Here is a 576,716-nt window from a genome sequence, read left to right on the forward strand (position 1 = left end):
ACCATCTCATCCTCTGTCATCCCCTTCACCTGCCCTCAATCTTTCCCAGCATCAGGGTCTTTTCAAATAAGTTAGCTCTTTGCATCAGGTAGCCAAAGGATTGGAGTTTCAGCTTCAACATCAGTCCCTCCAATGAACACCCAGGACTGATCTCCTTCAGGATGGACTGGTTGGGTCTCCTTGCAGTCCAAGGGATTCTCAAGAGTCTTTTCCAACACCACAGTTTAAAAGCATCAATTCTTCAGTGCTCAGCTTTCTCTATAGTCCAACTCTCACATGCATACATGACCACTGGAAAAACCATAGCCTTGACTAGATGGACCTTTGTTGACAAAGTAATGTCTCTGTTTTTTAATATGCTGTCTAGGTTGGTCATAACTTTCCTTCCAAGGAGTAAGCGTCTTTTAATTTCATTGTTGCAATCACCATCTGCAGTGATTTTGGAGCCCCCCAAAAAAGTCAGCCACTGTTTCCACTGTTTCCCCATCTATTTGCCATGAAGTGATGGGACTGGATGCTATGACCTTAGTTTTCTGAATGTTGAATTTTAAGCCAACTGTTTCACTCTCCTCTATCACTTTCATCAAGAGGCTCCTTAGTTCTTCTTCACCTTCTACCATAAGGTTGGTGTCATCTCCATCTCTGAGGTTATTGATATTTCTCCCAGCAATCTTGATTCCAGTTTGTGATTCCTCCAGTCCAGTGTTTCTCATGATGTACTCTGCATAGAAGTTAAATAAGCAGGGTGACAATATACAGCCTTGATGTACTTCTTTTCCTATTTGGAACCAGTCTGTTGTTCCATGTCCAATTCTAACTGTTGCTTGTTGACCTGCAAATATGTTTCTCAAGAGGCAGGTCAGGTGGTCTGGTATTCCCATCTCTTTCAGAATTTTCCACAGTTATTGTGATCCACACAGTCAAAGGCTTTGGCATAGTCAATAAAGCAGAAATAGAAAATCACACTGTTCAAGTATAAATAATAATAGTGGCTACATTAGAGATATCAAAGTACACATGAATGATTTCTATTTTTACCTGTTTTCTGATTTTTAAAATTTTTTTCTTTAATGAAAACTATATAATTCTTATTCTTCAACTAAATTATTTCATTTCATTCTTTAATAAAATTTGAAAAGGTATATTTTAAACAATGAAACAAAGAAATAAAAGGAATTCAAATTGACAAGTAAGTTTTTGCAGATTGCATAATAATATACACAGAAAACACTAATGATTCCATAAAGAAAACTATCAGAACTAATCAATGAATTCAACAAACAAGATAAAAAATTAGCATAATGAAATCTGTTGCCTTTCTATATACTAATAACAAATTATCATAAACAAAAATTATAGCACAATGACATTTCCAGTTATATTAAAAAGAATAAGATAATTAGGATTAAATCGAACCAAAGAGGTGAAAGACCTATACTTTGAAAACTATACAATGTTGATGAAATAAATTTAAAATGGTACAAATAATTGGAAAGCTATATCATGCTCAGCTCACAAGTAGAAGAATTAATATTATTAAAATATCCATATTACCTAAGTCAATTTATGGATTTAATGCAATCCTTATCAAAATCTCACTGATAATTTTAAAGAACTAATAGGAAACAATTCTAAAATTTATATGAAAATGGAAATGACCTCAATTAGTCAAAGGAAACTTGAGAAAGAAGAACAAAGCTGGATGTATCACACTTCCTGATTTCAAATAGCAGCCCCCCAAAAAAGACAAATAGATCAGCAGAACAGAGAGCCCAGAAATGAACCCATATGATTTATAAGATGAAATAACCTAGGATAAAAGAGATAAGAACATACAATGGGGGAAAGAACCTTTTCAATAAATTATATGGGGAAACTGGACAGCTACATGGAAAAGAATGAATCTGGATCACTCACTCCTTTCATATACAAAAATAAACTCAAGATAGATTGAAGACTTAAATGTAAGACTTGAAACCATAAAACTGCTAGAAGAAAATATAAGCAATATGCTCTTTCACATTAGTCTTAGCAGTATTTTTTGGATATATCTCCTCAAGTAAAGGAAACAAAAGCAAAAATAAATTGTAGTGCAACAAATTAAAATGATTTTGCATGGCAAAACACAAAAGGCAGCAAACTGAGTAGGAGAATATATTTGTAAACAATATATTTAATAAGGCAAATATTCAAAGGTTAACATCCAAAATATCAAATATTTCATACAACTCAGTATCAAAAAAATCTGATTTTAAAATGGGCAGAAGACCTGAAAAGATATTTTTCCAAGGAAGACACACTGATGGCCAACCCATATGGGAAAAAATACTCAACATCATTAATTGTCAGGAAAATGCAAATGAAAACTACCATGAAATTTAACCTTATATCTTTCAGAATGGCTATCATCAAATACAGGACAAATAACAAGTGTTGGTGGGGATGCGGAGAAAAGGGAATCTTGATACACTATTGGTCAGAATGTAAATTGGTACAGTCACTACAGAAAACAGTATGGATAATTCCTCAAAACATTAAAAATAGAACTACCATATGGTCCAACAATTCAACCACTGGATATGTTTCTGAAGAAAACAAAAGCACTAATTCAAAAAGATATCTACACTCCTCTATTCACTGTAGCAGTTTTTATAAAAGGCAAGATACGGAAGCAACCTAGGTGTCTGCTGGTAGATGAATGGGAATAGAAGTGGTATGTATAGATATAGATAAAAACACACACAATGGAATATTATTCATCCTAAAAATTGAAATCTTGTCATTTGTGACAATACTGATGGATCTAGACGGTATTGTGCTGAATGAAATAAGTCAAAGACAAATACCTATTATTTCACTTATACGTGCAATCTAAAAAGCAAAACAAAATGAAAACACATTCACAGAGAGGAATTCCACACAGGGCTAGGGAATCAGGCAAAATAGGTAAAGGGGATTAAGAGACAAATTTCCAACTATAAAATAAATAAGTCACAGAGATGTAATATACACCATAAGAAATACGGTCACTGTAATAATTTTGTATGAGGACAAATGGGTACTAGGCTCATTGTGGTGATCATTTTTAATGTAATTAAAGGTCACATCATTATGTTGTACACTTGAATCTAACATAGCATGTATACACATATATTCAATAAAAAATAAAATGATTGATTTTAGTCAGTTAATTTTTGCATACATAGAGCAATGAAGATAAATGAGAAAACGACCTATAGTGCATTGCCTGATAGGTAGAATAAAGTTAATTATCATCTCCCACTAAAAATAAGTAGCATCTGGAAACTCTGTATGATCCTTCATTAAATAATATGAGTGATAATCATAATACAAGAGTCTATTTTTTCAAACCCCTCTCAGTATTATGCAGGCTTAATTTAACAAAACTCAGTGGATTTCTTGAATGTCTAATTTATGTTGTCAAAAATTTATTAGAAAATAAATGGAGTATGATAATAGTTTTTAAAGTGATTTGACAGGTATCAAAGGGGAAAAGTAATATTATTTAATTAATGAATTAAACATTTAAAATTATGGAATCACTAACTTTAGAACTCCAGGGACTTTAGATATCATTTGAAGCTAACCTTCATATTTTCCTATTAAGCTATCTAAAGACCAGAGAGGTAAATTTACTTTCACAATAAATGTCACACAGTGACATTCTGCACTTCCTATATCCTAAGAGGTAATGATAATCTAAAAGAAACCTAGGGAAAAGAACCCCTTCAGATATATGACATTTGTTAAGATTTAATGTATCAAGTACTTTTAATATTAGGGCTCATTTAATCTTCAGAGAATCTCTACAAGCTATGAATTATTATCTCCACTTAATAGATGAGAAAATTGGTTCACACTGTGAATAACTTACTCTGCCATACAGTGAGGGGTGCAGTCAAATTTGATCCCACCTGTATGACTGCAAATTTCAAACTGTTTCCACTAAGCCATACAAATAAAATGGACTGCTAGCAGAGTAGCCTCAGAAGCTAGATGGGAATAGTTTATCAGTGGTTAATAATAATGGTACTACTACTAATAATAATTTCTTATATCTCAGTTCAGTTCAGTTCAGTCACTCAGTCATGTCCAAATCTTTGTGGAGTTGGACTGCAGCACGCCAGGCCTCCATGTCCATCACCAACTCCCAGAGTTCACCCAAACCCATGTCCATTGACTTGGTGATGTCATCCATCTCATTCTCTGTTGTCCCTTCTCCTCCTGCCCTCAATCTTTACCAGCACCAGGGTCTTTTCCAATGAGTCAGGTCTTCGCATCAGGTGGCCGAAGGATTGGAGTTTCAGCTTCAGCATCAGTCCTTCCAATGAACACTCAGGACTGATCTCCTTTAGGATGGATTGGTTGGGTCTCCTTGCAGTCCAAGGGACTCGCAAGAGTCTTCTCCAGCATCACAGTTCAAAAGTGTCAATTCTTCAGCACTCAGCTTTCTTTATAGTCCAGCTCTCACATCCATACATGACTACTGGAAAAACCATAGCCTTGACTAGACAGACCTTTGTTGGCAAAGTAATGTCTCTGCTTTTTAATATGCTGTCTAGGTTGGTCATAACTTTACTTCCAAGGAGCAAACATCTTTTAATTTCATGGATGCAGCCACCATCGGCAGTGATTTTGGAGCCCCCCAAAATAAAGTCAGCCACTGTTTCCACTGTTTTCCCATCTATTTGCCATAAAGTGATGGAACCAGGTGCCATGGTCTTCGTTTCCTGAATGTTGAGTTTTAAGCCAACTGTTTCACTCTCCTCTATCACTTTCATCAAGAAACTCTTTAGTTCTTCTTCACTTTCTTCCATAAGGGTGGTATTATCTGCATATCTGAGGTTAATATTTCTCACAGCAAATTTGATTCCACCTTGGGCTTCATCCAGCCCAGTGTTTCTCATGATGTACTCTGCATATAAGTTAAATAAGCAGGGTGACAATATACAGACTTGACGTACTCCTTTTCCTGTTTGGAACCAGTCTGTTGTTCCATGTCCAGTTCTAACTGTTGCTTGCTGACCTGCATATATGTTTCTCAAGAGGCAGGTCAGGTGGTCTGGTATTCCTATCTCTTTCAGAATTTTCCACAGTTTACTGTGATCCACACAATCAAAGGCTTTGGCATAGTCAATAAAGCAGAAATAGACGTTTTTCTGGAACTCTCTTGCTTTTTCAATGATCCAGTGGATGTTGGCAATTTGATCACTGGTTCCTCTGCCTTTTCTAAAACCAGCTTGAACATCTGGAAGTTCACGGTTCATGTACTGTTGAAGCCTGGCTTGGAGAATTTTGAGCATTACTTTACTAGTGTGTGAGATGAGTGCAATTGTGCAGTAGTTTGAGCATTCTTTGGCATTGCCTTTCTTTGGGATTGGAATGCAAACTGACCTTTTCCAGTCCTGTGGCCACTGCTGAGTTTTCCAAATTTGCTGGCATAGTGAGTGCAGCACTTTGACAGCATCATCTTTTAGGATTTGAAATAGCTCAACTGGAATTCCATCACCTCCACTACCATTGTTCATAGTGATGCTTCCTAAGGACCACTTGACTTCTCATTTCAGGATGTCTGGCTCTAGGTGAGTGATCACACCGTCATGATTAACTTGGTCATGAAGATCTTTTTTGTACAGCTTTTCTGTGTATTCTTGCCACCTCTTCTTAATATCTTATGCTTATATCTAAGTGGAACTCTAAAATTTAAAGTAAACTCCCACATATGCTATTTTATTTGATTGTCAATACAACTCTGAACTGTGAAATAAATATAAATGGTAGGAAAAGTGTACCCACTCTTCCCAGCTTATCTAAAGGAGCTCATAATATATACAAGACAATATTAGTCCATATTATACTTGATATTAGTAACTCATTAATTGCTTTCTAAATCAATGCCTATATTAGTATTACCTCCCTTTTCTAAGTTGAAGTCACATTTATGTATATCTGCTTGATAGTGGCAATCCATATCACTCAGATAATGATAGAAAATTTAGAGTGTCCTAAGAGTAAATCTTAGATGAAAGACTTTCTAATAGGAAAATCAATGTGATCCAGGAACAAGATACTTCTAATCTGAAGCTATGTGTTCTTGTGCTAATCGCCTGTCCCTTTATTAAGAAGATTGCAGGGGGGCTGGGATGGGGAATACATGTAACTCCATGGCTGATTCATGTCAATCTATGACAAAACCCACTGAAATGTTGTGAAGTAATTAGCCTCCAACTAATAAAAATAAATGAAAAAAAAATAAAGGAAAAAATAAATAAAGAAAAAAAAAGAAGATTGCAGCTAATTATTACAGGAGGTGTTATGCACCATTCTAAAATATTAATTCCCACCAACAAATATTTGTGAATGTTCAGTAAAACAGAAGCCTTGATTTGGCAGAAATTGGCAGAAATTGAGATGGCTCCACAACTTCTCAGGAATCAAGGCACCGATAATTTGCTTAGGAGGAAAAGGAATCTGTGAGAAGTAGATTTCTGCGTGGGTTTCTATAACTAAGAAAGACAAATACTTCCCATTCTTTTCCTCAGTCCAGTCCCGTGACTGGGATTGAAGCCTTAAGAATAAAGGCATTTCTAAACTGGTTCTGGGGCAGAGAGATTGTAGGAAATAGATCATAGTGCTTGGATCTCAAAGGTCTACATCTTGGGAGTTCCAGGAGACATTGTCTGGATAAGGTGGCGACTGACCAGCAAAGCAACAGCAACACTTTGGTAGCCGTGGTGGAGCTGAGTGTCCCTGACAGAGGCTCAGTGAACAGCCCTGGCCACCGGCAAGGCTGAGATTTATACACAAGCACATGCAAACAGGAGTCTCCAGAAACACACGGGTGAATTTTTCAAAAAGCTGAGGTCTGTGGGGAAAAAAAGAGTTTCAGTGAAAAAATACATCCAGTGAAATCTGGGTAGAAATGCTAAAACAAGCTTATTTGGTAGGCTGTGAGGGAGTCAAATCCAAACATGTAATGCTATAAAATATAGGTTTTACAACCATGGGTTATTAAAACTGAAATGATGCTTACATATTATACAGTCTAACCCCATTTGGTCTCCCATGAGGAAACTGAGGTCTCGTGTTACTTCTTCTCAAGGTCACAAGCCTCAAGAGTGATGGAGCCAGAACTTATGACCATTGCTTTCCACTGGATCATGGTGCAGATTTTTCTCACAGCTGGTCCATTTCATTTATTTAAAAGAGCTTTGCATTTAGCACTCTAGGGGTTCTTTAAATTTTTGAGAAGTGAGAATTCTTTTTAATAGAATGTGGGCTTTGCAGTTTTAGAAATACTAGTTTTTGTAAATACCAAATTCTTCCCTGAACCAGCTCTTTGAAAAGGCTTTGATGTAAAAAAAAAAAAATTTAATTCTAAAATAACTTCTTTGTAACACCAGCAAGGGCACCTCAGGACAATTTATCTCTTCTATGCTATTCATCTAATATCCTTACATTTAAAATGCTAGTACAGGCTTGTGACTACAAAACAAAAATGTTGAAATCAAATGCATCATTGACTTAAAAATGTGTTCAGTTAAGTCTTGCTGCTGCTTCTGGTCTTTTTTATACTTTCAGAATGAAATGATTTAAATTTAGAAAAGAAGGATGCCACATGTTGACTGGGAAGTCAACGATAGTTTTAAATTTAATGTCATATGTAATGTGTAGTTAAATATTGAATGGGAAGGATGTGGCTAGTGTCTACCATATATACATACATATATATAGTCTAAGCCTATGTATACAGGCTCAGACTGCCTCTACATTAAATAATTAGCAGAGACCATCTTCCTTATCAGCATTAGAATAAGAGTAACAATTTTGAGTTCTAATTTCAGCTCACTTTCTAATTGCTTTGTGGTCTTGTGTGATTTAATTTCTATCTTCAGTTGGTGGTTTCTAGAAGAGTATGCATGTATGTGTCCTTCTGAACCTAATAAAACAGTGTCATTTATATTGGTATTGATTTAGAAAGGCAATGAATGAGTGATTGATGTCCAATATAATATGGACTTATGTTGTCTCATACAGATCATGAGCTGTTTCAGTAAATCGGGAAATAGTGAGTGCACTTTTTCTACCATTTGCATTTATTTTATAGTTTAGGGATTGTACTGACAATCAAATAAATAGCATATGTTGATGCTTACTTTAAATTTTAGAGCCCTATTGAGATATGTGTGTGTGTGCACCAAGTCGCTTCGGTCATGTTCAACTCTTTGCAACCCTATGGACTGAAACTGGCCAGGCTCCTCTGACCATGGGATTCTCCAGGCAAGAATACTGGAGTGGGTTGCCATGCCTTCCTCCAGGGGATCTTCCCAACCCAGTGACTGAACCCGTGTCTGTTACATCTCCTGCATCAACAGGAGGGTTCTTTACCACTAGCACCACCTGGGAATCGCCCAATGAGATATAAGGAATTATCATTGTTTACTTAGAAAATTTTCCCATCTAGCTGTTGAGACTACTCCACTAGCAATCTCTCCCATCAGTAGGCTGAGGTCTTGCAGTTGGTTAGCAGTGCTCTGAGGGTGAATCAGAAGGAGATAGTCCTATTTCATACTCAAATATCCTAAGGGTTGCTGATAACTTAGCCATAGTTTATCTTGATTGACAGACAATATCCTATTCTCCTCATCAGATCAACTCTATCACTTCTTTCTCCTTGAACATAAATCCTAAAATACTGTGTTGGGTTTGAATTCTCAAAGTCCTATCTAGAGTAAATAACTAACACTTTCATTTCCATGCCTACTTAAGAACCAAGAACAAAGGCAAAGTCAGGCTCCTCTAGAAGGATGGCATCACAATCTATTAGCTGGGAGAATAGCAACCCCTCATCACAAATTGAGGGCTATGAGGAGGGAAAGTAAGATGGCATATGATCTTTTTATTCTAATTACTGACTCAAAAGAGAAATGTCTCATCCTAACCCACAACACACAAACACATAATGGCAAGTCCAAACAACCATCACCCATGGCACCTAGAAAGTGACCAGAAAAGTTAAGAATTATCTCCAAGAATTCTGAACTGGCTGTGTTGTGGTCTGTCTCTTTCACACTGGAATTGCTTTTCCCTTCATTGGTCATTGTGAGTGTGTGTCTTAGTCGCTCAGTAGTGTCTGACTCTTTCGCAGCCCCCGGTGCTGCAGCCTGCCAGGCTCCTCTGTCCATGGAATTCTCCAGGCAAGAATACTGGAGTGGGTAGCCATTTCCTTCTCTAGGGGATCTTCCCAACTCAGGCATTGAACCCAGGTATCCTGAATTACAGGCGGATTCTTCACTGTCTGAGCCACAGGGAAGATAAATTTGTCATTGATTGATACATAAAGTGCCAATCCAATCAGGAATCAAGTCATCACTGTCATTCTGCAGACAGATGGTGTGCCTTACCCCTTTATCTATAGGTATATCTCACCCATTTTCTCAGTTATCACAGTCTTCCCTGTATTGACTGATGATTTTATTATGTATTACAAGCAATTTTCTGTCTGGCAATATATCACTATCCTTCCCATGCTTAACATTTTTAGCCATCACCCTATTCTATCATCATTTGGGAAGTTTAGAGTGCAGCATATATGTATCACTTCCCATTCTATACGGTATGTTAAACTCTAGTTTTCTACAAGCATCAGCTTGTTATGTTTGGCACATTCTGATGAGCCAGACTGATTATTCTGAATTAATGATATTTCTTCACTATTCTTAATGAAATCTGGTTGATCACAATCTTCAAAAAGGCAAATGAGAGGTATGAGAAATCACCACCATGTAGGAAGTGGGAAAACTTAAATTCTCTATTTAAGGTGTACTATAACATGAATACAGCAAAGGGATAGTTTGCTCTGAACTCTTCGCGACTGACACTTCTCTTGTCCTCTGTATTCTTTAAGGCTCAGTTTCTAAAGTGACTGCTTTGTCTCCTTGAACAGGAGCATAGAACAATGGGCATAGAGCACACTCATATCATCTGAGGAAGCCTGCAGAGCACCTAGCAGACCAGGATGCATAGCCATTGCTGATAATTTCAAATTTAATCTTTTGTACTTACAATGAGTTTATAGAAAAACAATTCACATTGGATTAATAACAACCTTGTATATAAAATTATCTAATACATTCTTCATTAAATAGAATAAAATGACTCAGTTTATCCAGCATATTTCCATTAGAAATGAACATTTTATAAATTATCTGTAAAGTTTGGTGAGCAATTCCTCAGCGTCGACAATTAGTTAATCTGCATTCAACAAGTGAGCAATTTAACCTCCTTCCCATCCATACAATCAGCAGTAACATCATATCCAAGGGGGGGAGAAGCATAAAACATGTTTGGATATCATAATGAATTCGATTACAATAACACCAAGTTAAGCCTATTTTCATTTTGATATTATAAAAAAGCAGCAGGAGGTTTGACTAGATAACTTGCTTTTACTTTATTAAATTCCTTATGTTACAGTCAGCTGGATTGAGTGCTCCCTGGGAGTAAATTAAGAACATTTGGGCCTTGTCTTTACGTTCCAAACAGTGTGGCTTTTACAATTCATTTTACTTGGGTTGCCAGAGGGAAATTAAGAAGAGCTCCCTAGTTCCTTGGCTTGTTTATTGCCTTCTTTATGCAGAAGGGTTTACTCCCACCTTCAGGTCCTGAAATATCACACTGTGGCATTAGGCAAACAGAAGACTGACTTGTCCCAAGAGCACCATCTCTGTTGCCCAGGACAAATATCACATAAACATGGGAATTGTCCACATCCTGGTCACTTAAGAGTGAACTGAAACCCTAAGCCCTCCCTCCTTTTCAGTCAACACATATTTATGGCTCCATCTCTACAATACTAATTAATTAAATGTTTGCTTAGTGGACTAAAAGAGTTAGCGCACCTCCCAAAGCTTCAGGCAGACACTAAGAGGATTTTAAGTTTGGCTATAAAGGGAAAATGGCACTTCTGAAATGTTAGAATCCTAATTTACAATGGCATACTGGTACAAGGAAAAAAAGGCCCCTAAATAAAAGTGAGTCAACTTCAGCAGTCCTCAAACAGTTCATACCGCTAACTTGGAGCACATATTCAACTGCAGCCAAATCTAATGAAAGCTTGAATACTCAGTTCTCTAATGGCCCTGCCACTTTCCCTTTGCAGCTTCCTGTTTCTCCTTACATTATGGTGTTCGAAACCTATTTTTATAGCAAGCTTATTACATTTCATTTCCTAACAGTTGGCACATTTTGTCTCACTGCAGCCATGTTATGAAGTCAGCCACACGTTATCCCAACATCAATTGCTGGGGTTGTGAATCTTCTTGTCTATTGTCAGGGATTTGATTTTCTCTAGTAAAGTGTGCTTTCCTCTGGAGGCTTCACCAGAGCATTCACGACAACTGAAAAGGAAAGGCTGAGAGGCAGGGCTAGCCACCGGCCCAAACCCGAAGGGAATGCTGTTGGGTCCTATGGTGGGGCAAGACGGGGAGCGAGGCTTCCTTCCCCAGACAGGAACAGCATGTGTTCGCCATGTGTTTCCTTTCAGTGCATGCCTTGTGGATTTTTTTTTTTTTTTTTTTGCAGGGCCATTTCTGGACTGAAGATGAGAAAGTGGTACCTTCTGACTCAAAAACAAAGCAATTTTAGAAACCATTGGTCAAACTGATTGTAGACAAAAGGTTTCTGGTACCCAGGAAGAGAGTTCATTAACTTTTATTGAAATAAGCACAGAAAAAAGCAACGTCCACTTTTTCATGCCATATTTTACATGTGAGCAGGTGCAGAGGGTTCTGCTATGAAAACATCATCAACATTGACAAACATTAAAAAAAATGGTTATGCATTTGGATATGTTATAAATTGATTTGGATATATTCTTATAAGAATATTGATAGACATGAGAAATTTTCACATTATACAATAGAGTGTTTGCTGTAATTGTAAAGCACTCCTTTTTATATCCCCTCCACTCTCCTCTTCTCACTCTGTCATACTCATTTTACACATGTAAGCCTTGGTTAAATCCACTGTCTGCCTAATCCACGCCTGAACCTGAGCATCAGAAAACTGTTAAGGAAAAGCACTCAGTCTTGCTGAGTGATGTCACCTAATATTGTCAATATGTGTCTGTGTGAATCTATTTATTTGTCTATCTGCAGAATCACCCAATCCCCTGGTTTAAATCTATAAATGTTGGTTTAAATGTAAATATATTCATTGATCATACAACACACAAATTGTATCTTCAGTGCTGATTTCCCTCCTGAGCTATATAGATTTATAGAAATAAGTAAGATTAGTATTAACTGAGCATCTTTTACACATAATGAGAAGTTCACATGAATTATGACCAAAAGAGAATTATGTCCTCTTCACTTTCCCCCAATTATTTTTTCCCCATCACTACTCTTCTCAGGAAATGGTACATCATTGTTCCTGCACCTCACTCCAAAAAACCTGCAGTCATTTTTTTACCACTCTTTGTTCCCCATAGCCTATGTCCAATCTGCTAACAATAATTGCATTGTTATGCAAAATTACAGTTAATAGCAACCATTCCTTACTAACCGTGTCAATTCAACTTATCATTTTTTTTTTTGCCTAGAATAGCATTCTAATGGTCAAGCATTTCTGTTTTTTCCCCCAAAGGTCACTTTGCATGGTATCCAAAGCAATATTTTTGTAAAGCATAATTCAGGTTATATCACTCATAAGACTAAAACCATCCAATGACTTCACACATGCTGTAATGTTATACATTGTCATATTTTTCTTTTAATATGTTCATCGTCCTATGAGGCACTCTTGTTGTTGTTGTTAATGTTCAGTCGCTAAGTCATGTCTGACTCTTTTGCAACACCATGGACCGTGCTTCTCTGTCCACAGGATTCCCCAGGCAAGAATGCTGGAGTGGGTTGCCATTTCCTTCTCCAGAGGATCTTCCAGACCCGGGGGTTGAACCCATGTCTCCTGCATTGGCAGTAGTAAAGACCACTGCGCCACCAGGGAAGCGCCATATGAGGCATACTTGTCTGCAATTTTTTTTTAAGATGAATTAATTCTTCCACTCAACAAACATTTATTGAGTGCTGACAAGAATCCAGGCACTATACTGGCCTCTGGAAATATAAGAATGGAGAAGGGAGAATCTTGTAAGAAGTTATAGTATTTCCTCTGATGTCTCACTGCACATTTGTCCTGTTGAGAAAATACATGTTCACTACATGAAATTTGGAAGATACAGAAAAGCATACAGAAGAAACATAATATGCTACATAGTTAAATTAATGCTACTTCCAGTGTCCTCTCATGCTTTTCTGGATTTCCTCACTGTATTATTCCTGTGGCCATAGCCTATGTTTCTGCATTCCTTAGTACCCAGGTCAGGATAGTCCATCCCAGTTGGGTTTTGGAAATTACTTCAATCCTGAGCTATCTTCCCAGTGATTGAGATCACTCCTTATCAAAGTCTTATATGGTAGGGGGGCAAGCTTGTCCTTCTGTCTACCTTTCTAGAGAACCCTCCCTTGATGTATGCATCACATTTAGTATCTAATGTTTACATAGGATCTATCTCTAACCCTCAACCAAAAAAGCAAGAGAAGCTCCAAACTTTAGGCATGTATCTTATGATTTTGTTGATTTAACCTCCAGAGTAAGCAAAGGAAAGGGGCTGCTGGTGGTTTTTCTTTTATAAAAACAGCCAGATCAGACATCCTGGGGGACTTCTTGGCTGATTCTAAAACTGCCATCAAGCTCGTATGCCATTCATAAATATTAAGAAATAGAAAACTCAAGCATAAGCACGAGAACTTCAAATAAAATCAAAAGCCCTGTGAGAATGTAGTTTTACTGCAGAACTACTGCACAGCCTGAAGTCATAAAGAGAAGCACCAGGGAACTGATTAACTAGGACTGTAGTGACAGTAAGCCAGAAAATACGCTTTCCCTTCAAAGGCAGAGAATCTGATAGCCCTGCATGATACAGTGCAATGCCACATGCCTCATGGACACCAATTTAAATCCAAGCAGGGTCAGTTGTCAGAGCAGAAGTCATTTGTGTCCAATAGCATTTTATTAGCACATGCACAATGTTTCAAAGTTCTGAACCCCATTCTTAGCGGGTATGAGTACATCAACAAGAACATGGAAGGGGGATTAACATGTACACACTACTATATATAAAACAGATAACCAACAAGTACCTAATTTACAGCACAAGGAACTCTACTCAAAATTCTGTAATAACGTATATGGGAAAAGGATCTGGAAAAGAATGGATATATGTGTGTATACATATATATATAAAGTGAATCACTTTGCTCTACACCAGAAACTAACCAACACTGTAAATCAACTCTACTCAAATATAAAAATTAATTAAAAATAAATTAATTAAAATAATATTACTCAATTTGTTCTCACTTGGACTCCAAAACAAACCATGTCCACATAACACAAGAATCTAGCAAATAAGGAGTAGCGGAGAATCTCAATTTTATAATTATAATAGCCACAGCAAGGTTTTTCCACCTTGTATTTATGTACTACTTTACAACTTTTACATTTATGATTTTATTTCTTTTAACAATGCAATGAAATTAATTCACAAGTTATTATTGGTTTTATTTTTACAAACGTGAAAAACTGAAGTTCAGATTGCTAAGCAACTTGCACCTTGATTTGTAACCTAAACTCAAATCCTAACCATGAAGAGAAGGAAACTAGGACTCTGATGTGGGCCTTCTGATTTCAAGTCTACAATTCTTTCTTAAACAGCATGTTGTCTCTTTTTAATGGTTTTGTAACAACTCAGTCTTTAGGAAAAAAGTAATTTCGTCAATTGGACAATTTAGAGAATAAACCATTGTCCAGATATTTTTCCCCTAGTGCAGAAATACTATGCTCTTTCAGAGTAGAGCAATTATGCAGTATTTTCAGAATAATCAGTTGAGCATACTATGGTTATTCACAGTAGAAAATGTATATTTGTTCTTTCCTCAAGTTGATAATAATAAAACCAAAAATTAAATAACAGCATATGTTTATTGATTACTTTACATGTGACAGTTTTTATTTTTAAACCTTGTAACAAGTTAAGAAAATGAGCATTATACCCTGTTTTTCGGACAGAAACTCAAGCATATAAAGGTTAAGTACGTTGAACAAGCACAGAGAAAATGTAGCAGAGCTGGGATAAAACTTCTATTGATCTGATTTCAAAGCTTGCAGTCAATCATGACAGTTTCACCAAGAGGATAAGAAGCACACTGCAGAATCACTAAGGAAACTTCTCTGAGGATGGTACAAGGAATACCAGACTGAAAACCTGTGTCAGTCTTTTTGTTTTGTTTTGTTTGTATTTTTAAGGACTCACTGGATCAAGAGAAAATATGTAAAATTATTTTCTCAAGTACTATGTTATTTTTCTAGGAAAAATATCCAATAGTATATATTTTAAAACTAATGCTATGTACTGACATACCAAAGTCAAGCATAATATCAAATTAACAGCAAATATTCATTGAGTTAAAACTGAATGCAAAATACTGTAAACTCCATGGTCTTAGCAATATGAGGACTTAAAGATGAAAACAAACAAACAAAAAATGACTAAACAGACATACCTGCAGCCTTGGAGAGCCAGTGGAGGAATCGTTGCGAGCTACAATAAAACAGAAATGAAATACTGTACGTGTTGCGAAAGCCATAGTTCTCAAGTTTTAGTGGGGATTGGAAACACCTGGAGGGCTTGCTAACAGGCTGTTGGATCCCACCCCCTGAGCTTCTGCCTCAGACAGTCTGGGAAGAATCTGAGAATTTGCATTTCTAACAAGTTTCCAGGTGATACTCATGTTGCTCGGTCCTTGGTCTGGGTGCCATACTCAGCACCCCTGTGACAGAGGTTCAACACAATTCTAACAGAGTATACTCTCTTAGAGGGGGATGTGATAAGCCTTCCAAAGCGGAAGTAATACTTCACGGAGGACTCAACTTTTGAACTGTACTTTGACAAAGAAGCAGAATTTCAGATATCGAGAGATAATTCTTCCGTCTCAAGAAGAGGCATAATCCTTCAGGCTTTTCTTTCTCATTTTAGTGATTCAGTTATTCTACTCTTGCAGAATGAATATGAAACCATGACTCCTTGTTCAACAATTCAGTATACTTTTTTTTCTAGGCTTAAACCAATGTACTGATACCCAGAAAAGAATGAAAGAACAGTTTCAGCACATTTTAAGCCTTTAATTAAATTATTTCTTTTTTCCATTTTGAATAATTTCAGTTTCCTCTGAAACTGTATGTTTTGTTTTATTTGGCCTTCACCTGACTCTCACATTCTAGGGATGACAAAGAATATGAATGATGTGTTGATCAAGTTTTATTTTGTAGATTTGTTTGATTGTAATGGCCAAAATAGTCACAACTTCTCAAATAAGTATTTGTCCTACTTTTAAACCAAGAGGCAAAAAAGAAAAAAAAAGAAAAAAGAATTGGAAACATTTCTAAAAGCATTTAAACTATATGCTGAAGCTGGAGAATAATCAAGGGATAAAATAATACTAACTTATGAGAATAGTTTGCTCACAATTCCTCTATCATTTTACCACCTGGTTCTAATGAAGTAATTTAAGTTCTCATTGCTCTGAATTTTATATTTGTAAAACAAGGATAATATTTGCCAGGAGGCTTAGTTAATGATTGAAAATCATTTTGAGATCATTGGGAAAGGACAATAAAACACCATTTCTCTTCATTGAGTTTTGGAAATCAAATGATCAAAAAAGAAGAATTTAAAAAAAGAGGAATTAATACTCTTTCAACAAACAAATCCTTTTAATGTCATTTTCCTACTACTAAGTTGCTTATTGTCATGATAAATGTATGTTAGATTCCAGTATTGTCAAGTACGTACAATCATTTCTACTAATGGTTTTTATTCCATTTCTCTTGCAGATATAACAACTAAGTCAAAGATAATTCAAATGTTTTCAGTCTAGACATGAAAAAACTTTTCCCATAAAGGGTCAGGTAGTAAATATTTTAGATTTTGCAGGCCACATGGGAGCATGTGATCACAATGATCATGCTCATGAGTCATTGAAAAGTGGGACAAAGTAGCACCACTAATCATTATCATTTTTCATTTCCAGCCCCCACAGCATCAGTTATCTCTTCCCTCTACTTATACTTACTCAGATTTAGTCAGTAATAAAAAGTGGGGTAGAATTCACTCATCTTGGCTTTGTTATAAAATGGATTTCTTTCAAAAATAATACTGCTGTTTTCAAGTTCTGTTTGGCTTCCCCAAAATAATTTATTAAGTCAAGCTGGTTGATTTCAATATCCCAAATGCAAACCATTCTGTTTCATTCACATTTTCTGTTTTGTTTTGCCTGCTGCTTTACTACTTGTGTTTCCTCATGAGCCTTTACAGAAAATAATACTATTCCTTCAGTTGTGCAAATTGAAAATCTATTTTTAAGGAGCTGTGTTCCAGCCATCTTGATTATCCTACTTTCTGTTCCCCTCTTCATTTATTTAAAAAGAAAAGACTATATATAAGCCCCCATCTCTCTCCTGAGTGTAGCTGTAGAAGCCTGTTGTGTTCTTATTAATGCTTTTACACACATTTCATTTCCTTATTGCAGCGATAGTTTACCTTTCTGTTTGCTTTTCTGTTTACACCTCATTTAAGAAGTTTTGTCTAAAGTGCTTTATATAAAGATTCCTAATTAGGTCTCCTTTTAAAATGATTTAAAGTGGAAATTGAGAGTTTCACAACTTAAGTTGCAAAAGTTTACAAAAGTTATTTAAAGATTTTTTGCTACTTTGTGGTTATAATTAAGATTTTTAAGATTAAGGGCTTCTTTTAACTGAGATGGACTTTTATACGAAGATCCTCAAAACCATAAAAATCAATAAAACATTTTTTATTTTAGTCTGATATAGAAGTAATACATTTTATGCTATAGAAAATGGAAAAGATACTCATTTTTAATATTTAACCATAATTTCACAGCTTAATATAAAGTTCCTTTTTTCCCCCTATTTCTAGGGTGTGTACTTCAGAAATAAGCCTATCCGTCCTAGACACGTGGAAGTCACACTGTCATGTTTTCCTTCAGTTCATGTCATAATTGGAAATCAATCATAGAAATGTCTTCATAGTACTATGATTTAGCCTTATGTCCTCAGCTTTTATTGAGGGCTGATGTAATAAAGGGCTCTGTGAAGAAACTCTGGATAAAACTGTGCTGAAGACACCTCCCATTACATTGTTCATTGTTCCTATAAAAATTATCCATTTTATGTTTTTCTTTAGTTTCCAAAGAAGCAACAGATTTCCCCTTTTGATGATTTTGTTTGGTCTCTTTCATTTTACATAATTTAAAAAGAGTGATAAACTAATCAACAAATTCAATAAAGTTGCAGGGTACAAAAACAATGTACAAAAATCAGTTGAGTGTCTATACACTAACAGTGAACCACTCAAGATGGAAATTAAGAAAACATTTTTGGGTAAATTGCCTATCTCCAAGTGACTTAGTTCTTCTTCTGGGTTTTTAGCTCATTCTTTCCTTTGAAATATATTCCTTTGTCACCTCATTTTGTCTAAACTGCTCTTTGTATTTCAATGTATGTGGTAGGTTGATTAAGTTTCTCAACCTTAACAAAGAAAGACAAATATCATATGACATCATTTATATGTGGAGCCTAAACAAACACACAAATGAACTTACAAAACAGAAGCATACCCACAGACTTAGAAAATAAACTTAGAAAACAAACCAAAGGGGAAAGGTGAGGGGGAGGAAAAATTAGGAGGTTGGCATTAACATATACATACTACTATATATAAAATAGGTAAAAAACAAGGACCTACCATATAGTACAGGGAACTATAATCAGTGTCTCATAATAACATTTCATGGAAAAGAATCTGTTGTAAATTGAAACTAACATAACATTGTAAATTAATTATGCTTCAATTTTGAAATAGAAGAAGGGGAAAAAAAATTCCCATTTCCAATAGCATGAAAAAAAAAAAAAAAGAAAGAAAGAAATGCTCAGAGAGTTAACCAAAAAGGTAGAGGACTTGTGCATTGAAAACTATAAAACATCACTAAATTCATCAAACTCAGAGGAGCAGAAAGCAGAATGGTGGTTGTGTAACCCAGCAGGACCCAAGGGGACCTTCCTGGAACAGTCTGCCTTCCCCTATATCCTCTGCCTTCCCCTACATCCATCTTTGATGTCCTGGATAATAGGATTTCATGCAGATTTCCTGAGTTTTTCAGATGCTAAAATCCACCACCCAAATGAATAAATGAACTACTTGATGATCATGAGCATGTAGCCCCAGATCTTCTGGCACTTAACGATTGATAATGTTAACACCTGTGACACTACCTTGTTACCTCAACATCAACCAATCAGAATTGTGCACAAGGTGATCACATACCCTGGGATACCCTTCCCTCACGTTGCCTTGAAAAAAATGCTTTGCTGAAACTCTTTGAGGGAGTTAGGGGAGTTCCATGCTTTTTGAGCATGAGCCACTCATTTTCTTTGCATGGCCTCACAACAAAACTTATTCTGTTCCAAACGCCAATGTTTTAGTTTGTTGGTCTCACTGTGCATCGGGTATATAAACTGGCATTTGGTAACACTTGATGGGGTCTGCAGGAGGAGAAACAGAATACTGTTAAATAGTATAGAGTTTCAGTCATGTGAGAAGGAAGAGTTCCAGAGGTCTACTGTACAGCACTGTGCTTAGTTACCAACACAGTAGTTGAACACCAGAAAATGTGTTAGAGTAGATCTCATGCTAGCCATATTTTTTACCACCAATAAATAAATTAAAAACATTCAAAATTTCTGGAGAAGACCATAAGAGAAAATCTTTGTGAATGTCATCAAAATTCTGTACTTCTAGTATTTGAAAGGTATCATTAAATTGTCTAAAAGATAAGCTGTCAAAAGGAAGAAAATATTTGCAAATTATATATCTTTATATATATATATATATATTTGCAAATATATATATTATATATTTAAGAGTTATTTGTACATTCAGGGTAATGAAGAAAATCTTTACCCTGAATGTACAAATAACTCTTAAAAGATAAGAAAAATGGACAAAATATTTGAATAGTCTACCATACAAGATATAAGGTCTGAATGGACAGTACAGCACAGAAATATATGACTTAAGAACATAAATATATATTTAATATCATTAGTCATTAAGACAATGAGATGCCACAACATACTGATTAGAATTTCTTTTTTTTAAACATTTAAGACAGTGCTTTATTCTTTTTCTTTTAGCTTTAAATTTATTTATCTTTTAATTGAAGTATAATCGCTTTATAGAATTATGTTGACTTCTGCTAAACATCAACTTTTTTTTAATATTACTGCATTTTTATTACTCTAATTCTCTGATGTTTCTTCATTATTGTGGTGGTGAAAACAAAAAAGTAAAATCTCTCCATGCACAGTGTTCACTGACAGAAAATGATGCAGGAAGGATGTCTTTCTTTAGGCAACATTTCTAAATATGCTCTCCAGCTGATGTCAGCTGGCAGTGAAACTTCAAAGCAAATTACTATGTCTGAGATGGTCCATCATATATCAAGAAGCATATTGGCAAGGAATCCTTCCCCTCCCTGGTTGTTAGCCCTGGCTCAGAAACCTGAGGGAAAAAGTTGCCCAGGTTCTAAGATCCCTTCACTCCTGGCCCCAGGCCAAGAAATGCACGCCAGGTGGATGGGGAGGAAGCTATGGGCCTGGGATTCCCGCTGTCACCCTGGGATCCAGATGAATCCTAGAATGCCAGTTGTCCAAGAATTTCTTAAATTTAAAAAAAAAAATGTTATCATACAAAGTGGTGATGTGACTGTGAAGTAACTAAAACTCTCAAGTGCCATCAATCGGAACATAAAATGTCACATGCACTTTTGAAAACAACTGAGTAGTTTCTAAAATAGTTAAATACACACATACCACATGACCTAGTTATCCCAGTCCTTGTATTTACCTAAGAGAAAGGAAAAAAATGTGCCCATACAAAGTCTGGTATCTCATTCAGAACAACTTTATTAATAATTTATTTACCACAGACATATTAATATGTCTTCTGTTAACTCAGTGCCATGGACTGGTGTGTTTCAATAGTCACTTACATAACAAATTGCTGGCTACAGGAATTAATTTCTGCAAAAACCTCTCAGTCAACAATGTGTTTATATAAGCCAAAACTCAAAATATCCCAAATGTCCATCAATTAGTATGCCAATAAACAGACTGAGGTTTACTCATAGACTAGAATGAAGTGAAAGTTATGTTGGTCTCTTTGTGACCCCATGGACTATACAGTCCATGAAATTCTTCAGGCCAGAATACTAAAGTGGGTAGCCATTCCCCTCTCCAGGGAATCTTCCCAACCCAGGGATCAAACCCAGGTCTCCCGCATTGCAGGCAGATTCTTTACCAGCTGAGCCACCAGAGAAGCCCAAGAGTATTGGAGTGGGTAGTCTATCCCTTCTCCAGTGGATTTTCCCAGCCCAGGAACTGAACTGCCTGCACTGCAGGCAGATTCTTTACCAACTGAGCTACCAGGGAAGCCAGAATAGTAATTAGCAATACAAAGAAACAGGCTTCTGGATGAACCTTTGTTAGAGAGTCCAAGCTCATACTGCTCACTTCAGGACAGGCCAATAAATGGAGATATGAGTTGTTGGAGAAAGGTATAGGGACTTTATTTGGAAAGCCAGCAGACTGAGAAGATGGTGGACTAGTGTTACAAAGAACCATCCTACTCAAGTCGGAATGCAGGCTTCTTCTATACTAAAAGGTGAGGGGTTGTGGCTGTTTGTTGCAAACCTCTTGGTGCAGGAATCCTTGGCACTTGCAGCTGTCAGTGTAGCTCTGGTTACAATGTTCCTATAAGCTTCCAACAAGACAGTCGTTATTTTCTGTTCTACAAATAAGTGTTATACCTTGAGAGGTCAGAGCCCTGAGAATGTGCCATCAAGTATGTTTCAGGGTGTAGGCAACATTCCTTTACACAGGTGCAGAGCCAGTATGACAAAGCACATGCAACAATTCATAAGGGTTAGCCCTGAAGAGATAGATCTAATATGAAGTCAGGTTTGTTCTTTTCTGTGACACCTTGATATAATTATGGTGAGTGAAAGTAATCAGAAAAAAAGTACATACTGTATGATTCCATTTATATACAGCTCTATGGACTGCAAACTATTCTACAAGGATGGAAAGATCAGTGGTTGCCTGAAAATAGAGGTGATGTGGAAGGGGTAGGTGGGAAGGGTTGAAGGAAGAGATTATAAGGGGAACAAGGAAGTTGATGGAGATAATGGTTATGCTCATTATCCACACTGTGGTGAAGGATTTGCAGATGTGTACAGATCAAAACTCATCAAATTGTACACATTAAATATGTATATTATGCTTTGTATCAGTTACACCTCAATAAAACTGTTAACATTTTCCTCATGCATCTCTGAAATGATCTGAGTTTAAAAAAGAGTTACTGAGGCAGCATTCTCTAAGGTAAAGGAAAGATATGAGGATTGGAATTCAGTGAAGATGCAATTTATAGGGGTCCTGTGAAAATTCATGAAAGACTGGGTTGGTATATTCTCTGTGGGAATTATCTTGCTCGGTACTGTTGGTTTACCTAAGAGACTATTCCCCTTTCCCCCAGACAAAAACCGGAAACTCATTTGGCCCCTAAAAGTCTGCTCTAGTTTTATGAAGCATAACCACTTTCCCCCCCCTCAAAGTCAGTCTCAAGTTTAAGATAATTCTTGAAGTCGAGGAAGGCATTGGAATGCTCCATAAACTTCATTGTATTAATTAAATTCATCATGTATTCAATCAACAAGTATCTTTTGATCACCTACTTACTTTGTGCAAGTCTCTAGACTAATCGCCAAAGTTTCATGAGTTCTGTGAAAAGGTGCTAGCAGATAGCAACTGTCATATACATTTAGCAAAATGAACAAAAGAATTTAACAGTTGCCTTTCAAACAGAGCCATTGGTCTTATGTTGATGGCCAAGGTTTCCAGATTTGGCTTTAAATTTTTACCCTATGTAATTACATAATTTTCAGGGAATTATACATGTACCAATTACTATGTTGATAGGTATTATACAAAAGTCCAACATCTACCTTGAGCGAAAACTTTGTGCCGACATCAGCCTTTGCTTCTCTGTAGTCAGGCTGGCCTCAGGACAAATAAAATTACATATAAATGCAACCTTGAGTTTTATTTCCCCCCACAGGTTCTAAATAATTTGGCTGTAACTCTTTGGGGATGACGTTCATGAAAAACCCTATAATCTTCATTATTGTATTTCTCAGCTGCAGGTATTTCCAAAGCTGTGATTTGTCTAAATTATATTTTTGTCAAAGGGTTATAAAGGGGATAATGTGAAAAGTCTATTGGGATATTGTTAGTAAATTTATAAAGTTACTTTCTGTATCCAGTTAGACCAAGTAATTTTTTCACTCGTTGCTTTTAGAGCAGGCTTATGCATCATTGAAGACTTCAAGGGAATAAAAGTTAAGTGTCCAAACAAAAATTCTTTGTTTAAAAGCATATCTGTTAGGTCAAAGTTATCATTGATGGGGATCAAGGAGAGCTTTTAGATGAGTGAAAAATCTAAGCTTAAAGGTACAGAACTGCATGCAAATATTTCCAGAATTCTTCATCTTACCCACTTAATGTTGTTCCAAGTAGTGAATTATTGGTCCCAGTGCCATATACAGAACCCTGGGGGCACATTCTCACTGCTGCTGGATCCAGTCAAGGTCAGAGTCCATACACCAGGGGGATTTCCTCCAAAAAGAGGTTTGCCTTATGTAATGGATGCTCTTTAGCACACCATCCCCTTCTGTAGTCAGTGAGGAGCCAATGGTGCCAAATACTGAGGAGGGTCTGATATCCTCTGATATTGTGAACATGGAGGAACTACTGAATTTACAATGCTGCTCTAGCAGCACAATTCTAAAGAATTGTGGCAATCTCACCTTATCCCTTGATGTTATTTTCAGCAGTCAGTGGATATGAAACATTGGAGCTTCTCAGTTCTGTAAACTAGAACCATATGTATGGAAACTTTTCATATTAGCCAGCCAGGAAATTTCTGCAGCCCCAAATTAGGAAAGGCCTGTGAGCCAGAAATAGCTAGCAGAAAGCCCAAAGGTAAAGCTAGCTGGAACTAGAGACAGAAATTTGTGTATTGCATAAAGCAGCAAATTTTTAGAAGCAGTTAGAAACATCAAAACTGAGCAAACAGCAAAATGAAAGAGCAGAACTATCAAAGCCTGAATAATTCATTGTCTATTTTCTAAGATATCAGTTTAGATCACTTAGTTTCTGGGTTACAAAACTGAATAAGAAAAACAAGGAAAGACTGATAAATTGTCATAGATTCCCCCAAAGCTAAGGAGGTATGACAACTAAATGCAATCTATCATCCTGGACTGAATTCTGGAACAGAAGTAAATTAATGGAAAAACTGGTGAAATCCAAATAAAATTTGCAGTTTAGTTAATAAAATGTGTCAATGTTGGTTTCTTAGATTTGACAAATATGCCATAAATGATAGCACTAGAGGAAGTAAAATCAGATGGGGATTTTACAGGGATTCTCTGCACTATCTTTGCAACTTTTCTATAAGTCTGACATTATTTAAAAATAGAACATCTGTTTTAAAATGAATAAGACAAGACTCTTATCCTGAAGTAATTGGAGCATACTTGGGAGGATACAGTAATGAAGAAACCAACTCATTTTCTAGCACTAAATGCTTTAATGGAAAGATTCTCCAGGTGCAATGGTACACAGGAGAGGGGGAGCTCTTAGTCCAAACTAGGGTTTAATGAGAATATCTGAGATTGATTCTGAAGGGTTTGTCAGGAAAGGAAAAGTGGCCGGAATTACAGGTAGAAGGAGGGGTATGAGGCATGTGGAGAACTAAGACGAAGGGCAAAGGATGACACTAGAGATGGGAAGAGATTTGGGTTTATGACCTGGATAAGGAGCTGGAACTCCACCTAGGGATGATGGTGAATAAGATCATCAGATCTGCAATAGTACAGGAATATATATTTTGGAAACAGAACTAATTAAAAAAACCTGAAAGATATTGCATACATAAATACAATAGAAGGAAAATGACCAAATATAAAAGATATTATTAATGATAGAAAAGCAAAGAAAAGAGAATATCAACAAAACCAAAGAAGGTCTCTTGGAGAAAATTTTAAAGAGTAACAAATCTCTAAAAGTAATGTTCAAGAAAAGAAGGCATTAAATAAATAATATTAGAAAGGAAAATGGGTACATAGAAATTAGAAATAATGTAATTTTTCAAGAGTTAAAAACATAGGAAATTTTAAAAATTGGAAAAATATAAATTCTGAAAGATTCAGGAATAATTAAATTAAACAATAAAAAGACTAAAAAACACACTGAAAAAAAACATTTCTCCCTCTAAAACTATTAACCTAAGATAATATTAGACCAATTACACTAAACTTTTTGACTCTCTTGGTATCATCATGATTATAAAATTTGATAATATGTGATCTTTTAAGTTTTAATCAATGCAATAAAGTAATAAAAAATAGAAATAAACAAAAATTGTCATTTTTTACTGGAGATATAACTATTGCACAGAAAACCCAAGAGTATCTGTGGGAAAACTATAACATAAACTGTACTACATCCAGAAAATGAAATATCATTCAGCACTAAAAATAAATGAGCTATCCTGCCATGAAAAGTCATGGTGGAATTGTAAGTGCATATTACTAAGTATAATCTGAAAAGTCTATATAATGTATTATTTCAACAAAATGACAATCTGAAAATACAAAAATATGGAGACAGTAAAAAGACTGCCAGGACTTGAGTAGGAGGGTAGGATGAATAAATGAAATGTGGAGAATTCTTAAAGTAGTGAAAATAAGCTATATGATACTATAATGATGGATACATGTCATTATACATTTATTTAAACTCAAACCATATTACAACACCAGGAGTAAGCTGTAAAGTAAGCTATGGATTTGGGGTATCAATTGTAACAAATACACATGGTGCCTGCTCATACACATTACACTGCCTATGTATGTGTGTGCTCATGATCAGCTGTGTTCAACTCTTTGCAACCTTTTGGACTGTAGCCCACCAGGGTCCTCAGTCCATGGAATTCTCCAGGCAAGAATACTGGAGGGGGTTGCCATTTCCTCCTCCAGGGGATCCTCCCAACTCAGGGATTAAATCCAGGTCTCCTGCATCTCCTTCATTGCAGGTGGATTCTTCACCACTGAGAAGAAGTCCAATCACCAAATAGAAGATGCCAGTAACTAAACTCAACAAATAACACCTGAATGGTAATGGTAGATGGTATTCATATCTTTTAAGCACCAAATATGTACAAGAGATTACATATTTTTATGTTAAATTATGTGCTCCTCACGACATAAAATTCATAATACGCTATACATCTATGTTACATTTTTCACAAAACCAATTATTTGTACAATGTCTGTTTTGTTAACTAAGATAAAAGCTTCATGAAGATATATTTTCTTGATCTATCAGATTTTCTTAACCCTTTTCTGCATTTCCAAGGGCTATCAAAACACACAAGAGGCATTCAACAAACATGTATTGACTATGAATAAACAGATAAATAGTGATATGATCTCGGTATTATTATTTCAGTTTTGCTGAAAAAACAGGAGCATCAAATGACTTGCCCAAAGTAATATAGCTAGAAGGTGGCAGAACCAGATTTAAATGTACAATTTTTCAATGTTCAATGAAAAACTTGCTTCTTATTCAGTTCAGTTAAGTTGCTCAGTTGTGTCTGACTCTTTGCAACACCATGGACTGCAGCACACCAGGCTTCCTTGTCCATCACAAATGCCTGAAGCCTGCTCAAACTCATATCTATTGAGTAAATGATACCATCCAACCAGTTCATCCTCTGTCATTCCCTTCTTCTCCTGCCTTCAATCTTTTCCAGATCAGGGTCTTTTCCAGTGAGTTAGTTCTTCACATCAGATGACCAAAGTATTCTTATTGGTACCCAATAATTGTAGCCCAGAGTACATTTACAAATCTCCTGTGACCTTCCCCCAAGGAAACTTTAGCATGCTTCATCAGTTTCTTCTTAAAGATAATGAAAAAAATGATACTAAATACATTAGTAAAGTTATCCTTAGCTCTTTAAAATAATAATTTCAGCCTATCTGTCTTCTGGGAAGCAGGATAGAAAGTACAGAGACCAATTCTAGAAAATTGGCTGGGCAAAATTATTGAGTATCATTTTAGTTACATACTGGCAGGCCCTGAATTATTTCCATTTGCACTTCAGTTCTTTCTACATGTTGCAAATTGATCATGTTCTTGCATTATCTATCTTTAGCTGTAGGGTATCATTTATAACACCTGAAGACAATCAGATAATTGTTAATAAATATCTACTAAACAGTAATTGCATGAGAATGAAGGCTTTGAGGGACATGAAACAAAACATATGTGTTTCATCTTTGTTTTCTATGACTCAGTATCAATCCCATGGAATGAACAGAATGAACAGAATCTTACTCTTTTCTAATCAGAAACTTTTTCACCAGATTTGTGACACAGGTTAGGTAAAATAATATCCTTCAGTGGTTAAGCTCACAAATATATTTCATCATGTGATGATGGTACCAATATTCTTGACACTTTGTTAATTTCCTAAGTGTGAATATCACTTTCTGTTTACAGAGTGAAGTAAAAGTAATTCCAACATTATAAAAAGTTTCAACCAATATGTTAACTGTGAATACATAGACACATATGTGTATATGTGTAATACATGCATATACTCATTTAATGATAAATTATATATCCTGATTTTTTTAAAAAAGAACAGAGATAATTGATACAGAGAATATCATGCTTGAAAGGTTGAAATATTTTGTAGGCCAGTGAAGCAGTATGTTTTAGGGCAGTATCTTTATGATTCTATAATAATGGTCAATTATTGACATAGGTCAATACAAGACATTAAAAAAGCTCATAGAACATTACAGGAAAAAAACCAAAACCTTAACATATGTACATTATTAAAATATCACTTAGGAGGTTGGCAAATGTCTATATGGAATGCAGACTATCACAAAAGACTCTAAATGTGTTACAAATTTATGAAATCTCACTGAAGGGAGTGGAATAACAAGGACCTAAATAGTTTTGGAAATGAGTGAATTCTGCAATACTGAAAGTAAAGGAAACTATTCATGAGCACTAGGCAATGTTGTTTCTCGTTCGAGCATGGGTTAACAATTAACTGAAATAACCATATACATACATTTTTTTGTTGTTTGTTGTTTTAGTCACTCAGTCCTGTCTGACTCTTTTGCAACCCCAGGGACTTTAGCCTGCCAGCCAGAATTGTTTCGTCCATGGGATTTCCCTGGCAAGAATATCAGAGTGGGTTGCCATTTCCTTCAAGGGATGTTCCCGATCCAGTTATCAAACCTGCGTTTCCTGCATTGATAGGCAGGTTCTTTACCACTAAGCCAAAGGGAAGTATACATGTACATTGGAATTAAACAATTAAGTATACATACGACAAGCAGAAGGAGTTTGGTTTCTCATGGTTGGGAGTGGGAGATTACAGATAAGCAAGGTTTGAAGGTTAGAATGGTCATTATGTAGAGAATTAGAGTTGGAGACAGCAGCATGAGCTCATCTTTAGCTTAATATAGATATATACAGCTGTGTATATAAAAATGCATAGCTATGGACCTCACAGAAGCAGAAGATATTAAGAAGAGGTGGCAAGAATACACAGAAAAATTATACCAAAAAAAAAATTAATGACCCAGATAACCACGATGGTGTAATCACTTATCTAGAGCCAGTCATCCTGGAATGTAAAGTCAAGTTGGCCCTAGGAAGCATCATTACTAACAGAGCTAGTGGGGGTGATGGAATTCCAGCTGAGCTATTTCAACTCCTTAAAGATGATGCTGTGAAAGTGCTACACTAAATATGCCAGCAAATTTGGAAAACTCAGAAGTAGCCATGGGACTGGAAAAGGTCAGTTTTCATTCCAATCCCAAAGAAGGGCAATGCCAAGAATGTTCAAATTATTACACATTTGCACTCATTTTACATGCTAACAAGGTAATGCTCAAAAATCCTCTAAGCTAGGTTCAATAGTACATGAACCAAGAACTTCCAGATGTACAAGCTAAATTTAGAAAAGGAAAAGAAACCAGAGATCAAATTGCCAACATTCGTTGAATCATAGGAAAAGCAAGAGAATTCCCCAAAAAAACATCTACTTCTCCTTCATTGACTATGTTAAAGCCTTTGACTTTGTGGATCACAGCAAACTATGGAAAATTCTTAAAGAGATGGGTATATCTTAAAGAGATACCCAGACCACCTTACCTGCCTCCTGAGAAACCTGTATGCAGCTCAAGAAGCAAGTTAGAACCAAACATAGAACAATGGACAGTTCAAAATTGGGAAAGGGATATGCCAAACTTGTATACTGTCACCCTCCTTACATAACTTATATACACAGTACATCAAGTTAGAAATGCTGGGCTGGATGAAGCACAAACTGGAATCAAGATTGCAGGGAGAAATATCAGCAACCTCAGATATACAGATGACACCATGCTTAAGTAGAAAGCAAAGTGGAACTAAAGAGACTCTTGATGAAGGTGAAAGAGGGGAGTAAAAATGTTGGCTTAAAACTCAACATTCAAAAAAACTAAGATCATGGCATCCAGTCCCATCACTTCATGGCAAATAGATGGCAAAACAATGGAAACAGTGATAGCCTTTATTTTCTTGGGCTTCAAAATCACTGTGCATGGTGACTACATCCATTAAATTAAAAGACACTTGCTCCTTGGAAGAAAAGATATGACAAACCTAGACAGCATATTAAAAAGCAGAAACGCTACTTTGCCAACAAGTTCTGTACAGTCAAAGCTATGGGTTTTCCAGCAGTCATGTATGGATGTGAGAGTCAAACTACAAAGAAGGCTAAAGGCTGAAAAATTAATGCTTTCAAACTGGTGTTGAAGAAGGCTCTTGAGAGTCCCTTGGACAGCAAGGAGATCAAACCAGTCAATCCTAAAGGAAACCAGACCTGAATATTCATTATAAGGACTGGTGCTAAAGCTGAAGCTCCAATATTTTGGCCACCTGATGCAAAGAGCCAACTCACTGGAAAGGACCCTGATGCTGGGCAAGATTGAAGGCAGGAGGAGTAGGGGACAACAGAGGATAAGATGGCTGGTTGGCATCACTGACTCAATGGACATGAGTTTGAGCAAGTTCTGGGAGATTTTGAAGGACAGGGAAGCCTGACGTGCTGCAGCCCATGAGGTTGCAAATAGTCGGCCACTACTGAGTAACTGAGAAGCAACAACAAATGGCTATATACATGGGTTAGTAAATACACATGTTTTTCCTTGTTCTGATAGCTAAGAGGGTATAGAAGTATGATACTCAAGGAGCAAAAGTATATCTAGTGTTCAGATCTTGGTTCCCAATACCATTATCCAATAAAAGGAACAAATGCTCTTTAAAGAAATATCTAATATAAAGTGATGACAGAAAACACACATAAGAGGATATTGAAGTCTGAAAAGTAAGAACATGCTCAAAAAAAAAAAAAAAAAAAAAAGAACCCCACAATGATAGGGGTATATTTAAGGGTTGTTGGAACCAATTGGAAGATTTCCCAATGGCCACAATCAGAATAATTTGAGCAAGAAAATAATAAAATGATATTGGATTACAACCATAAATAATGAATATCCATCAGTCCATACTGATACAAATAAATAATCAAATTAACTTTAAATGGGGGAGAAGGGACAAATATTTCACAGAGAGGAATTCCAATTTATGTAGATACTCTGTCCTCAAGGAAGGAGTGTAACTCCCCATTATATTAATGGAGGCTGCCCCTTACGACATTCTTTCAAAGAATAAATATGGATTCCAGTAAATAAAAGAGTTACTTTAAAGTACAGAAATTTGAAAACACTACCTCAGCCAGGGGATCAAAAGCAACATAAAGGGGTGTCATACTGATAGTCCCTTGATATATGATGAGAATGGCACTTTGGCTCTGTGTGCTAATCCCCGAGAAACCATAATACCAGTCTAGTCAGATAAACACAAATTTAGAAACACTAACAATATATGTGTCCATACAAAACAAGATGAGAAATTGTCACAGTCAGAGGAACTTTCACAGTCAAAGGACTCCAAGGAGACATGACAACTAAATGTAATATAAATAATATCCTGGCTCAGACAAAAACAAAGGACATTAAGGGAAAATTTAGGAAATCTAAATAAGTTATGGACATCAGTTAAGGACAATAATGTATCAATATTTGTTATTTAATTGTAACAAATGTACCATACAAATTATGAAATTAACAGTAGAGGAAAATAGGTATGAGGTAGTCCAGTAGAGTACTGGAGCTCTCTGTACTATTTTCACAGTAACTCTATAAATTAAAACTTCTAAAATAAAAAGCTTATATTTGAGAAAAAGGAAATGGGGAGGCAAGTTTAAAGAAAAGAACACTTGCATGAAAAACAATAAATCAGAACATGAGGACCAAAATCACAATATACTATTTTTAAAAAGCAAGTAGTAGAAAGGAAATGTTCAAATTTCCAACAATAAAAGCAAACAGAGCATAAGGGTAGAAAATGCTCATCAGTTACTAGTCATCATTGCAACTTGAACTCTATACAGGAGAGGTTATTTCCTTATCTATTGATTTATTTGGGAAATAAGTCATTTCTATATCTGATAATCCCTTTAGGACATCAACAGCAGCAGGATATTTAAATAATGATAAATAAAAGACTTTAGTGAGTTCCTTAAACTCAAGAAGTCTCTCATTCCTTCTCCTTAATATAAATATAACTATAAACCTAAGAATGCTATTATGTGAACTAAATAAGATGATGCATTTAAAGCCCTTCCCTAGTACATGGCACATAGGAAGCCCATGATGATTCTATTGGTATTCCCCCTAGGATCAATGATATAAATTATTATTATTGTTGTTATTTGGTATTGGTAGATCGTGTCAGAGATGATACAAGTTCTATGGTAAATGACTTCCCGTTATCACTATCTTCAATCACTAGTCTTCCTGGAAGATGGACCTGTTCCTACATTGTTCTGATTTTAAAGACCTTTCAGTATTTCCCTTTTTATTATTTAGTCTCATTTTCCAAACACATTTCTTTTTCCTCCTTTATTCCTTATTTGCCCAATGAGTCCCTTTTGGTTACTCTCTTCCTGTAAACAGTACCACCATTATTCCCAGCTTGAAATCTCAAATTAGTCCTTTAATCTTCTATTTTCTCATTCAATTCAATTCGCTATCATCCCCTACTCCCATCTCCCCCACCCAAATACAATAATGTTTCCCTTAAATCTCTCTCATATCTGTCCAGTTCTTTCTTTTGCAATCTCCAGCATAAGGGAGATAAAGCATAAAACTTATTCCTGGCTAGTCTTATTATATGCTGATTTTCTTATTTCTCATGTCTCCTCATAGAGAAATTTCCTCTTCCAACAATGTGTAAATATTTCATTGAATCAGCTAGACTTAATAGGGTACAAGCAGAGACCAGGTTTAATCTTTCTTCCATTCTATCTTCAAACATGTTTGTGAACTAATTCTTTCCCTGCATCTTCCGGAAATCACAGGCAGAACCCCTCAAATTTTGAAGTTCTTTTAGTGACAGACTGTCTCAATCTGCTTTAATTCAATTTAAAAGCCTTCCCCTTCCTCCCCTCATCTCCCTGTCCCTGATAGAATCTGCATCAGACAAGCAAGCAAGGCAGGATGGGGACTGTTTTGCTTCTTCTCTATTCCTCTTTCATCTTCTCTATTCATTTTTGTTCTTATACCTCAAGTACCAAGACCAGGAAAAAAGGTAAGCTGTGTAGTATCACATAGTTACTAGAGGTGTTCCTCCTGCTGGATGTAATGCATGTGCAAGTACTGCTTCATTTTGATGTATTTCTCACTTGGGAGGCACTTGCACAGGTTATTCAAAGTTCTACTACTAGGATTGCTGACTGCAGTGCCCAGGACACGGTCTGTAACTCTTCTCCATTGTAGGGAACAGGTGGACATATAATGCACAGACATCCCTGTCCCGAGAAACTCTCCCTTCAATCTCTTCACTCCCATATATTACAAAAATTGAAATGTTTCACCCTAGATAATATACATGTTTCGATGCTGTTCTCTTGAAACATCCCACCCTTGCCGTCTCCCAGAGTCCACAAGTCTGTTCTATACATCTGAGTCTCTTTTTCTGTTTTGCATATAGGGTTATCGTTACCATCTTTCTAAAGTCCATATATATAGTAGGTATTTGACCCCTGTTCAGTTATTCTCAGTTCAGTTAAGTTCAGTCTCTCAGTTGAGTCTGACTCTTTGTGATGCCATAAACAGCAGCATGCCAGGCTGCTGTGTCCATCACCGAATTCCAGAACTTACTCAAATTCATGTCCATCAACTGGGTGATGCCATCAAACCATCTCATCTTCTGTTGTCCCCTTCTCCCCCTACCTTCAATCTTTCCCAGTATCAGGGTCTTTTCAAATGAGTCACTTCTTCACATGAGGTGGCCAAAGTATCAGAGTTTCAGCTTCCCCATCAGTCCTTCCAATGAATACCCAGGACTTATCTCCTTTAGGATGGACTGGTTGGATCTCCTTGCAGTACAAGGGACACTCAAGAGTCCTCTCCAACACCACATTTCAAAAGCATCAATTCTTTGGTGCTCAGCTTTCTCTCTAGTCCAAATCTCACATCCATACATGACTACTGGAAAAACCATAGCATGGACTAGATGGACCTCTGTTGGCAAAGTAATGTCTCTGCTTTTTAATATGCTGTCTAGGTTGGTCATAACTTTCCTTCCAAAGAGCAAGAGTCTTTTAATTTCATTGTTGCAGTTACCATCTGCGGTGATTTTGGAGCCCAGAAATATAAAGTCAGCCACTGTTTCCACTGTTTCCTCATCTAGTTGCCATGAAGTGATGGGACCAGATGCCATGATCTTAGTTTTCTGAATGTTGAGCTTTAAGTCAACTTTTCCTCTCTCCTCTTTCATGTTCATCAAGAGGTTGTTTAGTTCTTCTTCACTTTCTGCTATAAGGGTGGTGTCATCTGAGTATCTGAGGTTATTGATATTTCTCCCAGTAATCTTGATTCCAGCTTGTGCTTCATTTAGCCCAGCATTTCTCATGAGGTATGCTACATACAAGTTAAATAAGCAAGGTGAAAATATTCAGTCTTGACATACTCCTTTCCTGATTTGGGACCAGTCTGTTGTTCCATGTCCAGTTCTAACTGTTGCTTCCTGACCTGCATACAGGTTCTCAAGAGGCAGGTCAGGTGGTCTGGTATGCCCATCTCATTCAGAATTTCCCACAGTTTATTGTGATCCACACAGTCAAAGGCTTTGGCATAGTCAATAAAGCAGAAATAGATGTATTTCTGGAACTCTCTTCCAGAGAGAGTTTTTGATGGTGTTTTTGATGATCCAGCAGATATTGGCAATTTGATCTCTGGTTCCTTTGCCTTTTCTAAAACCAGCTTGAACATCTGGAAGTTCACAGCTCATGTACAGTAGAAGTCTGGCTTGGAGAATTTTGAGCATTACTTTACTAGCGTGTGAGATGAGTGCAATTGTGCGGTAGTTTGAGCATTCTTTGGGATTGTCTTGCTTTGGAATTGAAATGAGAACTGACACTTTCCAGTCCTGTAGCCACTGCTGAGTTTTCCAAACTTGTTGGCATGTTTAGCGTAGCACTTTCACAGCATCATCTTTTAGGATTTGAAATAGCCCAGCTGGAATTCCATCATCTCCACTAGCTTTGTTCATAGTGATGCTTCCTAAAGTCCACTTGAATTCACATTCCAGGATGTCCGGCTCTAGGTGAGTGATCACACCATCGTGGTTATTGTATAGTTCTGTGTATTCTTGCCACCTCTCCTTAATATTTTCTGCTTCTGTTAGGTCCATACCATTTCTGTCCTTTATTGTGCCCATCTTTGCATGAAATGTTCCCTTGGTATCTCTAATTTTTTGAAGAGGTCTCTAGTCTTTCCCATTCTCTTATTTTCTCTAATTCTTTGCATTGATCACGGAAGAAGGCTTTCTCATCTCTCCTTGCTGTTCTTTGGAACTCTGCATTCAAATGGGTATATCTTTCCTTTTCTCTGCCTTTTGCGTCTTTTCTTTTCTTTACCTTTTGCGTCTTGTCTTTTCTCAGCTATTAGTAAGTCCTCCTTGGACAACCATTTTGCCTTTTTGCATTTCTTTTTCTTGGGGATGGCCTTGATCACTGATAAGTTTTATCTTTATAGTCTGTTTAAAGTATTTCACAAGCTGGAATCAAGATTGCTGGGAGAGATAGCAATACCTCAGATACTCAGATGGCACCACCCTTATGGAAGAGAGTGAAGAAGAACTAAAAAGCCTCTTAATGAAAGTGAAAGAGGAGAGTGGAAAAGTTGGCTTAAAGCTCAACATTCAGAAAACTAAGATCATGGCATCTGGTCCCATCACTTCATGGCAAATAGATGGGGAAACAGTGGAAACAGTGTCAGACTTTATTTTTGGGGGCTCCAAATCACTGCAGATGGTGACTGCAGCCATGAAATTAAAAGACGCTTACTCCTTGGAAGGAAAGTTATGACCAACCTGGATAGCATATTAAAAAGCAGAGGCATTACTGTGTCAAGGTCCATCTAGTCAAGGCTATGGTTTTTCCAGTTGTCATGTATGGATGTGAGAGTTGGACTGTGAAGAAAGCTGAGCACCGAAAAATTGATGCTTTTGAACTGCAGTGTTGGAGAAGACTCTTGAGAGTCCCTTGGACTGCAAGGAGATCCAACCAGTCCATCCTAAAGGAGATCAGTCCTGGGTGTTCATTGGAAGGACTGATGGTGAAGCTGAAGCTCCAATACTTTGGCCACCTCATGCGAAGAGTTGACTCATTGGAAAAGACCCTGATGCTGGGAGGGATTGGGGGCAGGAGGAGAAGGGGATGACAGAGGATGAGATGGCTGGATGGCATCTCCGACTCGATGGACATGAGTTTGAGTAAACTCTGGGAGTTGGTGATGGACAGGGGTGCCTGGCTTGCTGCGATTCATGGGATCACATAGAGTAAGATATGACTGAGTGACCGAACTGAACTGAAAGTACTTTCAACTCACACTTTTATGAAAAATTATCATATGCTCATAAAACACATAGGCCCTTTTCTTAGTGTAAGATTTGTAATCTACAGCCTTATCTAATCTTCTCTGACTGGTCATTCTAACACATCCCCTACTACTTAACTAATCTGGACATCATTTGCTGCTCCATGTATAATTATTATTTTCTAAATTCTGCCCTTATTGCTTCTCCATCTTCTACACCTGTCCTCACTTCCCCAGTCAGGATCCTTTGGAAATAAATTAAGGAAGGGAGAAAGCTCAGTTCTTTTAATAGACATATTATCAGAAATATCATCAGTCATGCAAGGGGACATAACTTAGCATTAGAAATTAGTCAAATTTATTATTTTGGCCCATAATATGACTGTTTATATAAAAATCCCAAGAGAATATTTTAAATTTTTAGAATTCATGTGAGATATCCACAAAAGTGACTAGGCACTAGATTTGTATGTAAAAATCAATGTCTTCCTTATACAAAAATGATTAAAGAGAAAACATGATGAAAAAGATGTCAGTCACCAAACAATGCAAGATATAGACTCTTATTAAGAAAACTACAAACATTAATTCAGATTTGTAACAGAAGATTTGAATAAAAACATCCATTTTTTTAAATGAAAAGACTCTTAATGTAGCTCTTGTTTACTTTACCTATGATACAGGATGAATTTGGACTATTTGTAACCACACTTATACAGAACAATATGAATTTAGTGTGTGAGTTAAATTTAGTTGATTTGATTTAACTTTTTTATTTTATTAAAAGGAAGGGGTGTTGTTTATTTGGGGTGTATGTGTATATGTATGCGTATATTCTGACAATGATTTGAAATTGACTTATAGACACTGAGATGTATAGAATTACAGATTATAGGTTAACAATCTTGATATTAAACATGAAATAACTGAGCAGAAAAAAAATCTAAGTTTAAAGCGGAGTCATGGCACCCATATTTCTACCCAAAGAGATGTTCCTATTTTAAACCTAAAATTCCATTAAGGACACTATGTTAACTTTTAGCCTATTTTCCATTCTGTCAATCATGAAATACTGTCACTTAATTCTGGATGGATTTCATATACCTTTCAGAAATTAGAGAGCTATTTATTCTTAGTTGTTTTCAGCTACTTTGTTCTGCAATTAGAGGCTTGGGTAGATGACAAGATAGGAACTAAAATTGTTAAATCTCAACTTGAAGAACCTCACATGTTAGCTACCAGCTCATCTTCCAGAAAAAAAAAAGTCATTATCAAAGGAGATTAATGAGGGTGGAGAATTAAAACAAAAATAAAGTTTGAATAATTCGGGAATTATAGTCAAATTGGGGGTATACAGTGAATGCCCAGAACAAGACTTTCTTATTATTTCCCTGCATTTAACAGCTCTCCTTCAGCAAATGCTATGACTGAAGACTATCAGACTACCAAAAGCCCTGTGTAACCAAATTTCAATAGGGAAGAACAAATCTGACTCCATGTTAGTTGTTTCTTTTACTTTAACATTTGTATTCTATTGCTATTGCTACTAGTTAAGAATGTTGCCTCCAGAGTGAAATATATGGGATAGTTCTTTCTGAAGGCTCTGACCTTTAAGGGTATAACACTTTTCCATTCATATAGAGACAAAAAGTTGCAGAACAGAGAGTAAATTTGTCTTGCTGAAGGTTTACAGAAACATCATGACCTGACCTACATGGACTACTTGCTATAAGAACAAAAGATTCCTACACAAAGGAATTTGCAGCGGCCACCACACGCCTCCATCACCTCGCCTTTTAAAATGCTTTGCTGAAACCCTTTGGGGGAGTTTGGGGTTTGTGGGGGGTAGGGGGCAGGAGCCACCTGTTCTTGCATGTCTTGCAACAAAACTTTTTCTGCTTGAAACTGTGACATTTTGGTTTGTTTGGTCTCACTGTATATGGGGCACATGAACTTGCTTTGGTAAGGATATGCAACCCTGAGTTCCTATCCAATATCACTAATACTATCCCCAGGTGCTTTTGCTAAATCTCCAAATCCATTGTGTGTTTGATGGACAGCCATTCAGGGAAGCTAAACAACCCTGTGCTGTATCCCACTGTGCACAGTCCTCGTGTTCTCTCAAGAGGAACACATCAATGTGCTCTCATTATTCATTTTATCTTGAAATGATGGGTGAATTGTTTACAAAAACAAAGAAACAAAACAAAACTACATTATTACTAACCTAAAAGTCCCCCCCTTAGATATAAATAGGGTCAAGTGGATCCATTGGTTACTTAACTACTTACTGGTAATCTCTCTTGACTAAAATATTTCTTACATTAATTAAAAATGTTTAAACTTCTATTGTTTGGAGAGAGGATATAATGTAAAAAACTACCAAGGCTACCATAGCACAGTCCCCTTACAGTGTTTTATGGTGTTCTAGTAGTCCCTGAGGTTGAAGGGATGTCCCTCCCACCCTCCCATTCAGAAGGACAAGGCATTCATTCATTCTACAAATGTCTACTATTCTGAATAAGTAATATGTGCCAAACACTGGTGAATCTGACAACAAATAAAAAAGACAAAAATCCATGTCCTCATGGACTTATACGCTCCAGTGGGGAGAGACAGACAGAAGCAAAATAAATAGATAAGCCACTTTCTGGCTCTATATCAGGCTATTTCAACCACATCATCCCTTGAGGCCACAAAGATTATGGTGTCGGTTGACTTCTAGCTAGTCCAGGCCTTGTTTCCAGTAATTTTCTCTGCTACTTTTCCTTCTTGCTGGGTATCTCTGCTGCAGGGTTTTTCTCTGCTTTCACATCCAATTCCAGAAATGTCTGCAATGTAATGAGTTTCTGCTAAAAACAGTACTACCCCCAGCAAGGTCCATTAAACACACAGAGGTGCAATGACTGGAAAAGAGCCATTGTTTATGATATTGCAAGAAGAAATAAGCTGGGAATGTACATTATTTATGAACTGTTTATGATGTCATCCAATACTGTCATAAACATGGACTGACAAAACTATATAATAAACACAGCAGCTGGTTCCTCCATCATCTCACTGCCCCACTGTTTTAACTGCTAATGCAGGTTTTAATATTTTCACTCTCAACCTTTTATGATACTGATTGACCTAGCAAAATACTAATCAATCTTCATGCAAAATCTCATTATATAGCTAGCTAAGTACAATAAATCATGCTTTCAAGATGTAAAAACGCAGCATGCAGTTTTGAAGCAACTTTATTCGAAATGAAAGTTATAAAACTTTATTGGGCACTGTGATTTTGGTGGATGTGGGTACTCTGTGCTCTGAACTCAAAAGCTAAATTTCTAATTTCCTCTTTTTGAAGCAACAGTTTCTGTCGGTTTTACACTTCTGGTGCGAAAATAAGTCTTTGCAGAAACAGAGATAAGTTAGCATTGCTTTGGAAGTATTTGCACTTTATCCCTTTGATAAGCATCTTTTGATCAACAAAGGAATTTATTTTAGTCGATAGTGAAAATACAATCAGTGCCCACTGCTGCTTTGGTGTTGCATCAAAGGCATGGTATATTTGTGGCAATTGAAGCTTGAAAGAGGGAGAACAGGCCAAAATGTGTCAAGCCATGGGAAGTAGGGCAGGGCAAGGAGAAAAAGCAAGAACATACACCCTCCAACTTTTTCCTAATAGACTACATATTTAGGAAAATCAAACTACCCATATCTGTAAGAGAATATCTATTAACAAATGCATTGATTATGATACTTTATAAGTCCTATCATGAAGGGCAGTCATTTTAGATTACAACTCTGTATTAAGAACTCTGCTTTATTGAAAATAGTGACTTGTTAAAAATGTTAAGTGGAAGTTTATCCTATGAAATTAAACACTTTATCAACATGATACAGAAGCTACTAACAACCAGTAAACACTCTAGGAATTGTAAATGGAAGAGTAAATATTATTCTAAAGAATGAACTGTGGGCCCTGATTAGTTTGCTTTGCTGTGCATCTGAATCTAATACAACATTGTAAATCAATTATACTGCTGTCTAAAAAAAAAAGGAAAAAAAATATTGAATTCCAGGGGCAGGGTGATATGGATAAGGGGATCAACTGTACAGTGAAGGAGAGAAACCTACAGTTTTGGTGGTGAGCAGGAGGAAGTTTACACAGAAAAGCAAATATAATATTGTACACATGAAACCAATAAAGTGTTATAAGCCAATGTTACCTCAATAAAAATGAATTAAAAATAGAAATGGATATGTTATTGCTATATTCTGGCATTTGTTGTAGTTTGGTCACTAAGTTGTGTCTTACTTGTTTGTGACCCAGTGGACTATAACTCACGTGGCTCCTCTATCCATGGGATTTCCCAGGCAAGAATACTGAAGTGAGTTGCCAATTCTTCTGGGGATCTTCGCAACCCAGGGATTGAACCGCATCTCCTGTATTGGCAGACAGATTCTTAACCACTGAGTCAACCAGGGAAGCCCTTTTCTGGCATATTAACCTTCATAACAGTAATGCTTGCCTTTATTAACTCAGTACTGCTCACATTGCTGCCCATGACTGTCAGCTACTGGTAGACAACATGCGAAGCAGAGAAACTGAAAGGAGGTGTTTGTAAACTTTTATAGCTGTTTGATATACTGATTTTGATATCTGTTTAATTTAATAAAAACCAAATTCAGATTGTGAAAAATTCTTCCAGATCTACTTTGGTTTTCAACAAATAAATGGCAATGGGAAAAGGGGAAGCAGAAATTACTAGAGAGAAAAAAAAATGTATATAAGCATTAAGCAAGTGCAATACATGGTACTTGGTTAGATTCCAATCTAAAGAAACTATAAAAAGACATGCTTTAGACATTGGCAAATTGAATATGGGCTGATCATTAGATAGCATGGTTGGTATTATTAATAATAAAAATGGCAATGTATTATGAAAAGTTACTACCTGTAAGGAATGTATTCTGAAGAATTTATATTACCTGGCTATTGTTTTAAAATAATTTAGAAAAAAAGTGGAAAGATAGAGGAAATAACATTGCAAAATGTTGATAACTGTTGTAGCTGGATGATGTGTACATGGCAATTTACTATGTTTTTCTTTTTCTACTTTTTCTTTTAAATTACAATGTTACAATTTTTTATTTTAAAAAACTCTATGGATTTGTATTTTTTAATTTTCTGTTTAATATTTCTAGTAATTTATTTTTATTGTATTTTACAAAAGCATCTCTCTGAAACATTGTGAAATTGTTAAAAAGAAAGATAACTTCACCCAATGATAGAAAACATACGCTTCTCCCCCAGCCCCCCCCAAAAAAACTAACAAAAAACAGAAAAGAAGGGAAATGGTGATTTGGTTTTGTTTTCTTTTATTTGCATGTGATAAATTTTGAAAAAAATTATGCCACAGAGATTAAACTAATTTCTTGCAGCATTTCTTTTTTTAACCATTGTATTTCTCTCTTTCAACCCAGCTTTCCTTTCACGTGTAGACAGTTTGCTCTAGCTTTGATGCTACTGGGTCAAATATTATATTGCTTCATTGAGCTTTAGTGAAACAGATTTTAGAGTATCTTTTAACTTTGTTTCATTTGTTAATCATCTCAATAACATTCATTTAATTTTTTCACACACGCACATATTTTTAATGGTGTCATTAGGCCTTAAATAGAATCAATTTCATATCTTTGGAATGACAGTGGTAACTGGTTGCTTATCTCCCTTTTCCACTTCTGCCATAGATTTATCCATACCCAATGAGTGTCAGTTTAAAACATGATCTTTGTCAAGGTTTCTTTACATAAGCTTTCTGTGATTTAGAATGAAACTAATGGGGTATTTGTGTAATCCAGAGACTATACTCCCATCACTACCAAAGCAACTTAATGACAGAAAAAAACAACCCCACAAAATAATAAACTCTTCATTTTAGGAGCAAATTTCTATCATAATAAGGACAAGTAGAAGTTAGATTCTTAAGGAACAACTAAGAAAATACCCTGAAATAGAAGATCCTATGTGCAGGTCAGGAAGCAACAGTTAGAAATGGACATGGAACAAAAGACTGGTTCCAAATAGGAAAAAGAGTACATCAAGGCTGTATATTGTCACCCTGCTTATTTAACTTCTATGCAGAGTACATCATGAGAAATGCTGGGCTGGAAGAAGCACAAGCTGGAATCAAGATCGCCGGGAGAGATAGCAATAACCTCAGATACTCAGATGACACCACCCTTATGGAAGAGAGTGAAGAGCATCTAAAAAGCCTCTTGATTAAAGTGAAAGAGGAGAGCGGAAAAGTTGGCTTAAAGCTCAACATTCAGAAAGCTAAGATCATGGCATCTGGTCCCATTACTTCATGGCAAATAGATGGGGAAACAGTGGAAACAGTGTCAGACTTTATATTTGGGGGCTCCAAAATCACTGCAGATGGTGATTGCAGCCATGAAATTAAAAGACGCTTACTCCTTGGAAGGAAAGTTATGACCAACCTAGATAGCATATTAAAAAGCAGAGGCATTACTGTGCCAACAAAGGTCCATCTAGTCAAGGCTATGGTTTTTCCAGTGGTCATGTATGGATGTGAGAGTTGGACTGTGAAGAAAACTGAGCACTGAAAAATTGATGCTTTTGAACTGCGGTGTTGGAGAAGGCTCTTGAGAGTCCCTTGGACTGCAAGGAGATCCAACCAGTCCATCCTAAAGAAGATCAGTCCTGGGTGTTCATTGAAAGGACTGATGCTGAATCTGAAACTCAAATACTTTGGCCACCTCATGCGAAGAGTTGACTCGTTGGAAAAGACCCTGATGCTGGGAGGGATTGGAGGCAGGAGAAGAAGGGGATGACAGTGAATGAGATGGCTGGATGGCATCACCAACTCAATAGACATGAGTTTGAGCAAACTCCGGGAGTTGGTGATGGATGGGGAGGTCTGACATGCTGCGATTCATGGAGTCGCAAACAGTTGGACATGACTGAGTGACTGAACTGAACTGAACTGAACTGAATGTAGGGGACGGCTTCCAAGATGGCTCAGTGGTAAAGAAGCCATCTGCCAAGCAGGAGACACAGGTTTGGTCCCTGGGCGGAGAAGATTCCCTGGCAAAGGAAATGGCAATCCACTCCAGTATTCTTGTCTAGGTAAACACATGGACAGAGGAGCCTGGTGGGCTGAAGACCATGGGGTCTCAAAGAGTTAGCCACTACCTAGCGACTACACAACAGTAAATATAGGGGAGTGCAGTTCAGTTCAGTTCAGGCACTCAGTCATGTCTGATTCTTTGCAACCCCAAGGACTACAGCACGCCAGGCTTCCTTGTCCATCACCAATTCCCCAAGCTTGGCCAAACTCATGTCCATTCAGTCAGTGATGCCATCTAACCATCTAATCCTCTGTTGTCCCCTTCTTATCCTGCCTTCAATCTTTCCCAGCATTAGGGTCTTTTCCAATGAGTCAGTTCTTCCCAGCAGGTGGCCAAAGTATTGGAGTTTCAGCTTCAGCATTAGTCCTTCCAATGAATATTCAGAACTAATTTCCTTTAGGATAGACTGATTGGATCTCCTTGCAGTCCAAGGGACTCTCAAGAATCTTCTCCAACACCACAGTTCAAAAGCATCAGTTCTTCAGGGCTCAGCTTTCTTTATAGTCCAACTCTCACATCCATACCTGACTACAGGAAAAACCATAGTTTTGACTAGATGGACCTTTGTTGGCAAAGTAATGTCTCTGCTTTTTCATATGCTGTCTAGGTTTGTCCTAGCTTTTCTTCCCAGGAGCAAGCGTCTTTTAATTTCATGGCTGCAGTCACCATATATAGTGATTTTGAAGCCCCCAAAAGTAAAGCTGGACACTGTTTCCATTGTTTCCCCATCTATTTGACATGAAGTGATGGGACCAGATGCCATGATCTTAGCTTTCTGAATGTTGAGCTTTAAGCCAACTTTTCACTCCTCTTTTGCTTTCATTAATAGGCTCTTTAGTTTTTCTTCAGTTTCTGCCATAAAGGTGGTGTCATCTGTGTACCTTAGTTTTTTTATATTTCTCCCGACAGTCTTGATTCCAGTTTGTGCTTCATCCAGCCTGGCATTTAGCATGATGTACTGTACATATAAGTTAAATAAGCAGGGTGACAATATGCAGCCTTGATGTACTCCTTTTCCGATTCGGAATAAGTCAGTTTTTCATTGCAAAATTCAGATTTAAATTGAAGAAAGTAGGGGAAACCACTAGACTATTCAGGTATGAACTACATCAAATCTCTTACAATTATACAGTAGAAGTGACAAATAGACTCAAGGGATTAGATCTGATAGACAGAGTGCCTGAAGAACTATGGACAGAGGTTCGTGACATTGTACAGGAGGCAGGGAGCAAGACCATGCCCAAGAAAAAGAAATGTAAAAAGGTAAAATGGTTGTCTGAGGAGGCCTTACAAATAGCTGAGAAAAGAAGAGAAGATAAAGGCAAAGGAGAAAAGGAAAGATTTACCCATCTGAATGCAGAGTTCCAAAGAAGAGCAAGAAGAGATAAGAAAGCCTTCCTCAGTGATCAATGCAAAGAAATAGAGGAAAACAAGAAAATGGGAAAAACTAGAGATCTCTTCAGGAAAATTAGAGATACCAAGGGAGAATTTCATGCAAAGATGGGCACAATAAAGGACAGAAATTGTATGGACCTAACAGAAGCAGAAGATATTAAGAAAAGGTGGCAGGAATATACAGAACTATACAAAAAAGATCTTCATGATCCAATAACCATGATGGTGTGATCACTCGCTTAGAGCCAGACATCCTGAAATGTAAAATTAAGTGGGCCTTAGAAAGCATCACTACGAACAAAGTTAGTGGAAGTGATGGAATTCCAGTTAAGGTATTTGAAATCCTAAAAGATGATGCTGTGAAAGTGCTGCACTCAATATGCCAGCAAATTTGGAAAACTCAACAATGGCCACAGGACTGAAGAAGGTCAGATATCATTGTAATCACAAAGAAAGGCAATGCCAAAGAATGTGGAAACTACCGCATAATTGCACTCATGGCACACGCTAGCAAAGTAATGCTCAAAATTCTCCAAGCTTGGCTTCAACAGTATGTGAATCATATACTGCCAGATGTTCAAGCTGGATTTAGAAAAAACAAAGGAACCAGAGATCAAATTGCCAGCAATCTGTTGGATCATTAAGAAAAGCAAAAGAGTTCCAGAAAATCATCTACTTCTGCTCTATTGACTATGCCAAAACCTTTGACCATGCAGATCACAACAAATTGGAAAATTCTTAAAGAGGTGGGAATACCATACCACCTTACCTGCCTCCTGACAATTATAGGGCAACTTAGTTAAGAATCTGCCTAAAACTCTTTTCCCCATTTTGTTTAAAAGATGCTAAGGACTGGCTTTACCTTGAACAGAGCAATATGTTGTTGCTGAGGTAGAATTAAAGGGGCTCCTAAAAGGCCATTACCTACTACTAGCAATAAAGACTGGGTTTGCCCTGTGGCTCAGTGGTAAAGAATCAATCTGCAGTGCTGGAGACACAGGTTCAGTCCCTGGGTCAGGAAGTTTCCTTGGAGGAAAGCAGGGGAACCCAGTCCAGTATTCTTTCCCGGAGAATCCCACAGTCAGAGGAGCCTGGCGGGCTACAGTCCATAGGATCGCGAAGAGTTGGACATGACTGAAGCAACTGAACACTCACAAGCACGCACAGCAATAAAGACTGAACTGCTGATATTCACAACATGTGTAAATTTCAGACTCCTAACAGTACATATAATATGCATTTATTTACATGGAGTTCCACCAAAAAAACTAAATAGTGGTGAAAAACATCATCATAATTGTTATATACTGAATATGAGGGATAGAAATAGGTATTAAACTTAGAAAGAAAATTTCTGGATTCATGGTAACATTCAATATCTTGATAGGAGTTTGGATTACACATGTCTACACATTTGTTAAATCTCATCAAATGCTACTCTTAAGATGCACACATTTCCTTGTTGGTAAAATTTACCTTAACAATGGAAACATAAGTGTGGAATCAGTTAATTATATGCATGCTGATGTGCCTAGGGTAAAGTATAGAGATGTCTGCAACTAACTTTGAAATTAATTCAAAAACCAAGGTTGATTGGTAGATAAAGATAAGGATAGATGGATAGATATGTGATTAAGAAAATATAGCAAAATATTAATTATAGAATTTAGGTTAAGACTATAAAATTTTTAACTATTTTGTATACTTTATTTATTTTTATAATAGATGGTTTGGTGGGAAAAGGACAGCTTTCCCTCTTTAAGCCCAAAAGTATTTCCTCAAAACAGGTCAGTTCTTCAGAAATGCCCATTATTAAATAATATAACACTTGTTAGGGCTTCCCAGGTGACACAGTTCTAAAGAATCCACCTGCCAATGCAGGAGACACAGGAGATGTGGGTTTGAGAACTGGGTTGGGAAGATTCCCTCAAGTAGGAAATGGCAACAACTCCAGTATTCTTGGAAAATTCTATGGACAGAGGAACGTAGAGAGCCCCAGTTCATGGGGTTGCAAAGAGTTAGAAACAACTGAGCAACTGAGTACACACTCACATAAGACATGTTAGATTATTTTCCAGTATCTTTCTTTTGAAATGCAAACTCAGACACTTGCAAAATATATGGCTTTGCTAAAGGAAGAAAATCTATGTTTAAGCAACTAGTTATGTACTTGGTACTGTCATTATCTAATTTAATTCTTGAGAGTTTTTTTAATTACATATTATTTTAGATGCCAAGGTCATGATTTTAGTATCAGTGGCCTCTTAAATTCTATGATAACTTAGAAGTCAGTATTCCATACAACACTATAGATTTTATTAATATCTTGATGTCTTTGGGGCAACAAGAGCAAAAAATTTTAAAAACTCTGAATAAACATTCTGAAGAATCATTTTAAAAAGGAGAAAAGATCGTCCTTCCTTTCCATCAAAATCTAGTCCTGTATGTTAGCAAGAGAGCTCACTAGGAGATGCTTTTCTGCCTTCTGGTAAGTCTCAGTTCAGTTCAGGTCAGTTCAGTCACTCAGTCGTGTCTGACTCTGCGACCCCATGAACCAGAGCACGCCAGGCCTCCCTGCCCATCACCAACTGCTGGAGTCTTCCCAAACCCATGTCTATAGAGTCTGTGATGCCATCCAACCATCTCATCCTCTGTCGTCTGCTTCTCTTCTTGCCCTCAATCTTTCCCAGCATCAGGGTCCTTTCAAATGAGTCAGCTCTTTGCATCAGGTGGCCAAAGTATTGGAGTTTCAGCTTCAACATCAGTCCTTCCAATGAACACCCAGGACTGATCTCCTTTAGGATGGACTGGTTGGATCTCCTTGCAACCCAAGGGACTCTCAAGAGTCTTCTCCAACACCACGGTTCAAAAGCATCAATTCTTCCGTGCTCAGCTTTCTTTATAGTCTAACTCTCACATCCATACATGACTACTGGAAAAGCCTAAGTCTCAACTAGCTACACTAAACTCAACATCTCGGCATTTGATGACCATTGTCAAGCCAAGTATTAATATTTTTAAAATGTAAGAATTATAATCAGACAATGTCTTCCTCTATATCTCAGATCCTGGAGAACTACAGCTGGCTCTAAGCAAATAAATACAAGGTAGGAAAGGAGACTTGTTCTCTGAGAAAACAATTTGTTTGGGAAGATCTAATGTCATGTTCTTGGTTTAAGCTTATAAAATTGGGGTGGATAACAGATTCTCAAGTTTGTAGCTCTCCAAGTTGGGCATATAGCAGAGTCTACCCCATTCTATCTGAACAAACTGTTTTAATCCCATAAACAGATACCATCCAAACGTTTCTAGAGAACAGTTTGTAGAGCTTATGAACTTGTCAGGAGCCACATAGCCAGAGTAGGGACACAGTTCAAACCTGTAATTTTTTTTAAATGTGCTTTTTCTCTGTACCAAGTTACAGTTTATACATAGTGTGAATTAGTTGGATAAGATCCCAGCACATAACTAACAACTGAGAATGGTGGACCACGGCAACTTCATCCGAACAACACTGATGTTGGTACTACCTAGAGATGGCAGGACTGGGGGTGTCAAGAGAGCCTGGAGCACAGTGAAAGAGTTTACAACCAGTAAACAGCACAAAGGAAGGAAAAGAGGAAGGCATCAAAAATAAACTTAATTCATCTCCCAGTTTGTCAACCCTATGCATTATTCTAATTGGTTATATGTGTAACAGAAGTAGGATTATTGTGCACTCTGGGTTTGCCCAGGATGGTCCTGGTTTATGTTTGTTGTCTCTGTGGATTATAAATTTTATGGTCATCCTATTTATAAAGGAAAAAAATGTATATACATATATTAACAAATGTTTATTAGGAAAAACTATATCTTATGAGAAGAAAACATTTTTTAAGTTGAATGTAATTGTAATTAAATGGCAGCCAAAAGTATTTTGTGCAGCTACCATTTTATTTGCCCTGCTATTCACTCACTGGCTAACCACTGCTTGGAGAATCAATCCAACTAGAATGACTGTTTAAGGAAAAGCTTTGAGCTCATAGAAATTTTGTTATTCTCCTTTCAGAAAGTGATCTCTGGTCTAGGCATATTGCTCAGATACCCATGTATTTTTACATAACTATCACATATACATTGTTATGTAAATGTCTATTTAATAGCACTGTGTGTTTTCATTTGTCCTTTCAAATATAAAATGAAATTTGTCTAAAGAATGAGAAACCACCATCTCTAGTTCTTAAGTGCTAGTCCGCAATTAACTTTGTATTTAAGTCTTATTTTATATAGACAGTGAAATAAATACTCACAATGCTTTAAAGATTAAATAGACTTAATAATATCTCATTTAACTCCCTGCAAACGCTAGATAACCTTTCTAAGTCTGTTGAGATAGTACATAGTGACAGCTTATTAGAAGCCATTTAAACTTTGTCAAACAGCTACAAAGATATATGTTATCTGCAAAGAATTCCTTGGCAGGGTTCAAAGTAAATTCCGGTTATGCATGCTAAGTCATTGATAAGACTGATCAGGGAAGAAGTAAAGGTAGGTGTGTATCTTCCTAAGGGATCTCAGTAGAATTGAAGCCTCTCCTGTTCACATCACATTATCAATTAACTATGTAAATTGGACACATCTCCTCAATTCTCTATACCTCAGTTTCCTCATTTGAAGAACTAAGATGTTGGGTTTAAAATTTTTCTGTTGAGAAACTTTAGAAAACAATGTGATATTTTGATCACACCTGGAAAAAAAAAATTTTTTGTTTTAACATCTTAATCCTTTAAAATTTGGAACAGGACCAGTCATCTTTTCTGGCCACAATGCAGTAAGATTAGATCTCAATTACAGGTTAAAAAAAAAAACTATTAAAAATTCCAACATATGGAGGCTAAATAACACACTTCTGAATAACCAATAAATCATAGAAGAAATAAAAAAAAAGAAATAAAAATATGCATAGAAATGAATGAAAATGAAAACACACCAACCCAAAACCTATGGGACACTTTAAAAGCAGTGCTAAGGGGAAGGTTCATAGCCTTACAGGCTTACCTCAAAAAACAAGAAAAAAGTCAAATAAATAACCTAACTCTATACCTAAAGTACCTAGAGAAGGAAGAAATGAAGAATCCCAGTGTTAGTAGAAGGAAAGAAATCTGAAAAATTAAGGCAGAAATAAATGCAAAAGAAACAAGAGACCATAGCAAAAATCAACAAAACCAAAAGCTGGTTCTTTGAGAAGGTAAATAAAATTGACAAACCACTAGTCAGACTCATCAAGAAACAAAGGGAGAAGAATCAAATCAACAAAATTAGAAATGAAAATGGAGAGATCACAACAGACAACACAGAAATACAAAGGATTATAAGAGACTACTACCAGCATCTCTATGCCAATAAAATGGACAACTTGGAAGAAATCAACAAATGCTTAGAAAAGCATAATTTTCCAAAACTGAACCAGGAAGAAATAGAAGACTTTAACAGATTCATCACAAGCATGGAAATTTAAACTGCAATCAGAAATCTTCCAGCAAACAAAAGCCCAGGACCAGATGGCTTCACAGCTGAATTCTACCAAAAATTTAGAGAAGAGCTAACACCTATCTTACTCAAACTCTTCCATAAAATTGCAGAAGAAGGTAAACTTCCAAACTCATTCTATGAGGCCACCATCACCCTAATATCAAAACCAGACAAAGATGCCACCAAAAAAGAAAACTACAGACCAATATCACTGATGAACATAGATGCAAAAATCCTTAACAAAATTCTAGCAAGTAGAATCCAACAACAATTTTAAAAGATCATACATCATGACCATGTGGGCTTTATCCCAGGAATGCAAGGATTCTTTAATATACATGAATCAATCAATGTAATACACCACATTAACAAATTGAAAAATAAAAAACATATGATTATCTCAATAGATGCAGAAAAAGACTTTGATAAAATTCAACATCCATTTATGATAAAAAAAAAAAAAAACCCTCCAGAGAAGGAATAGAAGGAGCATACCTGAACATAATAAAAGCTATATATGACAAACCCACAGCAAACATTATCCTCAATGCTGAAAAATTGAAAGCATTTCCCCTAAGTCAGGAACAAGGCAAGGGTGCCCACTCTCAGCACTACAATTCAACATAGTTTTAGAAGTGTTGGCCACAGCAATCATAGAAGAAAAAGAAATAAAAGGAATCCAGATAGGAAAAGAAGAAGTAAAACTCTCACTGTTTGCAGATCACATGATCCTCTGCATAGAAAACCCTAAAGACTCTAACAGAAAATTACTAGAGCTAATCAATGAATATAGTAAATTTCAGGCTATAAAATTAACACACAGAAATCCCTTGCACTCCTGTACACTAACAATGAGAAAACAAAAAGAGAAATTAAGGAAACAGTACCATTCACCATTGCAACGAAAAGAATAAAATACTTAGGAATATATCTAACTAAAGAAACGAAAGACCTATATATAGAAAACTATAAAACACTAATGAAAGAAATCAAAGAGGACACAAACAGATGGAGAAATATACCGTTTTCGTTGATTGGAAGAATCAATACAGTGAAATGAGTATATTACCCAAAGCAATCTATAGATTCAATGCAATCCCTATGAAGCTATCAACGGTAATTTTCACAGAACTAGAACAAATAATTTCACAATTTGTATGGAAATACAAAAAACCTCGAATAGCCAAAGCAAATTTGAGAAAGAAGAAAGGAAATGGAGGAATCAACCTGCCTGAATTCAGGCTCTACTACAAAGCCACAGTCATCAAGACAGTATGGTACTGGCACAAAGACAGAAATATAGATCAATGGAACAAAATAGAAAGCCCAGAGATAAATCCACGTACCTATGGGCAACTTATCTTCGACAAAGGAGGCAAGAATATACAGTGGAGAAAAGACAACCTCTTTAACAAGTGATGCTGGGAGAACTGGTCAACCACTTGTAAAAGAATGAAACTAGAACACTTTCTAACACCATACAGAAAAATAAACTCAAAATGGATTAAAGATCTAAATGTAAGACCAGAAACTATAAAACTCCTAGAGGAGAACATAGGCAAAACACTCTCTGACATAAATCACAGCAAGATCCTCTATGACCCACCTCCCAGTATATTGGAAACAAAAGCAAAAATAAACAAATGGGACCTAATGAAACTTAAAAGCTTTTGCACAACAAAGGAAACTATAAGCAAGGTGAAAAGACAGCCTTCGGAATGGGAGAAAATAATAGCAAATGAAGCAACAGACAAAGGATTAATCTCAAAAATATACAAGCAACTCCTGCAGCTCAATTCCATAAAAAATTAATGACCCAGTCCAAAAAAATGGGCCAAAGAACTAAGCAGACATTTCTCCAAAGAAGACATACAGATGGCTAACAAACACATGAAAAGATGCTCAACATCGCTCATCAGAGAAATGCAAATCAAAACCACAATGAGGTACCATTTCATGCCAATCAGAATGGCTGCTTTCCAAAAGTCTACAAGCAATAAATGCTGGAGGGTTTGTGAAGGGGGAATGCAAACTAGTATAGCCACTATGGAGAACAGTGTGGAGACTCCTTAAAAAACTGGAAATAGAACTGCCATATGACCCAGCAATCCCACTCCTGGGCATACACACTGAGGAAACCAGAATGGAAAGAGACACATGTACCCCAATGTTCATCACAGCACTGTTTATAATAGCCAGGACATGGAAGCAACCTAGATATCCATCAGCAGATGAATGGATAAGAAAACTGTGGTACATATACACCATGGAATATTACTCAGCCATTAAAAAGAATACATTTGAATCAGTTCTAATGAGGTGGGTGAAACTGGAGCCAGTTATACAGAGTGAAGTAAGCCAGAAAGAAAAACACCAATACAGTATACTAAGGCATATATATGGAATTTAGAAAGATGGTAATGATAACCCTATATGCAAGACAGAAAAAGAGACACAGATGTATAGAACAGACTTTTGTACTCTGTGGGAGAAGGCAAGGGTGAGATGATCTGGGAGAATAGCATTGAAACATGTATATTATCAATTGTAAAACAGATCACCAGTCCAGGTTTGATGCATGAGACAAGTGCTCAGGGCTGGTGCACTAGGATGACCCAAAGGAATGGGATGGGGAGGTAGGTGGGAGGGGGGTTAAGGATGGGGAACACATGTAAATCCATGGCAATTCATGTCAATGTGTGGCAAAAACCACTACAATATTGTAAAGTAATTAGCCTCCAACTAATATAAATAAATGAAAAAATTAATGAATAAATAAAAATTGGTTGTCATATAACTGGAAAAAAAAAACCTTAAATATTGATATCAGTGGTCCTATTTAAAGTACACATATAGCACCTAATGGGGGAATCCTATTTCATTAAAAATTGTTATTTATGACATTGGAATAACCACAAGTTATAAGGTCAATCATTTATACACACATTTTAAAGAACAATATGCTCAATTTTTGTAGTTTTTTCCCTCTTTTATGTTTGTTCTGATATATTTATTGAAAATAATTTTATGTGTAACAATCTTAAATGAATCTAATAATAATTATATATATATATATATATACTTGAAACAAAATAAAATAAAATAAAATTTGGAACAGGAGAGTATGACTTTCAGGACATACAAAATGCTTAGTGTGCATCAAACACCTTGCCAGGCAATTTCCTTATGTTGTAGCACTGGATACTTAAAATAATTCTGGAAAGAATAAATAGCATATATGAGGACGATCTATGAAAGAAGAAATAGACCAGGCAGATTTTAAAAATTGCTCAAGACCATATGTTAGTAACTGGCAGCACCAAAGGTCAATGTCAGGACTCCCCATTCCAAACTCCATCATACTATTCAATATCATGCCCTAGAGGAACAACAAGCTGGAATCAAGATTGCCAGGAGAAATATCAATAACCTCAGATATGCAGATGACACCACCCTTATGGCAGAAAGTGAAGAAGAACTAAAGAGCTTCTTGATGAAAGTGAAAGAGAAGAGTGAAAAAGTTGGCTTAAAGCTCAACATTCAGAAAACTAAGATCATGGCATCCAGTAGCATCACTTCATGGCAAATAGATGGGGAAAGAGTGGAAACAGTGTCAGACTATTTTTTTGGGCTCCAAAATCACTGCAGATGGCGATTGCAGCCATGAAATTACAAGACCCTTGCTCCTTGGAAGGAAAGTTATGACCAACCTAGACAGCATAATAAAAAGCAGACATTACTCTGCCAACAAAAGGCCATTTAGTCAAGGTTATGGTTTTTCTGGTAGTCATGTATGGATGCAAGATGTGGACTGTAAAGAAAACTGAGCACAGAAGAATTGATGCTTTTGAACTGTGGTGTTGGACAAGATTCTTGAGAGTCCCTTGGACTGTGAGCAGATCCAACCAGTCCATCCTAAAGGAGATCAGTCCTGGGTGTTCACTGGAGGGACTGATGTTGAAGCTGAAATTCCAATACTTTGGCCACCTGATGGGGAGCTGACTTATTTGAAAAGACCCTGATGCTGGGGAAAGATTGAGGATGGAAGGAAAAGTGGACAACAGAGGATGAGATGGTTGGATGGCATCACCGACTCAATGGCCATGGGTTTGGGTGGGCTCTGGGAGTTGGTGATGGACAGGGAGGCCTGGCATGCTGCAGTTCATGGGGTCATAAGGAGTCAGACATAACTGAGGGACTGAACTGAACTGAACTGAACCTCACTCAAGCCCAGACTGGGCATGTGGAGTTAGGACTCTGAGGAACCACTACCTGTGGCCTTGACACTAAATAACTATATACCTTTGACAAATCTTTTTTTAGTTTCCTAATTTTTAAGTGACAGACTCAACAGAATGGCCTCCAAAATTTATTTCTTACTCCACAGCAATCATATGAAAGTCTATCATTTCTAATCTCAAGTACTTTACTCAAGCCCATAAAGTCTTAACTTAAGAATTACATCATTCACTTCCTTATTGCAATGATCAACGCAAATACGTGATGGTAGCTCAAAACTGGTTACAGTGAAGATGGAGAAGACTCAGGAGATTTTAAGGATATTTAGGGAATAAAGCCTGTAGAATTCAGTTACAGATTAGGATACAGGATATAGAGTATGAGAGAAATAGTAATAAGAGGAGGACTCTTCAGTTTCTAGTTTTTATAAAAGGGTGAAGGTGGTGTGATTTGCAGTTGGTCAAGAGTATTTGGCTAAAGAACAAGGGTGTTTATACAGAGGTAATTTTCCATTTTCTAGGTAAAAAAGATTGTCCAATATGACATTTGCTGCTAGTATTTCACAGTGAAAAAACAGCTAGTCTCACATGAAAACACATTTGTGTCACAATCTGCTGAAGTAGATGGTTAGAGGAATCCATGAAATAAGAAAGAAATTGTGTCTTAGTCCTTTCTTTTCAACATAAACTTAATTACATGGATGGTCCTATCTATTCAAAGACTCAGGACTAGAACTCTACATGTGACTCTGGTTCTCAGATACACTCTCTCCCTAACTCAGCCATCCTCAGGTGCAGAGCACGATCTGTGGGTTTGTAAGAGCCTCATTCCAGGCTGCAGTGAAGGAAACAAGATTAAAATTGTACTGATGAGAGGCATTTACTAATGCTTTCCTTTTCTTCCACACAACTTAGCCTAAATATTTCATATTTCAGTTCATAATCTTAAATCTGTTTTCATATGATAATGTCCTACTGAGGAATATGCAGAAGGTTGGGTCTTCATGACATTTAAAGAGGTTATATCTCATAATAATGTAATATTGGCAAAAACCCTGAGTATCTATTTCAAAGTTTCTCTATAAAACTTCCCATGAGTGTCTGTGTTCAATTTCATTGTATTATTGCATCCTTTATTTTGTCCAGATGTAACATGATCATTAATATTCAAACTTCACAGCTGTGTGGGAAGGAAGGAGGATTTCACTGTGTAATTCTGCAACTGCTGTAATTGCTGCTACAGTAGTTTTCAACAAAATTCTTGAGTTTCAGCAAAATGAAGACCCAATACATAGATTATTATCCCCGTTTTCAAGTGTCATTTGTGATGGTTCCCAGAGAATATTTTTGAATTATACATTTTAGAAGTTGCTAAATGGCAGAGCCTAGAGGCTTATGATTTTCATCTCTATAACAGCCAAGGGAGTATTAGTACAGTAGTAGAAAATAGTACATAATAGTAACACACAAAATGTCATTTATTTTAATACATCATTTCCCAAATGTATGTGTTTTCTTGTACTGTCTTATTATTATTATTACCTATATTGTTATTTACTGAATTTTTCTTTGACTCAATATATTCTATTCAATATATTTATTTATAAAGTAAATGTTATCACTATTGTTTAACTGGGAAAAAGTGAGTCTTTTTTCAAATATACACTAAGATAAACATAAGTGCCATAGTAGACAGCTTTGAAAGATGGTTCTAGGGATCCTCTCCACCTTATGTTCATGCACTTGTGTGATCCCCTCCCCTTCAGTGTGGACTGGAACCTTGTGTCATCCCCTCCCCTGCAGTGTGGACTGGAGCTCATGACTTGCTTCTAAATGACCAGGATAAGTACAGCAAAGGTGACTAGATGCAACTGCCACAGAACTCGGGCTGCCCCATGACTGGCACAAGTAAATCTGAACCATTAGGGTTGAGATCCCCCACTAGGTATTTTTAAAGGCCTCCAGGTAATTCCCACTTGCAGCTAAACTTGAGAAACACTAACTGAATTTTAGGACTGCCCCAGGGAATGGCCCTTGGACTTTCTCTTCCTTTAGTGATCTCAACAGAAACTTCCAATAACACCTAGGTTTCTGAAACTTCTACATATCTAAAACTCCAGCATGGATTTCTCCCTTCAAATCCAGATTCCTATAGCCAACTGGACTATTTCAAATTAGTACTGTGAAACTGAACTACTGTCCCCACTCCAAAATTTGTTCCTCCATTATCTTCCCCTCAGAAATTGGCAACTCCACCCTTCAAATACTCAGGAGGAAAGACTGTATATCTCATACGCCACTTACTAACAAATCTTGTTGGTTTTATTTCTAAAATATATCCAGAATTCAACTTTTCCTGTACCAGCACTACTACTACCCAGGTCCAAATCACCATCATATCTCATCTGAAATATACAAAACCCTTTAATCTGCCCCAACTGCTTCCTTTCTTGTTCCTTACAGTCCATGAATTACCCAGCAACCAGAGCAGTCCTTTTAAAATATGATTGATTATTTTACCAACGAGTTCAGTGATTCACACTCTCATCAAGGGTAAAAATGAAAGTCATTAGAGACCTATGAGAACTTATAAAATCTAATTTTCCCAGTTATGACCACCCTGACTTCATCTTCTACAACACACGCATGTACACATTAATATAGCCATCTGCCTCTGACCACAAAAGCTTCTCAAGGGAAGAAATTCCTGCCTGCTCTGTTCATTACCAACTTTGTTCTCAAGAACAATTTTTGATATAGAGTAAGTGCTCTACTAATACTTGCTGATTTCCATATGAATTTTTAGTGGTAAATATTATTTTCAGAAAAAAATTGTGATAAACATATTTTACCATTCCCCCAAAGAATGGCAATTATATAAATCTTAGAGGGGAAAAGGTATTTTAGAATTTAGAGGATAAACTATTTTATATTTTACTTTAAATTCTTCTTGAATTTTTATTAAGCCTTTCATCTGAGGCCGTACTCTTAGACCCCATGAACTTCTCGTTCTCACAGATGTACTATACAATATTCCTCTGCCACAGATTACATTGCTAAGGCCATCCACAGAGTCGGGGAGAAAAATAAATCTATATAAATGTTTAATTACAGCCAGCTTTCCATTCCTGTCCTGTGAAATACATGTTTTTATACATGAAGAACGATGATAACAGCCTCATGCTTTATTATTAATCACCATTGATCCTTTTGGGCTCTTTACTTGTCAAGAATATAATTTTTCAACCTGATGTGGTTGTTCTCCAAGTAACTGAATCATTGCTTAAAAATTCACTGTTACTTTTCCAGTTATAATCTTTAAAAATTAACTGTTTAAATTTCTACCAAGCTTTAAGTTAAGTACCAAGAGGATCTGTTTTGTGTTCATTTAAATGGATTTTCTCATTCTGCAGATTAATGTTTAATGAGGATATAAGCTTCTTTTTTGTGTGAAAAGCAAATTTTGTAAAAAGAAAAAAATGTTGTTGTTGAAAACCCATTTTAAAACACAGTTAAATGGTAGATTGCATTGATACATTAGAGAAAATTATTCCAAGATAAATGATTCTGAATAAAAGAGTTTGACAGAATGATTGTATCTTTTCCTGGAGTCTGAGGCAAAGAGGAATTGTTTCTAATATGATAATGGCCACAATTTACATAATGCTAAATATATGCCAGGAACTTCACATATATTTACTTATATACACCACACAATATCCTTTGAGATATGTCTGATTCTCCCATCTTGTAATAATAAGAAAAACAAAACAATAATGAAGAAAAACAAGACCTGTCAAGATTACACAACTTATGTGATACCAAGATTTCAACAAGTTTTCTTTCCAAAATTAATTCCTCATAAGCAAGCCGCTGTATTGATTCTGTTGTCAAAATACAGCAAACAATCCAAAAAGAGGTAAGGACAAACTTGTATATTCAAAGTAAAACGTATGACTGTGCTGCTACTAGAAATATTTGGACCAAAAGTTCCCAACTCATGGAAATATTTTCTGAGTCTATATATAAATTAGACTGCCACAGTTGAAGCAAAAGCAGCCTTGGACTTGGTCACCATTTCATATCAGCTCCTTTGATATTTTTTGAAAGGCAGAGATTCTCCTTTTGTAAGGATATTGTCCTCATCATGCTTCCCTGATAGCTCAGTTGGTAAAGATTCCGCCTGCAATGCGGGAGACCTGGGTTTGATCCCTGGGTTGGGAAGATCCCTTGGAGAAGGGAAAGGCTACCCACTCCAGTATTCTGGCCTGGAGAATTCCGTGAACTATATAGTCCATGGGGTCGCAAGGAGTCAGACACAACTGAGTGACTTTGGCTTTCACTTTCTGTCATCATGGTGCTTTCAGATCCTGGATATTATTCCAGAATTCTACCTGGATTGCCTACTGTTTCTACTTTCCAGTTGTATCCTCCATTCTACTTTCCTCACCTATTTGTTCCTAATTTTAATATCTATGAAACCAGAGTCAGTTGCAGTTTCAACAGAATGGGAGTTTTTAGAGCACATCTGAAGTGGGTCTAATTATTTCCCAATAATATGGTTATCAATGCAGATTACTAGAATAAGGCATTTTATAAAGCTCATCTGCAAGTTGGCCCATAAATTAAAGAGATAGCTCTTACTAACAATGTAGGTTTGTGAATACAATAACTTATACCAGCAAAGAAATGTTTCTTCTAAAGGATTTCCGCCAACCACAAAAATGAGTATATGATTGTCACTGAGGTTTTACCTTAAATACTGTCACAACTGTTGAAATAAATTTCTAGGCCCAAGGCAGAGTGGCTCCCGCCCAAAATGCCACATCAGCAAACTGAAACTGAGATAACGTTCCTGTTCCTGCAAATTCTCCAGAGTATATCCAGTCAACCAATTCACAAAATGCTGAGCCAGTTCTGAGCTCTATACTTATTTCCTTGCTTCTTATACATTTCCCATCTTTTTCTTCCTTGTTCCTTATACTTTCTTCTATAAAAGTTTCCCAACTTCTGCCCCATTTTGCAGTTCTCTGGACCCTTGAGAAGAGAGATTGCTCACTTCATGAAGCGTTGAATAAAGTTTGTTTGTATTACCTAAATTGCTTCTTTGTTTTTAAAAAAATTGAAATACAGTTGATTTACAGTGTTGTGTTAACCAAGGAAGTGATTCAGTTACATTAACTTGTCTTCTTTAAGAGTTTTTAATACAAGAAAATTCTGAGATGAGTATGAATAATATCTCAAAGAAACCAAAATAGCTTATCTAAGTTTACACAGTAAGGAAGTAACAGAGACAAAATATGAACTGAGGGTGTCTGACTCCAGAGCCAAGTAATATACTATATAATAGTATACTATGCTTATTCATGTTATCAGCACTATATTCTCAATATCTGTGAACCTAAAAGTCTTATAAGGATTCAACAAAGATCAACTGAATATATTAGTGACAGAAGCAATATCTGGACAATAAAATAGTTTATCAAATGTGTTAGTCTATCAAAAAAATTAAAATGTATAGTGTCAAAACATTTTTCCTTTAAATAATTTAAATGCACTAAAGAGCAAGGGGAAAAGCCTAAACATATGATTACATAATATATCCAGAGACAAATTCTAGATCAGGGATGAGCAAACTTTTTTTGAAAGGCTAAACAGTGAGCATTTTAGGCTTTTTGTAATACAGCTCTCTCTCTAGCAACCTCTCAATGACACTGTGAGGAGAAGCCAGACATAGATATACATAAATTAATGAGTGTGGTATGTCACAGTAAAACTTTTTTCATGGACACTCAAATTTGAATTTCACATAATTTTCACAGATCATGAAATATTATCCTACTTTTGATTTTTTCCAATTATTCAACAATCCAAACTTTATTCTCAACTCCTGGGCTTCCCAGGTGGTGCCAGTGGTAAGGAACCCTCCTGCCAGCACAGTAGACATAAGAGACATGGGTTTGATCCCTGGGTGAGAAAGATCCCCTTAAGAAGGAAATCCAGTATTCTTGCTTGGAGAATCCCATGGACAGTGGAGCCTGGTGGGCTATGGTCCATGGGGTTGCAAAGAGTTGGACACAACTGAAGCGATTTAGCACAGCACATGGGCCACATATACAGTTCAGGCAACAGTTTGGAACTGGGACACAGACCATAGTTTGCTATACCCTATCTAAGCCTCTTTTGCAGTATCCTTACAAATAATGAGATTTTGAAAAAGAACAGGAATGTGATTTCAAACTGAATGAGAGTACTGAAATGTGCTGGAATTGCTGTGTCTGTGTGTGAAACAATATACAGGAAGTAGAGTCATTTGAACATGAGTTGTGACAGATAAACAAGGCAAAGAGCAGTGAAGGAGTACAATTGGGAGGAAAAATTCTGTTATCTAGTTAACTAGCAGGAGTTATGCCATTTATAAGATAATGGGAGAGACAAGGGGCCACTTACTTTAAACACCACACATGTTCAGAACAGAAAGGTCAGAAAAATGCATCAGCCACCTAAGGTCTAATTACATCTCCTTCAGCTAAGATGGCAATCAAATGATCCTTTTTAAATGAGTTGATTCAAATGTTTCATGCTCAGTTGTTAAAATGTACAGAAGGCAGAATACAGATCTGAGTGTGCTATTTTCCATTTATACCAGAAGATGTAAGACTGCTGAATGGGGCTGCAGAAAAGTGCACAACCATTCAGGGGGGACCCATGCAAAACCTTCGGTCCTTCTCTAGCTAGACCTCTCCCCTGTCCTCACAGCAGCCATACACAGAGTTCTTCTCTTTCTCAAGGGCCACCCCAACCCCTCCCCACTCTCCAGCTTTCCCCCACTGATGACCTTGTTTCTGTTGCAGAGAGAAATTGAAGCTATCAAGAATAGCTTTCAGCTGCTTGCTTTTTGAGTGACAATCATCAGGATCTGGTTTCATTCCTTCTTTCAGATTTCAGAAGCTGAAAATGTCCTTTGGTCTTCTTTCAGGCCAGTCCCTGCACCTGTGACCTCAGTCCCATCTGCTCTCCTTCCTCTAGAACAAAGACTCTGTTCTACTCTGTATCCCATTTCTGCTGTATTTTCAAAAGCCCCTCTTTCCCTGCTCCTTGTGCATGGCGCACAAATATACTCAACCCTTTCCAACGTTAAAAACAAATCCAGGAAAAAACATGGATAGGCCTAAAGGTTTTACACTAAGTGACTTAAGTCAAAGAGAGAAAGACAAATATCATATGATATAACTTATGTGTGGAATCTAAAAAGAAAGTACAAATAAACTTATCTACAAAACAGAAATAGAGTTACCAAAACAAGACCAGGAGCTGACTGTGGCTCAGATCATGAACTACTTACTGCCAAATTCAGACTTAAATGAAGAAACTGGGGAAAACCGCTAGCCGATTCAGGTATGACCTAAATCAAATCCCTTTTGATTATACAGTGGAAGTGAGAAATAGATTTAAGGAACTAGATCTGATAGACAGAGTGCCTGATGAACTATGGATGGAGGTTCATGACATTGTACAGGAGACAGTGATCAAGACCATCCCCATGGAAAAGTAATGCAAAAACCCAAAGTGGCTGTCTGAGGAGGCCTTACAAATAGCTGTGAAAAGAAGAGAAGTGAAAAGCAAAGGAAAAAAAGGAAAGATATACTCATTTGAATGCAGAGTTCCAAATAGCAAGGAGAGATGAGAAAGCCTTCGTCGGTGATCAATGCAAAGAAATAGAGGAAAACAATAGAATAGGAAAAACTAGAAATCTCTTCAAGAAAACTAGAGATACCAAGGGAACATTTCATGCAAAGATGGGCTCAATAAAGGACAGAAATGGCAGGTACCTAACAGGAGAAGATATTAAGAAGAGGCGGCAAGAATACACAGAAGGACTGTACAAAAAATATCCTCACAACCCAGATAATCATGATGGTGTGATCACTCACCGAGAGCCAGACATCCTGGAATGTGAAATCAAGTGGGCCTTAGGAAGTATCACTATGAACAAAGCTAGTGGAGGTAATGGAATTCCAGTTGAGCTATTTCAAATCCTAAAATATAATGCTGTGAAAGTGCTGCACTAAACATGCCAGCAAATTTGGAAAACTCAGCAATGGCCGCAGGACTGGAAAAGGTCCGTTTTCATTCCAATCCTAAAGAAAGGCAATGCCAAAGAATGCTCAAACTACCGCAGAATTGCACACATCTTACACACTAGTAAAGTAATGCTCAAAATTCTCCAAGCCAGGCTTCAGCAATACATGAACTGTGAGCTTCCAGATGTTCAAGCTGGTTTTAGAAAAGGCAGAGGAACCAGTGATTAAATTGGCAACATCTGCTGGATCATCAAAAAAGCAACAGACTTCCAGAAAAACATCTATTTCTGCTTTATTGACTATGCCAAAGCCTTTGACTGTGTGGATCACAATAAACTGTAGAAAATTCTGAAAGAGATGGGGATACCAGACCACCTGACCTGCCTCTTGATAAACCTATATGCAGATGAGGAAGAAACAGTTAGAACTGGACATGGAAGAGACTGGTTCCAAATAGGGAAAGGAGTATGTCAAGGCTGTATATTGTCACCCTGCTTATTTAACTTCTATGGAGAGTACATGATGAGAAACACTGGGCTGGATGAAGCACAAGCTGGAATCAAGCTTGACAGGAGAAATATAAAAAACCTCAGGTACACAGGTGACATCACCCTTATGGCAGAAAGTGAAGAAGAACTAAAGAGCTTCTTGATGAAAGTGAAAGAAGACAGTGAAAAAGTTGGCTTAAAGCTCAACATTCAGAAAACTAAGATCATGGCATCTGGTCCCATTACTTCATGGCAAATAGATGGGGAAAGAGTGGAAACAGTGGCTGACTTTACTTTTTGGGGCTTCAAAATCACTGCGTATAGTGATTGCAGCCATGAAATTAAAAGATGCTTACTCCTTGGAAGGAAAGTTATGACCAACCTAGACAGCATATTAAAAAGCAGAGACATTACTTTGCCAACAAAGGTCCATCTAGTCAAGGCTATGGTTTTTCCAGTGGTCATGTATGGATGTGAGAGTTGGACTATAAAGAAAGCTGAGGGCTAAAGAATTGATGCTTTTGAACTGTGGTGTTGAAGAAGACTCTTGAGAGTCCCTTGGACTGCAAGGAGATCCAACCAGTCCATCCTAAAGATCAGTCCTGGGTGTTCATTTGAAGGACTGATGCTGAAGCTGAAACTCCAATACTTCAGCCACCTCATGCAAAGAGTTGACTCATTGGAAAAGACCCTGATGCTGGGAGGGATTGGGGGCAGGAGGAGAAGGTAATGACAGAGGATGAGATGACTGGATGGCATCACCGACTCGATGGGCGTGAGTTTGAGTAAACTCCGGGATTTGTTGATGGACAGGGAGGCCTGGTGTGCTGCGATTCATGTGATCGCAAAGTGTCGGACACGACTGAGCAACTGAACCGAACTGAACTGAAAAGTGAAAGTAAAAGTTTTAGTTTCTCAGTCCTGTCTCACTCTTTGCTACCCCATGTACTAGAGCCCATCAGGCTCCTCTATTCATGGGATTCTCTAGGCAAAAATCCTGGAGTGGGTTGCCATGCCCTCCTCCAGGGGAAATAGAGTTACAGATAAAGAAAATAAACTTATGGTTATCAAGAGGCAAAGGGGTGGGGAGGGATAAATTGAAAGACTGAGATTGACATAAATACATTACTATATACAAAATAGATGGCTAATAAGAACCTGTTGCATAGCACAGGGAAGTCTCCTTACTACTCTGTAATGTCCTATATGGGAAAGAATGTGAAAAAGAGAGGATGTGTGTATTGTATACTGATTCACTTTGCTGTACACATGAAATTAACACACTGTAAATCAACTATTTTGTGGTTGTTGTTCAGTTGCTAAGTCCTGTACAACTCTTTGCAATCCCATGGACTGCAGCATGCCAGACTTCCCTGTCCTTCACTATCTCCCAGAGTTTGTCCAAACTCATGTCCATCGAGTCAGTGATGCCATCCAGCCATCTCATCCTCTGTCATCCCCTTCTCCTGCCTTCAATATTTCCTAGCATCAGGTTCTTTTCCAATGAGTCAGTTCTTCACATCAGGTGGCCAAATTATTGCAGTTTCAGCTTCAGCATTAGTCCTTCCAATGAATATTCAGGACTGATTCCCTTTAGGATGCACTTGGCTGATCTCCTTGCAGTCCAATGGACGCTCAAGAGTCTTCTCCAACACCACAGTTCAAAAGCATCAATTCTTTGGCACTCAGCTTTCTTTATGGTCCAACAGTCTCATCCATACATGACCACTGGAAAAACCACAGCTTTGACTAGACGGACCTTTGTCAGCAAAGTAATGTCTGTACTTTTCCAGATGTTTAGAAATGGTTTCAATGGCCAATCATATTGGGAGAAAAAAGTTTCTATTTGTTAATGGACTAAATAATACCTTCTAGAAGAATTTTTCCCTTCAATTTTTTAAACGTTTGAACTCCCTTGTGTATAATTAACATTGTCTTCAAAATTTGTATGGCCTTTTCTAGGATTAGAAGAAAATGGAGAAACACAATGCAGAGAATATTCTACTTATAATTAGATCCCTCTGAAATACTTTCAATAAAACCAAGATTACTATAAAAGATCATTGCATTGCCTTTGTAATTGAATTTGAAATCACAAAGTCTATTCTGATTAGTTTTGAAATAGAATTTCAAGATTAACTACTATATTCACTGTAGTTTTGAGTGGAAATAGTTCCACCATATTATTTTGAAATGCAAATTATGTGAATAGAATTTATTCTATAGGTGTCATTCATGAAATAATAGTTGCAAGTCATCTTTGTTAAATGTAAACATGAAAGATATTGAGGTGAAATCCAACTGGGAGCAATTTTATGCAGAAACTGCAAGAATCAAATCACATTAAATATGTGTATATAAATTGGTGAGTCAAATTCATCATTTTTGTGAGTTTCAGTTCAGTTCAGTCGCTCGGTTGTGTCTGATCTTTGTGACCCCATAGACTGCAGCATGCCAGGCCTCCCTGTCCATCACCAACTCCCAGAGTTTACCCAAACTCATGTCCATTAAGTCGGTGATGCCATCCAACCATCTCATCCTCTGTTGTCCCCTTCTCCTCCCACCTTCAATCTTTTCCAGCATCAGGGTCTCTTCCAATGAGTCAGTTCTTTGCATCAGGTGGCCAAGTACTAGAGTTTCAGATTCAATGTCAATCTTTCCAATGAACACTCAGGACTGGTCTCCTTTAGGATGGACTGGTTGGATCTCTTTGCAGTTCAAGGGACTCTCAAGAGTCTTCTCCAACACCACAGTTCAAAAGCATCAATTCTTCGGTGCTCAGCTTTCTTTATAGTCCAACTCTCACATCCACACATGACTACTGGAAAAACCATAGCCTTGACTAGACGGACCTTTGTTGGCAAGTTTGTGAGGTTACAAAGAATTAAAGTGTATAATTAAACCTAATACTTCATTTTATGTTTTTCCAAATGTCTTGAATAATATTCTTTAGTTATTCCTTACCACTCAACTGTTTGCAGTTTACATCCCTTCAACTTTACCTTTTTTTAAAATAAATGATATTGACAACAGAATCACAGAATCAATTAGGATTAACATTCATTTTTCCTCTACAGATCCATGTCTGTTCTTTTTCAGTTTGTTCTGTGCAAAAGACTCACTAACCAGGATCAGCTGCATTAACATTTTCTCTGTGAACTTAACCAAACATGAACACCATCACGAGATGAAGGACGAAACAGAATTGGTCACAGTGCTTATTCCCCTAGTTCTATCCTACAGGCTTGCCATGAGCTGGCTGTATGTATCCAACCTGAATCCAGTTTATGTCAAGCAGCCCTCTCATATGCAGCTATCTCTATCTCAAGGTACAGGTAATCATGCTCTCTCTTCACACCTGAGGCCTAGGAATAGTAAAATCTTCTTGTTACTAACTCTAGCCTACTGCCTGATTTCTCTTGGTATATCTCTATTCTTCTTATATTTGTGAATATGAGAGCCTTTTATTAAACTCTGTTCAAAATATTCTAATTTGAGTAACTCATCTAATCCCTGATGGAACCAGGACTGATACTGTAATGAATCTAATTATATATGTACATGTATGTATGTGTGGCTCAGCAGTAAAGAATCTGCCTGCCCACACATGAGGTAGGGAGACACGGGTTGGAGCTCTGGCTTGGGAAGAATCCCTGGAGGAGGAAATAGTGACCCACTCCAGTATTCTTGCCTGGAAAATCCCATGGATAGAGGACCCTGGCAGGCTATAGTTACAGGTTCATGAAGAGTCAGAAAGGACTGTATGACAGAACACACACACACACACACACACACACACACACTAAAAATCTGGTGGAGAGATGTTTATTGAATTAGAAAATCAAAGAAAACTGAATCCTAATCTGACATTGGGGTAAACTATGAAGAAATGGATGTATACAGCAAAACGAAATGGATCTGATAGTAGAGGTGGTGATAACCAAAAATAGGATTAAAGGTTGAAAAATCTGTTAAAGAACCATTTGGACTTTAAGATCCCATCTGCTTATTCCAAGCAACCAGGTGGCAGCCCCATTCCAGCTCAGGGAGAAGATCAGGGATTTGCATAAATCATAGAACCTCACTTAAAAGCTGTATCACTTATAGTATACAAGGGTAAACAAAGAAATTAAGGAAAGATTAATACCCTGGCTCCCTATTAGGCTCCAAATTTTCTTCCTCAATTTGGCTACCCAAACACTTCAGATGAGGTTTTAGAAAGATACCTGGAGAATCCAACAAGATCAGAGAAGAGAAACAAAGACACTGAGAGCAGGAACTTCTTAAGCAAATGGAAATGCAGAATCATCCTATGGAGAAATTCACAATTGTCCAACTTAGTCCATAAGACTAGAGCAACTATTAATATATTTTTAAATGCCCTATAATTTTATACTAACATGTAATGAAGCACCACCAGGTATCATAGATATAAAATTTCTACTATGAAAAACAAGGATTAAAACAACTTGCTGAAAAAAAGCAGCATGAAGATAGCAAAGACTGTGCATAGAGATAAACTTCAGAAATTTATCAGCAATATATTAACATTTTCCAGAGGGTAATAAAAGATCTTGCACTCATGAATAAAAACAGAATGCTATAGAAAAGAAACATTCTGGGGGAAAAAATGGAGAATATTTGGAAATTTAAAGTATGATAGCAGAAAGTGAAAAGTCAATTGGAGAATGCTGGAAGATGAAGTTGTTGAATTCCTCCTGAAAGTATAACAAAACACAAAGTAATTAAAAATAGGACAAGGAAAAAGATTTTAAAAAATAGAGGAGCAATGAAGGAAGTCTAATATCTGAAATAGTAATAGTTACAGAAAACAGAACAGATATAGAAGCAGAAATCATCAGAGAAATACTTTTAGAAAATTCTCTGTAACTGAAAGACGTGATTTTTCATATTAAAAGAAACAAACTGAGTAAACAGATTATTAACTCAAAAAGAAACCGAAGAACATTTAGAACACTAAGGATAAAGAAAAGACACTACAAGCCTACAGGAAGGGATGCAAAGGGCCATAAAATCTCAAAAATTATATTCTAAGATTTCTCAACAGCAACTAGAGATATTTGAAAATAAATGATTTCAACATAAGGGAAAATGTTATCCAATCTAGAACTGTATACCCATCCAAATTATTAGTCAAATGTGAGGATAAAGTGATGTCACTTTCAGACATGAAAAGTCTCAGAAATTTAACTGTATGCATAGAGGGCAAGCAGTCTAGGTAGAAGCAGGTCATAATGCTCTGTGAAGAACATATGTTACTGAAAGGAATGAACACCTTGAAAAGAGATTTAGATATCTGGAAGAGAGTCTGAGATTAAATTATTGATAAATACCTTATCCAAAAATCAAGCAAAAACAATAGAATTACTAATACTACTGAATAGGTGAGATTATATTAGTAATAAATATATTTTTAGATAAAAAGAAAAAAACAATATAATCTTCAATTAAGCAAGAAATAGTGTAAATATAGTTTACTACATGGCTCATCTTAATTTGTATATTTAGAAATATAAATATGAACATTAATATAACCAAAATGATGATTAAAAATAATACTGGGACACTGGAGGAAAGGGAGGTGTGTATGTGAATAGTGGCAAAATGGGAGAATTTGGTAAATCCTTAAGGGAGAAAGGGTAAAGGGTAAAGGGTAAAGCCTAAAATTTAAAAATAATAACATAGCAATATACACATTATTTATATATAGAAGTTAATAAAAGAATCAACTAATAAATTATTAATTTTTTACATTTACTTTTTATTGAAGTACAGCTAAACCACAATTCTGTGCCACATTCAAATTTTAATAGTTGACTCATTATTCTTAAACTAAGTACTGTTTCAACCCCCTGGCATTCAACCTACTCAACTATATTTCCTCCCTTCATTATAATAATGGTAACATCAACCCATGTTTTCCAACCCAGCTTTTTCATGGGTACAAATCCTTGATGAGAATTATTCAATATAAATTGAATTCATACATTCATTAATATATGTGAATTATGTATTTCCTCAAATTATTTCTAAAAATGTAAACCTAAAAATGTATTTCCTCAACCTAAATTATTCTCAATGGTAGGTGAATATGAAGAATCCAATCACTATTTCTGCCCTTTCCTAAGCTCTCTGCCATTGGACTTTTCAGTTAGTAAAACATTATTTGGGAATTGACCTTGTCAATATATTTTTATGCATTTCGAAAATCACAAAGAAACATTTACATCATTCTTTCTTTAAAATGTAAAATGTTGGTTTTTTTTTTCCATTTATTTTTATTAGTTGGAGGCTAATTACTTTACATCATTACAGTAGTTTTTATCATACATTGAAATGAATTAGCCATGGATTTACATGTATTCCCCATCCCGGTCCCCCCTCCCACCTCCTCTCCACCCGATCCCTCTGGGTCTTCCCAGTGCACCAGGCCCGAGCACTTGTCTCATGCACCCAACCTGGGCTGGTGATCTGTTTCACCCTAGATAATATACATGTTTCAATGCTGTTCTCTTGAAACATCCCACCCTCGCCTTCTCCCAGAGTCCACAAGTCAGTTCTATACATCTGATGTTTTGATACTTGGCACTAAAAATTCTATTGCCCTTCAAATAAGACTTAATTTCAATATCAGAACAAGAAAGGGTTGTTCCTAATTCCTGTATTAAATGGGATATTATATTATACCTGAAGGACTTTACCCAATCATCAAAGATGAGAGGTTCTGAACAGGACATATGTTTTAGCTGTACAGAAGTTAATCAGCTCCTGTCAGTAGGTAGGGGCATTAGAGTGCCAGGCTTCAGGAGCACAAAATGAACAGCAGGAGTAAGCAAGACACAAGAACTTCCTCAGATGTATAGGCAACCCACCTTCTGTCTGTCCCTAAGTCTACATATCTTTCCGTAACTCTATGATCCGGATGTTAAATGCAGTAGTCAGGGATACTGCAGGGATTGATGGACTTTTCTGGAGCACTGAGGGACTCATGCCTTGGGCAAGGAATGTAATCATTCATATATGCAGGGTTTCTTTTTTGCTTATGTGACAGATATAATATTTATTTCTTATTTCACGAAGTCACTTAAACATCACTCAAACCAAAGAGATGCTAGGAACCCATTTAACTGCCTGTTGGCCCAAATACATATGTAAATGGAATGAAATGGGGGGTGTTCCTGTAGCAAGAGGCAAGACCTTTACTGAAGCAGTGATTTCCCTGGGGACAATTAGCAATGACCACCTTAGGGTCACAGAGAGTCAGACAGGATTGAAACAACTTAGCATGCACACATGCATGTTAATACAAAGTGAAAAGTGAAAGTGTTAGTCACTCAGTCATGTCCTACTCTACGCTACCTCATGGACTATAGCCTGCCAGGCTCCTCTGTCCATGGGATTCTACAGGCAAGATTACTGAAGTGGGTAGCCATTTCCTTCTCCGGGATCTTCCTGATCCAGGGGTCGAACCCGGGTCTCCTGCATTGCAGGCAGATTCTTTACTGTCTGAGCGACCAGGGAAGCCGCCTTAATACAAGGTTATGCACTTTAACCTGGGCTAACACAGAGGCTGCTGGAGAGAGCCAGGCTAAAGGGAGAGGGATTTGGTTACTTTAGTATTTGCCAGCTTCAAGTTCAAATCAAATTCAAACATTCCATATTTCATGATAATTCTCTAAAAATCCCTGGGGCCACATTTATAGCACTTGTACATTCCAGCTGCAGTGCTCCTGCAAGGAAAGAAGAGCCCTGTGTCATTTAGTGCATTATAGTCGATTACAATTCTGAACTGATATATCAATGCCAGGGTCTGATTTGGGCATGCCACATACATTATCTCACGTAAGCATCACAATGATTCTTGAGGTAGGTATGGTGACATTCAGTCCACATATGAGAAAACTGAGTTTTATAGAAGTTGAGTACCTTGTTTACAAGTGTCATAGCCATTATTAGAAATCACTTTGTCATACTGCTTATTCCTCATCTGTCAGTGACATTAACATGGAAGTCTTATCCTGAGAGAAGCTATATCTGCTGAGATCTTCTCCATCCCCAAATCCCAGTCCTCTTTCATGTCACAGCCACAAGAACATGGGATAAGAAAGGGAAGGGTAAATGAAGTAGATACATACCAAGGACAGAGGGAAAGGTGTTGAGGAAACAACATTTTAGATTTTACTTTTAAATATGCAAATAAAAATATGAAACAAATATGGAAAATATCAACAAATGCTAATTATCAGTAGCTGGTGTATTAATTTCTGTTGTATAATCTTTATACTTAGCCTACATGGTTGAAATAGTTCATGTTAATTTTTTAAATATTTATTTAATATAAAAAGTAGCTCTGGGCCAAATTGGGACATAAATATGACTACTGATGTTTTAGACTGTAATCTAAAAGAAATAGTCAGTGAAGTTTTCCAAAAAGAAAATGACAGTCTTGAGACTGTGACAACTCTCATAGCTGAGTGAAGAATGGATTGAAAAGGGAAAGCAAAGTGTCAGAGAAATCAGGGAAAAGGCCACTCCCACAATTATGACAGAACATGACAAGGTGTGAGGCATGGTGAGGATCAAGGAAATTGAAAGGATAGAATGGAAGTGAAAAATTTCCAGGAGTGGGTTCACTGTGACTTTGTGACTGATGGACTGTCAAGGACAGAGAAATCAAATAAAATCCCAAACATCCCAGGCCAGTTGGTTAAATTGACATACAGTCAAGGAAAAAGTGGCACAGGTCTGAAAGGAAAAGCTATCAGTTCAGTCTGGTGCTCCTATTTAGAAGTGCTGACAGGATACCAAATGTGAGACATCCACAGGCAATTAGAAATATAGGCCAAGAGCTATCAAGAAAGATCAGGGCTGAAGGTAGATCATTGCTGGTCTTCTGCGCAAGGGTGATCAGTAAGGACAGGAAGCTGAATAAGGCTGTCCAGAAAAGAGAACCCAAAAAAAAACAGAAAGAGGATAGGAAAAAAAGTTTGGGAATCTAACAGTACAATACAGTTAAGAAATATCTGCCTCATGTAAACACACCCTTAGCAAAGAAATTCTCAGGATCTTGAATTCATCCTGAGGGAGTTGAGGCAGGAGAGCACTGCCAGTATATCTAGGATGTTCCAGGAATAGCTGTAAGTATTTCATATGATCTTACTTTTCTCTCACAACAGCTCCATAAGGTGATATTATGATGTCAGTTAGATAAAAGAGAAACCCATAGCTCCGAGTTAGGAAGGAATTTAGCCAAATTCACACAGCTAACAAGCAGCACAAGTGAAGAAGTGAAGTGAAGTGAAAGTCACTCAGTCAGGTTCGACTCTTTGTGACCCCATGGACTGCATAGTCCATGGAATTCTCCAGGCCAGAATACTGGAGTGGGTAGCCTTTCCCTTCTCCAGGGGATCTTCCCAACCCAGGGATCGAACCTAGGTCTCACGCATTACATGCATATTCTTTACCAACTGAGCTATCAGGGAAGCCTAACAAGTGGCACAGCTGGGATTCAAATCAACATTCGAATGATTCCAAAGCAGATATTCTTTCCTATGAATTCTGAAACAGTCTATGCATGCAGCAATCTCAGGTCTCTGAATGGTCATATCTTTTAAGAGGACGTGGAATAGTTCAACTGTGCTAGAGTCCATGGTGCATTGTTGAGGGTATCTTAACATTTCTTCAAATAACAATTTGTTTGGATTTAAACTGAACCTGTCTGTTTTCTATGCTAGGATTTGGGGCTTTTGTTTTTTGCAGAGGGGAGTGGTTACAGAGAATTTACATATTTGCTCTAGATATTTGTTTCTTTAACAAGGGAATCAAGGCAAAAAGTTTGGTTCAAATCAGTTTTCCTTCCAGGCTGAAGCAAGGTGTTTAGTCAAAGAAATAAGCAGTAACTTTAGAGGCCCTGTCTTAGCACTGCCCCTGTGCTTTCTGTCTGTGATGAAGTAATAAGTGAGAACATGAAAACAGAGGTCTCAGAATCAGAAATAATGGATGAACTGTGGTGTAACCTGACCTTAGCAGGTGCCCAGTAAGATTGCCATCCACTTTAACACCCTCTAAACACTGCAGTCCATAGTACCTGAAGTAGGTGAGAAATTTGCTTTAGAAATATCAATGTTGTTTATAAGTCCTGCTTCTTACAAATAGAACCCATGAATACCTGGGTTTAAGCCTCCAATTCCCATGTATAATTTGAGTCTCAGCCCATTTCAAATAGCCCACTGGCAGCTCATACTCAGTGCACTCTCTATGACATAGAAGGTAAAGCAGAAAAAAAAAGTCAAAATCAATACCGTTGCTACCATTCTATCAACAGGCATAGTACCTCAGGGATCAAGGCTTCTGAAAGGTCAAAAGAAATAAGGAAAAGAGTTAAGTCCCAAATCTATACTTGGTTTCTGCCACTACCCATGGGGTAGGATAATACTGACCAAACTCTCCCTATTAGCACTCAATCAGTAACAATTTTTTTAAAACCTCAAAATCTGCCACACTGTTTTTTAAATGGCTTCTTAATATGGTAGTGTCCTAAATATTCTGATGTATTATGTCATCTGTATTGCTCCAAAAACCTATGACCTGAACTGGCCCCCAGACAGAATAAATTTTACACTTAGAAACAGAAAATATTTTGTACCTTGGTCACTGGCCTTGAAGGATGGAAATTATCAGGAGACTACAGTACTAGTGGATTGCTACAAAGAATGTATTTGCTTACTGCTGTTCTGGGTAAGCCTTATCATACAGTAGCCCACAAGATGCTGAGAGGACACGGGATGAATGATCTGAAGACTATAAGTTTGAACTGTTGCCAGCACATCAGTAAAACACACAGAAATCTTTTCAGACAGACCAGGGAACTACGTAAATGCCAAGTCACTCTTTTCTCTCATCTGGTGTGAAAGAGATAAACAGACTGAAAACCAACCTTGCGTTGATTTCTCCTTTTAATGCACTGACTTGCTAATCTAATAGCTTAGTTTTATGGGCTAGCTATTTCAGATCAAGAGTCTCACCCCACAAACCCATAGTTTACACTACCAACTGTGTACCAGATGTAATTGAATACAGTAAGCACATGAATCAATGGGACACATGAATAAACATGCCCATGTGGCAGTTTAACCTCAGATATGCAGATGACACCACCCTTATGGCAGAAAGTGAAGAGGAACTAAAAAGCCTCTTGATGAAAGTGAAAGAAGAGAGTGAAAAAGTCAGCTTAAAGCTCAACATTCAGAAAACTAAGATCATGGCATCTGGTCCCATCACTTCATGGGAAATAGATGGGGAGACAGTGGAAACAGTGTCAGACTTTATTTTGGGGGGTTCCAAAATCACTGCAGATGGTGATTGAAGCCATGAAATTAAAAGACGCTTACTCCTTGGAAGGAAAGTTATGACCAACCTAGATAGCATATTAAAAAGCAGAGACTACTTTGCCAACAAAGGTCCATCTAGTCAAGGCTATGGTTTTTCCAGTGATCATGTATGGATGTGAGAGTTGGACTATAAAGAAAGCTGAGCACTGAAGAATTGATGCTTTTGAAATGTGGTGTTGGAGAAGACTCTTGAGTACCCCTTGGACTGCAAGGAGATCCAACCAGTCCATCCTAAAGGAAATCAGTCCTGAGTGTTCATTAGAGGGACTTACGCTAAAGCTGAAACTCCAATACTTTGTCTACCTCATGCTAAGGGTTGACTCATTGGAAAAGACTCTGATGCTGGGAGGGATTGGGGGAAGGAGGAGAAGGGGATGACAGAGGATCAGATGGTGGATGGCATCACCGACTCAACAGGCATAGTTTGAGTATACTCTGGGAGTTGGTGATGGACAGGGAGGCCCGGCGTGCTGCGATTCATGGGGTTGCAAAGAGTCAGACACGACTGAGTAACTGAACTGAACTGAACTGCGGCATTAGAGCACTGTTAAAGGAAAAAGAAACAGTAGTTGAAGAAAAAAGCTCTGCTGAGGGGAATTTTATATTCACTCTCTTTTTTAAATGGCTTTGAAAATGAAAGCAGAAAGATATGATACATTACTAAAACTGTAAATATTCTTGTATGATATTTTTGCATAAAGTGTATACATTCATTTTGGTTTATTTAAAACTCTCATTCTTAGAAACATTAACTCAAATCAAAAGAAATACTGACATATGTGTATTGCTTTGCAGAATTTATTTCAATGTTTTAACTTTGCATTAAGTAGTTTCTGTAAAAGTTCTGTTTTAAGCCAGTTCAGTAAACTGTCATGCGTCCACATCCATGAGTATATGCTTTGAATGTGTTTAAAAAAAGAGTTTTGACTTGCTAGTATCTTAGAAAAACAGCATAATTTTAATATGGATTGAAATTCAGCAACTTAAAACTGCTTTCATTTTAGGACATAGATGATGTCCATGATCAAAGTACATTTTTGTGGAATGTACAGTACATACAACTTTTCCAAATTTGTCCCATTTGAAGCAAAAGTCTATTGGTACTGCCAGGAGGATCTGGGAAAGCAACAACGTAGCTCAGAAATATGGATGGTCTTACCTGCTGCTTCTGTGTTTTAATTTCAAACTATCATAACTCATGAGTGAAGGGAAAAATCTGACTCATTGATTTTATTACCATATTTCATCAATTCTAAGACATTATTGCATTTTGCAGTTCAGTTCAGTTGCTCAGTCGTGTCTGACTCTTTACAGCCCCATGGACTGCAGCACGCCAGGCTTCCCTGTCTTCACCAACTCCCAGAGCTTACTCAAACTCATGTCCATTGAGTCGGTGATGCCATTCAACCATCTCATCCTCTGTTGTCCTCTTCTCCTCCCACCTTCAATCTTTCCCAGCATCAGGGTCTTTTCCAATGAGTCAATTCTTTGCATCAGATGGCCTAAGTATTAGAGTTTCAGCTTCAGCACCAGTGCTTCCAATGAATATTCAGGACTGATTCCCTTTAGAATGGACTGGTTGGATCTCCTTGCAGTCCAATGGACTCTCAAGAGTCTTCTCCAACATCACAGTTCAAAAGCATCAATTCTTCATCGCTCAGCTTCTTTTATAGTCCAACTCTCACATCCATACATTTCTAACTGGAAAAACCATAGCTTCTGAATTTTTAATCCCCCCAAATTGTGATGTATCTTTAATCTATTGCATCATAGAATTGATTAGAAGCATTTGTCTTTCTTAATGGCATATAAAATAAATGTATATACTACTTTTGCTGGCATTTTGGATTAGATGAAGTATGAAATAGTTAAATCTCACTATATCTTAGTAAAATAAATAACATTTCCAATTAGTAAAAGTGAAAGATTTGAGTCATAGAGTATGGTTTTAAAATGCATTATTTTTATTCATTTTAACTAGTCTTAATTCACACCTTAAAGTTCTTAGAGGAATTTTATAGTATGAATTTGCTATTGGGATTATATTTAAGTCATAACAGTAAATATAATAAGGGCTTAATAAGTACCAGATTCTATTTTGTAAACTTTCTATATGAATTTTTTATCTAGCCCTCGCATCAACCTTATTTGTCAGGGACTTGAAGGGGAACAAAAACCTTTCCCATGCCTAAGTTTGAATCAACTGAAAACCAAACTGATGGTAAGATAGATGGGAGATTAAAATACTCCCTCTGTTACTTAAATGCTTGATGTGTTGTCGACAATACGGACTGCTGCAGTTAACAGGGTTGACACACAGAGAAACATCCAGGTGGGAAGATACTTGCTCCCTGCTAATATATATGAGGTGGGAATAATATTAATCCCATCATAAAGAGAAAAACTGAGGGATGGAGAGGTCCAGCTGTCATAAGCTCCCATGTGACTAGAGTGACTTTTCTGAAAGCCTACTACACACTCTATAGTCATTAATCTGTTCACACTTTTTCTTCACAGATATTAATACAACATGGGTGAATTTCATAGCTATCTTCCTCATCACTGGGAACACTGGGCAAGCAGCTTAACCTCTCTGCACCTCAGTTTTCTCATCTATGAAATGGAGAATAGTAATAGGACCCACCTTAAAAGGATGCTACGAAGAAGATAACTGATACGTGTGACACAGCTTAGAAAAGAGTGTAGCAGTAATGAACACTAAAGAAATACTGCTGACTGATGGGCTAAACCACAGGAACACACCATTTTAAAGTCAAAAATGGCCAAGCATGAGCAATGTCTTATGGTTCAATTCACTATTATCCGAAATAATCAAATTTGGCTATCATTTCAAGGTTAAACATGGATTCATTGTGGTATCTTTAACCAAAGAATGTTACATTCATGAAAATGCTTCAGGTTTCTGAATGGAAACTGGCAAAATCAAGATGTGAACAAAATGAAAGGGAAACTTCTCTACTGTAATACAATCACATCAAACACCTGACCAGATGAGGACACTGCTCTGATTATTAGGTTTTCTACAGCTAAAGCAGTCAGGCATGAAGATTAAGTAACAATACTACATTAATTTATCCTTTTGAAATTTTAACAACTCTGAATAAGTTTGTTGGCTCCTGCTGTTTCATCTCAATGTACTTGTCAGCAAGAATATTGTGCTTCAACAAAGGAAACTATAAGCAAGGTGAAAAGACAGCCCTCAGATTGGGAGAAAATAAAAGCAAACGAAGCAACAGACAAAGGATTAATCTCAAAAATATACAAGCAACTCCTGCAGCTCAATTCCAGAAAAATAAATGATCCAGTCAAAAAACAGACCAAAAATCTAAACAGAAATTTCTCCAAAGAAGACATACAGATGGCTAACAAACTCATGAAAAGATGCTCAACATCACCCATTATCAGAGAAATGCAAACCAAAACCTCAGTGAGGTACCATTACACGCCAGTCAGGATGGCTGCTATCCAAAAGTCTACAAGCAATAAATGCTGGAGAGGGTGTGGAGAAAAGGGAACCCTCTTACACTGTTGGTGGGAATGCAAACTAGTACAGCCACTATGGAAAACAGTGTGGAGATTCCTTAAAAAACTGGAAATAAAACTTCCATATGACCCAGCAATCCCACTCCTGGGCATACACACCGAGGAAACCAGATCTGAAAGAGACCTGTGTACCCCAATGTTCATCACATCACTGTTTATAATAGCCAGGACTTGGAAGCAACCTAGACATCCATCAGCAGATGAATGGGTAAGAAAGCTGTTATACATATACACAATGGAATATTACTCAGCCATTAAAAAGAATACATTTGAATCAGTTCTAGTGAGATGGATGAAACCGGAGCCCATTATCCAAAGTGAAGTAAGCCAGAAAGATAAACACCAATACAGTATACTAACACATATATATGGAATTTAGAAAGATGGTAATGATAACCCTATATGCAAGACAGAAAAAGAGACACAGATGTATAAAACAGACTTTTGGACTCTGTGGGAGAAGGCCAGGGTGGGATGATCTGAGAGAACAGCATCGAAACATGTATATTATCAAGTGTGAAACAGATGGCCAGTCCAGGTTGGATGCATGAGACAAGTGCTCGGGGCTGGTGCACTGGGGAAGTGCACTTCCCTCTGGTTAGACCCAGAGGGATGGGATGGGGAGGAAAGTGGGAGGGGGATTCAGGATGGGGAACACATGTAAATCCATGGATGATTCATGTCAATATAGGGCAAAACCTACTACAATATTGTAAAGTAAGTAGCCTCCAACTAATAAAAAAAAAAAAAGGAAAAAAAAAATATTGTGCTTGTAAGGAAGCTACTGCCCAAGCTGTACTGTAAACCCTAGTAATATAATTAAAACACTAATGAGAAAGCATAACTTTTTCATTGAAAGTTCTTAGTGCTCTGAGTTTAGGAAAGCAAATATAAATTATTGCTTAATTTATTTTCCTTATCTTTCTCCAATTTGTAGAAATAAAATGAAAGAAATAAAAGCATTTTTACATGTTAGGAATATATCTAAAGACCACCTAACCTCAACTGCACTTTTCTAAAAATAATACTTGATTTTTAAAAATGCACTAATGTTCAGTTCCATCTTCCACGGATTTGAATTTCTTATTTCTCTAGAATCTTAGAAGCTGGAACCAATTGTCTTCTGTCTTTAGTGTTCATTTGCATCTTTGAAAATTTAAGATTATGTCCACTCCATTTTTTTTGTTATAATATTTATCTTATTTTGTTGTTTTCATTAATTACATCCCACTTTTCCTTCATTTGTTCATATGGGGTGAAATCTATTATAAAGTTAAATTTTGAAATACACAACAAAATTTTTAAGAATTTCCCATTCCTTGTGAATTGTAAATTCAGTGTTCATGTAATGGTATGTAATGGAAAAGGAATCCATTGTATGCCTTGCTCCTGGTAATGCTAGTTGTTACTAGCCAGATTTAGGCTTTTGAGAGTAAATTCCAAGTGAAATATTATGCTAATACACTCTCTTTTCATCCTTCTAGCTAAACATACATTTCTTCATTCCTAATATTTATCACAACTCATTATGACAATGTTTAAAAAGCAAAGACCTTTGAATATTTATATTCCCCATAGAAATGAGCAGAGCTGCAGCATATTTTATGTGTTCAGTGCATAGTTGGTGAATGAATTTATCTCTCCAAAGACTCCATACAGATGAATCTGTTTGGGATTTTCACTCAATCTGAGCTCTGACTTTACAAGGTGACTTGGGGTTGGGGGGTGGGGGGTTGTTTCCTAGAAGAAATGATCTTTCAGTGATATTTTGAACATACAAAGAGGAAACTGAAAGCAAACCATGTGGGAGAAGTAGGAGAAAATCATTTAAATAAGTAACGAGAAAGACAACATAGTCGTGAAAAAGTAAAAAACTGTACTGGAGTGAAGCACTATCTAAAAGGGTTAAAACTGGGGCTATTATTTAACAGAAAAAATAACAAGGGACCATGGAAGATGATGTGGCCATGAGCATACAAACTTAAGCAGACACCTGAATACATAATACTTAGCATGCGCTAAACTCATTCACCTGAAGCATCAATACACTGAATGAATGTTGGGCTAATTGGAACAAACACCCATCCATTTTACTTGAGTAACATGGCATTGATGACACTATATGATTTATGGGTGCTGCCATCTGCACTTTACCACTGTTCTTTTGCTGTATGTTCTATTAATAGATATATTTCTCTGCTGAACTCTCTCACAAATTTACTGGTTTGGGAGTTATTTACCTGGGAAATTCCTGAGAGGATTGTTGATCTATATATTTACATGATAGTTGAATTTTGTGGATGGGGCTTTTTTAGGTGCAAAAATGTAACCCAGAGTATTTGGGAAAATTCCAGATTCCTTTTAATGCTTGTTAAAAAATCAGTGTTGTAGCATAAAATTCTTCAGGTTCCAGTTTGAAACCCAACTTTTCCTATAGAGTTATTTAACTTCCTATAATAACTTCCTATAATATCTACTATTTCTTTAGAGAAGCAATATGAAAAAGCACATTTAATAAATATTTACAAATCATATAGTCTTATAGATTTGAAATGCTTTACATAAAGTGGTTCTCAACTCAATGAAGACTAGCATTTGAAGTATTCCAGTAAAAATGTTGTCTACTGATAGTTTTTTCTTTCTTTCTTTCTTTCTTTTTTTTTTTTTTTTTTTTGCTGGTTGCATAACTCTAAAACAGCACAGGCAAAATTGTGAGAGGTATTCCTTACATAATGAATTGAACCAAAGATCAGAAGCCAGCTGAACTTTGAACACCCCTCAAAGCTTTTGGCTTTGAGGATTACTCATGTTTATATACCAACTATGTTTCTAAATTTCATTAGGAAACCCATATTTCCAAATGCATACACATGATAGTGGGGTCACTTCATTATATTTTAATAATTTAAATGTAGTAATCCAACATAGTATGAGACTAAATAAGACCCAGTATAAATTTTAATGTGACAGATGATAATTTCACAGGCCAAAACCTTTATATATCATTCTAATTTTGTCAAACATAATAGCAAGGGTAAAGTTACATAGCCCTAAAGAGATGTTCAAGGGTAGCAAAGGAAACAAAAGTATGTAAGAACTGCATCATTGTTCAACATCTGTTCCCATCCTTATTCTTAATTTGTTGTACAAACTCAGCCAAGTTATTTAGGTTTCTTCTACTATGACTCTTTCTCCACCAAACAGAAAATTGGCAATTACACTGTGAGCTAGTTCTACACAGTGAGCTCAGTGAGAGAATTTAGGTTAATAAGTAGAATTTTAATCCTAGATAATCCAGTGACCCTCTCTCTGTTTATGGAGATTTTGCATTAGAAGCAGGAAGAGCAATTAACTTTCAAAGGACAGATGGCATTGGATTACAAATAACACCAGACTCCTCTAAATAATGCATGGAGCAAAGGACAGCACTATTTTAACCCCAATAACTCAAAAAAGTCTCTGAAAATCAAGTACCAGGAAAAAAAATACCAGACACTTGTTTCAAATGTATATATTTTAGGAAACCTCTAAATAAAACAGAGATGAGTGTCACTTAGTTTGATGTTATTTATCCAGAGAGAGGCTATGCAGTTTGTCTTTATGGCTGACCCTGATTCTACTGCCTCTGTGTGCTATGTCTTGGCATAGATGAATTCAGCTACTGAGTGCAAACTTCTGATGGGTCTGTTATGCACTGCCCATAAAGGCATGATTTTATGGCTCCGCATGCAAAGACACACAAAGAATCCACCTTTGCCAGGCCTTTGGGGGCCATGGGATTCCCAGGTTGTGCTAGTGGTAAAGAACCCACCTGCCAATGCAAGAGACATAAGAGACACAGGTTTGATCCCTGGGTCAGAAAGATCCCCTGGAGGAGGACATGGCAGCCCCTTCCAGTATTCTTGCTTGGAGAATCCCATGGACAGAGGAGACTGGTGGGCTACAGTCTATAGGGTTGCAAAGAGTCAGACATGACTGAAGCAACTTAGCACACTTGCACAGGGATGTCATAGTGAATAAGAAGTTCCCATTTCACTGCTTTCCTATATATTATTTAAGACACAATACTTATCCTCAGAAGTGGAAAGAAGAGACTAATCCAACAGAAGAATATGAAGTCATCTGAAACAGCAAAAGCAAAATAGACACACAAATCACTGACACTGAGGAAAAGGTCTCTCTATGGCCTAGGGCCTTTAGTGGAATGATACAACAACTTGGGGTTCTCTATAGCTATATTACAGTGAAGATACTTCTCATATCACAGGATTCTTATACAACAGTGCTGTGTTCCCTGAATTTTCATAAGTTTCTGCTGCCACATAAAGTGCTGCTGGCACTGGGTGTCCAACATATTCATTTTATAAATATCCATGGAGAGACTATGTGGCAAGCATAGTGCATATGCCAAGTTTGAAAACAGGAAAGGCAATGATGAATAAATGTGGGTCCCTAAATCACAAGGGAATCACAATTAAGGGAGGAGAGTTAGATAAACAACTGTATAATATGATCTATTCATTACAAGAATATGAAGTAGAAAGGAACTGCAATTATGTGTGGGGATTTATTTGTGGGGCAGATTTATGAAAGCAGTGACATTGAACTGAGCATGGGAAAAAGGTCAGAATTTTGTTAGGTAAATAAAGAGGACATTTCAGGCAAGAGAATGTCACAATTATATTCATGGAAGGAGGACAGCACCAGATGTTTTCAGAGAATAACAAACACCATATTTCATTCTTGCTGGTTAGTAGCCAAAAAAAAAAAAAAAAAAGAAAGAAAGAAAGAAAGAAAAGGGAGAAGAATGAAATAATGCTGGGGCTACGGTTTGGAGCCAAAGCAGGAAAATTCTTTGAATGTCATGATTAGGGATACATGTTGCACAGAACAGGTGATGGGGAATCAAAATTACAGAATCAATCTTTTTGCTATGAGCATTCAGCCCTAACTCTCATGGTAGAGATGAAAAAAACTAAAGCCAGAGAGGTTTAGTGATTTGCTGATATCACACAAACGATTAACTGAAGAACTAGTGAATGTTTTTCAATTGGGGCCATAATGATCTGCTTTTGCTTCTGGAATGGTAACTTTAAAATATCTTATGAAATGAAGTAGAATAAGGAAAGATTGAAGACGGAAGAAACCAATTAAAGATATCTATCTTGAGACTGAACAAGATATAATGAGAAGCTGAAACAGGATAGATAGGAAAACAGAAGATTAGAGATGATGGTGATGATGGTGATGATGAGGAGAAGAACAGCAAATTTATGTTACATAGTGATGTCTGTAGTAAGGACTACATGAAATACTTTATATATGTTAACACATTCAGTCATTATCATTACACCCTTATTAGTATCCCATTTTACAGAAAATGAAAAGTAGAAAGATAGTGAAGTTGCTCAGTTGTGTCTGACTATTTGCAACCACATGGACTATAGCCTACCAGGCTCCTCTGTTCATGGGATTCTCCAGGCAAGAATACTGGAGTGGATTGCCATTTCCGTCCTGACCCAGGGATCAAGCCCAGGTCCCCTGCATTGCAGGCAGATGCTTTACCATTTGAGCCACCAGGGAAGCCACTCCATTTTACAGAAGAAAGAATATAATCACAAGAAATACTTACTGCCAAAATAACAGAATTTCATTGGAAGATCAAGGATTCGAACTTGGCATTCTGGTTCTAAAGTCTAAATTCCTAACTAATGGGTATAGAGTGCCATGGAATAGAGTTTACACAAAGAACTAGAAACTGGTATTGTTGTTGAAAGAGAAAGATGTAAATCTATGATAAGAAGCTTGAATTTGGAAAAACGGTGTCTTTTTAAAAAAATGGAAATAGGTATGTCCTTAAAAAGTGTTTTAGATCAGTTGAGAGGTATTAAGAAATATAAGAGTCAAGTCTAATAAAGAGATGTAAAGCTTAGAAAAGTAGATGACACTGGAAGTCGACCTTAGAGAGATAAGAGCTCAAGTTCCAGGCATGAAACAAACTCTCAAGGAAAAAGAAGTGAGAACATTGTGTCATTAAGGAATGAAGGTAAGAGGAGTTCATGAAAGATTCTGAGAGCCTTTCAGAGAACAAACAGGGGAAACCAAGAAAGGCCAGGTCATGGAATCCAGAAACTGAACATTTTGAGAAAGGACTTGTGTTGAGCAGAGACCAATCAAAGAAGAGGATGATGAGAAAATGTGATGTGATTGGAAGGTAGGAGTCACTGATGACTTCTGATGTGGCTGTATAAAACAGCTGTGGGGGCAGAAATCTGATTGTTGTTTAGTTGCTAGATCATTGACTTGCGAACCCATGGACTATAGCTCACCAGCTTCCTCTGTCAATGGGATTTCCCAGGCAAGAATACTGGAATGGGTTGTCCTTTCCTTCTCCAGAGAATCTTCCCAACTCAAGGACTGAACCTGCACTCCTGTACTGGCAGCTGAATTCTTTACTCCTGAGCCCCCTGGGAAGCCCAATGTTGCTTATCTTTGCAGAAATCTGATTAGAAACCACGTAGAAAGGATGAGGAGGCCATGATACTCTGGTGATTCAAGGAAAGAGAGGCATAGGCTGATAACGACAGAGGTAGAGAATCATGTGAAGTTTTTGAAACTGCGGACAGCCAATCATATCTGTAGACAATATATGTCTATATTGGCCATGTGATTTTTTAATCTAAACATTAGTATCATTTCTAAAATAGCCAAGTTGCTGAATGAGTTCAGAGAGGGCCCAATATTTAGGAAATAAAATAACTGTTCAAAAAGACAACCAATGAATATAATGGTGATATTAATGCACTGCTTAAGCACAAAGCCTCTGAAGGAATTTTAATTCTGGATCAATCAGTATTGCTTCTGCACATTAATATGATATCAAGGATAGGGCACAATGCATTTTTTAAAAATAGAACATAAAACTATAAGAAAGAAAAACTAAAACGGCAAATCATTCTACCGCCATCATCAGTAACACCACAACTACCCAGGAAATGGCATCATTTCTTCCTCTCTACTTTCACATTCTTGTACTACTGCACTCACCATCAGTTTTACTACTATTGAATTGTTACTTTAGCAAGTGTCTTCTTTGTTCCCATTTAGAAACTTAAAGAATGTTTACTAAAGAGAATTGTGCCAAATATTATAGATCTGAAAACATCAGCTTGGTGCTTAGATAGAAAATGTGAAAAGCACAATTCCACTGTTCTGAGGGCTTTTATTTTATGAAAAAAAAAAAAAAGAATACAGTGTATTGCATTTAGGAGCATCAGCTATGGTATTAGAAAGACTTGGGATCAAATCCTACCTCTCTCTTGCCTATATATGTGTCCTTGGCAAAACTGTTTATTTTCGATAAACTCTAGTTTCCCTGTATATGAAATAAGACTAATAGGGTTAATGATAAGACCATTTTATTTCTAATTTGTATACAATATTATTAGGTAGATCATTTGTTTCCCCTTGGTCAATGTCATTGTTTCTAATACAAGAAAACATATAAAGAAATTGAATATAGTTTCTCCATGGTAAAGGAGTATCCATTTTATAGAATATGCTTTAATTTAACCTAGTGTTATTTGGAAAAGGTATAATGACATTAGCACATTAAGAACTGTATCAAAGATATTGGGATGAATTCCTAAGTACATAGCATAGTTAGTTACATTTCAACTACACTTTGTTGATTAGTGAAAAGAAAAAGGCATTATAAATACACTGCTTAAATATAAAACATCAAAAGGAGAATTTTTTATGTACAACAATTGGCAAAGTGTAAACACAGAATGTTGATGTTTTTCATTTTTCTCTTAAAACGCTGAACTGAGTTCAGTGCCAGAGGCAGAGTGCCAGACTATCAGCTTTGACAAGCTCAGCAGAGGGAAAGCCTGCCTTCCAAAATAGGAAGGGCAAGAAGCCCAGAAACATACCTCATCCCTGAAACACAAGAACACTTTAAGCACTTGACTCTTCCTTAATACACATCAATTTTTCAGCACACCTAGAGAAATTATTTTAATATCTGAATATGCTTATATGGATCTTATAAATGTGCCTGGTATTGGTTAAATACAAGGCATTAAATCAGTCTGAAGTATCGTTTTAACCCATACTGGGAAAAAACATTCTTCAATGCAACTTTTAGACTCTTTCACTATTTAATGAAAATTAAGATTTTAATGCATAGTTTTTTAAAATGTACCTTGACTCTGTTGAGTATCATACAATGAAGAGCACCTAAAAACAAATTGTGGGATTTCCTGAAGGATGAGGAGAAATCTGTGATCTCTGCTTATTAATGTCAAAATAGAGTTTGACACAAAGCGAACATGAGAAAGTAAATGTTAGAAAGTTGCCTGTGTGAGTAAAATCATTCTACACTTAATTTGAAAAAAAATTAAGAATAACATCAAAAGACATAAGATAAAACTCAGCTGGGACTTTACAGTTTTCTGCAATAAAGCCTACTCCTATTAATATACATGTACACAGAAAATTCAAGTATGTTATATATAGTGCATAGTGTTAGTCGCTCAGTCATGCCCAACTCTTTGTGACCCCACGGACTGTAGCTGGCCAGGGTCCTCTGTCCATGGAATTATCCAGGCAAGAATACTGAAGTGGGTCACCATTTCCTTCTCCAGGGGAACTTCCCAACACAGGGATCGAACCTGGGTCTCCTGCATTGCCAGCAGATTCTTTACTGTCTGAGCCTCCAGGGAAGCATCACCCTCCCCGTCACCCCCATAATAACTGAACACTGAGAGCTCAATTAGCAAGACAGACACATTACTTAGTAGAAGAGTCATCCCCTCATAATCACATTATCTCATTTCTCCGTTCTTTCACTAAAGCACAGATACTTTTCAAAGTCATTGGGCTTTCCAAATGAGAAGCAAGAGAAGCCGCCTTTCTCAAGAGGCAGAAATCAGCCAAAATGGGATTCCCAGGGTGAAAAGTTTATTTGCCTCCAACACCTCCTTGATGTCGGCACATGATCTTGCAGTCTGTCACTAGCCCGGCCAATTAAAAAAAGGAGGAGTGGGAGGTAAGAAGAAGAGAGGAAGGGCAGGAAAAGAGTAGGAGGAGAGAAGCATAAGGAAGAGGAGAGAAAAAGCGAGCTCGGCCAACTTCAAATACTCACAGTAAAATGAAAAGTTGAAAGAGACTGAGTCATCCTTAGACCTTGCCTAGTACTTTATCCAACCTTGCCAATGGCTAATATTTATAGAAATGATATAAGATGCTCAAAAGGACATGCTGCCAAGAGGCAAAACTGAGCCTCCGTGGAAGCAATCTTTAATCAGCAATTATGCTTGAGAATCCAAAAAAGATGTCACATTAAAGTAACCTAGCTAATAATACAAACTCACTTGATGATTTATAATAGTCCAGTAACAAACAACACCAATTCAATTTATCTAACTGTCTGTGCACCTCCTCAGGGAAGGGAAGACTTATAATTTTGGTAGTCTGATAAATGATTTGTATTTATGTAGTAGCTGTGTTAAGTTATGTATGATTATTTCCCCAGCTTTCCCTATAGGAGTGCCTGAGCAAGTGGAATGCCTAGAATGTTCTTCCCACCTTCCACTGATCTGAAATGTGCCCAGGACCGTAGAGTAATAGATATGGGAACTACTGTAGTAGTACAAATTCTGAATACTAAATTTGGAACAGTTTATGTTCCAAAAATATTCCTGACTATTCTTAAATACATTGAAAGTGAAAGTCACTCAGTCATGTCCAATTCCTTGCAACCCCATGGACTGACTATACAGTCCATGGAATTCTCCAGGCTAGAATACTGAAGTGAGTAGCCATTCCCTTCTCCAGGGTATCTTCCCAACCCAGGGATCAAACCCAGGTCTCCCACATTGCAGGCAGATTCTTTACTAGCTGAGCTCCCAGGGAATCCTTAAAAACATTTTACACAGAGATATTAGACATTTAAATAAACACATGCTTTATTCATTCAACAGCATCTGTTAAACATCTCTTGGGTGTCAATGAATGTAGCTGCTAGGAACACGTTAATAAAACATGATTCTTGCCTTCAGAGAAGGTAAAAGAAAAAAGGAAACATAATTTATTGAACATCTGTCATGCACCTAATATATGTGATCATGACACTGCTGTGGAGTTTGTACTATTTTCCATATTTTACTGACAAAGAAACTAGATAAGATTCAAGGAGACTAAGTGATTGTTTATGATCAATTACCCAGTTAAGTAGCAAAGTCAATATTTCAACCAAAAGATGTCAAACTGCAAATTCCAAGTTCTCTCCACTATTCTGGCAAGAGCTGAAGCAAGATGGGCAAGTAAACACTTGCAATAAAATATTTAAAGTAGTAGGATGGAAATACGCACATTGTAAAGTAATGGCAGGAGGAGGAAATGGCAACCCACTCCAATATTCTTGCCTGTAAAATCCCATGGACAGAGAAGCCATGGACAGTATACGGGGCCACAAAGTAACACGACTGAGCAACTAAGCACAAAGTAATGGCAAAAAGGAGCAGTAAATTCTAATTGGGGTGAAAGAAAAGGAAAAAACTCTGATGAGTCTTTTCCAAAGAGAGAATATGTGAGCACCGTGTCTAGTTAAAAAACAGTGGTGCTCTAGTCTTTATCAGCTCAGATAGTGCTATGCTCATATTAAACCCTTTGCTGTTCCCAAAATACATGTTTGTGTGAGTTCAGTCTCTTTAGTCGTGCCCAAGTCTTGCGACCCTATGGACTGTATCCTGCCAGGCTCCTCTGACCATGGGGTTCTTCAGGCACAAATACTGGAGTGGGCTGCCATGCCCTCTCCAGGGGATCTTCCTGACCCAGGGATCAAACCCCCATCTCCTGTGTCTCCTGCATTGCAGGTGGATTCTTTACTGCAGGGAAGCCCCCCTGCCACCCTCCCCCACCAAATTATACTTTTCACCTATCCTCTTTCTGTCCATACAGTATAATTTGCTTAAAATAGCTCATCCTTTTTCTGCCTGATGAATTCCTAGAAGGAAATCTAATAGACTTAGAGACATGAAAATGTATAGAAATTTACCCAGTGATCTGTTCATTCAGCAAATATGTGAGTCCCTATTTATATACAAGATACTAAATATTCAGAAAAAAGGGCTAATAAATTTTAACTTGTTGAAAATCTAGTTGGAGAAGTAGAAAATTAACATTGATCATTATAATAAAATATATGCTATGTTAAAAGAAAGCACACAGGATATGACAGAACAGCTGAGGGCCACAAAAGAGGTTTCCCAAAAAACACCACCTTGGCCTGTGTCTTAAAGACTAAGTTGTTTCTGATATACAGTGAAAAAAATCAAAATAAAAAGAGTTAACTTCCTGGTTTGCTTTGTAGTGTTGGAAAATATCATTAAAATCTTGGCAGTATTGCAGTGAATTGTTAATTGTGTAATGAACAAAAAAGCCGATTGAATGAATGAGACCAGCAAAGTTCAGTAACAGTTTCATAGTGCAATTCCTGTCTTCCCTATGCACCAGCCAGGAGAAATTTGACAATGATGTGTTCATTGGTGAAAGTTAATTCTGAATCTAAGACTCTATCAGACTTAATTTACTAACAATATTGATTTTCTGATATAATCTGAAAATGAAATGAAATTTAGTTGATTGGCATCGAAAAGGAGAAATAATCATAACTGAACTGACAAACAATGAATGATAACCCTATTCTGACCTGAAACCTCTGTCTATGTGAAGGACTTTTCTGGAACAGTTCAGCCCAACAAGAGGATGTTTACTGCAGGTTCTATGATCCTTTCTCCTTCTCCATCTGTCTCTCCAAACTTTCTCCCTTCCTCCCATCCTCCTCCCCACTTTTCTCTAGATAGATACATAGATCGCCTTTTAAAACCCTTACAAGGACATATATGTGTATGTAATAAATATCTATTACATAGGGACTTGACACTTTTTAAGGGGTTAAAAAAATGATCTTATACAAAAATAATTACGGCTAAAATATGGATTAATAAAAATGACAAACAGTATTCTACAAAGCCAATTTTTATACCAATGACAATAATTTCCTTTCAATTTCTCTTGTTACAATCTAATTCTAAGCATGTTAATCCCTGATGTTGCTCATTTCCAAATACCTTCAGGTTTTTACATTTGAATTATAAGAACAAGTCTATAATTCACCTACCTTTGCAGCAAAACTAAGGTTAGCCTTGAAACTTTTCACCTTTATAATAATTTCAGGCTTTTAATTATTATGATCCTAATTCTATTTTTGTTTTTTACAATAATTTCTATACTATTTTTCTGGTGAAGTACATTTCTAAATAATGTGCAAATTCATCTGCAAAAACAGCAGTGTGTTATAGGGACTACTGTAGCAATATTTCAATTATGTTATAAATATCTTCATTTAGTACTGAAATTGCCTCTCTATTCAAGTCTATAGTAACAAAATAACATATAGATATAAATCAGTTACTAAAATTCCAAAACAGCAAGGGAATGAGTAGCACATAAAAGCTAGAAGGGTCTTAAAGTAATAAATAAAAATGCACATTTTGCTTAAAATATCTGGATAATTCCCTCAAATCTGTTTTTTTTTTTAATTTGCTGATATAGGTCTGCCTCATATCTCTAAGAGAGAAGATTTTCATGAAATTTCAATGATAAAATTCTCATTATTTTCTCTTACTTTTCAGATATTTAAGACATAAAGGTAAACATGAAAACCTTTAATTTTAGGATTTTGGAAGGAAACATTAGCGAAGTCTCCAAATTAAACAAGAGGTTTATTATCTATTGTTGCATTTTTATAATGCCAACTATTTGTTTATAGAAAAATGTTCAATTATCAACTAGATGTTAAGCTGTCAGTACAGAATTTTAAATCTGGGAAAATTTCCATAAGAAACTGAATCTAAATAAAGTGCTGGTATATGGTTCCTTATAATTTTAGCACCAAAGTATATTATATGCTCCTCAACATTTTTTACAGGAGTTCGTAGGCCCACATTCCTACTGATGTTCTCCAGAAGTGCAAAGTAAGACATGAGTTGGCAGCTTCCTGGAAAGATGAAAGAGGTTTTAGAAGACAGGCTGTGCACCTGGCCAGGTTCCAGATGTGTGGTTCCCTCCTGAGATGAGGCTGTATCAGCCAGGAAGAGCCTAAAGGCAGTGAAAGGGCATGGCAAGTAAGTGAAATGACAGAAGATTAAGGGAAGACAAAATATGTGATCTCTAATTTTATACCAAAGACTTGTTAATTATGAAAAGTCTGATCCCTTGATTGTGTTTATTGCATTTATGTTCAGAACTGGTCTAAGGCAATTAGAGATGAAAATTCAACAAGCAATACATTTCTTCAACATCCTTTCCTCAAAGAATGAAAAGATATACATTCTGAGAAGCAAGCAAAACTGATTTTTTAAGAGCAGGCCCATGATGCCAGCGAGGAGTTTGAATAGCCACTAAAAAAAATCATTAGCATGTGTATTAGTCAGAGTTCTTCAGAGAAATAGAACATGTATATGTGTGTGTGTGTGTGTGTGTATATATATCATGATACACATATATATATCATGAGATGTATATAGCTATAGATATATGTCATAACAGTGTCCCATCACTTCATGATGGTGGTCCCATCTTTTCATGGCAAATAGATGGGAAAAAAATGGAAACAGTGACATGCTTTTTTTGGGCTCCAAAATCACTGCAGATAGTGACTGCGGCCATGAAATTTAAAAATGCTTGCTTCTTGGAAGAAGACCTATGACAAACCTTGACAGCATATTAACAACCAGAGACCTTACTTTGCTGTCAAAGGTCCATATGGTCAAAGCTATGGTTTTTCCAGTAGTCATCTATGGGTATGAAAGCTGGACTGAGCACCAAATAATTGATGCTTTTGAACTGTGAATGTTGGAGAAGACTCTTGAGAGTGCCTTGGACTGCAAGGAGATCGAACTAGTCCATCCTAAAGGAAATCAGTTCTGAATATTTACTGGAAGGACTGATGCTAAAGCTGAGACTTCAATACTTTGCCCACCTGATGTGAAGGACTGACTCATTAAAAAAGACCCTGGTGCTGGGAAATATTGAAGTCAGGAGGAGAAGGGGAGGACAGAGGATGAGATGGTTGGATGGCATCACCAACTCGATAGACATGATTTGAGCAAGCTCCAGGAGTTGGTAATGTACAGGGAAGGAAGCCTGGAGTGCTTCAGTCCATGGAGTGGCAAAGAATCAGACACAAATGAGTGACTAATGAGTTGTTATATCATATATATAAATATATATATTTGGAGTAAATATAATTATATATGGAGTTGGCTCAAGCAATTATGGAGGCTTTCAAGTCCCAAGATCTGCAATCAGGAATCTGGAGACTCAAGAGAGATGATCGTGTAGTTCCCAAATCTATAGGTCTGCAGGCTTGAGATCCAGAAAGAGCCAATGTTTCAGTCTGAGTTAGAAGGCAGGGATAATCAAGTCAGGCAGGGGGAAATTCCTTCTTATTCACCTGAGATTCAGTCTTCTTGGTCTTTTCAGACCATTAAGTGATTGGATGAGACCCACCCACATTAGTATTAGTGCCTTGGACTTGCCAGGTGGCTCAGTAGTAAAGTGTTCAGTTGCTCAGTCCTGTCTGACTCTTTCAGATCCCATGGAATGTAGCCTGCCAGGCTCCACTCTCCATGGAATTTTCCAGGCAAGAATACTGAAGTGGGTTTTCATTTTCTCCTCCAGGGAATCTTCTCAACCTAGGGATCAAACCTGCATCACTTGTGTTCCCTGAGTATCCTGCATTGGCAGGTGGATTCTTTACCACAGCACCACCTGGAAAGCCCAGGGAAGCAATGCAATAGATGCTGGTTTTATCCCTGGGTTAGGGAGAACCCCTGAAGAAGGAAATGGCAACCCTCTCCAGTATTCTTGTCCAATCTCATTGAAAGAGAAGCCTGGTGACTTACAGTCCCCAAGTTTGCAAAGAGTCTAACACAATTTAGCAACTAAACAATACCACCCACATCAGGGAGGGGAATCTTTGCTTTATTCAGTCTACTGCTAAATATTAATCTTGTCTAAAAATACCCTCACAGACATACTAAGGACACCTGGCTGTTCAACCATTGGCCCTGTCAACTCAGCATATAAAATTAACCATTACAGTATAGTAAGATACAGGAGGAAAAATAAAACAGCATTTCATCTATTCAAATCTTTTTTTAATTTCTGAAGTTTGAGCCACCAGTATATCAAATCATTTGTCCAAGACTGTAAAGATCATTAGTACTGAAGCTCAAATTAGATCACAGATGCCTCATCTCATAATTGTAGAAATTACTACTTTTCAAAAAAAGTGCATTTGAAACTTGAAAGTGTGACCTTTTACCTTTTCTTTTTTTCTCTCTCTTTCATTTTTGATTTGTCTTCATTCAATGCAGGACTACTTTCTCTTCTCACAATTTCAATTTTAATCTGTTCTCCAAACCCACACTTACCACATTTTAACACTTAAGGGAAAAAAACAAAAACAAAAAAAAACTGTTGACAAGAAATCTCATTAGACTTTTCCCCAACATCTCTTCTCACTAAAAAAAAGATAAAGTGTAGTCTAACAATGGAGCGGCGGCTGCGGGGCACTGGACTTACTTTGAGGAGATACCCCACGTCCAAGGGCAAAGGAGAAGCCCCAGCAAGATGGTAGGAGGGGTGAAACTGTATTTAGAATCAAGCCCCATACCTGCCAGAGATGCAAAGAGGGCTCAAACAAACGTTGCGTGCACCAGGACAGAGACCCCACAGAGACTGAGACAGAACTGTTTGAGGGTCTCATGTGGAGGGACAGGTCAGCAGTGGACTTTTCAGGGGCAGGGGCTCTGGGTGCAGTAGACCTGGGTTTGGCATAAGCCCTCTTGGAGGAGGCCACCATTAACCCCACCATAGAGCCCTCAGCGCTTACACAGGGCTGGGGAAAAAGACTCTTTGAGAGCACAAACAAAACTTTGTGCTCACTAGGACCCAGGAGAAAGGAGCAGTGACCCGAAAAGAGGGTGAATCAGACTTGCCCATAAGTGTGCAGGAGTCTCCAGCAGAGGCATGGATCAAATAGCTGTGAAAAGAAGAGAAGCTAAAGGCAAAAGAGAAAAGGAAAGATATACCCATTTGAATGCAGAGTTCCAAAGAACAGCAAGTGAGATAAGAAAGCCTTCTTCAGTGATCAATGCAAAGAAATACAGGAAAACAAGAGAATGGGGAAAACTAGAGATCTCTTCAAGAAAATTAGAGAACCAAGGGAACATTTCATGCAAAGATGGGCACAATAAAGGACAGAAATGGTATGGACCTAACAGAAGCAGATATTAAGATGTGGCAAGAATACACAGAAAAACTGTACAAAAAAGGTCTTCATGACTGAGAAAACACAATGGTGTGATCACTCACCTAGAGCCAGACATCCTGGAATGTGAAGTTAAGTGGGCCTTAGGAAGCATGACTACCAACAGAGATAGTGGGGGTGATGGATTTCCAGCTGAGCTATTTCAAATCCTAAAAGATGATGCTGTGAAAGCACTGTGCTCAATATGCCAGGAAATTTGGAAAACTCAGCAGTGGCCACAGGACTGGAAAAGATCAGTTTTCATTTCAATCCCAAAGAAAGGCAATGCCAAAGAATGCTCAAACTACCACACAATTACACTCATCTCCCACACTAGCAAAGTAATTAAAAATTCTCCAAAGCCAGACTTCAACAGTACGTGAACCATGAACTTCCAGATGTTCAAGCTGGATTTAGAAGAGGCAGAGGAATCAGAGATGAAATTGCCAACATCCATTGGATCATTGAAAAATGAGAGAGTTCCAGAAAAGCAGCTACTTCTGCTTTGTTGACTATGCCAAAGTTTTTGGCTGTGTGGATCACAAGATATTGAAAATTCTAAAAGAGATGGGAATAACAGATCATCTGACCTGTCTCCTGAGAAATATGAATGCAGGTCAAGAAGCAACAGTTAGAACTGGACATGGAACAACAGACTGGTTTCAAATAGAAAAGGAGTATGTCAAGGCTGTGTATTGTCACCCTGCTTTTTTAATTTATATGCAGAATAAATCATTAGAAACACTGGGCTGGAGGAAGCACAAGCTGGAATCAAGATTTCAAGGAGAAATATCAATAACCTCAGACATGCAGATGACAGCACCCTTATGGCAGAAAGCAAAGAACTAAAGAGCCTCTTGATGAAAGTGAAAGAGGAGAGTGAAAAAGTTGGCTTAAAACTCAACATTCCGAAAATTAAGATCATGGCATCCAGTCCCATGACTTCACAGGAAATAGATGGAGAAACAGTGGAAACAGTGACAGACTTTATTTTGGGGGCTCCAAAATCAGTGCAGATGGTGCTTGCAGCCATGAAATTAAAAGACGCTTACTCCTTGGAAGGAAAATTATGACCAACCTAGATAGCATATTAAAAAGCAGAGACATTACTTTTCAACAAAGATCCATTTAGTCAAAGCTTTCGTTCTTCCAGTAGTCATATATGGATGCAAGAGTTGAACCATAAAGAAAAATGAGCACTGAAGCACTGCTTTTGAACTGTGGTGTTGGAGAAGACTCTTGAGAGTCCTTTGGACTGCAAGGAGATCCAACCAGTCCATCCTAAAGGAAATCAGTCCTGAATATTCACTGGAAAGACTGCTGCTGAAGCTGAAAATACAATACTTGGCCACCTGATGTGAAGAACTGACTCATTTGAAAAGACCCTGATGCTCGGAGAGATTGAAGGTGGGAAGAGAAGGGGACGACAGAGGATAAGATGGTTGGATGGCATCACCAATTCAATGGACATGAGTTTAAGTAAACTCCAGGAGTGGGTGATGGACAGGGAAGCCTGGCGTCCTGCCGTCCATGGGGTCACAAAGAGTTGGACATGACTGAGTGACTGCACTACACTGAACTGATTCTAACACTGAAAATAACAAATGCTGAATTTAGGCTGAGGTAGTATCTTATTCCAAAGAGTGCAAGTACTTCACAGGAGGCAGAAAACCAATTTCAATATTTATCTTTTACAGATAAACAACAGGTAATGCAAACCTACCTGAACAAATAGCTCTATTCAAGCCTCAATCCTCTATCTTAGCTGGATGATAACAGTAAGCTATAGAACAAGCAGTGTAGTTCTTGCACAGAGACTTGAAGGAAAGGCCCATAACTCAGAGTGTACATACTGCTTTGAAATGTTTCCCTGTGCTTTCACTGTTCTCCTTTCTGCTGTCTACAGAGACCACAATCAGGTTCTAAAACTGTCACCAAAATGACCAGCAGGCCTATAAGGTCCTGGTGCAATCTGGACCTGGAATCTGCTTCCTCTTTCTCTTTGCCACAACTAGTATTGATGATAGCATATAAGAATAGAAAAAAGTAACACATCTTTAACACAACAACCCCCACCCCATAAATCACCTTATGATCATCCTGGGATGATCATCTATGGGTTTCTGGTTCAGCATCTATTCTTACTTACTTCATGGAAGCATGAAAGTTATCAGATCTTAGGCTAAAATAAAATGCAAACAGGATGCTCAGAAGAGGGAGGATTTTTTTTTTTTTTTTTTTTTTGCTGCTTCTTGTTTGTGCTTTTTGAAGATTCAGAGGAAACCACAGCCAAGTTCCTTACCTAGATAGAAACATTTTCAACAGACCCCTTTCACATGGTCTAGGAGGCTCTTCATTAACTGGTCAACACTTCCTCCAGCCCCATCTCCTAGGACCTCAGTTGCTCCCCGCTCCAGGCCGACCATACTGGCCTTGCTCCTTCCCACCCCAGGGACTGTCAATACATTGTTTCTTCTGCCTGGAATATCTGTTCCTTCACTCTATAGCAGGATGGTACACTGTAAAATATTCCCTGATGGTATTTTTCCCTGTCTGTAACTTGAAGTTTTCTCTGCAGTTCTTTGGCTATTAGTATAGATATGACTTTAGTACCTATTTCTACAAGCAAGCGGAGGGCAAATACCATCTTGGGAAGCAAAAAAGAAATGATTAGGGCCATCCTTGCCTGACAGAAAGAGAGAGTCGAAAGAGAATTCTCAGGAGAAGATAGAAGGCTTTTTTTTAAACAACCCTCCAAGGCAACCCCAGAGTCAAACGGGGAGACTGGGGAGAAGGGTGACTGTAAAAACATGCAAATAGTTTGGTAGAATTCCAAGATAAATGAGTTATTCCTTATCACAACCTCCAAGGGCTGCATGCCTTTCAGAGGAGCCCTGAGGCTTTTTTGGTGCCATGTTGAACATGGTGTCTGAGTGACAAGAATATAAATGACTGAAGGGAGGGTCCAGGTGGATGGACTTGAAATAGCTCTCTATTTCAATTCAGTCTGTGTTTGACATTTAGGGGATCCAGAAATTCCTTTTTGCCTTCCTGATAAATTCAGAAGATAGCTAAAGACACAAGATTGTGATCTTCTAGCAGAATGATACAGAATCAACTTCCCAAACCAGAAACCAAAAGAGAGATCACGGGGAATCTGCAGCACCAGTGAAAGGTTGAGGGCAGGGGCTAAAAATACTGGTGGACAGTCACAGTAGGATAAATTACATGGACTGCCTATGTTGAGAAAGGAGACTACAGGTTACAGCAGCCAAAGATAGGTCAGAAGCAAAGGCATCAAGGATATAAATCAACTTCCAAAGAGCTGGCAAGAGGAGCTACACATCCACCAGAGGTCAACAAGAGCCAGTGAACCACACTCCCCATCACTATTTTGTTCTATCATCTTTCTCCTGGTCTTGAATGTTGGCAGGAGGCAGGGCTTTGGTGGTGATGGTAGTGAGAGTGAGGAGATATCAGCCAAAAAGCAGAGGAAGAAATATAAGAAGGAAAGAGGGCAGGGATGCTAAGAAACTGCTCACTAACCCAAAGAGATTGAATTTATCAAAGAAGGACTAAGTTTTAAATTTTAAGAGACCCAGAGCTGTTCAACAGCAAGGTCAAGATCAACATTTTCTCTATTACTGTAACAGTAGCTAGACACAAGTTAAAATCATCTAGAATAAAGAAAATAGACCTACTTGGCAAACAATTCATCATGTGTAAATTTCACCCCATCACGTACTAGTATGCCTGTATTAGTTTCTTAAAAATCTCTATGGAACCTTAACTTGCACGTAGGCTGTGTACAAAACCTGGACTTGGAACCAAGTTATCTTCAGAACAGTGGCATGAGCCAGTTAGAGAAACAAGCAGAGATGAGTATAACCTCTGTGAAAAGGGAAGAAGGAAGAAACAAGGGAGAAAGGAGAGAAGGGAAAGAAGGAAAATGGTAAGATGGAAGAAGAAGAAAATGGAGGGAGAAAAGGGGATAAGAAGGAGGAAAGAGGAGAAAGGAGAGGGGGGGAAAAGGAAGAGGAAAGGAGAGGAGGAAGATGGGAGAAGAAGGGATCATTTAGACCTCTTGCTTCTATGAGAACTAGATCTCTTTTCAGAGAGAATGAATCCTTCAGCTCACATTAAATGATCACTTCCTTGATTTCTTTCACTGGGTAAATACCCCTAGTATATGTTCCCCTGATGCCATTTGACTTTCTTTACAACAATTACCTCAGCTCCAATTTCACACTTAATTGTGTGATGATCTGAGTGACTTCTTGCTCTCTTTCTCCCTGGCAGGGACCAAAGTGGTTTGGGCTTACTATTTTAACCACAGTGTCTAGATCAATACTGAAATATAGTAGGTACTTAATAATATGCATTTGTCAAGTGCATGATTGAATTAGTATATTTTATTAGATTGCCTTTTTCTCCTTCTATCCAATGCTTCTTTCCCTACTATTCATTCATTTCAAAGGTTTTATTGACAGTGGATCAATCTTGATGGGTTCATGAAGTAGAATCTGTCTGATCACTTTAAATTTTTCTAAATGTTTACTCAAAACTTGCCAGAAATTCAGGTTACAAATCTGTAATCTGATTGGACAGATGATGGCAACATTCTAGCAGGACATTTAAATGGAAAGAGTAAATGATAACAGGATATTGAAAATAAATCCACACTCCAATATTTATTGCAGCATTGTTCACAATAGCCAAGATGAGGAAACCATCTAAATGCCCACTGACAGATGAATGGATAAAGAATGTGTGGTACATATACACAATGGCATACTACTCAGCCATAAAAAATGAATGAAATAATGCCATTTACAGCAATGTGGATACAACTAGAGATTATCAAACTAAGTGAAGTAAGTCAGAAAGAGAAAGACAAACACCATAAAAAAGGACTTATATGTGGAATCTAAAATATAACAAATGAACCCATCTATGAAACAGAAACAGATTCATAGAGAACAGACTTGTGGTTGCCAAGGCGGAGAAGAAGGAGGGATGAACTGGAAGTTTAGGGTTGGCAGATGCAAATTATTATACATAGAATGGATAAACAGCAAGGTTCTACAGTACAGCACAGGGAACTCTACTCAATATCCCAGGATAAATCATCATGGGAAAAAATATAAAAAGGATGTATATAATGTGTATAATTAAATCACTTTACTGTACAACAGAAATTAGCACATCATTATAAATCAACTATACTTAATTAAAAAGAAAAAAGAAAACACCTAGGTATCATTCTACCATTTTTTTACATTAGTGAAATCAGATCATTGGGGTGGGGAATATACTTTCTAGATATTATATAATCCTTCTTAAAAGGTAAACACAAAATAATTTAACAAATAACCAGCTCTCTCTTCCTTTCTTACAGTTGGTCATTTCATTTCTTGTTACTTTTATTATTAACATTATTATCATTGGTTAATATATAAAGTTTTTATTAGACTTAAAATGTTAAAACTATATATTTTCAGTAATTTTACCATCATCATTTAACAGATTTTTTAAATTAATACCCAAAAAGGCTAAATAGTAGATAAGCTTATCCTTTAGAAATTTTCAAATGTCTTTGAAACCCAAGATTATTGAATCCTGGTTCCTGGATCCTGGGTTTTCCTTATTCCAAAGGATGTCTTAAAAGAATTTTTATACACGTTTTCAGCAATTTATATGCTTCAATTTTGTCTGAGCATTTTTCCCCATATTACTAGTCACTGATAGATATGCCTTTTACATTTATGGACACGATTTTTTTTAATGTTTATCAGGATGTTCACTACACATATATATCCTATATATTTAAGTTATTTAAATTTTTCCTACCCTTGATTTCCTCTGATCCCCAGAACTTTCTAAGATTTAAAGTAATGAGGGGCATTATAATGGATATGGCAGATATAACTACCTACACTGAAAGTATAAAATTTACTTTATTCATTAACAACACAAAAGGAAAGCAAAAAGTAAGAAAATATCCTTATTTCAATATTTACATTAAAACATTTCTATTAAAATTGCAAGGAACATAATGATATCCACAATAGATAAGTAGCTCATAAAATCAATTTTAAAAAACAAAGACCCTAAAGGATAAGTGGGCAAGAGAATGAACAGATGCTTTGTAAAATAGGACATCAGTTTGTGAAAAAAATATTTGCTCAACATAGTAGGAACTTCTGGTTCCTGCCCATATGGCAACTTAACATGGGACTTCTGGCTCCCTCTATAAAATCAACCCTGAAGTAACTGCAGAAGTAAGAAGGAAAATGTATTTCAGCAACTAACCTTTCCATAGAGATGCTAAAGCTGATTTTAAAGATGTGTTGAGTGGAAGTAGTTGCCTAAAACTTGGGACAGGACATGGAGGACGAGTGAGAGAATACATTAGAATATTTTTGTAAATACTACTTTGCCCTCTCCTCTGTGTTTGGGATCATCATTTCCTATGTCTTCACCTTAAAAATCAGTGGCAGCCTTTTAGATGCCAGTGCAGATGGTCCAAGGGGCAAAAGTCCCACAAGGGTATGTGTTCTGTATAAACAGATGCCCGTTAAGCGGCAGTGCCCAGACACTTGCTTCTACCTCTCTCCCTGTCCAGTCCCCCAGTGCTGGTTAGTGACAACCCAGGGAGGCATCTTCCTAATGCTGTTTCTCCTGCAGGCTTTATAGGAGGCAGAAGAGAGATGATATACAGGAGGAAAATGGGAGTGATCAAGACAACTGGTCTGTTGTACCTGAGGCTCTCTACACTGGGGTTCATCCCCCCCACCCTCTTAAGCTCAGGAGACAAGTGAACACTTGGAAGCCTGTTTTCAGCCTTTTCTCAACTCACATTATTAAACAGAGTAGCTCATCCCCCAAGTGACAATGGGTTCACAGGTCAAAAAAAGGAGTATCAGGATTTCAATGGAATTTTAAAAAATGAGATAAAGTATGTCAACTGAATTTATTGAAAATACTCGATCAAAATGTAAAATAAGCTTTAAAATGCATTAGTAAGCTAAACAAAGAATTACAGAAAATTAAATAAAAGGCTGTGGACTGAAAAGGCTCAGAGAGTGAGAGATAAGAAAAAACTCCTACAAAGACATACAGTGAATTTAAGATTAATGAAGGCAATGATACAATTCTAAATGTTCATAGATGGAAATAGTAGATCTTTTACAAAGAAACAAACTTGACATCAGACTTCTCTGCATGCAAAAACACAATTGAGAAATATATTTAAATGCTATAATAACTTTAAACTTACAATTTTCTATCCAGCATAGTATCATTTCAGTGTAAAAGTAAAATAAATAAATAAATAAAAATAAGTCCAGATATAGTTCCTCAAAAAATGTACAACAAAAGCCAACAGTGAAAATATTTTTGAAATAAATATTTAAATAAAGGAGAAACAATCCAGGGGAGTTGCAAAATAAGTGGAAATTAGGAAATTAGGGCTTATCAATACCTTAATAAAGTGATTGCTGCTTTTCAAGCAAAGATCAAAGAATGGGAAAAGAGAATATATGAATAATCACTCCAACATTGATTGTGATAGGGCTGGAGAATAATTGGGAAAATAGTGATCATCTTCCAAAAAACTCCATAAATATGATTAAGCAATTAAAAATGCACACATGCATACATAAATTTAGCAAGCATATTACAGAATGCCAAAAATCATTGATTTTGAAGAAATGCAAATTAAATCAATGAGATAATACATATTTTAGCCTACAAAATTAGAACACTAAATGTTGATGAAAATGTGGGTATATAGAAAAAAGTATTATACTGCTTACAGAAATAAATCCTATTTAGTCAAATTTAGCTACTGCATACGCAACATTCAGAAATTCCAGGGAAATTTTCATAGGTCCATATGGGAATATTTATGATGGTGGGAAATTGAAGGCTCCTTAGAAATCCGTCATAGGAAATAAGAAGTGGGGAATATGTGGCACACCATGAAGAATTTTGCATTGGTTAGAGCAAAGTGGTTATTTGCTGTACAAATAGCAACAAAGATAGATTCTAGGAATTAATATTTAATGGGAAAAAATAGCAAAAAGGATGATATACATAATTGAGCCCAGGGCTCTTGCATTGCAGGCAGATTCTTTACCTTCTGAGCTACCAGGGAAGCCTCATAAATTAAAATATCTACACACAAAACAATACACATTTTGAAAGAAAATATTTGAGCCAAAAGTTATACATGAAATATAATAAAATAGTTACATGAAACACCAGGAGAATGGGAATGAAGTACAGAAACACATAGGAACCAATATGTACGTTGATATAGACAAACAATGTGAAATGGATAAAGATAGATAAGAGATAGATGGATGATTGGTACGTGGATGCATAGTCTTGCATGCATGCATAGGGAGAATGTACTATGATCCACACAATGCAGTTAACTCAAAAGATTGCCCCTGACTTCCAAAATTAAAAGTTCATCTTCACTAATAATTAAAGACAAATAAAAATTTAAAAAATTTCCTTCCACTGCTTTCTGTTAAGGATAATAGCAAATTGAAAAGAGTATAGAATAACTTCATTTATAAATACTGCTGGCATAAACACAAATTAGTATAATCTTTTCAGGGACAGTTTGGCAATATGTAACAACAGCATTAAAATAATGATGCTCTATAACAGAAGAATTCTTAAAATCTATTCTTACAAAGTTATCAGAAGTTAAGAAAGAAAGCTGTCTGCAAAAGATGTTAATACTGTAAATATTTATAAAAGTAAAAGTTTTAACATAATATAATGACTTATAAAAGTTTTAAGGTTTGGTATGATTTTCCCCTCATTGGTACTAGGACAATAAAGAGAAATTGCAGCTCCCAGTTCTGGGACAAGAAATTCACAAGAGCTAGGAATATTTTTGTGACAGAAAGCAAGGGAAACATCCAATATAAACAGGGTCATATCAAGGGGACACGAGAACCAGCTTAAAGGGGTTCCCACTGACAAAAGATGGGCAATTGGATTATCAAAAAGAATAAAAACTGTACCATGAAAATGCATTCATTTATCATGAAACTTAAAAAGCAAAACACCTCTTTGGTCACCCTTGGATATTGTTCAGGTACCAACTCTTTATCAGGAAAAGTGAGAAATGAGAAAATATCAGACTTCATTTGCACAATCTTTTGAAGTAACCAAATTATTAATGAGGGAAGGTTCTTTGTGAATCTTAAGTACAAAAGGGAAGGTAGAATTTGAAAATTAACATTTTGCAAAGCCCTAATGAAGTTATGGATCTAGTCAATCTTAATCAATGGATGTTAATATGATTGAAAATAAGGGTGAAGGGAGTTCTAAGTGGGCTGAAACACCTGATCTACCTCAGCAGCGCTAAATGCGGACAACCAGATGGTATGGGCCTTTGATGCAATGCAATAAGGAGCAAACAGCACAAACTATGACGTATTCTTGATAAAAAGAATTGAGTTTGACTCCAATCAAGTCTCTAGATATAACTGCATTTACAAGAAATACAGGGGTGAGAAGAACAAGTAAGACAAATAATGAAGAATCAGAAAGTCAAGTCAACAATGTGGAACTCACTAGGAAACAAATACATAATATAAGAAGTGGAGGGCTAGAAGTTTGCTAGAAATTAAGTGAGACTTAGCAAGCATGACAACCAAATATAGTGTCTGGCTATTTAAACAAGCCAACTCTTTAAAAAGGTATGTATTTAGTCAATTGGAAATATCTAAATATATGTTCTCTATTTCTATGTATTTGAAAATAACCACTATAAGCTAAAAAATTAAAAACAACACATTAGTTTGATAGTTTCATACCCTATATTCTCTTTTTTCCCCCTTCATTTGAATGAATGAAGATTGTCATCCAATCAGGATTCTACTTTTAGAATTTCCTACCCTCAAGAGTCAGATACTTCAAAAACATCCTCATCATGGCAACATACCTGTTTCTCCGCTCTTTGGGAATGAAGATTTTCTAAAGTTTCAGCTATAAATCTAAGTATTTAAAAATCATTTATCAGTGCATTGAGCTTCAAAATTGCCTGCCCATTTCCTCTCCAGATTTCTACTAATTCATACACCAAACCAGTTTTCCATATTGACTGAGCTATAGGATCTCAATGTCTATACATTTATATGTGAGACAATAAAATTATAATAATTTGCTTTCAGTCAACAGTCATCTTTAGAGTCCCAGCTATATAATTAATATATGTTGTGCGTGCATGGCCACTTGTGCGCAACTCCTTGAGATCCCATGGATTATAGCCCACCAAGCTCCTCTGTCCATGGGCTTATCCTTGCAAAAATACTGGAGTGGGTTGCCATGGCCTCCTTCAGGGGATTTTTCTGACCTGTGGATCAAACCCACATTCCCTGCATTGTAGGTGGATTCGTCACCATTCAGCCACCTGGGAAGCTTATAATTAATATGTGATAATGACTAAAATATAATATACATATGATAAATGTTATTTTGATAGAAATCTATTTCTAATTAACTGGAGGTTTCACTCCCTGGGTCAGGAAGATCTGCTGGAGGGGGGCATGGCAACTCACTCCAGTATTCTTGCCAGAATAAGTCCATGGACAGAGAAGCCTGGTGGGCTATGGTTCATGGGGTCACAAAGAGTCAGACTCGACTGAAGCAACTGAGCACATACACTCCTTCCATCAAGAAATCACATAAATTAAAACTTGAAACATATCATAGAATCAACTATATTCATTTACTTGTCTGAAGACCTGTCAGTAATGATGTGACAGCTGTGTAACCTCTCCCAAAATAAGTTTCTTCTCAACTCGTCTTTTCTCAATCCTTGGAAGAATGGTAATAAAATCCATGTGTTCTTTCTCCCTGAACTAAAAATTGCACATGCTATTTCATATTTTGTGTCATGTGCTAATCTTCTGAGTGGGTGAAATTAAGAAATATTATCAGACTGTTAGACTTCATTATCCTCCAGAAAACCATTACCATCTGTTATCTGCACAATTGAAATGGTTTCCTAACCAATCATTCTGGTATTTGCTCTTACCTAATTCATTCTCCAGAATAAATATAAGATAAAAAGCGAATCTGATCATGTCACTCTCAAGGTTCTGTTATCATTCTGTTGTATTTAGATAAAACGTAACAGCTGAGTCTCAAAATCTAGACTCTTGGCTTCCATTTCGTATGTCTAATGATGGACTTTTTGAGGGTGTACTGGGGTGTTCTAAGACACAATTTCCAGTGATGGGGGGGTGGGGGGTTGTCCCCTACACTGATAAGCAATTCTCTGGACCCCATTGTGTGTGCTATAATTCAACTCAATTCTGACACTACCTACACAGAGGTAGCATCAGATCCCAAATGTTAAGAGTTCAGTCCTACAAGACTGCCACTCCTCTCACTGCAGACACCATCATGAGTCTAGGTCATCATCATCTGTGCTTCTGACCAACTGAATATATATCAAAGGTTTCCATGACTCCTTCCCTCAAGTTGGATTAATTTGCTAGAGTGGCTCACAGAACCCAGAGAAACACTTTACTTACTAATCATCAATTTATGGTAAAAAAAGATATAACTCAGGAATGGCTGATGGAAGAAATGCATGGTGTAGCACAAGGTATGGGGAAAAGGTCTGGAGCTTCCAAGACCTCTTCAGACACAGCACCCTCCCTAAATCTCCACATGTTCACCTACCCAGATGTTCTCTGAAGCTTGTCCTTTTGGGGTTTTATGGAGCTTGTGACTAAATAATTGGCCATTGGTGACTAAACTCAACCTGTTGCACCTCTTGCCTTCCCAGAAACTGGACAGTGGGACTGAAAGCTCCAGCCCTGCAATCACAATCATGTGGTTCTTCTCCTGGAAATCAGCCCCCATTCTTAGTGCTTCCTAAAAGTTACTTTATTAACATAATAAAAGCCCTTTGTAGTCTCATCACTTAGGAAAGTCCAAGGGATTAAAGAGCTCTGTGACAGAAACAGGATAAAAACAAAATCTTGTACATATTTCTTATTATAAATTATAATATCCAGGTGTATAAAAACCTTATGCAAATCAACTCAATAAGATCACTTTGTGAGCTACTTGTACCTTGAAAATCACCTCCTGACCTTCAAAGTTTTTCTATAATTTTGTTGCTTCTGTATCCTTTGAGCTAAGAATTAAGAAACACACACACACACACTTGCCCTTTACCTTTCTCTCTATTTTTATTCTCTATATAAAGAGGAATGAAAGTGGAGATATTGCATGAAATGCTTTCATGAAGGCTTAATCTGCATTCCTAATTAGTATAGAATCAAATTATCATTTACAAAGGAAATTGTATGCCCTATTTGGGATTATGGATTTTGAATTCAAGTCCAGCTCACGAAGACAGAAAATATATTTAAACAAAACAAAACAAAAATGAGGAACCAAAGAAATACATTTAAATTTTTATATGTATGTAGTTTGATATAGTTTAGGGAATTTTGTTTTCTTTATTGTCTGTGTTTTAGTTTGATTTGGTGCGACATTGTACAGTGTGGTTTGATTTCATTATATTTAATAAGAAAAGTTTTATTTTTTATCATTGACAGAGCTCATGTATTTCTAGAAATTTAAAATAAACATTTACCTACTCTTCTGAACTCTTCTGAATTTAGATGTGGTTTGGCTCAGATAATAAAGAATCTGCCTGCAATGCATGATACGGGTTTGATCCCTGGGTTGGGAAGATTCCCTGGAGAAGGGAAGAACCACCCATTCCAGTATTTTTGCCTGGAGAATTCCATGGACATAGGATCCTGGCAGGCTACAGTTCATGGGGTCATGGAGAGCTGGACAGAACTGAGGAACTACCAGTTTCACTTTCACTTTGGGGGATGCTACTACTTGAAACCCTTGTACTCAGAGATTATTCATAAACCAAAAGAAAGTCAAATTGTAGGACCCAAGCAACTTTTACAATTGATGGTGGTGGTTTAGTAGCTAAGTCATGTCTGACTCTTGTGACCCTATGGACTGTAGCCCACCAGGCTTCTCTGTCCATGGGATTCTCCAGGCAAGAATACTGGAGTGGGTTGCCATTTCCTTCTCCAGGGAATCTTCCCAATCCAGGAATCAAACCCAGGTCTCCTGCATTGCAGGCAGATTCCTTACTGACTGAGCTATGAGGAAAGTCCAAATTTTAGAGTTAAAAAGTGTTTAAATCCCTTATAGGTCATATTATTTTCAAATTTTCTCCCATTCAGAAAGTTGTCTTTTCATTTTGTTAATGGTTTCCTTTGCAGTGCAAAAGCTTTTAAGCTTAATTAGGTCCCATTTATTTTATTTTTTCCTTTTATTTCCTTTGCTGTAGGAAACAGATCAATATATATATATTGCTGTGATTCAGGCCAAAGAGTGTATTGCCTATGTTCTCCTCTAGGAGTTTTATAGTAACCAGTCTTACATTTAGTGCTTTAATCTGTTTTAAGTTAATTTTTGTATATGGTGTTAGAGAATATTCCAATTTCATTTTTTTTATAAGTAGCTGAAGTTTTCCCAGCACCATTTATTGAAGAAACTATCTTTCCGTCACTTTATATTTTTGCCTCTTTTGTTATAGATTAATTGATCCTAAGTGCATGGATTTCTTTCTGAGCTCTCTATTCTCTTCCATTGATCTCTGTCTGTTTTTGTGCCAGAACAGCATTGCTGTGTAGTATAGTCTAAGGCTAAGCGAGGGAGCATGGTTCCTCGAGCTCTTCTCTTCTTGTTTTCACTATTCAGGGTCATAGTGTTTTCATACAAATGAGTGTTTTTGTACAAATCTTAAAAATATTTGTTCTAGTTCTGTGAAATATACCATTGGCAATTTGATAGTGATTGCATTGAATCTGGAGATTGCTTTGGGTAGTATGCTAGTTTTAACAATACTGATTATTTCAATCCAAGGATATGATATATCTTTCCATCTGTTTGTGTCATCTTTAATTTCTTTCATCAGTGTCTCATAGTTTTCCCAGGTCTTTTACCTCCTTTGGTAGGTTTACTTCTAGATATTTCATTCTTTTTGATGCAATGGTAAATGGAATTAATTTCTCTTTCTGACAATTTGTTGAACAGCTGATACATCTCACCATTAAATAAACAAAACATCCACTTAAAAATGAGCAAAGGAACTTTACTTCCAAAGAGGAAATGCAGTGGCCAACAGGGACATGAAAAGATGTTTAGTATTGTTAAGCATCAGGAAAATGCAAATCAAAAGCCATAGTGAGATATCACCTCATACTTGTCAGAATAGCTATCATCAAAAAGAACACAAATAACAAATGTTGGCAGGAATGCAGAAAAAAAGGGATTCTTCCTACATTTTTGATGAGAATATAAGTTTATGCAACCACTATGAAAAACAGTTTGTATGTTTCTCTAAAAAACTAAAAATAGAACTGCCATATAATTCAGAAATTCCACTCCTGAGTATATATCCAAAAAAAACCAAAAACACTAATTTGAAAAGATACTTGAACCTCAATAATCATAACAGCACTATTTACAATTGCCAAGGTATGGAAGTAACTGAAGCGTCCATCAGCATATGAAGATGTGGTATATATACACTATGGAATGCTGCTCTGTCACATAAAAGAATAAAACTTTCCCATTTGTGGGCTTCCCTTGTGGCTCAGCTGGTAAAGAATCCGCCTGCAATGTGGGAGACCTGACTTCGATCCCTGGTTGGGAAGATACCTGGGAGAAGAGAAAATTTACCCAATCCAGTATTCTGGCCTGGAGAATTCCGTGGACTGTATAGTCCATGGGGTTGCAAAGAGTCAGACACTACTGAGCGACTTTCACTTTCACTTCACTTTTGGCCATTGGGAACAACTTAAATGGACTTGAAGGACACTAGAGAACAAACTGGTCATAGCAAACACCCTCTTACAACAACACAAGAGAAGACTCTACACATGGACATCACCAGATGGTCAACACCAAAATCAGATCGATTATATTCTTTGCAGCCAAAGATGGAGAAGCTCTATACAGTCAGCAAAAACAGGACCAGGAGCTGACTGTGGCTCAGATAAAGAACTCCTTATTGCAAAATTCAGACTTAAATTGAAGAAAGTAGGGAAAACCACTAGACCATTCAGGTATGACCTAAATCAAATTGCTTATGATTATACAGTGGGAGTGAGAAATAGATTTAAAGGACTAGATCTGATAGACAGAGTGCCTGAAGAACTATGGACGGAGGTTTGTGACACTGTACAGGAGACAGGGATCAAGACAATCCCCATGGAAAAGAAATGCAAAAAAGCAAAGTGGCTGTCTGAGGAGGCCTTACAAATAGCTGTGAAAAGAAGAGAAGCAAAAAAGCAAAGGAGAAAAGGAAAGACATTCCCATTTGAATGCAGAGTTCCAAAGAATAGCAAGGAGAGATAAGAAAGCCTTCCTCAGTGATCAATGCAAAGAAATAGAGGAAAACAACAGAATGGGAAAGACTAGAGATCTCTTCAAGAAAATTAGAGATATCAAGGGAATATTTCATGCAAAGATGGGCTTTATAAAAGACAGAAGTGGAATGGACCTAACAGAAGCAGAAAATATTAAGAAGAGTGGCAACAATACACAGAAGAACTGTACAAAAAAGATCTTCACAACCCAGATATTCATGATGGTGTGATCACTCACCTAGAGCCAGATATCCTGGAATGTGAATTCAAGTGGGCCTTAGAAAGCATCACTATGAAAAAGCTAGTGGAGGTGATGGAATTCCAGTTGAGCTATTTCAAATCCTAAAAGACGATGCTGTGAAAGTGCTGTACTCAATATGCCAGCAAATTTGGAAAACTCAGCAGTTCCAGCCACAGGACTGGAAAAGGTCAATGTTCATTCCAATTCCAAGGAAAGGCAATCCCAAAGAATGCTCAAACTACTGCACAATTGCACTCATCTCACACATTAGTAAAATAATGTTCAAAATCCTCCAAGCCCGGCTTCAGCAATACGTGAACTGTGAACTTTCACATGTTCAAGTCAGATTTAGAATAGGCAGAGGAACCAGAGATCAAATTGTCAATATCCACTGGATCATTGAAAAAGCAAGAGAGTTCCAGAAAAACATCTATTTCTGCTTTAATGACTATGCCAAAGCCTTTGACTGTGTGGATCACAATAAGCTGTGGAAAATTCTGAAAGAGATAGTAATACCAGACCACTTGACCTGCCTCTTGAGAAATCTGTATGCAGATCAGGAAGTAACAGTTAGAACTCAACACGGAACAGACTGGTTCCATATTAGGAAAGGAGTACATCAAGGCTATATATTGTCACTGTGTTTATTTAACTTATATGCAGAGTATATCATGAGAAACGCTGGGCTGGAAGAAGCACAAGCTGGAATCAAGGTTGCCGGGAGAAATATCAATAACCTCAGATATGCAGATGACACCACTTTTATGGCAGAAATTGAAGAACTAAAGAGCCTCTTGTTGAAAGTGAAAGAAGAGAGTGAAAAAGTTGGCTTAAAGCTTAGCATTCAGAAAGATCATGGCATCTGGTCCCATCACTTCATGGCAAATAGATCAGGAAACAGTGGAAACAGTGTCAGATTTTATTTTTTTGTGCTCCAAAATCACTGCAGATGGTGATTGCAGCCATGAAATTAAAAGACACTTACTCCTTAGAAGGAAAATTATGACCAACCTAGATAGCATATTAAAAAGCAGAGACATTACCTTGGCAACAAAGGTCCGTCTAGTCAAGGTTATGGTTTTTCCAGTAGTCATGTATGGATGTGAGAGTTGGACCATAAAGAATGCTGAGCACCGAAGAACTGATGCTTTTGAACTGTGGTGTTGGAGAAGACTCTTGAGAGTCCCTTGGACTGCAAGGAGATCCAACCAGTCCATCCTAAAGGAGATCAGTCCTAGGTGTTCATTAGAAGGACCAATGCTGAAGCTGAAACTTCAATACTTTGGCTACCTCATGGGAAGAGTTGTCTCATTGGAAAAGACCCTGATGCTGGGAAGGATTGGGGGCAGGAGGAGTAGAGGACGACAGAGGATGAGATGGCTGGATGGCATCTCCGACTCGATGGACATGAGTTTGAGTAAACTCCGGGATTTGTTGATGGACAGGGAGGCCTGGTGTGCTGCGATTCATGGGGTCGCAAAGAGTTGGACACAACTGAGTGACCTAACTGAACTGAATTGATGCTAAACGAAATAGGCCAGAGAAATACAAAAACTGTATGTTTCCCTCATATGTGGAATCTAAAAAATACAACAAACTAGTGAATAAAACAAAAATGTAGCAGCCTCACAGACATAGAGAACAAGCTAGTGGTTACTAGTGGGGAGAGCGAATGGGGGAGGGGTAATACAGGGGAAGGGGAAAAAAGGGTCATTATGAGAATATATGAAACCATGGTTGTGAAACCTTTTGAAAATTGTAGAGCACTATACAATTTAAATAAATTTCCGTTCAATTTTTTTTCTTTTTTTTTTTCTTTTCCATTTATTTTTATTAGTTGGAGGCTAATTACTTTACAACATTGCAGTGGTTTTTGTCATACATTGAAATGAATTAGCCGTGGATTTACATGTATTCCCCATCCCGTTCAATTTTTTAAAAAGATCACAAGTTAAATAAGTAGCACTTAAAGCCTAATTCCTTAAGTACTAAGACTACACACTCCAGTATTCTGGCCTGGAGAATTCCATGGCCTGTACAGTCCATGGGGTCACAAGAGTTAGACATGACTAAGCGACTTTCACACTTTCAAAGCCTGATTTCTGCTCTCTGGAAATATAAAACTATGGAACTTTTTAATCAGGATTTATTAGATAGCTCTGATAAAGGTCTGGTATCAGGCTATGGTTATAGAACCCCCAAAGTAACATGACCAGCAAGCTTGGTGACACTGGATTCATACTAAGAGTATAGGAGGAGAGCTGATTTCTGAACAATACATTTCTAGTGCTGGAAAACCTAAAGGTCCAGCAAGGCTGGTGAGGACAGTGGAAACAATGAGGTAAAGTGGATCAGTTTTGCTGGGTAAGTTAAAGAATTTGGGTCCTTAGAGGCCTAGAATATAGATCCTTTGGCAGTGCTCATCACTTGGGAGTGGGGGTGGAGGGGTGAAGGTTAACCTTCCTCCCTAGAAGAACAACAGCTGCATGTAGGGATAAGCCCAGGCTAGAGTGGACAACTGTCTGTGAGATATACAAACTCAGCGTCAACAGTGACACCATGATTAAGCAGGTTCCCAGTTTCCTTTGATAATTCAGCAAAGGAGAGTGTAGTCCCTGCCAGCATGAAGCTTGGGAGCTCAACAAAGTATTTGTGACAATAAGAGGACGTGATTTTATGTGTGCTCTCTAAGTTTGAGAAGTAGCCCACATTGGTCATAAACATAATTTGAACTACCAGGAGTCTTCAGTATTACTCCCAGGATAACACTGACTCTCCTTGACAATAATTACTGACTTTGACACCTACTGGGACATGAATCCTATACATGCTGGCGTAATTTATAGGATAATATGCCAGCTGATTGAAATTAGTCAATACTGGTAAAGACTTGAAATGTGCCAGACACATAATAAGTCCTATATAAGTGTTTACTATTATTTGCTACATTCATATTTTCATGCATTATGGGTTAGAAGAAAACTGCTTATAATGCTCAATTAAGTCTTTGATGTGTTTTAAAATAGAAAGTCATAGAAACCCATCAATTATGTCCCACTTTGCATATGCTGGTGAATATTTTTCCAACTGTCATAAGTGGAATTGAATGTGATATATATTCTGATACATCTGTACCACTTAATAAAATTTCATTCCATAAATTATCTGATAAAGGGCACTGAAATAAGCACAAAAGATTTTTAAATCATTACCTAAGCTACTGATGCTTCTAAAATATGCTAAAAATGTTTAAGAGGAGCACAAGTCTAGTTTCTTCCAAATTTTAAATAACTTACACCAAAAATTAAAAAGTCTTCTCTGGACTACTATACATATGAACCATCTGTGAATGTCCTAAATGGACTTAATATCTCAGGTACTAGATGAAAGTTTTCATAATTTAATGAAGTCCTAAAATGTCATACAGAGACTTAGTTTTTTAAATATATCCCATTGACAGAGGACAAATTTTTTCAACATGATCTGAAAGTTCGATATTCTAAACTTTTAAATAAGGTTTGATATGTGTTCGTGTGTGCTCAGGTGTGTCCAACTCTTTGCAAACCCAGGACTGAAGCCCACTAAGCTTCTCTGTCCACGGGATTCTCTTGGCAAGAATACTGGAGTGGGTTGCCATTTCCTGCTTCAGGGATCTTCCCGACCCAGAAATCAAACTTTCATCTCTTGCATCTCCAGGACTGGCAGGTGGATTCTTTACCACTGAGCCACCTGGGATAGTTATGTTAAAATGCTATTTCAGTCTAAGAAAATAAAATAGTCCTGGGATATTAGAAAATCCCATAGTCAGAAACACAAGAAAAAATGTATGTTAATCTTTATTAACTAAAAGTATTTTTGTGATTATCATAGCTTGTCTTTTATATGAATTTGTAAAGCTGATCTTGAAACTTAAAGTCCACACACAGGTTGAAGGATGATACCTAAGAAATACCTGGTAAGATATATTTGAGAAAAAAGAAACATACCCACTAACATAAAATTAATCTTCCTTCCCAGCAAACCTGAGTCCAGTTCAGTTCAGTAGCTCAGTCACGTCTGACTCTTTGTGACCCCATGGACTGCAACATGCCAGGCTTCCCTGTCCATCACCAACTCCCGGAGCTTGCTCAAACTCATGTCCCCTGAGTCGGTGATGCCATCCAACCATCTCATCCTCTGTCAGTCCCTTCTCCTCCTGCCTTCAATCTTTCCCAGCATCATGGTATTCTCCAATGAATCAATTCTTTGCATCAGGTGGCCAAAGTATTGGAGTTTCAGCTTCAGCATCAGTCCTTCCAATGAATATTCAGGACTGATTTCCTTTAGGAGTGACTGGTTTCATCTTCTTGCAGTCCAAGGGACACTCAAGAGTCTTCTCCAACACCATAGTTCAAAAGCATCAACTCCAGCACTCAGCTTTCTTTATAGTCCAACTCTCACATCCATACATGACTACTGGAAAAACCATAGCCTGACTAGACAGACCTTTGTTGGAAAAGTAATGCCTCTGCTTTTTAATATGCTGTCTAGGTTGGTCATAGATTTTCTTCCAAGGAGCAAGTGTCTCTTAATTTCCTGGTTGCAGTCACCATCTGCAGTTATCTTGGAGTCCAAAATCAGGAGTCCAAAAACAGGAGTCCCTGTTCCCATTGTTTCTCCATCTATTTGCCATGAAGTGATGGAACCAGATGCCATGATCTTAGTTTTCCAAATGTTGAGTTTTAGCCAAATTTTTCCCTTTTCTCTTTCACTTTCATCACGAGGATCTTTAGTTCTTCTTCAGTTTCTGCCCTAAGAGTGGTGTCATCTGCATATCTGAGGTTATTGATATTTCTCCCAGCAATCTTGATTCCAACTTGTGCTTCATCCAGTCCAGCATTTCTCATGATGCACTCTGCATATAAGTTAAATAAGCAGGGTGGCAATATATAACCTTGCTGTACTCCTTTCCTGATTTGGAACCAGTCTATTGTTCCATGTCCAGTTCTAACTGTTGATTCTTGACCTGCATACATATTTCTCAGGAGGCAGGTAAGGTGGTCTGGTATTCCCACCTCTTTAGGAATTATTCACAGTTTGTTGTGATCCATACAGTCAAAGGCTTTGGCATAGTCAATAAAGCAGAAGTAGATGTTTTTCTGGAACTCTTTTCCTTTTCTGATGGTCCAATGGATGTTGGCTATTTCATCTCTGGTTCCTCTGCCTTTTCTAAATCCAGCTTGAACATCTGAAAGTTCACAGCTCATGTACTGTTGAAGTCTGGCTTGGAGAATTTTGAGCATTACTTTGGTAGCATGTGAGATGAGTGTAATTATGCGGTAGTTTGAGCATTCTTTGGCATTGCCTTTCTTTGGGATTGGAATGAACACTGACTTTTCCAGGCCTGTGGCCACTGCTGAGTTTTCCAAATTTGCTGGCATAGTGAGTGCAGCACTTTCATAGCATCATCATTTAGGATTTGAAATAGCTCAACTGCAATTCCATCACCTCCACTACCTTTGTTCATAGTGATGCTTCCTAAGGCCCACTTGACTTCTCATTCAAGGATGTCTGGCTCTATGTGAGTGATCACACCACCATGGTCATCGAGGTCATGAAGATCTTTTTTGTATAGTTCTTCTGTGTATTCTTGCCACCTCTTCTTAATATCTTCTGCTTCTGTTAGGTCCATACCATTTCTGTCCTTTATTGTGCCCATCTTTGCATGAAATTTTCCCTGCTTGAATTCCCACCAAAAAGAATAATGTCACAAAATCAATAAAAGTTTTTTAATATTCTAAAAATGGAGATATATGCTCCTCTCCTGCATAAACTTCTGCAAAGTCCCTTTCCAGTCTCCCTGCCTTTAATTGTGTCTCTTCACAAACTTCCTGAGCACACAGGAGAAATGTCTAAAATGATAATCTGACCATGTCTCTTTCCTGTTCTGGTATTTACATGGATTCCAGTCCCTTACAAACCAGATTTCAAATTCCTCAGCTTTACCAGCGAGTCATGATGTAGATGGAACGCTCCAAACTTATCTTCCACTACCACTTTCTCACACTTGCTCCAGCAATTCAGAACAGTTTACAGCCTCTCAAGCTCACCATATCACTTATACTTCCATGTCATCTGGCACTCCTCTTCTTTATAAAGGATGTGGCCTCTCCTGGAATGCCCACCTTTTCAAGTCTTGCTCCCAAATAACCCACATATACACTCCTATGTCCTGTCTGGATAATTCCAACTTTAAAACCCAGTTCAAAATCTGCTTGCTTAAGGCTTTATAGTCATCTGCCTTTTGATAACTCAGAGGAAAAATAATCAACCACTGCTCTCTATCTTCTACATGCATTCATTCTTGCAGTGTTTATATGCTATTAAGTATATTCTGTCTCCTGCATTAGATTATGAGCTGCTTATAACAGAGCCTGTGTCTGACTTACATTTATTCCAGAACCCAGCAAAGGCACACACAGGAGGCACTGAACTCTATTTGTGCTTGACTGGCTAGATTTAAGGGGACCTTTAAATACTGTTTTCTTGCTTATGTTATGTTCCCTTCAAAGTCAGGATAGAACTCTGAGATCTCAGCAGGCTCTGTTGTTCTATATGAAAAAGTTTTTATCAACACCAAGCCATTCAACAAAGAAGCTCTTTCTGAAAAATTAGACCTATCTTCATTTATTTAAATTTCTGAAAACCTGCAGTAGCAAGCCTTACTGCCCCCTTTGAACAAATTATACAACCTATTTCCATTTCTGAACTTTCATAATTTCTAAGGGCAGATTTAAGGAGAGAAATAAAAATTCTTCCTCAGATAAAGTTTGTGAACCTGCGTAAATCACATAGAAGCTCTGCTCTAAGGGGCAAAAAATTATATTAAAACAAAATATTTTTACCAAAAATGGAATGTCTAAGATACTAATCCTTCAAAGTGACAACATAATGGCATATTATGACCCACTAAACTCAAAGGGGCAACATTATATCTGAAGAAATATAGATCAGATTGGTGCTAAGCAGTGAACCTTTTTCATGGGAAATTAACAAGGTAACCACCCAGGCTTTTGGGTGCTGGAGCATTTACTATCTGATGGAGGACCACATCTGGAGAAGAGCACTGAAATCATCTTAGAGAGTTCCAGGCCAACCATGCATTGATATATGAAGACTTAAGAAGTCATCACGGTGGAGAAGGAAATGGCAACCCACTCCAGTACTCTTGCCTGGAAAATCCCATGGACGGAGAAGCCTGGTAGGCTACAGTCCATGGTCACAAAGAGTCGGACACGACTGAGCGACTTCACTTTCTTTCCATGCAAGCACTCATCCACTTACCCAAATAACCATTCATTTTCATCCATCCCTCTGCCTTTCCATTCATCCATCATATGCATGAATAACCCTTCCATCCATTTATCCACCCACTTTCATCTATCCACATTATAAGAACAATAACAACAGAAAATGAGTAAGGCATGATAGGGTCCTTCAAGGAGTTACAGCATTATAGATGTTTGGTCATCTGTCACCCAAGGTTTACAGGGTCTGTTTGTTTAACTTGGCCCTCATTGAGAAGTATATTGCACATATTGATCCAATACAGGCTTCCACATATATGACAGAAACAAAATTTGGGGAAATTGTTCTTTTCCTTGAGGCATTCATATCACTCTGATATGTTCTGCTTCAATAAGATGCTGTTCAAGACCCACTGGAGTGATTGCAAAGTGACCTCACTAATTGGTCACTTTGGTGTGAGAAACTCCACTTGCCCTAACAGAAACTTCAGACAACCTTGGATCCCGTGCTCTTCCTCTCTGAGCCTGAGCTTGAACACAGAGCAAGAATGATAAATGCACTATTCAACATTGTATATACAGCTCCTCTATCATAGTGCTGAATATACAGCTAATACTCACTATATATCTGCAGAGTAAATAAATGAAACCCAACAAATTGCTAGGATCAAGTCCTGCTGATTTTTGTCTCCTCAAATCTAGGTCTTCTTCTCTATTTCTGATTCTTCCAGCCTATATTTTACCCTATCAGCTTCCAAATGGACAAAAAATTTTCTGAAGGGTCATTTGCACTCATTTCAGTGCATCCTTCAGCCACCAGTACCATTTACCTGAAATGAAGGCCTGACACACTCTTGCCAGGCTGTTGCCTCTGTCTTTGGCCATGTTGTTCACTCACCTAGAAGGCTCGTACTTTGCTGCTTCATGTAGGTATAATCCCTAATTAAGCTTCAGGTCTCTGCCTAGGCATAAACTCCTGAAGGAGACTCTTCCCAGAGGATGGCACTGAGAGTCAATTCCTAGGCAGGTTGATAAGAAGTCCAGGGTCCCAGAGGAGGAGGAGGAAGGGAAGGAGGAGGAGAGGTCCCAAGCCCTCGAGAAGGAGAAAGGGGTCTGGGGCTCTCAAGGAGAAAAGGACAAATGATTTTTTCTACATTGTTTATCTTAGGCAACATAACAATTTGTCTTGCTCGAGGACATGTTTCTTCTTGAGAACATTTTGACTAACCCTGTCATCTTAAAATGTATGTTATGGGAATGGGTCTGGTAAGACCTTTCTGTTGTTAGTTCTAGTCTTGTTAATTTAAGGTGTATGTTGTGGACATGGGTCTGGTAAAAGTATATAAGGCCTTGATAAGACTAGCAAGTGGGCGCACTGTTGTCCCCCTTCTTATGTCCATGTCAGAAGTTTTCTGTGTCCCTTTTTCTTTTTTTTTTTTTTGTTGCTTTTTTTTTATTTTTATTTTTTTATTCTATTTTATTTTTCCTTTTTCACTTTAATAAAACTCTGCTACACACACACACACACACACACACACAAAAAGAAGTCATCACAGGGTCATCGATAACCAATAAATAGATTTATATATAATCTGAGGACTGCAGGAGGCCTTGTGAATGATACCCAAAAGATATAAAACTGATCTTTGTCTTCAATGCGTTTATAGTCTGGAAAGGGAAATAAATCTAAAACAGAGAAAATGCAAATAGCATGCAAGTTATGTGATTCTCCAACACAATGCAAAGTAATAAAAGATTAAGTTTCTGCCTGATTCATTTCACTAACATCAATTGAGTTTGACTGAATACCTAATACTTTGCCCCAGAGAGATACAGGCAATAGGAACAAAGATTTAAAAAGAAGGAGATCTTTATAGATTAAACTGTTGGAGAACTCCCAATAGCGGAAGAGGAGAGCTGAACTGGGTATTCAGAAGTAAATGATATTTAGATTTGCAGAGAAAAATAGAAATGACTCAGGCATAGGAAAATGGTATGAATCAAAATAGATTCCCAGGTTATATTTTAAATTTTATCTAAATTCTAAAATGACTTGTGGTTTGATATCTCAAAGCCTTGGGCTTGTGCATGTACAGTATACACAAAGGAAATCTCCATTCCTTCATACTGATTCCTTGACATTACTGAGCTCTACAATTCTACCCATTTTTCTGCCTATTTAACAACAGAAAAGGGATAGAAGGGACCTTTCCTGAATCAACATAAGAATAAGTCTATAAAATGACTTGTGCACTCAAGTATGTGTAGAAAGAGGGATGCACAAAGCTAATCTGGTTTGAATGTTTACTTGCTGAAATTTTAAAATATCTCCTGTGACTAATAGGCTCATCTAATAAGCGTGTTCAATACTTCAATAAGTAGCATATACTTCTCCTTGCTTCTTGGAGATTGCTTTCATCCAACTTGCTCAAAGCTCTTCAAAGACATTGAGCCCAATTTTCTACATTTCTAAGTCACTCTCTGGAGGTAATTTGGGCAATTAAGTAAGTGCATTAATTCTTTCAGGACACAAGGGGCCCATTTACTGGATATATGGTGAAAAACCAAAAGAGAAACAAAATTCCCCTGAGCCCCAAAGATGGGTGAGGACTCTCCCCTGAGCCAGTGAGAAACATCAAGCTCCCTACAGCATGTTAATTAACACAGAGGAAGCAGAACTTTGCCTTTTGATTTTACTAAAGCTAAACAGAACATCCACCAATCACTGACCCCCTTATTCTGAAATGAATTATTTCCTCACAATTTAACCATTAATTAAAAAAAATACTTCCAGATACAACTATAATTGTAGCAGCCAAGCAAATATGCCAACAAAAAAGATGAATCATCGCAACTCTAATGATAAGCTATATCCAGAGTTTAGAGATACCAAGTGTTCTGTTAATTTTATTATTTTACACATTGGTTTTATTTCACCTTGCTGAGGTATTAGGCAATTTGCAAAGATGATGACCTACCCCAGACGTCTCTTATATACATATTGAGACTTACTCAATTCTGATCTCCAAAGTGCCCTGGAGTATTGTTTAGCCTTGAGAAAGCAGATTCAGACAAGTATCCACTGAGAGAATAAAAAAATGAAGATAATCTTCTGCAGTTAGATCTGTGTTTAAGTCTAGCTAAATCCAGGCTGATTTGCATGAAAAAGAAGAGATCATGTCTTTCAACCAGTTTCCAGGGACAGAAGAATCATTAAGATGCGTGTTTCATCTTAACTCCCTACCCCTGTCCTGTTATGTCTATTCTACAAACTCAATCAGGAAGTGACTATTAAGAATGTTTTTACTTAATAGGTTCAAATATTTACAAATATAACTGGAACAGCATATAACCAAGAAAAATGAAGAATGTGGGGAAAAAGATGAATTTGCATTTAGTTTTTGTGGTTTGTGTTTGCATAGGATTTGGTTATCTGAAATCACTTTGAGCTTCTTAGAATTAAGCTGTCTCATTTTAGAAAATGTAACTTTATCAGATAACCTGTGCCAAAACTCATAATCTATTTTCTATGATGGTGTTTAAAATGAGTTGCAAATTAGGCTTATGGAGTCTATCAATTTGTGTAAGATAAGGAAAACATAATTTAATCCAGGTATCCCAGTAGAGGAAATCTAGTACAGGTAACAACGTACAGAGATGTTGGAAGAGATGAAAACAAGGAAAATTGAGGCAACCAGAAAATAACAACAGCAGGAAACTGCTACCATTTAAAGGCAAATGAGCAGACAGATTAGATGGTATTATCAGAAGCAAATTGAGAAGGCTTGCATGTGTGAGCTGGAACTAGACAGAAGCAACTAGGAGGGAGTGCCTTCCTTTTTATTAGCAGTATCGTTGGTGGCCTTCTTAGGATGTGAATGTCCATAGACATTAACACCATTTTTCTGAATTCTTATTGAAATATAGTCGATTTTCAATGCTGTGCTAGTTTTGAATATACAGCAAAGTGATTCAGTTATATATCTTTTCTTTTATGACACACTCTTCCATTGTAGGTAATTACAAGATATTGAGTAGAGTTCCCTATGCTATACAGTAGGTCTTATTAGCTATTTATTTTATATATAGTCATGTATATAACTGGATCTAGAACCACAGAGATGTAGCTACTCTCTTGAATATCAATAGAAGCACCATCAGCTTCTTCTTAATGCCTCCAGGCCAATGTCCTGGCAACTCTCCCCCTTCAGCCAAGCCCAATCAGAAGCCAGTGGGAAAGGAAGCCTGGGTAGTACAGGTTATAGTGATCAGGCTCCCTGAAACCAAACAGTGTAGTGGAAGAAAAGGGGACTCTATTTGTGAGTGAGCCACCAGATGTTTACACAGTTTATCTTGTCTGTTCCTCAGCATCTGTCTTCACCTTCTATGCCTATTAAAGCTTCATACAACAGGAACTACTTGCATTTGCCTATATCCTTCATGTTACAAACTAATATACTCTCACCTTCTCCTTCAAAAAGGTAGAGAATGTCCCATCATTGTGAGTTTCTCATCTAACTCAGCGAAAATTCTACCAAGGTATTCTCTAACCTAAAAACTATTTGTTCTTTAAATGCTTCTTTTATGAAATGGTAGGACAAGGAAAAGGCAGAAAAAAGAATGAGTGGTTAATACTGTCAATGTCTTTTAGCCAAAGACCATCCATTGAACAAGTTGGGTTTTATTACCTGATGCATTCATGCAGAACACATAGTATGGGAACTAAAAAGTGTCATGGTAATGTGTTTAAAAAAAAAACAAACACCTGTTGTAGGATAGGATTTGGATTTTAGTTGGTTGATTAGTGGAGGCTCTGAGGAAGTGGGGGTTCCCCCTAGATGGAGTACTGTCAGAAAGCAGGGGCAAGTCTATAATCTGGCAACTCAATAAAACTTATCTATAACATGTTAAACTAGAATGAGGATAAATCTATAAATGAAAAGGAAGCAGCAGTCACTCTTACTTTCTATAATAAGAATGTTTGCTTGTGGCTGGCTCAGTGGCTTTGCTTATGTCTCATTTAATTCTGGTTTCAGATGACCTTGTCTGATATTGATGTTCTGTGAAACTGCTTATAACAACAGGAGAAAACAGGGCCTGGCTATGAGCAGCAGACCAGTTACCAATATTAGAGGCTTCTTTTCTTCCTTTTCAATATTCACAGAACTCTTATTTGTTACATATGTGAGTACCTGTATATATAAAAACATACATATCTTTTCTGGCCTTTCTTCTAGTAACTGATCATGAGCAACTATTAATATTTTAACACATCCTTTTTCTACCACCAATTCCATGTTCCCTTTGCCCTTACTTTTCATGTCACCCTAGCAAGAATTCAATGTTCAGCAGAGACAGAAATGTTGTTTTAATCAAAATCACATCTCTTCTTTATGTTCAAAGTAAGTAATTATTATGTGATATAGCATTTTAACTTATTTGAAAATGTCATGAATTACAAGATTTTTTTCCCAATTAAGCCTGTTAAAAATAGGTTTAAAATGTTTTTATTTTTGTCTTTTATTTCCAGAGCAACAAAGCATTTCCATCTTTTCTATAGATTTTGTTCTACATGCAGGTTTTTCTTAAATTTGGGGGAAAGAATTTTTTTTTTTTTTTTTTTTTTTTTTTTTGCAGGGAGGGAGCATATATTTTTCAAAAAGTTCAGTTCAGTTCAGTTGCTCAGCCATGTCTGACTCTTCAAGACCCCATGGACTACAGCATGCCAGGCCTCCCTGTCCATTACCAACTCCTGGAGTCTACTCAAACTCATGTCCATTGAGTTGGTGATGCCATCCAACCATCTCATCCTCTGTCGTCCCCTTCTCCTCCTGCCTTTCAAAAAGATTTTAAAATTTAAATACTGAAACAAATATGCTCAATCTTAATGATTAAGTAATGTTTGAATTCCTTTGGAATTTCACCTGTGTATCTGGTTGTTCGCAGGATTGGTGGCCTGCCCCATCTCTTCAACTTGAATCTGCTCTGCCCATTAGAAAAATGTTCAGTGGATAAAGCAGTTAAACCAGTGTGGAGTACCTGTGATGTGCTGTGTTTTTATTTTCAATCAAGGGTACTATCTCCTCTGGCAGAAAAAGGAACAGTTTAAAATTTTTGTCTGGTTATTAGAGGCATTGCACTTAAATACATGAGTTAACTGATTCCATATTTCTCATTTCTTCTAATCACATTTTAGCATCTTCAAATCACTGGTACCTGGAACAGCCACCCAATTGACCTCCTGAATCTGGCTTTAGCAGAAGGAAGAACATAGTTGTAAGACTGAAACAGTCTAGTGTCTGAACCATTTTCTCAATTTTTTAAATAAATAATCGTCATCCTTTGCTCAACTGAGTTTTCTTGGTCATTGAACTAAGACTTAGACAGATAATTGTGAGAGATGAGGAAGGCAGAAGAGGTAAACCAGGAATATCAGAAGATGAAGGACCTGATGAGCAATGCTATAATAAATGAATTGAGAAGTTTAAGCTTGTACTTGATCCATTAATGGGGGCAGGAAATGGTAGCAGGCATGGGAATGGTTAAAGCAGATTAGCATCTTTGAAATCTATTTGGATTACAAGCTTCATTTTCAATATGCAGATAAACCTGAGTAGTTAAGCCTTTGTCACTCAGAACTTGCTGTGAATTATTTTGATCAGCTCAACACAGAGCAACTGGGGAGGACTGGGTTTTGAGGAGGTGGAGGTGGTCATGCTCAAAATAGATTTTGTCTAGAGTCTGCTGTGCACAGTATGTCACTCCTGAAATGGCTCCCTTGTCATCTTCAGCAAATGCTGTAAATTGTATACATTTAAGAGCTTAAGGCCAGTATGCACAATTTTGTCCCAGGATATGGCCCTAAAAGAACTATCTAGGCTCTATCTAGTCAAAGCTATGGTTTTTCCAGCAGTCATGTATGGATGTGAGAGTTGAACCATAAAGAAATCTGACAGCCAAAGAATTGATGCTTTTGAACTGTGGTGTTGAAGAAGACTCTTGAGAGTCCCTTGGACTGCAAGATCAAACCAGTCAATCCTCAAGGAAATCAGTCTTGACTATTCATTGGAAAGACTGATGCTGAAGCTGAAGCTCCAATACTTTGGCTGCCTGATGTGAAAACTGACTCATTGGAAGAGACCCTGATGCTGGGAAAGATTGAAGGCAGGAGGAGAAGGGACTGACAGAGAATGAATGGTTGGATGGCATCACTGACTCAATGGATGTGAGTTTGAGCAAGCTCTGGGAGTTGGTGATGGACAGGGAAGCATGGTGTGCTGCAGTCCATGGGGTAGCAAAGAGTCAGACATGACTGAGCATCTGAACTGAACTGAGGCTCTATTTTGAAAATTAAATCAATTATTTGTGTGATCTGGATAATTGGAATATTACTAAATGAAAAGTTATTATACGTGGGGCCTTAAACATATTCTGGCTCAGAATAACACCTAATCTAACATACCCACACCACGTTTTCAAAAGAGCAAACCTTTCCCTGAAAAACAGTCACTAAATACAATAAAATACCAGACACCTTTAAAAGCAGGATTTCAAAAAAAAAAAAGTCAGGACTTGTCTGTGACTTGAATTGAATTTTCAGTCTTCTACTTTGCTCTAAGAATATATAACTTACATTTTTAAGATTTTTTTTTCTTATTTACTTCCTGTACATCATTTCCTGAAAAAAGCCAAATGCCTTTGTAATATGTTTATAAGCAACTCTAGTTTGGAACTGGTAATTTGTGCATCCAGTTTACACTCAACAAAGCATGAATCATATAGATCCCATTATGTGATTATGCAAATACACACTAAATATACAATTACAAGCATATATGGGCAGTGACATTTAATTAATTATTATGACTTAGCTCACTTACCAAATGTAGTTTTATTAACTAGCTGTCCACAGATGTGTTTCCTCTCTTGATTCATTTACATTTTAATACCATGTAGAAATGATAAATTATTGTAACAACAGATGATAAAAACAGATGGAATAAACATAATTGAACCAAAAATAATTTACATAGGTTTGAATTGAACAGTTTGTATATTTAAGCCAGTCTTAACTGCTCTAATCTTGTATTGTGGCTATTTAGGAAAAACTTCACAAACACACACACAAAGACATTCAAAGCAGCCAAAGGCATTTGAAAATCCATGTTTAAAGGCAAGCAAGTAACTTTTTAAATTGATGAGCAATCACTAATTATATTTGAAGGTATAAATATTAAAAGAAAAAGTGATCAAAAAGATCAGACATTGTAACCTAGAAATTATAATAATTATCAATAAGCATTCATGCTAAGTGAAGTGCACATTTGACAAAAAATTAGATATAATTTAAAATCTCAGCCACTTATAGATTACATTCTGCCCTGGAGGGCTGCATTCCAAACTTAAATAATTGATGATCTTTCTAAAGAAGAATCTAAAACCATCAGAATCACTTCATTCCATTCCAAAACAGTATTTGGAGGTGTATATGTGTATTTGCATCACTAAGTCTTTTAATGGCATATATTTGAATTGACACCCAGGACTATTATTCCCATTGGTTTGAAATTCCATCAGATAAAATTGCAATTACATTGAAAAGTCAATATTAGGGGCATCAGATTTCTCTGATGACCAAAAGGTGAAGAAAATTTGTTCTCATTTGTCAAAAATGATTACAGGAATAGGATAGGGCATGAACTGGTTACCAGAAAATAAGCGCTCAGTGGTCTGTGAAAAGCCTCCCTTCTCCCCCATTATATCATATGGTACTCCTAGAAGAATCCTCCTTCAGCAGGAAGCAGAGATTTAGAACTGTGTGGGCTTCAAATCACCTTCGCTCTCCTTCAACAGTTATTTTAACCATAATTCATTTCTCAGGTGGTATCTTTACCCTTCATACTTTACTTCTATTTTATTTCTACTTTATATGCATGCTGCTAAAAGAGCCTAAAATTATATGAATAGGAAAAGATCATTTTCTAAAACTGAGTTATTTTATAGTTAAATAAGCACTTTTAAAAGAAGTTAAGAGTATGTATTTCTATGTAAGTCTTCATACTGCCATACTGCAGAAAAATGACTTTCCATTCCTGGCTTGCCTTTGAAACTCAGAGATATACGAGAACTGTGCTTACCTCTCTAGGTTGAAAAGGGCAAGTGTATCTGATTGGAGGCATCAAGGCTGATCAATACCTCAACATCAGGAGAACTGGTCCTCTTAAATTATACCATCTAGGGAAGAAGGCACAGGCTGGCAATTAGTCAGCTGCAAAGATATAATTTAAGATATCTAATTAGAAGAAGAAGAACTGAAGTGGGTGAGAATTAAGCACTAGGTTGTTGACAGGTAATTTGTTTGTTTGTTTTATACAAGAATTTATAAAGAAATTATAAAGCTAAGCAGGTAAAATTATAAAACTAAGCAGGCAGAATAGCTAAGCAGAAATTATAAAGCTAAGCAGGCAAAATAGCCTTGCTAGAAAGAGAATGATAATATTTATACAATAAAAATCACACCTTATGTGATCCCTTAGCCACAGTGATCACTTGTGCTTGAGGTAAGTTTAGTGGCTAATTTTGTATTTTTAATTATATCTTTGAATAAAAAGATATAATGAAGTTTGGAAAATGGATCACATCTCCCCATACCCACACTACACATCCACATTCACTGCCTTTGCAACCCCTCCTTCACCATTTTTATGTTCTTCTCCAGTCATCAAGAAGTTTCTTCAATGGTTACAAGTAAAACAGAATGGTTGTGCTGAAACAGATATATAAAAGAGCTAACTGACCTCATGAACAACTTCAGTTCAGTTCAGTTCAGTTCAGTCGCTCAGTCATATCCAACTCTTTGCAACCCCATGGACTGCAGCACTCCATGCTTCCCTGTCCATTACCAATTCCCAGAGCTTACTCAAACTCACGTCCATCGAGTCAAGGATGCCATCCAACCATCTCATCCTCTGTCATCTTCTTCTCCTCCTACCATCAATCTTTCCCAGCATCAGGGTCTTTCCTACTGAGCCAGTTCTTCTGAACAGCTTAAAACTTTTTAATAATTTTTAAGCTCTTGGCAAATATGTCTTTGTTGCCTTATCTAGCCTCAAATAGTCATATAAAGTTTTAAAAACTTGATAAAATTTTCTGAGAATTATAATAATTTTCTATATAATATACTAGACACAGGAGACAGGGGTTTGATCCTTGGGTGAGGAAGATCCTTCTGGAGGAGGAAATGACAACCTACTCCAGTATTCTTGCTGGGATAATCCCATGGACAGAGGAGCCTGGCAGGCTATAATCCATGTGGTTGTAAAGAGTCGGACATAATTGAACAACCAATCAAGTATGCATTGATAGTGATAAAATTTTTGCATCTTCATAAACAAAAAACATGTTTATAACAGCATGTTTATACTCTCTATAGTATTGTGTGATTTCTAATAACTTTGATATCCATAATGAGCTTAGTAAATTACATTTGATGATGACATCATACCACCTTTGTGCCAATGATCAAACACTGTGCAGAAATGTCAAAGCAGTAGCCTAGATGACTGGGTTGACTGATTTGAAGGTTCATTAGAGTTCCATACTGTCTATATCAAGTGTGACTGCATTTTCATTAATAATTGTCATCCCTACTTAATCACCATAAATAAATATGTTCAAAATGGTTTCCTTGTCCTCCATGGAAAAGACTACCTTGAAAATTCCCTGTTCATAGGTATATTTCCAAACATTAATAATCAAAGTAGTAAATTATGTCTTTCATGGAATCCTACTTTTTTCTTTCATTCATAGAAATTTAAAACACTGTTGCTGAGGCACCTCTATACACACTGATTCAAATCTTTGGTTTGCTGTACCAGGCTCCAGCAAGCAGACTACAGACTAAACAGCATATTCAGCTTCTTTGGGGTACCAGAGATTTAATAATTTGTTCATTTGTTTTTGTTTGTTGTTGTTTTACTTTATAGTTCCTCACATTTTTGTTGATATCTGTTTAGAGCACTTATTCAGATATCCTAGCTCTACATCTTCTCTGAGTTGATATGCTAGCTTCTCTTGGTCATCTGAGTTCATCTGTTTATCAGCATTCCAATTCATACACATAGAGATTTCTTGACAACTAGGTCACTCTGCTGCATTCCATAGGAGACATTTCAATCTGAATTACTCAGTCTGTGAAATCTTAAATGACACTGGAAACATGGTTTTATAAGCCTACTTTCTATTTCAGTTGGATGCATGTCCATTCATGAAGGCTGATCCTTCACATTCAACTCAGTCATAAATTAAGTGTCCTACATCTTCAAACTCAGTGATGTCCCTTGCATCTATTGTATGCTAATATGAGGCACCTTCCTGGGTCTGTGCTTTGTGTTTAACATGCCTTATGTAATGATCTGACTATTGACCATCCCCAGAATTCACCTCTCACTGCTCTCCCTCTACATGCAGTTCAGTTCAATCTCTCTGTCGTGTCCAACTCTTTGAACCCCAAGAATTGCAGCATACCAGGCCTCCCTGTCCATCACCAACTCCCGGAGTTTACTCGAACTCATGCCCATCGAGTCACTGATGCCATCCAGCCATCTCATTTTCTGTTGTCCCCTTCTCCTCCTGCCCCCAATCCCTCCCAGCATCAGGGTCTTTTCCAATGAGTCAACTCTTTGCATGAGGTGGCCAAAGTACTGGAGTTTCAGCTTCAGCATCAGCCCTTCCAATGAACACCCAGAGCTGATCTCCTTTAGGATGGACTGGTTGGATCTCCTTGCAGTCTAAGGGACTCTCAAGAGTCTTCTCCAACACCACAGTTCAAAAGCATCAATTTTTCAGCACTCAGCCCTCTACATTAGACTCTATCTTCCCTTCCTTTAATAAAGGAAATTCATTCTGCATTAGGGATTCTTGCAATTGTTGTTCCTAGAAATCTCTGCTCCACAACTTTCCCAGTTTGCACCTTCCTACCAGTTAAGTCTTACATGAAATGTCAGGGGTGCCTTACCGGATTCCTCACTCAGAATTAGTATCCCCACTCCCATACACCCATCATATACAAATAAGGACTTTTCTAGAGATGGTAGGGACTTCCCAAAGCAGGTAAGAATGACTAGCAGCTTAAGTTGGTAAACATGCCATTAACTTATAAAGTCAAAGCTCTGAATATTAATAAACTTTTTCAGAGTTTCAAAAGTTGATGTAAGGCTTGAATCATATTTCTCATAATATAGTCTTGAAGTGCTTTCTTTAACAGAATAATAATCCATACTATGTTCATGATAAGGTCATATACTTTCATTTTAAATCTTCATAAAACGGCTTTTTCAGCTTTTTGTGTGAGAACATTCGAGCGATGAATAAGCCTGAAACAGTTTGTGAAGGCACCTAGCCCTGTGTCTGGAACATGGCAGATGCTTGATAATGCTTGCTGGCCAAGTATACAAGTAGCATCTTTCAAAATGACAGCTAAAGTCTCTAACAGGCCCAGGGTTAGAGAAGGCACCATTGCAGTTTGAATTAAGGGGTAAGGGACATAAAATCTCTCTCCCACTCTGATTCTACCAACACTATGTCATTTTAAAGTCATTCCTTTCCTCTCCATTAGAGACCTCTTTTTGAAATGCAAGACTTCAGGAAATTATAACAAACACCTGTTGTTTTGTTTATTCAGGTTATCTTCTGCAGGAATCACCACACCTTGACCCCAACTAACAGGGAAACTCCTGGAAGCCAAGTATTTGTTACACTATGTGATTTTGTCCTTACTAGGTCAATCAGACTTTTTCTTCCAGGAAGTTAAAATTCTAATCTAAAACATACAAAAACTGAGAATTGTGAATCTTCTTCAGACAACAGCGGAGTTCTATGTCTGTCCAATACAACAGTTATTATTCACAGCTGGCTTTTTAAAATCAAATTTCAATAAATTAAGTTGAAAAATTAAGCTCCTCAGTTGCATTAGCTATATTTCAAGAATTTGATATTATAGAACATTTTCACCACCACAGAATGTTCTATTAAACAGAGGTGCTTTAAAGCAGGGCTCAACAAACTACAGCCCCTAAGCCAGTATTTTTTTTTTGATGAGATGAGTATTGTGCTTTTTTTTTTTTTTTCATTTTTAAATAGTTGGAAAAAAATGAAAGAAGAAAATTCTAGGATGTTAAAATTACATGGCATTGAAACTTCGGGGTCCCCAAATAAATTTTTATTGGAACACAGCCATGCTGATTCATTTACCTGTTATAAATAATGTTGATTATTTTCAGCAGATTATATGACCAGCAAAGTCTAAAATATTATCTGAACCTTCATAGAAAAAGTTTGCTAAGTCCTGCTCTAGAGGAAGTGCTAAGGTTTCCAGAGCTCTCTCAGATTTTGAAAAGTCATGAGCAGACCAGAAAACACTTATATTAAAGTATTAATGATGTGTCAGGTAAGTGGAATGGCTTTTCACTTCTGTGTTAAAGGTTGAAAAAGGAAAAGGAATACTGAGAGTGTTGATATTGGGTGATTAAATGGGAAGAAGACATTCTCATACCAATAACAGGTATGAGAGCATTGCATTTTACTATGCTTACCATGGCATGCCCAGGTCCACCATTATCATAAAGGAGAGGTGAAAAAATGGATGCCCTAGCATTTCTGTAGTCTAAACAAAAGGCTCCAAGATGTCCTCAGCAAGAGTCCTGCTAAATTTCCTTTATGTAAGCACAGCACCTTCTCTGCCTCTGCACAGCTAGACACACAAGCCAGAGCTGATGGGCCTCAAACCAAGTGTAAACATCATCCAAGTGGAAATTATGTGACAGCATCCTGGGTGAACTATGAACTCCTTCCAGCACTAAAAGGAGGCACACTTATTGTATGTGTTTCTTGAAAAGATTTCATTACAGAAGGGTAATTGACAAAAGTCAAAAAGTGGCCAAGGTCATCCACACTATAGGAGTTATACTTCCCTGGGACTCACCATAAATTGACAGAAAAAGGGGATCCCAGACAGAAGGATACAATAGATCAAGACAGAATTCCTGAAATGGGTAAAGAGATAAAAGTGTTTAAGGGTTCAGAAGAGAGACTGTGCTTCATGGAAATTCTGGGTCACTTGCTGTGACAAATAACTCTCAGCTCAAGACTCTCTTATAGAAAACTCCAGAGAATCTTCCCTCTATTAACAAGTTTGACAAATCATGTTTCATTTTCTCTGAGAGATGCCAGGTAATCACTTTGCCTCTAGTTCTATCTAATATAATCACTGTGGAAAAGTGGGTGAGAGCACCAGCATGACCTCAGAGGGCCTGAGTTTGAATCATGCCCCCATCACCTATTAGCTGCCTTGTTTTTCACAACTACAAAATGATATACATACTTTAAAACGTGTTGACTAGCAATTAATATTATTTCAAATAAAGGTGGTCACCACTGAGACAGGCAAGAATAGTAAAATGGATACCGATTTAGAAGACACTGTTAATGCCCCAGCAAATGTCCATCCTGCCCCCACTTTCTTTGCAAATAGATTCTGAGAATGTACAGAGTCAGTATGTAATTCCAAGCATGGATCATGATCTGTTTAGACCAAATCTGACAATTCTGTCCTCACATTCTTAGCCTCCTCTGCCTCTAGGGCCTATTGAATGCCACATTTCTAGTAAACGAGACATTAGTAGAAAATTCCTGGATATTAAGTAGGGTGGAGGTGAAGGTTGTTCTGGGAAAGTTTTGACTTTCTCAGATGAAAGTAGACAGACAATAAAATAACAAATATGAAGACAAAGCCACAAGAATTAGAGTCATAGCCATAACAACCCTCAACCACTGAACCAATAATCAATACTCTAGACTTCTTGTGTCATGAGAAAAATAAGTCTCTGTTAAGCATTATTTTTCTGTCACCCATTCCTAAAAATGAATTAGATACAATAAAGTTACCCAAGATGTACTGAAAAAAATGTTTTAATTTCCCTAGAAATATGTTCATCATCAACATGAAAATGGGAAAAGAAAGAAGCAAAAAATGTCAGCTAGAGTTTCCTTCCCTCACAATTCCTTCTAGAGAGTGTCTTTAAGCCCTACGTCTCTGTTTGGTGGTGGTGGTGCTCAGTTGTGTCTGACTCTTTGTGACCCCACAGACTGTAGCCTCCAGGCTCCTCTGTCCATGGAATTTTCCAGGCAAGAATACTGAAGTGGGTTGCATTTCCTCCTCCAGGGGATCTTCCTGACCCAGAGATTGAACCCACATCTCTTGTGTTTCCTGTTACCCTGTTAGAATCTATAATGTCAGGGCTGCCACAAGTAGTCACATTTTCCTCTGGTTGTGAACCATCTAATACTACAGGAAGACAGACACAAGGACAATAAAAACATATTCCAGTGTTTACTATCTGCCAGAGGCTGTTTTAAGAGTTTTACAGATCAGGGTCATACAAATGGGTTAATACAAATGATTACAAATGAGTCAATATCTGTAAAACTCTTAGAAGGGCCTCTGGCATATAGTAAGCACTGGAATATGTTTTTATTGTCCTTATGTCTGTATTCCTGTAGTACTAGATAGTTCTCAAACAGAGGAAAATGTGGCTGCTTGTGGCAGCCATGACTACCTCCCCATCACATTATAGATTCCAATAGGGTAAGAGGAGCCACAAGGGGCATGGGTTTAATCCCTGCATCAGGAAGAACCCCTGGAGTGGGAGATGGCAACTCACTTCAGTATTCTTCCCTGGAGAATTCCATGGACAGGGGAGCCTGGCAGGCTATAGTCCTTGGGGTCACAGAGTCAGACACGACTGAGTGACTAAGCATGTACACATGCTGATATCAGTAACTATTACCAACCCTGTTTTACAAATAGAGAAACTGAAGCACAGAAGAGTTAAGTAATCCGCCTAAGGTCACATAGCTAGAAAGTGATGGAACCAGGATCCAAACTTAAGCAAAAATGTGAATTTAAGTAGTATGTGCCAGCACCTCTCCCTCTGAGATGGCAATACGCTTGATGTTCAGCAAGATAAGGAGATGAAACTGATCTGATAAACTGATCCAGTGGAGACCTTTTTAAAACTTCACATCTCATATTTTGCCAAGCCATTTATTTACCAGGCTCTTTGAGGTATCCAGCTAATGATGAAATAGGATAGTCAATTTAGAAATTTAAACCATCTAAATGTCTACCAACTACAAGAAAAGAGGAGAAGGTGTTTAGCTTTGAAAACAGAGCTAAAGGGACCCATCTAAGTGAGAGAAACTCTCCAGAAGAAAGATATGAATGTGGCAACCCCAAATTTAGAAGGTTGGGTAATATTTATCCCCACCTATGTTAGCTCTCTTGGCTGTTAGGATGTGGTTCTTACTCTTCCATCCTCCCCCCTGCTCAAGGTACTGAGCTGAAATCTGCCTATCATCAGTATTCTCAGCATCTAACCTGGGTAACTACCCTTCTGTATCTTTAAGTAACAGTCTAAAAGGAAAACAAGCTAAAGGTTATCTGATTTGACACAAGTCTATTGGTGGGGAGTAGAAACACTACACTAGTTTGGACTAAGTTGTCCTGTTTGGGATGGATAACTCAGTTGAACAAGGTAACTATAAAATTATCTTTCATATAGTACCTGAAGTAAATCATGTACAACTTCATTTTAAGACAAAGGAGTGGTTTAAGTGACCAGTAAAAGCACCATTTATTTCTATTGGCTCTTGGTAACCGCATTAGCTTTCCTAATGGAGCACAAATTGGTCTTTGTTGCATACTCATTCATTTGAGATACAAATTATTGTGTTCTAGCAATGTGACAACCATGGTGTAAAATATATATTAACAGAGCAAGAGATGTGCCCATATCCCTTCTATTTATTTCTAGAGGTTTTAGGAGTAGAAACTAAATTTTGTGCTGGTCCATTAATATATCTCATATTTACTCATGAAATAGAACCTTGAATTTTCTGATAAGCATGATGTGACAAAGCACAGATAGGCAGCTTTTCTGAAGAAGGCCTATTTGAAAAGTACTTAGTATCAGTATTGAGAAATGAATGATGGCTGAGGATATCAGAATGTCCAAGGCAGGGGTTCCAAAAAGGGAAGCCTGAATTAGAAAGCATTTGATAAATACCTGAAGATTTCAACCTAGCAACCCACTGTCTCTTACTCTAAAATATACATTCCTTTCTTTGTTTCATAACATTACCTACATGGTCTACTGCTATCAGGGACACACATACAGCCTCAACAAGGACTATCACCACCCACTCTTATGCCTTTTCCCTGAAACACAGACTTAGAAAAGTAAAAACTGCTTTCTCCACACAAACACACATAAATGTCAACCTAAAATTGCTTGTTTTGATGGGTGATCATTGTTCTAAAGGAATCTGTCTGCAGTTATTTTATTGATCATTTTTAAGAAACACAGCAACATACTGAATTTCAACTACTTTTTAAAGAACAGAAATAGGTTCTGCTATCTCAAAGCGTAAGAAGCCTCTGGGGCTATTTTTTATGAAAGTCACTCGTGTCTGACTCTTTTCAACCCCATGGACTATACAGTCCATGGAATTCTCTAGGCCAGAATATTAGAGTGGATAGCCTTTCCCTTCTCCAGGGATCCTCCCAACCCAGGGATCAAACCAGGTCTCCCACATTGCAGATGGATTCTTTACCAGCTGAGCCAAAAGGGAAGCCAGGGTTATTCTTAAGGGGTGGAAATAAACTGCCTACTTAAAAAGAGAGTGTGAGGGAAGGAAAGAGAGATATCATCCAAATTTATGCCAATAAGCTAGATAAATGCAGACAGATTCAGATTCCCACCTCTCTTTTTTGACACCAAGAAAAGAGAAAGGAGTCTAGGACCATGAAGAGCATGACTACTGCTCCATTCTGGAAGAATGACACTGAATGCTAAGTGAAGAGACCAGATGACAAGTCAGAATACAAGTTTATCTGACAAGATGTATGTGTATGTTTCCTTAATTGTGGCTTTGTGGCCATCACCCAGTTGAAAAGCCCAGTTGATGATCAGTAGATATCTCCAGGACTCATGAAAATGAAGGGACGATTCATGAGGAAAACTCTAGGTGGTGACATGGACCACCTCTTTTCACATTTGCAACAATTATCCTGTTCAGGTTCTCACTGCCTTTAGCATCACCACTTGCTAGAAACCCTAAATAGAGATAAAGGAAACCAAAACTGTCAGCTGCAATAGCAGCCACAACAGATGAATATATTTCCAAATTAATTGAGTAAGAACATTTGGCTATGTCTGCCAGATTTATTTTATTGTATGATTTTTCAGGCTAATAATGAAGACTGAGTTCTTAATTATAAGATTTGCATTCCTCCACTCTATTATGAACTCTATTATGAAAGCTCATACAAAAGCTGTTTTTCTCTTCATTGAAATAAGTGTTTGAATACATGATAGAGAAAGGATGGGCTGGCAAATCAAAGGCCTTTCTAACTAGTATTAAAGACTAACAGTCCTTCTCAAGTTATCAAATGGTGTAAGTAATAAAATTCAGCTCCTGGTTTCACAACTGTGGATGTTCCATTTCTTGTACTACACGCAGGAAGAAAAGGTAGTACACTTGTTCATATATGAAGAAACCCATGTCAACTCCGTATTATCTAAGATGTGTACTGTGAGTCATTCTACAAGATAGATTTTAGTTTCATGTGAAACCCTACGTGTAAGTGATCTGACAGGTGTGAGGAGAAAGACTGAGCATAGGGATATGGCCCTAAACTCCTGACAAAATGGGTGTAACAGGTTCAAGGCTAAAGAAGATCCAGAATGCTAACTTCAAAAGCTCATTAATGCCATGTCCTGAGCAACTGCATGAAATCTCCACTTCCCAGCACTGACTCACTGGAGAACAAAGCTCCAGGTTTAGACCATGCATGGAGTGGACCAGTCTTGGGAGACCAAAGCACAGGATTGACCATTGCCAGTATTTTAGAACAATGCAACAGAAGACACGCTTGTTGCTGGGAAGGAGGTTTCTTTGGGACAGAGAACTAGAGAGAGGCCACCAGACAAGAAGTTTCTTGAGGTAGAAGAAATTGTTGTGAAGGGTCTTGACTTCAGACTTTAGTCAAAGTAAAAGGTTGAATAGAAAGCAAGAATTCACATCTTTTTAAAAGACTGGAAAAAAGAAGAAGAGAGAAATATCCATTTCAGTGGCTCTTGAACTTCAGCATGTATCAGAATCCCCTAGAGTGTTTTTTAAAGTACAGATGCTGGGCCCACTCTGAATAGGAAGCCCAAGGTGAGACTTGGAGAGTGTACATGGTCAACAAGTTCCCAGCTGATCCTGATGCTGCAGGTCTGGGGACGACATTCTGAAAACCACTGATCCACATCAGGGTTTCTTTCAGCATTATTGACATTTGGGGCCAGATAATTCTTGTTGTGATGATCTGTCCTGTGCAGTTTAGTATGTTTAGCATCATCCCTTGTCTTTACCCACTTGATGTCAGTAGCAACTTACACAAATGTGGCAACTAAAAATGCCTCCAGGAATTGTCAAATACTCCACAGCGGGGACCAATGCCCACTGAAAACTGCTAATCTAGACAGATGACAAAAGACTATCTTTCTATCTCTGAATGCAATTTTTCTAATTTTTAAAAGTTTTATCCCAGTCTTATTTTAATTTTTTTTCTGAAAATCTATTTGGTAACTGTAAATATTCCTCATTTACTTAAAGATCAGGTTTTTCACACTAAGAAAATAAGAGTCTTATTTCAGTTCTAACTTATCAAGCTACCAAGGACATAAAACAACTGTTTGTTACTCATTCTATGATACATGGTCCTTCCCTAAATTTCAGATATGTGGGTTAGATTGAGATAAATTCCTCAAAGTGCTTTCAAATTCAAATATTTTACCCAACTCCCCAGAGGAATCACCATAGAATAGATTCTGGAGTCACCTTAAACTAGGAAATAATGCTGAACACAAGTCTGACAAGACAGAAAGAAATAATACACATGTAAAAAAATTCCAGAGAGAAACAATAATTATCAAAGACAAGGGAAATACCCAGGGGGGAAGAGAAGCATACAGATTCTAACAGCAAATAATAAGCAATGGTTCATAAATAAACTTTCTATTTAAAAAGCAAATCAAGTGTGAATGTAAGTTTTTGGACAGAGACACTACTGAATAAAAACTCCAACACAACTGCCCTCAAGGAATACAGTGTATAAATATTTCTTCTTTTGAAGCTCTTCTTTGTGTCTTCTTTAGAGTTCATATAATTGTTAATGTAATAGTAAGTTTAATTTTAAAAGGATTGCTGGTAGAAAAAAAAAGGCACAAAAATTCATTCTAGCAGCTTATAGTCCAAGAGCAAGCAAGATTTTCTGTAGATCCCTCTATTATTTCAAGCACAGTTTTCTGGAATTTTCTTAGTAAAAGGAACTAATGAAGATTATCATTATGTTAGGGTCTTAGTGTAAGTTATGCTAAAGATAACAGTTAAGGTAGCAATTTCTTTTTCAGATAATGCATCATTTTTTGTTTGTTTACTTTTGATCACTCGTATTTTGTAGTTTGCTGTGCATGTGTGTGTGTGCATGCTCAGGCATGTCCAACTCTTTGTGAACCTATAGCCTGCCAGAATCCTCTGTCCATGGAACTTTCCAGGAATACTAGAGTGGATTGCCATTTCCTACTCCAGGGGATCTTCCCGACTCAGGAACTGAACCCATGTCTCTTGAGTGTCCTGCATTGGCAGGTAATTCTTTACCACTGCACCACCTGGAAAGCCTGTAGTTTGCTATGTGTGGTATCATTGGTTCAGTCAGTGTACTGTGAATGAATGTGAGTCATGCATAGAAAAGCCCTGTAAGATGAAGCAGGAAACATATCAGGCCAAGTTTTCAATTGATGCTCTACAGCCCTGAGTATGCCTCTAAACTACAATTTGGTGATCTTTGAAGAGGAGAACTTGGGAGAGATTTAATTTTGTTTCCTGCCTATACAGATTGGCCACAAGGACCCAAACGAGTGGTTAAGTAGAAGACTGAGTTCTGTGCAGAAGGGATTTGTCAGAACCTTGAGGAAAAATAAGCAGACAGTGGATCAACAAACCTAACAAGGACTTGGACATTGGACAGCCCCACTCCATCTCACAATCCAGTGATGTAGGATAGAAAGTAAAAAAGTTTTTCACTCAAATAATGGTTATCAGTGTAGTAGATGGAAATAAGAGACAGAGGGCAGAAAGAAGAGTCCTTTGTGTTACTATATACCTCTTCAGACTGCAAAAGACACTTCATATATGCTGTGCCATTGAATTATTTTTAAATATGTCATTTCAGGTTTTGGGGGGTTTTTTGTTTGTTTTGTTTGTTTGTTTTATCAGACATACCTGGATCTAAGTGGCTCCTAAGAGCCACCAGTTCACTATATAGTTTTTCCTGGGGAGAAAAAACTGTATTAGCATCTACTTGCAACACTATTTATTGGATAAAGAGTGAATGTGGCAGCCATAGAAATGACCTCCTAATTACATGTGCACCACATCCATATCCATTAGTTTAGAATACTGATGTAATGCTTTTAGGTCTTTAGGTGTATCCTATGTAATAATAGCACAAAGGGATGTTAGTAGATGTTCAGTTTTTTTAAAAAAGTTCTATTTATAAGTTTAGCTAAACACTGTTTTAAACAAATTTAAAGGTGTTCCTTTATTGCACAAGTTTACAGATCTTTAATATTTTAATGTGCTTTGTGACACTTCAAGAGAGATATATATGATATAAAAGTTCCCAAATCATTTTATCATGTACTTCCATTTGCAAACAAAGCATCCTGGGAGAGTACACAGCAGCTGACCATAGTTTAGAAAACACTGAAGAGTAAACATTTGTATATTATATTTCAATGCCATTTTAAAAAATTTTGATCATCTAGCATCTTCAACTGTCATTTAATTTCCTTTAATTAATCTCTATCAAGATATATTGAGCATATAGGAAAATTATTATTTTATCAGATTACACTATCAACTTTAAAATTTCATAGGCTAGCATAGTGATTACTTGTTTTATTTTTTAAATTTTAAAAAATATTTTTAATTGAAGTATAGTCAATTTACAATACCATGTTAGTTTCAGATATATAGCACAGTGATTCATATATATATATACATTTTCACATTCCTTTCCCTTATAGGTTATTATGAAATATTTAGTATTGTTCCTTGTGCTATACAGTACAGTAGGTCCTTTATGGTTATCTAGTTTATATATAATTGTGTGCATGTTAAGTCACTTCCATTATGTCCAGCTCTTTGCAACCCTATGGACTGTAACCTGCCAGATCCCTCTGTCCAAGTAATTCTCTAGGCAAAAATACTGGAGTGGGTTTGCAGAGAGAGTTAATTCCTAGGCAGGTTGATAAGAAGTCTGGGGTCCCTGAGGAGGAGAAAGGGGTCTGGGGCTCTTAAGGAGGAGGAAAGTGTGCTCGCTTCGGCAGCACATATACTAAAATTGGAACGATACAGAGAAGATTAGCATGGCCCCTGCGCAAGGATGACACGCAAATTCGTGAAGCGTTCCGTATTTTTACAAAAAAAAAAAAAAAAAAAGGAGGAGGAAAGCACAATTTTTTTTTCCTCCTCTACATTCCTTAGTCATAGTCACATAAAACGTGTTTTGTTTTGTATTTTTTCTTTAAGCCCAGAACTGATGATCACACAACAAAACACTCAGCTTAAAGGCTCTGTACTGAGGATTATACAACAGTGTATCCTGCTTGAGGACAGTTCCTCCTTTCTGAAAACCTTCTTAGAATGTATATTATGGGAGTGGGTCTGGTAAAAACTTTCTATTGTTAAATTCTAATCCTGTTATCTTAAAACATAAATTGTGGGAGTGGGTCTGGTAAAATTTTTCCAATCATGAGACATTCTTTTGATTTATTGTAATAACCAATTTTAAAAGTATATAGTTCCCTTGCCAAAGACTAGCGAGAGGGTACTCTCTGCTCCCCTTCTGATGTCTATGTCAGAAGCTTTCTCTGTTTCTTTCTCATTTTAATAAAAATCTGCTACTCAAAATCTCTTGAGTGATCAAGCCTGGTCCCTGGTCCCGAAGCTAAATCTTATTCAGAGATCACAAATCCGACATCATTCACCGTAAGCTGTCATTGCCATGCCCTCCTCCCAATCCAGGAATCAAACCTGCATCTCTCTTGCATTGGCAACTGGATTCTTTACCACTAGCACCACCCGGGAATCCCATATAATTATGTATCCAATACCATTTTACTTTGGAAACTAAGACTATGATACTGCGAGTAACACTGAGAAATGTTATCTCATATCCCTCTTCTTTTGTCCTCATAGAGTTTCATCTCTGGCCTTCTCCTTATACACTGGGAGTAGAAGATTAGTGCTGAGGAAAGTGAGAATTTTGTCTGTATAAGGTTCTCTGGATTGGACCCAGAGGTTTTTAACTGCTTTAGTCAATTACTTATTCCTTAAAGCCTGTGGTTTCACACCAAAATTGTTTGAGTTGAAAAGGTTATTTACAGTATTTTCCACATAACTGACTTTTTCAGCCAACTGATTTGCATACAGTACAACATTGTTAATTTATGTTAATGACTGAGAGGACAGTGGAGATTACACATTTAAGAATTGTCTAATACAGTAAGGGAAAGCGTGAAATTAAAAGCAATTAGAGACATCTAATCACAAAAGGGACTTGGTTAGTCCATGCTTATTATTTATGGTAGTGATTTATAACACGTCATCATTTACTTTGTAACGAAAGCTTTGTGATGTGACATTTACTCTCATTCTCCAAGAAAGATGAACACAGCTGCCAGAGAGCTGGTAATAGACCCTTTCACTCACTCAGCATTCACTGTTCTATGCCCCTGTCCTGTGCAAAGCACATTTAAGCATAATTTTAATGGCTTTTTCCTACTGTTATCAGATTCATAGATTTTTCACTGGAACCCAGAAAGCATTGAAAATACAAAGAATACAACAAAAAAGAGCATCAATAATCTCATCACCTAGAGATGACCACTGCTAACATTTGCCATGTTTACTTCTGATATATCCTATACATATATATATACATGAAGAAAATATGAAGTATGTAAATGATTTTGCATAATTAAGGTCATAGTTTATTTTCAATTTTGTGTTCTGGTGTTTCACTTAGCTGTTGATGAGGACATACCAAATTATATACGTAAGTTTATTATTGCTGCCTATTAAAGTGTATCTTAAAGCCATCATTTATGTCAACTTAGTTAATACTTAGAAAGCAGCAGTTGTTTGCAATTATTTGAAAATAAAATCGTTCCAAGAGTCCAAACTGGTTTTGCATCATGAGAATATGACATTTGCACATTTTTCTGAACAGCCGAAAATAACTCAGTATGGAAGACTAGACAAATTCAATTCAAAGTTGTTATTACCTACACTGGCTACCAAAGTGTTACCTTCATGGTGTAAGCAGCAGCAACTTCAGGGAAAAGGGAACAAGCACTAATTCAATCTATACTTAGCCTTCTAATGAAATTGAGCTTCCTCAGTCATCACATTACATTATAATTTCCATAGTCAATTTCAGCCCACTTCAATTTTGGAGAACTTCAATTAGACATTCCCCCAAAATAATTCGTATTTGCATTGTTACTGTTTCTATTTCACAGGTGAATTAATTGAGGCACTAAATGGGTAGGTGATTTTTAGAGGACTACATAGGAATTGAATTTCTTAACATTCCTAAGGGTTTTTCTTTTTTTTCTTTCACCCTCAATCTCCAACACACTCTCTCAAATGAAGACTAAAGTTGTGCCTGAAGGAAACAGATGTGGTGCAGTCATTCTCAGATGAAACTATGGCCACCACATGAGAATAATTGGCTTTAATTAATGTGTTTAGCAGCTTTAAGCTGACTATGCATTTGCACAACTCTCCTAAAAGCTTCCTAACAGCATCCTCTGAAGTGTGCCTAACAATCTCTGAGAAAGTCCCTTAGAAACTCTTCAATAGTCTTGATAGAAATATTTTGCCCAGTGCTACTAAAGTACATTAACGTTTAGTAGTTTTGGAATTCACAAGTCCCGTCTCTTCTATACTCAGTTCTATAAGACATCTAATACTGCTCACAGTAGGTTCTCAATAAATATTCACAATCACATATTCTTAGTGAAAATTTAAATGGCTACTTATTTCTTTTATCTCCAGAAATGGTGATTTGTAGTCTTCTCATTGGTATTCCCTAGAAAACTGCTAGAGCTTGTAATTTCCATTGTAAATCTGAGGCATTCAGAGTTAATAAAAGAGAAGCAAGAAGTCCTTTGTTCTGTTTCTTCCAGTTCATAAATTAATCTCTTTGGTGTATGTTCATATATTGAGGCAAGGTAAATTCTTTTGTGATGCCCAAAAATAACAAGAGATAATGCAGAGTTCTTTTCCAGGAAAAGAAAATTCACCCTTAATGGTCCTGCTCTGCGCCTGCCCTGAGCTGGCAACATTAAGCAATTTCATGTGAACCTTGCAATGACTTTATAGTGAAGAAGAGGCTTGGAGCATTAAATCCAGGATCTGATCTGATCCTACATCTGACTGCAGACTTCGGTTGTTTCTACCTCAACATGAACTATTTAAGAACCATTGCATAATCCAAGGGCTTCCCTTGTGGCTCAGCTGGCGAAGAATCTGGCTGCAATGCTAGAGACCTGGGTTCAACAATCCAATAGATTCACAATGACACATTGTATGCCAAGTGGCCACGAGGTCCAAGGAGCTGGCCATGTAGGAGACCCAGAGGGTTCTCTTCTCTCCAGTATGTTCTAGAACTCATATCACTTTACAACAATTCAAAGTCCAGATAAGGTCTGGAGCTTTTCTCCTTTATTTGTTAATATATCAAATAATGTGCTAAACATGTGGGATTCTTTTGTAAAACCCTAGGAAAAAAGAATTTTGATGTCTTCCAAAAGAAATCCATCCTGGGCCAATAGTGCCTCACAGAAAATCTTGATTCCAATAAAGAATCATCTGGGCCCAGGAATAGAAAACCACAAACCCCAAAATATTCCAATGCCAATTCTATCTATAACTGCAACTTGAGGGCAGCAGGATTCCTGAAATCATTATTCACTAAACAAATGTGTTTCAAGCATCTGCTTTTTGCATGATACAACTGTACTTTCTCAGAATACATCAGTGAAAAAAGCAGGCGATTCTAGCCCCCAGGGAGCTTACTTTCTGGCAGACAAACACAAGAAACAATAGATAAAATAAATAAGCAAGTTGTTTATAAAATAAATAAGCAAATCATATATCAGGAAGTGACTAGGACCATAGAAAAATATCCAGTAATGCAAGGAGATGGGAATGTGCAGATGGTGAAAGTGGGAGTCGCTCAGTCGTGTCTGACTCTCTACTATCCCCATGGACTATAGCCCCCCCAGGCTCCTTGTCCATGGAATTCTCCCAGGCAAGAATACTGGGATGGGTTGCTGTTCCCTTCTCCAGGGGATCTTCCTGATCCAGGGATAAACCCTGCTCTCCTGCATTACAGGCAGATACTTTACCACTTGAGCCACCAGGCAGATGGTATAAACTGGAATTTTAAATCGAACAGTCAGATTAGACCCCATGGAGAAGCTGACATTTGAGCAAAGGCTCAAATGAAGTTAAGTGATTAGCTATACGCACATCTGGGGAAGATGGTTTCTGAGAGATGTAAAAATCCTAGGACAGAAGCATGCTTGACAAGTTTGAAGAAGCAAGGAGGGCTATGTTGCCCGGGTAAAGAGGACATGGGGCAGAATAGCAGGATGGAGGGGGGAGAGGGTTGGGCTCTGACAATGAAGGGCTCTGTACTACAGCATAAGGACTGGATTTTATCCTAAATGGGATCTGCAGCTAGAGTTTGAGCAGGAAAGTGATAAGACTAACACATTAAAAAGTTTCACTCAGGGTGTTATGCTTTGAGTAAACAATACAGAGGTGGGAGATGAGCAGAGGGATATGGACAGAAGCAGGAAGCCCATGTGACAAGGCTATTAAGTAAGATGGGAGGTGATGGTGCCTTGGACCAGTAGGAGCAGTCAAAGTGGTGAGAAATGGCCAAATTCTGGAGAAATATCTAGAGGTACATTGCAGAAAGAACTAACTGTATTTTCTGCTAAACTGGATGTAGGGTACGAGAGAAAGAAGAGTGAAAGATAATTCCTCTGGTCTGTGCATGAGTAGAAGGAAAGATGGATTTACTATGACCTATAATGAGAAGAACAGAGTTTTTTTAAGAGGTGGATCAGAAACTCAGTTGAATATGGGACATTGAATTTGAAATATTTGTTAGATATCTGGGCAGAAAATAATCAAAAATATCACTTTGGAGATAGTAAGAAATATCTGACTGAATGATGTAAGTTTAGGAGCTATTTTTTTTATTTGTTCATTTAAGTCACAAGGTTGCTTGTGATCACAGATAGAACAACCAAGGACTCTGTCCTGGGTGTGCCAATATTAAGAGGTCTAGGAGATGAGAAGGAAAAAGCAAAGGCATCAGAGAAGGAGCAGCTAGCAATGCAGAAAGAAAACAGAAGACATGGTGTCCTAGAAGCCAGTGGAAGAAAGTCTATTAAAGAGAAGAGAGATCAGTGTGCCCATTGCTACAGAACTAAAAGGAGCACTGAAGTGACCACTATATTTAGCAATAAGCAAGACATCTAAAATGAGTTTAGACAACTCAGCTTCAAAGAGTTTTATTGAAAAGAAAGTGGGCAACAAGAGCTGGAGAAAGTGGAAGTCAAAGAAGAGTTGCTATCTTACTTCTCTTTGGTTTTCTTTTGTTTTTAGTAGAATAAAAATGTTTGAATGCTAATTGTAATGATTAAGTAGACTAGTAAAAACAAAATAAATAAATAATCTAATGACACCAGGGAGGATGGGGAGAATTTCTGGAGAAACGTCCTGAGTAGGTGAGAGAAGATAGGACCTGGGGGCTGAGATTGGCATACAGACGCACAACTATGGTCACAGCTAAGACTGCAGAGGACAGGGATGGCAGACCCTGGAAGGCTTTCTGAAAGTAAAATGTCATGAGAATTTTTGGAAATCCTTTCCAATGTCCCAGTTTTCTCTGAAAATGAAGGTAGAGATGAAAGTGTTGAGCCTGGAGAAAAGAAAAGAGTAAATGAGCTATCAAGTAGAGTAGAAGGGTGAATGGATTAGCAGCTTGGAACGATTGTTGGTGGACATTCAGAGTCCAAATGAGGTTCAAGGTCATGAATTTAAGAAGACTAGTCAGTCTCAGTATGCATTTTTCTTAAGCCATATGGGTGCTGGTCTAGAGAAATTAGAGTTATATTTAACCAGAGAGTTGGTTTGGAGAAGTGAGTATAATGAAAAGAATGGAACAAAAGAAAGATCATAGCCACTGAGCATGGACATTATGCTGGACATGGGGATGTGAAAGTGATTGGTCACTGGTTGATTAATCCCTCCTATTTGACAGATTCTGAGAAGTAGACTCGAGGTGGCATGTGTTACATTCCTGAGTAGTTACTGGTGACCTTGTACATTCAGGCTCCTGGACCAAAACAGTGAAGGCCTAGAAAGAGCCAGGGCAAGTCTCTACTTCTCATTCATTGTGTGACTTTGCTCCCATCATATTATCTCTGTGCATCCTTTTCTTCTCACGTCCATAATTTAGAGATAATACCTTCCTCATTGGAGAAGGTAATGGCAACCTACTCCATTATTCTTACCTGGAGAATTCCTTGGACAGAGGAGCCTGGAAGGTTACAGTCCATGGGGTCATGAAGAGTCAGACATGACTGAGCAACTGACAGACAGACAGACAGACACTCGTGCACACACACACACATCTTCTACATGGAATTCCGAAAACTTACTGAAAACATGGGTGAAAACTTCAAACTCCTTGAGTGAACATATAAGCATTATGATAAATTAACTTAAAAATAAAATTTAAAATGCTTTTGTATCTGAATTCTTTGCAGAAGTATTTTCTTTATATGGTTTATACAAGAATGCATCTATCCTTATTACTTGTGTAAATAAATCTTATATTGACATTAATTGTTTCAGCTCCCTTTCTTTTAAATTTCCTTAACTTTTGCCAATTTAACATCTGATGTTGAGGTGTCAAGAACTGAATGAAGAATTTGGTACAGAGATACTAGTTTCCTGGCATTTATTACATTAAAAAACAAAAACAAAAAAGGGAACTACTATATGACAGACAGTAAACATTTAATATTCAATTTAATCTTCAAAGCAATGTCATGGGCTTACTATGATTATCAAAACTCAGCTCAGAGAGATGATGGAATTTGTATGAAAATATGTAGATTGTGACTGGTGAGCCTAGATTTGAACACTGTCATGCATGATTTCAAATTACATACCCTTACATACTATTTTATTTCAGTAAAACTCAAAATGTAGAAAATGGATTAAAGCCAATGTGGTTCCACTTTAGAAACTACAATCCAAAAGTGGAGAAACTAAGAATTATGGAGAACCTATGTTACACTACTCAGGGAAGCTTAAATTGGTTAGTTTCCACACAGAATGAACTGACAGCCTCTTTCCCCCTACTCCTAACTCCCACTGTACCGTCTATGAATCCATGTGAATCCATGAATCCATCTATGAATCCATGAATCCACTATGGAGGAAGAGGATCACTTACAGATGGGAAAAAACTAAGTACTTCTAAAAATAAATTTGAAAAGTTTCTCACAGCCTGTAGTATGGGACACAATAGGATTATTTGGTGGGAGGGCCACATTCAGGGAAGGAAGCCAGATTTTCATAAAGGTCTGTATTCTTGTCAGTACTTAGCACTCAGTGCTTAGAAAAGGTCTGCTAAATAACCAAAGGGATGGGTTGTATTGGTAAAAAGATAAGTGGAAACATGGATTCAACCTGTACAAGTGATTCGGAATGCTTTCATAAACTGAAACTTTGATTTGTTTTCATTGTTGTTTCTAAAGGATGCTTTATGTCCTTAAATTTAAGGGTTCTGTGTCAGAGACAAACTAGTAAATAAGGACAAAATAATGTCACACTCAGGGCCAGCAAGTTTCCCAAAGAGCATATTCAAACAGTGAAGCGTTAGTTGCTAAAAAGCTGGCTAAATGGAGCCAGATTGGTGAGAGGGCAGCTAACCACATATAGCTAACCACATACAGTACTTTACAGGTATTTTAATAGTGTGTCTATTTCTTGAAAAACAAAACTTCTATCCTGAAGCAACAAACTTCCACTAGTGGAAGAATTCATACAGTTTTCTTATGCTGGCCAATTCCTAAACAACCTGCCTTAGAAATAAGAGCATTATATCTTCATAACAAAGTGCACTGAAAGTAGATTTTATTTGAATGAAGCAAAAAACCTGACATAAAATGAAACCTGTTCATTCAAGCTATTTGAATGCCTTTTACAGGGGCATTAAGAGAAAAACTAGGAGCGTTTTGTACTTCCAGCTTGTTCATTTAATAAAACCAGGATTTCCTTAGAAAAAGTAGTATATAAAATCACAATGGTTCTATAGGTCCTTGTCCATGCCAAATATGTTTTCTGTTAGACGTTACTTTAGAGCAAATTATCCCATAATTCTCTTCAAGAAGGAATGGATGGGGCAAATGGCTGTTTAAAGTATGTTATTGCCCCTACACATAGCCATTATCTACCATCCCACAGGCTAGATACAGAGCCCACCTCTCCTGAAATTCCACATGGATCAACCATGTCAGCAAACTGATACTGTAACACTCACATCAACCTAAAAGTTCATTTTACCCAGTCAGCCTGGGAAGAGAGAACCTTACTTTCAACCCAACCACATCAATTATAATTATCAAGACTTGAGATAATTTATTCCAGTCAGGAATAAATGCTCTTGGTTCAAAAAGTCATCTCATTCTTATTGACTACAAAGGTGCTTCTCTCTGGAAGCTGCACTCCAAGCAGAGAAGTGTTTTTTTCAACACATCCTTGAATTAAATCAGCACATTAGTGCAGGCAGCCCAGGGAGCCATGAGGTACCACTTCGCTGTCCTCATCACATTCTCCCCAAAATATATCCCTAGTGAGGCTTGGGATAGAAGCTTTGCAGTCAGTGTGCAACACAAATGGAATCCCCATCATTCAGTTCAGTTCAGTTCAGTTGCTCAGTTGTGTACGACTCTTTGCGACCCCATGAATCACAGCACACCAGGCCTCCCTGTCCATCAACAACTCCCGGAGTTTACTCAGACTCATGTCCATCGAGTCAGTGATGCCATCCAGCCATCTCATCCTCTGTTGTCCCCTTCTCCTCCTGCCCCCAATCCATTTCAGCATCAGGGTCTTTTCCAATGAGTCAACTCTTCCCATGAGGTGGCCAAAGTATTGGAGTTTCAGCTTCAGCATTAGTCCTTCCAATGAACACCCAGGACTGATCTCCTTCAGGATGGACTGGTTGGATCTCCTTGCAGTCCAAGGGACTCTCAAGAGTCTTCTCCAACACCACAGTTCAAAAGCATCAATTTTTCACCACTCAGCTTTCTTCACAGTCTAACTCTCACATCCATACACCCCCGTCATTAGAAAAAAGGATATTCACATTTCTAACTAGTTCCATATCCAAGGGCCCATTCTGTGGGGGATGTCTGTTGTCTTGAGGGAAAATGGTATTAATTTAGGAACACCAAAGGCAGATTTCTGGATCTTGTGGCAAATCACAATTTACATGGTTTGGCCACAAAATTGGGCTTCCCTGGTAGCTCAGCTGGTAAAGAATCTTCCTGAAATGCAGGAGACCCTGGTTCAATTCCTGGGTTGGGAAGACCCTCTGGAGAAGGGATAGGCTACCCACTCCAGCATTCTTGGTATTCCTTGGTGCCTTAGCTGGTAAAGAATCCACCTGCATTGGCTCACATGTTCTGGGCAAAACATTCCTGAGGCTTCTGTGTTCCCTTTGTAATATATATGTTTCTTTCCATATAACAACACAAGTGTGCAGTTTATTCTGAGGATCTGCAGCCAAGTGTGCAGTTGAGTCCAATAGGATATATGAGGTCTGCAAATGCAACAAAACTCCAGCCTCCTCTCATTATTCCACTCACTCATGAATTGGAAGTTTCCTGTGGTGCCTTGCTGATTGTAGTAATACTGTTTATTTTCTAAGAATGCATAGTGCTCTTGTTTTTTACCTAGTGAAAAGATGATATAATTTTATATAACTATAAAGAGACTTCAGTTCAGTTCAGTCGCTCAGTCATGTCCGACTCCTTGCAACCCTATGGACTGCAGCACGCCAGGCTTCCCTGTCCATTACCAACTCCCGGAGCTTATTCAAACTCATGTCCATTGAGTCGGTGATGCCATCCAACCATTTCATCCTCCGTCGTCCCTTTCTCCTCCCGCCTTCAATCTTTCCCAGCATCAGAGTCTTTTCAAATGAGTCAGCTCTTCGCATCAGATGGCCAAACTATTGGAGTTTCAGCTTCAGCATCAGTCCTTCCAACGAATATTCAGGACTGATTTCCTTTAGGACAGACTGGTTGGATCTCCTTGCGGTCTAAGGGACTCTCAAGAGTCTTCTCCAACACCACAGTTCAAAAGCATCAATTCTTTGGTTCTCAGCTTTCTTTATAGTCCAATTCTCACATCTATACATGACTACTACAAAAACCATAGCCTTGACTAGATGAACCTTTGTTGGCAAAGTAACGTCTCTGTTTTCTAATATGCTGTCTAGGTTGGTCATAACTTTCCTCCCAAGGAGCAAGTGTCTTTTAATTTCATGGCTGCAGTCACAATGTGCAGTGATTTTGGAGCCCAAAAAATAAGGTCAGCCACTGTTTCCACTGTTTCTCCATCTACTTGCCATGAAGTGATGGGATCAGATGCCAAGATCTTTGTTTTCTGAATGTTGAGCTTTAAGCCAACTTTTTCCCTCTCCTCTTTCACTTTCATCAAGAAATTCTTTAGTTCTTCTTCACTTTCTGCCATAAGGGTGGTGTCATCTGCGTATCTGAGGTTATTGATATTTCTCCCAGCAATCTTGATTCCAGCTTGTGCTTCATCCAGCCCAGTGTTTCTCATGATGTACTTTGCATATAAGTCAAATAAGCAGGGTGACAATATACAGCCTTGACATACTCCTTTTCCTATTTGGAACCAGTCTGTTGTTCCATGTCCAGTTCTAACTGTTTCTTCCTGACCTGTATACAGATTTCTTAAGAGGCAGGTCAGGCAGTCTGGTATTCCCAAGAGACTTAAAACATTTAAATGATAATGAAATTTAAATAATTTAAAGAGAGTTAAATAATTTAAAAGACTTTTCTTCATGGCCAAAAGTTAGTTCACACAAAAGACAGAAATATTCTACCAAAGATTGCAAAAGGCCAAAACAACAACAACAAAAAAACCCCAACAACCAGTATTTCCAAAAGCTTTGGTGACTTCTAGTATGAACACCTATAGGGTAAGAGGTATGGGGAAAATTACTAAAAGTAGAGTAAGGCATATGAAGAAGAGAGAGAATAGTCAAGAATGTCAACTTTTGGATGAAATGTAGTTCTTCAATCCTTAAACTCAAAGGAAAGAAAGAAAAACACTTAATATCACTCTGAAATGACTGACCCAGCCAACAAGGATGTGACACTCATGGACCTAGAATAAAATCAAATTATCTTCAGGGAAGATTGGATTATGGCAAAGAAATCTTCTGAAGAGAATGATTAGCTGGTATAGGATAGTGACTGTCTAGAACAAAAGAAAATCTTGCCTGACTTCTCAAAATAAAAAAGCCAATAAAAACACAATGGATGTGTAGCTAGCAAATGGGTATCTACAAAATGCCCAGAACTGCATGCCCAATTATTTCAGTGGTATTTTGTGGCCTTCTTGTAACCCACTTTTCTGAAGGCAGCAAACATAGGGCAAGGCATTTTACAGATAGATGATAATGGCTTTCAATGTTTCTCAAATTGGCTCAAAGCCCATACTGTGTAAATTGCTAAAAGTCTGTAATTCTGAACCTGTTGCAGGCCCTGAGACTCCGTGTGCTGGTAATAATTACATAGACTGGATAATTAACTTCTGACATAAAAAAGGAATGAAGGTGAGAGAAGAAAATGCAGACCTTATCAACTTTTACTTAAAGCAAGGCACAAATTGCCAAAAACCCCAAGGCATTAGTTTGGAAAAAAAGCACTACAATCTTTCCCTCCAATGTTTCCCTATAAGAAAGGGAAGAAATTTCTCCATGTTTATACTGTTATTCTTTTCCAATATTTCCCAATGTTACAAAATTACTCATTTAAATTTCTGTTTGGACAGGCTTGTCTTATTGATCCTGAGATTTTTTTAGAGAAGACATAGGTCCAGGGCACATGTGAGCGTGGAGTGCTTACACTTCCCCTGGAACAGAAGGTTGGCCTCTGCCTGCTGTTAAGCAGAAAAGTTGAAATGGAACCTTCTGCAAAATATAGTGTTGAAGAGCTGTCACTTCCGTGGGAAAGCAGACAAACAAACAAACAAAACTGAAAAGCCTGAGGAAGGAGCAAGAAAGTTTGCCATCTGTCCAGGACTCTAAGTGGGGATCAAGGTAAACGCATGAGACATCAAACCCCAGACATGCAGAGTCTCAATCTACACTAATCAGAAGGTAAGGTATCTTGACAAGAAATAAAGATACAGATCTCTCCACAACCATTGAAACTTGTTAAGACTCCAAAAAAAGCATCCCCAGAAGCACTCTAGGAATATTTTCACAACCAGGATCTCAAGGGGAAAAGTAGCTGAGCTGAAGAGAAACTCAGAGAAAAATTCTAAATCTTCTAAAGAAAGGTAATTCCATGAGAGACAAAACGGATTCCTCTGACAGGTGAAGTTGGCCCCTGAGAGCTGAAAAATACTATAAAATGAACTATTTAGAATTATTAAGAAACTAAAACAATAAATAAAATGAAAAAAGCTCCCACTGAGTTTTAATAACTAAATAGAACTTCTGTGAATATAAAAATTGTTATAATTTAAAATTCAATGAATGACAATAATCTTCACAGCAGATGAGGAAATATATATATTTTCATAAGTGAAAATAACAACCAAGTATGAAGCAGAATGGGATAAGTAATTCCATATGGAATAGCATTGAAAAAGATAAAATGCCATGAATAAATGTAAGAAATGCACAAGACCAGTATGGAGAAAGTCTTAAAATACTACAAAAAGACACAAAAGACAGGAATAAGTGGAAAGATATACCACGTTCTTGAGAAGGAAGACTCAATATCATAATCTTAATTCTCCTTGAAGAAATGTATAAATTTAATAATTCTTAAAAAATTTTTTTTAACTAGATGAGTAGATCTTTGAGTTCATATAGAAAAATAATCAAATAGAATAGTCAGGAAAAAACTGGAATAAAAGATCAAAGGGGGGATTACTATTCTCAGATTAAAACATTATATTATATACAAATAATCAAATCAGTGTTGTAGTGAGACATGAATAGACCAGTGGTGTAGAAAAGGAAATCTAGAATTAACCCAAATATCTATGATGATTCACTGTATGATAATGATAGAGTGAGTCTCATGTCAGTGGCAAAAATAGATTAATCAAGAAAGTATTGGGACAATTCAGTAACCATATGAAAAAATAAATATGTAATTCCTACCTACATGAGGGTAAATTATACATGGGACAAAGGTATAAATATATTTTAAAAGAAGTGATAAACGTAGCTAGAGGAGACATGGAAGAATTACATTGTAAGGTCACTTTCTCTATGACTCAAAATCCAGAATCTACATGAAATAAGGTAGATTTTCATGTAGATTCTGGATATAGTCACAGATAAACTTAACTACTCAAAAAAAATCTTTTAATATTTTTGGTAATAAAAATAATAAGCAAAGTCAAAAGACAACTGAAAAAAAAAGAAAAATAATTTTCAAAACAGAGAGAAAATGTCCCTAATACATACAGGAATCTTTGAAATTGATAAGGAAATGAACAACTGAATATAAAAATGACCAAAAGATATGAACCAGAATGTTCACATTAAAAAAAAAATGGTTCTCAAATATAAAAAAAGATGTTCAGTTCACTTAAAATAATATACAATTAGGGTAGAAATACACTTAGAAAACTTTTCATTTATCAGATTGCCAAAGTTTCAAAAGTTTGATCACATCTCAGTAAGACAATGTAGAAATAGGGACTCCGTGCATTTCCTGAGTGAAGTGGATTGGTACAACACTTAATGAGGACAATACAATATCTATCAAATTACAAAGAAACATACCCTTTGACTTGACCAATTGATTGACACACAGTTGAAGTAACTCATTTCAAAGCTATGTGTAATAGGAAAAGTAAGGAAACAATCCAAATATCGACGAATAGGGGCTGGTTAAATAAAGTATGTTCCAGGTATATACTGCAATACTGAGTAGCAGAAAAAAATAAATGAGGCCTTTCTGTGTATCACTGTAGAAACATCTCCAAGTTATACCATTATGTGGGAAAAGCATGAAGATATAAAACAGTGAATAAATATGCTAATTCTGGTGTGTTAGGGAGAAAAGGAGACAAAAGTCTAGTGAAATATCCATATTATATTTAAATATACATACAGAAACTCTGGAAATAGACAAATTTACCAAAAATAATGGTTACTTTTGAAAGGATTTGTTATCAAAGATGGAAGAGAGACTTTTAACTATATACCTTTTAATACTTTGTGGGTTTTGAACAATGTGAATATATTACTATACTCAAAAAAACTAAATTTAAAAGTGTATCACAAATGTTTAAATTCAGTGATAATAAAAATTAAAATGCAAGCAGTAATATACTACCTATACCAATAAAATTAGGAATTACTGTTAATAACAAATCCCCAATTTGGCAATAGTCTAACAGACAAGAGCAAGCTTATATTTATAATAGCAATCATACAAACTAATACACTCTTTCTTGGAGCAATTTTGTCAAGATTTTAAATCTTATATGTCTGACTTATCAGTAAAATTTCTGGAATTGTATCCTAAGAAAAAAGTCATATACATGTGGATTAAGATTTACTTACAAGAACATAGAGGGGAATGGAAATTGAAGAGTAGGATCCTAATAAAGATTCATTTTTATCTACAACATTTTATTGAAAGTAAAAGAAACATGAATTAATTACAGTAACATGGAAACACGTGTTAAATCCAGATATTAGGTATCTGGGTATGTGTTATGTAATTCTCCCTACTTTCCTGTATGGTTTTGGGTTTGTTTGTTTTTTTTGTTACACAAAATTACCACTGTAAGTAAACAATACAACTTACTATGTATAATAAGAAATTTTGCTCCAAGATGACAAGAATTATGACATGTGAATATTTACACATTATTTAATATTGTGAAAATATCTCTAAAATATAAAAAATAATACTTAACACATTGAAGTATTGACTTTAAGCAAAGAGAAAGTAAATAACTTGAAAATTATGGAGAAAATTAGAGGTGACCCAACACTATAGATCCCAAACATCAGTGAACATCACCAAGAGTTTCTCTGAATTCCCAGGTCCAATATGTGATCCATAAAATCTCGTTCTCTAGGAAGATGGCTACGCAATGAATTTAAACTTAATTCAAAGTCTGAGGCTCACTGGTGGAAGGCATAGAATAATGTTTCCTGAAGCATGGAACAGCAAGCAACCTGTCTGCAGAGCTTCAGAACACTATAGATTCCTCAATGCTACCCAGGATTCTTTTAATCTATCCCTCTTATGCTGGTGCCCTGGGAATCTGTATTTTAGCAAGCACTGTGGGTTATTCTGATACAAGGTTTTAAAAACACTGGTAAAGGTCATTGATTTTTTTTTTTCTGTCACTTAGAAAGAACTTTGCTCAAGATACAGCTGGAGGGATGAAGGCTAAGTAGAAGGCAAGAGCTGATTAAGTGCCCAAAGGTGTTTCCAAAAGAGGTTATAAAATCTACTGTTCTGGAAACACTGGAAAATGCAGACTTGCTTGAAGCAGAAGGCTAAACTAATGACCTCTGGAAAGCTTTCATAGTCCTATAAGATTTTAGATAAATTAAATCCCCAGAGGTAAAGGAGAATAAGAAATTGAATAGATTTTTGGATGTTAATAATGCAATAATGGGCTAGCCAGGGAAACTTTGGTGTTCCTTTGAAGTTTCACAATGAGTTTCCAAACACTTTAGTACTGAAGGAATATGTGAGACCAAATGTGGTACCTTAAGCTTCATTGACCACTCCCTCCCCACACCAAGAGATAGTACGTGAGTAGAATACATGCTTTGCTTTATTTTAGCCATACAACTGACAGTGGCCTGAACTGATTTTTCTACTGTCATCTTGCCTTCCCCTAAGCATTGCCTCTAACTCCAAGCAAAAAGGGAATACACAGGCAGATGTAAAATACACACATGTGCGCACACACACACACACACACACACACACTCAGAGTTTTCTTATGAACACAATTTCTAACCAAGTAAATCTAAATGGCTGAAATTGAGAGGAGGAAGATGTTAATTTTCATTAAGCTCAGAGTGAAACTTTTTTCAGCCCTGCTGTGAATGTGTAAAAGGGTTATTAATTTAAAGTCCCCTTCAAACCTCACAGCACCCTATGTGTGCATATGTACTCATGCACATATATTCATACACTAAGAAGCAGTTTAAAAAAAAAAACAAGGAAAATCACTGCACTGTACTGAAATAACCAAATGTACATTCTTTTCAACCCAACTACTTTTAGTTTCAGAGTCAAAACAAGAATAAATTGTGTCATGGAGAGAAGGCTGGACTTAGAATTGAAGCTCTGCGTTTAAATTTGGATTCTCCTCTTTACTAGGTATGTTATTCATATCCTGTTAAGCGTGTGTAGCAGCTCTTAAGATTATTTTCAAGAGTAAGTAAAGTGGACTGAAGATAAAATAAGAATAGGAAATGAAATAAAATGCACTGCAAGATCAACATGCAAAGCATGTGTCACTAATACCTTAATATTTTGTTATTACGGGCCACAAATCTTGTTCTGAACCTTCTAGAAATCAAGAAGAGTGAAAAAAAATGCTAAGTTTCATAATTTAGCGTCCAGAAGACTTAAAAGATATTCATGAGAAGTGCAACTAGTCCTAGCACTGAGTCCAGAGAGAATTTTTTTCCCATTAGTTTTTTATAAGGAGGACCAATACAGTGAACAGTGTCCTCCAAACAACCTTACAATAAATACAAGAATGAGTTTCTGATCATGGATCACATGTACCTCAGTGTAAGCCAAAAGTACCACATCCCAAAATCACAATGCTGTAAAACCAGTTCTAGAAAGAAAAATAAATGATGTTAGGTGCAGTCCCCTGATGGGGTCTTAAAGTTTCTGGAGAAGAGGGAATGAAACAAATGGAAGAAAAATAGGCTAAATATAGCCCAAAGATGTATTTTCATTGACCCAAGTGGGGTTGTATTATTATTATTTCCCACACTTAAATTGGGATTTTAAAATAATATTCCAGTGTGTGTTTGATTTTATCTAGTAAACCTAGCCCCACTGGAAGTCCACTCTAACCTGAGGAGGTCATTGGAAACCAAAGAGCAGCTCCCCCAGGATCCACTGTCCCATCTGTGCCCACTTCAGTCATCAACTCTGCCTGATGGTCTCTGTAACTTACACAAATTTGAAACTCCTCACCTAGAGGAATAATTAGAGTATATTTATCACAGACAGTACAGCATCAGTATTTGTCACCCTAAGCTTTCACTCAGTATAGAGCAGCAACAAAATTCAATGTGTGGCCTTGAACAAATGATTCAATTATATCTGAGTCTCCATTTCCTCCTCTTAAGAAAGGAATTAATAATAACCATCACCCTGAGTTTCAAGGATGAAATGAGACATTTCCAAAAACAATGAACTGCTAATTGCTATCAAATGAACCATATTATTTCCAGAAATGATCCATAATCCTAGTTTACCTCATCTTAATCATCATGGACAACAGACTGGTTCCAAATCAGGAAAGGAGTATGTCAAGGCTGTATATTGTCATGCTGCTTATTTTATGTAGAGTACATCAGGAGAAATACTGGGCTGAATGAAGCACAAGCTGGAATCAAGACTGCCAGGAGAAATATCAATGCAAATGACACCACCCTTATATCAGAAAGTGAAGAAGAACTGAAGAGCCTCTTGATGAAAGTGAAAGAGGAGAGTGAAAAAGTTGACTTAAAACTCAACATTCAGAAAACTAAGATCAAGGCATCTTGTCCCATCACTTAATGGCAAATAGATGGGGAAGCAATGGAAACAGTGACAGACTTTATTTTCTTGGGCTCCAAAATCACTGCAGTTGGTGACTGCAGTCATGAAATTAAAGGAACTTGCACCTTGGAAGAAAAGTTATGACAAACTTAAACATCATATTAAAAAGCAGAGACATTACTTTGCCAACAAAGGTCCATCTAGTCAAAGTTATAATTTTTCCAGTAGTCATGTATGGATGTGAGAGTTAGACCATTAAGAAAGCTGAGCGCCAAAGAATTGATGCTTTTGAACTGTGATGTGGAGAAGACTCTTGAGAGTCCCTTGGACAGCAAGGAGATCCAACCAGTCCATCCTAAAGGAAATCAGTCCTGAATATTCATTGGAAAGACTAATATTGAAACTGAAGCTCCAATACTTTGGCCACCTGATACAAAGAACTGACTCATTGGAAAAAACTCATGCTGGGAAAGACTGAAGGCAGGAGAAGAAGGAGGCAACACAAGACTAGATGGTTGGATTGTATCACCAACTGAATGGACATGAGTTTTAGCAAGCTTGGGGAGTTGATGATAGACAGGGAAGCCTGGCATGCTGCAGTCCAAGGGATCACAAAGAGTTGGACACAGCTAAGCAACTGAACTGAATTGATAGTATTCCTGTTCAGTTCAGTTTGCTTCAGTTGCTCAGTCATGTCCAACTCTTTGTCACCCCATGAACCACAGCACACCAGGCCTCCCTGTCCATCACCAACTCTCAGAGTTTACCCAAACTCATGTCCATCAAGTCAGTGATGCCATTGAACCATCTCATCCTCTGTAGTCCCCTTCTCCTCCTACCTTCAATCTTTCCCAACATCAGGGTCTTTTCAAAGAGTCAGCTCTTCGCATCAGATGGCCAACATATTGAAGTTTCAGCTTCAGCATCAGTCCTTCCAATGAACACTCAGGACTGATCTCCTTTAGGATGGACTTGTTGGATCTTCTTGCAGTCCAAGGAACTCTCAAGAATCTTCTCCAACACCACAGTTCAAAAGCATCAATTCTTATGCGCTCAGCTTTCTTTATAATCCAACTCTCACATCCATACACGACTACTGGAAAAACCATAGCCTTGACTAGACGGACCTTTGTTGACAAAGTAATGTCTCTGCTTTTTAAAATGCTGTCTAGGTTGGTCATAACTTTCCTTCCAAGGAGTAAGCATCTTTTAATTTCATGGCTGCAATCACCATATGCAGTGATTTTGGAGCCCAAAAAATAAAGTATTTTGTTACTCATTAGAATAAATGTCACTTGTGCACCACTTCAGATCCTTTTGATTCACCTCTTATTTCAGCCCCTCCTATAATAACAAGTTCAATGAAAGTTCAACCAGGTTAGTGCAGGACTGACAATCCTTTACCCGGTGTCTGTGGGATATACCTGTTATTGCTTCTTACCACATGACCTCTCCAAGGCAGCATGAGACACAGTCACAAACCAGCTTGGCATTCACCATGCATATCTCAGAAGTCAATGCCCTTGGGATGACTGTTGACAAATGGGTGAATGGGAATCAGTAGCTAAATATTCCCTTCTTTGGCCCACAGATGAAGTGTTCAGACACATATGTTATAAAGTTCCTCAGAAAATCCTAGCAAGGATCAAGTACCATCCACTCATACCATTTAGTCAATATCAGAGTAACATAGGACAGAACGCAGGTTGATGAAAAATTCATCCACATGTGTTTCACTGTGTATCACTCTAAATATCTTACACTTTGGGTTCTACTTTGAATCTCATTCTCGGAGGCAAAGAAACAATGAGTGCTCAACCTTTCTGGAAAATGATATTTTGCTGTGTTTCAGCATGACCATAGACATTTCTGGCATTTATCCTAGTCAGATGCATATCTTCTGAAATTCCATTGATGAATATTTTTAGCCTTAGACTGAAAGAAATCTATACCAAGAAATTTTTGTCCCAGTAGCAAAACCAATGGATGTACTGCTGTATTGCCTACAAACTTAGCTCTTGATTAAAAGAATAGCTATGTTTTTCAACATTTTTAGAATTTCTCAGTTTTTAGTATCAGGAATTATTTTCTCTACAAACAGTGATCCCACATATCCAACGAGTTGAAATGAGCTGACGTCATTGTGCAATGTCAGCATGTGAACCTGATCCAGGAAAGATGTTCAAGAATTATGGTAAGTTTCATTGGATGACATTGATTATTTCTACTATTATCCTTAGTTCAGTATTTCTTTTCATTCTGGACCTTTGGCCAGACCTGCTGGGACACTAGAAGAGAGAAGAAACAAAATTTGTTTGCCAAAATCTTTTTTTCAAGCTGGGCATGGAATTATCTCAATTTTAGCTCAGAAACAGCCTAACAACTGTAGGAAGGAAGTCCATCCCTCATTTCAACTTTTCAAATCTCAGTCATAGAAGGCTTGGAAATACAGTTTTTTAGCTTCGCAATTCCTTCAGGTTTAAAAAAGAAATGAACTTTTGAAAAATTTGCCCCATCAGGAAAAAAAATCACTCATATATATATATATGTATATATACATAAATAAACATAGATATATATTTATGTAAAAATTATTTATGTAAAAATATGTTACTTTATTCATACTATGTATATTATAATCAAATACAAAAATAGAAATTATAAATGAAAAATTAATATGAATAAATAATATTTTGAGAGGTTTATTGTATCTACTAACAGTACTAAAAAATAATAATACCCTAGTGAGATAAAGTAGGGGTGATATAATCATTCCATAACACAGTCAAAAAGGTAGCTAAAATCATCAAACAAGGAAAGTCATTTTCTTGGTGTTCATTTGTGTTACCACTAACTTTATAGTTTATTTCCTGAAATATTATTAAGTCATTTAGCCATCTTGTGAGGATTAGTTTAGTTAAAACTAGAGAATACAATTTATAACTCTTCTTAACCAGGGCAAGTAAAATACTGAATGCTGTAATATACTAAAAAGAAACCAAGAATTGAGACTGATACCACCAGTCCTTCCAAGTTGCAGAACTTCCTTTGAGCTACATGATTGTCCAGCATTTGAATAGAGTATAGATATTGCAGTCAATTCACTAATTAAATGTGAATAACCCTTAACTTAATTATTGCACTATTGCTAGATTTTTTTTAAGAAATGCTCTAATATTTTCATCCTATATCCCAATGTTTCTTGCACATATTGCAGTACACAGTTACTCTTTTCAGAAAGCATGTCTTTAGAGGTCAGTCTAGCTACAAAGGAGTTTCCCATGTGGCCCAGTGGTGAAGTATCCACCTGCTAATGCAGGAGCAACAGAAGATGTGAGTTTGATCCCTGGGTCGGGAAGATTCCCTGGAGGTAATGGCAACCCACTCCAGTATTCTTGCCAGGATAATCCTATGAACAGAGGAGCGTGGCAGGCCACAGTCCATGGGGTCACAAAGAGGAGTACATGACTGATCATGCACACACACTAACTACAAAGTGACAGCTCTTTGATTATATATCAAATCCTTGGAATAAAATATACTGTCATTAGGACTGAGTTTTGTTGCATGTTACAGAATAAACAAAATAGAATGGATTGAATAAAACACAGTTTGTTTCTTTTTCAAGTAAACAAATTTTTGTAGATAAGAATCCAAGAGCTAACTTGGTGCTCCAGGATGTCAGGCTCCTTATGTCTTCCTCCTCTGGGCCATCCACACACATGCTTCCCCTTCAACATCCAAGATGAATGCTTGGGATCTGGAAATCATATCTATGGCTCAATCAGCAATAAAAAGAAATGGACAAAGAAAGACACTTTTATAAAAATTCCACACAACATTTTAATAATAGCCCATTGGAGGTAAATTATTCAAAAGGCTATACCTAGCCAAAAGAATCAGGGATTCTATTATAAAAGAGGACAGTCAAGATACTCAGTCATAATGCATAAAGAAATACCAATAAACATACAGAAAAACAAAGGAGTTCTACCTTCTTACTATCCTCTTCTTGTTCTACCTCTGTGTTCTATCTGGAATAAAAACTTCAAAGACTATCTAGCCAAAACAATCTATGGGCCAGCATGTCTCTCAAAAATATAACAACTCAGCTTAAATAATCAAAATCTAAAATTTCATTTCTAGTTTTCTTGATTGTAGTCTGGTTTAAAAACTATGGGATTATATTGTAACAGAAAACTTTTTTACTCCCTAAAACAGTTTTATATCTTCTCAGGAGAGCAATTAAAATATTATTGCTTTCATAAGCCCCTTTCTGAACTTGTGTGGACAACTTTTCATGTGGGAGTCAGGTCAGAACTGAATTGCTCCATATGATAGAAGGGAGCTGAAGGAGGGCAGAGGTTAGAATCCAGCAGGAAAGAAGAGGTGGCATAAACTCAGAGCACTTACTGGGAAATGGCCAAAGAGAGACTTCCCACAGAAGAACCATTAAGAAAGGACATTGTTTAAGATGATGATTAAGTCATTTTCTGTGGGGTGCAAGATATAAATCCCCTCCTTCTTTTTGTCTCCTTCAGTAAAATCTACCATGCTTATTCAAGCTTTCTTTCAAAGAAACTTGAAGAAGTTCTGAATTCTGTGTCTAATTGACTTTGGGCTCTAATAGAGACAGAAATTAGAGGACAAGGAAGTATCAACATGAGAACAGCAATGATAATGTGAAAATAGAGATCACCACATTCTCATTAAAACCAAATTTACACATGATTAGGTAAACTGATAAGGGATTTTCTTATCCTTCATATTTTCTCTAATAGAACCAGAAATTAAACATAGACCTATTCACATGCCTTGAAGTATTTTTAAATCTATTTGAAATCTGCATTGAATATTTTGCCTAAGGGTGGGAAACTTCACCACACTTTAAAATCTTTATAGAGTTAATTTATATGAATGCACTGTAGTTTAAAACAGTGAATAAGAAACTTCCTATAAATAGGGTTTGACTGAACAAAGCAGAGACAGAAGAAAATAGATAGAAAATGAGGCTGATTCAGGGCAGAAAGGAGCAGCAGTACATTATGGAAGGGAGAAAGCCAGACAGCTCTGCATAATTGAACTAGAAGTCTGAAAAGTCCACTAGTCTGCATAGACTCAGACTGGATCTTGGTCAGGAGAGAGATCATGTCCAAGACAGCCGAAATAAAAGGTCAGCACAGACAGGCCAAGAGCTAGGAAAAATGACCCAATAACTCAGGCGCAGTATCTCTGCTGACACTGGGGGTTGACTAAGCAGCTTCTATCTAAAGCACACCTGTCCTATAAACGGATTGGGTGAGGGCAGATCACGTGACCTATAGCAAGCCAAGTAGTTATAGGCAGAGGTTGCTAGGTGGGATTTAAGGAAAACTTTATCAAAGGTAAAAAAGCAGGTGTCCCCGTATTAGTCTTTTTCCTTCTCCCTAGAAGGTAAAAGGACAGCAGCCAACTCACAACCGCAAGAGTGAAAAATACACATTAAGGATGGCAAATCCAGAAGACAGAGAATGTCTTTGAGGAGCGGGACTATGAGTATCCGACACATTAAGTGAAAACAGAAAACAAAAGGTAAACAAACAAAAAGCCCTTACCTGTTTGAACGACCATTAATTTTGTTTTTTGATACCAACAGCTGAATAAATTAATAACTGATTCAGCTAGAATTTGGAACCCAAAAGCAGGGTTCTGCAAGAACCTAAAATATAGAGCTGCCTGAGTGGAGGAGATAAAAACCGGATATCAAATACCCATACATTCCAGGCTGCATAGTAGTAAACTTTCTCACTCTAGGGCAGAACTCATTCTGGAACCCAAACCAGGAGTTCAACACAGAATGTAGTTTTAAAATGGGGCTTTTCAGAATCTGGGAATATGATGGTTAGTTCTTGCAATCTTCAGCCAATTACTACAACAACAGTAAAAAGGATAAACTCAGACTAGAGGGAGCCATTCTGCTGGCACAAGTGGAAAGTAATACATTGTTACTGAGGTACACTCTGCCTTCAGCAAGCAATCTAGATTGACTGGGAGCCCATAGCAAGGATTCTTACAGGGTGAAAAAAACAATTACTTCTCTACCCCATATTGAAACTCTTATAAGTTGTTAAGTAGCAACCTTGACAGAAAATTAAGTCGGTGACCCTGGGCTGTCTTAAGCACATTCCATTAAAAGTTTCTTGGCAGGAAAGAAAAAAAGGGCTAAGCCCACAGGAAGACTAGTCATTCCACCTGAGAGGTTATTTCAGATTTCTAAAAGGCAGCAGCCTTTAAGCTAATGAGGGTGTTCAAAACACAGAAGCCAAAAGCCAAACATCCTCAAGCTTCAAAGTTAAACAACATTGTTGTAGTTCCTCACATTTAAATCTACTAGAAGCAAGTAGGCCAGAAGCCTGCCAAATTCCTGAGGGAAGCACACCGCCAAAGAGCACCCAAGTCTCACCGGTGAAGGCCAGGAATTGTATTACTCCTAGATAATCAATCCCCAGGACTATACATGAGAACAGGATGCCATACACATAGAAAAGTTGGGGACTAACAAAAGAAAAAGAGGCTTAAAATTAAAATGTAATAACACTACTTAAAACTCTTTAGAAGAATTGGAAGATTAATTTGAAGAATTCAACTGGAAGAGGTTTAAAAAAACATACATGTAAATAAGAGAAACAGAAAAAAACAAATAAGAAAACAATAAAGTTCAGAGTTCAACAATTGAATAGTAGGAGAACCAAAAATGAAAATAAAAAAGAATAGAGAAGGGGAAAGACTATTAAAGAAACTGTTCAGAGTGCCCAGAACTGAAGAATGTGTGTCCAAGTTAAAAGGACCCATCAAGTTTTCAGCACTACATGAAAATAGATTTTCACCAAGTCATATCATGGTAAAATTTCAAAACAGTGGAAACTGAAAGGAGATTACCCTAAGTGTCCAGAGAGGAAAACTTCAGATCTGAAAATGGAAGCAAAGCTTCAAAAATCTTGAGGAAAAGTTATTTACAACCTAAAATTCTCTATTCAGCCCCAAATCCAGTCAAGTGTATACCTGGAAATAGACATTATCTGACTTTAAAATCTAAAATTTTAACCCTATGAACTTGGAAGGTGCAAAGAATGAGAGGGAGTCAACACCAAAAAAGGAATGTCTGAGGTACAGGACACAGGAAATGCAACACTAAAGAAACAGGAAAGAAATCATACAGCTGAAAATAAAGGTAGATTGCAGGACACCATCTGTGTTCCAGGTATAGAAGACCACCAGTCTACACCTGAGTAGTTATAATTCTCTGGCAAAGAAAGGAGAATGAATTTTCTAGAAAATCTATCAGAAAAAAGATTAGGAACTTGGAAGACAATTTGAAGTTAAACTATTGATAAATATATAGAAAACTAAGCAAATTAAGAAAATAGACAAGTTGTTTTTTTTAAAAAAAAAGACTTTCAACCATGGAGAAACAAAATATACAAACAACAAATAAAAATATTGTGCCAGAAGGGAAATTAAGCTTAGTTTAACACAGTTTGTATTTAAAAATGCATACTTATAATAACACAAACAGTGAATACTGAGTTAATCAAAATGATGGTATAAATATAGTATGAGAATTGAAAGATGAGTGTAGGCATGCTGGGGAAGTAGTGGGGGGAAAGAGCTGCATGTTCATATTCTATAGTGGAAAATCAATTGGCCAGCATGTTTTACAGATACAGAGATGCCAGAAGAATCAATTCAAAGTATTGAAAGGGGTTGCCTCTGGGGAAGAGGAAGTGAATAGAGAGCAGGAAAAATGAGACTACTGTCTTTTTTTCTCTTTTTTCTTGGCCATACAATTTATAGGATCAACTGGGATTAAACCTGGGTCAAGGCAGTGAAAGTGTCAAGTCCTAACCACTGGACCACCAGGAAATTCCCAGGACTACCATCTTCTTAAATTATACATTTAAGTGACTCCTTAAACTATGTGCATTTGTAATGTTGATTAAAAATAAATACATTAAAATTCAGTACTGAGAGGCCAAACACTCTAGTAGAAATTAAGCAAAGGGCATGGAGACATTTCACAAAATGAGAAATAACATGTAAATAACAATTAACATTTTAAAATATTCTCAGTCTCACTAGCAATTAAATAAATGCTATGAGATACTATCAAACTTGTTATGAGAAAGATCAATGTTAAGGATGAGAACCTAGGATATGTAAAAACACTATTATAATGTTGATGTAAGAAGAAATTGGTACAGCCCTCCAAAGAAATCTTTACCAATATTTACAAAAGTCTTGGATTGTTCATATTCATTCACCCAATAATTCCAGGCACTGGAATTTATCCTAAAGAAATAAGAAATGTGGCAAAAATTTATCTACAAGTATGGTTATCACCACTTTGTTCACAAAATAGCAAAAAATTGGAAATATGCCCACATGTCCAATAATCGCAGAATATATAAATATAATATGAAATGAAAAATTGTACTTCTATTAAAAGTGATGGTATAGATCATACTAGCCTAGAGAAATGTTCACACGAATTTTAGGTGAAAAAGTAGATTGCAAAGTAACATACATAATAGGATCTCTTTTTGGTTAAAAATAAATGTGCAATATTGCGTAAGAAAAATTAAAGGATGTACAAAAAAATCCTTTCTGCCTCTGAACACGGTTTGTCAGGTTTATTTATTTTTTTAGTAAATACGTGTACAATTCCTAAAATAGTACCCAATATATAATATGCATTACCCATAAATGTTGATAATGACTAGCAATTTTTATCCATAGAAAAATTAGAAAATTTTTCTATAATGACTACTTTTTACTTAGGCATTTAAAACTGTAATTGGATATTTTAAAAATAGCAAAGATTCCAGCAAGGGCATAATTGGCATTCCCATCTCACAAATATTATGAAATTCACACAGAATCCTGGGAGTCCTATGAAGACCACGACAGTACACAGAAAAAATGATGACTTCGAGAATCATGTGTCTCTCAAAATGAAGTCAAGGACTACCTGATGATTGCACTGAATAAGGTGGAGAAATAAACTCTAGCAGAAGAGCATAAGAAAATAGGTGATGTAGTAGTCAGATCCCTGGTGAGCAACCGATGACATTCTCTAATGAAGTTGTGAAAGGCAGTTCATTATAGCAGCCATTAACGAAAGTGTGGGCAAGTCAATGTGCCAGCAAATTTGGAAAACTCAGCATTGCCCCAGAACTGGAAAAGTCAGCTTTCATTCCAATCCCAAAGAAAGGCAATGCCAAAGAATGCTCAAACTACTGCAAAATGGCACTCACCTCAGTTCAGTTCAGTCCAGTCATGCAGTCGTGTCTGATTCTTTGTGGCCCCCATGAACCACAGAATGCCAGGCCTCCCTGTCAATCACCAACTCCCAGATCCACCCAAACCCATGTCCATTGAGTCAGTGATGCCATCTAACCATCTCATCCTCTGTATCCCCTTCTCCTCCTGCCCTCAATCTTTCTCAGCATCAGGGTCTTTTCAAATGAGTCAGCTCTTCGCATCAGATGGCCAAAGTATTGGAGTTTCAGCTTCAACATCAGTCCATCCAATGAACACTCAGGACTGATCTCCTTTAGGATGGACTGGTTGGATCTCATTGAAGTCCAAGGGACTCTCGAGAGTCTTCTCCAATACCACAGTTCAAAAGCATCAATTCTTCAGTGCTCAACTTTCTTTATAGTCCAACCCTCACATCCATACATGACTACTAGAAAAACCATAGCCTTGACTAGATGGACCTTTGTTGGCAAAGTAATGTCTCTGCTTTTTAATATGCTGTCTAGGTTGGTCATAACTTTCCTTCCAAGGAGTAAGTGTCTTTTAATTTTATGGCTGCAGTAACTGTCTGCAGTGATTTTGGAGCCTCAAAAAATAAAGTCTGACACTGTTTCCACTGTTCCCCCATCTATTTGCCATGAAGTGATGGGACTGGATGCCATGATCTTAGTTTTCTGAATGTTGAGCTTTAAGCCAACTTTCTCACTCTCCTCTTTCACTTTCATCAAGAAGCTCTTTAGTTCTTCTTCATTTTCTGCCATAAAGGTGGTGTTATTTGCATATCTAACGTTATTGATATATCCCCCGGCAATTTTGATTCCAGCTTGTGCCTCATCCAGCCCAGCGTTTCTCATAATGTACTCTGCATATAAGTTAAATAAGCAGGGTGACAATATACAGCCTTGATGCACTCCTTTTCTTATTTGGAACCAGTCTGTTATTCCATGTCCAGTTCTAACTGTTGCTTCCTGACCTGCATACAGATTTCTCAAGAGGCAGGTCAGGTGGTCAGGTGGTCTGGTATTCCCACCTCTTTCAGAATTTTCCACACGCTAGCAAAGTAATGTTCAAAATTGTCCAAGCCAGGCTTCAAGAGTACGTGAATCATGAACTTCCAGATGTTCAAGCTGGATTTAAAAATGTCAGAGGAACCAGAGATCAAATTGCCAACATCTATTGGATCATCTAAAAATCAAGAGTTCCAAAAAAACATCTACTTCTGCTTGATTGACTACCTTAAAGCCTTTGACTGTGTGGATCACAATAAACTATGGAAAATTCTTCAAGAGATGGGAAGACCAGACAACCTGACCTGCCTTTTAAGAAATCTGTATGCAGGCCAGGAAGCAACAGTTAGAACTGGGCATGGAACAACAGACTGGTTCCAAATCAGGAAAGGAGTATGTCAAGGATGTATATTGTCACCCTGCTTATTTAACTTATTTATATGGAAAGTACATCAGGAGAAACACAATGGATGAAGCACAATGGATGAAGCACAATAGATGAAGCACAAGCTGGAATCAAGACTGCCAGGGGAAATATCAATGCAAATGACACCACCCTTATGGCAAAAAGTGAAGTAGAACTAAAGAGCTTCTTGTTGAAAGTAAGAGGAGAGTGAAAAAATTGACTTAAAATTCAACATGCAGAAAATTAAGATCATGGCATGTGGTTCCATCATTTCATGGCAAACAGATGGGGAAGCAATGGAAACAGTAGCAGACTTTATTTTCTTGGGCTCCAAAATCACTGCACATTGTGACTGCAGCCAGAAATTAAAAGATGCTTGCCCCTTTGAAGGAAAGTTATGACCAACCTAGACAGCATTTTAAAAAGCAGAGACAGTATTTTCCAACAAAGGCCCATCTAGTCAAAGCTATGGTTTTTCCAGTAGTCATGTATGGATGTAAGAGTTGGACTATAAAGAAAGTTGAGTGCTGAAGAATTCATGCTTTTAAATTGTGGTGTTGGAGAAGACAGTCGAGAGTCCCTTGGACTACAAGGAGATCCAACCAGTCCATCCTAAAGGAAATCAATCTTGAATATTCATTGGAAGGACTGATGCTGAAACTGAAACTCCAATACTTTGGCCACCTGATGTGAAGAACTGACTCATTTGAAAAGATTCTGTTGCTGGGATAGATTGAAGGCAGGAGGAGAAGAGGATGACAGAAGATGAGATGGTTGGATTGCATCACTGACTTGATGGACATGAGTTTGAATAAACTGAGAGTTGGTGATGGACAGGGAGGCCTGGCGTGCTGCAGTCCATGGGGTCACAAAGAGTTAGACACGACTAAGCAACTGAAGTGAACTGAATTGGGCAAGTTTAGGGGGACCAGCAAGGAAAGTTGCTGTATCTCAGGCCAGAAGCAGCAGTCTGCTGTTATTACATCTCAGTCAGAGCAATGGCAAGGAGGAGCAGTTCCAGCACCCTGAGAAAATGTCTGTCTGGAGATAAGCAGTACCGGGAGCTGTGACTCTGAGTGGAGGGTTAAAAGCAATCCACAGAAACTTGGCATGGATACCGCCAGGAGACCGAGGACAGCTGTCTCATTCTCCCTTCATCTTTTGGTCATCTGATCGTTCCTCCCATTGCCCAAACTTAGTTAAAAACCAGAGATCAAGGAAACTCATAGAGGTCAAATTCCCTGTGAGAGGAGAAGCACAGAGAAAGATATCAAATGCTTCTGGAACAGCAAATATAAAATACTCAAACTATCCCACATCAGGGTGTGGGTTGTGTTAGAGAGGAATGTACTTGTCCATTCCTCAGCAGTGATTTTAGTTGCCACCGTAATTCTAGCAGGATATGGGAAGTACCATAAAAAGAAATCTTCTGCCACATGCCTATTGTTTCTTAAATGCCTGCCCTTACTCACATCCTAATAGTCACCCCATTTGTTTCCCTCTCTTTGCAGTAAAAATCACTGATTCTATTTTAGTGTCTTGTAAGACAACTTGATGGAAGATCCAGTTGCTCCTGAACTTCACCTCCAGTTCTTTCCTAGCTATGCTTTCTTCTTTCCGTTTCCATGGATAATATTGCTCCTAGCTCAGTTGGAACCTATTACAGGTAAGTTCCAACTGACTACTCCTAGCCATGTGTGTGAGAATAAAACACTCCCTCTATCCCCTATTGAATCAGCCAGGATAAGCTAAGTCAAACTAGGCCAACAAAAAAAACCAAAATCTAGTGGCTTTAAAATAACAAGGTTTAAAAAGACCTATACATAGAAAACTATAAAACACTGATGAAAGAAATCAAAGAGGACACAAACAGATGGAGAAACATACTGTGTTCATGGATTGGAAGAATCAATATTGTCAAAATGGCTATTCTACCCAAAGCAATCTATAGATTCATATGCAATCCCTATCAAGCTACCAACAGTATTTTTCACAGAACTAGAACAAGAAATTTCACAATTTGAATGGAAATACAAAAAACCTCGAATAGCTAAAGTAATCTTGAAAAAGAAGAATGGAACTGGAGGAATCAACCTGCCTGACTTCAGGCTCTACTACAAAGCCACAGTCATCAAAACAGTATGGTACTGGCACAAAGACAGAAATATAGATCAATGGAACAAAATAGAAAGCCCAGAGATAAATCCACGAACCTATGGACACCTTATCTTCAACAAAGGAGGCAAGGATATAAAATGGAAAAAAGACAACCTCTTTAACAAGTGGTGCTGGGAAAACTGGTCAACCACTTGTAAAAGAATGAAACTAGAACACTTTCTAACACCATACACAAAAATAAACTCAAAATGGATTAAAGATCTAAATGTAAGACCAGAAACTATAAAACTCCTAGAGGAGAACATAGGCAAAACACTCTCTGACATAAATCACAGCAGGATCCTCTATGACCCACCTCCCAGAATATTGGAAATAAAAGCAAAAATAAACAAATGGGACCTAATGAAACTTAAAAGCTTTTGCACAACAAAGGAAACTATAAGTAAGGTGAAAAGACAGCCCTCAGATTGGGAGAGAATAATAGCAAATGAAGCAACAGTCAAAGGATTAATCTCAAAAATATACAAGCAACTCCTGCAGCTCAATTCCAGAAAAATAAATGACCCAATCAAAAAGTGGGCCAAAGAACTAAACAGACATTTCTCCAAGGAAGACATACAGATGGCTAACAAACACATGAAAAGATGCTCAACATCACTCATTATCAGAGAAATGCAAATCAAAACCTCAATGAGGTACCATTACACACCAGTCAGGATGACTGCTATCCAAAAGTCTACAAGCAATAAATGCTGGAGAGGGTGTGGAGAAAAGGGAACCCTCTTACACTGTTGGTGGGAATGCAAACTAGTACAGCCACTATGGAAAACAGTGTGGAGATTTCTTAAAAAGCTGGAAATAGAACTGCCATATGACCCAGCAATCCCACTTCTGGGCATACACACTGAGGAAACCAGATCTGAAAGAGACACGTGCACCCCAATGTTCATCGCAGCACTCTTTATAATAGCCAGGACATGGAAGCAACCTAGATGCCCATCAGCAGATGAATGGATAAGGAAGCTGTGGTACATATACACCATGGAATATTACTCAGCCATTAAAAAGAATTCATTTGAATCAGTTCTAATGAAATGGATGAAACTGGAGCCCATTATACAGAGTGAAGTAAGCCAGAAAGATAAAGAACATTACAGCATACTAACACATATATATGGAATTTAGAAAGATGGTAATGATAACCCTATATGCAAAACAGAAAAAGAGACACAGATGTACAGAACAGACTTTTGGACTCTGTGGGAGAAGGCGAGGGTGGGATTTTTTGAAAGAACAGCATGTATATTATCTATAGTGAAACAGATCACCAGCCCAGGTGGGATGCATGAGACAAGTGCTCGGGCCTGGTGCACTGGGAAGACCCAGAGGAATCGGGTGGAGAGGGAGGTGGGAGGGGGGATCGGGATCGGGAATACATGTAACTCCATGGCTGATTCATGTCAATGTATGACAAAACCCACTGAAATGTTGTGAAGTAATTAGCCTCCAACTAATAAAAAAAAAATAAAATAAAATAACAAGGTTTATTAACTCCCCACTACACCATATATAAGCCAGGGATCATTCAATGTTATCATTTAGGAACCCAGCTAACAGAAAACTTTTTGTCAACACATCATTTTCATGATTTTAGAGGCAGAGAGAAACATAGTGAATTATACAGCAGCTCTTAAAGTTTCTTTGTGGAAGTCACACACGCAGATCACTTCAGCTCCCATTTTACTGTCCAAATGAAGCCACATGACCAAAGCTAAGTTCTAACTGGCAAGAAAAACAATCCTACTATATGCTCAGGGTGAGAGAAATTTCATTTTTAAGTCAACCCTAATGACTAACATGTATGCTCTATTTGTTGCACCTTATTCTTAGGGGGCTGTAACATTGAAAAAGATAAAATAAAGTCACAATGTGAGGTACAAAAACTGTTCTTAAAGTTGAAAAGGTTATAATAATTTATTATAGGCATCAGCAACCATTTGAAACTAGTGGACCAAGCTGAGAGATTTGTTAGAAGCTAGACAGGGTCAGAAGACCTTCACAAACTAGTTTCTCCCTTCAGATTTCTCTAGAATGCAATAAATATTAACATTGTCAGTCATCATGGGAGGCAAGAAAATCATGGGAAGAAAGTGCGACCTTAGAGGTTAGGCTTTAGAATAGAAACAGAAGGGTCATATTATTCTCTCTGACGTGCTAGAAGTGGGAAGTGTGGACTCTGCCCCCAGGCCGTAGAGGGATTTTCTTATTCTCTATCAGGTCTCAGTTGAAATGTCATTTGGTCAGAAACACTTAATCTGCACACTTTCTACTCAATAGCGTCCTTCCCACCCTCACCTCGATCTTTCCCTTCTGCCTCATATGCTTTCTCTTCACAACACTTATCACCATCTTGCGTGCTAAGTCGCTTCAGTCAGGTCCGACTCTTTGTGACCCTATGGTCTATAGCCAGCCAGGCTCTTCTATGCGTGGGTTCTCCAGTTCTCCAGGCAGGAATCCTGGAGTGGGTTGTCATTCCCTCCCTCCAGGGGATCTTCCCAACCCAGGGGCAGAACACATGTCTCTTACATCTTCTGCATTGGCAAGAGAGTTCTTTACCACTAGCACCACCTGGGAAGGCTATCACCATCTTATGTGCCTCATATTTATCTGTCTGCCTACCCACTAGAATAGAAACTTTCAGGCAGGAACTTGTATATATCCCCAGTGCCTAGAAAAGTGCTTAGCACATAGGAGGCATTTATTAAGTATTTGTTTAATAAATAAATGACTACAGGAGAGTTCCATCATGTCTGTGGAGGGAAGACTAGCCTTTCCTTGCAGGAGGGACTCTGCCAGACCTTTATGCTTTGGAGGAAGCACATGTGATGTGCCTCTGATAAATCCATTCTGAGGCCCCCATTGTAGGAATTTCCCATGTAAGTCCTTTACACTGATAACCCATGCCTTCATTAAGGCCTTGCTAGCCATTTTGACATGGTCTCAAATATTCCACAGTATTCATTCAATGGAGAATATTATGAGGTTGTCATACGTGCTTCTCTTATTCCAGAGGAAACAGCCCTGGGCTGGAGCTGGGTCTGAAGCCAAAGGGTTTTAGCACCGTGGCCATTCTACATCCCCAAAGCTGTGCATCCCTAAAGTTTCAGATGAGTCACTGACCCAGGAAGTCTTCTCTGACCCCCAAGCTAGGCAAAGTGCCATGACTAATGCCCTTCTGGTACCATGAAAACTGCCTTAATCACACATTTCATACTCAGAACTCTGAGAAGTCAGGAACCAGCCTACACGACCACCTCTGCATGCCTACTGCCTTACAGAGTACCTAGCATGTAATACATGCTCTGTCAATACTTTTTAAATGAAAAGTCAATGCGATGAGTGAATGAATGAATAAAGTGGTATTATGAAAACCTAAAAAAATCCATTTGTACGTCAGATATATCTACATACTGAATAAATAGTTCCCTTACATATATTTACTACTATCATTGAAATGTGAGGAGATGCATTTGTCATTCATGAAATACAAGAGTATTCAAAAGTTACTGAATTAAGAGTAAATATTTGAAATTGTGTTTTTTCTCAATTAGTAATGCTAAAAATATTACTATTATAAGAATTCAAATAATGTTTTAATTTTTAAAAAAAAAATTATTCTCATACTTGAAGAAGTTAGAAAATAGTGAGCTAGAATAAGATGATGAAATTAAATTCACATACAAAAAGGTATAATACAGGCTTCAAATAAACTGGCTCCATTAGGTAAGCATACAAAATATACAGAAAATTAATTCAGTCATAATTTTAATTGACTCAACATAAAATGTGAAGCAGACACATGTTAATTTCTCTCACAAACTATAGATTTCTATTTCCTTTGGATGGGAGTCTCTCAGATGCAACCATATAATTATATTTTCTCCAAGTGAATATGACAGTCTAGTCCACACCTCCAACACAGATGTATAAACATGCAACAGCATTGTCTCAGACAATCTCACATCCATCATGAACAAACAAAAACCCTATAAAATGAGAGGATCAAGACATATAATCTTTAAGGTCTTCTTTTTAAGTTTATATTTTGAAACTTTCCAAGAAACCTAGCTGAGAAGTTTATTTTACTGTTACTCAAGAGAATATATTGATAAAATCAACTTAGTAAGTCAATCTAAAGTTATCATAGAGCCTGTAAAAATAACTGGATAGATTACTCATGTCTATTTTTGCTTTCCAAATAATAGACTCTAATCATTTCTTCAGACAGGTGAGGATATCTCTGCATCAGCAATACTAACTCAACTTTAAACTACTTTGGTCTGTAGGAGTAAAGTACTTACAAGCACAAGTCTGGAACCATGCAGATGAAGATTGAAACTTACTTCTCTGCATTTATAAGCTATTGGTTATTGGACAAATCACTTCATATCTCTAGGATTATTTCTTTCATTATAAAGTGGAGGTCATCATATCTACTATACAGGATATAGCATAGTGCCTGTCACTTGGGAAAAACTAACTAAATGGCACATCTCTATATACATTTTGTTATTCAGCCACTCAGTTGTGTCCAACTCTTTGCCACCCCATGGACTGTAGCACACAAGGTTTCCCTCTCCTGTACCGTCTCCTGGATCTTTCTCAAATTCATGTCTATTGAGTTAGTGATGCCATCCAACCATCTCATCCTCTGCCATCCCCTTCTCCTGCCTCCAGTCTTTCCCAGCATCAGGGTCTTTTCCAAGGAGTCAGCTCTTTGCATCAGGTGGCCAAACTATTGGAGCTTCAGCTTCAGCATCAGTCCTTCCAATGAATATTTAGGACTGATTTCCTTTAGGATGGACTGGTTGGATCTCCTCACAGTCCAAGGGACTCTCAAGAATCTTTTCTAACATGACAGATCAAAAGTATCAATTTTTCAGTGTTCAGCCTTCTTTATGGTCCAACTGTCACATCAATACATGACTACTGGAAAAACCATAGCTTTCACTATACAGACTTTTGTCAGCACAGTAATGTCTCTGCTTTTTAATATGCTGTCAATTCCTCCGTTTCTGAGTTATAGAATATGTTTCCACTTTTGGACCTTGAATTGAGTGATATTCATTTTTAAGTTCCTCTTCAATTACATGAGCTTGGTTCAAATCTTATTGATTACAGGACCCTCCTCTAAACAGTCAGATGAAAAGTGGACTGTGTGCTCTATATCATCATCCCTTGCATTGCATATCCAGAAGATTGTAAATAGAAAAAATTCTTTCCCTTATGGTCTGATACCTTGTAATTAAGAAAAGGTGAAAATATTCTATTGAAGTTTTTCCTTCCATAGAAAACAAATTTGAAATCATGGGCCTTCCCAGGGGCAAAGTGGTAAAGAATCCACCTGCCAGTTCAGAAGATGCGGGTTTGATCCTTGGGTTGGCAAAATCCCTAGAGAAGGGAATGACAACCCATTCCAGTATTCTTACTTGGCAAATCCCATGCACAGAGGAGCCTGGCAGGCTACAGTCCATGGGGTCACAAAGAGTCAGACATGACTTAGCAACTAAACACACACACACACACACACACACACACACACACACACACACACACATTTGAAGTCACATACACAAAGGTATGATACATACAAATGTACTTTTTTGTAGTGAGTAAACATACAGCATTTATAGGCAATGTATTAGTCATGATTTTTATCACTGACTCAGTATAAGTGAAGACACGGACAAATGTAGAATTAAATGCTGAATCCTTTCATGTCTTACCAACAAAGTAGGTGATTATTTATTGATATTTCTGTCTCATCCCCTTCCCACATAGACACACTTTTCATTCCAAGAATTTTCCATAATAACCCACAAATCTATATGTTCAGGGGGATGAAAAATAAAATACTCTAAAAAACAATTGTACATCCCAGGGATGTTTCTTCAATTTCTCTATGCCACTGCTAGAGACCCAAAGTTACATAAAGAAACCAGGTAAGTGAAATTCTTTCTGCCAAAGGCTCTAGCCAGACTATACTCATGGGAGAATCAATCTGAATTCTAACTCCAAGGTTAGAAATGGAAAATAATAGAGCAATTTCTCCCTGAAGGAGAAAGCTTTTGATCCTAGCACCTATAAAATGCTATTGCCTTTGTTCTTCACAGATTCTGATATACCCAGGCTCTGAAAGGTCTGACTCTTAAAAGTAGATGGGGTAGCCAGGTTTATCAGATACCTGATGCTCCTCTTTTATGTGCTACTTGCAGTCCAATGGGCTTTATTTAATGGGTAAGAGGACTGAAGTGAGTTAGGAATAAATTCCAAGTTTATTTTGAAGTTTGTTCCCTTTCTAGCACATATATCATTCTACTACTGCATTCTGTTCAGCTTTTTAATATTCACACACATTTAATTCCTACACTGGAATCTTAAGCAAGAAAATGTGTGTATCTGTGCTGTATTAATTTAAATGTATTCTAAGGAATAATCTAGGGTTCCAAGTGCAAATATCTCATTCTGAAAGGATCTTCATACTTGAAGAAATTCTACACAAAGAAGAACTTGCTGAAGGCTCTTCATAAATAGAAAATCAGAGAATTTAAAGAAAAGGAAATGAGCAAGTTTTAATTGTTCTACTCTGCCTTAAAGAGAAGCTGGTCATTTTACCAGAACAAGAATGAAACAGTGTCATTTTAGTAAAGTGAACTTGTAAGAGTACACATTGAGAAGAAAGGATAATTAATAGACAAAAGGAGTATTTCAGAAGAAAAAATATTTTTAAGCCACTGATCAATCATCTCAGTTATTTATAGTTGTGTGATCATCAGATTTATCTGACTGGTTAATACAGTTGGATTTTTAAGAAATATTAAAATTTCAGATACTAAATAGCCTTAAACAGACTAGCTAGATAAAAATTGGGGGGAAAAAAACTATTGTTTTGTGTTGATTTCAGTGAGAGATAGCATAATAGAAATGTTTCATTTTAAACATTAATGAAAGCATGCCACATTTCACTGCACTCCTACATTGTTATTATCTGGTCTAAATGTAGTATTTATGTCCTATATGATGTACTAGTTGGCTGCATTGTCAATTGATTGGTGCATAATGAATCATATATTTATGCATATAACATATTCAATTACAGTGAGTTATTTCTTATACATCATCTACAATTTGTGTTACCTTATTGTTCAATTTAAAAACACAGCCTTATTTCCATAATTGTGATTTTCATCACACAATTTCAAAATAAGTTACTAGGAACCAACTGTGTACAACCCTAGTGGAAATATACCTAATGTCTCTGTCTACACTAAAAGAAATAATGCATCCATATTAAAATAGATATATCAAATCTATGCACCTGAAACTCCATATTGGCAGGTCACTTTAAATTAGACAAAGACTAATTGATTAGGCATGAAACAAATGGACCGTATCTGTATACTCAGGATGTGTACCATAGAACCAGAGCTTCTTGTCAATGTCACTGACCAGAGTCGCTTCATGGATACTCTGTTAAAACAAAGATTCACAGAATAGACAGAATATAAATCACCAGCTTCTACGTAGAAGATATCAAAAGAATTTTAGCATAGTTGCTTTCTTCACATTAGGTTATTAATGGAAGTAACACCAGTGAAATGTAAGCTTGTATTTACTGACAAGCTATGGTTTTTCCATTAGTCATGTATGGATGTGAGAGCTGGACCATAAAGAAGGCTGAGCACCAAAGAACTGATACTTTTGAACTGTGATGTTGAAGAAAACTCTTGAGAGTCCCTTGGAATGCAAGATCAAACCAGTCAATCCTAAAGGAAATCAACCCTGAATATTCATTGGAAGGACTGATGCTGAGGCTGAAGCCCCAATATTTTGGCCACATCATGAGAAGAGCCAACTCATTGCAAAAGACCATGACACTGGGAAAGATCAAAGGCAGGAAGAGAAGAGACAACAGAGAATGAGATGGTTGGATGGCATCACCGACTCAATGGACATGAGTTTGAGCAAGCTCCAGGAGATGGTGAAGGACAGGGAGGCCTCGCATGCTGCAGTCCACGGGGTCGCAGAGTCAGACATGAATTAGCCACTGAACAGCAACAATTTACTGACAAATTTTAATGATAAATCCTGAAGTAAATATTCATATTTTATGTTATTCTATGGTGATGGACAGCAGGATAATTTGATTAACCATTCCTTGAAAACTCCAATCTTTACCTTCCTTGAAAATAAATGCTTCTATAAGTAGGGTGTGTATATGGGGAGACAATAGATGCACAGAGTTATTGTTTATTCTCTCAGGCAAGTTGTCCATTCAGAAAAGAAAAAAAGAAAAAAAAAAAACTTCTCATGGTAGCATTCCTCTATGACAGAAGTTTAGGAATTTAAAATGTAATGTGTCTGTGCTATGCTTAGTCACTCGGTCCTGATGTGCATATCTATTACCTGCTTTCTGCTCTTTTTACTCTTGACTAGTCTGGTCTTATATCTAGTTTAGGCTCCCCAGCTTCTCCACATTGTCCTCACCTCTGCCACCACCCACCCTCCTACATGTCCAGACTCTTTCCTATGGTGTGAGTTACCTTGGAGCCATTTGTCATTATTTGGAAGTAGAAACACTTGTTCATTGTAGTTTTCAACACTCATTCAATTCAACATATGTATATTTCATGACCGTTATATGTCACATGTTTTTCTTGTCACTGGGGAATGCCTATGTAAATAAGAAACTTATGACTTGTCCAAATGACACAAACACCATCATTCCACCAGATGTCATGGCAATGGGGCTAGAGAAGGAAGGGAAGAAGACAGGGGAAGTAATTTGGATTAGTAGTGAAATGGCTTGAACTCATCAAATTTTACATTTATTTCAAGATGTTGAAGTTTTACCTGAAACAGAAATGTCTACTGAGTTCCTGGGTTTCAGTAGTTTTTATGACAGGTCACATTTTGTGCCTCATGGTTACTTGAATTGAGTTGACAGTTTTATATGTAACAGGAGAAACATCCTACACCTAATTTGTGGACTTCCTTTGCTTTAGAATGATCTGCACTCATTTAACCTGCTATCAAGAACACACTGGATGTGAGAGATGAATAGCTTGAGAGCTACTATTTTTCCCCTTATTACAACAAACCGCATTAGAAGTTAAGACACATGAAAAAAACATTTGGAAATCTGTGTACCCATCTCTCTTGCAGGTAAAATGACTAGAAGTGCCTTTAAAATGACATAAATGGGCCACTATTTATATTTGACAAATTATGGGTTTTTTAAGCCTATAACAATCTATATTTTTGAGAATTTTTTAGATGACAATTCAAACTTAGAATTTACATGTACATTTTTTTTTAACTTGGGAACATTATTAAATCTATTGTTACTGTGTTCTAACATTTAATGTTATTATATCAATAACTCACAACATATAAGGCAATAGTATTTCATAACATTAAATATTTGAACTACCACACAGTAACATTTAGAAAGAAAATCCATGTCAAAAGGGGTGCAAAAGATCTTTTTGTTTTCTTCCTTAGATTAACTTTATTGAGGTATAATTTACATTGAATAACATGCATCTATTTTATGTGTACAAGTCTCAAAAGTTTTAACAAGTGTGCACAACCATGTAATCAACTAATCAACACTCCAACCCAGATTTTTGAACATTTTCACCCCACCAAAATTCCCTCGTACATCTTCCCATTCAATCCCCCAACCCCCAGCCACAAGTTATCACTAATCCACTATTGCTATAGATTAGTTTTCCCTTTTCTAGAACTACATACACAGTAGATTCCCCTTATCCAAAGTTTCACTTTCCACAGTTTCAGTTATCTGTGGTCAACTCGGGGTCCAAAAATAATAAATAAAATATAAATAATTCATAAATTTTAAACTGTGCACCATTCTGAGTACTGATGAAATCTCACACCATCCTGCTCTTTCTCACCCAGGATGAGAATCAACACTTTGTCTAGCATATCCATGCTGTATATGCTACATGAACTTAATCTACAAATTGTAGTTAATAATACTCATAAAATACCAAAATTAAGTACAAAGACTGCCTCTACAAGTGACCATGAGCACTAGAGAGATCCAGAGCAGCTACAAAGATAGTGAACAACTGCTATCACCATCTGTTATGGTGCAAATAAATTGTTCTGCCTTTACTTTGCAAGGTAGCTCCATTTGGATTAGGAAAAGTTCATAACTGGAAGTTTGTAAGCAGAGGAACATCTGTGATTCTTATTTTACAGGCTTCCTGTGAGGCATAAATGATCTAATTCATGGGAAGTCACTTTGTCTATTATGAAAATGAAAATGTTAGTCACACAGTTGTGTCCAACTCTTTGTGACCCCATGGACTGTAATTCACCAGGCTATTCCATCCATGGAATTTTCTAGGCAAGAATACTGGAGTGGGTTGCCATTTCCTCCTCCAGGGGCTCTTCCCAACCCAGGGATTGAACCTGGGTCTCCCACATTGTAGGTAGATTCTTTACCATCTGAGCCACCAAGGATGCAGAAAACATTATATAAATTTTAGTTTTATATAAATTTAAGGGAGGGTTTGAAGTCTCATCTCTGTTCCAAGCCCAGATTCAAAGGCTCATCTTGTAACTAGATACTCAGCAGGTCTAGCATTTACAGAATGCTGTTCTTACTTTTTGCCTTTGCCTGCAACATCCATTCTGTGATTTCCACCTGCTAGGAGTCAAAGTCACATGCAGATGTCACCCAAGAAAATATTGTTTCCTTCCCTATGTGTTCTGTGCATCATCACTAAGACAGCACTTACCCCTTTACACTATGTTTCATTATAAACATTTCTCTGGCTTCAATCAACAGCGAACTTCTTGGAAGCAAGGACTATATCTGATTCCTCTTTGTATGCCTAGCATGTAGCATTATATTTGGCATATACTATGCATTCGATAAATGTTTGTTGAAATTGTTGAATTAATTTGCCATCAAATAACAACAGCCTCCTTCCTATTTAGCTGTGTCTCACAGCAAGCAGCCAGGCCCAGCAGGGTGGAAGAGATGAAGGGAATTCATCTAAAATCAATTTCAGAAGAAAATGTACTGTATTCAATGAAATTATTGTTTCATCTTTTTTGTACATAGCTTCAGAGCTGTACATGACCATAATTTTATGTCAAATATCAACTCCCTTAAGTCATGTGGAGATATATTACTTTTTGGACACAGTATATCACTGTAAAAATAATACATCAATCCTGCAGGAACTAAATCCTGGAGTCACAGAAAGGGAAAAACTTAACAAATCACCTGGTAATGGCTGGATATTATACAGTTAAAAATAAAACAACAAAAACAAAAACTCCTACAAATTTATAGGTACTTAGATAATGCACATAGCCACAAAATGATCAACTTTAAGAAGAAGAAAGAGATCTCTTCCAAAAGAGAGAGAACCATATGGCTTATTTTGAAATCAGTAGGCTCCATTCCAATTTACAAGATGGCAGACCAGCAGATTACTTGCAATGTCTTCATGAGAACCTTTTCTATTTGGGGGGTGGGGGGGGACTAAAGAAAAATACTCAGGATCTGTCAAGGAAGGCATGAGACTTGGATCATAAAAATATGTACACCTGATTGTGTAATAACACCCCAGAACTGGAAAAAGTCCTTGTTAAAATGAAGCACCCTAATTGACTTAGTATGCCATCCAAGTGTAGTTAGTTTAATATAGCTATGTTATAAATTATACCTTCTTCCCGGGAGGTGAAAACAACTGCTAAGGGGAATTTGGAAAACTTTTAAAAAACTCCTTTTGAAGGTCAATGATTGTCTGTTCTGCACAAATATCAGGATTTGACTAGCTAATTTGCAATATCATTTTAATGCAGGCAAAGTCAATGACTATAGAGAAAAGAGTTGCCCCACCTGACACAGAGTTGCAACCCTACCTTCATCAGCTGCTCAGAATCTAAGGTCCTGTGCTGAGGTGGGGCCCATGAGAAGTTACTGCTTCCTGCTCACTTCATCTTCCTAACCTTCCTACAGAATGTGCTGACCTTCCTGAAGGGCCCCTGGTCTCTTCCAACGCACAGCTACAGGCACACATCCTCAAGCTGACATTTACCGATGTGCTACAGCCTCAAAGGTAACATTTATTTTTAATAGAGGCTTTTCTGGAGAGTACGGTCACACTCCTTCTAACTATGGAAATGGACAGCTCCAGGTCAAGCCTACGAGGAAGATATTTTCTGACAGCCCTTTTAGCACATCCCAGGTCATGCCATAAATAGTCTTCCCCTCTCCCTTCTCCCAGGGCAGGACTTCTTGGTCAGCCAACAAAAGTATGAAGGTTCCCAGGTCTTGCTGGCTTATCAAGAGCACTTTGGGGGCTCCTATAACAGTGACCCCATTTCCTTGCCCCAAGAGTCTTATTCTTTACATCCCTTGATCCTTGTAAACCACTCATGAGCAGTGAAATAGTTTCCAAAAACTTGTTAATAAGTTATTGTCAAGAGCAGTCCATAAAATTCATGTGTAATAGTTCTGTTATTTTCATAAAGCAGCATCAGGATTGATTTGAGGACAAGAGATAGAGACTCCCTCATTTTCTCAGAGGGGAAAAAAAGATTATTTCCTTGAAAACAGAACTATTTGGAAAATGTTATCCAAAAAAATAAATAAATAAATTTGGGAGGAGGGATTATCCTTTTTTTTCCTCCCTGAAATCCTATAACTGAAAAGTTGTAGCTCACTTACCACCCTGGTCCTGTTCTTTGCAACTATTTAAAATCTATCTTCTTTTCTCTTTCTCTCCAACTGCCTCTGTTTTCTCCATGTCATGTTTTAGAACTTCCTGAAAAGGTTGAATGGGAAATGGAGTTCTGGGACAGAAGGAAAACTACCCTTGACAGAATGTTTGATCAGGCCCAAGGTCCCAGCACATGTGTCCCTTTCCACAAAACAGGTATGCCTTGCTTTGCCAATGGTTAAAAGAGTTCTAAAAAGAATGTCTAATCTCTTCTGAAAAGATTAGAAATACCAGAAATTCAAACACAGAGAAATAGTTATCCCCTTGGGGGTAAAGAACTCTGATTATATTTTACTGAAGTAAACTAATTGCATTCTAGCCTTTCAGGAAAAAGACTAAATACAAGGCAGTCAAGACAAACATGGAAGGATAAAAATGAAGCTTGAAGAAACTCTAAGACCTTAAGCTGACAGTGTTTACGAGCACTTTGCAGGTGAGCACTCTGCATGTGACCAAGAGGAGCACAGCCAATATCTGGGTGGTAGGAATTGATTTATCAAGCCACAGTGGCCTGGAATAAATACTTCCATTTTTCTCTGAAGCCATGCTCTCAAATATCCATTTGATAATAAATTGAACTTTCTAGGTCCCTCAGTACCAGGAAAACATGATCTGGATAAGACACACAGGCATTCTATCACTGGAAAATTTACCACTTCTTGAGTGGGCCTTAGGGTTTATAAATTTTCCCATGCAAGATGGGTTGCTTTATGTCTATTACCATGATACTGATTTTGTTTACCTAAATTGAACCTTAGCATCACACACCTATAACTTCCCCCAACAAACAAAAATAGCTATCATTTAACTCATTCTTATATATACTAGACACTCTCTAAGCAATTTATATAAATCAATACTTTTAACCCTCATAATAACCCTGCTGCTGCTAAGTCACTTCAGTCATGTCTGACTCTTTGCGACCCCATGGACTGTATCCCACCAGGCTCCTCTGCCCATGGAATTCTCCAGGCAAGAAGACTGGAGTGGGTTGCCATGCCCTCCTCCAGGGGATCTTCCTGACCCAGGGATCAAACCCATGTTCTTATGTCTCCTGCATTGGCAGGTAGATTCTTTATCACCAGTGCCACCAGGGAAGCCCCTACGCAATAGGAATTATTATTATCCTCATTTTACAGATGAGGAAAATGAGCAATTTGCTTATGGTTACACAGCTGGTGAGTGGCAGAGAAAGCTCCCAATCTTGTCCCATACGATGCTACCTTTTACAGTGGGCTGTGCCTTAAGAGCCCTTGTCTGGGCCTCTAGCCAGTCTACCCAGGTGGTGGTGCAGAATTTTTAAATAAAATTCAACTTACTAAGTTTTGAATGAATATTGTACTTTATATGTAGCAAATAAAACTTTTTCACATATTTCACTTGGTAATATTTGATACTTACAAAAGAATATGTGAGACACTGTAAGTTACTAGCATAATCATAAAGTGAGTATCCATGAATTCTCCCCCCAACTCTAACATAACATTCACCCTTGCATCCACCTACTTACTACATCTAGTTCCTATCTTCAAATCCATAGTGAAGAAACCACTCTGCTAAATTTTATGCTTATAATTCCTATCTTTACTATTATGATTTTATCATATGTTATCCTATGTATGTAAATATACAAATTTCTGAACCCCATGAAAATAGCATTGCACTGCATGTACTTATTTTCCCAAACTTACTTCCAAGTTTTATCCATGTTGTTACATGTATGTATAACACATTCAGTTCATTGATTCCCATAATTATTCTCCAGTCTGAAAAGTTAAGTATAGGAGATTTGAAAACAAGTTTACTCTTTCATAGAGATTCAACAATGGAGGGATAACTTGAGCTGATTCTTAAAAGGTTGTTGGTTTGCTGGAATAGAATGGAGGAAGGTAAACATTTGAGGAGGGAAAAGAAGACCATGAGAAAAGTATAAAGGTAGAAACATTCAAGACATGTTCAGATGAAAACATGTTTTGCTTAGAACAATAAGTTGAGGCCAGGATAGGAGGCCCATCTCCAAACCAAAGAGACTGAGAAGGTACAGAGAGATGGGAGAAAAATGGGGAATGTGTGATGTTTTAGGAGCAAAAAGATAAGTGTTTCTAGAAATAAAGGAGATAATCAAGTGAGTTAAAAACTGCTATGGAGAAAACTTCCCTTTGGATTTCTTAATACTATCATCAAACCACCTTTTTAACATTCAATTCATCTAATACCTTTTGTTCTAATTTCATGGTCACTCAATCACTGTCTGATAAAGAACTGATTTTCCATGTAACTCAGCTGGTAGAGGGAGAATTCTTCAAGAAGAATGGGACTTCAGGTATTTCTAGTCCTTCTGTTAAGATATTTTATGGTAAATTAATAAAGCAGTTTCTGAATGAGTTTGCCTTCCATATGTGACTACAAGAGTATATTAGTCTTCTTGAGTTGCTAAAACAAAATATCATAATCTTGGTGGCTTAAGCAACAGACATTTAGTTCTCAAAGTTCTAGAGGCTGGGAGGCCAAAGAACAAGGTGCCAATCAATCCAGTTCCTGACAGAGCTCTCTTGCTCACTTGCAGCGTCTCCTCTGTATCCTCACATAATGAACAGAAAGCAATTGCTCCCTTGCCCTTCTTAGAGAGCTACTGTTCCATCACGAGGGCCTCGCCCTTTGTGACCTCAGCTAATGCTTATCACCTCCCTAGCGGCCCTTCTCCAAATACCATCATTTTGGAATTTAGGGCTTCCACATATAAAATTTAGGAGACTGCAATTCAGTCCACAGCAGGGGGAATTGTGGGTGTTCCCATATGGCCATGATTGTCTCTAGCACCAACTATATTATACAGATTTTGCATTCTCATCTGCATTGAACACATAACAGGAGTCCATCTCAAGGCCCTATCATACTTGTCCTGCAAAAAGCACATCTCTGGCTACACAGTGCTAGCAAAATCCTGAAATTTGGCACCCAAACAATAGTAAGTGAGGGTTAACTTATCTATAAGAAGCTTCTCACAGTAATAATCATAGTCTCCAGGGTAAAATCCATCAACTAAACTTTGCAGAGACCTTCACCCTCCTTGTATAACATGAACTAAACACTTTTCCTCAGGTGGGGCTGGGGCACAGAGTGGGCATGGTGACTGGCTAGTACCACCTGACTCTCAAGGGACTTGGTGAACTGCCAGGCAGGTGCAGGAAAACTATGGAGAAGACTCTGCCACACAATAGCTCCAAGTCAGTGGAATTCTTACACCTCAGTTTTCTCCTCTACCAGTTGGGTCCATTCATTCACAAAGCTCTTAGAAAGACTTGAGCCAAGGGAGGGCTTCACAAACAGTCTGATCACTGCTATCTACTGCTGCTATAACTGTGGGCTATGACATGCCAAAGTGTCACCTGCGTCCTCTCAGGTCACCTGTACCATAGCTAGAAAGTTAATTTTATAAGTGAGGAAATAGGCACAGAGACAATAGTTACAAGTGCAAGACTACACAAAGGTTTCTCCTAACTCGTAGCACCCACCCATTAAAAAAAAAGAAAGAAAGAAAAAGAATCATACATATTTCCTTATGTATAAATGCAAATAGGACAGATGAAGTTATGAGAGCAATTTCCAACGTTCATTCACTAAAAAATGGATGAAGCCCCTCAAGATAGGATAATCAGAGAATACTATATTCTCGGTCTGGGCCTACAGTCCTTGATTTTCAGGCCCAGTGATTTTACTGTGTGCCACATGCTAGTCCAATTCTAAGTTTTCTAACAAATTGCACAAAATGTTTTATTGATGCTGTTTCACTGGTTACAGTAAAATCATTAAGCACCAGGAATTATCCACTGATTTACACACCACATTCCTTAACATGTTCTGCAAAATACAGTCTTCCTTCTCTACTTGCTAAAACAAAAGACTCAATGGATCAGTGATTTGTTTTTCTCCAACTAATTTCAGTATATTGGGTCTTTGTTGTATCTTCAAGGATCAGCACTACTATCCTTCAAATGTTGACAGTACCAAAGTATTTTTACCCTTTTTGCAGGAAAGTTACTTCCTGTATGATGTCAAGACTGAAAATACATTCTTCCCATGGTAAGTCCCTAGGTTTTAAATGTGACATCATTAACCAACCCTCCACCCACAATACCCACCACCATCCCACACTTCCCAACATGAGTCATATTTAATAAATTTCATTAATATATGAGTGGTAATATATTTTACTTATCTCAAATTTTAAAATTTATTAAAAATTTGTTTTAATCTTTTTTCCTAGAATCTTGATGGTTACTTCTATATTTGTTCTCACAACATATTTTCATACTTTGTTGAGGACTTGCTTTTTGCTTTTTATATGTTTTAATAGGCTCTTGTTTTTTCTAGACAGAGCTTTTCACTTCTGTATTTCACTCTTTGGTACCTAACTCTTTTTAGTTTCTTCCCCCATTGAGGTGAACTATTTTGCTACTTCCCCAGATTTAAGCTATAGCACAGAACCAACCTGTCCATTTTTCATGTCCTCCATTCTGAAGCAACTGCTGTTTCTGAAACTTTTCAATTGCATCAATATTCCATTTCTCAAATATTTATCTACAGTACAGTTATATGTCAAGTCAATTTCACCACTGCCAAGACTTGGTCATTTTGCAACTGATTTAGATCTAAATGGTGTCATTCATTTTGTAGAAGCATGGGGCTATGACAGTTTCTTACAACAAAAATAGCACTGCTTACTGGCAAGAAAAGCATAGATTGTGAAATTGCAGTTTCCTTTTCTTGACTCTAATAATGCTTTCTTTTAAAATTAAAAATAAACTATAAGATCTAACTATTTATTTCCTTAATGAAATATATCCTTCTTGGTTTCAGGAATTGGTGAGCAAACTGTACTTCAAAATAAACAATCCAGTTTTCAGGATATGTGCTTCCATAATCACATATCACAAAGCTTGTTCTAATGCTTGACTTTGTTAAAGGATATAATATCATCCATGTCTTGGTTTCCAAATACCTCTTTCCACTAAAAAGAACCATGAGTCCTTGGAGAAATGGTTGAATCCCAAGATTGCCATCAAAAATGCATCTGGAACATCATCTTATGCCAGAAAAAAAAGTACTCAAAAAATTTTGATATTTATCAAAAGTTAGAATCAGCTTTGATGAGACTCTGGTCAAGCCTAGGATAATTTTAACATCAAAATAGATACAACAGAAACCTGCACACAGATGTTTATAGCAGCTTTATTCATAACTGTTAAAACTTGGAAGCAATCGAGATGTTTTTCAGTAAGTAAATGGATAAATAAATTGTGGACCATCCAGACAATGTAACATTGGTGTGGTGGTGTTCAGTTGTGTCTGACTCTTTGTGTCCCCATGGACTATAGCCCACCAGGCTCCTCTGTCCGTGGGATTTCCCAGGCAAGAATACCAGAAGACATTGACATTGCTTTCTCCAGGGGATCTATTCTTGACATAGGGATCAAACCCCCGTCTTTTGCATCTCCTGAATTGGCAGGATTCTTTAACACTGAGCTACCTCGGAAGCCCAATGTAATTTCACTCAGCTCTCAAAAGAAATAAGCATGTTGATAAATTGTCTAGTTTGTCCCAAAGCTATCTACAGATTAAATGTAATTCCTTTGAAAATTCCAATGATATTTACCACAGAAATAAAACAAACAATATTAAAATTTGTACAGAATGACAAAAGACCCCAAATAGCCAAAGCAATCTTGAGAGAGAAGAACAAAGCTGGAAGCATCTATTTCCCTGACTTCAAAGCTAATAGTAATCATAATAGTATGGGATTGACATAAAAACAGACATACAGATCAATGGAACAAAATACAGAGCCCAGAAATCGACCACATATATATTGTCAATTAAATTATGACAAAAGATCCAAGAATATACAGTGACAAAAGGACAGTCTCTTCAGTAAATGGTGCTAGGAAGCTGGACAGCCACATGCAAAAGAATAAAACTGGACTACTATCTTACACCACACACAAAAATCAACTTGAAATGGATTAAAATTTTGAATATAAGTCCTGAAAACATAAAACTCCTACAAGAAAACATAAGGGAAAATCTCCTAGACACTGAGGTTTGTGACAATTTTTTGGATTTGACACCAAAGCAGAGGCAACAAAGGCAAAAATAAAACAGTGGGACACATGAAACTAAAAAGCTTTTTTACAGAGAAAGAAGCTTAACAAAATAAAAAGGCAACCTACCAAATTGGCATAAATATTTATAAACAATTGATCTTACAAAGGATTAATATCCAAAATATACAAAGAACTCATACAAATCCATAGCAAGAACAAATAATCCAATTTAAAATGGGCAGAAAATTTGAATAGATGTATTTCCAAAGAGACATACAGATAGCTAACAGGCATATGAAAAGATGCTCAAAATCACTAATCATCAGGAAAATACAAATCAAAATTACAATATGGTATCACCTCACACCTGTTAGAATGACTAGTAACAAAAAACAAGATATAAAAAGGGTTGGTCAGAATGTAGAGAAAAGGAAATATTCATGCATTACTGGTGACAATATAAATTGGTGCTGCCATTATGGAAAACAATATGGAAGATCTTCAAAAAATTAAAAATAGAACTACTGTATGATCCATTACCCCACTTCTGAGTATGTATCTGAAAGAAACAGAATCAAACCTGGGAAAGATCTGCACCTCCATATTCATTGCAGCATTATTTCACAATAGCAAAAACATGAATGCAACCTAGGTGTCCACTGGTGGATGAATGGATAAAGATATGTATTCATATATACACAAAGGAATATTATTTGGCCATAAAAAGAAGCACATTCTGACTTTTGCAAAAACATGGGTGGAGTTTTAGGGCATTATGCTAAATAAGTCAGAGAAGGACAAATACTGTATGTTCTCACTTATATGTGGAATCTAAAAAAAAGCCAAACTCATAGAAATAGAGAATAAAATAGTAAAATAGAGGCTGGGTGGTGGGGAAAATGGGAGATGTTGGTTAAAGTACACAAACTTCCAGCTATAAGATTAATTAACTCTAAGAATCTAATGTACAACTTGGTGACTATTATCAACAATACTGTATTATATATTTGGAAGTTAAGAAAGCTTGAAATTTGTGGTAATCACATTGTATCACATCTTAAATGAGACTATCACAAAAAAAAAAAAAACTGGTAATGACATGAGGGGATGGAGATGTCAGCAAACTTTATTGTTGTAATCATTTCGCCATATATACATGTGTCAAATCATCAGGTTGTATACCTAAACTTACCTATGTTGTACATCAACAGTATCTCCACAAACCTGGGTAAAATCTATAATTTTTCAAAAGCTACAAAATAAACTTGCTGTCAAAATATAATTCAAACATTTCAGAAAAATATTAAGCTATATAAAGGAAACAATAAAGCAAATGTGGGAAAATGTTAAGAATTGTTAAGTGTAAAGAGTATAATTGAGCTCTTTCAACTTTTCTGTAAGATTTAATTTATTTCCAAACAAAGAGAGAAATTTCATAACCCCACAACTGTAGAATCTAACCATAAAAGTTCTTATTTAACTGATTCAGGGTAAAATCTAGATTTAGGATTTTTAAAGCTCTCCCAGTGATTCAAAAGTACAACCAGACTTGAGAATCATGCAACTGAAAGTACTTACTCTCACCTGTAAAATGGTTCCACGAGATGGTACATTAAATTTATGCCGTAAATCTTCCCCTTGGTTTTTTTAATGAAATAAAATTTCATCATCATTATAATCAATAATAAACATTGGCATACCAATAAGGCAAATATCACAAAAGTTTCACTTTATACATGAAATCCTCAGTCTATGTCCACCTGGCATCTGTGAGTCTTCCTCTCTTGCCTTCTATGGGGTCACACATACAAACTAAATACTTGAAGTCAAATGCTCTGTGTAAATTTCATTCCCCAGAAAACTGTCCTTCCTTGAAGCTGTGTGAGTGACAACAGCCCTTCTTCCTAAGCATGATAGATAATCCTGAAACAACCAGCTGCAGACAACATAGTGAGTAATGAACTTCAGTAGGGCAGTAGAAGACCACATGGTTTACATTTATTAAAACTAATTAAAACCATAAGCAGAAAGTAAAGTTGGTAACTTTTATAATCAACAATTATTGGACTATACCACAAACTACTTCTAACAATTCTTTTAAAAATGGTCCCATCCAGTTAACTCTCTCTACCCCACACTCTAGATTGGAGTTTAGTGTTGGATTTTGCATTTGTCAGAGAGGTTATTATTCTGCAACAGGGACCTTAACTATCCCGACACTATCTCCAGTGTAAATGTAAATAGTCTAAGCAGATATATGGGACTTTATCTGATCCAAGGGAGATGTGGTGTCCTCATACACTTCTTTCTTTCTTTCCACAAAAATTTGTCAATTCATACTCTGAAAAATACAATACAGGTATTTCTATGATCTGAGAATCACAGTAGTTAAAAATTACACAGATTAAAATTTGACCTCTAAGCTGAAGCCATCTGTGAGTATAGTTAGACCCACATTTTATTTAATGATTGAAAGTAAAGTTGTGATTTAATCTCTAATTCAACAATATAATCAATCATCAAGTGAAGTTCTTTAACTAGACAACAAACAGCACCTCCATTCAACTCTAAGATCTTTAATAAATGTTTTAACATTTATAAAGTCAAATGGTACATTCAGCAAAGAAATTAGGTAATACCATGGATCAGTTTTTAATTCAATATTCAGTGACTATAATTCTGAATCTTTTAATATTCAGGGATTGGGCTTAATTGCCCCTCGGCATAGCTCAGTTGCTCAGTCGTGTCTAACTCTTTGCGACCTCATGGACTCTAGCCCATCAGGCTCCTCTGTCCATGGGATTTTTCAGGCAAGAATACTGGAGTGGGTTGCCATTTCCTTCTCCAGGGGATCTTCCTGACCCAGGAATTGAACTTGTGTCTCCTGTGTCTCCTGCATTGCAACTGGATTCTTTACCCACTGAGCCATCGGGGAAGCTGGGATCTTAATTCCCTGACCAGGGACTGAACTCAAGTCCCCTGCATTGGATGGAAGATTCTTAACCACTGGATCACTACAGGACTCACAAGAAATAAAGCAGAAACACACTTAAAGAAGATGGCCAAGCTCTTGGCATTTATCAGAAGTAGAAACAAACTACGTTGTTTTTACCACAAGCTGGACCACACATGGTTAACTAATTGCTATGTGAACTGTCATAGCTATCTGCCTTGACACATCATATCTCTCAACTGGGAATCCCTTTTCCTTTCTCCTCCTGAAAAAAAAAAATCCATTTCCCAAAGAGTGAAGCCTTATTTGTTTCACCTCAATCTAGTAATACATATAATATTTAGTATTTTTTGTTTATAGTTTTGATTGTTTGGTTTTGTTTTTTAGGAGTCAGTATCACCCTTATTTTATTAATTTCTATAGGACTAGAATGATATATTTTTATAGCCCCAACTGCCTAGTAAAGAGCTTGGCACAGTGTACAGCCCCAAAATATATTAAACAAACTTGAACCAAATCGAAAGGAATAGTATCATTTTGAATTACTATGATGTACAACCCATTGCTTTCATTAATTTGTTTAAATTTATCATTTTTTGTAAACAAATATCTTTATTGAAGTATAACAACTACAACACTATATCATTTCCAGGTGCATAGCATATTCAATATTTCTATATACTACAAAATGATTATTACAATGAGTCTAGATACAATCTATCACCATACAAAGTTATTAAAATATTGACTATACTCTCCATGCTGTACATCATCCCTGTAACTCATCTATTCTGTAACTAAAAGTTTGCCCCTCTTAATCTGCCTCATCTATTTCAATCATAGATACAGAGAACAGAGAGATGACTGCCAGAGGGAAGGGGTTTGTTTATTTTTGCTTTTGTTTCCCTTGCTTGAGAAGACAGATCATCGCTAAGACTAATGTCTAAAAGTATACATCCTATGTTTTCTTATAGAAGTTTTGTGATTTGAGGTCTTACGTATGATTTTTTTTTTAATTTTTCCATTTATTTTTATTAGTTGGAGGCTAATTACTTTACATCATTGCAGTGGTTTTTGTCATACATTGAAATGAATTAGCCATGGATTTACATGTATTCCCCATCCCGGTCCCCCCTCCCACCTCCCTCTCCACCCGATCCCTCTGGGTCTTCCCAGTGCACCAGGCCCGAGCACTTGTCTCATGCACCCAACCTGGGCTGGTGATCTGTTTCACCCTAGATAATATACATGTTTCGATGCTGTTCTCTTGAAACATCCCACCCTCGCCTTCTCCCAGAGTCCGCAAGTCTGTTCTATACATCTGAGTCTCTTTTTCTGTTTTGCATATAGGGTTATCGTTACCATCTTTCTAAATTCCATATATATGTGTTAGTATACTGTAATGGTCTTTATCTTTCTGGCTTACTTCGCTCTGTATAACGGGCTCCAGTTTTCATCCATCTCAGTAGAACTGATTCAAATGAATTCTTTTTAATGGCTGAGTAATATTCCATGGTGTATATGTACCACAGATTCCTCATCCATTCGTCTGCTGATGGGCATCTAGGTTGCTTCCATGTCCTGGCTATTATAAACAGTGCTGTGATGAACATTGGGGTGCACGTGTCTCTTTCAGATCTGGTTTCCTCGGTGTGTATGCCCAGAAGTGGGATTGCTGGGTCATATGGCAGTTCTATTTCCAGCTTTTAAAGAAATCTCCACACTGTTTTCCATAGTGGCTGTACTAATTTGCATTCCCACCAACAGTGTAAGAGGGTTCCCTTTTCTCCACACCCTCTCCAGCATTTATTGCTTGTAGACTTTTGGATAGCAGGCATCCTGACTGGCGTATAATGGTACCTCATTGTGGTTTTGATTTGCATTTCTCTGATAATGAGTGATGTTGAGCATCTTTTCATGTGTTTGTTAGCCATCTGTATGTCTTCCTTGGAGAAATATCTGTTTAGTTCTTTGGCCCATTTTTTGATTGGGTCATTTATTTTTCTGGAGTTGATTTTTTAATCCATTTTGACTTCTGTGTATAGTGTGAGAAAGTGGTCCAGTTTAATTCTTTTGAACGTAGGTGTCCAGTTTTCCCAAGACTATTTACTGAAAAGACTGTCTTTTCTCTGTTGTACATTCTTGACTCCTTTTTGTAGATTGATTGAACATATAAGTGTGGGTTTATTTCTAAGCTCTCTATTCTGTTACATTGATCTCTATGCCTGCTTTTTGCCATTATCATGCTTTTGGTATGTAGTTTTGATTACCATAGCACTGCAGTATAGTCAGGGAGCATGACACCACCACGTTTGTTCTTCTTTCTCAAGACTGTTTTGGCTATGTGGGGTGTTTTAAGTTTCCATACAAATTTTATAATCATTTATTACAGTTCTGTGAAAAACAGTATTAAATATCTTGATAGTAATTTCACAAAATCTGTAGATTGCCTTGAGGACTATGGCATCCTTGTCTTCTTGCTGATCTTAGAGGAAATGCTTTCAACTTTTCACCATTGAATATAATATTAGCTTATGGGCCTGTCATATATATCCTTTAAGTATTTGAATAAATGTTCTCTCCAAACCCACTTTGTAACACTTTTTTATTATAAATGGGATGCTGAATTTTTAAGCATTTTGTGAATTTTGATGGTCCTATAATCTTTAGTCTTGAATTAGTTAATATGATTTATCATATTGATTGATTTGTGGATATGAACCATCCTCCTATCCATAAGATAAATCCCCCTCAATAAATGTATATGATTATTTTAACATATGGTTGAATTAATTTTCTAACATTTTTTGAGGATTTGTGCATCCGTGTTCATTAGTGATATTGAATTGTATTTTTTTTTATTTTGTTTTTTTAGGTATCTTTGTGTGGTTTTGGTATCAGAGTTATGCTAGCTAAATAGAATGAATTCAGAAGTGTTTTTATACTCGGTCTTTTGGAATAGTTTGAGAAGAACAGAGTTAACTTTTCTTTAAATATTTGGTAGCATTCACCTATGAAACCATAGTCTTGGACTTTCTTTTTTGGGGGGAGTTTTTTCATTACCAATTCAGTTTCAGTACTGGTAATTAGTTTGTTCATGTTTTCTATATCTTCCTGGTTCAGTCTCAGGAGATTTATAAGAATTTATCCATGTCTTGTAGGTTGTCCAGTTTACTGCTGCATAATTGCTCAGAGTAATTTCATAGGATCCTTTGTATTTCTTTCATGTTGGTTGTAACTTCTCCTCTTTAATTTCTAATTTTATTTATTTTGGCCCTCTCCCTCTTTTTGTGATGAATCTGGCTAAAGATTGACAAGTTGTGTTTATCTTCTCCAAGAATCAGTTCTCAGTTTTATTGATCTTTTCTATTTTTTTAAGTCTATTTCATTTATTTCTGCTCTGACTTTATGATTTATTTCTTCTAACTTTTGGTTTTGTTTGTTCTTTTTATAGATTCTTTAGGTGTAAGATTAGGTTGTTTATTTGAGATCTTTCTTGTTTCCTGAGGTAGACTTGTATTGCTACAAAAGACTAGAAATGCTTTTGCTGCATCCCATAGACTGGTATTTTTCTTTACTTCCTCTTTGATTTCTTCAGTAACTCATTTCTATTTAATAACATATTGTTTAGCCTCTATATGTCTGTGGGTTTCACAGCATTTTCTTCTTATATTTGATTTTTAATCTTACAGCATTTTTATTGAAAAAGATGCTTCATATGATTTCAGTATTCTTAAACTGAGATTTGTTTTGTGGCCTAAAATGTTACCTATCCCGGAAAATGTTCCATGTGCATTTGAAAAGAATGTACTGCTTTTGAATGGAATGTTATACACACACACATATATATAGAGAGAGAGTACTGTTTGTTTTATTTAGGGACAGTGTTTCCTTATTGATTTCTGTTTGGATGATTTATCCATTAATGTAAGTGAGGTGTTATATTCTCCTACTATTACCATGTTAGTATTCACTGTATGTATTTCAGTGCTCCTGTGTTGGATCTATATACAGTTTACCCTTGAACAACACAGGGTTGAATTTTGTAGGTTCACTTATAGGCAGGTTTTTAAAAACAGTACATAGCATAATACTACATAATCCCTTCACCTTTAGTTTCTGAAACACGGATACAGAGGGAAGACTTTAAAGTTATATAAAAACTTTTGACTGCCTGGGTGTTGGTGCCCCTTACATCCACATTATTTAAGGATCAACTGTATATTTAACATTGTTCTATCTTCTTACACTGATCCCTTTATCACTATGTAATGTCTTTGTCTCTTATAACTATCTTGACTTTAAAATCTATTTGTCAGATGCAAGGATTGCAACCCCAGCTTTATTTTCACTAATTTGTGTATGGAATATCTTTTACCACCCTCTTACCTTCAGTCTGTGTATGTCTTTAGCTCAGAAGTGTGGGCAGCATATTGAAGACTTTTTTTTAAATCCATGCAGTCATCCTGTGTCTTTTAATTTGAGCATTTAACCTATTTGCATTTAAATTACTGACACTTATGTACTTATTGTCATTTTGTTCATTGTTTTCTCGTTGGTTTTGTAGTTCTTTTGTGTTACTTTCTCCTTTTGCTCTCTTCCCTTGAGATTAGATGACTATCTTTAGTATTATGTTTGAATTCCATTCTCTTTCCTTGCGTGTATTTATTACAGATTTTTAGTTTGTAGTTACCAGAATTATATATAATGATAGATAGATAATTATTTTAAATTGATGACATCTTAAGTTCAAATGCATTCTAGCAGCTCTGCATTTTGATTCTCTTTGACTTCATGTTTTACATCTTTTTTGTGTGTGTATCTCTTACCCACCTTTTGTGAATATAGGTGATTTTATTATTTTTTGTTTTAACCTTTCTACTAACTTTTTAAGTGGTTAATTTATTACCCTTCTGTATATTTGCTTTTACCAATGATACTTTTATTTTTATAATTTTAATATTTCTAGTGCATTTTTTTTCTTTTCCACTTAAAGAAGTCCTTTTAGCATTTTTTGTAAAGCCAGTTTAGCATTGCAGAACTCTTTCAGCTTTTGCTTGTTTGCAACACTTTTTAATCTATCCTTCAAAACTGAATGATAGTCTTACCAGCTGGACTATTCTTGGTTATAGGTTTTTTACTTTCATCACTTTAAGTACATCATGCCACTCCCTTCTGGCCTATTTTTGCTATTTTCTTTTTCTCCACAGATTGGGTAATTTGCACTACTCTGTCTTCAAGTTCACTGATCTGTTCCTCTGTATCATGTAATCTGTTGAATCCTTCTAGTGCATTTTTTAGTTATTACAGTCTTCAACTCCATTTGGTACTTCTTTATATCTTCTAACTTCTTGCTAAATTTCTCAATGTGTTCATCCATTCTTCTCCCAGGTTTTAATTCATTGTCAGTCTGATTGCTTGCTTATCTCCAGTTCACTTAGTTCTTCTAGGATTTTGAAATTCCAGTTCACTTAGTTCTTGTTCCTTCATTTGTAACACATTTCTCTATCTCCTCATTTTGCCTAATTCTCTGTTTTTATTTCTACTATTAAGCATGTCAGCTTTGTGTCCCAGTCTTGGAGAAGTGGCCATATGCAGAAGGTGTCCTGTGGGCCCAGCAGCATGCTACCCTCTGGTCACGGTGCTATGTGATTGAGGGGTGCTCCCGTGGGTTGTGTGGGCCCTTTTGCTATGGCAAAGCCACTTAGTGCCAGTGTGCCCATCAGCATGCTGGCCCCTGGCCCAGTTAGCTGCCAGACCTTGCCTCAAAGTTTGCTTAGGTATGCTTGTAGGTAGGGCAGCATCAAGCATGGCCGGTTATGATGCCTGGTAGTAGACAAATTTTATGGGCCTGCTGCTTGGTAAGGCAGGTCCCAGCACAGGTGGATGTGGGACCCAGAGGTATCACAGCTGGTACCACCTCTCTTGTGAGTGGCAATATATCCAAGGGTGGCTGTCTGCATCACCTGGGGATCTTGGGACTTGTGATGACCAGATGGTGGGAAGGTAAGGCCCTGGCACTAATTCACTAGAGGGAGGACTTTAAGATGATGTTTGCCTATACCAGTGTCTTCATGATAGAACAAGCTCCCAAAATGGCTGCTAGCAGCATCTAGATCCCTGGGAGAATTGCACTCACCTCCTGCCTCTCTAGGAAGCTCTCCAAGATCAGCAAGTGGGTCTGAAACAAGTTCCTTCCAAATTACTTCCTCTGTACTTGGTCTCAGAGTATATGAGACATTGTCTGAGCCCTTAAGAGTGGAGGCCGTTTTCTATAGACCTCCAGCTCTCCCATACACAAGCTCTGCTGCTAGCCTTAAAAGCAGAGACATTCTGGAAGTTTGTCTTCCTGTGGAAGGGTCCCACGCTGGGGAAGCTAATCTGGAGCTTGAACTCCTCATTCCATAGGGAGAACCTCTATAATTGTGATTATCTTCCCACTTCTGGGTTACCTTCCTGGGGATGTGGATCTTAATCATCCTACATCTATACCCTTCCTACTCATTTCATTGTGGTTCTTTATGCATATATCTTTACTTGTGGGAAATCTTTTCTGCTAGTCTTTGGGTCATTCTCATTGATGGTTGCTCTGTGAATACTTGTAATTTTGGTATACCCATGAGAGGAGGTAAGCTCAGAGTCTTTCTACTCCACCATCTCAGGCACCAAACCCACTGCTTTTACAGACTCCTTAAGGAATTATACAACTCCTTTTCCCAAGGAGATGTAGCATATAGTTAGTTTTCAATGACTGTCATATTGTGACCTAAAGCAAGACATAGCATGGTAAACACATATACTGTAGCAGGTCACATCTCTCCAGCTTAAGGCTTCAGGTTCAAATAAAGAAAATCAGTTTCCTGTTTCCTCTGGGAATTCAACTAAGACAACATTATTAATAACCCTTTGGTCCTAGAATGTTTACTGATGTGCCACTTCCCTTTAGTAAACAACGAAGATTTAGCTAGTCCTATAAAAATGACAGAGAGTCCATCACAGTTCTATTGATGGTCAGAATGGTAATACAGAAAGCCATCCTTCACTTTTTTGAATTTTTTCTTTTCAACACTTTGTGATTCTAGCTTGTGTACTCTTATGACTAAAATCACTGTACCTTTAGCCAAAATGAAAGGTACTAGGCCAGACTCACTTCTATAAACATTTCTTAACCTTTCCAAAAAGTAATTCTCCAAGAACATTCTAAAAGAACATTTTTCAACTTTTCAAAAAAAGATTACATCTACTCATCTTTATGCTATTTTTTTCAAGGCCATCCACATAGCCAGTTCAATGGCCTGTATTATTTGAAAACTAACAGTTTTATAGGAAAGCATTTTCACACATTTTTGAGGATTAATCTTTTAACTCCAGGTGAGGATATTGCATTCACTTAAAAAATCAAGTTTCTATAGTTTTACCTCATTAGAATGTTTGTATTTAGAATACTAAATGATAATCCAAACAGACTTTTAAGTCCCTAGTATCATCCTATAGTCCTTAAAAATCAAATATTTATAAATTTACCTGTCATTATAATTTCATAGAAAAAATTTTTAGGCAATTAAAACAAATTTTAACCTGAAAGACATGAGGAATATGGTTAATAAATGGCTTAAATACCAATGTTTCAGATAAAATAAAGTATTATAAGAAGAAAACCCTATTCTTTATCAATTTCATTCTAAACAGTGTATGTCACAAATGAGAACTCATTACTGTATTGCAGCTGGAGCAAACATTAAATTTCCTTCTTCTGCTCAATTATTTTAGTTATCTAAATTGATCTTAATTCTTTTTTTCCATGCATTTCACTTCTGCAAATCAATATCAGAGAAAGAAAGGCATAGTCATAGTGAGATAATAAAATTTATATTTCTCAGATATAATTTTGTGTTCTTCAAACTATTCTCTCTTCAACTAGAAAATCAGACCAAACAACAAAACTCAGAAATGAGAAAAAATTGTAATTTGGGGTCTGCAACTATGTCAAGTCACCTGTAAATCCCCATACCACAGGAGAGGAGAACTCTTTAAAGAGGGGAAAGAAAGTTGGGAAGGCTACAATAAACAGAGTTCATTGAGGAAGTTAAGAGCTTAAGTATAGTGGCTTTTTTTCTTTCTGGCTGAGTTGTGCCAGTCTTGCATTGGCTGAGATTTTACTAGATAATAAGAAGTCTTTCTTTTTCTTGTTGGGCTCTCCTATCATTGCAAGGTATAAGAGTAACCTCTCTAGCATTCTTATTTTATTTTAATTGAGGTTTCTGTTCACTGATTTTCAGAATTCATATAATTTCTACACATACTTTTACTTTAAATGTAATATTGGGGACAAGATCATTGCAGGATTCACTTCAATTAGAAATCGGTTGAGAAGGAAGAGGAAAGAAATTAACTAGAAATTTGTGTGATTCTAATTAGAGGTCATTGTCAATTAAATAGAAGTTAAATACTAGGAGAAAATACTCCAATCTCATAGCAGCCACCTCAGCTCATACTTTGTTTAAAATATTTGGCTAGATAGTATTTAATCCAGCACAACAGTCATGTAACTTATCACTCCAAATGTCCCAAAATAACCGAAAAAGGCAGGTACCACCATTACTCTTGTTTTTCAGGTAAGAATACGAAGTTTAGGTAGGATAAATAACTTGCTGAAAGTTCTGTGGAGTAGCTGAAATTCAAGGTCAGGGTATCTGACTCCAGGGCCTCGATATTTACAGTCTTCTAAATTATGCCCATACAGTACACTTTCTCAGATATAGCCTCACATCTCAATACCAAGGTTCCAGAAAGTAGGAAATGGGCTGTAGGAAGAGTGCTCTCAGTAGAAAAAAGGGAGAAAGTCACCTATTTCTTTTGACTTTGATGATTCTAACCTTAGATGATGTGAATGAAGAATGATAGATTCACTTAATTTGTTTTCTACACAACTTTAATACTTGATGTCTCAATATGTTACAGGCATACTTCATTTTATTGCACTTTGCTTTTCTGCACTTCACAGATTTTTTACCTTTGGAACATATGTGGCAACCCTGTGTTGAACAAGTCTACTGCCACCTTTTTTCCAATAGCATTTTCTCACTTTGTGTCTCTGTCACATTTTGGTAATTCTCCCAATATTTCAAGCCTTTCCATTAGTATTTTATTTGTTATGGTGATCTGCAACCACTGATCTTCTATGTAATTACTAATACTACTTACTGAAGCCTCAGAGAATGGTTATCATATTTTAGCAATCAAGTATTTTTTAATTAAAGTATGTACATTGTTTTTTTTTAGACGTAATGCTATTGCACATTTAGAAGGCTACAGTATAGTGTAAACATAACTTTCATGTGCACTAGGAAATGAAAAAAATGCATGAACTGACTTTGTTGTGATATTTGCTTTACTGCTATGGTCTCAAAGTAAACCTACAAAATCTCTGAGGTATGCCTGTGTGCGGTTTTATAGTTTGTGGGAAAGGAACCCCTTTCTTTATGAGAAATATTATATCCCAGTAAGTTTTGATTCATTGATCTGAATCAGCATGTAGGCAACATGAAAAGAATTCACCATTCAGGGGAGAATTCAAATGACCAAACTGTTGCCAAATAGAAAAAAAAAAAAATCTCCTTTTAAGTGAAAAATGAAAATAGTAGAATGGAGGGGATTTGCACAGTTTTCAGGGCAGGAATGAGGAATAAGAAACAGATTTATGCTGATTGGGGTTACGAATGAAGAACCTGGAAAGGATGTGTTAGAATCTAGAGGTACTTTTGTTGTCATGCTGCTGCAGTAATGGTATGAGATGTGTGAAAAAGTACAGTAGAAGAGAGGAAATAAATGGTCCTGGTGCCCATAAAGCTACGTCAAGCATTTAATCCTATCCACTGCTGAAACTGACTATATCTCTTTGAATAGACAAAAATGTAGAAGAGATGGTATTTTTAAAACAGGAAAGAGAAAAACTGTCAGATCATTTCCTGACTCCAGTACTGTTGGTTGTTGCTAAATTAACAGAATATTTCATACATGAGGAAATTACCAAATCTCTAAATACAATTATGGTACATTTTAAAATATCAGTTCTAATTATATTTTCTTTTAACAAAGTAATGATACTTCAAGAAACTGTGATCAGAACAATTTTTTGCTGCCAAATATAAGAACAGAAGGTGGAAAAGGTGGATTTATATTATCTTACCAAAAGCTGACTAAACTTTATATAACCTTCTTTCCTAGCCTTATAAAAGAAAGGCTTAAAAATAGACTAACAACACAAATTTTAATCTCCTTTCAAGTCACTCATTGATTTGTAATTTAATGTTCTTGAGTACAATGTGGTCACATACTGTAGACTACTTTTCCTTTCTTGGATATGCTTTGTTCATATTTAAAATCACAGAGTAGAGCCAGAAACTTTTTTTTGTTATTAGTCCAAAACAAATGAATTGAACCCTTAGGCCTCTTTTTCCCAAGAGGAAGCAATACAATACTCTCAGTTGGAACTTGAGACTTTAAGATTTCCAACAATATCTCTTCCCAGGAGCCTGTAACTATTTCTTTCCTTCAGAGGTCTGTAGCCCCTTACACTTCCTCTTCCCTCCAACTTGTGTCTTAATGAATAAATGTTTCTCTATTCACCTAAATAGGATTTACTTTGCCTCTCTCTGCCCTGAAATTGCTCCTTCAGGATCCTGTCTGGCTTGCCTGCAAAATTCCTAGCACAAAGGTTTAGGGGCAGCCTCCAACTATAAGTCTTAATATTTGTCAATTTTACCTTTTTGTTCATGGCTTTTCTGACCCCATTAGGTTAAGAAGTCCATAAAATGAAAATGCACAATGAATAAACCAACAAGTGCAGATGTACTGGTGAATCGGTTGGCACAGATTTTTCTCTCTCTAGTTAGTGTAATTTTGAATTAATAATTTTAACAGTAAATATTAAGAATGATCTCTATCTTCTGAAATAAGGGGTGGGGGGCTGGAGAAGGCAGGAGAAGCAAAGGCTACATTGATGGATCGAAGAAAGAAGCAAAGAAAAAGGAAACACAAGACACAGTACCTGCCTCCAGGAGCCTGGCAATCTGGAAGGGCACATTTATATGCATGAACACTTTGAGAAGGACAGAAGAGAGCATATAAAGTGCCAACTTATGTAATACTTTGGCTTTTTCAGGTGTGTCTAGACATTTTAATAAGTCCCATTAAACTATTAGAGGCTTCAATGTTTCAGGTGTTCTCTGCTATAGATAGAAAGATCTGAAGTGACACAAAACTCAAAATAGCAAGAAAGGAGTGATGCCCAGATTCCAATTCCAGGAAATTTCATTCTCTGGTAGGGGCAAATCATTGATCAGTATACCAAGTAATCAGAGATCTTAAATTAAATACTTTTCATTTCTACCCTGTTGGAGGCCATAAATGAAGATGTATTTTTGTGTATGGGTTCAGAATAAACATCCTAGAGAAGGAATTATGTGGGAAATGTATAGTAAATGATAAACTTTGTCTTCCTATATGATTGTTCCTAATCATCTTGGTAAATGAGTCTATTTCAGTTTTTAAAAACCTCTGTGTAATATTATCTTTTTCTGCTGTCCACAAACATTTAGAGATGTTTTGCACATCAGAATACAAGAGTATGCCCATTTTATGGAGCTGTAAATTAAATAGTTTGGTCTGTCTTATCCTGACAAGTCATATACTTCAAAAGATGACACTAAATGTGAATATCAAACTTATACTTCTTCTCTTCCAACATATGCATAAAACTTATATCCATCACAAACTATAAGGAGGTCCTATGACTCATTTTTTAAAAAATCAAGGGAGAAGAACCTTGCTTATTTGTATTCACTCTTCAATGCAAAGCACCACCCCCAAAAAAACTCCTTGATTATTACATTTTTTTTAATGCTTTGTGAGTAGCTCTCTCACCCAGTAGTTAAATGTATAAGCCTTGTAATTTCTCCCCCAGATAGTAGGAATCAGGAAAAAACAATCCCTCTTTGGTGGGAATCATCAATATTGTGTGTGTAGAGTAATTTTTAGTAATTTCTTGGCTGAATTTCAATATTTTTCTATACATTCTGAAAAATCTAGCACAAGTCTTGAAAAATACAATCAACACTTTAAAAAAAAAAATTTGTCTTTAACACTATCCACAAGAAAACTTCCTGACAATGCTAGGCAGATCAATTATGTAATCAGAGAGAATTCAGCGAGGCAGGTTTCAAGATACTTCAGTTCAGTTCAGCTGCTCAGTCATATCCAACTCTTTGTGACCCCATGGACTTCAGTACTCAAGGCTTCCCTGTCCATCACCAACTCCTGGAGCCTACACAAACTCAAGTCCATCACTTGGGTGATGCCACCCAACCATCTCATCCTCTGTTGTCCCCTTCTCCTCCCACCTTCAATCTTTGCCAGCATCAAGGTCTTTTCAATGAGTCAGCTCTTCACATCAGGTAGCAAGGGTGTTGGAGCTTCAGCTTCAGCATCAGTCTTTCCAATAATTATTCAGAGTTGATTTCCTTTAGGATTGACTGGTTGGATCTCCTTGCAGTCCAAGGGACTCTCAAGAGTCTTCTCCAACACCACAGTTCAAAAGCATCAATTCTTCAGTGCTCAGCTTTCTTTATAGTCCAACTCTCACATCCACACCTGACTACAGGAAAAACCATAGTTTTGACTAGATGGACCTTTGTTGGCAAAGTAATGTCTCTGCTTTTTAATATGCTATCTAGGTTGGTTATAACTTCTCTTCCAAGGAGCAAGTGTCTTTTAATTTCACCATCGACAGTGATTTGGGAGTCCAAAATAAAATAAAATCTGTCACTGTTTCCATTGCTTTCCTATCTATTTGCCATGAAGTGATGGGACTGAATGCCATGATCTTAGTTTTCTGAATGTTGAATTTTAAGTCAACTTTTTCACTCTCCTCTTTCACTTTCATCAAGAGGCTCTTTAGTTCTTCTTCACTTTCTGCCATAAGGGTGGTGTCATCTGCACTGATATTTCTCCTGGCAATCTTGATTCCAGCTTGTGCTTCTTCCTGCCCAGTGTTTCTCATGATATACTCTGCATAGAAGTTAAATAAGCAGGGTGATGATATACAGCCTTGATGTACTCCTTTCCCAATTTGGAACTAGTGTGTTGTTCCATGTCCAGTTCTAACTGTCATTTCCTGACCTGCATACAGATTTCTCAAGAGGCAGGTCAGGTGGTCTGGTATTCCCATCTCTTAAATAATTTGCCATAGTTTGTTGTGATCCACACAGTGAAAGGCTTTGATGTAGTCAATAAAGCAAAAGTAGATGTTTTTCTGGAACTCTTGCTTTTTTGATGATCCAGTGGATGTTGGCAATTTGACCTGTGCTTCCTCTGCCTCAAGATAAGCTTAAAGATGGCAGAGGAATAGGATGGGGAGACCACTTTCTCCCCTACAGATTCATCTAAAGACCATTTGAATGCTGAGCAACTTTCACAAAACAACCTCTAAATACTGGCGGAGGACACCAGGCACCCAGAAAGGCAGTCCATTCTCTTTGAAAGGAGGTAGGACAAAATATAAAAGACAAAAAGAGAGACAAAAAGGATTAAGGGCGGAGACCTGGCCTGGGTAGGGAGTCCTGAAGGAGGAGATGTTTCCACACAGTAGGAAATCCTTTCACAGGCGAGTCTGTGGTGAGTTTTAGAATCTCAGAAGGCAATATAACTGGGAGGGGAAAAAAAAAAAAAAAGACGACAGAATACATGCCTAAAAGCAACTGTGTTCGAGAACTTTTCCACTAAAAGCTGTAACCTAACAACCTATTGCGCAGCCTGGCCCGCTCATGGAACAAAGGATTGAGGGAATACCAAAGGAGAGCTAGCTGGCTGTGTACAGGCCCTTCCCTGCCAGAGGCAGAGAGGCAGGCTTGTGACAGCCAGAGCTGGAAGGCAGGGGACTGCTACAATCTCAGCCCCAGAGACAGCATCTTCTACCAAACTGTAAGCAGGCTCCCAGCTGCTAACCGTGTCTTCCTGAGATCCAGGATGGTTGACATCCACCAGGAGGGTCGCAGGCTGAGATCAGCTCTCCGGAGGAGACACACGTCCAGAGGAGACGGTGCTCTCACGGTGCACCTGGGAGACTGAGCGGCGGGGCCGGGGAGGTGATTAAGATGCATGGCTCACCTGGGACAGTGCGTTCGCCAAGCACCTGGTCGCCTGAGCTGCTCAGACCTGAGAAGGGCACAAAACGCACACCCAACCCACAGAGACTGAGCCGGAGCTGCGTCTGAGCGTCTCCAGTGGAGATACGGGTCAGCAGAGGCCTGCCAGGGGCTCTCGGCGCAGCAGACCTGGGTATGGCATAAGCCCTCTTGAAGGAGGTCGCCATTAACCCCACCACAGAACCACAAAAACTTACACTGGGCTGGGGAAAGAGACTCTTGGTGGGCACAAACAAAACCTTGTGTGCACCAGGACCCAGGAGAAAGGAGCAGGGGCCCCACAAGAAACTGACCCAGACATGCCCATGAGTGTCCAGGAGTCTCTGGCAGAAGCGTGGGTCGGCAGTGGCCTGCTTCAGGGTCAGAGGCACTGAGTGTAGCAGTGCTTGCATGGGACCTTCTGAAGGAGGTCGCCATTGTCTTCATTACCTCCACCATAGTTTGGCCTCAGGTCAAGCAACAGGGAGGGAACACAGACCTGCCCATCAAGATACTTAATCTCTCCTAAAATCAAAATTCAACAATCTAGAGAAGCAACATGGAATCATACTATCTCAGGGACAGTGCAGCAAACAGAAATATCAGTGTCCTAACTAAAGGGCATACTAGCCTTCTTGACAAGCCTAAAGACACATCTTTTCTAAACCAGTTCCTAACATGTGTTTATCACTCAGCAGTTTCCTGACACAGCTTCCCTGCTTAAAACTCTTCTCTTCCTGGAAACCTTCCCCAAGAAGTCTTCCCAGGCCTAATCACCTGCACTTATGGTAACCTTTTTCTTATTTTGAATTCCTATTAAACCTAGAAACTCAACCTGCTCTTTACTGCCATATGCTTGCCTTAGAATCTTTCTCAAACTATTCTGTGATTTCTGTCTTGGTCTTCTCAGCTAAACCCTCATGGGTAGAGAGAAACTGTGATATTTTCTGTATTCCTCATGAATCTTAGCAGAATCCATTGCCCAGCAGTCATCACTCAATAAATTCTTCTAAAGTAATGAATGAGTAAAAAAAAAAAACAAAAGGACCTATTCATTACCCTGAAGCACCAGCACTCTAGTAACCAAGAAGGGGAAAAATAATTGCTTCTATTCATGCCCAATGTACAAGTGAAAAAGTTTGCTTTATAATATATTTTGATTTGTTTGACTTCTTGTTCATTTCACACTATCAACCTGGGTAGTGACAGACAATGGCTTCTCTTTGATTTTATTACCTCACTTTGCTGTTCCCCATTAGCATTTATATGCTTTGGAGGATTTCAACTAAAGAAAGACACACAGTTGGCCTTGGAGTTGGTTTAAACAGTGAGAAAATATCAGTAACCCCATGTGGCTCAATCCAAGAACTTCTTTTTAAAGATTTTATCAATGTCAGCCCATCACATCAACTGTGATGTGTGTTTTGGGGTCCTGGAGAGCAGGAGATTGGATGAGGAAATCTGAAAATTGGCAGACAGAGAAACTCAGAGGGAGCAATGAAGTAATTTGCTCAAATATTATGTTACTTGTGTCTAAAATTAAAAAAACAAAACCAAAACAGATGTACGTCTACTCTGATCTGAGTTTTGTGAGTATTGTTGCTATTGCATGTTTGTATATGTTGTTTTGCTCCCCCAAAGGATTTCTATATTCAGTCTTTTCCCTTAGAATACAAGTTAATGAATTAATGAATACAAACTAATGAAAAAGGAGGCCTGGGGTCCAAAACTCCAATGAGGAGGAAGCCTAGGGAAGACCTGGGAGCTGTAGGAAGGAAAGGCACTGACTCACTAAAGACAGGCAGGGTAGACATGCTCTAAGGCTGAGCTGTCTCTGATAAACAGAGAACTTAAAGTTTCTTAGTGGTTATGTGATTGCTGTGGCTATAGAGTGTTATTAGTAGGTTGGGAAACCCATTTACGTTACTATCAGACTCAGTTCAGTCGCTCAGTCGTGTCCGACTCTTTGCGAACCCATGAATAGCAACATGCCAGGCCTCCCTGTCCATCACAAACTCCCAGAGTTTACTCAAACTCATGCCCATTGAGTCGGTTATGCCATCCAGCCATCTCATCCTCTGTCGTCCCCTTCTCCTCCTGCCCCCAATCCCTCCCAGCATCAGGGTCTTTTCCAATGAGTCAACTCTTCACATGAGGTGGCCAAAGTATTGGAGTTTCAGCTTCAGCATCAGTCCTTCCAATGAACACCCAGGACTTATCTCCTTCAGGATGGACTGGTTCGATCTCCTTGCAGTCCAATGGACTCTCAAGTGTCTTCTCCAACACCACAGTTCAAAAGCATCAATTTTTCAGTGCTCAGCTTTCTTCAGTCCAACTCTCACATCCATACATGACCACTGGAAAAACCATAGCCTTGACCAGACGGACCTTTGTTGGTAAGTAATGTCTCTGCTTTTTAATATGCTATCTATGTTGGTCATAACTTTCCTTCCAAGGAGTAAGCGTCTTTTAATTTCATGGCTGCAGTCACCATCTGCAGTGATTTTGGAGAGCAAAAAAATAAAGTCTGACACTGTTTCCACTGTCTCCCCATCTATTTCCCATGAAGTGATGGAATCAGATGCCATGATCTTAGTTTTCTGAATGTTAAGCTTTAAGCCAACTTTTTCACTCTCTTTCACTTTCAAGAGCCTTTTTAGTTCCTCTTCACTTTCTGCCATAAGGGTGGTATCATCTGCATATCTGAGGTTATTGATATTTCTCCTGGCAATCTTGATTCCAGCTTGTGCTTCTTCCAGACCAGTGTTTCTCATGGTGTACTCTGCATATAAGTTAAATAAGCAGGGGGACAATATACAACCTTGACGTACTCCTTTTCCTATTTGGAACCAGTCTGTTGTTCCATATCCAGTTCTAACTGTTGCTTCCTGACCTGCATACAGGTTTCTCAAGAGGCAGGTCAGTTAGTCTGGTATTCCCATCTCCTTCAGAATTTTCCACAGTTTATTGTGATCCACACAGTCAAAGGCTTTGGCGTAGTCAATGAAGCAGAAATAGATGTTTTTCTGGAACTCTCTTGCTTTTTTGATGATCCAGCAGATATTGGCAATTTGATCTCTGGTTCCTCTGCCTTTTCTAAAACCAGCTTGAACATCTGGAAGTTCTTGGTTCATGTACTGCTGAAGCCTGGCTTGGAGAATTTTGAGCATTACTTTACTAGCGTGTGAGATGAGTGCAAGTGTGTGGTAGTTTGAGCCTTTGGGATTGCCTTTCTTAGGGATTAGAATGAAAACAGACCTTTCCAGTCCTGTGGCCCCTGCTGAGTTTTCCAAATTTGCTGGCATATTGAGTGCAGCACTTTCAGAGCATGATCTTTCAGTATTTGAAATAGCTCAAGTGGAATTCCATCATATCCACTAGCTTTGTTCATAGTGATGCTTTCTAAGGCCCACTTGACTTCACATTCCAGGATGACTGGCTCTAGGTGAGTGATCACACCATTGTGATTAGCTGGGTCATGAAGATCTTTTTTGTACAATTCTTCTGTGTATTCTTGCCACCTCTTTTTAATATCTTCTGCTTCTGTTAGGCCCATACCATTTCTGTCCTTTATTGAGCCCATTTTTGCATGAAATGTTCCCTTGGTATCTCTAATTTTCTTGAAGAGATCTCTAGTCTTTCCCATTCTGTTGTTTTCCTCTCTATTTCTTTGCATTGATCACTGATGAAGGCTTTCTTATCTCTCCTGGCTATGCTTTGGAACTCTGCTTTCAAATGGGAATCTCTTTCCTTTTCTCCTTTGCTTTTCGCTTCTCTTCATTCCACAGCTATTTGTAAGGCCTCCTCAGACAACCATTTTGCCTTTCTGCATTTCCCTTCCATGGGGATGGTCTTGATCCCTGTCTCCTTTACAATGTCACGAACCTCCGTCCATAGTTCTTCAGGCACTCTGTCTATCAGATCTAGTCCCTTAAATCTATTTCTCACTTCCACTGAATATTCATAAGGGATTTGATTTAGGTCATATCTGAATGGTCTAGCAGTTATCCCTAAATTCTTCAGTTTAAGTCTGAATTTGGCAATAAGGAGTTCATGATCTGAGCCACAGTCAGCTCCTGGTCTTGTTTTTGCTGACTGTATAGAGCTTCTTCATCTTTGGCTGCAAAGAATATAATCAATCTGATTTCAGTGTTGACCATCTGGTGATGTCCATGTGTAGAGTCTTCTCTCGTGCTGTTGGAAGAAGGTGTTAGCTATGACCAGTGCGTTCTCTTGGCAAAACTCTATTAGCCTTTGCCCTTCCATACTCCAAGGCCAAATTTGCCTGTTACTCCAGGTGTTTCTTGACTTCCTACTTTTGCATTCCAGTCCCCTATAATGAAAAGGACATCTTTTTTGTGTGTTGGTTCTACAAGGTCTTGTAGGTCTTCATAGAACCATTCAACTTCGGCTTCTTCAGCGTTATTGGTTGGGGCATAGGCTTGGATTACTGTGATATTGAATGGTTATCAGACTAAGGGGGATTTTTTTTCAATTCACAGTGTCTGTACTTCCTGAAGAAGAGACCTATTCAAAAGTGATTTGATAATTTTTGCTTTAAGATTTCTTTTTAAGTAAATAAAAATGTGTTTAATTTAGCTTTGTTTCCTAAAGTATTCATTAATTATCTCATTATGCTCTTTTTCTTCTAGCTATATTGTCATAAAATTAGTGTTAATATAGTTATGGATACACAAAAGTGCTATTAGATCTCATGGGGTTGTTTAATCATTCAAACCAACTATATTGTGATTAGTGATTTTTAAATTCATTGTATACTTTATTCGAAGAAGAGTATTTATTAGATTTCTGAAACTTCATTCTTCTATTGTGTTGGCTTACCGTCTATATAAAATTCAGAATAGCATTCCAGGAAAACAGAAAAACAGAAATTCCTTTTAATAAAAGGAAAAATAATTTACTAATTATTCCATTAAAATAAAACAGTGAGAAAAGATGAATAAATTGGTGATTTTTAAATAAAAGTGCATCTTCAACTGCAAATAATCAAGCAAATGTAAATAAAATAATTTTAAGATGCCATGATACAATCATTAAACTGGGGGGGAGGAGGAAATAAAAATGTTAAAACATTAGAAAGATTAGCGGAAATAGAAGTTGGGGGTTCTGCAAATTGCTCAGTCTTTCTGGAGAGCAATCAAGCATTTATGACAAGACCTATAAAATTAAGGACAGAAACCATATCTTTTTTATCTTTTAATAATCACCATCATATGCCCAGAAGCAGGCACAATTTCTGATATATATGAGGAAATGAATAAATATTTGATGAAGGAATGAGTGAATGAAATTTTTCCTGCCCGTTAACTTGTTAATTCCACTTTGGATAATATGGACAAAAGAATTAATCTAAAAGAAAAAGTGAGACTTTTTACAACTGTTCATAGTAGTGGCTCAGACAGTAAAGAGTCTTCCTGGAGTGCAGGAGACCCAGGATCGATCCCTGGGTAGACCCCCTACAAAAGCAAATGGCAACTCACTCTAGTATTCTTGCCTGGAGAATTCCATGGACAGAGGACCCTGGTGGCCTACAGTCCATGAGGTCACCAAGAGTTGGACATGACTGAGAGACTAATACACACAACAAACATAGTAGTGAAAAACTGGAGACATTTCACATGCCTAACAAAAAGGGAGTGTACAAACCTGATTAAATGTGACCTGTAGCACAGTATACAGGTCATGTTTGAACAATAAAATATGAGCATGAGTTAATATTAAATCTCTATGGAGACTCAGGGAGCACAGTAGATAGAGCAAAGGGGGAAGTCCAGGTGGGTTCTGTTTAGGTATCCTGATAAGAAATTTCAATTACCAAATGGAAAAAAAAAGTATTGAAACTGACCAAAATCATTCCAGGAAGTCCAGGACAGACAGTCCAGAAACACTGACATATGAAGTAGAGAAGTCCTGATCACTGAGGACGGATGGCAGGAATACACGGAGCATCCCCATGGCTCACGCTACTCTGCAGATTATAAAGATTTCCTTACCTGTCTCTATAAATGAAGCAATTTTAGAGATTTAACAAAGGAAATTTCCAACTGAAAACTAAAACTGAACTGCTTAGAAACTCTGATCCGTAATCAACTCATTACTGAATATCTCTTTTAAGACAACTTGACTTTGAGTCTGTATAAGGCTATGTCTTAGGTATTGCAAGGAAGGCATTTATGGAGAAAACACAATATGGCTGCAAATGCTCATCACTAAATGTTAAGAGTAACATATTTAAAAAGATGCTGACTTCTTCAATCAATTGATGTGCTGAAGTATAACAATGGAGCTGAAGCCAATTTTTAATTGATTTAATGTCATTATAATTTCCAATTTTTAAATAAATTTAGATAGAATTTTTAACAGTAAGATAATAAAAATGTTTGAGGCTAACAATAATGGGATACTAAATGTCATCAAAATAATTAGGCCTCTCATGGTTACCCTGTATATTTTAGTTATGTCATTTGAACAGTAAAAGTAAAGGAACAGGTAAAAAAAATCATTTGTAAATGACATGTTGGAATTAAACAGTATAACCATTTCTTTACAATGTTTGACAGGTACTAACTAACCTGTCAATATCTCATAATAACAATCTAAAAAATAATTTTTTAAATCACTTCTAGTGCCCAGATAACAATTCCTGAGTCTATTAAAGAAGTTACAATAACTTACTCTATTTCTTCAGTAAGTTCATGTAAATAACTTAATAATGAATGAAAGTCTTCTGTTCATTTTTATTAACCTACAGCAGGCCCGGCTGTAAGTACACAAATCAAAAGATTTTTTAAAAATTTAGAAAAGAAAAACATTTATGAAATTAAACTTCAAGACTTTCAACATCTTAGATTTTTGCTCATCTTAAGTTTGTTTCCTAGGGAAAGCAGTTTATTTGTTCCTATCTTGAGTAGGAACTTCCTCAGTGGCTCAAAAGTAAAGAATTTGTCTGCAGTGCAAGAGACCTAGGAGACATGGGTTCAGTCTCTGCATTGGGAAGATTCCCTGGAGGAGGAAATGGCAACCCACTCCAGTATCCTTGCCTGAAAAATCTCATGAACAGAGGGGCCTCATGGGCTACAGTCCATGGGGTCGCAAAGAGTCAGACACGACTGAGCACATACTCTCATCTTGAGTAGTTCCAGAAAGAAAGGGAAATTTCTGCCATTTTAGTACATGGCTCCTATTTGATTAAAAGCAAACTATTACCCCAAATCTGACAGTTTGTAAGGATGAAGAAAACATTCTACAAATCAAAGGTAAGAGAAGTCATCTTAATTAGGACTCAACTGCACAGAACAGAAACCATTCTAGCACCTTTACATCTGAGAATGGATTATGGCAAACCACTCCAGTATTCTTGCCTGGGGAATTCCTTGGACAGAGGTCCTGGTGGGCTATAATCAATGGGGTCACAAAGAGTCAGACGCAACTGAGCAACTGAGCACGTTAGGGCCTTACAATGTTGTTGGAAGGGTGTGAGAAGGAGAAATGACCCTCAAAACGCTGCCAAAGAATTGCCATGCAAAAAAGTCTACTACCACTGCTGTAACCAGAAAGTTGTGCCCAGGATCACACCATAATTGGCCATGACCTAAGAAATAGATGTCACCAGGATTGTGGCCTCAAGAGCCCATCCCACCTGATGTATCCGCACAAGCGTATGGGTGTTGCATATCCAAATTCCAGTCTCCTATAGGTGCTCCCAATTGACAGAGCCTAAACCATGTGGGGACTTCCAGCTGCAAGGCTGTCTAGGAAATGAAGTATTGAGCCTACCACCCTCTGCAGGACAGGAGAGAGCACTGCAGGGAGGCTGAAGCAGATGTTGAGAGAGGCAGCGACCATATCTGCCACAGGTAGGCAGTTCTGCTACCATGCTGAAGCCCTTTAACATTTGATAAGTCTTCTTTCATGTTTAACCATTTATAAGAAAATAAAGATCATACCAAGACATGTTGAGAGAACATTATTTTCAAATTCAGTTGGACTTATTTCCAGATATGTACTTTTCAAATAAATTAGGAAAAATAAGACTAAAACTAAGGGTTTGGGGATTTTGTTTCTTAATAAGTATTCCACTTAAGTAAAAAAAAAAAAAAATAGCAGAATACAAAAGAGAACTACAGAGTGCTTATGGAAATGTTATAAAGTTTGTACATATATTGACAAATAACAAAAGGGAATATAAATGAAAAGCATAGTATTTCTGACCAGGAAAAGATCACCAAGTCCTTAGCTTATAGTTTAGAGAAAGTATACAAATGTGGTTGAAAGCTTGGGCATTAGGTCATTGGAAACTCAACCCCAACACTATATTAGCTTTGTGATGTTGTTAAAGTTATTTCACATCTTTTAGCCTTAGACTCACTTCCTAATCTAATTTTAAAAGGGAGGGTATGGTAATACCATATTATATGTTTGCTATGATGCTTAAGTAAGACAATGATATATTTCATTCTTGCCATTTATTTAATTATAGGATGCACATTTTATGATTTCTGAAATTTGGCAGTTTTACATTTTTATTATTAAAAAAAAAAAACCTGAAAGCATCCATGCAGAAGAGTAATCGTCACTGCCAGGAAGCTACAGTAACTGTTTATCCAATTGTCACTTATATTGACATTGCTGTTGGCTGATTTGGGGGGTGTTTAGTGTATGATTGTATTTTTTATGACATCACATTTTTTGCTATTCCTTAAAATGCTTTCTAAAAATTACACTAGTATAAAGCTTTAGGGGAAAAGGTAATGTATAAAAGTCATTTTAAAGCTAGGAGTTGTTGGTATGTCTGTCTAGTTTATATGTGGTGAAAGCCTGTCACAAAGCATTGATGATTTATTTAGCAAAAGCTTCCAGCTGACTTTCAAGTGATGTTTAATGTCCAACAAGACATAGTTCCATTAAAAAAGTGAAGCTGTAAGTTATCAATACACTAACACAAAGAAATACCAGGTACTTTTTGATATGCCTTATTGTAATGCTAAAAGTGCTTTGAAAAGATCACAATCCCAAATACATAGAGTAGTAGCTTATCAGAGGGCTGGGTATGACTGTGGCTGGCCAAAATGCTTTTTTAAAATTTTGTATTTATGTTGATGACTACTAACATGGTCTAGATTCAATCTCCAGTTGTAATACAAGAAAAAATATTAGGTTTATTATTTTAGAGTTGGTTACTTCCTTTTTTTCTTATCTTATTCCAAAAGTTGTTATCAAATCAATGCCAAATTGATGCTACTTAAAGGTCATAGTATGAGAGGAGAGCAGTTGCAAGAGATAAATTTGCTTCAATGTTATTATATTCCCAAGACTCTGGATTCTTTTCCTTATATTTTGCCAATGAGTTTTGTCCATCAACTTCATTCAGTGTAGACCACAGAGGTTTTCATCAGTGAAAAAGCAAACAGGTTAGACCACCCCAAGCTGCTCAAGATAACATTTAATTCATAAAAAATAAATTTAATTCCATTTAAATTGTGTTTCTCCTTTTACCCTCCAGTACAGGCCCTCAGAATTCATATCTACCTATATTCTCGGGTCTTATATATATATATATATATATATATATATATATATATATATATATTTAAGTGAATTTCTCTGCTGTCTTATGCTCAAGGTGATTATCAAAGTGATAATTAGAAACCAAGATGCAAAAAAGCATAACAATTTGACCCAGGTCACATAGAGAACTAATGACAGACCCCAGTAAGGTAGGTCTAGGGATACACATACTTGTCACTACTCAACTCCAGTGACAGAGATGGTTCTCCCAGAGATGCTTCAGTCCTCAAAGAGGCTGAAGTTCTCTCCTCTGACTAGTCACCACTAGGTAAATGCTTTTGCATTTTTCCCCTATCAAATCACTAAGTTACTTGCAGTGCCAACTTATATCTGCTCTATTTTCTAAAATATACCTTGAACCCTCTTTATGTGTTAGAAACTGGGCTAGGAACCAACAGGATAGATAAATCTCTACAACCAAAGAAGATTTTATCACTTTACAATTTTTTTCTAGGCTTCAGAACCCTTTAGGTTCATTCTGTTGTTTGTTAGCAGCAGTTTTATTTTTGTTTTTGTAAGGAAAGAAACAAAAATTATGGTTGAATCTTCTGTATAATTTTCACTTTTCCATCTCACTGTATTTAGTTAGTAGTTGCCTATGGACCAGAAAAAATCATGGTCTTCACTTCCAGTAAAAAGAATAAGTGGTCAACAAGCATTTCTCAAATTCCCCCCAAAAAGGCAAATGCAACTGGTTCCTTTTCAAGTCACTGTGAACCTTAACATACTGGTAGTTCCAGTAGAGGGTTAGATTTCTGCAAGCCTCTGATCACAGTACTTTCATCAACCAACCAATGCCTAACTTTGCATTAACATGTGTTTCAGTTTAAAGATGCCTTTTAAAATAAATACTGTTGACTCATTAATATAGAAGTCATAGCCAACATACCCGTGTGAAGTTTGCCCCACAGATTCTCTCCATAAGCCACATTAAAGCCTTCCTGTGCACAGAAACACATGAGACCCCTTCAGCACTAAGCTTAGAGACCCTTTAAATCACAAACTAAAAGGAGAATAGAATAAACACGGCACTGAACAGACCAAGTCAAGGATGTGTGCTTACCATAGGAAAGCTAAACCAAAAGGCCAGAGTGTCAGCCTTGTTTAACCTCAGCTGGGACTGCTTACATGGCTCAAATCAAAATTTTCACCGACATGTCCAGGAATGACCTCAAAAGTGGCATGACAGAGGAATGGATAAAAAGATGTGGTACACTGTTGTATGGCAGAAACCAACACAACATTGGAAAGCAATATCTTCCAGTTAAAAATAAAATTTTAAAACAGACATGTGATACCCTCTCCCCGTTCCCTGGTGGCACAGACAGTAAAGAATCCACCTGTAATGCAGGAGAGCCAGGTTTGATCCCTTGGTTGGAAAGATCCCCTGGAAAAGGGAATGGGTATCCACTCTATTATTCTTGCGTGGAGAATTCCACTGACATAGGAGCCTGGTGTCCATGGGGTCACAAAGAGTTGGACACGATTGAATGACTTTCACTTTCACTTTTGATCCTCCGCCTCAAAAAAGATGTGGTGTTTATATACAATGGAATATTATTCAATCATAAAAAAGAATGAGATAATGCCATTTGCAGCAACATGGATGAACCAAAAGAATATCATGCTAAGTGGAGTAAGTCAGACAGAGAAAAACAAATATCCCATGAAATCACTCATATGTGGAATCTAGTTTTTTAAATGATATAAATGAACTTATTTCCAAAATAGAAAAAGACTCACAGATTTCAAAAACAATCTTATGATCACCAAAGGGGAAATGTGGGGGAGAGAGAGAAATTAGGAGTTTGAGATTAACATATACACACATACATTAAACAAATAACCAACAAATACCTACTATATAAGCAGAGGGAACTCTACTCAATACTCTGTAATAACCTATATGGGAAAAGAATATGAAAAAGAATGAATATATGTATAACTGAATCACTATGCTATAAACTTGAAACTAATACAACACTGTAAATCAACTATATTCCAATAAAATTTAAGAATTATATATATATATATATAAAGATATATAGCAGTTCCATCAGAAAAAAAAAAAAAAAAAGAAAGAAAAAAATTACCATGAGTTGATTTTAGGGTTACAGAGAAATTCTAGGACTAGACGTTACAAAAATGGAACTCATGAATAATATAGGTCAACTGAACCTGTCCTGGATGAAACCTAAGTGGAACCCCAATGGACTTTGCAGTAAGTTCTAATTAAAGCTATATGTAGCTAATAAGTTTCTTAAGAATTAATCAAGAATACTCAGTGATGGTACACTAAGAAGACTAGAAAAAAATACATAATTGCTGAGAAAGCTTAAGCCCTACTATCTTTTCTAATGGCTAAGCACATAATAGTAATTACAAATATTTGTGGAATAAAAGAACCGAGTTGGGAACATGGCTTCCTTTGCCTACAAAATATGAAGATAATTACAAAGTTGAGGGATTTGGAAGGTACAGTGAAATCTCATTATCTGGGCTTCCATAAATTTTATTATTTCTTGCCTTGAGAATCCCGTGAAGAGGATGAAAAGGCAAAAAGACAGGACACTGAAAGATGAAATCCCAAGGCCGGTAGGTGCCCAATATGCTACTGAGATGAGAGGAGAAATAACTCCAGAAAGAATGAAGAGACGGAGTCAAAGTGAAAACAACACCCAGTTGTGGATGTGACTGGTGATGGAGGTAAAGTCTGATGCTGTAAAGAGCAATATCACAGAGGAACCTGGAATGTTAGGTTCATGAATCGAGGCAAATAGTGAGTGGCCAAACAGGAGATGGCAAAAGTGAACACTGACATTTTAAAAGTCAGTAACCCAGAAACTAAAAACCCAAAAAAGATGTCCTTTCATTATAGGGGACTTGAATGAAAGTAGGAACGAAAACCTATATGAAACAGAAATTGGACTCAGATGTATAGAAGAAACTTGTGGGCTATAGAAGCGCGAGGGTGACGTTCAAGGAAACACTCATTGAAAACATGAGAATGACTCTACACATGGAAACCAGATTCAACACCCAGGTTATATTTCATGCAGCGAACAGAGTGCTTTCCGGCGACCAGGCATGACTGGGCCTCAGAGTGAATCCTTGGATAAGTCAGATTAATGAAAAAGTGGGGACCTTAAGCATCAGTGCCTAAATAATCATGTATAAATGCAATGGAAATATTCATTATCTGATAACAGAACCCAAAAACTATGGATAGATTTTTGGGCATTATATAGTATGATCAAGCCTCCCCAATAAAAAAAATAAAAGGCAAAAAAAAAAAAACAAAAAAAATAAATAAATAAAATAAAAACATTAATAAAAAGTAGAGCAGAAAGAAGGTAGGCTCTAGGACCAAGGGGAAAAAGAGAACTTATAGAATAAATTATATGATTGTTTGAAAAATATTGAGTATATGATAAAGACAAATAGTATAAGAAAATTTTAGGCAATTTTTAACTTCTTTGAAAACAAAAATCTTTATATGAAAGGAAATACAATCATATATTATTCTAAAATAAGCATCGATTTTAAATTAACTAAAAAATAGAGGTATAATTATGTTGAGATTAAGAGAAAGAAGTTGGAGTAGTATATAAGAACTGAATTCTCATCTATCATAAAAGGAAGTTAATGTTTTCTTAAAAAAAAAAAAAAAGAAATTGCAGTGTAAGCATATTGTTTTAAAATATAGAGGTAAAAAAGGGAAGTAAACAAATATCTGGGATATTTGCACTTTACTTTCTTTTAACAAATGTGATTTATTTGTAGACTGAGACTTGAATAATAATGGCCCATGTGGTACCCGTCTCCCACTCTTCTTAACTAGAATTGACTGGATTGGGTGAATTTAACTCAGATGATCATTATATCTACTACTTTAGGCAAGAATCCCTTAGAAAGAAATGGAGTAGCCATCATAGTCAACAAAAGAGTCTGAAATGCAGTACTTGGATGCAAACTCAAAAATGACAGGATGATCTCTATTCGTTTCCAAGGCAAACCATTCAATATCATGGTAATCCAAGTCTATGCCCCAAATGGTAATGCTGAAGAAACTGAACAGCTCTCTTAAGACCTACAAGACCTTCTAGAACTAACACCCAAAAAAGATGTCCTTTTCATTATAGGGGACTGGAATGCAAAAGTAGGAAGTCAAGAAACACCTGGAGTAACAGGCAAATTTGGCCTTGGAGTATAGAATGAAGCAGGGCAAAGGCTAATAGAGTTCTGCCAAGAGAATTCACCGGTCATGGTAAACACCTTCTTCCAACAACACGAGAGAAGACTCTACACATGGACATCACCAGATGGTCAACACCAAAATCAGATTGATTATATTCTTTGCAGCTGAACATGGAGACGTGCTATACACTCAGCAAAAAACAAGACCAGGCATTGACTGTGCCTCAGATGATGAACTCCTTATGATCAAATCCAGACTTAAATTGAAATCAGTAGGGAAACCATTAAGCCATTCAAGTAGACCTAAATCAAATCACTTTCGATTATACACTGCAAGTGAGAAATATATTCAAGGGATTAGATCTGATAGACAGAATCCCTGAAGAACTATGGATGGAGATTTGTGACGTTATATAGGAGGCAGGGATCAAGACCATCCCCAAGAAAAAGAAATGCAAAAAGGCAACATGGTTCTCTGAGGAGGCCTTACAAATAGCTGCAAAAAGAAGAGAAGCAAAAGGCAAAGGAGAAGAGTTCCAAAGAATAGCAAGGACAGATAAGAAAGGCTTCCTCAGTAATCAATGCAAATAGAGGAAAACAATAGAATGGGAAAGACTAGAGATCTCTTCAAGAAAGTTAGAGATACCAAGGAAACATATCATGCAAAGATGGGCTCAATAAAGGACAGAAATGATATGGACCCAACAGAAGCAGTAGATATTAAGAAGAGGTGGCAAAAATACACAGAAGAACTATACAAAAATGATCTTCATGACCCAGATAATCACGATGGTGTGATCACTCACCTAGAGCCAGACATCATGGAATGTGACGTCACGTGGACCTTAGGAAGCATCACTACGAACAAAGCTAGTGAATGTGATGGAATTCCAGTGCAGTTATTTCAAATCCTAAAAGATGATGTTGTGAAAGTGCTGCACTCAATATGCCAGCAAATTTGGAAAACTCAGCAGAGGCCACAGGACTGGAAAATGTCAGTTTTCGTTCTAATCCCTAAGAAAGGCAAGGCCAAAGAATGTGGTAACTACTGCACAATTGCACTCATCTCACACGCTAGTAAAGTAATGCTCAAAATTCTCCAAGCCAGGCTTCAGCAGTACGTGAACCAAGAACTTCCAGATGTTCAAGCTGGTTTTAGAAAAGGCGGAGGAACCAGCGAACAAATTGCCAACGTCCATTGGATCATCGAAAAAGCAAGAGAGTTCCAGAAAAACATCTACTTATTTACTGACTATGCTAAAACCTTTGATTGTGTGGATCACAACAAACTCTGGAAAATTCTTAAAGAGATGGGAATACCAGACTGACTGACCTGACTCTTGAGAAATCTGTATGCAGGTCAGGAAGCAACACAGTTAGAACTAGACATGAAACAACAGATTGGTTCCAAATAGGGAAAGGAGTATGTCAAGGCTGTATATTGTCACCCTGCTTATTTAACTTCTATGCAGAATACATCAGGAGAAACACTGGGCTGCGTGAAGCACAAGCTGAAATCAAGATTTCTGGGAGAAATATCAATAACCTCAGATATGCAGATGACACCACCCTTATGGCAGAAAGCAAAGAAGAACTAAAGAGCCTCTTGATGAAAGTGAAAGAGGAGAGGGGGAAAGTTGGCATAAAGCTCAACATTCAGAAAACTAAGATCATGGCATCTGGTCCCATCACTTCATGGCAAGTAGATGGGGGAACAGTGGAAACAGTGACAGACTTTATTTTGGGGGACTCAAAAATCACTGCAGATCATGATTGCAGCCATGAAATCAAGAGATGCTTACTTCTTGGAAGGAAAGTTATGACCAACCTAGACAGCATATTAAAAAGCAGGGACATTACTTTGTCAACAAAGGTCCATTTAGTCAAGGCTATGGTTTTTCCAGTAGTCATGTATGGATATGAGAGCTGGACTATAAAGAAAGCTGAGGGCCAAAGAATTGATGATTTTGAACTGTGGTGTTGGAAAAGACTCTTGAGAGTCCCTTGGACTACAAGGAGATCCAACCATTCCATCCTAAGGGAGATCAGTCCAGGGTGTTCATTGGAAGGACTGATGCTGAAGCTGAAACTCCAATACTTTGGCCACCAGATGCAAAGAACTGACTCATTTGAAAAGACTTTGATTCTGGGAAAGATTGCAGGCAGGTGGAGAAGGGGATGACAGAGGATGAGATGGTTGGATTGCATTACCAACTCAATGGACATGAGTTTGAGTAAAGTCTGGGGGTTGGTAATGGACAGGGAGGCCTGGCGTGCTGCAGTTCATGGGGTCACAAAGGGTTGGACACGACTGAGTGACTGAATTGAACTGAAGTGAAATTTTGTAATTCATATCGTCAGGAAAAATCCACAAGCACAAATTTTGCATTTAAACTTTCCTTTAGAAAAGTGTTGTTTAGTCATAAAGGAAAAACCTTCAAAAAAATCTAATAAATCAGAAAACAAGCTTTCAGAAAATATATTAGATGTACCTATATATATATTTTTAAATGCTTACTTAATTAATTCTGATTTATTTGTCAAAGGGATTTTTTACTTTTCTAGATTTTTGTTTGTTTAGTTTCTTTTTCAGAGCAAATTTTGAAAAAATAAGATGCCATTTAAAAAATCATGGTGAAAACACTCTAATACTAAATTCATTTACTAACCCATAACCTAGGAAATGAATCATATCCTATATAATCTGTATACACAAACATTTGATGATTCTGTGATTTGTCCACATCAATGAGAACATTTTTACACTGATTCTACATATGTACAATATGTCTTCATCTTATGCACAGAGCTTGCTTTCTCTGTTTTTAGTCCATGCATGGGATTGCACTTAGAGGTATTTTCTCCTCCTCCTACTTTTCTCTCTCCTATTACTCTTTCTCCTTTCCAGATTTGAGATCAGTTCTAAAAATGCATATCCGTTTCCAAAATCCTAGCTGTATTCCTAGTTTAAAAAGAGAAATCTGCAATTCTCATATTTGGTAAATCTGTGGTCTTTAGAATTAATTCATATTCATAAAAACAACATTTTTATTGGACACATATATTACATATCATTGCAACAATCTAAAAAGGCAGACTATTCATATTTCCATGCTTATAGATGATGAAAAAGAAACTGGCTTAGAAAGGCCAAAAAAATTGATCTACGTCTCACAGTTAGGAAGTAAAAGAGCTGCCATGAGTTGCAAAGCCATTAATTTAACCACTATGCTGTCCTGCCTCCAGACAGATACAGGACATGAGTATTAAAAGAATGCCTGATCCTAATTCTTCATTAACATTCCTCCAACTAAAGGGAACATCATGATTTTATCTCCTCTTAACATATTAATTACAAGGTTGTTTAAGTCCTTTAAAATATTAAATATTTAATTAGTCCTATTACAGCATCTCCCTGAGGCAAATAGTTAGCCTGCATAATTGTTAAGTTGGTTAAAAAGAAGAGCAAAAGGAAGTTTGAGCATAAATTAACAATAATAAAACAGATCATTACATTTCATGCCTGGAGATTAACATGGATAACTTGCATCAAATAAAATTGTAAGGTGATTATTAAGATCAGTCTTTACAGATGACCTTTGTCATTACACTTTAACTGGGTCTCCATGCATCTAAAATGACCAGTCATTCCATTAACTATAAGGTTAACATTCTCATCGATTATTTCTCAAAGTGTCCACCAAAGGCTTCATCTGGATCACCTGGGAATTTTGTTTAAAATGGAGATTTTGGTACTCACATGAATTATCTTTCTGCCCTTTTAGCAAGTATTTCCAAGTGATTCTGGGGTAAAATATCAACCAGTTTTTTTTTTTAGGACTATATCCTTATTTGTAATATAAATGCACAAAATATTATTTCTACTTAAGTAAGGGTTAAGAGGGTTTATTCGTTTACCAGTCTGGGAACACCTTGAGATTTGAGTCCTGCTTTGTTCAATAATTATGCCACTGTTCAGCAAATGGTTTAAGCTGAATGAACTTAAACATGGTTGACTGGATTTTTCATTTTTTAAAACTCTGCCTTCAGCAGACTATATACATATCCATGTAGTCATAGTTTTAAATAATCATCCATAACAGTTAGGGAAGATACTTGAGGTTTGCTTCTTTTGTTACAGGGTTTCCAACTAACCTATGTGCTCTCAAAAATTGGCTTCCTCCATTACCTCATCAGAATAGATTTGCAACAGTGAATTTCCATAAAGAAAAGAAAAATGCCTTTCACAATGGGATATCAACACTCCTGCCAACATGCCTGGCATTCTAAGCCTCCTTGAGCCAATAGCAGAATATTTTGTTACTTAACACACTCATCTGAAAATCCAGACTTGACTGCCAAAAAGCCCACTTCATATATACCTAATGCAAGAGGGAGGCTCAGTCCAAAGGACATTTTAAGTTATACATTTAGATAAAGCTCTCAAGCTCATGTCACTGTATTTAGCTGTTTAATCATCAAGAAACAATATACTATCATCATACTATTTTCATTCCATGCCCAAAATCACTTCATGAAATCTAAACTTCATGACTTTTAGCATTTATTGAAGACTAACCTAAACAAAAGTATATTTTAAAATTCTTTTCATTTTCTTTTTAAGAAACATGACACTATAGATTATGTTACATTATGGCCTTTTATACAAAGAGACACCTAATATATTCTTCTTAGTATTCAGTAGCAAGAAAATGTGTTTCTCTCCAGATGAACATGCATGATTCTATTCATCTTGCTTTGAGAGATTGGCAGCCTCTTATATTTCCCCATTTGACTTCACTGCCCAAAAGAAGAGAATTAAATTCAGTTTTCAGTGATAGTAATTAATTCATTTCATATGCATGATATATGAAACTTGTTTCTATGATTTTTCCTTTTATCTTGTCATATGTTAAGTGGATTTCATCATTGCAACTCACTTCTAATGTTTTGAATGACAAGGAAGAAGTCAACTTTTTTCAAGAATTAAACAAGCAAAGGTAAGTCTGGAAAGGAATGTGACAAGATTACCTGGATACATAAAAAGATCAAGCAGTTAGGAGAGAATCAATATTTCTTGTTTTATAGTCACAAGGCCATTTTAACTAACAATAATACCACCAAAACAGATCACTAAGAAACATCACAGAAGCCAGCACTACACCTGACCCTTGTCAGACTAGCTGAAAGCCAGATGCAGAAGCAAAACAGCTGAAGGATAACGAACTATAATCTAATTTGTAGTTAGGTTAAAAAGCACAAAGGCCCAAAGATGAAAAGCATCATAAATAGAATGTTTTCAATGTCTGATATTTAACTGCCTGCAGGTTTTTTTTAAGAACCATACATCCTTTCTCAAATTTTCACGCAAATATAAGTCACCTGATTATCTTAAAATGCAGATTCAGACCCCATAATATTAGCACCCAGGATTCTACATTTTAATATTGTCCAAGGAGACACTGAGACAGCTAGTCTAAGGCCCATAGTGAAAACATGCTGCCTTTAGAGCTGGCCGTGACTGAATCCATGCCAGCTTTACCACTTAAAAGCTGTAACATTAACCGAGTCCTTTAACATCTCAGACCTTCAGTTAGGCTATCAGTTATGTGAGGATAAAAATATCTGCCTTGTATAGCCCATGGGAAGATTTTAAATGGTAACTGCATGGTCCAGTAAGACCCTTGATAGATACTATTTTAGTGAGAGGGCTCTCTTTACTATGACAGAACACCACTGTTACAGAAAACACTGACTGAAACCACCCAGCACGGCCAGTCAAGACAGTAGCCACATGCATGACTTATCTTTTTTTTTTTATATTTTTAAAATTTATTTTTAATTGAAGAATAATTGCTTTACAGAATTTTGCTGTTTTCTGTCAAACCTCAACATGAATCAGCCATAGGTATACATATATCCCCAACCTTTTGAACCTCCCTCCCATCTCTCTCCCAATCCCACCCCTCTAGGTTGATACAGAGCCCCTGTTTGAGTTTCCTGAGCCACACAGCAAATTCCTGTTGGCTATCTATTTTACATATGGTAGTGTAAGTCTCCATGTTACTCTTTCCATACATCTCACCCTCTCCTCCCTTCTCCACACATCCATAAGTCTATTCTCTATGTCTGTTTCTCCATTGTTGCCCTGTAAATAAATTCTTTAGTACCATTTTTCTAGATTCCATATATATGTGTTACAATACAATATTTATCTTTCTCTTTCTGACTCACTTCACTCTGTATAATAGGTTCTAGGTTCATCCACTTCATTAGAACTGACTCAAATGCATTCCTTTTTATGGCTGAGTAATATTCTATTGTGTATATATACCACAACTTCTTTATCCATTCATCTGTCAATGGACATCTAGGTTGCTTCCACGTTCTACCTATTGTAAATAGTGCTGCAGGGAACAATGTGTATCTTTCAATTTTGGTTTCCTCAGGGTATATGCCTAGGAGTGGGATTGCTGGGTCATATGGTGGTTTTATTCCTAGTTTTTTAAGGAATCTCCATACCATCTTCCATAGTGGCTGCATCAATTTACATTCCCACCAACAGTGCAAGATTGTTCCCTTTTCTCCACATCCCCTCCAGCATTTATTGTTTGTAGACTTTTTGATGGTGGCCATTCTGACTGGTGTGAGGTGATATCTCATTGTGGTTTTTATTTGCATTTCTCTAAAAATGAGTGATGTTGAGCATGTTTCCATGTGTTTGTTAGCTATCTATATGTCTTCTTTAGTTAAATGTCTATCTAGGTCTTTATCCCACTTTTTGATTCGGTTGTTCGTTTTCTGGTATTGAGTTGTATGAACTTCTTGTATATTTTGGAAATTAATCCTTTATTCGTTGTTTCATTTGCTATTATTTTCTCCCATTCTGAGGGTTGTCTTTTCACCTTGCCTATAGTTTCCTCTGCTGTGCACAAGCTTTTAAGTTTAACCAGGTCTCACTTGTTTACTTTTGTTTTTATTTCCGTTACTCTAGGAGGTGGGTCATAGAGGATCTTGCTTTGATTTATGTCATCGAGGGTTCCGCCTATGTTTTTCTCTAACAGTCTTATAGTTTCTGGTCTTATATTTAAGTTTTTAATCCATTTTGAGTTTATCTTTGTGTATGGTGTTAGGAAGTGTTCTAATTTCATTCTTTTACATGTAGTTGTCCAGTTTTCCCAGCACCATTGATTGAAGAGGCTGTCTTTGCCCCATTGTATATTTTTACCTCCTTTGTCAAAAATTAGGTACCCATAGGTGCATGGGTTTATTTCTGGACTTTCTATCTAGTTCCATTGGTCTATATTTTTGTTTTTGTGCCAGTACCATAGTGTCTTGATGACTGTAGCTTTGTAGTATAATCTGAAGTCAGGAAGGTTGATTCCTCCAGCTCCATCCTTCTTTCTCAAGATTGCTTTGGCTATTCGGGGTCTTTTGTGTTTCCATATGAACTGCGAAACCTTTTGTTCTAGTTCTGTAAACAATGTAATTGGTAATTTGATAGGGATCACATTGAATCTGTAGATTGTGTTTGGTAGTACAGTCATTTTCAAAATATTGATTCTTCCTACCCAGGAACATGGAATATCTCTCCATCTGTTTATGCCATCTTTGATTTCTTTCATTAATATCTTATAATTTTCTGTGTACAGGTCTTTCATCTCCTTAGGTAAGTTTATTCCTAGATATTTAATTCTTTTTGTTGTAATGGTGAATGTGATTGATTCCTTAATTTCTTTTTCTGATATTTTCATTGCTAGTATATAGAAATACAAGTGATTTCTGTATCTTGATTTTGTATCCTGCAACTTTGCTAATTTCACTGATTAGCTCCAGTAATTTTCTGATATGATCTTTAGGGTTTTCTATGTAAAGCATCATGTCATCTGCAAACAGTGAGAGCTTTACTTCTTTTCTGATCTGGATTTCTTTTATTTCTTTTTCTTCTCTGATTGCTGTAGCTAGGACTTCCAGAAATATGTTGAATAATAGTGGTGAAAGTGGACACCTTTACCTTATTCCTTCTCTTAGGGGGAATGCTTTCAGTTTTTCACTGTTGAGAACAATGTTTGCTGTAGGCTTATCATACATGGCCTTTACTATGTTAAGGTAGTTCCTTCTATATCCATTTTTTTAAGAGTTTTAATCATAAATGGGTGCAGAAATTTGTCAAAGGCGTTTTCTGCTTCTATTGAGATTATCATATGGGTTTTATCTTTCAATTTGTTAATATAGTGTATCACATTGTTTGATTTGCATATATTAAAGAATGCTTGTGTCTTTGGAATAAACACAACTTGTTCATGATGTATGAGCTTTTTGACGTTTTGCTGAATTCTGTTTGCTAAAATTTTGTTGAGGATTTTTGCATCTATGTTCATCAGTGATATTGGCCTGTAGTTTTCTTTTTTTTTTTTTTAATTTATTTTAATTGGAGGCCAGTACTTTACAGTATTATAGAGGGTTTTGCCATCCACTGACATGAATCAGCCATGGGTACACATGTGTCCCCCATCCTGAACCCCTCTCCCACCTCTGTCCCCACCCCATCCCTCAGGGTTGTACCAGTACCCTGGCCATGAGCACCCTGTCCCATGCATTGAACCTGGACTGGCGATCTATTCACATATGGTAATATACATGTTTCAGTGCTATTCTCTCAAATCATCCCACTGTCACCTTCTCCCACAGAGTCCAAAAGTCTGTTCTTTATATCTGTATCTCTTTTGCTGTCTCACATATAGGGTCATTATTACCATCTTTCTAAATTCCATATATATGTGTTAATATACTGTATTGGTGTTTTTCTTTCTGACTTCACTCTGTTTAATAGGCTCCAGTTTCATCCACCTCATTAGAACTGATTCAAATGCATTCTTTTTAATAGCTAAATAATATTCCATTGTGTATATGTACCACAGCTTTCTTACCCAGTTGTCTGCTGATGGACATCTAGGTTGCTTCCATGTCCTAGTTATTGTAAAGAGTGCTGCGATGAACATTGGGGTGCACGTGTCTCTTTCAATTCTGGTTTCCTCGGTGTGTACGCCCAGCAGTGGGATTACTGGGTCGTATGGCAGTTCTATTTCCAATTTTTTAAGGAATCTCCACACTGTTCTGCATAGTGGCTGTACTAGTTTTCATTCCCACCAACAGTATAAGAGGGTTCATTTTCTCCACACCATGTCCAGCATTTATTGTTTGTAGACTTTTTGATCTCAGCCATTCTGACCAGCATGAGATGGTACCTCATTGTGGTTTTGATTTGAATTTCTATGATAATGAGGGTGATAATGAGGGATGTAGAGCATCTTTTCATGTGTTTGTTAGCCATCTGTATGTCTTCTTTGGAGAAATGTCTGTTTAGTTCTTTGGCTCATTTGTTTATTGGGTCACCAATTTTTCCAGTATTGAGCTGCATGTATATTTTTAATATTAATTCTTGGTCAGTTGCTTCATTTGCTATTATTTTCTCCATTTCTGAAGGCTGTCTTTTCAACTTACTTATAGTTTTCTTCATTGTGAAAAAGTTTTTAAGTTTAATTAGGTCCCATTTATTTTTGCTTTTATTTCCATTACTTTGGGAAGTGGGTCATAGAGGATCCTGCTGTGATTTATGTCAGAGAGTGTTTTGACTATGTTTTCCTATAGGAGTTTTATGGTTTCTAGGCTTATATTTAGATCTTTAATCCATTTTGAGGTTATTTTTGTGTATGATGTTAGAAAGTGTTCTAGTTTGACCAGTTTTCCCAGCACCGTTTGTTAAAGAGATTGTCTTTTTTCCATTGTATATTCTTGCCTCCTTTGTCAAAGATCAGGTGTCCATAGGTACATGGATTTATTTCTGGGCTTTCTATTTTGTCCCATTGATCTATATTTCTGTCTTTGTGCCAGTACCATACTGTCTTGATGACTGTGGCTTTGTAGTATAGCCTGAAGTCAGGCAGGTGGATTCCTCCAATTCCAACCTTCTTTCTCAAGATTGCATTGGCTAGTTGAGGTTTTTTATATTTCCAAACAAATTGTGAAATTATTGGTTCCAGTTCTGTGAAAAATACCATTGGTAGCTTGATAAGGGTTGCATTGAATCCATAGATTGCTTTGGGTCAGTCAGTTCAGTTCACTTGCTCAGTCTTGTCCAACTCTTTCTGACCCCATGGACTGAAGCACACCAGGCCTCCCTGTCCATCACCAGCTCCCAGAGTTTACTGAAATACGTGTCCATTGAGTTGGTTATACCATCCAACCATATCATCCTCCTTTATCCTCTTCTCCTCCTACTATTGTGGGCAAGAATCCCTTAGAAGAAATGAAGTAGCCATCACAGTCAATGAAAGAGTCTGAAATGCAGTACTTGGATGCAATCTCAAAAGCGACAGAATGATCTCTATTCATTTCCAAGGCAAACCATTCAATATCACGGTAATCCAAGTCTATGCCCAGACCAGTAATGCTGAAGAAGCTGAAATTGAATGGTTCTATGAAGATCTGGGGTCTCACAGAGTCGGACACGACTGAAGTGACTTAGCAGCAGCAGCATGAAGATCTTGAAGACCTTCTAGAACTAACACCCAAAAAGGATGTCCTTTTCATTATAAGGGACTGGAATGCAAAAATTTGCTTTGGGTAGTATACTCATTTTCACTATGTTGATTCTTCTGCTCCATGAACATGGCATATTTCTCCACCTACTTGTGTCATCTTTGATTTCTTTTATCAGTGTTTTATAGTTTTCTATACATAGGTCTTTTGTTTCTTTAGGTAGATTTATTCCTAAGTATTTTATTCTTTTCGTTGCAATGGTGAATGGAATTGTTTCCTTAATTTCTCTTTCCTTTTTCTCATTGTTAGTGTATAGGAATGCAAGAGATTTTTGTGTTAATGTTATATCCTGCAACTTTACTAAATTCGTTGATTAGTTCTAGTAATTTTCTGGTGGTGTCTTTTGGGTTTTCTACGTAGAGGATCATGTCATTTGCAAACAGTGAGAGTTTAACTTCTTTTCCAATCTGGATTCCTTTTATTTCTTTTTCTTCTCTGACTTCTGTGGCTGAAACTTCCAAAACTACGTTGAATAGTAGTGGTAAGTGTGGGCACCCTTGTTCCTGACTTTAAGGGAAATGCTTTCAATTTTTCACCATTGAGGATAATGTTTGCTGTGGGTTTGTCATATATGGTTTTTATTATGTTAAGGTATGTTCCTCCTATGCCTGCTTTCTGGAGGGTTTTTATCATAAATGGATGTTGAATTTTGTCAAAGGCTTTTTCTGCATCTATTGAGATAATCATAGGGTTTTTATCTTTCAATTTGTTAATGTGGTGTATCACATTGATTGATTTGTGAATATTGAAGAATCCTTGCATCCCTCGGATAAAGCCCACTTGTTCATGATGTATGATCTTTTTACTATGTTGCTGGATTCTGTTTGCTAGAATTTTATTAGGATTTTTACATCTATGCTCATCAGTGATAGTGGCCTGTAGTTTTCTTTTTTTGTGTGTTGCCTTTGTCTGGGTTTGGTTTCAGGGAGATGGTGGCCTCATAGAATGAGTTTGGAAATGTTCCTTCCTCTGCAATTTTTTGAAATAGTTTTAGAAGGCTAGGCATTAGCTCTTTTCTAAATGCTTGATAGAATTCTCTTGTGAAGCCATCTGGTCCCAGGCTTTTGTTTTTTGGGAGATTTTTGATCACAGCTTCAATTTCAGTGCTTATAATTGGGTTTTTCATAATTTCTATTTGTTCCTGGTTCAGTTTTGGAAGATTAAACTTTTCTAAGACTCTATCCATTTCTTCCAGGTTATACATTTTATTGCCATATAGTTGTTCACAATAGTCTCTTATTTCTGCATTGTCTGTTGTAACCTCTCCTTTTTCATTTCTAATTTTGTTGATTTGATTCTTCTCTCTTTTTTTCTTGATGAGTTTGGCTAAAGGTTTGTCAGCTTTGTTTATCTTCTCAAAAAAACAGCTTTTAGTTTTATTAATCTTTACTATTGTTTCTTTCATTTCTTTTTCATTTATTTCTGTTCAGATCTTTATGATTTCTTTCCTTCTACTAATTTTGGGTGGGTTTTTGTTGTTGTTGTTATGCTTCTTCTTTTTCCAGTTGTTTTAGCTGTAAAGTTTGGTTGTCTATTCAATGTTTTTTTAGTTTCTTGAGGTAGGATTGTATTGCTCTAGACTTTCCTCTTAGAACTGCTTTTGCTGCATCCCATAGGTTTTACTTGTCATATTTTCATTGTCATTTGTTTCTAGAAAGTTTTTGATTTCCCTTTTGATTTCTTTGGTAACCTGTTGGTTATTTAGAAATGTGTTGTTTAATCTCCATATGTTTGTGTTTCTTACAATTTTTTCTTGTAATTGATATCTAGTCTCACAGTGTTGTGGTCAGAGAAGATGCTTAATACGATTTCAAGTTTCTTAAATTTACTGAGGTTTGATTCGTGACTCAAGATGTGATCTATCCTGGAGAATGTTCCATGTGTACTTGAAAAGAAGGTATATTCTTCTGCATTTGGGTGAAATGTCCTGAAGATTTCAATAAGATCCATCTCATCTAATGTTATAAGACTGGTGTTTCCTTGTTAATTTTCTGTTTTGATGATCTGTCTATTGGTGTCAGTGGGGTGTAAAGTCCCCTACTATCATTGTGTTATTGTCAATTTCTCCTTTTATCTTTGTTAGTGTTTGTCTTATATTGAGGTGCTCCTATATTTGGTGCACAGATATTTACAATTGCTATGTCTTCCTCTTGGATTGATCTCTTGATCATTATGTAGTGTCCTTTCTTATCTCTTGTAATTTTCTTTATTTTAAAGTCTATTTTGTCTGATATGATGATTGCTCCTCCAGCTTTCTTTTGCTTCCCATTTTCATGGAAATATTTTTCCATCCTCTCACTTTCAGTCTATATGTGTCTTGAGGTCTGAAGTGCGTTTCTTGCAGATAGCATATATGTGGGTCTTGTTTTTTATGCATTCAGCCAGTGTGCGTCTTTTGGTTGGAGCATTTAATCCATTTATATTTAAAGTAATTATTGATATATATGTTCCTATTGGAAAATCCCATAGACGGAGGAGCCTGGTAGGCGGCAGTCCAAGGGGTCGCTAAGAGTTGGATACGACTGAGCAACTTCATTTTCACTTTTCACTTTCATGCATTGGAGAAGGAAATGGCAACCCACTCCAGTATTCTTGCCTGGAGAATCCCAGGGACGGGGAAGCCTGGTGGGCTGCCGTCTGTGGGATCGCACAGAGTTGGACACGACTGAAGCGACTTAGCAGCAGCATGTTCCTATTGCCATTTTTCTTAGTTGTGTGGGGTTGATTTTGTAGATCTTTTTCCTTTTCTTGTATTTCTTGACTATATAAATCCCTTTAACATTTGTTGTAAAGCTGGTTTGGTGGTAGTGAATTCTCTTAACTTTTGCTTGTCTGAAAAGCTTTTTATTTCTCCATCAATTTTGAATGATATCCTTGCTGGGTACTGTAATCTTGGTTGTAGATTTTTCCCTTTCAGTACTTTAAATATGTCCTGCCATTTCCTTCTGTCCTGCAGACTTTCTGCTGAAAGATCAATTGTTAAGCATATGGGATTTTCCTTGTATGTTACTTATTTGCTTCTCCCTTGCTGATTTTAATATTCTTTGTGTTTAATCTTTGTTAGTTTGATTAGTATGTGTCTTGGCGTGTTTCTCCTTGGGTTTATCCCATATAGGATTCTTTATGCCTTTTGGATTTGATTGACCATTTGCTTTTCCATGTTGGGGAAATTTTCAACTATAATCTCTTCAAACATTTTCTCATACTCTTTCTTTTTCTCTTCGTCTTCTGGGACACCTATAATTCAAATGTTGGTGCGTTTGAGATGGTCCCAGAGGTCTCTGAGACTGTCCTCAGTTCTTTTTGTTATTTTATTTTATTCTGCTCTTCAGAAGTTATTTCCACCATTTTATCTTCCAGCTCACTGATTCATTCTTCTGCTTAATATATTCTGCTATTGATTCCTTCTAGAGTATTTTCAATTTCAGTAATTGTGCTGCTTGTCTCTGTGTGCTTATTTTTTAACTCTTCTAGGTCTTTGTTAATTGATTCTTACATTTTCTCCATTTTGTTTTCAAGGTTTTTGATCATCTTTACTATCATTATTCTGAATTATTTTTCAGGGAGTTTGTCTATTTCCTCTTCATTTATTTGGACTTCTGTGTTTCTAATTGTTCCCTCACTTGTGCAGTATTCCCCTGTGTTTTCATTTTTTTTTTTTTAATTTACTGTGTTTTGAGGTCTCCTTTTCCCAGGCTTCAAGGAATGCTGTATTCTTTCCTCAAAAATCGTTGAATTCTTTCTTCCTTTTGGTTTCTGTCTTCCTGAGGTTGGTCCAGTGATTTGTATGAGCTTTTTATAGGGTGATATTTGTACTGAGTTTTTGTTTGTTTGTTTGTTTTTCCTCCGATGGGCAAGGCTGAGTGAGGTAGTAATCCTGTCTGCTGTTGATTGGGTTTTTATTTTTGTTTTGTTTGTTTTTTAGATGAGGTGCCCTGCACAGGGTGCTACTGGTAGTTGGGTAATGTTATTTCTTGTATTCAAGTGGTTTCCTTTCAGTGAGTTCTATTTGACACTCCAAGATCACCTGACCTGCCTTTTGAGAAACCTATATGCAGGTCAGAAAGCAACAGTTAGAACTGGACATGGAATAACAGACTGGTTCCAAACAGGAAAAGGAGTATGTCAAGGCTGTATATTGTCACCCTGCTTATTTAACTTCTATGCAGAGTACATCATGAGAAACACTGGGCTGGAATCAAGACTGCCAGGAGAAATAACAATAACCTCACACATGCAGATAACATCACCCTTATGGCAGAAAATGAAGAGAAACTAAAAAGCCTCTTGATGAAAGTGAAAGAGGAGAGTGAAAAAGTTAGCTTAAAGCTTAACATTCAGAAAACTAAGATCATGGCATCTGGTCCCATCACTTCACGGGAAATAGATGGGGAAACAGTGGAAACAGTGTCAGACTTTATTTTGGGGGGCTCCAAAATCACTGCATATGGTGCTTGCAGCCATGAAATTAAAAGACGCTTACTCCTAGGAAGGAAAGTTATGACCAACCTAGATAGCATATTAAAAAGCAGAGACATTACTTTGCCAACAAAGGTCCGTCTAGTCAAGGCTATGGTTTTTTCCAGTGGTCATGTACGAATGGAGAGTTGGACTGTGAAGAAGGCTGAGTGCCGAAGAATTACTTTTGAACTGTGGTATTGGAGAAGACTCTTGAGAGTCTCTTAGACTGAAAGGAGATCCAACCAGTCCATCCAAAAGGAGATCAGTCTTGGGTGTTCATTTGAAGGACTGATGCTGAAACTGAAACTCCAATACTTTGGCCACCTCATGCGAAGAATTGTCTCATTGGAAAAGACCCTGATGCTGGGAGGGATTGGGGGCAGGAGGAGAAGGGGACGACAGAGGATGAGATGGCTGGATGGCATCACCAACCTGATGGACATGAGGTTGAGTAAACTCCAGGAGTTGGTGATGGACAGGCCTGGCGTGCTGCGATTCATGGGGTCGCAAAGAGTTGGCCACAACTTAGCAACTGAACTGAGGGTTAGTTCTCTGGTAGTCTAGGGTCTTGGAGTCAGTGTTCTCACTCTAAAAGCTCAGGGCTTGATCTCTGGACAGGAATGAAGATTCCACAAGTGATTTGTTATGACATTGTGAGATTAAAACAAATAACCAAAAACAAGAAACCAAAGATGAACCCCAGACAAATGGCAGTTACAAAATCAGACATATAATAATTAAAGTAATGGAATATACAAAATTCATATATACCTATGAGCAAAGTGCAAACAATCCAACAAAAGCAAAGTACAGTAGATTGACCCAGTGAACAAAGAAAATCAAAAATTATATTTACCAGTTAAGAGCAAAGCTAAATAAAGCACAAACTGGAAAACAAAACTAATGCAAGGTGCCAAGTGGGGAATAAAGCAATGAAAACAAATCTAGCAACTATGTTGAGAGGAAAGGAAAGAAAGAAAGAATAGATATGCAAAGTTAAATAGGGGTAGATATGGAAGATTTATATACATTAAAGATTAACTGAAAGGGGAAAAAAACAGTAGGAAAGGCAAACAAAGGAATAAATGTAGAAAAATATAATAGGTTAAAAAATTAAAAATTAAAATTATAAAAGATGCCAAGGTCCAGCCCGGGCAGGACCAGGAATACCCAAGGGATGAGTGGCATCGACAAGGAAGAAGACAGACACACACACACAGAGAGACGTTGTGTAGAAGAGGTAGCTTTTTTTTTATTTTTAGGATAGCTCAGTTTTTATAGAATGAATGTTACCTCCCCCTTAGGTCACCACATATTACATCAGATATTGGTTTGTGCTTCCGTCAATATTTTTTTCCCCATGTTTTTCCCCTAAGCATTCATCTAGAAAGTTTCTGATTACAGGGTTTATACTTAAATGTCCCGTACATAATCTTCTTGCCTCAATGGCCTAACATTCTCACTCTAATAAAAACAATGTTCCACAAGTCTCAGGTATAGTGTAAATTCTTTGGACAATAAAACAATACATGGGAAGGGTCACAGTAACATGTTTGACATTTCTGAAAATAGTACCATGAGAAAAACCTGGTATTTTTCTTTATCTAAAACCACAAAATCTCAATTTACAATGATTAACTATTAAACAGCAAAAACACCTCTAAAACAGCAAAACACCTCTATTAATAGTAAGACAATGGCAGTAAAACTGGTTAATATAAATCTTCTATTAAAATCCTATATACCCCATTTTCTAATTTTACAAAAATGCCCATAATATCCCATGTTGTTTAAAGAAAGGGAAACAATGAACAAATAGCAGCAAGGAAATAGCAATAGTGAAAACCCTTTCAACCAAGTAGCAAGTAAACTAAAGCAGTATATCTACTTCTAAATCTAAATACCTCTACTCTTTTCTATTTTAAAACATTATAATCTTTTAAGCAAGCAGCCAAACTATACCTGTGGCCTTTTCTTTTATGACTTGATGTTTATGGTCGTGTTCTGAGCCAGAGCAATCGTGAGCATTTCCAAAAAGGCTTGGACTTTTCCAGCGAGGCCTTATTACTATATATTATCATTTCCAAAAATTAATAGAAAGCCCAACAACAGTAAGACAGAAGGAAGAAAGGGACATACCGGGCCCCTGGGACAACCTCGAGGGGAAGAGCTGCCTTGCAGATTCCTTTCTCGTCCCGTGACCTTGTCCCCGGGACAACCTCGAGGGGAAGAGCTACCTTGCAGGTTCCTTTCTTGTCCTGGCGGCTCCGGAGGGGACATATTGGGCCCCCGGGGCAGCCCCATGCGAGGAAGAGCTGCCTTGCAGGTTCCTCTCTCGTCCCGTGACCTTGTCACGGACTGGGTGCATCCCGGGGGCTCCCAACAAAAAGAGAAAAGAAAAAAATGAAAGAAGAAAGAAAAATAGAAATAAAGGAAAACCCCACAGTACTGCAAAAGCCCAATGTAGAGGCAGAAGATTATAACAATAGAAAATGTACTGAATATACACATACACACCCATAAGCAAAATCAAAACAGTCCAACAAGATACAATAGATTGACCCGGCGAACAAAGGAAACCAAGAATTATATCTACCAGAACAAAACTAAATAAGGAACAAACTAGAAAACAATACTAAAGCAAGGTGCCAACTGGGGAATAAAGCAATGAAAATAAAACTAACAAATATGTTGAGAGGAAAGGAGAGAGAGAAAAGAAAGAAGGGATAGATATGCAAAGTTAAATAGAGGTAGATGAAGATTTATATATGTTAAAGATTAACTGCAAGGGGAGAAGAACAGTAGGAAAAGCAAACAAAGGAATAAATGTAGAAAAATAATAGTAGGTTTAAAAAATTAAAATTTAAAAAAGAGAAAAGAAAAAAGAGAGAGAGAGAGAGAGAACTCCACAGAACTGCAAAAGCCTAGTGTAGAGGCAGAGGTTTATGACAACAATAAAAAAATGTGACTGAGAAAAAATAAAGCTCAAAAGCTTAATTGGATTTCTTAAAGCCAATAAAACTGACAACCACAACAGAGGGAGAAATGGGGGGTGGGGGGGGCCAAAAGAATCTACAGAACAAATAAAAAATAAGAATAATAAATGGTTTTCTTAAGTCACTGCTGTCAGAGTCCTTTCCCTCGCTGGGAGTCACCGTCCACCTCACCTCCCTAGGATGCCCTCCAGCACTGTGCTGATCTCTGGGCCTGCTGTGGGGGCAGCTCAGATTCTAATCTGGTCCTACTCCTGTGTGTTCTTGCCTCCAATGTCCACAGCCATCAGAACTAGTGCGTTTTCTTTTGTGGGAGCTCTCAGTGGCCTTTTATATATTCCATAGGCACAGAGTCTGCCCAGTTGATCTTGTGGGTTTAATCTGCAGCTTGTACAGCTGGTGGGAAGGTTTTGGGTCGTCTTCCATAGCCACATTGCCCCTGGTTTCAATTGTGGTTTTATTTCCACCTCTGCATGTGGGTCATCCACTGGGGTTTGCTCCTGAGGCTGCCCTGGAGGACTTGGGTTTGCCCCTGTGAGGGCCAGGTGTGGAGGTGGTGCAGCTGCTTGGGTCACAGGGGTTCTGGCAGCACCAGGTACTCAGGAGGGTTGGCGGCTAGGGCAGCAGGAAATATGGTGCTCTAGAAGGGTATGGTAAACAGTATTGGCCAATATGCTTCAGTATTCTTGCCTGGAGAACCCCCAGAGAAGCCTGGCAGGCCACAGTCTACAGGGTCACAAAGAGTTGGACATGACCAAAGTGACCCTGTGCAACATAGACACAAGATTTTTTTGCCTGTGGCAGCTCTGCCCCAGTGAGAGTTGAGTGTGAAGGTAGCATAGCTGTGGGGACCCTGGTGGCACCAAGCGTGCAGGGACATGGACTGCTTCCACCACAGGAGTTATGACCCTATCAGAGTTTTATTTGAAGCCTCTTGTAGCTGGCAATCAGAAAGCCTCTTTGGCCAATCTTTCTCCATAGCTTCACCCGTTCAGACACTCAGAGGGCTCCCTTGCCTAGGGTCCTTCTCTGTTGTTCTGCACGTCAGGCAGAGAGGGGCCCCCCTGGCTGGGGTCCTACTCTGTAGTTCAGTGCATCAGGCATTTGATGGGCCAGACTCTCTATTGTTCAGCTCCTGATGCTGGCATTGGGGAGAGAGAGAGGCTATGGTGATGGCTCCATCCCCTACACGTGACTCAGCAGTATCGCCTTGCTTCCGTGGCTGCCTGGCATTTCCCATCACTATCTCCTCCCTCGTATCCCCTCAATCTGCCTCTCTGCAATCAACAGCAGCCCTCACCCTGGGATTGTTCCACAGTCCCTAAACTCCAGCTCCTAGCCACTGTGTTTTCCAGGGGACCAGTGTTCCTGTCTGGGGTATGTATGGCTGCAGCAAGGACTGTCTGATTCTCATTCCATTTAGGCTGCCACAGATCAGCTGTTTCACTCTCAACCTTAAATGTTTCTCCTCTGACTCAGACAGTTGCCCCAATGTGGGGATTGTATCCATGCTTCAGTTCCCCTACCCACTAAGGGAAGGTCCAGTCCTACTAACACTCTTGTTTTTCCCCCTAGTTCCTTCTGTCCTACCGAGTTTTGCATGGTTCTATATATTCTTTTCCACTGGTCAGGTACTCCTGTCTGCTCTCAGCTGGTGTTCTGCATGCACTTCTGTGTCTGAAGGTGTATTCCTGATGTATCTGTGGAGAGAGATGTACTCCATGTCCACCTACTCCTCTGCCATCTTGTTCTTCAGTGCATGAGTTATCTTAAAAACAATAGGTCTTGGTAAAGAATGCGGAACTAACAAGCTAGCACCAACCAAAGAGTTTGGGAAAGGTCAAAAGGAGAGAGGAAACGCCAGCCCGAATACCCTACTAAACTCCTAGGATCCTTCTCACTGGAATCTATTTTTGCTGAGCAATGCACATGCCTACAAGGAAGGATCCTGAGTCAGAATGTTTGGCCAGAGACCAAGAAATTAACCCATTTACTGTAAAACCCAAGACTGTGAGCCACGTGGCAGAGCAGTTCTCCGCCCAGGCAACCCTTCCCAATAAAGGCACACGGGCCAACACTTGTGTCTCCTTGGACAATTAATTTCCGAGTGTTATTTAAGAACCCACTGTTGGATTCTGGAAGGGGTCTCCTCTTCCTACGACACCACCTTTAGGATTTGGAATGTTATGCTTTGCATTAAAGTATGCAAGATGAAAACTTAAGATTCCTTAAGATAAATTTTACACATTAAAAGCAGATGTGTGTGTATGTGTGTATAAATGAAGTTACACTAAGGAAAGTTAAGTTTACATTCCCGTATTGACTACTATATAACCAAAATCTGGTATACTACACACATGTTTATCTAATCACCATGTGATTGAGAAAGAAGGGCTGTATATTTCAGAGAAAAGACAGGCAGCAAAGGCAAGAAATTAAACACTACTCTCAAACCCACTTTTTTTTAATGACTCAAAGCCAAGTTGTCATTAGTACAAAATAGGGTTTGTCAACTTACACTCTTTGTGAAGTGAAACAAGATATAAACAACAGATAAACAAATAGTTTCTAAAATTACACAAACCATATTAACAACCTAGGCAGTTAATTAAGAAATGTGTTAGTAATGACCAGAAAACTGTTACCAATAAAATTTCTAACAGCACTCATGACCAATTTTTGCTGGTTTTTCAATTGATTTTTGACTTCAGGTTATAGTCAGGGTCCAGGAAAAACATTTTTTTCTGCTTTGAAAAATCAAACCCTGGACTGAAATAGAAACCTTGGAGAGTTTCATTCTAACAAGCAGAAATGGTGGTATTTTGCTACACCTAAACCAAGTTGAAATCTCTAAAACTGCATTGCCAGAAGCAAAATCCTCAGGAGACTAATAATACTTTAACATTTTCTGTTCACTTGTGAATGTTAATTCTAATCTCTGAAGAAAAGCACCAAAATCGTATTCATTAAGATTAAAGCCATATTACTACAAAAATGGGAAATTTATATATATGGTTCCTATAAAATACAAATACTGCCAAAGAATGGGTCTCCGTTGAGTTCTCTCTACACCTAGTCCTTTGCAAAGTTAAATCACACTGGTGAAGCATTTCATAAAGCGGTATAAAATTCCTAAGTAGCTGGTATTAGCTTCTCTGCTGCCAAGGTAGCCCCACAGGTTTTTGACAATTGTGTGCCCCCTGTGAATGCCCACATATGCTCAGGGAACAAGCAAATGGCCCTGGTAATGGAGGCGGACAGGAGACATTTCAGACTTCAGCATCTGGCAAAGTGGAAAAGGCTCCTGCAAAACACAACTTCTGATTGGGCCTGTCTTGCCCTTGGATCAAATATCTTTCCTGATTAAGTCTTTTGAGGAATGTTATTTGAAATGGCTTTTTTTTTTTACATGATTTTGAAGAAACAAACAAAAGAAAGTGTTATAGAAAAAGCAGACAGTTTATTTCAGAGTTATATTTTTTCACTGTGTTTTAACAGGCAATATTTTTAACAGGGTACTGATAAATAGCAATATTCATATTCAAGATTCATTACTGAGACTGCTTGGTCTAAGAGAAAGGGAGTAATGAGAAAGAATATAGATTTGAAGAGGGACTAAAGCATGAAGGGAAAAAAATGTGAGTAATAGTAAGAGCTAAATGTTACATGGTGATTTATACATACTAACTCATAGGATCTTTCCAATAATTTTATAACTCAATAAATTTCATATTATTCCTGTTTACATCTGAGGAAACTGGGGCACAAGGTAGTTTAAGAGCTTCCATGCAGCCCCAAAGTGTAATCTGATTCCAGGTTGTCTGGCTTTTATACAGTACTCTCTACTGCTTCTTATTCACTGTAGTATGGTTGGGTGCCTGCAGATGACAGTGCTCAATCAATATATGTGAAGCGAATGAGAAATTTTCACAGTCCCTGCAGCCATCATGTCCTAGACACAATGTCTCTGAGGATAGGAACTGACTTCATCTTGTCCTAATCCTCAGCACCTGGCACAATGCTATCCACACACAGTAGATACTCACAAGTTGTTTGATGAATCAATACAGACTCAAATAACTATAGGTAATATGGACCATAAACAGAATCACATGGTAAAATGGGCAAGGGTGGGTACAGTTCATTATCTTCTCACAGTTCCATAAGGTGGTCTAGAATAACAAACACAGAACTTAATGGACATTTAACTCATTTTATCGAAAATCTAGAAAATTTTACATTTTTAGTTATCTTTTATCTTTACTTGTACTTCTAAATTTAAAAAATATCTTCTTCCCTGTTTCATTCAACTCTTTATAAAAATATTAATTGTAAAAGTCTATTTTGTCAGAACACATATTATTAATATTACTCTGTCACTTTTGTTTCTGTCTTTAGATATACTATCAAACCTATATGGTATTTTTTAAACCAAAAAAAAAAAAAAAAAGAATAACAAACACAAACACAATTGTCAATTTTATTATCCAATTTCTCCTATCCAACTACTCATAAGACATAGAACAGAAATTCTAAATTCCTCTTTGCAAAAGAAAACCTTATTTTCACAATAAAAGTAACAATGCGTTCCTGAAGGAGCTCCATTTTCAAAAACATGATATGATCATCTGCACTAAAATGAAGACATCTAAGGAAATATCCAAATCAAGGTTAACAAAGTAGGTACAAAAGCTAGTGTTTCTTAGCCGTATCTAGTGAAGTCACCTTGGTTGCAGGGGAAAGTGCATATGTTCCTCTGCAACACAGCTAAAAGCAACCTGCTTGAGCATAAAACTTCATTGAAGTCTTATATTTTATCTTAAAAATTCATCATTTTTTGGTATTCTGAGGTATGTTTGTTTTTGTTTCACCACAAAAATAATATTGTGATTATTTACCATTATGTAAAATTCAAAGGTTACCATTTTTATCCTTCAGCATCCAAAACCCTGTGAAATGTGTCAGCCCACTTGAGAAACCAGGGACTATAGCATCCGATACAGACTCTTAGAAGCTCAAACATTTAAAGGCAAATTACAAATACATTAAGTGAAATACAAATATAGTGAGATATAAATAAAATATACTGACCCCAAGTAAGCATAGTGGAATTAGGATAATTTGATGTGAGATATCGTGTCTGTGCACTTAGCAAATACCTTCCTAATCACCTTTCTAACAATCAACACCTTCTAAATAACCACATATAAAGGTAAACAAATATGAAAAGCTAATTAGGATAGCTACTTCTCACACTCAGGAATATTCCTGCTTCTCTAATGCAATATGGGAGGATTAAAAATTCCCCAAGTGCCTAAATATACCAGTGTAATTTGCTAGGTCAATAAAATGATCGTAAGTCACCAATGTCCATTCCAGGTGAAAGTAGTAAAGATTAAACACACAATTTCCTATGTTATCTTTTCCAATATAACTAATAAAGCCATATGTTCCAAGATAGTGGAATCTTCTTCACTCTGGAAGCCTGAGTTGTCACACAGAGACAATTATCTACAAGAGTCATACAGATGCACAGTGGACTCTAAAGAAGAAATAAACCTTGGTTGGATTAAACCACTGAGATGTTGTTACTATGGCAAAAACTAGCCTGCCCTGGCTCATATTCTCCCAGATGTTAAACAAAAATTCAAACAGACCAAGCTCTAAAAACATTAAAGAGGCCTACCTTCTTTCTGTTTTATTAGTCCAGAACTACTAAAAAAAAAAAAAAAGGTCTGTAAGCAATATGGTTATTTGTATGCTCTGCCCAACACATTTAGGTAAATTGACTCATAACCTGCTCTCTTAAAAAGAATTCTGTCAAATTGGCCATTTAGAAGTGTGTAAACAAGCAGTCAGTTGACACTTTTCAAATCACTTCAATTAGATGTAAAGGGAAAACCTATGTAACACACTACAAAGCTCCCTACTGACACAGTTAATGTTGGTGAATATACTACATTAAATACTAACTTCTACTTAATTACCAACAAATCATACCACAGTTAGTCAGTTCAGTCACTGAGTCATGTCCAACTCTTTGCAACCCCATGAACCGCAGCACGCCAGGACTCCCATCCATCACCAACTCCTGGAGTTTACCCAAACTCATGTCCACTGCCATCCAACCATCTCATCCTCTGTCATCCCCTTCTCTTCCAGCCCTCAATTTTTCCCAGCATCAAGGTCTTTCCAAATGACTCAGCCCTTTGCATCAGGTGGCCAACTATTGGAGTTTCAGCTTCAACATCAGTCCTTCCAATGAACACCCTAGACTGATCTCCCTTAGGATGGAATGGTTGGATCTCTTTGCAGTCCAAGGGACTCTCAAGAGTCTTCTCCAACACCACAGTTCAAAAGCATAAATTCTTCGGAACTCAGCTTTCTTTATATGTCCAACTCTCACATCTATACATGACTACTGGAAAAACCATAGCCTTGACTAGACAGACCTTTGTTGACAAAGTAACATCTCTGCTTTTTAATACGCTGTCTAGGTTGGTCATAACTTCTCTTCCAAGGAGTAAGCGTCTTTTAATTTCATGGCTGCAGTCACCATCTGCGGTGAGTTTGGAGCCCAGAAAAATAAAGTTAGCCACTGTTTCCACTGTTTTCCCATCTATCTGCCATGAAGTGATGGGATCAGATGCCATGATCTTAGGTTTCTGAATGTTGAGCTTTAAGCCAAACTTTTCACTCTCCTCTTTCACTTTCATCAAGAGGCCCTTTAGTTCTTCTTCACTTTCTACCATAAGGGTGGTGTCAACTGCATATCTGAGGTTATTGATATTTCTCCCGGCAATCTTGACTCCATCTTGTGCTTCTTCCAGCCCAGCGTTTCTCATGATGTGCTCTGCATATAAGTTAAATAAGCAGGGTGACGATATACAGCCTTGACATACTTCTTTTCCTATTTGGAAGCAATCTGTTGTCCCACGCCCAGTTTCCTGACCTGCATACAGGTTTCTCAAGAGGCAGGTCAGGTGGTCTGGTATTCCCAACTGGTCAAACAGGAGATGGTTAAGCAGGAAGTGGTCAAACAGGAGATGGCAAGAATAAATGTCAGCATTCTAGGAATCAGCAAACTAAAATGGACTGGAATGGGTGAACTTAACTCAGATGACCATTACTACTGTGGGCAGGAATCCCTTACAGGAAATGGAGTACCCATTATAGTCAACAAGAGAGTCCAAAATGCAGTACTTGGATGCAATCTCAAAAATGACAGAATGATCTCTGTTCATTTCCAAGGCAATCCATTCAATATCATGGTAATCCAAGTCTATACCCCAACCAGTAATGCTGAAGAAGCTGAATTAGAATGTTTCTATGAAGACCTACAAGATCTTTTAGAACTAACATCCAAAAATGATGTCCTTTTCATTATAGGGGACTGGAATGCAAAAGTAGGAAGTCAAAAAACACCTGGAGTAACAGGCAAATTTGGCCTGGAGTACAGAATGAAGCAGGGCAAAGGCTAATTGAGTTCTGCCAAGAGAACTCACTGGTCATAGCAAACACCCTCTTTCAACAACACAAGAGAAGACTCTATACATGGGCATCACCAGATGGTCAACACTGAAATCAGATTGATTATATTCTTTGCAGACAAAGATGGAAAAGCTCTATACAGTCAGCAAAAACAAGACCAGAAGCTGACTGTGGCTCAGATCATAAACTCCTAACTGCCAAATTCAGACTTAAATTGAAGAAAGTGGGGAAAACCACTAGACCATTCAGGTATGACCTAAATCAAATCCCTTATGATTATACAGTGGAAGTGAGAAATAGATTTAATAGACTAGATCTGATAGACAGAGTGCCTGATGAACTATGGATGGAGGTTCAGGACATTGTACAGGAGACAGCGATCAAGACCATCCCCAAGAAAAAGAAATGCAAAAAAGTGAAGTGGCTGTCTGAGGATGCCTTACAAATAGCTGTGAAAAGAAGAGAAGCAAAAAGCAGGGGAGAAGAGGAAAGATATATCCATTTAAATGCAGAATTCCAAAGGATATCAAGGAGAGATAAGAAGGGCTTCCTCTGGGATTAGTGCAAAGAAATAGCAGTAAACAGTAGAATGGGAGACTAGAGATCTCTTCAAGAAAATTAGAGATACCAAGGGAACATTTCATGCAAAGATTGACTCAATAAAGGACAGAAATGGTATGGACATAACAGAAGTAGATGATATTAAGAAGAGGTGGCAAGAATACACAGAAGAACTGTACAAAAATGATCTTCACAACCCAGATAATCACGATGGTGTCATCACTCACCTAGAACCAGACATCCTGGAATGTGAAGTCAAGTGGGCCTTAGGAAGCATCACTACGAACTAGTGGAGGTGATGGGATTCCAATTGAGCTATTTCAACTCCTGAAAGATGATGCTGTGAAAGTGTTGCACTCAATATGCCAGCAAATTTGGAAAACTTAGCAGTGGCCACAGGACTGGAAAAGGTCAGTTTTCATTCCAATCCAAAGAAAGGCAATGCCAAAGAATGCTCAAACTACCACACAATTGAACTCATCTCACATGCTAGTAAAGTAATGCTCAAAATTCTCCAAACCAGTCTTGGAGAATACGTGAACCATGAACTTCCAGATGTTCAAGCTGGATTCAGAAAAGGCAGAGGAACCAGAGATCAAATTGCCAACATCCATTGGATCAAGAAAAAGCAAGAGAGTTCCAGAAAAACATCTATTTCTGCTTTATTGAATATGCCAAAGCCTCTGACTTTGTAGATTACAATAAACTATGGAAAATAATACCAGAAAGCAAATACAAGTGAGTATTTATTTTAAAAGTCACAATCAATTTTATTAACTTTCAAAATTCTGATATTCTATTACTTACCAGCTCACCAAACTTAAAAGTTATATGAACTCACTTTTTGCAGATGTCTCCATCTGATCAGGTTTCTTAAACTTGGCACTATTAACATTTGAAACTGGATGGTTATTAGGGAAGGAAGCTGTCCTGTGGGTCATAGGATGTTTCGAAGAATCCCAGCCTCTTCACAGTAATCACAGATAGCAACTTCTCAAGTCAAGACAACCAAAAAGTGTCTCCAAACATTTCCATTTGTCTTCTAGCAGACAAAATCATCCCTAATTAAGAACCACTCATCTACTCCAACGTCACCCCGTCAAAAAAAAAACAGTGACTGTAACCAGCTCTTTGCAGGTATCTGCTCTCCTCTGGAATCAGCTTTCTGCAGGAGATCCTTTATCTTGTCACTTTTGCAAAGCAATATTTTAACTAACCCTTACACCAGATGCCCCCTTGCTCAACCAACCTCTCGCCCAATCACACTTTTTGTATCTTTTGATCACATAATTCCTTGCCTAATCTGTTGATTCTTTTCTTAAAGAAGTAGAAATTAAGAATAAGTAATTAATAGATGACTGGACCTTTTCCCCAGCTCCCCCTTTAGGAAGATCATGAGAAGAGGGTGTGAACAAGTTAGCATTTAAGGAAGGATCGCAAGGAGCCAACACGCCTGCGCACAGTGGGAGATGATAAGTCTGATCTCCTGCCTCAGTGATTAACTGAGATACTTTGCCATTTTCCTTTTAAGAACGTTCACGAGCAAGCAAAATCTTCAGGGTTTTGGGACATGAGTCTGCCTTCTCCCCAGGTTGCTGGCCTCCTGAATAAAGCAACCTTCCTTTTTCTAACCAACATCTGTTTCTGTACTGTCTTTTGAGCAGTGAGCAGCTAAACCCAAGTTTGGTGACATGAATTCCATCCTACGGCTGGCTCCCTAGGCTACCTCACTGCAGTGACTTCACAATAGCACAGTAACTGAGGTCTAACAGAATTTTACTTTGTTACATAAAGAAAACACACATTAATTGTAAAAATTAGAAAATAAAAATTTGCAAAACTAACAAGATAATTACATGTAATCTCATCTCAATTAGCATGCTTACAGACAGGCTCCCTGGATTCACTCATTCAACAGTAACTGAGTGACATACTTGTGCTGGGCTCTGTCCCAAATGTCAGAAATAGGGTGTTGAGGCAGACATATAACAGCCTTTCTGGAGTTTACAGCTTAACAGGAGAAACAGATTAATTGCCTTCAGTACCAATAGAAATTATGATAAGACTCATAAGGCAAAGTGTAAGCTCTTATAGCCATATATCACTGGCTTAAGGTGTTGTCTCAGGGAAGAGTCTTTGAAGAAACAGCATCTTAGTTGAGAACAGAAGGGTTCTCAACTATGGCTAGTTGAGAATAACAACGGCTAGTGCTTGCTACCTGGAAGGAATTTTTATAAGTTTCTATGTATAATAACTCATTAATACTGTGAACATTCCTATAAGATAACTGTAAGTATTATCCCTGTGTAAAGACAGAATGTGGGTTCAGAGATTATGTACCTTGCTTGCCCCAGGCCACAAAACTAGTATGTGGAAGAAAGAATTTGAGCCTGGCCCATGTCTCTAATGACTAAGACAAGGACAGTCAGCCCAGCACTGCCCCCAAAGTGAGCCAGGCAGAGTGGGAGGAAGAGGGGTTCTGACAGAAGAGGCTATGGTGCACTGTATTACCAGGCAAGGAAAAGTGACCTTCCAGACATCAAGAGAGAAGAGAGAGGATACAGAACTCCATCTCATTATATATTTATGGTAGTTTCCAAGTTAAATGCGGCCTCCTTAAATCCTTTCTTGGGAGAAGGGGTATAGTTCAGTTCAGTTCAGTTCAGTCGCTCAGTCGTGTCTGACTCTGTGACCCCATGAACAGCAGCATGCCAGGCCTCCCTGTCCATCACCAACTGCCGGAGTCCTCCCAAACCCATGTCTATTGAGTCAATGATGCCATCCAGCCATCTCATCCTCTGTCATCCCCTTCTCCTCCTGCCCTCAATCTTTCCCAGCATCAGGGTCTTTTCAAATGAGTTAGCCCTTTGCATCAGGTGGCCAAACTATTGGAGTTTCAGCTTCATCAGTCCTTCCAATGAACACCCTGGACTGATCTCCCTTAGGATGGAATGGTTGGATCTCCTTGCAGTCCAAGGGACTCTCAAGAGTCTTCTCCAACACCACAGCTCAAAAGCATCAATCCTTTGGCACTCAGCTTTCTTTATAGTCCAATTCTCACATCCATACATGACTACGGGAAAAACCATAGCCTTGACTAGATGGACCTTTGTTGGCAAAGTAATGTCTCTGCTTTTTAATATGCTGTCTAGGTTGGTCATAACTTTCCTTCCAAGGAGGAAGCGTCTTTTAATTTCATGGCTGCAGTCACCATCTGCGGTGATTTTGGAGCCCAGAAAAATAAAGTCAGCCACTGATTCCACTGTTTCCCCATCTATTTGCCATGAAGTGATGGGACCGGATGCCATGATCTTAGTTTTCTGAATGTTGAGCTTTAAGCCAACTTTCTCACTCTCCTCTTTCACTTTCATCAAGAGGCTCTTTAGTTCTTCTTCACTTTCTGCCATAAGGGTGGTGTCATCTGCATATCTGAGGTTATTGATATTTCTCCCAGCAATCTCAATTCCCTCTTGTGCTTCCTCCAGCCCAGCATTTCTCATGATGTGCTCTGCATATATGTTAAATAAGTAGGGTGACAATATACAACCTTGACATACTCCTTTTCCTATTTGGAACCAGTCTGTTGGTCCATGTCCAGTTCTAACTGTTGCTTCCTGACCTGCATACAGGTTTCTCAAGAGGCAGGTCATTATTTATAAATTAAATAATTATGATGAGAAGTAAACAACAGAAGAGACCAAAAACAAAATTGAAAGAGAGGTGGGAAGTTCCAAAATGTTGAGTTCTCAACAGCAACTCACTTAAATACATATTGTGGATAAGTCAGGAAGTCTGAAATTCTAGGCTAATAGCTCATATATTTTGAACTGAATTAAATGCTCTCATCATGCTCCTGTAAGTTGTAGTTTGCAATAAAATGAAGGAACTCTCCTGACTAAAATAATTTCCAAAAATTTCAGTGCTCTATCTCACTCCCTAACTCTAGTGATGACAGTTAATTTGATAAATCTAAGAACATTCACTATAATAATGATTTCAATATTACTGAATATCTTCACTTTATTGCTTTTATTATTTAAGAGATCACTGGCTTGAGTTATATATGACCATACTATATATAAATTCTAAATATTACAAAATAGAACAATAAAAGTAACTATTTTGCTTTTTAACTCACTTCCTATAAGAATGATACATCTTTTCAGAGTTTAGAATATATATAATTATCCACTAGTTAGAATACTAAGCTAATAAAACTGTGTTTATGTATTTGATCTATGTCAAATTACTCTGTGGACACAGCTGCTTTGGGCATCTCAACACAATCTACTATCATATTTGGAAAATAACTCAAAAGTGCTAGGGGACCACTAATTTCATTTTCATCTATGAAGTGACACCAAAATCTCAAGGAATGAGTTTCTCAGATTAATTGCATTTTTTGGATAACTGAGACTTATCTTGAAAATATTTAGTATCCATCCTATCCCTAAGGTTGAAAATATACTGGTAGATGTTCTTGCCATCACATACGTTAATCTTTGTGTGATAACATGATAAAAACCAGAATCATATGAAATTAAAAATAATTTTACAGAATTGTAAACAGAAGCAACAGAAAGAGCACAACATTGTGTTGAAAGTGTACTCATCTCTAATCAGAACCTAACCATTACTTTTGAAAAAAAAAATACTAATTTTTCATTCTATTATCACTTGTCCGATTATTAAAAAGTGAATTGCAAAAAAAATGAGTTTGATTCTCGTTAGTGATATTGCACAAGGATAACTGAGAGGGATAAAAAGAATTTGCTGGATATTTTAGTTACCATATTTTTATTTTCCCCAACAAGGAAAAATAATCTCCCTTTTCTATTACTATTATTAAATATAATGCTCAGCTATTTTGAAACTCACACAGCAATGTCAACCATAATTTTGATACTGCTTTAGTCTATTGTTGTTCATTTATCAGTCAATTAAGAAGTAGTAGGATATTGGATTAAAAAGTGATGTGAGTATTTGTGCATTTGTCTTTTAAACTACCTCACATATGTGGTCAAGACTCAAGTCTTATTGGGAACTTCTGATACAAATCTCTCTTGCTTTTACTCTTATGAGTGGTTTTCCTTCAAGGGAAAATGTATTAAATAATTTTGTTGAAACCAACAAAAGATGTTTGTTCCCCTTTCAAACTGTGTGTTGCAACCATTTCTTGCCTATATCTTATAGAAGTAACTATGACTCAAAGAGAAATGTCATGTTTATAATTATACTCTTATCCATGAAATATTGTAGAATGCAGGCACTTTTATATTCTATAGTCCAGCGATTCTCAAAGTCTAGCCCCAGACCAGGAGCATCAGCATCATCTGAGACCCTGTTAGAAATGTACATTCTCAGGCCCCACCCCAAAGCTACTAATTCAGAAACTGAGGATGAGACCCACTTAATTCCTCCAGGTGATTCTGATGTACATCTAAGTTTGAGAAGCACTGCTGTCAGCTGGAGAGTATTTTGAAAGATAAGCAGACTTAGTCAAGGTCAGAAACTACTTCAACAGGTTCTCCTTATTTTTAACACCTCATTTCTCCAGACTAAGTCTCTAATTTAGATTTTGATTTTTTTTATATTTACAGTTGGTTTATTCAAATTTATTTACATTCATTTTTTTCAATTAGAGTGTAATTGCTTTACAATGTTTGTTGGTTTCTGTTGTACAACAACCCAAATAAGTTATATATATATGTATGTATGTATATGTATATATATATTCCCTCCCACCCCTCTAGGTCATCACAGAGTGTCAGGCTGGGCTCCCAAATATATGTGTATTCTTTTAATTTTAAATCAGAGGATAATTGCTTTATAATTTTGTGTTGATTTCTGCCATACATCAACATGAAGTAAGTCAAAATGGATCTAATTTAAACTTTTTAAAACAACAGCACTGATCTGCCATCAAGGATTGGTCAGTGATTCCATCTAGTTTTCTCTAAATTCATAAGGAAGAGCAGTTGGATATTGTCCATTGTATACTCTTATGATATGAATACCCCCCAAATAACTGAAAGAATCTGGTCCTTCTCACAGTTATATTGCCTCCAACTAGCTCACTTTGGATGCCTCTGCTAGAACCACAGATGAAGATTAGTGTTGCTGCCACTGTTGCTAATTAGTTAAATTTGATCACAGTTTCCTATTTTGACCAGATTTTTTAAATATTGCAAAACCAAACATGGATTGTTCTCAGAAATATTAGTATTTTACACTGCTTCATGCAGATAATATTGTCATTACTAAAATAATAAAATCTTACCAATAAATCTCAGTGTACTGTAATAAATGGAACTGAAATTCCTAATGAAATTGAGAAAGAGCATAATGCCCTTTTGTATAAACTGATCTGGAAAACGAGTCAACAAAGATTGTGTGAGCAGTTGCCATTTCAATAAAGGACAAATAAAGTTATGAAGCCAACCAACTAATCAGTTTCCTTTCTTAACGTCTCCCCTCCTGCTAGCTGGACTGGGAAGAGTAGGTTGGAGAGAGAGGGGAAAAGGCATGGTTCTACGCACACAGAAAAAGTGAGGCATGAAACCAGCTGGACTCAGGAACTAGAAGTAGATTATTAATGGCACAGGGCAACTGATGAGGAGAGGAAACCAACCAATGAACAAGGTCAGAAGTAGACAGCTACTTATCATGAAGGACGAAGTAGGGTTTGATCCTAAAGGCAGCCAGAATTCATTATAAGATTTTAAGTAAGGAAGTGTCATGATCGATCCAGAATTACAGTGCCATCACTTTGCCAACAAGTGATGGATTCTAAAGAGAAAATGCTGAAGAGCAACTGCCATCAGGACAAAGGTGATTAAAAACCAAAGCTACAAGCAATATTGCTACCAAAACCCAAATCTGTGTGCCCAACGCAAACAATATGAAAACATTGGAGTCTGAAACAGAAAGGTTTATTGCAGGGCCCAAGCAAAGCGATGGATGGCTCATGCCTTATAAACTTCAAACTCCCCAAAAGCTTTCAGCAAAGCCCTTTTCTAGGAAAGATGAGGGAGGGGTGTGATTATTTGTTGCACACCTTTTGGTGTCAGATGCTTTGCCTTTGAGGTCAGGTGATGGGCAGGTAACTATGTTCCTATAAACCTTTACCAAGTAGATGCTAATCTCTGTTCTGACAAGAAAGGGTGGGGTCCCCAGGCACAGCCTTCCCTCTCTGAGGTCCAGATCCTGGCTAAGAGGAGGCAGATCTCAGCTGAGGGTTCCCTCGGGGCCAGGTCCCCAGACTCTGTCCAGCTGCCATGGCTGAGGAAGCCAGGCACCCAGGACCCAACTGGCCCTCAAGCTCCTCAGGCTACCTGGACAGCAGGGGCAGGTTCTGCAGAAACCCAGGCAGACAGTAACTGCCGGCATGTCGCAGAGGCAGGAATGGGGGAAGAGGTTCACCGCTGCCTCAAGGTCTGGGCAGGGTCAGTGGGCAGCCTTGTCAAGGGCTCTGGAAGGACAGAGCTCCCAGCCTGTTTCCTAGACCCCTTAGCTCACCCGCTGGCCGAGGCCGGGTGAGAAGGAGGGCACCGGGGAGAAGGCCAGGACCCACTTCTTACCTCACTCTCCACCTGACAACCACCATTCTGATGACCGTTTGCCGAATCAGCCACTAACTGTTGCTCAGTGACAGCTGCTCACTTGGGGGAGGAACCCACAGCAGAGCCAACCAATGGCTGAGCACAAGTACTAACAGTCACTCAATGAGTTTGCTTGGGGGAGGGACCCACTGTGGTGCCGGCCAATGGCAGAGCGGACCTCTAACCGCCACTCTAGCCCTCTCGAGGTTAGTGGTCTCCTGGTAACTGTTGCTGGTAATGGGTTTCACAGTAATGGTGCCAGCAACTGGCAGACTGCTAAGGGCTGTGCGCTGTCCTGCTCTATCACCCTGTAGCCTTCTCTCAAGAGTTTCTTGTGCACTGGGAAGACCCAGAGGGATGGGGTGGAGAGGGAGGTGGGAGGGGGGACCGGGATGGGGAATACATGTAAATCCATGGCTAATTCATTTCAATGTATGACAAAAACTACTGTAATGATGTAAAGTAATTAGCCTCCAACTAATAAAAATAAATGGAAAAATAAATAAATAAATAAATAAAAATTAAAAAAAATAAAAAGAGTTTCTTGCACTACCAAAAAAAAAAAAGAAAAGGCTTACAAATTTTTGAAAGATTAAATCACCTCTGAATTACATACAACTGTATGCTGGAGAGGAAATGTGCCACCAATCCTCTGACAAACACAACCAGATTTTGAAGCTTATTTTGGACTCAACTAGAGAATCACTCCCTACACACACCCTTGTACATGTACACACACACACACACACTATACCTTTAGAAAACGGGCTTACAATTGAGTTACGAAAGATGTTTGTCCAAATGACCTTATCCACATCATAGTCTGGGTGATTCTCCTCCTCAGCCTCCCCTATTCCCTACCTAGGCAGTTCTTTAGGTGGTCTACTGGAACTGGTTTCTAAATTGCCTGTGCCCACCTCACTGAGCACAGGTTTTCTGGATATTTCCAGTTTAACTTTAAAAATGCCATGGTTATTTCAAAAAAAAAAGAACCATTAGTAGGCACCATTTTTTTCAATCCTTTTCCTTTCACCTGTCTCCACTCAAGGTTACACCCTCCATTTGTCCATCTTTTCTATTTTGTCCCTACCAGTTAGCTGTTTCAAGGCTCCACAGGGGGGAATATGGGCAGTCTCACAATGCTTTTACTTTTTTACTCTCTGATTTTTGAGTACTCTGAGCAGCACACATGCTTGTTTGCTAAAGTATGGTTACCATGGTAACATCAACAACATTATTTTAAAAATAAAATGGCAAATCAAAAGCTTTTTTTAAATGAAACAGTGAGCAAAATAGGTAGAACTCAGTCAAGAGTCAGACTAGAGTCATTCATTTCTCCTGGGCACACAATATTTCTTAAAAAGCAGCCATTCTCCAGGGGACTATTAAAGATAAACAGTCTGCTTGTTTGTTTTTGACTTACCTCTCAAAGTATCTTTTAGCAGGGAAAGTTTCTGGTTTTTCAGTAGTTAGCCTAGGTGAGGAAGCGGTTGTGTCTGCTCTCCCAAAATGCTGCTAAGCTCTCTGAGCATGCTATTGAAGTCAGAGTGGAATTTTGCAGTCCTCAAACCTTTCAGAGAAATGTTCAGCCTCTCATTATTTTACCTCTCTCTCAAGAATTCATGTACTGAAATCCCACTACAGTAAAACCTCAAGAAGGGAGAATAAAAATAATGAACATGTCAGTCCCCTGGCAGCTGATACTAATAGCCAGCCTTATGCAAAACTAATTTCTTGAGTTGAAATTGGTTTATTGTGTGAGTTATGGCATTATATAATGTAATATTTAGCTGTCCTATTTAATAAAAACTATTCCTATTCTTGGCAAGTTAAAAAGTCCTAATATTAAACTATGCAATTTCCATACCTTTCAATTTCTTGTGTGCCCATGTTATAGAAAGCCTGATTTGGAATATAAATAAATAAGAGAATATTACATTTTGTACAAGGAGAGATTCAATACTGATCTGATTTTTTTTCCTTTAAAGTATGTCTTTTAAATGCACACGTGAAGCTCCTGCATTTTCATAACATCTGAATTCTGAAGTTTTAAGCAGCAATCAAAGCTGCAGGAGCTGACCTATTGCAATTTTGCTGCTGTGGCAAAATCAGCCCCTTTATTCTAAACTACTCACTTTCAAAGACAGTTTCAGCAGTGTGTTTTTTGTTATGATTCCAGTTTATGCAACTTTTCCTTAGGACCTTACCTCATCCATATATCTGAGATTCCTAAATGCAGTGAGCTATCAAGTCATAGCATTATCTTCTTTTTCATCCATAAAGTATGAGTACAGAACATAGGATGAGCAATAAATTGGGGTCACAGACGTGCTGGGTATGTATTCTCTCTGATATCCATTCAGAAGTTATGAAAATGTAGGAGCTGACACTTGCACATTTAAAGGCATATATATTCAAAAAAAGGGGGGAACGAGTTTACATCATTGTGAAAGAAGGGCAAGCATCCTAATGGATACTGTAGGCTCAAATGGGGCCATAGCTGAAATTAATAGTGAGTAACTTCTAAGCAAGACTTCCAAAGGGAATGGCTCAAAAGAGAATAGCCAAAGTGCATGCACTCTCTTACTCCCTGCCAGAAAGTCAGGGTATCATAAATTCACTGGGACATCCAATGAGAACACAACTGGGATTTTCCAATTTGCAGAAACATCAAAGATGTCCAGGTAGAAGGGATGACAAGAGGGCTTCTTAATTAAGGATTATAGGACTGGACTGTTCAATTCAGAGACAACGTCCCCCCCCCCCAAAAAAAAATGTCACCATTTGATTAATTATGTAATTATCTGTGTTACTATAGTGTCTGGAGCTATGGAACTAATGCATACCAACATTTTTTTTTATATATTTTATGAAACTTCTGCATTTCTATCTTTGTCCCTAACTAAGCTTTTGGCTGAAAGTGTCAGTTTGAGTAGAACCCCAGGAGTAGGAGCATAATCCCTCTACATGGGTCTAAAGAACAGAGAAGTACATGGATGAACTTCCTGTAGGCCCTAACACCAAAGAGCTCTTCACCTCCCACACACAGAACTCTTGAACTTTGTGATTCTGAGGATACCAAGGACAGTTTCAGTGAAAAGGAGTTTCTTACCCAACAGACAAGATAAAGATCCTTTCGACTCAATAGTGTGTGAGCTGAGCTTCCACTAAAGCAAGTAACTCAACATGTCATAATTTTCAAGGCAGCTTATAAAATCCAATTTCAACTCTTAGCAATGCATTGTTGATAATGCTTGTTACCTAGACAGTCTGCAGATGTGTTTTAGGGATAAAAAAAAAAACACTGAATTTAATTTACAACTGTCCCTAAAACCAAAGGAGCTCCTCTGAATTAGAAAATACAACCTTAGAAATCAGTACACCTATTCAAATACAAATAAATATTAATAATATTAGCAAACCAAAGGAATTATTTATCTATTTTGGTTAAAATATCTGCCTTTGCTTAAATTATGTAGCACATATGTAAGCAGTAAGAATTTTTGACAGTAATTCAAATAACTGCTTTAGTTTCCAACTATCTTTTATTGTTCATTTGCCCTAAAGACTGAGAAGAACTTTAAAATTAATACAGCTACCTTTTACTTATTCATGGAAAAAAGGTTAACAATGTTTTACTTTCCGACTTCCATTGCCATGATTAAAGGAATTATTATAATCATTTGCCAGTTACTCTTCTACTATCCTTATGTTTGTGTTCTTTTGCTTATTATTTGAAACTAAAATATTTTATCATCATCCTACCTGGGATGAAGCACAAACTGAAATCAAGATTGCCAGGAGAAATATCAATAACCTCAGATATGCAGATGACACCACTGTAAGGGTAGAAAGCAAAGAGGAACTAGAGAGCCTCTTGATGAAGGTGAAAGAGGAAAGTAAAAAAGCTGGCTTAAAACTCAACATTCAAAAAACTAAGATCATGGCATCTGGTCCCATAACTTCATGGCAAATAGATGGGAAAACAAAGGAAACAGTGACAGACTTGATGTTCTTAGGCTCCAAAATCACTGCAGATGGTGACTGCAGCCATGAAATTAAAAGATGCTGGCTCCTTGGAAGAAAAGCTATGACAAACCTAGACAGCATATTAAAATGCAGAGACATTACTTTGCTGACAAAGGTTCATATAGTCAAAGCTATGGCTTTTCCAGCAGTGTGCATGTGAAAGTTGGACCATAAAGAAGGCTGAGCACTGAAGAATTGATACTTTTGAACTGCGGTGTTCAAACCAGTCAATCCTAAAGGAAATCGACCCTGAATATTTACTGAAAGGACTGATGCTGAAGCTGAAGCTCCAATACTTTAGCCACCTGATGCAAAGAGCTGACTCATTGGAAGAAACCTTGATGCTAGGAAAGATTGAAGGCAGCAGGAGAAGAGGATGACAGAGGATGAGATGGCTGGATGGTATCATCGACTTGATGGACATGAGTTTGAGCAAGCTCTGGGAGATGGTGAAGGACAGGGAAGCCTTGCGTGCTAAAGTCTATGGTGTCACAAAGAGTCGTCCACAGGGTTGCAAAGAATCAGATACAACTGAGCAACTGAACAACAACCACCTTGTGGAAAGGTTAAAAGACAGAGTTTTCTTTACTATGATGATTTATTTCTCTAAGAAATTACAGTATCACATCCCCACATGGATTGTGAAGCAAAAGAAAAGAAAAGAAACAGAGCTGAGTCAGTTTTTGGTTCTATGAATGAATCATTGGGCATAAATTTTGAATTCCCACACACTTCAATAAAACCACTGATAATTAAGCAAACTCAAAGCACACAGTGAGACACTAGAACAAATACTTGTGGATTAGCTATGCAAAAGCTACTTCCCTTAAAGGAAGACAACCCAAAATTAACTTTAAGTAGCTATGCATAAATTGAACATGTACTCTGCATGATCATGTAACACAATAAATGCCAAATTTTATTTCTAATTGAAAAACCATCCTGGAGGAGGGAAATCATTGACCTCTGCACATATACAAAATTGAAGAGACTGTGCTTATATTAGTCCCATGACCTTTCCACACCTAGACATTTGTATTTCAAAAGCTATCTCACTTTCCTTAAATACTGTGATGCATTGATAAATCATGTTGTCATACTGAAAGTCAAAGGCAGTATACAAATAGCGTTGTTTTTTTAACATAACAAAATTAAGATTTTTATTCTATGTTTGCAGTAGCAGGTATGTATCTGTTTGCATCCAAGAACAAAAATGGAACAAAATAAATTTTCAGAATCGACAAATTAAGTGATACATCTGTCCAGACATGGAAACAAACTGTTGAAAATAGTGTTATTTACTACAAAACCGCAGGACTCATTTTGCAATGCCTGTGTTCAAGGAGGAAAGGGAAGAGGGGATGTATTAATTATACATGACGAATGACTTGACACTTCCTGGGTATTAAGATGGAGTTTTGAAAGACTTTCCTGGGGCCTTGCCTCATGCTTCAGATGAATATGTGTTTCTTCATATTTTTACATTTCAAAGACTTTTAATAAAGATGGCAGGGACACATTATAAATTTTGAATAAACACACATACACACATTACTCATATTCAATTGCTCTCAACATTCAAAGAGTCAACCTCTGAGTTTCTGTAAGAAAGATGGATGGTCCCCATTTATTCATGTGCCTCCAGTAACCTAATGATTCTAGTTCTCCCTTAGGTTCTAGATGGTAGTGTGCATCTTGTTAGTGTTAATATTTCATTCAAAGAAACCTGAATAACATGATGCAATAGTATTTATGTGTACAATAAAATTATGATTACCTATGAGAAAAGGGATAGTAATAAAATCTCACATTTAAAAATTACATTATACCAAATTTCTACTTCTAAAAACTGTACCAATTTTGGCTTTTATCTTAAAATTGTGCCATTAAAAGACAATTAAGCTATTACTTTACTGTATACCTAAAACTAACAAAGCATTGAAAATCAACTATACTGTAATATAATATAAAAAATTAAACTTGAACAACAAAATAAAATAAAAGACCATTATACCTATTTACATATCTGTTATTTCCAAAGCTGTCAGTTTAAGTTATCCAGAGTTTGTTCCATACTCTCATACACTAAGTATTCATACAAGAAAGTAAGAGAACTAACATCGTCAGGTCCTAACCAATTCCCCTCTTCCTCCTTCCAGTTGAATAAACAAGTGATAATTTTATCTCTTTCCTCTTGCCCCAGATTTCAGGAAGCTCACAGTACATATAGAGATGGGTGTTTCCAACAGAGAGAGACGGAAATTGGCAAAGAAAAAAATCATCATTCTGAGTTATCATGAACATGACAGATTGCCCTCTCTACAACACTGAAATTCCCTAATAAAGTAGGTTATAATACACAGGACCCAACTCGCCACATTCTTTTGCTGAAACGGCTGCTCTATGATATGTAATGCTGAGATAATCCTGACTTAATGTGCAAGGCTGAGACCTCTTTTTTTTTTTCTGCCCTCACACCAGCTCACCGCCTGCACAATTAATTCATCACCAACAACCCCAGCTCTCAAAGAAAAGGAGAGCAGAGAAGCAGTAGGCTAATCACATACCAGATGTGCCAGCAGTATAATGCCTTCTTTGTCTTTCTCTGCTTGTCACTCTCATTAATACCTGAGAGCAGGGACCACATCCTACTCTATTACGTGTCTGTGTAGCATGCAGCATAGGACCTGGCATCTAATAGGCACAAAATTGCTGCAACTGGAAAGAATGAATTTAAGCTATGATTAGAGCAGAATCTATGGAAGACTATGTAGTATCTCCAAGCTTCAAAACCTAAGTACACAGGGATTGCTTCCATGATGTGTAACTTGCCAAAGATCACTGAAAAGACCTCATGGTCCTGGGCAAGAGTTGGAACTTCTGCTTCACACGGAGGGGCGCCTGCTTCAGGCCCACAGAGCCACTGATATTCCTGCTTGAGGTCCTCTGACCACGGGAGGTGATAATGGACAGGGCAGGTAGAGGCCAGTTTAGCAGAGCGGTGAAGACAAGGAGAAGGAAAGGCCTACAGTCATGCACAGCTGCCCACGGGTGCGGACTCAAGAACTACAAAACCGATTTCTCTGTTCCTTGACTCTCCAGGGCACAAGGAATAGGGTGTAAGTTCAATATCGGCATTTAGATATGCTGCTTCTTCTGAATAAAAAACAAGTATTTATTTTTTCCATTCATTTTTCAGATAAATATATCGCTGGGTACCTACATATGCATGCCAAATTGCTTCAGTAGTGTCTGACTCTTCACAACCCTATAGACTATAGCCCGCCAAGCTCCCCTGTCCATGGAATTCTCCAGGCAAGAATACTGGAGTGGGTTGCCATTTCCTTCTCCATGGAATCCTCCTGACCCAGGGAGCAAACCCATGACTCTTATCTCCAGCATTGGCAAGAGGGTTCTTTCCCACTGTATCCACCAGGGAAGCCCCTGTGGGTAGTAAAGTATTTAAAGCTCTACTCCTTTAAGTTCTAGCATCACTATCTACATGTTTCCCAAATAATTTATGGCTGAAAGTTCACTGAGAGTGAAAAGATTAGGCCAAAATATAAAAAGATGAGGACAGTGTGATTTTATAAAAGATTGCCTCTCAGCCCTTGCTGTAATTTTTCTTGTTTAACATGTCATGTTTTCCCCTAACTCTACATTTATTAGCTGTAATACACTGTTTCAGTTACTATAGGAAAACTATTCAAAACATCCCTTTCTGTGATTTCTCTGAGCTTCCCTGGGGGCTCAGTAAACAATCTGCCTGCAATGTGGGAAACCTGGGTTCCATCCCTGGGTTGGGAAGCTGGAAGTGACTTCTCTCTGATTCCTTTGGAGATGCTTATTGAGGGCAGCAACTGTAACCAGAATCTGGTAGCGTAAAGCTCTGTTCCCAGGCTTCAGGAAAAACACCCCCACCTCCCTCTCCTTTCTGAACATCAGCTGCTGACAAGATTCTTTATGCTGACCTTTAAGAAAGCACCATAATTCTATTGAGAAGCTACATTGGGCTGTTGTGCTAAAGTGTACCCTGAAAATCCTGTCAGAACTTTGCAGCCACCCATCCCCCCTCCAAAATATTCTGTCAGCCAGACATAGAGAATTAGGCACATTCTTTCATTTAAATAGCAAGGAATAGAAAGCTGATAGGATGCTTAGTCACTGCTTCAGATTCAGGGATGTCTCACGTTCCCATGATGCGGATTGTTCAACTTGAACAAACCAATTTAACTCCTATTAGTACTTCACCAAGTTCCAATTCTGTCATTTATTGGGTACTTACCACGTGTCAATCTCTGTGCCAAGTGCTTAACTTCAAACGCTCTTTATTCTTTACAACCCTAATGAAGTAGGCGCCCTTGTTATCCCCAGACTACAAACCAAAGCTCAGAGAGTGTCCATACTTAACCAAGAACACAGAGACTCCGGTGACCGGAGATTCAAACTCACACCGTTTCTGAGTCTGGACCGTAAACCTCAGTTCTCAGGTCGCTCTCTGAGGGTCTCGCATCTCCTCCCCCACCCCCACCCCCATCCCCCCCAACTCCTAAAAGGTGACTGCTTCTCAAACACTAAAAGGCCAGTCTGCTGAACACGCTTTCCTTTTAGAAAAAGTGATGCGTTGCTGAATCACACATCGTGCTCTCTTATATTTAAGCAACTATTCTTTTAAGGCAGGGGTACACAGTGGCCTGAAAATATGAGTTCGGCGTTTATGTTGCGAGCATAATTAGTAACTTGCGGAATTGGTGTTGCAATCCAAACGGCTCCGCGTGCGGGTTGTTAAATTACCCGAGCTCTGAGCGCTTCCACCGCCGCCGAGCTGCGCAAAGGCCGTGCAGTCTCCACGGTGTTCCTTCGCCATCTAGAGGCTCCGCTCTGCAGAGAGATGTGTTCCCGGAAGGTCAGACTGGCTTCTGAGATTAATCCTTGTACTCCTGTTCAGATCACCCTTTTCTGATATTTCAGTGTCCTTTTCTCCTCCTTTAAAAACAGTTTCTTTCTTCGTAAGTCCCCAATCTTATTAAAGTCCAATTGCATTAAATAAAATATGTTGTTGATATTTTTATATTGAATTTGAGAATAACAGTAATGAGAAAAATAAGAGCTCTACTTTGGCATTTTAGAAATATATACACTACTTTCTATACACAGCGATCAATTACCAGATTATATGAGCAATTATTCATCCCTCTTTGAAGAGATCAGTATTTGAATGTTCATCATCTACATAAGTTACTAGATGTTTTCAGATAGCAATAAAAAATAAATATTTCTCAAATACCAATAAGAAATACAAACAGCAAGATCTAATTTCCTAATCTTTGCCTTATATGGAAAATTTAGAGAAAAATTTGCTAGCAGATATTTTCTCTGATCAGTCATAACAATCATGATAATGATAATTATAAAACAATGAACATTTATTGAGGCCTACTGTGTTTAGATAGCTTTGTATGTTTATACATTATTTCTAACCTCATAATGATTTGAAAGTTATTAGTATCATCATTTGAGGGGAAAAAAACTTAAGTCATATAAATTATAAAGCTGGTAAATTACAACCAGTAATTGATGAAACCAGCATTTAAAACTAGACTGCAAAGCTCCATTCTTTTCCACTAAACCATGTTAACTTGAAAATAATAAAGAGATACTGATTATTTATCCAAAATGATGAATGATAGGTTAATATCATTAGTCTAAATATTTTACATTAAAGATAAATAAAATTTTTAACTTGTTTAAAGTTGGATTGCAAATCAATGAAATAGGGTACATTTTAAAACTGAGTGTACAATCTAATCTGCTACCACGTGAGATGGAATTATTTAACCTGAGGATTACCCCAGGGTGAATATAATAGAGAACAGAAAGGGGTTTGGAGAAAGCAGAGGTGAGGGTGACAGGACAAAATGATGGTGTGGGACATTTTCAAGCATCTTTCAAAAATGAATTCACTGCTTCCGGGTTCATAGGCAGGTAGCCTGGTTCTAGATGAAGAGTTAGACTACAGTATCTTCCTTTCCAGTGGAGCCAAATCCTTCTAGAGTGAGAAAGCAGATGGTCCTACAGAGCATAGGTCAACATCACAATGTCTGTTTCTGATATCCACGCTCTGAGTACAGCTGGCTTCTCCAGAGTCTGTCTATTGTTGAAGATTTTCGCTGAGATTTATACTTTGTGACATTTTATTCACTCAGAAATACTTTGACCAAAAAAAAAAAATGTCATAAATGCTGAATTTTAATGTCCTAGGAGATTTTTTAATGCAAATATTTACATACCATGACAAGTTCTAATATATTCCTGCCACCTCCAGATGGAAAAAAAATAATTATGAATACTTGGAGGGGTATCTGCAAATGGAAAGGGACACAATTATTCTTCTTAGTATATAAATGTGGATTCTTGGGTATTTTGAAATTGTAAAAGTAGCATATGGGCATTATGATCTTAGAATGTTAAAACTAGAAGGGATGTAAATATCATCTATTCTAGTCAACATTACATTTTTCACAGATGAGAAAACTGGGGCCCATAGAGAAGAAGAGCTTGTCCAATATTCACAGCAAGATAAGGGCAAATCCAAGGATAGAACTTGGTGTCCCAATCGCCAGTCTTGATCTTTTGACAGACAGTGCAGTATGTGTTGTCCATGCATAGTCCTTCCAACTCACACTCAATCTAGTAAATGTGATGAATACCCAATGTCTGTCTTTGCTGGGCCATAACAGATCATGCTAGGTGCCTATAACAGTGTCTGGCATATAGTAGACACTCCATGAATACTGGCTGAATGACGCATGCCTATATGAAGGCATTCACTTGGTGGCAACTTCTACATCTATCTATACAGAATAGAATGCAGTGGAAAAGATGATACCCAGAGGACAATTTCTGACAGGAAACCTCTCCATTATTTTGTCCTTCACAAGATGGAAATGGAGACAGAATTTCAGACTTGCCGTAATGAGAAAGCATTACTCTTTTGTCATAATTCCAGAGCATTTACAGAGGAAATAGGAAGTGTTATCACAGATAAAGACAAGTAATTGAATAAAACTGCTAGTCTTAGAATACATAAACTATCAGAAGAAAACACAAATTAGTAGCTATGAAATTCAGTATTTTGATAGACACATATTGGGTTCATTCTCAGGGAAATAGTGGAACACACTTAAACACATTCTCTGAGCTGTGTTAATGTTGACATCCAGACAGAGCTGGAGACAGAGCTGGAGATTCCTACCTTCTGAGTAGCCCCAAAATGACTCCATATTGCATAAACTTGTGAGAGCTCAACGGACACAATCTAACAAGAATTCAAAAGGCCCAATCAAGTTTAAGCCATAGATCTCAGCCTCATTCATAAAAAGAGAAATGTGAATTAAAACTATCCCATTTTTATCTATCACATTGTTATAATTCAAAATTGTGTTAACACTCAATTGGCCAGGCTATGGGGAAACAGGCACTCTCATATGTTGCTGTTAATACTATCCTTATGGCAGAGAGTTTTCCAGTATCTGTCAAAATTACAACTGCAATATCCCTGGACCCTGCAGTTTCACTTTGTGAATTTATCCTGCATATATACTTGCACTTGTACAAAACATAATGGTTAAATGTTCTTCACTACTAATGTGATAGTGAAAGAATGGAACTAATGCAAGTGTCCATCTATATGGGAATAAATAAATTATGTACATTCATATAGTGTATGAATATAATGTAAAAATAAGCAAGCTCTTTGTGTACTGCTATGGAAAGGTCCCCCAAGGAAAATTGGTAGGTAGAAAAAGCAATGTGCTCCGCTTCATGTATGACATCTTCTCTTTTGAGGAAGAAAGAAAAGAGATAATGGTATGTGCTTGAATATGTATATATATATATATAAATTCTGGAAGGACACATAAGAAACTGACAATAGTGGTTAACTGTAGCTGGAAGAAGACAGGAAATGGGCAGATGAGGGACAAGAGTCAAATAAAAGATTTCCACCATTTTCTTTAAGCTTCAAAAAATGTGAATTATCTTTAAGAAAGGGGAGTGGTGAAGATGATGGGAGAAAATAAACTGCACAACCCAACATACTTAATGGAGACTTTGCCAAGATGTTCAGACTAGCTGTGGGGCAGGCAAGCAGCTGTGGGAGTAAACGCATGCCTTGAAAGGCCAGAGCAGTCTCTCCCAGGAAAGTCAGACCACTGCATGTACACCTGACCGGAGAGAGGAAGATGACCGAGCTTTTGTACTTTAAGTGTATTCTGACTCCTACAATGCATTTTGATGCAAAATCTGGATCTGACTGAATTTAAACTAAAAAATGTTGAAGACACCTTTTCCTAAGGACAACATACGTGCTGTAGGTGGAAGACATGTTGAAGGAGAGATTTATAAATGGACATAAAAAGGCAGGCCAACTTGGGGTTCCTCCAAGAACTCATCCATACACACTTGCATGTATGCATAAAAGTCAAATGGTAAGGCCAATTGTTGTAAATCCTAAAGCCAAATGTATTGTGAATCCATTTTTATTTAACTCTAGAGAAATATAAATAAGTTTAACAAAGACATAAAAGGAAAAACAGAAGAGTATATAGGAACAGTTGTTGACAGGAAAATATTAACAATAGTGGTACTCTCAATCCTATACTTGCACGCTATAAATGAGAAAATCATGTGGATGAAGGATGAAAATACAATTCTCCACGGCAACATCACTGAGAAAAGGCCTAATTTTATTCCCATGGTCTTTGGTATAGTTAGACTTACCAAGAGACTTTCCATAGCTGCTGACAACTTCTTTCTCTCTAAATCTAAATGTTATTTTCCTTTTTGAAATGAAGGCAATATGAGAATTACACAATTTATACTTCAGTTACTTTAGCTGTAATTTTCAAAACATGCCATTGGATTCTATGGGCTTGAAAACAGAAAGGCCTTGAAGTCTCTCCTCCTCTAAATGTCTCACTAAATCACAGCACTGGAAGGTTCACACAAAGACATTTTTTTCTAGCCACTGTGTGCCAGACATATTAGTTCCCTTTTTTAATCTTCTTAGCAAAGATTATAGCTCTTTCAAATATTTTCCATAGGTAAATTTTGTGTTTAAATTATAATATGGAACGTCACCATGAAACCCAGGAGTCTTTATGTATGGATTCTCCACTGGGGTAATTTGCCCCTTCCCCCACACCCAGGACACTTGGCTATGTCTGGAGATATTTTTGGTTGTCACAGCTGGGGAAGGGGGAGATTGGAGGTGTTACCAACATCTAGGAGCTTCCCTGGTGTCTCAGACAGTAAAGGATCTGCCTACAATGCAGGAAACCTGGGTTCGATCCCTGGGTTAGGAAAATTTCCATGGAGAAGGAAATGGCAACCCACCCCAGTTTTCTTTCCTGGAGAATCCCATGGACAGAGGAGCCTGATGGGCTACAGCCCATGGGATCACAAAGAGTCAGACACGACTGAGCGACTAACACTTCACTTCACCAACATCTACTTACTGGATGCTAAGGATGCTACTAAATATTCTACAGTGCAGAACAAAGAATTCTCCAGCGCAAAATGTCAACACTGCTAAGACTGAGATAACCCTGACCTGTATTATAAGACGGATAATTGTATTTACGTGCATGCTAACTTGCTTCAGTCATGTCTGACTCTTTGCCACCATGTGGACTGTACCCCACCAGGCTCCACAGTCCATGGGATTCTCCAAGCAAGAACAGTGGAGTGGGCTGCGTGCCCTCCTCCAGGGAATCTTCCCGACCCAACAACTGAACCACCTCTCTTAAGTCTCTGGCACTGGTTCTTTACCACTCACGCCACCTGGGAAGCCCCTCATAATTGTATTTACATTCCTCAGATTAAAATAGGAATTTTGACTAGACCACACACATGAAGGATGTTTCTGCTATGATATTCATTCCGAAGGCTAATTGTTGTTTTAAGTATATCGTGTCTCCAATATTTTATAGGTGAAAATGTGAAACAATTTTTTAATGGTCTTCATGAGCTTTGCATCTTATGCCAAGGGACACTTTTCATTTGTTCACAATTCTGAGTCAAAGGACAACAAAGTTTTGGGAACAAAAGAGTAAAACAAACATGTTCAAGATTTTACTATTTTTTCTTCTCTGCTACAAATCACAACCAAAACTGTCTTTAGCTATAATATATGCTTCCCTGGTAGCTCAGCTGGTAAAGAATCTCCCTGCAACTGGGGAGACCTGGGTTCAATCCCTGGGTTGGGAAAATTTCCATGGAGAAGGAAATGGCAACCCACTCCAGTTTTCTTGCCTGGAGAATCCCCATGGACAGAGGGGCCTAATGGGCTACAGTCCAAGGGGTCGCAAAGAGTCGGACACGACTGAGTGACTAAGCACACACATGATATGTATATCTATGTTGTTTTATAATTTGATATATTATGCTACATCATGCCCAAGACATTAGCCAAGTCTACACTACCAACACATAATTAAATGTCAGTCGTTTGCATTGACTGGTTCGTGCAATGATAAGAATCATAGCCCCAGCAGACATGTTTTCATGTTGCCACTGAAGCCAAGGAAACCGTGACTAAACAAACTAACCATTCTGGATTTAGTCTCTCTATAATCACAGAAAGAATTTTCCTATTCATTTTAACCATCCTAAAAACGTTACAATACCTTTTCAAATAATTTCTCCTGCCAAAAAAGGCTTGACTTTTTAATCTAGGTCAAGTGGAGACAAAAAGTAAACAAACCAGTGACATGAGAATCCATTGACCTCTACGGAACTTGCTACCCTGGAGAATCTGGAATTTACTAAATGAAGCCAGAGGGGGAAAAATAAACATGAGAAAACCCAGAACTTTAGACCTAATGGTTCAGGAGTAATACCTTTGGTCAAACAGTACATGTTAGTAGTAACATTTGATTATTTTCCAAGAAAGAAGAATAAGCAAAAATTCAATCGAAACATGGAATTTTTTAGAAAGGTAATTATGAGACAAGTGTAAAAGTGGGCTTTCACAACAACATGGAGACATTATTTCAATTCCAATCTAAATATGCTGCTGAGTACATGTATGTGCTCAAAACAACTTATTTTCCCTAGGATTTTGTGTGTCACGTAAAATATTTCACACACCAGTGGCAAGAAGCCTTACATATAGAGTTGTGTGCTTTTTTTTTTTTCCAAATTGGTAGAGGTGTCACAGCCCGGTTCTTTTCCATGTCTTCCTCACCTTTTAAAAACTGGGTCCTGAAAGTCAAAGTCAATAAAGTTCAAGCTGACACCTATGCTGTGAGTCACCTTGACAATTTAAGAGTCTGGTCCAGACTCCCAGAGCCTGTTCCAAGCTCCTTTGTGTCTCTCTCCCTCCAGAACAGGAGCCCCCATCACTGTCACTGCTGGTCTCGTTTTTATCTCTGAAGGACAACACTTCTTTCATTTCCTCACCCTAAGCACAACTCTCACACAGTAAAGTTCAGCTCAGAATATGTGAGTCAAATTTACTAAACTTTCAAAGAGTGAACCAGAAAAATCAAAACATCAGTTAGAGAAATTGGAGACAACATGATGCCCTGTGCCTTTTAAAGGTTGACTAGGAGAGATTTTCTAGGATCCAGTGTAAACCTTCTCTCATTTTTTTTCAGGATGGATTAGACCATGCCTGACTTCCCTGGTGGCTCGGGCGGTAAAGAATCTGCATGCAATGCAGAATCCCTGGGTTGGGAAGGTCTCCTGGAGAAGGAAATGGCAACCCACTTCAGTATTCTTGCCTGGAGAATTCCATGGACAGAAGAGCCTGGCCAGGTTACAGTCCATAGGGTTGCAAAGAGTCAGACACGATTGAGCAACTAACACACTAACAGACCATGCCCATCTCTTACTGATGACGAAAACAATTTTGAGGAACACTGATACTGATTCATTTTTTCAGCAACTTATGACTTATAAATTTCTTTCATTCAATTCTCATAACAACCATGTAAGTTAGGGGTTATTTGCCATTACTAGTCTTAGTATTATTTGTGTTATTTCTATTGTTGAGTGTATTGGCCAAAATAAGAATTTACATTTGGAACACATGAGACTGTATTCTCTGTACAAATTCAAGCAAACTACTCTTATGTCTCTGAGGATTTGTCTGCTTATCAGTATAGTTGTCCTAAAATAGACAATGCCATAGACTTGTAGAGAGAATTAAACAATACAGACTAAGTGAGAATATCCTCCAAAGTGCTCACAATATTCTTCACTTCATGCCATTTTTAAAACGAGGTTTGTTCATTTGGTTTGGTTGGGTTCATTTTTTGATGAGGACATGATGATTCAAATAAATCAGATGATCTTCCCAAGACCTCACAGGCCAGTGTGGTAGGGAAGAATTGAAATTTAAGTCTGGAGTATATGCTATGATGGATGAAGGAGACCCTCCCTGTCCTCAGCCTGTAATTCTGAGATAAGCACTCATTCTCTAGCAGCTTCTCGGATTGGAGGCTGGGAGTTCTCATCCCTCTCAGGACCCTGCCTTAGACCTAAAAAAGCTATCTCACCCAAGGCAAGCCCTTGCCCCATACTGATCACTGCCATGTACAGAGTCCTGGTTCCCTTGCCTCTTTTCCAGTGGAGGTCCCTCCTAGCTCCAGAGATCCCTGTAGGATTGGCTGGAGTCTCTGTTGCTATGGCGCCCCACTTTACCTTCTCCCTCTGCCCACTCTAGCTTTCTCCACAGGTGCTGATCCCCAGAATAATTTCCACCTCAGAGTTTTCTAAGAACCAGACATAGTTTCCTGACTCTGAATTCCATGTTCTCAGCACAACAGTACATGTGAGAATGGGCAAAATTTCTTCACAATAAAACCGTATCTGCCTGCCAAGTTATCAGCAAATGTTTTAAGAATGTAAAACAGAACCTGTGATTTTTAGAAAGCTGTAGGGGCAGCTTCAGGATCAAAAAGAACTGAGGGCCTTGAAGCAAAATTAAACATCAGAAATTCCTCTGCCCTTCACTTCGTTCAAGGAGGTACAAAATGGGATAAAAGTGCCCCTTGCTATCAAGCACTTTACAACCAAATTGCCCAGGATATCACCTCTCCATAGAGGAAGAGAGTGGAGACATGTTACTACCCAGAAGCCCTTGCTTCAAGAGTCTGCCTCCATCAAAGCACATAAACAAAGCATCTGGGTGCTTGCCCACAGAGCTGTCAGAAACCATTAGAAAGTTGTCTGCCCAGCCTTGTTTTGGGGAACCATGCACCTTACCCACATGGGTCTTCTCAGAGCTGTTTTATATCTGTCGTCATTGCGCCGTTAACTAGAACTCACTGATTTGGAAGAAGAGGATGCCTGACTCAAGCCGAACCAATCAAATTCTCTCTCCTAATAATGTGGACTTTTGATGTGAAACTTCAGAAGAGGGATCAAAACCAGCTGCTATGTAGGCCCCTTGGGGCAGCCCTGCTCCCCAGTGCCCAGAAGGACCTCTTCCTTGGATTCTGAAAGACATACCATCAATTTCCAATGAAGACTGCTCGAGTAATCTGTGTTTGATTCTGTTACTTGAAAGAAACTTCATCATTCCAAACCCTCTGTAAAGTTTTATATAAAGCCTCAGACATCTTAGTTATGCCTTTGGCAGAGAGAGAACATCTATATGTCTAAACTGTTTCCCACATGGCGATGTTGACAAAAGCAAATGAAATTTGGAAAAATGTCCTCCTATCTTAATGCCACAGGGAAAGACCATAAAAGTAAAATTTTCAAAAATCCACAAAAGCAACAGAAAGTTAATAGGTGGCATTGCTTCTTTCTCAAAATCCCCCACTAGCTTCCTATCACACTTCAAATAAGTTCAGCCTGTCTACTGGTGGAACCCTACATTACCTACCTTACTTGACCCTTGGCTATCTCCAACCTCACTTTCTCCTACCCACCCCTTGACTTACCCATCCACACTTTATTCTTTTCAAACACACTCCCATGCCAGGGCCTTTGCACTTACAGTTTTCCCAAGCAGCACATCTGTGAGTCCTACAGATATCTATATGGCTTATTCTTGATCTTCATTTAGGTCTCTGCTGAAATGCCATCTCTTAAGAAAGACATTCTCTGACCTCCTATCCAGAAAAGTAGCCTCTCTCTCTCTCTCTTTATCCTCATATGCCACTTAATTTGTCTTCATAGCACTTGTTACTACCTAACATCACATGATAAACTGCTACATGTTTATTAACTATCTAACACCGCTACTAGATTGTAATCTCCATTATGATCATGAATTTAATATTTTTTCAATGTGGAATCCATATCACTTAGAAGTCTGACACATAGAAAGTTCTCAATTTATAATTGTTAGTTGAGTGAATAAATAAACAGTTAAAATCTAAGCATTGAGATATTCCCATTTGGAAGCACAGTGTCAAGAGTGTATGCGCAGGATTTAAAATGACCTTTCTTCAGTCTCTCATGGCTCCTGGGTTGGACAAGGACAGTAGATCTAAACCCTAGGAGGGGAGTATGGGCTGAATCCCACTAAGGGAGCAGGCCTCTTTCTAATGTCACTTCAGCACATGCCTGCCATTGGGCCAGGTGATGAGTGCCTTGAGGCTTTAAGAAGGCAGAAGGCCTCTGTGACGTAGAGTTCCAGGTAGCTTTCGTGGCTGCAACCAGAACAATGTGGCAGTGAGTACTGACAAGGGCAACCCCAGGCCGGCGTGTAGGAGGAGAGATGAGACTCGGGGGGAGGCAAAAGGATGTCCAACTAGCTAACTCTGTTGAAACACACCTGCTCTGAAAATGACCAGGTTTCTCTTACAAGTCTTTTCCTTCTTGCTAAGTGACTTTTGTAGTAATTCCACACTCATGAACCAGGCACATTCTCTTCTAGTTTTGAAAACTAGCCCACATTGTGCATGTTCACCCTTGCTTGTTCCACAGTCTCACTCCACCTGCAACATGGTTTCCCTTAGGTTCAAACGAAAAATCAAGTTTTTATGTATTAGATTTTATGTCTCACAAAATAAATTTTGTTGGAATTTCCTAACCTTCTTTAAAATGTGCCAGAGCAAGTAGGACAGTCATTCTGGCTTGCACAGGGATGATGAATTGCATTACAAATGATCTCCAAACAAATAGAACTTGGGATACGGCCACATAATGACAGGTCCTTTTCCTGCCATTCTTACCAAACCCACTGGGCATGGGCAGAGGAACAGGTTACAAGGGGTTTGGATGAGAAAGTGTCCCAGAGAGATGAATTCACACCACTGCTAAATGTCAGCTTTCCTTTATAAAGTAAAATATGTAAGGATATTACATGATATATATGTGTATTTATGTTACTTACTTAGATAGTTGATTGATAGATCAAACTGATCCTTACTTAGCCATGAGGTATGATACTAGTTGACAATGGAATATAAAATTCATGTTGTCAAAAGGAACAAAAATATAAAAATGGACTCTTAGAGGGTGAAAATAGGTATGATCACTTCAAGAAAAAAAATTATAAAAAGCCTCAAAAATGTACTTCTCTTTGTTCTTCGATTTCTGGTGATTTGGACTAAAAGCATAATCATAGATATGCAGTAAAGTTCACTTACAAAGATGTTGGTATTGTGTGTAATCAAAATCATGGAAATCTGGAAATAACATAAATGTCTAATGAAAGGGGTTAAGTAAAATAAACTGTGAACATTCACAGTGCAAGCAGATATAATGAAGCTATTAGCAAGATGTTAAAATATTTAGACTTTGAAAAATATAATATAGTTTTAAGTTTTAAAATGTATTCTGTTTTTTAACATACTACAATGTCAAATTAGTCAAAAAATACATGCGCATTTTTACCCAAGCATTTATTCAAAAAAATCTGGAAGGAAATATTCCAAATGTGATTAGTGGTTGTTCCTAAATATTTTAATTATACATAATTTTTATTTATTGCCTCTGTACCCTTACTCCAAAAATCAGCTATAATGAATGTATACTGCCTTTTAGTAAAAAGCATTATGCATTTTTAAACTGTATGATAAAGGAAATGCACCTATGTACAGCAGAAGATTGGAAAGAAAAGCAATGGTTCATTGCAACAACAGAGAATAATTTGTGTGCTACCTCTTAGAGATATAGCTCTATCTTGCCACTCTGAAATGATAATAAATAACAACCATTCTTACAATGAAGTAGTGTCAGAATACTACTATGGGAAGCCAAAGTAATATTAATAGTTCCAAAGTTGTATGTCAAGCAAATGCAAAAGTTCTCTAGAAAAAGGATGCTGGTAGAATAAATAATCAAAAATAGAAGACTGTACTTTTCATAGATAGTGTTCTTTGTGAGATGGAATAAGCAGAATAAGATAACAGCATTTAAAATATTAATTACTATTCTAATTTTTGAGGTATGTTGATAAGTATTTAAAGAGTTATATAGCTTGATTTATACAATCACCACATAAATAGTTTATGAAACAAAACAATTCGAAAATTCTGGTCCACATAATCACAAAAAAAATCTGTTTTAAAGTGTTAATAAAATCATTTTGCAAGTTGATGAATATATTTATCCTTCAAATGTAACTTCTTTGCTTTAATTTCTCCCTACCTTGCCCAAGCTTGTACACTCCCCAGTACACACACACACACTCATATCCTATTGTCATGATATCAAAAACAATCAGTATTTTTCTATAGTTTCACCTGATATATTTTCTACTCTCTGGTAAGAAAGGGAACTGAAGCAACATACCTGGAGTCAGGAGTTCATAAACTATCATCTTCCAAGGACACTGGTCATTGATGGCAATAGTATGGCTTCCAAGTGGGAATCTTCTGGTATACCCAGAAATAGTCTTCAGAATAATAATGAAGCCTTCTCTGTGAATGATACAAGCAGCACACATTATTCCTTCAAAGTGATGTAAACCTTCTAGAATGGGTAGCTTCAATTATTCTAGTAATTTAAATTCACTTCCAATTCTAATACTATTATTATTACTTTTTAATTCCCAGGACCATAAAATGCATGAAAAGTAGCATTCAGCAGCCATTACTTGATTCATGGGTAAAACAATGGCATAGTTGCCCTCAGGCCCCATTAAGCAGCTATCTACCAATTGAAAATGTCTCATAGAATTTGAGCTAATAGGCAACTTGTTCAACAATCACTACTTAATGTTCACAGATACTGTTTCTCTTCACACTGAGAGCAACTAATTCTAAGCTAGCCTAGTTTTAGACAGTGTTACACTGTCTTTGCACCTGACCAATGAGTAAGGAGCAAGTCCTCAGCAAACAGCTTCTGAAATGGAGTTATCAGAGAAGAGCGGTGATAACATTATTTCAATCACTGTGAATCAGGTGTAACTAAAACCTCAAATCCACAATGTGAAATTAGAAACATAATTTTTTTGTTTATAAAATATTTCTGTTTAATATAGCATACAGTAGTATGGAGTAGAGACCAAGGTCATGGACTCAGAATTTGATGCTTGGGCTGGAATTTTGGCTTGCCACAAACCAGCCATGCAGCTTTGACAATTCACTAAAGTTCTCCATGCCTCCATTCTTATATTTATAAAATGAAGGTGATAATGTTTCCGATCCCAAAGAATAGTAGTAGGGATCCATACATGTAACACTCTTAGAACAATACTGGGCAATATGGATGAATGCTAACTATTTTTAGTAGTGAATCACCATTTCCACATACTGACTAGTAAATACTCCAAGTTCATTGAGTTCACAAGAATTATTTGAAAACAGAAGCTGGAAAAAGTTTACTAACATGATTTTATGGCACCCAGATGTTAGTTAATACCTTGAGGAAATTAAACTCTGTAAAAATTGAAAGTAAGCAGTTCTGATTTCAGTAGATTCAAACATTTTGCTCATTGACTTCTTGGTAAGAAATAAATTATCCACTGCATGGGATAATGCAGTATCCAATTTACTGCACTGTATTGTATCCAATTTACAATACTCATAAAAGTGAAACTGTTAACTGCTCAGTCTTGTCCAACTCTTTGCAACCCCATGGACTGTAGTCTGCCAGGCTTCTCTGTCCATGGAATTTCCCAGGCAAGAATACTGGAGGGGGTTGCAATTTCCTTCTCCAGATGATCTTCCTAACCCAGGGATCAAGCCCAGTTCTCCTGCATTGCAGGCCATGGTAAATACAATATTCAGATGGTAAGTACTATTTACTCAGATGGTAAATACAATACTCCTACCCACACATAAACAAATGAATATGCACATATAAACCTAAAAAATGTTTCATGAAGCAGCATTCATGACAACCTCAACTGTCTTTTTATTTGAGTTTATTAAGATATTGGTGGAAACCTATTGATTTCCCCATCCTTAACAGTTCATGACCTAAGATTTGAAAAATTCCTGTATGACCAATCTTTTCCACTAGATAATCACATGAGAAAAATATGTGCTCTTCCCATTTCTGGCCACTGTTAGGTTCACTCCTGCCCTGTAGCACCAGGGTTAAGCTGTTTCCCTTAGTACAAAGGGAAACAGACTTTTTTCTAGACCTCAAAAATTCCAAACTAGATCAGAATACTCGGATTTCTAGTTCTGACATCAGTTACCCATCCTTCTCTGCACTTATCTGAATATGAAGGATGTGGAGAGTAATTGCTCATTCCTAGGAAAATAAAGGACTTTCCAGGTGGCGCTTGTGGTAAGAATTCACCTGCCAATGTAAGAGATGCAATAGACGCAGGTTTGATGCCTGCGTCAGGAGGATCCACTGGAGGAGGAAATGGCAATTATTCCAGTAACCTTGCCTGGAAAATTCAGTGGACAGAGGAGTCTGGTGGGCTACGGTCCATAGGGTGGCAAAGAGTTGGATACAACTGAATGACCAAGCATCAGAAAAATAAAAATATCTCTCTGACCTAAAGTTCTTCTCCAGTCATGACTGTGAGAGGCCTGAGATTGTAGCAAGAAGGGGGTCATCAAATCCCTGGAGAGCTGTGAAGAGCCTCTTCCCAGCCCCAAAATAGATATGATGACCCTTGCCCTTGCATCCAATGTGTAGCCAAAGAATCACTCAACACAGCATCAAATTTAATCCTTGACAATTAAACACACAGCAAGGTTTAAGGGATGGAAATTTTCCAGGAACAAAGCCAGACGGAGTATATTTTTAGATCAATTAAGTTGATTCCCACCACAAAATCCCTTAAACCATGGCACATTTGCTTTCTCTTCTTTTTCTACACATATAAGTTGTATATTTTTAAATTCTACCTTGGGCTTCCCTGCTGGCTCAGCAGTAAAGAATCCACCTGCCAATATAGGAGAAATAGGTTCAATCCCTGGGTCAGGAAGATCCCATGGAGAAGGAAATGGCAACCCACTCCAGTATTCTTGCTTGGGAAATGCCATGGACAGAAGAACCTGGTGAGCTACAGTCAATGGGGTTGCAAAGAGTCAGACATGACTTAGCGACTAAACAACAACAAATTCTACCTTAGTCATGATTCACATTTCTTATAAAGTAGCTCTCCTCTTCATTTCCACACTTGGCAGCTTGAATTTGAGATGTGAGAATTTCACTTCACAAAACAGTATTAAATAAGAGTTATAGAGATAAATGGTGATGATTTGGATTGCATAGTGGGACTACACTTAATGTTGCTCATTTGTGTGCTGAAAAATGGTTAAGATAGTAAATTTCATGTCATGTATATTTTAACATGAATAAAAAATAACTTTTAAAGTATTAAATAGAAGTTCTTTCAGATTACATATTTATAAAATCCTCCCAACTCACCCCCTCATTACTAAAAAAAGAAAAATATATAAGCAAGTGTTGCATTTTAAAGTTGCTAGTCAAGTAAAATTTAGTCATTTAGATCTTTGAATCTAAATGTCAACCATCACCACTTGCTAATTTTTGTGGTTGTGGGGAAAAACCAGAGGAAACAGAAATATCCCTCTTAAACTTGTATTTACTTAAAAGTTTCCACATATCCAACCACCCCACTGAAAATGTTCTCCTTAATAAACATATGCCCACAAATAGCATGATATTTTTTCTGATGCCAGAATTGACATAGTAACTTAAGCTTTGGATCAGAAACCCACTGACTTACTCAAATTGAGCAGTCAAAAGTAATAAAGATATATTCAAAGAATTATATAAACAAGCTGTTCTAAAAAATATGAAAATAGAGGATATATTCAAAATTTCTGCTTGGCTACAGAAAACTCACAACAACAAGGACATTTGATTTGGGTACCTCTACTAAATGAAGCCTTGAAGAAAACCAAAGGAGCGGTTCATTAAACATGTGTTTCTCATTGACCTTGTGAGGCCTTCGTCCAGCATTTTAAATAAAAGAATGCTGTGAGTAAGCATACGCTCTTACTGTTGAATTTTCATGGCCTTATAAGCCACTCAAGCTTCACCTTTGCGGTTAATGTGTCAGCAGAATCTATTTCTAGTCATTTCTGGATAGCTTTGTTGTAGTTTCCAATTACCATAGTATATATGTTTCCCTCTCATGCCCCTGTTAATATCCAAACCAGCATCCTACTTACTAGAACAAACTCACTTCATGTAAGATTCATTTTTAAAAAATATTTTAAGTTTAGGCTTTTTTTTCCAGAGTGCTTGAATAATGCATTTACACCTCACTCTTAATTCTAATCTTGAAAATCTACCTTGTTCAAACATAATGGCTTGACAGTACTCCTATGTCCCAGCACAGGTGCCTAGGAGCATGCCTCTGTGCTTAGTTGTGTCCAAATCTTTGTGACCCTTTGGTCTACAGCCCATCGCTCCTCTCTCCATGGGATTTTCTAGGCAAGAATACTGGAGTAGGTAGCCATTTCCTTCCCTAGGGGATCTTCCTGACCCAAGCATCAAACCCAAGTCCCCAACATTGCAGGTGTATTCTTTACCCACTGAGCCAGCCCACACCTCCTGATTGCCCCCAAATAATTGATTATATAAAAAAGAGAGCATTTTTGAAGAGACTGAAGGAAATACACTTAAATTTTATGGCTGGCTATACAAATATTAATACTTGCTTCTCAATGAACAGTTCTGCTTAAGCTAAAGGCATTAAGTACAGCATATTTTGTGGCACCATCCTCATCTAGAGCTAAAAGGAAGTTCTAGACAAAACAGCAGGCCAAAGTTTCAAGGTAAAAAATGTGCAGCTCTGTTATGCTATATAATATCCAACTACAGTACTACAAGGAGTTGAAAGGAGATAGTCAAATATATCTAGAATTTCAAGGACAAACAATATAAAGAGATCATACTTCATACAACTACCAAAAACCAAATTATATCAACAGCAAGAAATTTTTTAAAACTTGCCAAAAGAGATTTTGAAACTAGCATAATGGTTGGAAAATGGAGTTATATATGCACAGAAGTATTTGTTGTTGTTTAGTTACTCAGTCGTGTCCAACTTTTTGTGAGCCCATATACTGCCACACACCAGACTTCCCTGTGCTTCACCATCTCCAGGAGTTTGCTCAAACTCATGTCCACTGAGTTGATGATGCCATTCAACCATTTCATTTCCTGTTGCCCCCTTCTCCTCCTCAATCTTTTCCAGCATCAGTTGGCTCTTCACATCAGGTGGCCAAAGTATTGGAACTTTGGCTTCAGTATCAATCCTTCCAATGAATATTTGGGCTGATTTCCTTTAGGGTTGACTAGTTTGATCACCTTGCTGTCCAACGAACTCTGAAGAGTATTCTCCAGTGCCATAGTTTGAAAACATCAATTCTTCAGTGCTCAGCCTGTTTTATGATTCAAATCTCACATCCTTACATAACTACTGGAAACACCATAGATTTGACTATACAGACCTTTGTTGGCAAAGTGATGTCTCTGCTTTTTACTATGCTGTCTAGGTTGGTCATAGCTTTTCTTCCAAGGAGCAAGTGTCTTTTAATTTCATGGCTGCAGTTACCATCTGAAGTGATTTTGAAGACCAAGAAAATAAAGTCTGTCACTGTTTTCATTGTTTCCCCATCTATTTGCTGTGAAGTGATGGGGCCAGATGCCATGATCTTAGTTTTCTGAATGTGGAGTTTTAAGCCAGCTTTTTGCTCTCCTCTTTCACCTTCATCAAGAGGCTCTTTAGTTCCTCTTCACTTTCTGCTCTAAGGGTGGTGTCATCTCCATATCTGAGGTTATTCATAATTCTCCCAGCAATCTTGATTCCAGCTTGTCCTTCATTCACCCTGGCATTTCTCATGATGTACTCTGCATATAAGTTAAATAAGCAAGGTGACAATATACAGCCCTGAAGTACTCCTTTCCCAATTTGGAATCAATCTGCTGTTCCATGTCCGGTTCTAACTGTTGCTTCCTGATATGCATAACAGTTTCTCAGGAGGCAGGTAAGGTGGTCTGGTATCCCACCTGGTATCTCTTAAAGAATTTTCCACAGTTTGTTGTGATCCACATAATCAAAGACTTTAGCAGAGTCCATGAAGCAGAAGTAGATGTTTTTCTAGAATTCTCTTGCTTTTTCTATGATCCAGTGGATGTTGGCAATCTGATCTCTGGTTCCTCTGCCTTTTCTAAATTTAGCTTGTACATCTGGAAGTTCTCAGTTCATGTGCTATTGAAGTCTAGCTTGAAGGATTTTGAGCATTACTTTACTAGTATGTGAAATGAGTGCAATTGTGCAGTAGTTTGAACAATCTTTGGCATTGTCCTTCTTTAGGACTGGAATGAAAATTGACCTTTTCCAGTCCTGTGGCCACTGCTGAGTTTTCAAATTTGCTAGAATATTGAGTGTAATACTTCAACAGCATCATCCTTTAGGATTTGAAATAGTTTAGCTGGAACTCCATCACCTACACTAGGTTTTCTCAAACTAATGCTTCCTTAGACCCACTTGACTTCATACTCAAGGATGTCTGGCTCTAGGTGAGTGACCACACCACCATGGTTATCCCAGTTATTAAGACTTTTTTTTTCTTTTGTACAGTTCTTCTGTATATACTTGCTACCTTTTCTTAATATCTTCTGCTTTTGTTAGGTCCATACCTTTTCTGTCCTTTATTGTTCCCATCTTTGCATGAAGTGTTCCCTTGGTATCCCTAACTTTCCTGAAGAGATCTCTAGTCTTTCCTATTCCATAGCTTTCCTTCATTTATTTGCATTGATCACTGAGGAAGGCTTTATTATCTCTCCTAGCTATTCTTTGGAACTCTGCATTCAGATGGTTATATCTTTCCTTTTCTCCTTTGCCTTTTGCTTCTCTTCTTTTCTCAGCTATTTGTAAGGCCTCCTCAGACAACCATTTAGCTGTGTTATATTTCTTTTCCTTGCAGATGGTTTTGGTCATTGCCTCTTGTACAACATCATGAATCTTTATCCATAGTTACAAGCCCCTTAAAAATAAGGAAATATCAATCTTGGACCCTTGAAGTTCTAAATCTATAAACAAGGAAGTATAGCTCACCCAAAATGTTAGTAGCATTGTATTTGCATTAAACAAAGAACTATTAAATAGCCAAGAAGGGTGACAGATGTTGAATGCGTTTCATACAATGGCCAGTTTACATTCCTTTCATATTGGATATTCCTTCTGAAACCTGTTAGGCCTACATCCACGAAACCTTTCCAAATGACTCATATATATCACAATCCTGTTATTATCACAGTCTACTCTGCTCAGTCTAGGGACTTCCAAAAACTGTTGCTTTTTCAACTCCCAATCCCGACTTCGATTATTATCCTGACTTCGACTTTGACCTATCACTCAATAAGAAAGGGAACAGAATAGAAAAGTAAAAGAAAAAAAAATAAAAGGGAAATCAATGTTAAAAATAAACAAAATCATTATTATAATAGGGCAAAATACCTCATTCCACTTTTTTCCCATTCTCTAATTTATTAACACTACAGTGCTAAAGAATCTGCTCACCAATGCAGGAGACTCAAGAGGTGCAGGTTGATACCTTGGTTGGGAAGATACCCTGGAGGAGAAAATGGCAACACACTCCAGTATTCTTGCTTGGAAAATTCCATGGCAGAGGAGCCTAGTGGGCTACGGTCCATGGGGTCACAAAGAGTTGGACATGACTGAGCATACACGCACAATTTACTGAATTCAGTAGCCATGTATTGAAAAATTTTCTAATAACAATAGATAGTAATTACAGGGAACCTATTATGAGCCAGGCATTTCTCTAAGCACCTTACAAATATTATCTTACTTGATAAAACAATTTATTGAGGTGGGTAATATTCATATTCCACTCTACAGACAAAGTGTAAGGAATAGTTCCGGCTGAGGCAGAAAAGAAGGAGAGAGGACCTCAATGGAGGTAGGTTACCTTTATTCAGACAAGGAGGGGCGACAGTCAGCCTAACCACCAGGCTGAGCACGAGAGGGATAAGGGAGGCGTCATATTAAAAGGGAGGTTTGTGGAAGCGATAAGGGAAACGTTAGTCAGGTGGGACATTTTGGGTAATCTTTAGTTGAGATGGTATTTGTAATTGAACAGGGCATGGGAGGTTTGGGGCAGGGGGTGATAAGTCCCCTGGGCAGGGGGTGGGAGGTTTCTGGGCAGAGGGTGATAAGTCCCAGGTAGATGCAACCGTCGGAGCATCAAGGTGGGATTTAAAGCTCGGTTTTGTTTTCCCCAAAGTTAGATGATTCAGCAAAGGCCTCTAAGACCATTGTTTTCTTTTCTAGGCCCAAGGACTCCTTCACAAAGAAGCTGAGACACAGAGAAGCTAAGTAACTGACCCAAGTCACACAGCTAGTAAGCACCAGATTTGGAATTCAACCTAAGCAATCTAATTCTGGAGGTCACATTTTTGCCTTGTAAGTTACATTGCCTTTCTGTATTAGAGGACCTGCTAATCACATCATTTATGGCTTCCATTGCAATAACAAGCAATCGAGGAGGAGGGAGAACCTAAGGATTCATGCCTTCAATAAACTTTCATGATGAATTGATTCTAGCTTTAGCTGCCTAAAAGAAACACAGAAATGAATGACTCATAGTTCAAGCTCTAGATAAACTCACACTCTGGAGGAGGATATGTAATTACAACACAGTGGAAACAGTGCTTATACAGGTATAATGAAAATGTTACAGGGGCATGGGAGTGGAGACACTAACTGCTTGGAAAACTCAGGGAGATGTCCCAGAGAAGGTGATGATAAACAACCTAAGTTTTCTGAAAGACAAGCAGGCATTTTCAGAAAACAGGAAAGATAGAAGGAGTAAGTAGGTATCCATGTTCTGGATAATGAAGAATTCACTTGTTAAGAGAAGAATTTTTGGGTGCATGTACGCACACGAGTTTGTGCTGGGTTGTTATAAATTAAAGTTTCTATAAAATATAATTTTATATAAAATAAATTATAGTCCCTTCCCAAAAGGTTTATAGTCTAGGAGAGAGGATAATACACAAATGACTATTAGAAGACTACATTTCTTTTAATGTTTTAAGACTTCTAGGTTGTGTCTTTTACATGATTTAAGAGCTTCCTAAAATGGATCCAAAGAATTCTGGGGAATTGATGCCTATTCTCATTCTATAATCTTGAATTTAGGAACATGTTTGGATCAGCTAAAGAGTCTGAGGCTAGTGGAGGAGGACTGAATGCACCACCTCAGTGCATGCCTGATAAGGGGTGTCCCTGGTGGCTCAGCAGTAAAGAATCCACCTGCAATGCATAGACGTGCAAGAGACGCAGGTTTGATCCCTGGGTTGGGAAGATCCTCTGGAGGAGGGCATGCCAACTGTCTCCAGTATTCTTGCCAGGAAAATCCCATGGACAAAGGAGCCTGGCAGGATATGGGCCAAGGGGTCCCAAAGATGAGACTGAAGCAACTAAGCACTCACGCACAAGCCTGATGAAGTGTATCTGGACCGAGTGAGGGAGATCAGCAGAGATCCAGACAAAACAACATGTAGACATTCTCCAGCCTTTTGCATAAACACTGCACAAGGCAAGGGATCTGGAAGTTGCACTTCCAGAAAGACTTGCAGTCTGCACTCCCAATCATGTAATCTCTGGTTAGATGGGGGCACTCTGAAACTTGCGTCTTTGTACTCACTGATGATGCTAATCACGCCACTGTTTATCCTAACTGCACTCTGCATTGCACTCCTACTATAAATAAATGTATTTCCTCAAAGGGTATCTATGTCTTGTCTTTCTGTTAATCCAAGCAGAAGGCTTTTTTCAGTATGATAATTGGGCAAGGAGTTGAACAAATCATATAGGAATAGAAGAAGAGACAACTGCTGATTCATTAATTAAAGAGTTCTTGGAGGAAATGACATTGAAAGTATGACTAATTGAATCTATCACCAAACAATCAAGATTTCCATCTGAGTCATACCCCTACTGACTGATACATTCACTCATTAGGTAGGTTAATATATGCTAAAATACTAGAGTTGAGTTTTATTGGTCTTGGAAATGTCTTGCCCTTTACAAAGTCTAAACTTACAATTTATTTATAAAGAGAAAATGTTTAATTCCTAGGTTCTTATTGGCATCTTACAATACAAAGGATGTCAACAATAATAATAAACATCAATTACATAGTGGCAGACTTTTATTTTGGGGGGCTCCAAAATCACTGCAGTTGGTGACCACAGCCATGAAATTAAAAGACGCTTACTCCTTGGAAGGAAAGTTATGACCAACCTAGACAGCATATTAGAAAGCAGAGACATCACTTTGCCAACAATGGTCCATCTAGTCCAGGCTATGGTTTTTCCAGTAGTCAAGTATGGATGTGAGAGTTGTACTGTAAAGAAAGCTGAGCACCAAAGAATTGATGCTTTTGAACTGTGGTTTTGGAGATGATTCTTGAGAGTCCCTTGGACAGCAAGGAGATCCAACCAGTCCACCCTCAGGGAGATCAGCCCTGGGTGTTCACTGGAAGGACTGATGTTGAAGCTGAAACTCCAATACTTTGGCCACCTGATGCGAAGAACTGACTCATGTGAAAAGACCCTGATGCTGGGAAAGATTGAGGGCAGGAGGAGAAGGGGACAACAGAGGATGAGATAGTTGGATGGCATCACTGACTTAATGGACATGAGTTTGGGTAAACTCCAGGATTTGGTGATGGACAGGGAGGCCTGGCGTGCTGTGATTCATGGGGTCGCAAAGAGTAGGACATGACTGAGCGACTGAACTGAACTGAACATAGTTCTTTACCATTCATTTTTCAGATTACTGTCTCATTTGATCCCCCAGTAACCCTATAAAATATTAGTCAAGTTTAGTGACTTGCCCCAGACCACATGCCTAGTAAGTGGACAAGCCGGTTTTTTACCATTATCCTACTACTGAGTCCCAGTTTTGACTGAGCCCACTTTGGAAGCTCCTCTCAATACAGGATTTCTCCCCTCTCCTTTCTCTGAGAATTGCCTTCTCCATTACTATTATAAAAGTGTACCCAGCCATGTACCATGTAACATCTCCACTCCACTTGTGCTTAGTCACTCGATCATGTCTGACTCTTTGCGACCCATTGGACTGTAGCTCACCAGGCTCCTCTGTCCATGGGATTTTCCAGGCAAGAATACTGGAGTGGGTTGTCATTTCCTCCTCCAGGTGATCTTCCTAACCCAGGGATCAAACCGGTGTCTCCTGTGTCTCCTGCATTGGCAGGCAGACTCTTTACCTGCTGGGCCATCAGGGAAGCCTCAACATCTTCAACCAGGCCCTAGTTAATTGGCCTCAAGTATACATAGATTCAATCCAGAGAAGCAGGTTTTCTAAAGGAAGCCTTTGGATATTGATATCAAGATAAGGAGAGTTTTTCTCTCCACCTGCCAAGAAATGAAGTATGTAAATTTAGAAGCTCTTAGGTGCCATGTTCCTCCCTGAAAACAAATGTTAGAGAAGAATTGGCAGAGAGAAGCTCAAAGAGAATCAAGGAACAGACACAAAGAAAGTACCCAGTGGCTTTGTCACCTGCATTTTAGTCCTAGGAGACCTAGCTGTACTCTTAGCCCTCTCTTCAATCATTTCATCTTAATTTAAAGGACTTTCTCATATCATATACAAAAATAAGCTCAAGATGGATTAAATACTTCAATGTAAAACCTGAAACCATTAAACTTCTGGAGGAACACATGGCAGTAATGCTCTTTGACATCAGTCTTAACAATATTTTTTGGATATGGCTCCTTAGGCCAAGGAAACAAAAGTGAAAATAAATAAATAAATAAATGGGGCTACATTAAACTAAAAACCTTTTACAAAGTGAAGGAAACTATCAGCAAAACTAAAAGGTACCTACTAAATGGAAGAAGATATTTGCAAATGATATATCCAACACAGGGTAAGTTAATATACAAAATATACACTCATACCACTCAACATCAAAAAACAAACAACCCAATTTAAAAGTGGGCAGAGGAAGTGAATATTCATTTTTACAAAGAAGATAGATGGCCAACAGGCACAAAAAAAAGATGCTCAATATCACTAATCAACATGGAAGTGCAAATCAAAATTACAATTAGATATCACCTCACGTGTCAGAAAGCCTATTGTCGAAAAGACAACAAATAACAAGTGTTGGTGTGAATGGAGAAAAGGGGACACTTGTGCATTATTGATAGGAATGTAAATTGGTGCAGCCAGTATGTAAAACAGTATTGGGATTCATCAAAGAATTAAAAATAGAACTACTATATGATCCAGCAATTCCACTTCTGGGTATTCACCCAAAGAAAACAAAAAAAACTAATTCGGAAGCATATATGCACCCTAAGTTCACTGCAGCATTATTTACAGTTTCTAAGACACGGAAGTAACCTAAATGTATGATAAATAAGATGTGGTATATATATATGTGTGTGTGTGTGTGTGTGTGTGTGTGTGTGTGTATTATTTAGCCATCAAAAAGAATGAAATCTTTCCATTTGTGACAGCAAGATAGACCTAGAGGTCTATTATACTAAGTGAAATAAGTCAGACAGGGATAGACAAATACAGAATGACTTCACTTATATACATATAAGTGTATATGAGTATTCCATTTACTTATGTACAGAATCTACAAAACAAAACAAATGAGAAATCATAACCAAATAGAAACAGAGTCATAGATACAGACAATAAGTAGGTGGTTGCCAGAGGGGAGGGTGTTGAGAGGAGGAGAAAAATAAGAGGGAGATTTAGAGGTACATACTTTCAGTTACATAATAAATGAGTCAAAGCTATGAAACGTACATTGTGGATAATATGGTCAGCAGTTGTTTAATAACTTTGTATAATGACAGATGGTGACTAGATTTACTGTGGCGATCATTTTGAAATGTAAAGGAATATCGAATCACTATGTTGTGTACCAGGTCAATTACAGTGTTGTAGGTTAATTATACTTCAAAAGCAAACAAACTCATAGAAAAAGAAATCAGATTTGTGGTTACTAGAGACACGGAGTGTGGGAGGGGAATTAGATGAAGGTTATTAAAGGGGATAATTTTCAGTTACAAGGTAAATAAGTAATAGGGATGTAATGTATGATATGATAAAGATAATTAACATTGAAAGTTGAAAAGAGAAAGCTGTGAAGAGACTAAATCCTAAGAGTTCTTATCACAAGGAAAAATATATTCTTTCCATTTTTTGATGTTGTATCTAAGTGAGATGATGTATGTTTACTAAACCTACTGTGATCATCATGTCATGATGTATGTAATTCAAATCACGATGCTGAACACCTTAAACATACAGTTATGTCTGTCAACTATATACTCGTGCAATAAAATTATAAAAATTAAAAAAAAAAGATTCTGGAAGGGTAAAGAAGAACCAGTGTGTTCCTGAAATAGAAAATGTGATTTAGAGAGGAAAACAGCTACCTGAGCATTCTCTCGGTAACATCGTGGGTGAGGTCTAAGAGAGACAATGCCAGCACTGACACCACAGTCTATAGCAGAGGCAGGGGAGATAATCAGCACTTAACAAACATTCATCAAATGAATTAATGAATCTGTTACTCAAATATGTAGTGTGAATATATACATAAGTACTTTTGCTGCTAATGTGTTGTTTTTCTTAATTGGTTCAGAAAAGAAAGCATTCTATGGTTCTTCACCCTAAGGAGAATAAAAAACAATAAACCTCCTTGCTTTGAACATCAGAGAAGAGGAATGTAATTACATGTCATAGCCGAGATAACTCAGCCCAACCTGTACACTCAGAAGTCATATCATCAGCAGAATAAGTTGCCAATATAAAAGGCAAAGTGATATAAACAGAGAGCATTTTCATTTTCATAAAGGAAATTCTATCACCCTGTTTTCACATGACCTTTCTCTAATGTCACTGTTTTCCTATGAAATGACTTGGTGCCTCCAGCCTTAACATTCCAAGGGTAGCATGCTTCCCATTTCCAGTAACAAATAAAATAAAGCCTATGAGTAATGTAGGGTAAAGATTCTTACATGCTCCACATCAAAACTGAGAGCTGCTAATGATTGATGATTACAACCTTTTGTAACCTTGGGCAGAAAATCTAATCAAACTTGCCCAATATTACACCAAAAATAAAGTTGTTACACAAAGTGTAAATAAAATGTAAAATAACTAAAGAAAATAAGGGCTTGGATCATTTTTGGAAGACTGGAATACACATATTGCTATATGTCTATGCCATCAAAAGGAAATATGCTCAATAACCCAGTTTTCTGAAGAAGTAAATGATTTCATGACCTCAGACCTCAGTTGTCTTTATTTCTAAGAGCTAATGCAGGGGTTTTTTTAAATTGTCTGTTCCATTGATGTATTTGACAGTCTGGTGAAGCCTGTTAACTCCTCCCAAAAGAAAATGTATAAATGCATAAAAAGAAACAGATTTACAAATGTAGCTGAAATCAAATTGCAATTGAAAAGCAACTGAAACAAAACTATTAAAATATTAAATGAAAGTGTTATGATATGGTAACAGACAACTTCTTTAATAACATATTACATAACAGCTCTACTGATGGAGCTAATAACTACTATATTTCTGATATAGCTATTAGCAAGAACAACATTTTAAAAATACTATAATGTGTGAGGAAATCCAGAAATATTAATAATTTCTATTGTGACAAAATCATGGGTTTATATTAATACAATGTAGTTTTAGGCTTCATAGTTTGAAGCCTAAATTCATAATTCAAAAGAAATCCTTAGTTTCAGTTTGAGCTTAATATAAATAAAGAAGGTTTGCTATGAACCTAAGATTGCAGAATCTGGGATAAGAAACCTTGGTTGTCCCTTTTATAAATGGTATAAATACAATCGGTGTTCACCAACTTTGGGGCTTCCTTGGTGGCTCAGTGGTTTAAAAAAAAAAAAAAAACCCGCCTGTCAATGCAGGAGACACAGGTTCAATCTTTGGTCCGGGAAGATCCCTTGGAGGAGGAAATGGCAACCCACTTCAGTATTCTTGCCTGGGATTTGAAATCCCATGAACACAGAAGCCTGGCAGGCTACAGTCCATGGGGTCGCAAAGAACTGGACACGACTTAGCAACTGAATAACAACAACTGTGATTATTAACTAAATTAAGTTTTTATGTCCTAGAACTACTAAGACTTCGCCAAGTGATCAGAAAGGGCAGACATAGAACTGTGAAAGCTGTTGACAAACATGGAAAAGATTAAAGTATACAGATGAATGTGGAGAATCTCTGATACACTTTGAGAAGGAAGATCCAAGAAATCCACTAACCTGACACCAAGAAGGGCCCTAAAGAAGGATCCTGAAAATCCATACTGTGAAAATGACAATCTTAAGTATCTAAGATCATGTTTCTCTCTGCAATATTTTGATTAAAATTCTACCAGAAAATTTATTTCACCAAAATTCTAAGTATGGCATTATTCATTAAAATATTAATAAAAATATGGCCATTGACATTTTCTAATAAGATCATATGTAAAACACACATGAAAAATTTAAAAAACAAAAACACAGAAGTACAGCTTTCTTTTTTGGTAGTTGGTAGGCTGTTAGTATTGGATTGTTCTTACTATAAAGATTGGGAGAAATAGCCCCTAACCCAGGTACTAGAACCAAAGCAGGCATTTGATGATGTATGAGACAGGAATGAACCATAAAGTAGACAAGGATCTTCATGGCATTATCCAAACCTGAATTTATCATTTGCCCACCTAAAACCAAGAGTGAAAGAAGTGAAAGTGTTAGTTGCTCAGTAGTGTCTGACTCTTTGCAACCCCATGGGCTGTAACCCACCAGGTTCCTCTGGCCATGGAATTTTTCAGACAAGAATACTGGTGTGGGTAGCCATTCCCTTCTTTAGGGGAATCTTCCCAACCTAAGAATTGAACTCGGGTCTCCTGCATTGCAGGCAAATTCTTTACCATTAGAGGCACCAGGGAAACCTTAAGTAGTACCTTTGTTTCCTAAAGCTGTCACAACAAATTGCCACAAAATGCTGGCTGAAAACAACAGAAATTTATTCCATCACACTTCTAGAGGCCAGAAGAACAGAACCAAGGCGTGGGCAGGGTTGGTTCCCTCTGAAGGATCTGAGGGAGACTCTGTTCCCTGCTCCTTTCCCTTCCCTTGAGGCCAGCAACCTTCGGCACTCCTTGGCTTAAGAGTGCATAACTATCTACATCTGTCTTCCCCTGGCCTTCTCCTTTCTGTTTTCGTGTCTCAAATCTCTCTCTCCTTCCTCCTATGAGGACACCAGTTACTGGATTTACAGCCCACCCTAAAGTCAGGATGATCTCACCTCAAGATCCTTAATTATGTCCACAAAGGCCCGATTTCCAAATAAGGTCACATTCCCAGGTATTGGCTGTGAGGAGACTGGCATATACCTCTCAGAGGGCAGGGGGGACACAATTCAATCTATTCCACCAAGAAATCCTAAAATTCCTCACATCCTAGATACAGAGGCGTTGAATAAAAGATGATAAAAGGCAGTACAAAACACATGTTTTTCCTTATAGAAAGTATTAGTGGATAACTGTATATGAAAAAACTGCACATCATAAATTTTTAGCACTGCAAATGTGTGCAGTAAACACAGGGAAGCTATGGATCTACAGAATTGAAACAGAGTTAGTGCAGACTGTGTAGTTGAGACAGAAAGTTAAGATATTTTAGGGACTTAACAGAGAAATTACAGACTCAAGGCAGGTACTCCTGGCAATCATGTCTGAAATGAGCTCTGCCCAGGCTGGCCCTGGAGGATGTGGGCTAGTGCAGTGCAGGGAGCCGGCCTGAATGTACAGGCCCGTTAAGGCCCTAAGAGAGAACAAAGGGTCTCTCTTTGTCCTGCCACCCCTTCTTGTTAAAGTATAGACTGGCATTTGTCCCCTTCAGGGAAAAAACACCCCGGTGACCTTTCGCCTGTTTTCCTGGTGCTGATAAACTCGTCATGCTTGAAGCCTGTCTTCTATCTAGTTAATGTTCTATTGATCTTAATCATGTTGGGCGCTAGGGTAATGCTTTACTGATCTTAAGTGGAGGAATTTAAAACATCTGTGCCTGTAGCTCTGCACATATGCAAACCTTTGATCTATTAACTCCTGTTAGCATATATATAGGTGTGGTATTCTTCAATAAAGTTGTCGGAATCAGACGCAAGCTGACTCCGTCCCTCTCAACCCCATCTTTCTGAGTCTTATTTCCTAGGTACTCTGGTAATTGCGTTCTCGACCAGTTCGTTTGCCAGCAGGCTCCGGCAGTGCAGGATGAAGAGACAAGCTCCCTTAGTCACTGTTGCCTAAGGATATTCCCAGTGGTGTAGTGAAATAGGCTGAGTGTAACCCAACCTATGCTGGAGCTATGACTGGATTGTTTAAGATATGCTGTCTATATTTGTCCTTAAATTACCTCATTGTGAGTTAAAAAAAAAAAAAAACATACTTCATCTAGTGGTATGTAGAGAACTTTATTGATGTTTTTATGATTACATAATAACTGAAACTAGTGGGGAAAAAGACTCAGTATAGTACAGAGAAAAGTAGTATCTGAACCTGGTAATATTTCCAGTCATGGTGGTCAGAGAGGGCAAACTATCTAATGTACAAACATAAATATTCTTGTTTAGATACAACACTCTTTATATATCCTAAGATTTCAGAAGTTAGTGCTAAGGTATGGTGATGTGGCCACTTAATAAATATTGTCCATATCTTCGAAACAGAAATCACATTGTCATCTAAAAATTAGAACTGTGCATGCAAAGGTATATTTTATCAATTTGTTCATTTTGTTCAAAGATATTATACAGGCTTTTTGTAGTGATATAGTCCTATTACTACATAGATTACCCCCTGTATTTCTAGAAAAGACCGTGTTTTATTCTTTGTTATCCTTCATAATACCTAGTCTGTTCTTTGTGTATAGTGAATCAGCAGTGATCACAGGTAACTACAAGATTTCCTAATATTTTATACAAAATGGTTGTTCTTTCTTATGGAAATGACCACATACAGATGTGATGATAGAGGAGATTCATATTAGATAAGCACTGGTCAGTATTTTTCCCACTGAAGCAAAAATAAAGCCTGAGTTTGGAGAAACTCCTAATTCTGCTGGTGTGCTGGGTGCCTCAGTTTCCCCACTTGTAACATGGGTGTAAGAGCTGTACATGTTTCAAAGGGCTGGTGTGAGATTTAAGCAAGCTAATATTTGGAGGGTCCAGAAGAGTGTCTGGCACATAGAGAGTGCTAGACAAGCATTTTTATTACTAGAGGTATTTATAATATTATTCACTGGCTATTGTTTAGATGCTAAGCTATGGCCAACTGTTTGTGACCCCATAGATTACAGCTCTCCAGACTTCCCTGTCCTTCACTATCTCCCAGAGTTTGCTCAAACTCATGACCATTGAGTCAGTGATGCTATCTAACCATCTCATCTTCTTCCACCCTCTTTTCTTTTTGCCTTCAGTCTTTCCCAACATCAGGGTCTTTTCTAGTGAGTCAACTGTTTACAACAGATGGCCAAAGAATTGGAGTTTCACTTTAGTATCGGTCCTTCCAATGAGTATTCAGGATTGATTTCCTTTAGGATTAACTGGTTTGATGTCCTTGCAGTCCAAGGGACTCTCAAGAGACTTCTCTAGCCCCACAATTCAAAAGCATCAATTTTTCAGTGATCAGCCTTCTTTATGGTCCAACTCTCAAATCCATACATGACTACTGGAAAAACCATAGCTTTGACTATACACAACTTTTTGGCAAAGTGGTATCTCTGCTTTTTGACACGTTGTCATAGCTTTCTTTCCAAAGAACAAGCATTTTTTAATTTCATGGCTGAAATCACCATCTGCAGTGATTTTTGAACCCAAGAAAATAAAATCTGTTACTGCTTCCACGTTTTCCCCTTCTATTTGACACGAAGTGATATGACCGGATGCCATGATTTTAGTTTTTCAAATGTTGACTTTTAAGCCAGCTTTTTCACTCTCCTCTCTCACCCTCATCAAGAGGCTTTTTAATTCCTCTTCACTTTCTGCAGTTGGAGTGGTATCACCTGCTATTATTCACTAGCCTTACAGAAATAGGTTTGTTTGAAGGAATAAGTACAGTAATATATCTTTTATTGAGTGTTGCTGGGGAACAATGTTTTCATAGTTAGTCAATCCATCAGTCAGTATTTATCGAGAATCTATGCTGGGCCAGGTACAGTAATACAGTAATAAAGAAGGCAGTCTATGCCCTCAATAAGCTTACTCTCCAGTGGGGAAAAAAATATACAACCACAGTGATTAAAAACACAATAATATGTACCATGAAGAAAATAAAATTGTGCAATGTGGCATACAGTGCCTGCCTGAAAGGTGGTGGATGGGAGAGCTACTTTAAGTTAAGATCCTCAAAGATTAAGAAGTTGAGCTGAGACCAGAATAATGAGGCCATTGTTATAGATCTGAGAAAAGAGCCTTCCAAGCAGAAGCAATAAAAACTACAACATACAAGCATCCTAAGAAGAGAACAAATGCTCAAGGTTGGTGTATTAAGTCTTTACCTGAGTGCTGTCAGATATAAGCCAGTGCAGAGAGAGGAACTGATAACTGGGAGAAAGAAGAGGATAGTTAGAGGAGTGAAGCCTTTATGAAGATGGCATGGGGTCAGATCCAGGAATACCTGGAGAGAATGGCCTTAGCGACGGACCAAGAGACATGGTAGAGTCAAGTATCTGTATCATGGGCTCTCAGAACTAGTGGTAAAAAAAAAAAAATAGTGAGATCATAACATGTAATTGTCGGGGACGGGGAGGAGAGAAAAGTAGTGATTTAAGGCATCATTTCAGAGACTGAGAAATTGAATATGCTTAGCATGTACAATAGGATGGCACCGTGCCTTTACCACGGTGGTCACGGTTTTGAAACAACTCTAGCTGGCACAATCGTTGGATTTTCTCCAACAACATTTAGCTGCTTGGAGGTGTATGGGGGGGCAATTACTTGGGTGAAATCAGGGTTGGTATTTGCCAGGCAAGGAAAGTGAACAAAAAAATGGCCAAAGGAATCAAGAGGTATTTGCAAGAAAATAATCATAGTAGTACATGAAACATCAGCTGGGTAGGAAGATTAAGTGAAAAGATGAGGGAAGCAACTGAGGAATATAAAGCAATAAAGGATGAGGGCTGGGGATCAGAGCTACTGATGAAGTTAGAAACTAGCAAGGGTGGGATTAATCAGGGTAAGTGAGCTGGATAGACAAGAGGTAACGATCAGAAAATGAGATTTGAAATGAAAGTATGACAGTTGTTGGTAATGAATAGGTGGATGTGGTGAGTGTTATCTATGGTAGGAGGGTGGATCAATATCAAAAACTGACCTTAAATTCTTTATTATAATCATTTTGGATAGAAATGCCATTAAAATGGTTTTTACATCATTCCTTGGAGTACATCAAACATATTTTTCTGGTCATAATAAGGTTAACAACATAAAGATTAATTATGTTGTGGCATATGTGGTAATTGGCTCAGTATTTTCTGATTGTTTTGCCCCTACAATAAATTATTCCTGACACTATTATTTGAAGACCTTACGGATTTTTTTAAGAATTTTCCTGTCTCTTCCTTTGTTCCTTTCAGGCATAGTAGCCAGAAAACTGGGCTTCTCAGAATCAGTTTTCTCAGGCATCCTTCGCTTGGCTTCCCTCCCTTTCTCAAATGATGCTTTATTCTTTAAAAAGGAAGAGTGGACACAGGAACTCAGCCACCACCAAAAATAATAAAAGCTTTTATTTCTAAGAAGTAGATTTTGATGAGATTTTATAAACTTCTCTTTCTAAATTTCTAGTGTTCAATTAAAATATATCATTGGCTTATAAATGATCCCTTGGATGATAGCTATTAAGTTATGAAGGGCACTGGATTTAAGTTCAACATTAAAATAGCTCTGATGTAGGGTTTTATATAATTCATATTTGACTGACACAAAAAATTATAACCTACCTCCCCACAGCCTCTAAAGATTCTTTCTCCTGTGGCCTTTTTCATGTACAATATCTATCACTGCTTTACAAAATGCAAAAAACACAAATTAAGAATATTCCCAGATAGCCACTAGTCCAACCAAATTAGGTATCTAAAGGGGGCGATTAGAGTAAGCCCTTTATTTTGTTTTTCTCCACTCCTTTCAATGATAACAGTATTTTTTATTTAGGCCAATTGAAAGCACATGTCCACATCTCTTTTTCCTGCAATTATCACATAAAAACACAGATGACATTTCTGAGAAATCAAAGCTCTTTCAGTGGCTACTGCACATTTCCAAAATGTGAAGAGGGGAGTCTCTGCTCCCTGTCATATAGCGAATCCTGGACATCGTTCTACAGCCTGTTGACAACTGCTAACTCCTGGGACTTAGCAGGCAATATCTCACTACAGAGACACTCTCCAAAAAAGGCCCAAGAACTCTATTATATTTTCACAAAATGCTATTGCAGACATAGGTGATATGGAGTTGGAAAAGAAGTAATTAAGTGAAAAGATTATAGATGAAAAAAAAAGTCTGGAGAAAAGCAGAACCCTGGGAATAGGAAGAGATAAAGTAGCTGAAGGCATTTGGCCTTTTCTGAACAACTTGAGCACAAACCTGTGTGGAAATCAGCAGAGACGGCTACGTGGATATTTCACTTTAGCTACTGAAGCACAGATTTAATCTCACCAATGTTTTTGACATGAATGATTTCAAATATCTTATATTTCTACTTATCTCCTTTATATATGGGCTTCTATCAGTCCATCATTTTCCCTTCAAACCATTCATTCATTCATCAGTATTTGTTGAAATATTTCAAACAATATTTGAATAAACAGTATTTTTGTTTTTTAAAGAAAATTTATGACTGCCTACAATAATCCTTTGAAACTTTCTTATTAGAATGGAATATGAGTTTTTGGAGATCTGCTGATTTAGTTGAGGGGGGTAGGGTAGAAGAAGCAATAGTTACAGTATTTTCAAAAAGTGTAACAATGCAGTGAAGATTTTGATGTTGCCTTAAGTTTTTTGTTTTATTTTCTCCAATTTTAAAATGACTTTTTAATTGCAAAGGAAGAGCTTTAAACACAGGAAGTAAAATCTAGACCAGTCCATTACGCTCTTTTTGAGACCCTATTATGCACTAGTCACTTAAGTGTTACATATACAACAAAGCATACATTATACAAGAATTTTCTGTCTTCATGGTGTTCCATTCCAAGGAAAGACAAACAATAAACATAATAAATAATTCAAGTACAGTGTGTTACAAAGTAAGGAGTGGTTTAGAAATAAAAGAAAAGGGAAGCAAGGAAAGGGAGCTAGGTATGTGTGTGTGTAATTTTAAATAGAATTGCCCTAACTGCTCGATTCTGAATGATCTCTGATTTACAATAAGTGAAAAAAGAAAGATGTAAAAGAATGTGACTAGTAGGCTGCCACTTGTATTTTTAAGAATAAGTATGTGTTTTTATGTGCACAGTCTGTCTGTGAAAGGAGCCCAATAAATCATCAAAATGGTAGCCCCCAGGCAGGAAAACTCAGGAAAAAAATGTGTTTTTCAAGTACCCTTTTCATATCTTGAATTTTCCACCTGTGCATTATTTTTTCAAATATTTTAATTAATACTTTAAAAAGAAGTTTTATATAACCCAAAACAACCTACAGTAGTTAAATCAATGGTGTGGCAAATAATCTGTGAATATAAACTAAATCACCTAGATTTGGTATTTCCCTGCCAGCATGACAGAGGACGTTTTAGAGTTATCTTTAAGGCTATTCCAAGAAAAATAACTCTTATAAGTAATTTATCCTTACAAATATTAAAAAATATGCAAAAATAAAAATATACTTAATATCTTAACTCTTCTTGTCCTTTTCTTTTCCTCCTATGATTGACTCATTGCTAACTTTGTTTGAAGGTGCACAGGACAATGGATGAAGCTAAATGCACTTGAATCTTTTTCTTCTCTTTAGCAACTGAAAATCCAACTAACCTGCCTTTACTGGCACCAAGCATAGATTGACTGGACTGGAATCGTCTTTACTAATAATACCTGCAGTTCTAACAGTAGTCACCACCCTCTGTTGAGTCAGAGCTCTTCCTGCAGCTTGATAAATCAGCATGTCTACTGGGAGGCTGGGGTGAAACTGAGGCATCTTATCTTCAGTTTTAGGATTACCAAAGAACATCTCCATTAGTAACGGTGTCATTTATCAAAACATAACTCAACTTGAAAGTTTCCCTATCTCTTCAAACTATTTTGAATATCTTGTTGTTTGATAGTGTCACAAATAATTGACCACCTCTAAGGTCAGCAGGTGTGGCTTGGCCCACATCCAGATTTCTACTGGGGATGATCTGCTCACGGCCCTGTTGGTGGCCTTGGAATCTCCGACATTATCACAGACTTTGTGACCTGGAGAATCAGAGACCCGGATAAAAGGGACTGGGATTTCTTGCCCATTTCTAATTCCCAGAAGTAGCCACCCTTCACCCGCAGTCAGGGACTTTTAAAAATATTACTATTCACTCATCTCACACACACAACTCTTCCACTTATACCTTCTCTTGAATTTCTAGTGAGAGTTTCTTTAGGGCATGTTTTATTTTTAAATTCTTTATTGTCATTCCTGACATCATCTCCTAGCTCAGTCTCTGCTATTGTCAGTGTCTGGCATATTTTCCCATCAGGACTTTTTTTGGGTACAAGTGGGCGGCAAAATGTTTGGGTTTGCTTCCTTCTCTGTGTTGGCAGGAATCCTAAAAATAAGTTAAAACCAGGTCCATGGTGTGGGTTTCTTTACTGTACCCTTTACAGTTTTATAGTTCCGGGGGGTGGGGTGGATAGCTCACTTCCTGGAAAAGTAGGAAAAGAGTAGAAAAAGAAATTTGCTGGGACAAGAAATTAAATTTCCAAGTCCACCGGGAAGTAGCCTAGAAGTGTCAACCACAGAGATTGATTGCTTACCCATGGCCCAGATCTGCTACAAGAAAATTTGGAAGCTTTTTTCCAAAACAACAAATGTCATCCTTTTCTGTGATGAAAGCACCTTAAACATGTGGTATGACTGGAGAAGCAAGACTGATCAGGTGACCTTCTCATCATACCCAATCCCATTTTATTAGGCAAACACCCAAATATCAACTCTTGTAACTGAAAAACCCAGCGGTATGAAGTTCCAGCAACCTCAGAAATCTGTCTCTTTCCCTCTCTTTGCTCTCCTTTCCCTGGAAGTGGCTGCTTTCTCAGGCTCACTCTTTCTTCACAGCCACCCAGGTTTACATTCTAGCAGCTCAACAACCCTCTGGAAAGATTCCTATCGGCCCAGCTTAGGTAATCACTGAGCCAATTGCTATTTATCAGCCAAACCTAAGTAATGGGTCTATTCCTGAAATCCCAGCAGTGCTACCGCTTCCAACTGGACAAGGGATTGTGCAAGGGTGTTTCTCAAAGAAAAAAATAGGTCTATGATTAGCAGAAAGGAAATGGATTCTGCAAGGCCACGACAAGAGGAGTCCAGAGATGCACCAAGAGGGCAAAATTTAAGTTAATCAGACACTCATTTTTAATTTATTGAAGTTTGGTTTTGACAGTGAGCCTTTCCTCAAATTTTCTGCCCCAAACTCCTCACTCACTTCACCCTCATCCTGGCCCTGAATGATGAGCAAACAAAAAAATAAAAAATCATTATACTCATATTCAAAACTATCTCCCAGTGTGCTTGCAATCCCCAACTTGAGACTCATTCCTTTGAGTAGGCAGAGACATCCCGAGGGGTTCTTCAAATTTTTTTCCCTCAAAATAGCTAGAAGATAAATCTTTAAGCTGATCAAAATTTCCTTAATACATGCTAGTTAGATAGGCTGCTGGTGCTAAGTCGCTTTGGTCATGTCCGACTCTGTGCGACCGCATAGACGGCAGCCTACCAGGCTACCCCATCCCTCTGATTCTCCAGGCAAGAACACTGGAGTGGGTTGCCATTTCCTTCTCCAATGCGTGAAAGTGAAAAGTGAAAGTGAAGTCACTCAGTTGTGTCCAACTTCTAGTGATCCCATGGACTGAAGCCTACCAGGCTCCTCCGTCCATGGGATTTTCTAGGCAAGTGTACTGGAGTGGGGTGCCATTGCCTTCTTGGGTTAGATAGGCTATCAAGTCAATAACATCTAGGGCCTGCACGTGTTGAAAGCCCTACCCCACAAAAATGTGTGTGGTATATATACTATGAGCACAGACAATAGGGAAGAGGGACAAATGGGTAAGACCTGGAGCTGCACAGAAGAGGGTCCCTAAAAAGAAGAAAAATGACAGAAAAAAGGAGATACAAGATGTTAATGACACACTTTAATCCAATCACTTAATAACACTTAATGAACACTAGCTCTAGCTCTACTTCATCAATTTTCCTAAGTTCTGCCATGTGGAAAAATGGAGGTAGTAGGCTGGCAGGAGAAGAAATAACAGGAAAGACTCAGGGCACATTCCCCATGGAAATCTCTGAACAGGACCTCTCTGATGGTGTGCAACATCTGGGAAGGCTTATCTGGAATTCCAATGATAATGCTACAGGGAGAAGGGTGAATCCTGCCAAGGGAAAAATTCTCGGGTTTTCCAGTGCCTGGCATCTTTGGAAGCTTAATTTTGCCCTACAGTAAAGGCTTAAGGAAAGACTCGGAGACTTAGGAACTGTGTGTCCCTCCTAAGACCAAGGGAAAAAATCAATTCTTAAACCACAAGATAAATAAGTCAAATATCTCTTAAATTTGGTACTAATAAAGATAGTTTTTTTAAAAATCTTTCATATTCCAGTCATTTTAATCTTCCCTTTCTGGGGAGTTGCCTTTGGCAAAGAAAACAGCTTATATAACTGAAATATATCTGCCTGTAATAAAAATTGGGCTTCAAAATTTTTTGTCCATCTAATAATGTTTATCTAAAGCAATGATTGTCTAATCATCTAAAGAAATGATTCAGTTATTAATGGGAGGCTGCACTTGTGAATATGATTTTCTATTTTGTCAACTTAGCAAGGATCCAAACACTGCCCAGAAACCAGCTGTCTGCTTCTGGTGGCATGTACGTCACCACCTGGTGAAAGGCTAGATGCCAGCAATTTTGCAATCTTACAACTTACTTCCCCTGTTTATGGAACAACCTTTTATATAAAACGGGCTCCATGGGATGTGCCTACTGGGAGACCATGTGGTGGCCACAATGTCTGGTGCCCATAGCAACCATATTTCACACTGTTTACTTTATACTCCACTGACCACTAACAAATCAGCATTCTAATTGTTAAGTACCAGGTTCAATGTGCTAAGAATCGAGTTTTTGTGCCCACAAGGCTTAATCCCAGATGCTAGACCAGGAGCAAGTCACAGCAACTGTGCTGATCAACTATGAGGCTTCTTAGAGACACAGAAGGAAGCCTTCCTTCCTTGCTACACCCTTCTCTCACCCTGTGAGTCTTCAGACTGGGAAAAGCAGATGCTATAAAAGCAATGAATACCTTTTTACGTTCTTCCATCCCCGAAGAATTCTACCTGATGAGCCTTCTGCAAAATATAACTGGCGGTAGATTTACTAATGAGTGCAATAAATGTTGAGTGCCTATTATATGCCAACTACCTGTGCTAGGTGTGGTGGAGAATTCCAGGCTGAAAAGAATAGAGTGTCAACCCTTGAAGCTTGCAGACCAGGAAAGGAGATATGCAATAATTTTCTTAAGAGGCAAATTATCCTAACTTCTGTAGTAGAAGAATAAATTACACTGTATGGAGAAAGAAAAGCTTAATTAGAACAAGTGGCTCAAAGAAGACCTCTTGGAAGACATGGTGTCTGACCTGACTCCATGTGGTGCTCTGGGGAGAGTCGCAGTCCAGGCAGAAAGGGATTTGACTCAAAAGTGCTGGGAAAAGCCCCCCACCCCCATGTGGCTGAACATCTTACCCTGGGCAAGCACATCATTAAGACCAGCGACTGGGTGACAGACAGATTGAAAAGGCTCTGGGCTCTAGACTACCGGATTTTGGAGTGTAGTTGTGCTTTGCCCCATAGATGATATGGTTAGTTAAATTTTAAGCCATCACTGGTGTGACTCTTGAGCTCTTTCTAAGTAGAGAGACCTATCAGTCCAATATATATAATTGCACCATTATTATCCAATATTATGTAAGTATAGACACACATTGGCATCCTCATTACCATCCCTCTCTCTTACTTGGTTTGTTTCCTTTGAACCATTTAATGTACCTAAATTAAGACCTCCAAATTCAAGATCATCCAATCTATGCCCCCCCTCTCCAAACCCAAGGTTTCCCGGTAGAGGAGAAAGATGTCACCTCTGAGTTAAGACACTATGGCACAGGGGGAAATGCCTAGAAACCAAAACCAGGGGGTATTTTCTCAGCTTTTCAAAGCAGCCTCTCTGGTTCCTTCAGAAAAGGGGTCCTCCTCAGCCTCTCCAAGCCTCAATCTGCCTGGGATGCACAAGATCCCAAAGGGTCTGGGGAAAATCCTTTAAAAACTCCACTGGCCCGAGATCAATGTCAACCTCCGCAGCAACAGCAGCGGCGGCAGCACCGGAATTTCTGGTCCTCCCAGCTGTCTGGGATTCCCAGCTTGAACTCTTCCTGGAAGCGCTTTCTTCACCGCTTCTCTTGCGCAATCTAGCGAGCCCTCCCTCCGCTCTGGAGCTTCTTAAACCGAGTGTGGCTAGGCGCCGGAGCTTAGAGCACCGAGCCGCGTCCCCGCCCAGCCTGGCCCTCCTTGCACCCTGCCGCAGCGGCGCTGGACCACGGCCGCTTCGGAAGCACCTCTCCCGCAGGTGGGTCATGTTGCTGCCGGCCTACGCCTGGTACCTTTCGCCACAGGGCTCCCCTCCCTTATCAGCTTCTTCCCACCTCGAATCCCTGCTGCCAGGACTCCGCTCCGCAAACCTGCTCGCCCTGGGAAGAAGGTGCAAGACCACCCAAGGGTGTGGCGGGATGAGCTAAGTAATTCAGCAAGCGGCTTGCTTCCCGGAGTTTTCTCTCTTGCTTCCTCGGGGTGCAGAGGAGCCCTAAGAAGGAAGACTTAGGGCTTTGGACTACTCTCTATATCTTACTTCTAGTTAAAGGCAGTCTCAGATCTGAGTACACTTCTTGGCCAAGGGCTGAAAATGCGTCCTGAGATTTGCAACTGCTTCCACCCTTGATCTTTAGCAATTGTTTTTCCAGAGAAATACGGCTTTGGAATGTAACCCATGAGAAGAGTAAATAAAACCTTTGGTTCCCTGTTTGTCCAGAGGCAGTTAGAAGGTACTTTTCCCCTCTGGATAGTAATTTTAAAACTTTCTTTAGAAGATGACTGGTCTAAAGGAAAGTCAACTGGATGGAGAATAGGACAGGGGTGGGACTGGAGAATTCTATTCTTAGTTCGAATTAGAAGTTCAATACCTCAGCCTCAGTTTCCACACAGTAAAATAAAAGACTACTGGAACAGAGTAGCCACAAAATCCACCTCTAACAAGGTAAAAACCCATGACTAAAGATGCTTGCAGGTTTGAAATACATTGAAAACTTCATCAGTGATATACGTTCAACTAAGAAATTTATTTCTTCATAATAATGCAGGTTTCACTTTTTTAGGGAAAATACCCAGTTGTGGAGAGACAGTCTTTTTCTACTGACTATCTTGGACTTGCACCACTTTTATCATTCAGAGAATACTCTGTTTTCCAAACCAATTCTTCAGCCTTGCTGTGTGAGAATGTCCTATTCCGTATAAATGACAGTCATATAAATGTCACTCACATGAAAGAACAATTTTTTTTCTGATACAGTAGGTGTAATTTTATAAAATGGCACATTTATTTGAAGCAGTAACTTTTTTGAGATATGGCCTTTTGCAAGGCCCCGAGTTTTTCAAAATGCTGTGATTTAGCACGGTATGAAATTCTATCTGCCTGTATTCCACCTGCATGGCAAACACCGCCACCCCAGAAAACAGGATGAAGCACTCCTTATTTATCAGGCTTGGAGGTTGTAAAGTAAATGGAACATGTGTGTGGAGAAATTGGGTCATGGCACTCTCTCCATCCGGCAACATTTATGGTGTTGCTGAAGTTCATGTGGCAACCTGAGGTTCAGAAACCAGCCTGTTCAAGGCCTGACCCTTAACTTGAGAATGATTTCCAGATGCCTGCCTTGCTTAAGCTTGCTAACTGGTGTTAGAAGTAACCAAATAAATTTTTATAAACCTGTGCTTAAATTGAAAACCCTGAGCCTTGTTCTGAACAGTTTTAAGAAAAATAGATTCATTTATCATAGAATTTCAAAATTGAAGAATGCTTGAGCAGTCACTCCACATTTCCTCAAGGACCACCCCACATCATGCTACCATTATTTATGACATTATCAAAAGGGTATAAATTCTCTTTTTAAAGTTTCCTGAGTAGCTGATTCTGAAGTCACCCTCAGAAACGCATCCAGTGTATCATGATCCTCACCACCCAGTTCTCTTTGGAAGTCATTTGGATCTTTGTCAACTGCTATTTCAAAATTATTTCCTTTTAAAATCTTAACAAAGTTAATAAGCTGCTAGCAGAAGAAAAAAAAATCACTTTTCAAACTTGAAGACTTGCCAGGGCACCTTGTAGGTTTCCTCTGGATTATCCTCTGAAAAAGTGAAAAACTTTTTTAAAAGTGTTAGTCACTCAGTAATGTCCAACTCTTTGTTACCCTGTGGACTAGCAGGGTAGCCTGTCTGGCTCCTCTGGCCATGGAATTCTCCAGGCAAGAATAGTGGAGTGGGTAACCATTCCCTTCTCCAGAGGATCTTCCCCACCCAGGGATCGAACCTAGGTCTCCTGCAAGGCAGATTCTTTACCATCTAAGCGACTAGCGAAAAAGTGAAAGTCACTCAGTTGTGTCTGACTCTTTGCTACCCCATGGACTGCAGCCTGTCAGGCTCATCTGCCCATGAGAGTCTCCCTGCAAGAGTTTTGGCGTGGGCTGCCAGTTCCTTCTCCAGGGGATCTTCCTGACTCAGGGATTGAACTCGACCGATCTCCTGCATTGCATGCAGATTCTTTACTGTCTGAACAACCAGGGAGAGAGGTCAATCATTAAGTGTCTGCAACTACATCTACCTATAAGTCCTACTCTAAGGGTCGAGGACATGCTGTGGATAGTGAAGTTTTCTGTGTGGGATTTTTTTTTTTTTTTTGAAGTTACAATTAGGCCAGAAGTAATAAACTTGACAAGGCCCCTGAAGTCACCTGTTTGACTGCTTTTGTACATGCATCTGTGCTTTGTACATCCAAAGAGAACAGGTCATTTGTTAACTATGAGGACAGTTAACTATGAAGAGTTCCACACTACGTGTCCCACCTACCATGATATTTTAAATGACTTTGGGTCATTTCCCAAATGATTTTAATTAACACTTGTTATTTTATTGGCCTGCAAGGAATAAAGCTAATAACTAAAGGATAACTAATGCTGAAAACAATGCATGATAAGAAAACATATTTGGCCAACATACTTCAGCAATTTGTTCTTACCAAATTATTATGGAAAAAGGATCAAAGAGTGTTTGCACTGTTTGGAGATCATCTTTCAGAAATACATCACTGCAAAAAAATACGCAATGTTCTACTCAAAGAAGCATTTCCACCCTGATTAACTAGGCAGGACATGACATCCTAATCTGAATGCATCTCCACAATGTTCTAGAAGAGTGTTGTCTGCCATGTGTAAAGAAGCCTTACCATACTGAATTTTGATGGCTGCAGTATTTTTGAAAAGTTATTTTGAGAGAAGTATGTTACTTTTAAATGTAGATTATATGATCAGTCTTCATGTCAGGATGAAGTTCACTTTTCATCTTATAAGGAAGGCAAATGTATGCAAAGGATAATTTTGAAAAGTCAGGAGCTATAATTCTGAATACAAAGAACTCTTAAGAGGTAACTTAATATAACTATATAGCATACCTCTTGGGGAGGGGGCTATCAGAACACATACTAGACCATCACTTTTGCGCTATTCCAAATAAATTGAGGGAAAATAATGGTATCAAGCACAGAGCCAAGTGCTCTAATCAGATTTTCACTGGTGATGGCTCAATAACTGAGAAGAATCAGAATAGGAGAACGTGGCTAATGGTCCACACTGATCATACATCTTTCATCTATACATCTCAGTTTACAAGGCGTGGAAATAGCTTTGAGCCCAAATAAAGCAGTGGCTGAAACAGTTATGCACAGACTTTGGTAAACTGTCTTGTTCTGCTTCCCAGGCAGATAAGCATCCTTCTCTGTACATTCAATGTCTTCACATGTTGTTTTACAGCAGTTTGATTATGTGTTTATATCCTCCCCAAGACAGGAGCCCCATGAGGACAAGAACAGTCTAGTTTATCACTTAACCCCTCACAGTGCCTTGCACAGAGAGGTTGTTCAATAAATCTGTCAAAAACATGCAGTGTTTTATGTATCAAGACATTGTTTTAGTGTATTAAGATATTGCTGATACACTAATTTTTATTTTTGAAAGATGCTAATAATTATGGACATAGGAAGTTATATGCACAGATATCTCCTGTGCTGTGCTAGTTAAGTGGGTGAAAGTGTTCAGATTTCAACTACCTGCCCTTTGGGAAGAAGCATGAGATTGCTTTATACTCTACAATACATATAAAGTAAGTAGTGGAAATTATTCTGCTTTTTAAAAAGAATAAATAAATCGTAGGAACCTTGGTATTTCTTCTAATTAACCTTAATTTAATAACCCTATTATGTTGCTAGTCTGGGTAAGATCGATAAGAAATTTGTAACTATAATACTTTGGAGTTTAATTCATTTTAAAGAGTGACATAATGCAATTAAGGTATTAACTGAGGTCATGAAAGTTGGAATATTGAATTTTTTAAGGTTTTAATTAGTTTAACTTAAATAAAACACTTGAGCCTTTCTTTTAATACCTGAAGGCATGGCATAAGAAATGAAGCTTACTGATTAGCTAAAAAGAACTAAGTTACATCAAATCATTCTTATTGTAGAAATAGCTATTTCTTTTCCAGTACCCAAGTATTGCTATTAAAGTGATTTCTTCATTGTATTCAATTGCCCTGACATAGTCAGTAAGGGATATGGGAGGCACTTGAGGAGAAAGCAATCAGTAAGTTGGTAAATGATACATTGCAGCTAGTAATGATTATCCCAAACTAAGATCCTAAACTTTTTTTTTTAAATGCATGTCTGAAAAATTCAAAAATATGTATTTGAGAATGATGATACACAAAAAGGTCCCTGTATCTATCTTCCTAAGGGGAGCCAAGAGTCTAACAATATCAGACTTATAGCCCAAAGTGTGTTAACTCCATGTGTGGGGCTGAAAGGGCCTGGGACCTTTGCTTGGGTAGAGGGACCCACATGGATTCTGTTTTCATTAAGAACCTATGAGCCTGAGCCTCCCTAGAAGAGGGGGAGAGGCTCTAAGGAAAGATTTTAAGGCTTAAAGTCCAGAGTCAGGATTGAGAAAGTGTATCATCCTGTCAGTCCAACCATTTTCCCATTTCCATGGTCCCAAGCAGAGTCTTGGAGAGAAGATAAGAGACGGAGAAAGAGCCAGTGTGTGCTGGTAAATGGCTCTCTAAGGAAAAAAGATATCCTAAATAGGAGCACTTGCTGATTTCTATGGCGTGAAATCTCCAAAGTTGGCTGATTTCAAATTTTTAGCTGGCAAGCCAGCTCCAGCCACGCCACACCACTAAAAAGAGCCATGATTAAAAATCTAGGAATTAAAAGGGTGGAGCTGTTTCACTAAAATATATTTATCAACCAGCAGCGCTCTCAGGCTTGTATATCAGAGTATAACATGAGAAGGGGGAAGGAGTTTTAAGAGCACTTTCTCTCCTGGGGTAAAAAATGGAGCAGTTGCAAGGCCAGATCATTCCGTACAGCTCAAGCTCGTGGGGTCTTGGCGAATATTAGAGGTACTCTGGCCATTGGGAATCCTTGCCTCCAAAGCCACATTAAAACTGAAAGAAAATGGTACCCAAAAGAAGTTGAAGGAGACTATATAAAGGACATATAAAGCACCCCCCAGGAGATTTCTTAACATTGTAAGGAGATGCTTTGAAGCAGATTGGAGTTATACAATTAGCAGGGTTAAAGGGAGAGGGGGGAACAGGATCAGATCCACAGGTTGGCAGTAATCAATATTCAGATAATTCCCAGTGGCATCAAGGTGAGGATAAATGACTATTTATAGGAAATTTATTTAAACAAAGTTAATTCTGAAATGATCGAATAAATTCCTAAATGTTTCTGACTACAGCAATCCTAGAAAAGCAAAATCCACTAATTGACACTAAATGTTAAGTGGGTTTTTGCAATCACCAAATTAACCAATAAGCAAATGCTCAGGTATTAATAGAATGCACAAGTCAAATGCCACCAAGTCAGTGAGATAGAGTTGTTTTCCTGATGGTGAATTGAGGTGAACGACAGATCTATAAGAAGTTGTTCAGAATTTAGTATGTAAACAGAGGTCAAGGAGAATTAACTTAGACACAACTGAACCCCTGACCTTTCTGTCATGAGCCCCAGCTTTAATCAAATGAACTAACCAGCCTAGACAGGGTCTAATGAACCTACATGATAAAATTCTTAGTCAGGGAATCATAAAACAACGTTCATTTATCTTGACAGATGCAACTGAGATCTAAAGGTGAAAATACACATTAGAAAGATCTTTAATTGGATCAGAATTTCACCAAAGAACTAATATTAAAAATAAAGTTTCATCTAAAGTATAATTCAAATAGGTAATACAAAGCTGTGTCACATTGCTCTCCTGATAATTCATTGGATGGTAGTGAAATGCTACTGACAGAATCATTTTAGCTGCAGCATGTCATAGCTAGTTTTACTTACTAACAATTCACGTGGATATTTATCCCCATAGAACATCAACATAAAAGTTTTATATTTAGTTATGTTCTTGTTACTTGATCAAGTTGTACAACTTAATTAGTTTCCTTTTGTGTCATTCTATTAGATAGCATAAAAACTAATCATCAGTAAATTAGGGTGCTATGAGATATGTAACATTTTCTCCCAAAACAACTGAAATAAGTAGTTTTTTAGCAACCAACCTGCAGTGGTTTCTTTATTTAGACTAAGGGCTTTAGATGACAGATTTATGTTAGTCTATAGCTATTACTAACAGAGCTACTTCTAACTACAAGGCTAAAACAAGAAATGTACTATTATATTTTCAAATAACATATATAGATTGAAGATTGAACTGTCAAAAATTAGAAGACAATTGATTATGGACACATTGCATTTTTTTTATAAATGACAATCAGTGGTCTTTTTAAATCAAGGTCTTCTGATTTTGCTACAATAATATATAACTGTCCGTAAAAGAATATGTACTTAAATGTGAGCATGCTTGCTCTCCCTAAAGAGCCTTGATCTCACTAAATACAGAAATAGCTCAGTGAATAAATAGAACGGGTTCATGTATTACTGTAAGGTTTTTCTTAAAAAAAATTTTTGACCATATTTTGCTTTCCAGTTATCCTTGAGATATATTAAAACAAATGCTCTGAATCACAGGAAGGCTGGACTAGTTGCAGAACTCCCTCCTGCCCCTATGCCTGGTGATGAAAGGAAATATTTGATTGATGGGCATCAGCTCATTACAAATATGTTGCCAAATCATGTAGGGCTTTCAGAGTGAAATTCAGAAAAACAGAAGGAAGGACTAAGAAGAATCCCTGTTTACAGGCATCAAATTAAAATGAAAAATCCTGCCACAGCGTATGGAGTTTTAAAGTGTTGTTTGTATTCTGACTGTCTGGGAGGTGCCATGCCAGATCGCTGGACTTGCAAACAGTAGCCCTGAAGGAGGGGAGATGGGCATCTGGAGAGGACAATGTAAGAGGAATTCAAAACCTGTGAAAACTCAGTTCAGGATTCAAAGCTTAATTCTCAAAGGGAGACAGGGACAGAATGTCTTTAATACTGGTTTCATCCAAATGTAACCGGGATGTTGTATGGCATCAAAGGAGGGATGCTATGGAGGAATAACTGTAGTAGATTCATGGCTGGATTTGACCAAATTATAACTTGTGGCTCATGGAAGACAACTCATTAAAGTTTCCTTAAGGGAGTTACAGAGCAAAGTCTACCAAGTGTTGTGTCTGGCACCCCTTGATCCTCTCCCTTGGGGTGTCTGAACACTCTTCAGTTACCATAAAAATAGGAATTCTAGGTTATCAATTATACCCAGCCAATTATTACTTAGAGGAAGAAATTTTAAAGCAAGTGAAATGTTTCTGCAGCCCCTTATAAGCTCATCCATAGCTTGTTCTCCCTCTGCCTTTTCCCTCCCCACCATCTCTCTCCAGTGGTTCTCAGCTCTGGATGCTCTTGAGAACCCATTTGTTTGGCTTGTTTTTTTTACAAAAAAATACAGATTCCTGGGCCCAATCTCAGAACAGTTGATTCAAAATCTCAGGAGGTGGTACCTGCGCATTTAATAGCATTGATTTTTTAAGTATTAAGTATTTAAGACATGCAAATTTTGTAATTCTGTCCCAACATTTCCAAACAAGACATTCAAATAGCAAATAAGCAAATGAAGAAGTACGTACAGTGGACTGAGTACTAAAAAAGAGCAAACTATTTGCACAAACTATTTACACATGCACCAACTCAGATTGATCTTAAGGGCATTATGCTAAGTGGAAAAAAAAAAGCCAATTTGAAAATGTTTCCTTTTGTGTGGTTTCACTTACAGAAAATTCTCAAAATGATAAAACTACAGAGTAAAGATTAATGACTTTCAGAGGCGGGGGAGGTGGCAGAGAGGGGGTCAAGTATGACTATAATGGGGGTAGTAATGGAATAGCTCTGCATCTTGCTTGCAATAATAGCCACATGAAACTACACACGAGATAAAACAGCACAGAGCAACACAGCCAATGTATTGGGATAAGCTTCCCAGTTTTGATGTTGTCCTCTAGCTATGTAAAAGGTAAGTGTTGGAGGAAATGGTAAAGGATGCACAAGAACCCTTTGTACTATCTTTAAACTTCCTGTGAATCTATCATTACTCCCAATAAAAAGTTTCCTTACTAACATCATTGATTTGTTAAACATAATCATGTAAAATACGAAATTTTTGTATCCTGTTTGGACATTTCCAAATTCTTAATACTCTAGAATCCTCTAAAACTGACTCTACATGACTGACATCAATGCCCCCTCATCACACACCCATCGGTGCGTGTGCACACACACACACACACACACACACACACACACACACACACACACATGGACATTCATGCTTCTTAGTGGTGGCTTCTCCCATGGCCCTTAGAGTTGTCTCTGCCACCTTTGCATCTGCATCATTGGTTGCCAATCTCTGATGTATATAAACACTTTGTGGGTTTGCTTTACCTGTCTTGGCCTCCCTCTATGGGAAATGCTTCCAGAGGAGGCAAAGTGAAGTTGCCCAGTTGTGTCCAACTCTTCGCAGCCCCATGGACTGTAGCCTGCCAGGCTTCTCCATCCATGGGATTTGCCAGGCAAGGATACTGGAGTGGGTTGCCATTTCCTCCTCCATGGGATCTTCCCGACCAAGGGATTGAACCTGGGTCTCTCACACTGCAGGCAGACTCTTTACCATCTGAGCCACCAGGGAAGCCAAAACCTGGAGATTTTCCAAACCAGGGGATAGTCTTGTTTTCCTTCCTGTTATGTAACTGAGGTCTGCAAAGAGCTGAAGGAAGGAGACCACTTTGCCATAATTTAGCCATAACTAAGTAGACTCCAGGAGCTGGTGATGGACAGGGAGGCCTGTTGTGATGTGATTCATGGAGTCGCAAAGGGTCAGACATGACTGAGCGACTGAACAGAACGGAACTAATTGAACTGAAGTTACCCCAACTTTCCCTTAATAATTCTGCTTCCTGTTTACCACCTTCCTTATTTTCTTTATTCTCTCCATCCTACATCTGTGAATAAAAGAGTACTAGGAAAGTTTTTTTGTTTTTTTCCCCAAGTCTTTAAACGAGGAGCCTTACTACCTCCATAAATCCATGTTTATAAGTGGGAGTTATTTTCAGTTACAAATAGTCTGAAATGGGTATAACTTCCTTCTTTACCTAGTATTTGCTGTAAAACACACCCTTAACAAGATCTCCCTTGTGGTTTAGAGTATGCGTACATCTCATTTTCATGAAATCCTATCATTACGTTATTTTTTTCAAGAATGTGGAATCAAATTCTTCCAGAAAATTAACATTTTATTTTTTACATCTATTTCATCATCCTAGTTATGTAACCCTAGGTCTGATGATTTTTCTTGTATCATAAAAACATAATAATAATAATGAAAATATTGTATTACCCTGGGTTGATTTGCAAGCAGAGTCTGTGATGAAGGTTTGCATGCAGATAGTTTACTACAGAAGTGATTGCAAAGAGAAGGAAAGAGGGGCAAAGGGCTTAACACAGGGAACATGGGAAAGACAGGACAAGAGCCCATTAAGCTGGCCACGGTTACAGATGAGTGAGGGCTTCCCAGGTGATGCTCGTGGTAAGAACCCACACACCAATGCAGGAGACATAAGAGATGCGGGTTTGATCCGTGGGTCAGGAAGATTCCCTGGAGGAGGGAATGGCAACCCACTCTATCCAGTATTCTTGCCTGGAGAATTCCCACGGACAGAGGAGCCAGGCAGGCTATAGCCCATGGGGTTGCAAAGAGTCAGACACGACTGAGGCGACTTAGCACACACAGATGAGTGGTGCTCTATTGCCCTGGGACTTCCAGAATTGCTCTGGGACTTCCCAAGAAGCCTTATGAAATGTGTCAGAACTGTGTTCCAGACAATGAAAAGGGAAGCCCTTATCCATGGCATCCACTGGCCTCTGATGGCGCCATGGGTTGTACAGGTCTGAGTGCCAAACAGGTACGGGTTTCAGAGAAGCCCAGAACAAAGATCAAGAGATAAAAGAGTTAAAGCCCAAAATTGAGCTTCTGTTAGGCAGTGGAAATAGAGCAGAGCTTGGTTATTGCCCAGTGACTAGAAATAGAACCAGCAGGATTTGAAGTGCAACTTAAGATGTATGCAACACAATTATCAAACTTAAAACTTCTATAACTTAATACAGAGTGACTAACTGCCCAATGGAATAACTGTATTTCTATTAACTCCATCAGTGATATTTTAATATCTCCTTATTGTTTCTGTGTCTTCAATTTGCCCAGGGATGTCTCTGAAGATTTAAGAGTGAAAATAAATTTTAATGGTTGGGGTAACAGCCCAAGTGTGTTATATTGGATTTCCAGCTGCATTTTAAGAGGGAAATATTAAAATGTGAAAGAATTACAAATGGGGGAAATTCACACTTGAGCTGTTTTTACATCTATGTTTTGATAAATTCTTATGTGCTGAAGCCATTTCATACATGGCTTTACTTATAAGAAATAAGTGGGGACAGGGCTTCCCAGGTGGCTCAGCGGTAATGAATCTGCCTGCAATGTAGGAGGGGCAGTTTCGATCCCTGGGTCAGGAAGATCCCCTGGAGAAGGAAATAGCAACCCAGTCCAGTATTCATGCCTGAGAAATCCTATAGACAAAAGAGCCTGGTGGGCTATAGTCCATGGGATCATAAAAGAGTTAGACACAACCTCGAGAGTAAATAACAAGTGGGGAAAACAGAAGTTTCTTAAAAATTACTGAATGGTATTTCAAATAAATTTGATGTATTTTCAATAATCACACTTACAGAAGCATAATGAACCCTTAATTTATAGAATTTACATAAATACTACATTAATTAGATCATTAATAGATTAACTAATTAGATTGCAACCAGTCCATCCTAAAGGAGATCAGTCCTGGGTGTTCATTGGAAGGACTGATGTTGAAGCTGAAACTCCAATACTTTGGTCACCTGATGCGAAGAGCTGACTCATTTGAAAAGACCCTGATGCTAGGAAAGATTGAGGGCAGGAGGAGAAGGGGACGACAGAGAATGAGATGGTTGGATGGCATCACCAACACAATGGACATGGGTTTGGGTGGACTCCAGGAGCTGGTGATGGACAGGGAGGCCTGGCGTGCTGCAGTTCATGGGGTCACAAAGAGTCAGACACGACTGAGTGACTGAATGGAAATGAATTAGATTAAATTATAGCATATTAAATATTCTCTTAAGAATGGCCAGCTTATTGAGTACTTATCATGTCTCAAGAATTGTTCTAGGATACATTAATTCATCTGGCCCTCACAATGTCTCTAAAGTAGGTACCATAGAGCTCTCATTTCAAAGATAACCTAACTGAAACACAAAGAGCTTGAGTAATTTGCCCAAGGTCACACACTAGTAAGTAAAGAACAAAATACTAGTGAAGTATAATTAATATTTCAGTGTTTTTTAAGTTTATGAAAGTTTAGAATAGATGCATGCGGGGGCCACAATGATCAAAACAAAGTCTGGACTCTCTCTCCAATAATTAAGATGATCCAAATGAGAATATGTCAATAAAGACATCATCCGTCTCACTGCAGGACACCAGCAACTTTGTCAAATCTGTATTTTGCTTGCAAATGTCCATTCCAATATAGAAGAGAGAAAAATAATATACTAGGACAAATAATGAAAAAAAAGTGATAGAACAGACAGGCACACTGGCATTCTTTCAATTTACTTACAAACCAGTTTCACAAAGTAAAAAATTAAGGCATCATTCAGCAGTTTGAGGGTTTGAGTTATAACAACTAATTGTTAACACTGATTAGAAATATAATGTAAATTGCTACACTAGTTTGCATTTGAAGATGCTGCTAAGAGTTTTTCAAAGGCATAGCTGTGTTTCCATATGATAGACTCTGATCATCTCCAGGTGCTTTCCCGTATAAAGTCACACCCTTCTCTGATACAGTTCAGGATATCAGTCATCGGCTAATTTATAAAATGATTCGGTTGTTGTGGTTAAATCAATTTTCAAAGAGTTTCTGTGGAAGTTTAGAAAAGTCTTGTATGTCTTGTCCCTTTTCTCTATAACTTCTGACTACTTATAAAAGTCTGAATGATCTGCCTGTGTTATAGATATTAACACACATCTTCAGATAAGCTCATGTAAGAATTCCTTTTTTCTAATTTGAAAAGATACATGCGTTCCCGTAGAAGCACTATTTACAATAGATAATACAAGGAAAAAACCTAAACATCCATCAAGAGATGAATCGATAAAGAAGACATTGTATACATAAACACTGGAATTATTAGCCAGTCATAAAAAAGAATGACATAATTTAATTTGGATGCACTGAAATAAAGAAACAATGAAAAAAAAAAGAATGAAATAATGAAACACAGATGGACCTGCATACTAAGTTGCTTCAGAGGGGTCCAACTCTTTTCCACCCTATGGACCATAGCTGGCCAGGCTCCCCTGACCATGGGATTCTCTAAGCAAGAATACTGAAGTGGGCTGCCATGCCCTCCTCCAAGGGATCGTCCTGACCAGAGATCAAACTCACATCTCTTATGTCTCTTGCATTGTCAGGCAAGTTCTTTGCCACTAGCACCACCTGGGAAGACCCCGAAGTAATTTGGACAAAGACAAACATCATATGGTATCACTTACATGTGGAATCTTTTAAAAATGATACTAATAAACTTATTTACAAAAAAGAAATAGACTCACAGGTGTAGAAAACAAAAATGGATGGTTATCAAAGCAGAAGGGTAGTAGGTAGGGGAGATAAATTAGGAGTTTGGGATTAACATATAAACAATAATATATATATATACATATATATATATATATATATATATAAAATAGATGAACAAGGGCTGATTGTATAGCACAGGGAACTATATTCAACATCTTGTAAAAAACTATAATGGAAAAGAATATGAAAAAGAATACACACACACACATATATTTGCTATACCCTGAAACTAACACAACATTGTGAATTAACTATGCTTGGATAAAGACAAACAAAAACAAAAAAATTCAGGTATTTTCCATAGACTAAAATGAAAAGGGCAAATTTCTGAACTTCTATTAAAAAGGTGAAAGCTTCATATACTCTGCAATCTGCATGAAATTCATTATGTCAGAAGTGAATAGTGATTAGGTCTGGTTTGAAATTCCACATCAAATTCATGGAGTTTTACTTGAAATGCACTTGGGTGAAAGAAGTAATGTCCTTAATACCTCTCCCCCACCAACCTCTCTCTCTCTTTACTCCTCCCTTCCTCCCAGTGTTCAGTCTATTCTCATTCAGCTTCCTCTTCATCATGCACCTCTCACTGTGCCTGACACAGAGAATAACTGCAGCTTAGAACTCCAACGATCCACTGCTCCACTATCATCCCACAAATATTTATCAACAAGTGCCTGGTCCATCACAGTCAGTGCTCTTTTTAGCACTGAGGAGACTTCACTGAACACAAGAGACTACCACCCACCACCCCCCAAAAAGAGATTAACTAAAACCTTACACTATACACTAAATATTGGGAAGAGAAATTTTTTGAGAAAATTCAGTATCAAAATAAGAAATAATATTCTTTGAAAATGGAGAGAGTATCCTAGATGATTTTATTAGATCATAAAAACTTCAAGAACTTTTATTTGATTTATTAATGTAAATTTCAAAATCTTAAAAAGCAACACAGTCGGATGGTTTATAACTTTATATCAGTTTAGTTTTGCCCTGCATTTCTTTTACATTGGGTAAGATTAAGAAATTTTTTTTCCTTCATTTTTATTAGTTGGAGGCTAATTACTTTACAAATTGTACTGGTTTTGCCATACATTGACATGAATCAGCCATGGATTTACATGTGTTCCCCATCCCGATCCCCCCTCCCACCTTCCTCCCCATCCCATCCCTCTGGGTCATCCCAGTGCACCAGCCCTGAGCACTTGTCTCATGCATCCAACCTGGACCAGCGATCTGTTTCACACTTGATAAAATACATGTTTCAATGCTATTCTCACCTTCTCTCATAGAGTCCAAAAGTCCGTTCTATACATCTGTGTCTCTTTTTCTGTCTTGCATATAGGATTATCATTACCACCTTTCTAAATTCCATATATACGCATTAGTATACTGTATTGATGTTTATCTTTTTGGCTTACTTCACTCTGTATAACAAATTCCAGTTTCATCCATCTCGTTAGAACTGATTCAAATATATTCTTTTTAATGGCTGAATAATATTCCATTCTGTATATGTACCACAGCTTTCTTATCCATTCATCTGCTGATGGGCATCTAGGTTGCTTTTATGTCCTGGCTATTATAAGCAGTGCTGCCATGAACACTGGGGTACACGTGTCTCTTTCCATTCTGGTTTCCTTGGTGTGTATGCCCAGGAGTGGGATTGCTGGGTCATATGGCAGTTCTACTTCCAGTTTTTTAAGGAATCTCCACACTGTTCTCCATAGTGGCTGTACTAGTTTGCGTTCCCACCAACAGTGTAGGAGGGTTCTCTTTTCTCCACACCCACTCCAGCATTTATTGCTTGTAGACTTTTGGATAGCAGCCATCCTGACTGGTGTGTAATGGTACCTCGTTGTGGTTTTGATTTGCATTTCTCTGATAATGAATGATGTTGAGCATCTTTTCATGTGTTTGTTAGCCATCTGTATGTCTTCTTTGGAGAAACGTCTGTTTAGATTTTCGGCCCATTTTTTGATTGGGTCATTTATTTTTCTGGAATTGACCTGCAGGAGTTCCTTGTGTATTTTTGAGATTAATCCTTTGTCTGTTGCTTCATTTGTTATTAATTTCTCCCATTCTGAAGGCTCTCTTTTCACCTTGCTTATAGTTTCCTTTGTTGTGCAAAAGCTTTTAAGTTTAACTAGGTCCCATTTGTTTATTTTTGCTTTTATTTCCAATATTCTGGGAGATGGGTCATAGAGGACCTTGCTGTGATTTATGTCAGAGAGTGTTTTGCCTATGTTCTCCTCTAGGAGTTTTATAGTTTCTGGTCTTACATTTAGATCTTTAATCCATTTTGAGTTTATTTTTGTGTATGGTATTAGAAAGTGTTCTAGTTTCATTCTTTTACAAGTGGTTGACCAGTTTCCCCAGCACCACTTGCTAAAGAGGTTGTCTTTTTTCTATTGTATATTCTTGCCTCCTTTGTCAAAGTTAAGGTGTCTGTAGGTACGTGGATTTATCTCTGGGCTTTCTATTTTGTTCCATTGATCTATATTTCTGTCTTTGTGCCAGTACCATACTGTTTTGATGACTGTGGCTTTGTAGTAGAGCCTGAAGTTAGGCAGGTTGATTCCTCCAGTTCCTTTCTTCTTTCTCGAGATTGCTTTGGCTATTCAAGTTTTTTTTGTATTTCCATAGAAGTTGTGAAATTATTTTTTCTAGTTCTGTGAAAAATATCATTAGTAGCTTGATAGGGATTGCATATGAATCTATAGCTTGCTTTGGGTAGTATAGTCATTTTCACAATATTGATTCTTCCAATCCATGAACACGGTATATTTCTCCATCTATTTGTGTCCTCTTTGATTTCTTTCATCAGTGTTTTATAGTTTTCTATATATAGGTCTTTTGTTTCTCTAGGTAGATATACTCCTAAGTAATTTATTCTTTTTGCTGCAATGGTGAATGGTATTGTTTCCTTAATTTCTCTTTCTGTTTTCTCATTGTTAGTGTATAGGAATGGAAGGGATTTCTGTGTGTTAATTTTATATCCTGCAAATTTACTATATTCATTGATTAGCTCTAGTAATTTTCTTGTAGAGACTTTAGGGTTTTCTATGTAGAGGACCATGTCATCTGCAAACAGTGAGGGTTTCACATCCTCTTTTCCTATCTGGATTCCTTTTATTTCTTTTTCTGCTCTGATTGCTGTGGCCAACACTTCCAAAACTATGTTGAATAGTAGTGGTGAGAGTGGGCACCCTTGTCTTGTTCCTGACTTTAGGGGAAATGCTTTCAATTTTTCACCATTGAGGATAATGTTTGCTGTGGGTTTGTCATATATAGCTTTTATTATGTTGAGGTATGTTCCTTCTATTCCTGCTTTCTGGAGAGTTTTTTTAATCATAAATGGATGTTGAATTTTGTCAAAGGCTTTTTTCTGCATCTATTGAGATAATCATATGTTTTTGATCTTTCAATTTGTTAATGTGGTGTATTACATTGATTGATCTGCAGATATTAAAGAATCCTTGCATTCTTTATCCCAAGTGGGATAAAGCCCACTTGGTCATGATGTATGATCTTTTTAATATGTTGTTGGATTCTGTTTGCTAGAATTTTGTTAAGGATTTTTGCATCTATGTTCATCAGTGATATTGGCCTGTAGTTCTCTTTTTTTGTGTGACATCTTTGTCTGGTTTTGGTATTAGGGTGATGGTGGCCTCATAGAATGAGTTTGGAAGTTTTCTTCGGCAATTTTCTGGAAGAGTTTGAGTAAGATAAGTGTTAGCTATTCTCTAAATTTTTGGTAAATTCAGCTGTGAAGCCATCTGGTCCTGGGCTTTTGTTTGCTGGAAGATTTCTGATTACAGTTTCAATTTCCGTGCTTGTGATGGGTCAGTTAAGATTTCTTCTATTTATTTCTATTTCTTCCTGGTTCAGTTTTGGAAAGTTATACTTTTCTAAGCATTTGTCATTTCTTCCAAGTTGTCCACTTTATTGGCATATAGCTACCAGTAATAGTCTCTTATGATCCTTTGTATTTCTGTGTTGTCTGTTGTGATCTCTCCATTTTCATTTCTAATTTTGTTGATTTGGTTTTTCTCTCTTTGTTTCTTGATGAGTCTGGATAACAGTTTGTCGATTTTATTTATCTTTTCGAAAAACCAGCTTTTAGCTTTGTTAATTTTTGCTATGGTCTCTTTTGTTTCTTTTGCAATTATTTCTGCCCTAATTTTTAAGATTTCTTTCCTTCTACTAACCCTGGGGTTCTTCATTTCTTCCTTCTCTAGGTGCTTTAGGTGTAGAGTTAGGTTATTTATTTGACTTTTTTCTTGTTTCTTGAGGTAAGCCTGTATTGCCATGAGCCTTCCCCTTTTACAGTATCACATAGGTTTTGGGTTCTTGTGTTTTCATTTTCATTCATTTCTATGCATATTTTGATTTCTTTTTTCATTTCTCCTATGATTTGTTGGTTATTCAGAAGCGTGTTATTTAGCCTCCATATGCTTGAATTTCTAATAGTTTTTTTTTTTTTTTTTTCCTGTTATTGAGATCTAATCTTACTGCATTGTGGTCAGAAAAGATGACTGGAATGATTTCAATTTTTTTGAATTTACCAAGGTTAGATTTATGGCCCAGGATGTGATCTATTCTGGAGAAGGTTCCATGTGCACTTGAGGAAAAAGGTGAAATTGATTGTTTTGGGGTGAAATTTCCTGTAGATATCAATTAGGTCTAGCTGGTCCATTATGTCATTTAAAGTTTGTGTTTCCTTGTGAATTTTCTGTTTAGTTGATCTATCCATAGGTGTAAGTGGGGTATTAAAGTCTCCCACTATTATTGTATTATTGTTAATTTCCCCTTTCATATTTATTAGCATTTGCCTTACATATTGCGGTGCTCATATGTTGGGTGCATATATATTTATAATTATTATATCTTCTTCTTGGATTGATCCTTTGATCATTATGTAGTGTCCTTTTTTGTCTCTTTTCACAGCCTTTATTTTAAAGTCTATTTTATCTGATATGAGTATTGCGACTCCTGCTTTCTTTTGGTCTCTGTTTGCGTGAAATATTTTTTCCAGCCCTTCACTTTCAGTTTGTATGTGTCCCTTGTTTTGAGGTGGGTCTCTTGTAGACAGCATATACCAGGGTCTTGCTTTTGTATCCATTCAGCCAGTCTTTGTCTTTTGGTTGGGGCATTCAACCCATTTACATTTAAAGTAATTATTGATAAGTATGGTCCCGTTGCCATTTACTTTGTTGTTTTGGGTTCGCATTTATACAACATTTCTGTGTTTCCTATCTAGAGAAGATCCTTTAGCATTTGTTGAAGAGCTGGTTTGGTGGTGCTGAATTCTCTCAGCTTTTGCTTGTCTGTAAAGCTTTTGAATTCTCCTTCATATCTGAATGAAATCCTTGCTGGGTACAGTAATCTGGGTTGTAGGTTATTCTCTTTCATTACTTTAAGTATGTTCTGCCATTCCCTTCTGGCCTGAAGGGTTTCTATTGATAGATCAGCCCTTATGGGAATCCCTTTGTGTGTTATTCGTTGTTTCTCCCTTGCTGCTTTTAATATTTGTTCTTTGTGTTTGATCTTTGTTAATTTGATTAATATGTGTCTTGGGGTGTTTCGCCTTGGGTTTATCCTGTTTGGGACTCTCTGGGTTTCTTGGACTTGGGTGGCTACTTCCTTCCCCATTTTAGGGAAGTTTTCAGCTATTATCTCCTCGAGTATCTTCTCATGGCCTTTCTTTTTGTCTTCTTCTTCTGGGACTCCTATGATTCGAATGTTGGGGCGTTTCACATTGTCCCAGAGGTCCCTGAGGTTGTCCTCATTTCTTTTGATTCTTTTTTCTTTTTTCCTCTCTGCTTCATTTATTTCCACCATTTTATCTTCTAACTCACTTACCCTACCTTCTGCCTCCGTTATTCTACTGTTGGTTCCCTCCAGAGTGTTTTTGATCTCATTTATTGCATTATTCATTTTTAATTGACTCTTTTTTATTTCTTCTAGGTCCTTGTTAAACATTTCTTGCATCTTCTCAATCCTTGTCTCCAGGCTATTTAACTGTAATTCCATTTTGTTTTCAAGATTTTGGATCATTTTTATTATCATTAATCTAAATTCTTTTTCAGGTAGATTCCCTATCTCCTCCTCTTTTGTTTGGCTTGGTGGGCATTTTTCATGTTCCTTTACCTGTTGGGTATTTCTCTGCCTTTTCATCTTGTTTAGATTGCTGTGTTTGGGGGTGGCCTTTCTGTATCTGGTAGTCTGTGGTTCCTTCTTATGGTGGAGGTTTCTCCCAGTGGGTGGGGTTGGACGATTGGCTTGTCAAGGTTTCCTGGTTAGGGAAGCTTGCATCAGTGTTCTGGTGGGTGGAGTTGGGTTTCTTCTCTCCGGAGTGCAATGGAGTGTCCAGTAGTGAGTTTTGAGATGGATCTATGGGTTTGGTGTGGCTTTGGGCAGCCTGTATATTGACGCTCAGGGCTATGTTCCTGCATTGCTGGAGAATTTGCGTGGTATATCTTGCTCTGGGACTTATTGGCTCTTGTGTGGTGGCTGGTTTCAGTGTAGGTATGGAGGCTTTTGGATGACCTCTGATTAATTAATGTTCCCTGTATTCAGGAATTCTCTGGTGTTCTCATGTTTTGGGCTTAAGTCTCCTGCCTCCGGATTTCAGTCTTATTCTTTCATTAGCCTCAAGGCTTCTCCATCCTTACAGCATTGATAATAAAACTTCTAGGTTAATGGTGAAAAGATTCTCCACAGTAAAGGACACCCAGAGAGGTTCACAGAGTTACATGAAGAATGGGAGAGGGAGGTAAGAGATAGAGGTGAGCTGGAGGAGCAAAAGGGGGACTCAAGAGGAGAGAGACAGATCTAGGCAGTACTCTGTTCCCTAAGTGTTCTCTGTGGCCCAAAACACCCACAGAGATTCACAGAATTGGACTGAGAAGAGAAGGGGGAGGGAGGAAATAGAGGTGATTTGGGGGAGAAAAAGGAGAGTCAAAAGGGGGAGAGAGTAATCAAACCAGTAATCACACTCCTCAGTAACAATGGGTACTGAAGATTGGATTCTTAAATGTCCAAAATTGATATCAAATACTGAAAAACAAAGATTAAAAAGCTAGAGTAGGGCTTAGACTCTTAAAAATACAATATTAAAAAAATTTTTGAGAAATATATATGAAGTTTGCTTTAAAAATAGGGTCCCTTTTTTTTGCAAGGTTATAGTGGGTTATAAAAATGAAAATTGAGGAGTAATAGAGGATTTTAAAAAATGAAAAAAAATTTTTAATTAAAAAAATAATAATAGTAGTAGTAAAAATATATCTAGGGATTTCTCTGGAGCTGTTGCGGGCAGTGTGGGTTCAGTTCAAATTCAGATAGTTCCTTTTTCCAGCTTATACTTCTCAGTATCTATAGGCCTCTTCCAGTGTAGTCGGTGTTAACTACAGAGATTTTAATCTGTTGCACCTGTCACTTCTAAAGAGGTTCCCTTTTTATTTGGCGTCTGTTTGCAGGTCTCTACAGAGCCTAATTTCCGCCCTGACACAAGTGGGCAGAGGTGGTCTCTTGTTTAGGTTTGCTTGTTCAGTCGTGCTGCGGGGAGGGAGGGGCGCTGCAGACAAATGTCACTGGCTTGTGTGGGGAGCATTCGCAGTGTTCCGGCCATGCTGGGTTTGCCCCCGCTCACGGCGTGTGTGCTTCCCCCATCTACAATGCTCAGGCTCCAGGCTGCTCTACAGGGAGCGGGCCCTGAGTTGCGTGCACTTCCCAGGCCTAAGCCACTCAGGTTCAGATTTTTGGGTACTCCACAAAGGCCCAGACTCGGTTGGGCCTGCGTTTTGTGCCTTCCCCATCAGAGCAGCTCAAGCAACCAGGAGCTTGATGAGCACTCGCCAGGTGCAGTGCACCTTATCCCCTCCCCATCCCTGCCTCAGTTTCCTCCCCATCCCTGCCTCAGTTTCCTCCCCATCCCTGCCTCAGTTTCCTCCCCATCCCTGCCTCAGTTTCCTCCCCATCCCTGCCTCAGTTTCCTCCCCATCCCTGCCTCAGTTTCCCGGTGCCGGCGTGCCTTGTGTCTCTCCTGGGGAGCTGATCTCCGGCTGCGACCCTCCCAGCGGATGTCAACCGTCCAGAATCTCAGGAAGTCTTTGGTTGGAAACGGGAAGTCTGTTGGCAGTTTGGTAGGAGATGCCGTCTCTGGCGCAGAGTTTGCCTCTTTCTGGCTCTGGCTGGCAGCCCGCCTCCCCGCTACCTCCGGCGGGGGATGGGCCAGTCTGCAACCAGCCAGCTCTTCTCTGTTATTGCTCAGTCTTTTGTTCTGTGAACGGGCCTGCAGTGCCTTAGTTTAGGGCTTCTCGCAGGTTAATTCTCTCTCTTGCTATTCCACAGTTTAAGTTGCTATCTCACGTTAGCTCCCTCAGAATGCCCTCAGGGCATTCAGGCCCGGTCCTTACCCTAAGCAATGCCGCCCACTCCTGCCCATTCAGCCCCCACTTGCTGGGGGTGGATGCGGGCGTCTGGGGTACTTTTCTGCTGGGAGTTGCTTTTAGGCATGTAATCTGTGGGTTTTATTTATTTTTCCTTCCGGTTAGGTTGCCCTCCGAGATTCGAAATCTTCCCCCAGACCCGCCAGTGAGAAGTTTTCCTGTTATTTGGAAACTTCTTCTATTAAGTCTCCCTTCCCGGGATGGGTCTCCGTCCCTAGCTCTTTTGTCTCTCTTTTTATTTTTTATATTTTGTCCTACCTCCTTTCGAAGACAATGGGCTGCTTTTCTGGGTGCCTGATGTCCTCGCTAGTGATCAGAAGTTGTTTTGTGTAGTTTGCTCTGCGTTCAAATGTTCTTTTGATGAATTTGTGGAGGAGAAAGTGGTCTACCCGTCCTATTCCTCCGCCATCTTAGCTCCCTCCCTCAAGAAATCTTTTACTATACTGAAGTCATAAAATTTATAACCTTTCCCTTCTAAGGTTATAAAATAATTCTCCATGGCCTCTTACAGTTCTATTATAGGTCCATTTCTTTAAAAAAAAAATACATTTCAAGCCTTAATATATTTTAAATTTACCTTGGGGAAGAGTGTGAGTGTAGATTAAACTTTCTCTTCCAATTGGTTATTTAGTTGTCATAATATTAGCTACTGAATAAGCCATCTTTTCTACATCAACTTGAGATGCTCATCATTATCATATAAATTTGGTTCATTTCTGATTTTCTTTTTTACTCTATTCCACTGAACATTTGTTATTCCTGTGACAGCAGCATGATATTTTAGATTTAAAATATTTAAATATTTAATAGAACTGGTCCTCTATTTATTAGAATAGAACTAGCCCCCTTTTCAGAATGTATAGATTAAACCAGAGAAAACAGACATTTTTGTGAAGCTGAGGCTACCCACCCAGAGACATGCTGTACATTTCCATTTACATGAATCTTCTGAGTCTTAGGGGAATTTTAAATTTTTCTTCATTTGGATCTGGTACATATCTTGTGTGTGTGCATGCTCAGTTGCCAAGTCATGTCTGACTCTTTCTGATCCCACGGATTCTAGCCCACCAGGCTCCTCTGTCCATGGGATTTCCCAGACAAGAACATTGGAGTGGGTTGCCATTTCATTCTCCAGGGGATCTTCCTGATATATACCCTGTATCTTAAATTCATTCTTAAATACTATCTCTATTTTGTTGCAGCCAAAAATAGGGCCTTTTCTTCTATTAAATCTTCAAACTGGTTTATTTTTCTCATATGAGAAAAGTATTGATATTAATTGAATGCCCAGACAAGATATTGAATGGCTTTTATGTGTATAGCACTTTTTCAATTGACTTTTGAGTTTTCCAAGATTACAGTTTGATTGTCTACAAACCCTTTTGAATTTCTGTACCTCTAATTTCTTTCTCCAGTATAATTGTGTTAGCTAGAATCCAAACAATAATGTAGGATATATATATATTTATCTGGTTTATGACTTTATTGGGAATATTTCTAGTAATTCTCTTTAAAGTATGAAACTAGATTTCAGGTTGAGAAAGATACTTTGTATGTTAAGGAAATATCTATTTGTACTTTTTAAATAAAAATAAAGAAAAACTGTCAAGTTTTAATGTAGGTCCACTTAGCATACATAAATATGGTCATATTTTTCTCTTTAATCTTCTAATATGATGTATTCTATTCAATAGATCTTCTCATATTGAATTTATAGAACTAATCTTTACATTTTTAGAATAATCCTATCTCATCCAAGTGCACTGTCTCTTAACAGGCTACCAGATACTGCTGGTTAATTTGGGATTTTGCATCTGTAAACATAAATAAGTTGGTCTATAATTTCCATATTAGTGCATTCTTTGTCAGATTTTGCTCTTGAGAACTTTGGGAACTGTTAGTATTCAATAATGCAGTATCATTGTGATACACGGCCACAGTTTAAGACTGCAACTGGTAAATGTCTTAGGTTTTCACTGCATTTCTTTATCCAATACAAGATTTTGTTAAATAAGGCATATGAGAATATATGAGACAGTTTTTACTCCTTCCAAACTTTGTAGGGAATGTGCTTGAGATAATTCATCAGAAGATTCAAATATCACTCAATCACTGTTTCCTTGATATAATTTTCATTCCTTTTTACCAGAACATTCATATTTTGTTTGGGTATTTGATTATCTTTCAGTTATGGAGAAAATTTCTACAGATGCGTTTCCTCTCACTATGCATTCTTCAGAAAAGCAAGAGACTATATGTATTTTTGGAACTGGAGATTTTGGAAGATCACTGGGACTTAAAATGCTCCAGTGTGGTTATTCTATTGTTTTTGGAAGTCGAACCCCCCGGATGTCCAGCCTGCTGCCCAATGGTGCAGAGGTCATGAGCTACTCTGATGCAGCCCAGAAATCTGACATTATAATCATAGCAGTACACAGGGAACATTACGATTTTCTCACAGAATTAACCGAGGTTCTCAATGGGAAAATATTGGTCGACGTCAGCAACAACCTCAAAATCAATCAGTATCCAGAGTCAAATGCAGAGTACCTTGCTCAGTTGGTGCCGGGAACTCACGTGGTAAAAGCATTTAACACCATCTCAGCCTGGGCTCTCCAGTCAGGGGCACTGGATGCAAGTCGGCAGGTAAGATTACAAGATAGATTTACACTTCATCTTTAAAAAGTAAATGTCTTAATATGCACTTACCTCAAAGATTCCAAAACATAATTCCAAAAGAAAATATTTTATTTTGCTAATATGTGCCATGAATAGCTTTCTGAGGTTTAACGAAGTAGGGTAACCAATTGTAGTGATTTATTTCCCATTATCTATAACCTGAGCTTTTAGTTTGATAGAACCCAATGGTGTCAACCTCTAGAGGCCTCCTGTCAGTACTAGAAAATAACACCGCTAAATTGTTGATGGATATCCTTTCCACTCCCGTTAGTTTGTATGAAATGGGTTCCACTTATTCATCAAGATTAAAAGCAATCCGTAAGTGATATGGCACCCACAAATACAGAAGAGAACTCAAGTTGTCTGCACTGCAGAAAACCAAGTCTAATCATATCAATGCACTATGCCTAAAGCCACTCTCAACTTAAAATCCTGCTACTTAACTATCCAACGTACATGTGCAAGTCTAAACCATTATCTCGTTAAATATGTTCACTCTACAGCCTTATTTCAGAAGAAGTTAACTACTATATAACACCATCCTCCATTAATAAAGAAAAAATAAATAAAAAATTAATTATTTTAACCCAGGTGTTTATCTGTGGAAATGACAGCAAAGCCAAGCAAAGAGTGATGGATGTCGTTCGTAGTCTTGGACTTACTCCATTGGATAAAGGATCTCTCGTGGCAGCCAATGAAATTGAAAACTACCCACTACAACTATTTCCAATGTGGAAGTTCCCCTTCTATTTGTCAGCTGTTCTGTGTGTCTTCTTCTTTTTCTACTGTGTAATAAGAGAAGTAATCTACCCTTATGTTCATGAAAAAAGAGACAGGACATTCCGTCTGCCTATTTCTATTCCAAATCGTGTCTTTCCAATAGCAGCACTCACACTGCTCGCCTTGGTTTACCTTCCTGGTGTTATTGCTGCCATTCTGCAGCTGTACCGAGGTACAAAATACCGCCGATTCCCAGACTGGCTTGACCACTGGATGCTTTGCAGAAAACAGCTTGGCTTGATAGCGCTGGGATTTGCCTTCCTTCATGTCCTCTACACACTTGTGATCCCTATTCGTTATTATGTACGATGGACATGGAACAACAGAACCGTTACCCAGGTAAATCTCTACTCACTTGTATTCTCCTATTTTTAAATCAAAGTGCAATCTTGCTACATCATATTCCATTTCATAATTATAGAAAATCACTCTTCTAAACATCTTTATTTTTTAAAGCAGCTACAATTAGACAGTCATGTTTGTCTTGGGGAGTTTATTGTTTTACTTTGGTTTTTTAACAAATCCTGTTGAAATCTCATATAACTATTGAAGAGTCCAAGTCAGATTCCCAGGTTCACTTGGATCCATATCTGTATTCTCAGGATTCACTGGTACACAGATGTGAGAGCTCAGGAAAACCTAAAGAACCTACTTGAGTTACTTCAATAAATGCAAGCAAAAATTTAAAGTTTCTATTTTTATCTATGCTACTTTCTTTTGGAAGTCAAAACCAACCACCTTATAAGTGAAGGGGCTTCATGTCCAAACATTAATCAGAGGAATGTAAACAAATTTACAAAAGGGTGTTTATAACTCCGTTAATGTTTGTCTTGTGGGATGCCATCCTCAATGACTAGAAAACTAAACAATTCTGAGCAAATGTCAAAAACTATATTCTGCACAGTCAAAATATTCAGAGAAAATCAGCTCAGGGAGTCTTAAAGCAGCCCCAGAGAAAGTCCTATACATCAGTTCTGGTTTGGAATTAATTGTTTTTGATCAATCCTACTGCAGTCTCAAAGTTTATTAGTCAATAACTCATTGATGGTGTGTCTGTGGGATTTCTCTACATTATTTCCATAACAAATACATAGCATGTCCTTGGGTAATAGTCATGTTACAGGGGCCAGATTTCTCTCAAGATGTGTTACAACAGACCTGAAGCTACGTTACCAAAAAAAAAAAAAAAAAAAAAAACCACACAGCAAAAAACTCAAACTTCATGTGTGTGAATAATCAGCATATAAAGCAGGAAAACAGAACCCTGATGTAATCATTTGAGAACATCAGTTTTTGCTTGGGGAACAAGAAGCCATATGGTAAAGAAGGTTTAAGTAAATGTTTATTTTGTTTTAGGATTTACAGGGTCAATTAAAATTCTCTATACAATTTCTGAAGTCAACCATCATAGTAAAGTCCTAATACAACCAATTACTTTTTCTATCAAAAAACATAATATCTAGGTGTATTTTTCTAAGTGTAATTATTTTCAGTGACTCTTTAGAAATGTTATACAACATTGAGCAAAGAAACGATGCAGAGGTATTTTTTCATCACCTTGAAAGTTTGGGCAATTTGTAAAAAATGAAATTTTAAAAAATTGCTTCTAACTATTTTAGGCAATAACCAAGAAAGAAGATCCATTTAGTACCACTACCTCCTGGCTCAGCGATTCATATGTTGCTTTGGGAATGCTTGGATTTTTCCTGTTTGTACTCTTGGGAATCACTTCCTTGCCATCAGTTAGCAACACGGTCAACTGGAGAGAGTTCCGATTTGTCCAGGTAAAAGGACTTCATGATTTAATCTACTTTTTAGTGCAAAATGATTCTGAGTTTAAAATATTCTGACTTTTCTCTCATACCCGCATAAGTTTTCATTTTGCTCCATCAGTTCCCTAGCAATCACATAAAAATAGCAACTGAAACAAATTCAGATTAGAAAAGCTAAACTCTGGAATCCAAAGGCAGATTCCATAATGGTTTGATTTCCTAGCAGGACAAGATTCCTGACCACTCCCAGAGATACAGCTAAGAGTATAGAATGAAAAGCATCAACTACTGTTGAACCCTGTGTATGGAGATATACTAGGCTCAAGGTGGAAAGAAACCCAAACACAAAATTTCTACTTCTGAAAATCAACTTTAGAATATGGACTGATGGGTATAAAACTTTCTGTGCTAGCTGTCATCATACCAGATTCAGTGCTGGTCTTTAAGATGGAAAATCAGTGTTTAGACACATCAACCACCAGATACACCATTAAAGGCAGTTAGTAACCAATCTTGTAGACCAGGGGTCTTCAAAGTGTGGTACCTGGACCACCAGCAGCAGCAGTATTGCCTGGGATCATGTTAGATACAAATCCTCATGCCCCACCCCTACCAAACTGAATCAGAAACTCTGGAGGTATTGAGGCAGGAGTTAGATGGGCCCCAGATTGAACAATTTCCCCCCTATGAATGAAAACCCCATAATAGGAGAAACTCCATAAAAGCAGGATGATGGAGGAGGCTGTGCCCTGCCCAGATGCCAAATTAAAAAAAAAATACACACATTCCTCTTTCTTGAAGTTAAGGAGACCTCCCCGACGACACATGCACAGAAAGGCTCCTTGGAGGTAAAAAAGGGAGAGGGTGACACCTCACAGTAAGTTCTGTCAACTACCCATGAGCCTCTTCACTATTCACTAGACTCCATCTTGGCCAAGAGATGAGCTTCCACACATGAAAGGATCTTGAGATATACCAAATATGGCTTCAGGACCAAACAAATCAAAATGATTGGCCAAAGGAAACCCAGAAGAAATGACCCATAAAAGCAATTCAAACTGCCACGAAAGGATGACTCAGCAACTCTCTGTCTCTGAGCCTGCCCATGTGTCTACCCACACATAGTATACTCTTTTCCTCCCAATAAACACTTTGCTTGCTTCAATACTTTCTGTCTTTGTGGGAATTCTTTTCCGCAAAACCAAAGACCAGGGTCTTGTCACTGACCACTGGTCTAGTGGCTAGGATTTGGCACTCTCACTGCCTCAACCTGTCCTCAGTCTCTGGCTGGGAACTGAAGCCCAGCTTCAAGTTGCTGTAGGCTGAGATCATCTGAGATCATCCAAGATCAGTAAGGCCCAGCAGTTGGTTTGTTTTCACAAGCCCTCTGGGTGATTCTGAGGCATATTCCTTGAGAACTAGTATAACAGAATAGGCAGTAACAGAAGTCAGAATTGTACCTTATAGAACTGTTTGAATTCAAAAGTCTTACAGTTTCTCCCAGGGACCAAATGCAGTCAACATTTTCTCATGTTTATACCTTCATTCAAGACACTAAGACAGAAATAAACATTGGGCTTTGTATGTAGGCCTAAACAAACAACCAACAAAAAGTAAAACTTGCTAACTGCTGTTTATTGTGATACAATACAGCTAGTATCTGTCAGCAACATACAGTAATGTGGTATTTCTTGAAGACACACTGTGTTCTGTTCATCTCTGGCCTCCAGAAAAGATGATCCAGAAAAGAGTGTTACCCTTGAAAAAGAAGGTACATTACTTATTCTAATGCAAAAGAATCTATTCCTGGGAACCTTTCTCATCCAGTTAGGTTAAGATGAAACCACCAGGTCATTTGTAAGCAGTCTTTTTTTTTTAATGATAAAATGATCATCTTGAAGGAGAGTTAATGTTTTTTCTGTTCTTGGCAGTGTTCTAAATACTACAGTTTTCAAAGGTTTGTGGCTTTGACGAATACCCTTCACTGACTCACAGTATTTCACGTGAAAATGTAAACAGTGTTAATATACATGTTTTTGTCTCTTATTTATAGTCCAAACTGGGTTATTTGACCCTGATCTTGTGCACAGCCCACACCTTAGTGTACGGTGGGAAGAGATTCCTCAACCCTTCGAACCTTGTGTGGTATCTCCCTTCAGCTTATGTGATTGCGCTGATCATCCCTTGCACAGTGCTGGTGATCAAGTTCATCCTCATCCTGCCATGTATAGACAAGACCCTTATGCGGATCCGCCAGGGTTGGGAAAGGAACCCGAAATACTCAGAATCGGCACTGAACGGAAAAACAGATATTTAAAGCAAAGTTCAATTCACCTGGACTTCTTAACTATGGTGTTGCATGTTAAGAGAAGAAGAATTAGTGCAGTGAAGAAAGTATTTTTCTCCCACCATGGGCTGAAGTTTGTGAACAGAGGAAGAAATCATGCCTGACTTTGAGAAATGGGACACCATTTTAATCTCAGGTCCATGTTGAGTCACTGCTGGTCTCTGCCTCTCCTTTTACTGGAGGTGAGGGGCTGAATCACCATTAGCTTTGTGGTTTCACAATAAGAAGCTTCTTTGCTGTGGGCAACATACATGACCTAATGTCTTGCAAAATCCAGGGGAAGTACATGCAGTTTCCTTCTCTGGTTCAAGGGCTAAGTAGAGTGAAAGAGAAAATACTAAGATGGTGGCCGCTGACAAGGGCTTTATTAGATTGGTCTGAAAAAGAGGGCCAAGGATGCAAAAGGAATGAAATTTTTATTCTGGCTTTTGGAAGTGCAGGTGATTATAAATATTGCCATGGTAAATTCTGTAGTTACGTGTGCTTTTTGATATTTTTTTTACCAACCTGGATAGGTAGTATGGGGAATTATTTTATAAAACAATAAAAATTTCACAATAGATTAGAAATAATCATAGACTGGATATATGCAAACTTATACAGTTGTCACAAAATCATTCCTCCACAAAGGAATAAGTATAAAAAAGATTGAGTTAAAAATGAGGGATATCCACTTGGATTTTCTCAATGTACCATAAGTGAAGAAGAGTTGATAAAAGCCCTTGTGCAAAAAGTTAAAAAAAAAATTAAATAAATTTTATAAAGTTTGTACTACATCAGGTTTACTATTATTTAGGTTTTGTGCTATGCTTTGTAAATAACATATTCCAAATTTGTTCAATATTAATCATCTATGAAATGAATTGCTAGTGTAAAAAAGTAGCTTCTATAATTTGTCATAGTTTGTTATAAATTTAAGCAGTGAAATTAAATGAATAACAAAAGTGTAAATTGGACCAAAACACAGATGAGAGAGAATTTTGAAGTCTTAGGCAGGAGGGTGTGAGAGCAGCAGTTTGTAATAGGAGACTTGGTTCTTTCTCAAGTCCTAGCTGGAAGGCAGGATGCTTCTCTATGCTTTTCTGTGATAATGATGCCATTTCCAAGATGACCTTCAGCAGGATTAGCCTTCCTGGCTCATATATGGAGCTGACAGGAGCCTTATGTATGACCTTTCCACAAGCCGAAATAACCAAAAGGCTTTGGATTTGACAATTTTCTGCCTGCCTCACACAGGCCATTTCTTTTACTTTTTATTTTCACTATCATATATTCTATATGACATTATACAAAATGATTACAATATATTAAAACATCACCCATAATCCAGAATATTTTTCTATAAAACTTTTTGAAAATAGTTCTACCTATACTGTATATTCAATTGTGTATCCTTCCTTTTTCACTTAATATACTGTGGCTTTGTTTGCTGACTTACATGCTATATGTATTGAATCAGTGGCTTCATGATATTATATCAAATATGCATTTATTTTACCACTGCTCTAATTCAACATTTAAGTTATATCCATTTTTTACTAAAACAACATTTCAGAGGCTACCTTAGCACTTAACTTTAGTGCATGTTTTAAGTTACTTCTTCAGAATACTTGTGAAGAATTGTGATTAAAAATTAAAAAACATTGAATGTAATTGCCAAATTATTTCTGAAGTTAATACCATTGGCACCATATGAAGATGTTGGTTGCATTATATCCTTCAGTTCAGTTCAGTTCAGTTGTTCAGTCATGTCTGACTCTTTGCGACCCCATGGACTGCAGCACGCCAGGCTTCCCTGTCCATCACCAACTCCCAGAGCTTACTCAAACTCATCCCCAACGAGATGGTGATGCCATCCAACCATCTTATCCTCTGTTGTCCCCTTCTCCTCCCGCCTTCAATCTTTCCCATTATACCCTTACAGATTTTGTTTGTTTGTTTAATTTCAGCTTGTGTTAATGAGAAGACACCCAGAATACTTGTTCCATTAATTTATCCTTGATCTACTCAAGGATTCAGAAAAGCTTGAGACTTTGAACAGAGCTGTGCTGTGTGGTGAAGACCCCAGGGCATCAGTGAGAAAGACAGGGCAACTGTCACTATTCATTCATTCTACTTTATGCAAAATACCCAAGTGTTCTAGGGTTGGCCACTGCCTTTTGGATAGAGAATTGGTTATCTAAAGGTTAAGTACTATCCAGGCTAATCTAAAGGAAACCTTTGGGGTTAACCATGTTCCTTTTTTGGTAAAAGAGTAATATTTTTACTGGCTATCTGGTTCATTACTAAGACTAGAAAATGCCACTCTTAGGTTAAACAAGGGGCTTCCCAGGTAGCTCAATGGGTAAAGAATCCACTTGCAGTGCAGGAGACATAAAAGATGTGGGTTCAGTCCCTGGGTCAGGAAGATCCCCTGGGATTTAACATGGCAACCCACTCCAGCTTTAAAAAAAAAAAAAAAAAAGGCTTACCTATAGTAAAAAGGATTCTGCTTTTATAACCTAGTAAAAATATTCTTCTTGGGTACTTCACAAAAGGCATCCAGGAAGCCAGACATTCCAGAGCACCCCTGGTGGTTTTGGCATCACAATGCATTGCTGGGCATGACCCTCAGCCTCATCCACAAGGCTCCAAGCCCCACCAGCTGACCAGAGAAGTCAATTCCCTCGTTTCACCCTCTCCCAACATCCATTCCCAAGCCATCAAACCAATGTGCCCATCCTAACAACCGATTCCCCCAGTTTTCTTAAGGTGGAAAAGAATTTGAAACAGAAATAGGTGTGTTGTGTGAACTCTATTCCTTTTAACTGTTCCAAACTACTCTTCCACATTTAAAAAGTCAGACTAAACTTCCTCACTCTTCATACGTTTCCTGTATTCTAGGAACATTTTTATTATATGATAGACCCTTTTATTTTTGTATATATCCCCCATATTAAGGGATGACTGCTTTTGGAAATGTGTACTCATTAAACATTGTTTTAAAAGTCTAACTGTTTAATCATTCTGGTGTTGACTCATCTGCATTCCAAAGAAAGTGACTTGAAGGTTTTGGACCACAGTAGTTCCAGCATCTGGAACTAAAAATAGTTCCTTTCTGGGATAAGGAAAAGGACAGGAAGTACAGGGGTTGGGAAGCACATTAGTGGATTTGCAGCTTCATGTGATACCTGCCTGTGCTCGGCACATGCTGTATTCCAACATCCTGCATGTTTCAGTTTTTACCCTCAGAGAGGGAAAAAGCATTAGCAGGTCAAACAGGTAGGGTCAAACTATCCCACACTGGACTTTTGTGGAAGAAAAAAAAAAAAGCCTTCTTCCTTCTCCCAGGTGGACGCCACCCAGACAGGGCAACTGCCTTAATGGGTAGACTGATTTCAAGTTGAATTTTAAGTTGTGGGACCAGACATGAAATGCTTTGGACAACTGAACAACTGCAGCCCTGATGGGTGTTACCTTTCTTTCAAAAGCAAAACAAAAACAGATAAATAAAGAAAGGGTCAGCAAACTTGAGTAAGCTAGAAGTACAGAACAAAGTCCCTATTAGAAAGCTACTTTAACTAGAAGTTGCATTCAAGAGCTCTCCATGTGTTTACAGTTCAAGGATCACAGAAGAGTCATGATAACAATGAATGCAAATATAGTGAATTTGATCACTAGCAGCTCAAAAGGTTCTGGACCTCCTCCCCAAATCAAGGTGGAATGGCAGTCAAGTTGCTGCACACAGAACTTGCAATTTCCATTCTCCATCACGACTGTTCACACCACTACCTGTTTAATACACACACACCAAAAAATTTCCTTATATGATTGCTCCTCCTCTACTTTGCTACAGTGAGTTAAGATCACAATGTAGAAAAACCCTCCAGTCTTCCAAAGCTTCATTCAGTAGCATTCAGGAGAAGGGGAGTAAGGCACCCTTCTCTGCATTACCTTTCTGAAGTTTACAGCAAAGCCCTGAGCTCTCAGACAAGAAGAAACAAGAAATCGATCGGGGTGAAGCGGAAAGCAATGAAAGTTGGAGAAAAGGGGAGCACAGACCAGCAGAGTCCTGCACCCTGCCTTAGCCCAGCCAGTTTCCTCCTACCGTCCCTTCCAATGTCACTCCCTCCCCAAACCATCAAACCAGTTTGACTATCCAAATACAGCTGACTCCTCCAGTTCACCTGTTTCTACCTGTTTCCTGCTAGGAAGGAATCTTGGAAGGCTTTTAATGATGTTGACTGTATGATATTATGACCAAACACCAAGCACATGACATGCAGTACCTTATTTCACCCTCATTAACCATCTAAAATACTCTTATTATTACCATTTTCCAGAAGAAACTGAGCCTCATAAACACTGAGTGCCTTGCCTAGAAAGAGGCAAACATGGGATCTGAATCAAGGCCATCTGAGTCCAGGGCCACCACCTTTCAACACAATAGTACAATGGAGGACCCTCGTGTGCTCCTCCAAAATATGCCTGAGGATCCACATATTAGGCTGAGAAGACTGAACCACTGGCAACTTTTTTTTAAATGTTTTTTAATGGGAGCCTTAAAAATTCCTGACTGCCCCATCCTTAGCACTCCATATTTGCCTATTGTTGAAATTAGGAGGCCATTTAAGGTTGCAGGGACCTGTGATCCCTTGGTTTCACCATTGAACATAGATAGCTCTGTTGTAAGCACCACTTCAATATGCCCACCACAGTCTGGCCACAGGCTTTTTTAAGCAGCAGAAAGACTGCTGGTGGTAGGTACTAGGTAGTTCAGGTATAGGTAGGCAAAAACCCCTGACCTGAGGACTCAGAGGAGCAGCCAATGAAAATACAGCTCTACAGAAGCTGAAAGGCAAATGTTTTCTGTTTGGTTTCACCTTAGTGCTTTGTGTACTGAAAGGACTTATGTTCTTGAGATCCAGTGACACGCCCAAGAAATTTCATAACACTTCTCACTTCGTATTTTAAGACTAGTTGAGAAATCTTAGTGCTAAAGAAAACAAGATTCAGTCCCACTACCTAAAGTTGCCAGTTTCTCGGTTTTGTAAATATGAAGGGCTGTTAGAATAGAACTCACAATGCATCAAAACAATCAGAACAGGACTAACTATAATTAAACTCTCCCTTAGGATTTTTAGAGAATCAGCATGCATTAGCTATGTATTAAGGGATACAACTCATATATTGGTTTCACTTTTACTAATCTTTTCTTTCACAGAAAGAGATGAAAGAGTAAGAGAATTACTATTCAAGTTTCATTAAGGCAGAGAAGCAAAATCTGTTAAGACGAAAGGTCTGCCCTCAAACTCAAGGATTCTTTATAGTCTCAACTGTCCAGCCAGCCAAGCAGGCTTAATTCGTCTCAAGATAAGCGTACTGACTGCCACCAATAGGAAATCTTTCCATTCTTAGGTACACAGGGCAATTAGAAAACTCTCTTATACCAAACTAAAATTGTCCTAACTGCCCTTCCATCCACTGGTCTCAGGGCTGTCATTTAAAGTTGTGCCTTTTTCACCTATGCAGTGTTTTACTGCATTTATTCATTTATTAACTTATATATTTATTTTTGGCTGTGCTGGGTCTTCACTGCTGTCTGCAGGCTTTCTCTGGTTGCAGTGAGCAAGGGCTATGCCTCATTGCAGTGTGCGGGCATCTCACTGTGATGGGTGGTTTCCCTTGTTGTGAAGCATGAGCTCTAAGCCACACAGGTTTCAGTAGTTGTGACACAGGCTCTTACTTGCTGCAATGCATGTGAAATCTTCCCCAACAAGGCATTGAACTCATGTCCCCTGCCTGCAATTGGCAGGCAGATTCCTAACCACTGGACCACCAGGGAAGTCCTATGGTGTTTTTATTTTTTTTCAATTCATCACAGACATTTGTGTGTGTGTGTTTGTGTGTGTAAAATGCAAAATCACCACACTTAAATATCACAGCAACATCAAATTTCTATAGAAGTTTCTAAACTTTCAAGCTCAATTTCTGACTTTATCAGACAGGTGACAAAAAGACCACAAACCATCTGCAGGCCACACTTTGAGAAGCACTCAGAGATAGGTCTCACAAACTGGCTTGACCTGGGTTCCCCCAGAAGCCAACTCTGAGGCACGGATTCTAATGCAAATGTGTAGTTTATTCTGGAAATGGAATCATTAAGTATGGGGCTTAGAGTAGGGACTCAGACAGAGCAGGGAAGGAATAAAGTATGGGTCCTCAAGTCAGTTACCACCGCAGGTCCAACTCCACTGGGAAACAGTGTTGTACCTGTTATCCTCATCCAGAGGAAAGGAAAATCGGGGGGGGGGGGGGGGGGGGGGTGGGCAGTTCTACACCAAATTCCTGTTTATTACCAGATGAGAGAAGCTTCTAGGCACTAACTTTCTGGCTCCTCTGAAGTTTTCCCATATGCTCACTGTACATGCCACCATGGCCAAAGAGAAAGCCTGCAGTCAAGGTATCACAGGTGCTCACAGAAGCAGTTTTCAGCTCATAGGGAGGGTGAGGGGTCAGCACTAACACAGCTACACAGTTGAACAGAATAGCTAGTCAGAACAGTTCACAGTGGGACAAAGGTACTTCAACATGTGAAAGGACACTCAACTTCATTCATAAAGAAATGCATGAATACTCAGCCTCCATTTAAATGCCATGTCTTACCTCACAGATGGGCAAAATCCAAAAGTTTGAGCACAGACTCTGTGAGTAAGGCTGTGTATGTAAATAGGGGCAATCCTACGGAGAGAAATTAGGCATTATCTTTCAAAATTAAAAATGTACTCTGTATAACAGGCTCTAGGTTCATTCACCTCATTAGAACTGACTCCAATGTACTCCTTTTTATAGCTGAGTAATATTCCATTGTGTATATGTACCACGACTTCCTTATCTATTCATCTGCCAATGGATATCTAGGTTGCTTCCATGTCCTAGCTATTGTAAACAGTGCTGCAATGAACATTAGGATACATATGTCTTTTTCAATTATGGTTTCCTCACAGTATATGCCCAGTAGTGGGATTGCTGGGTCGTATAGCAGTTTTATGGGCTTTCCTGGTGGCTCAGTGGCAAAGAACCCATCTGCAATTCAGGAGATGTAAAGAGACATGGGTTTGATCCCTGGGTCAGGAATATCCCCCAGAGTAGGAAATGGCAGCCCACTCCAGTATTCTTGTCTGGAGAATCCCATAGACAGAGGAGCCTGGTGGTCTACAGTCCTTAGGGTCACAAAGAGTCGGACACGACTGCAGTGAGTGAGCACACATGCACAAATGGTAGTTTTATTACAAGTTTTCTACGGAATCTCCACACTGTTCTCCATAGTGGCTGTATCGATTTACAGTCAGAAGAAAAAGACAAATACCATATATTGGTGGTTTAGTTGCTAAGCCGTGCCCAACTCTTGCGAACCAACTTGCAGGGGGCAGCAAAGGAAACAGACATAAAGAGCAGACTTTTCAACACAGTGAGGGAAGGAGAGGGTGGGATGATTTGAGAGAGTAGCATTGAAACACTGCCATATGTTAAATAGATAACCAGTGAGAGTTTGCTGTATTACACAGGGAACCCAAAGCCAGTGCTCTCTGACAATCTAGAGGGGTGGGATGGGGTGGGAAAATGGGAGCAGGGTTCAAGAGGGAAGACACAGATGTATAGCTCTGGCTGATTCATGTTGATGTATGGCAAAAACCACAACAATATTGTAAAGTAATTATCCTCTAATTTAAAAAAAAAAAAGGGAAGAAAATTGAGAAAATCTGAACTTTGGGCTTAAGAAAAACATCTGGTTATGAAGGTTTTCATTTGTGCTTTCTATTTATGTGACTTTAAAATAAATTTGAATGTTCAAGTAAAAAATTAAAAATGCAGAGTTAAGTTTTGCCCCAGGGACTCTGCACAGGAGCATTTATCCTATAGCTATGCCTGCAAGTATTTGAGATGATGAATAAACATTACTATTCATTTTTCTTATTTTTCAAGAACAACAACATTGTAAAAACAAAATATAGGCAAGAACTCAAGCATTCATCTTCAGGATGGATCAAGTAAACTATAATGTTTTCAAAGAAAGAAATTCTATGTAGCTATTTAAAACAAACAAGTCACCTTATTTATACACATACAAAAAGATTTCCAAAATATATTATCAAGCAAAAAAAAAAAATCAGGGTGCAAAATAACATGTAAAGTTTGATTCCCTTGTATATGTGCATTTACTGGTATTGCATTCTTTAGAAACAATGAAAGGATTCCAAAAAAGTAATAAAAAAAATCACACCTAAACAGGACGGGGAGAGGGAGGAATAGAAGTAAGAGTAGATGCACTACATTATGTTTTACATCATTTTTGATTTTTTAATTATATGAATAGTTTACCTAATTTTGAAAATAAATTTAATTTAAAAAGTAATTGGTCATCAAAAGAAAAAAAAAAAGTTAATTGGTTGCAGATCCCTGCTAAGTCCTCTCTTGTTCATACCAAACCACTTCAGCTCATTCAGTCTCTCCTCTTACATAATTTCCATATCTCTCATCATCCTGCTCCCTCTTCTTTGGATCACCTACAAATATTTCAGTGTCCCTTTGAAAACAAAACCCAGAACTTCAGATAAGATATAGCTAAGTTAGAGTATGACTGTTGCTTCCCTTATTCTGGATGATGAGTCTCTGTTACTGTATTAATAGTTGAGCATTTATTAGGGTTGGATTTTTTCTTTTTTGGAAGGTCACATATATCAGGATCACATCACAGAATATGCCTAAATTCTTTTCACATAAAATGTAAAGTCCAGCCTCTCTACCATCCACCCCACTGGTTCCTTCCCTGCCCCCTTTCATCACTAATACCATCCACTCAGCATTGATTTTCACCAATATTTCTAAAATTCTGTAAAGCAAAAATAAATAAGCACTCTATACTATCTTCACAGCAATTCTGTAAATCTAAAGCTATCTTAAACAATTTACTTTAAAAAAACAAAAAAATCCACTCTATTAAACTTTATCTTGTGGAAAGTAATCTCTCATTTCAGCCTGGAAGATTTCTTTAAATTGTGTTTTCCTATATATGTGCTTTCCACACATATCCTAAATACAGCTTTTCACTTTTGATAATAAATACAGAAACATTTTAACTGTAACCTCCACCTTCAACCACAAAATTTCATACCCTAGATGAAGCCTGGAGATTATCTAATCTAATAAACTCATTTTACAGATTTGGAAACTAAAGCCCAAGGGGGTAAAGTAATTTCCACAAGGTCACACAGCTACATGGTAACAAAGAAGTATTAGACCACAGATGATCTGATTCCAATTTCCAGGCCAGGAGTTTCTCTAGTCCTTTTGGAAGCAAGTGATTCAGTTGAAAACAAATTGGTTGCAGATCAAAATCAAAAGGGTCTAAAGGACAAACTAATCAGAAATAGGTATATCCAGCTAGCAATTTTGGTCTCTTCACTAAGTGCTAACATGTAAACAACTTTGTTGTTGTTCAGTCACTAAGTCGTGTCCGACTCTGCGACCCCATGAATTGCAGCACACCAGGCCTCCCTGTCTTTCACCATTTCCTTGAGTTTACTCAAAGTCATGTCCACTGAGTCAGCGATGTTTACCTTTAAAAAAATGACAGGACTAAAGGAACAGCATCATCTAATGGTATGTTTAGACATCCTATGATTATTAGAGTGGTAAATAATAAAATCTTATTTTTACTTCCTTTCACATTCTCTAAATTAAAATAATATTTAAATTCTTAGTAGACATTTTAGGAATATCCAACAACAAAAAGCTGTCCATTATTTAATGTTAGGATTCTTCTCCCCCTCATGAAGGAGACTTTGTCAAACTGCTTTAAAATAAGAACTTCACAGCAGAAATATTTCTTTGAAACTGGCTCAGTATCTCAAGTAGACATCAAGGCAGCCATGGAGATAGTCACATGTCCCTTCAAGAGCACCTGCTGCAAGGGAACATAGCTGATTGACAGCCTCCAGCTGCCACACCCTGCAATGCACCACCTCCTTCACTGGATTCATGATTAATGTTGCCCTTGGCTTCTCCCCTGCCAAGGACTGTGCATGACAGAGATACAGAACCATTACTTCCTCATGCGAGATTCCTCTAACAGGAAATATCTGCTTGGGTATTTCCCATAAACTCAGCCAAGAGTGTTTCACAACTGCACTGAAATCTGAGTATCTTCCTATCCAGTCTTCCCCTTCCTTTGCTCTTTCACAGGTGTAACACCTGTGTAGTATGAAAGCTTACCCCTCCTTTATCCTTCAAGGCATTTCCTCCAATGTGTCTCTACACTGATCTTGATGTCTGCTTTCTAGTAGGACCAAGCTGGCAAGCATCTTTGGTTTAAAAGTTGCAAAATAATTATTTTTATTGTGAAAGTGGAAATGTTAGTCTTTCAGTCGTGTCCAGTTCTTTGTGATCCCATGACTGTAGCCCACCAGGCTCCTCTGTCCATGGAGTTCTCCAGGCAAGAATACTGGAGTGAGATGCCATTCCTTCATCCAGGAGATCTTTCTGACCCAGGGATCAAACCCGCATCTCTTGTGGCTCCTGCACTGTAGCTGTATTCTTTACCACTGCATATTCTTTACCACTGAGCCAATGAGGAAGTCCTATTTTTTATATTTTAATTATCATGCCATTTATTGTGTCCTTCACCCAAATATATCCTTCAACAATTAGGTTCATTAACTATTTATATTAAAATAAGGTAAGCATAAATGAGTGAAAAACCACATCACAGAGTGTTAGTAAAGTGTTAAATAGAGCTTGCATCTACTTTTCCAAGCTCTAATCCCCTTCCCATAAAAGGGAAGACAATATGTTTCTAAAGGCCTAAAGATATAAAATACCCTTTAAAACATTCACACAAAAGAACAAAAATGTGTTTCTACTGCACTGAAAATTGTGAAGTTAATGGTCTCAGAGAGGGGCAAATGTGATAAGAAGGCAAGAGACTTGGGCAACAAAAGTGAAAATGGCCAAATCTGAGAGAAAGGTGTGGATTTAATTCCTCCCGTCTTGAGTCTGAGGCAGACAAAGGGATGAAGTCTGTGGAGTGAAGCATCTCCAAATGCTGTGTGATGTCTTGTTGAGCTGTGCTGTGGTGTGACACAAAGGTTTTAGTAAGATTCTTAGCCACTGGAGCAGAATGCTCTAAGAAACACCTCTAAGGCCACCCAAAGCAAAGTGCCTAAACTGAGCTAATTCTTAACAGGAGTATCCTGAATCCAGAGGAGCCACAATGATGATGTCAAGCATCCTGGGCCCAGAGCCAAACCCCCCACCATCTTCAAACCCTAAACAATCCCTAGATTCAGCTTTGATAAAACAGTGAGGAGAATCAACCACTCTGAACTTGCTGTTAGCTTGGTAAGGGGTAACTCCATAAAGAGTTTTCTGATTGAGAGAATAAAAGAACTGTAAAATTCTTTATGGGCAGAAGTTGTGCAGCAAAAAATATGGAAGGATAGAAAAATGAGAATTGACAAATGTCAAGAATGAACTGGGGGAAAAAGAGCAAAACCTAGCAATAGGGACTATTTCAAATTACTGAGGGAAAAGGTTATTATAGTTAATAAGACAACTAGAGGTTTTTCCAGTGGTCATGTATGGATGTGAGAGTTGGACTATAAAGAAAGCTGAGCACCGAAGAATTGATGCTTTTGAACTGTGGTGTTGGAGAAGACTCTTGAGAGTCCCTTGGACTGCAAGGAGATCCAACCAGTCCATCCTAAAGGAAATCAGTGCCGAATATTCATTGAAAGGACTGATGTTGAAGCTGAAACTCCAATACTTTGGCCATCTGATGCAAAGAAGTGACTCATTTGAAAAGACCCTGATACTGGGAAAGATTGAAGCCAGGAGGAGAAGGGGATGACAAAGGATGAGATGGTTGGATGGCATCACCAACTCAATGGACATGGTTTGGGTGGACTCTGGGAGTTGGTGATGGACAGGGAGGCCTGGCATGCTGCGGTTCATGGGGTCGCAAAGAGTCAGACATGACTGAGCAACTGAACTGAACTGAACTAAGACTTAAGTAAAATCAGGTCAGTACTTTATACTGGAATACATTCCAAATGAATCAAAATTTAAATGTATAAACTAAAAACACATGAAAATAAAACAGGGGAAAGTTGCCTTATAATCAGATCTGAAGATAAATTACTAATTCAAAAACTAAAACCTATGAGATAAATATTGATCAATCTAATTCAGTTTCCCTTAAAATACTGGCATGACACAAAAACAACACGAAGCTGAACGATAAATGATGAACCGAGAAAAATATTTGCTTTAAAATGTTAATAATCTTAATATATTCATCCTTCCTACAAACTGAGAAGAAACAAAACTACAATCTGATAGGAACATGCCAAAATATATGAGCAGACGTTCACAAAAGAAGAAATGAAAATGGCACTTAAATGTACACAAAGATGCTCAAACTTGCTCTTATTCAGGGAAATGTAAATGAAAACCACAACGAGCTACAACTCTTCATATATCTGATTGTCAAACATCCAAAAATCTGACAACATATTCTGCTGGGAAGGTTATTTCAGGAAACAGCTGAAGAGAATACAGCTCCTAGTAAAAGAAATTTGACAATATCTTAAAAAATAAATTACCAGCAATCTACATAGCAAATTCAGTTCTAGGACTCTACCATCAAAAAATCCTGGTTAAAAAAAACACAAAATGACTTATATGCAAAGTGTATTTTTCCAATGGCAAGATACAGAACAGTACATATATCCTACTAACATTTAGATAAGAAAAGAGATTGTTAATATATATACAAATGTATTATATTTGGGAAAAAAAACTAATAAGAAGAGTTATCAACAGATCAGTGGTTCTCAGATTTTAGTGTACATAAAAATAACCTTCAGAGCCTGATTCCCAAAGTCTCTGATTTCAAAGTTCTGACATGGGGCCCAAAAGTCTGCATTTGTAATAAGCCCACAAGTAACAGTGAAGCAGCTATTCTAAAGATCACACTTTGCCTCCAAACTTAAGACAAATGTAAACAACTGGACCTGTCAATATCAAATTAACAACATTATAATATAAAAAATAGATCTATTTATTTATAATTATAGATATAGTGACTTTTGAATATTTTGAGAGTGTATCTTAAGTGGTGTGTGCATGTACTTAGTCACTCAGTTGTGTCCAACTCTTTGCGGCCCTTTGGACTGTAGCCCACTAGGATCCTCTGTCTGTGGGATTTTTCAGGCAAGAATACTGGAGCAGGTTGCCATTTCCTCTTCCAGGGATCAAACCCACATCTTCTGGATCACCAGCATCTCAGGCAGACTATTGTTGAGCCACTGGGGAAGCCCCTTAAGTGAAATGAGTTCTAATTACAAACAGAGCTTCAAATAAATCTTATATTCAATTCAGTATTTATTATAAATGTTAGTATTACTAATTTGAAACTAGCCTGAAGTGAAGTCGCTCAGTTGTATCCAACTCTTTGTGACCCATGGACTGTAACTTACCAGGCTCCTCCCATGGGGTTTTTCAGACAAGAGTATTGGAGTGGGTTGCCATTTCCTTCTCCAGAGGATCTTCCCCACCCAGGGATCGAACCCGGGTCTCCCACATTGTAGGCAGACACTTAACCATCTGAGCCACCAGGGAAGTGTATAGTTTATACATATACAAATACACACAAATATTTATGTTGTTGCTCACTCACTAAGTTGTGTCCAACTCTTTGCGACCCCGTGGACTATACACACCAGGCTTCCCTGTCCTTTTCTATCTTTGGGAGTTGATTCAAACTCATATCCATTGAACCGATGCTGCCATCCAACCATCTACTCCTTGGTCATCCCCCTCTCCTCCTGTCCTCAATCTTTCCCAGCATCAGGGCCTTTTACAGTGAGTTGGCTCTTCACATCAGGTGGTCAACGGATTGGAGCTTCAGCTTCAGCATCAGCTTCTCCAATGAATATTCAGGACTGATTTCCTTTAGAACTGACTGATTTGATCTCCTTGCTGTCCAAGGGACTCTCAAGTCTTCTCCAGCACCAGAATTTGAACATCAATTTTTTAGCACTCAGCCTTCTTTATTGTCCAACTCTCACATCCATACATGACTACTAGAAAAACCATAGCTTTGACTATATAGAACTTTGTTGGCAAAGTAATGTCTCTGCTTTTTAATATGCTGTCTAGGTTTTTCCTATCTTTTCTTCCAAGGAGCAAGCATCTTAATTTCCTGGCAGGAGTCACTATGCACAGTCATTTGGGAAACCAAGAAAATAAAATTCTTCACTGTTTCTACTTTTTTCCCCTCTATTTGCCATGAAGTGATGGGACTGGATACCATGATCTTCTTTTTTGAACGTTGAGTTTTAAGCCAGCTTTTTTGCTCTCCTCTTCACCAAGAGGCTCTTTAATTCCTCTTTGTTTTCTGCCTTTAGGGTGGTAGCATCTGCATATCTGTGATTCATCCAGCCCAACAATTCTCATGATATACCCTCCATATAAGTTAAATAAGGAGGGTGACAATATACCCTTGATGTACTCCTTTCCCAATTTGGAATCAGTCCACTGTTCCATGTCTGGTTCTCACTGTTTCTTCTTGAGTTGCACACAGGTTTTTCAGTAGGCAGGTAAGGTGTTCTGGCACTCCAATCTCTTTAAGAATCTTCCAGTTTTTTGTGATCCACATTTTTCCATAAAGTCAAATAATGGTGTCAATATTATTATGAACTAAAATTGGTATAAAAGAATTTAAATTTTAAAAAGTTAAAACTAAAATTCCCTGATATTAAATTTGAATTGAATATTGATATTGAGTACAGACAAATCAGTATTATTGCATGATTGGTTTTTTTCTGTTCAAAATGTATATTCCTTAGCTCTGTAACTGCAAAGATCTATAGGACAGGCAGTGACCACCCAAAAACAAGAGTACCCCTAGTGCCCGCATTTTGGTCTCTAAGTAGCATTTCCCAGTATGGAATCCAAAGCCTATGGCAGAATTCGGATTCCAGATTTGGAGAAAAAATGCATTAAATGGGTTTGTGACAAGTTATGCCAGCAAGCAAGGAGGCAATCAGAGACTAATGGGATATGTCAGAAGCAAATATAAACAAACAGGAAGCAATAACAAACAGAAGAAACAAACAAACAGAAGAACAAACAGGAGCAAATATAAGCAAGAGTCCCACTGGAAAAATATGAGAACATATTAAAAACAGTGACCACTGTTAATTAATTAGAATTCATGAATTCATTCTATCACTAAAAACAACAGCAACAAAAATGAAAAAAACAAAACAAAACACACAAGCAAAAATCTAGTTGGTCACTATTGTATTTAGAACATGTCCTTATTTTGAAAATTGACAGTAGAAAGAAAAGAATTAGGCATTTTCCCTGCTTTCTTTGTACAAAAGAGTTGATGACAGAATGTTCTTCTCCATAGAAAACACCCAGTTAATAAAAGCTAAAAGAAAATTAGAAAACTGCAACTTTGCCCAATGAAAATGCTTCTACCAGTAGATGAAATGGCCAGGTGAAAAGTTTCTAGGTAATTATATCATGTCAGCATCACAAAAGTATGATTAACTAGACACTAACACCATATGCTGTCCATGAAGCACCCGAAGACCACTAACGTTTGCTAATCAACTTGAACCCAAATCTCTTCAAGCCTTGAATGCTTACTTCAATTTTAGGAAATACAGTGGGTGGAGTAACAATTAAAAGTCACCAACAGGAAGCAGATAGACAAATCCAGAATATGGAAAATTCTAACGGTTAAAGCACCCATTTTTTTTTTTCAATAAATCAAGGGCAAGGAGGGTATGGAACTACTCTAGATGTAATCAAATGCAGAATGTGAATCTTGTGAGTTCTTTAATTAAATAAATCAAATATTAAAAGATACCTTTGAAACAGTTGGAGAGTTATAAATATTGACTGTATTAGACTATACCAAGGAACTGTCAATGTTGTTAGTGGTGATAACAGTTTCATGATTTTTAAGTCCATTTTTAGCAAAGCATAGTCATATATGCCAACTTAAAATAGCAACATTTGGGATTTGTTTCAAAATAAATCAGCAAAAAGGAAAAAAAAAGAATGGATTAAGCAAGTGAGGTAAAATGATGATAATGATTGAATCTGGCACATGGAAATTCATTATACTATCATTTTTATTTTTATGTATATTTAAATTTTCAAAATATATTTTTAAAAGTACAATTGGCCCAAAGACCTCTGTCAACTTTCTTAAGTATTTCACATTACTTTTGCTGAAATACAATGGAAGATTCTAGATTACTGGTAATTACTGCTTTCTAATCACCTAAGAATTTAATCGAAACCCCATTGCAATAGAAAGTGCCCTAGAATACAAGTCCAGAAGAAAGTTAGGGTCAGGCCCTCACACTAATCTTCTGAATCTGACAAATCATTTAATCTTTTCAGATCTCATTATCTGTAAAGATGGGAAATTAGACCACTTTATGTCTCATCTTTACCCCAATCACCAGAAAGTAATATGACTGTTCCTTTTTAGGCAAGCAGACAGCACAAAATTGAGTAACAAAAAAAAAAAAAAAGCATGAAAGTGTAGCTTAAACAGAATAACTTTCTTGAATTCCTATCTGGGAAATACGTGGGTTAGATTACATTGTTTCTAAGATGTCTCTTAGGTCTAAAATTTCATGACATGTAAAAGCTGTAGCCATAGCCCAGATAAATGTTTTATATCAAATTCCAGTGGCTGATGCTGGCACCCAATTTCAGTAAGGCACTTGTTTCTGTATTCTCAGTAGACAGAATACTTACTCATCAATAGGACAGAAAAACAAAGACCAGTTGTTTTCAAACATTCTTATCCCTGGTTTGTAATCCATGGTCCCTTCTAATGATGACACGGAGTAGGAATCAGCAACCCACTCCAGTATTCTGGCCTGGAAAATTACAAGGAAGTAGGACCCTGGCTACAGTACATGGGGTTGCAAAAAGGCAGAACCAATTGAGCACATACACACTAAAGATGAAGCGTGAGTTGACTTCTTTCAGTCTTGTATCGCAGTACCTCAAGAGACAGCCAGGGCTGTAACCCCAGATGAATATCCAGGCTCTCAGGGGAAAACAACTTACAGTTAAGACAACAGTTGGGAAGGAGGAGCCAAGATGGTGGCTCCCCTACAAATTCATCGAAAGAACATTTGAACCCTGAGCAAATTTCACAAAACAACTTCTGATCACTAGCAGAGGACATCAGGCGTCCAGAAAAGCAGCCCATTGTCTTCGAAGGGAGGTAGGACAAAATATAAAAGATAAAAAGGGAGTCAAAAGAGCTACGGACGGAGACCCGTCCCAGGAAGGGAGTCTTAATAGAGGAAGTTTCCAATCACCAGGAAACCCTAGCACTGGCAGGACTGGGGGAGGTTTTTGGCAATCTAACTGGGAGAAAAAATTAAACAAGCCCCACAGACTATGTGCCTAAAAGCAACTCCCAGCAGAAAAGTACCCCAGACGCCCGTACCCACCAGCAACAAGCGGGGGCGGAACGGAGAGGAGCGGGCGGCATTGCTTAGGGTAAGGACTGGCCCGAAGACCCTGAGAGCAATCGGAGGGAGCTTTTTTAAACTGTGGAATAGCAAGGGTCAAAATTAACCAGCCCAAACACACTGCTGGCGGTTCGCAAAACAAAGGGACTGAGAAACTCCAGAGAAGAGCCAGCCCATCCCCGCTGGAGGTAGAAGGCAGGGGGGAGGGGAAAAGGGCAAACTCAGCCCCTGAGAAGCCACCCCCTCCCACACCGCAAACAGGCCCCCGGTTCCTATCTAAAGACTTCCTGAGACCCGACTGGCGGCACGCACTGGGGCCGCGGAGGGAAAAAGCGCGCCGTACCCGGGGAGAGTGCGCCCAAGACTCTGGCTGCCTGGGCTGCTGAACGCGGAGGGAAAAGGTGGGCCGCATCCGGGGAGAGTGCGCCCAAGCCTCTGGCTGCCTGAACCGCTCAGGCCGGGGAAGGCACAAAACGCAGGCGCAACCGACTCCGCGCTCTTGTGGAGTACCAGAAAACGAACCGCACTCAACGCAGGGCCCGCTCCATATAGAGCAGCCGGGAGCCTGAGCAGTGTAGACGGGGAAAGCACAGACACCCGTGAGCGGGGCAAACCCAGTGTGGCCGGAACACGCTGAGTGCTATCCACACGGAGCGGTATCTGTCTGCAGCGCCCCGCCCTCCCCGTAGCAGGACTGAACTGAACTAGAAAACCTAAATAAGAGATCACCTCCGCCTGCCTGTGTCAGGGCGGAAATTAGACACCGAAGAGACGGCAAACAGAAGCCAAATAAACAAAGGGAACCGCTTCAGAAAGGACCGGTGCAACAGATTAAATCCCTGAAGGTAACACCGACTACACCGGAAGGGGCCTATAGATATCGAGAAGTGTAAGCTGGAAACAGGAGCTATCTGAAATTGAACTGAACCTACACTGACCGCAACAACTCCAGAGAAATTCCTAGATATATATGTATATATATTTTTTTTAATTTAAAAAAAAAATTTTTTTTCTTTCCTTTTTTTAAATTTTTTATTTTTTCTCTTTTATTTTCTTTTAAAATTCCCTATTACTCCCCCATTACTCCTCAACTTTCATTTTCATATATTTTTAAGATTTTTTTAATTAGGGAAAAAATTTTTTTCTTTTTTTTTCTTTTTCCTGTTTTTCTCTCCTATTTCCTTTTAAAGTCCTCTAATACTCTTCTATTATTCCTTAATTTTCATTTTCATTTCACTATAACCTTGCCAAAAAAAAAAAGAGAGAGAGAAACCCTATTTTAAAACCAAACTTCATATCCATTTCTAAATTTTTTTTTGTTTTTGTTTTTAAATATTGTATTTCAAAGAGTCTAACCTCTACACTAGATTTTTAATCTTTGTTTTTCAGTATGTGATATAAATTTTGGACATTTAAGAATCCAATATTCAGTTCCCATTTCTATTCAGGAGTGTGGTGATTACTCTCCCACTTTTGACTCTCTGTTTTCTACCTCAGAACACCTCTATTTCCTTCTTTCCCCTTCTCTTCCCAATCCAACTCTGTGAATCTTTCTGGGTGTCTGGGCTATGGAGAACACTTTGGGAACAGATAACTGCATAGATCTGTCTCTCTCCTCTTGAGTCCCCTTTTTCTCCTCCTGCTCACCTCTATCTCCTTCCTCCCTCTCCTATTCTTCATGTAACTCTGTGAACCTCTCTGGTTATCTCTCATGGTGTAGAATCTTTTCACCATTAACCTAGAAGTTTTATTATCAGTGCTGTATAGTTGGAGAAGTCTTGAGACTATTGGAAGAATATAACTGAAATCCAGAGGCAGGAAACTTAAGCCCAAAACCTGAGAAAACCACAAAACTCCTGACTACACAGAATATTAAGGAATAAGAGACCATCCAGAAGACTCCATACCTACACCAAAACCAACCGCCACCCAAGAGCCAATAAGCTCCAGTACAAGACATACCACGCAAATTCTTTAGCAACGCAGGAACATAGACCTGAGTGTCAACATACAGGCTGTACAAAGTCACACCTAACACATAGACCCATCGCAAAACTCATTACTGGACACTCCATTGCACTCCAGAGAGAAGAAATTCCAATTCCACGCACCAGAACGCTAACACAAGCTTCCCTAACCAGGAAACCTTGACAAAGTAATCGTCCAACCCCACCCACTGGGTGAAACCTCCACAATAAAAAGGAACCACAGACCACAAGAATACAGAAAGCCCACTCCAGACACAGCAATCTAAATAAGATGAAAAGGCAGAGAAATACCCAACAGGTAAAGGAACATGAAAAAAAGCCCACCAAATCAAACAAAAGAGGAGGAAATAGGGAATCTACCTGAAAAAGAATTTAGAATAATGATAATAAAAATGATCCAAAATCTTGAAAACAAAATGGAGTTACAAATAAATAGCCTGGAGACAAAGATTGAGAAGATGCAAGAAATGTTTAACAAGGACCTAGAAGAAATTTTAAAAAGTCAATTAAAAATTAATAATGAAATAAATGAGATCAAAAACACTCTGGAGGGAATCATGAGTACAATAACAGAGACAGAAGATAGGATAAGTGAGTTAGAAGATAAAATGGTGGAAATAAATGAAGCAGAGAGGAAAAAAGAAAAAGAATCAAAAGAAATGAGGACAACCTCAGGGACCTCTGGGACAATGTGAAACGCCCCAACATTCGAATCATAGGAGTCCCAGAAGAAGAAGACAAAAAGAAAGGCCATGAGAAGTTACTCGAGGAGATAATAGCTGAAAACTTCCCTAAAATGGGGAAGGAAATAGCCAACCAAGTCCAAGAAACCCAGAGAGTCCCAAACAGGATAAACCCAAGGTGAAATACCCCAAGACACATATTAATCAAATTAACAAAGATCAAACACAAAGAACAAATATTAAAAGCAGCAAGGGAGAAACAACGAATAACACACAAAGGGATTCCCATAAGGATAACAGCTGATCTATCAATAGAAACCCTTCAGGCCAGAAGGGAATGGCAGGACATACTTAAAGTAATGAAAGAGAATAACCTACAACCTAGATTACTCTACCCAGCAAGGATCTCATTCAGATATGAAGGAGAACTCAAAAGCTTTACAGACAAGCAAAAGCTGAGTGAATTCAGCACCACCAAACCAGCTCTTCAACAAATACTAAAGGATCTTCTCTAGACAGGAAACACAGAAAGGTGGTATAAACGTGAACCCCAAACAACAAAATAAATGTCAACGGGACCATACCTATCAATAATTACCTTAAATGTAAGTGGGTTGAATGCCCCAACCAAAAGACAAAGGCTGGCTGAATGGATACAAAAGCAAAACCCCTATATATGCTGTCTACAAGACACCCACCTCAAAACAAGGGACACATACAGACTAAAAGTGAAGGGCTGGAAAAAAATATTCCACACAAATGGAGACCAAAAGAAAGCAGGAGTCGCAATACTCATATCAGATAAAATAGACTTTCAAATAAAGGCTGTGAAAAGAGACAAAGATGGACACTACATAATGATCAAAGGATCAATCCAAGAAGAAGATACAACAATTATAAATATATATGCACCCAACATAGGAGCACTGCAATATGTAAGGCAAACGCTAACGAGTATGAAAGAGGAAATTAATAGTAACACAATAATAGTAGGAGACTTTAATACCCCACTCACAACTATGGATAGATCAACTAAACAGAAAATTAACAAGGAAACACAAATTTTAAAGGACACAATGGACCAGCTAGACCTAATTGACATCTATAGGACATTTCACCCCAAAACAATCAACTTCACGTTTTTCTCAAGTGCACACAGAACCTTCTGCAGAATAGATCACATCCTGGGCCATAAATCTAGTCTTGGTAAATTCAAAAAAACTGAAATCATTCCAGTCATCTTTTCTGACCACAGTGCAGTAAGATTAGATCTCAATTACAGGAAAAAAATTATTAAAAATTCAAACACATGGAGGCTAAGCAACACACTTCTGAATAACCAACAAATCATAGAAGAAATCAAAAAAGAAATCAAAATATGCATAGAAATGAATGAAAATGAAAACACAACAACCCAAAACCTATGGGACACTGTAAAAGCAGTGCTAAGGGGAAGATTCATAGCATTACAGGCCTACCTCAAGAAACAAGAAAAAAGCCAAATAAATAACCTAACTCTACACCGAAAGCAACTAGAGAAGGAAGAAATGAAGAACCCCAGGGCTAGTAGAAGGAAAGAAATCTTAAAAATTAGGGCAGAAATAAATGCAAAAGAAACTAAAGAGACCATAGCAAAAATCAACAAAGCTAAAAGCTGGTTTTTTGAAAAAATTAACAAAATTGACAAACCATTAGCAAGACTCATTAAGAAACAAAGGGAGAAGAACCAAATTAACAAAATTAGAAACGAAAATGGAGAGATCACAACAGACAACACAGAAATACAAAGGATCATAAGAGACTACTACCAGCAGCTCTATGCCAATAAAATGGACAACTTGGAAGAAATGGACAAGTTCTTAGAGCAGTACAACTTTCCAAAACTGAACCAGGAAGAAATAGAAGATCTTAACAAACCCATCACAAGCAAGGAAATCGAAACTGTAATCAGAAATCTTCCAGCAAACAAAAGCCCAGGACCAGATGGCTTCACAGCTGAATTCTACCAAAAATTTAGAGAAGAGCTAACACCTATCTTACTCAAACTCTTCCAGAAAATTGCAGAAGAAGGTAAACTTCCAAACTCATTCTATGAGGCCACCATCACCCTAATTCCAAAACCAGACAAAGATGCCACACACAAAAGAAAACTACAGGCCAATATCACTGATGAACATAGATGCAAAAATCCTTAACAAAATTCTAGCAAACAGAATCCAACAACATATTAAAAAAATCATACACCATGACCAAGTGGGCTTTATCCCAGGAATGCAAGGATTCTTTAATATCTGCAAATCAATCAATGTAATACACCACATTTACAAATTGAAAGATAAAAACCATATGATTATCTCAATAGATGCAGAAAAAGCCTTTGACAAAATTCAACATCCATTTATGATTAAAACTCTCCAGAAAGCAGGAATAGAAGGAACATACCTCAACATAATAAAAGCTATATATGACAAACCCACAGCAAACATCACCCTCAATGGTGAAAAATTGAAAGCATTTCCCCTGAAATCAGGAACAAGACAAGGGTGCCCAGTCTCACCACTACTATTCAACATAGTTTTGGAAGTGTTGGCCACAGCAATCAGGGCAGAAAAAGAGGTAAAAGGAATCCAGATAGGAAAAGAAGAAGTGAAACTCTCTCTGTTTGCAGATGACATGATCCTCTACATAAAAAACCCTAAAGACTTTACCAGAAAATTACTAGAGCTAATCAACGAATACAGTAAAGTTGCAGGATATAAAATTAACACACAGAAATCTCTTGCCTTCCTATACACTAACAATGAGAAAACAGAAAGAGAAATTAAGGAAACAATACCATTCACCATTGCAACAAAAAGAATAAAATACTTAGGAGTATATCTACCTAAAGAAACAAAAGACCTATACATAGAAAACTATAAAACACTGATGAAAGAAATCAAAGAGGACACAAACAGATGGAGAAATATACCGTGTTCATGGATTGGAAGAATCAATATTGTCAAAATGGCTATACTACCCAAAGCAATCTATAGATTCAATGCAATCCCTATCAAACTACCAACGGTATTTTTCACAGAACTAGAACAAATAATTTCACAATTTGTATGGAAATACAAAAAACCTCGAATAGCCAAAGTAACCTTGAGAAAGAAGAATGGAACTGGAGGAATCAACCTGCCTGACTTCAGACTATACTACAAAGCCACAGTCATCAAGAAAGTATGGTACTGGCACAAAGACAGAAATATAGATCAATGGAACAGAATAGAAAGCCCAGAGATAAATCCACGAACCTATGGTCACCTTATCTTTGACAAAGGAGGCAAGAATATACAATGGAAAAAAGACAACCTCTTTAACAAGTGGTGCTGGGAAAACTGGTCAACCACCTGTAAAAGAATGAAACTAGAACACTTTTTAACACCATACACAAAAATAAACTCAAAATGGATTAAAGATCTAAATGTAAGACCAGAAACTGTAAAACTCCTAGAGGAGAACATGGGCAAAACACTCTCCGAAATAAATCACAGCAGGATCCTCTATGACCCACATGCCAGAATTTTAGAAACAAAAGCAAAAATAAACAAATGGGACCTAATGAAACTTAAAAACTTTTGCACAACAAAGGAAACTATAAGCAAGGTGAAAAGACAGCCCTCAGATTGGGAGAAAATGATAGCAAACGAAGCAACAGACAAAGGATTAATCTCAAAAATATACAAGCAACTCCTCCAGCTCAACTCCAGAAAAATAAATGGCCCAATCAAAAAATGGGCCAAAGAACTAAACAGACAATTTCTCCAAGGAAGACATACAGATGGCTAACAAACACATGAAAAGATGCTCAACATCACTAATTATCAGAGAAATGCAAATCAAAACCACAATGAGGTACCATTACACGCCAGTCAGGATGGCAGCTATCCAAAAGTCTACAAGCAATAAATGCTGGAGAGGGTGTGGAGAAAAGGGAACCCTCTTACACTGTTGGTGGGAATGCAAATTAGTACAGCCACTATGGAAAACAGTGTGGAGATTTCTTAAAAAGCTGGAAATAGAACTGCCATATGACCCAGCAATCCCACTTCTGGGCATACACACTGAGGAAACCAGATCTGAAAGAGATACGTGCACCCCAATGTTCATCGCAGCACTGTTTATAATAGTCAGGACATGGAAGCAACCTAGATGCCCATCAGCAGACGAATGGATGAGGAAGCTGTGGTACATATACACCATGGAATATTACTCAGCCATTAAAAAGAATTCATTTGAATCAGTTCTAATGAGATGGATGAAACTGGAGCCCATTATACAGAGTGAAGTAAGCCAGAAAGATAAAGACCATTACAGTATACTAACACATACATATGGAATTTAGAAAGATGGTAATGATAACCCTATATGCAAAACAGAAAAAGAGACTCAGATGTATAGAACAGACTTGTGGACTCTGGGAGAAGGCGAGGGTGGGATGTTTCAAGAGAACAGCATTGAAACATGTATATTATCTAGGGTGAAACAGATCAGCAGCCCAGGTTGGATGCATGAGACAAGTGCTCGGGCCTGGTGCACTGGGAAGACCCAGAGGGATCGGGTGGAGAGGGAGGTGGGAGGGGGGACCGGGATGGGGAATACATGTAAATCCATGGCTAATTCATTTCAATGTATGACAAAAACCACTGCAATGATGTAAAGTAATTAGCCTCCAACTAATAAAAATAAATGGAAAAAATAATAATAATAAAATTACACTTACTTCCAAAAAAAAAAGACAACAGTTGCCCCTGAGCTGGAGAGTACAGTGTCAGCACTCTAAAGCAAGGTCTGAATTTAAAATGTGGCAAATGACATCTGTCCTTCAGTATGACATTTGACAAGCTGCCATGGTGGGTGGAAACGGTGGGGAGATGCTTTGGCCATTACTAGGACCAGTGAGTGAAAGTCATCTGGAGACGCCTTCCATGGAACCTTCAGGACAAGGTTATTCTTCGTAAGGGCTACTGCTGCCTGAAGACAGAATTGATCATCTCGGGGAGAGTGAATTAAGTCACTGGAGGCTGTATCACCAGCGGTTAGTCTGTATTATACAAATGGATTCCAAGCATCAGAAATTACATAATTCACAAAATTTATATATTATAAATAGTGTAGCTGGGGCTCAAAAAAGCTATTCTATCTGAGAATTTCAACTACCAACTAATGAAATTTTTAACTGGAAATTCCAATTTGTCTAATCCATATATGAAATAAAGAAAACGGTTGCAAATACTTTGTTAAATAAGTGAATACTTAAGAACTCATAACATGAAATTTCTGAGGGAAAATCCAATTCACTCAACAATGAACGAAAGTACTTTTTGAAAGTCAACTGTGTGCCAGAAATTGGTAAATTGTGTCTTTATGGAACCTTTATTCTATCAAGGGACTATAATGCTAGCAGTACATTCTTGCATTATACTGAAACTAATGTAAAGCTATATGTTATTATACATCAATAAAAATATTATGTCAGGTAGTTAAGTTCTAAAAACAAAAGTAAACCAGATTAAGTGAACAGGATGGGGAGGCTGCAATTTAGACTGGGTTTCCCAGAAAGGATATGTGGAAGCTAACACTGCAGCAGGGGTCTGAAAAGGGGAATGAGGGGGTGAACCACGTGGATGCTTGAGGGGAAATCCCAGGGAGGTACAAGAACAGGTACAAAAACCCCAAGGCAGGATGGTGTTTGGTGCTCATGGAAGAACCAGGAGGCAAGTGTGGTGGGAGTAGGATGAACCAGGAGAATAGACAGAAGCAGGTCACAGATCCTGTGAGCCCCAGAGGCCTGGGCAAGGATAGGAGCTGTGAAGGCTCATTGAAAGGGACATCAATGTAGAGTTTTAGATGGAGGAGTGACTTGTTTCAAAAGGATCACTCACTTGGCTGGGTGAGGGAAAGGAAGAAAGAAGACGATAATTCAGAAACACATTAATTGTGGTTTTGACTGAAGTGGTCGTAGTGAATATGGTGAGGCATGGTCAGGTTGGGAAGGAACTAGCTTGAAGAGAGGAAACTTCATTTTGGACATGTCAAAAGTGAGGTGCCCATTAGACATATAGGTAAAAGTGTCAGATATGAAGGTAGATGTATGTATCTGAGAACCAAATTGAAGATGTAAATTCAGGAGCCCTCGGCATATAGACCTGGATTTGAATGAATCATCTGAGACATGAGTGTAGATAGAGAAGAAGTGAAGTGGAAGTCGCTGAGGCATGTCCGACTCTTCACAATCCCATGGACTGTAGCCTGCCAGGCTCCTCTGTCCATGGAATTCTCCTGTGTCTCCTGCATTACCAGTGGATTCTTTACAACTGAGCCAGTGGGGAAGCCCCAGATATAAAAAAGATGACTGATAAGAACCTACTGTATAGCGCAAGAAACTCTATTCAATACTCTGTAATGACCTCTATGGAAATAGTCTCCTTTGCTGGAGATTCCTTCCATCATCTATCTTCCCACCCTCCAGGTTTAGGATGCATTGTGTCTCTGTCTTTAGACTTGATTTCTTCTCTATCTGGGCTTCCCTGGTAGCTCAGTTGGAAAGAATCCCCCTGCAAAGCAGGAACCCCTGATTTGATTCCTAGGTCAGGAAGATCCCCTGGAGAAGGCAATGGCAACCTACGTCAGCATTCTTACCTGGAGAATCTCATGGACAGAGCCTTGTTATGCAGTCACTAAGTTGTGTCTGACTCTCTGTGACCCCAAGGACTGGAGCATACCAGACTTCCCTGTCCTTCACCATCTCCCAGAGCTTGTTCAAACACATGTCTATTGAGTCAGTGATGCCATCCAACCATCTCATCCTCTATCACCCTCTTCTCTTCCTGCCTTCAATCTTTCTCAGCATCAGAGTCTTTTCTAATGAGTCAGCTCTTCTCATCAGGTGGCCAAAGTATTGGAGCTTCAGCTTCAGCATCAGTTCTTCCAATGAATATTCAGGATTGACTCGTTTGATCTCTGTGCTGTCCAAGAGACTCTCAAGAGTCTTCTCCAGCACCACAGAGGAGCCTGGCAGGCCACAGTCCATAGGGTCGCAAAGCTATTGAGTAGTGTGTATACATCAATCCCAACCTACCAATTTATACCTCTTACCTGCCTCTTACCCACCAATCCCTTGGTAACCATAAGTTTGCTTTCTACATCTGTGCATAGTACCTATCCATTTACAAGTATTTGAAAATACACTATAGAGGGAATATAAAGAAATACAAGAAATGACCAACCTGAATTACAGCTAACACATTGTACAATTCACATTTGTGTACAGTTTGAATTTAACTAACATTTTCTGAGTATCTTATATGACCCAAAAATTAAAAACAAGAATGTCTAACACATTCCCCTATTTATGAATTTTATAACCTAGAGATTGTTTCCTCCCTTATTCCAAGTAAGACCAGGTTGGTGGAAATTACTGATTAAAGTGAAGGAAAGTTAAGCAAGTCAACTTTGGAGGTATAACAGCATAAGGTTTTGTGATCTAAACAGCTATGAAAATGAAAGAGAAATACAATATGTAATGGGTAACTGGGTTAATTGGAATATGGACTGGATTTATAATCATTCCTAATTATTAGGAAATTTGTTACATATGACAATGGTGTATTCTGGTTATGTTAGAAAATGTTCTTATTGTATACAGATAGATAACAACACATTTAGGAGCAAAATGAAAAGATATTACTTATTTAAACCACTTCAAAAAATAAAAAAGAGAGAGAACTGAATCGAAAGGGTATTCTCCACTTTTGCCTAATGCAAACGTTTGTCAGCTATGGAATTTTGATCCATAAAATTAAAGGAACTTTATCTCCCCAGGCAAGGTGTACCCATTTTCTGAGAACCATAAGGGCAGACTGGAATTATAGCTCAGTTGGGAATTACACGTTTTTAAGTTCCTATCCATACTGAATAGAATATGTCATATAATCTGATTTTTCTCTCATTTCCACTGGCCTTCTTTCTTTTAGTACTTGCCTTTTACTACCTGCCCAATGTCTGTTTTTTTTTAAGTTCCTAATCTTTCTGGATCTCTATATTTGAGAGCTATATACTAAAAGACCATAAAATAGATATTTTTAAATTTTAATCTATTTTATTTGGAATGTTTAATCCATTGAAACTGATTGTGATTGTGATAATTGGTATATTTGGATTTATCTCAAATACCTTATTTTGTTTTTTCGATATCTGTTAGTTTATAATAATCCATTTTCCTTACTTGTCCTCTCCTGGATTGGTGGACTATCTCCTTTCATTCCAGTTTTTCCTTCTCCCACTTTGAAAATTATAGTCTATTTGTGTTCTTATAGTAAGCACCCTGGGCTTCCCTGGTGGCTTAGATGGAAAAGAATCTATCTGCAATGCAGGAGCCCCAGGTTTGATCTCTGGGTCAGGAAGATCCCGTAGAGAAGGGAATGGCAACCCACTCCAGTATTCTTGCCTGGAGAATTCCATGGACAGAGAAGCCTGGTGGGCTATATAGTCCATGGAGTGGCACAGCCAGACATGCCTGAGCAACTAACACCTTCACTTTCAGTAAGTACCCTAGAGATTGTAACATGTATATTTAACTTTTAAAAAGCTTAAAGATAATCGATGTCTTTTGTTGTTGTTTTTGAGTCACTCAGTCATGTACGACTCTGTGTGATCCCATGGGCCGCAGCACGCCAGGCTTCCCTGCCCTTCCCCATCTCCCGGAGTTTGCTCAAACTCATATCCATTGAGTCGGTGATGCCACCCAATCATCTCATCCTCTGTCATCCCCTTCTCCTCCTGCTTTCAATCCTTCCCAGCATCAGGGCCTTTTCCAATGAGTCAGCTCTTTGCATCAAGTGGCCAAAGTATTAGAGTTTCAGTTTCAGCATCAGTCCTTCCAATGAATATTCAGGATTGATTTCCTTTAGGATTGACTGGTTGGATCTCCTTGCAGTCTAAGGGACTCTCAAGAGTCTTCTCCAACACCACATTTCAAAAGCATCACTTCTTCGGTGCTCAGCCTTTTTTATGGTCCAAATCTCACATCCGTACATGACTACTGGAAAAACCATAGCTTTGACCTATACAGAACTTTGTCAGAAAAGTAATGTCTCTGCTTTTTAATATGCTGTTTATGTTTGTAATAGCTTTTCTTCCAAGGAGCAAAAGCTTCTTTTAATTTCCTGGCTGCAGTCACCATTTGCAGTGATTTTAGGGCCCAAGAAAATAAAGTCCTTGCTGTTTTCATTGTTTCCCCATCTATTTGCTATGAAGTGATGAGACCAGATGCCATGATCTTAGTTTTCTGAATGCTGAGTTTTAGGTCAACTTTTTTACTTTCTTCTTTTACTTTCATCAAGAGGCTCTTTAGTTCTTCTTCACTTTCTGCCATAAGGGTGATGTCATCTGTATATTTGAGGTTATTGATATTTCTCCCAGCAATCTTGATTCCAGCTTGTGCTTCATCCAGCCTGGCATTTTGCATGATGTACTCTGCATATAAGTTAAATAAGCAGGGTGACAATATACAGCTTTGACGTACTCCTTTTCCAATTTGGAACCAGTCCATTATTCCATGTCTGGTTCTAACTATTGCTTCCTGACCTGCATACAGATTTCACAGGAGGCAGGTAAGGTGGTCTGGTATTCCCATCTCTTTAAGAATTTTTAGTGTCTTCACTCTCCTTTTGATAACACAAACACAGATAATGTTTCAACTGCAGCCACTACCCCCTTATACTATATGAGGTCTGGTTGTTTGATTTATTCGTGCTGCTTATTTACTGTCTCTCTCATCCAAGCCCACTCTGCTCTGTGCTGAGACTGCAAACTGTATTCCCCTATTTTGCCCACTGACTTCCTATTGTGTTGTTTGTAGGGACACAAAAGGGAGGTAAAAGATATGTGGAGAGGAGAAAGGCACTCCTTTCAACTTTTCAGTTCTAGTGGGCATTGCCCATCAGCAACTTTATTAGTTCAGCCTTCAGATTTTTTCAGAACTCCTGGGAGCAGACTCTCCAGCAGTCTCCCTCTGAGCAGCCAGCAGCCTCCAGGGGCATCCCTTTAAATCCAAGCTGTAGCTGACTACAGCAATAGTGGAAATGCTAGGGCGACTCCAAAATAAATATAGTGTTGCAGTGCCACCTCGTGGACATTATCAGTATGGCATGAATCCAAGCATTATTGAAACAACACGAGCTACACAAACGACCAAAGATACTAGATACTTTGGAATTTTTAAAAAAATTAAATATATATGTGTGTGTGTGTGTGTGTGTGTGTGTGTGTGTGTGTGTGTTAGTTAATCTAGAAAAATGAATAACAAATAACACAGGACAATAGTATAAATTGGCAAAATCACTTTTATATCCTTTGTGCTAGAGTACTAGCTCCCTCCTTAGACTAGCTTTCTCTAGTTCAGTTTACTGTCATTTTAAATTTCCCAAGTTTATAAAATAAATAAATAAATTTCCCAAGTTTAAAGACTTCATTTTTTCCCCAAACAAATCAATGATCCTTACCTTTTCTCAGAATTAAAATGTTTTTCCTATTCATTATATGTTTTCTCTGTTGACTTCTATCATTTTTAATTAAAATTTTCAACCTTCAAAAAGAAAACTAAACTTATAACAACCAATCCTAGTAAACTAATTCTGTTTTTGCATGAGATGATGAAATTAGCAGTGATGGAATCATGGTACATCCATAAACTTTTCTAAATTTTCCTATTTAAAAATAAAATTCTGGCCTTAAAAACTTCCTATTACTATTTGGATGTTTGTGCTAGTTATTTTAACAGAATTAAATCACTTTCATGTTTTAAAATTAAATTACTATGGAAAGAAGTTTAGTAGATTTACATATTAGAAAACAAGAATGTTCATTTAAAGCCTTAAATTCAAGTCTAAACTTTCTATTTATTAGAGATAAGGGGACAATTACTTCAATTTAGTCGCTGCTGCTGCTGCTGCTAAGTCACTTCAGTCGTGTCCGACTCTGTGCGACCCCATAGACGGCAGCCCACCAGGCTCCTCTGTCCCTGGGATTCTCCAGGCAAGAACACTGGAGTGGGTTGCCATTTCCTTCTCCAACGCGTGAAAGTGAAAAGTAAAAGTGAAGTTGCTCAATTTAGTTAGCCTCAGTACAATCATCTGTAAAATGAGGATTAAAACACAACTCACAAATTTTAAAATATTAAATAGGAAAATGTATATAAAATGTGTATTATAAACTATTATTCAAAGAGTTGAAAAACATTTATGCATTATACTTAGTATCTTTATTCATAAATCTGCTTATTTTAGAATTTTGTCTGAAAGAAATTTAAAATAGCCCATTTCACACATCAGGCAAGCAATTATTTTTTTTTAATCAGGATTTTTTTTTTTTTTAATTTGGTTGCGCCAGGTCTTAGTTGTAGCAAACGAGATATTCCTTGTGATATATGGGCCCCAATTCCCTGATAAGGGATCAAATCCAGGCACCCTGCATTTAAAGCATAGAGTCTCAGCCACTGGACCACCAGGGAACCTCCCAAACAATAATTTTGAAGGTCTATTTTTTTGAGAGTTTATATTTTGAGGGTCTATATTTCACAAGATACTTGAAGATGATGAATAGTTCCCAGTGATCACCTTTAAAGTTCTATAAATTTTTTGAGGATTCACGTGCACTTAATAAATCAAATTACAAAAAGCAATTAAACTAATCCTTAGGTGGCATCACAGAAGAAGTGTTCAGCTGAGTTTGGGGTAGAACACAGAAGAGAATGGACATTTACTGATGGAAAAATGGTGCGAAAAAAGGAAAACTTTTATTTTCCCTGTCTCAGCACCACTACAGTATTTACTATTAATAAACTTTATCATTAACTTTTGGCTCCTAAGTATATGATCACTTAACATACTGTTTTGGGCTTCCCAGGTGGCTCAGTGGGTAGAGTCCTCTTTCAATGCAGGAGACAAGACACAGGAGACTTGCACTTGATCCCTGGGTTGGGAATATCCCCTGGAGAAGGGCAAGGCAACCCACTCCAGTATTCTTGCCTGGAGAATCCCCATGGACAGAGGAGCCTAGTGGGGCTACAGTCCATGGGGTCACATAGAGTTGGACACGACTGAAGCCACTGACCATGAACGCAACATTCTGTTTTGGTTCTTATATGAACGCAACATTCTGTTTTGGTTCTTAACTATAACTTTTCACTCCTATTTAATTGAGGATGTCTGCATGTATGTTCAATTAGACTTGGTCAATGATTTTTTTTCTTCTCTTTTTGTCCTAGTTTCGCATTGTTTTCATCATATTACCTTTTTTTTTTTAATGAACCAGATAGCACCTCATTTCTTTCCATGTTCTGTATAAGATGCAAATAATCTGTTATTTGAAAATTTAGTAGAAGATGTCATTTGGGCATAGTAGAATTTTGCAATATCATTCATTTTTCTTTTTGATAATTCCTCTATTCAATTTTTCTACTTCTTTTTGAGTCTATTTTGTTCAAATGTATTTCTTAAAAAATTATCTGGATTTTTAATTTTTTTCAAATTTATTGCTAAAATAGCACAGCTGCAATAATGCTGTATAATAAACCACCCCCAAATCAGCGATATAAACCAACATTTAATTCAGCCCACACACCTGTAAGACATCTGGGAATTGGTTAATTTGGTGGTTTGGTTCTGTATCTGAAGGTATGTCTCACAGCCTTCTTGGACCACCTGGCTACCCATAAGAAAAACATGAGACATGTTTTCATGGTGATGGCAGAAGTTCATGTTAAGGAAGTGGAAACAGGTGATACCTCAAGGACCAGATTCAGAACTGGAACACTGTCAGTTCAAACTCATCAACCAATGTAAGTCACATGGCCCAGCCCTGTATCAAGAATGGAAATGGATACACTCTACTTTACTAGGAAGAACTGCAAATTGATGTGACAAAGGTTACAGTTTAGGAAGTGGTAATGAATTGAGAACAATTATGCCATTCACCACAGATCCTGTTAAGATGTATATTTATTTATTTTTTGCTCCCATTGCTCTTTTCCCCTTGGTCAATCATACCAAAGATTTTTCTACATTATTAGATTTCTTGAATAACTGACTTCTGACTGTATTGATAAATTCAATTTTTTGGTTACTTTCATCTTTGTGGTCTGTTGCATGGTCAATTTTCAAAGATATCCTATGCTTCAAAGAATGTGCACTGGAGTTAGGTGCCCAGGAGTCTGTGTATTGTGTGCACTCAGTCGCTCAGTTGAGTCCAGCTCTTTGTGACCCCATGGACTGTAGCCCGCCAGGCTCCTCTGTCCATGGGACTCTCCAGGCAAGAATACTGGAGTGGTTTACCATTTCCTCCTCCAGGGTATCTTCCCCACCCAGGGATCAAACCTGAGGCTCCTGAGGCTCCTGCATTAGCAGGCCAATTATTTACCTACCACTGAGCTACCTGGGAAATCCAGTCTGTGTTTTAGATTCTACATGTTAATGATGTCAGTCTAGTCTTCACTATCCTCATTTTCTACTTAATTGATCTTCTAGTGTCTGTGAGAGTTGTGTAGTAACTGCTAATAGGCTGTACTAGTCCATTCCTCCTTGTAGATCTATCCATTTTGCTTCATAAAGTCTGAGACTGTGCTATTTCTGCATAAAAACTGAGGACTAGTGTGCATTCTTTAGTAAACTGGGTTTTGTTTTTTTATTTTTCCAATCTGAAATAGAATTCACTAGACCTTTTATCTCGAGAGATAAGTACAAAAGCTGGTTTTTACTCTGAGGTGCTTACCAGTGGGGCTTCCCCAGTGGCTCAGCAGTAAAGAATCCTCCTGCAAGGCAGGAGTTGCAGGAGACACAGGTTCAATCCCTGGGTCCAGAAGATCCCCTAGAGGAGGGCACGGTAACCCACTCCAGTATTCTTGCCTGTAGAATCCCATGGACAGAGGAGGCTGGTGGGCTGCAGTCCATAGGGTTACACAAAGTTGGACATGACTAAAGCAACAGCACGCACACGCACACACACGCACATACGCACACGCATTACGCGCACACGCACACGCACGCACGTACGCGCGCACACATGCATACACGCGCACGCACACGCATACACACGCGCGCGCGTGCGCGCACACACACACACACACACACACACACACTAACTAGTGCTCTTGGGTATCTATATTGAAAGCTGCTCAGGGTAAGGAGGACCAAGAAGAAAATCTTTCAAGTAACAGGAAAAAAAAGGAAAGAGAGAGAGAAACTCATGAGGGGAAATATTAGAGAATTAAAGCATAAATCCAATGGATGCAATATGCAAACAGACATTCAGAAATAAAAGAAGGAACAGGTTATAATTGAAGAATTAAGAATTTTTCCCAGGGCTAAAGAAAGACCCCAACAAGTTCCAGGAAGGACTGATTTTAAATATATACACACTATGGGGGTTCCTTCAAAAACTAAAAATAGAGCTACCATATGATCCAGCAATCCCATGCCTGGGCATATAGGGCTTGTATCCAGAAAAGACAAAAGCTCGAATTCAAAAGATACATTCATCCCAATGTTCACAGCAACACTATTTACAACAGCCAATACACAGAAGCACCCTAAATGTCCATTAATAGATGAATGGATAAAGAAGGGGTGGGTGTGTGGGGGTGTGTGTGTGTGTACATACACACACACACATATATATAATATGGAATATTACTTGGCCATCAAAAACAATGAAATAGTGCCATTTGTAGCAACATGGATGGACCTGGTGATTAGCATACTAAGTGAAGCAAGTCAGAGAAAGACAAATAGCATAAGATATCACTTATGTGTGGAATATTAAAAAATAATACAAATAAACTTATTTACAAAACAGAAACAGACTCACAGATATAGAAAATAAACTTATGGTTACCAAAAGGTAACAGGGGGAGGATAAATTAGGAATTTAGGATTAACAGAGACACACCACTATATAAAAAATAGCCAACCAAGGACCTTCTGTATAGCACAGGGAACTGTATTCAATATCTTATAATAATCTTAATGAAAAAGAATTTTAAAAAGAATATATGTAAACACATTTATATATATTTATGCATGAATCACTTTGCTATACACCTGAAACATTATAAATCAACTGTACTGAAGTAAAAATAAATAAAAATAAAACATATATATATGTATATATGCACACACCTCAAGGTATATTCTAGAAATTCCTAAACTCCAAAGACAAAGGGAAAACCTAACAAGCAAAGCATTCACAAAGAAGAAACGGGTTGTCTATTAATGAGATTGGTAAGGAACATCTCAAATGCGATGTTAGAAGACAGATCGGCGTCCAAAGACCAATGAAAGAAAAGTCTTGTAGTCCAACGACCCCATGGTGAACACAGATTTGTGGCTATGTGAGGATTCAGAAAATACATCTGAGTTAAATAAAGATTCAAGGAAAGATTTCCAACCAAAAGTGAATATGAACAGAGTAGTCAAAGTAAGGGCCTGTATCAGCAAAGTCCTGAGTTACGTGAATAGAAATGACTGGCCAAAAAAATAATAAAATAATGTGACTGTGTATAGAGCACTTTTGGGATTCAAGATACTGATCTAAACTGGACTCTTATCTCTATCTCTACAGATGGTTTCACAGCTCCTTTAAAGTTAATTTGGAGCTACAAATATAAAAAGACAGAGTTTACACCATGGAGAGAATTTTTCTTCTCAAACAAAAGCTGAAATTAGGACAATGCATCATAATTTATTTTTACTTAGTAAATGGGCATAAAGATTAACCCATAAACAAGTATGTGTTTGTCAAAATCAAAATTGTGTATCTAAAAACTGAGATTTCACTATATATAAATCACACCTCAATAAACCTGCATTTAAAAATAGAAAGTCTTCTCCATATTTTTAAGTAAGTAATCCTAATGAAAAGATTCAGAGAAGGCAATGGCACCCCACTCCAGTACTCTTGCCTGGAAAATCCCATGAATGGAGGAGCCTGGTAGGCTGCGGTCCATGGGGTTGCTAAGAGTTGGACACGACTGAGCGACTTCACTTTCACTTTTCACTTTCATGCATTGGAGAAGGAAATGGCAACCCACTCCAGTGTTCTTGCCTGGAGAATCCCAGGGACGGGGGAGCCTGGTGGGCTGCCGTCTATGGGGTCACACAGAGTCGGACACAACTGAAGTGACTTAGCAGCAGTGCATAGATTAATCCCTCACTCTAATGTAGGTCTAGATTTGCAGGTCTATTTTTCAATAGCTATATAGTTTAGATAACTTGTCAAGATACTTAAAGAATAAAATTATATCTTAGAAATCATTTCTATTTTTCAAGGAAGATGCAAGTAACATGTGCTGCAAGTAACATGAAACAGTGACTCAGCTAAATTAAATAAGGAAATCTGTTGCTCAAAGGTCTGGCAACTCTAGCTGCAGTAAGTCAGTGGTCTGGCTCTGTGCCCTGAGGGTCTCCAGGTGCATGTACATCAGTGTCAGAAAAGCAGTGAAACACACGTAACAATGCCAGACAACTATTTCTTCTTCAATTGCTTTCTTAAGAGCAAGCAAACAGGTCCTCCTGCCACCCCACATGACTTTCCTTCCAGTCTTACTGGCCAGAATTAGATGATATGCTCATTCTTTTTTCTTACCGTGGATAAAACACACAGACACACTCAGACACACACAGACACACACACACACACACCCCAAGTTACCATCTAAACAATCTTTAAGTGTACAATACAATACAGTATACACAGGGTCACCCAGCAGACCTCTAGAACTCTATCTACATCTTGCACGACTAAAAAGCTATGGCAGTGAACAACTCCATATCTCCCTCCTCCTCCACCCCTAGCAACCACCACGCCACTTTCTATTTCAATGAGCTTGATTACCTATTTCATATAAGTGAAATCATGCAGTATTTCTCCTTTTTGTGACTGGCTCATTTCACTCAGTACAATGTCCTCAAATTCATCTCTATTGTAATGTATGACAGATTTTCCTTCCTTTTTAAGGCTAGATAGTATTCCACTGTATATTATGTATCACATGTTTTAAAATCCGTTCATCTGTAGATGCACACTGGGGTTGCCTCCATATCTTGGCTATTGTGAATAATAATGAAATTGTTTCGTTCGGTCCCCCCGTTGTGTCCAACTCTTGTGACCCCGTGGACCACAGCACACCAGGCCTCCCTGTCCCTCACCATCTCCCAAAGATTGCCCAAGTTCATGTTTATTATATTGTTGATGCTGTCCAGCCATCTCATCCTCTGATGCCCTCTTCTCCTGCCCTCCATCTTTTCTAGCATCAGGGACTTTTCCGACGAGTCGTCTGTTCGGATGACCAAAACATTGGAGCTTCAGTTTCAGCATCAATCCTTCCAGTGAATATTCAAGGTTGATCTCCCTTAAGATTGACTGGTTTGACCTCCTTGCTCCAAGGGTATGCAAATATCTCTTGAAGATTCTGTCTTCAATTCTTTTGGATATCTACCCAGAAGTGAGATGGCTGAATGATATGGTAGTTTAATGTTTTTAGGTATCTCCATGCACCATTTTATAAGCCCACCACCAGTGCACAAGGGCTTTTCTCACCTAAAGGCTAACACTGGCTATGTTCTCTTTTTTGATAATGGCCATCCTAATGGGTATGAGGTGGTATCTCAGTGTGGGTGTGATTTTAATTTCCCTGATGACTAATGGCGCTGAGCATTAGTCATCTGTATTTCTTCATTGGAAAAATGGTTAGTCAAGTTCTCAGCTCAATTTTTAATTAGGTCACTTGAGGATTTTTCTTTGTTATTGGATTGTAAGAGTTCTTTATATATTCTGGATATATATTAAACCAACCATCATGTGTTCATGATCAGTCACTAAGTCATGTCTGACTTTTGGCAACCCTGTGGACTGCAGACCACCAGGCTTCTCTGTTCATGGGATTTTCCAGTCAAGAATACTGGAGCAGGTTGCCATTTCCTCCTCCAGGGGATCTTTCCAACCCAGGGATGGAACCCATGTCTTTTGCATTAGCGGCAGATTTTTTACCACTGAGCCACGTGGTAAGCTCCAGACAACCATCACCAGGATGCAATGGTTATTGGGGAATCTATTACCACAGGACATATGTGTCTCACTTTTGTTTTACATCTCAGTTTCAAATTGAGAGAAGAATTCACTAAAGACATTACCGCAGGTCTTATTTAAGCAGATGCATATAGACAGGCAAGGTATAAATAGGAGGACATTGAATAGAGCATCAGGTGACCTGAGTTTTTAAGACTTAGAAATTGCTAACAGTGCAATCTTCTTAAATCTGTTTATCTTTTAAAACTATCTGTAAACCAAAGGGTAGTTTCATAACTCCAGCTTTAATCATTAACAAGGGATCTGGGTTAACCATTCATTTAAGATAGTTTATAAGCCTTTTGTAAATATGACATCAAATCGTTGGGTAGGTAGGTGTGGTCAAGTGTGGATCTCTATGGATATAGGTTTGTAAGTGACAGTAAGTATCTATTGGCAAGGGTGTTTATGTGTAGATATAGGATTATAGGTAAGAGTGGGTGCGGGTTGATAAGGGCAGGGTGTGTGTGTGTGTGTGTGTGCATACAGAATTATATATGAGGGGGTGGTAGGTCAAAATGCAGAATAGGTAAAGGACAGGATGAATCTCAATCAAACACATGTTTGATCATTTTAATGATTTATATTTAATAATTAAATGATTCATTTTAATGATTTAATAATTTAATGATTCATTTTAATTATTTACTAATTTAATAATTAATTTTAATGACATATTTGTGTAGGATATAAACCCATTACTAAAGTGTTGCAACTACCTTTTCTAGTTTGCATGTGGTCTTTTATTTTGTTAAGGGTAGGATTTTGTTAACGTTACAAAATTTATTGGGTATTTTTTGTTTTCATTAAGAGGACTCTTTTTTCCTTTTAATGTTCACTAAAAAATATGACAATTTATACAAAAAATCAAAGAAAAATGTCCACAAACTCAACACCTAAGGATAATCACTTAAACAACTCAGTCTACAGTCCAGTTCTATAGAGGGAGAGACATGCAATAACATTGTACAGCCTACACACCTCTCTATAATAGACTTAAATTCTCTCATATTCTATTAGTGATAATATAAATAGGTTACTTCCAAATTCATTCTATGAGACCACCATTACCCTGATACCAAAACCAGACAAAGACACTACCAAAAAAAATTTAAAGGCCAATATCTCTGATGAATATAGATGCAAAAATGTTCTACACAGTATTAGCAAACTGAATTTATCAATATATAAAAAGGATCATTTATCCTTGATCAAATGTGATTTAGTCCAGTGATTCAAGAATGGTTTAATATTTGCAAATCAATGCACTACACCACATGAACAAAAGAAAGCATAAAAATCACATGATCATCTCCACAGATGCAGAAAAAGCATTTGACAAATTATAACATCCATTCGGGATAAAAACTCACCAAAGTAGGTACAGAGGGAACATCTCAACATAATAAAAACTATAACAAACAGCTAACATCATATTCAATAAAAATAAATAAATAAATAGGGCATGATGAAGATTTTAAAGCTCAAGAACTCTTCAGGGAGGGCTGAATGTGAAGCAGGGACTCTGGACAGACACAGAGACATAAAGACACTTAGAAGTCCTGGATAGCTGCTCTAGATCCAAGAAGAAAAAACCAGAAAGGCGCATGCAATGGCCCTGAAGACAGACTGTTGAAATTTTGCCTGTGCAAGTTGCTTCAGTTGCGTCTAATGCTTTGCCACCACACAGACTGTAAGCCGCCAGGCTCCTCTATCCATGGGATTCTCCAGGCAAGAATACTGGAATAGGTTGCCACGCCCTCCTCCAGGGGATCTTCCCCACCCAGGGATGGAACCTTCATCTCTTATGTCTCTTGCATTGGCAGGTGGGTCTTTACCACTAGCACCACCTGGGAAGGAAATATTCCCTAGATGTGCTTAAAAATCCCATTACATGCTACTTTAGGTTTGGCAATCAATGTTAAGTTCCCAGCCTCAAACTCAGAAACAGTTCTGTAACTCCTTGAGTCCAAAGGACACTCTCCTTCCCTTTAGGCTGCAGTCAGTGATGTACTGGTAAATGTTTAACAACTGGCTCTCCAAGAAAAAAAATATGCACATATATATGCATATTAAATTATTACAAGCTTTACTGATATAAAGGATGTGCAGCATACAATTTATAAATAATGATGCAATATACAGTACATTTTATTGTCAATTTCATATAGTCACTTGATTCTCAAAGAATGTTTCTGTTAGTTTTACATGATTCTTTTTTTTTTTTACATGATTTTTCTATCCATAGTAAACTTGTGGTTGAAATGGACAATGATGGACAAAGTTGCAATAACACTTTCTCAATAAATGATTGCCAGTTCAGATATATGATTTACTGTTAAACACTCACCATCAAAATGGGCTTCCCTGGTGGCTCAGTGGTAAACAACCTGCCTGCCAATGCAGGAAACACAGTTTCGGTCCCTGGTTTAGGAAGATCCACTAGAGAAGGAAATGGCAACCCACTCCAGTATTCTTGCCTGGAAAACCCCATGGACAGAGAAGCCTGGTGGGCTACAGTCCATGAGGTCTCAAAGAGTCAGACACAGCTGACTACACACACACACACACACACACACACACACAAATTAGAAATTGGTTTTTTGTTTTGTTGCATTTCTACTCCAGACTTACAGTTAACACATGAAATTTTCTCCAACCTGCTGACTCTCAAGTTTAGAATAGACAAACAATAAAACAATAAACCAATCTCTTATTTGTAAGTACAAGTTGATATCCATGGAGTAAATACTCCCCCCATGGCCTATTTCAAGCTACTAATGGACACAATATGATCAAGCCTGCAGTTGGAAATTAATGTCCAACCTTACCCCCATTACATAGTTTAAGCATAGAAAAGTAATTAAGTGATGCATTGGGGTTATTTAATAGCTTTGTTTTCAGTAAGCTAAAATTTTTAATTTATAATATTGGCAGTGTTTAACAATGGTCTGGAAAAATTCCTGAAGATTAGCTCTTGCTGGCCAACTCCCACACATTGCTGATGCAAGACACAGCTCTGAAAGTCTTTGGGAGTCTCTGATGGGGGCAATGATTCCGATGCAATATCAAACACTGGGCTATGTATACTGTTGCTTTTGACTCCTATCTGCCTTAGCTAAGGTAATATGTTCTAATACTGAAACACACCTGTTTCATAGAGGACCTCTCTAGGGCCAATGGGAAAACTGCCTATATTTTCGAATATGTTTATAGTTGGTTACTGATTGCCAAGGATCAAGAGGGCAATGTGATGAATCTGCTGTTACAATTTATACTTCCTGATCATTCTCTCTGACCATCCAGCAAGGATATGCTCCTCTAAGAATCACGAGTTTCTGCATCTAAGACCTCACATCAAGATGCAGGTAAGTAAAGATATGTATGCAAGGTTAGTTCCATAATGCAAACATTAATTCTACTGATTTAAAAAAAAATATGGAAGTTCCTAATCTATGAAATTCTATTAACTCATTGCTTTTGGCTGAGAATATGCCAAGTTTATAAAATATCTAAACACTCTTGGGGGACTAAAATTTTTATAAAATATCATCTAAATGCTCTTTTTTTTTTTCATCTAAATGCTCTTTGGGAGCTAAGATTTAAGAATGAAGCACAGAAATGAACAAATATAGTATACAAAATTATTTTAAAATAGAAAAATGTGTTCTCAATCTTGAGATTTTTAAAGGTATACAGAAATGACAATTGGATTTCTCCACTGAGAATATTAGCATAGACTAATAGAATATTAAGTTATATGCAGCTTTGGCTTCCAAGAGAATTTAGTTCTCCCAAATTTACCAAGAGAAAAGCTTTATTTTTTTTTTTATTTTGCTCTGAGAAAATTGGGTCTAAGTTAAAGCTATTTCTCCCATTTTAATAAAATGGAAACAGCAGAAGTTGCTTCATAGAACAGTAATTCTAATAGATTCATCAAAGAATGTCATGAATTGATGCTAAGATACCTGTAGAATTTCTGGTAATATGTTTTAGACTGAGACAGTTATATTGGTTTTTCCATAGAGAGTCTTACACACTCTTATACATGCTCACTCGGTCGTATCCAACTCTTTACGACCCCATTGACTGCAGCCTCCAGGTTACTCCATCCATGGGATTATCCCTGCAAGAATACTGGAGTGGGTTGCCATTTCTTCCTCTTTCAGGGGATCTTCCCCATTCAGGGATTGAACCTGCATTTCTTGCAGCTCCTGCACTAGCAGGCAGATTCTTTACCACTGAGCTACCTGAGAAGAAGCCCCAGATACTTGACAAATGGATGCTTCTCAATGTGTAGGAGTACTGATCCTTTGCTTACCATAAGAGTAGTATCACAATGTGTGTTTTATCAGCAAAATACAGGCATGAGAATTAATTCACCCAGATTCCTTTTCCAGATATGCCATTGATTTCCCATTATATGAAAACAGGCAAGTTACTTTCTGGAAAAAAAAAAAATATGTATATATATATATATATATATATAAAAAGTAAGAGTTTATTTTACTTTTAATTAAGAAATCCTCAATTTACATATTATTATAACTGATTTATGTATAGGCTTCATACAAGTTTGGCTTTCTGGAAATAGCTTCTCCACCTGGGTGCCTGGGAGTCAAAACAGGTCATTCTTCCTTCCCCAGAGCTCTCTTTTCCTCCCTACCAATGCCACCTCCATACTAATAGAGCTGATGGAGACTCTACCCTCTACCCCTGCCCAGTTCTGGGTAGACTTGATGACAGCAGGACTGGCAGGATAAAGGAACTGGGCAGAAAACAAGCCTAAGTGAGCGCTCCCCACCTCTGCCTTGCTCTGCCCTGGCCCCAGGACTGGTTCTTTTCAGAAAAAAATATTGAGGATTATGAAGAACTTTTGAGGGTCTTGCCTAGGAACCAGTCACAAAATGACTTCTATAGGAAAATATATCCCAAGTTGCAAATATCCAGCTTCTAGAACACAATGTCTTTAAGAGTTGAGGACACCGAGTAATCTATGAGTCCAATGTTCTTAGGAACACTCATCCTCAGGGAAGTGAATATAAGTGATTTTCTAACTGGGAATACAGCTCCACTACTTTATGATGTTGCTACCAACAATCATTTTTCCACAAACTTGGAGATCTGAGTTCTCTCTAAGGCAGAGTTTTTCAAATCATGAAGTGACAGATGCAGATTAAGAGTTAAATGAAAGCTGAGACCTTAATCTGGAAAAGATTATTGCTCACTTCTTCCTGATATGTTAGACCTGTGATTAATTCAACTGTAGGAAATGGTGAAACAATGGCAGTTACTTAGCTAGAGGAATCCTTCCGGCACTTCTCTGACTGAGACATTTCTGGATGCCATATGCAGTACTTTATGTTAACTTTTTTTCAGGGACAGAAAGTATCCATATGCCTTTTTTCTTCAAAGTAGGAATATAGATGACTGGGGAAAGTACACCACAAAAGAACAAGATCCTCTATGAGAAGTATATTCAGATCAATTCACAATTTTAATTGGAAGAGCCAAATATTTAAGTCAGGCTAGACAAGGCCTTCAAGAGCTTGAGCCATGTACCTTCTCCCAGGCTCAGTTTCCCCATCTGTAAAACAACAGGGTTGGGGAAGCTGATTACAAATGTTTCTGTATTCCAATGACTTCCCCGAATGACTCTGATCCAGAGCCTGTCTAAAAGCCTCCTATACTGAGCCAGCAAAAAGAACAAAATAATGCCATTTGCAGCAACATGGATGGGCCTGGAGCTTATCATATTCAATGAAGTAAGTCAGACAAAGACAAATGTCACATGGTATCATTTATATGTAGAATCTAAAATATGATACAAATGAACTTATTTACAAAACAAACTCACAGATTTAGAAAACAAACTTCTAGTTTAAAAAACAAGCTTACAGTTACCAAAGGGGAAACATGGGGGGGAGAGATAAATTAGGGGTTTTGGATTAGCACATACAAACTACTGTATATAAAATAGATAGACAAGGTCCTACTGTATAGCACAGGGGACTATACTCAATTTCTTGTAATAAACCATCATAGTAAATTTCATATATATGCGAGTGTGTCTGTATATATATATATATATATGTATATGCATATATATATATGTGTATATATACATATATATTTGTTGTCCAGTCGCTAAGTTGTATCAGACTCTTTTGCAACCCCATGGACTATAGCCCACCAGTCTCCTCTATCCATGGAATTTCCCAGGCAAGAATTCTGGGGCAGGTTGCCATTTCCTTCTCCAGTGGATTTTCCTGACCCAGGGATCAAACTCATGTCTCCTGCATTGGCAGGTGGATTCTTTACCACTGAACCACCAGGGAAGCATATATATGTGTGTATACATATAACACAATCACTTTGCTCTATACAGAAACTAGCAACTAGCACCACACTGTAAATCAATTATACGTCAATTTAAAAAATAATAAATAAATGTAAAGCTCCTATTGCGTGCTCTCTGACCCAAGCTACTGCCAGGACCCTCAATCATTGTGGCATGGCTGTATAACTCCCACAGTCTGTTCCTAGGACTTAGCAAATTGTTAGGACAAATAACACAGTATTCTAGCTCCCCAGACTGCCCAAACCAGTTAGGAATCCCTCTTCTAAATATATAGCTCAGATACTCTGTTGCTGAGTTTAATTATGTGAGGATTTTATTGTCCGTATCGAGTTCTGTGATTCAAAGGCACAGGAATAAGATGAGTTCTTATCCCACTGGGGTTTTTATTTTGTTCAAAATTAAAACAGACCCAAGGGATGGCAAGGAATGGCTTCTTTCTCTAGATTATATCTTTGATGATTTGTATCATCAAAGCCTTGCCGAAGGCTGATACTTACAACCTCTGCAGGGTTTTACACACCTAAATTCTTTTCTGGCAGTTCCTCTTCTGCCCAAATTCCTCAGGAAGCAGTAAAATGAGAGGGGAAATGTAAGCTTGGTTTAGTATCTTTGTAGTTTGTTTACATTTTATACACCAATGCTTTAGAGTTAAGTAAATCAGTTGGGCTCAAGACCTGGTTTGTAACCTTGGGAAAGTTACCTATGCCTCAATTTCCTCATCTATAAAATGTTGGCAATTGCATCTCTTTTCCAAGGTGATTTTCTTGAAATGCACCTATAAGGAAGTACCCAGAACAATACTTGGCACATACAAAGAACCCAGTAAAGCTGCTCTTTTCTCTCCCTCTCTACCTTCACTGCCTCCACTGGAATGAATATCAAAACCATAAAAGTAAATTACCTGTATTCACCTCTATTCTTATAGAAATCTTACTGAGTCTTTAGTTTTTCCTGAATGTTTTCAGGCTTGACAATACTCAGACATAATTAAAGGAACCCAGGTTACAAGGGTAACATTTAAAAGCCAGCTTTGCATCCAGCTTTGTCATCACTGAGCACACCCTCTGGCTACTACTATACAGGGCAAGACTGAAACCAGCAAGTCAGAGTTTCACGGTTTTCCTTTTGACCAGCTTATTGAGCAATGGGAAAGAATCTGAGAACACTATACATAGGATCCTACCCCAGAGAGGTCAGCATTCCTTAGGGTGATTCAGTTACCATTATCCATTATCTTCACTGTGAAATCATTTGTTAAAGCGCTATTCTCCCAGAGTCATAAACCAGAATCCTGGAGGGGTCTGCAACAGTGGTTGGCAACTACTATACAAGGGACATATCTACCCCACTTCCTGCTTTTATACACCTATGACCTAATCATTTGTTGTAATTGAAAAAGTAAAATAAAGAATAGTATTTCTTGACATATGAAAATTATATGAGACACAAACTTTGGTGTTCATAAGTAAAGTCAGACTGGAATAAAGCCACAGCCATTTATTTGTGTATTGTCTATGGATGCCTGCATGGTACAGAAGCAGAACTGAGTCACTGCTACAGAGACTGTATAGCCCATAAAACCTATATACTTTCTGGTCCTTTACAAAGTTCGCTGCCCCCTGATAAGGGGCACAGACCCTGGGGACCACACAGCCCGGCAGCAGGCTCGGTTCCTCCCATTTGCCCAAGTGCTGTCATCTCCTTTGTATCCTCCAATGGATAATCAGGTTTTTATGAGGGTCAAACAAACGTAGAAAGTGCTTAGAAGAGGGCCTGGTGCATATTAAGTACCATCTATGGGTCTGTTACTGTAGCAGGAGCAGCATACCAGTTAGTTAGCAACAACTGTGAGAATTTCATTTGTAGCACTCCAACATTCAAGGGGCAGTAGGAAGGTATTAAAGACAACTGAAATAACAATGAGCATAGATGCTCATCCACAAAACTAGTTCTGCATTCTTAACAAATATTTTTTATGCTATATTCTTCTTTCAAACTTGAGTCTTAGAGAAGCTTACACTCAACTTTGAGTTCAGCCCTCACTATCTACTCCTTACAGTTGGAATAGACTCCAAAACAGAGGCTAAGGAACAGTATAGAGCCCAGAAATAAATCCATGCAACGGATCTGAGACAAGAATGCCAAAAGTATACAATGGAGAAAGGATGACCTCTTCAATAAATGGTCCTATGAAAACTGGATTAGTGCGTGTGTGTATGCTCAGCTGTGTCTGATGTGACTGCATGGACTATAGCCCACCAGGCTCCTCTGACCTGGGATTTCCCAGGCAGGAACACTGGAGCGGTTTGCCGTTTCCTTCTCCAGTGGATCTTGATCCAGGGATCGAACCCATGTCTCCTGCACATCTCCCACATTGTAGGTGGATTCATTTTTTTTTTTTTTTTTTAAACCACTGAGCCACTGAGGAAAACTGGATGCTCACATGCAAAAGAGTGATTATTGGACCCTATCCCACACCATACACAAAAATCAACTCAAAATGGAATAAAGACTTAAATATAAGATCTAAAACTGTAAAACTCTTAAAAGAAAACTTAAGGGGAAAGCTTTGTGACATTGGCCTTGACACTGATTTCATGGCTGTGACACCAAAAACACAAGCAACAAAAACTAAAAACTAAATAAATAAGTAGGATTAAAAAACTTCTGCACCGCAAAGAAACAACAGAATGAAAAGGCAACTCAAAGAACAAAAGAAAATATTTGCAAACCATATTCTGACAAGAAGTTATTCTCTAAAATTTTTACAAAGACATACAAATGTACAGCAGGTATATGAAAAAATGCTCAGTGTCACTAGTTACCAGAGAAATGCAAATCAAAACCACAATGAGGTATCACCTCATACCTGCCAAGATGGCTATTATTATAAAAAAAAAAAAATAGACAATAAGTGTTGGCAAGTATGTGGAAAAATTGGAAATCCTGCACATTATTAGTGGGAACTAGAAATGGTGAGGTTGCCATGAAAACAGTGTGGAATTTCCTCAAAAAATTAAAAATAAAATGACCATATGATCTAGCAACCCTACTTCTGGATATATATCCAAAAAAAGAAAAAAATGAAAACAGAATCTCAAAGAGATATTTGTACCAATGTTCACAGCAATTTTATTCACCAATAACCAAGATGTGGCAGCAACCCAAATGTCCAACTATACATGAATATTTTTCAGTGTGGCATATATCATACAATGCATTGTTATCCAGCCTTAAAAAAGGATATCCTATCACATTCTGCAATATGGTTGAATTTCAAGGACACTATGCTAAGTCAATTACAAGAAGACAAATACTGCATGATTCTACTTATATGAGGCATTTAAAAATAGTCAAACTCATAGAAACAGAAAGTAGAATGGTGGTTGCCAGGACCTTTGAGGAGGAAATGGAGAGTTGTTTACTGGTAGAGATTTTCAGTCATGTGAGAGGAAATGTTTTGGAGATCTGCTATGCAGCACTGTGGATGCTTTTAACAATAGTGCACTGTACACTTGGGCAGGAAGATATCAGCTTGTGTTTTTACTATAATAAAAATACTAGGGAAAAAATAAAACCCTCCATATAGGCCATAGTCATCTACCTTGATGATGACTGTGGTACTTGAAAACAGTAATCAACTTCCTGAATGAAACACAAAGCAAGTAGTATAGTTGATTTGATATAAGGCAACAGGGAACATTAGAATTTTTCTCACAATTCAGGACTTTCATTTTGAGGTATGCGGGATCCAAAAAGAGAACTTGAGAGGGAAATTTATACATGAGAGGAAAACAATGACCCTAGGGAGAACCCAGTCGACCACATGAGCAAGCCCTGTCCCACACACAGCACGTGGTCCAATATTTGTTAAATGTTGATGACTCATTCAATTTTTCTGTGCAACCTCCATAGCAAATACTGCGAATCTTGCTTATTGTTACATTTCTTAAAACGTTGACATTCAAAGAATTCTGCGTGATAGAAACTGTATGAAACAAAACCAAACCAGAAAATCTCACGTCTGAATTGCTTCAAACTGTTAAACTGGGTGAAAAACAAAGCTGTGAAGTAAAGAAAACTGTTTCCTGAATCACCTGACTCAAATACCAAGACCCAGCACTCTTACCTTCCTGACAAGTGTGTTTTTACCAACACACTCCTTGCCTGCACTAAACTTTCCTTGCATAAAAAGTAGCTGAGTGATTTTGGAGACGGGAATTGTTTTTCCTGAATCATCCAGATAAGTGGAACAACTCAGCTTCTAAGAACAGTCCGGCCGAGGCTGCCCTGGCCAGTAAGTGTCCTCTGTCCTCTTCACGCCATATCTGAGTCACATGCAGCTTAACCTGGAGATGACATTGTCGCCTAGGAAGGAAACACGCCGTTATTGTTGAATGAAATGGTCAACCGCAAACCGACGCTCCAAATGCGCTCAGGTCCTGACGTTCACTGCTGATTTCCCAGGGCGCTTTCGCAGCTTCATTTTTCGACTTCTCCTCTCCCAGAGAGCATCTCAGAGCTGCCCTAAGGCATTCGGCCCCTTCCCCCAATACCACACTTTGCTTCCAGCCCCGTGGGCCTGTCCAATGAAGTTGTTTAAAATACAAAACGTAGCAGAAGATGATCGAGCAGGAAGAGAAAAAGAACACCCGGCGAAATGGGTTGGTGTTGGAACGTGCCATTCGTTTTGGAGGGAGAAGAATCCCAGGTGTGAATTGTATCCCGCGTGTGAAGTCACTTACCAGACCTCGGGTTCTTGAGGGCCTGAGAAGAGAAATCACCAAAGACCCGGCGGAGCGCAGGAAGGGGCGGAGGCCGGGAGCGGAGCCTGGCGCGGGCGGCGGCCCCGGGCGCGTCCCCCGCGGCCCCGGGTGGTGCGGCCCTGGGCGGTCCCCGCGGGCAGCCGGGGAGGCGGGAGGCGCTGGGCGGCGGCGCAGAGTGCAGCATGGCGTATCCCGGGCATCCTGGCGCCGGCGGCGGCTACTACGCGGGCGGGGTGAGTGCTGCCCGCGCGGGCTCGTGGCCGGGGCGCGATCTCTGGACGCCCGGGGCTCCGAGAAGCCACAGCGGGCGTCTCGGCAGGGGCGGCTCCCTGGCGCCCCCGCCCTGCCCGCCGCCTCGCCCAGCGCCCCCGCCGTCCGGCCTCTGTCTCCAGCGACCTCCTTCCTTCTGTCCCTTCTTCCCCCCTGGGTTTCTGCTTGGGGCCGGGACGCGCGTAGGTTTGACCCAAGAAGCCCACCCTGTGCCTCCCGGATCCGCGGCGTGAAATCGTGCAAATGGGGTGTCGCCTTCCTCTCCGCCTTCTCTAAGAGCAACAGCCATTTTAATCTAGAATGGTCCTGCGATCTGATGGTCCTTCTCTCTCTCTCTCCGAAAATGAGAAAAACGGGAAAGTCAGGGAAAGTCCGCTAGCGTCAGAGACTTCGGGAGGAAGGCAGCCTGGCCCTGAGTCTGGGACGGGCATCCTTTTGGGAGCTGTTTACTAAAAAGAATATTACCTAGCTGTGACACACCTCACCCTTCGGAGGCTACACCTGTCTCAGAACGCTTTAAAAATACCATAAACGCTAGAAAAAAACAGGCAAGACAGTTATGAGCCCTGCTGGTAAGTTGCATGGCCAGGTTGCATTCATCTCAGCAAACTGCAGGTTAATGGGGATTTGCAGAGGTTACTTCATTTATACTGATGTCATTGTCAAGACAACTCATTTTGATCCTCGCTGCGGGTTTTTTAATTATAACTGGGGTGAGAATGGGAGAAAGGGGAGGAGTGATTGTACGTAGAGAGTTAAAGCGGGGGGGGGAGGGGAGCAAACGACTGAGAGTGAACCTGACTTTGCACAAGGCAGTGAATGGTGAAAGAGTAAAACTTGGTCAGCGGATTGATGCATTTGTTCCCTGTCTTACAGTATGGAGGGGCTCCCGGAGGGCCTGCGTTTCCCGGACAAACTCAGGATCCGCTGTATGGATACTTTGCTGCTGTAGCTGGACAGGTTAGCTCTTCCCTTTAACATTAAAGGAATTGCAGATTCTACATTTGTTACCTTTGTTACAGCCGGGCTCCCCTGGTGGCTCAGAGGTTAAAGCGTCTGCCCGCAATGCGAGAGACCTGGTGACCTGGGTTCAATCCCTGGGTTGGGAAGATCCCCTAGGAGAAGGAAATGGCAACCCACTCCAGTATTCTTGCCTGGAGAATCCTATGGACGGAGGAGCCTGGTAGGCTACTACGGTCCATGGGGTCGCAAAGAGTCGGACACGACTGAGCGACTTCACTTTCATTTGTTATAGTCACACGGAAAAATGACTATTCCTCTGGAAAAGAATTCCTTTGCTTCTGCTCAAGAAAACAAAAGAGAGAAGGAAGTTCTTGGGCAGTTATTTATTTTTGAATATTCAGAACAAACTCGGACAACGTGTACCCATGCTTATGTTCAATTCAGAACTAAACTTGTGATTGAATTAGGCTCAGATTGAACACAATAAGCTAGTATAAATATGCTTTGAAGATATGTAAGGTAGAAAGATGTCTTTAGAATTGTGAATTGTCAGGGTCCAGACAGTGAATTTCCAGAGAAGAAATTCCAGGTCAGATGAACTTTAAACCTTTCTTTGTACAATTAGAAGCATGTAGTACCAGTAATTCTGTAGCCAGATTCTGAGGGACATTTTCTTTGCATTGAGTTTGACTGTTAATTACCCTCTTAGGAAATGGGTACTTCAGGTTAAAAACCCACAAGCTTCAAAATAAGAAAGGTACTTTCTTCTTGCTATCAGGAAGTTAATCTTGTGGCCAGTTTAGTTTTTCTTTGCTGCGGATGCTATTACTAGGTCAGCCCTTACATGTCCTTGTTAGATGTTGTGGTCTGTTGACCCAGAGAGAGAATTAAGGTCAGCACCCCGAGACCTTTCACTTCTTTGCATTCTAGTTGTGTGACAGGTGGTAGTTCATCTTGTAGGAGGCATTTTTCCTCAGCTGCCAGGTCACTGTATGTATCATACTGCTGTTATAATCCAGCATGTTCAAAGAGGATGTTTGTGCTTATGAATTCAACCTAGTTTTCTTTTAATCAAAAGCTAGAAATAGCACAGTCTTAATGTGAAAATGCCTGAAGACTATTATGGGATAAAAACCTGTGACCACCTTTTAGAACAGCACTGGAAGAAATACAGTTTGAGAAACTGAATGGAAAATTGAGTCTAAAACTGAAAGAGCTTCCCCTTAAGTATCTGCTTCACCTGTTAGTGATCTGTATCTTTGAAACCACAAGACACAGCAAAGCTCAAGTCTCTGCATTCTTAGATCGCCAGTACCAGGAGCCATGAAAGTGACCCCACCTGCTTAGCTTTCAGCAGCCCTGGTCTGCGGCAGCATGTCCATCGTCTTTCACATTATTGATCCTGCCTGTCACCTAGATTGTATAATAGTCATGAACTTGAGGATTTAGGCATTTTATTTTAAAATCTTTAACATATTTCTAATTCTGACCTAGGTCAGCCAATGAATAGGCATGAAGAACCTGTCTTCTAGGTATAATTGTGATCTGAAAAAAATATTCATCATATTCTAAGCAAGGGTGATCACAGAGGCTGCTTTTTGTGGGAACCAAACTTTTCATTTACTGATGTCATCCTGTGTACCCAGCTCTCCACCCCCTCAACAGAAAAAAAAAAAAAAACTAGGACAATTAATAGAACTTTTAATCAAATACATAAATAATTGTATTCTAAATTGCTTACTTTGGCAGTTTCCTAGTTCAGCCTGAGAGTAGTTCAGGATAGAAGCTTGTTGTATTCATATGTTTAAAAATATGTCTCAGTGGAAGAAACTGAATTCATCTCACTGTTTTATTAAGAAGAGGAACCTTATACTTGAGAAGTTATGCCAAGTCTGATTCAGGAATTTATAGGAAATGATGAAAAGATATTGGTAATATCAAAGTACAGGTGTAAGCAGCTTTCAGACTTGGTTAATTCTTGTATAATGATTGTTGCAAATAAAGCCTGAAATTGAATACCCACTTTACCTAGGTATTAAGAAAAGTATTTTTGGTATATGTCCCTCATTATCCATTTGTGGGAGAACGCTGAACAATTTCTTTCTGTAACTTAACTGTTTAGGGAAGTAGAGTGAAGAAAAAGAATGCCTACTTTTGAAAGGCATCCATTTAAAAAAGTCTCATGCATGATAATATTCATTTTCTTTATCATTATTGGTATACTGAATGCTGAATATAAACAAAGAACTGGAAGGTACCAGTCATTCTTGTAAATCTTTTTCCTTTTTTTCCCCCCCTCAAAAGGATGGACAAATAGACGCTGATGAACTGCAAAGATGCCTGACACAGTCAGGCATTGCTGGAGGATACAAACGTGAGTTAGCAGCCCCAAAGTGTCTTGGAAATCTCTTGTATTTCATGTTTCAGATGTCACTTGTGATTATTATAGCCTTCAAAGAATCTGAGAGTTTCTGAAATGGCAAAGTTAAGAATTTCAGAAGCTGAATTTATTTCTTTTGTATTTCAAAATGCTCGTTTGAAGATAGTTCTTACTGAATCATCCCACACTACCCACCAGTTTAGTGGGTTTCTTGGATCTGGGTTCCGGGTGTCTGGAACCATTCAGACCAATAAGACATGTGGCCTCCTCCTCAGAAAACAAGGTAAGATGCTGAAATGAAATCCTCCAGGTCAGGTGTCATTAATGATAGGAGCTAACATTTGCTACTCACTGTTTGCCAGGAGCATATTCTGGCTCAAACGTGGTGTCACTTAGGACTTTCAGGGGCTGGTCCCTTGCACCTGATCCCAGGGTGACCTGTTCTGCATCCCTGGTTCTGAGTAGTTGGTCCTACCCTCCCTTTTCACAAGTGCCCAGTCCCCCACCCCTAGTCCTCAAGGAGCCAGTTCTACACTCCTGCTCTCAGCTCCTGGCAGCATGAATGCTCACCTTGACATCCCCCAGGTCTTTGCTCTTTCTACATCAGGCTAAGTAAGATGTACCCTTCCTGATTTCTAAACTCTATAGTAGTCCTTCCCGCTGCCCCCTAGTTCCTCATAGACTCCCCACGTGCTTACACCCACTTCCTTCCTTTTGAATTCTGCACGAGCTGCAGAGGCAGCTCTTGGCAGGATGCTCATTCCTGGCAGGGGCTTTCTCATCCCACACATGCCACATGCTGCCCTTCAAATCACGTCTTGACCATGATAGAACAGCGTCTTGGCTGATATGCATGACCTACCACCTTCTTTGCCTGTTGTTAATTGAGACAGAACATCTAATCAAAGTCTCAACTTCTTGGTAAGCTGTGAATTAAAGCATTCAAACTAGGGGATTTCCTGACAGTCCGGTGGTTAGGGCTCCAGGCTTTCACTGCGGAGGACCCGGGTTCAGTCCCTGTTTAGAGAAATAAGATCCCACAAGCCGTTCAGCATGGCCAGAAAACAAACAAGCAAACAAACAAAAAAAAAAACCTCCACAAACTAGAATTCACACCTGTGGACCTGTAGTGGCCATTTTTGACTGTTTGACAGGGCATAGTTACTAGGTGGTTCTCTTTTTTAAACTCTCAGCATATCCATTTTTATCATCCTTTGTTTTATGACTTCAGTATCCAATCACTATTTCCTAGTTGTGGGAATTAAAACAAAATAGAAACCTTTTGGATTTCTGTCATTTAGTCTGGTCTTACACAAAAGATGCCCTTCTCTCCATTAGGGGGTTTGGTTTTTTGTTTTTTTTTTTACTATTGTAGGCAGTACATTTAAATTGTTAACCTCAAGCAGTTGGGAGTGGTGAACAAAGGATATCTAATAGCAGGGTTTCCACAAGTGAGCTATGTCCCAATACAGACTATTACTCTACTTCTGTTCAGTAGAAGAGGTGTGGCCAATTTTAAAATCTAACAGAGTAGGCAGTCTATTCTTGTAGAGCAGTCACTTTAGTAATTTCCTTTGAGAAAGCCACATTTAGTAATGACCTTAGATCACCGAGTTACAGAAAGGACATATCTATCCTGGATTGTCTGATTAATTTGCTTGCTGTCATCTTCTTGTGAAGGCTGTGCATGCATGCTAAGCTGCTTCAGTCGTGTCCGACCATTTGTGATCCGGTGGACTGTAACCGGCCAGGCTCCTGTGTCCATAGGATTTCCCAGGCAAGAATACTGGAGTGGGTTGCCATTTCCTTCTCCATGTGAGACTGTAATGACCCACAAAACCATCCTGTTTGTGAGTGTCAGAGTGCGTGTTGTAATGGAGAAGTTATGCAGCCATTGGTCTTTTTCAACCCAGCTCCCAAACCAAAAAGCACAGATGGGGATGCGGGAGATAGTAAAACCTATGGCATCTTCTTTTCTTGCCTGGAAAATGCCATAGACAGAGGAGCCTGGCAGGCTACAGTCCATGAGGCCGCAAAGAGAAGGACAGGACTGAGCAGCACATGGTATCTTAACCAATTTAAGAGGGAGCAGTCATGCCTAGAGGTGGTGTTGATAAGGGAAGTTGCTCTTTGAAATTATTTAAAATAGGATTAACATCATTTAAAATTATTTAAATTAGTGTTATTTAAAATAGGAGTAGCATTAGTAAAAACTTTCTGGAGGAAAAAAAAAAGAAATGAACAGGAGTTCTCCTCACCCAAACTAATAAAGATGTCAGTGTTCTGACTCATCAGAACTGCCTGCCCAGAATAGTGAATTTTCTCTTTTGTTCCTGCCCATCTCATTCTCTCCCTTCTCAGACCAGATTTCTGTTCTCCCAAACAAAGAACTCTAACCTGTCACTCTCCTCCTCATAAAATCCTGAGTAGCGCCATGGAGCCCATATAAAACAGAAGTTAGACGGCTTACCAGGAATTCAGCCCCAGGCGCACAGCACCCCCACACTTCCCCCGCTTCTTTGCCGTCTGGACTCACTGCTGCTTCCCTTGCTCGTGCAGGTCCCCAGCTTTACATGACTGTCTCCAGACATCCCAAATCTTTCCTGTCATTCACAGCTCGGCTTAAATGTTACCTCTTCTATCAAGTCTTTCTTTCAACATGAAGGAGCCTCTCACACTTCAAGATCTGGTAGTTTCTGGTGTCTCCATTATGGCTTACCCTCTTCTACCCTGTACCCTGGTGAGGGAAATGGCAACCCGCTCCAGTGTTGCCTGGAGAATCCCATGGACAGAGGACCCGGGCAGGCTATAGCTCACGGGGACGCAAGAGTCGGACATGACTTAGCGACTAAACCACCACCACCCTGTGCGCATGACTTCCGTCAGCCAGGGCAGGTCCAGTTTCACAGCTGTTATCTCCAGTGTCCCTGGCATCCTGAGCCCTGCACATCAGGAGTACTTAATCGGCATTTGATGAATTAATGAGGATGGGAGACTGCCTAAAATGGAAAAAAAAATACATATATATCCTTATTTGTATTTTGACTTAAGAAAAATTGGTATTTACCTAAGGGATTATACATTACTTCTAATTATCAGTGTAAATCAGAAGTGTCTGTTTAAACTAATGCTTGATTCCCATAGTCAGATTCTGATCTAATTGTTCTGTGGTGATGCTGACTATACTTTGTTAACAAAAGTTGTTAAGAGAGTAGATCTTAAAACTGCTCACCACATGCATCAAAGGTAGCTATGTGAGGTGATACATGTGGTAATTAACCTTCTTACAGTCATTATATACATACATCAAACCATTACATTGTATACCTTAAACTTACACAATGTTGTATGTCAATCATATCTTAGTAAAGCTAAAAAAGTAAAAATTATTGTTCTGTAGTATAGCCCAGATATCAGAGTCTTTTAAAGCTTTTGGGTGATTCTTTTAAGTGCTCAGGATCAAGAACCTCTGGTCTAGACTAGAGAGACTTCATACCTCCACACAACTTAAAAATCACAACAAAGAATCAGCCAACTCTTTAAAGTGTTTAAAAGTGTTCCTTTTTCTCACCTCCAAGAATTATCTCCATGGATCAGATAGAGATTAAGGGACCAAAACAGAAATAGTCTCCAACCTTTTATTTCAGGCTTCTAAGCTATGCTAAACACATGAATGTATTAAAAGTAGAAAACCTATAGTTTGTAACATTTGGAAACATTACAGCAATAAGAGTTAGCCTAGTGTTTTAAATGCACTTTGTTTAAAGATTAAAATGAAGCTGGTAATAGCTGTAAATAATGTTAACTCTATGTACATCTCAATAGCCTTGTCAAATTTATGCTAGCTTTGCCCACATGAACCTTGTCACTTCTTCCTCCTAGTTTTACACTTCTTTGTACCTAAGAATACTCCCTCAAAGTCTTGATAAGATGCAAGGAAATTCTTTAATTTGTTGATACTTAGATAGAGTACTATTAGGTCATAAACCAACAAGTGTATTCTAGTTTGGTTGTCTAAGTGAGGTGTGGAAATACCCTCAAAACACCCTTGAGCCGTGAGTAAACTGAAAAGGCTTCTGAACAATGGCTATCAGTGAGTGGGTCCTCTGGTCTTAGTCCAGAATGCTCTCATTTGACTCACAATTCTAGCAAGCATATTTATCTTACTGTCTATGAAAAGAGGTCATAGGCAATTTGGGGTAGGAGGTGACCATTCAATGTCTGACATTAAAGGGAAAAGAAAGAGAAACAAATGATCTGCACAGAACTAGCAAAACCAACTAAAGTCAATTGTGCGTAGGGACAAAGCCACTGGATCCACCCATTCACCGTGGTGGATATAATACATTGTGGTTCATTGTGGTGGATTGAACTCAGAGCTATTTCATGCCTGGGGCACATAAAACATAGGGCTGTTTTCCTTAGTCTTGAAAATATCAGAAACCCCTGTCTCATAAGTTGACTGTTAATCAAGTTTAAGGGAATGTATTCTTGTAATGTTCTATGGAGGTGTCATGGTCATTCTGTGCCTAACTTCTGAACAAAGATAATGTAAGCAAGAAGTTAACGTAGAGCTCTTCTCTGGGGCCTTAGGGTCTAGAATACGATTCAAAAGTGAAGATCTAACATAGGTTCTATGACAGGACTATAAGAGGATACAGTAGTGACCATACAGAAATTATTTCAGGGCTATTTTTGTGAATCAGTGTGTGCATTCAGGAGCCATCCTGAGTTCAAATTCTGAGTCTGCCTTTTATCAGCAGAGATCTTAATCTTACATGGTATGTTAACTGGTTTCTTGCTTGAGGGGTTAGCTTAATAATAGTGTTTAAAATGGGGCCTGGCAGTTGGAGCTAACATACAGGCAAAAAAAAAAAAAAATATATTACAGTTTCAAAGGCAAAAAAAGAAAATAATACTTTTTATAAACTATGTTATAGAAAACTGTAAGCCTATGCAAAAATAGAGATAATTATACAATGAACTCCTCTGTACCCATCCATCAGCATCAACAGTTATCAATGTGTTGCTCTTCTTGTTTTATCTGTAAACCTAGCCATTTTCTTTTAAAGCAGATTTCAGATCTCTTAACATTATTCTACCTACAGATAACTTTAGTGCATATTTTTCTTAAAGGTGAGGACACTTTTATCCCCCAACTTAAAAGCCATGAATCACACCTAAAAATATTAACAATACTAGGCTATCCTTTTTTTTAAAAAAAGATATCTATTAAATTTTTTAAAATCAAATTTGGGTCTGGAAGGAGTTCTCTCTATCTGGAAAATAAGCCTACTTCAAAGCTCCATGAATATAGTTTCACATAAATTGAACAGCATGTAAGAATAAAAGTGTATAAATAATCACATTCCTATTAGTTTGAATGTATCCAATGTAATGTGAATTTTTGAAATCACGTTAATATGTATGTACTTTTCTTGATTTAACAGCGTTTAACCTGGAGACTTGCCGGCTTATGGTTTCAATGCTGGATGTATCCTTTACCTTGATGGCAGTCTAGAGTTTTTTATTCTAGATAAAAAAAAAAACTTGAAGGAATTTGTCTAAGAACTAATATTCAGTAAACACAAAGTGACACATGACCACAGAAAAGTTTTCCAAGATCATTAACTTTTAAGATGTCACTTGGTGTGAAAAAGGAAGGAAGTTTAATAAGTAGAACATCTGTTATTTAAGAATTTGAGGAAGCATCATAAACAAACAAGTATAGAAACCAGAGCAGTCAAGGCGGCTTTTTTGCTGTGACATTGATTACCCTGCATGAGTCACACTGACCTTCAAGCAATGGGATTTTTCATATCACAGTTGTTAGACTAGTTTAGTTACTGTTGATGGTATGGTGCCTTCATCCCACCTCGTTTTCCAAAAGTGAAAACTGGGTCTGGGAGGGCTTACCGTGGGAATGTTAGAGCTAAAGAGGACCCTGGACAGAAGGGTAAGCAGCATAGCCTGGACCGCCCAGAAAGTGCCGACCACTTTGGTTGTTCCAGGTAGCTCACAGTGGCCTTTTAATTTCCTTGTAGTCACTCGTGTAGATGATCTCTTTTCCTCACAGAAAATACATACTCAGAGCTTTTTCTCCATAGGCCTTTATTTTTATATCATTAGAGTATCTTTTTGTCCTGTCATGACCAAAAGAATGTACAATATTTTTTTCAGCGGAAAGAACATTAAATTCCCTTATCCTTGATCTTTGATTTAATCATTAGAAAATGTTGCAAAATAAAGATGCTCTAATCCTTGATTACAGTTCAGAGAGACATGTCAGGCACAATGGGTTTCAATGAATTTAAAGAACTCTGGGCTGTACTGAACGGCTGGAGACAACACTTTATCAGTTTTGACAGTGATAGGAGTGGAACAGTGGATCCCCAAGAATTGCAGAAGGCCCTGACAACAATGGGTGGGTATGACTGATTCCACCTCTGTTCACTAGTAGCTTTTTGGTTTTGTTTTTTTTGTTTAATTTATAAAACTAAGTGCTACATTTCTATTTATAGAAATAGCACATATTCATAATGTAAATGAGCCGTCTCCTAAAAAATTGGGCTTAAAATTATTTTTAATGTTTTGTTTTTAATCCTTGAAATTGGAATCTTTTTCTTTTTCTTTTTTTTGCTGGATGATTTTTTTTCCTTTCAGGATTTAGGTTGAGTCCGCAGGCTGTGAATTCCATTGCAAAACGATACAGTACCAATGGAAAGATCACCTTTGATGATTACATCGCCTGCTGCGTCAAGCTGCGAGCTCTAACAGGTGTGTCCTTTGAGACTGCTATTAGCAGGCCTGGCAAACAATTCTGTTTCCTCAGAAGCTTTTCTCACATGTTAAGTAATCTGCCATCCTAACCAAATTCCCTGGCAGTCCAGTGGCTAGGACAGTGGTTTTACTGCCAGGACCTGGGTTTAAGCCTTGGTCAGGGAACTAAGACCTGAAGAGCTAAGCAGCTCAGGATGGGAGAAAGAAGTCCTAACTAAACTTAGTGTTCTATAACATAAATGTACCAAGCTAATTAGTAAATTTTTTATTAAAGTATGAGCAGTAGTCTGTGATTTCTCCCTAGAACGTGAACTACTTGACAAAAGTGAAATACTGGAAAAAAGTGAAATTACCCATCGGTAGCTCTTTCCAAATTCCTTCTGTTGGAGAGTAATTTAAAATGGTGGTCTGTGTTTCAGATGTCCTTCTCAAATGAGACTGTATCAATAATCTCTACTTTTCTCTCTCCTCTTTTTCTTTCCTTTGTGTGTTTTTTCTTGTTCCATTCCTTTTCTTTAGTTTTTTTACCCTTTTCAACATACGGTTTTATAATTTTTTTGCATCCTGACAAATTTGAGGGCAGATGCTTTTTTTTTTATTAAAGTAAATCCTTTTCATTTAGTAGGACAAAGCTCAAATGGATGGAGTATTTGATCATATCTGTTTGTCATATTAAGGTCACCATACAGCTGTGAGTGTGTGCTCAGTCATGTCCGACTCTTTGTGACTCTATGGACTGTAGTCTTCTAGGCTTCTCTGTCCATGGGATTCTCCAGGCAAGAAAACTGGAATGGGTTGCTATTCCCTTCTCCACGGGTTCTCCCCAACCCAGGGATCAAACCTGCGTTGCAGGTGGTTATGGCTGAGCCACTGGGGAAGCATCTGTTTCTTCACATATCTTTGTTATTAAGAAGTCTGAAATTCTGTACTTCCGTCACAATTAAGGAATGGCCTCAGAAGCAGCTTTTACTGACTTTGGCATAAGGCCTTTTCTTCCAACTCCAGGTTGGGAAAGACAGTTGGCCAACTTCTGCTTGCTGTGTTACTTGGCTGCATATTAAATCCATTCATATTGCTACAGTTGACTCCCTTCCTTTGGCCTTTTGTTTCTGTTGGCTGGTTGTACAATTTGTTACTGCATTTGAAACTCAGTGCTAACATAATTATTATGATTTCAGATGATCTAAAAAAGCTAATAAATTTTACTGTTGTGTTTTACAGACAGCTTTCGAAGACGGGATACTGCTCAGCAAGGTGTAGTGAATTTCCCATATGATGATGTAAGTCTGAGTAAATTCGTAACTAAGTAAAAAAGATGTACAGCAATTGGGCATCCCTTTGAAGCTGGCTCTTTAGGGCATCTTAAGGATCCCAGAGCAGTTAAGGCTTATGTGATCAGGAGTCACCATCCAAAATTATTAATTTCATTTATTTGTCTTATCCATAGACCACCGTTTGTTGCATTAAACAATTTAGGTCAAGGCCCAGCTTTTCTCACTGATTAGCTGGATCACTTAGGCAGGATTTTTCATGCTCAGAGACTATTTGAGGAAAGAAAAAAAATGCTGTCTTCACTAGACTGTTGTGAGATTTCAATAAGAAATGTCCTTGAAAAATACCACCACGCAGATGTTGTATCTACTTGTCTCCTTTACACAAATCACCTCTGTCATTGAGAAATAACTTGCATGGCTCAAAGCTGCACTTGGCATGTCTGTGTTCTTCATTGAGGACAAAAGGCACAAACTTCAGTCATAACTTAAAACGATGTATTTACTGTACAGCCACACTAAATGTGTCATGACACAGACACATAACCAGTGTGAGCATAACCACGTGCTGTCTTTGATGGCCTTGGTTGGATAGACACAGCACAGCGGGGGGATGTTTAGGTGCATCTCCATTTTTTGTTCAGCCATTGATAAACCACTTTTAGAATGGGCATCACTGTGACAACTAAAAGGTTTCTCCATTTCAAAATACAAACATGCACATATTTTCAGTTTAGCAGCAGCTGCAGTTAATGAGTACACTTTTAAAAGGCTGTTGCGTAAATGTGTCTATTTCTTTTGCTTAAAGGTGTGTTCCCTTAAGCATTAACTTCTTGTGGGCATTAACTTCTCAGGTAACAGTCCTGCTGTTTCCAAAGATGGAGAGGCAGCCTGTGGGGTGGAAAGTGCACAGGCTACAGCCTCTCATGGAGCTACTTAAGGGATATCTATCTGAATGTCCTGACCCGAGTTCCCTTTTCCCTGAAAGAGGGAGTGTCAGCTGGTCCTTGCAGGAATGCTGTAGGAATAGCAGTGTCCAGAGCCGTGATGGTGATGGAAGAAAGCCAAAGAAGACTGCAAACAGGAGCAGAAACCATTGCTGTGTGTTTGATAGTGAAGCAAACTTTTCACAGCAAACAACTGGTGCTTCCACACTCAGGTTTCTGAATTACTGGAGAAGGATCAGATATTCTGTTTTTGTCACACTTTTCTGAATGCTGTTTCCGTCCATATATTGACATACTTGAATATTTTAATTAAGCAGATTTTAAAGGAATAAACTATTTTAAAGGCAGTCCAGTAGAATAGTGGGGTAAGACTGCAGTTCTGAAGTCCCCATGGGCCAGAACAGTATAAATTCCACTGTTATTTATATTTGTGAGTAGGTGCCTTTGACCATGATCACATTTTGAGTGAGATATTAATTTGGAATTTAAATAATTCTTTATGCACTAAGGTAGCATCAGCTTCCTATAAGAAGGGTTGATGTGAGAAACCCTCTGAATCTTATACTAGAATGCTTCCTTCAAAATGTGAACCTTTCCACCCATCATTTACTCTTATTTTTAAAACTATTTTTTTAAATCCACAATCCAGATGAGAATACCAAAATGTAAGCGGTGTGAAAATAAGCAGGGGTGTTCCATGTTTGGGGTCTGCGGTGTGACACTGGTTTCTCTCTTGCAGTTCATCCAGTGTGTTATGAGTGTTTAAATCAGGAGCAAGCTGTATGAACATAATCCACATCCCGACTGGAGTTCTCCTCTGCTCTCTGCCCTCAGTAATTGTGTGCAGACTTACACAGCCACTTTTCCTTAGCAGCTCTTGTAAAGGTTTATTACTTTGTGTATAACTGAAGTTTTTTGTTTTGATAATAAATGCTTTGAGATGATATTATCATAAGATCCCGTCTGTTAAACACCATTTAGAACTTCCTTGAGCCACTGTTAATCAAGCCTTATTTTCTTGCTAAGCCTCTTTTATGTAAATTCAGGTGTGCCAGTTGTTTAAGGCACATGATGTATTTTTCATTGTAAGATACTAAAACCTTTTCATCAGACTACAGCTGTTGTCCTCCCCTCTTTTAGAAGGGCTTTTACATCAGAGTGAAAGCTTTATATGTGAAGTATTCTTATGTAAATGGCTTATATCCACTTGGTGCATTTCAGTATTTTCCGGGTTTTCTATAATGCATGCACTTTCCTTTTACAATCAGAAGATGCTAATTTTTAAAACAGTGATAACATCTATTTTGATACACCATGCGTTCACACATATTAAACAATACACACAGCAGAAAGACTGGAAAGAGTATACAAAAATGTTGATGTGACTTCCCCTGGAAATCAGAATCATGAGTTCATTTTCCTTCTTCATACTACTTTTCCAAATATTCTCTACTAGCAAGTATTGATACTACATTTATATTAATAGTAGACTTTTTTTTTAAATTTTAAATCATAAGCTTTTAAGTAAGATCTGAATTCTAATGCTGGCCGTGCCTCTTACTAGATAGGTGGTTTGATCATTTTAGATAATCTCAGAGCCATAATACTTACCTCATTAGGTAGTTGAATATGAAGTAAATATGAAAAAGTGTTGGCATAATAAGCATCAAAACCTTTGTGTTTCTTAAATTTAAAGCTGGACTGGTTTGTTCTTTTTAGCAAAAGAGTTTGACAAAACAAGTTAGTCTCCCTGCCAGCAATTCATCTCTCAGTTTAGAGAATTACCATTCAGATGATCAATTAATTGTCAACGGATGAAAAATAAAAGATTTTCTAAGCATCTTTAGCCTCATCCCACTAATTATTTTTTCAAATACCGTGCTCTCTTTCTATATATATATATATATATATATACACATTTAACAAATAACTATTAAACTCTAACTTATGTATTTCTGTCTTGTATTCACACCCAGGCTACATCTGAGTGTGAGTCAACCTGCTTTATAGTAATTTCATGGGAAATCTAGGTTTCATCCCAGATATACTAGTAGTCCATGAGGTCACAAAGCCTGACTTGAGCCTGAGCTGTCCAGAAAAGAATGGATGGAGGCCCAGGAGGCAGGGAACTCACCTTCAGAGTCCCAGCACCTGTTTGCTTCGCACTCATCGGGACCCTCTGGAAATCCTGGTTTAAGGCAGTGGTCATTTCCTAGGTGACTCAAGTGGTAAGGAAGAAGGCGTTTTCTGTCCAGAGGGCCTTTCTGACCAGATTTGAACCGTCCTGCTTTGGTAGATCCTGGGGTGTGCTGCATCAGTCATGGTTCTGAGTCTGCTTTGGGGTAAGAGCTTAAGTATTATAAAACTGTGTCTCTCTGGAATACTCAATTCAATTTTAATTACTGATAGAGCAAGTGTCCATATCTCCTCCACTTCTAATTTTCTTTTGAAAGCATATAGCCTGGTCTTCAGTATGTCTCACGAAAATTTCCTTCCCCTTGACAAATTTGATGTGTCTATTCTAGTCCTACAGTTAGAGCCACACTCTTCATTACAAGTCAATCCTGTGTTGCCTTATTTCTGTTTTAGGTTGGATTCTGTTTCACTCATTAGATCCACACATCCAGTGCAGCCTCGCTGCCTTCTTCAAAACTGTTTTTGGTCTATTTTTCTTAGAGCATCTAGTTGAAGCATAATGAAGCTGTGAGCTCAAACTTGAATACTTCACTCATGGAGAATTGATTGTTTCTCAAATCACCCCAACTCAAGATTTAATATTGGAGATGAGAGCTTTATCCTGGTGTGTCAAGAGATTTGTGATGGTTAAGTACTTACAGCCCTTTCTGAGTACTTCCACACCAGTGTGGCTGCAGGAGGCTTGTGCATCCCTGGCGACAGCTGGCATAGATTTGCACCACAGCAGTCACATTTCATTAATCACAGCCGTCGCTCCTGTGGAGCCAAAGATGAGTCTAGACTCCACTTTAGTGTGATGTTCCGGGCAGTGCCATCAGTCCATGAAATGACATGCGAGCAAAAACTTCAGCTGTCTCTGAGCTAGACTTTGCTTGGCTGAGTGTGTTACTCTTTCAGTGTTTATCTTAATGGATTGTTATATGCCTAAAATATTTATGGACATGAATTTGTGCAAACTCTGGAGATAGTGAAGGACAGGGAAGGCTGGTGTGCTGCAGACCATAGGGTCGCAAAGAATCAGACATGTCTGAACAACAACAAAATATTTAAGTAAAAGAAACGGGGCTATATATAGTCACCATACCAGTTTTTAGTCTCATAATAAATATACAAACTCTTAGTCAATGACTTCTGGTTTCCTCACATTAAAACCGTACTTTGTGGGGTGGGACGAAAGGAAGGGAATATATATATTTATAGATGATTCGTGTTGCTATACAGCAGAAACCAACACAACACTGTAAAGCAATTATCCTCCAATTAAAAACAAATTTAAAAAACAAAACAGCACTTTGACTACTTATAACTGCTTTTTCCCTCCACAGACTAGGAGCTGAAGGCAAGGAAACTGCAAGTGCCAGGGTAAAGACTGGTGGGTGAAAGGGCTGCCCAAGAGACTATGAACAGGCTGGTGGAAGAATCTTTTAGGCAGTGAATTCCTGCACCTAAACTGAATCCATCCAGGATGCAGTCTGACACAAGTGAGCTCATTAAATAAGCATCACTGCCCGGGCTCTAGGATAGAATATAGTAAATGGATCCTTATTAGGGTGAGGGAGAAAGTGTTCCTGAAATAAGGCAGGAGGATAAATAGAGAAGACTCCATCTGTCATCCAGCTGGGATCATTGTCCAACAAAGTAACCCATTCAGACCCCACTAAGGGATCATGATTATTTCTCCCCATGCAGATGGCCTATTCTAGGACACCTTGAAACAGGAAAGAACTGCCAGCAGTATCCCAACAAAACTTCTGAAAGAGAAACAGTGACTGGGCATTACAGGGAGTCATCATCAAAATAACATAAATCTTTTATTGAAAGTCACTTTATTGATGTTACAATGAGAATAACATAGAAAACCGTGGTACCTTATTAGCTTCAGAAGTGAATACTAATAAAATTGTGCCAGAAATTTGAATTTTAAGTTACAGTGACCTATAAAAACAGCAAGGTTTTATTTACCTACAGTAAAACAACTTTATAACTTGAACAGCCATGAAACAAATCACATGTGATCTGGAAAGCAGTTGCCATATATTTCAGTTGCTGTTTGCCAAAACCCAATAGTAACGTTTAAAGTAGCTTAAGAACCCGAAGTGCAGAGTAGCAGAGAGAACAGAATGTTAAAATGAAGCCAAACTATATACACCTAATTATCTGATTACTGAGAGTGAAACTCTGCTGCCATGAACACTTTCCCATAAAGTGGCTTCCACTAGCTGTAGATGGGACATTACCCCTTGAAGATGACAGATGTGGAAAACACTAGTGCAGACCTACACTGGCTAACATATAACTGCTATGTTTAGGTAAAAAAGCTGTTTTTAAAGGAAGTTGTATTTTTGTGATGCTAAGTTGGAGGGGCAAGTCTCTTCCACCAAGTTAAAAAAGGAGCACATGCTTATTATTCTGAATTAACATTTGCTAAGCACTTTTGAAGTTAGTGTTAAAAAAAAAATTGTCTTCCATACAAGACAAAGATGTTGGGTTATTTTTTCCCATTAAAAAGACTGGCTATAGAATCACAGTTTGATTTTGTGCTGGATTAAAAAAGAAAAGTGGGATTTCTCATCAGGCAGTGATACAAGTGTATAATTTAGCAAGGACTTTTGTATTATCACTGAATCAATGTACTAATTTCTATCAGCACTTTCTGTATTGTGTCATGTGGTATAACTTAGCACCGCAGTGTTTAAAGATTTGGGGGCTATTTTCATTTTTAAGGGCTTGATCATCAAAACACAAATCCACATCTGAAACTTCATAAAATGAGAAGCTAAGCCCTAAAGTAAATATTGATTGGTATTATATGCATATGTATTTTCAACTTGAGAGGAAAATGCCCTTTTCTTCATAAACTCATAAATTCTTCAAAAAGTGTATTGATGGTTTTGTAAGCACATTATCTTAACATTGCTAGTCTCATTGTATGCCTTTTTGTTAAAAAGAAGAAAAATACACTTTTTCTCTGCTTTTGATTTGAGGGATACCAAAATATGAAGTTATGTCCTCAAGCCAAACCCCTGCAGCCTTTAAGCACCTCCAGATGCCATACAGGTTCTATGAAAAATGCAACAGGGACATGCTACACCAGTCACTGGCCCACTGGACAATGAGGACTACACAGCCAACGCTCAGTAAAACCACAATGCACAGAGATCTGCCCTAATCACACAGTACACACCGCCGGTGGCCAACCTGTGCTCTTCTGAGCTCTCCCTGCGGCTCTCCATCCTGCTCCTCCCCAGGGCTAACTGCCCCAGGACCTCCCAAGGCTCGCTGTTTCTTGCCTGCCCTCCAGCCTGAAACACACCCTGAGAACCAATTTCTTGGTGACGTCCCAAGTTGCACAATCCATGCCCAGATGCCAGCGGAAAGCTAAACGTGCCTCTCCCCGATTCTGCGCCCCCAATGGTTCCGCGAGTGCCAGTCCAGGCAGAGGGACTTACCTCCATGACAGTGAAGGTTCCTAGTCAGGAGGAAAGATCTGACAGCTACTGAACGGGGAGTGACTTTGGAAGTAGAAAGGGTCTGGAAGCATGTCGCAAACCCGCAGTGAGAATGCTTATGGTTTGTCAGATTCTGGATAAAAAGGACAAAAATACTGGGCAGCTTTTTGTTCCGTTTCCGACGGTTTCCTCCTTATAAACCGAACCAGAAGATGCTCCATTTGGGGTACTCTGACAAGCTGATAAGCAGAAACACCCGATTTCTAAGATCCCACTCTGTTTGCTCTGCCTCTGAAGGCATGCTGGAAAATTCCTCCTGGAATTAAAAGCACCTGCCCAGGGAGCGTATGCTATGAGCATGCGCCAAAGGTTCCCAGCAGGTGCTTCTGCTTCGGACCACCCCACTCAACTCCCCACCCCACCATACAGAGCCGGATAAATTGCTGCCTGGCAGCTAATTTTCAGGAGCACAGTCTCAGCACCTCACAATCTCAGAAACACAGGAAGCTGTTCGCGAAAGTTCTTAGCTGTCTCATGCAGGAGGAAAGTTGCTGCCTCCAAAATCCAAAGTCTTATCCATTCAGAAAATATCTCAGAGGAGAAAAAATTTAAAGGCTGAGCCTCCAATTAAGTCCTATTCCATAGAAATGTTTGCTTCATATAGTTTAAGCTAATAGAATAAATTTTTGACTCCACTTGCGCATTTATCAGTTTTAAAGGAAACAGATGGGGGTGGAGGGGGTGGGGGCGGTGGGGGGAGATACTTAGGAGCATTAAAAAGTATGCTGCAAATGGGAGTCAGACGTTTCCTGTAAAATTCTTGTCAATTTACCAACTGGTACTTTTGTATTTAAAATACGCTGCCCAGGGACTTACCTGGGGACCGGTGGTTAAGACTCCGCTCTTTCAGTGAAAGGAGCACAGATTCCCCCTAGTGGGGAAATAAGGTCCTACATGCCGCTTGGCCAAAAAAAAAAAAAATTTTTTTTGCTGCCCAGGCGGTGTTCTACTAGGCTGTGGAGGGGCTAGCCTGCCTCCCTTCATTCTCTCACTGCCTTTATTCAGTGGTTCTCTTGCCATATTCCTGGCAAGCTACTCAGTAAATTCCAGTAAGTTCCTTTTCCTTTAAGTAAAATAAAGTGAAATAAAATAGTCTTTTTAGGTAAGGATTTATTATCATGTTGAATAACGCAAGGAAATATTTAAAGCACTAAATATATATGTTTATATTGGAACTGACTCATTGGAAAAGACCCTGATACTGGAAAAGATTGAAGGCAGGAGGAGAAGGGGACAACAGAGGATGAGATGGTTAGATGGCATCACCAACTCAATGGACATGAGTTTAAGCAAGCTGTGGCAAAAACCACTACAATACTGTACAGTAATTAGCCTCCAACTAATAAAAATAAATGAAAAAAAAAAGTAAACGAGAAAATCTTAAAAGGTAAAGGAGCCACAAGAGATCTGAAACAATGGACAAGATTAAATTATGCAAATCTTCAAGGGGATCAACAGAAAAAAGAGATGTAAGACTGGGAATTCAGTCTTTCTGTGGAAGTACACACAATACCTGATTTTATCTTTTCAGCAACTTCTTTTAGAAACCCTATCAATCTTAGGCTCAGAAATCTATGGTAGATTGACTTTATGTAGTGACACAATTTGGAGAGCCTTTTCAAAGCAAGGGTGTGGGGCAGTGGGCAGGAGAGAGAAACTGTAGTATCACTTAATAACTGTAGTATCTGTAGTAGTATCTGTAGTATCTGTATCTTAATAACTGTAGTATCATCTATATATCAAGCTGAAAAAGAGCTTTGGCATTTTTAACCTTACATTTACTTTATTAGTCAACTTTTTTGTAAAGGAAAAGCACTGTGTTTCTTAAAAAAAAATAAAATACAGCAACCACAGATTCTGAGCCCTCCTGATGCTGCAGTGTTTGAGCAGTTTATCCCTTTCCACAGATTGCCTATGGCCTGCGGGCCACTTTCTAGCTGGGAGACTCCAGAGGAGTACGCCACTTCCTCCCTAAAGAGTGGCTAGACACGGAGCCAGCTCATCTGACTAGTCAGTTCCTTCAGGGCTCCATGATACCACACCTCCTTTGTTGACACTCTTAGTGGAGAAGTACGTGTTGCTTTAAATCAGAGCGTATTACACCGTAATGACTATGGATAGATGGAACATCTCAGGCTGCAGAGTTGTCCGATCTGAAGTCTTATCTATGCACAAAGCTTTAGAAAGAGAGGAAAAGGCATACAATGGGACACAAAGGCCAAAAAGTTGCTTTTCTCTGCTTTTCATAATGGTCCTATAGTTGACTGAGGGCTATAAACATTAGTTTCATGATGCAAACTGCTATGTGGCCTCAAAGTTCCTCTCCAAAATAGATACTAAAAAAAAAGAAGAAGAATGCTGTGCTTGTGTTTACTGCCGTGGCTCCATTCTCCTTGTCTCAGTGGATGAACAGTCATAGATATTTAGATTCAATACATCTAGAACGCCAACCAGGAGTACACATGTAGGGAATTCTCACTACTCACCACTGAAATTATATATGTGTCAAAGAATGCCGCAAATGGCTGTAAGGATGTTTACACATTCCTAGATTGAGTAGAATCTAGAATAAAGCATTAAAAGTACTATAAAACCATGGTCTCTCTGCAAATGAAACGCTTTTCATTCAGTTCCATATGAAGGTTATTATCGAGGAAGATGATTATTAACTGTATACCTCTAGAGCAACCATGTCTCCCAAAGGCACAAATAATGATTTTCACTTGAAATAATAATCTTCATGTAAAAATAAATTGAGATGAGGGAAGAGAGAGAAAGGTAAAGGGGATTCATTGACTACATGGCTAATCATTTGTGGATTCTTTCAAATGAGGGATGTGTAACCATAACTAGGAAGCATATTTACATGAGGTACCTTACATTCAAATCTATAAACTCTTTTATAGTCAAAATAAAACTTCTAACATTAGCTTTTATACACTCAGTACCAGAAAACATTCAGTGCACATTAAAGTGATCTTGGTCAAAAGCCACTTTATTTGCTACATCTTTAAATCTGTCTGCCCTCCTGTCCTTGGCTTGAGCCATGTGGCAATATCACCCAACACCCACTCAAACTTGAGTCTGATGGATCATTTTATTGTGGTCTCGACAATCACATCCCTTCCTGTCATGAAAAATGCTGCTTATAACAGTATCATTTGGGATAATTAAATTGCTTTTCAAATGTTTTCAATGACTTTCAGAGGAGAGGCCATTATAGAAGACATAAACAGATAAAGTATAAAATGCTGCCTTCTAATGGGGCCCTTTGGTTTGGGACTCCAAGATGATTATACTTAGAGATGAAATGGGTTTTGTTCTCAGACACTACTGGGAGAGATCAAACTTAAAGGATATTTCTGAAATCTTGTCTGCAGATTCCATTCCTCTCAAGAAAAAGGAGAGAAAGTAAGGAAATTCAGAAGTACTCTTCCCATTGAAGCATTTGATTGATCCCACCCATTTCTGAGCTCACTAGGTTAGCCTCTGGAGAGAAGTTTTCTTTAAGAATGACAGAGCCGCATGATGATAGCTATGGAACTTTGGTTTTAACAAGGGGGGTTTAACACAGATTTCTCACTTTTCTATGGATTAAAAAAAAAAAAATAGAGAGTTCAGGACATCCGATTCTTCCCCATGCCAGCTGTTTGGGTAATTTCACAGTCGCTCACTTCTGTGGTTTTAGGTTTCTTTGAACCCTCTGTGGCCTGTTGAGGCTTCCCAGCCCACCTCGTAGAACCTTCCATGTCTTATTTACAAATCAGTGCAGAATGACTTGTTGGGACTCACATCCCACTGATGATAAATACCCTTAATAAACTGTGTAAAAGTTGTTTGCATTAAAACAAGTCATTCACGTCACAGATAAGGGTGGCTATAAAGTCTTTTTAGAGAACAAAATTTAGGCCACAAAGGGTTGGTGTATTGGCAAGGTGGGAGTTACTGAAGCATCAGCAGCCGTGGTCTCCTGTGTCTTTGGCGCACTTGTTTGATCTCAGCAGGACACACTGCTGTGGGGCTCACAGGCCCCCTGGGGTGAGAGTAGCAGACGTGCTCTGGTGCTGAAAAAGAACAGCCGCTGAGGCAGGCACTGTAGCCCCCAGAAAGAAGATGGACAGGCTGGAGGGTCCCCAGGGGCCAGCCAACAGGAGCAGAGCGCCTGGAGGCAGGAAGCGAGCTGTGGAGGCCCTAAGCTTGGTTGGACATTTTGTTTTCTTGTTCAATAAAACTACCTCCAGACTGTGTACACTTTAAAAGGCCAGCACATGATTTAGACAAACATCAATTAAGGGGAGACACACATACAGCCCTGATCACGATATTTACAACATCGTCCGATTATAATGTTTAAAGAACAGATGATGGATGACAATGACGTGATTGTGACTGATTGTTTTTAGGCATTTGGCAAAATACACTTGTGTGTAACAGCTGCTTTTTTTTTAAGTTTAAAATGTTTACATATGTACAACTGTCCTTGTATGCTGATATAAATATGAAAAGTAAAAAAAGGAAAAAGAAAAATACATGTTTACAGTTAGCATATGGGATATTGGTCTCTCAAGCTTTAAAGTCCTGCAGAAGAAATCCTATATGCCTTAGCCCTGCATGCTAGTTTCTATTATGGGATGTTGTTTCCTTAAATGTAGAAAACAATAAACAGAAGCTTCATGCACATAGCATTACTGACTGTCTACAATGAGGATGTGCTTCAGAATGTCAAGTTCTGAATCCACTATTGTCCCTTAGTAACTTGCTACATTTGGGTCATGTGAGTTAATTTTAGTGATATTTCTACATATATCTGTCATGCGGATTATCCATTAACATACCAGTACCTTTGTTGTTCCATGTTATAGTGTAACATTTCAGTAGTCCTTTTCATGGTTCAGTTAAATCCTAAGCCAATGACAAAAAGAAAATGGTATCCAGATGTGAAGCTTGGCTTCCTCTCCTCTGTGGCTTCTCAGAGATGTTTTTGAATTGTCTGAAGAGCAGATAGATTTGCAGTGATTCCGTGAGGCTGGGTTTGTATAAAAGTTGAAGTAAACAGTTTCGATGTATCACATGTAAACAGCTGATCTTAAATGGATGTCTCCCATAGCTGCATAACAGAGAAAAGCAAAACTTCACATTGTGAAAGCAAGAAACAGATGCATTCTGAGCCACAATGATGAAAAAGGTTCAGTGATTCCATCTGTGTTGATGTGATTGTGGATGTGAAGTCTTATTGATACATAAAATAAACAATCCAATTTTTAGCTCTCTCTTTCCTCTAAGCCTGAGTCTCAACCTTTTTAACAATGGCCCCTTTTAATACCAAAAAAAAAAAAACCCTCAAAGCCTCATCTAAGATTACTTGAAATTGTGAAGAAATTAAATATGGTATCTCAAAAGGAATAATTCAAAATATTATTTTTTAAAACTACATGTACCCTTGTTTTCCCCAAGATCCCTTGATACAATCATCTAGAACAGTAGTTCTCAACCCTGCTGTACATTTCATTGATCTGGGGACGTTTTGAAAATTCCATAGCATAGACAGCACACTGGATCAACTAAATCAAAATAGTTCTGGGTGAGACTCAGGCATCAGCATATTTTTAAAAGTCTTTCAGACAATTCTGTACAGTCAAAGTTGACAACTATTGGCCTTAGGAAAGTGTGAGCCCATTAGTACCACCACTGCCCACTTAAAAATCATTGCCCTAGGCCTGTGGTCAGCTACACACGCTCCAAATCCATTGCTATTCCCTAAACAATAGCCGCTCTCAGGAGCTGACACATCAGAGTAGAACAAGGCATCCAGGGCAGGATGTCAGTTCCCTAATTCCCTCATCTCTCTCCTCTCCTGGCCTCTGCCACTATTTCTTTACAGCAGCCCTATTCATATCTAATTTCTAAAATGTTTGGTAATTGCCTTAATGGACTGAAAACAAGTTTGGCATGATCAAAGAGAAGTGCCATTCAGTTCACTAGAAAAGGAAGACCAATTTTAAAAAAAGAAAAAAGAAATCAAGCTGATAAAATATGTTTCCAGGTAATATGATCTGGGCATAATTATTATGGACGTGAATAAAGAAAGCTAGGACCAGAGTGATATAGGCTGAATCCAACTTCCATGCAAATTCCATTTTTAGAGGAGATCTGGGGCATATCATAGTAGGATACCTAATGGGTTTCTGAGTTGGGGAGGAGGAGAAACAGCTAAGGGACCAAGCGGGCGTTTCTCTACAGATTTTCTTCATATGTTCTCTTGGCTCTTCATGGAAATATTCTGTTATCTGTTTGAGGTCTGCTTTATATGTCCTTTCCATTAAAAAAAAGACACCAAATCTCCCAACTGTGAGGATCTCTGCTATGGATGATACCTGTTGATGGAGACAAGTTATAATGAATGGTTAACCAGGAGGTCTGCAGGGCGTCTGAGGGAGAGATCTCGATTGATGCCCAGATGATGGTGCAAAGTAGAAAAGAGTTCAGACTTCAGCTTCAGCGAGCCCAGTTTCTTTACAAATGGTTAAAAAGATTAACCATTAAACTACAGCTCACATAAGAGAAGAGCAAAGGAAAGACACTGGGAAAACCTGGAGGCCACGATTAATCCAGTGAGGAAAGAGTAGCAAAGAATTGCTAAGCCATCGCTTTTAGGAATGGGCATGACCTTGGCTGTATCTGGATGGCTGTAACGGAGGGGTTGCTGACAGGCAGATCTGCTTGTTACATTGTCCACAGCCCACGAAGACATCCCAGAGATAGGGGTTGCCTATACTGTAGGGATCTGCTACATGATCATGTGGCCATTCCACAGTGGATGGAACCAAGCAGACCTTTCACACAATGTCCCCAAGGCTACAATCTTCACAGCCACCCCATTCAGCCTAGAGATAAGGCCATGGGCCAGCCATTTCTTGTGAGGGGGGACGTCATTTCCATGGGCTCTCATATGGGAACTCCCCAAAAACCCACACCCTAGCATGACAACAGGTGAGAGAATGTCCCCAACTAGATAGAAGAAACAATGATGTAGACAGTTTACCATGGAGAAAATGTGGAGTGTTCTACTTCAACAACTCCCTGAGGAGGGAAGGAATAATATTACCTAAGCTTTCATTACCATATATTTATGTCACCAACAACTGGATGCCTACTCACAACTCTTTTTTTTTTTTTTTTTTTTTTTTTAGGGACAGAAAGCTGAGTGATGAGAATCTGAGATATCATTTTTCTTTCTATCTTTTACCATTTCCCATCTTAACATATGTAGGTAATTTTTTGTATGGTTAGTAAACTACCACTGATGGTTTTTAAAGTCTTTTTGATTATAGTGATCTAATCACTTAACAGGTTATGTTTTCTTACTGATTCTGAGTTGATCAAGTTAAAATTCAAATGATCCATGTTTACCTTGAACCCTAGGATTTAAGTTCAGAATCTAAGAGGCTCTGAAATATCTTTCAAAACCAAAAAGCCTAAGAACCTGGGACCCACTAGCAGATAAATCTGTCCAGGCTTTTAAAGCTTCATTTTAATTTTTTACAAAATTATTTCTTAGAAGATCGAAGTTACAACATAACTAACCACAACAGAGCCTGCACATCAATAAAGGTAATTATTCTTTAGTTATTTCTTTCACATTAGTCTCTGAGGGCTGCTCTGCCTCTCTAGACTCAACTATATCTCACATTTTGCACAATGAAAGTGTTCTTGGGAATGCTGTGAGACTAAGAGGACTTGGTGTTTATATGAAACTTCTGGTGAATTATATTTTTATAAAAATAGTAAACTCCAAATATGTTTTTAATTTTTTAAATAAAAGTTTGCTAAATTTAACTATATTCTTTGTTATACTCTTAATCTTACAGATTTTCAAGGCTCCTTTCCTTGCATCTAAATTCCACCCCCATTCCCAAGACACTGATCTGATTTCCTGTTATGGGTTCCTAGTCCTTAAATCCTATTGGGTGTTATTTGCCAGTGAGAAGTCCAAGTAAGCAAACTGTGCATGGAAGTAAGGTTGGTTTACTTAATCTCTAGAAATTTCCAGGTACTGATAAAACAAAATACAGCCTCTGTTTTATCTATTCCAGATTGCAATATATTAACTTTGATGAATAGCAAAAGACACAAATAAAAAGAAGTGAATGATTAATGCATGCCCAATACTTCTAAATTCATCAGTAATGAAACAAATTTGGGCCCAAAAGCCCCAAGAACCACCTATTTTTTTTCAAACTCAATTTTTTTCATGTTCTTACAAACAGAAAAGGAAAAATGGCTCTCTCTTTTAAAATATCAACTCACAGATAAATGATAATGACTGAAGGTGTTAATATGTGGATGGAAGAAGCTCTCACATACCCTGGCACTTGGTCGGTTCACTTTCTTGTCCTCATCAGGAAGGGGAGGCATTGGATAAGGGTATTTTCTGCTGGAAGCAATAGACCCAGTTGACGAAGAAGGAGACTTGGCAGGAGATAAAGTCCTGAGACGTTGAGAACACATGAGATACATATTATGTAATTGCCTAAAATCTTTTCAAATTCTGAAAAGTGGGTTCACAAAGAACCCTCTAATTTCTACTTTCATAGACCACTACTGCAAAGATTTAACTACTGGGACATACTCTGTCATTCACAACACTGGAATACTAGCTAAAGTTTATCTTCCTAATTTCACAATTGCAATGGATTATTTAAATGTTCACACACAGAATCATACTTTTCAGCTAGAAAGCCAATAATGAGGGGTTTTTATTTTTAACAGAGTTTTAAAAAGTTAAAATGAAGAAGAGATTAAAAATATTCTAAGAGCTCATAATGGTAAATTAAGTGTTCAATATATTAATAGTCTGTCTTATTTTATGACTTAGTGTAAAAAAATTTTAGTACAGTAATTCCAATTGTATTTTTAAGATCTTAAAATATGATGCAACTGAAACATTTATTAGTTACTAAGTCACACACCAGTTTATACAAAACTCATGCATTCAGAGGCCAGTGTGTTAGTTGTGACAGAACAAAGGCAAATACGAGGGTTTTAGTAACAAATTAGTAAACATGCAAGCGGTAAGGAGTGCAAAGTTCCAGCCAAACAAAGAGTCTGATGAGAACATACAAAAATGGTCTGATTAGTCCCTACAATCTTCATAGCTGTATAGGGGAGCATTCTGAGCCATGGACATAGATCTTGATAACTCATGTAGGGCATACTTGTCATGTCGATAATGTGGCAACACTTTAATGACTGGAATTTTTGAAACACAACAACAAAAACTCTTCTTATTTGGATAACATGTGTTCTCATCACGGAGATATTCCCCATGAAAAATTTGCATGACCTCTTGGTGTATTATACTGCTCTTGTTTTATTCAGCATGTACAGTGGTAATATCCATGACTAAACAAAGCACACTGGAAAAGCCCATATCTGCTATCTTGTCCTTAAAGTGAAAAAAAAAAAAAAAACCCAGCTGAAAATGAAGAACTTACACTGTGTCAATGAAAAATAGGCATGATCATTTAGCCGTAGCTACCCATTTCACAAATGTTACCACTACATATCCATGACTCCTCAATTCCTGGTGCAAAGTGGTAATGGCCCACATCACCTCCATGCTGGAGCACCTGGGACTCGTTCCAGGGGGTGCATCTCACCTGCTGTGAGTGGCTGATTCAGCCTGTGAGTGTCGGTGGTGGGGTAACCTCAGGTAGAGGGAAATCACCTGACTGTACTGCCACCGCTGCTGCTAAGTCGCTTCAGTCGTGTCCGACTCTGTGCGACCCCATAGATGGCAGCCCGCCAGGCTCCCCCGTCCCTGGGATTCTCCAGGCAAGAACACTGGAGTGGGTTGCCATTTCCTTCTCTAATGCATGAAAGTGAAGTTCACTCAGTCATATCTGACTCTTAGCGACCCCAGGGACTGCAGCCTACCAGGCTCCTCCATCCATGGGATTTTCTAGGCATGAGTACTGGAGTGGGTTGCCATTGCCTTCTCTGCTTGACTATACTGCCTGCACCAAATAAAGATATCTTTTCCTCCCTGATTCTAAATTTTCATTCCTATCCATAGATTATTCTTTGCTCTGGTTTTGCTGTAGTTTTCGAGTCAGTTTCTATTTTAGGGATACTGAATTCAAGTTAAGGTTTGAAAATAATTTTTCCCACAAATCCTGAGATTTCATTTAATTTTAAGAATCAAGAATGACTCAGTTTACTTTTAATCTGTAATTCCTACTGTTTCCTCTATTTCTGGAAAATGTCCAGGACCAAATGGTCCTTCATGTGAACTGTCAGAATATTGCAACTCTTTGATGTCTCTTGTATTAAAGCTCTCCACTGAAGAGAAGATGGGTGGAACTAAGAATATATGAATACTTCAAATCCTCTAAAGTATTACTAAAGCAATGTACTACTGCATCTTTTTCTAACTCAGAAATTAATATTTGTGGGTTTTTTTTTTCAATTCTAGGAAAGCATTTCAAATAGGACTGTGACCTTTAGGAAACAAATTCAGTATGTTCAAAATGAGCATACTTTTGTATTAAATATTTAAATATATCCTTCTAAAATTAGGGACATTAAAACTGGGTTCAGATTTTTAGCTTAATTACTAGTGATAAGACATCCAAGTTCAGAAAAAAGAGTCAGGTACACAAACAACCAAATCTCATTTACTTTAGGGGATCATACAAACTCAGTCATCTGTTTAACATATTGCTGTGTGCATGTATGTCCATAGCATGGGGTATTGGCTTATAGCTTCAAAGTCATGCCAGCCATTCACTTGGTCATGGTTCCAAGTGACCAGCTTTGTATACACACAGGGCCATTCCAATGAGGATGCTGGAAGTCCAGCTTCCCCCTCAAATATCTCCCTGGCCAAAGCCAACAATGAGTTAAAAACAAAGAGGTATCCTCCAGAACCTCAAAGAAATTGAACATTTACTACTCCTCTCATTAACACACCAGTTTAACTGACACTTTGAACCCTAACAGGCAGAGAAACCAAGCAGCCCAGTTTAGCAGGGGTGAGGGGCTTCAGGTCTAGGATCGAGGGGTGTGTGACAGCATCAGAGGACTATCTTGGGGGATGCAGAGCACCAGAGCAGGAGTCAGAATAAGAGCAGAGAACAAGGTAAGGTAGATTAGTTTAGGGAAAATGGAAACAAACTTCAAAATTTTCACAAATATCTAAGAAAGATGTTTCTTCAAAACCACCTCTGGACACTTTTCTGAACCTGGCTACTTGCCTGGTGGTTCCAATCTGGCTCTCACGGAAAACCAAGCACTGACCCAGCTCATTCACTTTACAAAGTAAACTCTGGACAAATGCTAATCATTATCATTACTGCATTTTTAAAAATCGTAATAACCCATAATCATAACAGGTGCCATTAAGAATTACACAGTGAAGGTATGTCCATGTGCAGATGGATTGTGGAGTGTTTGGGGGCTACATCAGACCTTCTGGGTTTGCCCTCTGTCCACAGACAAGGCCAATCTTGGTTCACTTCTGTCGCTCAGAACAGGCAAAAACCAGTCACACACATGTGGGACACATGCCCACCCCTTAATTCACTTGGCTGTGTTCATATGCAAATGTTACAGTAGTCTGACGGAAAAGGAACAGATGTCGGAGTCAGAGCCAGGCTTGTAATTTGGGTTCTGACACTTACTTGCTATGTTACCTCGAGTTACTCTTCTGCCTCGATGTTCTCCATACACAGAAAGGAAATAAGAATGCCTACATCTCATGATGTTGCGAGAAATAAAGGAACAATGCAGGCACCCAATACACGACAGTTATTATCACTAGTTTCTCTCCAGAGTTATTACATTTCCACAAGATCATGGAAAAGAACTAACAAACCACGGGTGAAGTGAGTAATCAAGTGGGTAATACCCAATACTAAGGAAACCTTCCAAGAGCTGGTAAAGCACTGTCACCAGCAGAACTGCTCCCAGGATCTAGCTGTGGAAAGATAATGCGCTCACTGTGACCTCACCTGCTCCTTTGTGATGATCTGAATATACACTGACAACAATTTGAACAAATACTGTCATATAAGACCTGGGTAAGGAAGCCCAAGCAACGCAGTCTGATCACTCAAAATCTTCCTGCATTGGCTTTGCTCTTTAGAGTGACATAGATACCATTTTTCTTTTTTCAATGCTGGACTGTCTTTTGGACAAGTTTGCTGTAGTCAGAGTCCCCCCTGCATTTTGATAAGGATGCCACAAACCCCACACCACAAGGGTGATTAATAAGGTGACCTTTGCCCTCATTGGTGGTTTTGGCAGGTAACCCTGAATGACCTGGCGGCAGACGAAGCAGACCCGAGCTTAAGCATAGGGTTGGCAAAGCATAAGCCTTTGGGTCTCCTATGTGAGGCTTGGTGTAGACGGACAGTGGATGAAATTCACTCTGTTGTGTTAGTATCACGTGTTCTAAGCCCTGGAACATCTCAATTATTTACCACTTCCACAAAAATTCTGTGCTGACTTTCAGGTCTTACAGGCATAACCCTTATTAACCCCCAAATGACAGTTAACTTATAACCCTCCACTAAATTTTATCTAGCTTTTAAACATACATATGTATTTAATAAGGAATTCTTCATATGACTATCCACTGTAGGGACCAACGTCTCATCACGAGAGGAGATGAAGGAACCCTCGACCGCCCTTGCAGCTTTGCACGTGCAACGGGGGAAGCTGAAGCATTCCCCCATCCAAATTGCATTTATTCATGCAGCTTCTGGGCAGACCTGGGTGCTGATTTTAAGAAATGTGAACTCTGCTCTGGGAGCCACATAAACTACTCAGCTCACCCAGGGGAGGTGAATCAACTCTTCCGGAGTACCATTTCACAAATCACTGTTACAAAAATGCTAAGTCCATTTAGGTTATGTAAGCCCTACCCCATATGGGACCAAAGTCACTGTGTTACTGTGTTTTGGTTCCACGGCTGATACAAATTATAATCTGCCCACAAGCCTGAGGAAAATAGGAAGGAGAAATAGGACCGCAGGTGAGCCAAGATTCCAAATAACATTCAAAATCATCTTACCTGTCTTCCTGATGCTGGCCATCTTGGGAGCTACAGGTGAGGTGGGATGTTTGAATGTGAGTGTATGTGTATGAAGTTCAGTGCGAAAGTGGTATTAGCAGAGGGGCAGGGAAGAAGGGGGAAGATGGGGTATAAAAGCAGGAGATATTTTTGTGAGCAAGCAGGGTTATGCTTTCCTTGAGTTATATGCAAATGTATGGATCAAATTAAAATGCAGGTTGGTCTAATCATTTTCTCAAACTATACATATGTGTCTAAACTAAATGGTACACTGGAAGAGAAAGTCCACCTTGTATGGGTGCTGAGAGTTGAAAACACACATATTTTGATATCTGATCAATGCTGATCCAAGTCACGGCAATAAGGAATCTGAAAGCTAACTGTTGAAGTTACGCTCCGAAGAGGTAGTAATTGAGTCTATATTGCTTCTTTACATTAGTTGTCCACCAAGTTGTCAGATTTAAAGCATATGTTTACATCCAGGAAATCAGTTTGATATTGTAAAGAGAGAAAAAATGCCATTAGGAGCTCTTGGAAATTCTCGCTGACCTCTAATGTTAACTGAGCTGCAGTGAATTGAGTAAATTTGCTAGTTTCCAATATAAAGGAATACTCTGTCTGCTTTTTTGTGAATCAAGATCATGTTTCTGACCTTTTTCCTGGTTCTACATGAAGGGTTAGACAACAACATTCTTACTGGAATAAAAATTTCCTTAGAGGCTTTTCTTGAGAATCTTTAAAACCCTGCTCAGCACAGCTCTTCTCTAGTAGCAAATGGCTGTACTGAACAAACAAAGCCTCATCTCATTCCATACTCTCTCTTGTGGTCAACAGTATCTCAACAATTTTCAAATTCCATCAAATAATTGTTTTTATTGGAAGTAAAATTCCACTACATTTCATTTCATTACTTTTCATGTTTTTCCTTGAGTTTTTGTATGTACTATGCACTCTTAAGGCAGTTAAGTAGGAAAAATGCATTGTGAAACTGCTAGGTTCTAGAAATTAAATTGTTCAGGTTAATAGTGCTTCTTTATTAGTGGAAAGTATGCTTCATGCCCATAGAACACTACATAGCATAACATGAAGAGAAAGCTACTAAAAAGCTCAAGATGGTGATAGGGACATGCACTAAATGGCAACCCTTTCAAATATGTTCATTTGAAACATTCAGAAAAAGAACTAGACTTGCTCATGAAGCCAAAAACAGAGGTCAAAAGGCAGCAAATAAACAAGAACCTTTTCCACCTATGGGAACTTGTATTGGGAGATACAAGATAGAAAACCAGTCACACAACAGTATTTGTATGTGCTGGGAGAGTTTGAAAAGGATATAAAATTAATTTATAAAATACCTAAAGTATGGTCCTTCAGTGTTTTTATTCACATCTTCTACCCACTTAGCTACATTATAGTCTCTTTTGAACCATGGGTTTAAATACCTGCAGAAAGCAATGGAAGGAACAAAGAAAGCAGAACAAGATAGAAAATCTGAAAATACACAGCACAAGCTTAGCAAGGATGTTCTTCACCCTCTAAATGCAAGTGACTATGGCAAATAAACCAGGATGGATGCTGGGTGATTATGAGGCAGTCTGTACAACAACATGACAATTAACTCGGCTACAAGAAGGCTCAAGGCATTCTAGCATATATTCAACCTTTCAGGGAAAGCCTTTCCAGTGGTTTCCCAAAGTGAATCAGAAACTCTCTTTCAGAGTAATGTCAGCAGCCCCCTTCACCCACCTCCAAAGGCTTTTTCCAGGCCACCACTCATTTGTCTCCTTGGCTTTCAAATGATAGTGGGCCTTTTTGAAAATATTCAGATGGCTGCAATTCCAACCTGGTGTTTCAGAATACAACATCCCAAGAATAATTAAAAGAAGCCAAGCTCTCTTTCCTGTATGAAAGGAAAGATTTTACATGGCTTCTGTCTCATTCCTGAGAGCAGATCTCAAGCTGGAGTTTAGAAGAAAGGTGATCCAGCTGGCTCTATAATGAGCAGAAAGGGTCCCACTCTTCTGATCCTGGAGCCCCAACACACAGTATGGTCCCAGTAGGCCTCCATGATCTTGAGCTGGGTTTGGTAACTTAGGTGCAGCTACCATTCCATTCTTCCTCCCCTTTGTGCACTTCACATTCATGTTTCCAGTAGGAAATGCCTCAGAAGTTGCCTCCTGAGTATCTGATCACTGGGTGAGTGACTGCCAGAGGATAATAATGACCTTAGCTAACATTTTCCTGGTGGATCTGACAAAGTCTCCATCAGAATTACTGCACAAAGGAAGATGTTAAAGGCAGTAAAATTATGAGTACAAGAGTTTTTATATTTTTTTCCAGAGTTTCTTTTGATTTTTACCCTGGGAGCCAAGCAAAGACACATCCTCTTAGAATATGCCCTTGTCAAATACATAAAGATTCAACAAATTCAGTCACAGAAGAATTTGGAAATTTTACACTGAGATGTCTCATTTAAAAGGTAACTTCCAGAAATACCATAGACAATGAAAATTTAAGTTCAGTAAAATGTTTAAAGTTATTTCAAAACAAACCAGGGGAAATTATAAAATATACTGCTTTTTTTGTGGTTAAAGTTTGCTTCTTGCCTCCATATTCAGTTTTTTTTTCTTTTGTAGAAACATTTAAATCAAGATACATTTCCACAGTTATATAAGCAATATTAGATTATATTTCCATAGTGCTTTCCCTCAAGTTTCCCTTTCCTTTTTAGTTATAACCAATGTATACTACAAAATAACATCATCAGTTCCCTCCTAAGGGAAGGGCTTGCTTGCTTTTCATGCTTACAAGACCATTTTTGCTAAGATAGTGTCCGACTTGGGCACAACTCACACTTCTTTTTGCCTTTAGCCACAATCATTGCCAACTTGTGCTTTTGACAGAGATAGCCAATTAAAACTTGCATAAAGATTTCCACTAAGACTCTGAACAAAAAGAAAAAAGTCAAAAAGCAAATGCAGCCACACATAAAGGCTAGTGAATGCTCTGGCCTGGGGAAAACTAGAAAAAGCCCATGCAGCTGTTACCGGGTGAAACATAGCCGCACAGCAAACTGAGTCACCCACAGGCAGCCGGCCACTTCCAGGAGGAGACATGTGTTCCCTTCACTGTCAATCTTAGAAGCTCCAAGGAGCAGCCGTGGCTGTTCCGGGAAACCTACAGCCATGTGGCCTGACTTGCACAGAGGCAGGCCTTTCTCTCTGTGTCAGGGAGCATCTCAGAAAGCTGTGATCACTTCACGCTAGGTCACTGAAGAGAGCACTCAATCGAGGTTCCCTCTGGGGATGTGCCTGTGAAACTGTCTTCACAGTGGGCCTCCTAATAATCTCTAGGTCGTGCTGGCTAGAGTGATGAGATTTCATCAAATTGCAATGCATCTGCCTACGTGGCTTGACTTGGCTTGTAGCGCAACATGCAAAAAAAAAAAAAAAATAGCGTTCAACAGGATAGGAGAGCCCTTTGTGTTCTCCAGAATGAAAAGGCAGAGGAAAATTAGCCAGTGCTGGCTGGACCAGGAGCACCTCCGAGCAGACGTTGGGGGTCAGTCAGAGATCAAATGACTCTGCTCTCAGCCAAGGAAGGGACTTGGAGGGAGATTAAGTGGCAGCCCAGAATGAAGGGGCAGGTGGAGACTGACCTGTGATCCAGACTCCCTGTCTGGGGGCTGTCAGAGCCCCCTGAGCTTATGCCTTGGGATGGGACTGTCTGGGCGAGGGAGTGCCCAGGCTCAGGTGCTTGGGGCTCCCTCCTGTAAAAACACAATATATAATACAAAGTCTAAGCCAAAAACCTTTTGTTTTTACATCATGTACAACAGTGAGGAAGATGCAAAAGCTTTGAGTGGAAAAACAATACAATAAACAAGGACGTTTTATAGCATAGTATGCATTTGTGGTGCACGGTTTCTTTAACAAACTCATGATTCATCATCCTTTGGGATGATCAGATACTAAAGGGAATGCTGAAATAATGGACCTGATAGTAACTCTTAACCTAAAAAAAAATTTTAAAGATATATTTGTCTGTGGTCATACTGCTCCTCTTATAAGTCACACAAATGATATTGTTATATCAGATACAATTGCAATTATTTAATAAACATGGGGAGTATTTAAAAAAAAAAACTGTTGACATAATTCCTGATATGCTATGTGTTAGGATTTATTTTAAGAAAAATAAAACAAAACATAGTGTCTGGACAATAAGGTATATGAGAATGTGAAAAGTGGTCAGCTTCACAAACTTGGTTCCATTTAGCTTATATGGGTCATGTAACCAAACCTGAAAGTCTGAAAAATCTGAGAGCATCCTTAATACTTCTTCTTCATAATGATGACTCCATTATGATGACTTATTAAATGTAATGATTATCTCAAAGGCAAGATTTCTCAAGGGCTGTCTACAGTATCATAATATTTGTTGCATGATAAATAATTTTTAAAAAATAAGTGATTTCCTAGAAAATGTCACTAAACACCAAGTATTCCTTGGGTCCTAAACTCATAGCTTTAATACAATATTGGCTATTTGCTGGTTGTTCACTTAGGAGTTTTCAAAGCCTTGTTACAGGAAATACTGTTAAAGCACTACAAAGCTACACAAAGAAAGTTCTGAAGAACATTCAGCAGTTTTACCTGTACTCTTGTGAGCAACTGAGATAAGCTAAGAAGCTCTTACCAGGTGACCTCATGCAAAACAAATTAAACATTCCGAGAGTTTATCCATGATGAGCCCGAAAGCATCCAAGCGCTTTGGGGATGTGTAAGATAAACTCTAACAGATTAGTTATTTGTGATGGAGTTCTATGATGCCATTCTGGACCATGCAATGGTATCACTGGAACCTACTTATTGCTGCAAAGGTAACATATCCTCTAGTAAACTGACAAGCCACTTACAAGACAATACCATCAGCAGGAAGCTCCAAATTTCAGGGCAATGTTATTGTCCTGGACTGAAAAAGGTAGGGTATATGATGGAAAAGCTAACATGAGTTTCTGACAAGCAGTGAACAAATATCTGCTATTCAGATTTTTAAAGTATTAAGGCATGAAGAAGCAATAGAGATCCAGGGAATAATCACTAGCACTGCAGTGAGAAGTAAAAAAAACAAAAAACAAACAAATTAGGTAGGTCCAAAAAGTATGGTTAATTAAAACCAGGTGGCAAGGTCCAGAAGCAAACTAAGGATGTGTTTTATTCCATGATGGGAGATAAAGGTTTTAAGAAGCTTGGTTTTGCTTGATTTTTCTCAAGTGGAGAGACAAATTTTAAAAGTGTATGGTGTCTGCCTCATTATAAATGACTTTAAATGTAACTACTAACCCCATCCGACTTAAAAAAAAATGTGGCTATCATTTAAAATACAGAGTGTTGCATTCAGTGACAATGATTCCGTTAAAGAGCAAGTTTAGGGAAATACCCTTTTAAATGTCCTCAGAAGGAAAATTTAAAAGGGACCCATATTCCAGTAGTCTGAGAGAATGCTTAGATGGCCATGAAGCCCTGGGAGCGGTGGTTTCACACTGCGAGCAATTCCCATGCTCTAGTACGGTGGAAACGTCCCCCTGCTTCTAGGCTGTGTGAATATTGGGGGGAGGAAAGGTGACCCCTCTGAAATGGCTGGACCCCGGGCGATGAGAAGAAAGGAATGTTATCAAAATTCCCTTCAAACGGAACCAAAACACCACAATGGCAGGTTACTGGAGGACAAAGCCTGCAGCGAGGGTGAGAGCCCCCACTATCAGGGGGTATTGGTTTGGGCACAGTTGCGGAGATGCCTATGTAAAAGAGAAAAGCCATGGTTAATTTTAAAACAGCAAAATAAATAAATAAATAAAAGGATTAAAAAGACAAAACCAAGACCCAGAGGCATGGTTTACAGTTCTTTGATGATCAGGTTAATTAACATTTCACACTAATTGCACAAGACCTTGCAGGGTCTCTTTCCATTAGAGGTTCAGACTTACTCAGTTGAATTAGATCGAGGTCTAAATCTTTTGCCTCTGATTTTCTTTCTGTTGCCTCCCAGGTTACCTGAAAAAGATGGTTTATGGCTAGATTTGAATATAAAAAAACAATTGCTGTGTGTTTAAGTACGCTGTATTTCAAGTGAATGCAATTCACAACAGCACCAGCCCAGAGCATAGGACTTCAGAGCACTGTGCAGCCTTCTCATGTACCCAGTGCACCGGTGCTACCACATCCTATCATTTCCCAACCAGAAAAAAAGAACTGGATTCTCTCATAAGAAATGTCCTCCTCTCTGTTGGGAGAAGAGGTGAAGAACTAATGAAAAAGAACAAGTCTTTACAACCAGGCACCACGCACAATAGAGAATTAAGGTTATTTGGACAGATGGGTTCAGAATGCTGCCCTATACCTTGCCAAGAGTTACTCCGAGGTCGTCCATTTTCACAGATGTCTGAAATATGTTTTGTGTCTGGAATCCTTTCACTCCAAGAATGAGAAAGTCCATTTGACCTGAAATTGAAAATGTGTATATACTGTTCAAAAATATAATCAAATGACTGTGTTGAAATCAGTAAGCAACAATTCTAAGCATTACTGAGCACTAAAATAAATCAAGAAAGAAAAAATCTGAAATGAAAGAATGAAGAAAACATGAAAGTCTTCATGAAGAAGGCAGAATTACACAACATTCAATTTAAGAAAAGTCAAATACAATGGAACCCCATTACAAGAGTTTGTAATTGAAAAGTATCAGGATACAGTGCAAGCCAATTACATTCCCAAGAACCACACAGAGCAAATACACTACATATTTCAGTTACATAATCCATGCAGCAAGAGTTATAATGGGGTCCCACCATAGATGTTTCTTAATTGTAAAGCAATGGCTTCCATTCAAGTACTATGAGAACATGGACTTCTAAGAGATTTCAATAAGAATTGCTCAGCTGAACCTGGTTAACCTTTATCAAAGATTAATCTTTACCCAAACCTAATATTTAGGTTTTCTTAAACAATAAAATTATTTTCTGAAAATTGGCATTTTTCTCCACTAATATGCACCCCCCCTCCCAAATATGGTACTGTTGGTTAACTGTCCAATAACTGAATTGAGTCAGAGGTTTATCATGGAGTTTTCTCTCACAAAGTCCATGTACCATTAAGCCCTTCTGCTCTTTGTGTCCTGCCATCTTTAAATGAACTGTCTACAAGAAGCAAAATTTACACACCTACCTTGAACCACATAAGAAAAGCATTTTGACAAACTGCATATACTTAGGAGGAATCACATAATTTGGTACAATATTTAACTGTTTAAAAGTCAAAACCCATTGAGATTTTGCTAAAATCTGGTAATGATTCAAATCAATATTTTAAGCTCTTCTTGAAGTACTTTAGAAAATAGTGCTGTAATTTAAATCTTTCCCATATATCATTCCAGTTAACTGCTAAAAACATCTATTTTAAAAGGAACCTTCTACTGATGAATGAAAATAAATGGAACTCAGCACAATTATTATGTAATTCCCTAGATTTTTCACCATCATTTGCTAAGTATAGAGTGACTCCTATTTTGTGCAAAAGAACAATAGAAATTCTCCTGGAATTTATTGATTTCTACACTTATTTACCATGTGATTTGATTTAAAATTGAATATTTGACCAAGAAAATATATACTGTGAGGATTTTAAGAAAAGATAATTCTCTTAGCTAAAAAGTACCCAATGAATTAAATAAAATGCTTGAACATCCTTCTATAGAATTGTACTCCTTATGTAAAAACTAATAATTTAGATTTAAGCAATATTATCTGAGTAAAAACAATCCTTTACGCTAATGACAGTTCCACGGAGTTCCCAAATCTCACTAATTCCTTCAATTTTTTTCTTTTTTTCCTGATGTTTATAAAGAGTGAGATCCACTGCAGAATTTTTGCAGATTACTCTATTTAGAACTCCAGAAGAGATCATGTTTCTTCTCAATAAACTAGCAATTTCCTTTTCAGTCTATAAAGGAACTACTGTGCCCAAAGTATACATTACAGCCCTACCAACAATTTTAAAGAAACTCTTCCAGAGGAATATTTAAGTTTTTTTTCAATGTGAATGAAGGTCTCATTTCCTAAAACACTCTATTTATTTCTCTGTCAGCTTATTTTATTAAGCATTTACAAAGCATGCAGAATTTTAAATGGTCTAATATACCTTAAGACCATAGAGCAAGAATACAGCCTTCAAGTTTAAGACATATAAATAATATATTAACCCCATCTGGACTGCTATAAAACTCAAATATTAAAAATGCTTAAATTAATTTGGCAACCAGCTTTAAATTATAAAGTCTAGAATTAATCATTCCAGGAATGAAAGGCAAAATCATAATATTCAAATGTACGATTCACAGAGAAGCAATCGTTTTTTCACAGCAAGCTTAGCTTTGATAAATTTAAACTTAAAAAAATTCAATGCAGCATTTATATTACCAGTTTATTTTAACAACTGCTTTTACTGAAGCATGACAGTAACCTTTTTCTTTGACTACCAAACATGACATAAAGCTCACCATTTAAAATACAATAAAATACGATGTGTAGTTTCTGAAGCAGTAGAAGAGCAAGATTGAAAAACCCTGGAGTTTCTATATAGACTTAGGGTTGTTATTTGCTTAGTTTGCTTTTGTTTGGTTTTCTGGCCTGATTTGTTAAACCACTGGTTCTGAGCATATGGCATTTTGAAGTAGAGTAATCAAAGAACAAAGGATACTATTTTTTAACATTCAAGAAAGAAGGAAGAAGTAATCAAACCTGCTGCAAAATAATGAAATGTTCTGACTAATGGAATAATGTGTGATGGAACAGGTAGAAATCTGAAAATGCGACAGAAAAGCAGACCTCTTCTTAGAACTAGATGCTGAGTTTGTGCTGACTCCAGGAGGAATGTCGCTATAAAAAGAGTCGCCATCTCCAGGCTTTTTTACATAATCTCCCTGGGGTAACTGTCTAAGGCATAATAAACATTTCAGAGTCAGAAAACAAGACACACACATGAACACAGACATATACAAATATTATTTTAGGAAAAAAGAGGTAGGGATAATGATCTACATGAATCAAATCTATAACAACATGTAAGATTATTAATAAATGTGACAAGTTAAAAGTCATTCTAATTGTAGAGGTCGGAAATGCAATCACTGAAGTCTTTACAATCTGGATGAGTATACCCTTGCTTCAGGGGAAAAATATGAAAAGATGAGGCTTTTCACTGTAACTTCATTACACTGAGATGTTAATTGCCATTTTGTCTTTAAAAACAAACAAACAAAAAAAAAAAAACCTGGTGCTGAAGGAGACATATCAAGACAGACAGTCCTTGCCCAGATAAGGTATCCTTTTTCTCACTGTGGTGTGTAAACTATTTGTAATTTCTAAATACTATAAATGTAATCTTTATTTGGCCTTAAAGGAACTGATTGATTTCTAAACTGTTCTATAATTTAATCCAAATAAATTATTTGAATTCTCTATTCAATCTGGGGCCTCACTATTCATTTAGCAGAAATATAAAGAAATCAAAAGAGATTCAAATGTCAATCAAAAATGTAATTCTATAACTGCACACTAGAATATGTAAAGGAAGATAATTTAACAAGAGGAAGAAAGAGTTGAAAAATAATGGAATTCTTGTTGATACTATAGAAAGATAATTATAGGTGGCTGGTGGATGACCTCGATTCTTTATCTCCAACAAGGGAAAAGCTACATAGTCTGCACTATTACCGACTCCATTCGCTCTGATTTTGAATTAACTGAGATTGGAATATATTTTTATTACTTCTGCTAAGGGAACAGGGTAGAAAACTTTAGCTAGGACTGCCTTGTCAATGCTCCTACTTTGGTAGTTAATCTGATCTTTTGCCAGTGCATGACCCCAGACAGGCATGGCTAATAAAATTTTACAATTGACATAAAGCACCTGTATTAACTTGTGTGATCTATCTCTCCCCTTTAAGGAAATCAAATTTCTCATTAGATTTGTATGTAGGATTAATATAATTCTTTGATACATATTCTTTCAAAATATTTGTGGCTTCAGATCATAAATGTAATCTTTTTTTCTCCCAGGATATTATGAAACATTAATTTATAGAAAAGACATGTAATTCCCATATTTATACTGTTAGTAACACAAATGATATATCTGTTTATGGAAGAGATCTTTAACTCTCTGGAATAATATTTTCTGTCTTGCCTCCTATCAGTAAAATGCTCTATCAATTTTTTGAAAAATAAAATCAAAGTTTTGTAAGTTGCCTCAGGTAGGATAATTGCCTTTTGTATCATACCAATACTTACAAAAGAATTCCAAAGAACATCCCATTAACGTTACATTTCCAATGATAATCTTTATGGTTAATGAGTCATTTTTATCACTATTACCTTTAATGATAATTTTTATATGCTGATGAGATGTGCCTCACTAAATTCAAGTTTATATGCTGTGCTTACTTGCTCTGTCATGTCTGACTCTTTGCAACCCCACAGATTGTATCCTGCCAGGCTCCTCTGTCCATGGGGATTCTCCAGGCAAGAATACTAGAGTGGGTTGCCATGCTCTCCTCCAGGGGATTTTCCCAGCCCAGGGATCGAACCCAGATCTGCATTGCTAGCGGATTCTTTACCGACTGAGCCACCAGGGAAACCCAACAATACTGTAGTGGGTAGCCTGTCCCTTCTCCAGGGGATCTTCCCGACCCAGAAATCAAACCACGGTCTTCTGCATTCCAAGTGGATTCTTCACCAGCTGAGCTACCAGGGAAGCCCATAAATTCAAATCAAATAAATACAAGTTGTGACTTTACTTGACTTTGCACCCAAATTACTCCTTCTTTACATGGTTCTGGCATTCAGGCATTTACCAAAGTTTCACTTATCTGAGACTGCAGGCTTAAATGGACTGCTTCTCACAATGGATGGGGCTCAATGATTTTGCCTGTTTGTTTAAGCATGGTTAATCCTTCAATGTAATTTCTCTGCAGTCTTTTACTTTCCATCTTTTACACTGCACACAAACATCCCATATGTTACACATGCCATAAACTATGGGCTTCAGTCAAAGGGTTGAAAGGAAAATTTAAGTGCAGTGAACTTTGAGGGGCATGGCTTTGCTTTTATCATCCCAGGCAAACTAGACTCATCTCTATCTCTACCATGAAGTCTTCGAAATAAAGAAATTACACTGCATTCTTCTTAAAATTCCACAAAGAATGCATGTAACTCCTTCACACAGTAAATGCATAAAAATGTTAACAATAACAGATGATAAACTTTGTTAAAGATTTTTTAATACTATTTAACAGCCTTCACTGTCCAGAAATTTATTCTTTTCTCAATATCCAATTATATCTTATTACAAACCTATTTCTTCCTGATTAACCTTTAGTGAAGATAGAGAATATCAGGTCCCTATGATCAATAAAATACTACCTCATCATTTGTTATAAAAGACTATAAATGACCAAGTAAATGATAGCTTTAAATGTGTTAAAATTGAATTTAGTTTTTTAATCTTTATGCTTTTCTTCCTAAATTTTACTAGTTTCACAGAATTTTGGAATTAGGTGGCCTGATCAGTACTAAGTTTTATAATGGGAAAATTACCTCAAATTTCCCACAGCACAAGCAAATATTTCATACATGTGAATGAATTTTTCTATAAATAATAACCAAAAGAAAATAAAACTTATTTAGCTAAATTATTTTTCCTCAGAAAGGATTCCTGTTATAAGAAAAGTCTGATCTTTCCTTAAAGGGTCTGCTGAACCATAATATTTAACTTAATAATCCTTACACATACTCAAAATGAGATCATAATGAAAAAAATTAAGTCTTAACCTGAAGACTGAAGGAGGCACTTTTCCAAAGCTTTGCTGGTGTCTAGGCTGTCTGCTATTGGAATTGTCACATTGCTGTCTGAAGAAATGTTGTGTACTGTGTACTAAAGCAAATTGACAGATGCATGAGTATCACTATAATAATATTAAAAAAACTAAGAGAGTCTTGGGGGAAAAAAGGAGGGAGGTTTATAAGCAGAAAGTAAAGTGGCTAAAATAAGTAAGAGAGAGAAAAGAAATGGGGAAGGGGGTTTCTGCTTAAGGTATGGATCAGGAAGATATGAACTAATTATTTATTCTGATTCATATTATGTGTTCAACAATGTATGTTCATTTCAGACAAAAAAATATTGCACCTGAATAAGGATGCTTTATAAATCCAAGTTTAATGCTTTATAAATCCAAGTTTAATGAATTCAATTAACTTGAATTAAATCCAAGTTTAATTGCACCTAAATAAGGATGCTTTATAAATCCAAGTTTATTCTATTGCTATTTGCAAAACTGCCTGAAAACTAAAATTCAAAATTCTAATTTTTATTGCAAAGTATATAGCTGCTAACTCCTAAAGCAATTATGCTAAAATAAAATTATGCTAGAAACAATAGCATCAACTGAAAAATAGATGGAGGCCTTCCTTCCTGGAGATTTTAAAGAAAATAATCAATAGTCATCCTTCTAACTAGATAATATCTAAGAATTCTCCTTGGCTCCTCAGTCCCATGGCTCTACCCTTCACAAGATAACACTGGCAGATTATTTATTTATTTATTTATTTATTTATTTATTTATTTTTGCCATATTCACGGCATTTGGAATCCTAGTTCCCCAGCCAGGGATCTAGCCTCGCCCCCTGCACTGGACCACCAGGGAAGTCGCCAACCCTGGCAGATCTAAAATGATATAATTCATGTATGAAGTTCTGTCTCCCAGAATTGGGCTTCTATCTTTTATTAGGCAGTTTATAAACAAAAAGAAAAAGAAAAAAAGGGCTTGCTTCTAATCTTTTGGCCAGACGTGAAATTAAACCTATCACACATTCCTTCAATATAAAGAAAACCTGGGAGACACATTCTCTGGTGGGAAAATTTACCAGGTTATCAGGTTTCTTCACAGAATTACTCGCCTGACATTTCCAGTTATTAGAAAGTTATGCTGAGTTTGGCATTTCTGAGCCATTGTATCATTAATTAAAGAATCTCATAACTGGCTACATAGTTAATATGTATTTATTTATTTTTTTTTTTGTTAATATGTATTTAGTGTCAAAGCAAAGCTGTATGTTCACCAATGCTTTCACACCAGGATGTGTGGGCCTCACTCATGTCAGGAATGCTGCCTTACAACCATACCTACCTATCTCTTTCATCTGAGGATTAGAGAAACACAAAGTCTTCAGAGACCACATATTAATAACTTTCCTTACTAGAATGCTTCATAGATTACAAAGAACTTCATCTGCATTTGGAATTGGGGAAAGTTTAAGTGATTTCCCAAGACCACATACTAGCAGGTAGATTTCTGATTCATTCTAGATTGATCCTCCCACCATGGAACCTCAGGGCAAAACTTAATTTAAAAGCAACTCAAATTTTTTATTTCTATTCCCTGGCATCCTTTGGAATTGGGCACATCTTTCTTGGAATATCTTCAGATATTTTCACAAGATTGTAAATTTCCTAATGTAGGTTTTGGCCCATTGGTCTTATCACCTTCTCTATAACCACTAAGATACATTCTAATAAAAAGACAGTCCTTCAGAAGATATTTATATATTCACAACTTCCTGATCTAAAGCTCATTCCTTGCAGCTTCTCCATTTTAACAATTATTATATAACCATATATAATACCTGGAAAATCCCATGGACAGAGGAGCCTGGTAGGCTACAGTCCATGGGGTTGGAAAGAGTCAGACACGACTGAGCAACTTCACGCTCACTTTCACTTTTCATATAACGCTAAGATTCATTGGCTACAGACAATCATAAGGGCAAAATAAATAAAATTTGTGCTGAAATATATAAAAAAAAATAGTACCTGCTAAAAAGTGACAACTCTCAAAATATGAACTAGACTTCAAAGAGTATCCAGATTGATGAAATGGTGACTCAGTATTCATCATATACTGGTAATACTCCCAGGAGTACCAGGAGGCATGAAATTACATCAGGCACAAAAAAGATATTTCTAACAAAAATTTTCTTAACTGGACCTATGCATATATTGAGTTAGAATAAGAAACTGGTGCTCAGGTTTACATATTTACCATTTCTTTTGCAATGTAGGCAATTCCTTTATTCTGGAGAATACCCCTGGTGAGAACACGTCTTAGAGCACCATAACAATTTTGCTTATGTTACGTATTTATGACACTGTGCTTTCCTTTTCAAAGAGTCAGCAATATTAAATTACACTACAGCCTTAATTCTTACGGAAATGGAGTTAAATCACCAGTTTTTTATCTGTGTAGTATAATTTTACTTTTCACTGAAGAAAGCCACCAAACTTACATTTCTCCTATAACTGATCAACATCTACCCAACAGCAAGCATAAATAGCTTTGGCTTTTCTTCAGTGTTTTTTGGACACAGAGTTTAAAACATGTCACAAAGAAGTCTATTTCCTTTATTTAAATAATTTTATTTCAGTTTTACTTTCTCCATTAATGTTAGAAGTCAGTGACTCCAGAACAAGGTCATTATTTTCTAATATCTATGGCTAACCAGCCAGGATCTCAACGGGTGCCCTGTGGGTACCACTTGTGGCTAAAGCCTTATACAGATTTTAAATTATAACTTAGAAGGAAACAGAATAAAGTTTAAAATTCTAGTTTGTGAAAAAAAAATGAAAGCTGTGGCTAGGGTCTGATAAAGTGTCGTATTTATTACACCTTATTTCTAATCTGCCTCAGACATTTCCTACAGCTGTGGGAAAAGTTAGGAACCTGCATAGGCATCTTGGGTACAAAACTAGTACTATATGATGTGGTCTTAGACAGTCAATTTCCAGAATATTTTAATTTTTTGGTATCAATAGTTAATAGTAATTATAAGTTTTTAAACGTGAAAAGTGAGGCTCAACATGGGCTAATTTAGATTTAGAAAAAATAGGCAAGTTTTACCCAACTACATGAATGCTTTGTATCTCTTTAGACACTGCTGGCTAAACATAGATTTTAAGGTTATATGAATAGAGTGCCTGACTTTATGGGCTTTTAATTAAAAAAAAATAGTGCAGTAGGCAGAGATTATTGCTATGCAAATTATTTCTTTCAATACCTGTATAATTATCTAATCTGTAAAAAAAAAAAAATTCTTATGCAGAGATAAAACAGATTGCTCAAATGCCAAGATGCTCTCCTGATCACAATAGTGTGCCTATATAAATTTTATCATTCATTAATGAAAGTTAGTAAAATAACAACAATCACTAAAAATAAATTCCTTTAGAAATCATTGGGCAAGAAAAGTGTTATAAAGGTGAAGAAAAGCCAATCAACTAATGTAAACAAAGGTGACACCTTAACATAAAGGAATTTTGTTTCAGGTAGGCAAAAATCAACTTCTAAATATATATTACTATAAAAGTAACACAAATAAGAATGACTAATTATAGTTTTGTTGGACACAAAACCATTAAAACTAAATAATGATAGATCTATTTTAAACTAACACATTCCACGGCAGCAGTACTGAAATGATCATTTCAAGGCCATGAAAAATCAAGGTTAGTTTATGACCACTACAACATAAAAACAAAAGTAAACTTAATTTATAAGGTGTGTATGAATTCCAAAGATGATAACAAGATTTAAACCTTTTGGTTTTCAGTTATATGTTCAGATTATTCTTATCACATACCTCTGCTCTCGATAGTTTCTTTTTATGGACAAGAAGAGAGAGAGAGAGAAATAATTAGTTACCTAAAAAAATACATTAAGAGAAATCACTAAACATAAAAGCTTTTGATGAAAGATCTCCACTAGAATTTCTAATTGCAGAACTAAAATGAAAATCAAAAACACAGTCTTCCCTCCCCCGCCTCACACACACACACACACACACACACACACACACACACTCACACACTCACATACACAAATTTCACTTCATCTTTTGGAAGAAATGACACCAAAGGGTTAGTGACAACATTTTCAAGTAACCATTGTTTAAAAGCATAAAGCTTCAGTTATTAAAAAGTAATTGTTCTCTCAATGTCAACTGTATCATATTAAACATTTAGTAATGTCCTAAAGTCAACCTTATTTCAAACACAGGTTTTCAGACATGCACATTGATTTAAATAAGGAAATTAGTTAAGTTACTTATATATATTAAATGTGTTTTCATGCAAATAAAAATTATAATTCATTCTTTTTGGAGTATATGCCACAAACTAGAGCTCTTCCTAAGAATTTCCAATATGAAAACATAAATGTACATAAGAACATTTTGTGTATGATAGAACGAGAATTCACAGATGTTATGGACCTCCCATGTCATCACTACTTACTCACTGAAGTTTCACTGAAAGTAACTGTGGTAATACTTTGTTTAAAGTCTCCGAAAATAAAATTGCATGAGTTTCAGAATAAACCATTCTGAAACAAAAATGTGTTCTAGAGAGTGTGGTAAGGAGGTGCCAATGATTTTTAATTTTTAAATAAAACAAGCTAATTTCTATCCTGACCTAACTAGCTGTCAATATTTTGAAGACTTGTTGGAAGGTCAAGCAACTAACAAGTAGGCTCCTTCTTCCAAGATCAAGACTAATGTTGCCGTATAGATTTTGTTTGTAGCACTTTTACCTGCCAATCTACTCCATGAATTCTCTGGTTATCTTGCTTAATAATGAGCTCATGAGAGTAAAAGTGCCAATTTGATATTTAATATTTTTCATTCCTGAAACTATCATACACGGCAGAAAAATAAGCCTAAATATTTCAATTCAACATGTTTTACTTTTTATCCCCTCAGTTGATTACCTGAGCGATTCACCAGTTACAAATGAGTATTCCTCATTTCCTATTCTTTCTATTACCCCAAGACTTGGAGAAGGGGTAGAAAGTTTAATTGGAAGGATTAATGAGAAAATGAGTTCTCAAGTCCTAAATTTGCTTGGCATTTTAAATAGAATATGTGAAACAGCATATTCATGAATTTAATTACTGAATTAAAATTTCAACATCCTTATTCTATTTTTATACAAATTCTGAATAAATGTAGTAACACTAATACTTTCAACATTCGGGTTCAAATTAGTTATGAAGAGAATACTGTGGTATGAACAAGATTCTGCAAAGTACATATATTCAGAAACAAAAAAGTGAAACCACTTAAATTTCATAAAAATAAGAAATGATATACAGAAAGAAGTATTTTTCATTCTAATCATTAAAACAGACAGCACAGATAATTTCATTAGCAGTGCGATTAGATGTTCAGGTTTCATATTTTTGAAAGGATAATTTTTTCCAAGATTGTAAACATGAAATATCAGTTTGCATCAGGTGGCAGAAAACTAACAGAACTAACAATTTTGTTTTCCCTCTCGCATGACCAAATGAAATCACTGAGCTACTTCAAAATAGCAATGGTTGTGATGGCAACTACTACATGAACCTTGCACAAGGGAAGTCAAGGAAACAGTGTGACACCAAGATAGAGCTAATTCACCTGAGGTATAATGAGAGCTCAAACAACATAGGTACAGAAAAGCCTTTCTTTCAGACATATAATTTTATACTCCAAATTTTGCTGAAATCAGCTGGTACAAATATAAGCATGCAAAGTGCCAATCAATCTGCACATTACAGAGGCATTTGCTACACTATGCTAGGCCATGTTAACTATATTATGCTAAACTTTACCCTGCTGTCTGTGCTATTTGTTAACACAGCCTTGCACAAATGTCTTTCTGCATTTTAGTACTTACAACATAGAAAGTTTATCCTGGCAGTCAACTAATTACTCTCTCTTTTCAGCCAAAATAACTTCAATATTTTGACCTTACAGCCAGCAAGACCCATAAACTAAAGAGGTGTCTTTTAATTCAGTTGGATTAAAACCATGTCAGGCAGTGATAATAACGAATGATTATATACACTATGCTAGTCAATGCCTAATCAAAAAAGTTTGCCTCATTTAAGTTTTATTAAACATAAGTTATTTGAATACTAAGGAAACTTTTCACATCATAAGTTGAAGTACTTAACAAGAGAAATGAACACATTAAGTATACAAAAAGTCTGGAATGTGTGAAGTCATTTACTTAGCTAAATGCTAAGGGGATCCAATATTCAAAAGTTACATAATGTGTAACTTTTTAAATCTTGCACATAGAACCAAAGAATTGTAAACTGAACTTTGAAGCTTAAGTATTAGGTTTCTAGAAGTTGTAACTTACAGTTGAATTTTAATTTTAACACATTACCTCTCTGAAGAGTTTTTCCTTCCCACAAAACACACATATTTAACAAATAACAATGTCTTCTTCACATTTGTTGGGGAGAGGTTTGGCTCTTGGCAGGATCCCTGCTCTTAGTAGGAAGCACTAAGGAGCAGATCCTGCTCTTGATATCACCCTTGCTACTAAACACTATGCTCTCTAATACACTAACCTGCCTAGATTTGGCGGAATGGGTTTAAGTCGAGAATCTGCATCACTAAAGAGCCAACTAACACAGCCTTTGTATGAGACACAATTTAGACTGATTTGTATTTCATGTAATGGTTTTAAAATAATATTCAGTATTTTTAGAATAGATGGGAGTTAATCTCAAAATCTAAAAAATGATAAATTATTGTTACTTCTAATCATGCCAAGGATCATCATGGATTGAATATTGAACCAGACTGATTTTCACTGCAGGTTTATTTATCCAATGATACAAAAATTTCTAGAATCATTTAGATAAATATTTTAAAGTACAATTTGACAGTAATATACTGAGCCATTTCACTTACTTATAGCCCCATGCAGTAATTCCTAATATGAGCGCCAGCACTAAAATGGTGCCAGCAATTATGCCTATTATAATATTGGTACCAGCAACACCTGGGGGGAGAAAAGAAACAACGAAGATCAGTGAATACAGCTGAAATTTTGATATAAAATTCTTTCAGGAACTTTATTCTCCAGATTAATGATCATTACACTAATAACATTTGTTTTAAAAAGTGAGCATTTTTTCCTTTATATGGTTTTAATTTTACAGAAGCTTTTCCCCAAATTTTATTTATTTATTCAGATATAATTGTGACAAAACACTGTATCAGTTTCAGGCATATGACAATGATTTGATATTCCTATACATCTTGAAATTAAAAGTAGGTATTTTTAAGGGAAGAGAAATCAACCATAACTTAGCAATTTGATCAACTGTTTTTTGAAAAATAATTATTTGTGTATGTTCCCTTTTAATTCCTGTCCAGGTGCCTTTTGAATGGTTTTATTTTCCATGTATTTTTCTTGAAAATATAATGAGGTCATTGAATTAAAATAAAGAATAAAGATAAGGAGAAGAAAGGAGTATCACTATACAGCACAAAACCCCTGGGGAGGAATACTTAGAAATCATCTTTTGGACTCCAACCTCTTCCCTAGAAATTCTCGAAATGTTATTGTTCTTATCACTCCATTTTCACAACCAATGTAAGGTCCTTATTTTGTGTGATATTTTGTCTGTGTAAATATAAGCTTCTAAAGGGAGAAAACATGGCTACAGATGGTCAGGTGGCATCGATGATAAAAGACTGTAGTTCCCAGTCTTGGCAATAATGGCTGTGGTACCCGGGAAACAAAATGGAAAATACAGTCAGGTGAGCTGGAGACGTGCTGACGACCTGTGAGAGCGAGGATGCACCAGACGGCAGGGCCAGGGCAGGGCTGGAGATAAGCACTGGGTGATGGTACTGCTGTGTCCGGCAGCAACAACGGTCAGACAGGCTGCCACGCAATTCTTCATAGATCACAGCAGTGAAAGGGGCCCAGTGAGTCAAAGGACTGGACAACACGCACAAGTAAAAGCCCAAGAGCAGAAAACGCAGGCTGGAGGCCTGCCTGGCTCCTGGCTCAGAAGACCTGTTTGGTTGATAAAGACTTTATACCCCGTGTTAAATTGCAGGGCTCTCACCCAGGGCAGCTTGGTTAGCTCTTTGCTGCTCTCCTGAGGAATCAAAAGCAGTAATCATGGATGACTGGAACAGATTCCAATTCCCCATGACAGAGTGGCAGCCTCTCTGTCTGGGAGCCCTCGGGAGTCACACGGGAGAGAAGGACTCAGACAACCAGGAGACTGGCCTACTCCACCCTGCCCCGGTCATCTGTGGGATAGGTGGGTGCAGATACCAGAGGGCTTCTGGGGCACTGGGATTTTCCCACTCTAAGACCTAGCCCATCTCCCCTTCCTTTCTTTCCAGAGATTTAACAGGCGTGAGTGCTTAGTCACTCAGTCTGACTCTTTCCAATCCTTTCAACTAGCTTGGCACGTTCCTCTGTCCAGGGGATTTTTCAGGTAAGAATGTTGGGGTTGCCATTTCCTTCCTCAGGGGATCTTCCCAACCCAGGGACTGAACCAGCATCTTCTGTGTCTTCTGCATTGCAGACAGATTCTTTACCCACTGAGCCATGGGGAAAGCTCCAGAAATTTAACAGGCATCAATCGACCCTGATGCTGGGAAGGAGGGCAGGAGGAGAAAGGGGTGGCACAGAATGAGATGGTTGGATGGCATCACTGACTCAATGGACATGAGTTTGAGCAAACTCTGGGATATAATGAAGGACAGGGAAGCCTGGCGTGCTGCAATCCATGGATCACAGAGTCAGACACGACTGAGCGTCTGAACAACAATAAACTCAAATGCTAGTCCTGATTGCTTCTAAGTAATAGTATGACTTTTGACAAGCCAGTTAAATCCACACACCTGAAGAGGCTTCTTTCTGCATTAAGTACAGGAACCAGCCCCACAACCATTGCTAAGACTGAAGATGCCAAAATCCTAGTCACTCTGTGAGTTTTATTATGAAAGTGACACTGACCAATACGTTTAACCTGTATGGATGATTAGAATGAAAATAATAATTCTCTCATTCTTTGGAGCTGAATGGACTTCAGGACTTGAACATTATTTTATGCAGAGGAATAGTCAATAATGAAATGATAAAAAATAGTTTAAAAAGGAACATACATCTTCAAGGTATGTCTTCTTTCCACTATCTGCATTTAATTTCTACTTCTCCATTTGGGCCACTCTTGCTTTTAGAACTACACCTGCTGCTTCTTATCCATATCAAACCCCTTCCAGGCACCTTGGCCAAGGTTACTACTTCTAGAATTACCTACAGTAGAGGCTACCAGAACTGGAGTTTAATATAGATGTAGTTCTTTAAGAGAGAATATTAAAGTTAACAAAATATTTTAAAAATCAATTCAAATTTTTCCTCATTTACTTAGTCCCAGTATATAAAACGGGGAAGGCAATGGCACCCCACTCCAGTACTCTTGCCTGGAAAATCCCATGGACGGAGGAGCCTGGTAGGCTGCAGTCCATGGGGTCACTAAGAGTCGGACACGAATGAGCAACTTCACTTTCACTTTTCACTTTCACTCATTGGAGAAGGAAATGGCAACCCACTCCAGTGTTCTGGCCTGGAGAATCCCAGGGATGGGGAAGCCTGTTGGGCTGCCGTCTATGGGGTCGCACAGGGTCAGACACGACTGAAGCGACTTAGCAGCAGTATATAAAAAGTATAAAATATAAAATCATACACTTAAAAATTTTGACTACTTTCTTCATTTAAAAGAAATACTAGGGCTTCCCTGGTGGCCCAGTGGTAAGGAATCTGCCTGCCAATGCAGGAGACACAGGTTTGATCCCTGGTCTAGGAAGATTCTATAGGCCATGGAGCAACTAAGCCTATTCACAAAAACTATTGAGCCTGTGTTCTAGAGTTCATGCTCTGCAACAGGAGAAGACACCACAACGAGAAGCCCACTCTGCAACTAGAGAGTAACCCCCGCTCACCGCAATCAGAGAAAGCCCATGCACAGCAACAAAGACCCAGCATAGCCAATAAATAAAAATGAAATTATATTTAAAAAAAGATGCTAGGATTTGTTGTTAGTCCAAATAAGTACAATACTTGGAAAATATCAGCCTGATATAGAACAAGATATGGCTAAATCAATAGACTAAGTTATATTCAATATTTCATATTACAAGATAATGGAAATAATTGGTTTCATAATGAGGGCCTCAGTTGTACACTGTAATTCATTATTATGTGGATTTAACTTATATTTGAATTATATAAAAATAATCCAAACAAAGCTTAGGAAGGGCAGTTTTCTCTTTCCTTGTGCATAAAGGCAACATAATGGGACCAAATTAAGTACCTACCATTGCCAGATAGCGTAATGCCAGCCTTTGCATCATCATTGTAAGGGAAGTAAGTGCTGCAGTCTTCACCTACCCAGTGTCTGTTACACACACACTTCAGCTCATTACTGCAAACCTGAAATCCAAAATCAATCTAGAATCAACACTAACTCTTAGCTACAGAGGCATGAAAAATAAACATTAATTTTTAAAAATAAAAATTAATTGTATTAATTTCTAATAATTATATGCCTAGAATTAGATAGGACTGGACATTTATTGGTACTCTCTTCCTATTTCTAATTACTTACTAATTATCTTACTCAAAAAATATTTTCTAGAGAGTAACAGTTGACCCAGAGGAAACAACAAAGCTTAAAAGAGAATTTATATTTCTTACACAAAAATCAATGATCAATTTGAATTTTGTTAACTCAAATTTTATGAGGGAGATTTTAGAAAACTAAGCAGAATTACAATCATTTTCCAATTACCCAATACAAAGTTTTCTTCTTCTAAAGAAAGGCTCTTTATACCAAACTTTTATTCATCTTTTAGGAAGCAGATAAGATAAAGGGAAGCCTGACAAAGAAGAGGGGACGCCTGAGGCTTTGCAGTGGTCTGAGAAGAAAGCTTCACAAAACCATAACCTGGGCATCTCAACCCAAGCTCCAGAGCTTAGCTATCTCAGGGGTCATGGAATCTGAAAAGTCCCTCAAAGCCTAGGAGAAAAATTCACATAAACTGGCACCAAACTTTTAAAAATTATCAGACAATAATCTTCACTTATATATCCAGGAAACAGAACCTATGTTTCTGTTCTAAAGTCTTATTATTCAAAGCAACTTTGAAAGGAATGAAAAGTAGGAGAATTCAGTTAGGGTTAAGATCAGAGAAGTTCTTTAGGACTCAGGTTTGATTGGATGGGTTTCTCATTTCTGTCTGCTTGAATTTGCCAGAAGACAACATACATGCAGATTTAACTGTACTATAAATATGATCAAAAAATTGCAGATTTCAAATTAATTCAGATTAGCAACTTTCTGCAGATTAACAAATGTGCAGGAAGAAAAAAAAAAAGGCCTGAGTTTGAGCCCCCACTTCACCGACTATCTTTTCAACAGATCAAGTCAATAACCAGGTCAACTGGTTTCTCCAAGTATGTTTCCACATCATGCAGCAGCATCAGTGATACATTGACAAGAATTGCAACACTGTTGTACAATGATCATAATAAACACATTCACAGCTGACATTATTGAATATTCACTGTGTCACAGGGATCGATCTAAGTATTATGTATCAGTTACAGGTGTTAATTCATTGATTCTTCACAACAATCCTGTATCCTGTATCTGAGGCAGTATTATTATTCCCACTTTATAGAAGAATGGAGTAAAACACAGATAGGTTAACTAATTTACCCAATCTCACCCAGTTAGTAAGGAGGAGAGCTGGATTTCACACTCAAACTGTCTGGATCCAAGCCCACACTCTTAACCTACATGATGTAATGTATATAGAGAATACCTACTGTATTTCACATTTTAATTTTAGTCACATATACAAAATTGAGTCACTGTAAGTTAAAAACACATAGGATATAAGCTTTCTTTATTATGCACAGTTATTATAAATGATTGAATGCTATTTACCACCTGATTTACTTGTGTCTATCACTCATTTGTGTGTGCATATGTGCTAACTGGCTTCAACCGTGTCCAACTCTTTATGACCCTATGGACCAGAGCCTGCCAGGCTCCTCTGTCCATGGGGATTCTCCAGGAGAGAATACTGGAGAGGGTTGCAATTCCCTCCAGCAGGGGATCCTCCTCAACCAGGGATAAAACCTGTATCTCTCAGGTCTCCTGCACTGGCAGGGGGGTTCCTTACTACTAGCGCCACCTGGGAAGCCCTGTCACCCATCACTCATTCCTTAAACAGTTAATTAGCACAACTCTGTATTACATACTCAGGACTTCTAGATGAATAAGATACAGTTATTCATTAGCATTATGATCAAGAAATTATTCCATTATGCTTTTCTCCCATCCCCCCAAAAGCATCTCTCCCTAACATACTCTTACTTATAAAGGAAAGAAGACTTGGCAGATTCCTTTAATCTAAAGAGCAAAACTAATTCCTATATACCTTCTCTATTCTCCTGTACCAGAAGAATCCCTATTCTTAGGCAAAAAGTAACAGTTACTAAGACCTCCCTTAGGGAATTCTTGGTGTATCCCTAAGGGATATACATGGAATGACTAGGATTGAAGGCTTGTCCTTCCAGAACAAGGATTCTCAACTGGATAGTATAAACAGAAGGAACCCAGAGAAGATAAAAAGAAAATCATGGCACATGCTAAAAGAAAAAGATTAAAGACATTTTTGTTAGCGTAGGAATTCCTAACTGAAAATGACAAAACTGTAATTGCTAATAAAGCATGTTTATTTAACCTATAAATTTACCTATATCTTGCCAGATATATGCAGGAAGATATAATTTAGCCTTTTAAATACCACCATTTTTTCTATTTGGGCTTCCCAGGTGGCACAGTGGTAAAGAATCTGCCTACCAATGCTGGAGATGCAAGAGACTTGGGTTTAATCCCTGGGTCAGGAAGATCCCCTGGAGAAGGAAATGGCAAACCACTCCAGTAATCTTGCCTGGAAAATCCCATGGACGGAGGAGTGAGACAGGCTACAGCCCATAGGGTCACAAAGAATCAGACATGACTGAGCACCACCAGCACCATCATTCTTTCTATTCATCTCTGAGATTCATTTCCTTAACTATTCTGCTTCTATTTCTAGATGTTATCCTCAGCTGGTACCCACTGTTTAAGTCAAGGCAATTATGGTCTAACTGGCCAGTGCCTATACCATACCAATTGTTAAATATTGTGGCCACTGCCCCTACTTTGTACTCCCTTTTTCATCCCATTATAGTTTGTTAACATTTGTCTCCTAACTCACTTGTAGAAAACTCATATTATATTAAATTAGATCAATTTAACCTAATAAGAGTGGAAAATGGAAGAATTTGGTTAGGAAAATAAAACTTTTTCTCATTCTCAAGCTTTCACAGATTACACAACAGAAATATACAAATGACAATGACCACATGACTGTTTATATCCTAGCTGGAGAAACATGGGCAAGCATGTTTTCCATTATTACAGAAACAGGCAGTTCAGGGTCATATCTGTTTCTCTGATACAAAAGAACTGAATAGATCCCTACGGTGAGGTGGTGAATACTTACTCCATTTCCTGAACAAACAGTGCCTTCTTTATTGCTTAAGCAAGTACTAAAGTTGAAGGAAGCCACAGGAAGACACCTGTGTTCTAAGCACATCATTTTGGGACCACAGGGTGTCCCGTCTTCCACATAGCCAAGGTCAACATCTTCATCAAGCTTAACATGCCCACCACTAAAAATAAATTGAGAGCAAAAAGAAAGCGGTATTCCATTAATTTACATTTATCTTGAGACTACATATCAAAACTTAAAAGTAGGCAATATCACTTTCTCTATTTTCTCTTTATTACATAATTTTAAAAGTAGCACAAACATTTTCAATCTCCAAATGGAGAAAGCAATTGAATCTTTTGATCTAATTATTTTCAGAGATATTTATATACCTTAGGATTTAAATATAATTATTATAACAAGGGCCTGAAATGGCTTTATCATTTTCCTTTGGCTACTATGCTGCGTAGAAGTCAAGTAAGTCATTATTAATAACATTTGATTTGATAAATAAGTACCTTCAAGATTTTAAATATATTTCAAACAAAGATGAGAATTTTTTAGTTTTGGTTACATTTCCCCAAAAGATTGTTCTATTTACAAACTACAGTTGACCTTTGAACAACATGGGGGGTAGGGGTACCACCCCTCCATGCAGCTGAAAATCCAAGTTCCACATGCATAGATTCAACCACTGGGGAATTACGTAGTGTTGTAGCACATATTTATGAAAAAAAGAAGACCTGTATTTACTGAAAACAACATGCACATAAATGGACCCTTGTAGTTCAAACCAGTATTACTCAAGGGTCAACTGTATATTTGAGAATGGCTAAACTACTGCAACAACTATTCAATATAGAAACCCATATATTAGGCAAGAGTGAAAAAGAAACAGGATAAAAACAATCAAATAAACAGGATATGGACTGAAAATGTATAGTCCTAATCTATTTATTCATATAGTACCATGTCAATGCTACTACAAAAATTTCCATTGTTTATTGTTTATTTATTTTTATCAAAATTATGCATGAAACAGTTTTATGAGTTAAATAGGCAAATTGGTTTTTACAATGCAGTGAAGGGATCCATCGCCCCTACTCCTCTTATATCCTTCCCTAGAGGAAATCACTTTCTACTTTTAACTGATTCTTTTGTTATTTGTGTACATATTTTTAAATAATGAGTTTGTATCACTATTTTTAGTTTTCCTATTTTCAGTATTATCAATTGACTGCCCTCTATGGAATAGTTAAATCAACAGCAAATCGTGCATTGTTAGGACTTATTAAATGAGTGATATAGTACACCATAATTATACCTTTTCTTTTACTCGTATGTTTCATTTTCCCTCAGAGTAGCAAGTCTCTTATTTGTTCACTGAATTATCTATCACTAACTCAGAATTACTCCAACCCTGTTGTCAAAATCTCCACTTAAGATGTGTCTGAACATCAGTTCATCTTGCTGAAATAATCTCTCCTAGAGTTTCCACTTGGAATTCCCCTGCTCCTATCTGATCTGGTTGGCCCCTGTAAATGGTACAGAGCTGGGTATCTTGGCTTTCTCCAAGATACTATTCATTGGAGGATTGCCCCATCTTTCTCCACAGTGGATGTCTTGTTTCCTAAATTCCCTATGTTTCCTTCTGTATTTTGGTGGAGCACAGTTTCTAACAGCTTCCTGAGAAAGGACTTAGGGGAATAAACTTTGGGGAAACTTATCTAAATGTCTCTTTATTTTCTACCCTCACACTCGATTCATATTTTGCCTGAGTACAGAATTCCACTTTGGAAATTATTTTCTCCATTGTCTTTTAGATCCCAGCACTCTTTGATAGATTTGAAACCATTCTAATGCCTATTCCTTTTTTTTTTTCCCTCTGTCCTCTCCGGAAACAGCTGGGATTCTTTTTCCTTAGGTTCTGAAATTTCATAATGATAAGTTTTGATGTATTAACTAATTTGACTGATTTCACCTTGCACCTGGTGAGCCAGGCAATATGGAAATCCAAGTCCAAAAGTTCTAGATAACGCTCTTGGAGTTAGTCATTGCTAATTTCCTCCCTGCTGTTTTCTCTGTTCTTTATTATTTCTATTCTAACATGGTGAGCTTTACTCTATGTCCCTTTCTTTGTTTCTTTTACTCTACTTTCTGGGAGATAATTTCAACTATTGAGTTTAATGTTTGCCATCTTTTTTTTTAAATTTCTAACAGCTTTCCTTTGTTTTCTCTTAATGTTCCTCATTTTTAAAAATTCTACCCTATTCTTGTTTCATGATAGAAGTATCTTAAAATATTTATAGGTAGTTGTTGCATTTTCTGATCATTTCTCTCTCTCTCTTTCCATGTTAGAGTCTTTCTTCACAAATCTGGTCATCTGTTTATATTTGAGTTGGGGAACCAGACAGATGATTGGAAGTTCTGGGACTTTCTGACTGAATATCACTGAGGCTAGACCACTTCTATATACTTCTGATAACTGATTTTTCTGCTGACAATAAGCTTGGAAACCTTCTATTTTATTCTTTGCAGACTGTAAAGCTCAAATCTTTCATGGGAGGGTGAGCAGTCACCAGCTTAGCTGGGTCGGGGAAGTAAGCTATAGATCTAACAGCTTCTCTAACAGAGTTCACCTATCTTTTTCATTTGAATTTCTTCCTCCATCCCCAAGTCCTTTATTCCCTCTTCCAGAAGTAGATGAGGCTGCCCATTTTGAGCATTTTGGGACTGGCAGTATATATTGAGTCAGTTTCTTGGTTTTCCCCATTATTGACTGAGAACTTCAGAATTTTTAGTTTTGATAATCATCTGCCACACATCTATTTGTTCTCTATGTTCTAGAATCTTGTTGCTGCAGTTTCCTCTCCCTTTTTCTGCTTCCCTATGGACATACAAATTCTAGAAAAAAAAATGTATTTAGTGTCATTTTAGTGGGATTCCATAAGGGAGCAAAAGAAGATGCATCTATTTAATCCACTGATAAGAATGAAATGCAAACTAAACCCTGCAAAATTTAACTGAACAATGAAACATAACTCTAGCTACCACACAATAGTCCACATTCAACTAATTCTTCCCTTCTTTCTATCTGTTCTCTGTCAGGATTTACTTAATCATCCCTATGGACTAGAATCCATTTCATCTTACTAACAAACATATGAACTGAAAACAGAAGTAATCCCAAGCTTCATTCCTGGGAAATAAGATGGCTAATGTTCTCACAGAACGGTTAGATCATTACCTGCAGTTTAACGTTCTTCCCTGCTGCACAACCAAAGTAGACGTAATCTCACCATCAAGTTCTCCAAGTCTTGGGATGTTACCAACGTTCGTACACAAAAGGTAACCACAGAGCACGTCCCTGTGTTAAAAAAGCACCAGGTATTTACTTCTTCCCTCAAAGATACAGCAAAGTCTGTACAGTTAGAGCAATAATGTTATCTTACTTAAGCATTTGTTTTTTCATCAACTGTACTATTCCTTCAAATTACAAGCAAAACAAAATAACCTCAAATTAGTTTACTCTCGGCTTTAAAAATTGTCTTCTCTGAAACTTTTGGTGCACCAAAATCCCAACTATGTTCTAGATTTTCCTTTATTGTCCAAGTATTTATCTAAAGAAAATTACCCATCAAATGGACTTCTTTTATATCTGAACCTCCTTCCTTATAATAGTATATCACAGGATATACTAAGACATTTTAAAAAATATTTGATAAGTGAATGAATGAACTTTGAATGAGTATTCTTTCAGAATACAGTGTTTTCTTCAACCAATGGCACCAGAATTAAAGAACAGATTATATACTTTGTGACTTCTCAACCACATAGGATCATGATTCCTTTTCCAATATATTCTACTTCTCCCCCCAGCTAGCACATACAATTCTAATTTAACTTGTAAAATATTTTCATTTGTGTTAACTACTATCTTACATATTCTCTATATTTAACATATTTTAATCATTAATATAGATAATGATAAACATATTCTAATAAATGTCTTGCAAAGACTTATTAGCAGGCCAGCAACTATATATGTAAATGTTAGACTTTACCATATAGAAAAAGAGAAAAATTAAGACTTGAATCTATCACCAACATAGAAAAATACATATTATTGTATCAAAAATAATTTTTAAAATTTATATCATCACATTATTGTATCTATCATAAATAAAAATGTTTTTTAACGTAGAAGAGATATACATTCAACATTTTTTATTGGAGTTCACTAAATACTTTAGTATATATTAAAAACATTAGATGATTTTTATTCTTAAGGAAATTATACTCTGGGTAAGAAGAGAAATTACACACATTAAACATCTATAAAACATAGAGTTAGTGACAAGGACCATAAAAGTAATGCAAAGGATGCAGGAGAAGAGGGAGGTGATTTATTTTCAGGGGAAATAAATAATAATAAATAAAATAATCCAGAAATAATTTACAGAGTAAGTAAATTATCCAAGGGGATGGGGATGGGTAATTTTTTGGATAGGTAAAAATTTTTTATGGAGTATAAAGGGTTCTTCCTAAAGTATGAATAGTACACATACCCGTGTGGAAGTAGGACAATAAAATATATTAGAAATGGCCAGGTTTGCTAGACTTCGAAAGAGTAGAAAAGAAAAAAACAAAATATGTAGGTTGGGGAAAATTACAAAAGAGGTACAGTGCCAAGCTAAGGTTCCATTTCATGCATTAAGCAAGATGGTATGACACTCAGCAAAGTGGTTAAGAGAGAATTCTAAAACCAGACTGCTGAACTCCAATTCTGCTCCTATTATATCCTACCTACATGACCTTAGTCAACTTAACTGTCTTAGTTTCCTCCTCCATCAAACAGGGCAAACTGCCATGAAGATTAAATGACATCACTTATGTAAAGTATAATACAGTTCCTAACACGTAGTGTGCACTCAATAGACGTTATTCTTACTATCAATTAAGTATGTGGAACCAGTGAAATTTGAACAAAGAACTGACATCATCAAAAAGGTTCAGGATAAGATTATTTTGATGGGATCATGCTAGATGCTGCTGGCCCAGACAACTAAGAGGTTTCTGTATTAGTTGAAGAATTGACATAGGTCTTAGTCGGGGTAATGCGATAGGCACAGAAATGAAGAGATAAATTAAAGACAAATTGTGGAGGAATGAGAGAGAAGAATAAACATGATTTGCCATTTGGATAATGAGTCAGAGAGACGGGAGCATCAAGGATCACTCTGAGGCTTCTAAACAGGAGAGTGAGATATTAAGATCTGTGGGGAAAAGAGTTCTTTATTAAAGTCAGAGTCAGATAATTCCATCTATCAGCACTGAGAACATTCTGTTGGCTTTCATTTTTGTTGCCTTTGAGATGCTGACAGATGTCTTCTAGGTGAGAGAGACCTAAGGCAGTCATAGGCATCACCTGAGCCTTGGGAGAGAGGTCAGAATACATACTGAGACTCAGAAACCCTCTGCAGAGGTGGGGTTGGAACTCTGGGAAGAGATGAGGGAAGGAGAATGCTTTATGGCATGCCGAAAACAGGAAAGTCCTGATCGCTCAGGAAGTAGTGCCTGGAACTCAGGTATAAACTCGGCTAATTTCTCCGTCTCACCGTTTGTTGCACTGTATCCACGTGTCTTTGTCTTTCCCACAGTTACCCTTCTCGGTGCCTTCTATATTCAGTTTCTCATAGCAGTATTTATCTGATGACATCACATCTGAAGCAGAATAGAATTTTCTATCAGTGAAAGATATACCATGTGAGCTGTTTAACTATTTGCAGTAAGGGGAAAACACTTGTGAAGAACTCTCCTCTTTCACTACAACGTTACCAATTACAAAAGTTGTACCCATGCTTCACAAGAGTTCCCCATACCAAAAGCATCCATCACTTGGGTACATTTCTCACAACTGCTCATTTAAAACTTGAAAACAAATCTATTTAGATCTTCGATATGATTCAGGCTGTAAGTTCTAAGAATAACACTCCTGAGAATTTAGCCAATAATTGGGGAAAGATGCTACCAAATGGTTCATTGACAAATATTCAATGCTTTAATCTCAGTGCCAGATAGAAAGCATGAATTTTTCACTCAGCAACTTTTATGAATCCTAAAGACAATTTTATTAAAAGAATGATGCACAATAATTAAAGACTCAAGAAAGAGCACTATTTCCACCTTGTTTATTAATTCTTTGTTTTAAATTATTATTTTTTTCCTTTATTTGTATTAGTTGGAGGCTAATTACTTTACAATATTGTAGTGTTTATTAATTCTTAATGGCTATCAAAACATTACTCTGCTTGTAAGCAAACTTGAATTCATGTTAAATCTCTGACTTTCAAATAACATTTTAAGTCATGTAAGCATTTTTGTCAGGATTTTATTTTTGCTAAAGCCAAGGTCAGTTTACGGAGCTATCCAAGATTTAGATCAAAATAACTTTTGCAAACTAATCAAAAGATGACTGTCAGTGTATATTTTTTAAACTGATAATGTTTGGTAGTTTCTTTTCCTACTTCTTGCTGTCAGCCACTAATTTTTCTCAAGAGGAGGAAGCAAAAACCATATTTCTTTTCCAGAGCATAAGCCTACATAACTAAAATGTTCTCCTATCCCAATGTTTCTTTAGTTGTTCAAAAGAGAGCATACACTTCCTTTCCCCAAAGGATTATAGCCAGTATTTGTGACAGTTAAAGGTTATCATTATCTTTATAGCTTGCTTTCCAATATAAATCATCTTTTCAAAGAGTTTGAAGCAAAAACTTCTTTCAGAAGGGCCAGTAGTACTTCTGGAAAAATATAACATTTAAATATGCATTCAAATTAAATGTTTTAGATATAAATGTTACATATTTCCTTCTGAAAATCTGCCAAATTTTGAAAGGAATAACATTAAAATTTCTTTCTGATATGACAGAGCTACCCTAGCAGAAATTCACCTGTAACTAGGAAAACCAGCTAGAGTTTGAGAAAGAGAGATAAGAAAGAAAAAGCAACTCTAGCTAAAAGGCTACACTTCTTATCCAAGGGTGCCCCACTCAGGGTCCATGTCCATTCCACATGGCTGATGGGTTTTGCCTGAGGATACTAAGTTAAAGACAGCATAAGAGGAGCAGAAATCCAGGTTGCGTTGTTCTCCAAGTTGCATATCCTAGAATGGATTTTACCTTTCTGGCAGCAAAGGCACTTTCCACCAAAGACATGGCTAACTAGCCAAGATGTATAGAGCTGTGTCTTATCAAAGGAGGTGCTTTTCTCTAATTTCCACAAAAGTGCTCCTGCTAAGAGCTGCAATGGTTCTGAAAGTCCCTGAGTCATAATAAAGTAGTTGGAAAATTACTTCCATCCAGTTCACATGCCCTTGGGCCAGATACCATACTTGGAGAAGGCTCAAACCTTGTTATTTACTCACTTTGCCCCCAGATGTATTTGCATTGTCTATCCCTGGTTTTACATCTTCCTCCAAAGCAAATTCCCTGAAATGAAAAAGCATACCCATTAGTAGCACAATGTCTACTTCCATCAGGTAACTGAAAAATATGTCTAAGAAAACTAATAGATGAGTATTATAAAGCCCTTTTATCTTCAGAGCTGACTAAAAAACATTTAATATGATCTTCCTATTTTGATGAGACTTAGTATTTTTTCATGCTGGTACATAGGAAACACTTAGGTAAAGATGAAGCAACCTACCTGGACACCATCACATGAATAACCATCCATCTTATGAATATTGGGGGCACACTAGGAAAAGAAAACAGAAATATGAACCAAATGCACAGCAAGATATTAAGATGAGCTAATCTCTTTAAAGGTTTTCATTTTGAAAATGAAGTCTGATAATATAGGGTAGTCTCCCAAATCATCTGAAAATTAGAAAACAAGATCAAGAGAAAACAAAAGGAAATGTAACAATTGATGATTTTCCCCTAAAAATGTGGATCTACCAGAGGAAAAGAGCAGTTGATTTGTAAATCCTTATTTACAAATAAAAAGAACCAACAGCAAAGACTCAGCTAACTTATACAGACACACTACTCCTCAGAGTAAGATAAAACAGAACATAAGACAAAGTCAAAAGGATGCCACCAGATGGAGCAACAGATATGGTTTCCTCTTTTTTAACCATGAGAAGTAACAGTTCTTATACTTAAAATGATTCTCAAGTGAAAGTCTACCTTGGACATGTCAGAAAAAGACATGTTTTATAGCCACCCCCCCACTTTTCTTCCCTTGGAGCAATTGCAGAAAAGACTTCAAAAGACTGCAAAGCATTCCTATGTGGCTAGAAACAGAGTGTAACTTTAAAATTTATTATACATTTTTCTATTATTATAGTAATTACATACTTATTTGAGAAAAGTTAAGAAATGTAAAAAAAAAAAAAAACAGGAAAATTGAAAGACCAAAGTCTCTAATATTCCCACCATCCAGAGACAACTATTTATTATAATTTGGTACATTTTTTCCTCTACCTTTTTCTACAAAAATGTGGTATTTTATAATATAAGTATAATCAAATTATAAATAATGCTTTATATTCTGTTTCAGCCCTTCACTTTCATCATGCAAATTTAATTGTATCATAATAAACTTTTTTGTAGGTATCATCTTTATAGCTGTAACACATTCCCTGAGCTAACAAGTCATATAATCAATGTATTAAAATATTTACTTACAGTTATCTCAAATTTATGCTGTTACAACCAATGCAACAAGAACACCTTTGTATGCACATAATTTTCAGATTTAGAATTCTTTTAAAATCCTGCTTATCACATAATTACATTTTAAAGAAGTTGCTTTAATATACTTTCATTCCCAGAGCCCATTACGTAATCATTCATTGTATCCCCATCCTCACTAGGTGTAAGTTTAGGAAAACAGTGCTAATTAGACAGTAAGAATGCAAATCTTTAATCTCAGAATGACTGCTTTTAACAGACTTTTGGACTCTGTGGGAGAAGGCGAGGGTGGGATGTTTCGAGAGAACAGCATCGAAACATGTATATTATCTATGGTGAAACAGATCACCAGCCCAGGTTGGGTGCATGAGACAAGTGCTCGGGGCTGGTGCACTGGGAAGACCCAGAGGGATCGGGTGGAGAGGGAGGTGGGAGGGGGGATCGGGATGGGGAATACATGTAAATCCATGGCTGATTCATGTCAATGTATGACAAAAACCACTACAATATTATAAAGTAATTAGCTTCCAACTAATAAATGAAAAAAAATTTAAAAAATAAAATAAAGCATTTTTAATGGTTAAAGTAGGGCTTCCCAGGTGGCACAGGAGTCAAGAATCCGCCTGCCAATACAGGAGATGCAAAAGATGCGGGTTTGATTCCTGGGTCAGTAACATTCCCTGGAGCAGGAAATAGCAACCCACTCCAGCATTCTTGCCTGAAAACTTCCATGGACAGAGGAGCCTGGTGGGCTACAGTCCATGGGTTCGCAGAGTCGGACATGACTGAGCACAGCACAGATACACCACTACTGATTCTCTCTTCTCTAGAGAAAAAAAGATGTGGGCAGTCTTCACTTTGCATGGCTCCAGTGTGAAGGAATTTCACTCACTATGGTTTTGTTAAATGACACCAGTACCCCAAGGACACAGTTCCAATGTCAGTCACCATAGTAGATTAAGTGTGAATAATTGCATGAAGAACAAACTTTGCTATTAGCTCTTCAGTCCACCAATCGCTTGGTAAATAAGATACGATCATCACAGTTAACAGCCCATCTAGTCACTTCTTTCAAAGTCTGTCAGGATTGATCACTGAGCATCTGTTCATTCAGTTCATGTACAGACAAAAGAGCTTGGTGCCTTTCTTTCTCTGGGTTATATCACGTGGCATCTTATAATAAAACTGAATAGTTGAAAGAGGAAACTGGCCAACAAAGGTGAAAATACAGCAAAGAAATGAAAAGTGATAACACTGGAAGAGAAATTAAAATCAAATGTAAATAGCACGACAGAAAAAAAAAAAAATCAATGACTTTGGGAATGGGATGCTGATACCACTATTCAGCAAAAAAACTTCCCATTCACAACTTCACATCTCTCGGATATTTCCTGACATTGAAAGCACAAAGGATCATGTCAAAAAACTGACCCAAACTTAGAAAGAAGAGTAGCAATTCAACAAGGCTTAGGAAAGATGCTCACTAAGTATCATAAGGTTTCTGACCAGGAGAAAGCAAGCACAGCTCAAATTACTGATAAGTTTTTTACGAAGAAATAAAATACATTAATTTTCAATATTTTTGTTTTAATTTAATGTTAGCTAAATAAATATTAGTTCATTTTTTTCATTTCCCTATTCATTTAAGACCAACAGGGAGTTTTTAATCACCTGATATTTTTTAAAGATCACAGAATAATTGTAAATTTTTCCATTGATTACTACAATACTTCACATGGTTTCAGCTTTTATGGTCACTTTTGTGATCCTTCATTACAATGCAAAGCAAGCACTGCCTGTATACACGTACACGGAGATCTGTGATCGCCTGTCAAAGTTTATTAACTTCTGTGTCTTCCTTGAAGTGAAAGTGTTAGTCGTTCAGTCATGTATGACTTTTTTCAACTCCATGGACTGTAACCGGTCAGGCTCTTCTGTCCGTGGAATTCTCCAGACATGAATACTGGAATGGCTAGCCATTCTCTTTTCCAGGGAGTATTTCTGACCCAGGGACCCGTGTCTCCTGCATTGTAGGCAGATTCTTTACCATTTAAGCCACTAGGGAAGCCCTTATCTTCCCTAATGACAACTAAATGATATTAAATTCAAAAGCAGCAATTAGTGGCAAGCTATTTCAGGTAAATAAAAGTCAAGAGAGGCCCTGTCTCAGAACCCAATATCCTGTGGTTCTCTCTGCCTTACCTGATTCGTTTCAACCAGCTGAACAGAAAGAGTCTTTCTGTTTCCTCCTTCACTAGCTAGACTAAACACAAAAGCCTTTTATTTCCTACTTTCAACAAAAAAAAAAATAGTTAAGGCAGATATACAGTCTTAAGATTAGTTCAGCGTTAAGACAAAACCACGCTGAACATCTGCTCAAGCTTTGATTACTGAAACTTCAATTCCCAAAAAATTAATGAAAGGAGAGGAAGAGTTGACATGAAAGAGAAACATGAACATCTTACCCATTTCCATTCCATCTGAGGGTCAGTTCACTAAACAAACTCCTACTTTTTCCCCCTTGGATTCAGAGAAATTATTCATAAGTTACCTGGCTTGAATTTCCAGAGCATGTTTCACGAATATCACAATCATTTACTGCTTCACGGCACACGGTTCCCATAGGCTGAAACTAAAATGAACAAAACTCAATGTGCAAAACTGTCAAAGGAAAAAAAAAACAACAAACCTCTTACAGTATCATCTTAAAAATGCAAAAGGAAATTTTTTGGATAGGAATACCTTAAACTAGTTTAAGATGAAAATCTGTGAAAACCACAGCTACTGCATGAAAATGTTAATTTAATAGTTCTCAGGGCGAGTTTCTCACATATGAAATAATTTGCATAGTTATCACACATAGCCTTACAAGATCTAGCTAAAATAGGATGTGCTTGATGGTACATCTGTACCAGAAGGACAAGCCAGTCCAAGTTCCAGCACTTCTTTCTTCCAACTAGCTTATGGGTTTATATTTTATCCTTCATTCTTACTAGCACTTTTATCACATTATTCTTTTTTACCTCATCAGCTAAGAATTTGAAAGTTACATTTTGGACTGAATTGTAAAAGTTAGAGGAAATGGCAAAGCTATTTCCTCTCATGATTTCCTTTACCATCTTATCTTCTCTTCTCATCATTTTTTTTTTTTTACAGATCTATAGCTTGGTCTTTTATTCCCTTTTAATGTTTCTATTATTTGTACCTGTCTGTAAGAGTCTTCTTTGGTCTGTTTTCAACTCAAATATTTTTTTTAAGTGTAGGAGTCATATAAATTTGTACGCTTGTTGGATTCAGCAGTTGCAGAAATATTCATTAAAACAAAACAAAAAGAGATATATATATAAAGCTACCATCTTTCTCTTTTCCTCTTCAATCCCACTCTCCTTCTTGCTCTAAAAGGTTACTATTTGGGGCTGGGTCCTTCCATGTTTTTAACTCTGCTCACACAAAAATATACAGTATTCTAGACCCCTTCTCTCCCCCACCGCACACACACATACAACTTGCATTTCCTTGTTCACCACCCCCCAGGCAGTTGAGTCTCCTGTTGCTCATAGAACATGAGCAGCACACTTAACTCCAGTCAGGAATTCAACAGATACTTTCCAGAAGAGCTGAACAAAATTTTGTGTTTGTTCATTCATTCATTAAGCATTTACTAGGCACATGTGCTAGGCACAGCCTGTGGAGATTCAACAGAAAACAAACACAAGAATCTTGTTGGCAAGGAACTTAGATTTCAGTGGGGATGAAATCACTCTAATGACAGAAAGTGAAGTGGAACTAAGGAGCCTCTTAATGAGGGTGAAAGGGGAGAGTGAAAAAGTTGGCTTGAAACTCAACATTCAAAAAATGAAGAACATGGTATCTGGTCCCATCACTTTATGGCAAACAGATGGGGGAAAAGTGGAAGCAGTGGCAGTTTTTATTTTCTGGGGCTCCAAAATCACTGTGGACAGTGACTGCAGCAATGAAATTAAAAGACTCTTGCTCCTTGGAAGGAAAGCTACGACAAACCTAGACAGCATATTAAATATGTGATGTCGGCAGAGACATTACTCTGCCAACAAAGGTCTGTATAGTCAGAGCTATGATTTTTCCGGTAGTCATGCATAGATGTGAGAATTAGACCATAAAGAAGTCTGAATGCCGAAGAATTGATGCTTTCAAATTGTGGTGCTGGAAAGGACTCTTGAGAATACCTGGGACAGCAACAAGATCTCAGTCAATCCTAAACGAAATCAATCCTGAATATTCACTGGAAGGACTGATGCTGAACCTGAAGTTCCAATACTTTGGCCACCTGATACTAAGAGCCAACTCATTGGAAAACACCCTGATGCTGGAAAAGACTGAAGGCAAAACAAGAAGGGGAAGGTAGAGGATGAGATGGTCAGAAACGTCACCAACTCAATGGACATGAATTTCAGCAAACTCTGGGAGATAGTGAAGGACAGAGGAGAGGGTGTGCTGCAGTGTATGGGATCACAAAGAGTCAGACACAACTTAGCAACTGAACAACAACAACAAATAGGCCATAAAAATAAGGAAACAAGCAAGGTAAGTTAATTTCATATACTCTGGTTCTTTTCCTCCTTGGAATTAGTATGAGGTACAATTCTAGAACTTCTGAGGTAGAAGTATGAGCAGGTTTAAGGTACAGTTCATAAAAGAGTGTAAATGTTCACAAATTGTCAGTAAACTTCCAAAAATAAGCACGGTAAAGGAGGACTTGAACTAAGGGCTGGGGTGAAGCAGTAAATCAACCCAAATCACTGCCCTCTTGGAATTTTCATATAAAGAAAAGAGAAAATGAGTGAAGAAATAAATAAGCAATATTTTACAGGAGTTCCCAAATCATGCCTCAAGGACAATTTTGGTTGCCTATTTGCTTTGTATAAGAAGTTTTATTAGAATACTGCCACATATGTTTGCTTCTGTATTTTTGATGGGCTGCTTTCAAAGAAAGAGTTAAGCAACTGACATAAAGACCTTATAACCCACAAATTTGTCCCTTTACAGAAAGTGTCTGATAACTCTGATTTATAGATAAATTATTATAAACACATATAGAAGAAAACAAAAATACACAAGCTTTCTCATTTTGCTCCTCTTTTCCATTCACTCTTCTACTTCTGACTCCTCTAGGAGCCCAGGGTGGGGTGAGATGGGAGTATGGGGTAGAGAAAGTGGCAGAAAATATCTTACTTGACTGGTAAAGTTATGACTCATATTCTAAGATAGTTAACCATACCATTTTATTTTATGTATTTTAATTCTATTATTTTGTACTTGCTCCTTTCAATGATTATATCACAAAGAGCTTAATTCTATAAATCCAAGAAAAAAATGGCATAACTGACTGCATTTGATGGACCAGTCAGTTCAGTCGCTCAGTCCTGTTTGACTCTTTGTGATCCCATGGACCGCAGCACGCCAGGCCTCCCTGTCCATTACCAACTCCCGGAGTTTACTCAAACTCATGTCCATTGAGTCAGTGATGCCATCCAACCACCTCACCCTCTGTCATCCCCTTCTCCTCCCACCTTCAATCTCGCCCAGCATCGGGGTCTTTTCAAATGAGTCAGTTCTTTGCATCAGATGGCCCAAGTGTTGGAGTTTCAGCTTCAATTTGATGGATGGGCAGACTTAAAACATTGAGGATTAAAGTATATGATTGGGAATTCCTAGATGGCAATTGGAGAAACTGACAGAATAAACAGTTGAGGTAGACAAAATGAAAAAAATATCTCTTTCACATTTAGTTTGGTCTTCATTTTTTAGAGAGTGCTTTCAGAGATCTCTGCCAGTACCTTGCTTCTCTTAAAACTCTGCCAGAGACACAGTGGTAAGGTGAGGATGACAGAAACTGCTGCCAGTGTATCTGGGGTGTAACTGCAGTTATTCTTTACTAGCTGACTGAGACTATGCAGGTTATTTCACTTCCCTGAGATTGGCAATGCTCAGAGGGAAAACATCTGGATAATAATATCATTCCCCAAAGTGTAGCTATGAGCACCATCTAAGACAGCAATCTCAACCAGGGGATATCTGGCGATGTTTAAGACGTCGCGGTGTCATGACTTGGAGGGATGCTGTTGATAACTGGGAGGCAGAAGTCAGAAGTGCTGCTAAATAGCCTATAAGACGTAAAATAACCCTCACAATAAAGAACAATCTGGTCAAAAGTATCAACAATGCCACAGTCAGGAAACCTGGATTGAGGATGATATAATTTGCAAGTACTTAGTACTGTTTCTGGCACACAGTAGGGCATTTAATATGATAGGTTCATATTTTGCCCTCTCTTAACTCATTAGAGCCAATCAATCAGCAAAGAATCAGTAAGAGAATGCTGTGCATGTTTATTCATTCATTCACCAATTATTTACTGAAGTCTTGTTCCAATTACAGTGTAAGTGCCTGGCTCTGCCTCTGCAAAATGTACAGACTGAAGGGAAAGAAAGATATTATACCTTAGAAATAATATAAAATTATACCCGATTTTATATGAGAAAAGAAAAAATAGATTTCTGTGAGCAAGGTAAGCCCCGAATTACCATAGTCTTGATGTAAAGGCTTAAATATTTGGAGACAGGCATGACGATGTTATTGTGAGAAGGAAAATAGACAAGGTGTATAAAGATGCTTGAACAGTAATGCACAACACATGAAAGGTGTTTCAATGTCTACAAACAGCTAGTACACAAGATATTCTAGGTTGAGCACCATGAAAAGGAGGAGATGACACCACCCTTATGGCAGAAAGTGAAGAACTAAAGAGCCTCTTGATGAAAGTGAAGTGAAGAGGAGAGTGAAAAAATTGGCTTAAAACTCAACCTTCAGAAAACTAAGATCATGGCATCTGGTCCCATCGCTTCATGGCAAATAGATGGGGAAACAATGGAAACAGTGACAGACTTTATTTTGGGGGGCTTCAAAATCACTGCAGATGGTGACTGCAGCCATGAAATTAAAAGCTCCTTGGAAGTAAAGCTATGACCAACCTAGACAGCATATTAAAGAAGGGACATTACTTTGCCATCTAGTCAAAGGTCCATCTAGTCAAAGCTATGGTTTTTCCAATAGTCATGTATGGACATGAGAGTTGCACTATAAAGAAAGTTGAGCACCAAAGAATTAATGTTTTTGAATTGTGGTGTTAGAGAAGACCTTTTAGAGTCCCTTGGGCTGCAAGGAGATCCAACCAGTCCATCCTAAAGGAAATCAGTCCTGAATATTCATTGGAAGGACAGATGCTGAAGCTGAAACTCCAATACTTTGGCTACCTGATGCGAAGAACTGACTCATTTGAAAAGACCCTGATGCTGGGAAAGATTGAAGGCAGGAGGAGAAGGGGATGACAGAGGATGAGGTGGTTGGATGGCATCACGGACTCAATGGACATGAGTCTGAGCAAGCTTTGGAGTTGGTGATGGACAGGGAAGCCTGGTGTGCTGCAGTCCACGGGGTCGCAAAGAGTCAGATATGACTGAGCAACTGAATTGGACTGAACTGAATTGAATATCTACTTGGCTTTACAATAAAGGAAAAGCATCATTCAAAGAATAGTTTCATTTAAATTCTATTATATTGTTATTATTATTAATATTATTACATATATATTATAGCACATTAAATGGTTTCATTTAAAGTCCACGCTCTTCAGGGAGGCAGTAGAAAGAAGACAAACTCCAGGGATTACAAACACATAGGCGCTAGCTCCTTATTTACTTGGTATTTTTAATCACTACAAGCCTCGGTTTTGTCATCTGTTAGATGGGAATAAAAACAGTATCTACTCCTCACAAGACTTGTGAGACTCCTATAAAGCCTCTGGCACTTGTCACTCAACATATATCAGGTCTTACTATTGTCTATTGTTATTTGCTTATATTTACCTTAAATATTAACTATTTAAGTTATTGCCTTATTAACTTATCAAATATGTCCTCTTTTCTTTCAGTTGGTTATCAATCAACATTTATTTACCTTGCACTTTTTACAACAAAGACCATCACTGCATTGGGAGTCTTGAGTCAATGTACATTTCTTACAACACTCTGCTCCTTCAAGGACACATTCCTAAGGAATATAAACATTTCGAAAATGTCAGAAAGTGGTGTCATTTTCCTGAAAGCAACAGGATATTTTCTAAAATAAATTGTACAGCCTCAAAATTATCATCTTTATTCCAGAAATCTTATGAAATTTCTAGGCACAACACTTACTCTGTATGGTTCAGTGTGGATCTAGAATAACCCCAAATAACCTAAAGAAATCATCCAAACACAAAGACTTACTGCCGGGGTCCCACAGTCACACTCCTCGCCAGTTTCAATGAAGCCATTGCCACACTCAGGAGGATCAAGAAGCTGTGGAATGAAAACCAGGAAGGGCACTAAAATGTAGAAAAATCAGCACCAAATATAATATGAGAGATCACAAGTGTCACACCTACACTTCTGGCCTGTCAGTCATTTCAAACTATATTTTTATTTCCCTAAGCTATAAAGTATGACTGTAGAATTTTAGAACTGGAAACTTTAGAAGTGTCTAGTATTGATTCCATTTCAAACTTAATCATATTTTCATATATAACATACACACCAAATAGGGTCTGGTAAGTGCCATCAAAGCAAAAGATGATCTAGGCATTGGCTAAAACAAAGCCAGAAGGACTCCTAAAATTTCATTTCAAACAGAAGCAAGAGATTTGGAGTCAGGATGTCTGTATTCAAATCTTGGCTTAGCCAAGATACACTTGGGCAAATGGCTTGCCATCTCAGAGCCCAAGTGTTTTAATATTTAAAACAATAATAACAATAATATTAGCTTCCATCTACATAATGAATTGTTTTGAGGATCAAATACAATTACCTGTGAAAAGCTCTTTTTCAACTGTATTAACTTGTGAAACAAAGTTATTTTGTGGGCAATGAGGAAAACATCACAAAAATTAATAAATTCACTGATTTAATTAATATAAAATTCAGCTCTACCTATTAACATAGCTCTGCAGAGAACAGTAGTAATAATTTGCCCCAGAGATGGGGATTAATGAGAGGAGAAAGACCTCCTTTTCCATCAGTACGATTTATGATTTGCTATCCAAAGGGGAAAAAAAAATGCATCAAGAGAATGAAAAAGAAATGCAAAGTAAAACCATTTTTGTAAGCAAACCCTGAATCCTCATTTGGCTTTATGAAAAGAAAATGAACGTTTTCCAGAAAGCAAAACTCTAATTTATACCTGCTTTTTATTCCCATCAGAATAGCCCATGATTAATTCAATTCAGAAATGCAGACATTTAGCATATCAAGAATACATACACATGAGCCAAGCTGAAAAGTTTCATTCCATAAAACACAATGAATGAAAATTTGTGTTTATATACTTGAGAAAGATTAATAACTTAACAACTCTGATTACACTTATTACCTTAGAAGGTTTGTTGAAAAGGCAAGCACCACCTCCACTATTTAGGAAGTCATGATACTCTTCAATATTACACTGGGTAAACTTTTTAGGAAGATAATATCTATAAGAGAGAAGAAAAGCATTAGCTGGGTATAATTTCTGTCTCCCTTGTTTGTAAACTAGTTTTAAAATTTAACACTGTTAACACTGTACATTATTCCTAAAAATTAAATAAATAAATAATAAATTCCACTTATGTATAACATCTGCTTTGAGAAGGGAATGGCAACCCACCCCAGTATTCCTGCCTGGGAAATCCCATGGACAGAGGAGACTGGCGGGCTACAGTCCATGTGGTCACAAAAGAGTCGGACACAACTTAGTGACTAAACAACAACAATACATTCTTCTATCGTGTTGAATAGTGACTAGTGGTAACTATGTGCTCAGTCAAATCCGACTCTTAGCAACCCCATGGACTGTAGTCACCGGGCTCTTCTGTCCATGGGATTTTCAAGGCAAGAATACTGGAGCGGGTTGCCATTTCCTCCTCCAGGGGATCTTCCTGACCCAGGGATCAAACCCATGTCTCTTGTATCTTCTTTACCACTGTGCCATCTGGGAAGTCCAGTGGTGACTATGATTTGCTCTGCATTATCTCCATACCCATTCAAAGGAAACACACACCTACATAGCTGTTAATTTCCATCAGAGAGAGTTAGAAATAATTTATTTCACAATGTCTTTCCTAAATATTAAACCTGGGCTGGAACCCAAACGGCAGAGCATTCTGCAAAATAACTGACCTGTAATCTACAAATGTGTCAAAGTTGTGACAATCAAAATAGACAGGAATTATCCCCGACTGAAGAGACCAAAACCTGACTGTGATAAAAAAAAATCCTGATTCTGAAGTTTTTGCTAAAATGACACTGTAGAAACACAGGGCCAATCCTGAATGAGGGCTAAGAATTAGATGATTTTCTTGGTTGAATTGTGGTCCTATAGGAAGATGCCTTTGTTTATAGAAATGTATATTTTTTGTTGTTGCTGTTGTTGTTGTTGCTTAGTCACCAAGTTGTGTCCAGTGTCCAACTCTTCATGATTCCATGGACTGCAGCACACCCGGCCTCTGTCCCTCACCATCTTCCTGAGTTTGCCCAAGTTTATGTCCACAGAAATGTCCATTGTTTAGCATTTTGAAGTGACAGACACCATGGTAGAACTTATGATTCAGAAACAAAAGGTTCTTTGTAACTATTCGTCCAATTCTTCAAGTCTCAGATTACTTCAAAATACTATATATATGTCCCAAAATAATATATACTTTTATTATATATATTTATAAAATATATATATACACAAACACACCCCATAATAATCAAGGGTCAATAGAAAAAGAAACCTGGCAATAGAGCAAGTTGGTAATATGCATTAAGAATTTTCAGAATGTGAAACAGCCTTAAATCTAGTAATTTTACTTTTAGAAATTTTTCTTGAGGAATTAATTTGCTATGTGTGCAAAGATGTCTGAATGTAGATATTTATGGTGGCACAATTTTTAGCAGCAAACAACATGAAAATAACCTAAGTGTTCAACAGAAAACTGTTAACTAAACCATGATGTATTAATAAAACTAAAATACCATGTGGTGGTTTAGTCGCTAAGTTGTATCCGACTCTTGAGACCCCATGGACTGTAGCCTGCCAGGCTCCTCTGTCCATGGGATTCTCCAGGCAAGAATACTGGAGTGGATTGCCATTTCCTTCTCCAGGGGATGGTCCCAACCCAGGAATTGAACCCAGGTCTCCTGCATTCACGGCAGATTCTTTAATGACTGAGCTACTAATAATCATAGTGTTAAAGAATGAAGACTTAGAAAAATGATGACTATATAATGTTAAGTAAAAAATGAATAAACAGCTATAACCAATATAATCCAAATTTTATAAAACAATAAAAATGGAAAGAGAAAAAATACAAAACTACTGGATTTATTTTGTTTTTTTGGCTGCACCTCATGGCATGCAGGATCTTATTTCCGATCGGGGATCAACACTTTGCCTTCTGGCAGTGGAAGCACGGATGGCCAGGGAATTTCCAAAACTACTAGGTTTAAACAAAAGTATTTTAATGTTCTGTTAACATGGTCTTCCTTGGTAGCGCAGTTGGTAAAGAATCCACCTGCAAAGCAGGAAAACCCAGTTCAATTCCTGGGTCGGGGTGATCCCCTGGAGAAGGGATAGGCTACCCACTCCAGTATTCCTGCCTGGAGAATTCCACGGACAGGAGTCTGGTGGGCTACAGTCCATGGGGTCGCAAAGTGTAGGCCAGGACTGAGCGACTAAGCACAGCACAGCACATTTTAATATTAACCACAGTTATCACCTGATGGCAAGAAAAGAGGTGATACAAATTTTATTTTCTGTATTTTTCAAAACTTGTTTTACATTGAGCTTTTTATAAAAGTGAAAACACAATTAAGATAAGAATGAATAGGTTTTTATAAAAATATCTCCCCCTAGCCTATGCATTTATATTCCCACTTCTTAGCATAATGGTTAATGTTTAAGTGAATTAACTAATGGAATTTACAATTAATTACTGTAAACTCATTTATCAAGTGTTTCATGTCAAACCCTCCAAATAAAGCTGTAATGAGTTTAAATCGTCTGAACAACTTCATTCCTTCCTTATTCTGAAATAATGCCATTTCTAACAACATGGATGGAACTAGAGATTATCATAGCAAGTGAAGTAAATCAGAACCAGACAAATACCACATGATATCACTTATATGTGGAATCTAAAATATGACACAAATGAGAGAAACAGACCCACAGACACAGAGGTCGCCGGGGGGAGAGGGGATGGAGAAAGGATGGACTGGGAGTTTGGGATTAACAGATGTGAATGCGCGTATACTTATTCACTTCAGCTGTATCCAACACTTTGCGACCCTATTCTCTAGGTAATTTCTCTAGATAAGAATTCTGGAGTGGGTTGCCATGCCCTCCCCCAGGGATTGAGCTCACATCTCTTATGTCTCCTGCATTGGCAGGCAGGTTCTTTACCACTAGCACCACCTGGGAAGCCCTGGGATTAGCAGATGAAAACTATTATATAAGGAGTGAATAAACAGCAAGGCCCTACTATATAACACAGCAAACTATATTCAATATCCTATGATAAACCATAACAGAAAAGAATATGAAAAAGAATGTGCATATGTGTTTAACTGAATCACTTTGCTGCACTGCAGAAATTAATGCAATATTGTAAAACAACTATACTTCGACATTCTTTAAAAAAGAAAGCAATTCTTTAAAAAAAAGATTATTATATTTACCTGAAGTTGGTGGAATCATTTATCCTGCATGGCCCTAACTCACCACATTTCAAAGTCCTATCCCACCACCCCACCCCCCCGCCCCACCCCGCAAAAAAAAATCTTTGACTTACTAGCTTAATAGACAGCAATTGTTTTCATAAACAAAAGACTGTTTTGTGAAACTATGTTTCCTACAGAGCCATTGAGAAAATCAACTGCCAATTTTGTCTTAAATCCCTATGGGTAGGGTTCCAGGCAGTAACTTATTGACTGCCATCCTCCTAAGAAGACAACAGCACAGTAGAGAAAGGAACAGTAAGTTATTTTTAAATAGAAGTGGCTCACCCAGTGTCTCCCATTATGCATCCAGACCACGTGTCCTCACATTTACACTCACCTAAGAGAAAATGAATACATATACCTTGTTACAAAGTGAAAAATATGCATTAGAGTAGTTACTATTTTTAAAAGTATATGTTCACTTTATTCCTTATGTACATTTACAAGTCAGTAAAGGATCAGTCCTCTAATTTTCCTCACATCTGAAGTATTTTATGCAATGAATAACAACAAAAATCTACTTTGACTCTATTGAGATTTAATTTCTACTAAAAGTCTTTTGAAAAATGTTAACAAGTGGCCATATTTTTAAAGCACTCAGTTAAAATGGCTTAACAATCAAATAGCAATGAAATAGTGACACATGACCACAGGATTCTGGTTTCATAGGTTTTTATGGAAATTCCTATAATTTCTCATCCATTTTTAAAACCTCTGCACTCAAGGTTGCTGGTAGGAGGTAGTATAGTATATTGGTTAAGCAGAAGACTCTCAGAATCAGATACACCTGGGTTCAAAATCTGGGTATACCACTTAATATGTGTGTAATCTTGGAGACACTACCCTTTTAAGATCCAGACACTTTATGGATCTTCATTATCAGTTGATAATGAATATCTTGCAGGATCATCTTGAGGATTAAATGAGCATCTAGATGTAGGTAATTCTTGCATTCAACTATCTTTTACAGAGTGGGCACTTCATAAATGGTAATTTTTGATGTTGTTGTTTAGTTGCAAGTTGTGTCTGACTCTTTTGTGACCCCATGTACTGCAGCCCACCAGGCTCCTCTGTCCATGGGATTTCCCAGGCAAGAATACTGGAGTGGGTTGCCATTTCCTTCTCCAGGGGATCTTCCAGACCCAGGGATCAAACCCATGTCTCCTGTATTGGCAGGCAGATTTTTTTTAGCACTGAGCCACAAGGGAAGCCCATAAATGGTAACAGTTGTAATTAATATAAACAATCATATTTATGGCATTTTTTGCTAAAATAATAAATATGATTATAGTCAACTTTTTCCAAATATATAGTGCTCGATCATTCCTGGTAAAGTAACTTTACCTACTGGGAATATATATTCATCATAGATGCTAAACCTAGCATATTTAATTAGGCCCATATTTTACTGAGCCCTTTATCAGATCTGATTCTGCAGGCAAATTCTACCTCTGTAGCAATACTAAGAGATGTTTTAAATAAAAGATAATAAAACATACACCTTAAACCTCTATGCCGAGACCATTCAAAATTACCAAACTGAACTTATATCCTTTAAATTCATAGTTTAATTTAACATCACCTGGCTTTAATGTTTATTATACATGGAGGATTCAACCAGTCTATCCTAAAGATCAGTCCTGGGTGTTCACTGGAAGGACTGATGCTGAAGCTGAAAGTCCAATACTTTGGCCACCTCATGAGAAGAGTTGACTCATTGGAAAAGACCCTGATGCTGGGATGGATTGCGGGGAGGGGGAGAAGGGGATGACAGAGGATGAGATGGCTGGATGGCATCACCGACTCGATGGACATGTGTTTGGATAAACTCTGGGAGTTGGTGATGGACAGGGAGGCCTGGTGTGTTGCGATTCATGGGGTCGCAAAGAGTCGGACACGACTGAGCAACTGAACTGAACTGATACATGGAGGAAATTTCTTGTGTGATGCAAATATTAACATTTGTATTACTTTGGGGAAAAAAACATTTTGTGCCCAGGCTATCTTTATACTATCACTAAAAATCTTTTGATTAAGCAACTAAGTTAAAGAATTTCATTCTGCAAAATATTTTACAGATAGTCTCTTTTAAATATAACTAAACCACACATGTACTTAAACTTACCACTTGCTAACTTTCTTTTGTCTGAGATAATACCAATATTATGGGCTAATGACTGGGCAAGTGTAACTGCCATTAAGTCCGTTTTCCCAAACTGAAAAACAAAAATAAAATACTTATAAGTGCAAATTATTTTTTATTTAAGATGAAGCAGGGAACATGTCACAATATAACTGAAAAAAACTTCTAAGCATTTTATTTAGCAGAGGTTAAACCTAATAGCTAGTGCTGAACTATAGAGCATTAAGGAAGAGGTAGTAAGAAATAATTCCATGTGTGACTAAGTCTTATAGAGAAGAAACCAGAGAATCATCAACTTCCAGATTTGGAAACTTAAATCTAATTTTTGAGTCCAAATTTCACCAGTGACATTTCTGAAAAGCTTTATACTTGTATACAATTAAGCCAGTCATCCAGTTAATAGAAAATAAAAATAATTTATTTTGAACTTGCTTATCTTTATTTGTCCACTAGCACTTCTAAATTCCCCAAATTAAACAGAACTTGGCTTCAGAAAACAAACAATATGACTTAGAGGTGGTGGTGATGATGTTCAGTCAAAACAAACTTGAAAATATCTAGACATATTCCTTTTCAATGTGTAGCCTCTCAAAGACTCAGGTATTTTTCTGTTAGATCACTTCCATCAGGTTTAGTGCCCGAGGGACAGAAGTAACCCTTTGGAAAACCTCATCTATTTTTTTCCTCCAAAAATTTGCCAAGTATTGAGGAAGAAAATTTTCAACTGAGTTGTTAAGTAGTAATCCAATGTTTCAGGGAATTTCTCAATTCTCTGGAAAACCAAAGTGATAAATAGGGTCTTATTTTTCAAGAAAGGCAAAGATTTTCTCTATATAGTCAGCATATTGCTAAGCCTGGAAATTATTCTGAGTAGAATATGAGCAGAATTATCCAATATTATCTTCCATTATTTTCCTATTCTGTCCTTGGGTCATTTGCAGTAACCAGGTTGGCTGTTAATAAAATAACAATATCTGGAGTATATAGAATACTGAGAAACTGTCCCTTAAATATCAGGAAAACATCGTCAGCCATCATACCACTTTGCATTGCACAGATGTTCACACCTACTTCATTCACGCCTCCTCCTTTCAGCAACGAGCAAATCCCACCAATATAAGCTGCCCCGCTCCGGCTACTCTCAAATTGACTTCCCCTTTTAGAAAAGGAAATGAAAAAGGCTTACTGCTTACAGCTCAAATGTCATAGCACCTCTCATTATTAATTTAACACGTTTATTTTCTCAATACACATACATTTCTATAGTATATATTCTGGAGGTAAGGGAAGACTATGAAAATTGTTCACACACATAACCAAAAGAAAAAGTTTCTGAGGAATGTTTCCCATTGTGATTAACAAATATCTTAAATAGAACTATACTTCTTGAAAAAGAATCTCTAACATGAGTTTTATGTATGTTGCATTTCTGTCAAAAAATGCATATAACTTGAATCTCACAATGAGAAAACATCAAGTATTCTCACAATGAAGAACATTCTATAAAATAACTTGTCTAAACTCTTCAAAAATGTTAACTTCAAAAGAGACAAAGAAAGGCTGAGGAAATATTACAGATTAAAGGAAACCAAAGAGACATAATGATTACATGTAATGTGTGATCCTGGACTGGATCTTAGATTTGGACAAGGGGAAGGAGTAGCAAGCTATAAAATAGAATTGAAACAATTGGTGAAATTTGAATTCAGACAGTGGGTTAGATAAAAACATTGTACTGAGGTTAAAGTTTCTGGTTTTGAGAGTTTACTGTGTTTATATAAGAGAATGGCTTTATTCTTAGGGAATATACACAAGTATTGAGTAGTAAAGGCCCAATAAGTAAATGTCTCCAACTTACTCTCAAATGGTTCAGGGGAAAACACACACACACACACTGATAGAGAGATGGATAGATGGAAGGAAGAAAGAAGGATAAAAAGAAGAAAATTATAAAACAAATGGAGTAACCTATGAACAATTGATGAATCTGGGTAAGGGGCATATGGAATTTCCTTGTAGTGTAGTATTCTTGCAACTTTTCTGTAAATTTGGAATTGTGTAAAATAAAAAGCTACCTCAAAACCACACTTTTGCTTCCATTTATAACTTTCTTCAACAGCTCTGGCTTTAGATGATTTTATATTAAATATACATGTTACCCCCCAAGAACAAACCATAAGAGTAAGAAAAAGTAAAATATAAAAAATACCCTAGAGATCCTAAGCTCTCCCTTAGACCAAAAACAAAGAGAAAATCAGCATTTAAAAGACAGCAATTTAAAGAATAAAATTATTCTGTTGTTAAGAATATGAGAACTCCTTATGAGAATTAATGGTACTTTCACTCAGTAAATGCTCTGATTAGATCTCTTGAAAAATGAAATACACATGCAATAATGAAATAACTCAAAATTAAACCTATTGAATATTCGTGACAATTTCAAACAATCTGTGCTTTAAAACTTCTTGCAAATATATCTGCTACATCAAATCCTAATTGCATTATGCAGTACAAACAGTACATCTCATCACAAGTAATAAGAGTACTCAACGTGGAACAAAGAAAAGTAATAAATCATTATAAAAGTTACGTACGAAAAAAGGTGAACTGCATCACTTTTCTCTTTGATAAAATCCCTCCGGTATTTCATAAACTCACGTAGGGTGATGAGTGGATTTTCAGATATGGCAAACTTGTTGTCAGCCGCCCAGGTTTCCATGGCAACCAATACTATCCTTGTCTTAAGTTGGTCTTTATATATCTAGTATATTAACAAAATGAACACACCAGATATACACATGGAAAAAAAAATCAAATGATTTATGAACAGGTCCACAAAGCTCCTTTTATGGAAAATCCTGTAGTTTTAGTGGAATGTGAGAAACCACTATTTTTAAGGGAGTTAATTGTTTTTCTAACTTATACATGTTTCCTGTGAGTAATAAGAATCCAACTGTTTACCAAGTAACACCCAAAGAAAAGAGTACTAACTAATTAGACATAAAATACCCCTTTTTGACAAATATTTGCATCATTTGTGTCCATTTTCTGGCACCCTGTAAGATTCAGGGTTTCTTGAGTTTCCCTAGTGAAAAAGGGAACACTCTCCGAGGAGATGATTTCTGTACACTCTGACTGGCCCTAATTAAACTCATGGGGAACGTACTGGCATAGACTTCTCAGGGAAATTTGAAAAGTAGGTACAGTAGAATTACTTATTTGCATCATTCCCACAGCACGAGGCACTCTTTTGAAAAGGCACAGCTGTTTTTTCATTGCTAGAAATACACTGTGAATATCTTTGTTAAGGGCTAGGACTCAACCTTTTCTTTTCCAGTGTGAAAAATACAGGAAAAAAAAAAATTCAGCCATAAAGGTGTGTCTCTGACCTCTTCCTTTTATCATCTTCCCAGTCAGAGATCAAATTCAAATAAAGTTCATGACAAAGTTACCACGGATTTACAGGACATCTTGGCTAAAGTGCAATTTAGGGCAGTGAAAATATAAGAGTATTATCCAATTTATTAGCAATCAGGAGATAAAATTCCTCTGCGGCAATTCTGATTCGGGTTCATACTTACTAAATCTGCCATGTTCACCACAGATTTCGCGTACGTATTGGTAAGTACCACTGAAAGTCGATGCTTTTTAAACTGAAAGCAAAAGAAAACAAATGAAGGACTTCAAGGTCATCAACAAATGCTCATCTCAGCAGAGGAAACATGGTGTAACTAAAAGGCCTTTAAAGTTTTCTGTAAAAAAATTCAAGAGTTGACACCTAATTCTTTAGATGCTGCAAAATCTGTGGCAAGGTTCCTAAAGTTTGAGGCCCCACAGATCTTTGAGATAAAATTAAAAATGCCCACTGCATCCATTTCAAAAGTTTATTTTTTGTCACAAGATTATTATTCAAAATGAGAACATATATGAAAGTTATCAATGAATTGCAAGACATACAAATAAAAGTAGGGTGAAAGCCAGAAGAAGTGAATGTGAATAATGCTGAAAATAAGAAAAGTTCCACAGATTTACTCAGTAAAGAGAAGAAAGCTCTAATTGTCACAAGGAGGTGACTTACGGCTTGATGTGAACTACATATATCTTTGGTTTGACCTCAAGGCTGTTTTAAAACTCAAGATATATCGTGTAAAATCTGGCTTCTGGCTTCATTTAAAATCAGTATCCACACATGGTAATAACTGGCAAGGGCTGAGAAGCAGTCACTCCTATTAGACAGACAGACCATGAGACTTCTCTTTTGCCTTAGACCTGACCCTTCCCTATTGTTTTATATCTGGCTCACTTCGAACTATCTGCCTATAGATACTTACAGACATTTGAATTTATGATACACTAAAATGTTCAAAATACGTGTTTTTACAGCTTATTCTGTAAAAATCTCAGGAAAAATAGCATTCACAAAATTAAATTGGTAGAAATACAAAACTCAGTCCTACCATAAACAAATGAGAAGCACTCAATAATAATAATAATCTTAATCATATTTAAATAAATGACACATTTTCTCCCAAATAAATAATTCAAAGTAAATTAAAATGTATATGTACCTGAAATTAAGTAAAATTCAACAAAATGCATCACTGAATATATTTAGTTTAAAACTCTGGTTACATGAAACAATTATAATTCACTGATGTGCAATGAATGTAACCAGGCTGATTATAATATGCCCATGAATTGAGTATAAAACATGCCCATAAACTGGGCATTAAAAAAAAAACTGACTCAATAAAAAGTTTGGCTAGGTTTTTATCCTAAAAATCTTCAAAGCTTGGCTATATAAGCTTTACTTTTTTAATTTTATATTGGAGAATATTTTGATTAACAATGTTGTGTTAGTTTCAGGTATACAACAAAGTGATTCAATTATACATATACATGTATATATTATTTTTCAAATTCTTTTCTAATTTAGGTTATTATAAAATATTGAGTTCCCTGTGCTGTACAGTAGGTCCTTGTTGGTTATATATTTTAAATACAGCAGTGTGCACAGGTCAATCCCAAACTCCCAATCTATCCCTCTTTCCATCTTTATCCTCTGGTAACCATGAACTTTTTCTCTAAGTCTGTAAGTCTGTTTCTGCTTTGTAAATAAGTCTATAAGCCTTTCCAAATGGTTTATGGCACAGGAAAAGAAAAACAGAAAAAAATGCTTTTCTTTTATTAGAATAAAGCTAAACATTGCAAATTAAAGTGTCATTATTGCTGCTTCACTTTTTCAATTATAAAATGGAAGTTTCCCTTTTTTTTTAACCTTGCCATTTTAGTAAGAGAAGATATTAGCCCCTACATTAACTAAGCAAATCCAAGGAGTTAACATTATGAATCACAGAAATATTTTTGGAACTTCACAAAATACTGTAAATTGGTTTACCTAAGAGTGTTTTACAGGTTGTTGCTGGGTTACAGAAATGTTTGATTATACAAATACCTTCTCCAGGTTACAACTTTATAGGCTTCTTTCTTCTAAACATATTTTTGCACCCACCAGTTTTATGCTAGGCATGGGCAAGTTCAAACAACACAAAATTCAGCAAACCCTACCATGAGATGATCGTTCACAATCATCAGTTCAATATATTTGGTTTCCTCCTCTACATTACGAGGATATCGACGAAGCTGCAATATAATAAAGGAAACAGCACATAAACAAGCCCTGGTAACCTGGCTGTGGGAAACTTAAGTTACACATTAGGTCCTCAGATATGACCCATGGTAGAACTGAAAGTCTGTACCCTTTTACCAACCTCTCCCTTTTCCCCCACTGCCTAGCCCCTGGCAAACATGTTTCTACTCTGTTTCCATGTGTTTTTATTTGTTTGTTTGTTTTGTGTTTAGATTCCACATGTAAGTGATACCATGCCATATTTGTCTATCTCTGCCTGGCTTATTTCACTGAGCTTAATGCCCTCCAGGTCCATCCACATTGTTGCAAATGGCCATATTTCCTTCTTTATTAAGGCCAAGTAATATTCAACTGTGTGTCTCAGGGACAAGAAAGACTTCTAAGTCAGAATCCTAGCTCCACTGCTAGGTAACCCAGTGTAACCATGGGCTCATTTCTTAAGTCTCTTATGTTTCAATGTCTTTAAAATAGGGATAATGATAATACCTTCCTCAAAAAATTGTTATGAGGATTAAATAAGTTAATACAATTGCCCATGGTGAGTACACAAAATATTATTATTCATGTTAGAAATCTGTCTGTAATCACATTTTACTTCATACTTATTAAACATATAGTAAAAAGAAAATACCTGGTCCCTTCAACTGCTTTGTCTTACTAAACACCTATTTCTCTCATCCTGTTTTTACGTCATACACAAACCTACACCAACTACCACCACAACTGTGATGATATCTTAATTCTGATGACCCGAGTGTTTATTTTGTATAAACCATTTACCAGATCTATGATTCTGGGCAAGTCATTTGCACATTTCCGAGACATCTATATTTTTCCTGTGAAAGGATAATAATAGTACCCACTTCATGTGGCTTAAAGCATTGTAAACAATAAACTGCTATTATTATTGCTAAGTTCCATATGCATTGAACATGCATAAAGCAGACATTCTGATTTTATATCCTAGACTCCAAAGTAGTTCAAGTGTGACAATAGCATTTTGCAGCTTTAAAACTTGACGGAGTCGTTCTTAAGGGGATAAACATAAGGACTTGTACCATCCAAGCAGACTTTACGATGTGGTTGGCACATACTCAGGCAAGGAAAGAGGCCTATGGTAGAAACAACTTGAGATGCCGCAGCAGGGGACCCAGAACCCATCTGTATGATGGAATGTCCATGTTATCGCCACTATCTTGAGTGTTTTTTGAGTCTATGAAATAATATGGCCCTAACTCCACTGCTTCTATGAATGTATCACCCTTGCTGTTAACCACACTGTGGCAAATGCCTGAACTAATTCCTACCTCTTACAGACTTAATGTAGATTAAATTGACTGGCAGTTGCCAAATGTTTTTAAAATATTGTGACATATACCTGTGAATACATACCTGCCGTTTACTCCTTTTTGGTCTTGGCTTCAAAATAAATTTTGGTGGAGTGATATTTACTTGTTGGAATTCTAAAAGGAAACAAATTTAACTTAGTGCATTTGCCAGGTTTCTTTCATGAAGGGCAATCAAACTTCTACCAACCCTAATTGGTATAAATTATATAACTTTACTTTAATCAACAATGATTATTATAATCTATAAATTATATAATTATACATAATTATTATTAAATTTATAATATAAATATCACACTTAATGAAAATATAGAACATTAATTTAGGTAATTGCATTTATATTAATATAAATAAACATACCACAAAGGAACAAAATTCAAAAAAATCTCAAGCATTATTCCAGTTCTAATTTATCTCAAAATTTTTCTCATATTTCTCTTATAAATACCATCATATTTTTAATGGTAAATCATCTAAATAGCCACTTGACCTTCCCTTCCACTACTAATCTTCACTAAAGAATGACACACCAAAGGTTGGTGAAGATGTGGAACAATTAGAACTCTCATGTAATGCTGAGAGTATACAATGGTATCACCACTTCAGGAAAAGGTTCAGAGATTTTTCATTCAACAGTAGTTCTTAAATGGTGTTCCTTGGACTAGGGACATTAGCATTACCTGAGAACTTGGAAAAGTAAATTCTCATAACCCACCCAAGACGTTCTTAATCAAAAGCTCTAGAAATTTGTGCAGCCACTATGAAAAGCATTATGAATATTTCTCAAAATATATAAATAGAAATACCATATGATTGTAATAATCCTACTTCTAGGCATATAGCCTAAGGAATTTAAATCAGGGTCTCAAAGAAGTGTCTGCACTCTCATGTTCATTGCAACATTATTGACAGCAGTCAAGATACAGAAGCAACCTAAATGTCCATCAGTGGATGAATGGATAAACAATATATGGTATATACACACAATGGAATATTAATCAGTCTTATAAAAGAAAATCCTGCCATTTGCAACAACACAGGTGAACCTAGAGGACATTCTGTTAAGTGAAATAAGCCAGACAAAGAAGGACAAATACTACATTATACCATTTACATGACGAATCTAAAATAGTCAAACTCAGAGAAACAGTGATTAGACTGGTGGCTGTCAGGGGCTGGGAGGAGGGAATATGAGGAGTCACTAGTCAAAGGGGACAAAGATTTAGTTACACAAGATGAATAAGTCTTAGAGAGCTACTGTAGAGTTTAGTGCCTACAGTTAACGATACTGTATCGTATACCTAAAAATTTGCTAACAGGTTAGATTTTATGTTAATAGTTTTTATCACCATCACCATAAATAGTATAGGAGGAAACTTTTGGAGTGGATGAATATGTTTATGGCATAGGTTGTGGTGATTTCATGGATGTATATTTACCTCCAAACTCATCAAGTTTTATATACTAAATATATACAGCCTTTTATATTTCAATTATACATCAATAAAGTGGCTGAAAAAAATAGCCTGAAGATGAGGCCACCAATCTGTGTTTACCAAGCCCTCCAGGTGATTCTGGTACATGCTGAAGCTTGAGAACAATATTATGCAGTTAAAGATATACTACCTTGTGACCCAATTATTAAACTCCCAGGTATTTGATAGAGAAATGTAAATGTGTGTCCCCAAAAAAGATTTTTACAAGAATATTCGTAGTTGTTATATTCATAATAGCCCCAAACTAGAAGCAATCCAAATGTCCATCGACAGAAGAGATGAAAAAGTGTGCTATCTGCAAACAGTAAGAACATACTCAATAATTAAAATAGAGAACTATCTCTGCCTTTGACAACATGGATCTCAGGCATGTGCTAATAAGCAAAAGAAGCCGAATATGATGAATGAGTCCATTTGTATGAACAGGTGAAAAGGGACTGCAGAAGTGGGAGAAACTGACAGAAAAGGGACACAAAGGAAATTACTGGGGTAATGGAAATACTCTACTTTTCATCAGGGGAGGACAAGAGTGTCAGAACTCAGCAAATAGTACACAAAATTGGTATATTTCATCATAGTAATTTATATTGCAGTATAACTAACATACAATATCATACTATTTTCAGGTGTACAAAATAGTGATTAAATATTTATATACATTTTTAAATGGTTACCACTGTAAGCCCAGTTATCATCTGTATCTGTACAAGCTTTACATTACATTCCCATGATTTCTTTACTTTATAACTGGAAGTTTGTATCTCTAAACCTCCTTTTCCTCTTTTGGCTGGCCCCCATATGCTCTGGCCAACACCCCCTTGTTCTCTATGTTTATGAGTCTATTTCTGTTTTGTTTGCTTTTGTTGGTTGGTTGGTTGGTTTTTCATCATATTAATTTTTAAACAGTGAGTGCTAAGTGGTCATATTTAAACAAAAAAGCTTTTCTTAAAATGTGTTCTTAGGAAAAGAAAACTAGTCTTGAGAGATGTGTCACGTAAAATAAAACATTCCATAATCAAACAAGATTGGGGAACACCTGATCATATTCTATCTCTGGGATATACATAATGCATAGCAAAAGAGACATAACATAACCCACAACCCAGTGACACTTTATTAAACCTAAACTTTAAAAAAGCTTAGTTTTCAGCTTATATAACAAAAAATTGCAGCTTTGACACTTGGTTATTTTTTGTTTCCTTCCAATTTGTCATAGTAAGTCTAAAGAGCTTGAGGCAAATAATACTCTTAAAATGAATACTGTCAACTTCTGATACTAAAAGATAACCAGGAATAAACTGGGGTTTTTCAAAGAAAATGGTCAAAACTCATTTTTCATAGCAGAAAAACTACTGAGTGAACTCCAAAGTTTCTGTTGTAAAGAAATTCTGAATGAAGTTTCTTAAAAACTATTATAAGATTGTATCATGGCAAGCCTATAATAAAGTCCTTAGTGGGGAACCTTTCTTGATTACTTTAAATATTAAATAATGTTTACTGCTTTCAGTAATGCCTATTGGATTGCAACTTTGTTCTCAAGCAGCTAATCATGATTTATTTTCTTACCATAATAGGGATTGTAAAAAGTTTCATATGATAACGAAAGAACAGTATAGAGCATCTATGTGAAGTAAAAGTATCTATTGTGCATTTGCAGATTTTTCCAAATAGCAAATTCTATAAAGTAGGAACTTTGATCCCTTTGGCAGCAGGAGAGAAGGGGTGAGTTCTGTTTCTATTTAGGGTAACTGCAAAAGGTCCAGGAGTTACAAATTTATTTCAGAGGAAGGAACATTTGAAAACACTTATTTCATTTTCTAATGAGGAGACAATGCAGCCTTTAAGTCATTTTCCTAAGCAGGAGTTTAGACTTTGCTTTAGTAGGTTTTCCATTTGCCCTGGTGCCTGTCTCCCAAGGCACATTCTTGTAGTGCCATAATCCAAACACCCACTCAGCCTCTTACTAGCTGTGGAACTCTAGAAAAGACAAACTAGCTGAGCTTCTGTTTGTTCATCTATAAAATGGGAATAATAATATTGACCTCACGGAGTTGTTTCAAAAACTAAAAAATGTTTAAAAATTAGACTATACTATGGCCATAATCAGGGCTGGCTAAGTAGGGGAGGAAGCATCTCCACATCAGCTATACCCTATCTTTAGAAGGAGAACACGAAAATGAGTCCAGTGTAGACAGAGACAAATGCACTCTGCATAATCATTGCTCCTCTAACAAGGTCAAAGCATGAATACCCTGCCCTTCTCACCAAAAGACATGGATGCAACTTTCAAATCAAACCTATAAATAGATGGACCCATAAACATACATTGGAAGGAAAAATCAATTTCACAAATAGCACATCATCATAATAATAAATATTAATCTACAATGGTTCTTTCTTAAAATGCTTTTCTTCATAAAGAAATGAGGAAATAAATTATAAATGGGAAAATATTTACAAGTTCATCTCCATGTGTACAGAGTATTTCATCAAGAGTGAATTTTATATATTCTACCTATGCAGACCAATTTTTGCTTTAACAAAGTAAAGGAATATTTTACTTTTAGCCTTATAATTTTAATAAGCTCTTCTCTGTTGAGTTCAAGCAATATCTTTCCAAACTCACCCACTATAAACATGAGGTCAGTTTGCATTTTTTTCTCTCTCTTGATGTCACTTGACTTTCTAAAACTGTTATGAGCAGTCGTAGGCTGATGATATTCCACATATAATTAGTTCTAAAGAATTAAAATGAATTATTAAATCTGTCCTTTTTTTAAAAAATCACTATATGAAAATCATACCAGATGGAAGATCATCCAAGGGAAATTCAAACAGTCTGGATTTGTAAACCGAATGAAAATGGAAATCCTCCTGAAATAACACAAACGAGAGATGAGGCACATACAACCAGAAATCTCCAGGCCCAGGCGATCATAGCTGGGGAAGTGAAACCTTAAAAGAACCATTGCTTGACCACATTCTCTCAAGTTTGGGAAGGCGATGAGCCCTTGCCCATCCCTCCATTCACTCCTATATTATCCCAGCACCGCAGTGATAGCCCATTAGAAGCAAAATGCCTTCACGGATGGAGGAGCCAAAGCCTGTGGTAATGGAAAAGAAATGAATGCACCTATTCCCCCAAGGAGAAGTAAGACATCTGGGGAAAGGGGTTAATGTTTTCTATGACTGGTTCCTTTCCATGAAGCCCTGCTTCCTGTTAGAGCCTGACAGCTTTGCCAGGCAGACAAAAGAGCTAACAGTCTTCCTGTTGGGAAGCAGAGTAACTGGCACAATCAGAATGCCCACAGCAGGCCCTGCCTCAAAACTCAAGTGTCATACAAACATCTGTAAAAATCCAACAGACAAAAAACCATGTTTCATCTAAGAAAAATTAATGAACATTCAAATAACTTCATCTGGCTTCCTTCAATTACTAAAAAAGGAAGGTTATAAATAGTCAAGTTTCATGATATCACTTTTTAAAAAAATCACACTGTCAAGCAGAGGGACAGGACAGCTTTCAGTGGGTACTTGGAAAGTAACACAAAACAGACAGTTTCCCATACAAGAGTGTTTATGAGCGGCAGAACAATCAGCGTTTCTTGACATTATTTGCCTCTTCAAGTGCTTGATTGGTGTTCCATGATATGTGGAAGAATATTTGTGTGTACAGAGCTAGGATGGAATGCATCATGTTTCTCTGTAGTCAGTAAGAGCAACCATATTCTAATTTGTGAGAAAGTGAATGTTTAAACTGAGGAAGAGAACTGAGAAAACCTGGATTTCTCTAAATTTCATCAGCATGGGGCCTTAAAGAAAATAGGCAATAGAGAAAACTCTGGAATCTAGAAAAGAAAAAGAGTGGGAAATCACATTATCTGTGGATTTGATCCATCATGAAATGTCTATGTCCCTTCCAAACTCATGTTTTAAGTCCTAAATTCCTAATGTGATTGTATTTGGAGATAGGGTCAGAGGGATGCGATAAAGGTTAACAGAGATCACAAGAGTGAGGTCCTAGTCTGATAAGGCTGCTGCCCTGACGAGAAGAGGAGACCCCACACCTCACAGAATACCGTCTGCACCCCAAGGAGAGAGCCCTCAACGGACACTGACCCCACCGGCACCATGAAATTGGATTTTCAGCCCCGAGACTGTGAGAAAACAAATTCATGTTGTTTAAGCCCTCTAGACCGGCACCATGAAATTGGATTTTCAGCCCCGAGACTGTGAGAAAACAAATTCATGTTGTTTAAGCCCTCTAGACTGACAGACCACAGCACATCACGGTGGAGTCAGTAATGAAGGCTTCAGAATACCTCAGAAGGAACGTATTTCCAGCAGATGGGAAGAGTAAGGGGTAGATTTCTTTTAAAAAAAGAGCACTGTGGTTTTGTCTTGATGCTGTCCAACTCTTTGCGACCCCATGGCCTGCAGCACACCAGGCCTCCCTGTCCTTCAGTCTTCAGTATTCACAATTTGAGCATACTCCAGGAGATAGTGAAGGACAGGGAAGCCTGGTGTGCTGCAGTCCATGGGCCCCAAAGAGTCAGACCTGACTTAGCAACCGAACAGCAACAAGGCAAAACCACAGTGACCTTTAAAAAAAATCTACCTCTTACTTTTCCCCTCTGCTGGAAATACTTTTCTTCTGAGGTGTTCTGAAGCCTTCATTACTATCTCCACCATAATGTGCTGTGGTCTGTCTTAGTCTGGGTGGCTTAAACAAGATAAATTTATTTTCTCACAGTCTGGGGTTTTCCCTTATTCACTATTTAAAAAAAAAAAAATATATATATATATATATATATAAAATACACATTATATATATATATATAAAATATGTCTATGTTTATACATATATTCTTGACCCTAAAATATAAAAAGAAAGCAAAATAGAAAAAAGGAAAGAAAAAGAGGGGGAAAGAAATCCCACAGCATTGTTAACATTTGCCATGGCAAAGAGAAGGAGCACTTACTTGGGAGGTATCATTTCCTTCCGGCTCAATGAGATAGGTGTGGTTCCCATCATAGAACATCCCACTGCCAAGGATAAGAAAACAGTTAGGCCTGGCAATTGACTCTTGCCTCAGAACCAGATCATTTTAAAGTTAGCAGCAGCCAGAGGACCAGTTTATTTCTCAAACCCTACTTTTCAGTCCTACCTATCACAGGCAGTGCCCACCACATACCACACACACATGCACCCCACATAACACACACACACACACACCACCCATACATATACACCCCCACATCATACACACAGAGCACCACATACCACACACACACAAGACACACACACCACCCACCCATACATATACACCCCCACATCACACACACACAGCACCACATACCACACACACACAAGACACACACACCACCCACCCATACACATACACCCCCACATCACACACACACAGCACCACATACCACACACACACAAGACACACACACCACCCACCCATACATATACACCCCCACATCACACTCACACAGCACCACATACCACACACACACAAGACACACACACCACCCACCCAGACATATACACCCCCACATCACACACTCACACCACCACATACCACACACACACCCCCCTATATACCATACATCCCACACTACATCTCCACATATATAAACACCACATACCACACTCACATATGCCACACAACACACATATCCCAATCCATATATCTTACACATACACATACCATACATTACACACACACCCGCACACACTGCTGAGGACAGGCCCCGCCCCTGACTCCCCGTAAGCAGCAGGGTCCCCCTCATCCTGACTCTTCCCCAGGCTCAGGACTGCTGCTGCTCCTGCTGCTGTTTAGTTGCTTCAGTCGTGTCTGACTCTGGGGCTCAGGATTACCATCCTCAAACTGTGGCCCATTATTCCTTCCTCCAACATATAAATCTAAAACTTTAATATGCAAAATACCCCCTGGAAAGCATATAAAAATTCAAAACTCTCAGGATCCTCTCGGACTTCCAGGCTAGAACCCAGGAAACTGCATTTTAAACAAACCCCCAGTGATTCTGAGGCAGTTGGCCAGGGGTTATAGAGAGACTGGCCTAAGCTGTATACTCAGAAGATGCTCTAGCAGGAAGAGCTGACATATCTTAACAACTCACCATGAACTAAATCCTTTACATTCATTTCATCTTTTCCACAAATTTATGCTGGAGGTACAATGACTACCCACATTTCACAAGTTACAGAAACTGAAGAGACAAGAAACCAAGAGACAAGTGGCTGACAAGTAGCTGACCCAAGCAAGGCAACTGGCCACACACCTTCATTCATACAACAGGGTGGTAATGGTGAGGGTGGTGAGAACCAGTCAAATTCTGAATATTTTTCCAAAGTAGAATCAGCAGGACCAGTTAATGGATTTAAAATGGAGTTTGCAAGGAAGAGAAGAGTCAGTGAAGACGCAAAGGTTTTGACATGAGCAACTGGAAAAATGGTGTTTCATAAGATCCGTTTAATAAGATGGAAAAGGCTGCAGGAAGAGCAAAATAGGATGGGCACAAGGAAGCAAGATGCAGGATGCAGGGAGCAAATCCAGAGTTCAATTTTGGACCTCCTTGGCTAGAGATGACTAACAGCCAATTGAGAAATTCTCTGGGGGCATCCTAAGCTACATATGGTCTCAACTCCCACTCAGAGAGATCCTGATAGCCCCTCCTTTTAGAGGAATGTGGTCTCTCTATTAACATCAGTTTCCTCCTGATACTGAAGGAACTTGTCTTTACCACTCAGGCATCTGAGAAGAGTAAAGTTGTGATCTTCCGCAGTCATTTATCAGTGTTAGGTGGAAGTGACTGCATAAAGCCCAAGTTGCTAACCACAGAACAGTATGTGTCTTTCATTGATCACTTAGTGAAATCTGCTGGTTTTCCTGAGCTATAATTACAACAGCCTCCAGCTCTATCTCTATCCAAATCCTTTTGTTCTGCAGTAACATCTTCCACATGTCCTTCAACTTTCATATAGAACTTAGAACAGCCCTATACACATCTGTAATGTTTTCAACCCAAAGTGCGCTTTCTGAATTTGAGTGACACTGCATTTGAAATTTAAAGATAAACAGATGCAGTTTGTAGGATATTACTGACAATATATACCTAAGGAATCAGTGAGGGAAAACTTTTCAAAACAGTAGACAAATATGGTAGTGAACATTCTGCTGATAACTGGTCAGATCCATCCAGAAAACTGTACAAAACGATCACCCTTTGCCAAAGTTCACACGACTACACTGATTAAATAGCAAGCAGATGGCTTTGTTTAAACAGTATCAGGGGCTGTTTCCTCTTGAGTTAGTTTAGTATCCAATGCAAAAATCAGTCACTTTTTATTGAACTCAAACATCTTGATACACAGTATAAACAAAGCAGATTCTAACACCATACATATATAGAAGATTCTGGCTCCATAAATGAAAATATGCCATGTTTAATTAAAAATATGTTCAAATCTTTAACAATTAAAAAGCAGGTATGTCTCATTTGCTTTCTTTGAGGATTGAAACCTTTCTGGTAGATTTTTTATAAATTCCAGGAAGTATATTAAGTCCATCACACAGTTTATAACTTGCAAAAATCTATAGCTAGGACTAAGTCATTACCGGCCAGTTGAGAAAGGTAAAATTTTTTAAAGTTGCCATCAAAACAAGACTGTGAAAGGAAATAGTCATTCTTACAAACTGCCACAAGTGGGCAATAAATTTACAGTTGATTCCATTCCTTAATGTTCCCATAGTTACAGGATTTTGTCAAAACATCAAACATAGCAGGACCAAAATACTGACTATTAGGTCTTCAAATTTGAAAATAATATGTACCTGCAGGTTCTTTATGGAAAAGATATGAGTTTGGTTATTTTACCCATTATGTTCTTTAATGGAATTCTGTAAATCAAGAAAATGAAAACTCACAACATGCATTTTGCAATTTATAGAAGATGAGTCATGGATGAAATAATATCTCATATTGAATCACTACAAAATGAGACAACATAAATTATTTACTATTTAGAAATAGCTCCCCTAAACATTTCTGTCAGCAATGTTTGTTCACAAGGTAAAATCAAGATGAGAAGTAATAAAGGAACAAACAGTGAATTTATTTAACATGCTTATAAAAGTCTACATACACCAAAACACACTTATGCACAAACCTGACAATGTTCCTACACACAGTGGGCTTTCTGTTTGTTTTTGTTTAGTCTTAAGTGAAAAATGTTCTAAAGGGAGAAGTAAATTTTACTTAGATAAAACACCTCAGTTAGTCACTAAAATGTCCTTCAAGTTTCCTTTCCATCTTCTTTCAAAGGACTGCATAGGATTAGTAGCTGTTGGTCTGAGGGTCTCAGGTCTATTAGGGTTTCTAGAAGGCGGTAATACATTTTCTCTGCTCTTATGATGTTATATCCACTTGGAAAATGGTGGGGGGGTACTGGAACATGTACTGGGCAAGATGCTTAAACTGTGACTTTGGACTGAGATGTTAAGAGGAAGAGAGAGGAAGGGAAAAGCCTACAATAGACACTTGCTGTCACAAGAGTCGGCAGACGCAGTGTACTATTTCTGGCTGACAGCTGTGCTTGCCTTGAAATCAGAGATAACAATATTATTGCTAGAGGATACATCAATGTTTGTTTCCAGATTAAGAAACCGAGGCTCTCACATGTTAGGTACGGGTTCCATGTTTGTAAAAATGTCTCCTTATTCAGAGGATTTATTTAAAACTAGTAAAATAGCCTTTTTGAACAAATAGTAAGCGAACTTACTGTCTTGCTCTCAGGCATGTGAGCTCCTTTCTCTGGTTATTTGTCTGATCCCTGTGTTATCTTCTTCCTGTGTCTCAAGTACCTAGTGCCAGAGACTAAGCAGAAGCACAACTTGGGCAGACTGGCCAGATTCCCCAACCATTCCCATTAGGTCTCTTTTCTCAATTTCTTGGAAGCCACGACAGTGGAACCCTCTCCTGGAAGATCCCTTGAAAGCCTGTTCCAGGGCCCATTCCATCTTCTTCAGGTAATGACTCTCTGGAACCCTTATGGACGATCTCACTTTTCAGTGACCACTCTCAGCTTGCATTTTTCTCAGTTTTTTCTTTTTTTTCTCTCATTGAAAACAAATGCACCTACCACATTCCATAGCACGAAGCTGGGCTAGGTTTAGCTTTCCCATTAGACTGGGAGCTCTTGGGGACAGCGCTCACGTTCTGATCTCCTTAATATTCCAAGCAGCTGGCACACAGCAGATGCTCCATAACTGTTTGTTAGATGAAAACACCCATGTTTCTAACTTGGTAACAGACAGGAAGTCTTTTCATGATTTCAAACAAGAATTTCACAAAACTGAAGTGTGATTGGTTCCTGCCCCAAAAAAAGTAGCAAAAAAGAGCTGAGATGATTTAGACTAACTAGAATGCTGAACTTAGATCATGAGCTCCTTATTGCAAAATTCAGGCTTACAATGAAGGAAGTAGGAGAAACCACTAGGCAACTCATGTATGACCTAAATCAAATCCTTTATGATTATACAGCAGAAGTGACAAAGAGATCAAGGGATTATATCTGGGTGGCAGAGTCCCTGAAGAACTATGGACAAAAGTTTGAAACATTGTACAGGAGGCAGAAACCAAAACCATTCCAAAGAAAAAGGAATGAAAGAAGGCAAAGTGGCTGTCTAAGAAGGCTTTGGAAATAGCTGAGAAAAAAAGTGAAAGAGAAGGTAGAAAGGGAAAGACATACCCATCTGAGTGCAGAGTTTCAGAGAATAGCAAAGAGAGATAGGAAGGCCTTCTTAAATAAACAGTGCAAAGAAATAGAGGAAAACAATACAATGGGAAAGACTAGAGGTATCTTCAAGAAAATTGGAGATATGAAGGGAATATTTCATGCAAGGATAGGCATGATAAAAGGCAGAAACAGTAAGGACTTAACAGAAGTAGAAGATATTAATAAGAGGTGGGAACAATACACAGAACTGTACAAAACAGGTGTCAGTGAGCTGGGTAACCATGATCGTGTGATCACTTACCTAGAGCCAGACATCCTGGAGTGTGAAGACAAGTGGGCGTTAGGAAGCGTTACTATGAACAAAGTGAGCAGAGGGACAGAACTCCAGATGAGCTCTTTCAAATCCTCAAAGATCATGCTGTTAAAGTGCTAGACTCAGTATGCCAGCAAATTTGGGAAATTCTGCACTGGAAAAGGTCAGTTTTCATTTCAATCCCCAAGAAGGACAATGCCAAGGAATGTCCAAACTACCATACAGTTGTGCTCATTTCACATACTGCCAAGGTTATGCTCAAAATCCCTCAAGCTAAACTTCAGCAGTGCGTGAATCAAGACCTACCAGATGTACAAGATGGGTTTCAAAGAAGCAGAGGAATCAGAGATCAAATTGTCAACACTGGTGAGATCACAGAAAAAGCAAGAGAATTCCAGAAATACATCTACTTCTGCATCATTGACTATACTAAAGCCTTTGACTGTGTGGATCACAACAATCTGGGGAAATTTTTTAAAAAGATGAGAGTACCAGACCACCTTGCCTGTCTCCTGAGAAATCTGTATGTGGGTTGAGAAGCAACAGTTAGAACCTGACATGGAACAACAGACTGGTTCAAAACTGGGAAAGAAGTATGTTAAGGCTGTGAGCTTCCCAATCGACCCAGTGGGTAAAGAATCTGCTTGCAGTGCAGGAGATGGAGGCAGACATGAGTTCATTCCTGGGTTGGGGAGATCCCCTGGAGGAGGGTGTGGCAATCCACTCCAGTATTCTTGCCTGGAGAATCCTATGGAGAGAGAAGCGTGGTGGGCTACAGTCCATAGCGTCGCAAAGAGCAAGACACGAGTACAGAAATGGAACACGAACACATGCATGCACACACGTTAAGGCTGTATACTGCCATTCTGCTTATTTAACTTACATGAGGGTTAGTACAGTTCAGTCACTCAGTTATGTCCAACTCTTTGTGAACTCATGGACTGCAGCACCAGGCTTCCCTGTCCATCACCAACTTCTGGAGCTTGCTCAAACTCATGTCCATCGAGTCAGTGATGTCATCCAACCATCTCATCCTCTGTCATCCCCTTCTTCTCCTACCTTCAATCTGTCCCAGCATCAGGGTCTTTTCCAATGAGTCAGCTCTTCGTATCAGGTGGCCAAAGTATTGGAGTTTCAGCTTCAACATCAGTCCTTTTAATGAATATTCAGGACTGATTTCCTTTAGGATGGACTGGTTGGACCTCCTTGCAGTCCAAGGGACTCTCAAGAGTCTTCTCCAACACCACAGTTCAAAAGCATCAATTCTTCAGTGCTCAGCTTTCTTTATAGTCCAACTCTCACATCCATACATGCCTACTGGAAAAACCATAGCTTTGACTGGATGAACCTTTGTCAGCAAAGTAATGTCTCTGCTTTTTTAATATCCTGTCTAGGTTTGTCATAGCTTTCTTCCAAGGAGCAAGGGTCTTTAAATTTCATGGCTGCACACACCATCTGTAATGACTTTGGAGCTCAAAAAATAAAGTCTGTCACTGTTTCCATTGTTTCCCCATCTATTTGCCATGAAGAGATGGGACCGAATGCCATGATCTTCGTTTTTTGAATGTTGAGTTTTAAGCCAGCTTTTTCACTCTCCTCTTTCACTCTCATCAAAAGGCTCTCTAGTTCTTCCTCGCTTTCTGCCATAAGGGTGGTGTCATCTGCATATCTGAGGTTATTGATATTTCTCTCGGCAATCTTGATTCCAGCTTGTGCTTTATCCAGCCCAGGATTTTGCACGATGTCCTCTGCATATAAGTTAAATAAGCAGGGTGACAATATACAGCCTTGATGTACTCCTTTCCCAAATTGGAACCAGTCTGTTGTTCCATGCCCAGTTCTAACTGTTGCTTCCTGACCTGCATACAGATTTCTCAGGATGCAAGTAAGGTGGTCCGGTATTCCCAGACACCTGGGAGAATTTTCCAGTTTGTTGTGATCAAGATTTCCAGGAGAAATATCAACACCTCAGATACGCAAGTGATACCACTCTAATGTTATCATTAAGAAAGTGAAGGGGACCTAAAGAACCTCTTGATGAGAGTAAAAAGGAGAGAGAAGAAGCTGGCTTAAAACTCAATATTCAAAGAACAAAGATCATGGCATCTGATCCCATCACTTCATGGCAAATAGAGGAGTAAAAAGTGTAAACAGTGACAGATTTTATTTTCTTGGGCTTCAAAATTACTATGGACAATCACCGTGCTTGCTTCTTGGAAGGAAAGCTATGACAAATCTAGACAGAGGATTAAAAAGCAGAGTCATCATTTTGCCAACAGAAGTCTGTATAATCAAAGCTATGGTTTTTCCAGCAAGATGTATGGATATGAGATTTGGACCATGAAGAACTGAAGAATTTATGCTTTCAATTTGTAGTGCTGGAGAAGACTCTTCAGAGTCCCTTGGACAGCAAGGAGATCAAACCAGTCAATCCTAAAAGAAATCTACCCTGAATACTCATTGGAAGGACTGATGCTAAAGCTGAAGCTCCAATATTTTGGCTGCCAAATGCAAAAAGTGGACTCACTGGAGAAGACTGTGATGCCGGGAAAGACTGAAGGCAAAAGGAGTAGGGAGAGACTGAAGATGAGATGGTTAGATAGCATCACTGACTCAGTGGATGTGGATTGGAGCAAACTCAGGAGATAATGGAGGACAGAGGAGCCTGGTGTGATGTGGTCCATGGAATCACAAAGAGTCAGACATGATTTAATGAAAGAACAACAACAAAATGCTGAGTGATGACAAAGTAGCTTTATAAGGGGTCACAAGACAAGAAAGAGATAGACAGGCACCTGGTATCACCATCATGGACAGGATGGAGGAAGCTGATATATTCCCATGTTAAACACCAGCAAACGCACTTTGATAGTGAAAGTTATGAGAAAGGAAGTAAGACCCTGAGGAAGGATGAAGTCCATTCCATAGAAATTGCTGAGAACAAATGGACCCTCCCATGAGTTAGCTGTAGGTTAGGTGGGATTCTGGCTGAATAAAGGGCTAAAATACATGAGTTCCTGTGCTCACCCTTTGTTTTTGTACAAGGAGTCAGGAGTTCCCTGTCTTGAAATTTCTATTATTCCATACATATATAAAAATGAACATCAAGGAAGAGGAAGGACAGAATTGGTAACAAGGGGCTAAATACCCACAGAAACAGAAACCAAAGTTACGCAAACTACTCCTATTTCCATCTGGATGAAACTAGAAAAATATTTCAAACATCACTAAGGAAGCATATTATAATCATTAGCGCCTCTGGCTTCTGCAACTCTAACTTAACAATCTGCTTGGTTTACAAACCACAGAGGAAAAAAAGCCCTGATCCATCACTGTTTTAAAACTATTAATAGCTCTTGACATAAAATAGAGATTTCAACCACAGTGCATTAAAAATAAAGTAAATCACTGGGAGAAAATGGATGATGCAAAAACTTTGGGGACACTTACTGAAGTCCATGGCATGTCGACAATGCCACAAATGAGGCAGGATTTCCTCGGATGTGGCCCTGGTAGTAACAGTGTTCTCCCCCCTGAAAGCAGAAAGAGAGAACATAAACCTTTGCCATCACAAAGAGAATCAGCCATGACATTTCACAGTCTTCTGCCCACACCGCACCTTCATGTACACAGCTCTGTACAAAGTTTCATTATCCAGATTAGTATCATGAGACCATTTCTAACAGAATTATTCATAAGCACTCCCAGTGAGCTGACTCCAAATCAAAAGATAAGGAAATAAAAGTTGACTTAAGTTTCCTTTTATGTAGGTGATGATAGATGGAACAAAGAAACACATATTGAAATGCATATGTGACCCCCAGCACCAGGAAAAGTTCAGTGAGCTATTTCCCTAGTTGAGTTCCCCTGAGGAACTCAACCTTGCATGCATGCATGCTAAGTCACTTCAATCATGTACTCCGACTCTTTGCAACCTTATGGATTTGTAGCCCGCCAGCCTCCTCTGTCCATGGGATTCTCCAGGCAAGAACACTGGAGTGGGTTGCCATGCCCTCCTCCAGGGGATCTTCCAGACCCAGGGATTGAACCCATGTCTCTTATGTTTCTTGCATCGAGAGGCAGGTTCCTTACTGCTGGCGCCACCTGGAAAGCTCACTCAACATTAAGTAACAGAAAATGACGATTTTCTCAAAATTAAGCAAAATGAATACAAATCATCTGAGAGTTACTAAATTAAATTAATGGAGGAAAATGCCTTCTTTCATAGTGTTTACATCAAAACTTGACAACTTTATGATATTCTTTTCTCCAACCAGGAATGGCTTTACTGGTAGGCAGTCCAGAGCAGGGTCTAAAATTGAGAATTTTCTTCTACCAGCAAGTCACATTAACTAAATTTCACCAAGAGACTCATTTCTTTGGATTAAATATTCCTGGAAATGTTAGCAGGGTGGAGCCTCTGACATCTCAAGGTGGCACCCTAGTCTTTAGATGCTGGCTACTCAAGAGTGTGGTCTAGAAAACAGCAGCAGCACTAGCATCAATAGAAGCATGTCGGAAATTCAGAATCCCAGGCCCCATCCCAATGGGTCAGAATTGGCATTTTTAACAAAGTGCACAATAGTAAAGAATCCACCTGCCAATGCAGGAGATGCAAGAGACGTGGGTTCAATCCCCGGATCAGGAAGATCCCCTGGAGAAGGAAATGGCAGCCCACTCCAGTATTCTTGCCTGGAGAATCCCATGGACAGAGGGGCCTGGTAGGCTACAGTCCATGGGGTCGCAAAGAGTCGGACACGACGAGCGACTGAGGACACAGTGGAGCACGAGGTGATTCACACGCACAGTAAAGTTTGAGAAGCACAGGTCTAAATGATCTTTCTCACTGCCCCACTAATTTCTCATTTCCTCAGAAGCTGAAAGCTTCTAGTCCAACTGGCTCACTGAGCTGTGAAATAGTGACATAAGGACTAAAGGAATGGGTGCTTTAAAGGGGCAAATGTTATCTATTTCACAATCTGTCTTAAGGACTAACCCTACTTAAAATACACAATGCTTTACAAGTGCAGAGGTGAGAACAGGAAGACATAGTAATGGAACAAAGGTGAAGATAGTATCTTCACTGGAATTCTGGGGAAGGTGGCCTGTTTCTCCTCATGAGATAATCCCAAGAACAGGGTGAAGTTCAGCTTTGCTGAGGGACAAAGAGCAGGCAGGAAGGCACACAGTGTGAGCCCTGACACCTCCAAATTCCCATGGAGTCATTGAACATCATGAACTGAAGACTGGGGTTGGACTGGATGGAGGATAAGATAGGGAAGTACTTCAGGTGTGGTTCTGACAGCAGATGGAACCCAGGAGGCCATAGGCTTATGGGCAGAAACAAAGTCAGGCCGTGACTTCCAGGAAAGGAGATGTTAACAGCTCGAGCTATCAACTCCTTCACTTACTAGTCATACAATCTCATGCAAATCACAGAGCCTCCCTGTGTAATAATCACATAAGGGTGTTCACAGGAATAAAGAGCTAACATGCATTAAGGGCTTAGGATAATGCCTGGCACTTGGTACACACTCAATAAATGTTTTCCACTATTATAATTACTGAGTGTCACTTATTGTCCTACTCATTTTACACACACAATCTCCCTATGCTCACATCACTTCTACAAAGAAATATTGTCATCTCTATTTCACATAGGAGGTTACAGTCTCTGAGAGTCAAGGTTGTCTGCCTGGGAAGTTGCCAAGTCGGGGTGCAAACTTTGTGTGAATGTATGAATGCAACATCTATGTCCTTTCCCATACACTACTTATAAGCTGGACCTAGAACCTCTGAGCTATGCAGTGCAAATCTAAGCTTTTCCTAGGCTGTTTTTGTTTTGTTTGTTTGCCTTGTGTGTCTTTTTTTTTTTTTTTTTAATTTTTGGAGTAGCAGTGGGGGACTAAATTTAACAGAATTTTAAAGTCACTCTGTTGGGCTTTTGGACTGGTGAACTATCCACAAGATTAGTGGAGGAGAAGCATTAGTGGAAGCATTTCAATATGCTTCAAATGACCTTGATTTCCTGGACACATCTGATTGGGCTAGAAATCGAAACTTTAGCATTTGATTGTATGTGTGTGCTCAGTCATGTCCTACTCTTTGCAACTCTTTGTAGCCTGCCAGGCTCCTCTGTCCATGGAATTTTCCAGGCAAGAATACTGGAGTGGGTTGCCATTTCCTCCTCCAGGGGAATCTTCCTGACCCAGGGATTGAACCTGCATCTCCTGCATTGGCAGGGTATTCTTTACCACTGCATCACCTGGGAAGCCAAGCATTTGATTGGCCAGACACAAAGACCAACAGTCAATGGGGTGACCTGGAAAGAGAATTCTATCTAAAAGTATTTCTTTAAATTAGATACTGACTAAACAAACCCATGAGATCTGTCACAGAAGTCTAACACTCACAGTGAAAAATAGAAAGACAGTAGAAACAAAGATAAATGGTAATCACAAAATTACAGTATCAGATGAGGGAAGAATGGAAGTTGACAAGTCATAGTATGCGGGGAAAATAAATCAGTGTTAAAGACACATAAAACATGTTTTATAAATTACTAGTTTTCTTTAAAATGCCAACTTTGGAAACATGTTACATTAAATCATAAAAAAGGGCAAAGAATTTATGTTTTGATACAATCCTTCATTATACTGGGGCTAAACAGATGAGTAGATAATAGAAAAAAAAAATCTTTCACTAATTTTCTGGTTCTGAAAAATAGGAGTCAATCCAAAAACAGCATATGATCATGATCCATCTGCACAAAAACCTAACAAATGAAGTGAAGAGCTCAATATGGTTGAATCATTATCAAATATTTCCATGACACTTCAAGAAAAGCATAAACACCAGGGGGGCTCTCCTCCATTTAGACTATTATCATTCAAATCTTGAGGCTCTCAACTAGCATTATCTGTAATTTTCCAAATAACAGTGGAAATTAATTTTTGTGTTGCAATTTTTTTCAGGAATTATTTGCCATAAATCACTAATTATTTCAACTTAGAACTAAAATAGATTTCTTTTTCCTTTGATATGCCTGGAAATATTTCTTAGTCCAGAACAGAGGCCTTAATATTTAAAGGCTCCTGTAATTTATATAAATCTATTGTTAAATTATTAACATAAATAAATAAATCTAATAGATTTTTGCTTTTAAATAAGTATTTTTATACATTGTTTTTAAAATAATAAATACGTAATGGCAGAAATCCTACGAATTCAGGAGTACATGACAAAGAGTAAAAATATCCCGTTCCTACACACTGTCCAGGCTGCAACTGTCACCTAAAAGGTAAATACTTTTACCTTTTTTGTGTACCACAGATTTTGTGTACCACATCAGGAATCACCTATGCATATTTAAGGAATTGTACATATACATAAATAAACATATATTCTTTCAGTGCACATATAGTTTACACTACCCACACTGTTCTGCCACTTGATTTTTTTTTCTTAAGGTAAACTTGACATCAACCTCATTCTTTCAGTGATGGCAGAATATTCCATCACAGGCATGAACCATAATTCATTTAAACAAACCTGCACAACTGTATCATTAGGCTACTGCAACAGACATCCTTTCATATATTTTTTGGTGCACTTCTGTCAGTATGCACGTAGGCTAGACTACCAGGTGTGGCCTGGAAGGTCAAAGAATATGTGCATTTAAAATTTTAGTGGATATTTTAAAGGAGAAATATAATTGTATTCCTTTATACATATCTGTTTTAAAAGATGCTTTGCATTTTAAGATAATAAAATGCAGTTTATTAAAAATTACATATTTCAATAGAGACTAACACTTAAGCCAACTTACTCAAATTTTACCAATAATAAAGGGTCTCCATATATTCATATGACTTTCTTGAGGAAACAGATGCTTTATGGAAGTAGGTCTTATATAAATAATAACCTAAGACAGATGTTGTAAGAAAAGAAAAAAGCTGGCACATCCCAATAGACTTCAGCCCTTTATTCAACTGCCAGTCATGGTTTTATTCCCTACTATCTCTTTTGTTCCAGAAATCCATTGTCCTTGAAACTTTCCTCATACTACTTGATTTAATAACACAGTCATAACAGTACAGATGTTTATTTTTAGATAATTAGATAGTTGTAGGTAAAAAATTATCTACCTCTATAGAAATGAGCTACATATTAATTCACATGTCATATTGGTTTTTATTTCCTTTGGGGAAAAAAAAGCTTATTGCAAATTTAATTCTAGGGAAGTCAAAATAATCATTTATTTGAAAAATTCAAAGACAAACCACATTTTTATTAAGCAGACAGAAAGATCTCAAAGGAAAAGTAGAATTTACTATAAATAGGATGAGATGATAATGCAAAGAAAGTTACTCAGCCTGGATTATAAAACTATGAAAACTCAGTAAGGAAAACCAATTCCAGTACAGCCACAAGGCCATGGTCATATGCTCTCAATCCAGATCCTCAAAGGAAATAACACCTTTATCAGCTCCAAGATGGACTAGGGTCACCTTTTTCAAAAAGTCTTCTCAGATTCCCTCCTCCTCATAAAATGAAACTTTCTTGTGCTTCATCCAGCCTGGCATTTCACATTTCATAAAGTTAAATAAGCAGAGTGATAATATGCAGAAATGTACCTGATGTGCATGAAGCACAAGCTGATATCAAGATTGCCAGGAGAAATATCAATAACTTCAGATACACAGATGATGTCACCCTTATGGCAGAAAGTGAAGAACTAAAGAGCCTCTTGATGAAAGTGAAAGAGGAGAGTGAAAATGCTGGCTTAAAACTCAATATTCAAAAAACTAAGATAATGATATCCATCCCATCACTTCATGGCAAATAGATGGGGAAACAATGAAACAGTGGCAGACTTTATTTTTTTTGGCTCCAACATCACTGCAGATGGTGACTGCAGTCATGAAATTAAAAGACACTTGCTCCTTGGAAGAAAAGCTATGACCAACCTAGAGCATATTAAAAAGCAGAGACATTACTTTGCTGATAAAGGTCCATCTAGTCAAAGCTATGGTTTTTCCAGTAGTCATGTCTGAATGTGAGAGTTGGACCATAAAGAAAGCTGAGCGCCAAAGAATTGATGCTTTTGAACTGTAGTGTTGGAGAAGACTCTTGAGAGCCCCTTGGACTGCAAGGAGATCTAATCATCCACTGTTTCCTCATCTATTTGCCAGGAAGTGATGGGACTGGATGCCATGATCTTAGTTTTCTGAATGCTGAGTTTTAAGCCAACTTTTCCATTCTCCTCTTTCACTTTCATCAAGACGCTCTTTAGTTTTTCATCACTTTCTGCCATATGGGTGGTGTCATCTGCATATCTGTTATTGATATTTCTCTCGGCAATCTTGATTCCAGCTTGTACTTTATCCAGCCCAGAGTTTCTCATGATGTACTCTGCAGAGAAATTAAATAATCAGGGTGACAATATACAGCCTTCACGTACTCCATTTCCTATTTGGAACCAGTCTGTTGTTCCATGCCCAGTTCTAACTGTTGCTTCCTGAGCTGCATACAGATTTCTCAAGAGGCAGGTCAGGTGGTCTGGTATTCTCAGACCATCCCCAAGTAGAAGACAGCAGAAAGACTGAGATGTTTCAAATCATCATCTGAAGAATGAAAGTGTCAGCCATATCCTGGGCCTTCTGCTTGGTGATAAATGTACTACTTCATGACGACTGATGAATGTGAGAAAATGTAGATCGAACATGAGCCTTCTCACCCATGTATGTCTGATGCAGAGTCAAGTCTCCTTATGTTGGTGGTTCTCAAAGAGTCGGGTCCAGCCCCAAAGCAACAGCTTGTTAGAAATGCAGATTGTCAAGCCTCTCCCCGAACATACTCAATTGGAGGCTCTAGAAGCTCTCAGGTGACTTCCAGGCACTCTAAAATTTGAAAACAATTGCTTTTCACTACATCTGCCTCTGCATTCTAAAACTCCTCATTTATTGAGCTCTCTGAAATCTTACACTAGTTTCTGAGCAGATTCTATTAAAACTGAAGCATTAAGAATATAAACAGCCATAGTTCTTTTCTATTTCTTCTTTTGTTATCCCCAAACAGCTGTTTTTTTTTTTTTTTTTTTTTTTTTCAGAAACAAAATGGAGCGGGGAAGGAGAAACAAGAATATGTGAGAATTTTACCATATACAGACAGGAAGAGCAAAGCTACATTTTGTAGGTGCTGGTAAGATGGTACCATACAGGATGCTTTGAGCAGGACTAAAAGGGACAGAGCAATCAACGTCCCATTAGCCTGGAACTAAGGGGTCCCCCGGATGCAGGTCATTCAGTACAGTATCTGTGAAAGTCACAGGCAAATCAGTATGAGTTTAGTCACTCTAAAAGGGACAGGTTAGTGTGGACATTTCCAGATCGAAACACCAGCCTGTAACCCTTGTGACCCTGCTGTCCTCCCTTAGTCACAGCTCTCTCTCCCCTTGGTGGGCACCAGGTCCAGGACTAGCTTCTGCCCTGCAGATCAGACATCCTCCTGCATATGTGAAATCCTTGCTCACACTAGAAGTTCACCACTCTGGGCTCACATTAGTGTCACATTACTGGCACAAGGGAAGCTTTTTATAAAAGATCAAACCTCACTCCATGCCATTTATATCTGGACCTCTAGGGAAGAAACTTGAGCATTTTTTTTTTAACTGCCCAGATGATTCCAATATGTTGCCTTAGGCTGAGAAGCTATGCTCTAGACTATTCGCCTTTGCAGGAACTGAAGACCTGCCCCTGATCTCGACTGCACCCTAAATTTCTCCCAGGCATGTGCACTGACAGGACTTTTGTTCGTGGCTACAAGGCTGGAACCTGTTTCCAGGTGCTTGTTTACAATAGCCTCTTTCCCAGTTTCCTCCTGGTTGGCACAGACATGATGAATCTGCCCTCCCCTCAACCTTGCCTCTCCCTCTAAATAGTGAGAAATGACATTTTAAAGTCGGGAGAATTCCGAGTCTCCCTAGGGTCATTAGGATCAAGGAAATTCCTAGAAAAGCTAAATTTTACTTTGGAGAGGATCCAGCAACTTATCCTGATTAAAATGTATAACCTGGGATTATATAGACTCAGACTGGATTCACAAAAGGGACATAGGTTAAACATCTGTTCAGTTACAAAATATAAGGATATCTGATTCCACAGGCTCCCTAAGGGAAACAGAGAGAAAAAAAATCTCATCTCATTTTACAGTAAATTAAAATTAAATAACACTAACACACAGTTGATAACCCATGGATCTACACTATTGCATGCCAAAATCTTTACCAGTTCATGCCAAAGCAAGAAAAAAAAGGGCAATTCAGTCAATTAAAAGTAATTTTCATATGACTGTCCTTCGTTCTGAGATTTGTTCTTGTCTTCTCTTTGATTATAAAGACTATCCATTTTAAATTTTAATAGCCTTTTTATTTTTAAATAATTTCAGATTCACAGAAAAGTTCCAAAGATGGCACAGAAAGTTCTTGCATATCTATCACTCAATTTCTCCTATTGTTATCACCTTACATCACCTGAGAACATTTGTCAAAAACTAAAAGACTGACATGACATGTTACTGATTATGAGGTTCTGAACATTTATATTTCACTAATGTTTCCATTAATTTCCTCTTTCTGTTTCAGGATCCAGTCCAGATTACCATATTGCATTAGTTGTTATATACATTCTTTTTGAACTGGTAGCAGTGGTAAATATGATTTAGGTATTCTGAAGGCACTGTTTCCATATATGGCAAAATAAAAAGATTGGCAACCCTATACTGATCTAAAACTTGGTTTGTTAGTATGTGTGTGTGTATTCAGTCATGTCTGACTCTTTTCAGCCCTATGGACTGTAGCTCACCAGGCTCCTCTGTCCATGGAGTTTTCCAGGCAAGAATACTGGAATGGGTTGCCATTTCCTACTCCAGGGGATGTTCCCAACTCAGGGATTGAACATGGCTCTCTTGCGTCTTCTGCTTTGGCAGGTGGGGTAGATTCTTTACCACTGAGCCACCCGGGAAACAGAAGTCCAGGATCAAGAATATGAATGAATACTTCCCAGACTCTACTCTACTCTCACTGTAGATTTCAAAATATTTTTTTTTAAACTACCCTTATATGTTCTGTGCCGGGCTTAGTCACTCAGTTGTGTCCGACTCTCGGCGACCCCATGGACTGTAGCCCGCCAGGCTCCTCTGTCCATGGGGATTCTCCAGGCAAGAATAAAGGAGTGGGTTGCCATGCCCTCCTCCAAGGGATCTTCCCAACCTAGGGATCAAACCCATGTCTCCTACATTGCAGGCAGATTGTTTACTGTCTGAGCCACCAGGAAAGCCCAAGAATACTTGAGTAGCCTGTCCCTTCTCCAGGGGAACACCCTTATACAAACAGGGCTAATTTAAATGACTAACTAAAACACAATTTTTAATATAACCCGTGGAAATAATTTTTGAAAGGTTACTCAATAACACTTTGCTATAATATTAATAATAATCTAGGACTCCTCATTGCCCAAGATTGTACTGGACAATCCTTTCAAGGATGTTTGCATAGTGGAAAGCCTTTGAAGACAGAGCGATGTCTCCCTCTAGAGCAAAGAGCAAGCATGTTTACTTCCTATGATAAAAGATTCCAGTTTTTTACATTCAGAATTGCTCTAGTAACACAACACACTGTGTGTGCAGGTGTCACCTGCCCTTTTCCTCTGTCACCCTCTAGGGATTGAGGCTCAAGGTACAAGTATGAGAAAACGATGTTCTGGCTACTTCTACTGCCATGAGTAACAAAGTTCTTTGTCTCTGACCCAGGATCTCTTGCCTTCTGCCAGCATAGATGAAACAGAAACAGCCTAACTTGTTGATTTGTAAGTAGGATAAAATCTCAGACCCTCACAGTTGTTGAAACTTGGATTTCCATTTTACCCTGAAAATTAGGAGGTCTGTTAACAAGCAGCCTCCATTCCCACATTCCCGCTTTCCCATAGGATACAAATTAGATGCAAACAAGACACACATTGTCCATCTTATTATAGCTAGCCTGTCTCTCATTTATGCCACTGGTTTGTATCTTTGGACATTTGTGTTTGTCATTCCATTCCAGGGTATAAGTGTTTGAGCTGCATCCAAATTATCAGCTCATTCCAACATCTAAAGCTAAATGATCCTTAACAAATCTCTGTACTGCTTTAATACTCATTGATAAGCACTAGGATCTTGCAGATTAAGCATCAACCAAAAAACATTTTAAAAACTAAAAGGAGACAAATCTAGCTAACAGAAAAGATAATAATTTTATTTAAAAGATGCATGAACCTATGACTGATTCATGTTGATGTACGGCAGAAATAAACACAATATTGTAAAGCAAGTATCCTTCAGTTAAAAATAAAGTGTTTTAAAAAAACATGCATGATTCCTGCTGAAGAGGAAAGATACATAAGAATATTGTTGCATTAAACATTCTTAAATATTGTAGCAAAAGTTCCCATAAGAAAGGAGAAAAGAGAGAACTAGAAAGCCACTGGATATGTTAATATATAAAAGTGATAAAGAAAAGAGCTTCTTATTGGAAAGTGGTGAACACCACAGAAAATAGGGACCATAGAGTTCTCAAGTTAAAAAAAAAAATTACAGACCCAGTGAACTTAAAATCTATTTTTATTGTTGTGCAGGAATCTTTCCTTATACTGTTTTCCCTTGGGTAGTTAGCTGTTGAAAACAAAACATGAAAACAGGGACAGGTTCCCAGGAGTTAAAGCTCCCAAGTATCCTAACTAAGCAATTGTTAAAGTCTTTTGAGGTGTAATCTATTTTTCAAAGTTAAAGACTTACTCCCTCTCCTCTCACATGTAGGCTCAGGCACTTATAGCACATACTCCAATTGTTTTTACATTAAGACCTCCATAACCAATTAGCAAAACCTGGGTGGCTTAAAACAAAAAAAAACTGTATTCTCTCACAGAACTGCAGATGAGAATCTGAAATCAAGGTATTGGCAGAGCCATACTCTCTAGAGAAAAATCCTTCCTTACTTCTTCCTAAATTCCAATGGTTGCCAACAAGTTCCCAGTGTTCCTTGGCTTGGAGCTGCATCCCCTAATCTCTGCCACCATCTTCACATGGCATTCTTCCTGTGTCTCTATGTCTAAACTTCCCTCTTATACAGACACCAGTCACAGATTAGGGTCCTCCTCTTAAGTTGATCACCATCTGAAAAGACTCTGTTTGCAAAAAAGATTACATTCACAGGTACCAGGGGATATGACTTCTGTGGGGACATTATTCAACACAGTACAAATTCTCATCTCTTTTCAAGTAACCATGTGAATTTTTTTATTCATGATGCAGAGATTTTGCTTCTAAGAAGCTTGGCTCAGTGAAATAAAATGCAAGTGTCCACAGCAGCCCTCATCTAAAAAGATTAACCCATATCTTAATTACCTCTAGCCAGACATTCTACTTTCCCATAGCTTCACTGAACAATACTCATCACCTTTTAACACAAATATACAGTGAACCTGGTAATTCAGCTGGTAAAGAATTCGCCTATGAAACTGGAGACCCTGGTTCGATTCCTGGATCAGGAAGATCCCCTGGGGAAGAGATGGGCTACCCACTCCTGTATTCTTGGGCTTGCCTGATGGCTCAGACAGCAGAGAATCTGTCCGCAATGGGAGAGACTCGAGTTCGATCCCTGGGTTGGGAAGATGCCCTGGAGGAGGACATGGCAAATCCACTGCAGTATTCTTGCCTGGAAAAACCCCATGGACAGAGGAGCCTGGTGGCCTCAGTCCATGGGGTCACAAAGAGTCAGACACGACTGAGTGACTAAGCACAGCCCAGTAAAGCTGACCTTCACGTCTTTTATTAAGTCAAACAGAGCTTCCAAATTGCTTATTTTTAACCAGAGAATAGGCAAGAGAAATTATTCTTCAGCTCTCAGGTAACCATTTACAGACACTGATATAACAATGTCTGAGCAGACTATGAAAACATTTTAGGTTCCCACAAAATGGTCCTCAGCAGCAAATTACAGTAAAGCAGAGAGGGTACTTGGCAGGTTCTCTGGGATGTAGTTCTAAATTGAGAGAATGGAAAATCAATGCGAAGCACATACAGTGACTAAATAATTATAAACTCATGAAATTATAACTCTTTCCAGGAAACTACCACGTTATTGTATTTTAACAAATAATAGATGCTTAAATATATTGCTCTATATGAATTCTTAAGCATAAGAATGCGTATTACGTAAAACCTTATTCTATAGCTAATGCTTGAATATCATTGGGGAAGAAATATAATTGTCTAGAAGACAGTTCTAAAAAATGACAGCCTATCCCTAAAATGAAGGAAGAAAAAGATTTTTGTTCCATCTGAAAAGAATAACATTTTTGTTGCTTTCTTCTCTTCCTTTTTTTATCTAATAAAATGTAACTATATGAGGGTTTGAGGTAAAGAAAAAAGACATTGTTTTTCCACTATCTCCTTTAATTTCACTTCCATTCTGTCACCCACCCATTTGCTCTTTAAAAAAAAAAAAAGGAAGGATAAACAGGGAAAACTTGTAGCTGCCCAAGGAAGGCTGCATTGCAGCATCTCTTTCTCCTCTTATACCTTGAACCTTAAAAACTGTGTTCAAGAACTCAACACTAGCATTCAATGGTCATTTCTATTCCTCCACGGATGATTTTGAATTAGCCCAAGATTAATTTAAAGGTACAAACAAAGGGTTGGCTTACTAAGGACAAACTTTTCAAACAAAGTCCTTTGGGGAGGCAGACTAATATTTAAGGATTGTATCTGTCAAAAAGTGACACTAAATCTGAAAAAAAAAATTTTTTCCAGCAATATTTCTATGAGTACATGATTGTCATTTGCCATTTTGGGAGTGTTTTCCTATAAAATGAAGGATAGAGTTGAATTTGGTGGTTTCTAAGGATTTTCCTGGGTCTATGAATTGCAGTCTATTTTTTCTTTTCATTTATTTTTATTAGTTGGAGGCTAATTACTTTACAATATTGTAGTGGTTTTTGCCATACATTGACATGAATCAGCCGTGGATTTACATGTGTTCCCCATCCTGATCCCCCCTCCCGCCTCCCTCCCCATCAGATCCCTCTGGGTCTTCCCAGTGCACCAGCCCTGAGCACTTGTCTCATGCATCCAACCTGGGCTGGTGATCTGTTTCACCCTTGATAGTATACTTGTCAAATTGCTGTGTGGACTACCTATTGACCCCACTCAGCATTATGCAAAAAACCACTCTGCCTTCTAAAGACATTTAGAGGTGCACTTCCATATATTGAGAATGTGGTGAGAAGAGAAAACAAAGGCATAAAATAATCAATACATGAAGTCCAAAGGCAGATTTGATCTTATTTCCACTAGGTCATACTTGATTGTTTGGGTTGAGGCTCTGCTCAAATATTATACTCCTACCTTCTATTTTTTTAAAAACACTAATTTTATTGAAGCGCAGTTGATCTACAATGTTGTGTTAATTTCTCTTGTACAGAAATGTGATTCTATAATTGAATAATTAAGAATTTCTCATATTCTTTTCCATTAAGGGTTATTATAGAATATTGAATATAGTTCTCTGTGCTATATATCCTGTCGTTTATATATCCTACACATAGTAGTTTGCATCTGCTAATCCAAAAGTGTCAATCCTTCCCTCTCCTAACCATCCCCCTTCTTGGCAACCACAAATACGTTCTCTATGTCTATCTGTTTCTGTTTCATAGACAAGTTCTTTTGTGTCATATTTTAGATTCCACATATAAGTGATATCATATAATATTTGTCTTTGTCTGGCTTACTTCACTTAGTATGATAATCTCTAGGTCCATCCATGTTGCTGCAAATGGCATTATTTCAATCTTCATTATGGTTATGTAATATTCCTTTACACACACACACATACACACATGCACACACACATACACACAGAGACACATACACACACACATACACACACGCACATACACACACACACATACACACAAATACACACACACTCACACACACATACACACAAATACACACACTCACACACACATACACATACATACACACACATACACACATACACACACACATACACACACATACACACACACATACACACACATACACACACACACACGCACACACATACACACACACACACACACTCTCACACACACACACACACATACACACACACACGTACACACACACACACACAAATACTTCCCTGGTGGCTCAAACTGCAATACAGGGGACCCAGGTTTGATACCTTGGTCAGGAAGATCCCCTAGAGAAGGGAATAGTAGCCCACTCCAGTAATCTTGCCTGGAGAATTCCATGGACAGACACACCTGGCGGGCTACATCCCACGGGATCTCAAAGAGCAATTAACACTCATATATATATATGCCACATCTTCTGTATTCATTCATCTGTCAATGGACATTTAGCGTGTTTCCATGTCTTGGCTATTGTGAATAGTGCTGCTATGAATATACGGATGCATGTTATCTTTTCAAATTATAGCTTTATCAGAAAATACACCTATGAGTGGGATTGTTGCATTATTAGGTAGCTCTGTTTTTAGTTATTTGAGGAACCTCAATAGTGGCTGCACCAATTAACATTCTCACCAACAGTGTAGGTTCTCTATCTTTTATACAACTGTCTCCTTCTCTTCTTCTGCCCATCCTCTCTGGTTTCTTCCTCTTCCTCTCATGCACCAAGGTCCTGCACATCAAGGCCTCTGGGCCTTTGTACATACAAATTTCACTTCCTTGAAAAGCTGTTCCCTTCCCATTTCACCTCCTGTTACTTATCATTTCAACTTCAAAGTTAATCTCATTTCCTCAAGGAGTCTTCCCTAACCAACCAGACTAGATCAGGTCTCCTATCAAATGCTCTCAGAACAATAGAAACTTCTCTTTATGGCACTCTCATAACTGCCATTGTAAAAGACCTATTGACAGTTATTTTCATTATGCCTATCGCCTCTACTTAACCACCTGCTTTACAAGGGCAAGAATTACATCATATGTTGTTCTACTCTGCCAGAAATTTCTAATGTCAGCTCATCTGTCTAAATGTCTAATCTCACTTAATCTCCACATTGCCTCAGTTTTTAGGAGTTTCCTATGGGGATAATCAAATGCACAGGCACACCTCCCTTTTCTATTTCATGGTGTGCGAGTCACTCCGTCGTGTCCGACCCTCCGCAGCCCCATGGACTGCAGCCCACCAGGCTCCTCTGTCTGTGGGATGTCCCAGGCAAGAATACTCGAGTGGGTTACCATGTCCTTCTCCAGGGGATCTTCCCAACTCAGGGATCAAATCCGGGTCTCCTGCATTGGCAGGTGGATTCTTTACCACTGAGCCACCAGGGAAGCCCAAATGCCAAGATGCCAATTTCCTAGTTGTTACCTGTTCTTATTTTTATAGTAGCCACTTATTCACCAGAAAATAAGAATTTTTTATAAATGAAAAAGAAAATAATACCAGTTTGGGACAACACCAAGGGAATAACTTGTGATTTCTTTTTTTTTTTTGGCTTCCAACCAGTTTCAAACTGATCAAAAACAACATTTCCACAAATTACTGCTTAATCACAGTTCATTCTGATTTCAAAATTTTTTCTGAAAGTAGATTTGTATAAGACATTATATAATAGAAAGATTAGTTCTGCAATTAGAATTAAAATAGGAAAAATATTCTATTATAGAATAGCTACTTGGTTTCATATATAGAAACACTATTAGTGCTATTTTGATTTTTTAAATTTATCACTGAACAAGCCTTTTTAAGTTTATAGATAACATCTTGAATATTAACAGATTAAATAATCATTTAGATACTTTTTTGAAAAAATTTTTACACAGAAAGAAAATAAAGAGGACCTTCTACTCAAACAGGTTACAAACAGCTTAGAAACAGAACTCATGCTGACACCAGCTGTCACAGTCCATTTCTCCTTATTCCCAGCACTGAGATACCTGACCTGTATAAACTGGTAATGGGCCAATATATTTTCTTCACACTACAGAGTTAAGACTACTTGCAATCTTAACAATGCCATTAAGGCAGCTGATGCATTATACATGATGACTGACCTAGAGCAACCTTGCTTTGGTCCCAAGGGAAAGCAAAATTTACTTAATCCCCAAAGAATTTTTTTCCAGTAATACAAAGAGAATTAAATCATGAAACCTGAGACCTCCCTGAAACCACACTGATTACGAGATGGCAGAGGAACATATGTCTGCATAAGCCTGCCAGGAGGAAAATGCACAGTGCCCAGCTCATCAAAAAGATGCTAAATAGATGACTAACAGTGCATAAAAAAGTAAAGTTAGGAGACAAACCTGGAATAATTGTTATGTATGATTGAGAAACAAATATTTTATCAGTTTGTTTAAGAGATTTGTATAGCTCTTTCCCTCTCTTCTGTGTGTGTGTGTGTGTGTGTGTGTGTGTGTGTGTGTGTGTTGGGGAATGAGGGGGATGGGCGTTTTGAAGCACCTTGGCAGGGATACAACAAAATATTATCCAGCTTTTTTGCAGAATGATGACACGTTTCAGCTTCCCTGCTCTTGTCCATAAAACTTTACATTTCCTCCACAGCAGACAAATGTACACGTAAAAATAAGATGGGCATAAGAACAGAGCCATGTGTTTGCCATGTGCAAGACGGCAACATATTTCATATGGTTACAGTTTAAAAGCCACAGCAATTCACTCTACTGAACAATACTCAGTCTAACTTCTAAGGAGTACAAAGAAGGACTAAAAATAAACCCCAAGAGAAAATGATTGAAAAAATAGGGCATTCTTAGAGGGCATTTACTTTTCTCTAGGATAATGGAAATTTTATATTTAGAAGAAAAGAGACTCACTCAAACCAAACGACTACATCTCCAATTCATGGCTTACTAAAACATCTGCTAAGGAAGATGTATTGATAATTGTAAATGGTAAAATGAAATGCTGTGATTTAAATATCTGTATTTTGATTCCTCTGCTACTGTAATTATTGGTTTCCATAAAGAACATAAATTATAGTGAATAATAGCATGAATTCCAGCATCAGACCGCTTGGCTCCAAATTCCAGGGAAAGTTAGTTAAATTTTATGTGCTCAGTTTCTTCATCTGCAAAATGAGGATACCAGTGGTACTACTGAGGGGGTAAATCACTTAAAATATGTAAAACACTTACTAGACTAGTACCTGGCACATAGTAAGTATCATATAAATGTTTGCTATTTCTCCAACTGCAACTACTAATTCTACTTTTATTATTCTTCTGTGCAGTTACCAGTGTTGATCTCTTTGAGAATATCAACATAATTCAACGAGGTAGAGACTGCACAAAATGGGAAATTCAGGATGGTAAAATTTAGAGTGCTTATGGGTATAATAATTATTTATTTGCAAAAATACAAAATTTTGAGATTGATATAAAGTCATTATAGCAAATCATCATATTTTTAAATTCTGGTAAAGTGAGTGTTTCTCTAGCCAGAGAGAATATGCCACCGATAGCCTTAAGGAAGCAAAATGAGATTGGCTTTGTGAGACGTGGATAACTCTTCTAAGTGATGAGCATTAAACTGCTGGCAGCAGTTATTCACCTCTGAGATGAGACTAGCCTTGGAGTTAATAGATAGCAAACAAAAGCATAGTCTTTATACAAGACAGTAAGACAGTAACATATGGTGATTATCAATCAATGAAAGTAGCTCACTAGGACTCCCTATATGTGTGTTTAGTCATTAAGTCATGTTCAACGCTTTTGCAACTCCATGAACTATAGCCCTCCAGGCTCCTCTGTCCATGGGATTTTCTAGGCAAGAATACTGGAGTGGGCTGTCATCTCCTTCTCCAGGGGGTCTTCCTGACCCAGGGATCGAATGCAGGAGGATTCTTTACCATTGAACTACCAGGGAAGCCCAGGACTTGCTTTGCCAACCATCAGATAATAGTTTTTCCAGTTACACTTTTGTTCAGCATTTAAAATACTTCATAAAACTTCTGTGAGACTATCATGGCTCTTTCAACAGTAACAAGAAAATTGAATTGTTTCTGATCAAAGTCACCATTTAAAATGAAAGCATTTAAAAATGGGAAGCCACTCAAACCCACAGGACCCAAAGGAGGAAGTTTCTTGTGCTGATCCTATTTGCAATTACAGAATCATCTCTGAATTAGAAGATCCTGGAATTGAATCACACCATCCCTGAAATTCAATTCAATAATTTCTTAATCAAATTTTTAGAAGATTAACCCTGTTTGTATATTTACCGTTTAGAAAATTTAGATCTCATTCTTGCAGGCTTCTTATATCCTGAGGTTAAGAAAAATCTTTTACGTCAGCTGTTAGGAGCTAATGAAGTAATTAAATATAATAAAGTTTAAAACTAGTTTAGCTATAGCTAGTAACTAATTATTATGTATATGGAAAATATATTGATCAATATTTCTTTAATCATTCTAATTTAATTTCAAGTCATATTGATGTTAAGTCATGGCTAAACTCTTTCAGAGAATGTACTTGAGAAAAAATGTTTCCAAGTCATCTAATTTTAAAATATGTATATTTGCGGTTAAATTATTTTTTAGTAGTATAAAAAAATATCATGTCCATATCTATGACATCTGAATTTTCTCTCTGGCCAAAATAACTTGTATGAGGTACCTGCATGCCCATCTCACCTACGACACCTGCATCTTTAGTCTTCCTTCATCCTGCACCAGAGGTTCTGCTCTCAGAGTTTAGGCTCGGTGCTGAGAGTCCTTAACCTAAATCTCCAGAAAGTGCAGTAGAAGAACATAAATACAGATTCTAACATATGGGTAGTCGCATCTGCCAAACATTCCTATCATTGTAGCAGGAGTCCCTCAAGGACCAACTAAAGATCTTTAATTGATAGTTTGACCCTCAGCTGGCCTTAAAATGATTACTGGGTTTCTTTACTGGATAAATGCCTCCCCGTCTCCACAGAGTCAGGGAAAATGCCTGAAACTTCAATTTGAAATTAAAGGTGATAAAACTAAGAGCTTAGGTGACAACTATAAAAAGATCCATTTTTAAAAATTCCTTTATAAAAGCATCTTCATAGGCCATATGACTTCATTACTATTTAGGTGACTAAGTATTCTTCCCATATCCAAGAAGTTCTAGAAAAGCTACTATAGTGAGAATTCAAGACAGAAAGCCTGTTTCTATAGCATAAGGAAAAGATGTAAATAAGAAAGACATTTTGGAAAAGTACTGCTGCTGAGTTGTTCTCCTTAAAAAGAGAGAGACAGAGATTTTAAATAGCCTTTGTATAGATTACTTGGCTACTTTGTATAGATTCTGTGGCTATTGCTTGCATTTCATCTCAAAGACAGCCTCAAAAACAAAGATATTCTAAAAGCTATTTGGAAAAAAGATTCATCACTGATGCAGCAGTATTGGAGGCTCTGTACTAACGCATGCAGCAAAATTTACTGTGTACCAAGGTCTGGTTTTTCTTTTCTATTTAATCGTTTACTCTTCTTGCTTCTATAGAAAGAACTGAGAATCTGGATGGTAATGCAGTTCTGAGAATCAATAAGGAAACTGGATATGCAGGATAAGTAAAAACAGATTAACCCCTTTGTTCATCTTTTCTGCTGCAATAAATATATGTAATGACACTTTGGCAGCTGACTAGCTATTTTTGTGCTCCCCGTGACTAAAAAAAGAAACAGTTCAAGCATTTATGTACCATTCAATTATATGCAACGAGTTTGGAAAAAAATCTACACCTCATAAAAGGATATGTTAAAAAAAAAAGGATATGTTAAGTAAAGGTGTTATTTTTTTAAAAAAGGAGAAGCAGAATGAAGTCACTAAACTATAATGTACATTTTAAATAAATTAAATTCTGTCACTAATAATTGAGAAGATTTTTTCCTAATAAAGGAGTCTACAATGTTTTATAGCACCATATAATCACTTGTGGGTTGGTATTTTTTTTTTTTTTGCTAAAAAAAAAAAATTCTTAAAAGATACCTTAAGAAACATTATTTCTTTAACACATTGTGCACATTTGAAATACTCAAGTATTGAGAATTATTTTCCTCATGGGGAAATCTAGAAAATAATATGAGAAAACCTGAATACAATTCAAGATCATAAGCAATTTTATATGGATGATTTTCAGGTTTATAGACACTAGAAAGTTAGCATAAGCCAGGAAGGTATCCATAGTCCTGACAGTTATCACATGTAAAGTTTTCTAAGTGATTTCTTATAGCTGTCCTCCACTAGTATTTTTTTCGCCTGTCATTGACACATTCATTTTGGAAGACAAAACGATTAAGACAGGATTTTTAAGGTATATCTTTTTTTTTTTTTTAAAGAAAATAGAATTGAGCTGGAAATCTGACTTTAAAAATTGAATTGAATGCAGAGGGAGTCTCCTTGGAGCACAGCCTCCTGCTGGGTGACAGTACTGTGCTGAGCTAGAAATGTTCATGAACCGCCAAACCTCAGGGAGGGGAGATGGATGTGACCAGTAGGAGAAAAGCTATCTTGTAAGAAAACGCTCAGGCTTTCTCCTTGCTTCTGTATCAACTTCCCTGATACTCAGTTCCCAGAAATGACCATGGCCATTTCAGTTTGCCTAAACAATACTTTTTAAGGAAAATTCCACCACCATTCCATCCAAGTAAAAGGTTTCCTCTCTCTGCTCAGTCACTCAGTCATGTCTGACTTTGCAACCCCAATGACTATAGCCTGCCAGGCTCCTCTGTCCAGGGGCTTTTTCCAGGCAAGAATACTGGAGCCGGTTTGTCACAATAACCTCTCCCAGTCCTTAAGCAAACATGTTCTCCTCTGACGCCTCCTCTTCAACACACAGCACTCTCCAATCTCCAGACTTCAACCTTGACCCATTCTCCAATGCCTTCTTATCCATCTTCTTACTGCCACTGACGGAACCAATTAGGACTTTGAGACAATGACCTCTGAGTGCACTCAATTCAATTAAGTAATGGGCAGTAACCAGTTAAGTGCCAGTCAAAAGTCAATACTGGAAAACGGGTGTCTCTACATATCCATCCTTAACGATTAGGATTCTGATTCAAGGACAGGTTAGGAGTGGTCACATTCAATCTAGAAAATAATTTGAACTAATAAAAAAGACACCCAGCAGTTATTACTTTATGATCATTATCACCAGAGATCAAATAATTTAACCAAATACTACCAGAACTAATAACACTGGTGACTGGTCATGATCATTCATTGGTAATGATACAATAATAAATCATATTTCTTCCAAGATGTCTATTTTTACTTTTTGACTCCAAGGAAATCTACTTTCTTCCCCATCCATAAATACAGAAGATTTACCATTCCTGTCCCAGAGTTCTAAAACTCCTACTATGGCAATTTTCCTGAGATATGAAAAATAAAACAGGCTTTGTACTAGAGCATGTCTTTATCAATTTTGCCCAAGGCAACTGATGCTACCGAAAAGCTACGCAAACGCATAACCAAATTTGAGAGGGATACCTAAAGGCCCATTACACAGACCACCTTTTCAGTTTAAAGATAAAACCATAAAGGTACAACTGTTAGGAACCTCTAGAAAATGAGATATATATATAATAAGTCTAAATAAGATACATTTCACTTTGTATGGCTATCCTATTTTACATTTGCTGTTGTTGTTCAGTCACTAAGTCGGGCCCATCTCTTCATGACCCCATGGACGGCAACATGCCATCCTTCACTATCTCCTGGAGTTCACTCAAATTCATGTCCCTTGAGTCAATGATGCTATCTAACCATCTTGTCCTCTGCCACTTCCTTCTCCTCTGCCTTCAATCTTTTCCATAGACGTAGACTATATGGTAGGTAGCATGGTGTAAAAGTCAGCTCCAGAGATAGATAACCTAGATTCAAACTGCAGCTCTACCCCTCCTGCCTCCATTACTTTCAGCCTGTTATGTAACCTCTCTGTACCTCAGTTCCCTGTCAAGTGGAATAATAGTTATTTTATAATCACAGGTTGTTTGGAGAATTGAATATATATAAATTCATATGACTGTCACATCATGAGCAATAAATGTTAGTGATTACTATTATTAGGATTATAATACTGATGACCAGAGCCTATGTAATGGGACACTTCGACTAATCAAAATCCTGGCACCTTTCAGCTTCAAGACAGAAAAAGCTAGCTAGCAATAAAATAGCAAACTGCATGGTTTGGACTTATTCACTGCTCCTCATCAACTCCAGTTTCTTTTGTCTTAAAAATCCAGAGCCATAGTTCAACACAATCAAAACAAAAAGATTTTGTTCCCAGGATATTCTAATTAATTGAGGTTTCGCACTTAAATTCTTAAAGTTTATGTTAAACACACAGAAGTTCTCCTGTGTTAAACACACAGAAGGGACAAACTTCAAATTTAATTTTTAAATGAATTGGAAATAAATGTAAGTGAAAGATGATATTCATATATTTTATTTAAAAAAACACATAAAAAGTATTTATCATGTTTTTCAGCCTAAAACCTTTCTTTGTAAACTTTGATGGGAAAAAAGGTTTAATAGAACTTCAAGATCAGGATTATGCACCTCTCTGATCAGAATAAAACTTCCTTCAATGAGACATAGAATGCCTTGCATATAATACAAATCATTATCTTAAGGAAAGGTCACTAAAATGTATTTCATTTTACTGTAAATATAAAATTACAATCAAGAGCAAAACCCAGACTGTGAGAGACTATACAGGATAAATAACCTGGCTTTTTCAACAAATAAACTGCAAGGAAGAATAAAAAGAAGGATAAGGGGAAACCAATGGAATGAAAGAGAGTTTTTAAAAACTGATTTTTAAAAAAATTCAGCAAAACTAAACTCTAGGACACACTTGGGTAATAAAACTACAAGCAAAAGTAAGGAAAGAATAACCACAAAAGTCAGGATAGTGTTTACATGTTTTATAAGAGGAGGGAAGGCACTGGGTTTGGAAAGCAGCACATGGAAGAGCAGGACAAACTCTATTTCTTAAACTTCTGTTCAGAAGAACAAAACACTTAGCTAAAACTCTTTATATTAAAATTGGTCCTAAAGAAACACCTGGTTGATGTCTGGTCTCATATACCTCAGACAACATCATCAGTAGACAAGAAAGACACATCCTCATGCCTGGGAAAGTGAAAGTGCTAGTTGCTGAGTTGTGTCTGACTCTTTGCAACCCCTTGCACACGTAATCCATCAGGCTTCTCTGTCCATGGAATTCTCCAGGCAAGAATACTGGAGTTGGTAGCTATTGCTTCTCCAGGGGATCTTCCTGACCCAAGGATCAAACTTGGGTCTACCACTTATAAATCGGAAAAAAAAAATTTGTAAGAAATCCTTTTCAGAGTTTACCCAACAAGAAACAGTATCCTGAGATTTCTGTCTCCAGGGATTTAAAACTCTCTGGGACATCCCTGTTGACATAGTAAGTTCATAATTTTTCCAGATGAATTTTTCCAAATGAATATAAAGCCAGGCACCTACCCTAGACTCAAGATTTCACCTCTTCATTCTCAGTGCTAACCTTAAAAGCCAATTTCAGAAATTATTTTCTGTGATATAATCTAAAAGAAAACTACTTGCAGTAATATTAATCCCACAAAGCATAACTCCAGAAATTCCTGTAGTATACCAAGACTTCTTTTACTGATAACTAAGTTTTCCCCTAAGCCAGTGACACATTTTAATGATAAATTCTGAAATATAAAAACCCCCAAATTGTATATTGGAAGTATCAAGGAAAATTAAAATCATCATCAGCACTTAGAAGATTCTCAGAGTTTTCCCCAAGAGAAAAATTTTACTTACTTTTACTTCCACAGTCTTCCCTCCATGTTCAATGTGTCTCTCCACATATTCAGAGGACAGCAAATCACTGCAAAAAAAGAAAAAGAAATGATGATGAAAGAGGACCTTGAATATGTAAGTCATTTGAAAATCACCACATTCCAGCATGAGTGATTTATTTAATATAGATTTTAAGGCAAAAATAAAACTTTATAGGTCTCTCTCTCTTTCATACACACACACACACACACAGCCTAGTACTTGTAAAAGGATATGAAGCTGAACTGACTAACCCACCTGTCACCCCCTTGTTTAGCAAAGTTAATTCCACCAATATAGTTCAGCAAGTTTAGGAAACTACCATTATTCTTAAGACATCTTATTCTTCCCTTTTTACTTTAGCTTTTTTGTATACAAAGATTTTAATTTAAATTTTTATTATTCCTTACATCCTTCTTAAGTTTCCTTTGCTGTTTCTCTTCTCCAATGTTTGAACAGTCAGGTACTTTCAGGAGACAGTCTCTCCATATTCCTTGGTGGTCTTTTCCTGTCTCATAGTTTTAAGTATTAAGACACTGTCAATATCTAATTTTTTATTTCCAATTCAGACTTTTTTTTCCCTCAAACTGAATATTTAATTGTCTACTGATGTCTCTCCTTGAATATCTAATAGGCATATCAAATTTAACATGCTAAGGTGGAATTCTTTCACCCCCACCCACTCCCCACCTCCTGTTCAGCCACAGCCTTCCCCAACAGCTAACTGCTTTGCCCCTAATTTTGAAATGATCAGCTCTTCTCATTCCCCACATCTTTGCTTTCGCTTTATATCAAAGAGTTTTGATTTGCCACTATACCATACCATTTCTCATGTGTTATGTGTGACATTTTATCTAACAAAATGTTTCCCCCACAAAAAAAATTAAACAGAGGCAAGGAAGTTTAGAAGAAATGAAAAAGAATATACTTCAGCTTTCTAAAATAATCTTTTTTGAAATCTCTCCTAAACCACCACCAGTTTCTTATATATTAATAATTTTAAATATTTGCATCACCTTAAATATACTTATCTTTAATTCTATATATGAAAAAAATTTCCCCTTTAAAAGGTGCCTCAAGACACAACACTCATGAAATGTTTTAAAGTCCTTACATTTTTAAAGTACATTCACATCCTAATCTTTATCCAAGACCATACCCCCAACAGGAGAGGTACCAGCCAGATGCTTTCAAAACACTGCCCCCAACCTTACAATCAGTCTCCAACAACTTCTCTATCAGTGAGAGTGGCAGCATTTATTAGCAGAGCCAGCCAGGTTCCCTCTCTTGGGAATCTGAACTAGTAAATTCAGAAGAAGAAAAAAATTACCAGATGATGGAAAGAGAAATAGAAAATCAAAAATAAGCAGTCTCTTGAGAGAAGCTGAGCTGTGCCAGCGGGTGAATCCTGTCACCTCAAACCTAGTCTCTCTCTTGGTGGCTCTCAAGCCAAAAGATACAACCAAGCCAAAGAGCTGGAGAATAAAGAATTTACTACTTGCAACAAGTAAGGAAAACACCTTGCCCAAAGCAGTGTCTTCCCCAAGAGCAAAACTGGGAAGTTTAAAGTTAAGGGTATATGCATATTCATGAAAAGACGAGAAAATTCAGCAAAGAATTGGGGGAACAGTCAACAGAGTTCACACTTTAGTTGACTGAAGTCATGAGGGTCAGCAAAAAATCAACATCATCTTTCCTTAGGTTCCACTTGATGGAATGATTGAGCACTACCCCTACGTCAGTGTCAAGTCTGCAAAACAGCTCAAGATTGGCTTAAAGCCAATCTTTACCACTGAAACAGAACTGGGAGTCTTTACAACTGATTTATTATCTTTGCTGTCGTTATTTCTCTTGCCTGAAAACAGTTTTTGTTTCCTTAAGATCATTATTACTGACATCTGCTCAAGGTCAAGCACTTGGCCAGGCTTATATCACAAATGGCTTCTATGTCAAAAAGCTGTATCTAGTTCTTTTTCTCCAGGGACATCTCCCCCTCACCTTATTTGCTTACAAAGTCAGAGTAAAAGCCCCAAATCTCCACTGCATAAGCCACCGAATCCAGAACAGCCCATCCCTAATGCTGGATCCTTTCTCCTTCACTGCCTTGTGAGTAAACCCCCATTATGGGAGCCAACATGAGTAAGATCAAAAGCGACTATGTGAAATGATACTCAGAGGGGGAGGAACTGTAGTAGGAGGAGGAGTAATAATAATAATAATAATAAATTTCTAAAAAAATAGCTTTTGCGTCTTCCAGGTTTTCAAATTTCAAGGGAATATCCTTCTTTGAATTATAAAATCAAGAAATTAAGAGAGAATGAGTCACCACAGGAATGTAATTACAGCGAAGAAAAGCCTCTGCTCAGAAATTATGCAGCTATTTCAATCAAGCCTCTATACCTAAAGTTTTGCTGGAAAGGGCGCCATGTAATTTAAACCAAAAGCAGCCCACACAATTTGGTTCTGTGTGTTTGCAGTATTGTGGAAGTCGGGTAAGTACTGTTATTTAATTATTGGGCTGAAAAACCTTCTATTTAAAATATCATTTTTTTTTCCTCTACTGAAACATAAAAATCCTTACCACCACCAACTCAGAACATCAGTACAAATTTTTGAAGCCTCCTAAAGTAGAGATAATCAAAATTATCTTTTTAAGTTCTATTATTTATTTTAATCATCATTGTTTATCATTAAGTAGGAATCTACTTCATTTTAAGTACAGGAAAACGGAGACTCTCCTTAACACATGGAAAATTTTATTTCATCTGATCAGGAAGAATTTACTCCATATTTAACAGTTTACTGAACTCTGCTATGTGAATGCTTCTTTGTGAATTTTGAAAGACAGAAGTGAAAATCATTTCCAGTCAAATTCTAAACCCACTTATTTTCTAATGGAAGTAAGGAAATGTTCTAAAAATTCAAATGTATTCTGGGGTCCCCTTTTTAAAATTTATTTGCATGCCCTAATAAGCCTGGAAAAAGCAAAACAAATACAATGTCAACATTTTCAGTCATAATAATGATTATCCTTTGTCTAGCAGGCAGCGATCATGAATCAGAAGCAGCTGGTATAGTACAAAGCTTTTAGAATTTAAAAACAAAAGCAAATATTTTTACTTCCTATCCAAACTGCCATTGACTAGCTTTGTGACCTTGACCAAGTTATTTAATCTTTATGAATACAATTTTGTCCACGTCTAAAATGAAGATAATAAAAATTTCCTAATAAAGTTGGTATGGTATTAAACCAGAACATATGTGAAAAGTCTCCCAAATCCTGATTTCAATTATCCCACTCCTTACTCATCATCTCCTACCTATCTTTCTCTTGAACTCTCACTTTAACTGTTTGTGTTACCGAACCCAGGTTGGCTCGAAAGCCAATACTTGAGAGACAAGTGTTGGTTGGGGGGGTGGAAAAAAAGGTTCTTTAATCAGAAGCCCAGCACCCTGGGGAGAAGGCAGATTTGTGTCCAAAAACCTATTCCAAACATTCTATATTGGTTGGTAGTGAGGTAACACGGGGACTTCCCAGATGGCACTGGTGGTAAAGAACCCTCTTGCCCGTGCAGGTAGACATAAGAGATGTGGGTTTGATCCCTGGGTTGGGAAGATCCCCTGGAAGAGGGCACAGCAACCTACTCCAGTTTCCTTGCCTGGAGAATCCCATGGACAGAGGTGCCTGGGGGGCTATGGTGCACAGGGTCACAAAGAATCAGGCACAACTGAAGTGACTTAGCATGCAAGTATACATGAGGTAACATGGTGGTGTTCCAGTATTCCAGGAATCTTGCAGTCAGTCTAAAGTTACCATCCTCCACCGGGGTGAGGGCCTTAGTTCCTACAGAAGAATCCAAAGGTGTTAGGAACCAGGACCGTGCCCTGATTGATTCAGCCATTTGGAACACAGGGAAGGTCAAGGAGACTGAATGAAGCCCATTATCCATAAATAAAAAACAGGTAAATGGAATGACCCTTGGAGGGCCCCTACAGTGTCCAGCTCCATTTCATTTGGAGATTTTTAAACCACTGACCCTACCTACTACTTTTTCACTATCATTCATCTCTCTCTTGTCCACCTAATCTAGTTTACAGTCCATGATTCATCATGAAATCGCTCCCTTGTTCCTCTTCCTCTCTATACTATGCTCTCTTGGCCAAACCTCAACCTTGGTAAAACTTAACTCTTCTACTAAATCAAAGTGTGACCCCAAGAAGCAGAACATCCTGAATGGCCATACATCTAGCCACATAATTTATGAATACAATGGTAAGTGGTCCCACTTAGCACAACACTGCCCATAAATCCACTAGTGCATTTTCCTAGTCAATTTACTCTGAGAAGATCCTTCCAAATTTTTCTCTCCGAAAATCCCCAAGGCATTTCTTCATTATAACTCCCTGCTAATGACCTCACTTCTATATTCACTGAGAGAATGGAAACAGAAAAAGGCTGCTTCATCTTTCCAGTCTACCAACACCCCTGTTTTCTGAGCCAGTCTCTGAAATGGAATAAGACCCTATGGGGCCTTCCCAGGACAGAACTTCCTCCATGCTCTCTGCCTGACTTGTTCGTAGGAAAACTTTAGTCAAATAAGCAATATAATGAGAGAAATGATAAAATGCAGAAGCAAAGGAAAATAGTCAAACAAGACCAAACAGTAGCAGTTTAGTCATTAAGAAAAGTCGAAGACATTTAATTCCTCTTAAGGCTACTGATAATATTCTGAGCCATATCCTGTGAGCAGTTTTGTAGATAACGAAATCCCACTAGGAGGAAGAAGTTAACTACATGGTTACCAGATTACAGCCGTGACGTAAACTGCCACAATTCTGAGAACCAGACTCAAGAAAATCAACCCTGGAACTAAAGATCAACTGCACCTAAAATAATCAAAATGATGCTGATCAGGCCACTACATGACTAATTCAAGATGATTGTCAGAGGTGACTGTGCTCTTCTGCATGTAGCCCCTATCCTCTGCCTACACACCTCTGAAACTCCCCTTTAAAAACATGCCCACTGGTTAATGGTGGAGATTTGGACTTTGGACATGAGTCTGCCTTCTCCCTCAGTTGCCAGCCTCCAGAAAAAAAGCAAACTTTCTTTTCTGTCAACACATGCCTCTCCGGTATTGGCTGTTGAGCTGCTAGTGAAATAGAAATCGCTAGGCAGTCAGTGCAGAACTCTGAGACCTCTGTCTTACTTTCAACAAACATCTCACTCCATTAAACTAAAATTATACCCTTTGTCAAGAATTCCTGGAATGTGTCCTTGGTCTGATAAATTATCAGCACTCAGATCCAGGGAAGGGCAGTAATCAACTTCCTTCCATATGGGTGATCATTAATCTATAGCCCATATTTCTGGTCCATTGTAAAATGGCCAGGGGGTTATGAAAAAGACTTAATCTGAGGATCAAGAGAAGCAATAAAGATGCTAAACATCTTGACCTTTAAACTGATTGGTTAAAAATGGCATATTTTAAGGACAGGAGCAAACCAAAGCTGTACAGATTAATACTGGTAAGGATATAAACTGCTGTAAGTCCCACCTTGGGGGGACTCTTTACCCACTCTCAGTGTCTATGCTGACAGCTTTGTACTTTCCTTCTCTTTAAATCCTATTCCCTTGTTTGGGAAGTTCATTCTTTGGCTCCATGAATAAGAACTCAATATGGTTAAGGCATAACTCTCTCAGATAAATCCCAATATTCAGGTCTCCACTCAAAATGTATCCTACTAATAAGTTCACAGTGAAGAAAACTGGGGGACATCAACCTTAACTGAGTGATAATAGCTAACATTGTCAATAATGGAAGAAACCAAAATCATGAGCCTCTGCAGTGATGCACTGTGGATGCATCATTACAGTATTCCCACCAAATATGCATAAGAAACAAACAAATGAATAGGGAAATCCAAATCAGCAATAGATTTTCAATGAAACAGCCTCAGAGAAAAGATCTAATCCAAAGAGATTCTATGCAAATATGGCCTCAAGATCAAATCAAGGGCATAGGTAAGACCCTTTGATAAGGCCTCAGAAGGTCTTACAGTTATTATGCTTAAACTATAGCATCTATATTTTTAAAGTTTCTAATATTTTTAAGAGCCTGCCTATTAGATTCTCAGCTATAGCAAAAAGTTTCTAAGAATCTCAAGGTATGACTCATAGATATTCTCACCTAAACAAAAAGACTTCTAAGAATCTTAAGGGCATTTTAACTCAAAGTTCTAAGTAGAGAAAGGCCTGTCTCAGGAAGACTTGTGGATTTGGTTTATCTTATGGGATAAATACCAGTAAGATACACATGAAACCTGCCAAAAAACCACAGCCAGCTTGGATTAAAACACACAAGTTAATTCAAGTCTTTTACAGCCAGGAAGCAGACCTAGAAAGATACTTAGATTAAGGCCTGGGTCATTTCTCAGATTAAGACCTGGGTCATTTCTCATGGAAAGAAAATGGTGATGTAAATGGTGGAGCCAAGAACCATAGGCAACCACTACCAGGAAGGTGAATAGAGCTTTAATCAACATATAATCCCTTTCCCAAAACAGGGGAACTGGTGACATACACCTGGCTGACTATCAGAATTTCAATGGACCAGTGATAGCTGGGTATCTCCTATTTCTCTGGTTTTTAAATAGGAATATCTACTGAAATCATCCTATCCTTATCTCCCATTGTATATCAAGCCTATGTGAAATAGATAACTTGTCCTTTTAGTTCAAAGGCCTGTATTTGTGTCACCTCATCTACAAATGTTTAATCAGATTGAGATGATAAGAATTTGAACCTTGAGTTTGAGCCTGACAGCATAATGGAAAGAGATCATTCAGCAGTCTTTGAAGGAATATGTGCATTTTACATATGTGAGAAATATAAATAATTTGAGGTCAGATGATAGACTGTGGTTGAACAAAGATGTCTACAAACTCTTTGTCACTCCTCTCAAGGTAAAGTGGAGATCATTTCTCCTCTCCTTGCATCTGAGCTGGTCCTAGAACAAACACAATGAGACAGAAGTGATATTGTATAACATCTGAGATCTGCAACTCTCAATTCCATGCATATGGAACTCTCCATCTTTGAATATATGAATCCATTCACCATGCTGTGAGGAAGTTTAAGCAGCCATACAAGACCCTTGTAGAGTTTCTAGCTGACAACCCCAGTTGAACTTCCAGCCAGGGCTAGCAATAATTCCTAATCATGTGATTGAGATCAGTTTAGATCTTCCAAATGTAATATAATAGTGCCCCAGCTAATACCACATGAAGCAAAATTGCCCAATCAAACTACAAAGTTTTACAAAATAATACACTGCAAGGCAATAGGCTAATCATGCCTTCTTATTCATATATTCAGTGATTGTTACATTGTACAAAATTAGCATCAAGTTTTCCTTAGAGCAGTCTCCAGGGTATTCCCTGGCAGTACAGTGGTTAGGACTCAATGCTTTCACTGCAGGGCAATGAAATGACCTATTCCTGGTCAGGGCAATAAGATCCCACAAGTTGTGTGGCAGGGCCCCCCAAAAAAAGAGAGAGAGAGAAAATGTGCACAATGTAACTTGTTTTGAATGTTAACATAGAGACAACTTACAATTTTTTGACTTTATCATGGTGCAAAAGCTTTATGCATGTGGTAGAAATCATATTTAGATTTTGGATTTTGACTGTTTCCTGGCCTAGCAGTATGCTATATGATACTCTCTTGTGATGCTGGGCAGGTCAGAGAACAGCAGCTCCCAGTCAGCCAGCCACACAATTACAATAGTAACCAATCTAGGCACTTACAGCCATTCTGTTCCCATGCCAACCTTTCCATTTTTCACTTTCAGTACAGTTCAGTAAATTACATGAGATAGTAAACATTTTATTATAAAGCAAGTTTTGTATTAGATGATGTTGCCCAACTGTAGACAAATGTATAAGTGTTCTGAGCACATTTAAGGTAGGTTAGGCTAAGCTATGATGTTCCATCGGTTATGTGTATTAAATGCATTTTCAACTTATCAGGACATAACCCTATCATAAGTTGAGGAAGTTCTGCAAAAGAATTATAAAATTTTCAAATATGACTATAATCCACCCAGTGAAACAGTAAAAAGCCCTATAGGTCATGGGTCACAATCTAAAATCAACAGATTCTGTTAGGTACTTAGACCAAGAGAAGCTTTTCAGAAGTATAGAACTGGGAAAATAGAAATTTTAAGGACTCAAATTTCATTATTTTATTTAAGAGGAATAAAAAATGATAAGCTTAGAAAGTTTTTTAAAGAAAACATTCTTCCCATTCTCTCCATTCTATACATTGTTTCCCCCACTTCATCTTTTCTCTCCTTTATTTTCTTACTCTGTCTAGCCGAGCACTAATCTTCCAGATTTCTCTGACAAGCTAATGTCTTTGCTGAGAATCCTCACTACAGAAAATGGATAAATGCCCTGAACTTTCATATCACTGAGAATTAATCATCCAGTTTTTAGCACTGTTCTGTGCAAAAACTGTTATCTGTATACCCACTATGTAATAACTAGTACTTAAAATTCCTATTTTGTTTAAACTAAATTAAAGGGAAACTACCAATGTCAATCAAGTTTTTCCAAGATCTGCCTTTTGGGTGAGAGTTTCATTTTATTATTTTCCAATTTCTAAACATGAAAATTCCTTTCCTATTTATTCATATACAAGAGATTTTCTGTGTACCCTTGTACGTAAAGGGGAGGCTATTTTAGCTATGTTCTGCTGAGGAAGTCTTAATCTGATGAAAATTTTCAGGGACCTTTCATTGTGTATATTAAGGACTAGGGACTTAAAGTAAATATGATCAGATGAAAGCTGTGATAGGTACTGTCATTAACATTAGTTCTTATATATAAAATCCTTATTCTTACTAAGGCAAAGGTTTCCAAGCCTTGCTTTACAGCAGAATCATGGTTTTGTTTATTAATGACTGGGTATCCCCACATCTACCAAATCAGAATCTCCTAGGTTTATTCTGATACATGAAAAATATACATGATGATATATGAAAATATATATACCAGGACATGAAAGTAAAATCAAATTATATCTAAAAATACTCTAGTAAAATTTTATTAATATAATGGTATGTTGGCATATTCTGATCATTGTGACTGATTACCACGTTGAAAGCCAAAGACACAAGGGAACCCATTACAGCAAAGCAATTAAAACCAATCCCTGAAAAATAGCACGGCAAACAATGAATGGGGTGGGGGGGTGGGGCTCTATTAAAACCAAATCAAGGACTGATTTTTTCAGAAAAACTCTGACACAACTGGTTAAAAATATACTTAGATTTTCGGTAAGTACCCTAGAAGTGGGAGGTTTTGGTATTCTTTTTTTTAAATTGCAATTTTTAGGTGTGGTTCAAATAAATTATTTATACCAATTAAAGATTTCAATTTCTATATCAATTAGTTGTAAATCATCATGACAGAGCTAGCCTCAAATTCTCTCTTTCTATTGCCATCTACCTGATTAACATCTTTACCTTCATTTCCTTCCTCTCTACATCCATGTTCTAGGAGTGAGACCATACCCCTTAGCTGGACTCCATAGTCACAGGTCAAGAACCCAGTGCTCAAAATAAGACTTCTCCACACTCTCACTTGTGCAACCTTTTGAGTTGGAATCTTGACACCAATCAAGTTGGTATCAGAGTTTGGGACTCCCAAACTCTGTTAGTTCCTGGCAAGAGAACATCTACTTGCCAGCAAAACTCACAGTGATATTCTTTAGAATCATCAAGGTTAACCAAATCAGGCCTTTTGTCTTAGTTCATGCAGTGGCCTCAAGAAGCTCAGGCTCCCAAATCATCCTTCATCTCCAGTTCTCTAACCTCCATGTGGTTCTGCCCCTTTTCCCGTCATGCCCCATCTCCAGATATGATGCCTTTCAGAACTTACTCATGGGCATTAGGAAAATCCCCTATCTCTAATCTCTTCTTTGAATACTTCCTTCACCATCTTCCCCTGGAGAAGGAAATGACAACCCACTCCAGTATTCTTGCCTGGAGAATCCCATGCAAAGAGGAGCCCAGCGGGTTACAGTCCACAGGGTCACAAACAGTTGGACATGACTGAGCAACTAACACTTTCACATTTTCACCATCTTTTGAGAACCAGCTTTCCAGGGGAGGAACTGCTTCTCCTGCAAACCCTTAAGTGTAGACTGCACGTCTGGAGAGGACGGGGGAAGCTACCCTTTTTACCTCTCAATGCTATGTCATGCCATTCTCCCTCATTCTGTTAGGGAAACACCCACCCTGGCCAGGAACCATAGTAAACACTTGCATGAGTTATTTTATGACAGGAGGTCCTGGTAAGGAACATGGAAGTAACAAGCCAAAACCAATCAGAAGAATTCGGGAAAGATACTAACCTCCCAGAATCCTCCTCGCTAGAATCTATCTTGGCTGAGCAATATGTGTGCCACCAGGAAGGACCCTAATTGCCCAGAGACAACCCAGAAATGAACCCCTTTACCATAAAACCAGAAACTTGGAATCACATTGGCAGAGCAGTTCTACTGGGTTCCCTTACTCTCCTGTTCTCTGCCCAGGTGCCTCTTGCCAATAAAGTCTCTTGCTTTGTCAGCACTGTGTCTCCTCAGACATTCATTTTGGAGTGTTAGATAAGAGCCCACTCTTGGGCGCTGGCAGGGGACCCCTTCCTGCAACAATTTCACTAAAAATCACCCCATTTTATATCTCATATCATCAAATTGTACTATCACTGATCCTCACAGTAACTTATTGACTCCTGGTCATTTCCCCTCATTTCCCTGAAGATTTTAACTTTTAGTTTACAATCACACTTGGCCAGCACTATTCCTGTTGTAATTATTGGTGATTTTGATATCTACTTAAGTGATCCTTCTAATTCTGGCTTCTCAGCCTCTTGACTTCAAGTCTTCCAATGATCTTCTCCATTCTATACCACTCTTACATCACTCATACAATACATTCTCAAATTCAAGCATCTCACTCACTGACCAACTCCATCCCTTCTAGCTCTCTTTCAAAATTCCATTTCAATACTTTGACCCCCAATAAGATCTATAACTCATGAATTGACTACGATTTCACTGTCCTCACCTATCTCATGTCTCACTCCCTTCCTTTCTCAGCTTAAATTCAATCTTAGTATTTACTATTTTGCAGATCTTCCTATTCATCTCCTAATACATGTTTCTCCCTTCCCTAAGCCACTTCTAGTTTAAAATGAACTTTTTACTGGCTTCATACTCACTCGGTGCAACTTAATGGAGCTGAAGAACAGCATATCATCAGGCTGACTGTACTCACTTTATGCTGACAACCACCCACCTCAAGGAGTCCCTTAAAGCTGCCTGGCAATTGTATTCCCTTTTTCTAGGACATTTACCCTCCTCACTGTGTCTCAACACCATTTCATGCCTTCTCCTTCTTTATTCAAACCCCCAACATCTACTCCCGGTGTCTTTTGAGAAGGTGATTATGTTCCCTACAACACTGAGTAAAAAAAAGCAATCAAAAGGTAAGTTCCATAGACTTTTATCACCACTTCTTTGTACCTACCAGCATTCTCCATACTCACATGCTCAGGCTTTCCTCCTGTTCTAGGAGTTAGCTGCCCATGTAATTATCCCAAGTCAATCCCTCCACTTGTACACCACAATCCTTGCCCACCTGAGGATATGGCCACTAAACAGTCCTCACTCACTTGTATCATCAATCCCCTCTTTTTACTAGCTCTTTCCTATTACTGTATAAACTCTTATTTCTCCTATTTCCAGAAACAAAACAATTTTCCTGCCCGAAGACTGCTATGTGTCCTTCTGTCCATTAAGCAAAACAACTCTAAAGAGAATTACCCACAGTCATTATTTACCTTTTTCTCCTCCATTATCTCTTGAACCCATCTAATCAGATCTACACCACACTTCATCAAAACCACTCTTATCGAAGTCACTAATTACCTTTCCATGTTGTTATATCTAACATCAATTCTCAATCTTTCCATGACTCAACCTACAGGCAACATCTGAGTCAGTCGACTGCCCCCTTCTCTTGGACATAGTTCCTTCGACTTTCTACCAGACACCACACTCTCCTGGTTTTTCTCCTACTTCTCCACTTGCTGTTTTTCCATGCCCTTTGCTAGGTTCTTCCCATTCCTCCAGTCTCTAAACTTTGTAGTGTCTGGAAGGTCAGCTCTTGATCCTTCTCTCACTCCTTTGGTGATTTCACTAATGTCTCTCCTTGAATAACAACTACATTCTGGTGATCCTCAGATTTATATCTCCAGTTTAGAATTCTCAGAATAATTTTCAACTCCATACTCAACATCTCCACGCCATTTATCAAATAAGCACATCATACCTAATATGTACAAGCCTGAGCTTCTGATCTGGTCTGACACACAAGATATATGTAAGGGTTCAATCTGGCAGAAATATGTAGGGCATTTGAAATGTTTATTCTTCTATCATGATCATACAATTTTTATAATGGAAAATTATTCAATTAAATCCAAGCCAAGGAAATCTAGAAAATATGGATATAAAATACACACCAAAGAAAGAAAATTATATCTCACCATGTCTCAAAACTCTAGCAATGAGTCCTTAAAAGGTGTCCTTTCTGCTCTCATACATTTCATTCTAATCCATTACCTGTTATTTAAGTACCTGTCTTTCAATTCCAAGAACCATTTGCAGCTAATGAGCAAATGATAATCACACCAAGTCGAGCTATTTTATTTTTGTTCCAGAAAATTGCCTTTGTTTCTTCATAATACCAGAATGCTACAGTTAATAATGAGTGGTTTTTAAAAATTTTAACAGAACTAAGTAACCAGCTGAACACTATCACTTTCAAAACTGTCTTGTTGAGATCGTCTTTATTCATGGCAGTAACTTTGCAATGGCTGAAAACTTTGTTGAAATTTCCCTTTTGGAATTGCCTTCAGAGATGATTTACATGACACATAAGACACCAGTCTCATTTTTTTCCAAACTGTATCCTCTAAATAATAAATAGGCCAATTACCCATCCTAGTGAAAAGACAATTATGACTTGCTACTTCCAAGACACAGATATTCCTGTACTGAATGATGTTATGCCACCATAACATAAAAATTCCAAAAATCTGCTATAGACTTTGATAGCAATCCTCCTCAAAAGATTTCATATTGCTTTGAGCAGTAGAGCTGTTATTGTAATAAATGTCCTGCAGTGACAACTTCGAATGAGACAACTCACCTGGCTATACAAGTTTTGAAAAACTTGTTTAAAAAAAGCTTCATTAGGTCATAGTCCCTCCTCAAATGGCATTAATAAGCAATAAACGAAAAGATAACTGATCAGATCTTGACACTTATGATCTGACCCAGAATTAGTTTATACATTCTAAGAGCTAATAATCAAAACACAAAACTGCAAACAAAAGTAAAGGATGCTTTGGTCTCCTATTCTCTTCAGTTCAGTTCAGTTGCTCAGTTGTGTCCGACTCTTTGCAACTCCATGGACCACAGCACGCCAGGCCTCCCTCTTCATCACCATCTCCCAGAGTTTATCCAAACTCATGTCCATTGAGTCGGTGATGCCATTCGACCATCTCATCCTCTGTCATACCCTTCTCCTCCCACCTTCAATCTTTCCCAAAATCAGGGTCTTTTCAAATGAGTCAGTTCTTCGCATCAGGTGGCCAAAGTATTAGAGTTTCAGCTTCAGCATCAGTCCTTCCAATGAATATTCAGGACTGATCTCCTTTAGGATGGACTAGGTGGACCTCCTTGCAGTCCAAGGGACTCTCAAGAGTCTTCTCCAACACCACAGTTCAAAAGCATCAACTCTTCTGAGCTCAACTTTCTTTATAGTCCAACTCTCACATCCATACATGACTACTGGAAAAACCATAGCCTTGACTAAATGGACCTTTGTTGGCAAAGCAATGTCTCTGCTTTTTAATATGCTGTCGAGGTTGGTCATAACTTTCCTTCCAAGGAGTAAGCATCTTTTAATTTCATGGCTGCAGTCACCATCTGTAGTGATTTGGGGGCCCCAAAAAATAAAGTCAGCTACTGTTTCCACTGTTTCCCCATCTATTTGCCATGAAGTGATGGGACTGGATGCCATGATCTTAGTTTTCTGAATGTTGAATTTTAAGCCAACTTTTTCACTTTTCTCTTTCACTTTCATCAAGAGGCTGTTTAGTTCTTCTTCACTTTCTGCCATAAAGGTGGTGTCACCTGCATTATCTGAGGTTATTGATATTTCTCCCAGTAATCTTGATTCCAGCTTGTGCTTCCTCCAGCCCAGCTTTTCTCATGATGTACTCTGCATATAAGTTAAATAAGCAGGGTGACAACATACAGCCTTGATGTATTTCTTTTCCTATTTGGAACCAGTTTGTTGTTCCATGTCCAGTTCTAACTATTGCTTCCTGACTTGCATAGAGATTTCTCAAGAGGCAGGTCAGCTGGTCTGATATTCCCACCTCTTTCAGAATTTTCCAGTTATTGTGATCCACACAGTCGAAGGCTTTGGCATAGTCAATAAAGTAGAAATAGATGTTTTTTCTGGAACTCTCTTGTTTTTTCAATGATCCAGCAGATGTTGGCAATTTGACCTCTGGTTCCTCTGCCTCTTCTAAAACCAGCTTGAACATCTGGAAGTTCACGGTTCACATATTGCTGAAGCCTGGCTTGGAGAATTTTGAGCATTACTTTACTTAGCATGTGAGATGAGTGAAACTGTGCATTAGTTTGAGCATTCTTTGGCACTGCCTTTCTTTGGGATTGGGATGAAAAGTGACCTTTTCCAGTCCTATGGCCACTGCTCAGTTTTCCATATTTGCTGGCATATTGACTGCAGCACTTTTACAGCATCATCTTTTAGGATTTGAAATAGTTCAACTGGAATTCCATCACCTCCACTAGCTTTGTTTACAGTGATGCTTCCTAAGGCCAACTTGATTTCGCATTCCAGGATGACTGCCTCCGTGATTATCTGGGTCATGAAGATCTTTTTGTATAGTTCTTCTGTGTATTCTTGCCACCTCTTCTTAAGATCTTCTGCTTCTGTTAGGTCCATGCCATTTCTGTCCTTTATTGAGCCCATCTTTGCATGAAATGTTCCCTTGGTATCTCTAATTTTCTTGAAGAAATTTCTAGCCTTTCCCATTCTGTTGTTTTCCTCTTTCTTTGCACTGATCACTTAGGAAGGCTTTCTTATCTCTCCTTGCTATTCTTCAGAATTCTGCATTCAAATGGGTATATCTTTCCTTTTCTCCTTTGCTTTTCTCTTCTCGTCTTTTCACAGCTATTTGTAAGGCCTCCTCAGACAGCCATTTCACTTTTCTGCATTTCATTTTCTTGGGGATGGTCTTGATCCCTGTCTCCTGTACAATGTCATGAACCTCCATCCATAGTTCAACAGGCACTCTGTCTATCAGATTTAGTCCCTTAAATCTATTTCTCACTTCCACTGTGTAATCGTAAGGGATTTTATTTAGGTCAAAATTACCTCTAGGGAAATGTTTTAGGAGTACATTTTCTTGTGGAAAATTACTGAACTTTTTGCATTTGAAAAATATGCAAAAGGAGGTAAGGAGGCAATGGAAAAACTGTCATATACATCAGTTGTGCATGTCTGTAACTCCAAACACAGAGGGATTGATTATCTAAGGTCTTTGAATGTGGCATCTCTTCACAATTAACTGATGAACCACTGAATTGATCTCAATCTCAATTCAACCAACAACCCAGGAAAAAGAGTGTTTTCACTGCTGCTTTTCATTCATAAATTCCAAATTATGTTTTTATAAAAGAGAAATGAATGCATAATGGTAGGCTTCATGTTCAATTACTGGGGAATAAGCAGAGATCCTGAAACAAAATAATCTCTATTAATACATACATCCAAATGAAAAGGACCCAAGATATATCTACAAGGCTGACATATTTCCCACATGGCTCTCTCTGGTTGTTACTCTAATTTTAGATTTCAGTATCAAATGAACTAGCCATTTGGAGGGAATGTTTTAATAAAACTTGAGCATTTATCTTGCTTATTAAACAAAGAGGATGAAGAAGAAAGAATCTATGAATATTCTATGCAGATGCACCAAAAGTATAAACTGTAACAGTTGTCAGTGACTCCATAAATATTAAAAAACTGCAATGAAATGAAATTGAAGTGGGAACTAGTGGTTGCACTGGACATTTCTCAAAATGCTTGAGAGTCATGTGGGGATTTTATTATACACAGATTCCTGGGCCATAAGGAATGATATCAGAGCTGTGAAAGTCTGAGATGACTGGCAATCAAAGCAACAAGTAAAACATTTGTCATGGTGAGAGGCTGAAGACTAAGAAAATCGGATTAATACATTTCAAGCAGATAGACCTGAAAGATGCAGGGAAGAACACATAACAGATAAAAAAGATGTGTACCCAAAAAAAAAAAAAAAAAAGCCATAACTAAAAATGAGAAGTGGTTAAGAAAGATGTGTTGGGATTCTCAGTCCCTTCCCATACATCTCATTTTCATGTGAGGGATTGGCACTGGATTCTTTCCTGGATTCCCACTTTTTGCCCTATTTTGAAGGAGTGAGTTGACCTGGTTAGGTGTACATTGGTCCACATTTCTGAAATGGGTAAAGTTAACCTTTTAGAAGGGCTTCCCAGGTGATGCTAGTAGTAAAGAACCTGCCTGCTAATGCAGGAGACATAAAAGACAGATGCAAGTTTCATCTCTGGGTTGGGAAGATCCCCTGGAGAAAGGCATGGCAACCCACTTCAGTATTCTTGCCTGGAGAACCTCATGGACAGAGAAGCCTGGCGGGCTACAGTCCACGGGGTCGCAGAGAGTCAAACACAACTGAAGTGACTGATCACAACCTTTTACAAGACTGTAAACACTGAGGACCTCCTCTCTTTTCTTTTCCTCTCTGCTCCAACCAATGTGAACACAGAGATTATTATAAATTGTGTCTACCCCACACACCCAAATCTGTCCTAAATACCAAAGTCTAGACTTCACTGGAGGACATGGAGACAGGAAGCATTAATAGAATCATTTGGCCTTCTCACTAAAGCATGATGTTTTTCAACTGTTTTATCAGTAAAAACAGTGATTATTTGTTCTCCAGCTTCCTGTCTTCTCTCAGTGTTTCCAAACTTGGGCAGGTCCTGGGAAACTTGTTTCAAGCAAGGTCCCAAGAACAAAGGATAATTGAGCAATAAAAGAAATGGATAGAAGGGAAAGACTGGTATTATCTGAGTTTGAAGAAACAACAGCATATTCCGCAATAAAAACCATCCACATCAAGGGTGGTAGTACTGGGGTATTGATTTGAGCCCAGAGAAAAAGCCAAAGGCAAGTAAAACACAACTGGCTTCAGTTCTTCCCTTAAAGAAAAGTAAAACAATGAATTGCTTGATTCTGAATTTAGAACATTAAGATGAAAAACTTTACTTTTCACTAATAAAATGAATGTGCTGGAGGGATTAAATCACCAAGATTCCATCCAACTCTAAAATTCTGACATGGATTAGAAAGTGAAAGTGAAAGTCGCTCAGTCGTGTCTGACTCTTTGCGATCCCATGGACTTATAGAGTCCATGGAATTCTCCAGGCCAGAAGAATACTGGAGTGGGTAGTCTTTCCTTCTCCAGGGGATCCTCCCACCCCAGGGATCAAACCCAGGTCTCCCTCATTGCAGGTGGATTCTTTACCAGTTGAGCCACAAGCGAAGCCCAACATGGATTCAACTCATTCAAAAACACATTTACTGAACCTCTACTACATGTTAGCATAGGAGAGTATTTGAAATTGAACAGAAGTAGGAGTAAAGAACCAGGACAATTCAGAGTGATGAGCATGTAACAAATATATGCAGGAGAAATCTGCTATTTTTGCAGAGGAATTTTACACACACACACATACACACACACATATAGGGTACCACATTAGGTCTGGAAGGTTCCCAGGGAAAAGAGCAGAAGGGTGATTATGAAGCAAAGAAGGGTGATTATGAAGCAAGGATGTTCCTAAGAGGAATTTATGATAGAGCTGAGTAATTCACTAAAATGACCAAAACCCTCACCTTAAATACCATCTTCAACTGAAGACAAAAGAGGATGTTGGGGGCAGTGGTTTGGGATGTCCAAGAAGAGGAAGGGAACTGACATGGAGTGGAAAAGGCAAATGTTTGGTAAAGAGGTGTTGCTGGACCCTGCAAAGGCAACAGGACACAGACAGGAATCTTAACAAGCGGACTTTGCTAGGTTCTTCCCTGTCTACACACCTAGTTCATACTACAGTTTTCTGTGGGAATGGCTCCCTTCATGGAACAGGATCTTTTCCATATTCTTTTAGGCAGCTTTAGGGAAAGTCAAAGAGTCTTTTGGGCCTTGATCATTTTCAGCTCAAATTCATCTTCATAACAAGAAGATATTTTGTTTGTCTACATTATCTTATTGAAATCTCTAGGATTGACTCTGGATATTTTTCCCTTCAGCTTAATGTTATATTTTTTTTCAAAATTTTAAGTTATTATATTTAATAAGTTAAAAATAACTTTCACATAAGAGTTTCAAAAGAGAAACTCAAAATTAAAACTATGTTCTATATCTGTACTTTATTTCTGAATTGACCTTTTGTTGTATTTTTTCATAAAGTACACATTACTATTTCCTCTTCTGAGAGTTCTTCATATGTCAAAGTTTCTGTTATAAAAAGCAGTTTATATAAAGTGGTACCATATTTCATCACTTTAAAATAGCATATGATGACCAAAATAAAAGTTCTATGCCATTTACCAACTATAACCTTGCTGCTGCTGTGTCATTTCAGCTTGTCTAACTCTTTGTTACCCTATGGACCATAGCGCACGAAGTTCCTTTGCTCATGGGATTTCCCAGGCAAGAATACTGGAGTGGGTTGCCATTTCCTCCTCCAGGGGATCTTCTCGACCCAGGAATCTAACCCGTGTCTCTGACATCTCCTGCATTGGCAAGTGGGCTCTTTACCACTAGTGCCACCTGGGAAGCCCCAACTCTAACCTTAGATTTCTCCATTTATGATCAATGACAAATCCCATTCACCCCAAACTTTAGTTATCCAAATGGCACATCAAAGAGTAGACATGGAAAAGCTCTGCTCCAAAATAGATAATATGTCAGACCCTGGACAAGTAATTTACCCTCCATGGACTTTGATTTAATGTGGGAAATAACCTTATTCCCTATTTTGAAATAAGAAAATAAGTCAGAAAGGTTAAGGGATTTCCCAGAACTGGTAACCTGTCAGTAGCCATTAAAACTTCAAGAAGAGACCTCCAATGAGAACACTGGCAGGACTTTTGGAAAAGTAAAGCGGGAGACTTACTTCACACTAATACCTACATACATTCTAAACGGGTAAAATCGAAAATTATTAAAAATTAAAACATAAAAGTAGCAGGAGAAAATTTGAATGACTACTTCCTCAATGAAGAGGACCTTTCTAAAACCAAAACAGAAAGTAAAACATATACTAGATTTTGCTACATAAAAATTTAAGGAGTTCCTTTGACAAGCGACATCAAACTCAGCGAATGATAAAAGATGCGCTTGGAGGTAAAGGAAGAACTATTTGTAGGATATATAGGGTGGCTATAAAATACAGAAGCATAGGTAACATTATTTGATCATGAATAACAATATAATACATATAAATTATTCATTATATATTATTCCATGTTTCCAGGCTTGGTGACAATTTGTAATAATAAACAAATAGTTAATATTATTAATGTATAAATCAACAAGAAAAAAGTGACCATTGCAACAGAAAATGATCAGAGTACATGAAGAAATAATTAATAAAATGCCTACAAGTGTCCATAAACATTTCAAAAGATGTGTGCAACCTTTCCAGGATCAAAGAATAAAGAACTTCAAGAGAGGAAAAAAAATAACCTATCATAGGCAAGGATTTTGAAAGATTAATGAAGTTATAGGAACACAGACTAATGCTGAGAAAATAAATTAGTATATAACCTTTGTAGAAGGGTTAAGGGATTTCCCAGAACTCAAAACCTGTTTGACAATATGCATTATAAATAAAGATATGTTTGGAATAAAAAGACTGGTCAAGAACACTAATATATATGAACAAGGATATTCATATTACAATTGCAAAATATTAGAAACAATCAAAATATCTGCTAAAAGCTTAATTATTAAAAAAATTATAGAACAATCACACATTGGCATACTATGTATCTATTAAAAATAATGATAGGAATCTACTTTTAATATTGAGATATTTATAAAATAAAGTTAGTAAAAAATAAAAACAGGCCACAAAACAGCATACATACTGTCCTTTTTACACATGTGGCAGGGAAAACATATTTTTTTTAATAGTTGGCAACAATCCAGAAACAGGGCAGGAGGTGAAAAGAAAACACAATCATAGAGGAATACCAGAAGGCTGAGATGTTCAAGGAACTACCATCTTCACTTTTACCAAAATAAAATATCAAAAATAGAATATAAAAGCTATATTCACGCTCAATGAAGCATTATTTACAATAGTCAAGAATATAAACAATGTTAGGGTCCACTGAGAGATAAGGAGGTAAAGAAAATGTAAATATATACAATGGAATATTATTCAGCCATAAAAAGAAGGAAATATTGCCATTTGCAGCAACATGGGTGGATCTTGAGGAAATTATGCTAAGTGAAGTAAGTCAGACAGAGAAAGACAAATACTGCATTCTACCCATAGGCTGAATCTAAAATACATCCCTAACCTTTCTCATTCTTATTTTTACTCCCATTTTTATTTTACTTTTAAAAAAAGGTATTTAATTTTGTTCATACATATATACACATATAATTTTATTTAAATGCTTACATTTGATATATTTACCTATTTGATCCATTTACTTATTTAAAAATACATAATGCCCTGCATATATTAATAAATAATGTAACATTTTACTTTTTAAATAAATAGTGTGAAAGACCCTGCCAAAATAAATGACAAAAGAAATTTTCAGATGAATGCATTACAAACTCACATATTCAATAAAATTGTTAATGATGAAATTATTTAGTAGATATTCAGTTTTAACTTGCAAATATATGCAGTTAATGGTAAATAATGCAGAACCTTTTTTTTTTAAGGAAAAATAATTCAATAATATGCCTGCATGCTCAATTCTTAGGAAGACATGAGAATTTAAAGGGCACTTGAACCTATGGAACTTTAAGTCTTAACAGGAAAATACAAAGAATAGATCCCAGCACACATATGACTGAGAGTCATGGTAAATGGAACTGACCATAGGCACATGGAATCCACAAAAATAAAAGATCTCAGTGAATTAGAACAGTCATTTCAGGGTTCGTGAAGGTGCTAAGAGTTCATTCTTGGAAGATAGAATATTAGTAGGGTGGGGAGAGGTAGAGAAACACATTTCAAATGAGAGGAATACCAAAACTGGTGTTGTAGAAGGGCCAAAACTACAAGTGACTCCAGAGGTCATGAAAAGATAAGCCTGCCTAGAGCTGAGCGCTAGAGTTGAGGAAATGATACTAACAGCTAGTGTTTGTGGAGGGCTTATCAAGTGTCCAGCACTGTGCTAGGTGCCTTACATGCATTAGTAGCTTACCGAAGTGCACAAATTACCAACATGCACTGGATCATAGAAAAAGCAAAAGAGAGTTCAAGAAAACATCTACTTCTGCCTTATTGACTATGCCAAAGCCTTTGACTGTGTGGATCACAACAAACTGTGGAAAATTCTTAAAGAGATGGGAAGACCAAAACAACTTACCTGACTCCTGAGAAATATGTATGCAGGTCAAAAAGAAACAACCGGACATTGAACAACAGATTGGTTCCAAATTGGGAAAGGAGTACATCAAGGCTGTACCTTGTCACCCTGCTTGTTTAACTTATATGCAGAGTACATAATGCAAAATGCCAGGCTGGATGAAGCACAAGCTGGAATCACGACTGCCAGGAGAAATATCAATAACCTGAGATATGCCGATGACACCACCCTTATGGCAGAAAGCGAAGAGGAACTAAAGAGCCTCTTGACGAAAGTGAAAGAGGAAAGCAAAAAAGTTGGCTTAAAATTCAATATTCAAAAAACTAAGATCATGGCATCCGGTCCCATCACTTCATGGCAAATAGATGGGGAAACAATGGCAACAGTGAGCGTGGGCTCCAAATCTCGGGCTCCAAAATCACTGCAGATGGCGACTGTAGCCATGAAATTAAAAGATGCTTGTTCCTTGGAAGAAAAGCTATGACAAACCTAGACAGTATATTACAAAGCAGAAATTTACTTTGCTGACAAAGGTCCATCTAGTCAAAGCTATGGTTTTTCCAGTAGTCATGTATGGATGTGAGAGTTGGACTACAAAGAAAGCTTAGTGCTGAAGAATTGAGGCTTTTTAATTGTGGTGTTGGAAAGACTTTTGAGAGTCCCTTGGACTGCAAGGAGATCAAACCAGTCTATCCTAAAGGAAATCAGTCCTGAATATTCATTGGAAGGACTGATGCTGAAGCTGAAACTCCAATACTTTGGCCACCTGATGTAAAGAACTGACTCATTGGAAAAGACCTGATGCTGGGAAAGACTGCAGGCAGGAGGAGAAGGGGACAACGGAGGATGAGATGGTTGGACGGCATCACCGACTTGATGGACATGAGTTTGAGCAAGCTCCAGGAGTTGGTGATGGACAGGGAGGCCTGGCATGCTGCGATCCATTGGGTTGCAAAGAATCAGACACAACTGAGCAACTAACTGAACTGAGGTGCACAATAAACCAATAAGGGAAGAATAAATATAATCCTGTTCAGGTAGGTGAGAAGCAAAACCCTAGAGACGTCAAGTGGAAGCCCAAAGTTCCCCATCTGGTCAATGACAGCATCACCAGATTCATTCCCAGTACGTCTGATTCCTGACTACACTCTTGAACAGTCACATCCCTCTATTAATGAAAAAAGGCTTTATCCTATAGCAGCAAGATGGCCAATGAACATGAAGGGACTATTCAAGGTGAAAGTCCTATTAAAAATAACCTAACTGCAGTAGGTAGAGAAGATTAGAAAAGGAGATTCATGATAAAAATGTCTCTATTACAAGTGTTAGTTGAATTTCTCCAATTTAGAGTAGATTAGTAGAAAATTCCTCATATTCATCCATCTTTATATTTTCATTATGAGAACATCTAAAAGAGCAGATAATGTGCTAGTTGATAAGCTTTCTAAAAAAGCCATCATCATAGTCACAGACATGTCAATGCAGTACGCACTATCCAAATGGGAGGAACAACTTCATATTAAGTCACCTTGTTTAAATAATGGAATTACCAATAGCTTAATAAGAATGAAACTACAGTGTAATATCTAAGCATTATAAATAGCCATAATACAACTATAATTTTGGCAAATATTTGAAATATTTCTTTGTGATAGACTGCATATTGTTTCACTCCCGTATTCCAATTTAAAAAAGATGTACCTCTCTTTGGTTTTAATGTGTCATATTGTAACAATGAAAAGAATGGTATATTTGATTTATGTAACACATATACATAAGAATAGATGGAAAGAAGTACCTTTGATGCTAAGGATGAAACTATTTTCCCTAGGATGTCTTGTACTTTTAAATGTTACACAAGCTGATGGAAAACTTTCCACCATTTCCACCCACATATCAACATGTGTAGATGTACATGAATGTATCTGAAATAATGCAAGTGTTCTCCTTAAGTATCTTGCCTATATCATTATTCAACTTCTTCATTTATTCAAATAAAAAGGAACATATACTACTAAGTTTACATTTTCTTTACAATATGGAATGCTACAATCCTTACCATGAGGAAAGCATGCTAAGTCACTTGTCATGTCTGACTCTGTGTGACCCTATGGACTGGAGCCTGCCAGGCTCCTCTGTCCATGGGATCCTCCAAGCAAGAATACTGTAGTGTGTTGCCATACCCTTCTCCAGGGGAATTTTCCCAATCCAGGGATCAAATCTGCTCTCTTATCTCTCCAACATTGGCAGGTGGGTTCTTTAGAACCAGTGCCACCCAGGAAGCTCCAACATGAAGAATAGAACATTCCTTATCCATATGTCAATATATCTATGCTAATGTACACATTTAATAAAATAATGAACTGAATTTATCATTACTTTTCCAATAGTTACTTCCCCCATACCCATGTTTCGATAAGAAATGGCACAGTTGTTTGAAACTGCAGATTTGAGACATGCAACTAGTATTAAACATTCATTAAAAGAAAAAAACAGTCAGCTACTTGAAAAGTTGGGAATTCCTTGGTGGTACAGCAGTTAGGACTTCACACTTTCATTGCAGGAGGCTCAGGTTCAATCCCTGGCTGGGGAACTAAGATCCTGCAAGCCAAGTGTTGGGGCCAAAAAAAGAAAAAGTGACCATGCTGCCAAGAAGTGTGTTTCATCCACCTTCTTGCTACCATTAACAACAAATTCTCCCTTCTACAATTGTAATATATTCCATCCCTTGGAAGGTTATTAATATTATCAAAAATAGATCTAGTACATCCAGGAAATAGGAAGAAATATTGATGAATGAACAAGATAACCAGGGCTTAAAACACATCAAACACCCTGAGATTGGGTTAGAAACAAATTTTAGTGACACTCCAGAATAAGATATTATCGTATGGATTCATTTCTATCACCAAAGTTTCCTTAATATAGTAAAATGTCAGCCTGACCTGACCAAGTTCAAGAAAGACTTGAACTGGAAGATGAATACAATTACTGATGAAGCCGTGAATCTATTTTTTGTTTCCTTAAGAGAGTAGAAATGTAAAGCCAACTGAAAGAAATAAAAACTGAATGTGCATGTGAGTAGAGAAAGGCATATTAATTTCCAATCTCATGTTCAGTTCCTTCAGATCAAGTACCAAGTTAGAGGGACTACAGCAGAGTAATCTATGAATACATATGTAAAGTATGATTCCACATAATGGCCTTGATAGCTATAGACACTCCAAATTAAATAAATAAACAAAACAGATCTTCAAAGTGTCAGGATTTAATTTTAACTTCATATCAGTTATCAGGATAACCCACTGATGTGAAAATAAAATCAAAACCTATTTCTTCCATTTTTCTTACAAAATACTCTGGCTAACATACCATATTTATAAAAATCGTAAATTTTTGAATCCCAGTCTTTGTAAAATGCAAACATTTGAATCTCTTTTTTATAGTCTATTGAATAAATAGCCAAAAATTGGCAATAGGCTCTGACTAATGCAAAATCAACAAAAGAAACCAGTGACTTCCCAAAAGAGATACTTTCTTCTTTAGATTGGGGAAATGGTTTAGATAGTAGAGCAAAGAATACAAAATAAATATGACTCAAAGAAAAGCTCTATTACCAATTTTAGCAACAGAAGCAGAAATTAAGTAACAACAAATCTATATTTATGCAGAAACAGATGCATTTATAAATACATTTTAGGAAACCAGAGCAAAAACAGTATTCTCTTTATTCAAATAAGAAACCTACATTTTTATTTCTTTTCTTAACAGATTTGTTCCTAAGAAAAATAACGTTTCAAATGTAGCTTGGCCCACACACATACATGCAAAACAACTGAAAATAAGAACGTTTTTCCTCCAAAGGTTAGAGAGTGAAGTAGGATGAAAGCTGTAATCTGATTATTCACCAGAAGCAATTATCTTTATCTGAAAGGGAGATGAAGGCAGTGACCACATATTACACCTTGCCCATCAGCTGGGGGAATAAAGCATGCATAATTTTCCAACAAGGAATAATGGCAAAAATTATTCACTTGTATCTCTCAATAAAAACATAATAATTTCAAAAGTAACCTTAAATTTCACATTCAAATATGGTTGAGTTGTGGGAAACATGTACCAAGAAGCATCAAAGACAGACTAAAGATATGATTAGTATAGTGTAGCATAAGATGCATGCATATTAAAAGATTTCCTAGATGTTTTTAAAAAATATATACCAATGTAGATATATAATTGTATACTTTTTCATAAACACACACACTAATGAAATCTTAAACTGGCATTCTATTGGCACCACCTATGTTAATGTAACTATCTTAAGGTCATCATTTATATAAGTAATGATGGCATTCATGCTAGTTTCCATCTGTCCTAAGGTAAGCAGAATTTTATGCTGATCCCCAAAATTCCCACATATGGTGTATACACTCTGCATAACTCCTTTCCTGATGGCTCAGAGAGTAAAGAATCTGCCTGCAATGCAGGAGACTCCAGTTCAGTCCCGGGGTTGGGAAGATCCTCTGGAAAAGGAAATGGCAACCCATTTCAGTATTCTTGCCTGGAGAATTCCATGGACACAGGAGCCTGGGGGTCTACAATCTGTGGGGTCACAAAGAGTCAGTCACGACTGAATAATGAACACTTTCACTTTCACTTTTGAGTATCCATAGGAGTGTGAATAGGATGGGCTATCATTTTCGTGATTATGCCACATGACATGGAAAAAGGGATTTAGTAGATTTGGTGGTCCCTTATTTGCCAACTTTGAGTTAATGAAATGGGAGATAACATGAGTAGGCCAGACTTAATCAGGTGAGCATTTAAGCAGATCCAGAAGCAGTGGCAGAAACGCTCCTGCAGACCTAGAAAAAGAAATAGCTACGCTATGCACTGCCAATGGAAGAGACGATGTAGCGAGTACCTGAGGGTAATATCTAGAAGATGAAAGAGGTCTCCAGACAACAGCTAGCAAGAAAACAGGGACCTCGGTTATATGATCACCGATTAATTCTGAATTCTGCCAACAATCTGAATGAACTTGAAAGAGAACTCTGAGCTTCAGATGCAATCACCTCTCCAGCCAGCACCTTTATTCTACCTTGTGTATTAGCCTCAGCTAATCTGAAAATGGTCTCCTGACCCACAGAAACAATGAGATAATGAATTGTGTTCTTTCAAGCATCTATGTTTAAGGTAATTTGTTACACAGCAATAGAAAGCTAGCCCTAATCAAAATTCTAATTTTCTCTTTACCAAATCATCTGCAACAGAGATCTTTACCAAATCATCTGCAAATCATCCTACTTGGATGTCTAGGGAAGTAGAACCAGTTACAGATATGTGAAAGTCTTGATAAAGGTGAGATTAGCAACAGACATGTTGATCTAGAAGTGATTACAAAAACCTGGTCTGTTGAGAGGTACCAATAAGAACCAGAGGTCTCAAGAGAAGACTCATGAAAGATGTCAGGTTTAGGAAATATCTCCAGAAATAGAGTTCAGCTATGACAGTAAGTGGTCAGTGAGAAAATGAAAAAGTGGTTCGTTATTTTTACTTTTTTTAGAGAAGTAATGAATACCAGATAATAATCACCAAAACCATCCTAAAAATGAATATACACATATGTATGAAGAAGGAAAAACATTTCAAGTATAATCCCCTGTCCTTGAATTCTTCAATATTTGGAAAGGTTTGAAATTATAGCTAGTCTCTGGGAAACTATTTGTTTTTCTAACTTAGAATTCTTTCTCATAAAGTTGATTATGGCTATCATCCTCTGCAGATCTATAGTTGGGAAAAATTTGGAAATGCCCAGGTGGATTAAGAAATTTATGTAGACAATTACTGGGTAGCATAACAAAGATACACCTTTCTGTTTATGCAAAAAAATTTTTTTGGAGCTTGCTTATAAATGGAGACTTTAGCTTATGTTTCCATTCAGGGACTTTGGAGTTTACAAGACAATGAATGTGTTTGTCAGACAACCCTAAGCTGGAAATGTTCTGGAATTTATACTGTATATTCAAAATGCTGACAGAATGAATTAATATTTTATAATTTTTAATGTTATATCAAAATAGTCAACTATTCATGCGATGTCCCTCTATAGTCTATATTCTTTCTCACAGAATGAAAAAGAAGATACTTATCTCTCCAAGAGACGTGGAGCATGCTAAAAGTCATACTTGCCAGGGACTGAACTAGTTCCCTCAAACACAAATGAAATACAAGAAGGGATCTGATTTCTCAAGCCTCCAAAAGTAGCTCACACCCCCTGAACATTTCCATACCATCTATGACACAGCATTCAGTGTCCACAGGGTGAAAAAAAGCTGGTAATGAGGTACAATATTCAGAATTAACCCATTAATCCACTATCTTTGGTTTTCCAAGCTGTCCAATAGGTATTGAAGACTTTTCTTCATATTAACACAGTTTTCCAATGAAAGACTCAAAGAGATGGAATACATGATTATACCCATCATAAAAATTTAAAATACAGGGCTTTGTGAAAAATTCCCAGGAGAGTGTATATGTCTATGGTAAGGGTGAGGGCAAGGTAATCATCCGAAAGTTTCTTTTAAAGAGAAAGAAATATTAAATCATCATTCTTCATTGACCAATGATTGGGTTTAAAGGTTGACACATAGACACAGTCATGAAATAAGCTTTTATCAGTAAGCAACAAATGGATAAAAGAAATCAAGGTAGACCTAATGGAAATTAGGTAAAAGGAAATCTAATGGAAGTTAGGCAGCAAGCATACAATGGAAATCAAACAGCAGGGTGAAAAGAAAATCAGTGCATGGCCCCTCACCTTTCTCTCTTTTCTTTCTTTCACATGTGAATTTATGCTTTAGGTTTTCATTTTTTGCCCACATAATTAACAGTTAAAAAGGTAATTTGGTATAACATATGGGATGGAGCCAATGAGTAATAAAAACTACACTCACATAACTTCAAGTTTAAAAAAACTAAAGCACTGCAGCTACACATTTTCAATTTTTTTAAAAAAGTTCCTTATTTCAGTTTTTGACTGTGGTGGCTCTTTATTGCTGCACTAGGCAAGTGGGGGCTACTCTTCGTTGCAGTGGACGGGCTTCTCCTTGCAGTGGTTTCTCTTGTTGAAAAGTACAGCCTCTAGGTACACAGGCTTCAGTAGTTGGAGTACATAGTTGCAGCTCGTGGGCTCTAGAGGGCAGGCTCAGAAGTTGTGGTGCACTGGCTTAGTTGCTCCATGGCATGTATGTAGGATCTTCCCAGACCACGGATCAAACTGGTGTCCCTTAAATTGCAAGGAGAATTCTTAACCACTGGACCTCCAGGGGAACCCCTCCAACTTCTAAAATATCTCAAATTCATTGTAAAATTACATTATAAAAAGGGCTTTCACTGGTTGATCCAAAGACCCCATTATTTAGAATATTTCTTGAGGAAATAATCCCCCCAAATGCTCTAGTGTACAAATATATTCATAATATATGAATCATTTATGAGGTCAAGACCAGAAATGATTCACACGTCCAATTAAATGTTAATTCTTTTGCAAATTATGGAACATCAGCAAATTAGATCATATGTAGCTAAAGTGGATGTGCAATATATGGAAACAGAATAAATGTTAAATAGAATAGGCAGAATACAAATTCTAACTAAGGATATTGACAGTGACATAAAATATCTGTGTATATATGTATGTGTGTATATATATATGTATGTGTGTATATGTGTGTGTGTGTTTGTGTGTGTGTGTGTGCGTGTGTGTACAAATCCATCCCTGTTGAAAAGGACTAAACAAATGAAGACAGAAAATCCAGTAGTTTTCTTTGGATGTTAAAATTTTATAAGAGGTCTTTCTTTATATTTCTGTTATTTTTGTCATGAATTATGGACATCTTTTATAAAGTAACCTTTCAAAAAAGGGTGACTAAATCAGGAAAATTTTTTATTTTCTTCTAATTACTTTCTCATCATTTAGGTGGGAAGGAGGAATGACAAAAAACAATTATTAACATCGAAAGAGACTAAGGATGGGCTCAGAGATTTTTACATCAAAGAAGAGGGAAAAGCTACAGTTATGTCTGTTCCAATGAACTGTAAGGTAGTAGGAAGAAAACGTTCTCATGGCTTTTGTCCATGGTGGCTGTGTATATGGTTGGTTGTACTGTTAATGTATTGTTAATTTACCCCAAGGATAATAAGTTGTAATAAATATAATGAAGAAATGAATTAATATATTGAAACTGGGATTGTGAAAAATATTTTGTATCTTTATTCCTTTTAGTGTCTGTGTCTTTCTTAAGTGGTATTAAGAAAGGTATTATTAGCTTTTTTCCATCAAAAAAATTAACAGAAAGAATATATTCACTCTACAGGATTTCTGAACTTTGGAATGGACACTAAACCTTCTATCAATTATAAATCTTGATTCTTTTAATCCTCCAGTGAAGGTTTTTTGCAACTTTCAAAAGAAAAAAGGAAGACGATATGGAAAAACGAGCAGTGAAGGTCTACTGTATTCAAAACAACCATGTAGGAATTATTTCCAAATATGTCATAAGCATAAGACATAATAACCTACTTATTTTTCATTTGCATTCATATTTAATTTTACCATCTAGTCAGAAACGTAAAAGCCTTCTGTGACAATAAAGATTATGTGGTGATTATATTTAAGTATTATATACTTTAACATTCTACTACAGGAAGATTAAGAACATGTGGAGATCAAACAAATCCTTATTTTCCCAGACTTGGTGGTTTTATAGTTAAAATAGAATAAGCAATTTAATTCTCAGCTTGTAGAGCCCAGAGGATGACATTTTCTGACACATGTCTATACTAACTCACTGTGCTGAATCGCTGCTGGTTAGGCCAGTCCAGCAACCTTATTCCCTTACTCTGCTAATAGTATCGCCCCTCTTCCTTCAGGAAATGGCTCCACTATTCAATGAATGGACTCCTAATCATGGGATAAGCTATTGACATTAACACTCAGTCCAACAATTGGATATGCTAAGCTGAGCAAGGTCTTTCCCTTGGATTTTTATACATTATTAAGGAAAGAGGAAAGATAAATTTTCTAGTCTGCTGGCTAGAATGCTACAAGCCTGGATCTTTCTATAACTGTGTCTTTCTCAGCATAGAGAAAAACTATCAAAAGAGAATGAGGTAGATACAGACAGAAGAGCCGGGAAATAAAAAGGAAGAGGCCTGAAGTAACTGGAACTCTGAATGTGGTAGCCATGCCTGATGACAGCTTGGCCTCCATCGTTCTGAGTATAATTCATGTAAATTAAAAAAAAAATTCCCTGTTTTAAGTCAGTCAGATTTCAGACACTTGTAATCAGTCCTAAGCAGAAAAGGAATATAAGGAGAAATAAAAGGCTGACTTACCTAATCTAGACTAATGATGCATTATACAGTGCAATAGGAATTATGTTGCTCTACTAATAGTTTCATTCCTTTAAAAGCTGCAAGAAAAGTTCATAGCTTGAACTCACTCAAATATTTTAAGTATTAAATTCAATTTTTCTTCTCAGAAAAATATTTGGCCAGAGGACAGAGCACATAAAACAGGAATACAAAATATGGTAAGCCTTTGGAATCATTCACATAAAACAATCATTTTATGACAAAAATCTTAAGATATGTTTAATTTATCAAGTCTTTGTTTAATTTATCAAATCTACTTATATGTATGAAGTAAATCAATGACAATTTTCACACAACAGAATATACTATAAGATTGTTGGACAATTTCATGTAAAAAAAGAATAGTATGCAATTTTCTAATTTATCTAAGTCTTCTTTCCTATCACTTAAGCAAACATTTTTCTCTTGGTTAAATCCGAAAAAAAAAAAAAAAAAAACAACTCATTGAACACAACTATCTTATAAGCTGGCCAAAGCAAAATTTCTTGACCAAGATCACACTCTTTTATATTTCAAAGATCATTTAGCACATATTAATCAATCATACTAGAGAATTTGAGTTTGCAAGTTACTGAGATCATTTGAATTTCCACGTCAAGAAATGTGTGTCAGGTATCATTCACTTTGTCCAGGCTTCTGAACCCCAAGAATGCAGAGGTCACATTAAAATTATGTAATAATAAGAAGAAATTCTCAATGAATCAAGCTTTCTTCAGATCAACGTTCTTAGTCTTTTATGTCACAAAGATCTCAGTGAGAATCTGATGAAAGCCATGGCCCTGCTCTCCTAAAATTTACATTTAATGTAATTTCAGGAGTTCCTAAAAGTCAGTGTCCATCTGTGAACACAGTTAGGAGACTCTGCTTTGGATCCATTAAAAAGTCTGTTTAAGGAAAAAATGCTATAATCACTTGTCTGAAAAAAGCCAATACATTTTTACATGTTTTATTTCTGAGCCAGATCACTAATAGGAAACACAAGGCAATAATACAAAAACTTAACCTATTTAGCATTTTTAAGGCCAGAATGGACCATTCAAAGCATCCAGAATGCAGTAACAGGATATGCGTCATATTGTCTTACATGATCCTTAGCAAACCTTTGGCACACACCAGGGGTATCCTTCCCAGAAACAAGGTTTGCTTTAAAACCCCAGTTTTCTTATAAAGCACCAAGATTTAAGATCTCTGGAAGGTTCTGGTAAACAGATTTTTTGCACTGGAGTACTGGGTGATGGGGCAGGAGAGAAAGATTTTCCGCGTATGGTTTGTGTGCTCGCTATCTTCACTTGCTTCCTGCCACCTTGCTTGTGCCCCAGGAGGCTAACCCACAGGGTTAGTTAGAATCAAGGGTTTCCTGCCCTCTGGCTACTTGCTGGGTTGGACAATGAGAAAAAGGACAGAAAATCAGTAGGAAGGAGAAATGTAGGAACAGAGTATTTATTCTGGGCTCTCCCATTAAGGTCCTCTGGAGTTGGTCATCTTTCCTCAGATCAGTTTCTAGTAAGGGCTGACCACACTTCCGTAGGACTCATGCCCTTAGTTCTGTTACCTACTCCCTTCTCTCACCCTCACAGGTCTGGTACTAACAGTTTACTGCATCAGCCCTTGGATATGCTTAACCCTCTGCTTTTGCAAAAGATTTCACTGCAATTAAACTCTCTTGTAATAACCTATTTTGAATACCGTTTGCTGCCTGCTGGGCTCCTGACTGAATCACTTTTTTTGATATTTTGAATTACATATTATGTGAATACAAAATAAAATTTTAAAAATTTATGTGTGTGTGTGTGTCTGTGTGTGTGTGTGTGTTTGCTATCTTGGAGTAAAAAATTAAGAGAGTAGTATTGAAACATGTAGGGAGCCAGTGGGAATTTGTTCTTTGATGCAGGGAGCTCAACCTGGTACTCTGTGACAACCTAGAGAGGTGGGATGAGGTGGGAGGTGGGGGGGAGTTCAAAAGGAAGAGGACATATGTATACCTATGGCTGATTCATGTTAATATATGGCAGAAACCAACACAACAGTGTCAAGCAATTATCCTTCCAATTAAGAAGAAATAATTTTTTTTTTTTAATCTGCAGGACTTGGTGACGACCTGGATCTATTGCCCTGGGAAGCAGAGGAAGGAGTTAAAGATTTCATGAGAATTCACCTGGTAGAATTTCAGCAGTACTGTCAAGGTAGATTAGAATAGTGAAGGAGGGAGTGAGACCAAGATCCATACAAATTGGAGGAAACAAACCAGACAAGAGTGTTGTCTCTTCCCTCCCAGGGACAGCTTGGAAGTATCACAAACCCGTGCACTTGGCAGAGAGGGGCTCTCCTTTCTGGGCGGAGATGCATTGGAAGGTACAGAGTGCCCTGCACAGTGTTACTTGGAGTCATATGTCAGTCTCTCCCTTCTCTGCACAGCACGGGCAGAGCACATAAAACCTACGTGGCTTTCACCAGCAAGTCCCAACTTTCAATTGAAGAGTTATATAGGTCTGGCCTGAACGAGGCCCCAGCAGAAACGATACTAACAAGTGCATCATTCTTATTGTCAATTTCTTCCCCATTGGCAGTTGGAGGGCATACCATGGGTAATTTTAATGCCTGCTCATTAACACCACACTACCATTCATGAGAATGCAATGAAGTCACAAGTCTCACAGCAAAGCCTTTTTTGACTAATTATTAGCATTTTCCAGAAAAAAAACTTACTATCCATGTAAAAGATGACTTTCACAATTCTTAGTGAAATTCAGGAACTTAACACTTAATTCACTTTCATCAGTATTATGGAAGATAACAACACTAAAGTCGTTGTTCATCATTGAAGGTTTCACCTTTTTAACAATAAAACATATTTAAAAGTAAGTTTCCCCCATAAGAATTTCATAATCAGTATTCTGAACTTTAAAAAGGGCTAATGTATCTTGTCCCTAGCTCAATGCTCAATTGCTTGAGTTTTTTCCCACCATTCAAAAATGGAGTGCTAGTTAACGGAATGAAGTTAATCATTTTCTAAACAAAATCATTATATATGATATATAATGATATATATTAATTGTATGCCATGATATACATTTTGATATTATAACTAAGCTCAACCTTTTATACCAAAAAATTTGAGAGCTCATAAGGTATCTATCAAAAGGAATGTAAGCTGATACCACCTTTGTTTAAAGCTTTATGCAAATATTATTATATATATCCAGTCATTTGTTGCAAAGTAATTATGCAGTTTTCTTCCTAAGATTACTATGTCAGAATCAGAGCTATTTATTGCTAAGGAACCATTATTCACTGCTAAGAAACCATTCAAATAACACTTGACCTCCAGGGGTTTTCATGTTCCAAGTTTGTGTGCCTAAAACAGGAAAACAGGAAGTGAACATACCATTGGGAGTCTCAGTGAGTTCAATTGGAAAAACTTTGTTTGGAAAAAGGGATTTCTTTTTTTACAATACGCCTTATTGTCAATACATGTTGCAAATCAAGAAAAAAACCAATACTTTGTATTTCTACTCAAATCCCAATCATATCAGTTATCCTATTAGATTTGGCTTATTTATTTTTCATGTTTTTCTGTTCTAGTTAATGTGAATATACAAATTTGGTAAAACACTTAGGTGATGGGGGGAAAAAATCTAGATTACCTAATATAATTTATTTACAAAATAAAAGGCCCCTTATAGAGAACTCAAATAATGACACTGCTCTATAATGATTCTCAATAATGTTTTTTAAGAAAGAAAAACCACACAAAAATAGACTGCAGGATCTAGAACAAACTGAAACAACAAGTAATATGCTGGTTTCTGAATACTACATCTGGATCTTTTATTTTCAGAGGACAAAGGGAGGCAAAATCACTTCTTTGTTAGCCACCTGACATCAATATTGTTTGGATAATCTATGAGACAGCATATGAAGATACACTGTGCTATTTCTTAAGTTCTTTTCACTGGCATGGGTAGTAAATACTGACCCTGAACAACAGCTCTTTTAAAGTAAAGGGTCTAGTTTAGAGATCTGAAACAAGAGAAGATCTAAGAACAAAATGAACCATTGACTTAATGGGACCATCTCAGAATCTTTGGGAAGTTGGGAGAAACTGGCAGTTTAAAAAGATGCCCCTTGATCTCTAGGACCTATATGAAAGGGAAAATGTGAAGAAAAATATGCAGAGCAAATGATTTGTATTTGTTGTGAAAAAGCATGAAAAACAAGTTTTATGTAAATGTTATTATATATATGTAATCATTTGTTGCAAATTATGCAGGTTTCTTCTTCATATATATGTTTATATTGATATAAATAATGAAAGGATAAGTGAGAAATTAAATGGTTACCTATAAGAAGGGAGAAGGTCAAAAAAGAACACATTTGACTCAGTTCCAATGAGGTGGATGAAATTGGAACCCATTATACAGAGTGAAGTAAGCCAGAAAGAGAAACACCAAGACAGTATATTAATGTGTATACATGCTGCCGTCTATGGGATCGCACAGAGTCGGACATGACTAGCAGCAGCAGCATGGAATTTAGAGTGATGGTGATGACGATCCTATATGCAAGACGGCAAAAGAGACACACATGTAAAGAAGAGACTTTTGCACTATGCGGGAGAAGGCGAGGGTGGGGTGATATGAGAGAACAGCACTGAAACATGTATATTACCATATGTAAAACACATGACCAGTGCAAATTCAATGCAAGAAGCAGGGCATCCAAAGCTGGTGCTCTGGGACAAGCCAGAGGGATGGGGTGGGGAGAGAGGTGGAAGGGGGTTCAAGATGTGCCTTCTTAGAATGTTTTAGAATACTTCCCAGTAAGGAAGTACAGTCAAAGGACTAGACTTCTATTTACTTTAAATAGAACATGTACATCCATGGCTGATTCACATCAAAGTATGACAAAAACCACCACAATATTGTAAAGTATTTAGCCTCCAATTAAAATAAATTAATTAATTTTTAAAAAAAGAAGCGAGGAGGTGGAAACTAGGTGGAGGAAACAGAGATGTAGATGAAAAGGTTCTGAACATACACTTTATATATTTTGTCTAGTTTTTAACATGTATATGCCTTACATATTTTAAAAATTAAATAAAATCAAAAAAGAAAATGTTGACTCTATCTGAAAGCAGAGTGAAACAAATAACCTATATATATGCCAAACTGGTAATATAAATAAACAGAGAAAACAAGTATTTAAAGTAAATAGAAGTATAGTACTTTGACTGTACTTCCTTACTCGGAAATATTCTAAAACATTCTAAGAAGGTACAAAGTAATCTTTAAACATAATTCAGCAATTTATGACTAGCAAGAAGTATACTCATTACTTTTTTTAAGGAACTATGAATTTTAGTATAAGAAAAAAGATATATAATTTAGTACACTATAAAGTACCTATTGATAATTCTAATTTTAAAACAGCTCACAACTTTTACATCTGTCCCTAAAAGAGCCTAGAAGCAATACCCCAATAGCAATAAAGACATATAGGATTCACATTTCAGTCTCTAGAGCTATTTCCCATTGTTCCAGGAGGGGATGAACTTACTATTCTGTCCTGTTTGTATTAATATTATACATGAAAGCTATACTATTTGTTAGGAAGGCTTCTACCCACATGACAATGGGTAAGAAGACAGAAATAAAATCAGAACATGTTACGTCCTCTGGCAAAAATCAAGAAACTTTAGGAAAGCGACTTTCAAACTTTAATTTGTATAAGGATCACTTTGAGGCTGTTTAAAATACAGATGGCTGGGTCCCAGAAAGTCTAACTTATTAGGTCTGGGATGGGACACCTCATTTTTAACAATCATCCCAGCTAATACTGATGACAGTGATCACAGAACACACTGAAAAACAGAGTCTTGAGGAAAAGTATTATTGACATTGGGCTTCCCAGGTGATGCTAGTGGTAAAGAACTTCCATGCCAATGCAGGAGACACAGGAGATGGAGGTTTGATTCCTGGGTCGGGAAGATTCCCTGGAGGAGGGCATGGCAACCACTCCAGTATTCTTGTCTGAAGAATCCCATGGGCAGAAAAGTCTAGCAGGCTACAGTCCATAGGGTTGCAAAGACTGGGACATGACTGAAGCAACTTAGCACACACACATGCATGACAGACATTTCCTAGTTCTGTTTCTCCTTCTATATTTATTATTAATACATAGGAGGAAAAAGAAGTAATTGAAAGTTACCTCATGGGAAGGGAAAGTAGACAACTATCAAATTAATTTATTCAACTATTAAATTTATTTTAAAATTCGTATACGTAAACTTGATTAAATATAAAAACTCTAGGGGGAAAATAAACAGTAAGTGCCTCTGCTCCACCCCACAAATTTCAATAGCACAAAATAAAGCAGAGATTTTTAGATTAGTAATAGGAGAACAATACATGAGAATATTAAACCTCATCATTTGCTGGGACATGTGCTCAAAGAAAAATCCAAGCCACCTGGCTTCAGAAGTCAAGCTCTTATTTCCTGGGCTTTGCTTGGCTTTGGTAAGAAGACATTTAATGCACTAAGATGAAAAGTGATGGCTGGAGATCTGGTTCCATTTCCTCCTTAAGTTTCATCATTGCGGCTGGTTTTTATTTGATCCAACATATTCCTTTTGCCATTTAGCTTCTCTGAACGTCTTTCTTGAAACCAAATGCTTACAGCTATGCATGCCTGTGATGATTAATTCCAAATGTACAAAGAAGGGTATCAGGGATGATTGAGACTGCCTAGTTACATGGACAGGGCTAGAATCCACAATCGCTTTACTTTGCTATGATATGGAGAAATTATTTAAATATTTTACTACTCTCTTTCTACCTCTTTAAAAACACAACAAGATGTTTCTACCTCATAGCTAATCAGTGTTTATTAAGTGCTTTCCAATGTCTTAGTCTGTCCAAGTTGCTATAACAAAATACCAGTCTCAGTGGCTAAAACAGCAGACATTTACTTCTCACAGTTTTGGAGGCTGGAGTCTAAGATTAAGGTGCCCACAGATTCAGTGTCTCAAGAGCACAACTCTTTCTAGCTTGCAGAGGGCGACTTTCTTGATTATCCTCTCATAGCTGAGAGACAGAGAAAGCTCTGGTCTCTTTCTCTTCTTATAAGGATACTAATCCTATCCAGGGGCTCCACCCCCATGACTTCATCTAAACCTAATTAACTCCCAAAGGTGTCACCTCCTAATGCCATCACACTAGAGGATAAGAATTCAGCATATGAATTTGGGGAGGACATATTCAACCCATAAGACCAATCTGGAGATGACATTTATTAGGGTTCAAATCAGTGAAACCAACTTTAACCCCTAACTCCTTCTGAGATAGTTTTGAAAGTTCTTTTGCTCTCCAGAAGAATAGTGTATTCAATACCCACAATCCACATCCTTTTTTTTAAATTAAACCCTTGGTGTTTTATTAGTACTTGGTACTTTTTTAAAAGTAAGTAGTGTCACAGTGTACATTGAACTATTAGATAATGTTTCTACTCTATACCAGTGACCACTACAAAGACCAGGACACTCATATTCATGGCTCGATATGAGGATCACCTGGGGAGCTCTACAAGATTCTGCTCTAGTAGATTCCCAGGTCCTCCACAACTATTCTGAATCAGATTTTCTGTGGGTGGGACTTGGCTTGGGAACCATTTCTTCAGAAGTCCTCCAGATGCCCCCAAGTGATTCTGCTGCAGCCAGTCTGAGAATCAGCATTTGGAGATCACTGGGTACCACATTTCTCAATAGAATGATGACTTGGGAAATGCTGGCTGATAAATTTCCAAAGATAACATGACAGACACCAAACCACAGATCCAGGAAGTTCAAACACAAAAAAGCAGGATTAATACCAACATATCTACACTTGGGCATTTCATATTCAAACTGCAGCAAATAAAATACAAAGAGAAAATCTTGAAAGAAGTTAGGGGAAAAAATTCACCTTATCTACAGAGAAGGATAATAATTATAGTAGAATTTCAAACACAAACCATGCAAGCAAAAAGAGAGTGGAATGAAATATCTAAAATTGAAAGAAAAAAGTGTAGCAAACTAGAATTCTATATCTAGCTAAATTATTCTTAAAAGTAAAGAAGAAAGGTAAAGACTTTCTCAGACACACAAATATTGAAGGAATTCATCATAAGCAGACCTGTCCTGCAAGCAATGTTAAAACAGATTCTTCAGAGAAAAGGAAAATGTTAGAGGCTAGAAACTCAGCCCTATGTAGAGAAAGAAAGAAAGCCAAAGAAGGAATCAATGAAAGTAAAATAAAATCTACTTTTCTTATCCTTTCTTTTTTAAAACATTATTTTGAGGTGGACCATTTTTAAAGTGGACCATTTTTAAAGTTTTTATTAAGTTTGTTATAATATTGCTCCTGGTTTATGTTTTGTTTTTTTGGCCAGGAGGCATGTAGGATCTTAGCTCCCCAACCAGGGATCAAACCCACACTCTCTGAACTGGAAGGTAAAGTCTTTACTGGACAGCCATGGAAGTAAAATATAGTAACTAAAAAAAAATCTTTCCTCCCATAAGAGCAATTATATATTTTTGTATTAAGTATACAAACTGTCCTCTGGAAAAGGGCATGGCAACCCATTCCAGGATTCTTGCCTGGAGAATCCCAGAACAGCAGAACCTGGTGGGCTACAGTCCATAGGGCCACAAAGAAACACAACTGAAGTGACTTAGCACTCAGGAACACACATACAAATTGCTTATACACAGTGTTAAGTATGCCCTTTCAAAACCAAATTTATAAATTTTACATTTATGTTGACTATGCATTCAGTCAGTTCAGTCGCTCAGTTATGTCTGACTCTTTGTGACCCCATGAACTGCAGCACATCAGGCTTCCCTGTCCATCACCATCTCGTGCAGCTTGCTCAAACTCATGTCCATTGAGTTGGTGATACCATCCAACCATCTCATCTCATTTTCCAGTAGTCATGTATGGATGTGAGAGTTGGACTATAAAGAAAGCTGAGCACCAAAGAATTGATGCTTTTGAACTGTGGTGCTGGAGAAGACTCTTAAGAGTCCCTTAGCCTGCAAGGAGATCAAACCAGTCAATTCTAAAGGAAATCAGTCCTGAATATTCATTGGAAGGACTGATGCTCAAGCTCCAATACTTTGGCCACCTGATGTGAAGAACTGACTCATTGGAAAAGACCCTGATGCTGAGAAAGACTGAAGGCAGGAGGAGAAGGGGATGACAGAGGATGACTATGCCTAACACCCAGCAAAATCTAAATTATGTTACCACATTCAAAGGTATGATACTATTTACTTATTACTAGAATAAGACAATGTCATTATAACATTCTACCAAGAAGAATGTTTCTCACAGAGGTTATTATCCAATGAATAATATATTTCTTCCAGAACAGGAGTATGAATCCAATAAATGAAGAATGAAGTTTATGTTACATTTCCATGAAGTTTACACATTGACCCTTGGACAACACAGATTTGAACTGTCCCGGTCCACTTATATAAGAGTAAATACTAGGGTACTACACCGTCTGTGCTTGGTTGAATCTATACCAAGGAATCAAGGTTACAGAAGGCTGACTATTAATTATACTCAGATTAATATACCCATTGTTCAAAGGCAATTGCACTTCTTTAAATTGATGTATGACCATGATAATACTAAAGAATCTCAAATAATTAAGAAATTATTATAAACTATTAATTTAAACAAATTATAATGCAGTCCAACTTAAGTCATATTTGACATATAAGGAAGGTTCTTTTCAGGGTTCACATTCCATGCAAAGACAAATATTGCCCAATTAATAATGTTCTCTACAAGGTTGACTTAAGAAGAACAAAAATGCTGAGTCTTTAATTCCAATGTTCAATATAAGTTGTTTTATTTAATTACTTTAAATCAACAATACATTTCATTTAAACATTTTAGTAGAAACACTAACAATGTTGCTTCTGAAAGTCTCTTGGCCCTCTGATCTCTTTGTTTCCCAGCTGCCAACCAAGCTGCTATATTCCAAATTATGTGAATTCGTGCCTTGATTTAGTCCCACTTTATCCATGCATCAAGGGAGGATTACATGAATTAACTCTTAATACACTATGACACTCTTTAAAAGGTACATAATGAACAAACACAGAGAAGTCACTTTCTGAGAATTAGTAAATTTTGTGCCTAAATTTATTTTCAAAGTGGGGATAAATTATGGGTCTACATAAGGAATGGCATGCACCATGCAGTGGGTTTCATTGTCCATCATGTGCCTTCAACGTCCACTTCTATACCAAGCCTTAGCCTGAGCTACTGCATTGGACAACTGGTTGTGTCTGACCAAACGATCCCCTACTTCTACAGGTGACATACTCCTCCCCCACAACTATCACAAGCCAATCACCATGCCCCAACCCTTGCTGCCTGCAATCATTTTTTTAGAAAAAGATTACTTTCAGAGTGAAGAATAAAAATAACATAGAGAAATAAATTAGAAAAATATCCAGAATGAATAGAGGTGAGGCTATTCAAATTCATGTGACCCTTAGGTGAGCTCCAACCTGCGTATCTTTCAGGGTTTTGTTACACTGCACAAGTTCTTACTACCAAAGCCATGACTAGTTAAAATTGGGTGTCTGTCATGTGCAACCAGAAGAGTCTTGAACCAAATTCATAAACATACAATTCAGACAAGAGATCTCTGATAATTTCATATGTTGCTGTTCAGTCACTCAGTCATGCTCACTCTTTGCAACCCCGTGGACTGCAGAACTCCAGGCTTCCTGTCCTTCACCATCACCTGGAGCTTGCTCAAACTCATGTCCATTGAGTCGGTGATACCATCCAACAATCTTGTCCTCTGTCACCCCCTTCTCCTCCTGCTTTTCAATCTTTCCCAGCATCAGGGATTTTTCCAGTGAGTCAGCTCTTCACATTAGGCAGCCAAAGTATTGGAGTTTCAGCTTCAGCATCAGTCCTTCCAAAGAATATTCAGGATTGATTTCCTTTAGGATTGACTGGTTTGATCTCCTTGCAGTCCAAGGGGCTCTCAAGAGTCTTCTCCAACACAACAGTTTGAAAGCATCAATTCTTCAGTGCTCATCCTTCTTTATGGTCCAGCTCTCACATCCATACATGACTATTGGAAAAACCATAGCTTTTGACTATATGGACCTTTGCTGGCAAAGTAATGTCTCTGCTTTTTAATACAGTGTCTAGGTTTCTCATAGCTTTTCTTCCAAGGAGCAAGTATCTTTTAATTTCAGGGCTGCAGTCATCATCTGCAGTGATTTTAGAACCCAAGAAAATAAAGTCTCTCACTGTTTCCACTGTTTCCCCATCTACTTGCCATGAAGTGATGGGACCAGATGCCATGATCCAGGGATTGAACCTGGGTCCATAGTAGTGAAATCACTGAGTCTTAACCATAGGTCTATCAGGGGATTCCTCAGTTTCATATGAGACATATTTGAAAGAAGGTCAGTTTCTGGCACCTTTGAGCCAGACTGTCCCATGGGCTGTCCTTTCTTGATTACCCCAATGATTTGTTTTGAGTGAAGTACAGCCAGATGCAGGTTTATCCTGAACGTAAGAACCCCTTCCAAGCACAGTTTTCTTCCAAGTCCTACAGAAGACCTTAGTAATACCTTCACATGGTCTTATTTATTTATTTATTTATTTTTGTATTTGTAAAAGATATTTAACCACAATGGGTTGGAAGAGTAGTGGGTATTTTGGGCATCCAGATAAAGGAAAAGCAGAGCTGGGAAAATATTTGTGTGTTTCACATCACTTTCATATAGCATTAAGTGATTGCCGGTATTAGTGGTATCAGAATGGCATCCAGGTACACTCCCAAGCTTTGTGCCAACTCAGTCATCAATATGACAAGCAGCTGCAGAGCCAAAGTCCTATCACTCCAAGGATGTGCCCTATGATAGCTGACCCTGCAGGATACTAGTAGTGAAGATGAAAGGTTTGAAATAAAAGCTAATCTGGGAAAGTTTCCCAGTCACCAGATGTCTAAAATTACAAGCAGAGGCACTGATGCCTAGTCAAAATTTAAACTGCTCTCCTGTCAGAAATATATTCAATATAACAGCACTATATTTTTTAAAGGCAATAGCATATTTTGTGAAGTTTAAATACATCATTTTAACTGCAATTTGAAAGACATTTCAATAAACTAGTAAAAATTACAATGCCTGATTTGGGGAGATATACACACACACACACACACACACACACATACACAAAGGGTACCTTCTTGTGTCATTTTTAAATTTATTAAATGATTAAGAGAAAATTCAGACAAAAAATTAATGGAACCTGAAACAAAAGCAACCAAGAATGGCCATGTAACCAGCTGAAATTATTTTGACATTGAGAAGCAAATGTTATAAATTTTTTTCATACTGTATTATAATAAAAGCAGCAGTCTATCAAAAAGAAATAAGAATAATGAATAGACTCCAGTTGTTTAAAAAAATACAATTATGAAAGTGAGTTAATCAAATGATCATACTAGAAAAAGATTTAAGTATCTTACTAATTTGATATGAAATACTGACATGAGTTAAGATAATGCAAAACTCATTAATGTCAATAATGACAAACCATTTAATTAGGGTCATTAATTCAGAGCATTTAAGATTACAGTCCCCCCAAAACTTGAAATGCCATAAAATCTTACTGTTTATTATGATAGAGGTTTTCCCAAATTTGGTCCAAAGTTCCTTAAATTTATAAAACATTATTAATAGCAAGATGGAAAGCTGCAAGAAAACTTTCTAAACTACCAACAATTGAATGCAAATTTTAATCAACCTTGCTACTGGAAAGACTGAATTATCTCTATAGAAAATTATATTTCAAAATGATTTTCATATGGAGAGAGATAACCAGAAAGTATACAGACACTGTATATAGATTAAAATAAATATTAAAGTGGTATGTCAGGCAACGAATTTTTTAATGTTATTTTCCTGTATTTTGTGATGTTTCCTATATTTGTTGGCCTTTAAAAATATATAGTTTCTTTTCTCATTCTGTATGAATGTTCATATCCATAGCTAACTTTGTAGTTAACATTTCGTATTTTTTTTCCTTTAAAGGGGTCATCAAAATTATGTAATTTTCAGGCCTTAGGAAACCTGGAGCCAACCATGGACCCTGCTCTGTGTCATTTTAGTAAGTTCCCAAATTAAACCTACATCAGTCAAGGTCAATACAGCAGATTGAACATCTCTCTCTGCCTGATCCCTTGACTACCCACTTTGACATCTTTATTTAATTAGGGGCTCTCTGGCTCCTATGATCTCACATCCATCTAGTCCAAGAACCAAGATGTGAACCTGTTAATATTCTAATACAAACCTCTAAGAACAAGTTGGGTACTTTCCTAGTGCCTTAAAACTCAAATTGTTCGAAGGCACCAGATCCTGCGGTGATGGTGACACCACTAAATGCCCACAGGCACCACAATCTCTCTCCTCAATAGGAACCTTCTGCTTATTTGGACAGCTTCTACCCCTGCAATGCCCAGGTTTCCTGCTTACCCAGGCCCTGACATCAAGAAAGTGGCAGCCCTGTACTTCTGAACATTAAGGAGCTGCCCCCTTCCTCTATCTCTTTCCTCCAGGTCCTGTTCCCTTGTCACACTGTCACCAACTTCCTGACAAACACCAAGTTATCAATTCATCTGAGCCCACCATTCACAATCCCCAAAGCTTTGAATTATATGGCAAGTCCCCTACATCCAAAGCTTCAAGTTGCAAATTTCAAAGATGCAAATGTGTGTTTACATGTCCAATCATGTAACTTAGCTCACATATCTGGTGTATACTGTATTGTGCAGGCATCCCCTACAAGTGGCTGTCTTTAATATACTTGACTGTACAGCAGTATATAGAGTACATTAGTACAGCATCTTTATTTGAAGCCCAGGATATCCGGAAGCAAGCATAAAAGCAGCAGTGATATACCCGGTACTGCTAACAAGCACCAAACGACATGATGGAAAATGTCTTTTTTTTTTAATGGCTTGCTTTTTATGTATTGTTTATATGAAAAGTATTATAAATTTGTTACAGTACAGAACTACATAGCTGATTGTGTTACCTGGATACCTAAGGAGAAGGGGACGACAGAGGATGAGATGGTTGAATGGCATCACCGACTCAATGGACATGGGTTTGGGTGGACTCTGGGAGTTGGTGATGGACAGGGAGGCCTGGTGTGCTGCGGTTCATGGGGTCGCAAAGAGTCGGACACGACTGAGCGACTGAACTGAACTGAGGCCAACATTGTTGGACTTACAACAAACTGGACTTACAAATGCACTCTCAGAATGGAACTCATTTGTATGTAGGGGACTTACTGTACACTGTTGATTTATGATTTTCAACTGAAGATGGGAATAATCTACCCAAATGTGGATCCGGCCCTCCCAGCAGAGTGGCCTTCTCTTCTGCTCTGGTATTTCCCCAGAACATGCTGATTCCTTGTTCAGAACAAGATGCGACACCAACCATGCAAGCAGACAATCTCCTATTCTTATAATATATAAATTTATTGGGAAGCAAATTGGTAAACTCAGCATGCAATTATTGTATTATAGTAATAGAACAAAAAGGGCTTCCCTGGTGGCTCAGATGGTGAAGAATCCACCTGCAATGCAGGAGACCCGAGTTCTATCCTGGGTCAGGAAGATCCCTTAAAGAAGGGAACTTTAGGGGACTGAGCACACAATAAAGCATAAAATTCCTACATTCAGTGCTGAATTAACAAAAAGTCAATCTATGCTGATGATTGCGTGCGTGCGTACTAAGTCACTTCAGTTGTGTCTAACTCTTTGTGACCCTAAAGACTAAGCCCACCAGCTCCTCTGTCCATGGGGACAGGCATGAATACTTGAGTGAGTTGCCATGATCTCCTCCAAGGGATATTCCCTATCCAGGGGTTGAACTCATGTCTCCTGGGTCTCCTGCATTGGCAGGTGTGTTCTTTATCACTACCACCACCTGGAAAGCCCATGCCGATGATAACTAATGCTCTAAAAAAGCAAGACTCCCCACCAAGGTGGGGGGGGGGGGGGGGGGGGGGCAGAATGAGAGAAAGAGAAAAAAAAAATTTTTTTTACTAAAAATTCAACTTTCAGAAGCACTGAAATTGTTGATTTGAGAAACAGAATAAATACTGTGTAAGAGCATAAACTCTGGTATCAAATTGCCCCTTTTTGAATCTCAGCTCTACCACAATCTTCATGGGTGGACTTAAACAATTTACTTAATCTTTCTGTTCTTTGGTTTGTTGTTGTAAATTTTTAACACAGTTAGACATGAAATGCTTAGAACAGTGCCTGGAAAACAGTAAGTGGTAAGTGCTTTCATCATTTAGAAAATGAGAACTTCGTGAGACTTCCTCATTTTTCACCTTATTATTGTTGTTCAGTTGCTCAGTCCTTTCCAGCTCTTTATGACCCCGTGGACTGCAGAACGCCAGGCCTCCCTGTCCATCACCAACTCCCAGAGCCTACTCAAACTCATGTCCGTCGCATCAGTGATGCCATCCGACCATCTCATCCTCTGTCATCCCCTTCTCCTCCTGTCCTCACTCTTTCCCAACATCAGGGTCTTTCATAATCCAGCTCTTCTCATCAGGTGGCCAAAGGATTGGAGCTTCAGCTTCAGCATTGGTCCTTCCAATGAATATTTAGGGTTGATTTCCTTTAGGATTGACTGGCTTGATTTTGCTGTCCAAGTGACTCTCAAGAGTCTTCTCTAGCACCACAGTTTTACACTTTAGTGTTCTTTTATTTTAAATGACATTTGACATGGTCATCATCCTCTCTTCATTGTCTCTGGTCTTAAAATTCTTAATTTGATCCTGGTCATATCTTTGGCCTTTTCCCCCTAGCTGTGGTCCTGAATATGCTAATAGGGCATCCTGCCCTATTAACAAGAAAGTAACACATGACCAAGTAAGTTTGAAAAATGCTGAATAAGCAGGTTTCTTTACCTCAGGGTTTCTCCATAGGAAGAATAGTCAACTTCCTAGGCCCTCAGATCTCCAAGAAAGCTAAGCCACTGCAGTTCCACTTAAATGGTTTAAAATTTATTTAGGTTTTAAAGTCTTTTTTTGTACTGTCTTCCCTGAGCCTCCTAACTGTTGTGCCACAGGCTTTGTGTCTGCCTGTCCACAGGATGCAAGCAACCAATAACAGTCCCCTACCTTACCAAGTGTGCAGTTAAGACTCTCAGGCAGAGCAAGCCCATTCCCCAGGCACCACAGGCTCATCTACATAAAAATCCAAGAGGCAGACACAGTGCAGAGCATTTCCCAAATTTCTCTGTCCATAGAAACTTTTCTTGAGGAACACTGAAAATCATATCCAGAAATACCAGCTGCCCTTAAAGAGTGACAAGACTTTTTTTCCCAAAGTTTCTGAAAATACTTGTCTTTTGATTCAGTGTCTCCTTTTCTTAAAGAACAAGCTTCCCCTACTTTGAACAGTATTTCTCTACTCTGAACAAGATTTCTCTACTTTCAGACACAATAATCTGTCTTCTGTTCCCAAATTTAAAACAGCCAAATATTTTCCAATATCTTATTTAATTCTGGCATACAACTCTGTTCTGGAAAAGTTTTTTAAAGTGATTCTCAGGACATAGCTGATCTGAGAGAAAATCCAGATGAAAGAAGCTCATTTCTATCTCTAAGAAACTGCACAGAATACTTGAGTTATGGCAGGACCACCATAGATCCACTTGATTTCTAGGTAAACCACCATCTCTAACCTTTAACAGCAGTAATAACTTGCAGTAGTAGTAACTGACAAGCTATTTAATTTCGCTAAGCTTGAATGTCTCCATCTGTAAAAGAAAATGATCATGAAATTTAAATGAGATGGTGTACATATGAATTTCTAGAACAAAAAAAAATGCCACTTCAAATTGTTACTTTCTTTTCAGAGTTACAAGTGTTTTACCCTTTGCCTTTTTGATATCTCCTTTGTTTATTTCAGATCTCCCCAGACTCTTGCAGCTGCCTGCTTTTCCCAAAGAAAATTGTTTTCATAATTTCCTGCTGCAACTTTTTTTTTCCTGACCCCACTTAGTCACTGAAAATCAGAATCAATTTTACAATTTACGTAGCTACTTTTTTGGCAATAATGTGTATATTTCTCACAAAAGACTTACTGGTTCTAAGTAAAGGTTCCAACACTTCAAAAATTACATCCTCCTTTTATCTCAGCCACGGATGACGTTTTTCCTAATCCTACTCCTTTAGACTGAGCTCAATCTCCCTAAAAATGAATTGTTTCTTGGGTGAGGATCAAGAAGGAAGTGAAAACAGCCTCATAAAATGGTCATCTAATAGGGTGGAGGTTAGTTTCATTAGGTATGAGGAGTGTCTTTCAAGTTGCATAAAGTAAAGGTTCCTGCCTCACCCAACTCATTGACTTTACCTGTCCTCAATCTGTGTCTGATCTTTTTCTTCTTTGCTTTACTAAATAAAATTTCCCTTTGAAATTGTGCCCTTTTTTGACTTTTACAAATGCCTATCAACTATTTAGCTTTTAAACCATGAAATATTCTCTTCACAGAGAAGAAAACAACAGCATCTTGTTCAGCAGAAAGTTGTTCTTGTGACAGAATTTCCTGACATTGGTAAAGTCCTTTGGGGAATCACCCCTCCCCCACATTCGGTTCCTGTTGTTTCAGAAAGATCCCAGTTCCAGGGGTAGGTCCAGACTGTCGCGGAAATGGCTATATCATATTTTCTGGTTTTGGTACCTGGTTCAGAGACGGGCGTGTGAATCAATCAAAGCTGCTGGAAGACAATGAGACTTACTGGAACAGAGGTAGGTGGTTCTCCCTACTGGACTGAACTTGAGGCACATCAGGGCTTGTGGCCAGAGGTATATATTGAGCTGGAAACTAATAATGGAGAGGAGCAGAGCTAAGAGCGAAGAACAACAGGGACATGAAAACCAGAAATGCCCCTGGATTCAATAGCATGAGTCAATAAATCTCATTTTCCTTTATATATCTGAGTTAAGTTTTTGTCACTTGTAAATGAAAGGTTCCCAACCGATACACATATTTGACTACCCAGAAAAGTTTATAAACATTAGCTTTTCACAACTCTGCCAGGTCAAGCACAGTAAGAACATTCATCATTTGAAAGCCAAGGAAACTGAAGTCTAGCTAGATTACGCAGCTCTGCCAAGGTTGCATCACTAGTAAGTTACAGAGTAGCGACAACTCAAACCTGGGTCTTCTGAGTGTCTGATCTGTCATAATTTTCATTATAAAAGTGTGCAATGTGCTTGCTCCCAGAGTCTTGCCCTGCCAGGTCTTCACCCAAGTGCTAGATCCTGTAAGACTCACCTGTTGGTAATCAAGAGAATCACAGACATTGTTAGGGACTATGGGAAGCACAGGGCAATGATGACTGCTTTCAATACTGTACATAAACTGAGCCTTGAAAATACAAAGTTATTAAATGGCAGTACACGGTGCGCCACACATCAGTACCAGCATTAAAGCTCAAAATGGAATCGCTGCTGGCTTTGGAGTGAGCTGCAGGTATAAACACAGGAATATAAAATCAGGAAATCAGAGAGCCTAGGTCCTCTCTACAAAGAGACGGTGATATACTAGATCTCCAAACAAGAGGGAATTACTTATTCCTAAATGTTTTGGCCTTTGAATTTGCACTGTCTTTCATCCTGTCTTGGCCTAAAGCTTATACATTTTTTTTCTGCGTTACATTTCTATACCTTGTCACTGAAAGATAAGCAAGTACCAGAGTAGAAACTGCCTTCCATGGATGATAAAATCCAACCAATCACAATTCTTCTGAGCCCAAAAAGGATAGAAACAATTCCAAAATAATATACTCTCAGTGCCTGATTTTGTCTATAGAGCAAAAATAAATTATAAACAACAAACTAAATGGAGTGAGATCTTATTCAAGACCAGGGTAAAAACAAAACCTAGTTCTCTTTTCTCAACTATTCCATTCCTTACCTTCTGAACATACCTCAGTTAATTAAAATTGCATTTATTCCTACTGAAAGAAATATGTATCTTCCAAACCATTAGTCTAAATGGACGAATATTCAAATAGTCATATTCACTATAGGCATCTATCACAAAGCTTCATTTGTAACATTATTTTTGTTAAGGAATCCATGTTATGCAAAATGAAATTTATTTTTTGAATCATAAAGTTGTTCCCTAATGGCCAACATTTAAAATATTTTGTCATAATAAATCATGTAAGTTAGAATATTTTCTTTATGGATATGAAAACAAAATAACAGGAACAGAATGAAGACATTAGAAAAATCTTTCTTCACGTTTATTTTTCAAAACAGCACACGATCCTGAATATGCATGTCTATTCCATTTTTTTAATCCTGTGATAATTATAAAATGAAAAACAATAAGATTATTTTAGTAACAATTCCGGAAAAATTCCTATTCAGATTTATTACAGCTGTGTTTCTCATGTCTTAGCTAAAATACTTCTCTCGAAAACTACACTGTGATTTGCTGTTCTAATTGACGCATATTTTTATATCTCTGTACAGTTGCTTTCTGTCAACACTTTACTACACAGAGAAAACAGAGGGCAAAACAGCGAGGAGGAAATGAAACAGAAATCAGCAGGGAAGCTGCTTACTTTTCAAAAGAGAGTGTTTTACATCAAAGGAAAAACAAACTGGATATCCAGCAAATAATAAGGGATTTCTTAACAACAATGAATGTAAAGAAATGTTCCAGTATTGGAAAAATGTGTTATTTCCAGCTTTTAATAATATCTGCTAATTTGGTAAACTGTCTCATTTTAAGAGATGGCAATTTACAACAAATAATTTTTAATAGAGAATTCATCCAGGAATAAAACGTTCAATTTGTCTCTAATTTTAAGGTTTAACTGATTTTAAAAATCCTTAAAAAGTGGAAATTTTTAATCCCACATAACTGATAATCCTAAATACAAATTAATTCTAGTAAAAAAACAAGCATCACAAATTGCTTGGTTTTGTAAGAAGTTTTAAAATGTTTTAAATATTTCAAAAAGCACTTGTAAATCAACAATTATGTATTAAAAATAACTATCTGAACAGAACAAAGCATGAGACTAGAGTTTAAATCCTATTTGGATTCCTATTTGGAAGCAGATTTTCCTTGACAAATGGATAAAACGGAGACTCTGAAGTCAGAACTAAGTTCAAATTCCAGTTCCACACTGACCAGCCATGTGCGCCTGAGCAAGTCACTCAGTTTCCCTGATTCTTGATTCCAGCACGTATAAAATGTAAAAAAGAACAACATACATGGGTACTAAAGATTAAATCACACACACACACATACATTGTGTGAATGTATGTAAAGTCAATAGCATGGTGTTCAATGTGTTTTTATCTTCCAGCCTTTCCTTTCTTATCTGCAATATTGGTGCCTCCTGACTCTTCAAAACGAGTCTGTCTTGAAAGTCCCATATAAAGTCCATTTTAGTGTGAGTCTGGAGAACACAGTAACATCCCTTTTCTCAAGAAATAAGTGTTACACAGGCACCATTTCATAATAGTTCAAAATATAAATAAAATACAAATGCCTTAAAAAATATTTTACCTGTAACTTTTTATAACACATTCACAATCCCTTCAAGAACCCTTGAGGCCAGATGTATTCTGGAGTTTAGAAATGTTTTAATTTTAGAAATGTAACAATGTGCATAGATTATATATTACATACTGCTCCCAGCAGAATCGAAGGATCAAGGACAACACCCTTTATCAAGCATATAGATACAGGCATATCTCATTTTATTATGCTTCCCAGATAACACACTTTACAAATTGAATGTCTGTGGCTACCCTGTGTAGAGCAAGGCTATTGGTGCCATTTTTCCAACAGCAATAATTTTAAATTAAGATAAGCACGCTGTTTTTTATACTTAATACTATTGCACACTGAACAGACTACATACAATGTAAATATAACTTTTATAGGTACCGGGAAACCAAAAAATTTTATGACTGGCTTTATTTTGATATTATATTTACTACAATGGTTTGGAACTAAACCCACAATATCTCCAAGGTATGTCTCTGATTCCTGTACCAAATGAGATTCACACTAAGTGGGATCAATAAAGACTATTAAACAGTCTCATGCACTGAGATTCAGAAAACTAAGATATAAAATTACAACATTCAGAAAACTAAGATCATGGCATCTGGTCCCATCACTTCATGGCCAATAGATGGGGAAACAATGGAAACACTGAGAGACTTTATTTTCTTGGGCTCCAAAATCACTGCAGATGGTGACTGTAGCCATGAAATCAAAAGACGCTTGCTCCTTGGAAGAAAAGTTATGACAAACCTAGACAGCATATTAAAAAGCAGAGACATTACTTTGCCAACAAAGGTCCATCTAGCCAAAGTTATGGCTTTTCCAGTAGTCATGTATGGATGTGCAACTTGGCGTATAAAGAAAGCTGAGCGCTGAAGAATTGATGCTTTTGAACAGTGGTGTTGGAGAAGACTCTTGAGAGTCCCTTGGACTGCAAGGAGATCAAACCAGTCAATCCTATAGGAAATCAGTCCTGAATATTCATGGGAAGGACTGATGCTGAAGCTGAAACTCCAATACTTTGGCCACCTGATGCGAAGGACTGACTCCTTGGAAAAGCCCCTGATGCTGGGAAAGATTGAAGGTGGGAGGAGAAATGGACGACAGAAGATGAGATGGTAGGATGGCATCACCGACTCGATGGACATGAGTTTAAGTAAGCTCCAGGAGTTGGTGTTGGACAGGGAAGCCTGGTGTGCTGAGTCCATGGGGTCGCAAAAAGTGGGACACGACTGAGCGACTACACTGAACTGAACTGATGCACTGAGATAGGCACAGTTTTCAAGATTTCCACCCCTGCAAGATTCTCATTCTCTGATCAATCAATCAAACACAATCATCTCTTGATATCTTCGGGGGGATTGGTTCCAGGAACCTCCACATGTACTAAAATCCACAGGTGCTCAAGTCTCTTACATAAAATGCTGTAGTACAAGGAATGTGGCAGTCTCTCCACAGTCACAGGTTTCACATCCTCAGGTTCAACCAACTGCAGATGGAAATGTCAATTCCTGGTGGCGAGTTCCACAAATAGGAAACCCACAGATATATAAAGGGCAAACTGTATATTTATTGGGAAAAAATCTGCCTGAGCAGTTCAATCCCATATTGTTGAAGGGTCAGTACTACTAATCTAGGTACTGCACAGAGATTTTGCAGATGAACTTAAAGTTACTTACCAGTTGACTTTAAAATACAGAGACTATCCCAGGGCAGCCCCATGTAATCACAGAAACCCTTAAAAGAAGAGACAGGCAGACACGTCCGTCAGAGTGGGATGGTGGAAGAGAATGGCAAAGAAAGGATGAAACAGAAGCGGGGGTCAGAGAGAGGGACCTGACTAGCCATTGTTGCTTTGGAAGATGGAGAAGGGGCCACTAGCCAATGAATGTGGGCAGCCTCTAGTAGAACAGTCTGTGGCCAACAGTCAGCAAGGAAGTGAGGACCTTGATCCTATAATCTCAATGAACTGAATTTTGCCAACAATCTGAAAATCTTGAAGTAAATTCTTCCCCAAAGCCTCCAGGAAGAAGCAGAGCCTGAATGATACCTTAACAGAGGCCTGTGAGACTCTAAGCAGGAAATCCAGCTGAGCTGGACTTCAGACTCAGGGAAACTGTGAGATAATCAATTTGTGTTCCTTTAAGCTGCTAAATTTAGGGTAATTAGTGACAGCAGCAATACAAAACTAGTATGCGTATGTTACAGTGAGATTTTTAAGGCCAAATGAGTTTCTGGAAATATATAAAATCTTTTCATTTTCAGAGCTTCTGGGGTTTCAGAATTGCACAGAAGGGATTCAGAACTATTAATTTCCATTATTTAAATATGTTCAGTGACATCGCCAAGTTAACAAATAGTAACTAGGCTTTGAAACTTTTGATAAAACATTGTTATATATGCATTAAAAAAGAAAAAGGAAAAGGGGCTTCCCTAGAGGCTCATTGGTAAAGAATCCCCCTGCCAGTGCAGGAGACACAGGTTTGAGCCCTGATCTGGGAAGAGCCCACATGCCACGGAGCCACTAAGCCCATGAACCACAACTACCGAGCCTGTGCTCTAGAGACCAGCCACCACAACCAGTGAGTCTGCGAATCCTAGAACCCATGCTCCGCAAGGAGAGAAGCCACCACAATCAGAAGCTGGAGCACCACAGCTAGAGAATAGCCCATGAAGCAATAAAGACCCAGCACAGTCAAAATTAACTTTTTTAAAAAAGGAAAAAAAAAACTCCAATAATAATCTCAGTACCTAGTTCCCTTTTTGTTCTAAAGGCTTCCAAGTTCCAGTCCCTTCAAGACAGTTGGGCTCAGAATAACTCTGAGAAAGGACAGTAAAGGACAGTGCCTCTGTTAGCCAATTATAGAAAACATTTACTGAACACCTCCATAGCCAGGTGCTGTTCTGGGTGCTTCATATGCATTTACTCATTTAATCTGTCAACCACCCTATGAGGAAATACTGCTCCCATTCCTGTTTTACAGGTAGAGAAATCCATGCACTGAGCAGTTAACTGACTTGCCTAAGGACACACAGCTAGTTAGGGGCATAGTTTCTAAACCTAGGAAGTCCAGCTGCAAAATCTTTGCAGCTAACCACTTGTCAATGCTGCTTCTGTTGGTACAGGCACCATTTAAACAAGCACCTACAACTGGCACAGTAAATAGAAAGTACCCACTACCCTAGAATTTAAAAGAGAAATCTTTCTATATGAACTTTTGCATTGATCCCTCAAGTCCCAATAGTATTTCCTTCAGGAAGCACAGTGTACTAACCAGCCAACCAGTATGATCTGCTATCCAGGGTTACCTGCTGTGCTCCCTTTTCTCTCCCTCATCATAGTGTGAAATTCTGGAAAGTCATGCCCACTACTGGGTCCAAAATCCTGAATAACCTTGTGTCATGGCTGTGTCCTTATTACTAACGCTGCTGCTGCTCAATCACTCATAGTTGTGTCCGACTCAACAACAGAACACCATCTTAGTTTTCAACAAGATTTATCCACAAGATGCTATCTTTATTATGATATGAGTGAGAACAGTTTTAAATGAATTTTGAACAAAAAACAAAGCTCCTCTTGTAATACACATAAGAAAATGAGTGCTACACAAATGCAGGGTTGGGAACTGGACTATATTAAGATCATGAGAAGAAACTGATGTCCTGGGAAAAATAAACTAGTGGTTCCCAAACTTGAACACACATCAGAATTACCCAGAGAGCTTGTTAAAGCAGTTTTCTGAGTCCCATCCCACCAGAAGTTCTGATTCAGTAGGTCTGGATGAGGATCTTGTGGATGCTGTTGCTCCAGGGACCAAACTGGGAAACTGCTAGTTTGAGGTTTGGGACCCAGGTATTGGCAGTTTTTATAAATCCCCAAGTCATTGTAATACACAGCCAGAGTTGAGCTCACTGGGCTAGGAAAACTGGTAATGAGGAAGACATTAATTAGAAACTTCATATTAATTTGTAAGACGGAGATAACCTATCACAAAAGCTAACAGGTCCTTGAAGGAGTATCTGCAGGCAAGATCACAGCCTGTGAGAAGAGACCTTTCGGGCATCAGAAGGAGAGCCCTTCTGGACACTGCCCAGTAGCCATCAGCCGTGGACTTAAGGGAGAACCCTAGGCCTCTCCATCCAGGCATTGTGATTTCCAAGATCCTTTCTGCAGAGGGAGGAGTAACGCCACATCTGCTGTTTCTCTAAAATCGTCTGGTATTCATATCCATGGCCATGTGTTACTAGTTAACTAAAAGACCTCTACAAAACCACTGCCAGAGGCCTGTTTCAAAGCCATTTCACCACTTTGCCTTTGAAGAATATTTATTCACAGGATAAATTTTAATTAGGAAGTTTGTGTGATTCCGCACTTTAAATGCAAGGTACATAGCAAAGTGAGAACTGGGATTTTCTGTGACCTCTATTAAGCTTCGTTGTCTGTTACAATCTGAGCCACAAGCTTTAGAAGAGGAATTGGGGTGGGACCAGAGTCAGAAAAAAATATTTTTAAAAAAGAGATATGATCCACATCAAAATTAGATCCAGAGAAGCAGAGAGAAATGGGGGGAAAGAATTACTCAAGTGACAACAGGATATCTGATCTCCGCAACGAAGTGTGGTTGAAGAATGACAGCCAATCATTTTCATTATGGAACTGAATTAATTAAAACTACTCAAAATAGTTTTTGTAAATAGAAGAGTGTGTTTTTTAGTGTGTTATTTATATCAGAAAACTTTGAAGCTTTCAATTATTAAGATGGCTTGATTTTGTTCTTTCTCTAAATGATAATTGCTTAAGTGTTCAGAATCTCTCAGTGGAGTCTAGTGTAAATCTGGGTTCATAGGTTCAAATCATCCTTTGAATAAGGCAAGTTCTATGCATATCATGTTTTCTGCACAGTGAAAATGAAGACATGCAGAGCTTAAAATGCTTCTGTGTTGTCCTCAGTTCAGTTCAGTCGCTCAGTCATGTATGACTCTTTGCGACCCCATGGACTGCAGCGCGCCAGGCTTCCCTGTCCATCACCAGCTCCTGGAGCTTACTCATACTCATCCCCAACGAAACAGTGATGCCATCCAACCATCTCATCCTCTGTCATCCCCTTCTCCTCCCGCCTTCAATCTTTTCCAGCATCAGGGTCTTTTCCGGTGAGTCAGTTCTTCACATCAGGTGGCCGAAGTACTGGAGTTTCAGCTTGCAGCATCAGTCTTTCCAATGAATATTCAGGACTGATTTCCTTTAGGATTCACTGGTTTGATCTCCTTGCAGTCCAAGGGACTCTCAAGAGTAATAACCAAGTATATCTGTATCATCCTAGCTGGCCTGAAATACATATTTAAAATTCAATCCTTGAAGTTACTCCAAACAGACGGAAACACTTCTGAAAAGTCACATATATGGACTAAGAAGGGGACTAGAACTAGGCAACACTTTATCATGAAATAATTTGTCAGAGAACAGGTTCTTAACAGAACCATGGCAACTGAATGACTCCCAGCAGGGGCAGGACAGACTGCAGTTGAAGGGTGAGGTAATAGAAAGGGTAAAGCCAGGGCTGGAGCAGCCTGAGGCACACCGATTCTCCTACAGAGGGAAGTGATAGCTCAGGCTGGGGTTCAGAGTTGGGCAGCTGCAGGGCTGAATTTCACAGCATGCCTAGAGCTTTCTTGGAGATATCTGACATTTGATACATCTAATCTGATCATTCACCTTCTTACAGCAAAAGCTACTAAAACGAAAAAAAAAGTTAAAGCAATTTATTATAGGGTCTCATTAGATATGAACAAGGAGATGTACATGGGATTACAAAAGTCAATGAATAAAATTCAATAAGAATTGACTCATTATTTTTTTTTGGTAAAGGCAGTCCCTCTTGGATCAAGTACAAAAGGAAGATCAGAGGGTTCTCATGTCAGCAAGTCTGTGGAATGAACTCAGCCTCAGCACTGCAAAAGCACTTTAATCTATTCTTTGAAGGTCACCTTCATCCAAGGTTTTCTTTGGCAGAATCTGTTGGCTACCTCTCAGTATCCACTCCATATGCCACTAGCTCTCAGAACCCTGAAGAGGTCAGAGATCCTCTCTTCGCCCATACGACTCACCCCAACTCCAGAGTAATCCTGGTTATCATCAACTCATCACAGAGAAACTTTTCCTTCTGCCAAGGATTGGTTTAACAGGAGGTTTGACTCAGCTCTGCCCAGTAAAACTTTGGAAGTTTCAGCAAAAGCCTTCCTGGATCCCAACAGTTAGATCTTTCTGTCTCCCCTAGACGTGAGAATGGCAAAGTAACTGAGCAGAAGTCACACATGGGACTGCCCAACCTCTGGACTAATAGTTATGTGAGACTGGAATCTTCTATTATGTAAGACTCATTGAGTCAGACTTTTCCATCATTTTTAACCCAAAGCATCCCAACTAATTCGTTATCAAAATGTGCTATAGGAAAACAATTTCATAATATGAATAAGTAAAATCAGCACTATGGTAGGCCTAAAAACTAATACTACCTACGGGATTAAGGAAATATTTTGAGAATCAAAACCACTAATTAAGGACACTTATTAGGTAACTCAAAACACACCAGGTTTTTGTTTTCATGATTAATAAAATTTCCGAGCTACTAGTAAAAATATCTTTCTGAATTTATGATTTAATCATTTAAAAACACTGACAGGTCTCCACTGCCAACCAGAAAAAGTTCAGATAGTGTGGCAATCAAGAAAGCACTTAGACATACTTGTCAGACCTAACTTACAGTTTAATCTAGCTCTCCAGCCCCCCCAAACTTTATACAAATCTGCCCCAAGACACGTTTCCATTACTATACCATTGTTCTGTCCCTTTTTTCTGCTTTAGATAATCCCTGCCCTAGCAAAGTTTTACACAGCTGAATACTCAGAACAAAATATCATCTTTTGGGTGTGAAGTTTTATCAAAAGTCCTGTACTGGGCAAGATCTTTCATTCCTTCCTGAATTGATACCACTAGAATCAACTTTGATCATCTTGCAGTACAGATCACAGGATAGATATTTGTTTCCTCCACATGGTCAAGAGTACCCTGAACACCAATATCATTTATCTGAGTTGAATCTTTTCAGGGTTTACAATTTCTAACCAAATCCCTTTTGGTTGGAAGAGAAAAAGACATGAAGATTTCACTAGTGGGTAGGGAAACAAACATAGCTCTGTTTTAATTGATTCCTTCAACCTTAAAAATAATAAGAACTTATTCCCTCAGAATTCTAATGTTACTTTAAAATCCTGATTATCACCTCATATCACCTCCTTATGGTTAATCACTATAACATGCTTAAGGAAGTCTTATCTGAGATTTGCTTTCACCATCTGAGCCACCAGGGAAGTCTTTCTTTCTTTCTTTCTTTCCTTTCTATATTTCATTTAATGTGTTATGTGTAAGATAATCCCCCAAAAGGCAAGTAACTGAAATGCTTTTGTCATTTATTCACGTGTTGGCTCAAACGTTGACTAAAATAAGAATAATGATAGCTGTCAATCTTAGGCTTTTTTATATAATAAGATGATGATATTTATAATTGATTAGCAAAATGAAGATTAAAAAACAGAAATCAGTTCAAAAGTAAAAAGTGAACCTGACTGTCCCAGAGGGAAGAAGTCTTTCTTGTTGGCCCAGAAGGCAAAGAAGCACTTGACGATTAATGGGGTTGTGTGACAAGACATAGGAACCAAAATGAAAGGGTTCCCACCATCCAACTTTGGAACGATTTGAGCATCACAAAGACTAATGACTGTGATTGAATATAAACACTGTATAAACAAAAAACCACAAGTATATCCTATGTTCAAAATATTTAAAAGAAAAAAAGATGTACTTTGTGTTCAGGAATGCATATAGAGGGGATGGGCTTCTCACATGGTTCAGCAGTAAAGAATCTGCCTCCCAAAGCAGGAGACACAGGAGACATGGGTTCAATCCTTGGGTCAGGAAAATCCCCTGGAGTAAGAAATGGTAACTCACTCCAGTATTCTTGCCTGGAAAACTTCATGGACAGAAGAGGCTGGTGGGCTGCAGTACATGGGGTCACAAGGAGTTGGACAGGACCGAGCAACTGAGTACACACACACATGTAGGATATAAAGCTGTATAATGGTATAAGTACAGACAATATATGAGACTGCACCCAGTCCACACTGGTCCTCTGGATACACAAAGATGTAACTCTCTGTCTGAGAATGGTTACAGCTAACACTCACAGGACAAGAGTATCCAGTGCATCTACCACAACAGATCTCATTGGTTGAGAACATATGCCAACCGGTGAAGCATGAGAAAATATACCTATATTCACAGGGTGTGACAAAAGATTGGTAGATATTTTTTGGATGTGTAAGAAAATATCTCAGACATAAAGAGCAACAAACGAGTTCTATGCAGATAGTTCACCTGGGTAAGCATGTACCTTACACCTCACTCTAAGACACAGTCTTTATTATAAAACAAATACTGCTATTACAGAATAAGTATCAAGTAAATTGCAAAGATGTTGTTCACCCAATATTTTACCAACCATATAAACTTCTGAATGTGTGCTGTGTGTGTGGCAAGTTGCTTCAGTTGTGTCCAACTCTGTTACCCCATGAACTGTAGCCTGCCAGTTTCCTCTAATTATATTAAATAAACCTAGAGAATCAAATTTGCTATACCTGCTGACAAAGGGCCCTGTCAGTGGGCTATGCCACAATCACTGCTAGATAATTTAACAGAGTTCAATAATTTGGCACCTGGGAGAAAATCAGCAGTGAGCTCTGATGATTTAATCTTCAATGTGTCTCCTCATCACCATAAAAGTGCACAAGAATATCTATGCAATTATGCATAAATGTTATAAGTTTCATTGTTATACATTAAGAGGATTTAATGTATCTAGCGAATTACATTTTCAGCTTATCTAACAAATCTGTAATACAAAAATATACATTAACCATTTTAACTATAAAATAGCATTTATATGGTATTTTCCTTGAAGGACTAACAATCACAGCCTTGGCTATACTGAATAATTCTACAATTATTTTATTTATAAATTAAATATATTCTCACAAGTGTGCTGAAATCTCCAGGTTCCCCTAGTAAAAAAGCAGGTAGTACTAAAAACAACTCAAGGTCATATTTTTAAAAAACAGATGAAAGATAATGTGTCTGCACTAAGGCTGTACTTTAGAAAGCTAACCAGGAGCAGAAAGCTTAAATAGACCAGTTTAATAAGAAGATGCACCAGGACTCAACTCCTCAGCTCAGCTCTGACCGCTCCTTATAAAAGGGCTGGCTTGAGCCTTGCACAGCACCTCACCCAAGAGTTTGGCCTTCAGAACCCCATAAAACAGTGGTTCCCAACCTTTTTAGCACCAGGGACCAGTTTTATAGAAGACAATTTTTCCAGGGATGGAGTGGGGGGGGTGGATGATTTGGGGATGATTCAAGCACATTACATTTCTTGTGCATCTTATTCCTATTATTATCACATATATAATGAAATAATTATACAACTCACCATAATGCAGAGTCAGTGGGACCCCTGAGCATGTTCTCCTGCAACTAAGGAGCATGCACTCTAGATCCTTTGCTTGCCCAGTTCACAGTAGGGTTGGTGCTCCTATGAGAATCTAATGCCGCAGTTGATCTGACAGAAGACATAGCTCAGGCCGTAACGTGAGTGAAAGGGAGCAGCTGTAAATACAGATGAAGCTTCTCACTTGCCCGCTGCTCACCTCCTGCTGTCTGGCCTTGTTTCTAACAGGTCACAGACTAGTAGTGGTCCATGGCCCAGGGGTTGGGAACCCCTGCTAGAAAAGGCTCCAGACTCTAGGGTCCTTCTGAGATTCCTTCCAGATGCCCCTTCCAAAACAGCTTCCAGGTCTTAGCATTAGGATGGGTCTCTGTGTTGGAACATTTTCTGGCTCTCTGCCAGACACACCTAATGGACTTTCCTGAGCTTTGCAACCCAGTTCCCCTTTGCTATGGGCTTTGCAGCTGTCCTACTAACAACCAAGGTCACCCTGGGCTGAACCCAGGTGACTTTCTGCCTGTGAGAGGAAGTTCTGAAGTCTAGTTTTAGGATTCTCAGTTTAAAACTACCACTTTTCAACTCAGAATAAACAAAAGGATATGAAATACGAGCCATAAGGTCTAACGTAAAAGTTCTTTAGGGGATTATACCAATGGTAGAAACCTACTCCTGGAAAAGTGTCAAAAGCTCAATATATATTTCAAAGGTAGAGTTTTATTATGAACCAAATAGCATGAGATAATAATCATGAGAATATGAACCTCTTTCCAGATTTGCCATGGACATGGAACAGAAAACCTGAAAACAGAGCAACAATTTATATTTGACAACCACCCCTCCTGTGAAAGAGTTTATAGAAGAACAGCTATTATTACACCACCTAAAAACTCACAAGTCCACTTTGGAAAACAGTTTAGCCTTTCTCAAAACAATTGAACCTGAGTCTACCATAGGACTCAAAAATTCTACTTCTAGGTAAATTCCGCCTAAGAAAATTGAGGAGAGGCAGCTGTGCTGCGCTGGAGAGACTTTGAGGAAATACCCCAGGTCCAAGGGCAAAAGAGACATGGTAGGACACGGTAGGACCCAGCAAGACAGTAGGAGGGGTGAAATCACATTTAGAATCAAACCCCATACCCACCAGAGGAGCTCAGAGTACTCAAACAAACCTTGTGTGCACCAGGACCCAGAGACCCCAAGGAGACTGAGACAGAACTGTGTTTGATATCTCCTGTGGAGGTATGGGTCAGCAGTGGACTTTGCAGGGGCAGGGGCTCTGGGTGCAGCAGACTTTGGTATGGCATAAGCCCTCTTGAGGAGGTCACAATTAACCCTACCATAGAGCTGCCAGAACTTACACAGGACTGGGAAATAGACTCTTGGAGGGCTCAAACAGAAACTTGTGTGCACCAGGACCCAGGAGAAGGGAGCAGTGACACCACGAGAGACTGACCCAGACATGCCCGTGAGTGTCCAGGAGTCTCTGGCAGAGGCGTGGGTCGGCGGTGACCTGCTGCAGGGTTGGAGGCACTGAGTGTAGCAGTTCATGCCTGGGACCTTTGAAGGAGGTCACCACTATCTTCATTACCTCCACCATAGTTTGGCAACAGGTAAATAATAGGGAGTGAACACAGCCTCACGCATCAACAGAAAATTGGATTGAAGATTTACTGAACGTGGCCCCACCCATCAGAACAAGACCCAGCTTCCTCCTCAGTCAGTCTCTCCCATCAGGAAGCTTCCATAAGTCTCTTATCCTTTTCCATCACACGGCAGACAGACTGAAAACCACAACCACAGAAAACTAAGCAATCTGATCACATGGACCACAGCCTTATCTAACTCGATGAAACTATGAACCATGCTATGTAGAGCCACCCAAGATGGACTGGTCATGGTGGAGAGTTCTGACAAAATGTCCACTGAAGAAGGGAATGGCAAGCCACTTCAGTATTCTTGCCTCGAGAACCCCATGAACAGCACGAAAAGGCAAAAAGATAGGACACTGAAAGATGAACTCCCTAGGTCAGTAGGTGTTCAGTATGCTACTGGAGATCAGTGGAGAAATAACTCCAGAAAGAATGAAGAGACAGAGCCAAAGCAAAAACAACACCTAGTTGTGGATGTGACTGGTGATGGAAGTAAAGTCTGATGCTGTAAACAGCAATATTGAATAGGAATCTGGAATGTTAGGTCCATAGTGAAGTTGCTCAGTCGTGTCCGACTCTTGCAATCCCATGGACTGTAGCCTACCAGGCTCCTTCATCCATGGAATTTTCCAGACAAGAGTACTGGAGTGGGTTGCCATTTCCTTCCCCAGGAGATCGTCCCGACCCAGAGACTGAAACCAGGTCCCCCACATTGCAGGCAGACGCTTTACCATCTGAGCCACCAGGGAAGCCGGATCAAGGCAAATTGGAAGTCGTCAAACAGGAGACGGCAAGAGTGAGCGTCAACATTCTAGGAATCAGCGAACTAAAATGGACTGCAATGGGCGAATGTAACTCAGATGACCATTATATCTACAACTGTGGACAAGAATCCCTTAGAAGAACTGGAGTAGCCATCATAGTCAACAAAAGAGTCTGAAATGCAGTAATAGGATGCAATTTCAAAAACGACAGAATGATCTCTGTTCGTTTCCAAGCCAAACCATTCAATATCACACTAATCTAAGTCTATGCCTCAACCAGTAATGCCAAAGAAGCTGAACTTGGCTGGTTCTATGAAGACCAACAAGATCCTCTAGAACTAACATCCAAAAAAGATGTCATTTTCATTATAGGGGACTGGAATACAAGAGTAACAAGTCAAGAAATACCTGGAGTAAGAGGCAAATTTGGCCTTGGAGTAGAGAATGAAGCAGGGCAAAGGCTAGCAGAGTTTTGCCAAGAGAATGCACTGGACATAGCAAACATTCTCTTCTAACAACACAAGAGATGACTCTACACATGGACATCACCAGATGGTCAATAATGAAACAAGATTGATTATATTCTTTGCAGCCAAAGATGGAGAAGCTCTATACAGTCAGCAAAAACAAGACTGGGAGTAGACTGTGGCTCAGACCATGAACTCCTTATTGCCCAATTCAGACTTAAATTAAAGAAAGTAGGGAAAACCACTTGACCATTCAGGTATGACCTAAATCAAATCGCTTATGATTGTACAGTGGAAGTGACAAATAGATTCAATGGATTAGATCTGATAGACAGAGTGCCTGAAGAACTATGGACAGAGGTTCCTGACACTGTACAGGAGGCAGGGATCAAGACTATCCCAAAGAAAAAGAAATGAAAAAAGGCAAAAGGGTTGTCTGAGGAGGCCTTACAAATAGCTGTGAAAAGAAGAGAAGTGAAAGGCAAAGGAGAAAAGGAAAGATATATCCATTTGAATTCAGAGTTCCAAAGAAGAGCAAGGAAAGATAAGAAAGCTTTCCTCAGTGATCAGTGCAAAGAAATAGAGGAAAATAATAGAATGGGAAAGACTAGAGATCTCTTCAAGAAAATTAGAGATACCAAGGGAACATTTCCTGAACAGATGGGCACAATAAAGGACAGAAATGGTATGGACCTAACAGAAGCAGAAGATATTAAGAAGAGGTGCCAAGAATACACAGAAGAACTATACAAAAAGATCACCATGACCCAGATAATCAAGATGGTATGATCACTCACCTAGAGCAAGTCATCCTGGAATGCGAAATCAAGTGGGCTTTAGGAGGCATCACTGCAAACAAAGCTAGTGGAGGTGATGGAATTCCAGTTGAGATATTTCAAATCCTAAAAGATGATGCTGTGAAAGTGCTGCACTCAATATGCCAGCGAATCTGGAAAATTCAGCAGTGACCACAGGACTAGAAAAGGTCCCAAAGAAAGGGAATGCCAAAGAATGGTCAAACTATGGCATAATTGCACTCATCTCACACACTAGTAAATTAATGCTCAAAATTCTCCAAGCCAGGCTTCAACAGTATGTGAAATGTGGACTTCCAGATGTTCAGCTGGATTTAGAAAAGGCAGAGGAACCAGAAATAAAATTGCCAACATCCACTGGATCATCGAAAAAGCAAGAGAGTTCCAGAAAAACATCTACTTCTGCTTTATTGGCTATACCAAAGCCTCCAACTGTATGGATCACAACAAACTGTAGAAAATTCTTCAAAAGATGGGAATACCAGACCACCTAACCTGCCTCTTGAGAAATCTGTATGCAGGTCAGGAAGGAACAGTTAGAACTGGACATGGAACAACAAACTGGTTCCAAATAGGGAAAGGAATACATCAGGCTGTATACTGTCACCCTGCTTGTTTAACGTGTATGCAGAGTACATCATGAGAAAGGCTGGGCTGGAAGAAGCACAAGCGAGAATCAAAACTGCCAGGAGAAATATCAATAACCTCAGATATGCAGATGACACCACCTTTATGGCAGAAAGTGAAGAAGAACTAAAGAGCTTCTTGAGGAAAGTGAAAGAGGAGAGTGAAAAAGTTGGCTTAAAGCTCAACATTCAGAAAACTAAGATCATGGCATCTGGTCCCATGGCATCTGATCATTGCAAATAGATGGGGAAACAGTGGCAACAGTGATAGACTTTATTTTTTTACACTCCAAAATCACTGCAAATGATGACTACAGCCATGAAATTAAAAGACACTTGGTCCTTGGAAGAAAAGCTATGACCAACCCAGGCAGCATATTACAAAACAGAGACATTAGTTTGCCAGCAAGGTCCTTCTAGTCAAAGCTATGGTTTTTCCAGTAGTCATGTATGGATGTGAGAGTTGGACTATAAAGAAAGCCGTGTGCCAAAGAATTGATGTTTTTGAACTGTGGTGTTGGAGAAGACTCTTGAGAGTCCCTTGGACTGCAAGGAGATCAAACCAGTCCATCCTAAAGGAGATCAGTCCTGGGTGTTCATTGGAAGGACTGATGCTGAAGCTGAAAGTCCAATACTTTGGCCACCTGATGTGAAGAACTGACTCATTTGAAAAGACCTTGATGCTGGGAAAGATTGAAGGTAGAAGAAGGGGATGACAGAGAATGAGATGGTTGGATGGCATCACCGACTCAATGCACATGAGTTTGAGTAAAGTCCAGGAGTTGATAATGGACAGGGAGGCCTGGCATACTGCAGTCCATGGGGTAGCAAGAGTCAGACATGACTGAGTGACTGAACTGAAGTGAATTGAAAACCTAACCCACACAGAGACCTGCCTGTGAATGTACACAGCAGCATTATTTATAATCGTCCCAAACTGGAAATAACAGTGGATAGATACAATGTGGTATATCTATACAATGAAGTAACACTCCACAATAAAAAGGAACAAAGTCCATCACAGATGAACTTCAAAAACATGCCAAATAAATGAAACCAGATCAAGACCACATGTTTATATGAAATGTCCAAAAAAGGCAAATTTACAAAGATAAAAAGTAAATTATTCACTATCGAGAGCTGGAGATAGGAATCCAAATTAAGATTAAGTGGAAATAAGGGATATTTGGGGAGAGATGAAAAGTGTTTTACAACTGACATTGTGTTTGGGGATGGTTGCACCACTCAGTAAAGTTACTTTAAAAAAAATCATTAAAATGTATAACTTGAAATGGCTGAATTTATGACAAACAAAAATACCTCAGTAAAAAATTTTATGAAAAGTCTTTAATTTTATGCAATAAATATGTTTCTAAACATAGTGCTTAGTTTCTAAAAATCTGTATATATTGAGTTACATTTGATAAGTACAAATAAAAGTAGCATTGAGAAAGAAATTATATAATAGGTACAGATGAAATTTTAGAAATTATTTTCTAAAAAGCACACTTAGGCAAGTCCCTGCTTTACCATGGTTAGCAGTCTACCCTTCCACTACCAGGGGCCCAGGTTCAATCCTTGGTGTGGGAACTAAGACCCCACAAGCTGTATGGTGCAGCCAAGGGGGGGATATGACTATTTTAAAATAAAAATTACATTTTGGGAAAATGTAATTTCCCAAGGTTGGCTTAAAAACAGGGAGATCAATACATCAACCATTAAAGAATAGTTTGTCAATGTCTTATTTATTAAAAGTATTACAGGACCAGTCAGGGTAAAGATAAGGACTTTAAAACATTAAAATATATATGTATGATTCCTATACTACAGAAGATAATGTTTCAGGGAATACTTTATAAGTGAAAATATCATTTTTATAGCTTTTATCTCTGATACAAAAAAAAAAAAGACTAATGCCAGTTTCATGACAGTTGATGCAAAAGTTCTAAACAATATAACAGCAAAACTATTTTAGTAGTTAGTAATGGAGTAGCGAATAAAACTGGATCTTATCATTTTAAGCTAGAAATTGCCTTAAAATCAGTTGCAGCATTCTAAAATGGAAACCAGAATTTGTAAGTGGGCAACCTTCCCTTTTTGGAGGGGCAAGTTTCCCTAAAATATACTCAGTTCCCCTAACCCTGGGGAAATCTTGAACCAGTAAAGAAAACCAATTATACTCACCTCAAGGTGTTAATTGCAGAGTTAAGCCACTACACATCTGTTGCTTGTCAACCTGCCCCTGTCCTGGAAACTATCTGTCCTTGCCTAAGTACAACATCAGAGGAAAATTAGGAGCCAGAGTTAAAGCAGGAAGGCTGTGCAATCCTGATCTTTTCTAAACCTCATGCAGGAGGAAGGACTGTGACAAAAATGTATTTGGCATTCTGGACTGTATGTCACACGGGCTATTGTTGAAAGTTGAATAAGCCATCCTTTGAAAGGCATTGTCAAGTCATGGGAGTCAAGTCAGAACATAACTCTGAAAGCAGGGGTTCGATTTCACCTTCTGAGAGTGGATGTCCCCACTGCTTGTTACCTGGAAATAGTATGTAAGGTGTGCCTTGGACAGGAAAAAGAAAGAACTTCCTCTTCACTCTGCCTGACTCTAAGCAGAGGCTATGTCTTTGTGCACCTGGTGGTAGCCCTGACCTTCACAAGAAGGACTGTGGATGGGTTTGGGCTTCTGGGTTCTTAGAGGGACCACTCCTGGCAGATGTTAGCAGCCATCACTTGTGGAGGATAGCTGTGCCCAGCAGAACAGCTGTCATAAGGTTCTATCTGAGGCAAGAATAGAGTGGCCAGACAAAAGAGTAGAGCACAAATCTCTCAAACAGTTGTGGGAAAGAAACACTTGGAGATGGAGGCAATTTACAGCAGGAGAACCAGCAGGGACTTGTGCCATGGTAATTTAAATAAAAACAGGAAGTGTGACTCCCTTTTATAGTCAACAGTAGAGAGGCCAAAAACAATGAATTATCCAACATAGCAATATAGAGTTTATCCTCTACAGTCAAGAATAGTTTCTCATAACAGGAAACATTAACATAATAAAACACAAAAAGTCAGTTAAGAAAATCTGTATTTTCTTTGCATTGATTAAAAAGGTATTCCAGAAAATCTAATACTCTTTACTTTAAAAAAAAGCAAAAAACTTAAACAAGATATGGGATACTGGTTTAACATGATAAAGACTTTGTTGTTCAGTCACTCAATCGTATCCAAGTCTTTGCTATCCCATGGACTGCAGTATGCCAGGCTTCCCTGTCCTTTACCATCTCCTGAAGCTTGCTCAAACTCATGTCCATTGAGCCAGTGATGTCATCCAATCATCTCATCCTATGTCGTCCCCTTCCATTCCTGCCTTCAATCTTTCCCAGCATCAGGGTCTTTTCCAAAGAGTCAGCTCTTCACATCAGGTGGCCAAAGCACTGGAGCTTCAGCTTCAGCATCAGTCCTTCCAATGAACACCCAGGACTGATTTCCTTTAGGATGGACTGGTTGGATCTTCTTGCAGTCCAAGGGACTCTCAAGAGTCTTCTCCAACACCACAGTTCAAAAGCATCAATTCTTTGGTGCTCAGCTTTCTTTATAGTCCAACTCTCACATCCATACATGACTACTGGAAAAACCATACCTTGGACTAGACAGACCTTTGATGATAAAGTAATGTCTCTGCTTTTCAATATGCTGTCTAGGTTTGTCATAGCTTTTCTTCCAAGGACCAAGTGTCTTTTAATTTCATGGCTGTAGTCATCATTTGCAG

The 576,716-nt window shown here is 37.8% G+C and overlaps 3 protein-coding genes, 2 long non-coding RNA genes and 1 other non-coding gene across 20 annotated transcripts in view; 4 read left to right on the forward strand and 2 right to left on the reverse strand.

Moving 5' to 3' along the window:
• Positions 1-14,549: 14,549 nt before the first annotated feature.
• Positions 14,550-254,346, reverse strand: LOC139036037 (uncharacterized). The gene is made up of 3 exons (XR_011488733.1): positions 254,244-254,346; positions 126,694-126,790; positions 14,550-15,685 (listed from the first exon to the last, which is right to left on the reverse strand). It is a non-coding gene; the product is annotated as an uncharacterized lncRNA (long non-coding RNA).
• On the forward strand, positions 83,932-123,885 carry LOC110146710 (uncharacterized). The gene is made up of 3 exons (XR_002316619.2): positions 83,932-84,239; positions 91,191-91,386; positions 123,753-123,885. It is a non-coding gene; the product is annotated as an uncharacterized lncRNA (long non-coding RNA).
• On the forward strand, positions 140,037-140,143 carry LOC139036688 (U6 spliceosomal RNA). The gene has a single exon (XR_011489518.1). It is a non-coding gene; the product is annotated as a U6 spliceosomal RNA (small nuclear RNA).
• A 48,145-nt stretch (positions 254,347-302,491) lies between the features above and the next one.
• Positions 302,492-369,707, forward strand: STEAP4 (STEAP4 metalloreductase). Of its 4 annotated transcripts, none has more exons than XM_070467427.1 (5): positions 302,492-302,599; positions 326,170-326,627; positions 327,252-327,779; positions 329,060-329,224; positions 369,137-369,707. In XM_070467427.1, the coding sequence occupies exons 2-5, from the start codon at positions 326,172-326,174 to the stop codon at positions 369,230-369,232; spliced, it is 1,245 nt and encodes a 414-aa protein (XP_070323528.1). In that variant the 5' UTR covers positions 302,492-302,599; positions 326,170-326,171; the 3' UTR covers positions 369,233-369,707. The 4 variants fall into 4 exon arrangements, with proteins under 4 accessions (XP_070323528.1, XP_070323523.1, XP_020763329.2 ...); XM_070467422.1 differs by lacking the exon at positions 369,137-369,707 and adding an exon at positions 342,784-345,871; XM_020907670.2 differs by lacking the exon at positions 369,137-369,707 and adding an exon at positions 331,266-334,552.
• An 11,497-nt stretch (positions 369,708-381,204) lies between these two features.
• SRI (sorcin) lies at positions 381,205-394,806 on the forward strand. The gene is made up of 8 exons (XM_020907724.2): positions 381,205-381,313; positions 382,227-382,310; positions 384,618-384,687; positions 390,144-390,187; positions 390,970-391,117; positions 391,357-391,470; positions 392,695-392,753; positions 394,431-394,806. Exons 1-8 carry the CDS (start codon positions 381,263-381,265, stop codon positions 394,455-394,457), a joined length of 597 nt encoding a protein of 198 aa, XP_020763383.1. The 5' UTR covers positions 381,205-381,262; the 3' UTR covers positions 394,458-394,806.
• Positions 394,807-397,679: 2,873 nt separating this feature from the next.
• Positions 397,680-576,716, reverse strand: part of ADAM22 (ADAM metallopeptidase domain 22) — a 226,019-nt gene continuing 46,982 nt past the window's right edge. The window contains exons 4-32 of one of the 12 annotated variants that reach the window (XM_070467439.1): positions 507,104-507,170; positions 483,672-483,754; positions 475,122-475,185; positions 472,944-473,013; positions 468,687-468,757; positions 467,213-467,287; positions 465,226-465,297; positions 464,239-464,405; positions 462,716-462,800; positions 461,627-461,717; positions 459,787-459,838; positions 456,131-456,230; positions 454,993-455,064; positions 454,682-454,774; positions 449,238-449,318; positions 445,695-445,745; positions 445,414-445,477; positions 443,609-443,714; positions 441,238-441,357; positions 438,003-438,171; positions 434,760-434,874; positions 431,325-431,415; positions 428,220-428,237; positions 421,269-421,463; positions 418,874-418,974; positions 418,461-418,527; positions 416,130-416,240; positions 407,761-407,884; positions 397,680-404,503 (exon numbers count right to left, since the gene is read on the reverse strand). In XM_070467439.1, the coding sequence (XP_070323540.1) occupies positions 404,483-404,503; positions 407,761-407,884; positions 416,130-416,240; positions 418,461-418,527; positions 418,874-418,974; positions 421,269-421,463; positions 428,220-428,237; positions 431,325-431,415; positions 434,760-434,874; positions 438,003-438,171; positions 441,238-441,357; positions 443,609-443,714; positions 445,414-445,477; positions 445,695-445,745; positions 449,238-449,318; positions 454,682-454,774; positions 454,993-455,064; positions 456,131-456,230; positions 459,787-459,838; positions 461,627-461,717; positions 462,716-462,800; positions 464,239-464,405; positions 465,226-465,297; positions 467,213-467,287; positions 468,687-468,757; positions 472,944-473,013; positions 475,122-475,185; positions 483,672-483,754; positions 507,104-507,170 (2,596 nt within the window). In that variant the 3' untranslated portion in view covers positions 397,680-404,482. Of the gene's footprint in view, positions 404,504-407,760; positions 407,885-413,826; positions 413,914-416,129; positions 416,241-417,616; positions 418,272-418,456; positions 418,528-418,873; positions 418,975-421,268; positions 421,464-428,219; positions 428,238-431,324; positions 431,416-434,759; positions 434,875-438,002; positions 438,172-441,237; positions 441,358-443,608; positions 443,715-445,413; positions 445,478-445,694; positions 445,746-449,237; positions 449,319-454,681; positions 454,775-454,992; positions 455,065-456,130; positions 456,231-459,786; positions 459,839-461,626; positions 461,718-462,715; positions 462,801-464,238; positions 464,406-465,225; positions 465,298-467,212; positions 467,288-468,686; positions 468,758-472,943; positions 473,014-475,121; positions 475,186-483,671; positions 483,755-507,103; positions 507,171-576,716 lie in introns of those variants that run through there. The other 11 variants (XM_070467442.1, XM_070467445.1, XM_070467450.1 and 8 more) reach the window with 11 other exon arrangements.

This window comes from Odocoileus virginianus, chromosome 1 (genome assembly GCF_023699985.2).
Source record: "Odocoileus virginianus isolate 20LAN1187 ecotype Illinois chromosome 1, Ovbor_1.2, whole genome shotgun sequence".
In the NCBI taxonomy this organism is placed as follows: Eukaryota; Metazoa; Chordata; class Mammalia; order Artiodactyla; family Cervidae; genus Odocoileus; species Odocoileus virginianus.

Coding starts and splice junctions, on each gene's coding strand:
- STEAP4 (XM_020907670.2), top strand. CDS start 326,172: ATGGAGAAAATTTCTACAGATGCGTTTCCTCTCACTATGCATTCTTCA. Junction 326,628..327,251: donor CACTGGATGCAAGTCGGCAG/GTAAGATTACAA, acceptor ATTTTAACCCAG/GTGTTTATCTGTGGAAATGA. Junction 327,780..329,059: donor ACAACAGAACCGTTACCCAG/GTAAATCTCTAC, acceptor TAACTATTTTAG/GCAATAACCAAGAAAGAAGA.
- SRI (XM_020907724.2), top strand. CDS start 381,263: ATGGCGTATCCCGGGCATCCTGGCGCCGGCGGCGGCTACTACGCGGGC. Junction 391,471..392,694: donor CAAGCTGCGAGCTCTAACAG/GTGTGTCCTTTG, acceptor TGTGTTTTACAG/ACAGCTTTCGAAGACGGGAT. Junction 392,754..394,430: donor TGAATTTCCCATATGATGAT/GTAAGTCTGAGT, acceptor TCTCTCTTGCAG/TTCATCCAGTGTGTTATGAG.